Genomic DNA, 576,716 nt, shown 5'->3' with positions numbered 1-576,716 from the left:
TCTTCAGCTGGTCCATGTCTTTCAAAAAGCCTTTTCCTGCCTTTCCTGGAAGACTTGATGACACCTTCACTTGAAGCAGTCAGAAAAAAATATTTTCCTTTAAGTACTCTCCATGGATAAGTGAAAAGGCTGCTAAAAGGGTTCACATAGCTGTTCTCAGATTTAAAGTATAACCCTCTTTGAATAGCACTGGTCCAGTGCAAAAAGGAAATTATGCCGCTCTGAAGTGTATTCATTCACCTGCAAAATAAGCTGCCATTATGACCAGATAAAGACATTTCTGAGTGAGTCAACATGAATACACATCCACATGATATTAAATGAGTCCATTGCATCTGTGCCACTGAATAGTCAAATAGAAGAGGCAAAGTGAATCAGGGAGTTAATGCATTCACTGCTGGTAGAGCAGCTCTGAATAGTATTGCTTTGCCAGTCATTGTGCAAATGCACAGTACATGGCAAACATTGCTTTGAAGACCAAACAGCCTCAAGGGAGAGAGCAAGCAGTGGTAGGAGAGTTTCACAAACAAAGGAACTGAAACTTGGGAAAGGAACTGAGTTGCCCAGGACTGTTGTAGCAAAGAAATTTCCTGAGTTGCCCTCTTGCCACATCCATGGAGCATTTTCCCTTGCCATGAATGAATCCCTGCCATGTCCTTGGAGTTTGCATGGTGCTATCTTCACGACCTTGGAGGAACCCAAGGCAGGGTTTCTCCCACAGAATCTAATGAGCACACAGGAGCCAGATTTGCCATGAAAGAGAGCAAAAAAATATTGCACAATACACATGTGTACAATCTTCTTTTAATTGTCTCTGGCTTTAGAGATACTGAGTTGTCAAAGGGAAGGCTGTGACATTACATGCAAAGATGAGATCATCTTCTCTTCTGCACTCTTAGTCTACACCTGTGCCAGCAATTTGGCATGAGATCTAATTTCTCTTGTCTCAAATGGATCAGCAGGGTTCCTCCAGGCTGTCATAAAACTCTAGAAGAGAGGGAGTGCAAGTCAGAGGTTTTTGTATTTTGAATATTATGAATTTTCTGCTAGCAGGGATTTGAATGGCTCTTTCTAGGACTGTCAGCTGGCTTTATGAGGCGTTTCTTCATTCCAGTAGGTCCCTTTTTGTCCCTTTTCCCCTTTCTTCTTTTCCATCCAAGGGTCAACAGTTTAAACATTGCAGATACGAAGGATGTTCTACCTCCAGCGTCTCAGAGTTACTTGCAGCAATCTGTTTGGAGGCAGTCTTGCCCTCAGAAAGAGGAAGAGCTGAGCAGCCACAGATAATCAGGCCAGCTTCCTTGTATGTTCTCAAAGCTTGTAACATTTTGCACAGGCAGTCAAAGGTCTCCAGGAGACACCCAGCTGGTCTAGTACCATGCTCAGTCCCCAGTGGGAAAAGGAAGCCAGCTCACCACAGAGTGCCCCAGGGATTTGTAAAGTTTGCTCTCCTGCCATGAGATCTTCATGAGATCTTAATGCTTAAGCTTCCCTTTGGTTTTCTTTTCTGAAAACTGTGTTCTTTTAATAAGCATGTTTATATGAAATTAAAAGTATTTCACTGTTTGATTGCAGTTTAGCTAGCTCCTTCCAGATTTCCCCAGAAATCTGAAAGGCATTCTTTTGGGGTATAGTGGGAGCACTCAGAGTAAGGGCCCCTCTTCACAAAAAAGAATGCATGACTAAATTGTAGGCAGAGATTGAGATGGGTAAACAGCCATTTCATGGCTGCTAAATTGAAGCTGCAAAGCTCCAAATCACCCAGCATGAGCCCACTCTCTCCCTTGCTCCCCTGCGATCTCCACGTCCTCCAACCCTTGCTTGTCCCTAGATCCCAGAGTTTGCACAGCGAAAGTTGAACCCCTTGGTTTTAGCAGTTGCAGTTTGAGAGAGGGACACATATTTTTGCAAGCTTTTCCAGGCTTGTGGTTTGCACTGTATTCCCTCTGAGCATAATTAACATAGGGAGGAAATGAATCTTGCAAAGTAAGTCTTAGTGTGTTCCAATGCTGTTCAGTTCAGTTAGCATTACTCATGTTTTCAGAGGATTGGGTAGCAGGAAAGATGGCATTTAAATGTGCTGTATTTCCTGGTCACTTCATCCAAACTAAGCCCTGGTACAGAAGAAAAACCAACAAAACCTGAGAAGCCAGAAAATGCCCACTGTAGGGAGATTCCATACTACGCTCTTGTTCCTCTAATAAGGAACCTTTTCTTTTTTCTTTTTTCCTTCATTTCTTTTCCCTCTCTAATGCCATATGTACAGCTTGAGGTTATATTGGAATGTATAAATCTCATGTGAGCCACAAAGCATTAAGACACCATTATCCTTTTAATTTAATTATCTCAGTTCCTACCCTAAAACATTTAAAACTAATTGAACACCCGAGGTTTTCCTGTGAAGTTTATTTCCTAAACATTATTGAAGTGCTGCTGATAAAGCCAAAAGGTACAAAGTCAGCACTTCCTAAACAGCCTGATTTATTAAAGTAGAAATGGGAGGTTATTTATAAATAGGATCCAAATGCCAAATAATTCTTATCATTTTATGTTTCCATGCCATGTATCCTAGTTGATTTCCAAGAACAACCACTTAACTTCCATGAAGTTGGGCCAGTTTTCCTTTCCCTTATAATATCACTTTAAGATGCTTGCCAGCTTGTTCTTTTTAACTATTAATTTACATTGTCTCTTGGCATTTTCTTTGTCTTGATTTGAACTGTTTGGCTTTCCTAGTTCTTGATGTCACAGACTGTATCTAATACTTCATTCATGCTGCTGATGGTTCCCAAATGTTATCATGTTACAAAAGGCTGTATTTTTCAGTAGAAATGTATTTTATAGTCTTGGTGAAGCTCATAGCATAAAAGATTCGTGTAGCACAGAATGATCATTTTATTTCTTCTCAACATGTGAAACCAGTAAAATAGTTTCACATGCATACAGGCTGCTTTGTCATTAAAGTTAGTTCTGCCTCTATGTTTTTCTCTTTTACTTGAAGTTGGATCCAGCTGCAGAATTTGGACTAGAAGTAAAGTTTGGTGTTTTATTTTGGCAGGTTAAAAAGGCACAAGCTGTTGGGGCTTTTTTCCAGAATAAGAAATGGCACTCATGATTCCAGCATTAAACAGCTTTGCTTTTACATAAAGAAAAATACAGATGAGAAGAGATGGAAAGGTCAGGGATTTCCAGCTTTTGTGTGTTTTGTACAGATAGTTACAACCTTAAGGATAATGGCAACAATGAATGAAGTTGTTTTACTACTGAAAATCTGATAACTAATCTGGATAATAACCAACCCTCACTCCCAGTTTCAAATTTAAGTTGGTGAGCTTGTATTTAAAACTAAATGCAGACCTTTATCTGACAAAGAGCTAGCTGTGTTGTTTTCTCAATACAACTAATTGAAGTAGGGATACAAAAGGCAGAGGTTTAAAAATTTCATCCGCTGGGTTACCATTCCAAGTAGTACTGTTGAAGTTACTAAAGCTTAAGTTCAAGATCGGCAGTCAAGATCTGGCCTAATAGATCACTGGGTCTTTGAGCTGGTCATGACAATGGTGTTTGGTAGCTGGTGTACATATAATATCAGATTTCAAGTGAAGAAAAACAAACTAAATCAGGTAAGCAGTGAAAAAGGACTCTTTCCCTTTTTTAAAATAAATTGCCAGTGGTTACCATAGTAACTGCTAACAGTAGAGCATTTTGAGTGTCTTTATTATGAACTGCAATGTAAAATATTCCTTTTTCTTGGGAGACCTAAGGCATGTTCATCCAATACAATTGATTAGATAATTGTTCCTTCTATATCAATACATCTGCAAGACATGGAAGTTCAGCATGTGGCTCAGCTCCTCTCCAGTGGTCAGCTAAGATCTACAAGGCCAAATTATAATCTGTTGTCCCAGTTAGCTGGAGAAAATGACATAGAAGACCTGGAGATTGGCCTGGTTAGTCACCTCCTAAAGAGATTTCTGCTAGTGAGATATGAAATGTAGGGATTATGTGTAGGAAGGCTGAGCATGACCCATTTCTTAGATCTGTCCATCTGAAACCATTTCCCCACATTAATTTGGAACTGGAAAAAGATTCAGGAAACCAGACTGAAGGCAAGGATGCAGCAAGTCCAAACTGCAGCAAACCCTCAGGCCACAAGTTGTGTTGGTGAGCACTGACACTGCAGCCTGAGGTGTGGATATAAGACATTGAGGATGGGTTAAGAGGAGGTTTATATTATCCCCCCCCCCCAAAAAAAAACCCCAAACAACTCCCCAGCCAAACATAGTCCAGCTTGCTTGCCCCCTCCAGGAGCTCTTGTCATATTTTTTTCAATGGAAAATCCACCAATGCTTTTTTCAGTTCAGTTTGTCTGATACAAATGATGGGACTTCCACCACTGCTATGTAGAGGCTACTTGTAGTTTCTCAGGTCTCCCTTTCAGGAATTTCTCCTGAAAATCACCCAGACCATCTTATTCCAGTTTCTAGGGGACAGCTAGCCATTTTAATGAAAAATATGGTCACCAGTGCAATTGTTACCAGAAGTATAGATACTCAGCAAGGATGTCAAAAGAGCGGTTAGGTACAAAGACTGAATTACTCTGCCATTCCTTAACCTGACTGCTCTCAGTCAGCTTATCAGTGGAGATATGAAACTCAGGTGTGCCGGGATCCTCTGCTGTTAAAAAGAAGTTGAAAGAAATGGCAATATCTTGGTTTGCACATCTGAAAAACCTCAGTCTTTATTTTTCAGTCAGTTCCCACCAGAAGCTGTTGGACCATTTTGGACTATTTCTCTAGTTATTTGTAGATTGATTCTTTCTCTTTCAAGCTTTATGCCGTCTTAAAGTGAAAGGAAAGCCATACCAAAATATAGTTAATAGCCATTTCCATAGTCAACTTTCGACCAAACTTTTTAACCTGAGGTCTTCTAATCTCACATCATAAATCAGTCACTTTTTGATTCCCTAATCACATTTGTTCCTTCTCTTTTAATTCCCTCCCATTTCCCAATACTTGCCTGGATCTAAGGTGCCCTGGAGAAATGGCAGTGTCTACTGATCCTCACCTTGGTGCCAAAGGAGGAGGTTCCACTACCACCCTGAAATCCTGCACTTTCCTGCTATTGGGCATGGAAAATAGGAATACTTACCATCCAAAAGGACAGCAGGAGAGACCAACAATATCCAGTGGAGATGTGCTGCATTGAGCTCAACTGAAATCTGAACTTTATCATTTGTTCATCAGGAGAATATTTGGGATACATGGTTTGCTGTTACAGATGATAACAATATCCTTTCAGGAAACTTATCACAGGAAAGTTACTATAAAAATGATACAATCAAAGTAGGATTGATTATGGCCTGATCCAGTTATATACATTTACTGTCACGTATTTCTGCATGTGCAATGGAATAAAAACACAGAACAATCTTCATTGGAAGGGACCTTTGGAGATATCTGGTTCAATTCCCTCCCAAAGCAGGACCAGCTTTAAAATTATACTAGCTTGCTCAGGGTCTTCATTTTCACATTACAACATTTCTGATAGTCTCTGATGAGCACTTCTGAACAAGCAATCAAAGCTTTCTTTGGAAAGGCTGTTGCATGTTTTCAACACTGGGACAGAGCCTGGGAAGATTATCTAATGCCTTCTGAAGGATTAACCCATAAAACTCATCCAGTAAGTGTTCCGCTAATGAGACTCTGCAATTACTGTTAAGAAAATGTCCCAGAGCCGAGAAGAAAATACCAATATCGCACCAGAGAACCATCAAATTTTGTACTTTTTAGTCTTCCAAGATCTCTTTTACCGTAATAATACATAGGTGCGAGGTCACAGGTGTCTGTTGGAATGGATGTGTATCACCAGGGACCATGGAGGAGACCTGAGACCACTTTGTGTGATCTCAGTAACTGGATACATCTGGGACCAAGGTGGCAAAACCATTCCTAGGTCACTTCAGTGAAACTTATTAACCTCTCAGTTTCTTTAAGGCTTGCCTCTTTCTTGTAATTTTGTGATCCAAAAGTTCAGTTAAGGGGAAACCCTTTGAGGAGGTGATGAGACACCACACTGCCAGAGCTAATTGGGAAGCCAGACCTGGCTTTGGTTCTCTCTGGTCAGATTTTGTGAAAAAGACTTCAGAATCTTGCCAGAGCAGAAGATAAAAGCTGATGTCAAAAGAAACAGTGTGTTCTCTCCTACTTTTTCTTTTGATGATGTAATTCCTGGTTGTTTAACACTGCTGGTAGTTAAGCAGGAAAGTTTTCTGTAGTTAACTCTTTGCAGTGACAGATATTAATTAGTTTTACTTCGACAGCAATTCTTCCGTAATAGCTCTTCAATGGCAATTTCTATTTGACTGATTTATAAGGGCTCTTTACCCTCTATTAAAAGACAAGTTAAACTTGAACTTAAATCTTATTGCTCATAATAGGAGCTTGGGAAAAATAGTATAGACTTCAGACTTTTAAATTTTAATTATGAGTGCATTTAATAGTCATGAAAGTGAACAGCTAATTGCTGTGGTTTAAACTAGACACAATGCATGTTCTGTACAAGCTTCATCTTGTAGATCAGCCACTGCACCTCAACCCTGAGGCCTGTTAATCCAATCCTGGGGGGGTTTTGCAACAGGACAGCCAGTTTGTCAGTGTGTTTTATGAGTTACATAAAAAAAGAAGCAGAGCTAGGATCACCAAATTCTTTCTTTATCCGAAAGCAGGCTTTGAGCTTACAGCTGCAGGAGGCAACTGCTCAGGTAATAGCCCATTGTTCAGCAGCAATCTTTTGGTTCTGCAGCTGAAAACTAACAGGGGTAAAATCAAGTGCTTAACCATAAAACTAGTGAATTTTATGTAATTCTTTTGAAGAAAAACATTATTAATCCTAATAATATTTTAGTGTTGTATCCATTGTCAAATACTTTATGTCTCTTTCTGGATCAATATTCTATGAACATATGTCTGTTCTTCATATTTTTTATTTCTCCTTCTTTGGATATTGGGTACTCTTGGATGTGATAATACATTACAGCTTGCAGTACTCAAAATTAATAGCCAGAGTATCGAGAAGCTTGCCATAGATGTTAATAATCCTTTTGTGTGCTTTTCTGTTTTTGTTACTTCCATCTGTTACCACAGGAAGGATGACTTGATAATAAACCCTGTCTATACCTTCACCACAAAACGAGAGAGGAAATGAGATGTCAGCAAAAATGCATAGTGTGACACAATCAAGTTAACAAGAATGCACAATCAGTATTCTTAGCAGTGACTTAAAGCCTCTTACAAATGTGTTGTTGTAAATGCCCATATATCTGAAGAATTTGGGACAGTTGCAATAGGCTAAGTTCATCCAGGATGCTGTTCCTCAAGGGTGATGGTGTCCACTGAGACCCAAGTCATCTCTGGTGTGTTGATTTACACTCTAATGGAATTTGAACTTCACCTTCAGGCTGAGATAGTAGTATGCAGGATTCTACAATACTGAGAAGCTATTGTGTGCTTTTCTTTGAAAAATTCTATTCAAATGGTGTATTTGTCTTAACAAGATGTCCACATTTCCATCAGTTGTTCCAAATTTCCAAGTCAGCCTTTCTGGTGGCTCTGCTGGCACAAAATTGAGATCCTGTTCTCAGTCTGCATAGGTCTGGGCTTTATTCCAACATGTAGCAAGAGGATCGATACACTCCATAACTACCTTTTATGCACTCATACTCTGGGGATATCTGAACCCCAGCAGACATCCATATTGCCTTCTTCCATCTTACAAGCTCAGCTCAGCTGGATTGTTCTGAAACCACATGCAGGTGGCTCCTAATTTTAATATCCTCTACACAATGGCTATCATCATATGTATGAGAGAGAAAATCCCACTCCCCTCTGATTCCATGAGCATCTAATGGGTTTCTGAGCAACCATGAATGTGCAGTGCTACAGAGGAAGAAGCTGAGCAGCTGCAAGTCTTCAGGTGTTTTTGCAGGAGGGAATGAGAGTCTGGGAACATGGGACATTTGGGGCAAGACCTACTTGTCCTATAGTGGTGTTATAGGCTTTTTTGCCATGTTGTTAGCTGGGTGGACCCTGCCTTCAGGGCTAAAACATTCCACATTGGAGGCCTCTTCCGAAAGACTATAGTAGTCTTAGAGCCGGTGCAAAGTAGCTTGTGGAGAATAAAGGACATTTTCATAGGTTATTGATAGGAGTTTCAAGACCACACTTTCAGTGTTTTCTGTCATTCCTCTCAGCGCTATGTAGATTCTGTACTTGTCCCTGCATCTTTCCTCCCTCCAAGAAGGCCCAATGTGGAAAAAATGAAGCTTCCGTTTACTGGCCCACCTAGATGTGCCGTCAGGCCCATGAAATCTTTTCTGCTAAATGTGGCCTTGCTGTTGCTCAGGGCCCAGAAGAGTGAAGCCTGATCAATGGAAGTCTTACATCTCAGGGTAGCCGAATATAAGGCCAGGTACATTGGTTTATTAACCTCTGCTGTGTCATCTGGATGTGCTGCAACATCTGAAAAACCTTCAAATGTATTTTTGAAAACGGTGTGGAGAAAAAAATAAAAAATCTTCCCATGACATCTTCCAACAGCACTTAAAACTTTCATTAATATTATAAATTAATTCAGCACGTGCTGAATCAAATTCTGCTGCTGAATCAAAACTTCCAGCACTGTATTCCAACTGCATTAAAAGCTGTATTTCCATTAATATGAAGCATGAATCCAGCATATAATATATTGCTGAATCAGAATTTATGCAACAGGTTAGTTAAGAGGCTACAGTCAACTCCTATAACTCAAATACCTGAAGACTGACCTAATGCTACAGCCACTGCAATTAAAAAGCCAGCAGTAGATATGAGAAGCACGTTTATCTGTGGAGGAAAATCTATTTCTCTGAACAGTGATTTGAACAGGAAGTGAAGAGGTTGGAAAACTAGGTTCTGAAAGTCAAACAGTCACCTCTTTGATAAAACAGGTTACTATAGCAGCCTGTTTTCTTAGGAAGATGGCAGAGCATGTAAAAAATTTAGTATTTCTGTTTAAAATTTTAGTATCATCTTATTTTGCTTCTTCAAGGAAACATAGAAGAGAAAGCACAAAAGAAGTTTAAAAAAATATAAGTTTGAAAGATAATACAGTATAATGTGTTCACATTTTTCCAAAATTGCCTTCAGAACCCTGTTCTCTGAATGTCTGTGTCCCTTCCTCTTATATTTTGTTATTTTTGGGAAACCCTGAACTTGTGATGTTTATTTCCTAATTTGTGAAAATAAATACTCTCTTCCAGGAGGGCATTCTTCCTCTGATGGTAAGAGTAACAGATAAAGGAATCCTCAGAGATCTCAGCAGCTCTCTCCCAGTCCAAGAGACATAAGGAGGCAGCAGTTCAGTTTTTGAGAGGCAGAGATCTGGTGTAGCTAACAGGTTCTCTGGGAGAGGAGAGAGACCCTTTCTGGCTTACAGGACACAAGGGGTCCTGGCAGGCATTCCCCTTCCCTGAAACTGGGACCCACACTTGCAAATTCTGTCCCCATGCAATAGTTAGTATCTTGGAGGGGAAGAGAAGGACGTTGGGTGTTTTGGTTTAGACTCCTCTTTCCCCTCTCTTCCTCTCTCTCAGCAAAGTGCTGCCAGTGGTGACACATACCTGTATTATCCCTCCCATGAGATAGCAATCTGTAAGTCTACCTAAAGTTAGCCATTACAATTCTGCTTCGATGAGGCTGAATTTTTCTAACAGGTTTATTACCAAGTTTGATATCCTGGGAATTAGCGTTACTCCATCTCTGTCTTTATTATCAGCCCCATTATTCAGTCCTCATCTATAACATTCCTAGCTATTAATTTCATCTTTTTGTTATTATTCTGCACCATCACCTACATTTTTTGCATTTCCTTTCCTCTTTTTACTAATGCAAAATTGCTTTACCATTCATTTAATATTAACAATCTTCTTCCATCCAGAGCTTTAATTTCAGCTAGTCTTGCTCTTCTCAAAGTGCTTAGACATTCTCAGTCAAAGGCAGCTGAGGATGTGCAGTTCCTTGCAGGCTCAGACCCAGACATGAGAGGAACTTCTGTGCTCTCAAGATGTATTAAACTAATTGCTTTGACTTTCATAGACTTATTGTGGGTTCAAAGGGCAACAACTGGGCATCCTATTTGAGAATTTCAAGGGAGATGGAGCAGCACAGGAGAGCCTGGGAGCAGGTTTCAATTATTTTATTAGACAAAGGGTTAAGAGTCATGCCTGGGAGGAGAGATGAGTGTTTCTTGACATGGGATTTGGAGTGTAGCAAGGAGGACTTGAGGGCTTTTTGATCTGGCATCTTTCTCAAGTATTATCTCACTTTTCTAAAAAAGAAAAATGAAAAAAGGGGAAAGGATAGAAACGGTCTCCTAGGCGGGAGATCTTGTAATGAATTCTGACACCAAAAAAGACCTTAAGAAACACTTTTGTGGGTACTGTTAGCAAATCCTGGGGCAAGCAAAAATTTATGCTAAAATGATAAGGAGTAAAATGATAAGGAGTTTTGTTCACTGGGAACATGTCCCCTATCCTCATACTTCCAGCAATGAATTAGGAAACAAGATTCCATGTTTTGGACAGGCTTATTTATTAAGAGTTATTGCCTGGAAAGGCCATTAAGAAAATAACTGCAGTAAAACTGTGAATCAATTATGGAAGAATATTTGAAATACAATTTTAGTTTATAGATGCTTTCAAGCAATAAAGCATGATGAGTTAATTCTCTTATGCCTATTTCTAGAGCTGCAAAGATGAGATTAGAACTTGCAGATTTCTGGCACCTTGTCTGTGCTGAGTCCACAGCCAATTTAAATTCTACAGCATTTACTGTGCTAATGCATGGAACATGGTAAGTGTTTTAATATTACTGTTCCAGACTTATGTTTCCCCACTTTATGTATTTTAGTCTCCCATTATGAACCACAAAAAACCACTGTAGAGGAAGAATTTACTGTGCAAAAAATAGAAAAAATACAACAAATAAAGAAACAAACTCCTATAATGTATGTAAATTGCAAAATATTGAGTGTAACTGCCTGTCTGTTCATTGACGTCCCATAGTGTGAGCCTGGGACAAAAAGGTTTTCTGTTTACATCTTTTTAGGCAGCTTGGATTGTTGGGAGTCATTTGAACAACGTTGTCCGCTTAGCTTTAAAAACAGGGAGTGGAACTGTTTAACGCAAAACCTGGGACTGAACTGTAAAACACATGGAAAATAGTAGAGCAACTACTATAACTTCCAGTAGTTTTTATTCAAAGTTGCTTCAGAACAAAGGCTACAAAAGAGTCATTACAGAAATACATCTCAATAGAGAAGGGAAAAACCGCAGAAGGGTGAGCTATATTCAAACACCAGTCTCATACTTGTAAGGAAGAGTAAGTACAATGCAGTGTACTCTCCAAACGCTCACAATGTGAGTCAGGATGTCCATGAGTAGGTGTTAAGTGGAGTATGATAACAATTTAGCTCTGTTCCTACCGCCTACACTATAGCAGTATTTGAATACTACAGAATTGTTAGCGGATTTTGTCTCTCCGATGTTATTCCCCCTCCTCCTCCTAAGGCAGGGAAATAACCCTTCTCACAGGTAAGTAGGTGTTAAGCCTGACAGAGAAAATGGAGTTGTTTGGTGGAATGGGTGATGTGTGTGCCTGGGTGCAAGCCCACTTGTGTGGCCTGTCTGTCACTGCCAGTACCTACAGGCCTGATTACATGACCTGCATAAGGCCACACAAAAAGTTGATCCAGAAACAGAATTTTCTGAGCCAGTGCTGAATTCCTCTTGCAGAACTGGTTTTCTAAATAATGTATCTCTCTCTAACAGAACTAATTCTTTTGCCTAGTTCTATGAAGAACATACATAGGGTTTGGTCTCCATGCAATAAATAATATGGTCCTGAAAGGGTTTCCTTTATGGACATTAGGAAAATTAGAGCCCTGGAAAGTCCAGAAAGGTTTCTTTTGAGGCTTTCCCCTGGAAAGACTTGTATTCCTTACAGCATTAGACATGCTGTATTTTGTGAATTTTTCTAGTGAAACCTTTCATATGATGAAAACAGTGAGGACATGATAGCTACTCCTATATGATAGAATATGAAACATCGCCTTCTTTTTTACTACTGCTATGACTGTTAAAATTGGATTAATTAATTCTTTCACTGGGTAGTGAAATTCATGTTCCATAAGTGTTAAAGTGATTCAGAATCCATGGACCGCTACACATTAAATTTTGATTTTCTTTCTCTTATTTTATGCTATCAAAACAAGGAAAACTAAAAGGCTTCATTAAAAAAACATTGGAATAGGATGTTTGGACAATACCAAGAGTATCTGCCCTTCCCCCTTTGTTTGTTTGCCAAAACAAACTTAAGCCAATCTGATGCAGTTTGGTGAAGAGTATATGGCTTGCAGAAGTTGCATCTTCTGGCAGCAAATGGTTCCAACAACAGTTCAGGCAGCGTTTTCCAGCAGGTTTTCTGTGTGTAGAACCTCAGGACCCCTGCAAGGTTGTGGCTTTGAGAGACTTGTACATACTCTAATCCTTTTTCAAATCAGCTTTTGAAGTACCCTCTTTCTATGCAGCCTCTACATAGCTGATGAGTGATCATAGCAGTAAAAGTTATGGTTGTTACAGCTCTGCCTAAATCAGAAGAGTAGAAGGGGGTAACGTGGGGATATAGAAGTGCCCTCCTGAGCCAGACCAGGGATCTGTCATTCCATATTGTCTCTCCAGGAGTAACAGTAGAAGCAGTTATTTAAGGAGACAGTGGAAGCTTGGCCTTTGTCTGCAGTCCATAGCCCTTGTATTCCCTGAGCATGTGGTAGCAAATACCAGAAATCCTCTACGTGCTTTGTAAAGAAGCAATTTATTTTATCTGTTTTAAGTCAATCTTATATTGGTTTCATCAAGCACCCTTTTCTCAAGTTACAGGACTTGGTGAAAACTGTTCTACCTTTACCTGAGGAAGTGCTGTGTGCAGCCAGTGGAGGTGGAGGAGGAGAGAGGGGGAAAGAGCATACAGGGGTTTCTTTTAATTCCCTGATCAGAGAGTTGTGTAAAAATACATTTTTCAGTAGATTAAGTAAACTAAAGCTCTAGCAGAAGCCAAGTAACATCATCCCAGTAGCTATGTTCTGTCCCTGAAGGCTAGCCCAGCATTTTTAAATTCCAGAGTAAGGGAACCAAATTAGTAGCTCAAATGTGGTCATTCACTGCCTGCATGAGAGTATGTGGGCGCTCTGCCAAGCACAGAAACCTTGTCTGGTACTTAGCCTTAATTTTCCTTTCTTTAGAATTATTTTTGTATATGCAAGCATAAACCCATAGACCACAGTAAGTAAGTAAGTGCCTTTCTTTCTTAGTTTTCTCTGTATATTTATCTTGTCTCATCCATAGCTGTCACTGTGTCAGGTTATGTGCAGCACAAGGGCTTTTTTTAGCTTGTTCTCTATTCACTAGATTCTCCCTATCCTATGGCAATTTTAGTTGTGTTTTTACTTCACTCTGATTTCCCTGAATAGGATTTGTCTCTTGGCTGTCTCATGTATGTTTTATTTCAAGAGATGTTTGGTGTCTGGTATTTCTCAGCTCTCTGACTGTTTCTCTTAAGGTCCATGAAGATTTCTAATTCCAGAGACGCCCATATTTTTTTATAGTCTCACTGCTTGAAGCGGAGGCCAAGAGACAAAACAGAAATAAAATCAAATATATGCCTGTGAACTACCATCTCCTATTAGTGACTTTATGCAACTGTCTTCTATTAGAAGCTTCACGCTGCTGTTACCAGAGATGTTTCTGAATCAAAACCTTGGAATTAAAACTGTGGAGCCCCGGGGGTAAGGGAGTTGCTCTAGATCTGAAATCTTATGCTGGGTCCCTCTGGCTTCTCTACGCCGGTTTCCTTTGAGGCACGTTTCGTCGGGAAATAAAACTCCTCAAAGGATGCAGTGTTAGTGCCCTCTTGTGGGGGGAAAACGGAGACGAGGCGCGGAAAAAAACTGTCATACAGCATTGGGACAACCTTTAAAGCAGATTAGAACAGATTATTTTGGCAAGAGGTGGAAATGGGGAGTTCGCTCGGCTGTGCAAAAAGACTCATTTCAAGGATTTATTGATGGGCACCAGAGGAGTGTTGGTCACATGAGATTTGAACAGATTGCCTGTGTCAGGGCTGCCGGCCTCCCAGCTGAGGTGCGTGGCACGGCACAGTGGAGCACAGCCAAGGGATGCTGGCACCGGTGCCACCACAGGCAGCCTTGTCCCCTGCAGAGTGCCAGGCCCCACCACAGTGGGGGTGGCTGCCTGAGCAAGGACTCACCTGGGTCCTTGGGCCTGGCCATCAGCGTGGGCCCAGCTCAGCTCATCTGTGGCTGCAGCTTTGCAAAAGCGGCTCAGAGTCCTCTGGCACGAACTTCTTTGGATCCCATTGTGTGTCACTGAGAGGCCTTGCATTTCATCAGCTCACATGGGTTATCTCTGGAAGGGGGCTGTATATATCTTTGTTTTATCTATGTAATCTTTGCTCATGACATCTTATAACTACATCTTGGTGTTCTGGCTTTTCAAGATCCCTTCTGATTATGAGTAACAGAGTCCCTAAAATGTTACAAACAGAAAGTGTGGTTCTTTCACATTTCATCTTGGTGTATTTCCCATTCTTTTTTCCTGCAGTCAGTCATCTCTTAGTGAGTTATCTGAGATGTCTTTGGTTTCCTTCTGCATTTAATAGTTCTGGTTTTAGCTGTTTGAAGAAAATGCCCACGAATGCTGATCAGTTCTTGATACAAGAAATTGTGGTAATACGTGGAAAAGAAACAGCTGCATCTCTCTGAGGTAACAGGCTATTAGATTCGCTTTCTTTAAGCAAAGAAGCCTGTAAGCCAGCAGAATCCAGCATTAAAAGACATTAATGGAATAGAGAGAAGCTTATTAAATCAACATTAAGTAGAAAACAAGTCATAAGCTTACATCTTAAGCCTTTTCCCAGGCTTGACGATTATAAGATTTCTCTGGAAGCCTTTTTCTGGATTCAAGGTTTCTTGAAGATTTCAAACCCCTGGCTTAGTTCATTTACAAGTGAGAAGTGTACTTCTTTAGGCCGGTCCCAAGCTGCACATTTCAAGTTCAGTTAACTGAGTGGGCTGTATTTTCAAGCAGAGTCCTCAAACCTACTACAGGCTTGGCTACATCTCAAGGTTACTTGTGATTATTCATAAGCAATAGCTGTAGTGTATGACCAATCACCAGGGTTGTGGCAAGGAAATCAGCATTGTAGTACTAAATCAGCTTTGAGTTATGTCTGATACTACTTGAAGTAGAAGCTAGGGGAAAGTAATATCTGCCATTCAAGTAAATAGAGGATGCCATTCATTCAACAGAAAGACAGAAAGAATTATTCTTGTGGGTGGCATGGAAAGTGCTGTGACATTTCAATAACTGCTGGCTACTTTTTTCTTAACCCTGCATTAGAGACATAGTGTGTTTAAGATGGGAACCTTTACCAGGAACTCAACGACTCCCATTGTGGAATGGAAGGAGATGGGAAGAAGGAAACAGGCAAACTATTGTGCTGCTGTCAAATCTTCCAACCCCGTGTTCTGATATTGAAGGGATTGTTTTCTCCCCAGTCCTTCTTTTTTACTTTCAGTAGCATTTGTCCTGCAGTAAGGATAGAGGAGTAAATCAAGGCCTACCCTTTCTGTCTCTGCTCTTTTCTATGGGATGGGTTCTGCCACAAACTTTCTTCCAAGGCTGGTCACCTTTTGGCATCCAGTTTGTTCCAGCCATCTGCATCTCATTATCAATTATATAAAGTCCTTCTTCAAAGCATTTCACTACAAATGTCAATGTCTTGTAGCATCCTTATCTGCAGAGTGATATGTGTCAAATCTGCCTTATCACAATCTGCCACCAGGGTTTTTACACATGTAATTTTCATTATAGTTGACAAGAGTGATATATACAAATCTACCACATAGCAAGCAAAAAAACCTCTGTTTTAAATAATGAGATTTGTGGAAATACCCTCTGTATACCACAGCAAAACTAATACAAGATAAAAACAATACCTATTAAAAATTAAATATGCCATGCCAAAATGAAGACTATTAAGGCTGCTTTACAAGCCTATACTTAGGTCTGTCTGTGGTCCATCTTGGCCAAGTAGCAGAATATTCTGTAATTTCAGGTTTAAATAATTAGAAAGACAAGCCAAGAGCCATCGCAGACAGTAGTAGCAGCTGTACTGTGTTACTTGAGATGTTACAGGATGAAACATGAAAAAAAACAATTGAAGGAACTCAGGAAAGGTCTTAGTGAAAATTTGACCTAAAAAATAAAATTCTGTACAGCACCCCAAAGGAAGTGAGCTTGATTCAGCTTGTCACCAAACCCTCAGAGTCAACATGCCACACACTACTCTGGCCACAGAAATGCTTTTACTGGCAAAGAAAGAAAATACATGTAACAAGGCACAACTTAAATTATTCATTTCCATGAAAGACAATGAAACTATTGCATGAGCTGCTGACTAAAAGCTTCCCAATTTGTAATTGGCTAAGACTGAAACATCACAAGTGGTGTCAGTCTGGTGCCAGGTATGTAGGAGTGCTTCAAGGCACAGACTGAATTTACAGGATATGAGGCAGTAAGCAGTTGGGTATCAGAAAACAGAATTAAGACAGGAGCTCTAATCTGTTATAAATATAAATTTTTTGGCTCTTTTCCAGGGCTTTTTAGACATGAATTTGCTTTCTGGGTTCAGTTCTCACAAACTTCCTGTTTCTCTCAGGCAATTTTCAGACCCAAATGCTGATCTTCATTTATTCCCTTGTAAATTCCTATTTCTTCATCTGTAAAAAGGAAGAACTTTTCTCACACCTTGCATTTTGTCTGTTTGTCACAGAAACAGATGCATACTTTGCACCTGTCAGTGAAATCTTAGCTGGTGACTCCATTTGCTAATACAGTACAATACTGTGATCAGTACTCACAGCAGATTTGAGCAAGTTTAAGCTGCAGTCCCAAATTCCAAACACTGTGACAGCAAAAAAGCCATGTAGCACGGGCATGTGTGCAGTCATTCAGAAATGAGGTTGACCAGAAGGATTTACCCACACAAATAAAGGTCCAGGAGTTTAACTCTGAAAGTGATCAACCAGTAAAATAAATTTTCAAAAGTGGTGGGATTTCTCTATTTCTTGATATTTTGAAATAAGTCTGCAGTTATATTTCTGGATGTCTATGTTAATCAAACACAACTTTTTGTCTACCATGCAGAGACAGGCTAGAGGAAGTCTACATTCCATCCATTTAAAGAAACCAAATTAGTTCAGTTAATATGGTAAACCTTTCGAGTCACACAGGTCCAAACAGGAGAGACAAAACATAATGGAGACTCAGAATGAAGAACATATGAGGAACATTCATACATGAACCTGCAAAAGACCATGAAAATTTTGCTTCAGACTAATAGCAACTTAGTGTCAGTATTTCCAACAGACACAATTTTAATAATAAAGCAAAGAGAGACCAGATTTGTGCAACGTATGCAATCTTCTTCTCAGGATCTGTGTACTCCTAACTCTCCTTAAATATATAACAAAGTGCATTTTCAAGACACTTTTCATTTAGAGTTAAGCCTATAAAGAATTTTGAGATTAAAATGAATGTTTTTCTGAAAGCAAATAACCTGAATTCAACAACCCGCCTGAATAGATTATAAACCTATTCTTTTTTTTTTTTTCAATGTTGAATCTTTCACCGAAGAAATCACCCTAGAAGTACTATCTAAAACATCTTTACTGTTCAGCTATATTTATTAGGGGGATGAACATATATGAGTAAATTTTGGAATCATGTACCTGAAACAGATATTTTAATATTGAAAGTCCTGCTAACTGAGAGGAAAGGTGACTACATTTCAGTATCAAAACTGGGCCACTTTTGCATTGACGTATTTTAGGATTATGAAATGTTTCTGTGAAAGAGAGAGATTCTTCTTGTAAAAAATTAGTATATTATTACGGGCTGGAAAGTCTTAGATGTGGCAGTGATGTACACCTCTCTTTCCAAATAAGTATTTCCAATCTTTTAATATCTGATTTGCAGTTTTCTCCCAGCATTGGAAATCCCTATTAACATTTACTCTCTAAAAAGGAACAACTTAATGAGGACTAGGCATATCTGCTTTTTCTCTTGCTTCCAAATACTAATCATCTCACCAGAAACCCAGTGCACCCATTCAATTGTGATAAAGATAGAACACTGTGTCTTGGGGAAACATCATGTAGCCCCTACTTTGAAAAACTTGATGTGAGAAGATGAAGTGTAAAAGATTTTCCTGCACAGTGAGAGAACATCATACAGAATCTGGGTGTGCATGAACATAAAAATTCAGATCATATGGGTGTTTTACTAGAGAGCTCACATACGCTGAATTGTCCCATAGTTAGTTAGAACAAGTAAGAATGGTGCTATTAATTTGGCCAGCATGATCTCAGTTTGAAGGCTAGCAGAATCTGGTATGTAAAATAGCTTTTCTTTTTGTGAAAATCAGAAGGAGATATAGGGAGAAATGGGTTATTACGTATTAGTGCATTCCAGAGTTCTTTGTTTAAAGTAATTTTCCCTGTGTTGTTTTCGTGAAAGACTATAATCAGTTGGCTGGTTTTCTCAAGATCTTTACTTGTGAACAGAAAATAATAAAATGTTCTCTTCTGAAATAATTCAAGTCTGAAAATTCAAAGTGAATAATTTCTTCTCAAACAGTAATGCCTGTGCTCTATTTATGGACGGCTCTGTGCCCAGATGACTTGTGCTCATTTGTGGCATTTCTTATTGGTGTTAGCCAGGCACAGATTCTTCATGCAAGGACCTCATGAGTAGCAGACAATGATAAAGCTTTGAGGAAGCTTTTTTCAGTACTTTCCAGAAGGTGCTTGAGAGAAGCTGAGATGAAAAGATAGAAAATAATAGGACATTTCTCTCTTTCTGGAGTGAGACTTGAAGGATTGCTGAGAGCTGTAGGGATGAAAGCAGGTTCTAGGTAGCTGGAATTAGGGACTGGGATACACAGCTAATGGGCAAGTGCCAGGATGAGAGCTTGATTTCCCTTCTTTTCCATAGCACTTGCTTTTAGGAAATGGGCTCTTCAACAACCAACTGCTCTGTCTCACAGTCCCCCTTGGAGGTGGATTGGTTTTCAGGAGTGGACATAACTTTGTAGATCTTTGTTTGGAAGCAATAAGAATGAGGAAGGTCTGCTCCATGAGCCTGGCTTCAGTCTCTGAGGCTGAACACAGAGCTGAACATGAAATACTTAACAAGTAGTGCATGAAGGAGCCATCAACTACATCAGGCCAAGAGAGGTGGTTTGTGAATGTTCTAAGCTACGTATCAAGTCTTGTTCTGGAAGCTTTGATAGTGATATTTAAGGAGATACAACTGCAATTTCTAAATTGTGATGAGTCTAAAATTTGTAACTTGACAAAAAACAGAAGGATAATGATTTCTGAGTGAGAGACAGTACTGCCTCCTCGCTAAAACCAGCTCTACAGAATAAATTATCTTTACTAGGATGTCCTAGAGGCCACCGAATTTCAGCAGAAATTTCTCGGGGCTCAGTTATACTGAACTGAATTCTAGAATAGTGAAAAATATACAGAAAAAACACCGCAAAATCTCTTTTGTGAGTTACTTGTCACAGTACTTTGTGACTGTATATTGTATTTCTTGCAGACTGCTGTTATGTAGGAGCATTTCAGATTGCTGCAAAGTACCATTCTGCCATGAGGTCACAGAAACCAAAATTACCTATTTCTGCAGTGTTTCAGAAGTGTTTTGTCATGTTGTTTTTTCCTACCTGCATATAGAAGATGATGCTGTACGAAAACAGGAATCAAAAGAACAGTTGGTACTGACAGGCTAAAAAAGTTGGGGCTGTTCATCTTGGAGAAGAGAATGTTGCATGGAGACTTCATAGGAACCTTCCAGTAACAGAAGGGGGCCTGCAGGGAAGCCAGAGACTCTTCAGGAACTGTAGGGACAAGACAAGGAATAATGGGTACAAACTGTAAGAGGGGAGGTTAGGTTAGATATGCAGGAGAAATGCTTTATTGTGGGGGCAGTGAGGCACTGGTGCAGGTTGCCCAGAGAAACTGTGGGTGCCCATCCTTGGATGTGCTAGAGGCCAAGTTGGATGGGGCTCTGAGCATCCTGGTCTACTAGGAGGCGTCCCTGCCCATGGCAGTGTCATTGGAGCTAAATGATTTACAAGGTCCCTTCCAACTCAAACCTTCTTTGATTCTATGACCCAAGAAGGAAACAAAATGTAACAACAGAGTGTGAGGGGGTATGGGTATCATGGCAAGGAGGTTAGCACAGGGAATATGTTACAAAATGTGGGTATTGTGTTGTGCAAATAGATCTGTCAGGGAAGTACCTTTATACCAAATTAACATGGCAAGAAAGTAATGAGAAAAAACTCCCCAGACGGTCCTGCTAATAAGTCTTATCTTTGATCTTAAAGAGCTTAAAGCAGTTTACTTTCCATGCCTGTGTAAGCCATTTGTACTAGTAAATCAGAAGTGCATGCTCCACATCCTGTTACCTTCAGATCTGCCTCAATAGCCACAAGCTGTGTAATGCCCAAAGACATGCCTCTATCTTAAAGAAGAAAAAAAGCCCTGAAGGTCTTTTTGATCTAAATTGAATCTCATTCAAATCTATACAAACCCTTATGTCTGTGGCACATAATACATGCCTCATGGCCTCGTTCATTGCATTCAAAATGATGTCCTGTGGTTTCCTTGTCATTTTTTGCAATCAAGTCACATGAAATAATTGCTGCCTACCTTGTTTTGATAATCTCGATACCACATTTTCCTGTTTCAAAAACATCTTTTTCAGGGTGATTTCATCTTAGTCTGAACCAGAAAGGAAGCAGAATGTGAGGGGTTTTTGAACATTCTACTACACCACACTGAGAGTTTGTTCAAGTGACACATCCTAAACTTAAGTGTTTGGATCAAAGTGAGATAAAGGAATGATATAAGGAACTGGAATATGTCTTCTTACAGCTCTGACACCATCAGTCTCCTCCCAAAGATGTGGGTTACTTTGGTTTTAACTAGAGTAGTAAAATTATTATCCTTATGCTTCCACTAGAGAAAATTTCTAGCAATTCCAAGATGGGTGTCTTGGGCCCAGACTCCCAGCCTCCGTGTTAATTTTCAATCTGTTCTTCTCCTTGCATGGGAAGAGGGCTGGTGGCTGCCACGCTCCTGCTTTATGGCTGTGGGCAACACAAATGTGACTGGCTCAAATCCTTTGGTTCAAGAACTGGAAGTCATTCTGGGGCACAGCTGGCAGAGGCACTTGATTGCTGTCAGTTTGTCTGTTCCTAGTACAAAAGGGTCACCCAGCCCTTGGCAATGGTCACTGCAGTATTTTTTGCTTCTCACTGTTAAAAAATGTGACCATTGGCTGCAGCTAAAAGCCAACATTCACTAACTGACCATGATAGGGACAGGATTTGTTAAAACAGAAGCATCTTCATCATACAACTATTTTACTAAGTTACAGCAGTTTACTTCTGCAGGTAGCATTGATATCAGTGAAATAGTGACTCAGTTACTGTGATTCTTGAGTTACCTGAGCTGAAACTGACAATGTGTGTGCCAGTAAAACCTGTTTCAAATTTAGTTTGCAGTGATCTTAGCACATTCTCCCTCCCCCACTCTAAAACTGGATTGAAACTGTCACCTGATAAAATCAAATGATGAGCCTTTCTGAGAAGAGAGCTTAGACCAAGACTTCTCCAGGTCTCACTTTATATAAAGACTTAAATAAATAGATAAATAAATCCATATGAATCCAAGGCAGCACACCCACTACAGCAGCTTTTTCCCTGTTTCAGCTTCCTGGGTTGAAAGCAAGATCTAGATCCTGTCCCTAAACCTTCCACTCATTTTGAGGCAGGAGCTGTCTGCTGTCAATAACAAAACAGCTTTCTAGAACCTGAGGGAATGGGATGAGCTGTGTCTTACATCATCTTCCACCCTGGTGTGTCATATTGAGGGGAAGGCACAATGCTGCTCTCCCTAGGCAAGAGCACACCTGCAGCTGTGTGTGGTTTGCTGTGGGCCAGACTCCAGGGAGGTCAAGCTGTGGTGCTGCTGGGAGCTGGGTGCTGGGTGGTGTGGGAGCCTGGCCAGCAACTCACCTCACTCTTCCTTTGATCATATTGGAGCTGAAGTTTATGTGTCCTAAACAGCACAGAATTCCCTCAGTGACCTAAACTCCAAGTGCACATGTAGGAGAAGAAACTAATTGCCATTGAAAATAGCAATGGAGAGACACAGATAGAACTGAACTAAACCTGTGACAGCTGTGAGTAGGAGCACATTCTAGATCCAGACTGCTCTTAAGCACCCAGCTGAACTCCTTCAGATAGGAGCCCTGAAACCAGCCTGTAATCATTGCCAGTGACATTCATCAGCAGGACTAGACATCCTTTGTCACTGTTGTGGGCCCCATTTTCTGCCACTGCCTTAGAGCTACCAGGTCGTAAACATCCTTTAAAAAGTCCTTTCCAAAGGAAATGAAAATAAAAGGAAGGGGAAAAGGAAAGCAAATAAGAAGGGAAGGGCTTTCCTTCACCAAAGGAGGCTATATGAATGTGCTGGAAATAAAAAGAACCTTGAAAAAGATTATTAATAGTTGTGTAGGCCAGTGACCTTTTCAAAGCAGATGGAATTATTAGAATGCTTGAGAACAAGGTGCCAAGTAAAAGATTACCAGGGGAGACTGTTGTCTCTTTTTGCTTTTAAGAATTAAAAATAGCCAATTGGAGACATGGACAGGGTTTACATAGATGAAACTGCTACAGCTGTGAAAGGAGTAAAGAAAATAGAGAAGAGAGAACCTGAGCAGGGGTAGACCATTGTGAGACAGGTTAATATTGCCTTGTTGATGTTGTGCTGTTGCAATAGCGGATAGGGAGTGAAGCTTGCAAGCAATTAGCAAGAGAATTAGCTGAGGTGGGATGCTAACTTCAGCAGCTGGATGGAAGTCTCAGGCGTGTGTGATGTTTGGACAGAGATGCTTTCAGAAGACAATATAAGCAATGTGAGCTTTTACTGTACTCTGTGCAGCAAAGCCTGTGCTGGAGTTTGCCCATAAATTGTGAGCTCAGGTTTTACAATCCCATCAGTTACATTCTTGAAATTTTCAAATTCTTGGAAAGAGGATTTAGTGGAAATAAACTATCCCTACAGCTGAAACAACACCTCTGAAGGAACTGCTTTTTTGATCTCCCGAGGGAGGTAAAAAAATGGGCATAATTTATGCTACTCTGCTGTTATTCATCCCTCCAGGAATTATTGTTCCACATGAGCAAAGGTAGGACAAGTAGGCTAAGTTGCCTGAGGTACTGTTGAGCAGTGAACAGATGGTTGGAAAAAAGATGTATAACAGTGCTCAATTTTTTTTCCCAGGAATGGTAAACTAACCCTTTTTTAAAGTAATTTTGCTGAGGGGCTGCTCATGAATTCCACTTCACCACAGAGAGTCACAAAACATCTCTCTGGTGCATATACATGGACATTGTAGTGATGTGGCATGTGGGAGCTTTCTATACCTGGGTTGTGCTGCTTGCCTCTACGTGGAAAGTGCATGCATTAAGTTCCTGTGAGTTATGCTGACACCAATAAGGGCAAATAAGGCCATTTTAATATTCCTTCTTGATAAAGTAATGGTCAAACTAAACCCTAGGTTATCAGAAAGCCTTTGGATTTTGAACAATAATAGTTATTCATGTGGTAAAAGTTGTGAAAACCCTTCCATGTGCCAGAACTATTGCACAACATGTCTGTCAGTGGGTTCCTGATTCACTGTGATGAGGGTGATATGTGTGGGACACACATCTGACATCCTGTCTCACAAAATTGTAGCCTTTCTGAGAAAGAGCTAAGCCTTGTGCCCTTTCTGAGATTGCTAAGCTTTGTGTAATGGTAGGACACTTTGAATAAGATGGATTCCATCCTCTCAGGGAAGTGTTCATGTCTGATACATTAAAAAAAAAGAAAAGCTAAAAGAAAAATTTACTTCCCATTATACATACATGTCCTCCTAAACTGTTTAGAAGTGGGATCAAGACCTGGAAGACCTGGGACCCCCCATTTGTAAGGAAGAAGTAGGTAAGAAAAAAGATTTTAAACTTCACATTGGTAGTAGAGACTTATGTTAAATGTGGTTGTCATTCACTGTGGTTTTGAAGTCAAAGTCTGAGGTAGAATTGTGTAAAAGCACATGCACTGATTGTTTCCCCCAAAAAGAATATCCCTAGAGACCAGAGGCCATAGTAGTTGAGCTTTTTTTGAACAAGCCACAGGCTCCCTGTCAATTACCAACATTCAGAAATGATCCAGGCAGTGTGCTTCAGACATGCAGAGGAACACAGAAATCACAGAATCACAGAATAAACTAGGTTAGAAAAGACCTTTGAGATCATGGAGTCCAACCTGTGACCTATCATTACTTTATCAGCTAAACACTGAGTGCTTCATCAAGTCTTTTTTAAAATATCTCCAGGGACAGTGACTCAACCACCTCCCTGGGCAGCCCATTCCAGTGCCAAACCACTCTTTCTGTGAAGAATTTTTTCTGTATCTAACCTAAATTTCCCCTTGCACAGCTTGACACTGTGTCCTCTCATCCTGTCACTGGTCACTTGGGAGGAGAGACCAACCCCCTCTTGGCTACAACCTCAGAGAGTGATAAGGTCCCCCCCTCCTCTTCTCCAGGCTAAATACCCCCAGCTCCCTCTGCCACTCTTCATGGGGCTTGTGTTCCAGACCCTTCACCAGCCTTGTTGCCCTCCTCTGCATGCATTCAAGTATCTCAACATCCTTCCTAAACAGAGGGGCCCAGAACTGGACCCAGTACTCAATAAGTATATGCTTTGTTCTGCTAGGAAGAAAATCCCATGTTGGTGTCATTAGGAACTATCACTGTGGAGCAGGTGACAAAATGGAGGAGGGACAATCTGTTAAATTCGAAGGCCACAAATTCTCTGAAAGAAACTGCATCACCTTCCTAAACCAGATGTCCCTTTTTAACTCTGTCCCTCAGTGCATGGGAATTCTCAGTGTTCTCTTTGAGATGTATGACAGCCACTATATTGCTGGGGTTGAATTTGTTTGCCCATCTGATAAGCTTTAGTGCCATGTTTCAGGTCTTTCAAAATGTAAATCTACACCAAGCCATGCAGGGACATACCAAGGCTGTGAACTGGTAGGGCTCTGAATGCTGTTTATCCTGAAATCTTTCTTCTCCTTTGAAGTTTTCCTTCATCACTGATGGGTCCTCTTCCTGTTGAGGAATCAGGCTCTCCTTAAAATACAAACATCTCCTAGGCAGCAATTAAGAGCCCAGTTGTGCCAATCACAAGTTTTAACCCTGTTGTTCTGACACCATTCTAGAAACTGCTTCTTCCCAAATCATGCTGACAGTGCCATACTATTCCTCCCTCTGTAAAGGACCAAGGTAATGAGGTTTTTTCATAATCTCAAAAAAGCCCTGTGGCAATAAGCTTTAGAGCTTTCAAATCCCACATCCTGTGGAGGGGAGGGAGAGAAAGAGCTGCCTTTTTTCATAGCAAAGAAATTGATCAATGAGCCAAAGGTCCAGAGGTTTTATGTACACCAGATCACCCTCCCCAGTGTAGACTGCTCAAGGCTACATTGTCTTTACCCTCATAGAAACTGAAATCACCCCAGGAACTGTTGAAACAGGGAACTATGAGAATACAGCTCAGCAACTTTGTTCCTGTAATGTTCTTCCCATGCTGGAATTATTAGGAAAAAAAAAAAAAAAAGTATCTCCCTGTCATCTCACAGATCAGGATTTTAAATAACGAATTTTTCTGACTTTTTCAGGTCTTTCACTTGAAGCATAAACCAGAAATAATTGTTTATATGTCATTCAGAACAGACTGATGATAATAATTCATGTATGCCTATGTATGCATATATATATATATATATGCAAAATATTACATAATATACAGAGAGTATTTGTTTATATATAATATAAAATACAGATTATAATTTTTTCCTAGTGACTCTAGTACACACAAGTGGCATTTATACTGAAGTTTTCAGCCATCAGTCAACCCAGTTCTCAGAAGCCAAAACCACATATGTGTCTAAGCAGTTTGTAGAGCACGAATAATGTGTACAACTAGGATGTCTCAAAGGCCACTCTGGGCTGCTGCATCCTTCTCACTCAGGCAAAGACAAGGGTATAGCAGCAATCACGGCTATGGCTGCATATCTGGTGTTATCCACCAGCTTTTCTCTGAGGAAATCTTTCACATCTGAGTAACATCTGATCTAGAGATCCACTAATGAAAACACTCTGAGCACATGAGAGTGCCACACATTAAAAACCAAGCAAACAGGATCTTTATCTCTTTGGGAGAAAACCATCTCAATATTGATCTGCACAGGGTTTGGGAGTTATATGATTTAATTGTGCATGGACTTTTAACAGATTACTCTTATTCTTAATTTTTATAATTATGCACCATGAGGTCTCTAGTCGACATAAGAGACAGAGACATGGTTGCAAAACATAGATTATTGACTGTTACTCTAAGTTCACTAGGCACATCCTCTTTTTATGTGAGAATATTACACGGCATAGAGTCCATAATGCCTTGCCCCCACTTTGCACTGCTCAGGTTGTTACCACAAGGTACTGGATCCTGAATAGGGGTTTCTCCCCTGTCCTTCTTCCAGGAGGGCGCCTCTGCCTTGAGGGACTCCTTGCTTTCATTTTCTGTGTCCATGGAGAGAACCCACAGGTGAAAACCCAGGCTGCAGGATGTAAGGAAATAGCAAGAATAGGAAAACCCATCACATACAAGCCTGAATACAATTATGGGACACCCAAATATATCTTGGGTCCCAGAATATATTAGGATGCTCTGAACCCACCTGTTATTGCAGGGGGAAGGGTCTCATAATTTCTTATTATGGGGACCTTGCAATGACAGTTGTGCTACCTCTGCTACAATGATCAGTCATATCTCAGGAGTCAGGTAACAAAGTTATCTTGTTCAGTTTTCAGCTCAGTTTGGAACTGGGATTAGGGGTGTCCATGAGTTGGAAGAGGAAAGGAGTGTCACGCCCATGGAGCACAGCATTTCTAGGCAGACCCTGTTTCCCTCCCAGCTGTGTTGCAGTAGTCAGATTCAGAGCTTGATTCCTGCTTTGCCTTCTGTTTCCTCCAGTTTCCATAGGGGTGACTGAAGTTCTTAATCATGCAGCCTGAATTCTTGCTAAGGAATTCCTTCCCAGCAGCAACAGTACTCTGAGTTGCCAGTGTCTGAGGGGAAAGTACTGAGCTGTGAAACTGGAAAGTGGAATTTGCTGTGGCTTATTTGGGATCTTCTGAGTTCCCAAGGGAAGCTCACAGACTCTTAGCTGATGTGATATGGAAGTTACTTCTAAGTTCTGCACAGTTCCCTCACTCTCTGCATCTGAAGTAAGTGGACTCCAGTTGCCCAGATACAACCACCACAGTTTGTACTTTGTGGTTAACAGGTTTTGACACACAGCTGTTTGTAGTGAAGCCACACTTGCTGTGACAGAGGCAGCGGCTGAAGTGACATTTCCACAGCTGTTGCCTCCAAGCCAAGTGAGCATTTCCCATTTATAGCTGGGCTAGCTTGGAGCAGGTGGAGTTCAAGAGATGTGTGTAGATGGGGAAGACTTTTGTGATTTTATTCTATTTACATTATGTGTACTAGAAGGCCTGAAAGGAGGCATCAGGGTCTTGCTATACTTGCACAGCATAATACTCCTCAGCTGAGGAAACATCAAATTAAAGGCAGGAGACAAATCTGAAGCAACAAGATGAAACAGAACAGAAGAGAGATGAAAATTATTTGAGAGAAGTATAATTTAGCTCCCTTGATTTTTCTTTAGGTAAATAAAGAGATTATATACTTGTTTGGCAGTGTGATGGGCTTATAAAGAAGTGTGCATCAATTCTGTGCTCCTTAGAAACACTTATGCATATTTGATCGATTGAATTATTTGATCATCAACATTTTGATGTGCTTAGATAACATACAACTTTCAAAAAGAGATTTAGTTTGTAGGGGTTTTGGTTCCTGGAAGCTGTGTGATTTATCATTCACTTAAATGCTATTTTCGTCTTGGTAATATTAAAGTTAGTATTCTCAAAATCTACCCAATCTTGATAAAAGATTCTGACTGTTCCTTTACCAAAGATAAGTGTTGCTGAAGTTGCTGATTTTGGTCCCCGGCCATCATGAGAAGCTGTCTGGGTTTGTTGAGAAGGCAGACTGCCGGTAGCAGCATATGCTTGCTTTGAATACAATCAGGGAGAGGGTACCACCTCCTAACAGATCTGCTTACTCTGTGCCTTTAGAGTTGCACATATGTAGTTTCATTATGAAAATATTTCACTTATTTCGTGTTGCTGGTAGCCCCACAGAACAGAGGCACACTGAGAAATGCTTTTTTGGCTGGCCTCACCAGCTGAACTTCCAAACAAGGGCTTGATTGTCCACCTGTGAACTCACATTGCTATTATCTTCTGTGTTTTTTTGCAAACATCATTATCTGTGATGTTTTGCAGTGCTGCATGAATACCCTAAACATTGCCCTGTATATGTTCAGTGAACTATCCTGGAAATAAAGGGACTGAATTTGGCTTAAATCTTTAAGCAAATCTGATAAAAAACACAGAGCTTTATCAAATTTTTTACTACAATACAAGCACATCCTGAAAGTAATGGGAAATTTGCATTATTTTGATGTCAAATCAAAAGTAGCCAGATGTGGCAAAAATTATTCAGAGTTTATTTTTATTTTAAACAAATTTGACCTAAATCTTAACCATTGTTAAGAAGTCCAGATCATTTCACTTTTGCTTAGATTGGGGTTTTATTAAAGTTTATCTGTACAGTTTGCACTGAAATAAAGTGGCTTTGCAAAGCATTACTCGAATACGGGTTATCAACAAGAACAAGTTTGACTCCTCCTCATCCATTTAGCCTCCTAGAATTTTCCCTTCCACATTTCAGGGGACCCGGTTCAGTTTGCAGGCATTGAGCAAACCTTTCCTGAAGTTCAGGCAAAGGATAGTCCTCATCTGGCTTGTAGAGTTGTAGAGCAGGACTCATCTCTTCCACCCTGCTTCCTGTATGAGCTGAGTTACGTGCAAAGCCCTTTCTTGTCTTCCTTCCCTTCAGAACTGCAGCACCATGAGCAGAGGTGCCTGCAGGAGAGGAAATTAAGCATTGGTATCACAAGGTCCCAGATGGGAATGCTGTAACTCAGAGGAGTGAGGTAGCAGAAGGGAGAGAAGAGGAAGGGAACAAGACCCCCCCTTCTTCCTCATACACATGACTGAAGCCTTACTATACCCCACTAAGTCTGGTGTCTCTTTCCTGCTTCCCTCACTCACTGAAAGCTTACTGCCAGCCTGAATTTTGCCTTTATGAAGGGCAGTAACTGGGGTAGCTCTAAAGATGCTTGGTAGTTTCCTTACAGCAGTATTAGTCTCAGACACAGGAGAAACAGGAAACACTGGTGATGTGTAAGATGCCAGACAATGATGTATAAGATGGTTGCATAAAACCTTCCAAAATTTCAAACTTTCATACGTGTTTCTCTGCCCTTGGCAGATATGGGGCACCTCTCTCTGCAGGCACAGAGTGTAGCCAGCATCCAGAGGCAAAATGTCTAATTAGGGGATTTATAATTGTGTCAGTAGCATGTGGCTCACCCAATGCAGAGCATTTTGCTGAGCATACGTGTGGTTATCAAATAACTCCTCCCATAAGGGGGTGATTTAAATGACCTGAAACAGGCTGAAGGTTCAGTGGGGTGAGGGAGAGTATGGGAGAGAGAAACCTCTGCAGCTCACTAGTCACTGGCAGTCCTGGGAAAGGCAAAGCCATAGTTCTGATTAAAAATCTGGTTTTGGTACTTTAACCCTGAATTCTTCACACAAAGTTCATTAGCAGTCCTTGGGATGGGACTGTGAGGGTGCAACCATTAGACTGCAGAACATGCTCCATCCCTTCTCCAAGTCTGTGACCCACTGCAGGGGAGTCACTGTGAAGGGCAGTCCCCAGGCCCTTAGGATGAGAGACCGCAGTACTGCAGGCAGCTGTGGTATCCTCTGCCCAAGCCAAGCAGCTGTATATCAGGTTGGAGAAGCCTGAGTGTTTCAGATCCACAGGACACCAATATCTTACTGGAGAATGAGCCATGTTCTAGGTATGTGTCCTATCCATTTTTTAAAATCCCTTTCTGACACTAAAGCCCTTTATCCCATGATAGCACTTGTGAATTGAGCTGCTGGAGTATGGCTTCAAGGACCTGTCATATGTAGGCAAAGGAATAGCACTTTTTTGCTACTAGATTCTTAGGACAAAATCTCTGAACAACATGAGGTGCAACAGACACAGGCAGGTAGGACAAAATCTCTGAGCAACATGAGGTGCAACAGACATAGGCAGGTCCTTTGTGAATGTCTGAAAATGTCTGAAAATTACCGTTGTTCCCCTTGCTCTGGACTCAGATTCTTTATCTGCATTTGCCATCACCACAGAAAGCAGAGAAAGAGTACCTTAAAAATGACTAAGAAAGGATTCCATGGCCATGGTGGGATGGCCACCACTTCATGATGGGATGCTTTGATGAGCCATCAAAGTGTTCTGACTGAAAGTCTGCATTCAAAAAATCCACTGCATGTGTTTTACTCTACTACCTTAACTGTAGCGATGTTTCTCTGCTTGTTTTTCTTCACAGCTCTTGTTTTTATTGGTGTCTACTGATGGAACACTTTTTGTCACGGAAAGGGAAATGGGTCACCATTAGCAGAACACTGTTCAAGTCTCTGTAAGATGCTTTGGCTACTTTTAATTACAGAAGAAAAGCTAGGATCTGTGCGCTGAAGGCATTTGGGTCACTTGGAGACTTTTGTTTAATAATTGTGCCTAGAGGCAGGATTTTTCTTAAAACATACAGAGACCTCTTTTCTCACTAAATAAAACATATGTTTTCTTCATCTTGAGTGAAAAGGATATTTTTCTTACTCAAATTTTCAGTGGAAATTATGAATCATGAGCCACTATTCAACATGGGTGGCTGTTTTCTTTAGTATGTCTGTATTTTCCAGTAAAGAGCATATTTTTTTCTTTGATCTTGAAACAGAAAGATTACCAACAGAGTTAGCAGGAAGAAAAAACAGGGTCTGATTCATCTGGGTTCAATTCCTGATGCAGATGAAGCTACCTTTAATCTTTTGAAGCTGGTGATGGTGCAGTAGGAAATGCTTCATACCGCTTTGCCTTGACAGTCTGAAAAAGAAAGAAGGAAAAGCAGAAAAGATGCTCAGCAGCATCTCTTGCACTGCCTTGATGTGGCTCCTCAGCCAGGCCAGACTGCTGTGGACCACTGAGGGTGTCTGTCTGGCTGACAGCACAGCCCTGTCAGAGGCTGAGCAGCTCCTTTACAAATGGAAAACTGTGGGAACAGTATTTGGGAGGACAGTGACTACATCATACTCTCATACAGATGAAGCCCCAGACCAGGGACTGTTTTGCTGAAGAAATATATTGTGCTTGAAAGACATCCTTATTCACTCACTGCAAAACCACAGTTTTTTTAGTAAAAAGCATGGCTTTTTTTAGAAGCAAAATACTTTTTCCTCTGGAAGTATGCCTACAGAAGGTCTGTAGGTGATAGAAGTTGCGGTCTGGCTAAGGTTTTGTGAATCAACAGGGTGGATGTCAGGTATTTCTCTGGAAGCTACCTGTCCCCACAGGCAATATTTGCGAACTTCTATTGCAAACGGGTCTGTGTCATGGTCGTAAGATATTGCAGCTCCCTAGATAGTAAATCCTTTAATTTAGATTTTCTTTCCCATGCTCCTGAAACCCACAAAGCCCTCTAACACTGCCATGACAATGTCTTTAACTTCTCTTTCATGACCACAATATAACCAAGCAGGGCCTTCTGCCAGGCCCTTCCCCTGAGTTCCCCTTTTCTACTCACTGTAAAGTCCTGCTACTGCCAGTGATGTCCTGGATCGCTACCCTGCTGCAGGAGGGGAATTCCTGCTTGGGCTTCTGAAGCACAGGCATTAAGAAGAGCCAGAGCGTGGAATGAGGTAGATTTCCATGGATCTGTGGTAGTGACTGAACAGCAGACACAGCCAGAAGGGACAGAAATGCAAGTATTGGTCTGGCTCTCAAGGATAGAGGTAGCAAGAGCTACTGAGGTCTAGCTCCATTCCATGAGAGCAGCAGCACTGTCTGATTAGAGAGATCCTGTTGTTCCTTTGTCTCATGGTCATGGTCCTGCTCCTGCCCAGCTGTGTGGTCGTCCTCAACACAGGCAGCTCATCTGGCACTCGGCGGGGGTGGGGGGGTGTTTGGTTTGTTGTTTTGGGTTGGGTTTGGGGGGGGGGGTGTTGTTTTTCAGAGGGAGAATTATTTGACTGAATAGGTAAAAACAAGTACCTTACACTTTGTGGAGGAAAGTGGCCAGCTAAAGGACTGAGAATCCCAGTTCTGAGCTTCTTCCTCTAGTGTTTGGCCCCACGAGCCTGATAAGCCTATGCAGTGCTCTCATACTCCATAGATTATGTTCAGATTGCCGCCCTTGGAAGGCTATGTCCTCCCTCCTGCTCTTATCAGCTGCTGCTAACATAATTTCCACTTTTCTCAGTGTTTCAGAGATTTTTCCAGAAGAACCCTAGTGCAGCAAATGAGTCTTACTTCTCCTCAGGTGGAAAGGGAATTCCCCCTTGCAAGTCTTTGCACCATCCAGATGTTAAATCCTGGCTTCAGTTTTGAGAGTTGCAATACAATATATAAGCTGCAGTGAAACTTGCTGCTGCAGTGCATTGAGACACGGGTGAAATGTCTTTGGTGACGGATTTGCCAACAGTGTTCTAAAAACTGGGAGGAGTGTTGCAGGATTTAATATGTGGAGGACATTCAATATTTCAAAGTTGTTAATGCTTGCAGTTTTTAAAAATGATTATGCTTGATGTGTGCAGCAGCTAAATCTTTCTTGTTGATAATCAGAGCTGATTTATCTCTTTTTAAAAATTGATCTCAAGCTATACAAGATCTTATTACTCTCAAGAGGAATTAAATAGCTCAGGCATACTCACTTAGATGAAGTTCAGCCCCTGACCTCTTATTCATATCTCCAGTTCATACCTGTCCACTTCATTTTGCCAGAAAAGCTGTTTAATCCTTCCTATTCCTCCCTCTTCTCCAAGCCACACCACTCACTGAATTGAACTCCTAATCACAGAACATAAATACAAACTTTGATCTCTCAAGGAAATGGGAGATTTTTATCTCAGTGGGTACACTGCCATAACCATGATGGACTGGACAACTTAAGGGACTTGGGTATATGGAATATTTCATTGCAGTTAAAGTCAAATGAAGGCAGAGACTTAGATCCAGCTCCCCAGTAAATTTTGTATGGGCAGAAGTCCCTACTGACCACATGGATTTTTTTTTAACTAAATATTTTCAAATACCTGTTTGGTTTTGGGTTTCTACTGTATTTTTCTGCATGGCAACTTAGAGATTCAAATGTACAGGGAACTTCCCACATTATAAAACACTTTATGAATAATGTTGTGTGATATCTTCAGTAGCAATCCTCATTTTGATTCATTTGTTTGCTTTACTCAACTTTGGGAGCCTCTTTTCCCCAGCCTTAAATAAACTTCTTAAAGCCTATAAGAAATATGATAAAATTTCGAACTACTTGAACTTTGAAGTCAATGTAATACCTGTACTAAGGGAAAATGGTCCTCTTAGTGTCATTTCATTCCCTATCTTATGTATTAGATATGAAACTCAGTCTTAAAGCTAATCATTAAATTCCAAGAGCATTCATGCTTAGGTTAATAATTCAGCTTGGGAAGATAAACTTGAAAAATACATATCAAGGTTTGCATTTAAAACCATCTCAAGATATGCAGGTATTCAAATCATGATATATTTATCATTTATCCTTCCTCTAGAAATAGTCTTTTCCCAAAACTGGGAGTTTCCAAAGAGAGATTTTACTTTTTGAAATGATGACCTGTTAGAATATCAGGCTTTTTGTTTAGTCTTACTGTCTGTTATTTTTATTTTCTTTTATTTTAATCTTTTCTTGTCACACAGTCTATAGACTTGGTTCAAGTTATTTTTACGTAGTTTTTTCTTATTTTTCTCAGTTTGTCATCCTTTATCTTCTTCCATCTCCTTTTGATTTGGAGGTATTGGAAATGGCAGAAAGAAATTGAAAAATGTCCTAAAATAATCTGGGACATTATGAGCATACTGCATAAGGGATTAAAGGAAAGGAAGAAGATATGCGACAACATGAAAAAACTCTTTCTCATTAAAATAATCGGAAATAAACACATGTAAACAGTGTCATTACCTCACTGCCTAGAAACAGGTCCAAATTTTTGGTTTTCAGCTTTTTTAGTTTTTTTTTCCTAAGTCCTTTTCCGGTTATCCACTAAAATGCTGTAAAGGGATAAATTGCCCTGCACTCTCTCCCCATTGTGCAGTGGATTTTACTGAGATTAATTCTTTCACACGATATGCATGCATGCAGGGAGGTTCTTATGGACACATATGGCATAATAAAAAAAATGTTTTATTAAGAATAAAAATATCTTTTTCCAAAAAGAAAGCAGTAATGGAACCTGAGACTTTCAAAAGCTTTGTTACAATGAATATAAGTCATCTATCTCTCCAGTGTAGGATGTATGTATTTTGAGCTGCTTTGTTCAGACTTCCATCATTTATTGTTTATACAGCTGCATCCCAAGGCAAACCTCAAATTTTTCCTTCTTTCAGAAACTCTTTATTTCTTGAATTTCCTTTTCAGTCAGGTGAAAGGTTCCAGAGGATAAGACTCTCCACTCTTACAGAGGATCTTGCATCCAGTTCTTGTCAGAGGTAGTAGATGTTAGCTATTTTCACCAATAATTTTCAAACACAGTAATGTCATCAATATTTTTTTAAAATCATGAAATCAATGTATTTATGAATGTACAGAGGCAAGCTTAGTTTGCTGGAGAGGTCAAGTGATTTGTCAAAGAATGGTGGGAGAAAATGTAACATGACCACATATACCAGGGTTCCCCTCTCCATCTCTGCCTAGGAGCTGGTTAGCTGAGCAGGGCTGTGTAATTGGCAGTCCCTGCCTGATTTGATGCTTTACTCATTTTCAGTGTCACATGTTAGCAGTTTGCACCTTCTCTCTGCAATACTTCTGTCTATCTAGGTGTTTTTTGAGGAAAACCCAGTTCTTGATGTACCAGCTTATTTCCTCCTTGTTCCCATTTGCCCTATCAAATTTGTAACCAGCCTTCTGTTTGCCAGACAAGCAGGCTGTTTATCTCTCTCAATAGTATCCTCTGACCAGTACTTGGGGTTTTCTAATGTATTACAGAGAGGTTTAGATCAATGTACCACTCTGGTTCCAGCCGCCCAAAGGTGCCTGGCAAGATATGCAGGCTGGATTCACAGCTGGTCATTTATGATCAGAGTTTTGATGAATTTCACATGGAGCATGAAGGATTGATCATTACATTCATATCAAAGGCTCTGAGCAAGTTGAGGCAGGTCAAGTAACCCCTGAACCCTCTGGGGAAGTTGTAAAGGTTTCATGTCAAATGACAAGAGGAAGATAATTGCAATGCAGAGTCCATGAATGTACTGACCATAGGGACTGTGTTGTGTTTGTGCTGCAAGACAGGAAAAGGAGAGATTGTCGTAGTTTAGAGACAGATCCTGTAGGTTTGAACTGACCTAAGGAGCAATTGCAGCCTTACGATATATCCATTTTGTAATATAGTCCTCTGTTAGTAAAAGCATTAAGGATTTTGTTAAGTAAGAGGAGCCCCAAGGTGTGAATGGCAAAGATGTATTGACAGCACAAATACAAAATATGCAGATGCACATAACTGAGACAGAGTGTCACAGAGAAGTCTCTGCTGTACTGTCTCAGGTTTTGTTCCCCTGCTAAACTAACCCTAACAAAAGGGCATGTGCAATACATGGCAGTACGGCTGTACCACAAGGGTTGGCTTTGGAGGTAGTTTTTTTTTTGTCTCCAGTGGAAAGTTTATCATAAAGGAGACTAGAAAATAAAAGTTATTTCTGTAGCAGCACTACAGGAATCATACATTTTCTTCAACTAAAAGCTGACATCTTTAACTTGTTATCATTTCGTGTCCGTGAGTCAGTGAATAAGGCAGGGTTCCAGTTCACAAACAAGGCTAGAGCAAAACACAGCTCAGAATAGTTCTACAGTGGGTGTCACATGACTGAGCACAGGGCCATCATGAGAGCTCAGGGAGGCTGGGAAAGATGGGGAAATGCTGATTTCCCATTGTCCAAGTTCAAGTAGATGGAAAACTCCCTCCAAAATTTCCATGCTGCAAGAAACTTACACCTAGAATAGAAATGGAGAATTAGTTATGTGCAGCACTCATATGACTGAATAAGTCCAAATTCTGCTTCGGCTCTGTATATAGAACTGCTTGTGTAGTAGCTTCTGTAGGGGTTAAGTGGTTAAGGAAGCTCCTCATTCTTTGCAGAATATTTGCCCTTAGCCAGTAACACTCATAATCTAGTAAATCCTTCCCCAGAGAGTTTTTGGTAGCATGCATCATCTCAAGAATCTGAACAGAACAGTTTTGCATCTCTTCCTCATGCATAAGAGCTTTGCTTTGCACAGACATGAAGCATTGGCATTTCTAGGAACCAGCCCACCATTAAGATTTAAAAGGTTTCCAGAGATTTTGCGTTTAGTTTTGTCTTCCTGCAAGGTGGCAACATGATCTCCATTAACAAGCTATTTTAACAGTCCCACCCAGGCATCCAGCCACCCACCCAGAATCAATGGCAGACACAGCAGGCAGTTCTTCCCCTCCCAGAGAAAGCCTTGAAGCAGACACAAGCAGAGGTACAGCTGGGCTTAACACAACCTCAGATTCTGGGTTTTTTAGCTGCATTCACTGCTGCCATGGGCATGTATTCACTGTTGTACTCAAGGGAGTTGGATTCATGACTCTGATTCTGCCAAAAGAGAGAAAATGCCATGAATTTAATTTGTGGTCACTTACCTTTGTCACTCCTGCCTTTGTTCATTAAGTGAGGCAGTTACTCTGTTTTCAGTGGGAACATTAAGGTCAGAATAGACATGTCAAACTCACACAGAAAATTTGGAATAAAACAAACTGAAAATTAAAAACACACATTGCCCAAAAGAATAGCTAATGTCCTTGGTCTTTCTTCTTTCCTGAGTAAAATCTAAGAGTTTTGCAGCAGATCAGTGCTGGAATTGCTCCACTGATGATTGTTTCCTATTCCTAAAGAAAACTATCAGGTGAACTGCTTACAAAAATAATTTTGCTGACCTAGCCAGCATTTCTTCTCTTTCCTTTGGTTCAAAGCTTTTAAATCAAGAAAAAATTCAGTCTTAGAAAAATTAAATCTGAGCTACTGTCATCAACGACTTGAATTCCAGTGGTAAATTAACAGCTCAGTCTTTTTGTCAAAAAACAGAGCACTGATGAGTGAGTATGTGCATGTCCCACTCTCTAAATCTCATTAAATCAAGTTCCCCATCCATGATCTTTGGAAGAAGGGTTCCGCATTATCTCACATGTTTGCTTACCTTGTTCCTTAAGTGACAGACCACAACACAGCAGACACAGGAAACGGCAAAAATGATCACGCCGATAATAACCCATGGCATGAGTCCAAGTGAAAAGCAGTCCTCCTTATCTGAAGATGGGGAGGCAAAAAAAAAGTCATTACTGATAATTTTCATTTTTGCCTTCTACAGATAACTTCAATTCTTTTCCCTCTTCATATTAATAGATTAGCAAAAGTGAACTCTGAAGAAGGATTTTGCTGAGGTGAATTGTCACCTAGGAAAAGTGTATTCAGTAGGAAGCAGAAGATGGCATTTTTTCAGAAAGAAAGGGGAAACTGTTGGTACACAGCGCTGAAAGTGTAGACTGAAAAGAAACCAAGCCAGGTTTGAGAGCATACTGAGAAAGAAAATTTAAAAAAACAGAAAAATCCCAACCTCCAACATGGTGTTTCAGATCTGAACAAGGTTTAAGCTTATATGCAGTTAAGTACCACAGATGATTTTAAGGGCAGCCTGGTCAAAAGAAAGGTAGACTTTGGCAGTTGTGTTTGGATAGGGAGGCAAGCTGAGGTACTCAAGATTACCCTTGCCCAGATCTGGGAGAAAATATGACAGGGTGTGAAACATTTAGAAAAAGCTCTGAGCATCTGGCTATCCGTACAAGTGGAAATGGACACTGCAGACAAAACCAAATGTCACAGCTTGATTCTGAGAAGCTTTTTAAATACAGAGAGGATTGAGATACAAGTTGACTAAAGCACAGAATTGCTGTAGCATTTCAGCTTCTTTGTTTATTGCTGGTGTTGGGAGAGAAGAAAAGAAAGCAAGGGGAGGACAACAGGCAGTACTATGCTGCAACTGAACTGTGTGCAGAACCAAGAATTGGTGTGAGCAAAATCACCATTAACTCTTTCAGTTTAGTATACTAAGAGCCACTGAATGAAAGCCAGGTCAAAATTAAAACCTGGGCAGTTAGTCTTACGGAGTTAGTCCAAGCCATTCTCAGTAAACGGCCAAAAATTCTCAACAGCTGTGGATCACTTCTGCTCTAAGAGGGCCCTAAAGCTGAAGGTCTTCACAGTGGTGAACACCATCGTCTTCACACCTCAATGGCATCTGAGTTCCATACACCACTACTAGTATGGATATTTTACAATCAATTTTTTTTAATCCCAGGCTTTTGAAGATGGCTCTCAGAATGGATTTTTTTCCCACTGGCTAGACCTAATCTTAATATTTATAGTCAGCAACTTTAAAATTGACAAGAGAAATTGCTGTTACAGGCAAAGGAGAGACTGCAGTACTCTAGAAGCTCTAATCAAGCTAACTCGGGGCCACCACCACCACCCAAAGCTCAGCATGGCCTGCAAAACCTGCACAAGAATATGAATCAATATGGAGAGAATGTGCTGGGCAGTGCGCCAACACAGCTTCACTGTTACCAGCCCCCACTGCTAAGTGGTTTTAAGCTGCCTGGTCATTAGCTGTGTGAACTCTAGTCACATTCTTCACTGCAGCATAGCTATACCCAGCCTCTACGTATCAGTAAACTGAAGTAAGGGGAGAAGAGAACTAAACTTACCTTGGACGTACAAATAGGTTTCTTTCAGACAGCACTCTATGTAAGGAGGGGGTAAGAATATCTCCAGGCAGTATGTATAAACGTCAATATGTTTTCTCTCCAGATTTTTAAGAATGAAAGTGGTGCTGTTGCTTGAATTCTGTGTCTGACAGTAGGTGACATTACTCTGGAAGATAACTCTCTCTTTGCTCAAATGGAGTGCACAGACTTCCTCCTTTTCACGCCCTTTGAAGAGGGTCATGCTGAATTCACTCGCATTTTTGGGATTGGGGAATGTGAAATGGAAGTTTCCATTTTCAAATTCCACCATCACCTGGGCATCAGAGACATGGGCCTGATCTGAAGACAGGAAAACAATAAGTATAGTCACACACAGAGCAGTGAAAAGAATCCTTAAAGTACTAAGAAACTCAATTAAACAAAAAAAAAAAAAAATGAACCATGTGTTTATAATTTAAGGCATGTAGGTACTCAGAACGGCCTGGCTGTGAAAAGCAGCCCTCACAATGAGATACCACTGCATTATTCTGGCTGTGCCAGACATTACTGATGAAATATGTGAGACCTGGCCTGTCATCTGCTCTAAGGGTGGAAAGATTACTGTTACCATTAGATCACTGAGCTTGATAATATTACTTACTACTAAAGCTACTAAATGGTTAAGTTACTAATATTACTTACAATATCAGTTACTAGATATTGTTTAATGGCCCCGCTGGACCAAACACTGTATAGATATATAATCTCTGCCTCAGTGTCACATTGTCCTGTTCATAGATAAAACAAGTGGGACAAAGATTATATGATAATAATTATCTCTGGTTTATGGTTTGTAATCTGTACCCTACTGAACATACAATTATAAAATCATTTAGATTAGAAAAGACCCTTAAGATCATGAAGTCCAAGCATTAGCCCAGCATTGCCAAATCAACCACCAAACTATGTTCCTAAGTGCCACACCAACATGTCTTTTATATTCCACCAGGGGTGATCACTCTACTACTTCTCCGGGCATCCTGTTTCAATTCTTGACTGCTCTTTCAATGAAGAAATTTTTCCTAATATCCCATATAAATCTCTCCTCATGCAACTTGAGGCCATTTCCTCTTGTCTTGTCACTTGCTACTTAGGAGAAGAGACTGAACCCTATCTTGCTGCAGCCTCCTTTCAGGTCGGTGTAGAAAATGGCAAGTTCTCCCCTGAGCCTCCTTTTTTTCAGGCTAAACAACCTCACCTCCCTCAGACACTCCTTTCATCAGCTCTGTTGCCTCCTCTGGACCCACTCCAACACCTCAATGTCTTTCCTGTAGTAAGGGACCCAAAACTGGACACAGGATTCGAGGTGTGGCCTCACCAGTGCCAAGTACAGGGTGACAGTCATTGGCCTGATCTTCCTGGCCACAAAGTAATTGATAGAGGCCAGGATGCCACTGGCTTTCTTGGCCACCTGGGCACACACTGGGTCATGTTCAGCTGCTGCTGGCTAGCACCCTTAGGACCTTTACCAGGCAGCTTTCCAGACACTCTTCCCCCACCTTGTAGGGCTGCCTGGGTTGTTGTGACCCAAGCGCAGAACTCGGCACTTGACCTTGTTGAACCTCATACAATTGATCTTGACCCATTGATCCAGCCCGTCCAGAACCTTCCTGTACTCCCACCTAACACTTCCACCTAACTTGGTGTTGTCTGCAAAGTTACTGAAGGTGCACCCCTCATAGAGGTCATTGATAAAGATATTAAACAGAACTGGCCCCAAAACTGAGCCCTGGGGAACCCCAGGTGTAAGCAGCCACCAGCTGGATGTAACTCTATTCACCACCACTCTCTGGGCCCGGCCACCCAGCTAGGTTGATGATGTAGCTGGAAATTCAAAATGGGACGTGAATCCCAAGCTCCTACGTGACTGCCTTAACCACAGGACCTGACTTGTCTTTGTGGAATAGATAGTGATTTGAGACATGACATAAAGTTTCAACCTAATTACTTAGATGGCTATGGTACCATTATTGCTCAGCTAATAAAAGGCATAGAGGACAAATGTTACTGTGTGCATGCACCCACATGCAATCCAGAAATCACATTCGACCCTCCCAAAATCTCTACGAAAAGCTCTCAGATGATGTGTGACTCTCATTTTACAAGCTTCTTGGAAAAGGAGGGAAACCAAACTGACCAAAGATGTCCTTCTACCTCACAGCTTGACTTTGTTTAGTCAGGAACCAATAGCACAGAAAACTCCGTCAAACAGAAATATGTTAAAATGTGCAGTAAAAAAATGACTGTTTTTTTCTTTAAGGGCAGTATTTTCTGATGTAGAAAGGCATATAAAACTGTAAACCAAATTAGGCAAATGCATCTTACCTATATTTTTGCATGCACATGATGAGCAGCTATCAACTCCTGAAAAATACAAAGTTGTTTTCTGTTTAAAATTCAAGAAGAGTGATGCAGGAACAGAGGGTTAGCCGTGCAGTGTTAAGATGCTGAAGCTATTTTATAATTTGTATCATTATCCTATCTGATCCTTTCTGTGCTATATTCTAAAGTAATATGATATGATAAAAGAATGAAATATAAAAATCAAAGTAGAAAGAAAATGCTCAAGACAAGAATTTATATTGATCATACATATAACATTCACAAATTCTTAAAACACCTTTGCAAATATGTGTACTTCAGAACTAGAACTGTAATGAAAGTAAAAGTCTCACCAAGATACTGAGGAAATCTGCCTGAAATAAAAAAGCATATATTTGATTTCTCATGAGTTCTGATTTTGCAATAAGCCAACATTATACTTTTCCCAGACTAAAGTACTCATTTACATCAATGCTTTTTCTGCTTCCCCCACTGCTTGACACAGCACCAAAACATCTTATAATTATCTGGATCATGTTCCAAAACATACATCAAGAAAACAGCCAAGCAATGCATATGGTTTTGTTCCTTTTCCAATAGCAACTTTTTGTTCATAGGTGATTTTTCATTACAGAACAAAGACACATTTTTAATAATTGTTCTGGTTTTGTTTCTTAAACCGCTGCCTCCAACACCACACACTATGGCAACACTTTGAAACTATTTGTATATCAGTATTGGCAACATAGCAGAGTTTGGTAGTGTTTCATTTGGAATTTTCCTTTTTGCAGTGCCCTAAAATTAAATGTTCATACAGATAAACAGAAAAAAATCTATCTGCTATTCCTGTTTTCTAGTAGCCTGAGTAAGATCTTCAGATGCTGCATAGAATGAAATATATCTACATCAGGATTTTATGATGCTAAGGAAATACAGGGTAAATACTTAAGGACTTTGATGCACTGTCCTATTCTTGTTACAGCTGCATGGTAGTCTAGATAGATCCACACGGAGTAGACCCCCTGGTGTGCCAGGTATTGCACTGATTGCATTGTATAAATGATTCTTTTTTTCCAAGGCATCTGTTATCTTTTACATTAACCTGTAAATGCACAGGAACATAGGATCATTCTCTTTGGGGTACCTTTGTATGATCTCAGCTCTTTCAGTCTTTTAGTGTTCATGCTTTTTTCCTTTTTTGAACTCTTGCTCCTCAGTTACTGCCATTGGCAAGGGCACTGAAATGAATGATACTCATTTAAGATACCTTTAGTGTGACACAGAAGCTAATGGACTTCTGGAAGACACTTGGCAAGGCTCAGTTAGAGAGCAGTAAAAACTGTTATCCCTTCTTGACTGATTTACCATTTCCCTAGTCATCAAATTCTTCCTGGTTTACTGTGCACAGTCAGCACCCTTATCTAAATCCATGACAGTTCTAGTATCTGTATTTCTCTCAGGACTATTACTTAAGTATATGATAACAGACAAGGTATTTAGCATCTTGTACCACTGGTGTGAAGACACAGAGAAAACACATAGCTTGCCAAGCCACAGTGAAATAGAGCTCTAGAACCACTGAAGGCACAGACAGAAAGTACAAGCCCTTAAAATTTTATATAGTGTGAAAAGATGAAAGCAAAGGTCAAATAAAGAAATAATTCTTGATGACTTATGTGTTGCATGATGAAAGAAAACAGTTGCTATGAGAACAGCATTTGAGATAAAGGTCATTTTAAATGCTCTGTAGTTTGACATCCTGTAGTTCAGTAACACATACCTTTAAAATTTGGCCAAACACCCAACAAATTATTTAGGGACAAGAAGAAAAAACCAAATGTACAGCAGAACTTAGGGAGCATGATGAATGCATATCTGATACTTTTGAAAAGCACCTACCTGGAGTTGAAACCTCTACATTTATCACTGGTCATCTGAGAGGAAAGGCAGATGCTGACTCTGTCAGGGCAGCTACAGAGCCAAGCAGTGCCATAATCCTTTGATGTCCCAGAGGAGCCTGGGACAACTCTACTCTGAGCACTAAAGTAATAACTTCAGATCTGTTTTCTCTGTTTGTCTCTGAGAATAGTTCAATTTCACTGTTAGCTAATGAAATTGCCCTTTCATACCATGTGGGTTAAAATGTTTGCCAGAGATCATGGTTTTAATCCTTGTTTTTAATGAAAAGGGGCAGAGAGAGGTCATTAAGCATTTAGTTCATGTGACCTTGTATCAAGCTGAAAGATTGTTTTGTATTCTCTCCAACCCAGAAACCTAAAATGACTGTTTTCAAGGAACATTCAGTAAAGTATTTCTCTGAATGAGCATTTTGGTAAATGTGATGCAATTAGTATTCCTCTGAAATAAGTAGCTGTAGAGAATAGTGTGCTTAGCATAGGATAAAAGCAGCATATTTTAGAATTAGATTAACAGCGCCTGATATTAAAACACAAAACTGTCTACATGGATGACCACAATGGGCAAGAGCTGATATAAATTTCCAACTCACTAGCTATTCTGTATCAGCTCCTAATTTGAATGCCCTTGCTGAATACTAAGAAGTTGCTTATTTCCCCTCCCTGTGCCTGCCTGCTGATCTGTGCCCACTTGTACCCATTCATTCCTAGGTAACCATATGGACCTGTAGCACTCTGTTGTTAATGGCCAGATACATTTGGGATGTTTCTTGCCAAGCTCCAGTCAGAATGAATGTACATTTAGTAGGATGTGAGACAGGAATCTGGGGTTTAAACATCCAGTAATATTGAGAGATTCCCTGACTAAATCTCCCTAATTCTACCTCAAAAATATGTGAATAAAAGTCTACATTATGGTATTGTTGAAATTGAACTGAAGAATTTCACTGGTTCAGCAGTAAAAATGCTTAATTTTGGCTGAAAGACTTCTTTTTGTTATTTTTTATAAAAAGCAATTATTCTTTTGCATATAAAGGCTTGAGAAGAGGAAACAAATCTTTCATTTGTTTCCTAGCAGTGTCACAATGTGGAGTTGCAAGAAGTTGTTCCTGGCTCACCTGATGTGAAGCAGAGTGCCAAGACAAATATTGTGGTTTAGACATAAATCAAAGATATTAACATGCATGAAAGCTACATCTTGTTATGTTAAGCTCTGAAGGAGATCTTGCATGTGTGTACATATCTGTATAAGTATATTTACAGTAATGTACATTTCCACCTCAATTTCATCTTTAGTGCAGCACGAAAACCTTTTGGCAGAAGTTTGGGAATTTCTATGGTAGTGTGCTTGGATACTGACACCAATGGAAAGTGTGTTATTTTCATTTTTATAGGATTGCAATTTTGAGCTTTCTAGTTATTCTTTGGCAGACCCAGCACTATTTGAAAATGCCACCAATCCGTTACGCATTTTGGTCCTAACAGAAGTTTAAAAACCACTTTCAATCACTTTTCAAGCTTGGGGTTTAGGCCAGGAGAATAGAAAATTGCTACTTTGTTTTCTTCCTGTTTGTATGATCTGCCCCTGCTCTCAGAAAATTAGCTAGCTGATGAAAAGAACAAGCATAATTTCACTTGTGCGTGTTTGCCTCTGAGGATGAGCAAGGAAATCACAGACCCTGTCTTTAAAACAAACACATTTGTTTTTTTCATACTAAATGCATAATGAAACTGCACATAGCTTTTAAGCTGCTATAGTTTCAAACTTCCAAGGCCCTCTGAAAGATGACACTGTCAATTTAGTGTCATTAGTCATATGCTTAAAATTAACATGTTTCTATCTTTCAAAATCCAGGATTAAGTGAGGAAGGAGTGCTTGTGGGCAAAGCACTGGCCCAGTTTATTCTAGGAAGCCATATTTAATCGGAATTATTTCTATGGTATAACTTATGATAAGAAATGCTGAAATCCATATAAAGCATACCATGGAAAGAACAGCCAGTGCTGATAATATTTCAGAAGCCCTTCTAAAAATTGCCATGGTTTCCTGCTGTATTGACAGCAGGCGATCCGTGAGTGAAGAGTGATAATGCTTTGCAAATGTTGGTGTGCCAAAGCTCATGTGCAGTTTCATAGCAAGGACCTCAAGTGCTATGGAATCCTACCTTCAGCTCTGTACTCCAAAATCCCATTGCCTGTGTTTCTCTGCAGGCAACAGAGAGGCTCCCTGCTCTTATGAACAATTTCTTTATCACAATTGTCTTATCAAATCATAATGCACATATGCACACATATATATCACCTCCTGTGACCTATTTACATCCAGTGGTCACAAGTTATGCTGAGAACACTGTAAGACAATAAAACATGAGAAATACCATTTCTTCTGTCATGCAGCCTCTTTCTCTTGTCATCTCTTTTGCCCATTCTCCTGCCCAAATCCTATCCTCCATATTTGAAGGAAAGGAAAAATGCTGGTATCAGGTAGAACAACTATTTCTACCCTTAAAATGACAGTTTATTTCTTCCCACAAGGAAGAGCTTTCTAGATAGCTTCAGTCATGTGTAAAAGCATGCTGGTCAGGTATTCGTGCTAAATTGACTAGATTTAAAGTAACCAAACTGAAAGCATTTTTTGTTAGTAGATTTAGGAACAACTTTCCAAGGAGAACTCTCTTTAGAGATACTGATTACAATTACTCTTTCTTGTGCTTTCCCCCATCTTTTCATTCTATCTGAAAACTCAGCATAATATCCATATATTAGTTAGCCTTCAAAAAGGCTGAAAGGAGCTGAAAGCTAGTTTTTATTTATAGAAAAGCTGAAGTTCTTCCTGAAAACTCAGGAGTATCTAAATTCTATTTCTTTTTGCTAGAATTTCAGAAACAAATATTTAATAGCCCTTGGCATGACCATCAAAGGAGCGTATTTAGATGGTGTTTAGTAACTGTGCACACTAAATCTCAGATCTTACTTATATGATGCATCATACCAAATCCTTGGACAGAATATGTATGGTAAAAAAGACTCTTTTTAATCTGCTATTATCTGTATTTCCATGCTGACCCATTAATATGTGCATTTCAGAGAAGTTACAGGTAAAGCTGTGATATTTTACTTTGCACAGCTGGGATAAAACACTGAATCTTGTTAAATGCTACATCCATGTTTAAGGCTGGACTGAGATTGGTGCTGTCACTGTGCCCCTTCTCAAACACAGCATAGGAATTCCATGCTTCCTTTTAATTCTGTGTTTCAAGCCTGCACCAAAATGATCTCATCTACTTTTCCATGCCATATACATTTTTCATTGTATAAAAATTCCCTGCCCAAATGAGAGCTGGTTTATTATTGATAACTTGGTTTCTCTTTATTATTCACCATCATGCTGCTATGAGACCTTATATCCATCAAGGGAAGCTGGCTGGAGCATTACAATCTCAATAGCTAAAGGGTAACACTGAGCAGATGAGATAAAGAACATAAACAATGAAAACTTGCACTTTTTCGTTTCAGAGCAAACGTTCCTATGCTGGCAGGAATTCTCTTCCCACCAATTCTAGTGATACTGAGGTTGAGAGCAGTCTTTTTGCAGCCAATACCCTCCATTACCTTTAATCCTCTAACCCCTTGCTATCATGCCTCATCTACTATCTCCCATCATTGGCTAATTTATATTCTATAGAGACACCGACTGCAAGGAGAATAATCCAAAATGTTACTCACCATACAGGGCTTCAAACTGAAAGCAGAGGACACAGAAAGTTACAGCAACTGCCTTCATGCCTGCCTGACACAGAGGCATCAGCCCTCTGTCTACTGTGCAGATGGGGAAGAACACATGGGTTGAAAAGGAAGTGGTTTGTGGGCTCTGGCAAAAACTGTAAAATAATCAGAATGACTTTTTAATTTAACATCTGTCCCCTACGTTATAGCTATGTCAGCATTAGCTGTTGCACATACCTGGTTTAATGCTTTATTTTTTTCCTACCTAATGGTTTTCTGTCACAGACAGGAGGATGAAAGACTTTCTGACATTACTTTTGATGTTCACTTTGCAAAGACTGGTTTCTGGTAAAGTCTATCACAATAGAGGCTGCAGTCATCTGCAGTAGACTTCTGCAGATGGCCCATGGTCAGCAACTACTATTAACTTACAGTACATACATATTTGTAACTGGCAACCCGGTTTCTCCCCACCAGTTTCAACTGGTTTTATGTAACTAATGGTTTGCTCTATGTGGAAACCACTAGTTAGTGGGGTAGGAGTCTCTGGTCCTGGTGTGTCCTGGTCCTGAAATTCATATGAAGAACATGGCCAAAGTGTAGAAGGATCCCTTCAGTCCTGTGGCTTCTGAAGGGTTCACTGCAGCATGACTTCCATTCTGGACATCAGGCTTGTTTTGCCTGAAGTTTCATGAGAAGCTTCATGTGGCCCTGTGAGAGAAAATCTGACTCAGTGCCCCAGAGCCTTAGGTCAAAAAGTTCTCTCCTTCCCTCTTCCTTGCCTTTGTGCAGCAGACTCTATCCTGGCCTGTTATCCATCTTTATCCTGGGAATGTTTTAGGACCCTTTGTAACATGTTCTACAATCATTTAATTCTGGCTGTTTTTTATGTCTATAATACTAAATTTAGTGCAGAAACTATGCACAAAAACCACCTTCTAAATCATGTTTAATATATTAGATGAAGTTTGCATTTCTGAGTGCAGGAAGAAAAAACACAAAGGACTGCTAGTGGTGCCTGACAGACACTTTTGGGGTTGAGTCTTTGTAATGGTCAAATAACTGGAAAACAACAGGACTGTGTTACAGATTCACTGCTACTTTATACTGTGTAAGTAAATCCTCACATGTTGGTTTACTCTTCTTGGAAAAGTGATTTAATGTATTTCACTATTACTGCTAAGGATCTGATCACATGGACATTGGCAGAGTTTTACTTTCTCCAAATCTTTCCAAATCCCTGAAAATCTATGCCTTTTTAAAAATTACACTCAGAAGTAAAACTGAGTCAAATCAGGTGTTGATCTAAATTTTCAGCTCAAGTCTCTGGCACCAAAATTAAGTAACTCTAAGTAGAGAAAGTTTCTGCAGGATGCTTTTAATTCTAAAGCCCAAAAGCATATGGGAGTTCAAACAATGATACACCTACAAAACATACATCTGACTCCTGAGATCTGCCTATGAAGTAATAAACTATGTTAGAATGTACTGAGGTTCCAGGTAGGATCATCTTTTCCATCCCCTATAAAAGCTAATGGGAAGTGCTGAAAGAACAGACCAACCCTCTCCTGGGACATCTGACCTTTACTGCCCCCCAAATAAACTTAAGAGTGGTCCCAGGAAAGGCCTCTTGTAAGAAGAGCTGCTGCTGCTGCAGAGAATTAAGGGTGGAAGAGAATCATGTGTCAAGTACCCCTATGCACATCCTTGGGAGAGCATGGTGACAACACACACCAGAAGCTGAGTCCTACAAAGCCTACCACTGACTGGGAAGGCCAATAAAGGTGTAAGGGAATGTACTCCATGTGCAAAGTTTTGGCTACTTTTTTATGAAAACATGCTTTAAAACAAATCAGTATTGTTAGGGTTCCAAAGTTTGTTGTCTTTCTTTAAAAATTTAAATATTTTGTTAGGAAAGTAATTTTGTTAGAGAGGATTTTTTTTTAAAACCAATATATTTTATTTTGGAGCAACTTACTCCTTCCATCCCTCCCTATGACCATATCAGTTACACCAAAGCTGATTAATACATATCTATTTTACTTTTGGGGAAAGAATAGATAGCTTGGCTGGTATACATCTTACTACAACAATTCAAGAAAGTCTCACTGTCCAGTTTGTATATGTCAAGTCTTCTCCCTTTATTATAATTGTAGCTTCAAGTCTACAATTACACCTTCTCCTTTTCTGCTTCTAGGCAATTGGGATGGCTAGAACACACTGACCCCTTTATTTCAAAAGGGTCAAGCCCAGAGAATACTTTGCAGTACATTTGGCAGCACTCTGAAGTTTGATCTAAAGAGTGATTCCAAGTGTATTTGCTGATGAGCCGCCAGAGCCAGGGGCACTCACAGCATATATTCACAAGTGAAGAGACTCAAAGTTCTGCGCTCAGTGTGAGGGAGGCTCCCCTTCCAGTCCCACGCTAACAGAGACTCCTCTGCCTTTCAATCCTTCCATCTTTGCCTCACCCCCGTGTCAGCGTTTATCTGCTTCACAAAACATTGTTACTGCAATTTTGAAGTGTTTCTTCTAAATACCACAGTTGGTTACGGTTAAACACCTGGAACAAGTCATCTGTTTCCACAGGCTTCCTACAACTGTAACTATTTTTGCTCACAAACACGTGTTTCCTTTTTCCATCCTCACTCATTTCCCTTCATGATTTTCACTCTCCCATCCACCTATGCCTCTCATAGCTGACTTCTTTCCTCCTCCAACCTGACTGTCCCCCCCAGCCCCTGCTCCTCAAGCGGTAGTTCCCTTCACCATGTGCAGTAACTCCTGTCTGGAATGCAGCTTTTCCTTCACCCCATGCCTTATTCTTTCTTCATGTCCTACTCCTAATGCTATCCTATAGTGATAATCTCCTTTCCTTCCCATCATCTTGCTTCCGACTGTTTGAAAACCGGAAAATCCTTATGTGAATTTTTGTGCCTTTAAAAATGCATTCAGCAATACACTGAGTTCCAAAGAGCAATGGGCTTGCTCATCCTTTGGTCTATACACCAGTGTTCTCTACTACACATTCTTCAGTGCTTCTCCCTTCTAACTCCAAGTAACTTGGAAAACAACACTTCTGCAGTTTCTCCAAAGACACAGCAAAGAATTTCCCTGTGTGTATGATGTATATTTGTCTTTGCTCTGTTTAATCACATAATTACTGTTATCACTCAAAACATATGTCCATGTTAGCAAAATGATATTGCATGGTCCACTGTGAAACCAAGGTGCAGTGAAGAATTTTATTCCATCTCACCAGCAGTTTTCCACTTCTGCTCATACATGAGCAGTTGCCCACAGCAATATTCTCTCCATAGAATGTTTTGCAATTCTTTCTGTTGAGACTGCTGCAGTCTATCCACACAAATTATATTCTGTTGTCTCCTGCTGCTTCTCATTCTTTGCTTCAATATCTGGCCTATATTCTCATGACTCTGGGTCATTCCCTCAGGGCTGGAGCAGAAAGCCTCTACACTCATGGTTTTTCATTTCCTGTCCTCCTAATTGAGAAGGGGAACAATGACTTTCACTGTGCTATTTTTAAAGTTCTATGATGGCTTTAAATCCCACTTCCCATCTGCACCACTCCCCATTAGGTGTGTAAACAAGCTGCAGTCATTCAGGATGCAGAGATTTCAGCTGAAACGCAGCTCATGTGCTCCCTCATTTGTTCTGATGCCTCCTTTGCTGATATATTGGTCTGCTTGCTCCCCCAGGCCTGTGGGCATGCTGTAATATTTTCTCCATCAATGTGCCAGTGCACAGCTCAGCCAGCTCAGCAGCCAGGCAAACACCTCCTTGCAGAGCAGATCCAATGAGACAGTCCTCTTTGGAGTGGGATTGTGCGTGGCTTTGCTTTTTAATACAAGCTCAGTTACCCCATTAATCATCACATCATTTGGGGGTTTGTTTATTTTTTCCTTTGGATGATGCTTGAGAATATTTGTCATCGAGTTTTCTAAAAGAAGGGAAACAAAAGTATGTTAAGGAGTTCAGCCCAGTCTAAGGCTTGCAAGGGCATTGACCTATAAATTCAGTAGACAGGCGCTAAGTGGGAAATTCAGTCAAGTCTAAACAGGTTGTCTAGAAAGGCAGTAGATGCCCCCTCCCTGGAAGAAACCTGACCTAGTTGAAGATGTCACTGCTTATTGCTGGACTAGATGGTGTTTAAAGGTCCCTTCCAAGCCAAACTGTTCTATGATTCTAAATGCCTCTTCAGATCCTGGGACTAATGTTTTGGACCATCCCTGTCCCTCCTCCAACACAGTTACCTAAAAGAGGTGCTGAACGCTTCTTCAGGATGTGGGGTGTAGATAGAAAGGGCAGAGTGAGGCTCACGTGCATGTGCTGGTGGTGTGGACTGCTGACCCACAGGGTGGCTGGTATATGCCGGAGTGTGCAGGCCTTTAGGAAAATACAAGGGTTGTAGATGGCCTATGTTCAAGGGCAGTGTTGCAGAAGGAGGAGTGTATCTTCTGAAGCCATTGCAGTTCCGTATGGCCAACAGGCAGCTGAGAGGGACTTTTTTACAGGGCTCCTCATGTCTAGGTTTGGAAAGGAGGTCTTTCAGAACAGGTGGCAAATGGGTAAGTGAAGTGCAAACCTGAAGACTGTTAGTGCCTGGCACTAGGGGGAGCAGTGCATGACAGATATATGTGGATGTGCTGGGTAACCATGGAAGTTATTCTAGGTGTAATAGTGACAAATTACACACACATTTTGTAAAATTTTCACACTCGAAGTCTTTCAAAGCTTGCAGTAGGGTGGGCACCCCTATTATGTTGTTATCTGGTCAGCTGCCTTTAAGGAGTTAGGATGGAAAGAACCACATTCTGTGGTGATGCTTGGGGTTTGTGGTGTGGTTTTTATCTCAGCATTGTTGTGATTACTTCTGAAAGGTAAACTGTTGCTACCAGTGCCTTGACAGTGTAGCAAAGAGAAACTTTCTGCAACCGAAGCAGTCACCAAAGTTGTGATGCATTTTTGCAGATAACAGATAAATGAAAAGTTATGCTGAAAATTGCAAGGATGGGTGAAGCAGCACAACGCTGTCTTCAACTTCCAGAAACAGTAAAGTGGCTGGAGACGCAAACATGCTTTTCCCACCTGACTTAAACAGCTTTTGAAAACCTTATTTCTCAAGTGTATCCAAACCAGATTTCACTATTGTTGTTAGTGGTTAACTGGAGCTGGTCTTAGACAGCTCAGGCCTTGATGGATTTGGGGAGTAAAAAATGAAATCACAAATATGTAACTAAGTCTCCTCTATTTTGTGTCTGTCATTCAGAATCACAGAGGTTACAGCCTTGGGAACAAAGTTCTTTGTACGTGCAGGCCAAGGCTACAGAAGACAGTACTCCCACCTGCAAAGGTGAGATCCCTCCCTCCTTTGGCACCCATCACTCCTCTGATGGGTGCCAAAGCAAAGACAACCAAAGCTGGGTACGCTGCAGTGTCAGCCCCGGGCTCCTGCCTCAAGGGGCCGGGCCAAGGATTTTTTTTCCCCTTCCGCAGGAGAGGCTTCCAAGAGCTGCCTTTCAGGCCGAGCTCACCTGGGGGCTGTGACACGGGGGAAGCAGCACAGCCGAAAGCGCTGTAGGCCCGGCTGACCGCCCAGCCCGGCCGTGCAGCGGAGCCGCCGGATGGCGGCGATCCCCGTGTCCCCGAGCCGCGGGCGGCTCTGCGGCCCTGCGGCCGCGCGGGGGCGCTGCAGGACGGCGGGCTGAGGCGGCGACAGGAGCGGCATCGCCCGGCACCGCCGTGCGGGTGAGGCCAGGCCGTGCGGATGGGGCCGTGCCGTGGGGATAGAGCCGGGCCGTCCTGTGCCGCCGGTGCCCCACGGGAGCTCGCCCTCAGCCCGGTCTCGGCACACCCGATCTCCTGGCTTGCAGTGCGGCCTTTCAGGGTCACCCTGCAGGGCCTCGCGTCGGCCCTCACGGAGGTACGACTGCTCTCTGTGGTTTCCTAGAATCCCACACCAGCCTCTGCACGTGCAGGTGGCTTTATGTTTAAAGGGGTTTAGGGTTTATTTTAAATCAGAAAGAAGTTCTGAAACCGCACAGCAGAGAGCAGTGCAATGTCAGGGTCACCAATGCCTGTGATTGGAAGGACAGAACAGGTTTCTCAGGGCTCAGGAGGTTCTGAAAGCATCATAGCCAAGAAGGGGGTTGTTCTTTTTTGTAGGCATTTGAACACTGTTCATCGCTTCTTGCTAATTTGATGAGAAGGGGCAAGCTGTAAAAACAGTCCTTCCAGCAGGCCGCGAAAGACCAAGAGGTGTTTGAATAGAGGTCACTTCTCAGGGCATCACTACAAGTGTGTGGCAGATGCAGTCTCAGGGGTGCTATAGTGAAGGAGGAACTCCCCCAAGGCCCTACAGAACTCGGCAGAGTCTGCTGCCACTCTGAGTAACTGAGATAACCAACTTTAAACCCAGGAGTAAATTCTCTCATGCAAGAGAGAGGATCGGAGTTGACTATAAACCTTTCTGACATGTTTTCTATTTGTCCCGGGGTACTTCTAACCCAGTGAAGCAGAGTATTAAATAAAGCCTTTGGTGTGCTTCACGATCTCATTGTAAGGGAGGGATCTAGGCACACTTCTTTCAGCTAGCTTGGATGCTGTCACCACACAAAAAGGAATTTGCAGTAATAACTAGAGTCACAACGAGCAAAAAATAGAAATCAGATCTCTATATTCTCTAGAAAACATGTGATTGAAATGACTACTGTAAAACATTACTTTAACCACAGTGATCACACTGCAGATCACCATAAGATATTCTGGTGATTTGGCCTTTGTCATGTAAAGACTCCAAATTTCCTCACTGAAGGTGCCATGCACCTCTCTGCTCCTGGGAGGCACAGCACTGGAGCAAAAAGAATGAGCTCTGCTGCTGCCAGGCTCATGTCTTGATTAGGTGTGCTGTGTCTCTAGTGCACTCTCAATACAGTTCAGGGTGGAATATCCAAACCAGCTTTAACAGGATCACAGTATCAGCCTGAACACAGGAAGTATCTAGTTACATTCAGGCAAGCTCCCCAGTAGCTAATACACCTTTGTGTTCAGAATAATATCTCAGCAAGCTCTGCTCAGCCTCAGCTGTTCCCAACTACTATTAAGTTTTTCTGGGCAGATGTATACACATTGTATAGGAATGTGCAGTTCCCTTCTTGCCCAAGACTGACTGAAAAGGACACACTTTTCACACTAGGTCTCTTTGATCTCCACTCTTTGTTTGCTGGTCATTAAAAGTGAATGTTTGCTTTGGGGGCTTTCGTTGCCATCACCCCAGTAATGCTTCATTTGGGGCTGTAGCTCCAAGTGATCCTGAGTGAACCACAGCAAAGCACACCCCTGTGCAGAGTAGAAGTCAAGCAGCCTGCTGGAGCCTGCTGCAGCATAGCGAGGCTGGGGAAATAGAGGTGTCCATACTGTTTCTGTAGATATTACAGAATCCTGGATTTTCTGCCTCCTTGTCAGAATCAGACAATTGCTCAACTGGAAAATGTTTGTAGGTTATGAGAGTCTTTCAGGATACCATTACCATATGTCTTTCCTCATGTTACATTCCTCACTAGGCACCCACCAATGGATTCTTATCTGAAGTAAGATACTTGACCTCTGATTTTTTTTTAATTCTCAGTTGGTACAGCCTTTACATTTATACTCGCATGAATTTAGATGACTGTCAGAAAAGATAGAAGTTGGTGATTCTCTGTTCTCACTGTGTTGATACTGCTGCTAAACATTATTATTACATTAGAATCTGGAGCTAATGGTAGTACTGTTCACAAACCTAACTTCAGCATTCCTCCTTCTGGCTGGAAGCTGCCTTGCTTTGCTGCCAGGCCAGGAAGGGAACTTGTTATGACCCAGAAATCTGTAATCACTGTTGTTGGTGATCATAACATGATTGTGAAGGAACAAATGTATTACTTTTTATGCTGGGTGTCTTGCTGCACATGCAATCAACAAATATGGGATTCTGTTGCTACAAGACCATGGATTCATGTTATATTGATTTAGGCATGTACTTCCACAAGCCATTGGTGATTCCTTCCCTTCCCTGCTAGGTAAGAAAAAAGCTGTAACAAAAAAAAAAAAAAAAAGAAAAAGAAAAAGAAAAAGAAAAACCCGACCAAAAAACCCAAAAAAAAAAAAAGGTAAGCCAGTCATACCACTCTGTTTCTCATTGGGTTGCTGTGGTTCTGTGGTTACACTGTGTTTTCTAGTGACATCAGTGAGGGCTCTGTCGTTCTTGAACAACTGACTGTTTTGATACTTCTTTTGCTTGAAGAAGAAAAATAGTTGAAGGGGGAAATTTGGAATATTTGGCCATTTGCATCTTTCCTTCTAGTTACGTTTTCATAAGTAGGTGATTAGTGCTAGTGGTTACAGAGAAGAAAGTGGTGATTTTATTATTAGCTTTATGTCAGACAGGTACAAATTGTTCTAGTTGATATGGAAACATAACTGGCTTTCCACTATGAAAAGAAACATTTCATTGTTTCCAGACTTTGAAAACTACCCTAGAGATCCCCTTTGGTCTATCTAGGTTTTCCCGCTGATTTTCAAGGCTCTTTGTGTTGCTTTGAGTTCTTCTATTTCTTCTGTAATACACAACAGCTGATTGTCCTTGTTAATGTGAACTCAGAAGTCCATAGGGCTTCAAAAAGTGACAGAGTAAATTCAAGGAAGAGAAATCCCTCTAGGCTGTTGGGGACAAATTCACCACCCTTTGAAGTTCCTGAGCTGCTGGTGAAGGAGGGCTGGAACAGTATTTTAGGAAGGTTTCATAGCATGCTATCATTGATTGCATACTCTTCCCTGCCATCTGCTCTTGGACACTGCTGGGAAGTGGACAGCTGCTACTGTGTCTTTTAGCATCATTCCCACCTTTTTTTTCCTGTCTGCTCTGTCTGGTTGTGAGTGATGCCTACAGACACTGTAGAAAAGATCCTATTTTATTTCTATTCATTTATATTGTACTCTTCCTGATTACTGGAAATAATAATCTTACCACATATAAAATAAAGAGTTACTGCTGCTGTGCTCTTGTGTTAGGCATCAGTAGAACTGAGAGTCTTTTGGTATTCCCAGTGAGTAAACAGTGATTGCAGCAGGATTGGGAGCCAAGGGCACAGGCTGCTGCGTAGTTCACCAGTTTCAAGAAGATGAGCTATGATACTTCATGATTAACTACTTACAACCAGTACAAATAAGATGCATGACTGCAGTATGTGTGTGACTTGGGAAGGGGAAAGAAAAGCCAAATACAGTATTACCAGCAGAGATAAAACTCCAGACAGAAACACATTCAAAATACCAATCCTTGGTAGGTGGCAGCACCTAAGTCATTGATAAGGTTTTCAGATCAGAGATCTTTCTTGCATACAAAAGAATGGTGCTTGTTGGTTTTGATCCTTAAACAACCTATTCCCTTCTATCATAAAAATCTGCTGGGTAAAGGATGTTTAAGTGTCTGAAAATTGTTGAAAGCAGTGATTCCTAGTTCTGTTGCAAGATAGATTCACAGTACTCGTTACTAAGTCTACTGCTGATCCATGCTGTAACAGGACAGTGTTGGTAATGGCATATCCTCTTTAGAAATCTCAATGGACGTTATTGCAACAAACAAAAATATTAGTACATTTGCTATTAAACTTGCAAACTTTCAAGATAAGAATTTTCTAATCTGTATCAGTACAAAATTGCCATTTTTCACAAATTATCAGTAGACATCAAGAAGGTCTGCCAGCCTTCAAAATTTTCCACTGAAAGGGCAGAGAGTGAGGATAGTCAGTTCTCCAGGTATGCTCCTGCCTTTGGTGTCAGATCAGACACCAAAGTGTATGTCTAACTTCCCAGCAGTACCATAGCCTTTGGGCAAAAGGCTCTTCTCCCTCCTGTCTCTGGTGCTGAACACGAAGTGTTACTTTGACCCAAGGAAGGTTTTGGCAAGCGTGGTTTAATTGCTGCATTCACACGTGCACAGAGACTTTTTCAATAGGTGAGCATTCTCTGTATGAGCTTTCTGGACAATTCTATTTAAGTGAAGGTGACTAATTGCATCAACTCACCCCTCACTGGAAAGTGTCATCCGTGTACTCATACATTCCTAAGAAGAAATCAGGGCAGGAACTAAAGAGGGCTCTGCAAGGCTTGTAAAATTTCTTGATTTGAAATTTTGTTGGGGTATTCTTTTTAAACATTTTATTACAAAAGGGCCAAGGGATCTCTAGCTATCACATATCATCAGTGTATCAGCTTCATGCTGAAAAAGCTGAAAGTAGCACTTTAGCAAAGCATGGAAATATTTTCTAGACAGAAACTGGCAACACTGATTTTCTGATAATTTTTAGGTTTTACTTCAGAATAGTGTCAAGACAGTGTATTGCTGAATAAGTGACAGTTTTGTCAAGAGTTTTTTTGTAAAAAAATGTGGGTTTAGGTAGCAAAGGAAGCCTCCAGGCATACTCAATATAGAGTTATGCATATTTCATAAGCATATTTTTAGATTACCATATTTTATTGTATATGTTTAATAGATTTCAATCCTAAAATTACTTTCCCACACTACCTGTTTCACATGCAACAAACTATTTCCAGCTTTTGTTCTTCCAGTTCTGGTGCAGGGACAGCTTTCTGCTGCGCCTAAATATTTCACTAAACTTTATTATATTGTTACTATTACATGACAAGTAAGATTTTGTGACTTACTCATGAGCTTAAAGCCACATGAACAAGTTTTTAGGGTGAATCTGGTAGTTGGCTGCATGTGCCAATGCTTTTAATTCATATACTGGCTTCCATGGCAATTAAATCAAGTAAAGAAAGGATTAAGTTAAAAGAAAGTTAGAAAGACTAGGTCTAACTGGCAGCATCTAAAGTTCTATTTTTCGTAACAATGACTTGAACTTGGAATCATACAATGGTAGTTGCCCATAGCATAATCAGATGAAAAAAGGCTGACTAGTCATTGACAAGTAACTGGACCTTCATTAGCCACTCAGATGTCACAAATAACGCAGAACACTTCTGGTTTAATTGTAAGGTGGAAAGAGGAACGCAAGAGTTTTTGCTACATTTGGACTAATCTGGATTTTTTTTATATTAAAGCTTCAATATCTTTTTTCTTTACAGGTTTAACACTCATATCCTTAATTTCTGTTCTTCTGCAAAGACTAGACTTAAATTTAGTTTTAAATTCACTACCTAAACTGAAAATCTGAAATTCTGACAAACTAGGAAGTTGAGAAAAAATAATTTTATGTTTGGCAAAAAGGCCTCTTTTGTTATAAGTTTGATATAGTTAAATATAAAGTTGAACACTATTTTAAAGTCCAAGTGTTTGCTATAAAAATACCAACAAATTTCCTTTTTTCCCCACAATCTTTCTATACACAAAATCTTGCCAAAATAAATATTAACGTATTTACTGTGAGTGGAAGAGGTTATTAAATTCAAGTATTCCATGTCTGTAGGGCAGATTAGGTGCTGAGTGTTTTATGTTCTGCATGTTGAAAAGTAAACCAAGAGGATCCATGTTGCTGAATTTAAACCAACATTTTGAGGGAGTGCCATTTCAAAAGGTGCCATGTTTGGAGGTGCCATTCACTCTGTGTGCAGACAGGCTGACTCTCTATCACTTCCTGCAGCCTCTTCCTTTTGCTGGCTGACTTCCATGGGTGCTGTGCAGGTTGTTCCCTCTCCTGCAAGTCATCCACCCCCTGGGTAGGACACAGCCTGCATCCCCTTCTGGTTCAGGGATTTGTTGGATGAGACACAAGCGATCAGGTCCTCTGGAGCATCCAGCACTGGAAAATAAACCAAGAAAACACATCACACTCTTAGCATAGGGAGTACCCTCCTTCCAGGAAACACAGAGCGACTGCTTAAGGTGTATTTCTGACTGAGGCATCTGAAGCACCAGTGAAGCTTCTCTGTCAACTCCCATGAAAGAACCACACCTTCCTTGTGACCAGTGACAGTAAAGCAATTGCTGTATTTAATGAAAGTGTGTAGAAGCCTGGCCTTTTTTAGTCATAAAATATGAAGTAAAAATGGGATAAAAAATAATGCATGTTTTTCTGAAAATTACAGTATAAGTGATGACATTATTGTGAGGAATTTTTTACACCAGATAGGTCCCTGTGGCTTACATAAGAGAGAAGGAATAACATGAGTTTGTAACCTTTTGGTAAAATTATAATAATGATTCTATGTTATTGCAGAGAGATGAAGAGGGAAAAGAGCTTGTGAGAGGTTTTATGAGAGAGTACTATAAAAAGAAGACCAGACAAATAGTCATATAATACAATATGATATAATTAATTCATTTGGCATTATGAGAGAAAGGAAAATATTATTAATTTGTGAAGCAGACAGTCATCTTTGCTACAGAATTAAAAGTGAGAAAGCTTTTATAAATGCTACCCACACAATCTAACACCTCACCAAAGCTCAGCTATGAAACCAACTTATTCTGCTGATTAGTGCTGTTCTAGCCATCTTTCCTGAATGTAAAACATTCAGTCAGCCAGTTATGAAGCTGTCGAATGTTTCTGAAGTGTCACTTACCAGAAAGATTTGATAACTTACAGAGAAATGAACTGTTTTTCTTCCTGATCTTGATTAAGTACTGCAAACATACCACATTTGGTGACAGTTTCAATTGTGGATTATTTTTGGTACTTGTTTCCCCATCACCAAGTATTTTTGCAATTTTTATCCAGCTCATTGCATCTACATTTTTTATCTGTATGATGCAAATAAATTGGGCCATAGTACCAGCAAGACCCTTTGTAGCACAGGAGAAGAGAAGGCCTATTTTTAATCACCTATTTGTTTGGCTTCAAACGAAGTAGAAAGATGACAATAGCAAGAACCAGCAGCTCTGTCTAGCAGATACTAAGGCCAGCTCAGAAAGCATGCAAGATGAAAAGAAGTCTTATCAAAGCTTCTACGAAACTTCAAACACCTCAGCTTTCCCCACACAACAGCACATGGAAAGAGGTATCTGGAGTTCAGCTGAAGGCCAACAGAGACCCAACTTTTAATGTGAATTTTCACAGGGAGGAAGGATGTTGAAATATTTCTTAGGGCTGATGATGCTGCAAGTGCCCAGCACTAAGTACTGTGGAAGTTAGTACGTATCAGTCCCTTCACGCTTTCCAGTTTGCAGAGGGAAAATTTTCTAGTTTGCACAAAAGTAAGCAGTACTTCTGATGGCCCCTTTCATCACTAGTTCAAGAAAGTTACAAATTCCCAAGGAGAAGCTCTACTAACAAGACTAAGGTGTAGTAAGTTAACAATAACCCATTTAATATAGAGCAGGATTCATTTATTGTCTGTGTATACTGAACTGTAAAATTCTTTGAAGTCTGGCTACTGAATTTCTAGTTTGAAAAAAACATGGAGTATTTGCTCAGTGTGTACATTTTTATTTTTATAAAATCAGCAATTCTATGTTTTTCATGCAAGTGGCAATCTTGGCCCAAACTTTAATATTCATTCCCTATAGAAAACCTACATTCCAGGCACTGATCTGTCTGGGAAGAATAAAGCGCTCTTCTGCTTGTCCCAGCTTTCCACCCAAGCTGCTGCATCGCAGGCTAGAGCATGAATGTCAGTAAATCCCACCCACAGCACAGCATAGTCCAACCACATTACCCAGCTTCAAGTTTTCCCAGTTGTATCACCTCTGCTGTTAGAGGATGTGGTTGTCTAAAAGTACCACCTATTGGAATCATATAATTATGTGAGAAATTCCATTTTCTCTGAAAGCAAGGTCTTGCTTTTTGCTGAATGAAGCAGACCAAACTGAACATTTTCATATACTACTCTTTAAAAAGAGCAGTCAGAAAACAATGATGAGGAAAAGCCATCAATGAAAAAACTGAGAACTTTTCCTTCAACTGAAACTTCATAATCACTAAAAATGTTCAGTAAAATATAAAAACAAGACTGTGATTAAGGCAGCTTGCTATAAAAATAGAAATAGAAATAGAATTGTGTTTGAAAAGTCGAAAAAGGAAAGAACAGTGAAATTTTGAGTAGGTAACAATCTTTTAGTTCATGGAAACATCTGCCATGTTACCTCGTCTGCAATTACTAATGATTCCCAGTGAAGTTTTGTCCTTTACCTAAACTCTTCCTTGCTTCATCCCTCTAGTAAACAACAAAAATGTTTATTCTGCCTTCAGGCACAATTTTTAAATATCCCCTTCCCACAATTTTTAAGATCTTTTATCAATAACTGTTATGTGCAGGGGCCCCACTGCTTAGCTGTGATAGAAGCTACATCAAAATAACTCACATATTCAAGCAAGAATGCAGTTTGCAAATGTCAACACTAAATTGGTTTTAGTAATGCATTAATCCATCTGCTATGCACCAGCCTTCTTTGGTTTGGATTTCATGTTACAGCTCTTGGATACATCATCTGATTCCTGTTTACGTCTCTCCTAGAGGTAGAGCTCTTTAGTCATGGTTCAGACTGTTCCTGTCACAGGCAAAATCATTCATTTTCTGGTTGATTTTTCAGAACTCACTCCCCAGCAATAGCTTTTAACTAGTGAAAGGAAGAAGCCTGTTGTATCTTACCTTCCAAGGTATTTTGCCTCCAAACCTCACCTCAGCTCCTCACACACATGCTCACACTCTTTGGACCTGCAAAGCTCAAAGTCAGTACTGAAGCCAGGAATTGTATCAGATCTGTTCGGAGTTACCAGGCCATTGCCAGCACTGGTTATTGGAAAACAAGAAATTAGACCCAAGGGAGTCTTGAGCAAAAGTCAGGACGTTAGGAAGGATAGCAATAGGTCAAAAGTGTCTGCTCTTGCATAGCCTAGGAGTCTTTGATAATTTTTTTTTTAATTTATTAAGTATCTGTGGAAAATAGCATTAATGAACTTTCCCTACAGACATCAAGGTCTGACAGAGTAGTGAGTTCAGCTTCATATATTCCTTCAAAGAGTGGGGGATCTCTAAACCTAAAATGATAGACTACTCATTGCCTACTCACAGAGTAGCTGTGTGGGAAAGCTTTGTCGTAGGTTTTTCTCTATCAGATAGGACTCTGATAATTGAAAATGACAAGGAAAGAAAAAGTTCAAATAAAGAAGTGGATGAAAATGAAAGTAGAATATTGGGGGCTGGGAATGGTGTATGCATGTGCCATTCATTGTCTTTGATGCAGACCTGTATACCTGTGAATTACCAACCATCCAGCCAGAAACTCACACTCTCTGTTTCACAAACAGGCTGACAGGTCTCCTAAAGAGGTGAAGATCATATCAAAAGAAGCTCTTCCTGAACCTTACCAAGCAGTATGGTGTCATAATTTGGCTGTCCAGGTAAGATACTCAGTTGTGTTTTAAAACTCCCCATTCTAATGAGCAGAGTTCTGAGACCAAATCCTTTAATCTTTGCTTTGCACATTCTTCCCAGAAAGAGGCATGGTTTCCGCTTTATTGCATTTTCTGGGATGTACACTGATCTAGCATTTTCACCTTTCATTTTGGTTCTGCTGTGATCTCACAGAACACTGTATTTGACTCGTATATTTAAAATTTTTTGGAGTGCTGATAGAAAGATGCTTCTCCCTGCTATCAGGGAAAAGCACAGACCTCAAGGTTCTGGGGGGCATCACAGGACAATGGAAATTCCCTGAGGTCTGGGCTCTGCCCTCATCAAAGCTAGCTGCTACATGAACCATAGGAAGGTAGGTATAAATATCATCTCTGCAGGTACTTAGGCTCCACTCATCTCTGTAGTGCCAGATATGAATGATGAGAATATCATTGTCAATGAAATCTGAACTGAAATCTCACTTCAGTCTTCACTGCCACATCTGCTGCTTTGAGTTCACCTAATACCCTGCCAGAAAATTCAAAAGGGGAACCTGGCTTAGAACAAAAAGTGATAAAGCATTATATCACATTCAGCTCAGTGGTAAGGAAAGCCAAAGAAAATTAAGCACTGCAGAAACAAGAGAAGGTTGGAAAAAGAAACGACTAAGGATGAAGAGAAGATCAGAACAGAGAATCTGGGCAAAGTAATTTCTTATAAAATAATTAGTAAACATTATCATTTTAGAGATTAATAAGGTAATTTATAAGCATCAATAATTCTTTAAGTGCAAGAGGCAAACACAAAATGTTTCTGCTACCATATGTGAGACTGTTGTTTCTGTTCTGCTCTTCCATAACCTTCACTATTCAGCTATTTTAGTAACCTGTTAGTTACTTATGGCAGAATTCTTCCCTGGTTATTACAAACTGAATGTCTCAAGGAAACACAGGTGTACCAAAAGGAAATTGTCCAGGTGGATGCAGAAGGCCTAGTTATAGTAAGCTTAGTGGTCAGAAAAGAGGTGAATTGGAAAATTCACAGGTTCTGTGGTGACACAGATTCACAGCCAGCTGTGGCCAGATGTCATGAGGCTGTGGGTACAGATCCGAAGCATCTCTTCTCCCAGGAGGGATAAGCTTGGAAAATAATGTACTTGAACTGCTTTCAGATTGCTTAAGAAAAGTAAGTATAAAGGAATTGCCAAGGAAAGGAAAAAAAAGAAACAGTTGATTCCTGATTAGAGGTCAGACATATGATTCACTACTTGCTATGGTGGAAAAAATTGCCCTGGATAATTATTCATGCTTTCTACAGCTTCTACAAGTGGATGTGTGGGTCAAACCTATTTTTCATCATGGAGTCATGGAACACACTTGCCTGATCAGGCTGCATCTGAAAGGGCAGAAGTTAAATTATTTTGTAGTGACAATAAATATGTGATCTTTTACCATTTTTCATCCCCAAAACACTGGATCATGAAAAATTAGGGGAAAATACCAGACTAATGTCAGAATACTGAAATACCTTCAAAAAAAAAGCGATCTGTCATCAGATGCTACTTTTACTTAAAGTAGCACTTGTATATCAACACTGGGAGAGCAGTTAGCACCTGCAAACACTGGCAAATTGAGAATGTGAATGTGTCTTTGCACAGTTGGAGGTGGTTCCAGATGAATGGGCAAGAGAGGGAAAGCCGGCTAAAAGAGCTATGAGATTTGGTGTTCTGGGAGCTGCTGCCACTGCAAGAACTTAGAATAAAGGGCTTTGGGGTTTGTCTGCACAGCTGTGCAGCCAAGAAGATGGATTCACAGCTGTGAAACAGAGTCACGTGCTGCCAGTGCTTTGGGTTGCAAGGTGAAATTTTGATAGCAAAGAATAAAACTAATAGATAGTAGCTGAGAATTCTGAAATTGTTTTAAGCTCCAGCAGCTTTGTGTGTTGACTGGCATTTAGTGAGTGAGAATATCAGAGTGGTGCAAAGAAAACAGGAATTGAAACTAGGACAAGTTTTTTGTTTAAATATGTACAGGAGGTGCTGTCAAAGGCATTACAGCTACCTTCTGCAAGTGAGTAACTCTGATGGAAGCGAAAACTTGATTGGTAGAGTGTCTGAAGCACATCACAGCAGCTGTAACTAGACAAATAGAAGAACTGACTGATCGTAATGGTGGCTGTCTGAGGAGGAAAGCTGAGAACGGAAGTGTTGGCATGAGCACACAGTCTGTCTCTGAAGGGCAAAACACAGGGTCAGAGAGGAAAGGTTCATGTTGTCTTCACTGCTTTCTAACATGTAGCCACTTCCTGTTTCTCACTATTCTGAGAATGGTGAACAAGAAATTAACTCGAATTTGGGCAAAGCTTCAAGGTTTTTATTGAATAGTACATAACTAATAAACAAGATTATACACTGCCAGTATTTTCATGGAAAATAGACTTCATTAAACACAGCAACATACTTCTGCCTTTTGGATAGATGCTAATTTAGCATTTGTAAAACACAAGGCCCCAGCAGAGCTGGAGCATTCTCCCAACACAGCCTAAGAGGGCTCCTGCTGGTGCCTTTTCTCTAACCAAACTGTCAGCACTGGCTGAGACACCATCAGTCAGCTCCATCACAGCACTTTGGGACACAACGCCACTCAAGAGAGTTAAGATCAGGCTTCTAGAGCAGCAGTGTCATCATTGCCAGCCTATGGGGAGGCCTCTGTGGAAGTGCAGAGCACTAATGCCAGAAATGGAACTAATAAATATCAATGCAGGGGAAAAAAGTCAACATTCCTTTGTACATTAGTGTGCTCTCCTACCTCTCTCCCCAGACTTGTGGATTACCCTTGCAATGACACACAAGTCTCTGTCATAATAGTGTTTGGATTTCAGTTGATCAGTAGGCATGATGAAATTTGACAGTAAGATCTTCAACTGCAACAGCAATAGCTCTTAATGCTACACACTTATGTATATATATATATATATTACATATTGGTACAATACATCTCAAAAAAGTCAATGGCCTAATGTAGCCATTTTTATGTGATAGGGTTAATCTTCAAATATGAATACATATACTATTTATGCTCCTCCAAACCATAGAAGCTATGAAGAATATTCTCTCACCTTCCTGTATGCCTTTTGTAAATTTATTTCTTTAACTGAAATGAACTAGCAGACACTCCATCCCAGCTAGGAAATGGTTTCTCTCCTTCCTTATTACAGTTAACAGTAATGTGGAATGGAATCACTTTTTTGTCTAGCTTTTCAGAAGGCATTTTCACATAGACTCCGGTAGTGAGACATCGTCTTCTTTTTATCTGTAACATATGGGAAGAAAGTAAGATAAACAGGCAATCATAGCATAATCATTGACCAGCACATTTTAGAGAAACCAATGGATGTTCTTCCTTTACTGAGTAGAATGTAGTCTAGACACCTTTCTCTCCCTCTTTATAGAAGATCTGTTAAGAGCATTTGGTGGAGGATCAGGACGTACAGGGGCTATTTATACAAAGGAAAAAAAAAGGTCCTGCCATTCATTTAGTTCTTTGAAGGTGCTCCTGCTTCAGAGTTCAGTGTTGGTTCAAAGCTAGGAGTGTTCACACCTGACAGTTTCATTTACCTTCTAGGGACAAAAACTGATTGAAAATCATTGTTTGGTTTCAAGCTCAGGTTCATTTCTAACAGACTATGAGTGCTGCAGACCCCTGTGGAAAAAGGCAACCCAGGCTTATATTTTGCATATTTTTGTGCAGACATTTCTAGCTGTGAAATTCAAAATGCTTAAAGTTACACTTCCTCCATCCAAGGGGAAGGTTGTTTAAATTTACTTTACAAAGGTGAACGATGAGAAAAGGAAAAATTTAAATTCTGGGATTTTGTGTGAATTATTTGTGAAATGAGAGTACACATGAAGACTGTTTCCTTCAATCCTGGAAGCATCCAGGACTTTGCTTGGTATTTTTAAGCATCTAGCCCTAAGCCAAGGCTCAGTCCAGCTCAGGGAAGCTGATGCTTTCTCGTATGCTGGCAACACAAATGAGCCATAAATAAATATAAGTGGCAGGTCCAGGAAGTTCTCTTATTTTGCATTATTGTAATAACATTGCACTTGCAAAGTGGAGCATCCCACTGGGTTTGTTCACAGTGTTCTTCCCTGTTCTCATTTCTTTCTCCTTGTCCTTATCACACAAAGGGATATTATTAGCAGAAGGGGGCTGAGTTGATGGGACTTACCGCTTTGCCCACAAGAATGGCTGAGATGATGATACTGTAAAGAAAAAATCCTGAGGCAGTAGCTCCTAATACCCAGAGGTATATGGCAGTGTCTGGACAAGGTTCTGGATCTAAAACATATGATATCACACGTGTCATGTCACACATGAGCTTCATAAGGAAGGCCCTAGAGTCAGTGAGTCAGACTCTACACTGCTTTTCTCTAGCATGTGCTATCCCAGGATACCACCAGGACTGAGCTCTGAGTCGCTGCCTACTCAACCTCCAATGAAAAGAGTTTTTATCTGTAGAAGAGCTCACACCCTACTCTATTACTTTTGCACTCCTGTATCTAACTGCCTAGACATAGGTGTACCCTGCATGGTGTTGCTTATGCTATCATTCTGTGGCTATGACTATGCTTACTTTGGGCATCTACAGGGAGACCTGAAAGAAATAAGAGCTAATCAAGATTTTCAGTCAGAAACCAGTATTCACCCTGACTTCTTACAAACAGAACTCTGAAGACCTTTGAGATGTAATAGCTGCTCCCTTAACTTGGAAGTATCACAGTAGTGTAAACCTGCTTGCCTTACCAATGACATAGAGATGTGTGCCATTTCCCTTGTTCATAAAATAGGGTGGGGGGTACATCCGCTCCATCTTGCAAATGTAAAGCCCAGTGTCATTTGCTTGCAGGCCAGCCAGCGTGAGGGTCACATTGTTTTGACCGGGGGTAACATGGCACTCAATGACCTTTTCCACAAAGAATGTTTTAAACTCCATGGTGTATGATGAAGCACAGATTTCTGTGGTCCGGTCACCAGTCTGTTTAAGCAAAGTCACTCGCATTTCCTTTGCATTCCCGATGTTCTTGTATTTACACACCAAGCTGGCAACTCCTTGCCTGTTGGCCAGCACAATTGCTGGCTGAGTCACTTCCATTACTGTAAGGAAGTAAAGAGTGTGATGGTAAGTGAACAGTCAAGAAAGGATCTGGAGTCATTTACTTCAAACCTGTACAGCAGGAAGGGAGTTCTGCCGCTTCCTGTTATCCATGGGTGATTCTAGAAATGCTGTTTTCAAAGAAGGGACTCCAAGACCACAATTCACATTAGCAATGCATTATATTCTTTAAAAAGCTCAAGAAATGCTTTGATTACTAAAAATTATATTATAAATCTCAGCAATTACTTGTTGCTTAAATAGTAGATTATTTGGCCTACTTAGGCAATGAATGGCCTGCATGCTTCAGTTTTGCTCAACACAAATTTCTTAGTGTACATAAGAAACTAAAAAAAAAAAAATAGGCTATTGAAGATAAGGTTGAAATTTTAAATTTAAAATCAGACTTTAAAACCAAAATCTCTGCCCAGTAGAAATATATTTACATTTAGGAACAAAAAAGTTGACATCCTGTATGGAACATGGAAGAGAATGTTTTAGGTAACAGTAAAACTGAATAGAAAATCTGTTGCATACTTTTGTTTCTGATCTTTTTTCTCCTTACTTTTAACTAGCTACTCCCAAGCCACAGTATACACAGCAACAATGAATACCCCAAGCTAATATAATAGCACATAACAAAACCTGATGGACAGACTGCAAAAAACATCTTAAGGGGAAATTACTGTACCATGTACAACCTCACTGACAGCTTTTTGCAACTTCTGTATTCTGTAATGACACATGATGGGATGCACTGTCTTTTGCTTTAGTAAGCTGTGAAGACTCAGCCTTGTTTTTTCAATCTCATTTTATATCAGTCCATTTTGGGGCAGGGTTTATCTTGTCAGTTCTGCTATGCAAGAATTCCAGATGAAGAGTAAAATTTCTCCATACATCATACATTCAAACCCCTTTCTCCATACTTTCAAACCCCTACACCCATGTTATCAGCTGTCACAACTTCACTTGCAGGGCCTGGTTTTTCAAGATCTTTTCTTGCTTCTTGAGCTACTCTGAATGTCGCCCAGTATCCCTGCAGATGGTACTGTTCCAAAATCTGTGTCTGGTTTTCCAGACACCTTGCAGTACACCAAGACCTCGCTCCCATTAGTCCTATGTCACCCTCTTGTACCAAGTCCATCTCCTGCAAGGACATGAAACTGAAAACAAGTTAACAACCCCAGATACCTTGCCTCCTTCATCTACCCACCTTCAGCGATGGCAGTGGCTGTGCAGAGAAAGCCCACGGTGACCAATATTGAGAGCATTCCTGTGCTGGGACAGGCTGAAGGTGCTGATGCCTTTTGACTTTAAGACAAACTGGAACTCTCAGGACTGGAAAAGAGGTGACGCCTTTCAGGATACTGAATCTTCGAAATGTTTGAACCCACACAGAGCCAGTGTGTATATATAGCTTTGATCCCAGATGCTGTACCTGAAAGTAATGTGAAGCTTTGTTTTGGTTTTACGAGAAAGGAAGCAGTGGGTTTGATTAGTACGTGCACAGTTAACCTCAAACAGCATGAACAAAAACAACTATTCAGCACATGGAAAATATATATTCAATCTGAAACTGCCATCCATTCTGCTTCAAGAATTGTGGGAGGAAATCTAATCATCATTAGAGCAGTTCGGGCCCTTTGGGGGTGCCAGCTTGCAGAATCATAGCCCTTAATATTTTAGCAATCATCAGGTATTTCCTACCAGGGCACCATGCAGAGAACTGTACTTCTGCCTAATGTGGCACAGTGAATCCCTGCAAACTAGATTTTTTATGGAGGACTTGCATCCACCCCAGATTTCTTTGCTTGCTTTAATATTAGTGCTTTTGATGTTTAAAAATTGCTACCCCTTCAAAATACTGATTACACTTGCAATTACTTCATCTTTTTGTATCAGCAATGTGACTTGAACCATAACCCAGCCTCTTTAAGCTTTCCTGTTTCCGAGAAGAAATTATCTAGGTTTATAGCTAATGACTTACACATCCATACAGAACTTTGCTACCTACAGACTTTACTGCCTAACTACCTTGGCATCAAGAGATGAAAAACACTGCAGGAGCTTTGATTATTGCTATCTCTGCTTAGAGCACCTGCGTCATTTCAAACCTCAGTGAAACAGTTTTCGCTTATGAACCTTTTAAAAGTCATGTAAGCTCTGAAAATTTTTGCTTTTTTATATGATAAGCTGTCACATCTCTGAATCATTGCCTAAAGAATTCCATAAAAATGAGTGTTCACTTCCGCTATCCTGAAGGTTGGCATTCTTGTTTTTAACCCACACTTTGAGAAGTTCTTTTAGAAGGTGCTTCATCATTTATATATGTAGATCTAGTAGATTGCGAAGACCTGCTTTTGCTCTGTGACCTAAAATAACTAACAGCATTAGTTATTGAGCACTAGCCAGCCTAATCCAAAGATCCAGGATAAATACTTAGTCTTGAAATCACATAAATACTTAATGATATAAATAAGCTTACTGCTTCCATACCTAGGTTATGCAATATTTGTTTGTAATGACAGATTCACAGTCATTTTACTCTTAACCAGCATTCAAAACAGAACTGATGATAAACAAAAATACTGCTATGGGAAAAAGAAAAACTGCACCCTAATAATGAGACAGACACATACTGTATTACTGGTTAGACAAGCTTAAATCAATTTTAATATTAAATGTAAAATAAATGCTATTGCAGCATCATGTACTAGAATATCAGTTAGATTTATGGCATGAAATTACCAGTTTATGCCTGACATTTTCATATCCAGAGCAGTAACTAAATTATCTGCCCTTTGTATCTTTTGGGCTTGGCTTTTGCATGCAGTTAAACAAATTATGTATTTGAGTTTCATCAACTATGGTGTCATCTCCTGATAATTGATTGAGACTGCAAATTGATGGTGCAATTAGCCACTAAACACTGGCAAAGGATTGCCATGTAAAACTCAGTGCTCATGCCATGCATTCCCATGGGATCTTGCCCTGCTAGAGTAACAGGCAACACTCTGGCACTCCTCTCTCTCCTGTCTGAGACTGCTCTAGCAAGCTTTGTTTCCAGTGGTACTCATCTTGTTTCCTGGCTGTTTTGTTCTCAGGGTGCATTTTCAAATCCACAACCTTTTCCTTTTTACCCTTGTTTCTCCTTAAAAGCCTTGTGTTATGATAATTACTCTTCTAAGTAAAGCACATGCCTCCCTTTGGAGCCTCTTGAAGTTGTCTCTGTCTTCCCTGCCTAAGTGAGCCCAGGCTGCCTTTGGTTATCCATTCCAATGGATGATTACCTTGCCATGGTACCCTCTACCCTTCCTAATCAGACTTTGGCTCTTGAGTTAATGTATGCAGACAGCAGGTAGATCATGCAGTAGAAGAGATCTTGTTCCAAATAAGATCTTGCTTTCACTGCTCCCATGCTTTCCAGCTCAGTTACAGCATGGAACAAGGTATGAGTTCCCCACTAAAATACAATCCACAAGAATCACTGGGGACACCTTTTCTCTCCTCTGTGTCCCTTATCTAACTATTCTTCAGCTGGTCAAGAGCCTCTTGACTTCTGCTTGCCCTACCTTCCCTGAATATATCATATGAAAAATACAGGCTATGCTTTGGGCTACAGATAGGTCCATGGGCTACAGCCACTGGACCTATCTTACTTAGTTACTGCACCTTCTTGTCTGTGTAGTCTGGAATCTTCCTGTCCTGACTCTTCTATCTTGGGAACTCTTCATCTTTTACCCTTCCCCATAAATGGAACCTTACACGTGGTCTAGTGGCCAGACAAGGGAATGGCTGAAAGAAGAGCCCTAATTTTGACTTTGAGATTCAGGTCTTTAGAGTGAGGTTATTCCTCAAGCTGTTTCTAAAAGCCTGCGTTTTGTGCTCCAAAAGATCAATACGATATTCTTCTTTCTTTTAATGCACTTTTATACTGTAGTTCTCTTTGTTCTTAGGGATGTTATTAATTCCCATGTCACAGGAAACCTTTATACTTTACATATCCTACCATAGCAAAGTGTCAGAGCAGGGGAGAGGACTGAGGGCCTTGCAGAGCAAAGCTGCAGAGCCTTAAAAAAAAGGGTTCATCTTAGGAGTGGCTTGGGCTTCACGACCTCTTTGAACTTAGCTGAGGGAGGGACGTGCAGTTTTACACTGGACTACACTAATGTGATTACTCAGATTGCTAGGATGTTAAATAGCTAGGTTTCTCATATAAGTTTCTTTCTCATTTTGGGTTAGTCACTTGCATTCTAGTGATTTGCTTTTCTTCACTGAACACTTATTAGGGCAAACCTTCCTGCTGATATCCTGTCAGAATTCCCATTGCAAAATGTTTTTATTCACAAAATTATTTTCACACTTGTACGCCTGTCTCATGATGCCCATGTTTTTTTTTTTTTTCTGTGACAGGAACTTGCTTGGTAAATTGCTTGAGATGTAATGGGGAGAAGAAATTCTTATAATTTGCATAAGTATCTGGTTTCAGGATATTTTGCTAAACTCGAAATGTGAGATCATGTCTTACTACGTTGAATAGTTCACGTTTTTACCACGTTCATTTGCCACAAACCTATTGGGGTTTTGAAGTGCTTTGTCATTTGAAAAAAATCCAGACCTCTAAGTGGTATGGCTGAAGAAAAAAATTTTTGCACAAAACAAGAGGTAAAGAGAAAAGGAAATAACAGAGTGACTGGAAAAATACTGTTTCGTTACCATTAAAGGACTAAAACCTGGTTCGTTTAAGTAAAGGCCTAGATATAACCAAGTTTGGTGCATCAGACTTAGTTCCTGAAGGAATCACAATTCACATCACAAAACTACTGATTTTTAAGTCTCTCATAATTGTTGCCTTTTTCTCAACTTTTAACCTGGTTTTGTAAATGCTGCTCTCCAGTCCTAAGCCTGTGCCCTCAATCCAGCCTCAGAAGAGGTGAGGACAGCATTAGCTGAGGAATTCTCTTTCCACTACTTCTTAGGGCATACAGGGTTGGTGTTCTTGTGAGCTTCTGCTGATAAGTAGATTGTCCAAACAGATTTGAGTTGGGGGTGAATATTTGAGTGTCCTTTTTCTTTGTGATACAATCATTGGTATTTCTTTTCTGGAATCTAGGTTTTTTTTCCCCTACAGTAAAGTCAATTATATCCAAGCTTTCCTGATATGCACAGCATCTATAATTATCTAACACAGAGGTCAAATTTCTTCCCAACTTTTTAATGCTGCCACTTCTCAGTTAGCCTTGAGTGTCTGCATTCTAGCCCTTACCTTGCTGAGTTTGCTGCATGTTGTTTGTCTTAAGCCATCTATGTCCCAGTAGCAACCAGGCCTGTGTGAATGTATTGCCTCCACCCCATCCCTATGCAGCTTATGGTCAAAATGTAAGATCTGGGATGTATGGAAAGAGATACAAACAGAAGTAAGAGGAAATAGAGACACAGGACTGAGAAACAACACAGTCAAAAGGTCTTCACACACTGACTTCCTTATTCTTCTCCAGTTTCCTGCAGGGGGTTGTGGCAAGGGAAAGATTTTAGGACAAATTTTAACAGAGACCATAAGTGTCTTGGCAGATGATTGACAACTTTCCTTTACTGCAAGGAGTTTATCAAAGAAGAGCTCCACATATTTGTTGTTTCTAGACCAATCACTTGGGATTGAGCACAGAATAAAGCAGGTATCTTCACCCCAAAGCAAAGACTGAAAGCTAGCCTGTTTTCATGAATAAGCAGAGAAGAACCAAAGGAACCCCCCAAGTCTAAAATTAAGATTTAAGTGTATCCCATGACTGGAGAAATACTGGAGAAATGTTTTACTTCCACTTTCCTTTATTTCTTAAAGCATTGCAAAAAGGAAAAACAGCAAGAGGTAGACATAATTCTGAGTCTCTGGCTCTGACCTTGCAGCAGTTGGAATTTAATGAGGGACACAATAATAAATTATAAAGTTTGCTGAAAACGTGAGAAATTACATTCTAATCAAAAATGAGACAGGTAAGAAATATTTTTAAAGGGTACAGATGAGGAGCATAATTAAGGGCCTACTTCCAGTTTACACAGGGCTAATTAAGTCCCTGATATGTTAAAAAAAAATTATGGTATTTCAATCTAATAAGATCAAAGCAGGACTCCTGAAAAACATAGAATTAAACCTTTACAAAACAAAGGACTCAATGAAGTTTACATAAAGAAGAAAGTGCTCCAGTTCAGTAGACTTATGGAGAATCCAAATGTTTGAAAGACTGGAGACCTGGCAAAGAAGGGCAATTTCATAAGCTCACAGAGTGAAGTTCCTCCAAGGAAGGGCATGGAGCAGCTTCTAAAGTACTACTTTGAATTAATGACAAGTGAGTAATGAAGGTCAACTTTATTTGCCAAACTCTGGAGGCCATTTTGGAAGAGTGGATATGAGATGATAGAATGGGATAGGCTTGAAAATGAAAGTAAATTGAATTGAATTAAATTAAATTAAATTAAGGGAGAAGTCGGTAATGTAGCAGAAGGCAGAAGTCACTGGATAGGCACAAAGAGAATGACAAGGTGTTCAAACTGACAGATTCACACTAATATTTGGAATACACAGCGGCAAGCCAACATTTGTCAAGGCCAGCAGAGATTGTTTCAGCAGTTGAGGTGAACAAGAACCATGAGCTAAGGCTTCTAAAGGTATTTGGTCACATTCAACCTTGTCCACCTTTTGTCTGATTTGCCTTTGCAGGGACTAGATCTCAGAAGTAAAGCACAGTGTGCATCTCTTCCCCGGGGCACAGTGAGTTTGGGAAGACAAGCCATAAGCCTTAGACATTTTAGGGGAACAGTTTCCATGTGGAAATCTCAGAGGGCTTGTAGTGAGATGGAGACAGGGAAATGAGAATACCAAGGCAGGGAAGGATGTTCTGGTAGAAATATGAGTGGCTGGATCAGTGAAGGGTGCATGTAGCTTTTTTTTGCTTTCAGATGTCACTGTTGGGCTGAGCAAAGTACATTCCAAGATAAAACCTGCCCAGAAGTCTCTTATGAGTGAAAAAACATTTTAGTGAAGACCAGATAATGTACCACCTGCATCTCTGTCAATAATGCTCTTTAAATTTTGCATGACAGAGCTAGGCAATACTAGCACTAGAAACTCAGCACTGAGGGATGGGGACCATTTCAGAATCTCTCCTTGATAAAGACCTTGCCTTGCTTTCCTATTTCAGACACCTTCTCCTTGCCTCTTTCCTTGCAGTTTTATTTACAAAAATCATAGAATGAATAGTGGCTTTATCACAGATTGTTTATTCAGGGCTTGTATGAGAAAGTAATCCTGGAAATTATGTCTAAGATCTGTAGGGTTGATGCCCTGATTTAAGGAACCTGAATGTTCAATCTGTATGCCTCTGCTCCATGCCACCACATGTTACTGGAAGTTTACAGTGATGTATGTGAGGATTATGGATTACCATTGGAATGGTTATTTAATCATAGGCTGAGGGCTCTGGAAAACAAAGATATAGATTTTCTAGCAGAGGATTGTAAAATAGATTCCAAGAACCTTTCTGATTTTGAAGTGTAGCAGTTGCAAAAAAAATTGTCACTCCATAAGGCAGACATCTCTGCAAATGGGATACTATAGCCAAGCAGTGGCTTTATGGCTGGCATCAGCAAACTAAAAGCAGGTCCTATACCTTCCAAAATGTATCAGCTGCAGGATTTGTTGTTCAGTCCACTATTCCCCTCAGAACGTGATCTCATGTACAAAACCTTACTCTTGGATTAGTGATAACTCACACTTCCTTTGTCTTCCCTAGTTGATGAAATATTTGAAACCATATTTCTAGGACTTAGCAATTGCCCTTTCTCAGAGTGCCTACCAGGGCAAAGTACAAAAACAAACCCCTGAAATATCTGAAAGGCCAGATATGCAAGGGGAGGCTGAAGTCTTTCATTAGCCAAAGTGAAATTTGAAATAGCTGACAAGCTCAGAAACTCCTTCCAACTCTCCTTTTTTGCTGACAGGTATTAGTGCTCCCTACAAGCTTTGTCTTTCTCATATTCTTAGACAGTCACATCATAGCAACTCTTAAGGATATTAGCTGGAATGTGTGAGTGTGGCCAGCTTGCTCTCCTGGTTTTTTGAGTACTGGATAATGCCTGCTGTAAGGCCTCTGACTGCAGCGAGCATTCAACTTAAGTGCTTTATCACAACTCTAGCTGGTTCCTCCCACTGTCATACCTGAAAACCCAGCTAAGAAATCCTACATTTTAAAATTCAAATCCATCCTCTAAAAGAATTCTTTATGTTTTGACCACAGGGATGACACATTACAAGGTATGATAGTGATCAGTTTTGTTGGCCGGTGTACTAGGGATGAAGGGGAGAATCGAGGAAGTTTGCAAATGTATTCCTAGAGGGGAAAGAAATTATGAAAAGAGGCTGCAAAATTAGTAAGAGAGTATGGGCTTGTTGGTAACACACCACTTGGGGAGTTCTTCTTCTCGATATCAGTGAGATTATATCCAGTACATACAAAGAAAACAAATGTGTTGGATGGGGACCAATAAAAATCAAACTCTAAACAAGATAGGAAGACATGTTTTGAATTTTACAGTTTTGAAGAAATGTTGAAAGAAAAAGGAATTTTTTTTAGAAAATGCATGTACTTATTTTCATAAACTTTTCTTAAGTCCCCCACAATGTAGTTAATTTTAAAATCATTAGCGCTTCTGCAAAAAAAGACCCAGCAGTATCTTATATACTGGGAAAATATGTTTTTTCTTTTTTGTGTCTAGAACCAATAATGGGTGAAAGGAGGAAAAGGTGAAGGGAACCTTTTTCAGCAAAAGCAACTCTAGTTGAGCAAAGCTTTCTTGAGAAAGTTTCACTTCCTAAGGTTTTTTGCTATATTTGCTCATTTAAATGGCCATTGTATTAACCCACTTTTTGTGAGTTTCAAATGTCAGCAACTACCTGATGTAGTTTAGAAAAAGTAGAAGAAAGCAGACTGCCTGGTTCTCATTAATCTAAGCACATCAACAAATTTGCTGCCACAGCCTTGTAATTGCTGTTCCTGCAGTACTACATGCGTCATGTATCAGCCTGTGTTGGGTTATTGCCAGGGGTCAAGATTCAGTGAAAATACATGGCATCTCTGTACTAGAGATTTGGGCTAGAGGGGTTAAGCAGGACTCAGTCCCCCTTCATTCCCATTCCTTCAGCTAGTGAACTACAGCATTGCCCATTCCTGCTTGAAGGGGTTAAAGTATAAATGCTCTCTAAGAGCACTTTTCTTACTGCCCTTTTAATATTGTGTCCTGAAAGAGAGTAGTTTCATTTTCAAGCTATTTAATGGTAGATTGTGTACTAAGTCATAATGCAGGCTGGCAAATGCAGGCTGGCAAATGCAGGCTGGCAAATGCAGGCTCTGGAGAGGATTAATAATAAATTAATAATTTCTGTCTGTGATTTGGCAGTGACTGGTTAGTGTTTTGTTAAACTCCCTGGACCACTGAGGAGCTGGAGACACATTGAGCTGCAGGCTCTGGAGTCTTGAGACATTTGTGTTTGCCTGATATACTGTCAATCCTTGGAATGAGGCTTTTGTTTTTTAAATAAACTTCTGCAGCCAAAAGTTTAGGACAGAAGATAGTAATACACTTCAGGAGCTTGGCCAGTACAATCATATTCTTTAATAACAAGGAAAAAAAAATCAGAATTTCACATTAAATAATTCTCAAATTTTTTTCAAATTAAATTATTTTCTTTTTCTTTCAAAGCATCATTTTTCTTCCAAAAACCCTCTATTTTTAAATACTCAACAATATTTAGTCACCATCCAAATCAGGTCTTAATTGGTTTAGGATTAAATGTCTGTTTTGAAGCCTCCAAATTATGACTTGTTTTACTTTTCTATTCACAAAAAATCATTTTTTTCCTTTCGGTCTGACTGAAATGAGCCCTCTTGACTTTCCAAATTTGCCAATGAAACACAAAAAAATAATTATTCATTGAGTTCCAATGAACACCCTTCATAAAACTTCTGAATTATGCAAACTAATCACCTTCTGGGAAATTGTTACAGGTCATTTTATGGTAGAAGCTTGAAATATGACTCAATGACTCTCCACTTCCACACTATAATCCTCCTCACACATCTGATTGTTTAGACTTTTGCCCTGTCTATAGTTTTAGCTCATTGCCATCCTCCTTCATACCACCATCAATTTTCTCTAGTTTTCTTTAGCTTACAAAAATTGTTCTTTATCTCTTGAGATATCAAATGCTGCCATCCTATGAGGCAAATGTAAGTGAGACAGAAATGGTTACATGACTTGGTTCAAGAAGTTTCTTGTAAAACCTGTTACTACTTGGATGGTGTCAGCAGAAAGGACAAGGAGCAGCCACCTGTCCCTGGGTACCCCTGGCACCCCCAGGCAGCACCAATACAGGGATGGCAGGGAGAGCAGGGAGAGCAGGCCTGGCCTGCCAGCTGATGCTGCTCAGGATCTCTAGCAGGGCAGGAATTCTTTTTGGCAAAAGGTGAAGGGATTCTCTTCACAGAGGTCTGTCCTTGCAGGTGAACCCCTAGGGAAAACAAACACCAAGAAACACACCAGAACTGAGACACACAAGGTCAAACTGAGGGACCAGATGCAGAGGAGGGAAACGAAGAAGTTTTGATTTCCCCTTCCTTTTGCACCCACCCCGATCTCTTCATTTCCCTCTTCTCTGTAACCAGCAACTGCAAACACTGCCACCAGTGAGTGTGCTGGGAAGCAAGGGCTGCCAGCTTCCTCTTTACTGTCAATCAACACCCTCCTGAAGTGAATCCTGAAGTCAGTCCCTCCCCAGCTGCCTCTCTGAAGGACCCTGGCCTCATTCACCCTCATGCTGCCAGGCTTTTCAGCTGACCTTGAAGAGGAACATCCCTGCTTCTTGCTTTAGTATTGCTGCTTGCAATTTGCACAAGAAATGTTCTCATTCTTGCACTTCTCACTCATGCATAGGACCAGTGAGGCCTCGGAGTGGTATCCCAGGTACCCCAGCTGAGCAGAGGTCCTTCCCTTTGCAGTAAAATGGACAGCAGCCACCTGCACACTGTTTACATGGTAATCCATTTGCTCTGCACTTTCAGGGATTAACTGAATTTTTAGTTAACCTGCATTTGCTGTTACTTGGATTCACTCTAATAAGTGCCCACAGTTTCTTCAAGACTTTTCCTCGGTTACCCAGTTTAATAGCAAATGTCATAAAGGCCACATCTAGCCTGTACACTCCTAGCTGTTTAAATGTCTACCATAATTGTCCATGTCATTGTTGGACATTTTCTCCCCTTGATGAGTGGAAGTTTTCTACAGGAGTGTGTGCCTACAGCAACAATTATTCCCTTAGCAGGAAAGGCAGATGATAAGGAATTTGGTTGTCAAGGGCAGATTGATTCTTCAATTCCAATGCCACCAAGACCTCCAGTCCTTGAGGATCAGGCAGCAGCAGAGCTTAGCCAATGGCACCTTTATCCTCTGAGTGGCATTTCAGGGACATTGTGAAGCCCAGACAATCAGCATATCTTAGTGGCAAATCATGTTTCATGTGACTTGATTTCTGGTGAAGATATGACAAAAAGTTTGTCCTTGTACTCTTGAAACTGCAGGCAGCTCTAATTTCCATTGGCAATTCTCAACCTTCAAGAGGAAATTCTCCTCAGGGAGCAATGCTGTTTACCAACCAACAGGGCCACCTCTGCTGTTACATTGTGGGCACACATTCAGTGCAGGTATTGTGGTGCTGCTTTTGAGCTGCTAAAAGATTTCTCTTGTGACAGCAACCTTACACAAAGCAGCACTAAACTTTCCCTACAAAGGGAGGACTTGGCCTGCAGTTGAAGGTGTGCTAATGCCAGATCTCAGTTCTTATCTCTTAAGCTAAAGTAGCTATCACTCTCCCACCTCATAATTTCCCTCAGGCAAGCCCAAACCACCACCTTTTAATTGATTGAACTCATGGGATTTTACTGTATAAATTATTGTGATCCAAGTGAGAAGACACATAGTGCATGAATTGTCTCATCACACAGAGAAGGAAGGCTCCCTGTCATGTAGGTGTGGTTTCATTGACGGCCTGATCCCATGGAAGAGCAACTTGTACCAGAATGGGCAGGATCATTGCCTGCCCTCCCAAATCCCCAGCCGAGTAGCCCAGTGCCTCTCTCTCCCTTGTTGCACATTAGCCTTTGTGCAGCTGTGTAAGATAAATCCTTTCTTTGCTCCAGTTCATGCCACTGCCAAATTAGTCTCAGTGCCACCACAACAGAGCGGTGGTACAGCTGGAGACCAGAGAAACAGTCCAGATGGTGCTGCCTTTCCTTGATGATGCTGACTGAGATCAGGTAAAGCAGATCATGAGAACATGTTGTAAAATACTGCCTAGCACAAAACATTCCTGACAGTCAGGACAATTCCTCAAGGCTTTCTCCTAAACCACATATATTTTGTTTGGGTTTAAATCTGAGTCTTGACTCTCCAATACACTGTATATAGTACATCTAATATACAGTGAAGATAATTAAATCCTAAACATGTAGGCTATTATATGGCTTGACACACAAGTGTGATATGGCACACACTTGTGAGCAGTGTCACCTCAGGGAATACATGGATGGAATGAATCTTTGAAATTGAAATTTTATTTCTGCACAACTACCTGGTGTGGCACTTGAGGTCCACTCAGCTTTGACTTCAAAGGTCCTCTAGGCAATGACTGCCATTGTAAAGTTTTCTGGCGAAATGGTAATTTTGCTCTGATTGAAAGGACTGAAGGAGGGGCTTTGAAAAATATCAGAAGTATTTAATTTGAACATTTAATTTTAATGTAATTCCAGAAACACACAGTTCACTACAGAGGCAGACAGACATATCAAGTGAATGTAATGGGGTTAAAGCAGGGCTGAACTCTCTCCAAAGGAAAAGGCAAATCTGGGCATGCTGGGAACCTCAAGAGGGAGGTCAGGGAAAAGGAGTTATGGGTGCCCAGAATTTCCCTCTAGTTGTCTGTGCTTATAAGGTAAATCCTGTTGGATCAGCCATAGCTATAGCCATAGGAATGATGGAGATGTGAGGAACTCGGCTACTTGTCTCTGTGAACAACAGATGCTGCTTTGGCTGTTTGCTACAAGATACTTGTTTCTGGAATGAATGGATCTGGGCTCCAGGAATATCCTGTCTGTCCCCACACCATTCTCCAGCAGCCATGCCTGAGTGTTGTAAGGTATTTAAACTCACAGACTTACCAGCTGACAGTTCTGGCAGGGGAACAGCCAGCCCTTACCCCAGGGCAGCCAGCAAGTGCCTTCAGCAAAGGGCTCCACACTTGTGGAGTGAGGATGTTCCAGTACCAACCCCAGCCAGATAAGCAGTTTGGATACAGCTACCCAGCTTTGGAGGCTGAGAGGTTTTCACAGAAGTGTTCCTTGGGCCCATTCGATTTACTAACAGAGACAGAGCAAGATTTAGCCCTAAGGAAAGGGTGCAAAGGGAACTTTTCTTGCAAGCTTTCTGAGCCGATGTTCCTGTAACTCTGGTGGTTGGAACCCTGAGGCTTTATAAGGAACTCACAAGGCTCTCCCCTTCTAGGAAGAACATATCTTTTACCTTAAAGAGTGGGCCTCAAATCTTAAAAGCATTGTTAGCTTTTCCTCTAAAATACACCCACACCTTCAAGAAGCATTTGGACAACCCTCTCAGGCACATGGTATGATGTGTGGGGTTGTCCAGTACAGGGCCAGGAGCTGGACTTCGATGATCCTTGTGGGTCCCTTCCAGCTCAGGATATTCTATAATTTTATAATATTTGTCCTTCACATTTATGGTGTTGTCATCCTCACATTAGGACCGGAATTGTAATCTCTTATCTGGTCCTTGTAAGTGGGGGTGCAACAAGAAACAACAACTGCTGACCACTACAACTTGACAGCCACAAAGAAAAGAAAAGATAAAAAGAGATGGGAATGAATCTAAGCCTAATTTTTCTAAATTTAGCATCCCTCCAAAATATTCAAGCATAGCCACTCAGGTAAAAACTCTGGTGTAAATGTGTAATGAAAAAAATAACTTAGAAGTAAAAAAATTAGTTGAGTGTGCAATAATGTCCTTATCAGGCCTCCCTGGTAGATAAACAGGGCAATATAAATCTTTGGCCTTTCCCCTTTGGCAAGAGTGTTATGTGTTATCATGCAGTATATTCTTAGAAAAGCCTCTGCCATACCTTCCTGAAGAATTCATTTCCCGCAAGCCTCCCCCTTTTCAGTTTGAGAGCTGTGGGTTTGTACAAAGCGTCACTGTAAAATAGGTCTACCACAGCCAAATGTCACTTGACATGCTACATTCTCAGAACCAGCAATACCGTGCCCTTGGCAGGAATGATGGAAATATCGAGGGTAACTATGAAATGCATCTGAGCCACACGAGTCTTTCCTTTCGTATCCTCCTCAACACCAATGGTTTCTGCTTTAATGCGGAATGACTGTATGGATGGATGCCCCTCTCAGGTGTCCTCCAGAAGGGAATGTGCTCCCTGCTTTTTTTAATTAGTGTTGCTCACAGTTGTGCTGGGCAAAGAGCTGGGCACCAGAGGTAAAAGCTCAGTGCTCTTCTGCAGGTCACAGAATATTTGCACCAAGGTCCAGTCACAGAGATTTGCACGGCCCCAGACAAAGCCCACAAGGCATATCATGGCAGGTGCTGTGTGAGATAGGGGAACAGGCGCTATCAGTGTCATGGGGGTCCAGCCCAAAGCTTGAACAAATCCAATATGTCAAGTTCATTTCTCTGCGCAGTCACTATACCATTCCCCAGTCAGCAGGTGAGGCATGGAGAGTTTAGCATCCTGACAGGTGTTCTGGTGGGAGCACCACACAGGAAAACAATAGTGGCTTTGTGCCTTGGCCAGTTTCGCACAGAGCCCAATTCTCCTGCCAGGGAACATTTCGTCATTGCTCAGTGCTGGTGTCTTCATAATTTATGAAGCTGAAGGCTCACTGCGTAAGAATGTGAGGTGAAAACCCAGAGTTTATCAGTAGTTTGGGAGCTCGTGGGAAATGTTGGGAATATTTCCTGCTGTCCTAGGATGGAGTCATTCTTTGTCTTACAGAGTCTTAAACTGGGAAGCAGAAGTGTAAACCTAGAATAGTTGACTAAATCGAGTAAAGCTTATTCCTGGGATTTGTATTATCAGGCTTTTTCTATCAATTGAGACAAGTGAGCACTGTGGAATGAACAGAGTTGTGAGAACTGTGGTGAGCCTTCTGAAGCCTCCAGTTACCTCATTTGGCCTTCATATAAAGAACGAGCAAACAGACCCCTGACCTCTTTCTCTCCTCCCCACATCCTCTTATGTGGGAACTATCCAAGCCAGTCCTGGGAGACTTCTAGTACTCCGCACTGATGTCACTGCTTTCAAGAACATTTGTTACTTTTGGAAATGCATCAAATTCCTTTGTACCCTGGGGAAAGGCTGAATGGGATCTCAGCTGAAGAGGCACCTCCCAGCTCCTTTTCCCACATGTAGTTTTCCTCAGCTCAGCTCACAAAGTGCCCGTGTTGAACAGAGGACTGCAGCCTCTTGTGTGCAACAGCCCATCAGAGTAGGTGGTTTTCCGAAAGGGACACACAGCTTTTCTTCCAGCTACCTAACTTAGCCTTCCTCTGCTTGCAACAGAGCAGTTGAATGCATGGACCAAAGCTGAGGCGAGGCACATCCCAGAATCTGTGAGGTGCTGCAAGCTAGCTCCCTGTGGGCCTGTAAAGGCAGGAGAATTTTGATCTACATGGATCAGCAGGTAGAGAAATACTGCTTCTTGATATACCAGGGACCGCCCCCTTTCCTAGCTGCCCTCCTGTCCCCAAATGCTTGTGGCAGAAGGGCTGTGAATCAATATAAATGTGAAGAGAGCCAGAATGAGCCCTCGGCTGCGCAGGGGGGACGGTGCGTCCCGGCGACTTGCAGACTCCTGGTGCAAAACAGCAGCTCATGGCTTTTTCTAGGGGCCCCGGCGTGGCCAGAGCAGCAGGGACCCGCAGGGGATCGGGGCTGCCGGGCCGGGGCGATAGCAGCGGCCGCAGCGGCGGGCGGCGGCCGCGGGGGGGCGCTGGCGGCCGGTGCCGGCCTTGGGTGCCGGCAGGCAGAGCGCGGCCCCGCCCGGCCCCGCCCGCGGCTCCCGCCCCGAGCGGCACCGGCGCTGTGCCCGGGCGCACACCGGCACGGCGCGGTCTGTGTGCCCCGAGAGGGAGAGTGCTCGGCGTGTGCGAGCTCTGGGGCAGCGCATTCCTCAACCTCTTGTCACTCACTGCCGCCGCAGCTCGGGAGCAGGAGATGAGTGTGAATGCAGCTTTCTGTAAATTGTGGATGCTGCTGAAGTCCACTGCTGTTCCATCAGCGTACCCACAAGCAGACCTACAGCAAATGAGAGCGATCTTAATCCACATTTGTTTATTTAATGTCCATGACTCAAAAGCTCCTATGCAAGAATAAAGATGACTTTTTTCTTTTTTTTTCTTTCCCCCCCTTCCCCCGGAACTGCAGTAATGTGCTGTATGAACGCTACAAGTTTAAAGGCAGATGGTTTACTGAATTTTTAAATATCATTTCAGTCATTTAAAATCACTCTGCCTTGCACACTTGTATCACTTACACTTAGTAAAAGCAATTGAGTTTCCAAGTTTTGGGCACACAGTGATCTAATTTTTTTCTATAATTGTTGCCATTTTATTCTGCGGTAAAGGCATAGGTGTACATTACATTTCAGGATCATATTCTGTATTTTCTCATTTCGTCTTTTAGTATTAGATGCTCCTTTTAATTCCTGATTCGTTTATTTCCTTCTGGGATATTTTTATTTATCTCCTTCTAGCTCAAAGGCTGCCTATGTGTTCAAGGGGAAAAGCTGACAGTCTATGCAGACAAGTAAAAACTGAAACAGCAAAGAGCTGTTGCTTTTGCCTTTCCCACTGTGACACATAACTACTTCAGGCAACACCTCAGGCCCATTTGGGTGTTTGTAGATCTTAGGGAGTGGCTGGGCTTGGATGAGCAGCATACCCCCATCCCCAAATGACCATGTAAGAGTTGCTGTACCACTGACATGGTTAACTGAGCAGTCATAGTACGGACACATTTTGTGAGGCCACTTGAGCTAAGTAGCTCTTTGGCAGCTGTCTGCTTCTGTCAAGCTCTGCATACTGTAAAGCCTTTTAATTCCTTTTCTCTTAGCAAGCACTCAAGCCCACAGAGTTTTTCTTCTAAATTCCTTTAACTGTGTCAAAGAATAAAGAAGTCTGCAGATGAAGGATTTCTCTTCTAATCTGAATTCTCTACACCAGCTTGAGCAGTCTTGCTTGGAGAAGCAGCAAGCAGTTTTCTACCTACCTGTGAGGGAACACCTGCTCTTCGGCAGACAGATGTCAGCAGTGATAGCTTGCTACTCCCTGCCCAGATCACTTTCCCTTGCCAGCTGATGTTCTGGACTAGGGCAATGATATTATTCTCTTAGGATTTCTGGCAGACTACCCAGCTCAAACTGAAGATGAACTAAACAGAAGGTAGAATGGAGCAAGAGGTGGGAAGGTGTTTTTTTCTGGGAACTGCCTGAGGCTACTAGCCAGTGAAAACATCTGTGTTTCAGGTAGTTCTCCAGAGCCCCCTCAAATCATCAGAGAGCCAATCATCTGTTTACTGATGTCAGATGTTAGGTGAAATGAACCTGGTTTCCTTAGGTTCTCTCATAGACCATTAATGAACTCACTGTAGTGCCAAGTATAGATCTGCATAAATTACTAAAATTAGTGAAATGCAGGTTATTTTAACATGTGGTCTGGCAACTTGCAGTAATGCCATTTTTGTGATTGAACAAAACAACCAGGAGAATGGGAAAATGTGAAAATGTGTCTCTGTGTCATCCTGATAAGAAACAGGATCAACCTGATAGGAATCAAAGAACTGAGTTCAGAGAAGATCACAGAATCATAGAGTAGGTCGGGTTGAAAGGGCCCTTTAAAGATCTCTAGACCAACCCTTGTGCAATGAGCAGGGAGATCTTCAACTAGAACAGGATGCCCAGAGCCCTATCCAACCTGACCTTGGATGTTTCCAGAGCTGGGAAATCTCCTCTCTCTCTGGACAACCTGTTCCACTGTTTCACTACCTTCATTGTCAAAAATTTATTCCTTATATCTAGTCTAAATCTGCCTTCATTTAGTTTGAAACAATTGCCTCTTGTCCTGTTGCATCAGATCCTGCTAAAATATCTGTCCCCATCTTTCTTGTAGGACCCCTTTAAGGCGGCAATAAGTTGGCCCTGGAGCCTGCACTTCTCCAGGCTGAACAACTCCAGCTCTCTCAGCCTGTCCTCATAGGAGAGGTGTTCAGAATTCTGATCATTTTTGTGGCCCGCCTCTGGATGTTCTCTACCAGGTCTATGCCTTTCCTGTGTCAAGGACACAGTACTCCAGGTGGGACCCCATAAGAGCAAAGTAGCGGGGCAGAATCCCCTCCCTCATTCTTTGGATGCAGCCCAGGACACAACTGGCTTTCTGGGCTGGGAGCACATGGTGCTGGCTCATGTCCAACCTCTCATCCAGCAGCACCCCCAAGTCCTTCTCAGCAGGACTGCTCTCAGTCTGTTTACGTGCCATCCTGGATTATAACCAGGGTTTGCCCTGACCCAGGTACAGCACCTTGCACTTGGTCTTATTAAACCTTATGAGATTCCCATGGACCCACTTCTCAAGCTTGTCCATGGGATGCCATCCCATCCATCAGGTGTGCCAAGAGGACCTCTCAGCTTGGTGGTGTCTGCAAACTTGCCAAGGGTGCACTCAATTCCACTGTCCATTGTAACTGACGAAGGTATGCAACAGTACAGGCCCCAGCACAGACTTGAGGGACACCATTTGTCATGATGTCCATTTGAATATTGAGCCATTGATCTCTACCCTCTGGATACAGTTAACCAACCAATTCCTCATCCATTGGTCGCTTCACCCATCAAATCCATCTCTCTCCAATTTAGAGAGAAAGGTACTGGGGGACTATGTCAAAGGCCTTACAGAAGTTCAGATAGATGACATCTGTAGCTCTTCCCTTGCCTCCTGATGTAATCACTCCATCATAGAAGGACGCTAGGTTGTCTGTGGTGATCTGTTCCATGATCTTCCCATGCACTGAGGTGAGTTTGACAGCTCAGTAGTGTCGATGGTCCTCCTTTCTGCGCTTCTTAAAAATGGGTGCAGTATTTCCCTTTTTGCAGTCACCTGGGACTTCACTTGACTGCTATGTCTTTTCAAATATCCCAGAGAGTGGCTTGGCAACTACATCAGCCAATTCCCTGGGGCCTCTGGGATGCATCTCATCAGGTGCCCTAAATGGTCACAAATGTGATCTTCTCTTACAGTGGGAGGCACCTTCTCCCCCAGTCTACCTGCCATTCAGTCCACCCACTCAAGAGATGTGGGAAGAGAGCTTTCCAGTGGACACTGAGGTAAAAGAAGTTTTTGAGTACCTCAGCCTTCTCCTTGTCCATTGTTACCAGTTTGCCAGGGAACAGTGTGGACTTTCTTTGACGTTCATGTAGATTTGACATCAAATCAGGGCTGAACTATTTCTAAGGGAAACTATTAATGAATACCAAGTGCCCAGATGTAGAGGACAGCTATTACATTTATATTATGTGATAAAATTAGTATAATGAAATTGAGAAACAAAAGAAATACATTCTCTCTCATGAATTTCATGAAGTTCTCCTTCGCTGAGGACCCTTTCCCTATTTTCTTTTTTTCCCACATCAAATTTTCCAAATCTTCCACCAGGGTGTTACTTTATTGTGCACCAGAGGAGGGAGATACATATCCACAAACCTTCTGAGAAATACATTTAGAGGAAATACAAAATAAACAAGCAAGTCTTTCTGCACCGCTCTCTGTGTGAAGAGACTGTTCAGTCTCACACCTGTTAAATAGCTTAGTTAGGGATTAAACTAGTGCTAGCTACTGAAAATGTAGTGAGCTACATAGCGATCATAACATGGTCTTCAGGTGCTGCAATGCATGAGTGTTATCTGTGGGAATCAGAGCCCACTGAGTGCCATACACAAATGACAATTAATGCTGTTCTAAGAAGTCCATCTTTTTAATTGCTTTGCTGGCAGATGGATTCTGCACAGTCTCATTTTCTCACTGCTGGCTGCCTTTGTTTTTTCTCACTTTCTAATCAGATAATTCAGTATGGTTTGCAGACACATCACTCTGCAGAGACATATACACCACTAAAAAGGTCTCACAGGTTTTTTTTCTGCAGCGTTGGAGTTGCTCCATTCTGGTGACTTAACCCTTCAAAACCTTAAAACATCTCAATAGAAAAGAAACAGGTTTTACATATGTGAGGGTTGCCATTTTGTTTTTGAGATAATGGAGTCATTTCACTTTCTCTCCACTCTCCTTGTCTGAAAGTCATAAAAAGCTGACGGTCAGCCTCTTCATTTACATGAAAAGACTCAAGCTTCAAGATGTCTCCTGGGATACTTTTCCAGTAAGAGCATCTGAAAAGTTTTTGCAAAATTATTTGCTTTATTCATCTAGGAAAAGATAAGATGACCTGACATTTTGACTCCTTCCAAGTGTATGGAGAAGTCAAAGGCTTTTATAAGAACCCTTGTCCTTAAAACTTAATGGATTATTTAGGTGGCATGCATAGTTCAACGTACAATGGTCTCTGTACATCCGGTGGCTCAGGAGTACCTGATTTATTTAAGCTGCTTTCAGGTACTTGACTCTGGAGAATAGAGATCTCACATTGATTTGTAGGTTTGTTCCTTCAGAGTACCAGATCTCTTGAAGAGCTTGTTTGTCCTTCTTTTTTTCTTGTAACAACAGAAGGTTGTTCTGATGTGCCACCTTTCTTTGTCTCACTCTTCACAGTGAGACTTCATCTTCTCATGATACAGGCTGTTGCCCAGTGGATGGCTAAATTTCTTCTGAGGTTTTGAAGGAATGCTTCCTCCCATGGTTGTCCCCTCTGTGCACAGAACTTGCCAAGCCACATCAAGAGGGCTCTGTTTCAGTGGCAGAGACCTCCGATTTGAGGGCAAAAGAACCATTACACAGCTTCTATGTGTTTTTGTATTAATTCTTCAAAACAACTTACATGTTGCCATACTATTCCCCTTGGGGATGGGATTCCTGCTATAATGTAGAGATATCTCTTCCTCCATGTCAGCAGTGAGATTCTGTATTTGTTAAAGAAATACCAGCACATGCTGACATTGCAAAGAGGGCACAGTACTTATGGTTTCATTCAGCATCACTGTAGGCAATTTCCCTATTCTGTCAGTTGATGTTTGTGAGTGCAACTGGAACCTGGAGGCCAATGGTCTGGAGATGACAAAATTGTTTTGATCCAAGGAAGGGAGGGTTCTTTTGAAATCAAAGTCATTCGTGTTGAAATCTAAATTAAAATGACCCAACTGCCAAGGCTTCCTCAGTGCAGAAGGAGGTTAATTAGGCTACCATACTTCTCTTGAGCCGTCCTTGCTTTGAGAGAATGAGTAACAACATGAGCTGGAGTCCACACTACATAATGCCATTAGGTTTATTGCTCTGCTTTTACAGCTCGCAGTAAAGAGAACTGTTGCAATTAATGAATGAAGTGAATACAATGCTGCAGTCAAGATCTGGGTGAGGCATAAAATACAGAGCCTAGTTCTGCCAGTCACATACTGGCAGGAGAAAGCACCATAGTTTGTCAGGAAAGGAAAATGGGATCAGCTCATCAGTGAAAAGAAACCTCTCCCTTACATGTATCTGACAGCATCCTACTAAAACTCTCCAGGAATGATAGCTGGGAGCAGAGAGGAAGTTAATGAAGGCTCAGAGGAAGAAAAAGACTGTTCAACCAATTAGCAATAAACTGGAGACACTCCTCTGCTGATTGCTGGCTGCAGCAGGCAGGTTATATGTGGTGTTATGAAAAAAAATGTTTCCAGTTCCAAATTTCACGCTCTTGCACCAATGTAAACCCCAGACTGTCATTGCTGACTGTTCACTGTTGTGTAGCAGAGAGATGTAGATTGTGTTCCTCTTCTCAAGCATTAAACTGTTGTTTGACTGAAAACAAAGCCAGCTAACCCCAAAAGGCAGTAACAATATATATTCCTCTTTTCATTCCTTTTTCACTGGTTATACACCCAATTTAAAAGCAAGCAGCTGCATATGCCAATCATATTACAATTCCTTACATTTTCTTGTATTCTATTTCCCAGTCAATCAGCTGTCATCTGTTTTGTCTTTACCCTCTAAACTCTTCAGGACATGGAATTTCACTTTTCAGCTTGTACAGCGTGGAAAAAATAGATCTTTGATTATTACCATAATAGAAATGTGTATTTGTGATCACAATGATTACCATTGCATAAAATGAAAATCGTAAATATTATTTCTCAAAGTCCTGTTAAAGGCCCTGAGATGATTGCTAGCTAATGATAGAAACACATTGCTTTCAGGGCAAACTAGGCCATCATAAAGGCTTAATATCTTCCACTGGAGCAGCTAGGTTTGCTGGAAACCAGACACCATTGCCAGATGGAGCACAGGTCTGTGTGTTTCTGTTCTGTTGCAAAAAGTCTCATGAGTTCTGTGTCCCCCAGGATGAGGCAAGAGAGTTCCTATGATCTAGTTTGCAAGAGAAGTGACTGATGCATTCAAAAAGCAAATTTCTTTAGGCATGGTTTTTTCCATTAGAAAGGGACACACTTTGCCAACCAGAGAGCAGGGCAGGCAGCAGTCACTGAGCAGGTGGATGGCTTGGGCAAGGAGATTTTACACTGAGTGATGCTGGGGAAAGAGAAAACCATGTTGGCATAACTCTAAAAGAAACATTATATTCTCACAGAACTGATTATATGTGCAAATGTTTACCCCCTCTCAACCATGTATAGATGTTTCCCATAGGATAAAGTATTTTCAGTATGTTCTAATGGTGGGAGTGGGGGTGAGGGGCAGAAGGGGTGTGAGGTGGATCTAAAGCTTCCTTCTGCCTTTTGAAAAACACTTATTTGTCTTCTGGGTTGTGTGCCTGTGCTTGATCTAAACTCTGTTATTCCTCCTTGTTTTTCCCCCAGTACCATTTTGCAAATTTGTTGCGAGTCAGCATCAGCAAAGCTCTCTCTTGGTGGAACTATTTCAGAGCAGTGCTGTGCTTGAATTCAGTGTGAGGGGATCACCTGTGGTTTCTGGGTTGTGCAGTGAGAGATATCACCTACAGAGCTCTCTGTTGATATTGTTTTCTTGGCTTGCCTTTGATGTTGACACATGCAGCCATATAAATAAGTGATAAAGTGAAAAATGAGCTTTGGAAAAACCACAGCTCTGACGACCAGATGTGTTCCAAGTGGTAAATAAGAGATATGTCAGAAAGGAAGTGAAATGTGTGGAAGGAAGAAAATGAGAACATTTATGTGTTTCTGTCCCAGCCCCTGCAACTTTGCAGGTTTGGTTTTATACTTTCCCCTCTGTTGCTCTTAGAGCTGACATTTACTGAAGAAGGGAATGAGGAGCTGATAAAACATCTTCTGAAGTTATCACTGTCATTTGTACTACAGTATGAGGATCTTGACCAAGACTTGGAGTCCCAGGCACTGTACAATGAGCTTGCAGTCACAATAAGGAAAATACATAGAAAGTGCCAATGAAAGCTCAGAGGCAGTGCTGACAACAAAGCTTACCTATCTGCTTCCCTGTGTCATCTTTACATTATACTACTTCTGCCAAGACTTTCAGATGACCTCTCAGTACTGGTGATCTTGGCCAGCAAGTCGTTGAATTGTAGGGACAGCAGGTACCCAGAGGTACAGGGCATCTGCAGGAATAGATGAAGGAATAGACATCAGTCATTATTCTTGCTGTACATGGGTTTGCTTGCAATCTGTGCAAGAATAAATTGCAGACTAATTTATCCTTTGCAAAATAAGTTCCACAGTTTGAAGAGGGAATGTATGCCAAGGATGCTTCTCAATACCCTGGCAATCTTCTTGAGGAATAAAAAATGTGAGTCAGTCTGAAGCTCCTGCTCCCAAGTCAGACTCATCACCTTCAGTTGCCTTCTTGCTGTGTAATGTGGTGTATTCCCAATCTTTCCTGAAAAGCAGTGGGACAGATGACCTTCACAAGGGTCCAACCAGGTGGCACAGACAAATTCTGACACAGATCTTTGACTTTCTGCTGCCTTCAATTTGCCATACTCTGTTATCACAGTGTACAGCCATGCTGCTTTACTACTTTACTCCCACAGCAGCAGACATTCCTTTTTTCATGGAAACGTGTTTCCCAATCCTGTCATCTGACAGCCAAAGGTTGTCATCCTCTGTCCATAGTGCTAGGGGATGATTTGACTTATGGAAAGCCTGTGAGAGATGGTCAACTGCGTGACCATAGGAAAACTCATTACAAAAAAATCCCAATCCCAAAGCTTTACAAGTTATGAAATTATTATCCCCTCTAGTTCCTCTGGAGCAGGGAGTCCCCTACAAGATGCACTTGTACCCATGGTGGGTGCAGTGGGCAGAGTTTACAAGCAGCGTGAAGAATGTTGCAGTTATGCTTTCTGTCCTCACAACTGCTGACTTCGTATGTGTGCATAAGGACCATACCTCTGCTTCCCCCTTCACTTCCTTTTTCCATTTCTCATCTCCTCAAGGAAAGACTGGCACATCACTCCTGTGTGTGTTGCATGTATATTCCATATATGCCACAGCTGCAGCGTCTAGTACATACTAGTGCCAGCCCAAGTGCTTTCCAGATGATACCCAGCAGAGATGAAACACAGAGAGGCCAGGCAGGATGAGCCAGCTAGCTTCAGCTGGGAGAGGAGAGACATTAGAGTGCAAGCCATTGTCACAGGGGTGATGAGTCACCCAGGTATGCACAGTAACTATAGTGGTGGCCCTTCCAACAGCCACAACATCCTTTGCACTGTCTCTGGTTTCCTGTTGCCAGCACAAAACCATTTTGCCTTTAGCAAGTAAAACCCTTTGTTTCTCTGTATTTTCCCACTGTCTTGGATCCTTTAGAATTTTACTGTGTTTTTGCAATCTATATGCGTATGAGATGCTAAACTTGGAGAGATTACAGCGTGAACTCAATCCTAAGGAATCTGAGAGTGCTGTTCAGCTGCTACTGCTCATGTCATTCAACAGAGGCAGCACTGAATTGATCAGTCCCTCAAATTTTGCAGATTTTTGGTTCTGATATTTTTCATCTGCTCTTCTGTAGTCAAAAGTGCTAAACATTAGTTTGTTGACCAAGATTGCAACCCAGCATTTACATTAGGGAAGAAGACACTCCCACACCAAGTTGCACAGATGTGCAACTTCCTCACACAACTAATGATACATAACTGGATTCCTTCCCTCAGTAAATGAACACAAGAACTTGTGGTTCGCAAGAACAAGGAGTTAATCTTTATTGACAAAGCATTCATTATGGCAGCTATCGAGAACAAGTGAGTTTAATTTTTATAAAGAGCTATGTTTAGGGGGGAAGGTGAATGTCATATTTTGCACTTGGGGCAAGAAGGGTTATTCAAGACCTTGGTTTTCCTGGGCTGTAGCTGGGGCACAAGAAGAGTGCAACATGCACTTTTGATTAGAATAGCTGAAGCAGAGCCACAGGGAACCCACTTTCTGCTCTGCAGTCAAAAGGGATGGTTATCAGTGTTGTCACTGGGCTTAGTGATAAAAGTCTTATGACTATATCTCTCAAGTCCAGGGCTAGACCAAATTAGAGCAAATTTGGAGGTATAAGAAAGTGTTACTTCTAAATACAGATAGTCTGAGTTTATAATTTTTCTTATACTCCTTATATCTCAGTGGCTGGTTAGTTGACCCAGGCAAGTCAGGACGCAGCCAAGTCAAACATTATTAATCTAGAGATACCTTAGACACAGTGAGCATACTGTGCTCGATGTGCAATTCAAGACATATGCTCACTGGTTTGGGGTTTTTTATTTTATAGTTACATACATACATAATAATGGAGAGGAAAGACCAAAGCTTGCATCTATGTTTGTACAGTTGTTTACATGTCCATTTGTGAAGCATCTCTCAGTATCCAATGTAGGAGATGCCTTTCCTTTAAATCTCTTAACTAGTGATTTCTGTGTAATGTATGCAGCCAACAGTGTTTAACTGTGTGCAGAGGTTCATTCTGCCACAGGCATAAACATGCAAGGGCAGAAAAACCGCAACTTCTCCATGGACCCTAACTTGTGTCGTGAACCCAGGGCTTCCAGTTCCTGCTAGCATCCATCAATAGCAGACCAAACATAATGTTATTCTATAAACTGATTGCACAGCAGATAGCTTTTCTTGTTGCAAATCTCCATAGTTCAGCAGATTGGAGGAGGGGGGAGGGAAAATCAAACTCCATGCCCTGGGAGCCAGGCCATCTTAGTGATTTACAAATAACCCCAGTGATTGAAGTCATTCTGGGTGCTTAATATTGCTCAAGTCTCTCTGTCTCCCTCTCTCTTGCACTCTCTCTCAGCATAATAAAGCTAAGGAAATCCAGGAGACTAAATTCAGTGCTGCAGATTAGTGACAGGAAGGAAAGTAGATATGCATGAATTAAACAAGACCATTTGCCTTTTTGGATCTGCAGATATTTTTCTCTCAGAAATGCAACCCCTTTTTTTTTGCAGGTGACACCCACACATCTCCTCTACTTACTGGCGATGATAAAAAAGGAGATAAACAACTGGAGCTCATGCAGTTAGGCTTAATCTTTGTATGTCATCGTCACCAAGCAAAGCCACAGCAGTAGGAAAATAGAGCTGGTTTCTGTTGCTCGGTTCTAACTGACATTTCTTCACCAGGTTGCTCATGTAACCTGTGGACTCCTTGAACTCCACTTTGTACCTGCAGTCTTTTTACAGCATGTGGGTATTGTTAAGCTGTAACTGGACTGAGCTGCAATCCATATATACTCTGCCTATACCCCGGTCCTCATTTTGCCTCAGTGGTTTGAAATCAGATTGCAGAACTACAACATAAATGTCTTAATAAAATCTTTAAAAAAAAAAATTTAAAAGGGACAACGTAGGAATGTTGATTTTAAAAACGTCATACTTCAGGTTAAATGTAGGATTTGTAAGTAAGTAATCATTAAGTACAGAACAGAGAAAAGGTAAAAATAAAATCTTTTTTTGCACATATATGGTTATTTTGACTTAAATGTCCTGAAATAATCACTTCATCCTTCCAAGAGCTGCTCTTGCTGGAGGAAGTCCACTACAGCTGCAGTTCAAACTAATGCATTTCTCAAGTTGCTGGAGTGAAAGCTTTGGAGTTGCTCAGCTTCCCTTTTCCTGCAGACAGCCATTCATCCATCCTACCTTTCCAGACAGTTTGCTAGTCCATTGCCCTTTGGACATAACTTGTGCTTTCATCTCAAGAGTTTCTTGGGAGTCGACTGTGCATCCAAGTTCACACACAGGACCTAACCTGGCTTTCACCATCAATGTAGCTTATGTCTCAATGATGCAGAGCAGACAAACAGTAAAAAGTACTTCTTGAGGCAAGAAGGACTAGGGAGTTTTTTAGAGTTCTTTCTAGTGTATGGCTAGGGAGAGGCAAAAATCTGAGCTTCGAAGTACATCCTGCAGCTGGTTTGTTCATTTTCATTCCCTGAGGGACTTTTCCAAAATTTCACTCAAGAGGTTGCAGAGTGATTTCTCCTTTAACCCCTTTTGCTTCTTCCATCCTTACTGGTGAACTTTTCCCTTACAGGGCTGTATTTGAAAGTAGTGTCAACTGTGTGTGTCTGCAGGAGGGAGAGAGGTTATTTCCCTGCTGTCCAATTCTGTATCTTCATAGTCTTGCACTTCTTTGTTGTTGTTAAGATAAAACACTGGCATTACTTCAACAGTCAGCTAATGAGAGAAAAAGCTGCAAAGACAGGATAATGCTCCCAAAGGCATCATTCCACCCTGGACTTCAGCCTCTGTCCCCAAGTATCAGGAGCTGATGAGCTACACAAACTGATAAACAATTTCCTTTCTGCGGCCAGTTTTGATTTGTCTGGGGAAGATCGAGAAGTCCAGGAAGAAATGTGAGCAATCTACTTAATCATTTTCATGAGGAAAAAAAATAAATCAGCTCTCATCTTGACCACTGGTGTTTGAAAATTAAAGTAGCCCAAGGGCTGTCACAGGCAGCGAGCGTAGCAGGAAAATTAGTTCATTCTGACTCACGACAGAGCTATCTAATTTAATGGAGCCCTGAGGAGGCTGTCGGGCACTAATTTAGCTATTATCTAAGCTAGCCTGATTGCTAGTTGTGCCCTGCTGCAGCCCTCCGTGTGAAGGGCTCGAGCTGCTCTCGGAACCTGTCGCCCGCTGAGCGGCTGCGCTGGTCCTTCCCGGAGCCTTCCTGCAGCGCTGCGAGGGAGCGGGGCCGGCCCCGCTCGGCGTGGGCTCGGCTTAGCAGGGGGAAATGCAGCGTACTTAAACAGCCGCTCCGGGCTCACGAGGGGGCAGAAGGGAGGCTGGATAGGAAAGCTTCCTTCGGGCATTTCCTGCCTTTGATTTCTTAATTTCGCAACCTGATCTCTTGTCTTTTAAGGTACTTTAGTTTCTTTATTTTAGAAGAAAAGGATATTATAAAAATGTTGGCTATTTGAACCTCCTACCAGATTGAAACCACTATGTTAATTTCCACAGAACTGTTACTAATGCTTGCTTGCCTCTTTGATTTTGCTGGTTAGGTAGTAATCTTTCCTGTCTGAAAAACTAGATTTGTTCCAACCCATGGGAACATTTTAAGCAATCCAGAACAGTTCCCTTGAAGGAATAAGAATACAGTAAGGAAAAGGAATGATGTAGCCACATAACGATGCAATGGCTATGAAAACTGTGACATTTGAAAATTCCTCATAATTTCAATGTCAGATGAATGAAACTGAAGTGTTTCTGGTAAGTTTATGTGGCCTAAAGTTACATTTATTTTTTAATAAAACAACAACAACAGCAGCAGCAGCAGGAGCGGCAGGAAGAACGAGTGCCTTGATTCTGAAGCTCTGGTAAGAAAAAAAAAAAAGCAAACAAACAAACAAAAAACCCACCATGAATTTGAGATCATTCAACTTTTTATTTCCTTGCAAATGGGTTAATATAAAATTGGCAGCCTCCTAATACTCTGTCAGCCAAATTGGCCACATCATACTATCTGCATGCCCTTGAGGCTGGAATAGTAGCACGCTGTAATGTGATGCTCTAACAAAAGCACCTAATTGGGAAGAACAGCCCATTTGCATCAAGATAGGCAGCTTGTTTCCTTCTCACAGCCACTTAAAGATACTGACTTTGGCTACAAATTACTGCTTAATGCTGTTTTCAGCCTTTCCCAGTCTTTACTGAACCTTAACAAAGCTGATCTGTTCTCAACACCCTAACCTGTTTTCTGGTTAGTATGAGTGACTAACAAAATTATGTCTTGGCCTGTGATTCATCTTGCATAACACATTTTCCAGTCACACAGCAAAAGCCTTGCTGAAAGTGGAAAAATTTGATCTTTAGCACTGAAGCCTTTGCCTGTGTGCTCTTAAAACTCAAGCTTTTTGTACCATGTTTTTATTAGTCAAACATACCATCAGTAGCCAAAGTTGCTTCTGCTGTCAGAGCATGTCTGCAGGCATAATGAACTTGGCAATAGCCAAGAGCCTGCTATGCACAGGAAATGAAATGTACAGAAATTAAATGCACCGTGGGAAGCATGTGGTGTGCGGGATCCCCACGTGGCTGTTTGGCACAACTGAAAATCTGAAGATGATGGGAAAAAATCAAAGGGATGAAATACCCCCAAATCCTTCAAACAGAAAACATGTACCTATCCAATCACCACATGGCTTCAATCTCCTATGGCAACTCCCTACCCCAAGCTGAGGAGGAATGTGGCATACAAGACAGTCTTTGTGAAGCAAGTAACCAGTCAGGAAGGAGTACATGTGGAAGGCGGCACAATGGTGTTAGAGATTAACAAATAGGATGGATTCCTGAACTGCTGAGTCTGGAATAGCAACGAAAGGGAAAAGATGATGCACAAAGAAGGAGGATATGATATTGTTTGGCAGAGATGCAGGGTTCACATTTATAGCTACAGAAGAAATAAGAAGCATTTTGGAAAAAATGTTATACAGGAGGATAATATTGGAATTTGGAATATTCAGACTAGAAGGAACATCCAAGACTTTTGGCTTTAGTAAGCCTGACCACCCCAATGGGAAGGTTCGAGACTGCAGAGATAACACAAGCTACTACCTCCTTGGCATTCATCTTCTAGGGCTTTGGTTCCTGGAAGCAGAGAGGCAGGCTGTTGTGTTGTGCTGGAGACGTGCAGAACAGGAATCAGCTTGCAGGGGGCTGGAGCTACACAACCCTTGGTTGACCCCTTGCAACATATGTTGATTGCTGTTCAGATGTGATGACTGCAGATCAGATGTTCATTTGACACTGAGACCCAAAAGTGGGGGAAAGGAGGATGAAAAATTAAATCACTCTTTGGCAGGATTATATTTGCATTTGAATTTAAACCAATGTGTAAGGCAGAAAACCCTATTGATTTACCTCTGCCCTCCATGAGGCATACTTTCCAAGTTCAGAGCTTCAGCAGAGGGAGGTTTCTTTTTACATCATCCCATAAACAGCATATAGACCCCAAAGGCAGGGCCAGGGAGGGACAGGACTGTCCTGGCATGTTATGCATTGCCTAAAACCAGATGGAATAAATTAGGATTGCTGCTTGTCAAATATGCTGATCCACATATGCAGACTCCAGGCTTAACTGACTTGCTTCTCTGCAAACACTTTATTTTAGTCCTTTACAGTGGTGGATAAAAGGAATTTACTGGTATCCCATCTCCGACAGTCTGCAATTCATGTCCCTAAAGAGCTTTAATGTAACAGCAATGTCCATTTTAACACAGTGCTGGGACTTCTCATGTCCTAATTCTCCTGATTTTTTCCCTTTAGGATATTTCCCTGTATCCCCATTCCTTTTTGGTCAGTTGAATGAGTTAATACTTGTTACAGATGTTCCAGGTCTTACTTTCCAGTATCATGTCCTGGGAGCTACCAGTATGTTTTAAAATATTGAAAGTACAAAAGTGTAAGGGGAAGGTAAGCAAATTATACCAATATTTGCTTTAGAAAGCAATAGTTTCCTCTGAGTAGCCTCAGGCCTAATACATTCATTCAAGATTTAATTTACTGTATCTATTTAATAATTTTAAAAGGAGATTGCCAAAAGTATAATAAAACTCTAGAGAATATAGATGCAATGAAATAGATGCATCTATACCTAAACATGTATATATGCAGTTTATGCAAAGAACATCTATTCTGTTTCATGGGTTTGATGCACATTTGCCATCTCACCTTGTACTAGAAGTTGTGGTTTTCCATGTGATCATACATGTCATTGTGTCATTGTATCATACAGTGACTGCCTGGAAATTGGTGAGACAATTCCATACCCTGACAGAGAGCTGTGCTCAGCCTGCTGCTCTCTTCTGGAAGTGGCTGGGTGCCCCAGCACAGGATCATTCATATCTCCCCTCCAGGTAAGGAGGGAGGTGGCAAGGCATTAGCATCCCTCTGTCAGTGCCAGCAAGGAGGGCCAGGCTGGGAGCATGCAGCGATGCCCAAGTGTCCTGCCTGGCTCCCTCCCCTCTGCTCTGTGCATGTGCTCCTAGCTGCCTCAGTTACAGTACAAAGGTGCAGTGAGGGCTTTTCAGGAAAAGAGAGTAAAAATTGTATGTAGAAAAATGTCAGCCTTGGAGTGTTTGTGAATGTGGTGAGGGGAAAGGAGAACTAATAAATCAGACTTTGTTTTGAAGTTCCTCAGTTCAGTCATAACTGAGTTTGCTGAACTGAACCAGACCCAGGCTCTCAGGGCCTGCCAGGTTCATGACTGGATTCTCATGCTGAAGGCCCAGCACTGCCTCTTGAGCTTTGCTTACCATTGCCATTGGGACGCTGCTGTCCCTGGCTGGGGCAGAGGGCACCTCACTGCTGCCCAGAGGTGGCACAGCACCCTCCAGGAACATGGTTCATGGTGATGTAAGACTCAGAGTGGAAGGTTTGAGGCCCAGTCAGCAAACTCAAATGAAACTTCCAATTTGGAAGTGCCAAAGTTGTTTTCCTGGCTTAAAACATCAAAGTAGATTGTTGTCATGCTTCCACATCTCTACTTTTGTCCTGCCTCCTCAAAGAGAGAAAGAATATTCTTGTCCTAGTTTGAAGGAAATTAAATGTTGTACAATCCAAATTTTATTTTAAGATGGGAATGTGGTTTTTAAAATTGTTTATTCAGCAGTTTTTATAAAATAAACATTGTGTCCTCAGTATGAAAAGGGATTTTATGCCAAGGCAATCCCATTTACAATTTAGGATGTCCTGTTATTGTAAATATACTAGACTGAAAGAATGGATCATGTTTTGCTAACTTTGTCCTGCTCTGGCATGGAGCAGCCTTGAAGAACATCTTTAGAGAGAAAGGCAACTTCCAGATAATGCAAAGTTCCTCAAAGTGCCCAGAGCAGATCCTGCAGATGTCTGAGAACTTGCATGTCCAATTTACAATGCTGGGAATGAGAATTTACAATCACACCCAAAAGCAAGACACTTACGGGAAAAAAATTTAAGTGGTCTTTAGTTACTCATAACTTGACCCAGATTTTCAGAGGAGCTCTGGTACAACCTAGGTGCCAGAAGTTGTGCATGAACTTTCGGGAGGACTCAGGAGAATACCTTCTGAAATCTCAAATTCACAAATAAAAGTAATAATTTTCCCAAAATCTGAGCTCTCTGCTTCTAATGCTTCATATATGACTTTGCATTCCCTTGATGCAGAAGGCAAACAAGAAAGAAATGGGGTTGTTCATGATGAAGACATCTTTCTTTCTCTCCCACTTGTCTTGATTTTGTCTTCAGGTTGCTTGCTTTTTCAGTCTGTGGAGTTGCTTGGTCATGAGTGCAAATGGCCTTATGAACATTTACAATGTGTCCAGCCTAAGGACACAAATGTTGAAGGTTTACTAGTTTTCTATTAGCTTGATTTGTCCTGGCAGATCATTTGCTCCATAGTGTAATAGGTTGGATGCCTTCTGACTGACCTTTTCCTCTTTCTTTTAAGCATGTGTTTTGAACTTCAAACTGTATCTTCGTCTTACAGAGAAAAAAATATTATTTTTTACATTTTGCCAGGTTTAACAGTAACAATCGAAGGATTACACATACAGGGAAGGAAGTTAAGGGTTAAATCTAAGGTAGTAGTAGTAGTTATTGGAAAAGATAAGAAGTTCTGCTTCTTCCAACAGCTGAGCAAAACCACAAGTCTTAGGAAGAAACCAGCTCTGAAGTCTGATGCCATCTTTCCGTCTTATCCACTGACAGCCCTCAACACAAGCTGGGCCTCATTTTCAGCCATCATGGAGAAAAATTCTTTTTTTACTTCCCCCCTTCCGCCCCCCCCCCCCCCCCCCCCCCCTTTTAATATTAGTTTGTTGGTTTTCTTTTAGCAGATCAAAATTTCGTAAACACTTGCTATGGTGTAGGTGTCTGTAATTAATAGCAACAAACACGATGAGAAAATGAGAGGCTGTCCTTCCATGCCCTAGAGCAAGTGTCTGCTAGAAGCATGCAAGGCTCCTGGTGGGATCAGGGCTGCCAGGACCGATAGGCGGTGTAGTCTCGCGTTGGTGCATAGGATGGGTAACCCTTGTTCTTCTGGTACGGAGGGTGCCGGGGAGTCATGTTCATGTAGTCGCTCTGATGGTACATATGCTTTTTGGATTTCTGCTGTGAGAGAAGGGTGAAGACAACCGTGAAAACTCTCATGTTAACTGCTGACAGTTCTGGCCCTAGGTCCCTGTTCAGGGAAGCTGGCATCTTTGTAAGGTGGCTTCAGATTTAAATACATTTACAAAAGAATTAGAACACATGTTCTCATCAAATAATCTATGGAATTTGCCCAACCTAAAAGTAAGTATCCAGCTTATCTGGTGGGAGATTAACAGTGTTAGTTCTTCAGGTAAAGGAATGCTAAACACCAGTGATACAAACTGATGCCTCTTACCATCATCTTGCCTCTCTCATCTGTGGAATGATTCAGCAGAAACAGAGTTTCAGCTGTGAAGGCTGTCCTCATTTATTAGGAAGTAAAGAGAAATTAGCTTAACTCAAACAGAATACAAGCATGAAAAATCTGCCCAGACTATGGTTTTCCTACTATTTACAGCAGTAAGACACAATGCATATGTTGTTCTGAACCTTCCTTCAAGGAGTGAAAGAATCAGAGCTGATGTTAATCTTTTATGTCTCCTAATTTGCACCTCAAAAATCTCATTTCCACTGTTGGATTCCTGCTTATAATTCCCACGTGAGACAAGGGAGGAATCGGCTCTTTTAGAAATAAGAGTAGCAGAAGACAGGTGAAATAATTTGCCTAAAATCACAGAGGAAATATGTGGCTACAGCAGCATTTCAGCCTCTGACTGCTGCAGGCTGTGCAAAAGCTTGGTGTTTTTTACACAGCTTAAGGCTTTATTGATTAGGGGTAAGTAAAGTGCTTCCATGCTTTTTCCTTAATAGTGATCATACCCTCTTTCGTGATCTCCTTTAACTGAAATTTCCTTCCCATGTACAGAAATAGTTGCATATGCTGTAGTATTCATGCATATGATGCCACGGAATTGGAGGAGGTTTGCATTAGGAAATCTGATGGCTGAATTATGTTGTATATGCAGAGTGGGGCAGTTACTATGAAATATTTTAAGCTTTTTAACATTAATGTTATATATATGCAAAGGGTCGAATGTAAGTTACATACTGCTTAAACCATGTAATGCAGTCAATGCACGTAGAGCATTAGATACAAAGCTTTATCTCTGTGTTCATCTCCATAATACAGGATTTCTGATTCACCTAGGAGGTAGTTTTGCATGGGAGAAAGACATTTTGCTAGCATGAGTGATTGTTGGGCTGTTACAGGATGAAAGACTGCTACTTTTGCAATGGAAAGCAGTTTTTCCTTCAGGGAAGGCAGAACTGTATGAAAATAGACAAATCTTTAGCTGCTTTCAGGAACTGATCAGGCTTGCCATGTCTGTCTAGTACCACAATTAGGACCTTTTTTTACAATTCACAGTGTCTTCTAGGGAGCTGTATTTACATTCAACAACACTCTAAATACATCCACAATCAGAATACATATTATCTGAAGAATACTAATAGCAGTAATAACAGCAGGTAAAAAATGATGCAGCAAACAGCACACATGGCAATGCAGCCTTGTCACCCTTGCTGGGGGCGGACATGTTAGTGGCAAAGTATGAAGCCATTAGGTAGCAAATGAATATAGCACAGAGATAATGGTTCAGATTGTAAATGATGGATTTGAAGCTATAGCATCTCATCTGCAGCACAGCCACAGCAGTGCAGCACTGTAACACCAGCAGCTGCTCGAGTAATCCTCTCAGCTCTCCTCAGTCAGCCTCTACAATAGGACACAAAGAAGAACCACTTAACTGGCCTTTTCATTTTCCTGCGGCAGTGCCCCCTTTGATTGTTTTCCATTAGAAATAGCCACAGATTGAGAAAGTGTCCTTTTGTGAAACACTTAGCAGATCTTAAGCTTCAGCTAGCAGTGACAGTGGCTTTCTGTATACATGCAACATTTAACCTGGCAGGGACTCTGGACCCTTTATACAGGCTGCCTCATAATCGTTGTGTTGAAAATTGCTATTTAACAACAAAAATAGAGGGGAAAGTAAGAGTGCAAGGAATTGAGTTCTCCATGTTCAAGTCTTTCTCACATGGAGTTAGTAGTGTAAATTGGCTCTGGAGATCACAGTCCCAAGACTTGTCAAGGAAAATGTCCTTCTGCTGCCCCTGTATCATGCCAGGGGGAGAACTGGATGTGACTTGGGCCAGTCAACTCTCCAAAGAGGTTAGAAAGTAAAAATTATGAGCCATAAGGCTGTCTCAGCTTTCTTACTGTTGTATGTACAGACAAGGGACTACTGAGAGCCAGGTGCTGCTATTCCCTTGTAGTCAAGCTGCCAGAAACAGTGGTTGCTCAGAGAATTGCTGGATAGGCACCAGACACCAGTGCAGATGGTCCTGGGCTGAGGACTCCCTGTAGGTTGTTTTATTGTAGGTGAGCTCCTGTCAGTATAGTCTTATAGGGTTTTGCTAGAAATGTTTGTACCTGTTGAACCTGGCAGGTTCAGCTGGCAGAGGTGTCTTGGTATTGCTGGTCTGCTGGGCACTGCCAACACTGTGGCATTATTATCTGCTGTAGGACTCTACCGCAGAGTTCTGACGACCCACCTGGAAAGCATCTGGTGTTTCAGCTCTTTTGGGGTACACCATGGGTGTGCATGCATAGCTGGGATGAACACTGTCATCCTATACTGAAGGGGTATCAGTGAGTTGGTAGTAAACATGGCAAGTCTAGCCTGAGAAATGAACTACTAGAGCATACAGAGCAAAGGAAAATACAAGTTTCTTACCCAATAGTTAAAAAAACCTGCAGTTATTAGCATACTGTAGAGTGCAAGAATTCCAGTCACTGTTGCCAGAATCCACAAAGGAATTGCAGACTGAGGCTCTTGTATTTGGGTGGGTGTCTCTTTAAGGAAAGAGCAAAGAAAACTTTAAGTACATGAAATTAAGAACATCAATCTCTGCTTATTTATTCCTTGTTCCAGTGTGTCATTTTTATTAATCATCATTTTAAGATCTCTTCTTCAGGAAGTCCAAAGCAGAAATGCTGTTTTACCAGGCAATCCAACTTTTTTTTTTTTTAGGAAACAAACTGCCTCCAGCCATTATGTAGGGAGTGTGTTTAGGGAGGATATTGGCCTACAGTGGTTTCTCAGCTTACCTTTCACATGAATGACTGTCCCATTGCTCTTCTCATTGTAGACGTAGGGGGGTGGATACATGACCTCAATTTTGCAGAAGTAGATGTCAGTTTGGTTGGCATTCATGTTCCAAAGATTGAAGATGACTTTGTCTTTATCATGATCCCCCTGGCAGTTGAATTCTTTAGTTGAATTTCTCCTAATTTTTGTTGCGTTCCATGAAATAAAGCAAACTTCAACTGAACTGTCCGTTCCTTTGTGTAGCGAAGCTCGAAATTCCTTCCCTGTCCCATTGTATGTGTAGTTGCAAACTAGGGTTGCAGTTTGGTTAGCTACAATGAGCAAAGGATGCTGAGCCACTAAAATCTTGTTTTCTGGAAGGGAGGGGAGAAAGTGAGAAGAGCACTTGTTTATAAAATATAGTATGAGACTTCAGAACCCCACATCCTCCCATGCAACTCTTCTCCATATCTCCTCTCCCCTGCTGACACTCCCTACCAGGAGTACAAAACCACCCATCTGCAGAAGCAGTTTCTCACAGGAACTACTGTTGCAGCAATCCACCTGCATGTAAATAATATTACACGGTCTCTAGGGGAGACTGAGATCAAGAATGTTTTTATTCAGAGTCAGAACACTAGCAGAGACAGCAGCCTGTGATTAAGATTTAACATCGGAGCTCAGAAGCCTAGCCTGCACCTGTGTGCTTGTGTGTATACCTAAGGCTCTCTTAGTCTATCCTTTACTTAGCCAGCAGTTTCCTGGAGAACATTATGGAGTGAAAATACTATGAATTGACACTGCAGTCAGATAAGAGAATATTATTTATACATTTTCTTTTTAATTCAAGGACTCCTGAAGAGTTTGCAGGTGGATTTGCTGAACCATTTCAAGGGTTTGGACCTTGGGCAATGAACACTTAAAGCATGAACTGCTATCATTTTAATGTAAAATAAGTAATTTCTTTAGCCAGCGGCTGTAGTAGATTCTTAATCTCTCAAAGGACTCAAGAGCTGACTAATCTGACACTGCATTGGCACTTAGCACTTGAAAAAAACCTGAAAAAAGCATGTCACATGAATGTATAATTGAATTTTAATTGACCAGACTGTTACATAAACAGGAAATGTTTTCTGACATGTAGACCTCTGTGCTATCATCTGCCAAACAATGAAACATAGCAAGGACTATGCAGAACAACAGCTTCTTCCAAGAAAAGTCATCCTGCACAAATGAGGCCCTTCTTTTCAAATTATAACACCTAAGTAAGAAGAAGGGAGTTGTGGCTCTTAATCTAGAGACTTGCCCAAGCTTTTATATGACTGCTCAAGTCCTTATGCAAGCTCAGCTAATATGAGGTCTGGATAGTCTTTTACAGATCCCTGAGAATCACTATGGCTGTTAGAATGACAGTTGTGCCTCTTGTCCTCAAAATGTGGTGCAAACATAGATTCTTTCTACTTAATCCATGTGGTAGAAACTTCAAAAAGGCTAGTAAGAGAAATGAAGTGGGAAGGAGACCAGAACCAGAATGCCCAGAAAATTAGTATTTAAAATTGTTTTTAACAATATTTAGGACCAAATGATGCTTACTGTATTCATGCCTGCACAAAAAGATGAAGTATTCCAGCCTCTTGAGCAGGATATTCCTTTGGGATGAATGTGGTCCAGGGAGTAAACACAAGATGCATGAGACGGCAAGGACTAGTGCTGGGGTGTGGGCAGTAAAAACAACCTTTGGCTAGAAGGTTCTCCAGTTACCAGCAGAACTTGTGAAACTGCTGAAGTTGTTAATTCTCTTATTGAAAGTCTCATTTACCACCTCCTGCTTCAAATGAGAGAAGGAGATGTGAGACAGGGAATGCTCTACTGCCTATCTTTAGCAAAGAAAGATTGTAGCCTATCCTCCTTGCATCTCTTTGCTCAACATTGTTAGTGAGGGGGTGGAGGAAAGCTCATAACAGCTCTGAAATTCCATGTTCCAGGCAACCAAGACACTGTGAAACTTTGGATGAAGGATAACATTTCCAGGCTTCCCAGCATAAAGAAACAAGGATCTTTGAATCCTAGGACAGTGGCTAAGTAAGAACAGAGAAGGTGAATCTTTACTCAAGGTGGTGCCTGTGGTAACTTTTCATCAAAACGAAGACATTTCAGCAAAACAATTTGGTTTCCTTGAATCAGCATTTTCCGACAAAAGCTCTCACATAGGCTTATAAGGCATTCTAGTAAGGGGTGAGGTTTGGATTCCACTGCTTTAGACAAGGTATTTGATTATATTTTTGTTGGCCAGAAAATTGATCTTTGGCCTATGTGGCAATTTGCAAATCTGCAGGAGAATTTTCCCACCTTTAGCACAGCAGAATTCTACACATCTCACATGAGACAGAGTTATTCTACTGCTTTGCAGTATTTGTGCACTACTACAACACTGATTGTCACAGGGACTGAATACACCTTCAGGGGAGACCTTTTCTGTCTCAGAGTTGAAAACCAAAATAGGGTCCCAGAACAGACAGAAGCATTACACTTCAAAAAATGCTTGCCTGTTTTCATTGCAAGTACTTACAGAAAATGAATGGATTTATTGCTCAGCCTGATCATATTTTCTTTGTGGCCAGAGGAAAGTCATAGAACACTGAAAATCCCATCCTGAGGGACTGCCTTCAGATGTTACTTAGACTCTTCTGCAGACCCCAATGACTTACGCCCTCTCCTTTGCTGTCATCAGCTAACCTGTATTCCTGATGTTTAGACCTGCGAGTTCATGCCTTGAACTCCACTGTTTAACTACAGCTCTGGACTATTTATGTCCCTGCCATGACACAGTGCTAATTGGCAACTAGTCTCTTTTGATACACCCACCTAAAATGATAAATTCCTTCAATTTATTTTCACCCCTTGCCTTTATAATCCAATCTGCTTGCCTTGTCTTGGAGGCTAGGCTTGATAACCCAGCTCCATACTGCTGATGCTGGGATGGAGACTGGCTGAGTAGTGGGAAATGCTCATTTGTGGGTCATTAAATGAAGACAGCTCCTACATGATTGAAGCTAAGCACCCAAATCTACTTTCACAAAGTGGCTTTGCTAGTTCAAATCTAAATTAAAGGAGAGATTTTTGTTTTCGATTATAGGAAGACTCATTAGCCCCACATGAATTGGTTGGGCTGCAATGCCAACAGGGGCAAGGCAGGCTTACCCCACCAGCATGCTGGAGAAGCCCTGCTGTCATCCTCCTCCTCTGGACTTGGAGGTTGTTTTGAATTGAAGAAAGTCAGTCATACTAAAATATGTGCTAGTTTCCTGGGAATGACAAAGTAATGCCTAACATCCCTCACTTCCCAGGTGATCTGAATAGGATTTGACTACACTCTTAGTAGGATCTAGCCCATTCTGAGCAAACATAGGCTGAGGCTGCTTTTGCCTTCAGAGAGACAGTTTTTCTTTATAAGTGTAATTTTGGGTTTGTTAAATGGTGAAACTCTGAAACATTTAGTTGGTGTTTCCATTTCCCTAAGTAGGGTTATGTTTGCCACTTCAGAGCTGTGTTCAGCCATGCTGTGTAGTAATAAATATCTGTATATTGGCCTAACCCAGCCAGGAAAATACCAGTTAAGAAAAATCATTGTTTACAGTTTCAAAAAGCAGTGACTTTAAAAACGTAAAATCATTTCAGACAGTGTACACAGGCTGCAAGCCTTCTCACAATCTTAGGATTTATGTGCAATGGTGTGTAAGATCTCTGAATGCTTGTGAAGCTTTTTATAGATTATTTGTACTGTTGGATATTTCTTGTAATCACATGTGAGGGGGTTTTGGATCATGAAACAAAATGCCATCCATCTATAATATCTGTAAAAAACTGACTCTCTGATCATTGAACCTGATTCAAGCAAAACTTCATTGAAGTTTTTTTATTTTTTCTATTCGCCAAGAAAGTGAAATAGAGTTGACAAAGTATGGAAAATAACTATTTTGAGGTGTTTTTTTTTTCACCAGAACTCTTCATGAATCATCATCAGCTATTGGAAAAAAATATTCTGCTAAAATATTTAGTACTCTTCTTCCTTTTTTTATGCTGGTTGACTTCAAGAAGCTATTTTCCAGAGCAAAGTATCTAAAATAAGTTGACATTTCTGTAAGCACAAGAAAGAAATGGCCCACCTAACTCCCTGGGGGGATAGGGAAAAAACCTAACCGAAAAAACTGAAAGGAATTTGTTTAAGCCACAGGCAGAAAGGCACACAGGTATGTTCTAAACAAAGCTATTTTGGTTTTGCTGCTGCTGGTTTGTTGTTCAATTATTGAACTGAACTGTTGTTCATTTTACTCTTCTTTCCCAGATGCAAGGGTCCTTCTCATTTACTTTGGTTTGAGGCCACCCAGCTGTGTGATGGGCAGCTGGGGGGATCCTCTCCTTTTGGCTCTTTCCTGCTTTGCTGCAAGTACTACAGGAGTACTTCAGAAAGCCCACTCACCCAAAGGTGACACTCTTGCTTTAATCAAACCCAGTATGAGCATAGGGCTTTTTCTTGGCAGTTTGTGATTTGTTTTTTTAAAACAGGAATTAGTTGATGTCATCCTACTCTCGGCTAACCTTGCCTCATCCATCTTTTGCATTCTGGTAATCTGGGTATGTTAGAAGTTGATTTTAAACCCCAGAGACCATAAGCCAGAAGGTTATGCACATAATATAAGGATTAGGTCAGTTGTGGTACACTGCAGTGGGAACCTCCTTATATTACTTATTTCACAAAATACCAGACACTTAATCTAGCTGCCTCTCTAACAGTCCGCAGCAAGGTAATTATTTCGCCAGCAAAAAGGGGAGGAGGACAAACTTTGTAAATGTTAGTGTTTCTGCAAAAGGGAAATGGCTAAACTAGTATTTCAAGTCCCTTTCTATGATTTAAACTCAACCTGCAGCAGCCACTGGTATAGTCTAAAAATAGGATGAATTCTGTGGATTTTCCAAAACCAAAATACCTGAGGCTTATAGTGCACTTCATGGCTTGAGGAAGTCCTGCAGGGTTTTGACTTGCCTTAATGTTTTCCATGTACTAAAGACCAACCATCTTGAAAATGAAGAGTGAAGAAAATAGATGGGGAAAGGATGAAGGAGAAAATGACCTCATGTGCTTCTCTTTAAGAAGTTGAACAATCTTGGTGAATCTGTTGGAGAAACACAAGGTCTTCATGCAAAGCAAGTGTATGTGTGTCTATAAAGCCATGGCATAACGCCTGTGTCTGAGAACCACACACTGTGATTTATTTTGTTGCAATTCAAAAGCACTGCTTAAAAGCTGTTCACACCTCACGGAAATGTGTTCAGAACTGTTAACCTACTGCTGATACTTATCCCCTCCTGGAATTAGTGTCTTCTTTGACAATCCAGGGGCCTGCTGTGGAAATAATTATGATATTGCAAACACAGAATTATAAACATGGGAAAGGACAAGGAAAAAAACCCCTATGATTTCTTTAAAAATGTATATCACAGTGTCGTGCAAACTACAATGCCTTCACTAAGGAAAAGAACTATGGAAGAATAATGTAGAACTGAGAAAAAAATAGATTCAGTTGCATCTCTCATGCTAGGAAAAGTGACTTTTTAAGGTGTTCTCTATGTTAAAAATTTTGCACTGGAAACCAGATTTTTATTCCTATCTGTAACTTCCCTGGAAAATACAAAACACTGATATTTGGAGAAGACACCATAACAACAGTTCACAGTCAGCAGTCTGAAAAATTGTCTGTCTGAAGATTATCCTAGCAAAAGCCAGCATCCATTGCCTTGCTTTGCATAAACATACCCATTGGAAAGACGTTTTAGGTCTGAACATAGGAACACTGCATCAGCAAGCCAACACCAAGATAAATACCCTCAGCCACAATAACTGAAGAGTCAGGAAGATTCACTAAGACTCAGGATTTCAAAATCTCAAAAAGATTTTTTTTTACTAGAGATCTTCAGAAAGGAACTAGATGTCTAGTAGGTATCGGTAAACCACTAAACAATGCAAAAATTAGAAACTTGGCAAGTCCCATCCTTCCATCTTTGAGCTCAGTAAGCAACTCTGCTTTTGAGCAGTTATTTGCTGATCCTGTGAGGATGTTGTTGCACTCAACATCGGACCCCATGGCACCAAGCCAGGCCATGGGGAAACCTAAAGCTTTGGAAGTAGATTTGGGGATGTGCTGGTACACGGTCTGCTCAGACCCGCTGCCCCCAAGAAAAGGCACTTGTGAGCAGAACTTGTAAAGCCCAGGGGGTAGGTGAAATAAACACCCCTCTACCTATGCATGCAATTTCCAGATGGATCTAGAGAGAAGTCAAATTAAAAGAAAGCTCTTGGGTCTCATCTTGGAGGGATACTTCTGGCAGGAAAAAAATTGGCCTCTTGGTTATATCAAGTTGATCCAATTGCAGCGTGCTGCCTCTCCCCTTTCCCAGACCTTCAAAGTGAGAAAAAAATAGGGGAAATGATTGAAATATGGGGGTTTTTTGTTACCTGTTACATCAGCGGTGGGGATGAAGAAGAGCACCACGAGGATCCCCAGGAGCATGGTGTTAATGGTGGGCCCGCTGCCTTGTCTCCACCCCCTGCAGGCACTGCCGTGACTCCCAGGGCCCCACAGCACCAGCCTTCCTTCCCTGTGTGGCAGGGCTGCACCCTCAGAGTTGCTTACACAATCTCTCTCCTCCTCTCTCTGCAGCACGTGATACACTTCCAAGTAAAACTACTGTAACGACAATGTTTGAACAGGAAGTTTAATTGTGTTATGATTTTAGTGTTAGGAAGTTGCCTCTGCGAAGCTCAGTAATGCTTAAAAGGTGCTGGAAGCCTTCATTTCAAGATAGGGACTGTCAGCCCTGTATTGCAAAGAGTGGTTATGTTTGGGGCTCTGCAATGTTGCTTCCGTCAGGGAGGAATGACCTACCCCAGGGATGCAGTGCTCTTTATTTACAGAGAGTACATACACATGTATGCTGGTTCCATCACGATGGAAGATGCAAACACCAGTTTCTAAGTTCCTGGTGGCCAGACCTGGCCCCCCAGGAAGTTGTGTGCTCAGGAATCTTCACCTTTCCTTACTCCTAGGAGCAGAAATCTTCCTCTCTTGGCCTGCCACGTTGCTTCTGCCTGCTCTCCCAGCCCCTGGGAACACCGGCATATTTGGGCAGTTGTTTGTTCAGTCATTTCTCTGCATCTGCTTGTTGTCTTGAAGGCAGAGCCAATAGTGCAGGAAATAGTGATTTGGAATACCTTCACATTTTGAAAAATATCCTGATTTATGATGAGTGCAACTGTAATCCAATTAACACCTAGAGTAAAGGCAGCATGCAGCAAGCACATTGCTCAGTCAGTGCTTTCATGGAGGCCACCTTATGTGGCCACCTTATGTGGCCACCTTTTAGCTTTCAGCAAGTTTTTTCTTCAGCTCATCCAGTAAACGGTCTCTCTTCCTTTGCTTTGCAAGCTCAATGTCACCTTCTCCCTTGCAAGAGCAGGTTGTGAGAGCCAGATGATGGCATTTATAACTGTGAGGAGCTCTGGTTAATAACTGTTTATTTTGGTCCACCAAAGTAGAAATATTTAACTGTATCAATGCCTGTCCCTATCTTTGATTTATTTGAGAGAAAAGGGAAGCCATTTAGCAGGAAGACTTTCAAGAAAATTGGGCTGTTATAGAGAGAGGGGAAGGACCATGTGCTATCCTTTCATATCCCTTAGTATCTCAAGCCTTTAGACCATGCTTTATCAGAAATTGCAAATGCAATTTATGAACAGCCTTAGCTCGTATATTTATGTGCAGTCTAGAAATTTAAACAATATTCTTTTGTTTTGTAATCAGTGTTGGTTGCCTGCAACACTCAAAGTTTTGGAATTTCCTCAAACTATTTTAAAAGTAGAAAAGAGATAGAAATAAGGTTCTTTCTTAGCCCACTTTTGTGGTATCTAGATAAATGTACTGACACATTTTTTTTTAGTCATATGAGTGTATGTGCAGTACACTCATATGACTAAAAAAAATGTACCAATGTGTACCAATAAAATAGTCTCTGCTTAACTTGTAGTGAGAATCCCTCAAAAAAGTCAGAAAATTCAGTACTTTTCTGCTGAATTGTGTCACAGAGATGAAAACACACTGCTGGCTCTGGTAATGTCTTCTGGCTCTGGCAACTCAACTTACACAATCTGCATCTTGGCTGTCAGATCCTTTCTGTATTTGGGATATGGACTGGAAATGCACAAGGAGGGCCTTTCACCCCCATCACAGAATTAGCAGAATATACTGCAGAGAGAGAGATACTGCCCCTGTCATTGGCAAAGGGGCACCATTCAGGTGGAAACCAGATTATGGAAACAGCTGTGCAGGAAGAGATCCTGCTCTAAGAATACCACTAACAAAAGCCTGAGGGAACAGTGTGCACTCTCTAGGTAAGGTCCCATTTATTCCCTTCCATCCCTTATTGCTCCTCATGTGCCTCTCATTGTGAGGACAGACCATGGCCCTGAGTACAAACAAGGACTGGACTAGTGGAATGGAGGAGAGGAAAGAGGGGCCACTGGGCAATTATCCACTGTGGCTCTGGAGACCAAGCTGTGATGGATCATTTCTTTCTATGTTGATGAATAGGGGTACCAATATTGACCTTTTCAGAGATTCTTTTTTTAAGTTGTGATTTTAGTTTTGCCTAATCATTTCTTCTTTGATCTCTGGAGTAAGGAAAGGTGCTTTTCTTCCCACAAATAGCTTTTGGCTCATCTGCATTTCTTGATTTTCTAGGATTTTAAAACCCTTATGTTCCCGAGGGTATGGCTCCTTTCCTTCTCAAAATTGCATCTCTTCCTCTAATTTAAACAGTTAGTTTCCAATCACTTAGATACTTGGCTTTGCCACTTCACATGTGTGCTCTATTTCTTTTGCCAAAATTATCCTGAGGGCAGGGGAAGACGATATTTTAGCTTTCAGCAAACCATCTTGTACTTAGGACAAACCACATAAAAGTTTATCTAGAAAAAAAGAATGTGTGAAAATCTCTGTCGGTATGCCCTCACTTTTAAATTTTCATTATTCTCCCACCTCTCAAAGTATCTCTCTTTTTATATCCGGAGCATTACCCAAGGATGTTCTGCAGTAACATTAATTCAGGCAGTATTGACTTCTATTCTTACCACATTTTCCATTCATATTTCAGTCTGTTGAGTCTGTCTGTACACTGGCAGACAGGGTCTGCTTGCTGTCACAGCAATGGAAATCCAGATTAACACTGTAATTTCAGTAGAACTAGAGCTGTGAGAGCACTGAAAGAGCTAAAAATGCCATTTGACCATGTTTGGGGAAAAAAAAAATGTTTCCATCCCATCACAAAATGGCTGAAATTGCAGTCCAAGAGAAGTAAATTAAAGGTTTGTAAATAGTTTTCCAGTACACAAGAATCTAGAATATGGGTTTGGGCTTTCTGCTCATCACTGTATGTAAATAAAGAACAGTCTAGGTATTTGAGCATAGCTTTTCATGCCTACTGTTAAAAAACCAAGCACTGACATGAGCTATGACCTGAGTTTCAGAGAAATCTAACAGGATCCAGTGTGGTTTCTGAAGGAAAATATCCTTCTAAAGGGTTTTTGAAGGATATTTCTGGATATCTTAAAGTGTACCAAGAAATCCCAAGCAGGCTGCCAGTTTGCCTTTACATTAAAGAATGAAGAGGTAATAACCCACATATCCTCAGCCAAGTGTTCAGCTGTTAAAGAAGGACAATCCAGATTTGTTATGATTAAACAAATGGATAGTTTAGAAGGTAATTTTAAGATAAATGAAGCCTTCCTTCAGGCACTGGAAGTTGCATAGTACCATAATTGTTCCCAGCACATACTCTTGTTCTCAAGCAAATAAAAATGTATATGCATATTAGAAGAATAATTGCACTAATATACTATCATTCACTTATTTCTGAAAAGTCCAGTCTGATGGGAGACAGTAGATCTCTAAAATTCCCTTTTAACTACTATAGACAATTAACTTTAATATCCCTATACTGTCCTGCAACTGCATAGTAAGATTAAATTTAACAGCTGTCTGAGACAATCCTCCTCTTGCTTCCCTGCCATAAAGAATCATGACACAGACCTTGAGTGAGTAGTCTAGGTAGGCATTCTTTCGCTTGTTCTGCATGCTTGTACATTGTCAGCTGCTAAAGTAAATGCTTTCTTTCTTACAACTGCAATTCTTAAAGCATCTTGATTCTTCCATTGCTGGTCCAAGTAATGATTTGATTTGAACAGTGATATGCACCCTTAATAAAGATGGAAGGTTTGTTCTTTCACATCTTGCTTATAAGCAAGTGTGCTTTAACTAGCTGCTGTAGAGGTGCAGAGGTAGGGTGACAGAAAGAGTGCAACAAACAGACATGCTATTCTTAACTAGGAAGACAAAAAAATATGTATGTTATTCACCGTCTACTATGTCCAGTAAGTTACTATGTTATTCACTACTAGTTATTCACTGTCTACTATGTCCCAAGGAGCTACGTTGCATTTGTCACCTGAACCTCTTCGTAAAGTGACATATTGTTATCTTCACTTTACAAATGGTGAATGAAATGACAGCAAAGGGAAGAGATGCCCGAGGACATGCCTTAGGTTAGTGGCAAAGCTAGGGACCTCTGCAAGTAACCCTGGTAAGCTGCGTAACTTGCAAGGTCTGACCACTGTTCTGATGGCCTTCATTCCATGTTGTCACTTCCCACGCACACTGATGAATTTTCACTATGTTCCAAGTTTATATCCTTCCTTCTGTGAGTCCAGGTACCTTCATATCACTAGTGCAAGCATTACCCTCAGAAGGAAATATCAATATACTCCTTCAGAGGGAATTTTAATTTTCTGTAACTTAGAACGTTATAACTGATGTCTGGTACATAGGAAACTTCCAGGGCCAGAACTAAATATGACATGTCATGGTGGAAAGGGAACTTTCTCTTTTGGAAAGATGTGAAATTTTTGTTTCCAGCCCTCAATACAGCAGTCCTAGTGTGTCACTAACACAGGACTTAGAACTGCCATCAAACACATATAAACCTGAAAGAGAGCTTAAGAGAAGGCTTCCCTATTTAAGAAAAAAATATTTCCTTGACAGACTGAATATTTTTAATGTGAGTAGATGAAGCTGTTCATTAGTGCTTGTTGGGAAAGGGCCAGGAGTTCACACATGAACATTCCTGGCTCTTATAAGGTTAAAAATCTCATCCAAGTTTCAAAGTTGTAACCATTTCTTCTGGCTGTTGGCATTCTTGGTTTGAACTGTTAGAACAAGTCTTAAAGGAGGTAGATTAATGAGTAGGGGAAGAATGGCTCAAAGCTGCCTGATAAACTCCGTCACCTGCCTGTAATCTGACATATGGCTGCTGCTTCATTAGAGGCCAGTATTTAGGTAGGAACACCTGAATTAAGGCCCACAGGTGAGTACATATGTATGCTAAATCTTTTGTGATAAAAGCATTAGAGATTAGGGCTAGAAGAAGGATTTTTGTTGACTGCACTGCTTGATGCTTTTTCCTCTTGGGTAGAGAAGGTGGAGAATATTACATATTACCATGAAAGATATAGCAACAAAGCAGTTGTCAAGTATAGGAAGGACTTTGGCATGTCTTGTTCTTTCAAAGGGAGATAATTTACTTCCTTCTCCTTTGTCCTGCTGAAGACAAAAGAGATCATAAGCACTGCAGATATATTAAAAGCAATTTTATATAAGAGGAAGAATCTTTCAAAGAACTTAAGACCTAGAAATCTTGAGCAGGCAAATTCAAAACTCATCTTTGTGCGAAAAGACAGCTTCCAGACCTGACTGTGTATATCTTCTTCAGAGAAGTTACATAGATCTCTAAATAGCAGTAGAAAGATTTCTGTCTGCTAGGACTGTGTTTTCATGTCTGAGGGCAAGGTGGAGTGTCATGGTCCTGTCTGAAGATTTGTAGAGGGCTGCTGAGGGAGGAAGGCTATGCTGAATGGCAGTCCCATGAAACAGAAGCCCAAGCCTGGGAAGTACAATATGATCTGACTAGATTTGGCTTCTCTGCCATCTGTGCCAGCATTTCCTTTTGGAGGGAAATAATTGACCAAAATTTTTGCTGCCAAAAGCAGCCCATGAATGGTATGAATAATCAGGAATCCAGAGCCCTGGGGCAAAGTAAGAATGAAATCAAACTGGTGGTTAGACACTTGAGTCACTTGGCAAACATTACCCATAGTAAGGGAATGCTGTAGCAGAGGCTTCCAAGGAATTGCCTTTATTTGTAGAGAACAATTTTTATAGCCTGTATTTATGGGTAAAGCCTTAGCTAGAGAAAACGTTTTCACCTCCTCTGGGTTCATCAGAACCAGCAAAGCCTAGGCTCAGGTCAGTATATTAGGCTTTAAGACTGTCATGTTCAAGCTCATTTTAAAAGCTTTCACTCTTTCACATCCTCATTGTTGTATTACTTTTTGTCTTGCCCTGTATTTCATAATGATGGTAGTAGTGCTATCAGCAGAGTGCATGCATGGTGAAGCACTGCACTTTTACAGTTATTCCCATTTCCACAAACTTGGAAGGAAGCATTACTCATGTTTATGAACAATTGAAACTGGAATAGAGCACTCCACACAATGAGAGCCCTTTTGAGGAAGTGTCAAAGGGCTGCCCAGCAACCTCACTCATCCAATGGAATATATTCTTTGAGATTACTTCATTCTGAATATTCCTCACAGGAAATAATTATTTTGGTAGACACTAGCACACTAACTTGTTGGATAAGCATTTCCAAATTACTCTTTTCCCTGAAGACAGTGGCTTCTTTACGCCTAGGCAAACCTAGCTGATGTCCAAATTCAACAACTTTCTGCCTGAGAAGTGTCCTATTCTTAGACTGTGGTGTTGCCAACACCAACCCACAGAGCTGTTTTCTGCCAAAATACTATGAGAAACAGACTTTTCATTGTATTTCTGCTGCTTCAAAAAAGTACTGAGTCATAGCACACTGGAAATGTTTGTGCAGGGCTGCATAGGAAAACATCATAAACACATTAGAAAGAGTTTTAAATATTTCCACATAGGAACTAAGGACCAATATTCCTGATTCTTAACTGAAAAGTGCTGAAAACAGAGAAATAATTTTCAAATCACAGTAGGAAGCATCTGCTTACTCATTTGGAGATGCATTTGAATTCTGATAAGTGCTTATTAATTTTATAATGGATTTTTTTTCTTAGGAAATAAAGCCTGCATTTTTTTCAGCATGCCAGCATTCCCTTAAACTATTCCTTTAAACAGGAAATTGAAAACAATCACTTTGCTGTTTACAAAGACCTTGCTGGGTTCAGAGGGTAGGAATCCTTGCTGGTTTAAAGAGAAGGAGAAAAAAAATCATGGTGGTTTATTAGAAGTCACATCCACACAAGAAGCAGAGAAAATATCCATCCTTTATTTGAAAAGTGTCCAGTCTATCTATTGGTGCAAGCTATAGGGTCCTGTAGGGAGCCACCTGAATGTTTGAGGTTCTCCCCTAATGTCTCTTGAACCAAAGAAGTGGTGGTCTCCCGGACATGCCAGCGGCACATCCCTCAGCACAGGAGCAGCCTGGTCAATCTGAGCCCATAGGCAGCTATTAGGATTGGAAAGCTTCCGCTTCACATTGCTGCTGCCTTGTATGCATACATATTCCTCTCTAATAAAGGCAGAATAATCTCAACTCTTCCTATACACAACGTTTGACCCTGAAGAGGTCCTTCTATGTATTGCTTATTGCAGCTGTTGGATAATCTTTCAGATGATATTAAAATACAATGAAATTCTAATATCTCACTAAGCTTTGGAAGTTATTAAAAGCAATGTAAAAGCTCTGGTTTTGCTGATTTCAGGACAGTCAAAGAGTTTGTAAGAATTGAAGTACATTTTTGTAGCCAGCTCTATTAAGGTTTTATGATAAAATTAGACTTTATGATTAAATTTGTGAGGTTTTAGTTTTATGCCTCGGAAACCTGAAGTTTTCTGCTGTAATTTTTCTATGGCTTCAGCAGATTATTGTTGATGACTCTATTAACCCTAATTCTTCATTCTATTTGCACATGCTTTTTTAAAAAGAAATATTCTCACAAGTCTCCAAAGTGTCCATGTGGTTCATAAAAAGGCAATAATAAATTCAGTCCTCCTTTCATAATTAGAAGTAATTTTTTAGTGCTTTTTTCCAAAACAAATTATTCTATATAACATTTTGCCTGTTCAGCCAAATTTCTTTTAGTTAGTATTACTTAAATTTCCATGACTAGTTGCATGTGGGTTTTGTATTATATGTAATATCCTTGGAGGTTTTTGCAGAGCAGCTCTGTAGGATAGTAGACAAATTAGAAGTAGCAGAGCTTTTGGAAATAGAAGAAAGTAATTCATAACTCTTCTCATAATCCCATCTCACTCATGCTTTCCAGGGGTCGTGTTTATTTAAACTTAGTTTAACAATGTATTTGTTTGAGAGTCCTAAACATTTTGTAAACAATTTTTAATACAGATTAGTATTAATAATTATTATCTGTTCAGGAAGTGATATGCTTCCATCATTATTCTCCTATTTTAAAGGTTTCACATCCTCTGTCAGAAACGATGGCATGTGAATTATGCAAACAGCCACATACCCTTGGGGGCTTAAAAAGTAATTTGGGTATTTTCAGAGACATTGGTCTGCAAACAACTCATCAATTGAAATGTATTTGTATAATCTGTTTGGTGAATATTTATGATTAGTCCTACAAACACAGGAGTCAGGATAATGTGATGGTCAAGTCACAAGTAGGAAAAATGTACTAAATTAAACGAATCACTTATTACCATAAACAATTCATCCAGCTTTGGGTCTGGGAACTAATACAGCTAGTAGAAATAGATATCTCTTTTTCTGAATGCCTAGAGGGGATTAACTGTGTGAGGACACCTGTATAAAGAAAGTAAATATCTTTGTAGCAGGGAAACTATTTGAAAGAGCCCAATGTCTAGTACTACTGTAATAATGGGAAGGAGAGTGTTTAGCTCTTTATTTGACCTGTATTGGAGTAAATGAGCAGCCTTCCTTTTCAGTCTTTCCACTTGACTGTTTTGTAAAGAGGTTGAACTGACATCATCACTTTCTTGGCTCTTGACTTTTCCTTTCGTCCCTGGCAGTACATTATACTAGTTTTCCTTTGTTCATTAGCCTAAAGTAATACATTGAGTTTAAGCTAATATCAGAGCACTAGAGCCAACATCGGTTCTGGACAGGCAGAAGCCTACAAAGGTGTGGGGAGCTAGAGCCAGCATAGGAGCTCTTGAATTCTCTCTGCAGCCTGGCTGTAAACAGCGGCAGGAAGTGCGAAGAGCACAGGGCTTACACATGGCAGGCATGCTCAGGCAGCCTGCAGGCAGATGGAGTGCACTGTTCAGCTGTGGCCAGCTGAGGTGGGGAAGCATTGTTTTGAGACTGCAGTGTAGCTTTCAAAGCAGAAGGAACAAATGCACAGTCGTAACCCAGGTTGCCCCCTTGCCAGGAATGACCGTTTGTTATGGTCCTGTCTGTTGAGGAAGAGCAGAGATTTTGGGCTGACCAGCTGGGGAAGAGCTAACTATCTGGGGTCTGGGTGCCAGTGTGTTGAAGTTCCAGAACACCCCACTCAGCTCTTGCAAACAGCATTGGCCTCTTTTAATCTGATCAACAGAGAGACTTCTTCTGTTCCTGAGTAGCATTTGAGTTCATTGCATCTTGCTGAGAATAATATAACTCACATGGATCGAGGGAGTTATGGGCTTTCATAACAAAAACCATAGCTCTAAAGAACACCCTCCTTGGCCACCATCTGCCTGCACTGCAGTGTGTTTCTTTGTCCATGCTTTCATCTACAAGCGTGTACACTGGAAGAGCAGCCCATTTTAACCACACAGCAAAGTCACCTATGTATATTTCCTTGCCCAAAAAACATTCCAGTTTGTATGAATATGAATGTATAAATGTGTAAAACACTGTATGATATTTGCTGCTTTTTAAAAAAAGATCATCATTTGGACACAATGGGACCAGACTGAAATCCTGGTCCCAGAAAAATCAATAGTATTTTTGCCATGGATTTAATTGGGTCAAGATTTCATACCCGCTCATTATTTGGCTTATTGAATTCTGTTAAACTGGTAAGCCTAGACTGCAGACCTGTGAGAAGACTGTCTTCCCACATTTTTATAATCTGTTTTCTGGAATATTCCATCATAGCCAGAAATGTTTTAAAGCTTTTATGCTTTCCCACCCTCTCCCCCACTTTGTAATAACTAGCTAATCCTGATTCTCCTTCAGTTCTAGGACAGGACATGAAACAAGAAGAGGTGTAGATGTTCTTCAGTTAATGTAAAGATGCAACTTTTTACTTTAGGTCTGCCCTCCCTAGTGTTTGCAGATTCTCAGGTTTTATGTGAGACATATTAACTGTAGGCTGTGGTATTATTGTGTGGTTACATCACAGTTTAGGAAGTGTGCTGGAAGGATGTAGATTAGCTTGTTGATTTGTTACTCGGTTTTGGTTGTTCCGTCAGCATTTCATTGTTCTAGTAAGACATATATGGGCTGAATTTTGATGACTTCAGACCTATCATCTTACATGTCATAGATATAGGCACCAGCTGAAAGGCTTGAGATTAGTTTCTAATCCAAGCAGATCAGAATTTGAAAAATATAGAGTTCAGCTCTTGAAACCGTAAGGTCTAATGCCTTCTAAATGTGTCCTCTCCCCACAGAGCAAATGCACAAGTCTTGTCTAGCTTGTAATCTAAATTTCCAAAGCCATTGTTGCTATCAGGTAGCAGATGTGTTTAGAGTAAATACAATTTCAGGAAGATACAGTTGTGCTACCTTGTGGGCAGTTGACATTGATGATTTATATACTTGGGCAAATGCACTTTAATGGATATAGCTAAAAACCCACGGAGACAATTGTATGTCTCTCAGCAAGACCAAATGTGTCTAAGAGTGACATAGTCAGCTGTCTCTAGCACTCGTGAAAACTCTGATGATATGAGGCTGTTTTCTGTGATGGGGACTAGAAGCAGAAGATACTTTTGCAGCTGGAGATGCTGCCATTTTTTTAAAACTTTCACAAAGCACTCTGCACCTTGCATCAGATACCATGCATAGATAAGAGTGCATGAGAGGCATCCACACTTTAGTGCTGTCTGGCAGAAAACATCTCTACGTGCTGAAGAAACAGGAGGCCTAGAGCTCTTCTTGCTATTCAGTTAAAATGCTGGCCTTGTGATCAGAAAAATAAAAACACAATCAGCATCTTATTTTCAGAGGACGTAAGTGCTTCCAGCTTCCATGGCCTTCTTTTGGAAATCAAAAGAAAGGAAGAGAACAAAATAAAGAGTGTAGACCTCCAGAATGCATATTTTAAAATGTTCAGAGATTTGTTTGGGAAGCTCCTGCTCTGGGCAGACGTAAGGGAAAGTCTGCTAAGAAAGAAAAGACAGGTATTAAGAAACTAGAGGATTGCTGAGCATGAGTATACCAGCGTGGTACTAGCATATAGGATTGAAACATAATGAAGAACACAAAATGAAGTAACATGAGCAAATTATGTGAAGACTAAGAAGAAACACTTCTGCAGGTACACAAAAGAAATATACAGTAAAATAAATCCCGGGGGAATGGGTCATTACTGAACAGAAAGGGGAAATGTTACTCAGAAAACCATGTGCTGTTTTCGACTAGGGCTTCGGTACCCAGCTGCAGGCAGATAACCAGCACAACGCACCACAGCAAAGCAGTATGGTCTGCACCTAGAATAAGGAGAGAAGTGGTTGGAAAGGGCATAAAGAAGCCAAATATATTCAAATGAACTGGTCTTAATGAATTATAGCTCAGAATTCTTTGAGAATTACCTCATGTAATTTCAAAACTGTTTATGGTTCTCTCAAGAAAGCTGAGGTATCAAGAAGAGAAGACAAACATAATACTTTTTTTCTGTCTTTTTAAAAAAAAGTCAAAGCATTAGAGAGAGCTCAGCTTATTTCAGTTACTGAAAAAATACTGGAAAAATTAGTCAAGCCATTATTCATAAGTACTGAAAGGAAAAATTGTGGCTCTCTGAAGAACAAACTGCGTCAAAACATCTGATTTCATCATTGGATGAGGTAATCCTTACCATGCTGATGGGGAGAAGCAGTAAATGCCATATATCTTGATTTTCATAGGCTTCTAGCAGTGCTTTTTGTAAGCAAAAAAGAGAAACATGGTCAGATGAAAGTATCAAACTGATTGGAAACAAGGCTCAGTAGTTACAGGCAATTTGCTGTCAAAATAGAGGGATAAACTGAGCTCTTTGGCTCTTAGTTCCATGGGAGTCTGGTCTGGCCTGGCACTGTTCATTACTTTCATGAATAACTTAGATGATGAATAGAATTTGCTTTTCAAATCTGCACACGTAACACTGGGTGGGAGGGAACTGCAGGCATATTGGGGGATAGGATTCAAAGGATAAAACTGGACAAACTGTAGAACTGGTCTTACACCAAACCAGTAAAGTGCAAGGTTGACCAGTCATGCAGGAGCAGTCTGCAGCACAAGTACACAATGAGGAACAACAGGTGAGGTAACAGCTCTGCAGTGGGAAAAAATGGTCTGTGGGGATCTGAATCAGCCATGCCTTTAGCTAGAGCAGCAAGTGGTAGTTGGGGCAATGTGTAGACAGAAAGCTGTGCCCAGCTGGAAGGAGATGAGAGAAGTGCAGTAAGATCAGTCAGAAGTCTGGAAAGGATTGAGGAGTGCGTGTTCACTCACTGAAAAGGGGACTGAGGGGAGAATAGCAGTCATTGAATGCACAAAAGGCTGCTGGAAAGAGGAAGGAAATAATGTGTCCTCCATGTCTGTCATAGGCAAGGCAAGAACTGATGGGATTGCACTGCAGCAAGCCAGATTTCAGCATTAGGAAAACCTCTCTAAAGGGCAGGAGTGCCCCAGCAGAGCAGTGGAGTGACCACAAGTTGCCATCTCTAGTGCTGCAGTCCTTTAACTGGTTAGACATCCCTCCAGAGTGGTTTAAATGTTGGACAAATCCTGTTTTGGATCAGAATCCCCTTATGCCCCTTTTTCTACTGACATTGAAAAGTGCGTAACACATCACAGTGAGCCGGTATAACCCTTGTAAAGCTTCATGAATCTTTTGTAGGTTAAGTCTGTTTATTTTACTACAAGATCATAAATGTAGGGAGAATTTGCACACAGCATCCTGCCCCACATGGAACAAATGACCTGGTTTTCTTTAAAATACTTCATGTAAGAAGAGATTTCTTGATTGACTCTTAAAATTAAAACAGAACACCTCACATGTCATTTTGAGCATTATAGCAATTGTTCACTCGCTTGTTGAACTCATTACATTTTTAGTAAGGACTGCTCTCAGTTTTGGAATTTTTAATCCAAGAACAAATTTTCTAGGGAAGAAACCCTGCTAAAATATGCAGTCAGGTAGATGGTGGCAAGTTACTGCATATTGATTATAGGTCTAATGGCAAGCTGTAGACACCAAAAGGGAAAGGTCACTAGCCAAACATTGCTTGTTCACAAACACTCATGGCTCATACATCTGGAAGTTTCTTATATGGGAAAAAGATTTATTTGAAGATTTGCAGTACTCCTGGGCTTCCGTTCCATAAAATCCAGCAAAACAGCTGTTGTTGTGGTATTTTTCTGTTATTCCTGCTTGCAGCCTCAGCTGAGACTGGGATGTGTACATAATAGCACAAGAATGGAGCACACAGATGCAAGGCATCTGATACTGCCACATTCAGCCAAGTCACCCTGGAGAAGAGGCTGGCCAGTGGCCTCACTGTCCCTGTGTCATCACAGGGTGTTCCTTATGTTCTGAACTTTTTTCCTGGAAAGGGAGGCATTACTTGAAGCAATATAAGTCTTACTGTAAGTAGTGTTTATTCAGAACAGAAAATACCCATCCCAACCCAAGAGACAGTCTTAAACTCTCACATAACCTGTGATAGTAAGCTTTGAGAAAAGAAAAAAGAGCCAGACAACTCCAGCTATTTATGATTTAGTGACCTAGTGACCTAGCAGGTTTCACTCTGCTTCTTTCTGCCCCCAGTGGTTTCCTAAATGAATTCCTAAATTTTGCCCACTCTATAGAATTAGAATCTTCAGTTTACAGCTCTGTGGTCCCTGCTTCTCTTGCAGCTGGTACTATCTCTCAGGAGGACCTGCCCTTCTCCAAAATCATGGGCCTGGAAACCTTCTGAGAGGTTCTCTGGAAATATGCCCATGACTGTGATCACATGATACACAGGGCAGTTCTCATCTTCATCCTGTTCTTCATCATGCATAGGGAGTGCCTCTCTCTCCAGTCTCCTCCATTCACCTCTTTGTTTCCTTATTCCCTTCTGCTTTTCTTCACTGTACAGGATTGCACACCATGGGACACTTTTTTCCAGCCACTGCGCTGTCTTGCTTGTTTTGTGGATGTTTATCTTTTTTGCTCATACCCTTTCCTCTAGACTTTGTAGAGGCCCTTAGAAAATGGGTGCATCTCTACTGGTGTCTGTGGTTTCTTTTGCAAAGGACAGCATGTCCCGAAGTCCAGACAGATCTTTGCAGACGTTTATTCAAGCTGCCAAAATCCTTGAGGTTTGCCCATTTAGTTTCTAGCCAGTGTGCTGGAGTTGTTTGCAAAATGCCATGGTAACAGTAGAAAACACTGCTGTGTCATTTCATGGTAATGAACAGTCTGAGGAGCTGAATCTGACAGTCTCAGTGGTCTTCTCTTTCTTTTTGTCCCTTTTTCATAACCCTTTGGGTAAGGATGTTTCTGTGTCAAGAACTGGCCAGCCCAGACAAACACAATCTGTTCAGGTCAATTAGACATGATTGCAATACAAGTAATAGGACATGTCAAGATAATGGTAGGTAGCAGATGTATCACAGCAATTCTACAGCTTCTGGAAGCTACATGGAAACAATATTGCCCAATGGGAAAGTACAGGAAAATTTTTCTGGGTGACCAATGAGACAGAAATGATTGTTAAATCTGCAAGGTGTAAATAAAACACTATTCACTGTTTTTTATCTGCAAAGTTAATTAATCAAATGTGTTTTAAAAGAATGGGATTGTGTTACTAAGGTGAAAAACTAAAATCCCCCAGGAAATTATCTCTGTTCTTCTTGTCTTTTTGGTGCTGCACCAAACAACAGCAGTAATTTTACCTGAGGAATGAATGCTTGTCAGAGTGCAGTGGAGATCTTCAAGGTACTATTTTCTACCAGTTTTGAATCAGATACAGCTTGACCTTTTCTCACTACTTGATGTTACCTCTGAGTTGAATATACTGATGTGTTCTGCTACAATATAATCATTCTCTGAAGCAAAAGAGTCCCTTTGGTTTTTAACACCATAGTGGTTTGAGTCACAGCACCAAAACATGCAAGAACATACCCTCTAATGCTGTGAACACAGACCATTCTTAGTATGCCTTTAGTCTCTTCCTTATTGTCACTTCAGGTTTGTTTCATTGCAGTGCATTTTGAAGACACTGTATTTTGTCTATGAGACAGAGACAAATACAGCTGTTTAGAAAACCTGCCCTGTACTGTTCTTTTCATAATTAAAAACAAATAACATATGACAAAGCTTGTTTCAGGTTTGCAAGGAGTTTTGTATAAGGTTCAACTTCATGTTTGTTTTATCTGGGCAGATTACTTCTCTGGAAAAATTACTGCTATCAATTTCCTGGAGCATCTCATTAGTAAATCCAGTAATTCATGTTGTCATTAGACTGCAAGGGATCCTAGCTTAGAGGTTCACCTGCTTCACCTGCTGTAATGAGCATCAAGCTTGAATGTATGAATGATTTTTAACAGAAAAAAGGCACTATTTTCTAACCTGTGTCCCATGGGATAATCATAACTAGAGTACAGCCCTCAAATCACAGTGTAGTCTCAGGATGAGGCTGTTGAAAATGTCAAATTTTCAGAAGTCAGTGATAAACAATTTTTTTTTTTGGCCACTACCTGAATTTCTCTGAGTGTGCATTTTGTCTTCAATATAAATTATCCTCAGCAGTCTGTCAGCATAGCACAGTTTAGTTCTGATCTGAAAATGAATCTAAACCATCCCACAGCAAATCCCCAGAAACTCTGTTCCTGTACAACTGAAAACCCCAATGAAGCAATGTAAACTCAGTAATAATAACAAATAGTGACTGCCGCTTAATGAAGGGTGGCAATTTTGCTCTGGGGAAATACATAATGGATGTGGCTGCTCTGGTAGCTTGATCTTGTGCCAATTCTCTTCCCTTCATGTTTGTTCATCCCTATCTTGTTGTATAGACAAAGTCAGGAGCTGCTCCAGTGTGAGGAGGGAGGCCAGCATCCAGATGCTATGCTTGGCCTAGAACTCCCATGCCAGCCTGGCCTAAGGTCTCCTTTCCTTTGGAACAAGGCAAAAAGCATGTGTGTCTTTATCCCTGAATGAAGAAATTAGCTTTTTTCTGCATATCTCTGAGCTGGAACATTGCTTTCGAGGCATTGGTGTCCTGTTTAATTTGGTGTTTCAATTACTGGGTGCAATAGGCTTCTCACTAAGTGAGCTGAGCAATTGAAAGGAATCTGTTATGTGTTTTCAAAACAGTACTGAAAAATAGTGAGGCTAGAAATCAGGACACAGAACACATCTGCATTCAGGCTAATCGACTTTTAATGCCAGAGCTAGGAAACAAAACAAAACTGAAAAGAAAAGCAAGTGGTCTCTCCTTCTCCTCTTCATCTTTAGTTAGGGTTACATGGGCTCATTCTAGACTAACCACTTAGGGGGGGTAAATGTTTTCTGTCTCTTCTTACTTCTGAGACTGATGCCTGCAAACCAAGTTTACAGTAGTAGACATACAGCTGTCTTGGAATTCAAAGATATCTCAGTAAAGAGCACGTACCACCCTCTATGAAGGGCCTTGTTTCAGACCAAAAGTAAATAGCCAATGTCACACAAACCTACGTAGTGATCAAACACTGGAAAACATAACTAGATGTTTTCCTTAGTCATGAAAGGTTAGACTTGTTAAAATTGCCTTCTTTGTATGATGCTTTAAGTCAGTGAATTGAACCCAGAAGAGAGATTTTAAGCATTAACCAGTGAAAATACAAACAACTCTTAGTTCTAGAAATCTATTTTGAGAGTAGTCTTTCCTGTTTAACACTGTTAATAATATTGTTAATAATTCACCCTTAATCAGAAGTAGATGACCTTTGCTGCCATACCTCCAATTCAAACATTATAATAAGCAGCAATCTTCACAGGCTCATTTGTTATTTCTTTTTTAATAATTTAATATATATTTAAAACCCTGCAGAAGCTTTTACTAGAGATAAAAAAGTTCATCTTTAGTCCTTCCTCCTCCTTGTAGCATCGTCTTTATCAAAGCAAAACACTTGGTGTATTTATTTATATATTTATTTGTAAATATCTGATTGATTGTCCCTAGAAAGGTCCAGGTCAACAAACATGCACTAACTGTCCACTCCCAACTCCATTTCCTGAAATCCTTTCCCAGCTGGGAACAAGAATGAACTTACAGAGTCCTGCTCCATCAGCACACCAAGGAAAAAAACAAATTTGCCATTTATGCTACACTTACTGTATGATACCTGAGATAATTATCTCTTCCTGTCTATGCATATACTATTTTAGATACATACTAACAAAAACTAAGGGAAGCACTGCTCAGATCTTTGACTTGTTGTTGCTGTGTAGATTTCAACTTCTTGAATATTTAAGAAAAGAATGACTTGGTGGTTAAACACAAGTGTAGAAGTCAAGAGGTCTGGATTCTATTTCTGTGCTGTTCCAGGTTTTCCCGTACGCCTTTCTACCACTTACATGACCCCTTTGCATTTTTATACCCATTTTTATTCCCATCTACTAAATGGGGAATAGTCATTGCTTCATACATGCTGCTGCTGTGAGACTTAATACATGTTCCTCTGAAAGAGTTTCAGGTTCTTCAGAAGCAAATAGAAATAGAAATAGAACCTCATCTCAGATAATTATTCCTTGAGCTGTGTCTTGAATGTAACCTCGCCCAAAGGGAATGGTATTTGTAAATGTCATCCTTAAAATGAAAAATCTGTTCTCCTTTTTCTGCACCTCCATGCCTTTTCCACTTCCCTTCTTTCTCTTCCAACAAGCTGCAGCATTGTTAAGATATCTCCTCATCCTCTGGGGCACCCAGCTGGTCACCAGCTTGGGTGTGGGGTTTGTTTTACATGGAGTTGTCTGTTCACTTATATTGCAACTCTCTTTTCTCTGTCCCTGAGCAGGCAAACAGCTCTCTAGAAAGAATAGAGCCTATCTGTGTTTGATTTAAACAGACATTTGGAACAAGCTGGGCATTTCAGGGAAATGATTGGTCTTTAGTTTCATTTAAAACAAAGGAATTCCCAGACATTTCTGTGGACTTGGGGCTTTTTAATAATCTCTTGAGTTTCTGACCATACAGAGATGAGATACTACAATGCTCTCGGACATGAATGTTTCAGTTAATGACTGATTACTAAATGATTTGTTCCTGAAACAGCATAATACAAAATTTACAGTGTTTGCATGAGGAGAGGAGAGGGAGAGGGAGAGGGAGAAGGAGAGGGAGAGGGAGAGGGAGAGGGAGAGGGAGACGGAGACGGAGACGGAGACGGAGACGGAGAGGAGGAGTGTTTGGTGGGAGCTGGATATGTTGCCTAGGCCTGATAAAACTAATCCTTTTGTTATTGGTATGACTGTTTAATTAGTGTCATCTTTGTGCTGGCTCAGCCAAGTGTGGCCCTGCACAAAGGCTCCATCAGTTTTAAAGCCATGCAAGGACTGCAGGTACTCATGTGAACTGTGAGATCCAGGTCCTGATTCTGAGCATGCTGGATATCCCAGAGGCAGGGGTAGGGCAGCCTCACAGCACCTGCTCAGCCTGACCTTATGGAGTAAAGGATGGTGGTGATCAGGGTGATCCTGCTGGTCCCCAGGATGCAAGAACAGCACCAGGACTGTGTGGGAGAGGAAGGCCTTTGCACCCAGAACACAATTGCACCCTGATTGCTCTGGACTAATTGAGTAGCCCAGAGGACACACAGCAGTGATGCACTGCTGAAGTCATTATATAGCTGCTCACTTACTCTCCTGAAAGCCCCATTGTGCCTTCTCAGGAAGGGGATCCTTGCATTTAATCTGCACATACACAGAGGTCAGTTCACTGAGCTGTGTGAGATAACCACTGATTTTCAAATCTGTAGGATCCTTCTGCACGTAGCAGAATGACTACTGAGACACTCAGTGTATTTTGAGGGAGCATCATTGTTGTAAATGCTTTGTCAGAGAGATACTGTCAAGCAGAATAAGCATTAAAAAAAGTGTGGCATAAAATTTGGCATGTAAAAAAGAAAGGAAGAGCAAGTTGCTACCAGTAGGCAAAAGTGCTGGTGCTAAAAAATCTTTGATGTTAGAAAGACTTGAAGAAGTCCTCTTCAGAAATAAGAAAAAAAAAAAAAGCCAGAGGAGCAAGATTTCATTGAAAGCTATGAAAACAAGGAGAGGAAGTTGGAGCTTGCTGCAAAAGGGAGAGGAAGCAGGAGACAGAGCAAGCAGGAAGCCAGGATTAAGAGAGGACATGCACTGTGAGGGTGCCAGGTTGTGTCAAGTTCAAGGTCCCATATTCCCATGCGTTGGGTGCCAAATATCACCAGCTATCAATGGTTTATGTGTGGGTAGGCTGGTAATCAGATTAAGAACCTTTGCTTTCTGCCCATTTCTTCTTTTCTCTATCAATTAGGAAGGGAGATGTTGAGGGAGTTGCTTTATGCATGCTGTGGATATCAGCTGTCAGAGCTGCAGGACTCAAGCCATTCAGTGTTGTCAGGGAACACAGGGCTCCTTTATCAGTAACTTTAGGAAGTCACATTGATCAGTGGGAAAATTATTAAAAGGCTAAATGGATATATTTATGGTATTTGGCCTCCCATAAATTGTCTCACAACAAATGTTTTCATTTTCCACTCAGTTTTCTCCTGAGGATTAAAACATACAGCTCTCAAAGTGACAGTCTTGGGAGAGCCTGGGAAAGCAGTGATATTGCAAAAACCATGCGCCCCTCCTACACCTTCAGTACATTCTTCTCATTACCACAAACTGTCCTCAGGAACACTTGATCTGAATTAACTACTCGCTTTGCAATATTTTAAAGATCTCTCTAGGCTGTTTCCTGCCCTCCCCATGCTCCCTTACTTGGGCAGATATCCCAGTGAAGGGCCATGGGAGTTTTGCTTGAGACATCTGTTCAGATTTCTGTTTCTTCTTTCTTCTTTTCAGCCAATATTTTGCTCCTTTCCTTTCACTCCTTGTTGCTTAGTGCAAAGTGAGGAGAAGAAATGAATAGGTGATACCAAGTGAAGAGACAAAGAAACCTGTCAGAAAGGAACAGAAAGCACTCAGAGTAATGGGAAAGACTGGAACCTGGGAAAAACTAATTTCCTAATACCTATCAGCAATGCTGGACACAGATGGTTTGGTGTATACACTTGGAGTTTGGCTATCCAATTCTTGTCCCACTAAACACATCCTCTGGATTTGTAGATGTAATTACCAGATCAAAACTAGCTTAAATAAGTGTAATGAGAAAGGCAATCCATTGAACAGGCAGCTATGCCTTGCATTATTTCAGGTCTGGGAAGCTTTGGTCTTAAAGCAACACTAGGGAAGAATGGGATTTCTCTAAGTCTGAGATGCCTTTTTAGTGTTCTCTTAGAGAGTGCCTATGCTTTTGTACATCACCAACTCACTGCATCAACTCAGCAGGTTAAACAGCCACTCAAAAAGAAATGGCAGGCAAAATGAAAACACAGTTAATTCTTCTAGATGATTTGAACCACTAGAGAAACTTGTTTTACTGATCAGAAGAGACACATTGCAGCACTTCAACCAGGAAGCAGGTGAAAGTCAGAGATGTAGCTATGCTTATTTCTTTTTCTGTGATGAGTTACTTGTCCCTGTATAGACACGTAGGTGGCTGTATATATATTTTTTTTCTCATTTAAACATATCTATCAGCCACTTGGTTTTATTTTTCAATATAGGTTTAGGTTTATTTCATTTTTCAATTCCAACTTGAGAAATTCCAAACTAGCCTCTTGTCACAAATATTCTGCTTCGTGTTTGTACTGCAGGGTAAGTGTTGCTTAAATATTTTAGTGATTAAATTGTTTCACTTATGAATTTCTGTCTCCATGACAACCCTTTATGCTTTGTAATACATTTGGCAAACACAGTGGAACTGACTATTATTTATTTCAAACTATGTAATGTTTAGCAGTGAAGACAGGAAGGGAAATGGGAGAAAAACCAAAATACCCAAAGGGCTAATTCACACCATTCCCTTTGAAAGCAATTTTCAAAATGACCCCATCATTTACTGTATGGAAAGCTTGGTCATGTTAAAAATGCCTAATTCTTTCTCAAAACCCACTTCTGTGCCTGTTCTTTTCTCTCCATCATGTGCTGATATGGACAGGCTGCAGAATCTGGCCTTCAGTGTCATCTCTATGACCATTACTGTTCTGTGAAGGAAAGTTAACTTTCTGTTGAAAGTGCTTCCCAAGCATTATATAATATTTTTTTCATAGGCATCCAACTCAAATGCTCCCACACTGCAAAAAAACAGTTCCTGCCTGAGATGATGGATCTGCCACATCGTGGAAGGTGTGGCAGGGTCACACAGTTCATGTGTATCTCAAAAAAGATCCCATACTTCCATCATTTGGAAATTCAGATATGCAAATAATATCCTGTGTATGGAATTTCTGTGGCTCTGAAGGGATTCTAATAGCAAAATACCACTTAAAGTAATTTGGATAGGATTTTTTCCACTCCATTTTCATACACATTCCTACATTTGTACCTTCCTTTTTCTTCCTGATGCTGTTCTCTATCTTCCTCAATTTTCTAGTTTATGTCTGGTTCATATACGCAGGCTAACCTGCACACCTGCCAGATGTCAGACTTCTGACAGTTGCAGGTAGCATGAGCTCTTTGTGAATAAAGCTCTTAACAGGGATGTATTTGAATAGTGGCTTGACTTGTGGGTGCACCTGGAGATGCATCAGAGCAAGGCCTTATTTTCACATGACATTAAATGCCAGGGTCTTTATAAATTAGACCACACAAAAGTATTTCAAGTTGGCTATGCTGTATCCCCAGTCCCTGCTGAGGGACCTTCTGTGTAATGTCCTAGCACTCTCATGCCTCTGAAGAGCAGCAATAATGGGCAAAGACTGTTACTGACCTGCTTATGTATCATACTGGAACTTTCTCAGAAAAATGAGGAGCCAGAAATTTAATGTCACCCAGGTATTTTGATAAGATATCCATAAAAGCAGTGTTGTTTGTATTAAAAATACTATCTACCTGATAAACCTTTGCCTTCTTTTCCCCCTGTATAATGGCACATTTAGAGCTTGAAACTTCATGGGTTTATAGATTAGAAACACTGTTCATGTAGATGTTTTCTGTTGTCTAAACCACCCTCTAATTCTTAATACATAACGGTGTTTCATAAAACCCGCTACAATGGAGCCCCAGAAGTCTCTCATGTTCTCCTGATTTCTTCTCACTTGATTTGTAAAGCCACTCATCTCTGTCTCTCTGTCTCCTCCTATTTACCAAGCACTGTAGTGCTCTGTCATGAGAGAACTACTATAATTTTGAGTTTTAATGACTCCAGGTGGTGCCACCCTAAAAATAAAAGCAATCTAATTAGGCCACCTTCTGGCTGAATCTGCTTTAGTCTTTGACTCCAGAGAGACAAGGCAGACAAGTGAGCCTGTGTATGTAATACTGACTCTAAAAGAGCAGACCTTGCTGAACACATTTTTCTTTTGTTTTCATTGTTTCCTTGTGCTTGAAGCATCTACAGAAAATCTTGGTGTAATATGATATAGCTCTTAGGACAAGCAGGGTGATTATAAATGGCTCTTGCCTCACTTCTGGATCCAACAGATGTTACTACACGAGGTTTGGTTCTATAATTTGATTTTAATGGCTAGATACCATTGAAGCATGCAAGTCCTACAGACAATAGTGTCCTTTTACATTCAGAAACATCTGCTAGCTAAGTGCTCTCCTACAGCCTGAACTCTAAATGAGCAAATCTGTGTTTGAACACCAGCACTTATACCAACCTGGCAGACAGCATTCTCAAGAGAAACAAAGTCTAATATGTCTTTTCTCATTTGGTAGAGCTCTTTTCTTTTCCCTTTCCTTCATGTTTCTCTTTTTATCATCCACTACTTGTAGAGATATGAAGTTTGAGTGACTTTTCTAAGGACTTAGTGCAGCCTGAGGACTAAATGTGTAATTCTAATAATGGTATTTTCCTATTCCCTCGAAGGACAGGATAGAAGTGGTGCCACTCAGAGTAATATTTTGGGCTGTCACTATTTGATCAAAGAACTTGGATCTGCCAGTATGAATCTTTTTAGGATGGATGACTTATTTGCTTTAGAAGGCATTTCCAGTAACCGAGGGCAACACATCTTTGAAATTTCAGTATTTACAGGGTAGTGAACTCTCCATAGTAGTGCATTTCAAGCCCCCTCTGGGGAAGAAACAGGTTAGAGAGCTCACTGGCACATCTCTCCTTTTCTAATTTGTGCTTCTTCCAGTTTGGTCTTGTTTCTGTGGATGCCTGTATTTTCCCATAGCATGCAGTGTGGAGAACAAGCCTGAACCCAGCAAACAGTTTACTCATAGCCATAGGCTGTAAGTTTTAAAGGTGCCTGAGTTCTTTGGGGTTGAAACCACAGCACTGCTTTGTCAGTGGAGTTTATACCTTAAGCGCTGTACAATAAGTGTTCTTTATAAAACAGCATATCATGTGTACTGTTAATGCCTGCAGATTAAAACAGCTGCCAGGAAGTAAAATTATTGTGTGCAGAAAAATCAGGCAGACACGCAAATTTGAGGCTTAAATTAGTTCTCTCTTTGGGAGCTGTGAATCTTAGGGGAACTTCAAAGAAAGGCTCTTACAAGGATTTAGAAATTAAAATCACAGCAATTGTTCTCAACCTGTGTTTAGTGTTGAGGGCAGCACCTTTTTTTCTAGACTTCAAGAAAACTTGCCTGATATTCCAATTATATTGGTCTAATTAATGTCATTACTGCTCCTTAAAAACACTGTCTCACAGAAAGTATAGTTAGGTCATATTAAAGCCACTACCAGGTGTGCTTGGAACAAAGCCATTTAACACTTCTTCTTTGTATCAGAGTATCTCCCTATGAAACAGCAACAGTTACAGCTTTCCAGGGAAGTTAGCAATTACTGGGAAGGGACATTTGCTTCCCATACACCAGCCAGCTGCCCATGTACTTTTCAAGTAAATCACTGCAGTCAGTCACCAGATTTCAGGCCTGTTTAAAGCATTTATAAAGAAAATAATTGGATTAACTAACTTTACAATTTGTCTATTTAACCATTAATGTAAATTGTACTAATTGAAGTTTAGGTTCTTAACAAAAGTTCATGTTCAGAAGAGCTAATTCTGAAAACCATATGTAAAATTCATACAAAGATCCAAAAAAGTTAACTTCCCTGCCATCATGCTCAGGATCATTTATTATCACCTGCCCTCTGTATTGTCAAAAAAATATTGCTTCTTCATTGGGCAACAGATAGGTACATTTGGCAAACAAAATACATAGTGAGCTCTACAAAGTGTAAAACACATGGGAAACAAAAGAGATTAAGATTCTCCAAAAGAGCTTGTATTTGCAAAACTTCATTTCCATTTGTTGCACTTGAATTTTAAACACAACCTTTTATGTGTAGCCACTACAATTTGTTGTACCTCAGATTCTCACTGTCACTTAGTCCATAGACAGTTCCCAAAGTATCAATATTCAGTGTTTCTTCCTTGCTTCCCAACAGATTGAATTGATCTGCTCCCACCTGCCTTCCTGAGACAAAAGTTATTTCATCTATAGCTGACATACATTTTACAGATAACATTTTAATGTAGTCCCACTGGTCATGACTTGTAAGTAAACTTGATTTACTGTCTGGTTTATTGACCTCACTTTGCAAGGCTTTGCCTCCCTTCATAACAGCTGTGAACACATTGCCACAACAGGAGTTTGCCTTCTGTACACCAGCAATTTGCCCTTTCATGTTTCTTGAGAGTAATATGCTTGGTGTCCAAATGAGCTGGAATTTAAAATAGATGAGAATATTTTTGGGGATATACAGGACATGCACAATGTCACCTGTAACTAGTTCACTCAGGCCAATCTGTGCCTTCATATTGTCCCATGTCAGTGGGTTTCTATTCCACATGCCCATTGCAATACAGAGGTACTGAGATCTCTGCAGCTGAACAGCCACTCAAGAGCTGATTGAATCAATGTATATGTATTTGAGAACTCCCACTGTATGTGTAGAAATAGCAATAGGAGTCTACTGCATATGCAGGGAAATAGAGAGCTGGCAGCTAGGGAATGAAGGGAAGTGGGATTTCAAGGGGCAGGAGGAAATGACTAAGAACTGTAGCAGAGGTGAAATCACACTAGTACACGGACTGAGCAATAGAAGCTCAGAAAGATAAATCAGAGGTGCAGAGGTTGTGGGTAGAGAAGGAGAAGTCCATAGTCCATGGGGTATACAGAAGTAGGAGGCAGGGAATATTCTTTTGGCTTAAATAGCTTTTTTTATTGAAAAGTACTTCTGCTGGTTGAAAGTTAAGAAAGCCAAGGCAAAGATGCAAAAATACATGGAAAAAGGGGGAAATGGACTGAAAATAGTCGTTTGTAATGCCAGTAGACAGCAGGACTGAGTAGCTTCCTTATAAAAAAAAAGATATGTGGATATCAGGCACAAGTTCCCACATCCAGTGGTGTCCCTCTCAAAGTTCTTTTCTGAAGAAAGGCCATGATTTTGGCCTAGATGACCAAAATAATCAAAACAAGGAAAATTACAGGCATCAGTATTATTGATTTGGAATGCACAGGAAGAAGCTTGCAAACAAGAGTTTAGTGCCAGGCTTGGTGGGAGAGGGGTTGAGTGGTTAGGGGGAGAGCAAGGAGCAGACATGATGTAGGCAGCAGGCTCCCAAACTGCAGCTTCCTTCCTGCTGTTCCCTGTGCTAAGCACTGCACTGAACAACTCCTTAGCAGAGCTTCCCAAACTTCTTTGCTGTTGCTTCTTTATCAGCACTTTGATAATACAGCTTGTTGGTGCTCCTGAACTGAGGAGTGTTTCCATGAAGTGCCTCTTTCTGTGTTAAGAAAAGTTATAGTCTTTCTTTGCTGTGGAATTAGCATATGGATTTCAAAGCCCATTATAAGGAATATTTTGGAAGCACCTGAGAGTCACTTCTTATCCCAGCCTTGCTGGTCTGTCATGTGTGCATAGCAGGACCACTCATGCAGAGTGCAATGTCTCCTACTTTGGTTTGCAGGGTAAAACATTCTAAGATGATAAACTTTGACTAGGTTATGACAAGAGGTTTGTGGTTGAAAAAAAAAATCTTCAATTATTCATATCCTGTCAGGGGAAAAAAGCCATATGATATTGGATTATGCATATTTTATCATCAAGTTGTATAAGTGAGCTATTAAACTGCATACAATTCTTCCAAGTCTTTGTTTTATAGATTAGTTCTACAAAGCATTTTGTGTTCCTGCTGAACATAAACAGCCTCTCGTATCTCCACCTACTACACCAAGTATTCTCCTGATTAATTCATGAGGTCTATAATCAAAAGGAACTAGGGAGCAGAAATTAGATTTTAAGCCCTCTCCTAGCTTTGGCAGAGCAAACTATCTGTGTTCAACTCAAGAAAGCAGATTATTTGATAATATTTATTCAAGACAGCATGCATTGTTCTATCATTAGCACCATGTCTGGTCCTCTGTCTTTGCAAGGAACACACAGTAGTTCTGCAGCTACACAGAAGCCATGGTGATGGCTCTGGGAGGTTATCATCATTAGGCTAATGCTAGACATGGAGGAAGCATCAGGAAAAAATCAGCCTCACTTGAACCTTTGTGCACAACTAGGTGAAACCCCAGACTTCAGCTCTTCCCAGATGGGAGGGTGCTGGCACCCCCCCAGTACAGTGGCTCACAAGAACTGGTGAGGGCATCACACAGAGGCTCTTCTGGAGACAGCTATGGCCACCCACAGCCACATCAATGCAGAGGGAAAGGACAGACACTCACTGAGGAGGTTTAGAGGCTCCTCAAGCAGGTGGGTGGAGCACCATGGCAGACTGACTTTCCTCAATGCTCGTTGCTCTGATCTCCCTTGGGCTTTTGCCTCAGAGTCCCTCCACCTTGGAGCATGTTGGGTGACTGTAAGTTAATGCCCAGGTGTAGAAAATAGCTCTTGAGACTTCCAGGATGGGATGTCAGAAAGAGTAAACTTCCCCAGGAGCAAGGACAGCTGCTTCACAACCACTTTATGACCAAATATAATACAATCTCAAATAGGTATTCTCTTATCCATGGATGTCTTCTAGGGTAGTACCATCTGTAGTACCTTGCTTTTACAAAACTGATTATCACAGGCTGAGCCTGGCTGGCTGCAGGCATGCAAGAAAGCCAGAACAGTAATCCCAGTATTTCTGACCAACCCACTTCAGGGAAGTACCAGCAGAAATGAGGGGAAAGCCCACTCTCCTTAGGCTTTGCAGGCTCCAAATTGTTGTCTGTCTCACAAAAGGTTGAGTATTGAACTCTGCCAAAAACCCCTTGGAATTTCACTGCTTACTGGTCAGCTCTTGGAAAACCTTTTTCTGAAGAAGAAGATGGAAAACCAGTACCTCATTCTGTATGCCAGTTTTTCTGATGGGCTGTAGGTGTAATGCAGCAGCACGACATCAGTGTCAGAGATATTGCTTTGGAAAGTATCTAGAGAACAATGTTGTGATGTCTTTATATTGTCTGTAGTCTGGCAGGAATGAACAGAAGGCAGGGAAAGGTTGGTTCAAGGTGCTGGCTGTTGTATCCTCATCTGCACATTGATTTCTGTAAGAAACTGTGTCTGTGCTCTTGCAGTGATGATAAACTGGGCTTACTTGATGTTTTAAGAGCTCAGTTCAAAGCAGATGTTCTGCTAAATTAATGAGACATTTAAAAATAAATCACATTACTATTATTTATATTTATATCCTTAGCCCCCAGAGGCTCCAGGTGCTCTTAATTGTCACTGGAGTGCTAAATACTCAACTTCTTCAGGAAAAAAAAAAGGAAAAAAACATAACAAATAAAGAATAAGTATATTCAGCTCATAATTTTTGGCAATGTCCCTTTAACTCAGGTGTCAGTTGGAGGGGTTCTTTTCTTGACACATTTTCTTCTGTTATTTTCTTAAAATCTCTCTAGATACCATAGCAACAGCTGGATCACATGCTCCTCGGTGTGCTCCCTGTAAGCAGATGTGAACAATGCTGGCTAACAAAGGCTTAGCAAGTGTTGGACAGGGAAAGAACTGAATTCAGCCTCTACATTTTTTAATAACTCACAGCAAAGCCTTTCCATAATTTCTTATGACACAGGTAAATCCAGATCCAAATTCAACCAGATTCAAGGTACTTCATCTAATAGAAAGACCATCAAGATAGCTGGCATTTTACAGCCATTTTCTCCCCATCCTATGTAAGGAATTCATGGAAGTCTGAGGCTGAAATACATTTCCATATTCAATGCCTGGATGAATACTATGTCTGCTTTATTGATGGGTTATTCCTGGTATTAAATTGATTACATTCTTTGGTATTTTTTGAAACTTTATTCAAAGAAGGAATCAGAACTATTCATCTGTCAATGAATGATCTAAATTCATGTGTACTCTAACATGTCAAGTAATACAGGTCTGTTTGGCCTAATAACTATGTCATTGTTTTTTAAATCACAGAATAAAGCTTCTCACATGTCAAATGAGCATTTAATAATGCCATTGCTTAGAGGAAGAGTTCATAATCCTTTTCCTTGACTAATGTGGAAAATCTGTGTACAACCTTATTTATGTTCATATTTAGGAGAGTAAAAAATGATAATTCTCTCCTTTAATCTGATTTCTTCTTCCAAGTATCTCCCATAAATTCCTCCCATGTAACACCAAACCATATGCAGTCTCAGCTGTGTCACATTCGCTAGATTCAAAACCCACTTGCAGTGCACAGAGTCTGTAGCTATGTCAGACATTGTGTAATCAATGTGTACTTTAGTTATGGGTTCTCACAAGGACAAATAAATCATACCTCCTCGCAGCATGATGGAAGAGCTAAAATCCAAAACAGGGAAAGAGAATATTAAATTTATTCTGTTTTGCAACTAGATTGAGGGTTAGTAAGAAATCATTGCTAATACTGCTGATGAAAATCTAGACTCGATTCTGTGATTTGTAAAATATAAAGTGTCTCTGAAATTGAAGATGCCTATGGAGCTCTAAGACTAATACTTGTTTATAGTGTCTGCCTCAATTTAGATGCAAAACCTGAAGGGATCTAATTATTTTCCTTTTCTTTTACAAAGTCACTTTTCATTACATACCATTAAGTTAGAAATCCAGGGCGGAGATATTAAGCAGTAAAGAAGTCTACTGCTGATTTTAGCTCTCTTTTCTGTATGAAAACTAGTGTGTGCCTGTGTGTGTGTGTGTGTATGTGTTAGCCTTATGCTTCTGCCACCCTCTTGGAGTGATGCAGGAGATTTTTGCTGATTACTGAACATGCTCATGAGTAAGGTCAGAGTAAGGGAAACAGCCTTGTCTCAAGTAAAATGACAGCCCCTGCTCCAAAGCCTGAGATCATTGCACAGCACACTGCTTGACAGGCACTTTTATGCCTGGCTTCTGTAGGTCTGGAGTGGTCTCTGAGCTGTGTAAAAAGGCACTGGTGCTTTAACAGGGTGGGCATGAAGGATGGAAGGAACACAGGGTGTTAATAGCTTCATAATGTTTACTTGGCTGGGCAGATGAAGGTTTTGATGGGATGGTGTCTATCAATCACAGTGTCTGTGTCTGAGCCTTTCCTGCATGTCCTGGGACAACAGGACATAACTGGAAGGAGAAGAGGAGACACCAAAGGCACAGAGTATCCTAACGGCTCAGAACAGCTCAAGCGTACTGCCAGTCTCCTCCTGGACTGCCTGCCACTGCCACAGGCTGCTGTGGAGCTCTTCACAGAAAACAATCTGGAGGGTGACCCACACTGTCCTGGCTGCAGGACAAATCAACCAGGCCAGGTGGGCCAAGGGTGCTTGTCCTGCTCCTGCCCCTTGTGGGGAGACACACACAAGTCTATGCTCCCTAGACTGCTGGTTCAGCATTTCTCCAAAGAACAGCAGATGAGGTTGGAACAATGACTTTATGAAAAACCAGAGCAATTCAGGCCAGGGAGGTGAGGTCTTCCAACAGCCGTAGTGGCTGTTAGCCCCTGCCCTGCCACCAGGGACTGGTCAACCCTGCCAAACCATCCAGCTCCAGGGAGGACACAGGCACAGGCCTATAAATTGATACTGCAGTTAAGTGATTACAGACTCTTCACCTTCAGCCTGATTGCAGCTGACTTGAGGGAAAGCAAGTTCAGAAATCTAGTTCTGTCTGTCTAAGGGTTGCAGAATAACAGGGCTAGTTAAACCAGGCTAAATTAGAAATTAACAGGCATTGTGCTGGGGATGGTCTTACAACCCATAAGTAAAGGAAACAGGCAAACAATCAGCAGCAAATCCTAGGAGGATGAATCACATGCAGATAGGTTTAAACTCAGGAACAGCAATTGTGTTTATAAGTGGAAATTATTTGTTGTTTTATTTGTAGTAATTGTATGCAAACATTTTTGCTCAAAACTTCTAGACAGACCATGTATGTTATATTTGTGGGAGGACAAAATCATTCTTAAAGCATAACCATAATCACAAAGAGATTGTTTCATCTCAGATATGTTTACTGACCTTTCACCATCAGAAAATGCTTTTTTACTGCAGTCTGTGGCAAGAGAAATTCCAGAGATTTGTAACGTGTGCAGTTAACAGTGGGTCAACATTGTAGCTGGCGTAATTCTGGGTGGCTACAGCTTGCAGATATAGTTACTTACATCAACTGAGTGTCGGGCCCCAAGAACGTAAAATAAGATCTGCTGTGCAGAATGAGACCACTGTTAGAGAGGACCCCATGACTAGCCTTTGTATGTGAGAAAATGCACAGTTAATAGGATTTTGCTATTAGTGAATTTCATCTCATACTGTGCTTTATTTTATTCCAGATCAGCCTGGCAGATATTTAGCCCCAACAAAGCCAAGACTGTGAGAGCATTTTTTACCTATTGTGAACATTTTCCTGTGTGTCCTGTTATTCCTCAGGAAGCAGGAGCTCCAGGCACAGAAGCCTGCAAGTGGCTGGGCTGCAGTTGGTATCACAGGGTAGCCTTGGGCAGCCTCATCCCATCAAGACTGTCCTGGACTTGAGGCTGCCAGTTCAGCTCTGGCACAATCACAGTCCTCACAAATGTAATACAAACCAGAAAAACCAAGCTGCACCTTTTTATTTCATGGCAAGTACTTTAAATAGAAATAGTCTGACCTGTTTTTTTTTTTTTATGCTACTCCTGTCTTGATATTCCTATGTAGAAAAAATTGTGAGTCACTCTTTGCAGCAGCCCTGTTCTCAAAGCCTGAGGGCTGGATTCAGCCCAGCAGCCCTGTACTGGGGGGTAGCCACCCAGCTGCACCAAAAGCAAGGGTTATTTGCTCAGAGCAACCCTTTTCAAGCCTTGAAGAGCACAATTCAAATAATAGTCACTGCCTGCTTTGCTCTTTTCATGCTCTCTCCTTGCTTGGCACTGTAATAATAAAAAGCCTCCTTTATAAGATAATGCGCATTCTGTGTTGGTCACCCTCCCTGTAATTTATAGGAGCTAAGGACACCAGGAAAGCCCAAGAATAACAGGCATTTCTGCTGCATTTGAAGATACCTTAGCAAAGTCTTCTGATAGATTAGAAGAAAAAGTAAGCAGTTTTAATGCAGTACCCAGGAACCATCACCCACATCTGGCTTAGAATGTCAGTGAAGCCAACCTTGAAGAAGGCTTTGCTTGTACAGTGGCTGGTGCCTCTGGGCACAGAGCAGAGAAAGGAAACACCACAGGGGTAAATGTCTGAGGGTCAGTGCTCAGCTGGCCCAGGAGTACCCTCAATGCTGGCTGTGGGTGAACAAAGCTCTCTCCTCATGTAACAGACTGAGGACTGGGTGCAGCATCCAGCAGAGCAAAGCATCTCTCGTGTTTTATCGAGCCTCTCTTTTTGCTTCCCACCAGCTGCTGCATCCCCCCCCACACAGTGCCTTCCTTGTTCCTCTGAAGCAGGACAAGCGGTGGAAAATCCATAAGCCAACATTGTAACACTTGCCATTGCAAGAGGAGCTGTTCTCCTGGCTGACTTCTTTATATCTCTCTGAGGTGTTAGAGATGGGAAGAGAGCTGCCTTTTCCTGATACCTTGTCTGATGATGCAACAACCTGGACTGTCATCACAGGGCAGATGTTTTCTGCAGCAGTGGGGAAAAATAATTAGTACAGCAGAGGTATAAGCAATCCTGCATTGTGTGTTCCTCAGCAACAGAGGCCTTAGGCTTTGGTTGCCTGAGCAGCAACAGGAAAAGTGAGGTAGTTTAAGGGATCTGTTTACACCAGCCTGAATTTAGCTTGCAGCACAGTTTGATCATTCAGCTGATGGAAAACACCCACCTTTGACCTCACTTGCTTCTCAGTTAATGCCTTCTGCTCCTCCTTTGTACCAGCATGAGTAAAACAGAAGCCTTCTGGAGGGGAAAACAGAGGTCCCTAATCTGCTGTGCAGACTGTAGTAGTGGGACTTAGAGGGGCAACCCCTTGCCAGAGTGGAATTTGTTCTGTTTTTCATGGGTTACAGCTGCTCCTGAGCAAACTTTTCTCTCCTTCTCTTATTTGCATAGCAGACTGCAAACTTTGCAGGCTACTTCAAATAGCAGTCTGGTTGAACATGAAATCCTTGCCACCAAGATATCTGTCACTTGGTAGATGAATAGCATCATTGCTAAAGTTTTAAAAGAAATAATAAATCTTCCATCCTCTGTGTCTTACAGTTATACTGAGTCTGTGCAGCTCACAGCTGTTTTTCAGGAGGGAGACAGATTTATGTAGAGAACTAATGTACATATAAATCTCTTCCCCATATATGTTGCCTTCTCCTGTGTTGAGTCTTGGACTTGGTATGAACTGATACAACACTCAGAACTTTTTAGCATTGATGGAAGCCACTGTCCACTATGAAGCAGCTCCTCTTTTGGGTCTCCCTTTACTGGGGGAGGAATAAAAACTAATTCAAAGATAGCATTGCAATCAGTAATAGATTCATACTGATCAGATTAAGAAACTTTCATATTGAAAGGTTGCAGACTGTTCTCTCTCTGCCTAACTGCTTTTACATAAATTGATACAGGATAAGAACTTTTAATCTGTATGGGATCTTCCAAACAGAGGTCCTTATAATTCTGCCAGGTTCTCATCTCACTCATTTGAATATTGCCTCTTGTCTTGAGAAGAAGCATGAATTTCAATTTGCTGTAAAGGCTTATTCCTATCCCGTAAAGAATTTTCATTACACGTGATACAGATGCTGCTCCACATTTATACTTGGGGTTTTAAGATTTCAGAACAGACTGTAAGTGCTAAGAGAAAAAGCTTCATGATAGAACACAGGTCTAGCAAAAAAAGGAATCGTTGAGCCACATAAGGGTGTAAATGCAGAGACTACCAGGCAGACCACAGTCTGAATCTGGTGGTTACTTTCAGCCTGGGTGGTATTACCCTACCCATGAGGCTTGCCGTAGAGGCTGCCACTCCCTGCTTCTGTAAAAGCAGAGAGGGAGAGGACTGGATCTGTCTCCTACCACCTGTCAGGGCCCAGCTTATCAAATCTAGGGGTGCTGGCACTGCTGCAGAGCTCATGAGTGGATGCCCAGTATGCACTGACCATGATACAGGATGCATCTGGAAGCATATGCATCTTCCAGGAACACCATGGAATTCTAGGAATGCTCAGTGACTTCAGTCTTGGGTGTTGGGGAAGGATGACAAAAAGTGAGAGCTGTAGTAGTGCAGTGTAGCTGCAAAGTCTTTAACTCCAGGCATGCAGAGGCTGTTCATTTATAGAACAGCACCATTCCTCTCTCATGTGTGCTGATTCAGGAGATGAAATTTCCTCCAGTACAAAAGAACCTGTTGCCTACTTTTTTACTTTTTCCTTCTGTGCTGAATGAATCCATATGCAGTGCTAACTCAGACTAATACCTTGAATGTAAACTTTATTTCACTTTCAAGAAAGGGTCAAAGACTGGATCTGTTATTTTGTAAGCCATTATCATAGGCACCCTATTTTACAGCATCAGCACATCCCAAGAACGGAAAGTACTGGCGGTTGGTTTGCCAGCCTCTAGCGCTGACAGATCAGAAACTATGTCCAACTTTAAATCCACTACAGATTACTCTGGGCCTAAGACCAAACAGTATACCCTGTCTCACAAGAGAGGAGCTCCACCCTCCAAAACCAACTTAGCTTGTTATGACCTACATATTGAAAAGCATACTCTGGCACTTGCATGCTGATTTAAACAAAATCAAGATGTTGATTAACTAAAATTAAGATAGATAGGGCACAGATGAGTCCTCTTCAACTTCTTGCTTCATATTGGGCTAAAAAAAAGAATGGGGAGAGATGCCTTTTATTTTCTTTTTGTTGTTTTCTATTTTGTTATCGCAGTATTACATAGAAAAAAACTAATCCCTTTTATTTAGCAAATCCATTTTGTTTCTTGGAGGGTTAAATCCTGCGTGTCTCAAACAAATGAGTAATCCAATTGGCTTCAATGTGACAACTCCCAAAAGGCAAATAGGATTTGACTCCCTCCAGAAAGCAGTACACAGATTTTTGTGAATGAGCTGTTTGAAATGCTGGATACTTTGTGCGCTAGCTCTGGTGCTGCCCTATAAACCCATGACTGTCAGCCAGTTTTTCTTGTGCTAAAGGTTTAAACGGCTTCCTATGGCTCTAAATTTAAAATAGGGCCTCCAGCTACAAATCATAAATTTGACCGTGTTGGTTTTGTCAGAAGGAGACAAGAGGGAGGAGAAGGAAGCAGTCTCTGAAAGCAGCAGTTAGGGCTAATTTACTGGATGTTTTAATTTGTTGAGAACCACATAATCTCCTAGGACTCTTGCAAAACTTTAGGCTCTCTAACATGAGAAATCAAAAGTGACTGAGCCACATTATATAAACCTGCCCAGTTTGCTGACACCGAGGGCTTTCTCAACTCTTCACTGACTGAATTTCTATATTCTTATTAAGACCTTTCACAAGAAAGCAGACAATTGACCTTTTATCTGCCTCACATTTGCTACTGAGAACGCAGGCTGTTTCCAGAATAGCCTGAATTTGTCTTTTTTGACACCTCTGGTTACTTCACAAAAGACAACTGGACACCTCCCAGCACCCATCTGCAATGCCTGCACTACAACAGAACGGAGATCCCTTGACAAAAATATTCACACTGGCAGAAGACCAGATCAGGAAGGTAGTTAACAGTCTAACAGTCCATATTCATGAAACTCATCCAAGGAAAATAGCTTCAGTGATCTAACTTTGAGAGCTGAAAAAATGTGGAAAAATCACCCATTGGCTCTTTAGAAACAGTCAGATGCATAGAGGCAGCAAGTCTAAATAGCAAGGAAGAGGAGAGAAAATCACAACAAATACTGTGCCAAACACATTTCATGTTGATTTAACTAAGCCAAAAGACAGACTTAGTGCCATCAGACAGAATTGCATGCCCTAAACTCCTATTTACTTGCCCTGATTGCTAGAAGTGTGGTCTCCCACAGACCCAGATCCTTTAAAAGGTAGCAAGGATCAAGCAACTTGCATTTTTAGGAGAATATTTGTACCCTCTAATTTTCTTTTTTTTTTTCAGAGTAAAGCTTACAGAAGGAGAGGGGGAGCAGAGAAAGTTGTTGTATAATCAGGAAGGATAGGGAGTTCTGATTAGGCTTCTACTCTGGGCTGCAAAATAAATAATCAGATAAAATGGATGCAAGAGCTAACACCAGGATTGAATATAGCTCAGGGTTTTGTTTCCTGGGCACTTCTTCCCTGATAATACAGTACAGGAAGGGTATTGCAAACTGACATAGTAATTTTCAACATGTACTGTTCACTACTAAATTCAAATACTGTATTTTAAAGAAAAATCTTTGTATTCAGGATAGGCCTCAAACCAAAATGCTGGATGTGAATACCTCCTGTCTGCTGTACAAAGCTTGATTTAGGACCACTTTGGAGCAAAGGACTCTATTCCAGTGCTCTGTCCAGGTTGTGGGGTGGACAGCAACTGTAGCCCTACAACAGGAGGAGGTCCCTGTGGCCAATCTTGGCCTGACCTTGGCAGAATAAAATGGTGGAAATTTAGGGCAAGTTTGCAGGACATGACATTCTCTCCAGAGAAATTTCACAGACAAGACCATGCAATCCTTGACCATTTGAAGAAAACTATTGCTCACCTTCTTAAATTATTACAAGAACTTTGATTTCAGTAATACAATAGCTTTCACTTTGGTAAACTTGAAACAGAGTCCCAAGCCTTCAAAGAGCAAATATCATTGGAAAAGAAGACAGAAGTTATTCATGAACTAATTTGAGATGGCTCCCTGGAGTCTATTTTTTAAGATTTTTTTTTTCCCTCCAGTCTAGTCAAATGTGCTAATTAATAGATCTTGGTAGAAAAAAGCCCTACAAAATTAAAAATAATCCAAATCTCATGGTAGGATCTGAAGTGCTTTCCAGTTCCACCGTGTAAAATTTGCCTCCCAACACCATGTGGGAAGCCCTGTGAGCTTGACTCCTGCAAGGGCAGTGTAGAGGTGGATGGACTGAGGTAAGGTGAAGCTATAGGAAGCTTGACAAACCTCATCCATGTGAGTCTCCCAGGTTTTGGGGGGGATGGGGGGATTCTTTGTCACATGGAGGGCATTTTCAAGCCACCTTCTGGGAAATTACTGCCTCAAATCTTGTTCATTTGAACTAGGTATTTCAAATCCACTACTTAGCCCAACAAATCTTTAATCTTGTAAAAACTTCTAAAATCTTTGTCTTAAAGGCTGTAAAAGACAAACAGTGCTTAGCTGCTCTCTCCTGAAATCCTGTTGAAATTGGAGTGATATACCAGGCTGAAGGTGATTTAAAGGGAGAGGAAGAAGACAGGACATTTACAGTTACAATCATCACTGTTTAAAGCTTAAAAACTTCTGCTTTGAGAATTTGCAGTGTGGGAGTACAACAGGGTTGTAACCATGAACCCAGCTAGTCAGCCAACAGGCTGCACTTACAGAAGACTCAGTCCAGTAAAAAACTACTGAATTCTTTCCTGTGAAAAAGAGGCAATTATTTCAGTAAAAACTTCCCTTTTTTTAACAAATACAAATCTAGAAGTATGGGGTTTTTTCCAATGTCAACTGCCAGTAAGTACTGTAAACATATATGAGAACAAATAGAGGAACAAAAAACAATCTTTTTGCTGGAAGATACCAAGAGTTCAGCTGAGATGTCTGTGCACATTTGGTGGCCAGTGGTGCTGCTGGATTCTAATCCTTTCCAGATAACTCTTGGAAGAAAGCAAGCTTAACCCCATTTGACCTATGCTTACTCAGGGTGTCTTTTCCACTCCAGCAGCTTGAGCCACATACAAAGGACCTTGTTTTTGCAATGATTTTGATAGATTTTCAGGGAAACAAATGTGTCTGATTCTGAGGGAAGGCTGATGTGGTTTGTGCCTCTGGAAGATGACTTGCAGTTCGTTAACCGTAGTTGCAGCTGTTGAAGTCTGTTGTGCCAAAATAATGAAATGCAGCCCTGATTTCCTTTCTTCTGGGTCAGGTCTTGACAGCTAGTGACGTTCTTAGCTCTGAGAGCAGCTGGGGTCACCAGCTCTCAGAGAATTAGGCTCTCTGTCTCCAATGGAAACTCTTTGGTATGTTGTGGTTGTTGCTTTGATTTTCTAGTGATGTGTATTTTTATACATGTCTGTAAAAACAAACACAGTTTACCCTACTACCACACGGATCCTTTGCGATCCCTTGTCAATAATGTCAAGCCAATGTTACACTCAAGCCCAGGAATGACTCATTTTTTACAACTGTGGTCTTCTGAGACTATTACAAAGGCTGCAGCGGAATGGTTTAATTCGGAAGTATTTCCTGCATCACCATCAGTGGCTTATTTTTCCTGGGTCTCCATTTTCTTTGCTTTTCCAATAGTTTGGGTGTTCTATATTTAGCCAGTTACTGAAGCACACGTGGGTAACTGAACTAAGTGCTTACACAAAAGCTTTTCCCCTGAATTTTTGCCTTCGTAGTAGAACCCCCTATAATTTTACTGTCTTGAACTCCCACTCATCTCTGCTGAATACAGCTGTATAAGACTTTAGCAGTGCATATTGCATTTTTAATTTACTGTGTGCCTCTCCCTCAAATGAGAAGCAGATGACATCTGCTGCCAGGGTGACTCAGCACACAAGGAGCTGCAATCGCAACCTATCAGCCTATGCAAAATGACCTGACCCATTTATACTTTGAAAGTCAGTCAAACCTAAATGCCAGATACTAGATTAAGGTGCAGGTGGGTGGGGATTGGAATGAGCCTAGGAGAGGTGAGGGAAGGGACAGATGGTGTCCCTGAACTACACAGGCAAGCAGCGCAATATGGACTGATGCAGGGTGATGCCTGCGCCTGGTGATGCCGTCCTGGGCAGGGTTGTGCTGGTTTGTAGCCTACCCAAACAAACACAGCAGGCAAAGGTATTACTGCAGTTGGGGGGGAGAGAGAGATATGCAGGGACAGACCGGGGCAGCCTGTATGAACCTGCCTTCTACTGCAGGAAGTGTAAGAGAAGGTAAAATGACTGGTTTCACAGGTGGCTCAGAGAGGATGGCCTGCAGGCAGTAGAAGCTTGCAGGGAGCAGTTGCTTGCTTTATCTTTGGCAGTAATTTAGGTGGGACAAGAGAGGGCACAATGCAGCACAGGCTTTGGGATATGAATGAAAGACATTAGATAGTCAACAGCTCATCCAGTGAAAAGGTGCTTCCTTGCCTTGGTAACAATGGGTTTTCCTTTCTAAGCAGACAAGATCTTTGAAGGGATAAGAGATTAACAATAAAATGCTTCTCCGTCTACTGGATCAAGTGTAATTTTCCAGTACTGCTTATCAGTGTCCAGACTTGTTTTTCATAGGAATGTAATGTTTTTACAAGGTCATGTTTGACAGCTGAGTCTCAAAAGCAGCTGTATATGTGAACATGTCATTGATTTCAGCATATTCACTGGAAGGTGCTGATTGTTTACAAGATGTTACAGGGAAGCTGGGTTTAGTGCTGCTTTTTTTGTGTATGCCACAACATTGTCATATACTTGTCATATTTTCCTTCCGAGTAGAAAGAGCTTTCCGTGGATCTCTAAGCTAAATCTCTCTCTGCAAAAAGATTTCCTTATTCAGAGATGAGAAAACTAAACCTGGAAATGATTCAATGATTTTTGCAAGTTCACAGAATGATCTAGAACCTACTTCATGTCTCTGGTGGAAGATGGCAGGTTTTGTGGCTGAACCTAGTGGCAGGAGTCCTTTACCTTTCTGTGACCTAGGAGTTATATTACAGCTATGTACTGCCATGAGCCCATCTTTTTGTTTAAAGCAATCGGGATGAGCAATGTGCATTGATTTTGTTTGGAAGAATTAATGGCTGAGGTGAAATGCCCAGGAGGTCTTCAGGAGTGAAGGCATAAAGAATTTGCAGGTTCTGTTCTTCGTTCAAAAGTCTCTCTTCTCCTCTAGTAATGCGAGTCCAGTTTCAGGGGTCTCTTTTTTTAGGAGCAAAAGGTCCTAGATTACTTTCCCTGAGATTATTTGCAGGGCTCTCTGCAAGCCCTGATGATTTTGACTGTACAGTGTTTCAATGTGTGAGTGAGAAGAGGTGGAGGCAGCTGGCATTCATTCCAGAAATACGTGGGCACTGGACTTTGCCAGGGCCACGCCTGGGAATGTCTCAGCTCTTCCACTGCAGGGATGCAAAAACAGAGGCTGTTTCTTCCTTAGAGCTAGTTAGTTCAATCTGCCAAACTCACCTAATTTTCTTCTTGGAAAATGGTTTTTTTCTTTAAAGATCCTTACCCTTCAAAGGTGTCTGAGTCTTAGCACACACTCGGTTAGAGAATGCCCTGGAAAAGGAAAGCTCTTGGCCACGATGTACGTGACAAAAGACAGCCATAAAAATGGTTTTAATTTCAAAATGCCACATCACATGCATTACGAAATGATATAAAAAGCTACAGCTGCTCTGCTAATAATACTCTACATGCTTTAAAATTAAACACTTTATGAACTTGCTATCTTTCCTTTATCACAGTCTCAATGTAGCAGCCTCAAGCTAGCTGCATTATCATCTCAATAAACAAAGTGTCCATCTTGCTTTCTCTTCCACACAGATAGCCTTTATGAAACTAGCAGTCCGTCTGAAGTCGACTAAGCCACTTGTATGCATGAAAATGTTTGCAGTGAAATTTCAAGGGTCAGTCGCAGCTTTCATTTTGTTTGATTATGTTTCATAGGCATAATCAAACATTCAGCCATTTCCCAGCCCTTATCTATAAAGCATCCGCCCCTCTACTTACATGGGAAGGAATAAAGAAAAGAGCAAACTACAACATGAGGGTGCTTCAAAGGCAGGGAACAGTGCTATCTGCAGAGAAACACATACCCACAGCCTGCTGCCCATAAGGAGCAGTTTGAAAAGACTAATGCAGCACAGAGGGAAAAAGTAACACAGAGAAGGCCAGCTGTGTCTTGAGGCATGGTTTAGGTTGTCATGTCTACTGTAGTATAGAAGATACACCTAATTTTCATTAGGGTGGAGCTGAGCTGCCAGGCAGTGCCTTTAGATACTGAGTGTACTCTCCAAGCACAACATGTAATGAATGCCGGAAATAGTTCTGTTTGAATGGTGCAGCCATTCACAGTGTGATTACCCTGTGGTTTCATGGCCAGCTTTGATACAGCTCTCCTGTCTGAGCCTGTGTCATTGGGGACTGGAAGGGATGTTGGCCACTGCCCAGCCCTTCCAAGCAGCATATAAGGACAACTGAGGACAAGAAGTGTGTCAGAGCTCTAAGCTGCCCTTCGGATCATTGAAACTTGAAATCTTTAAATAAGAGTGAAAATACAAACTGTATTAGTTCAGTAGTATTCCACAAAAACGTTGTGTGAGCTGTATTGTAAGTAATCAATACTTAATGTCACAATGAGCCTTTCATGGTTTCAGAAATACCATCTTAAAGGTACAAAGCACTCAAAGGATTAAAAATAATCTTTGCGTGTCCTGCTAAGATAAACGGGGGATGTTTGCACTAGGCTGATCCTGTTGTGTTACACTCAGGCTGTAGCACACAAGAGTGTTCTATTGTCTTATCCTTCAAAAACCATCTCCTACACTAAAACAGGAATAATTCTAATCTGAAAATAAAAACCCCAGTATCATTTTAAGGTAAATAAAAAAGGAGTAACACCACAGATTCCTTTGTCTTCAAGTAACAACTTCCTGTATTTATCCCTGAAGTTCTCCCACGTAGTTGATCTACTGGGGAATAAGCTGTACATCAGCCCTGGAAAGTCAGGCATTAGGTACACATTAACAGATCACATGAATGCATAATTAGCACATAATTTTCTGGAGATCCCATATGGCTCCAATCATATCGTTACCAACAGCAGTACATCATAATATCCAAAACAAGCAGGTCAAGCCCTGACCTTTTTCTAGGAGAGGCTAGAGGCTTTTCATTTTAGGCTAGAAATAGATTTATGCTGTAATTTATGATCCAGTTTTGTTTGGGTTTTTTTTCCCTTAAGAGTGAATGTTCTCTTTGATGGTCTTGGTGGTGAAGTCTGCTATCTTGCTGCTGTGGCCGACAATAACATAACAAAGCTGACTAGATCACCAGCTCAGTCTTACAACTGAATAAGAGTCTGGCATTTGACCAGCTCAAATAGTGCTGCACTGGCTGCAGGGCACAGGAAAAAAAGCAAATATTTCAGCTGTGTAGACGGCTATACAAATAGAAAAGCAGACAAGGCAGCCCCATCTGGGAAGACAAAAGATGTATGTGATGACCTCCTTCCTTCAACTTAAACAAGTAAAATCTTATCCTGAGTTATTGTCACAAGTTCCTCTCCTCTGTGAATGTGCACAAAGGGCAGTGCCTTGTATCTGCAACTTGGCAGCATGACAAGAGCCCAGAGAGGATGTTTTGCAGTCTGGTCTCAGTATGCCCTATCTGTGTGCCTTCTACATGTGTGTGGTCAAGGTGCCAATGGTGACTGTGGACACAAGGCAGCAGATGCTGGTTAAAGTTGTCACATTTTCTTCCATTCTGCCTCTGCTCCTCAACCAGCATCTTTGATGATGCTATTCCATGTTGACATTCCATGTGTTTGCTCTACCTCTCTGTTGTGCCCTGCTTTTCTTGCACTCTCATTTTTACTTGAAGGAGCACTGAAGTTTGTCAGGACAAGTGGAAGCTGCCTACTTTCTGCTGCATGTCCAGTATTTTGGTCACTCTCCCTTTTTGGCAAGGTAGACATGGACGTTGGGGTGTGATTGAGGTTTCTTTGCCCATTTCTGTCTATCAGGTCTGGCACAATGAGCAGTCTGAGCTGAGGTATTTTTAGCTGACAATGTTCCAACGTGCAATGCATGGTGCAATTTACTTGGCTTTGCTTCTTCCCACAGAAATTAACAAAATCCATACGATGCTTCTTGCCTGTCAGGAAGCTATACTCTGCATTAATCTCTCATTCGGGAGACAGGCTATGTGACAGAGAAGATTAATCCTAACTACAGATAACACTTCCTGTCTTTAAATAGTTTTGGTAGATAAGTAACTTCTATAATGAAACACTATTCCACAGCAGGGTTTTGGTCTAAGCCAGGAACTTTTGAGTTTTAATTCTGGCTTTCAGACAAAATCTCTTTGTGGATAAAAGTAAGGAGAAGCCTGGTTTTGCTTTTTTGTGATTTTTTGACAGAGAAGGTGCATCCTCATCTTTTTCACACTCATCAAAAGTTCCAGCTCTTTGGCACAAATGCACCCCTGCTTCTCTTGCTACTTCTTTTCCTATAACCTAGTCACAGAGTTTTCCCTGCAGATGTATTGAAAGAATAAATTACCCAATGTCAGAAAGATTTCTGAAGATGCAGGTCATGGCTTGAGGCAGATTCAGTCATGCAGAGTGCTCTGAGGTTGCTCTAGGGAATCTGCATTGTTATCATGGTCCCCACTAGTACTCAGTATATACTCACTACCCAGCAGACCTCATTCTTAAATCTGGGTCACACTGACATTTGCTACAACTCATGGGTAAGATCTGGTCCAAAACCCATTAAAATCAGAAAGAGTCTTTCCTGTGTTAGGTGGGTTGGAGTCAGGGCTTTGCAGGATGCATGAGCACCAGCCTTCCCCACTTCTGAATAATACAGTGATGACCTAACACACAGCTACTTTCTGAGAGTTTTTTTTACAAAATTGGGGAAGTCTTGGCCTCTAGAACATAAAGGACCATACCATAGGCACTGTCCAAACAATATTTAAAAAATAGGGTTCAGACTCCTGCAACATCTTGGCAGTAGCAAGCTATTTAAATAATTTTTCAAACTCTGCAGAAATAGACCCTGCATTGTAGTGATTTTCCTCAGATTCCTTCCACCAGACAAATCAGGGAGAGCAGGCTGTGATCACCAGGTCTTGGTCTTGGGGCAGAAATAAACAGAAACAGAAAATGTTGTGTATAGGAATGCCATACGTACAGGAACATTTAAAAATAAAGATTGGTGATGAGGTAAATTCTTTGAAAGAACTTGTATTTGTTTAAGGGACCTTTCCTATTCTAGCGTGCAAAATAATGGGCTACATGCTGGAAGTTCATACTAAAGATAGTTGTGCAGATGCAGGAGTATCACTGAGACTCCAGAAACACTGTGACTGTGATTTTAACTTAAACTAGCACCAAATGGCAATCTCCACATCCCTGGGGCTGTGCTTCTGCTTCTTCTGGGCCGTGAGCCAGCTACACAGCACTGCAGAGACTTGCTTGGGTCCTACACTGCTGGTACCTACACGACATTATTAAACACAGGCCAAAGTATCAAGCAAAGATTGGTCTCTGCATCCATAAAATTGGTAGCCATGAGCAGAGCGGTGCGTGATGCTTTGATGAATGTTTGAAGAAATAAGCCAATATTCTTCCTAAATGGTGAGAGAATAGACTCTGTGGTGGTGACTGCAAAGTAGTGCTGCGGCTATTAGCACTGTCTTCTAATGCCCCATGTGACAAACAGAAAGATGAAGCCAAGTTCCACCCTGTGGTATAATGATTTTTCCTGGTGCAAATGTAGGCACAAAGATCTCAATGACTGAGGGAAAGTGGTCCTTGACCCTTTTCAGAACTGAGTGGGAAATATGAACCAGTGCCTCCATACGCTCAAGAGGAGCCAATTGCTATAGTAATGGTTAACCAAAAAAGCAGATCACCTGTTTAGACTCCCAGGCCAAGCAGTGAGAAGCAAATAAGGTTTCTATTTCATGGATTAGAAGCAGGGAAACTCCTTTATCTGTGTTTGCTTTTGGCTAGGCTGTTACTGGCAAAGGGCTTGGGCAATGTGATTGAATGACTATGCCAGTTCAGTCCTGCTGTGAGCAGCTGTTCTAGGTCATTTCCCCCATACCCTCAGCCTTCCCCCATTTGGAAGTCCAGACAGCAGGGCTTTAGAGCACTGAGGCTCCAGGCACCCAGCTCTTTGCAGAGAGCAATGGTACCTATGCCCAGGATGGAAACTGTGCAGCCACTTTTTCTGCTTTTTCTGATTCTTTCTTCTAAACCAAATGGACCAAACAGCACTTTGATAACAATTGCATTCAAATTGAATGGAAATGCTGACTGTTAGGGCTAATATCTACAACAAACATTGTTGTGGAAAGGGTTTCCAAGAAGAGTTCTCAAGCCAAGTTTCTTGGTTAGCGGTCTAGGCTACAGCTAAGATATCTCAGTATAAGGGTAATGTTTTTGGAGGCAGTGGGGGGTCAGCAAAGGAATCATTTATCTTAGTTAACTGTAACCTCTAGCACTAGATAAGACATCCTACTTAAAAATAGGCTTTAGATACTCTGACTTTTAACTCTAGTAGTTGAAATTTAAGCTCCAAATATTTAAATCCCTAAATATAAGCAGCCTGGTTTTCCAGGGTGTTAAGCATATGCAATGCCTATTGATTTCAATGGGAATGTCAACCATTTTAGAAAACCAGGCCGTTGCATTTAGTCATTGATACATAGACTCCTAACTTCAAGCAGCCAGTTTGAAATCTTTTCTAGCTTTATGTGGTTCTGCTTCAGCTTCAGCAGAAATTCAGTTTCATGGAGTGAAACCTTAAGCACCCTTGGCTTACCCCCTTCCAGTCCTGTCTTCCATGCTGTGGGAAGTATTCACCTAAGACTGATTTTGCAGAAGCAAACAACAACACCACATAAGTTTAAAATACTACTTGAGGCACGTTATTTTTATACAGCAATTAATACTGAGACAGAAGGGAATTTGTGCTGCAGAAGTGTTCTCTTTAGTACAGATGACACATTCCAGTGAGAAAGGCAAAGTTAAATACATAGTCAAGTTGAATACAAACACTGGGTTCCAGCTATATTTGGTCTGCATCACAAACTAATAATTCCAGAAAAATTAAGATGAACACTGCTTTTCTGCTGTAGTCTAGATTTACTGTGCTAATCCCACATGACACTTGACCAAAAAGGAGCGGGAATGGATGTAGCAGGAAACTATGTGCCAGGTCTGTGCTAGATTGAATCTACCAACTGTTCAAACACAGTCCTACTGCAGGGACAACTTACGCAAAGGAAAATAAATATGCTTAACCCATGTCGCTTACACTAGGTCAGCATTAGTCACAGTGACCAAAATACTTTCCTCCAAGGATGCTCAGTTATATGTTAGAGTTATAAAGGCTGTTAAAATGTCCTTTCTCTGACTGATATTCATATAATGGCACAGGCTTTCAGTGGAATTAGCCTTAGACTTTCCACTAGACTGGAGAATTAGCAGCACGTGTTGCTTGTATACATCTCGTTGCCACCTGTGGATTCTTTAGATTCAAAGGAAGCAGCAAATATATCAACACTTAGGGAGCCATTTGGATCTTGAAATCCTAAAGTGGGAAGCACCTTTAGAAGGTTGCAAATAGGCTGAACCTTCACAGTGGAATGAATGATGTATATTAACTGGTCCAAAAATGGGTCAACGGAAACAGCAAATTGATTAGACATAGCTTACAGAGGGCAAGAGTAAGATGGAGACAGAAAGGTGGCGTAAGGGATGTTGTACCAAAGGATGTGGTAGAAGGAGAATTATATTTTTTGAAAGGAGGTTCAATAAATTCACTGCTCTGCACACAACCTTCTGAGCAGCAGTAATTCAGGCTCTGGGTACATTCTCATCTGGAAGAGAAGTTATGCTTCTTCCTTCAGTATGCCCTGGGATTCTTGCGAGTCCACTGTCACATTCTGAAAGGTGGAATTGCACAGGAGCAGTCAGATGAGCAGTGAGTAGGTAACAGCAGTTCTGCTATCAGCTGCTTAACACAAGGCACTGCCAGGTTACTCAGTGAAAGGGAAGTCTAGAACAACAGTGATGTGGGCTTGGTATGCTGAGAATCTGGTTGCAATCTGACACTTGTATTTAGTGGCAGGATTTCTATTCTGCTAGCTAAAATTGTTTACAGTGGAGTAAGAATAGCTCAGAACACCCATTTTTCTGACTTTTCAGAGAGCCATAATGTTTTAAACACAGGTGTTGGGCTCAGTCTCATGTCTTTGACAATGTACACAACAAACCCATGGCAATGTACACAACAAACCCATGACATAGTCATAGCTAGATCCTAAGTAAAACTGTACAATAAACGTGCCCAAGCAAACAGAAAACAAGGAACATATGGGGTGCTGCTGGGGCTGGTTTCTGCTCACCCAAAGTGAGCACCACTCATACTATTTAAAGGAGACACAGATGCAGTTTGAATCTTCACTTCCCCAGCCTGGCCCAGCTGCACAGACCCTAATTACCACTATTTTTTTGGCTTTGATAGAGGAGAGTTTCTCAGGAAGCAGCCAGAGTATTAAGAACCTTGCCACATCCAGTGCATTAAGAGCCCTCCACATCCTCCTGCAATTGAGGGGCCTGGCACTGCCCCTCAATCACCTTCTCCACAGTCCTAGCAAAGGAGACAGGCAGACATGCTGCAGCAGACATACATCCCAGCTTAGAGAGCTGTGACCCCCACTGCCACCACAACATAACCTGCCTTGGGGATGGGCCTGCAGCTGCAGCCCAGATCCCAATTCTGGTGAGACTTGAGCACAGCCTGTCACCTTGAATATTCTCCAGTGCATCTGTAAATCAGCAGGGGTAAGCCCCTAAAAGGCTTCTTTTTTTATTATATGCCATTTATTATTGCACTGAAACAGAACTCAGGATCCTGTGCAAAAAATTTGTCCTGATGGAATAAGATGGATGGAGCTATTTGGAGCTGCTGAAGCAGCCCTGCAGGAGCTGTCACTCTGGCCAGGTGGCTCAGTAGCTGAGGGTCTCCAGGCTGGCCACTTTAGCCAGACCAGCTGCCCACTGTGTCCGAGGGCACCGAGTGTACTGCTCACACATTGGCTGTTAGGGCAGCCAGTCTCTGGTACAGCGGATGCAGCCTGGATCTGTGGGATTTGCTGCCTGCTGCCTGAGTCAGTATTGACAGCACAAGCAGTAGTAGGGGTGTGGTAATCCAGGTCCTGCCTCTGCTCTCAGTGCTTGTTTATGTCAGATACTCACACATATGTGACAGGGGACATATGTTTTACTAAAGACCTGAAATGAGTTTTGACACAATGAAAAAAGTGGAAAAATATCCTGTGGAGGAAATGGGAAAGGAAGGACAAGAATAGCAAAAATAAAAACAGGCAGTTGCACACACAGATTTTGTGCACTGTAAGCATTGGCAGATTGCTACTCTAAGACATTTGTATTCCTACTGGTTGCTTTGGTGATGCTATCTACTTTACAGATGTCCAAATGGAGTGCACATGTAAGGGACTGAGCAGTAGCCTCATAGATTGCTCCAGAGAGTTTAGTTGAGAACTTATTATTCCTTCTTTGAAGGAGAAGATAGCTTGTAGTTATAGGAGGGCAACTAATCAGTAGAAGGGGAAGAGATAGTTAGATTTTGATGAATTTTACAATAATTTGAAGCTCATGTGATGAGGGTGTATTGGGCTGGGCAAAATGGTTAACATTAATTGACTTCTGGGAGGATCTGGAGGCCTGGAGGGAGTAACAGGACAGCAGAATCACCTAGCATACAAACATACACACAGCTCAAGAAAGAGATGTGTCAGTAAGGTGCTTCCAAGGTGAGGAGAAGGACTTACTGAGGTTGGTAAGCATGAACTGGGCTGCTCTAGTTAAATACAAAACCATGTGGTTGCTGGGGGACCCTGGGGTCTGTCCTTTGATGTTATTTTCACACTGTGTTATCCAGTTTGTTACTAGTTGGCATATACAATAGATGTTGCAAGATTTTTCATATCTGTTTTAAGCTTAGTTTTCAGATAAATACTCTGGAAAATCATGGGGTTTGAATCTAATCTCACAAATAACTTTTTAAAATAAATGCATAGATTTTTCTGATTGAAAATCTGTCACTTCAGTGTAGGCTTATGAGCTTTCCAGTTGCATTTATAAAAATATGTTTAACGAGAAGCATCCAGTTATGATTGTAGTGTGACTTACAGAAAACCTACCTGAGATAACATGAGTCAAAATAATCCACTGGGTCTTTTCTTTCTCTATATGTACAAATTGATACAGTACAAATGAAAAATGAGTTTCAAGATTTGAATAAAAGACAAGGTACCTTTCACTTAGTATAATTTTGCAGGATTTGTCTCATAACCTTTGAAACTTTATGACTTTCAGTTCCTTCCTCAGAAAGCTTGTCCACACAGACTTAGAAGTAATCCCCTAATGAGCAATATAAGTGTAGTAGAGTAAGATGGAGGGGGATTTTATTTTCAGCTTTCTTAACACCATATGTTCACTTAATCCCACTCTTCATTTAGTTAAAGCTAATCCCTGAGTACTTGAGAACAAATTACATGCAAACATACATTATGTGTATGTATGGGTGATCTGTATACAACTCTGCACATATGTCTTGGACTAAGAGAAATCCCACTGATAGCTAGGGCAGTTGAATTTTCCTATACAGATGTTCCCAAGTCATCTATCTCAGAAGTACACAATAAGATTCAAGAAGAAAATTTTCTCTGAAGGAATTAATAATGAGGATTGCTTGGATTTTTGCTCATCAAATCTTGAATAAAAATCTTTGAAGTTATTCCTAAGTGCCATTTAATTTTTCCTACCTAATCACTAAAATTATTTAAAAAATCATGATAGCTCTCTCTTATAAGTCCAGAAACATGCAAACCACATTAAATGTGCCAAAATGTTTATTTTCCACTTTACAATTCAGAATGGTAATTTTAAAATAAATTGCAGATGTTTCAAAGTACAATGATAAAAATTATAAAAATGCTGAAATTTACTGTTTAAAAATCTACTGTCCAATTATCTACATCTGTTCAAAAAAAGAATCTGAAGCTTCCCAGAACTATTTTCAGTCACTCACTGAAAGAACAACTGCACCAATTTAAACTACTTCTTTTAAAAAATGTTAACAGTCCAGCCAATATCACTTAAGCGCTCAACACAGAAATTACAGTAAATCCTAATGTATCATTTAAAAGACATATGTCAAATATTTCATATATGCATAAAAATGACAGGAAAGAAATAGTTTTGCTCTGTAAACATTTGGTACTGTTAAATAACAGAACTTCTGGGAAAAGCTGTACTTTTTACCTGGTCTTGCAAATAAATTAGTGCCAGGTGTCTCCTGAAATGAAAAGTTTATTTGAGCAGGTCACTGTCCAGGATGAGATCTGAGGACAAAATGTGGCTGAAGATATTTGGGGAAGAACAGCTAATAGTGACTGGAAAAACAAACCACTGCCAGTACTGAGTATACCAGAGATGTGTCACTCTATCTCTGCAGCTCCAGAAACTGTGTCACATTGCTGCAGTGCATCCACACAAAGCTCCCCCTGCAATTATGGCCAGTGCACAAATGGGCTTGACTGAATTTCCCTCTGTAAAGAAAGGAAACTAAGTGTAGTCTTTTGGATTTTCACAGTGAGCTTTTTTGAAGATCCAAAATTCAGTTCTCTCTCAGGCAACAATGTAATTGATAACTTATTTTATTGCACATTGATAAAATCATTTACACTTAAGAATTATTAAATCAGATCTAGCAGGTAATTATTCTGTAATGAGCATTAACTGCATATAAAGTATTAGGTGTGGAAGGACATTTCAACATTTTCAACATTTACATTAAAATGACCTTCTTCTACGTCAGTAAGGAAGATGTCATTTCTGAAGTGAGCTGAAATTTCAGTGTAAAATGAGAATTGTTGTCATGGAGGAAGTAAAAATAGGTTAAAAGTCATCTGAAAGGTAAGTGACTACTTGTTGCTTTTTTACGCCTTACTATGTAACGGTAACATAGATAACATGAACTCCAAAGATCTGAGAAGTGCTTTCCAGCCTGACCCAGAGAAATGCCTGATGCAGGCCCCTGGGTCATCCTGGGGCTCTTCCAGTTTTGTATCAAGCACAGCCTTTATACCTGAAGAGCCAGTATAGTCATAGCAAGAAGAGAAGAACTTTTCAGGAAAAATTTGAATCGCAAAGTAGAAACAGCAAAGAGAAAAAAACTGAGTTTCTTCTCCCACATCACTCTGCCACTCAGCTCCCTCAGTATTTTAAATATATTGTGGTCTTGATTCTTTTAGGTAAAGCAGTTGTTCTCAAGACTGCAAAACAACTGGTAATCTGCTGTCATTTCACTGTGATGCTAATGACCAAACTTCTGCCATTACACTATAGGAATGGGATCTTTTAAAGTGGTAATGTTTGCCACTGTGCTTAAAATTCTAGTGTTGTTTGAATAAATGTATGGAAAATAATCACTATTTGTATTTTAAGTGAATAAGGTGCCAGAACCTCAGCATTTTTATGAATGAGTAAGCTCATAGTTTTCAGAGACAGCTAAAGACTGTATTTATTTGTAGAGTTTTTTGCAAAATGGTTGCCATAGCTTTGGTTCCTTTTTTTGGTCCACACTTACCCTGTAGTGACTTTTTCAAAAACTGACCATAACAGAGACAATGTCCTCTAGCATTTGTCTACATCATCCCTCTTCCTGTTGTGTACACCTCATTCCAGTTCATGCCCCTTTTTCTCCCCCATTTCAATGGCCATTTTCCAATTCATCTTCAGTGAAATTTCTTTCTCTTGGTTTTGAAGGGACAGTCAGATAGAAAAGTATTGGTTCTCCTGTCTCCAGAAAGATGACGAAAAACCTTGCTTAACAAATAGCCAGTGCATCTGCTGTCATTGGGACCCACGTTGACTTTATTTTCCCTTGTAATCACATTGAGTGAGCTGAAGGAAAAAGAAGGGCAGCAGGAGAGTATTAATAGATTCTTGTAGAGTGTGATAGATATTAAGGCCTGTAACTGTGCTGCAGAAAATCACTCATTTACTTGCCTTTCAGTAAGAATCTCTAGAAATAGAAGCATTTTACATTATTTTGTTCCTAAGGATATAAAAATATATACATTCTAATTGCACTTTGGAGAAGGAAAATTAATAAAGACAACTGCGCTATTCCCCATTAGTGGAAATGCCTGCAGTTAACCTGCCTCAAGCACTTTCAATATCACTGAATCCCTTGGGTGGGATTTTCCAAAGTGCCAGCATTAGCTCAGCCATGCTCCCATTAAAATCAATTACTGACTTCAGCCTGGGAGGAGAGTCCGGAGAGTCCCTGTGGGTGCCCTGTATGTTGGAAGATGCTAATCTGTGTGTGTGTTTTTCCTTCCCTATTTTTATGTGCATGACTGCACAGGTGCTCTGATACATTCACGAGGGCCTGGATTTGCCTCAGAGGACTTAAAAAGGAACCAGAAAATTAACTGTGCAGAATAAAGAGTAATGGAGGGTAGCAGAGATCATGGAGGCAAGAGGAGCTTCACATAAGATGAAATTTCATCAAGTGTGTACTGAAGTCAGCTAATTGCAGCCTCTATGCCCCAATTCATGGAGCAAAACCTTCCAGACACGTTTTCAATATGATTTCACACAGTATATTTTCTGTCTATGGAATCCAGTTGTCATGGGCAGTCATCAAGGCAAAGAGTTTAGTAGAATTAAAAAAGGGATTTAAGAAGCTTTGTGAGCAAAGACAACATTTGCAGCTGTATGCACCAGATTACAACAATGCAGGAGACAAACAAGCTTCCTGCTTCAGCAGCGTAAGCTGATTGCTTTGAGGGTCGAGAAGAAACGGTTTTTTGACTTGTGTTAGCCATGCTGATTTATTGAGATGTGTGATGGGGTGGTTTGAGCCTTCATTAAAAGGAGCGATAATGATAATGAATGCTAAAGATAGATTACTTGCTAGTCTGCAATGCTAATATTTCCATTAAAAGAGTATCAATAGTAAGTCTGAAGTCCCCTCCCAAGCAAGGGACGGACTTGGCATTGATGAGAGCAGGATTCAGACCCTGGCAATGAACAAGGTTTCCTTTCTGGCTCTAAGGAAGTAGCTTATTCTCTCATCACCTGAGAAAGACAATGAATGCTTCTCTAGTTCTTAGAGGTGGAATGAAGGGAAAGCGCATAAAGAAAAGAAAGGTTATATTTTCATCCACAGTCATTTGGATTCAGAGCTGTCATCCCACTGTAATTCAGGAGTACTTCAGCTGGAATTTACACTGATTAAATGAGTCCAGAAAATGGTGTTTTCATTCCAGTGTTTGTGCTGGAGCTCCTCTGAACCTGTTCCCCCCTGCAAATAGCAGCAGCTTCCACCAAACGGTAGCCCTGAGGAAGCTTAGTGGCCTTAACCTAGAACATGAGCAGTTTCTACAATGGATTAGGGAACATGCTGGCTGGCTTGAAACCCCAGAAGCTGCTGTCCAAGTCTGCATTTCTATTACAGGCTACTACTGTCATCATACCAGTTTATGCAATGTCAGAACCCCTTCAAGATATTCTTGTTTATGAACAGTAGATAAGATCTGAGAGAAGAGATTTTTAACGTAAGTCTGGATTAACTGAATTATTGATGTTAATGGCTATGGATGCTGTACCTGTTACTAAGAAATACTGTAATACTTTGTCAGAATTCCCATTTGGAAATGCCATTATAGCTAGGGGAGCAGCAATAGATACAGTATAGACTGAGCAAGCTATTGATGAACAGGAAAGGCTATTTAAGGATTTTGTGCCTTGAGCCCTGTAGCTGGCAAAAGAAATTCATAAAGCAGCAGGTGAAAAGAGTCAGACTGCTCTTCTCCTTGCTAGAGCTGGCAGACATCATAGGTGCTCAAGGTTCCATGATGGTATAGTTCCATGGATATTTAGATGTACCTATGCATGCATATAGTTTTGATTGACAGTCTAGGTCAGACCCAGCAGGTCTTCACCAAAATATGAAATTTCTATTGCACAAGTCGTTGAGTTTTCTTTGGTCCAACAGAGCAATCAAGATAAGAGCTTTTTGTTAATTTTGAACTCTCGTATTTCCAGCCCTTGCTTGGTGTGTCCTTCATGGAAATTCTCCCAACTGTCTAATGATCCAGAAGCCTATGTAACCTTCACTTATTTCTGTTTTCTTGTTCAGGATTATTTAAATACAGAAAATAAAACCTTTGAAAGATTCAAAATTAAGCTCAGCTGCCAACAGTGCTTAGCTATAAGTAAATATGAGATTGATAGGCAGCATTTGGGAGAAGAAAGGGTAAATAGCCATGAAATTATTGCCCTGATTAAAAAAATGATGCATTTTATCCTTTTTTCTTTTAATGCAGATATACATTTAAACTAACCTTTTAACCTTCTCAAAAGGTTTCACTTATTTTTTTAATTCATTACCTGTTAATTTAATTGGCAGAAGTATGACTAAATTTCCTGTACTACTTTGAAAACCTTACCCAACATCTGCTGCAGGTATGCATTCTTTCCTAGGCCTGGGGGATGATTTTACATTAGTAACTAATGTCTGTAGTTGGATAGCGGTTCTGTAGGATGCACACAGATCCAGTCTGGTCCTCAAGCTTCAAATGGTCTAGCTGTGATCTCTACCCTGCATTAAATCAACTCTGCTATCTATTATCTGCTCAGGCTCAGGGACAACTTAGCAAGTTTGATATAAGGGAATAATAATTCCACATGCCAAAAGCAGAGTTTGCAGTAGTCAGCTGCGGCTCCCTTTTCCTTTAGAGAGAATTTCATAGCTCAGGGTATAAAGCTTTGCACACTTCATGGCTGTGCAGTTCCTGAGCTGCAGTGGTGCAGAACGTGAGACTTGGCAGCACTTGTTCTGGGCCAGCTGCCATAAGAAACCTGGCCATGGCATGCCCGAGTTGCTCCTTGCATTGCCCGTGCACTCCCCGTGCTTCCTCTGGCCATCTCAAGCCTGCTTCTGGGGGAGGTGTTGTCATTCTAATCCCTTCAGGGTCACAGAGGATCAGTAGGAAAGTGTGGTGGGATTAATACAACCTCCAGACGAAGTTTAACCTGCTGATAACATCAGATTCATAGGCTCTGCCCACTCACTCTCACTGCTGATACACAGCAAGTACAGAACAGCACTGAAAACTTACCACTTTTATTAAATCATGTGATCCCAGACACCTCTTAATTGTGGAACTTCACAAACCATGAAGCAATGTATCAGTAGCAGTCTAGGATTTGGAACAGTTGGATTAAAAATATTTCATTTGCAACTCCAGAAGACTACAGTAGACTCTTGGTGATGAATGCATGCATTTTTATTCCATATTGACAATTTATATATTTCTGCATCCATAACTTTGATCTTGTCTGGGATGTTGTTAATTTGCAACATTTTATTATGTTATCCAGAATTTTTAAGTGATTACATGTTAAGGTGAATTTATATAGCAAAGATTTTAGATGTTAGAATTAAATGGGTGAACTTTGTTTTTCAAATTACTTAATTGTATGTACACCTGAAAATAATTTTCTCCCTGTACTAGCTTGTATTTTAAACAGATCTTCATGTTGCTGTTGACCTAGCTTGTAATCTTATTGTTAAATTAGTACTTACAGCAGCAGAACAAGAGTCATTTTGCATAATTGTTCACATTTATGGAAAATACTGTACTTTACTGGCTGAAGTTTTGTGCCTGTCAAATACTGACAGATCAACGCTGATGTAAATCATGCCTGTGCTCTGTCACAATAGACAGCGGCTGTAGCACAGGGGAGAAGCACGTTCCCGGCGGAGGGCAGCGTGCATGCCGACTCTCCTGCGCTGCAGCTTGGAGCCCCAAGGCAATAAACTGTACTTAAGCGAATCTCCCCTCCTACAGCACTACCTGCAGTAGCAAGCAACGCGTTTATCCCATTTTACAAATAACTTTAAAAATGGTGATCTCGGCCCTGAAGCTGTGATAGGATGAGAAACGGGGGCAAACTCTCCGCCGAGCCAGAGCGTAGCCGAGGCGGCGCGGTCCGCGGCTGGCCCAGGGTCAGCGGGACACGCGACCGAGGATTTCGGTAGGATTTGGTAATTTCCTAACAGAAACCTTCGGCGATCGGAACAGGGAGCCTCCCGCAGCTCCTTTACCTGCGGACGGAACCGCAGCCCCAAGCTGCCCGGAGCGCGGGCAGCGCCCGCCGAGAGCGCGCCGGCCACTGCCCGGCGCGGGCGGACCTGCTCAGCGGGCAATGGCACCGCAGGGATCGATCGGCACCGCAGGGATCGATGGGCTCCGTGGGGATCGGCACCGCAGGGATCGATGGGCTCCGTGGGGATCGGCACCGGCGGATCGGCTCCGCGGGGATCGATCGGCCCCGCGCGCGCCCAACGGCCCCCGCGTGCCCAACGGCCGCTCGCGTGCCCAACCGTCCCCCGCGCGCCCAACGGCCGCTCGCGCGCCCAACGGCCGCTCCGGCGCTGCGGGTCCGCCGCCGCCCCCCGTGGCTGGCGCCGGTCCCGGCAGGGCGGGGCGAGGCGCGGCCCGCGCGCCGGAAGTGAGCGGCGGGGGGAGTCCAGAGCGGTGGTGGTGCTGGGGCGGCAGCGGCGTGTGGGGAGCGGCGTCTCCGCTGCTGGGCAGGGACGCGCCTCGGCCGCCGGGCGGAGGCGGTTCCGCGCTCGGCGGAAACAAGGAACGGGAAAGGAAGGGAGCGGCGAAAGGAACCGGTATCGGCGGCCACCATTAGTGAAGGCAGGAGGAGCAGCAGCAGAGCAGCAGCAGCCACCCCCCCCCCGCCGCTGCCGCTGAGGGGGTCTGCGGGCGGGCGAAGCGGACCCGGGTGCCGCCGCCGGCAGCGAGCGGGAGCGAACCCGGCGCCTCGCCCCTCTGTTCTGTGGGGCGTCGCCGCTGCCCGCCGGGGCTCCCCCGGAGCCGGGGCGAGGTGAGTGGCGGAGCCGTCTTCGTGTTGCTTTTTTCTGGGGGGCGGCGGTGGCAGAGCCGACGGGCGGCGTTTCCTGCCGCGCGTCCCCTCGGCCCCCGAGCCACCGCCGGGGCTGGGCGGGAGCACTGGAGCGAAGGGGTGCGGGAGGGGCGCGCGTTTACCGGCCCGCGCGTGTTCCCTGCGCCCCTCCACGCCCTAAGCACCATCGGGCGTGTTTTTCTAGAGAGGCTGTGGTGGCTGGTGGAGGATTCTGGTATGTGTGTGCCCCCCGGGTTTTCCCCGAATGAGGCATGCCTCGGAAGAGGCTGGGAAGTCAGCCGGGGATGCGCGAGGGATGTAGTGTGTGGCATGCAGACAATGTCAGCTTGGGTGAGTCTCCACCCTGTGCAGCCGCAGGCAGTCGGGTCCCCGGCGCAGGCATCGCCGAGGCGCGCGCTGCCCCCCGCGGAACAAAACGCGCAAATCCTCGTTCCTGCTGCAAGAAGGAATGATGGGTTAAAAACCCAACACCAAACCTGAAATCTGTTAAGCTTTTTAGCCATACGACCTACTGAAGGAAGACTGATTTGCAAAGAGCCTCCCAAGCAAGCTTGATGCCTGCGTTGGTTTTAATGAAACTGGGAGAGTGGTATATTATTTTTTCTGCATTGGGAAAATCATTGATGGTGGGAGGGAAAGGAGGAGTGTCTGTATACACGAGTGTCACATGACCTTGTAAAATTCATATGGCTATACTTATTTTTCTACTGCACTAATGCTGGTTGTCTTAAGAGGCCACTGACTTACCTTACCACATTACCTTACCTTATGAATTTGGAAGATTTTGTTTCTTTTGGATTTGTTATCCTGTGGGGCAGAAAACAATCACTTGCGTGTTTGAACACTGTCTCTGCATTTTATAATTTTTACTAGTATTTTATCTTTTTAGTGGTCTGTAGGTGTTTAGGAGGAGATGAACAGCGATTTGTGTAGTACAATTTATTTTTTACTGGTGGATTACAGATACACTCCATTTGGCAAATGTAAACTATTTCATATGGCTAATATCTTTACATTACCATTCATGTGGTGGGTGGATGTTTTGTGAGACTGTAGAATCACACTCACTCCATTTTGAACAAATTGTCTCTTTTTGTCTGTTCCGTCTAGTGCCCTTCAGACATGGATACATTAGCTTGTTAAATACCTTAGAGAAGAAGAATTAATTGAATAATTCAAGATGTTTATTGAAACAATGTATCTAGAACAACAAACCTTCCAATTTTATTGTCTTTAATCAGCTTTTCTCTGCTGAGAAGTTTCCTGTTAAAATAGAGGAATGGTAAAATGACTTGATAAATCATCTTGAAGAACAAAAGTCTTGGTCATAATCTAGGGAATACTTTCCACAGAAGATCTATAAAGATCTAGAGATATCCATATTTAATAGACTGATATCATTCTTGGTGGGTGTGGTGGATAGTGGAACACAGAACTGGTTTTCTGCACCTAAGTTGGTATGTGATTTTTTTGTATCGCTAGATGATACTCTAATTACTGTACAGAAATCCATATTACAGAAGCTTTTTGCTTTCATACAACAGAAAGGTAAGTGGCACCAAGGAATGTATTTATTGCCCTCGTACAGTTTTCATTTTCAGATAGCTATTTCCTTAAAATGTCTTCATTTTTATGCTCAGATGATATGCAATGAAGCATCCTTCTACCCCTGATTCTCTGACTCAGCATGTGGTGGCAGTGAGAAAAGTATTAGTAAGAGATAAACCACAGTTAAGGAAAGCAATGCAGTGTACGGGCTATTAATTTCTTGAAAGAGTATAAAAAGAATGTGAAAGAGAACACTAACAAATTTTATGTAATCTTCAATCTGCCTTCCTTGCATAGTATCTTGAGACTACCGCCTTAAGGTTTGAATTTAAAATATTTTTTTACAGTAGAGTAGTGTATTGATATAAACTGTTTTCAACTCCCTGTGTGTTGGAGTCTGTTCCTTTCTTAGTGAAGCAAGCCTGGGTACAGAGAACACTTGTTGGTTTAAAGTATTGTGTGAAGCTGCTGCAATGCCTTTTGTAGGTAATGGTTCTCTGGGGTTGCTTTTAAGAGGCACTGTTTTTCAAAAGGATGTCTCAGAGCTCTGGCTATCAGAATATATGGGTATTGCCTTGTTTCACCCAAACCACCAATCTTTAGCGGTTGCTTTGTTATTTGAATTTGTTCCTTTGTCTATTCCTTGAATATTGAGTTTTTTGATAGAATGGACTGTCTTTTCTAGCTAGAAACAGTTAATTCTTTGTGCTTTAAATTGTAGATCTTTATCCTTTGTTAGTCTCATCTTTACTGGTCATACTTGCCTTCCTTCTTCAAATGTTTTTTTCAGCCGCTGGAGAGGGAAGTAAAAACCTATCAAACTGGGACAGAGTTAAATCTCAGTGACTAAGCCAGTTAGGTAAATACTAGGAAGAATGGTACTGAAGATTTCAGCCATTAAGTAATTCACATCACCTTCTTAATAAAAGAAGAATCCAAATCACTTGTGTTACAAATGAAGCCAAAGGCTGCAAAATAATCACACTCTGCCTTTTCTGTTATGTTAAACAATAGTTTTATTATGGAATTTTCAGGTAGAACTGAAATAATGTACTTCATAACTTCCCATTAACATCTGTTCATACTGAGGATCCTGCTGATTAAATCTAGAACTTGTTACAAACAGTTACCAAAGCCAGAAATGTACAATTTCTGTTCCTGGCCCCAACAATAAGCCATTTTGCCATGTTTCACACTCTTTCTCTGCAATTGCTGGAAGAAAATGTGTTGGTTTACAGCGGAATCAGGCAATGTCAGGTAAACAAGCCTTATAAAAAAGGTGCAATCCAGATCTGTTTTATTGCTAAGAGTTAATAAGACATTGACATGACACCAGACTGTTGAGTAGTCAGGTTTTACCTGTTTCTATGTGGAGTGTTAATTTTTTTTCAGAAAATGTAAATTATGAAACAAAAGTTGACATATTGAGTAAGTCCTCTTAGGAATTCAAAAAATACCTTTGATAATTGGCAGTCACAGATTTTGAGTGAGCACACACGTGGAATGTTTTCTACCTTTAGGAATGTCTACTAGGTTAGGTAATGCCAGTAAGGAAACTTGCACTATAATTGCCCTTTATAGTTGTTCTTCAGATTAGCAAGGGATTTAAATTTCTCTTGTTAATCTCCAAGTGTTATCATCAGTTTAAGAAAGTGTCTGTTGAAAATGGTATATTAGTTTTTATACGTTAATACTAGAAATTAGAAATAATTACCCAATTAAACAAATGAGTCCCTGTGAGAAAGAACTGAAATTCAATAATGATAGAGGTTGCTTCTAATCCTTCATATAGGAAAATTGTATAAAGACTAAGAAGAGTATCTGTAGAATATTTTTATGCAACTTGGTCCAGATATATTGACTGATATTTTCTGACATTTTAGTGAAATTAAAGTCACTTCTCTGTTTTGTTACAAGTAGGAATTTTAGTTATTTTCTATGTCCAGCTTTAGCAGAAGTGTTCTTTGTAAGATGTTACATAGATTGTTTGTTGAACTTGTTTTTTAAAATCCATCTGTTAGTGAAGAGCTCTTGAAATGTCTTGGTCTGCAAGCTACTGCTGTACCTGTATTGTATGGAGGAAGATTATATATGTAAGGATTTGAAATTTTCCTGACTATAAATATTAGGAAAATAATTTGTTGCCATCCTATATCATAATTCGTTGGATTTTAGGGGGTGTTGGGGGAGGAAGGCCTTTGGGTGGGGAAGGAATTCAAGGGATGGTACAAAAATAGTCACAGAACATAATTTTTACCCATTACTGAATTTCTAGTCTCAAAAATCCATCAGAATAATTTTAACAAATGTTATTAAAACATTGGCCTCTGGTCTTTTCAAAACACCAGTGTGTGGGGTGAAAGTTCTTATATAAAAATATTATAGGGAGTCTGGTGAGGGAATTACTATCCACAGTAGTAAAACTGTTATATTTACTTAAGTAAATATTACAGTGTTCAAGAACTCAGATTCTGGTAAAAATGCACTGATCTTGCATAGCATAAATGGTAAACTGCATGTAGATTGTTCTTATCTTCTGTGAAAATTATCTGATTTATCATCCCTTATTGCAATATTAACATTGTGTTGTTCTAATTATTGTATTTGACATCTGCTAAAATGGTCATGTATGGTATGAGGGTACTGTCAAGTGTTTTGAATGCCAAGTTGTGTTCATACACAAACACCTCACAGTTTTCTACTGTTTATTACAACAGAATAGCTGATTTGTAGCAGATCAGGTTTCGAAAGAAACAGGAGCAAGAAGTGATATCACTTTCCAGTTTTGTGACTGCTAAGTTTTATTACTTGTGTCAGTATTGGACTTCCATGTAAAAAACTCTTGGAGAAGTATAGAACCTGATCATTTTTCTCAAATGTAGATCTGATTTGAAAAATATGCTGTCTAAAACACTCATACAGAAAAGGGCTGGAGGGAAGCTCATTGGTATCCTTCACCCTTGCTGATAACTTCACCTTTCAGAAAGCTTCGGGAGCAGTTGTAGGGGGCCTGGCAGAAACCTTCATTCATATGATAGTGAGAGCTGAAGTCCACTGCCTACTGCTGGCTTGGGGTCCTTGGCTGCTGCCAGTGTTGTGATTGTCTCATTGTCCTTCCCTTTTCCCAGAGACTTAGCAGTTTGCTGAGTTGGTAGGACTTCTGGTAGTCCTCGTGTCTTTTTGTCTTGGTTAAAGTAAATTTTAAAAGAGTGGAACTGTGCTGTGCAGTAAGTCAACATGTGCAATAAGTTACTTCGTGCTGTTACTTTAATCATTGCCTTCTTGGCTCTTCCAGTAGGAAGGAACAATTTGCTCCCCAAAGAAAAGTTCCAAGTAGAGCTTGTTGCTCAATACATGGGTAGATTTCATCTTGATGCAAATTTGGTTGTCATGTTTCCAGTTTTCTGCTTTAAGAACAGCCATCTGTAGCGCAGAAAAGGTAGTTTATTCTTGGTCATCATGATCTTAGTGTGTGAACTTGCTTGTAGACACCTGGTAAAATGCTGCCCCAAACTAAAGCTGTTGTTGAGCTAGTAGTGTCTTCTTCTGCTATTGAGCAGTTGTGTATCAGTGCCTTGTGAAAAATTCTGCTGATTATTTGAGGAAGTACCATCAACTTGTCAAGGATTACTCTGTGAAAGCTTCTATTTCATTTTCTGAAATCCAGCTGGTCATGGTAAAAGGAACAATGTCTTTGGAAGTGTCCAAAAAGACTTAATTGTGAACCTTACTTAAGCTGCAATTGGCAAATGTGCATTATCTGCTTGTAAAATTGTATTTTAAAGGCCGTATCATTGAATAGTGTTAGAAGTGCAAATATTGAGTATGTATCAAGCATTGATGATAAAAATAGTCCCATCTCAAATGGTTGAATTCTTACTCTGATATCGCCTTTACAGTTAAATCATTTCAATATATGTAATTAAATTACCTGCTAAGTGCAACAGTAAATGTTGCGTAAGTCATTGTATAATATGAAAAATGCTAACTTTACAACACAGAATTTATAATACGGCTTTTTTTGTGTATGTAGAATTTTATTCTTCTTGCAATTTAGACATTATGCTAAGACGGTTTTGCTCAACTGTATTGTTTCAATCAGTGATGAAAAAAGCCTAATGCTTTTGTGATGTCTGTGGATATTTTTTAAATAGTTCCATTGATTGTTATGGTAAAATATTCTCTCTAAAATGCTGATTTGATTGGTTTAATCTCTGGGAAAGTATATTGAAACTATCTTTGACAGATTTTTCTCTCTGTCAAAGGTCCTGTAGATTTGGAGAGGTACTCTTATGTTTAACTATGAAGTTGCTGAAGTGATCCTTGTGGTACACCAGGAAAAGATGTGATGTCACTACAGGCTTGGAGTTGCTGTAGAAGACAGCATTAGCCAAACAAATATGTGGGTTCTTTGGAAGTAAAGTTCCCTGTGTGCTGTTTGTATACTTGTTTGGGTCATTAATCTCTGTACAGATGCATTTGCTAAGCCTGAAATAGTCCCTGTTTGCATCTCTGACTGAGCTGACCCAATCTCAAAAATTGTATGTTTCACTCAGTGAGCTTTTTTTTCCTTTCTTGTAGGTCCCTTAAAGAGATGGTATTAGTAAGAGCAGAAGAGAAGCAATGGAGCCCAGAGAACTTTTTCCCCCCATTACACTTTTCTTGACAGAATTATGCTTAGGTAGCTTTAGAGATCACTAAACTATTGTGCATTAAAAATACTCATTAAAAAAACCAGAGATGCGCAATATTAAATCCATGTAAATTCTGTGATCCAGTTGACAGCATAATCCACAGCATGCCAAAATGATAAAATTGAAGAGGTGATATGCTGGGAGCTGCTGAAAGAAGAGAAGCTACATCCTTCTATACATCTTCCTAGACCCTGATTATATATTGTTTTGCAGAATTCAAGGTTCTTCTGGGATGTAAAGTAATTTTAAAAAATAAGGAAAAACACGTTTCCAGGTTGCACTTTGCATCTTACAGATATGAAAAGGCATCTGTCCAGGCTTTCAGAATTTGTTCTAGGAAATACTTTGCCCCATGATTTTGTAAATAATTTCATTTTCATATCTAGATGACTAATGTTATCTACACTTACTTAGATGAGCTGCTTTACAAAACTGGGATGCTTTCTAGCTCAGTATTGAAAATAGTAAGTTTTCAGCATGCTTTCAAGTGTTTTAGGAACAGGACTGATTTTTGCAGCCTAAGGATGGTCTTCCAGAGGTGAAATTGGCATGAAGAGCTTACTAGCTTTGCAGAAATACTCTGCTTGCATGCTAATTGTCTTAATTTTAATCCCATGGGATTTTTTCCTATTTTTGTCTGAGCTCATTGCTTGCTACTCTTTTATAATTTAGAGCAAGAAGTATTGAATTAGGTAAGAAGAGAAGTACTCTAACAAATGTGAAACCATTTCATTATGACTATGACAGTGTTCCCTCAGGTTTTCTCATATTGTCACTTCCATTGCCAGAGAGTACATGAACATAAGATCTGAAGTTCTTAAACTGTGTTAACTTTGAGAATCTGTGTCTACAAGAACAAGACACCCTATGTAAAATAAATACAGTATCTACTCTAGATTCCTGCAGAAGCAAGGACAGTGTTTGCTGCCCAGGGAGATTTCTCCCAGTTGTTTTGTGGGAGTACAATACTGTGGATTGTGTCTGGACTTAAAGCCTCAGTCTTTGGTATTGCACTGTTGGCTATTCCTCAGCAGTTTCTCACTCATTTATGGTTCTTGATTTCATCCTGACTTGCCTAGTTCATGCCTGTATAGTGATGAGGCATCTTGTATAGAATTTTTGATTCTATGCCAGAAGCCAAGCATTCCAAGCTGTCTTTATTTATAGAATCGTTTAGGTTGGAAAAGACCTTTAAGATTGAGTCCAACCATTAACTTAGTACTGCCAAGTCCACCACTAAACTATGCTTGAGTTGATTTTTTATACGTAGAGATCACTGGAGACTAGATGTAAGAAAAACACCCACAAAATCTGCAAACATGCTAAACACCTACTTATCTTTACCTTACTAATTTTGCTTCTTGCTCTGCTCCTTGCTAGAAGGATCACTGTGAACTTGTTTCACCACTTGAGTTAATCATTGTTAGAATTTGTTTTGATATGCCAATGCAAGTTTGGACTTCCAAGGTGTCAGTAATCATTCTCCTTCGGAGGTGACTAAAGACTTAACACAAATGCGGTTTATAGTGCATTTTTAAAAATCTCCTCATCGTGAAAAATCTCATTAGGTTGTTCTAAGCCTTTAAATAAAAATGCCATACAAATCTCTGTTCTCAAAGGAAGTTGTCACTTAGATCTTTAATGCATGACTCAAGAGCGTGACCTTTTACTTGAACATGTAGCTCTGAGTGGCTTTGACAGAAACATAGGTGGTTGCACGCTGTGTTCTTGGTGAAGCATTCTGCAAGTTGTGTGCATCAGTGCACATTTCTGGTACTCTGAAGTTTAGTCACTAGTACTTGGATCTTCTAATAGATTGTTCTTCTATCTATTAAATAGAGGCATTTTATTTAGGGGTGGAGGTGGGAAGTCAGTACTTTTCAGTCACTAGTAACCTTGCAAAGCAATAATACTGACTGAAACTCTATCCATCTCTGAGCATGTCATAGGTCAAGAGAACAGTTCTACTGAAGCTAGGTCAGAGAAGATCACTTTTTCTTTCACCTCTACTCTGTTGTGTCTATTAATAAGTAACTTAGTGGTATAATCTGTTCTCTGGAACTGAAAAGCTGTTTGTCAGATTGATGTGACTGCCACAAATAAATTATTGCCTATTGTAGAAGGAAAGGATTATTTTCATGAAGAAATGTTCAGTTCTGGATTAGAGACCTCTGAGATACTTTCTAAGAAGAATAGCAAAATTGAGAAGTCTCATTTTCAGCAATTACATGGAAGGAGAAGGGTCCCATAGAAAAGTGGGAGTGTTTTTTCCTTTCTGGCTGCTTGTAGAGCAGAAAATGGAAACAGGGAAATGAGTGAAGTTTTTAAGAGGAACCACATAGTCACATCACACTTGTTAAAGTGAAACATATAGTGTCTTTATGAAAAATGCTCTGTTAACAGCTATTCAGTTGATAGTGCAACATTCAGCTTAACCTTTTGTGCTTCCTATCCCAGTTAGTGAAAATCAGAGATGTTCTAGTTAAAAATAAAAGACAAAGCAAACCTCCAAAAATGGTCCTTGTAATTAGCGTGAATGAAGCTTTCTGTTTTGGTGCTGTTTGTATCTGTTCAGCTTGAATGTGCGCAAAAACTTCAGAAAGTTCTCAAAACCAACAAGTTAAGAAAAAAAAAAGCCTTGGGATTAGTTATTAGTACTGTATAATGAATCTTAAATTAACTTTTATCAGCTGGAATGGAATATTTCTGGAATGACTGGCCTGTATTCTGAAGTTGAAAGTCCAGTACAGAGTAAACAAAGTATTTTCAGACTATGCACTTTCAACGTCAGTGGTGTTTCATTTTTGAACTTTAATGACTTGGGTGCCTCTCTTTTTGCAAAGAGGTGTCAGTCTTCATTCTCCTGAAGGATCAAGTAGTTAATAAATTTACAGGTATCATGTAGGAAGTTAGCTTGGATAGACTGTGAGGCCTGAAAGCTTAGGAAGTGATTTTAATGTGTTTATTATTTTTCTAGATAATTTAAAAGTATGTTAGCTTTGTGTGGCCTTTAGATTTAAAATACACATAGTGTACAGAAGAAAACATTCACTTGATGCAAATTACTTTGATTTAATGTACATGCTGTTTTGCTGTCCTTCTCATGGGAAGAGTTTAAATTGAACCTGTTGCTTCTTGCTTTATGGTCTAAAGACTGATCTGAGTGCACTACATAATTCAAGTTATGGTATTTCACTTTTTAAAATATTCCTCATTATTTAGTACTTCTGATGATTAATGCTTTCCAGTAATTGTTGTGAAGTGTATACTTTCTAATTTTGAAGATGACAACGTAAATTTTGTCCTGTATAATATAACCATGGGCTAGCCTTATGTCTTTTTACACTTTAATGTAAAAGATGCATTAACCAGTAGTAAAATAGCACTTTGTTTGCAAAACAGAACGTGCTTTAAAGCAATGTCTTCCTAACACTTTATCTAGTGTCTTTGTATAGGTTAATGTAACCCCTTCTGAAGTTGAATTCCACCTACATTATTTTTCTAATCCTGACAGTACATGGTCTTCCTTTTGTTTAGAATGTACATCACCTGAAACTAGGAGTCCAATTTTTTTTTTTTTTTTTTTTGGTGTGGTAATGCTCATTATTAACCTTCTGAGATAAGGTTAATCTGGAATGCTCCATAATACAACTCTTGACGGGCTGTGAGCATTGAGAACAACATTTCTATACACATGGTCTGATGAAACACGATAAAATGCTGCAAGATATTGATGTGTCTTATGTACATTGTTCCAGTTAAAGCTGCCTAAATACTTTTTTTTTCTATTTTACAGTGAGTCGAAAAGCAGGGTGAAAGACCAGTTGTTCTCTTATGAAAGTGTAAAAATTGCAGCATGCCTAATGTTGTCTGCATTCTTTTTGCCTTGCAGTGTGTATTTAAATATTTGAGTTTACAACTGCGCATGCCTTCACTATATTACAACGTGCCAGTAGGAGTTGAGAAGGCAGAGTCTACTGATAGATTCAGCAGCTGCTGCTTCATTCCTAAAATTACTTCTGCTGGATTGCAATGAACTCTTGGTATTTTAGCATAATTCAGGCAGTATTACTGACAGGAATATTGAACTAACATATACAAAAGTAGGGTTTTTCTTATTTTTGCAGTATGGGTAAATATTTAGTATCTGGATACTGTGCATCATAAGTCATTGCCTTTTATTACGTCTGTTTATTTCAAGATACAGTGAAGTATCAAACTTTTTGGAGTATAGTAATAGCCATTGTTTGAAATGGTGATAAGTAGAATATGAAGTTGTTTTGGTTTTTTAGTAGAATTTGGAATATGTGGATGGTTAACTATTTAAAATATTATATAATTAGTTCACTTTTTAAAAAGAAAACTTAAAATTTTGCCTGACATGATTCATTGTGGAGAGATTTAACAGTGTGATGGATGGAATCATCTATTAAACTGAAGAGCACTGCTCTGTGAGGTAATTGAAGGTCCAGTAAAAGACACTCTAAGTTTACTTAATATTTCTGCCATAATTTCTGAAGTTCTGCTTGCATCCATAATGTGATGGGTGACATTTCCCTGGGGAGGGTAGCAGCAGTCTGGTTCTGTGTGCATGTTGAATGGCATGCAGATAGTTCACTATGCAGTTTTAATTTTTTATTGCCACTGTACTGCCAATATATGTTATAGATTGTATTTAGAAAGTATGTTTGTAGCTAACTGATAGATTACTTTTTAAAGGTGATCAAAATAAACACTGAAATAATACCCATGACTTTAAATTCTGTAAAAAATTGATTTGTGCCCTCTCTGTATTGCTGAGCTTTTATAGTGTCTTGAGGAGCAGGACATCATTTTAAAAGAGGAAGTTAGGTCTGCCACAGAGGAAGCATTATATTATGGATTAAATGCTGTCGTTGTCATCTTTGAAACACACTTTTTCTGCTCTCTTGTTACATTCATCTTTTTTTTTCCTTCATATAGTCTTCCAGTTCTTTAGTGGAGTTGCAAACAATGAGTAGTTTTGAAAATTCTGTGTAGCTTTCTTGTCCACTTTTTGGGAGTTGATCTTGGAATGTTTGCTTCTGAAATACTTCTTGATTTGAAACTGGATAGGTAGAAAAATACTTTTTTCTGTCCCCAGTTGCTTCGTGCACTCGGGTTTATGTTTGTAGGCATGCTCTTAGATGTTGTTGGCTAGAACTGTCCCACAGGAGATATTCTGTCGACTGAGAACTGGGCAGGATATTTTTCTTGGTATTTCCCACCTCAAAATGCTCACGGTGGGAGGTTGGATAGTATTTATGAGCTGTGTTAGTCCTGTGTTTTGTGCATATTCTCCTCAGCTGGGATGAGTTCTTAGATTATGCAGAGTAACTGAAAAAGGGGCTGAGAACTTGGTTTCTGTGACTTGATTGAATTTGTTAAAATAGGGTTTTTTAACTGTTAGGAATAATAGAGCTGGAAAGAGGTGCTGCTAGAACTGACCTTGCTACTTATTGCAAAGGCTGTGAATGATTCCACAGATGTATTGCTTTTACTGCTTTTCTTCTGAGAGAAGATTGTGACTTCAGATGGCAAGTTGAGACCAGGAACAAACAAGGTCTTAGGATGCATGCCATTTGCTTTTTACAGGTATTGCTTGTTGAATGATTTTGTGGGGCACGCCCTGGCTTGTGGTTGAGCTGTTTTATTTCCACAACTCGTAAGCAGTTGCACTAATAGAAGGAGACAGTGCCATTGAAGCAGTGCTGGCAGTCAGGCATGGATTCCTGGTAGGCATTCTCACTGGTATTGCCATGGGACCACAGCCAGGCAGTTTCCTAAATAAGCATGAGAGTCCACTGGCAGCTCTGACAGAGCAAATGCTACTTATAGCATAGTAACACCTCATGGGTGAGTCATTCACTGCTGATTGTTCTAGCTACTGTCTGTTAAATAACGAGATTTGGCTTGACTAAAATTGCAAAGTGCATGACTTGCTTGACTAAAATTGCCAAGTGCATGTTTGTTCATGGCCAGGCTTTCAAAGAGTAGTTATTGCACTAACTTTTCACTGGTCACAGTTATGTCAGGCTTCTGCTATACTGCTGTGTCATTCAGACAGTATAAGATTCTAGAATTCTGTTAAACAATAAAAAGACAGCAAAAGCAAAACAGCATGATCCATATCTTTGGCTTTCTGTAAATTTAGTAAAATATAATTGTTTTTAAAATTTCCTTCAATATTATGGGGAAATTGCCGAGGTAATTGCTTCCTTATCTATTCTATTTCTATGTATCATCCTTCAAAGTATGTTGCAATATTTCTGTTAAATGCAAAAGAGCATTTTCAGTTGAGTGTCAAATCCAGCTGTATGAAAACAGAACTTGTTTCAGCTTCACCAGCACAATAAAATCTATCTTGTGTATAAATAGTTCAGTAAAGAAAAAAAGCCCAAACCAACCCTAAAATATAACTATGTCTTAAAGACTTTATTGGGACTTAAATTGAGAAGTCTAGTAATGGAATATGTTGTTAATACTATGTGCCACTTTACTAGTGCTGTTTATGAGCAACTGTGCAAAAGGATATTGGTGTAAATAAAAGGGTTTTTTCTTTTCTGACTTTCTGAACTTTTTAATACATTTGCAGATAGAAAATGATAGCAATGAGTACTGGGAATGCATTCTTGGTCCATGCTCCAGTGTTTAGCAGGGTTTAGCATTGCAACAACAGCACTATGTAGAAATCATTTGCAACTTTTTTCCACTGATTTTTGGGCATGTATTTCTTTTTCCTAAGAAAGTGGACTTAACTAATTTGCTTTCGTTTATTTGCAAAGGGGTGGAGAGTCTTGTGGTTGGGGGTTTTTTTGGTGTTTGTTTGTGGTCTCTTGGCTTTTTAAAGACAAAGCTGTTGAGGGATTCCTTCAGTCTTTGACTTGTAAAATTATTATTTAGATGGTATCTGCTGTCTTTGGTATGTGTAACATTGTCCAGTCCCAAGTACACTAACCTTTCTTTACTTCTGTACACTTTCTTCTTTTGCTATCACTTCCTCTTGCAAAAAAAAAGACCTTACTTGCTTAAAGTTAATCAGAAGATTTATGTAGAGAAACTTGGACTTTCTGACTTTGCATATACAAGTTGCTTGGATTGTCTGCTGTGCCCTACAGGTAGTTTAGTTTTAACCTTTTTCTTATGCATGGAAGGTGAGGTCTTCCTGCTTCACTCAGTACTAGATTATGAGAGTGGAGTGATGATGTATTCATACTTATTGAGGAGCTTTCCATCAAGAAATCTCCAGTACCATTATGAAGAGATTGGAATTAGTCACTTTTTAAACTGTTTTATTAGTATCTTCCATCTTATTTTTATACAGCATGACCTGTGAACTGAAGTTCTGGATGATTTCTGTGTTATTCATAACATTGTTAACTATTTTTTGTTTGGTTGTCTTATATGTACCCTGAGGTTATTTTGGATACAGCATCTGAAATATTTTGCATAGTAGTGTCAAAAAAGCATAGGGTTTTTTCCTAAGAAAAACCTACCTTTTCCTTTGTACTTTATTAAATGTTTGGGTTGTCCTTGATCTGATTTAAGTCTGATTTTTGTCCCACCGCAACCTGCAAAATCAATTTGGCAGTTAACTTCTTGCTCTTCCATTCTGCACAAATGTATATAGAGGCTACATGCACTCCGCTTTTTGAGCCTAGATACATAACTCAGATGGTGTGGATGCTTTTATGTTTTATAAAATGCCTTGTGAGCATGTCGCCTGTTTAAAAAACTGTTGTTTTATAAAATGCCTTGTGAGCATGTCGCCTGTTTAAAAAACTGTTGCTTTGACTTATGTCAAATCTTTTTAGCCACTGAGTCAGAAAAAACGTGATTTAGTCTCTTGTTTCCTAACACACCTATGTGCTACGAAAAGTCAAATGTCTTGTCTGTTTCTGAGTGTCTCTTATGGCTTTATTTTAAAGGCCCAAACATAACTTCCCTCCTTTATGCTAGACACAGCCAACTTGTCTTCTATCAGGCTGTGGTCTGAAAAAAATCTTTTCTCATTAAAGATTTACATCTGAAGTCTAATGTGGCACAATTCCTGTCACATTACTAGAAGTCTCCCTGAAAAGCATTGAAGAAAGTGTTCTTGGATGCCAGACGTAGAATCAGAAAGCACTGATCACGTTTTACTGAAGTTAGACTACTCATTTTAAAATTAGATTTCATTGTTTGTTGGCTTTACTGGTGTGTCATATCACTTGAAGTGCTGCTCTACCTTGCCCTAATTTTCCAGCTTTTTAAAAAGATCCTTGTTTGTTCTTACAGTTGGGAACCAAAAGATTTTGTTAGTTTTAATTCTGTTTCTGCTACTGAATAGGAGGAGAGGGGGCATTAATGTCATGACAAATATGGCAAAAGAGCTTCATTTCTGGCAGCTGGACCACCATGTTTTCTACCCATCCCTCTTCTGTGTTCTAGAGTTAGGAAGGGAACTGCTTGCTGTGGTGTAAATGAACAAGATGAGATACCCTGACCTGTATGAATGCACTTAACATGCTTCTCATGGAGGAAAAGGAGGAAGAAGAGGGTGTTGATTTAATAGGAAGAGCAGTAACACCTCATTTTTGTGATGGAGAACCATCTCCAGTTCTGAAGGGTGAAGATGGATGAAGGCCCTCACCAGTATTTTCCAATGTTCTCCTTCTGCTGGTGGAAGCAGATGTGTGGAACTGTCAAATGCAAAATTCCTTTGCAGTCTGGACCTGGACCCTAGCATAAGTTACTCATAAATAAATATACACAAGGAATTCAGCTATTTGTTTTAGTAGTTATAAGCTACTTTTACTGCATAGATGTGTTGGGTTGAAGGGAGAATACACAGAAAACTCCCTGTGGAATGAAATTTATAAAACTCTACAAAAATGATTTCTGATTTTTTTTTTTGGCTTTTAAACCTTTTCTGATTTTTAACAAGCTGGCCCTTCAGAGTATGCTAGGCTGTAGCTGCTATCAGCAAAACTCTATAAATCCTTTGGAAAGGTAATAGGAAGAAGATGCCAGCAAGACTTAGACCTGAATGGGCATTTAAATGTCTGAAAGAAGATAGAAAAATTATAAAAGCCATGAAATAAGCTTCATGGTAAATCCCTTCATGGTGCTGCTACTTTGATTTGATTCAGAGTGAGATAGAGATCTAAGATTCAAGCGTAAAATTTTTTTCTACAAGAAATGAAACTATAAAAATCTTCCAGCCACTTCACACTGTACTGTTAGCAATCAGGTAATGAGACTGTGGGCTAATGGGATGTGTGACAAACTTCTGTGTCTGCATAAACTTTTTCATGGTGCAGTAGACAAACACAAATAGGAAATGATTTTCATTTTAAATATTGAGGTGGTACTGAATTAAGAGATTGTTACATGGCTTTTTAACTAATCACTGTCACCTACATTTTAAATAGCTACTCTTGCTGCTTTGTGCCTCATTTGGACTACAGCAAATTAATGCCAGATCAGTTCTTTCTTGCCAACCCTTGTCCTTATGAAGACGTGAATGTGGTCCAAATAATTAGCATTTCTAGTGTCACAAATTACATTCCTTATACAGTGTGGTCAACTCAGCTGCTTTAGCAGTAAAAATAGTCATTGTGGTACACATTCCACTTTCAGTGTTGTATTCTGTAGTTTATTCATCTCGCTCAATCCTTAGAGAGGTCTTTATACCAAGGAAGATATGTTCCAGGAAACAAAAATAATTGTTCTTTTGGGATGTTCAGAAAAAACTTTACTCAGAGGCTTGCCAAATTCTTACACAGCTGCTAAGATGATATAATGTTTTTCTTGTTTGACTGAGATTGTAAATATGAACTTCCTTCCTCCTGCATTTATAATTATTCTAGCTCTGTGCAGAGTTTGTGATAAATCTCTTCCAAATTTCTGTTGAGTGAGAGTATCTATGAAATGCTTACAGACTTCAACATGCAGTTTATATTTGCTTATAAAATGGGTGACCTAATTTTCTGTGAGCTAGATATAACCTCCTCCCATAGTCCTGCCAAAAGAATGTATGTCTAGAATAAGAGTTTGTCCTGGTTTTCTATAGCAAAAAACTCTTCAGCTGTGAGAATTCATGACTAGAATACCCTTAATCCTGAGAGGTGTTCACTAAGGTTAAGTTGCATATTTGGTCAGACTTCCAAAACAGGCTCAGAGTGGACGGTAGGTTCTGTTTCGTGTATGTCCGGTATTCCTGCGTTTGTTGTGAGCCACGTTTCCTGCTGCTTTCCAAATTAACACTGAAGGAAATGACAGCACTGGCCATCGGCCTTGTGGACACAGGCTTAAGTATTTTGGAAAGGAACTAAGCCTGGCTGCACCAATGATATAAACTGAGATTGTATTTGCCTTAGGAAGGGGCATGGCTCTTGGAGCATGATGCAAACTCTGTATGTAATATGTTATTAAGCTCATTTTTAGCCCTGGTTTTCTAACTCAATTTTAACGCTTGAAATTGTATCTTAATTGTTTTCATATGAAGACATTAATTTTTATGTTCTATAGAAAAAAACGAAATTATTTTAGTAATAATATAACACATCTACAAAAAATTTGAGTTTTTTTAACAGTCTTGTAGTATCAGTGTCTGTAAAAGGTATTATGTTTTGTTAAATTTTGTTGTTTAAGCCATATCATGGTAATATAATTACATTTCTATCAGGGAAAGATGAATAAAATGTCTGGCTAGTTAAAAAGTCATCTATTTAGACTTCCTGCAAACTTCCCATTTTTTCATTGAGTTCAGGAAAGATTCAGCCTCAATGACATCTGATATTAAGATGTAATGGCAAAAAAAGCAGGAACGTTTCTTTCTTGACAAACTGTTGTTTACTTGAAATTTTCTGAAATTTGTGTTGGATTCTGACTTGTATAACAATAATAATAAATATAGTATATATATTTTACGATGCTCTTTAGACCCAGATGATTTCAACAGCAACAAACTGTGCAGGAGGAACTCTAGCCATAGCTAAGAGTACTGGTAGTTGGCTGGTAGCTTTGTTTGATTACTGAGCTCTATATACCTCTTGAAACCAAAAATTTCTAAGATACCTTATGCATTAGGAAAACTTCAAGAGTGTCCTAGAGAGATGTGTCTTTGCTGGAAAAGGACAATGGAAAGTAGTCATTCTCCCTTTTCCAGAAAGCAGAATGTAAGGCTGTTTCTTCATCTTTCTGTAAGAGAGAAATAATTACAAACATTGAAAAACAAAACTTTGGTGTAGTTGCAATTAGAGTTCTATTAAAAAACTTAGAATTAAGGTATGAGGAAGAGTACAGCAGAGTATATACAGCAGAGTAGCAGGGTTCTTGTGAGTATTTTTTACACCAAGTAAAGGTGTAGCAGAAGATACTTTAAAAGTGTCATTCTGAAGGTATTTTGCTGTCTTGCCTCTGGCAATGTGAAAAAATAAAAAAAATTTTCATGTGAGTTACTCCAGGCTTAGTTTGACGCTTTTACTTTCTGGTCATTTCACTGAATTTTGTGAGCCCTTACTATTCCTTGCCTGGAACTATGACTGTTCCTAGTATTCTTATGATAGAATTTGAATTTAGCTCTTTTTGAAAATACTGCAGTATGGCATTAACCTTTCACGCATTAACCTTTCATGCTCTCCCCCCTGCTTCCCCACTCCCCCAAACTAGATGGAGTTTTACTGGCATGTAGGGGGTTCAAAAGCAAATGTTGTAGTCTGGAGGGCTGTGAAGAAGTACAGGAGGAAGGGTACTTTACTGCTTCTGCCTGAAGCTGGTCACCCCATTTCTCATTGCTTACTGCACTCAGAGGTGCTCACCTGGGTGCTGGTGGTGCCACCTGATTGTGGATTCTCATCTGAAGGAAGCCACATACAGGCATTAATACAAATGTGAACTCACGTATTATGATGTAATCATTTTTGTATGAAGGCTGCAGAATATTTCTTATGCTGCCAGGAGAAGCAGCGTCTATCAGCTGATTAATGTGTATGGTTCAGACTACAAGGAATTGAAGTGGCTTTAACTTCATGCACTTAGTAATAAACTGCACAATTGTAGCTGCATCCAAAGGAGATAGTCATAGAATCCCAGTTTATCTCAAGTTGGAAGAGACCCAGTAAGGATCATCGAGTCAAACTCTCTGTTCCTCACAGGACTATCTAAACTAAAACCATATGACATGGCTTAAGAGCATCATCCAGATGCTCCTTGAACTCTGGCAGGCTTGTTGCTGTGACCATGCCCCTGGGAAGCCTGTTCCAGTGCCCAACCACTCTCTCAGTGAAGGACCTTTTCTTGATGTTCAGTCTGAACTTCCCCTGGTACAGCTTCATGCCATTTCATACCTTTTCATGTGGCAAAGTAATGTTTGCATCCAAGTGAAGGACCTCTTGTGTGTTCCTGCTACCTTGGGAAAACAGTGCTACAAAGACAGGCCTGGTAAACTGTAAGCCCCTTCCAACTGTACGATTTAGTGGAATTGGTGTTGCAACAGCTATTCAGTTGTACCTTTATGGTCATCAGTTCTGTGATACTTTTTAACAGAGCTGTGCCTTTGCTCATGCAACAGTCAAATGTTATAAATACCTAGAGACTACTCTAGTGATTAGCTTACATTGACAGGACTTTTATTATATAAATAACATATATATGTAAATTACATGTATCTATACAGACATATTTTCAAGCAGACATGTTGCCTTTGTGTTGGTTCTGAGACAATTCCACTGATAACAAGAAAGGTTCTCTGCTTGTGGGGTAAATTTTTAGTTTGCAGAAATGCCTGACCTGTGTTTGTAAGCATTAAATGAAAAAGTGCAAAAGTTGTGTTTTTTGTGTTTAGCCACTAGTTTGAAAACTAATGGTATGGGCATGGTGTGTTTTCATATTTGTGCCTCCGTGCTACAGAGTTTAAACTGGAAGTTTTCTGAGTTCAGAATTATAAATGTATTTATGGATGGTAGTGCTTTGTGGGTTTTTTTTTTCTTGTTCCTACTTCTGTTTAAATGTAGTCTTCTCTAGGGATTAACTTGATATCTGAAAAGTACTGAAAAATTAAATACTTGTAATAAAAAGTACAGGCTTTAAACATGTCTGTAGAGAAAGTAATTCATTAAGACTCGTCATTTTACTCATTTGGTAAAACTGATCCAAATTTAACATAAATGCAAATTCAGCAAAATTTGTTTTTTCAATGTCATACATATGTGATTGCATGTGCTCTACAGCAGGTAGCATTTGAAAATTTCTCTGTATTAATGGCAAAGGTAGGTTTTTCTGTTTATTATGAGCTTAAGAACATAAAACAAATGCTTGAATCTTACAGTACACTCTGAGCTAGAAGTGGAGTGGCAGGTTACAGGTGAGCCTGTTACAGGTGAACTTGCTGCTTCCCAAAAGGGGAACTTCCCACTTGTTTGTTTCCCTGTCCCTTCTCCCAGCTGTCTGGTAGGAACCCAAAAGAAAGTGTTGGCTCTAATATTTGTCCAGTCACAGGGCAATCTGTTGCTGCTTGTGACCTCAGCAGAATGACTGTTTTGGTGTTTGGAGTGTTGAGTGGGTTTTCTGATAGTTTAGAAGGTTGAGCAGGCTCGTGATGTTCTGGAGCAACATGCTAATGGATGGAAAGAGATTTCTTCCTTTTCACAACAGCAAGGAGGCGTTAGCCTGGCTCAAGCTTTAATGTGTAAGTTGTTTTAAACTGGAGGAGTGGGAGCTTAAAAAAAATAAGATATCGGAAAGTTTGTAGAGACATTTTTCCAAAAACTCCTTTGAAAACTAGTGGAGAAGGTTTACCCAGGGATAGAGAGAAAGATAACCTCACAATTTTATTGCTTCTGAACCAGTTGTGTCAGTGTTTTCTAAATGCAAAGAAAACCTCCATCCAAAATGTGTTGAAGGTTTTGTTTTTAATATTCTGCAGCACTTAAATGCTGATAACAATAAGAAATTGACCAGATTTCACAAATGCATTGCCAAAAAGTGTGTATAGATTTACTCAGCTGATAATAGCTGGGGGTATATTTGATGAAAGTGTTGATCCTGCAGAGCAGTGCATGTAGGAGGTAGGCTGCCCCTTTGCCATTGGCATGTTTCTGAGAATAGGGCAAATGCAAGGATTTGCTACTGGAAGTGCTGTAACGTTTTGGTGCTCAGCTTCTTCATCTGAACAGATGGTATATTTTTCCAAGGAGAGGACAGGAAGGAAAAAGGAGGAAGAATGTGCTGCAGCCCTTCCTTTCCTATGTGACTGAAACTCTTGGGTATGCACAGCCCAATGTGTGTTTCCAGGTGAATTTGTTTCTGGAGGGGCAAGCACAAATGATCTGCTACCTTTGGCATGTCACAGAGCCTGCTCCCAGCTTTGCTTTTCATGGGAAACTTGAATGTGGGCCATGGAAATGATTTTGAAAGTTACTGCCCTGCCTGTCTTGAGAAATAGGTAAGTTGTTTTCACCTGCGGCTTCTCAATGAGTAGCATGTTCCAAATCCAGTGTGGTGGAGGAGAGCCTCTCTGGCTGCCAGGATGGCAGTCAAATAGTAGCAGCTATCAAAAGAAATAATCCTGTCTTTTGCTGCTGAGCATTCTGTGGGAGGCTGTTCTGTGCTGAAGGCCATGAGCTGTCCTGCAGAGTACCATCCTTAACTGTTCGGAAGCTGCCAGACCCTTCAGGTTCATGGTTCAGCAGTGAGAGGAGGGTATCTGTCCCCACACTGATGACTGACATGAAGGATCTCATTCCTGTCCCCCTGAATTTGTGTCTCTCAGCATGGAAATGAGAATAGTATATAGTATTTTTCAGTCAGACCCTTCCTTAGAAGTCCCAGTGTTGAAAAAAGCTCATTCATTTTTGTTGTATTTAAAAAAAAGAAAGAAAGTTACACATAAAACAAGTTCATGTGTTACTTTAAGATGGCTTTGTATCAATCTGATCCAAGAAATGCTACTTTTAAAAACATTTTTTGTAAACCTTAAGATTATATTAGTCAGCCCATGCTGGTTTTTTTTTCTTTTCATCTAAATCTGCCCTACCTTTACCACAGCATCAGACTTGGGTAGGAGATATGAAAAACCGAATACTAAGTGACAGGATTTCCAAGTATGTTTGTAAGCAAAACATAAAGTGAAACATAATGCACAGTATATATGATATATGTATCTGTGTGTATAATAGCTACTCTGAGCCACCTGTTTAGGATTATCCTTCACTGAATTAAAAATTTCGTTAGTTTAAGTGTTTGAATGATTTTAAGTGGCAGTATGGAGTCTGCTGATTTACTTGATTCTTTCCTCCTTCTCCCCGCTACCCCCCCCCCCCCCCCCCCCACTTCCAGTAGCAAAACACTCTGTCTTTAGTTTTCATATGCAAGAAAAACTTCATTCACAAAGCTACCAAGTGTGGTGGCAGCAGAGTTTACAGTAGTTGTTTATGTGACTCATTTGCTGAGCTGCTTAGACAAGGTCTCTGCAGCTTAAGATCTGAACAGCATTTCTTAGGAATGCTGGCCTAATCCCATGAGTTTAAATACTTCTGTTTAAAGTCCTCCTTTAACAAAACCCAGCTGTCAGCCCCATCTTCCATGATTTGTTTACTGTGTAGAAATTTCATGTTTGCTTCCTCAGTGGCATAATTTACACTGTATTTTTTTCCTTTTTGCTATGGAAGGTAATTTCCTTACTTTTTCAGGAATGTGCACTTCAAAACATTGATTCTGTGTTAAATATTTACATTTGGTCTTAATCTTGAGGCAATTAAATTCTAGATAAAGTCTTTTGCAATGCATCAGTTGATGCTAACTGGCTTTTAGACTTCTCTAACCTTTGACATAACAAACTTTTTAATATTGGGGCTGCTTTCTTGCTTTAAATACTTTTTTTCCAGGGAGTGGTACCCAGCTGTAGTGTTTCTCCCTGATTCCCTCCCTCACTTTCTGGTGCCAAGATTTATTTAGAAACTGAAGTAATGCAGCTTTTCAGTATGAACATATATCTTTACTGAATATCTTGAGTAGACAAAATTAATTTTAAAAATTTTAATTAGTTTCAGAAGGCTTATAAGCTAGAGATTAAGGTCAGTGCTCAGTAGGCAATGTTGAGATTCCTCTTGGCAGTCTGTGACAAATTTCATAGCTCTGTACCTCCAATTGCTGATACTGGTTTGAGCTATTGTGTGGACTTCTTGCTCTAAGATCATTAAACCACTCTTGAGAGAAAGGATGTTGAGTTAACAGTAGAAGAAAAACCCCAAGAGAAGAAAGTATTAAAAAGAAAAAAGTGTCAGGAGAACTATTGTCAGTTTTCTCTGGGTTTTTTGTTTGGTTTAATTTTTTGGGGTGTTGTTTATTTTGTTTTCTTTTCCTGGGGTTGGTTTTTGAGGGAAGTGGTCAGAAGCTCTAGAGACAGTTCTTCAGTGACATTCTGCTAAAATGACAAATAAGTTGTATTTTCATCTTTTATCAGTGATGAGCATGTCTTTCTAAATCTGTTCAAGACTCTCCTCTTCAGGAATTTTTGCACCATTAGAGAAAAGTGGTGCTGGCATCCAGCTTTGGTATCTTGCTCAACCCGATGTCACTCCAAAACTGCTTTGTGGATTGACTTCACTTCTGGAATGGCTTCTCTTTCACTTTTTGAAGAGAAAAACAAGAAGAATGGAGCAAGTGTAGGACTTCCTTCAGGTGTTGTTTGGTTTTCTTCTCTCACCTGGTGGAATAATACAACTTGGATTCTTAAAATATCACCAAGGAAAATGGTGAATTGAAATTCATGCAAGCAGGATGTTGGCTTTCTATTTCTTCACTATTGCATGTGAGTCTTATGGGTATCTAAAATTTTGCTTAATGAGCTGCAAGACCCAAGGGAAGATGCTAAAAAAATACTCTCTTGAAGCAGTGATTCTCCTGCAGTTTTGTTATTCACAAACATATTTTTCCACCTATGTCCGTATCATGAAGAACTTGTCTGTACTTTCTCGTTTTCATGGAGCATAGTTGCTGTCAAATCTCATTGTGTGGCAGGGACCCTTTCAGCCAGTATGCCTCACATCACTACCTAGTGAGCAGTGCTGATTTACTGCCAAATGATCCCCTCTCCTGTCCTTTCACAGAAAAGCTGCCCTGTTCCTGCTGACTTCCAGCCTTTCCTTCCAGTTTTGACTGCTGGGACTCATCTCTGTCCAGAGCCCCACATCACTCTTTCATCTAGATATACAGGGCTCTCTAGAGCCCTTCTCTCTTAGCTCTGCTCCCTCAGTGCAGTCCTTCCAAGCCTCCCACAAGACGCAGCTCTTGCATGGGAAAAAACCTCTCCTTACATAGTAATTCCATTTCTTATGGTAACCTTGTGGTGCACCATGTACTTCCTCTATTTTCCCCCCTCATCTACGTCTCACACTTTAATAAACACATGTCCTTCTGTGCAGACGTTGGTGATGCAAAAGAGTGATGGGGATACAGGTGGGTTTTATGTCTCTCCTTACAGTTTACTTTGAAGTTGGAGGATGAAAGTTGACTGCCAATTGCAGTACTTAAAGCTAGTCTTATTAGTGGCTTAAAATATAAAACTAGTTGAGCCAGGGTAGCCTGTTTAGATGTGTTTATATTTGGTTTATGGCAGTGTTCTTCTGCTCAGTTTGTTAGAGGTGCGTTTAAAGTGAATCAGATGTCTTCTAAATTGACTATACTTTCCCATTAAAGAAATGTTTCTGCCAAAAGATTACCCTGTTCATCCTCTAGATATTTTTCTATGTGGTATCTCTTAATGTCATGCTGTTTTGTCATGGCTAGCTATAAACAACAAAATGTGGTGATTCATAAATGCTAAGAATTAAATAATTATGTTCTTTAGAGATATCAAACATTCATTTCATTTCTGAAAAATATGCAATTGTGGTTTTGATTTTTTTTCACTTTTTTTTTCTGGAGATAGTAGTTCTGGCTATAGTGAAATGCACCTCTTCACAATGTGGTCTTAATTCTTACCAGGAAACCTAAGTTGCCTTCCAGCCTGTTCCAGCTGAGTGTAAAAAATATGTACCCTGTCATAAAAGCAACCTGTGAAGAATGTTGTTATTTATCATAGCTAAAGCATTACTCATCCGTTTTTTGAGCCATGGTTCACAGACTGTCACTAGGTCCTTGTGGAAAGGGATTTGGCAACTACTTCTGAATCTCGATAGTACCCACATCATACAGATTTCCAGTGTCTGCTGTGGTATTTTAAGTGAGCATTGGCATAATGCTTATTTTTAACCTTTGTCCTTTGAACAAAAATTAGTTTTTAACTGTACTAAAGCATAGAGTAGCTCAGTCTTTTGAGGAAGTACTCTCACCTGCATTGTAATTTGACCTATGACCTAAGTGATTTTCTTACATTTCCCTTCTCCTGGTTGGTTTAATCATTCATTTATACCACTTATAACAGTAAGCACTGTTGAGATGTTCAATTTTATGGGTAGTGGACAGTTGCTTGCTTTGTTTTGCTTTCTTATAGTTGAAAGACAATGTAGTGTATGTGTAAAAATTAGTTTCTTTCAATATTTATTACTGGTGGAAAAAGACCTTTTACAGGCACAACAGACCAGTCTGTAAAAGGATTTGAATTTTTGAGTGATTGGTTGGCTAATGCTTCTTCTCAAGTGTGGGGTGATCCTGAAAGTGCTGCTGTTAGCCTGGTGATTGTTACTACTGGGCTACAGCTACAGGAATGTTTGGGTATTCCCTGAGATCTGTGCATAAGGCCAAATATTACAACAAAATTCATACCTATTCTTAGTCTGCTTGTTCATATTTATTACTCTTTTTAGGCATCATTCCAAAGGTAAAACTGAATGCAAAGAGATGCTGCAGCAGTATGTGCATTACAATAACCACATGATGAAGATTCCAGAAAATTGGCACTAATGTAGTTTCTAAGTATTTATCTGCCTACTGAAGACAGGCTAGACACTGAAAATTCTCTAGTCTCAGCTGGTAAATCTAAGATGTTGGCTTCTGCAACTAATGAGTGTTATTTTACAGGGTTATTTTCCTCTCGACTTGAAAAATACTTTAGCTAAGGTAAGTTATGTTTTTATGATCTAAATAGTTTTTTTATAGTTGTCTTCAAGTTGTCTTCATAAAGACTATTCAGTGAGACATGATGCAATCTAGGATGCTCTTTTTATGGAATTACTTTAATGTCCACTTGGGTACTCTGGCTGGAATCTTGGTTCAGGAAATAGGATGCAATGATTGATAAAGCCCCTTCTTTTCAAGGCAGCATCTGTTTGGCTAAATGTGAGTCAGGAACTGAAATGTATTGGAGGGAATAAAGGTTTTACCGTGTGCCTTCCCAACAGCGCAAATTTCAAATGCAGTTAGATTCTTGTAGTGACGTTTCTGTAATTTTGGTGCTTCCTTTATCATACAGGAAAGAAGACCTTATCAATGTATTCCAGTATACGAGGAGGCAGTGTACTTTGGGGACTAAATTAAAATTTCAGGTTGCAGTTATGGAAAGTTAGAGTCAATGTAAAGTAATAATAATGCAAAGGCAGCTTAAAACCAGAAACCAACCCTATGGCTATTCTACTTGATGCACTTTCCATTTTACTTCTCAAAGCTTTCAGGAAAAGAAGGGGTAGGTGGGTGGGTATTCTGTGGGTGGTTTTGCTGTGGCACATCAGAATGATTTCCCACTGCTAGAAATCAAGATGATGAAGTAAACATTCTGGTATCTTTGGTGTGTTTATTTCAGGAAATTGTGTGTGCTAGTGTCAACTAAACTTAGAGTGGGAGTGTGCAAATTCTTCTTAAATACTAAGGGAGCTGCAAAGGATGTGAACATGGAAAATTGTTTTTCTATTTCTTCATGCTGTTAGTCAAAAAGAGCTCAATTCTTTCATATTGTCTGTGAAGAATACTGAGTTGTCATATCCATGTCTGCTCTCTTCTAAAGATTAGGTATTAAATCTGTGGAAGACCAGGGAGCAACTGTGATATGTTTGACTTTCCTGGTTAGAATTTCTGGGGGCGGTTGTTGAACAGTCTGTTAGAATGTGAGAGGGATAAGAGTGCTGTCATGAACAGCACCAAGTTTCAGAAAACCTGTGTTTGCTGTATACAGCATTGATGTGTTTTGGGGCATTCCAGAAGCAGCTAGCAACTTGCTTTGATGTTACGATCTGGTATCTGATGAATATTTTTTCTTCTTCCAGTTGCTTTTTCAAACAATTGTTTCATTAGCAATTGTTAAAATGTAAGATTTGTGTTCACTTGTGTGCTATAAATATTTATATGACAAACTTATAAATAATGTAAAGAAAAATATTTTATGAGCTTAGTGAAAAAGGTTGTTGTTTGACTGGGCTCGAAATACAAACAGCTAGAGGCAAAAGCAAGTTCTTGCACAGGCATGTGCCTGATTTTAAGAGGAGCATTAGAAATCACGCTGTGAATGTTTGAATAACTGTTACTTTCAGCAGCCTTAGTTGATCTTTTATTAAAACTGTAGCCTGTGCAGTTCAAAACATGCATTTTCAAACAGCAGGTTTCTTTTCTGTGGTTTCAAAGGTACATTTCTGCATGTTGTATGGACCAGTGGGCAAAGGAGGGAATATTGTGGGCTGTACTGTTTTGCATCTCCCAGTTAAATCTGAAAATAAGACCGTAAAGTGAGGATGCCTCGTTTTCAGACTTGCTGGAGTTCTGCAGTCTAGACCAACTGCCTGAGAAAAAGTAAAAGACTTGAAATGAAATATGCTCAAACTGTACATAGCTTTTAAACTCTTTCAGTGTATTCTGGGATTGTCTTTGTTCTCGCAGTTGCTCTGAATAAATCTTGTACATTGCATATTCTGATCTTGACTTCCTCTGTTTGAAGAATAGTAGTTTTTGCTGAAGAACAATGACCTATTCTAATTTTGAAGAACAGCTTACAGAACCCATGTGTGTTAACGTTTGTTTCTGTTTTTGCCAATGCCTTTTCCAAATTGCTACCAATTACTTTGTTTTAAAAAATAAGTGTGGAATTAAATAAAAGCAGTTTTCCAGAGCAATGCTGAGTCCCTTCCTTCCTTAATAATTGGAATGTAGTTGAGTTGGACAGGCAGAAAAATTGAATTGTGGCACATAGATAATGTGTTGATGTGAAGAAAAACACCTTCGTCAGCTGGGGAGTAAGGGAAGAAAGGCAGGAAATAGATAGTAGACTTAAATCCAAGGTTGTCGTAGTAATAATGAATGCTTTATACACCTTAATTATATCTGCAGTATCTTGACATGACTGTTTTTTGTGAAACATATATTGATGTCCAGGATTTCAAGAGGTGTGCGCAGTATTTCAGAGTGTTGGTTGTGAAAGGCCTCCTTGCTTTTAATGAAGTGCTGAAGATTTACCTTTTATCAGACATTCAGTATGTTTTCACCTTGTTTTGTTAGTGCCAAGTCAGGAAAACTATTGCCTGAAGCATGGTTTAAAAAAAAGAAAAATGAAACTCGAAGTTGACAAAAAATAGCATATTGAAACAAACTTTCACTTGACATAAGATTTTTTCATTTGGAACGTTCTAAATTTGATTTTTTTGGCTGACAGATTTTTATCTTAGTTTTTGAATTTGAGAGGCATTGGAATGTCTTCAGAAGCCTTGGGAGGTATTCAGCTATTACTATGCTATTTGAAGCTTGAAGAAAACAAATGTTCTTTTGTTTGGGTTTTCATCTAGATTACTTTTAACATAAACTGGGTTATAGAACATTGGATAATGCACAAAGGGTTTCCTATAACTTTCTAATCCCCCTCCAAATATCTTTTTCAGGAGTAATTATTTTCAGAATACTTTATGCTTATTAAAAAGAAACACAGAAATACTAAAGCAAGTGATCTGCACTCTCCCTGGCTTAGTGTGCTGCAGTATTAAATTTAAAGGAGGGATGTTAGTGTCAGTTATAGCCTAAGAATCTCTGACTGAAAAGTGTGCCAGATCTGATTAGTCCCTGTCCCATAGACAGAGTATTAATGTGTTACAAATGAATGTATGTACTCAAAGTACCTATCACTGTTTCCATGACTTTAATTATGGAAATGTCTAGAAGCGTGGAACAGGGATGTGGGCTTTGCCTATCAATTTTGTGAAAGCATTTTAGGTTTTTTTTCTGTTCAAATAGCCTTGTTTCTTTAAACACTCAGGTGAATGAATATTAGAGATGAAAACCTGCTAGAATCTTACATTTGTGTGCACTCTGTGGTTATGGGCTCATATGGTGTATTAGTGTAGTGTTCTGTCATATACAACTTTTTAACAGAAATGGGTATAGGCATAATAGCACAGGAATGATCACAAATGAAGGAACTTGCATGTCCAGATGAGGTCTAGAGAGAGTATGTTTCCCAAACCAGGGTATGATATATAGTTCTTGAGGCTAGATTTTAAAATGCAAAAAAGCAGTTATTTCTTGAGATGGTGTTTCAAACATTTGTGTCTTGTCTGCTGCATTCCTAAAATAGCTTTCTAACAAATTCAGTAGTTGTTTTTAGAAGGCAAATTGGTTTTTTTCAGGACCAAGCAGAACCTTGTGCAAGCTTGTATTTAAATAATAAGAAAGCCTGGCGCTAGAAACATCAGTTGGCTGAAAGATGGTATGTTTTCATTTTGGGGTTTTATGCTGTCACTTGGTTTTGAACATGCTTAAGCATCTCTAGTTCAAAATTCTTACTATACTGCATCTGAAATTACAGTGAATAAACACATTCTTGTTGCTAACCCTTTATGCACATTAGTGTTTCCAGTTAACTCAGAATTCTGTTTTTCTTTCTCTTAGTCTTTGCATCATCAGTGAATTGTGGTATGTAGAAAACCTGCAACTTAATTTACAACTGCTTTTTTTTTGCAGTGCAGTGGTTTCTTTATAAGGAGAGACTCTTTCATTATTATATTAACTATATAATAAATTCATTTGTCTCAATCAACTTGGTTGATTTAAGGTAGGAACTACTGTCTCAACGTGCAAGTGTGCAGGATAGGGTCTCAGTGCAAGACACTTCCCTCATGCCTGGGTCTCAGTAAAAGATACTTAAGATACACTTTTGATAACTCTGTCCCAAAGCTGTTGATATAAAGAAAACTGTTTCTTAGTTTCAGAATTCTGTGGTGGTGTCTTTTCTTGGAAATGTTGAAATAGTATATCTGAAGCGTTTCTCTTGGGCTTTCCATCTTTCCTCATGTGTTTTAATACCTCATGCTTGTCCTGGCGTACTAAGAATATAAAAATCATCTTGAAAGAGTTAATCTTTCTGTTTTACTTCCCTAAAGTGTTGGTGAGTTTTGTTTCTTTAACTGTAATTTAAAATAGTAGGTTATGATTAAATGTTACAACTGGTAACTTCTAATGAAAGCATTAATAGTTTTTCATAATCTAATACTAGAATACTGTACTTCATACATTTAAAGGTAAAATCTAATGAACTGTTTTGGAAACTAGACCATTGACTTAGAGTGATTATGAGTCTGCCTGTTTAAACAGCATTTCAGAATGACTGAATAGACTGTCACAGTCCATAGTGGATAATGAAATTATACATAGACCACTCTTTAATGCAGGAAGCCTCACTTCCATATGAAAGACTACACTGTGTTGATACTGTATTTTATCCAGGTATCCCAGAATGATGCTCATTTTCTTTGTGTTCTACTTTGACATACACTTTAAGAGAAGAGAAGGTGAGGTGTTGAAAAATAACTAGAATCCTGAAGTTACTTTGGCATGTTATCTGGATTGAGCTAGGCAGAAATAAAAACTATTTAAAATCTGCTCCCCTGCAAATGTTTTAGGAATGTAAGTGGCTTACTTTATGGCATCGCATCAGAACCATTATCCTTTCCCCATTTTTTACATCTAGCTCAATTCTAAATGACTCCTTTAAGTAAAAAACTCCAGCCCAAATAAACACAACTCCTCATCCCTTATGCTGGTTTTATTTCTTGTTATAAGTAAAAATGTTGTGTCCTTAGAAAGGTGTGATAACTCCCACTTAGATCATAATGTGCTAAAGTGCAGTGCCTGTTTGCTGATCAACACCAGTAAGAAAGAAAATGTCTGTAAAAGGAAAAATTTGAAGTTTTTAATTGGAATGTACACTCTTTTTTGAAGTGGTTAATGTTTTGAGTTCATATGCCAAGAAGTTCATATACTGCTTTCTGAGCATTTTGTCTCTGCCCTCATTTATTGAATTAATTCTTTAATTAGTGTCCTTTGGGATGTCTTCCAGTTGTGGAACTTACACTAAAATTTCCTTTTACAGAACTTGTGACTCAATATTAGCTGTTTCTGAAGCGAGACAGTAACCTCTGTGTGCCTTTTGCAAGTAAATGTTGACAGGCTCATAGGAAATGCAGCTGACGTTAGGAAGCTTGGGTGGGGACTACAAGGAGCTGGCAAGTACTCCAGGGTTCAGTGCCAGACATGCTGACACAACAGTACTTCACTTGTAAAAGTTTTCTTTAGGCGGCTAATTCTGTCTTCAGAGTAACTGGAACCAAAGCAGTGTCTCTGATGCCAAGTTAAAATAGCTAAAGTAACACTTTATAGGAAATTAAGAATGCTTTCCCCATGGCTTAGATCCTCAGAAATATTAGTAAAAAGAGCAAGCTTCTCTCTTAATGAAAGGGTGAGTTATGAACAGTGCCATATAATGAATGCATTGCAAAACAAGTCCATCTAACTAGAATGAGTGTTAGAAACAGCTCAGAGGGAAAGTCTAGCATTGTAATGTCTTTGTAAATACTGTGCTCCGAGTGATTTATATCGCAGTTTCAATTTATTTGATTTGCTATTTCATAGTCATATTTCATAAGGCGCCCTTTTAATTGCTTCCTTTAGCTTTCAAATAAAAATAGTTTTTTTCAAATGTATTTAGACATTGAGAAATGCTATTTGAGCACTTCTACAGCAGTTTGACCATGTCACCTTAAGTATAATGTGTTTTGTCTTGAGTTTATAGTATTTCTGGTCCATGTTAGAGCCCAAAAAATAGCAAGGCAAAGCTTTGAAGGGGGTAAAAGTGGAATACAGCTTAGGTTTGCTTTGCAGAAGTTCAGGCAGAGTATGAGTTGCTGCTACCATGCTGTCTCCAGTTTTGTATGTGGGAGGACTTCATGATGCCTCAGGAGGCACCATGGAGAGGAATCTTGCTGGGGAAGGCATGCCTGGCTTACAAAATATAAAAACTGCTGCAGTCTTGGTGGAAGGACGCAGCAGTATTATATAAGCATATTGGTTTTGGTTTAATTTCATCGTCACCCTTAGATTTTAGGAAGTGCTTCCTTTCATTTCTTAGAGCACAGGACTCAAAGCAAGTGATGGAAGAAAGGATATTTCAGATCATGAATTTAATCTGTTCAGTGTTTTTGCAGTGCAGTGTGCCATGACATTAAAGTTAACTTTAATGTTATTGCTTCTTTTAAGGTAAGCACATGCATTCTGCTTTCCTACAAAAGTAGAAGTTCAGGTAGTAGACTGAAGCAGCTTTGCCGAGAGCAACTGGATGGCAGTATCTTGCATCCATGGGAAATATTGGCTTCTGCTGATCTCAGAATTACAGATCACCTCTGAAATCTCCTCTGACCTATTTTATCAAGTTAAAATGAAATAAAAGCAATATATAGTATTAAGAAAAGACTATTTTTAAATATTGGAGGGGTTTTTTTTGTATGAAAACTGTTACATAAAAGAAAAAGTGGATTGAGCAGTTTTTTCTCTGAGATCACCTTAATCATTTTTCGTAACATCCCTTATCAGTTTGACTGTGCAATGTTGGACATTGATGTCTTTCAGACCAAGATTTGTCTTTTCCTGAAGAGAAGCACTTAGTTAATTTTTGAATCTACAAAATGGAAACTGGTGCTTTCTGAAAGCTATGTAGCAAGTAACTATGTAGCCCATAACTTGCCTAAATCAAGCTGTTCAATTCACCATTGATTTTTTTGTGAAGCTCTTGCTGGAGATCTGTTCTCATGTGTTTCTGGACATTCTGTAGCACATCTCTGAAATTTTCCTTCTGTACTCCCTGATTGCTTCCAAATGATTATCTAGATTTTTGTCTCCCCAAGTATGTAAATTCTCTTCCTGAGCTAGATCCTGTCTTTGCCAGTGTGAGTGTACATAGAAAGGCATGTGTGTCTTAGTTCCATTTAAAAGAGCCTGGAGGACATGTTTTGGAAAAGAGATTTAAACAGAAGGTTATTTTCACTGAGATGATAACAGATAAACTTTGGAGAACATTGTCTTTATCTTGGTCACAAATTTGTTGAATGAAGGAGGATCTGAGAGATGCTTTGGTGACTCTGCTTCCAGAGAGAAATTCCTTTTTCAATAAAAATTGTGCAGTATCACTGAAGTGATCTGGTCAGTGTCCAAGATTTGAACTCTCTCAGGGGATGTATTGCTGACATTCTCTATGGCCTGTTAAAGCATTTCTGTTTACAGATCTGTAGTGATCTGTTTGCAGTGCAGTGAGGCTGCATTTCTTGTGGTTGAATGGTGTTGCTTAACTGTGTTCAGCTGAATTCCTTGGACAAGAGCTGAATTTTTCTAATACATTGTCAATAGATTTTGCCAACAATAGCTGGCAATGAAGGCATATGCAAGACTAGCATGAATTTCTGATGGTATATTACATATTGTGCACTCTGTTCTTATTAATTTTCTGCATCATCTGACAAAAGTGAGCTGCAGAAATGGCCTTGCAATTACCTATTACAACTTCTATGCTGAGTCTTTACTAGTAAGCAGGAGTTTTTTTTGAAGTGTATGGATGGACATTTGCTTTGATGTATGAACAGTTTCAGAAACATGGTAGCTGACACCAGTTTTCTTAGACACTGACAAGAAAGTTTGAGTATCAAAATTTTTTTCTTTTTTTTTTTCCCCAGATGGAGCAATTGTCAGATGAAGAGCTTGACCATGGTGCAGAAGAAGATAGTGATAAGGAAGATCAGGATCTCGACAAGATGTTTGGGGCCTGGCTGGGTGAACTGGACAAACTCACACAGGTGAGGGAGGTTTTAGTCATCTCACAGATTAATTTTTTTGTTGGTATTACGTTTCTTGTCAGTTGAATACCAACTGCTTGACTATGCCACTTGCAGCAAGGCAGACGGTAGCCTGTAACCAGTTCAGTAATCTTAAAAGTTTTTAAATTTTCTTGTTTACCCCATCCTGAGGTTGTTACATTCATTTTGTACAACCTGCTGGTTTGACCTATGACAAAGGGTTCCTTCCAAGAATTACAGAATTGCTATTTTGTCCTTATGTATGTAGCACAACACAGACTTCAGCTGACAGGCTGTCTTGAAACATGTGGATTGACGTTGTCCACCTGTGACTGCATTTATTTGTTGCACCTGAACAGCATTAAGAAAAAATTGTGAGTGCTGCCACTGATGACATAATGAGATACCCTGATACACCCTCAAAGACTCACCATTGTTCCAGAGTACTCTTCCTGCATCAGTGAAGCAGCTGATAGAACATCTTTCAGTCCTTCCTTCTTTCTAGTGCTTTTCCTTTGCTTCACAAGCAGGTACTGCATTTTGAATGGTATGCTGCACCCCTGGGGTGATCAGCCATTTCTGTGTGACTGCCTGCAGGGGGTGTTTCAGCTGTGTGAGCTGGCCTTCCTGAATAACATGTTTAATCTTCTCCCTGTTTGTCATGTAGAATTCAGCAGAGGTATAATAAGTGAAGGTTCATTAAGCTGGAGAAGAGGCAGTTTGTCTCATCTTCATCTTACCTGAAGACTGAAGGAAAATTGTGCTAATCGTGTAACAGGATTTCAAGTTAAGGCTCATCTGTTACTGTCTTTGCCATCAAGTTCTAAATGTATATAGCACTATAGGAGAAAACTATTTTTTTTGCTGAGCTCACACATGCAGGGCAATTAAAAATCCTGCCTTCTGAGATGAGTGGAAGAGTGTGACATGAATCTGTATATAGTAATTCTGCCTGAATTTTCACATACTTTGGACGGTTTTTAATAGTGTGAACTATTTTGAAGGCATTGGCTTTGTAAATCGCCTTGAGTGAGGATATTTGTAGAGGAGCACAATGGGTCTTAGACCCATTAAGCATTGCTTAATTTCAGATGTTCTGCAGACCTGTTGAGCTTCAGTGACAGCAAGATTCCCCATGTAACACATTCCACTCCAGGGGCAGAAGCTTCTGGCCCTGTCATGTACTTCTTGGGTCAGCAGCTGGATCACAATTGCCCTACTTATAAAAATCGATGGGTCTTAGATCCTTTGTTCTCTGCCCCATTTTTTTAAAGTTATGAGCAGCCTAGAAATATAAGTATACTTTACTTGGGGCTTATAGCTACACTATTGACATGCAGACTTCAGGATAATGTCTCAGTTTGATGTTGGTCCATGGAATTTCTTAAAATCTACTAAGAAGTACTTAATGGTAGGGCCCACGTTATTTGTTTCTTACCTTCATATTGCTGTTCAAGACAGTCTGCAGCATAGCCTGACAGTTGCCCTTCTATCTTTCACAACTACAGAGAAATGACATTTCCCCCAAAACTTTGAATGACCTCATATTGTTCTGCATAAACAAGTTAATGGAGCTGATTGTGTCTCAGATCATTTATTTGGACAGTCATCAAATCTTGATGGGGCTCTTCCAGTGAAGTCCCAATAAAGGGAGGTGCTTAGCATTAATGAGATCCAAAGTGCATTCTCCTGTAGTTTCAGTATTTGTTGCTATCTATCAGCTGGACTTCAAGAGAACTAGGAGGAAAGGTTTTTGTCCCTGATATCATTGGTCTTTAACTTCATTTTAGATTTCCTAAATGTTTATTTTTAGAGGATTTAAAGTAAGACCCAGATGTAACTGCTTTTTAAAAGACCTGAAATAGTTTGAATGCCCATGGGAATCATTTGAATTCACTTTCCCTCTTTAACTCTTGGTCTAAAAAAAGTCACAAAATCTGCAGCCTGTGTGAGCAATATTTGATGTTGATGAAGGGTGTCTGAACATTTATTCTGCTTAAGTTATTCTGCTATATGATGCAGGTTAAATGAAAAAAAATTTACCATGCTTCTCATGATTATTTAGAATTAAGCTTTTGGTGCTGATGTAGTTTTTAGCAGCTCTCCAAACTGCTGATTTAGCAGTTACAGAGAATGTGCTCAGATAATGGTGAGGACATATCACATGTGTGTCCAATGATCTGCAATAACTTTAATAAATCCAGCAAAGCATGGTTGGGGTGCTTTTAATCAGAATATATCTCCTTCACAGGAAATGTTTTGCAGCAGTCTGTGGATTAGGTCTGAAGGAACAGGGCCTAACTTGTCTCTTCTGTCTCCAGTTTCCCTGATGTCTCTAGGGTTACAGATTTTTATTTTTTTTTAAAGTTCAGGCCAAGCTGAGGAGAGAAGGGAGCTCAGGAAGAATAAACAATAGGGGAAAAAATAGGGCATTTGATCTTTTTAACAAAGGCTTGAGTAAAGATGTAGAAAATGAACATAAAAAGTTTAGGTGAGAAACTTGATTCTATTGAAGCATATCTTTAGGAACTCTTTATCAGTACAAGCCTTGCCTAATTTCAGATGTTCTGCAGGCCTGTTGAGCTCCAGTGACAGCAAGAGCTGGATTCCCTATGTAACACATTCCACTCCAGGGCCAGCAGCTCCTGACCCTGTACTTCTTGGGTCAGCAGCTGGATCACAGTGCCCTACTGCTTGCTACTTACAAATCCTGGTATTTATTATAGTACTATACCCATATTAGCCATCATAACATAACTCAGTGTTCTGGTTAGAAAGAGTTTCTTTTTTTAACCTATGCTAGTTTTCCTTAAAAAAAGTGCCCTACATAAACTGGCTAGGGTTGGTTTTCATAACTTAATGTTTTTCACAGGAAAGACTATTGAAAAAAAAATTCTGAATTTATTGAATTTAAATCCCTGTTAATAAAATAGGATTCTTCATTTAATGTTTTTAAGCATTTATGCCATGATTATGCTCATAAGCTAATGGTGAACATCTTAGACCATATTTTATACTCTTATCCCAATCTGAATGTTGTGCAGTTTCCTGCAGAAAGGTAGTTATAGCTAAGTCAGCTGTCTGTTTCCAAATGAATTAGTGTCTAACACCATTCAAAAAAGCATTTAGAAAATCCTTCTATCCTTTTGATTCTGAAAAAAAGTAGAATGTGTTTAACAACTTTTTTTCACTGCATATCTGAAGTTAAATCTCTATATAGTGTGACAATGTTTGTTTTCAGTCTAAAGCCTGAAAAACAGGGATACTTTTATATATACTAGTAACTTCTGAAAAATTTCTCTTAGAGAAAATTAATTCTCATTCATCCTAAGGAATTGGGCAAGCAAATCTTAGTCAAATTTTATTTGCCCTTTTTTTGATCTTTTTCAGAGTTTGGATGCAGACAAGCCTGTGGCACCAGTGAAGAGGTCACCTCTCCGCCAGGAAACCAATCTTGCCAACTTCTCATATCGCTTCTCCATGTACAATTTGAATGGTTTGTTGAATTATTTACCGCATAGTTTAAGAAAAATACTAGTTTAAGAAAAAACCTATTCCAACTATAAATTAAAATATTGTAAAATATAAGAACATTGGAATACACTTACAGCTGAGGTGAGAACATATTTGCTGAAGGCATTGCTTTTTGCTGTCCTTTTTTTTCAACTAGTTGAGTCTCCTAAAGCATTATCTTTTACAACACTTAGTATTTGAGAACTTTAGTGTAGTACTTGTATAAAAAACTTGTTCTGGGATCTGGTCTCATGAAAGAATGACTTAACATGTATCTGTTAACCAGGAAGAAAGAGCATCTTGCTTTACGGAACAGAATGCAGGACTATAGCTACAGAATGCTTTCAGGATAAACAGAAGGAAACCTTAATTTAAAGGTTTGAGTATGTATATAGTATTTTTGTTTTGGTTTTGTTTTTTTAAAGCTGTTGCATTACTTTAGCAGAAAATGCTTACCGAAATATTGGCACTTTTTTGAAAAGCATGATATTACGCAAATGTGTTTTTGCATTCCATTCACAGGAAAGCAGTTTAAATTTTTCAGATGTAATCTGAACATTCATAGACTTTGCTGACAAATGAGTTTAACCTAAATGATGTGAAAGTTGCTCTGGTCAAGGATAGTAGTGCAGATGAATTTCAGTTCAGCAGTGCACAGATATTTTGCACTACACATGGGAAAAGAAAATGCTTCCTTTGCTTCTTAACTATTAGATTTGATAACACAAAGTGAGGTGTTGCAAATGAAATAACTCTGCACATACTGACTACTCTTGTTTGTTACAGAAGCCCTGAATCAGGGGGAGACTGTGGATCTGGATGCCCTCATGGCTGATCTCTGTTCCATAGAGCAGGAGCTCAGCAGCATCGGCTCTCATTCAGCAAACAATGCTGCAGTGAAACACCTTGCCGCAGAACCCAAAACTCAGAAACCACCTGCTAGTCGACTGTCCACTAAACACAGCAGCGTGAAAGGATTGTCCTGCTCTGCTAAGGTGACTAAACCATCACATGCCAACGTGTCTCTGGATGACATCACTGCACAGTTAGAGAAGGCCTCTTTGAGCATGGATGAAGCAGCCCAGCAGTCTGTTGCAGAAGACATCAAGCCAGTGATTACTGCCCAGCACAGGAGGACAGCATCTGCTGGCACAGTGAGTGATGCTGAGGTGCGCTCCATCAGTAACTCCTCCCGTTCCAGCGTGACCTCGGCAGCCTCCAGCATGGACTCCCTGGATATCGATAAGGTGACAAGACCTCAGGAGCTGGACTTGACATCACAAGGGCAACCAATCACCGAGGTAGGATGTCACTAATTCAAGATTTTTGTTTGGTTTGGGTCTTTCTGTTCAAACTTACACTTCATTCCCCATGCTGACACTCATAGCTAAATATCTGCAGTGCAGTGGGGTTGATTGAACTGCCCGTGTTGTAGCTACTTCTTTCTCTGGTTTTGGTTCTGTCTGCAAGGAAACTTCTTATAAAGAATGTGTTTAGGTTTTGGTTTTTTTAGGAGCTTTCCCCTTCTCTTCCTCCTCTCATGCCAATCATGCATTTTAGTGTTTTTATAGTTAATATTTTTATTCCAAACAAATATCACATATTGCCTTTAATTTAAATCTGAGGAGTGCACAGTTGTGGAAAAAAGAAAGCACAATTGACAAAATTCTATTCCTCTTACAGCTCAGTTAATACCTGAAACATGTGGAGCAATCTACAGGTGTCTATCTGGAGCTATAGTATACCAGTAATTTGCTGCTACTTAATATTCTTGTTTAAGTTACGACAGGAGGAGCTCTTTGAAGCAATACACAATTCAGAAAAATAACTGGGCTGCAAAACAACATTAGGAGATACTAATTTTGGATTTTGATGCTTTGACATTGATGAATTAGAGAGGAAACTTCAGTAAGAGCAGCCAGTTCAGTGAACATTGCCAGTGCTGGTGACTTGAGAGAAAATGTGGAAAATGTTCTAGTGAATTTTGAGAACTTAAACTTAGAACTTCTCTTGTAGAAATGCTCTCTGAAACAGAAGTTTGACCTGTTAAAATGTCAGTTGTACTAATATGCGTGTTCTCTTTCATGAGAGAAAACTGGAACAAAATGAGTTTATTCTAATCAATAATTAAAACTAATCTGAATGGGCTGTACTGAAAGCATGATTCTACACATCTGCAACAGAAGTTCATCTGATGTAAAGTGAACGATGCAGGCTTGTCAGTCTTATAATCAACCCATTGAGGTCACACTGATTTAAATCTCCATTTGAAATGGTGAGAAATGAATGACAGTTTAGGTCAACTTTCTTTTTGTATAAAAAAGTTAGCATTCAGTATGCTTTTATTGGATATTTCCTATTGAGTGAAGCAAAACAGATAGAAATGTGCCCTTTGCTCTTTGGAAAGGTAAAATGCAAACCTTTGCATTATTGCTGTAGGCTGGAATGTTCAAGCCCAGCCTATGACAGTCATTGATTATATTGTTTATTTGAGAATCATTTTCTTTTTATGGCACAATAAGGCTTATATTTGGTTTGTAGGTTTTGGGTAGGTTGTTTTGGTTTGGTTTGGTTTTTTGTGGTTTTTTTTTTTTTTTGCATCTCCAGCTGTTATTTATGATTATATGTCTGTGTTTAATGTAGAAAGTTAGGCAGTCTTGCATTGTTGTCTCTTCTCAGGCTGAAAATATGACTTTTATCAATTAGTTGCTCTAGCTTGCATAGTATAAGAAAAGAATGAATGTTGCAATTTTTTGATTTTTAATGCAAAGCATTTTCTGCAGTTGATCTTGCGGGTCTCCCTCTAGATTTTGTCCTTTGCTTTGGGAGTTATATGCTTGAGGCATCAGTAAAATTGCCCGTCTTGTCTCCAAGTTTTTTTCAATCCTTTGTGTCATGAGTAATCAGCAAACCACGTGCTGCCCTTAGTTACCTTGATGTTGATGAATCAAGGGGCAGAGGTCAAGAAGTTGCTTTGCCTTCACAGGAAGCTAATCTGAATTGCTGCAAGTGTTGCAGTTGCTGTTTCAGTTGCTTTCTGACCCCTTGGCCACTGACTGCAAGGCTCAAAATCATCCCCAAAAGCTTTTCTCAAAGACATGTGAGGGCTGTCTTTGTACAAATGCAGTGATTGCTTCTCATATGAGAATGTGGCTATTGTTCCTCTGCCCAGATAAGTTGATAAGAATGATTGATTCCTTTGAAGGAGGTAACCAGAAAGTGTCAGTAATTTGAGATCCAGATTCTACTCTCCTCTTGAGAGCAGAAACCTCTGCACTCATTAACCATGTTTGCTTTGGCTCCATTCTTTTTAATTTCAGTAGCCTGAGGAAGGTGTTCAATTCTGAGAAATTGTCTCAATTTCTCAGAATTGGTATTCAACTATTCAGTATTAAGATTATGTGATGGGATGGGACTTCTTACAGAGAAGTTTCTTATCACTGGTGAACAGGGAAAGGGAAAGGGAAATCACTTTTTTTTTTTGAGTTTGTGACAGATTTTGTGGCAATGTTTTTTAAATGAATTTAGCTTTTAAATGGATTCTTTGGAAGAATCATTCGGTATCAACAAAGCTGTTTATTTCCTATGTCATTCATTTAGTGCCCAAAAGCTAATTTAAGGGTTTATTAATCCTATTGGCTAGGTTGTGAACCAAAACACCTTTTACTAGTAGGGCTGAATTGTACCCTCCCACCCGCACAGTTGACTCAATGGTGCTGTTTCTAATAGAAAACATCCCTTTGAGAAAATAGCCTTTGAAGAAGTCCTAATGTCCATATAGGGAAAAACTCAACAGTTTTTATGCAGAAAGTGGGAGAGGCTATTTATTCATGATCACAGCAGATCTGTTTTAAGATTTGTTATTCTGAACTAGTACTTAAAGTTAGCTCTTTTCTTTTGCCTGTCTTCCTTGAGATTGCTTTTAGGTGAGCTGACCTTTAAGATTTTTCTTTACTGCTGTGGTTCTTCTGAAAGAGGTCAGTGTCGTGGCAGCTCTGCCCTTTTGACCGATACTTTGTCTTCTCCAGGCAGTATAGGTACTTTAAAAAGTCATCCTTTCTGCTGCAACTTCGTGTTATGCTCTTCATGAGTAAAACAGAAGACAGTTTTGATGGGAGGAAATGCTTTTCTGAAAAAGGAGGCTTTGCAGTTATAAACTTCAGTATTCTATCTTAAAAAATACTTCTGCTGTGTATTTAAGAGTCAGTGCAGGAAAATCCTCTAGAAGAGCAGTCATGTACTGGCCCACTGGAGATGTGTGTAGTCTAGTATACTCTCTGGCTGGTAATAGGGACCAATATTATGGGAAAAGGCTACAATTCCACAGCCACCAGAAATGGGAGGATATGACTTCCCTTTCCTCTCATCCTTCTTTCCTTCCTCACAGTTCTTTCCTTACACTCTCATCTCCTTCCTTGTCCCAACTTTGGCACTTAACTGGTAATTAGTACCCCAAAACTGTGTGCTTCTATTCTGGGTCTCATTCTGTGTTATTTAGGTGAACTGCAGAGGGTCAGAGGAGTGATGCACATTAAGGGGGTTATAGCCAGGGGACTGGAGGCTGGAAGGGAGAATAGGAACTCACTTGTTGGTGGTAATTGATTATTCAGGTATTGATTATTCAAATACTTCTTGCCTGAGTATTTGGACAGACATCTTAGTGTCTTGTCTTCCCCTTCCTCCTAGCAGACTGTGCTCTAGGCAATTCCTGGGGTTGCAGATTTATCAGCATGATAAATCAGACAGGTAACTCTGTGGTCATATTGGCCAGGACCATCCTTTTACTCAATCTGAATTTGTCTTTAGATCACTTTCAGGGGAGTTGACTGGAGTTCCCTTGGTTGTCTAAAATTGTGGGATTATTAGTTGTCATCATGGTTTATTTTCTTCCTTTCCTCCTTTCCTTTCTTAGCACTCTCTCTTTAGACATTGTGAATGTTGATGTTTTCAAAGACTATCACTTTGTAGTCTTAAGACCTTGTCTTGGTGGTACGAAGTGTTTTCTGACTGCACTTCTGTTCTTGTCTTCAGTCTCGCCTTAAGTATTGTTGAATAAAAAGAAAAGTTGTCTCCACCCCACCCTAAGCCCATAATTTTTTGCTAAATTGAAATTTGTCTTTGACACAATGACTTTACAGATCCTTGCTTGAACAGTATTCTTTCTGAAATTGGTACGTTGCATTTTGTTTTCTATGCTTTTAGTTGTGTAATGAGTGGCATGCACCTTAAAATGTTGTTTTTGTGGAGGGTTACTTTACTTTTATGTAGACTAAATTAGTGAAGTAATAGCATGCATGAGTTGAAGGTAGGGGAAATGATGTCTCTGTGACTAACTTGTTGCCTCCGCCCATATTATCTTTTTCTTCTTCCTTTGGTCCCTCTCCCAGCAAGAAGTTGTCTCTGTTTTCAGTGAGCTGTGCTAGAGTAGAAGGAGAAGAAAGTGGAGGGGAGAGAATAGAGAACTGTGTTGATGATGCTTATGTAGCTGTGTGTGTCTGGCGAGTGAAAGGCTCCATTCATGGGCAGTCATTGTTACTGTCCTGCACACACTCTATGAAGAGGTTGCAGATAAGTTTGAAGTCTGCCATCTGGTCTGGCACAGTTCAGCATCACCCCCAACCCCTCTTTATGTCTGTAACCCAGTTTGCACAGCTGAGAGAGTCTGCTCATACAAAGATAATGCAAAATTTAGCTGGTAACACTACATGATTTAATTGCATTTTATTTTTTAGCTTTTACTTAAACTCATTGTAGATTTATACTTGATGCATGAGGGGTAAAAATCATAAGAAGAGAGTGGCCAGTGCAATAAAGCCACATGGTTTTTGCTTCACTTGACAGAAAAGGCAGTGTAGAGTAAACATTAATGTTTCTTTCAGGGTAAAAAAGGGAGTTTTGGAGGCATGACAGTTAGTAGCAATTGTCATGTAATCTCAGAACACATAAATAAATCTGTACTGGCTAAAAGATCCTGTGAGATAAAATGAAAAAGTTGAAATGGATATAAGGGAATAATAAAGTTTGTGTTTCATAGCAATTTTACTATAGTTCTTTTGTGAACATGCTAGCATTTCATTTGCCTGTGCAGTGGTGTAACACAGGAGCTTTGGTATCCATTTAAAATTATTGAGGGTCCTGTTTTATGTGGGATTGCTAAATGTTGCTTTGTATGAAAAGGCAGTTAACTGTTAATGTATGCAGACAAATAAACTGATGATATATATGGTCTTTGTTAGGCAACGGTGTCTTAAAATAGAGTTGGACTGCTGAATCTCATCTGTTATTTGTAGGTGGTTGAAAGAAGAGTTGTGGTCTGTTTTAGCTCTTGCAGGAATAGAGCATTATTGGCTTTTGTATTTTGGGAGCTTGAAGTTTGACTACTTTTCCTTATGGTCCATGTGTTGTGTGGTTAGCAGATGTGAAGGATGTTAGACTCCAATTTGTGAGAGTAGTCACAGAAAAGCAACAAACAAGGCATGGCAGAAGTTTGGTTTGTATTTCTTCTAAAGACTTAAAAAAATAAAAATTCATTTTCTGCCAGTTGTGTTATGTCCTTAGTTTAGAACACCAAGTCTATTCTGGAGCATTTCCAGTTCCGCTTTTCCGAGGCTGAAAATAGTCAATGGAAAGACTTAATTTGAAACACAATTAGACCATTTCTTCCTCTTTTTTTTCCAATTATTAGTCACAAAGTGTTCTTTTATAAGTCAAAAGTAAGGGAAAATTGTGCTTATTTATCATCTTGAAACATTACTTTGACTTCCAATTTTGTTGGCATAAGAAGTGTGAGCTCCATTTTTCAAATGTTTTTGAAATACATGTAAAATGACTCCTCATTTGCCAGATTTTTGGAAGCTTTCAAAGCATTCTCTGAGATAAACATATGATTTTATATAAACAATATTTATGTATTTCAAGTAAATAATCAAATGTGCTTGGCTATGCATAATCATCATATAATTCACTAGAACTCAAGGATTGCTAATACACTCTTCCCAATGCCTGCAAACCAGCACACAACCTTTTTTTCATATTATACTTATGGAATCTGCAAAGCAAATGATGGGAAGGGATAATTTTAATTTTTTTAAAGCTAATTGAAGTGCAGAAACCATAAAACATGTAAGAATAGTTTCTCTTCAGTCAACTTTGCCTCACACAGATGAAAAAGCTTTAAAGTCCTCTCCCGTGAAGAACAGGAAAAGAGACAGTGTAATGTATGTTTGAATCTTCTTTGGCACCACTGGCTGGCAAGGCTGGTGTCCACTCAGAAATTACAGTTAGAGTGTACTTCATTGGTGTAAATGTGAACACCAAAGGCATTGGCTCTAAATGCACCTAAATACGCTGTTTCTTTGGGATTTTCTGTGAGGTTGGATTCTTTTGTGGACAAGCAACTGAATGACTCATTCTGGTATCCCAAATGCTGGGTAAATAAGCACACTTAAAAATTAATCTCTTTGTTTTTAGGCCTGTTCCACAGCACTTCAGAAAAATACTTGTGTTTATGAAAGGTTTTTTGAGGAAAAAAATTGTAGCATTAATACAGACAAGCCAAGAAAATGGTTGTTCAGAAGTTCTTTCTCTTACTGGATTTGTCTGCAAGAGGAAAAATACCACAGATGTATGATGAAATAAATCTAGGCAGCACACCCTTGGAACTACCCACTAGACTTAGTTGAGAAATCACAAGTCTTGCTTTATGTTACCAAACTTTGCTGAAAGTGTTCTGCAGGGGAGTTGTATGTATTGGTTGCAGTTTCCAGTAATGATATCACTGTACTGGTGATGGTTAATTATGGAGTTTTTAAAACAGCCAATTTCCTTGTGGATACACCATTTTGCTTAAAACAAATTTCTTTACTTTTTCTGCAGCATTTGATTAGATTAGAGGTCTGAAATACTAAAGCTATAGGAAGTTAGAAGCAGATTACTTGTTTGTCCTAGTTTCAGATTGCCAAAAAAGAAATTTAGGACACATGACAAAAATTAAGAACACAGCCACCAGTTGTGGAACATTAAACTCTTAACAGGAGGAAAGAATTTGTTGTTTTCCTCAGTTATCTTGCTTCTGCTTCAGTTTCTCAGTGCCTATTTTCCTGTTCTGAGATTTAATAAGAATAAACTGTAACCCCTTTTGCAACAATTTTTTTCTAATATCTAATCTAAACTGCCTCTGGTGCAATCTGAGGCCTTTTATCTTATCTCTCATCACTTACAAGAAGAGACTGTCACCCACCTGTCTACACCTCCTTTTAGGTGGTTGTAGAGGGTGATAAGGCATCCCCTGAGCCTCTTTTTTGCTAGGTTAAACAACCCCCTTTGCAAAGGAAAGCAGAAAATTGATATTTTTAGTTAGATATTTATCATATTGTGTCCATATGAGCAAGTTCCATATAAATACATAATCCTAAGGAGATTGGAAAAAAATTTTCAGTGCTCCTTCTCCATCTTTGGATCAAAATTGCAAAAATAATTTTAAATCTTTAATTCTTGAATTCTCTTTTGGAAACAGTGGGTTCTAATTCTTGAAGCTGGAGTCTAAAGAATTCAGTGTAGGGATGTAGTTGAATGGAAGCTATAGTAATCTTTTCAACAACGTTTTGCGAGCATGTAGCTTTCTATTGAACACTGTATACTTCAGTTTCCCTGATTTTTAGTTTGTTTTTTAGGGACAGAGGATGCATTTAAAGGATTTTGTAGTGTTTCTCAACTGTGATATTAAATCCAAACTAGTGGCACAAGAGTGCCACCAGCTGGTTTAATTAAGCATGTGTATTTATTAAACTTAGAGTTTTGCAAGAAACATGGCAAGATAATTACATGCACAACTCCTCAGTGTGCTCATACTATACCTTATTGTGGCACTGAAGAAGAGGTGAGATTCTGTATTGCTAATTACTAAACAAGAGTATAGTAGGCATGTATAGTTGTCAAGCCTTGTTCTGTATAGTGTTGAAACAAATAAGGCTGAGACAATTGTAAACACATGGCACAAAACTTGCAGTATGGTGGTGGCACACAGGAGATTTACTTCATGCTCCTTCAAATTGTTTAAATGCACTTGTCAAGGTGCCAAAGTGCTAGTCTAATTTCCTTAGCAGACTGGACTGTGTGGTTCTGCAAATCGCTGCATGATGATGGTTTTGTTGCCTGTAGCAGGTGCTGGAGAAGATAATCACTGGGATCTCTCATTAACTGATTTCTGTCTTTCTCTACTGGCTGCTTCCCTTTCACTGATTTTGCTTCTCATTTTGGAAACAGATCAAAATATATTTTCTGCTAATTTATCTTCCCAAGAGAAGCACAGGTCTTTGTAATATTATAATTTGGACTATACAGGAGAAGAGAGACTTAAGTCATTTAAAAAAAAAGGACGTGAATTTTAAGTTGGGTTGGTTTATTGCTGTGGTAATATCTTTCTTCTTTAAGAATAAAACAGCAACCCATGTAGAAAGCATAAAACTAGGATATCTCCCAGATGACCAATTTATAGTGATACTATGTTTGTGTAGTGAAAGTAGAATGTTTAGTTTTAGAGACTGGACAGGATTTTGAAAAGCATTGTAAGAGTGTACTTTCTTTCTTTTATAGTTCTAAATGTCTTTACAAATAAGTTTTCTTTGCAGAAAGGAAATCAATGGCAGGTAAGCAAAAGTTTTCTTAATTCTATTGTGTGACATTTTGTACAGAAGATTAAAACAGTGTCTTTTATTAGCGTCTTGTATAAAAGCACAATAGCCTTTACATCAGTGTGTCAGGCTCATAGTACTTGGGAATGTTCATGTTTTTATGGGAGGGAAAAAAAGTGATGATGTAGGGTTTTTTTCTTTTAAACTCTGCTTTATCTTCTGTAATCAAGACACCATAAAATTACTATACTGACTTCCTTTGACTTATGTTCTTTCTCTTTCTTTCTGCACAAGCACTCCTATTTGGACAGGGAAACCTCCCTTCTTCTGAGAAACATTGCAGGAAAGCCTTCTCATTTGCTGACCAAGGTGATGATGCTTCTTTCTACTCTATGTGACTGTTTCTATGTAGAAAGAATGCTTTTGGTGTGTGCTATGCTTCTCCACCCCTGCCCTTTCCAGGAATTTCTGCATTACTTACATGATTTTCCTGATTATCCAGGATGCTTTTAAAGACAAAATTGTATTGTTTGTTTCTGCAGATTTATCAAAGTGTTCAAGTTCTTGACAAATACTTAATAGCCATATTAGCAGGTAAATGCCTTAGTTGAAAAGGAAATGTACTGAGCTAGAAGTTCTTTTGTTCCTATTGCCATTCAGTAGTTTAAAAAATGGAAAAGATCCTAGTGAAAAATATGGGATTTAAAAGCCATTGTAGCCTTAAAATAAGTTCTCTTGCTGTATTGAAGACAAACTAGTAAGTAATGGGGTATTTTTTATAATATTTTGAATGTTGACTGACTGTAATGTGTAGTATAAGACAGTGGTCTAAGGAGCCAGTTATATACAAATCTTGATTATAAATTAGTTTTCTTCACAGGAAGGAGTTCACTAATGTACTAAGAGATCACAAATTGTCATTCAATTTGCTAAAAATTATATCTTTTATATGTATTTCCTTTTGAAACTAGAGGACAAGGGATGGAGCAAGCTATAAATCTCTGGTAAAAATACAGGCTGGGATGAAGGACAAACAGCTTCATGTAGCTGTGATGTCAGATGATGCTGATACGTACTTCAAAACCACATCTGTGTGGGTTTTTTTTAATTCACAGACATTCTACTGGAGAGACCTCAGGCAAGCCTGAAGTAACTAAATGCAATTTGGTGATCTCTAAACAATAAGGTTAATGTTCACTGGGCATAAGTAGTCTGTATTTAGCAATAAAAGTTTAGAACTGGTTTACTGCTTTTTAAAAATATCTTAATATTCTTATCAAGATGCTCAGCATGTATCTTGGCAACAGATTTTCAGGCTGTCTTCCAGAGGAGTACAAACAGCCAAAAGCAAGTAATCTTCTGCTCTTGTGATTGTTTTGCTTAAATTTTAAGTCCATACCTCTGCCTTGACCCCAGCCCTTGGCCCCCCTGTACTGCTCAACAAAGCAAAGAGCCACCAAAACAGCAATTGGCTTGATTGCAAATAGATTAAAAACAGCTGTGGCACAAAGAAACCACAGTTTCCTTTCATCTCCATGTGTCTGCAGATCCTCCCTTCTTGTTGTTTATATGTGGGATGAGTGTTAGTTACCATACAGGAACTTTATTTTAAAAAGTGCATTAAGTGATCCCTTTATGTCATATGACCATGGAGTAGCTCCTATCAGGTATTCTAATACACTCCAAAGTTAAATGTTTGTATTTATAAATCTTTGTGTTGGCTTATTAGGCTTCAGAGCTCTTTGATTCAGGTGCTTTTGGTGAGCCTTCTGATTTCCTGAGGGCAATGTTGGTCAGCTTGTGACTGTTTCAGTACAGCTGTGCCTTCCACTTCTGACTGCTGAGCACGCAGGCCTGGCATGGAACTTAATGGTTCTCTTCTGACTTCCTGTGAGCAGAAATACCTTTAGCAAAATGATGAAATGGAAGTCCACTTTGCTGCTTAGATCTCTTCAGCTTGTTGTAACATTGAAAAAGCCTATCTATCAGTGAAGCAGTCCCAAGACATGGGGCACTTCCTTGTACCAAGCAATCAGATCATTTGACTGTAGATCATACTGCAGGTCTGTGATGGTGTCTCTGGTGTGTCACCTGTTTCTTACTGTCTTCACTGGTTTCTGTTTCTTCCCGTTCTCTGGTATGTCTGTATCTTATATTGAGACTAGAACTATTTTTGTCCTCTGCTAATATAACTAATTCTAAAAATTCTAGCCATGGACTAGATCTCTTCTGCATCACAACCATGCACACACACTGTATTGAAGTTTTGGGTAATTAGGTGCAAATGGAGATGTTAATATGGTGTTCTCTGGTAGCAGGAACCTCTGTTTCAGTACAAGCTCTGCAAGAAGGAGATTCCTTTCAAAACACGTGATTGCCTTTCTACCCAAGGCTAGACTGTAGCTGGGAAAATAAACAGTAGATACCTGATCTTAGACTTCTTCAGAAGTCAATGCTACTTGTTTAATTAGTTATTTTCTTATCTGCATTCAAATAAAAAATTCAGAGAAAAAGAGCAAATAGTAAACAGAGAAGAAATTTCTTAATTTCTCAATTTTATGCATTTTGTTGTGTATCTACCTTGCTAACTTAAATAAAATGTGGACATAGTTACTTACCTCTTACCATTTAATTACTGGCTTTTCTAAGTACCTTGTTAAGTGAAGCCCCCCTCCCTTTTTGTTTCCATTCCATTTGTTATCTCTGTAAAAGAGATTAGTTAATAACACTTTAAAAAAGGTAAAATGAAAGAAAAAAAAAAAACCAACCTAGAAATGCGAGGCACAAAATTTTTTGAGCAAGGTCAGCTCTGCCATTGCATGCATCTTGCGCATCTTTATCACTAAAACACAACTGGAATATCTTGTAACTGCATATTTAATTGGAAACTGAGGGAGGAAACAGTGTTTGTCATTATATTACAGAAATCGTAACTTTATATTTTTTTGTGTTATTCTTTCTGATATTTCACTGTAGGCTAAAATTATTCAAAACTTAGTTCTGGTATATAAACGCAAAGAAAAAGATCATTAATTTAAGACCATTGCACGGCAGACATATGCATTTTCCATTTTGGTTCCCAGTATGTTTGAATATTTTGGATTAGCAAGTTCTATACATAAGTATGTTGCCAAGTATTCTTTAAATCAGGTGCAATGTTTTCCATAACCAAAAGTAATCTTGGCTCAAAGCTTTAAAGTACAAGTGTAACAGTAGTCCCAGAATAGTTGTGTTAGGTGAGGAGTTTGTTACAATTTGACAGTGATTCATATTGCTACTATAAGAGAATATCCTTTTCCTGCCAGAGGTGGAAATGACTCTCCATTATGTTTTGTGTTTTTTCAAAGTGCGTGTGTGTATCTCCTTGGTGTGTCTCCAAGGCTTGCCTGTGCCTGTAAGGCAGTCTAAGCAGGGAATGGGTTCTGCTGAATCTCGCCTGCTGTGCCAGTTCTCCAGATCAGTCTGTGATGGAGCCCTGTGCCAGCAGTGCTGAGTGCCCTGTGAGCCGTGCAGGGGACGCAGGTGTGTGGCCATGGCAGGGACCGACGTTGGCTGCACCGCCTGCCAAGCTGTTACAGCGCAGTGGTCCTGCCATTTACTGCTCTTTGTAATCCTTCAGCAACTCCAGCACTGTTGCCAGAATTTGCTAGCAAAGGGGAAATAAATTCATTAGGTAGATGTGGTTGGACTGGATGTGCTGGTCTTGTTGATTGGTGGCATTGAACAGTTTAAATAGTTTGCAGTTGCAGTCAGGTGTTTTTGCCATCTGTCACCTGTCTCCCTGTGCAGTGAAAAGAGTTGTTAGCTTATTAGTACAAGCAGATGGAGGCATGTGCTTCCTCCTGGATAGAAGCAGTGTTGTTTTCATGTACAGGGGGAGGAGAGACCTATGTATGTGTCTAAGTGCTGTGCTCAGGTGACTTTGATGGGCAGGGGACTGTTTTCTTGGGCCATTAGGAGAGAAACAGAATACATGGTTGTCAGTTTTGGGGAGTTATTAAATTATTTTATTAAGTAATCAAAATACATAGTTCTTCATCCTTCTCCCATGAAACATTGTTTGCCACATCAGCAGTGATGCAGCAGTGGCCTGAGCTTAATTTATTACTGCTCAAAATAGCTTAAAATCTTTGAGTACTATATGCTTTCAGACATTTTGAATTCTTGCTTTCTTTTCCTTGCCGTGTTTTAAATTCAGACCTCTTTTTATAATTTTTTGCTCATTGAAACTAGTTCTTATTTTGATAATTGTAATTCTGTTTTGTTTTGGGGTTTTTTAATTTAAACTGATTACGTTAAACTCTAATAAAGTATAAGGAGTCCTAATGTCTGGACCCACATTAAATTCAGTAGGAAATTAAAAGTAATTGGTACATATTAAAATAGTAAGTCCTTAAAATCTTCTTTGGTCTACATATTTATCTGTTTTCCAAAGCATTTTAGGTAATGATGGATTATAAACTTTGAGGTCACCAAAGATATTTTAGCTGTATTGGCACAGGTATATGAGAGGTCACAGCTGCTTTTTGCTTGCCCTGATGTTGCTGCCTGTGCACTGTGGTGGGCAGGTGCTCCTGGTGCTTTGCACTGGTGTACAGTGAAATGGGCTGGAAAATTGTGTTGATTGGGTTAATGAGCAGCTTTTCAAGACCATGAATTACAGTTTCTCCAAACACATGATAAAATGAGCCTTTTGCTTTTGCTGATTTCATGATGAACAGGTGCATAGCATTACTTTTAGAAACTGGAAAGTCTTTCACAGAATCACTGAGTAAGCTCAGTTGGAAGGGACCCACAAGGGTCATTGAGTCCAACTGCTGGCCCTGCATAGGACATCCCCAAGAGTTACCCCATGTGTCCCCAACAGTGTTGTCCAAGCGCTTCCTGAGCTCTGTCAGGCTTGGTGCTGTGAAGCCTCATTTTTGGTAACAATTTATTTCTACACATTGAAATTGTTAATAGTAAGAGATAGGACGAATAAAAAATTCTTGTTATCATGGCATGGTTTGTTTTTCATAGAATGCTAATCTGATTTAGCCTTTCTAAGCTATAGGACAGCATTGCTGTTGTGAATAAAAAGCCGTAGTTACCTGTAGACTCGTAAACGCAATGTTCCTGGGTAATTCAGTGCCCAGATAAGGTTTCAGGCTCGCATTATTTCTGCTCATGTCAACTTACTGCTTCATTTTATTGAAAAGAATTATGTTTCAAGGCAGCATACTGGTCTGTCCAACTGATGTTTTTTTATGGTGCACAGGATGGTCGCAGATGTGAAGGACCAAAAGCTACTAAGAGTGCAATAAATAACAAGGAAATGTTCTTTAGCAGTTGGTATGAATATTAGTAATTTATTGATAAGCCAAAACTTAAACTCTCTGGATTTCAGAATAGCTGTATCTTGACTTTTACAAGAAAAGCAACCATCTAAACACATGGTAAAGAAACGATGAATTACATTCACAGAAGAAAGCAATAGAGAGCTAAATGTTTATAGTATGCTGGATGTTGTGATGAGATGTGCTACTTTGGCTCTAGAGAAAATATTAATTCTTCTTTTTTAAGGGTACTGAATATTTTGGAAGGGGTTTGTGTGGTTTTTAATAAACTTGTTTGTGCTAGAGATTTTAAAGTAATTATGGTTTTAGAAATAAATTACAATGAAGATCCACAGTTCAAGATTTTGAAAGTCTGAAAATTGCATAAGTCATTTTTGAAACAATGGTTGCTTTTTAGCTTCATGTTTCAAATGCAATTTCAGCAGAAATATCTATAATCTCCAGAATGTAAAAATCTTTATTGCTAGTCTTAAAAAGACACAGTTTTCTTTAGGATCAGCAAATAGATTTAAGCTACCTGAATTTTTAATGCATTTCCAATTGTAATAAAAACCTATTATGTAGAAGAGCAAAAGAATGCTTATTCACCTTGTGTCTTTCAATACTTAAAAGAAGGAGAACTACAACTTGGATTTAGTAAAGACAAAGTGTTCAGACCTCTTACTGCAAATGGATTTAACAGTTTAAAATCTTTCAAACTAATGCATGTGGTATGGAATCCTAGTTATAGGATTTGTTTCTCTTCTTTCTGTGTGCTGTTAAATTTGGGTACTTCTTGGCATGCTGTTTGTGTTTTGTGTTGATCAACCAAAAATCTATTGGCTGTACTCCATTGTATAATCTTACTGAATATGTATTGTGCCAAGCTATGACTGTAAATATATAATATGCTAAAGTATGTGGTAGCATAAGGGTATTTACAGTACAGGAGAACAGAGAAATGTCTATACAAAATATATACCTCCAGTATGTTCCTTTGGAATTAATGGCAGTTGTACCTCTAAACATAGCAACACTTTTCGTCTTGAAAAGTAATAGTTTTCATCATCACTAGGGAATAGTTGGACATTTATAGGTGAGCAAATCAGCATTTCAGTTCATTTTTTAAAGCATGGTAGCCTCAAAGCTACTGAAACCTGACTGAAGTTTGTGTTAACTGGAATTGTGTGTTGTTCCCCCCTAGGAGGAACAGGCTGCTAAACTGAAAGCTGAGAAGATTAGGGTTGCATTAGAGAAGATTAAAGAAGCACAAGTGAAAAAGGTGAGTTATTTATACCTATTTATGAGACTCTTATTTTATTTTTTTTCACCTGGAAAATGCAGGCAAACTTCATTTGTATCTATTAGCCTTAAGTTGCCATTCATAAAATTAGAACACTGTAGTATTGTAATCTTTCGTGGTAATGTGCTCTCCCATCTTGACTGGACCTAATCAGGAGAAGCCTAGGATATGGAATAACATGATGTTTTTCTTAAGGAATAGCTTGTTTTGCAGCTAGTGCTCATTGGGAAGATTTTACCAACTTCCACCCAGAACTGAAATGAAGGTCCAGCCTCCTGAGATTGTTCTTGTATGTTCTGCAGTCACATATTTCCAATTTGTACCTGTTTTCTTCATAGCCTTTTCTTCACAAGCCTTTTCTCATTATGCATAGCAGGATTTGCCAGTGCTAAACAGAGGAGAAGTATTCCAGACTGAAGAGAGAGATTACCAAATGGAGAAAGTCTACTGCCATTATTTGATGTACTCTCAAAGAATACAGAATGCCCTTAAAGTTTAGCATTTTTATTTTATGACAGGAGTTTTTCAGTAGCTTAAAATGCCTTTTTCCTTGTTTGTAGATCAAAACGTGAAAAACTGTCTTGGCTGGAAGATGGCAATTAACAAGTCAATTGTACCACTGTATTACAGCTAGTAGGTTTTATCTTTTCCAGCTGATCAAGATGTAAAAATAGAAAAAATAATGATTGGCAAAAAGAATCTGTTGTCTTAAGTCTTTTGATTGGTTTTAAAAAATGGCTGCATTTTTGTTTCTTTACAATGACCTCTTTAAAATGCCTATGAAAAACCATTGTGTTTTAAAAGCAGATTTTTTTTCACCCTACTGCATCATATTCCCCAGAAAAATAAGGTTTAGTATTGCTATATTGTTTACATAATAACCATTTTTAGAAAATACTGTAGGAAGCAGGAAGAAAGCTTAAACTGCACATCTGAAGAATTCTGATTCTTTGTAAGCTTGTGCAGAGCTCTATATCTATCCACGTAGATATTGTCTGAAAGCCACTTCATTATCAGGACACTTCAGCAGAAAGAAAGGATTTTTTTCCTTCTTAACACACAACTGAAGGACTTTCTCATTGTGTTGGAAAGACCTTTATATTTACTTTCTTGAGCTGTAGGAGAACAGTATCCTGTTAATTGTCTGTGGTAAAAATATCTAGCCATCATTTATGACATCTTACATTTTCAGGGAATGTTTTGATTGAATTTTATGCTACTGTAAGAAAACTTTAGATCTTATAAACCTTATTTTTATTTGAAATGTGGCAGATTAATCCTTCTTTTTGTTTTCTTAATTTTCTGCTGAACAGTTGGTGATCAGAGTCCATATGTCTGATGACAGCTCAAAAACAATGATGGTGGATGAGAGACAAACAGTGAGACAAGTATTAGACAATCTGATGGACAAATCACATTGTGGCTATAGCTTAGACTGGTCATTAGTAGAAACCATTTCTGAATTGCAAATGGGTAAGTAATAATTATAAGCATTTCTAATTCTTATTCATTGATGCAGCAGCAGCCTCCATTCTCAGAATGATTTAAATACTTGTCTTCATAATATTCATCATCCTGTTCATTAATGTAGTAAATGCTAATTCATGTAATAAAGCTCATGATTGAACTTGTTTCAGAATGATCTGAAAATTCTACTTCAGGGTGTTTAAAAGGATGAGAAAGTTGGTCTAATGGTTTCCCAAAGATTTCTTCTTCTTGAGGATTTTCAGCTATTTTCTACCATTTCAGTAATTTTTCCTCTTTTTCTTTATGTTGTTCTCTTTTGTCTATTTCAGTATTCTGAAGTTCTAGCACTAGTGGTAACTTTTTCAATGGAGAGTCAAAGCTCAGAGCTTTGACTGAGAACCAAAGTTCTCAGAGGCAGTTGTTGATGCATCATTTATTGAGCGACAGAGATCATAGGAAGTAGATAGTGTCAGTTTTCAGACTTCTTTGCAATACCTGTACCTAGCTATGGGTATTCTGCATTTCAGAAGCATTTTGTTTTCCTTCTTATCATTGCCCACTACTTTTTGATACTTTATGAGTGAGAAAGTAATTGGGGATGTGGAAATAAGTTTTGTGCCAAAAAAGCTGCCTGATCCATCCCTCTGGGAATTGTGTAGACCAGAGAACACATAAATGTGATAACCTTCTTATTTGTGCTCATAAACTTTGAAATGTTATCATTTGAGTCTGCAGTGTTCCTGCAGGATAGTAGGCCCTCTCAGGTAAACAAAATTAAAACATTTCATATGTTGATGGAATTATAAACTTGAAGATAGGAGAAGGTCCATGCTGAGTGACTGGATGTAAAAAAATAAACCAGGCATGTCTGGAAGTGGACTAAGTTCTTTCTTTTCTTAGCATAAACTTCTTCCCCGCTGTAGTAGATCTTAAATTATTTTCTCTGCATATATGCCTTGTTTCTTAGAAATGACTACAGATTAGTTTCCATCACAAAATGCAACAGATTCCAATGTATTTGCTCACTTGTTATTGTTGCAGAACGGATCTTTGAAGATCATGAAAATTTAGTTGAAAATCTCTTGAACTGGACAAGAGACAGTCAAAACAAACTAATGTTTGTGGAACGTATAGAGAAATACGCACTTTTCAAGAATCCACAGGTAAGCCTGAGATTTGTGCTGAATGTCTGTGTGGCTGATAGCATTCATTTCCATGCTTTCATTTTGGTACTTGTGTATGTGCTAAAATGCCAGGCAACTTTACACTTCAGCACTATGTACATCCACAGTGTTGTTAGCATAAAGTCAATCCTTAAGAAGCAACCATGAGCTGAAGCAATCTGTTTGCTGATGTGTTTGTGAATAGCTTTAATGCACATGAAGGCAGGCAGTTTCCAGGGATTTACACCCATACTTAGTGCTGCTCAATTATGTCAACACATGAGAAAGCTGTTGGGAGATATTGCTAATAGTAATGTCTCTCCACTGTGCGTTCTTGCATTGCTGGCAAGAAGGGGAAGACAAAATCTAAGAGAACAGCCTCTCCATGGTCAAATGACAAGAGTAGAGAAGAGAGCATGTGCCCCTTCCTGTGCAAATTGGAACTGCCTATATTCACCTGTCTTTCCTGCTCCCTGGCTGAGAAAACAAAGGCTCCTCTTCCTCTCAGATGGCCTCAAAGACCTCTCTTCTCTCAAATGGCAGCTACAGACCTGGTATCTGGCAGCACTGCGGTATTGTAGGGGAGTGGAGGAAAAGAAACAGAAAAGCAGAAGGTGGCTCTTGGAAGAATTTGCATTGAAAATTCACTTGATCTCTTGTCTGTAATATCACTTGATCTCTGTTTTAACTCTTACCAAATGTATTCCCTTTTGAGTTTATAAATTATTTTTATATCTGTATGGCATCTATATGCTAATTTATTGGATTTAAACTGGGTATTGGTTTTGTATGTTTGTCCTACGGGACATCAGCTTACTTGATTTTATTTCTTTTTAGGCAAGCTCTGAAACCCAGGTCTTATGCAAGTGCTTTGCACTGAAGCAGCAAAGCTCTACATTCTTTTTAAACGTTTGTAGATATAGGTTTACTCTCGGTACATATAGTAGGTACTGTCACAGGAGTGAGGTACCAATATAAACCAAATATTTCTCCTTGTTTTAAAATATTGAACTGGCAAAACTTTGTAAATATTTGGGTTTTTTCATGTATTAGAGCTAGGGGTTAGGAAGATGTTTTTCATTGTCCTGGTCTTTTCCAAACTGATTAAGAGTAAAAAAACTTATTAAATAAGGTATGGTGCCTCTGCATAATTAAGTTCCTTTTAAGAAGTTGACAAGTATTTTATTTAGAATTTATTATTATTTATTTAGTATTTATTTATAATTCTTTGTGAAAATAAATATTTCTATTCAGTAAAACTCAGACCAAGGTGGAAAGAAGTACATTGCTTCTATGAGTGCTTCTTTGAATGCAGAAATAACAACAGTATGTAACAGATCTCCAGGGGTTTTTATATTTTTATTGTGGTATTTACAAGTTCATAGTATTTTTATTTCTGGATGCATTGTAACAGAGAGCTGTTTGATCCTTAGAAAAGCAGGATGATGTTGTTACGAGGCTGTTAGGTAGGAGTACGGACTGATTGATATTTCTGGTAAAGGTGATTTTAAGTTACTTCAATGTATTATTTAGCAGTCTGACAGTTTCAATTAGTCTACGAAGTTTTGTTCTTACTGCTACAGAAAAGTAAACAAGAAACACCATTTGGCTTGATTTCAGAATGCCTAAAGAAGTATTAAACTTTGTTTTGTTACAGAACTATCTTCTGGGGAAGAAAGAAACCTCCGAAATGGCAGACAGAAATAAAGAGGTGCTACTAGAGGTATGAATGTCAAACCAGAAAGGACATAGTAGTCATTGTGGGGCATGACAACAAACTGCTAAAGGTTGTGGTGATTGAAACTGATGGACAGAGCAGAATGGAATTCTGGAAGACTGTGAATGGAATGTGTTCTGTTTGGGAAAAATGGCTGTTTCAGATGTGATCAGTTAAAAAAAGTTTTTGCACTTAGTTTAGTATCTGAAATACCATACACAGTGATAATCAAATTGAGATTGCCTCTAGCTATGGCTAAAACCATTAATTTCAAGTTGAGATTTGCAGAACTGTGACCTGGTTTTTGTGACCTGCTTTTTTGACCTGTGGTGCTTGAGAATTTTTACTAGCACTTTCCAAATTTTCATTTCTACAAAATTCTAGAGCATGGGTCTGGAGACTGGTTTTAATATTTCAAATTTTGATAATAAGAAAAGCAGTAAAAATTTTTTTCAATTACATTTTAAAATTTAAAAAAACCAAATTACTGAATTTTAAGAAATGTATGACAGAAAACTAATTATTATCAAACACATCAACCAGTTTACAGAAATTAGGGCATAAAAGTGTGGAGCAAATAAAGCACACAGTAAATATAGCCTTCATGAGCTGAAAATGAAATACTTTTGTGACATGGCTGAAGTGCCATAGGTTCCACTTGAGTTCCAGAATAATGATTAGGTTTACATAGTTACCCAAAGGTAAATATTTGGGGTATTTAATTATGGATTAAACTTAAAACACTTTAACTTAAAACTAGCATATGCATGTTATTAACATACTGTTTAAAGGTGTTTTAATAAGTGTATGTATGTATACTTATGTTTGTATACATACATATAAGTGTATGTATATGTGGTTTAAAAAATTGTTTGAAGCCACAACATGCAGAGAACTGTAATTCTGCTTAACTCTTTCTGTCTTCTAAGATTATTCATAAGTCTCTGATGCATATTAATCTGGAGTGTATTTAAAGCATTTGTTTTTCTCCTTCAATTCTTTATAAATAGAATGTTAGCAGAAGTTGCAGTGTTGTGGGCAGTTAGTAGCAGCAAAGTACTCCTGGATTGAATTGCAGCTGTGTCTGATGGATGCACAGTTAGGTTTGTGTTTGCTTATATATATGAGGCTATATGAGGTGACCTTGTGACCTTACAGCCAGTAAAGCCATGGGGGATCTATTACTGAGAAGCAGTGGTCAGAAAATCTTTACAGTAGCTGCTAATGATTTTTCTGTCATTGTTGCACTGAGCAAATGTTGAGACACCCTATCGTGCTTGTCTGAATTACCTTATTGCTTCTGTGATTTATCTGTAGTTCATATCTCATGTGAAAAAAGAGCTGTCCCTGCTACAAGTGCATTCCTTGGGTAAAGAATTTCAGTCATTCAAAACAAACCACTACATGCTCTCTGTTCTGTCTGTTTCCCAAACTGCTCTGTTTATTGGCAGGAATGCTTCTGTGGAAGTTCTGTAACTGTGCCAGAGATTGAGGGAGTTTTGTGGCTGAAAGAGGATGGTAAGAAATCTTGGAAGAAACGTTACTTCCTTCTTCGGGCTTCTGGAATCTACTATGTCCCTAAAGGGAAGGCAAAGGTATGCTACTTAAAGCAATTGCTCTGAATTGTTTATTGCTGGTAAACAGTGCACACAAGAGTGGCTTTAAGTTTTGGCTTAGCTGTGCCTTTCCAAGTGCCACATCCCTTAATTAAAATGCTGGCTTTATCCTGGAAATACTGTGTGAATCTTTGTGGTAGCACTTGATGTGAAGGGTGTAACCCCAGTTTAAAAAGACAAGAATACAGGGAACTGCTTCTTGGGTTAGGTGTTCAGAAATACTTGAGAAAAAGTTTTTGGTGTAGCTAAGAAGCTGGTCTTCACTGAAGCAGAATTTGGATGGAGGACCAAATTGCTCTGTAAACGTCAATCATGAAGTATCAGACCAACTCCACAATGTCTGCATAATTTCATTATGTTTAGTTAGTTCATATAAATGGGATTTTTTTGGACTAATTTGTGCTACGTTTTTTGAAACTGGTATAGGTAATTCCATTTCTTCAGGATCACTTACTGCTGTTCTCTGTATCAGTAATACAAAATAAATAGAAAGACACTACAAATGCATTACATCTTCAAGGCTGAGTTCAAGTCATCCATGAATCCATCAGTCTTGACAGCGTCAGATGATTCCCAGTACAGGAAGTCCACCTCCCACACATCTGGGAATGAAGAGGAAATCTCTATCAGCATGACAGCTCCCTTTAGAGCTGAATGCATATCAGATGTTCTTTCCACAATCTTTTGCTTCATTAAAACAATCTGTATGCAAGTAGCCTGTTGAAATTCTTTGCCCTACACTCAATGCCAAACATCTTTAGAATTCTGCTTACAGTCAACACTGGAATTTGGACACCTTGATTATTACCAAGGTGAAATATAAACCAGCAGCTGATAACTTTCTGATCAATCATACTTACTTTCCTCTGATACCTGCTCTGAGTAAACAGTAGTAGTCCAGTGTAAAATGTCAAAAGGCAAAATGCAGACAAAACACAAAAACCAGACTGAATTAGGTTAAAAATGAAGGTGTGATGAAAGAGTTTATGCATAGCTGTATCCCCTTCTTGTGTTGGTAGTTTTTGAATCAGATTGAAACTAATATTTGACCTTAACTAGACCTTATATTAGTATTGGATCTTAGCATTAAACTGATTGTGTCAATGTGTGTGGATTTTTATAAAGATACTTTGTAAATGACTGGTTTTGTATTTACCAGGTCTCACGGGATCTTGTGTGCTTTCTACAGCTAGACCATGTCAGTGTTTACTATGGACAGGACTATCGGAACAAATACAAGGCACCCACAGACTATTGTTTAGTGCTAAAGGTAACACTGCAGCAGTTGGCTGTACCTTGAATACACTCTTACTTGTTCTGAACCATCAGCTGCTTTTAATCGAATTTTCCTCTAGTTCTTATATACAGTGTGAACAGTTGTTGCCTGTTCTCTGAGCTGGTCATGACTTCGTAAACATTTTCATATTGCCCTGAATTTTTTTATTTCCAGACTTATGAGTGCCAGTCTATTTAATTGTTCATTACACTCTAAAACATACACTAAAGTTGTCTTTTCCATTTGGTAACTCTATACCTTACAACTGTTTAGGTTCAAAGAGATAATACCCCTTGAAATGCTACTTGCAGGGGGTTTTCTTCTCAGTGTAAGTCCAGAGTAGTGGAGAAATTAATATTAAAGATTCAAGTCTACCCTTTATGGACCAGCCTGAGGGAAAAGGGATGCTGTAAAGTAAGCATCTTCTGAGTAGAAAGCATCTTCTGACAGGTAGAAAGAATGAGTAGCAAAAACTATTACAAAACCAGTGACCTGATCTTAAATGCATCTAATGACTTGAGTTCATAAAGTTATTTTAATTGAATCAACACATCTCCTAGTTTCTGTTGACTCCCACATAGTGTTCAGAATGGTTTCAGTTCCTGCAAGATAGCTGGGCACCAAGCAATTTTAAAACAAGCTTTCACACTGCGTTCAGGCAAGTAACATGTCTCCATGGATTTGAAATAGTGCCAGTAACAAGAGATGTTTTTAGTTTCACTTTTCCCCTCTCTGGAGCTCGTGTGGTGTTGTACATTAGACTGTTTACTGTGCCTGGAGTGTGTGGCTGGCTGTCCACTGCCTGAAAAAGGATTTCATTTTCCAGTGGACAGGGCAACATGTCTTTGAGCCCACTGAGAAGACAAGGAATATTAAATACGGGACATGATATTAGTTAAGAAAGTACACAGCTAAAACTGGAAGTATTTTCCATGTTCTTATAGATCATTGAATGCAAACAAAAATGTCAGTATTTGTAGGTATATATAAATTCCTTGAAGTAAATTGATTTTTCTACTTACATGTCACTTTTGTTTATATCATTTGGACAGGTTAATAGTAAATTTTATTTTCAGACTTTTTGACTGCACAAAGTAGATTTTTTTTAAAATTATTGCCATTCTGAGCATCAAATTTAATGGTAGCATTACTGAAGACACAAAATGTGTAGAAATTGTCCCTAAGTAAAATAATGGGGTAGATTTAGTTGGGTAGCTTACACCAAGTGAAGCTGTATTTTCTATGTGGAACTGATGAATCACCAAATTATTATATTAAGCAGGATTCAGTTCTGCCTTCATCAGTTCTTATAATGTTACATCAATATTTTCAACTGTATAGAAACCACACAGTTTTAAAAATAGAAATAGAGTTTTGTGCCACAAAGGCTCACTAAACTAGGAAGTATCTCCTTTGGGACAGGTAAATGGCGAATACAGACTGAAGGCCCAATTCTCTACTGATGTCCAGACTGCATTTGTCTTTATCTTCACTCTTTGTTTATATCAAAACAGTGTGCTCATGTCAGGTGCTGTGCTATTGTTAAGTGTAACATTTGTGTGCTAATATATAAAGTTAACTCCTTGGTCCTAAATGTCCGATTTCTGAGAAATTCTTTTATTTCTATATAACCAAAGTTTTGAACAAGTCCAGAAAGAAGCTGATGTGTTAGCAAAGTAATTGTATTTCCTTCTTTGTTATATAACATGTATGTGTAGGAGGCTGGTAGTGAAAAATGAAAAAAACTATCTACTATCATAAGAAAATTTGTTGTATATATTCTCTTTATGGACATAAACATCTTATGTTAAACATCTTATAAACATCTGATGTTTATGTCCAGTGTATTTGTTTTCCTCTAGTTTGGGGGATTTTTATGTGAGAGAAAGGTGAAATATTGGTTGTCTCTGTCAAGTGGTGAGTCAGTCCGTAGATACACAAGACTCTTGGTGGGTAGTACAGCCCTAGAATAGTGAGAAAGATTAGCCCTTTCTTAGTGTTTGAAATCAGTATGTGTCAAGCAATTCCCATCGAAATTCACCTCCTGAAATATTCTGGAACATTTTTAACTGGGGTTAAATACACACTACTGTTGAAGAGCTTCCAGCATTACGTTTATCTGTATAGACATCAACAAATAAATGCTTTCCTTGCATTCCTAGCTATGAAAACATTGATGAGAATGCACAATTTTTTTGCAGCATCCTCAGATCCAGAAGAAGTCCCAGTATATCAAATATCTTTGCTGTGATGATGTAAGAACTCTACACCAGTGGATCAATGGCATCCGCATTGCTAAGGTAACCCCCAGGCAGTCTTACACTGTTGACATGAGTAGTCATCAGCTGCTTAAAACCATTTACAATTACTTAGCAAAATACATGGTAAATCTAACTTCCCTCTGTTCAACAATTCTGAACATGAACTGTAAAATCTTTTTACATTTTTCATTCCTTAGCAAAATTACTATAGGCTTCGTTATAATAATTCAGTAATTGGGCCTTTTCTTTTTGTTTCTGCTGCACCCCTGTCACCTGACACAGTTCTAACATACATCATAGATACATTTTAGCCAACTCCTTTCAGATTTTAAAAAGAAGGCTTATGGGAAAAGAGAATTTAGAACATAGAGTTGATTTTCAAGATCCTCACAGCTTATCTTAGTTTATTCATTGGACTGTTTCTTGCTTGACACTGTCTCTTCTAGCACAAATAAATTGTTTTTCTTTCTTTCAGCAATTCACTAAGACTATTAATATTACCTGAACTCCTTAACATAGAGCCTGTGTTGCTCTGGGGGGACTGGCAGGAGGAAAGATGTAGTAGAGAAGCCAGAGGTAGAGCTCAACAGTCTGAAAAGAGTGTACAGCCTCTATAGAGTTGTTAAACTTGTTTGTGATTTTGCTTAGTACGGGAAGCAGCTATACATGAACTATCAGGAAGCATTGAAGAGAACAGAATCAGCATATGACTGGACCTCCTTGTCTAGCTCCAGTATCAAGTCAGGCTCCAGCTCATCTAGTTTGCCAGGTAACATTGTGATCTAGCTCATAATACAAAGATTCAATTGCCTTTATCATCTGCTGTCTGGTTGCCTCAAGAGAGACTGTTGCAGGAAATGGACTGTTTCTCCAAAGTCTTTTATGCTATGTTTAGTCTAAAACACAGACTTTATCTATAACATTCTGTATGTGTATATCTATATATGTATGCATACAGGTAAAAACCTATTTTGCTGTATTACCCGCAGTGATGTCTGTTTGAAATATGCAGCAATTTCTTGTTCACCTCCAAAAACCAATGCTTTTCTTAAACTGAGAGGAGGAAACATCATTTCAAATTCCTGATGTCTCTGTGTTCACCTGTTTGAAAAGTCAAATTTATAGTGTAATGATACATAGAACGTATATACGTAGTTCTTAAACGGCTTTGTTAACTGAAATATTTGAAATTGGAAAATGAGAACTAGCCCCTGCCCAAAGGCAGAGATCCAAACAATCTCTTTAGAGAAAACTTTGAAAATACCGTTCCTGTCCCCATGTCAAATTGTGCATGCCTGCATTAATGTGCTCCTGTTTATCCCCCAGCAGAATTGGGGCTGGTTTCTTGTTGCGTGTAATTGATAAATACAGTGTAATTTCATTGTTCAGAACTGACTGATACTTTTGGTGGATTATTCAGAACCTTCAGGGGCTATATTCTTTATTGAAACGTGCTGTGCAAAGGTGTATTTTCTGCCACAGATTCAGGTTGGGAAGTAATGCTGCTGAATTGGACAGGTTCAGAAAGTAGCCTGTAAGAATGAGCTAAGCAAATGCAGCCTAACTGGGAAGGTACCTTGTTGTTTCAACTGTGTGGCATAGCAGTAAATTCTTGGTCACTGACAATTTCTCCACCCAAGCTGGGTGTTTTTCTGATGAAGTGTAAATTCTTGTAGGGAGCTGAGCCACAGCTCACTAGCCAAGCATGTTCTACGAAAGTTTGATTCCAGCCTGTGCCAGGACACTTTGGGATTACACAGAAAGCAGGTGCCAGGCTGAATAAATTGGTCTGGCTGTGCCTGCTGCTGTCTTGTCAAGACACCCTGTGGAGCATCATTTATGTTGGCTACTTGCAGGATGCACACCAGCCCTTCTCTTGTGTTGAGGAATGGGTCATTGGAAGCAGTGTTCTGCCTTGGCTGGTGCAGTTTGCCTGTCCATGGCCTGTGCCCAGGGTACATTTTTAAGGTTGTGCTGGGAGGGAGTGCTGGAGAAAGCAGGCTGCATGCACTGCATGAAATGAGGTTTTTCCCAAAGTGCAGGGATGTGGCATGGCTCAGAACCCATACAGCTGCAGTGTGATTTTACTTGACACGTGAAATGTATCTGATATGCTCTCATCCTTGGGCAGCTTCAGGTTTGGTTGATACCAGGCATCTGTTGTAATGGCCTGGATGTGAGCTAGAGCTTACACAGTTGTTACTAGGAGCAGTGGCCTCTGGGGACATGTTTAACAAGTCACAGAGTTGCATCATATTGACATTACTCTTACATTCAAAAACATATACTAACTGTTCCTTAACTTTTTTTCTGAACAGAATCTCAATCAAATCATTCGAATCAATCTGACAGCGGAGTTTCTGACACCCAGACAGCTGGCCATGTCCGTTCCCAAAGCATTGTCAGCTCCATGTTCTCTGAGGCCTGGAAACGAGGCACTCAACTGGAGGAATCCAGCAAGGTAACAAGAAGACTTTAATTTGAGAACCAACGCCCAGCAAAATGTATGAGACAGTGTTGTACCTCTTCCACCTCTGTCTTGAGTGGCATTTCTTCTCTGTTTTATGTGGTTAATTTGCACTGCTATATAATTGTTTTTTAGGATTCACTTTTTCAGGTAATTAAGCCCTGCAACTTTCTGTTCTTTCTTTTATTTATGTGCATAGAAGCTTTTTGTTTTTCGAAGGCATTATACAGCCCCTCTCACAGAGTCCTATTTACTAATGTTGAATGAAGACAAAATAAAAAGATAAGCTGTTAACAAGTTGAATGAAATTCTTTCACTAAGATCTTTGTCCAGTTAAGTAGACACATCTTTCCTTTCTAAAGATGTGAATAACTGGGGCCTGAAAGCAGGTATATATATTTTGAAGTACTTGGTAGTTTTTACTCAAAAGTGTTCTGTTAGGTGGATGGAACAAGTAACCTCAGTTATGGTCAAAATGAAAGTACTGACATTTTCAGCAGTTGTGGATTAAGGCAGATGTGGTATCTCCTGTTGCTGGTAGAGAGTTACAGAAGACTTGAACCCATTGAGGCTGGGGCTCAGGTCTGATGTGGTTTGGTTAGTTTTCTGTTCTTTCTATGGTTAACTGTTGTAATTCCTGGGGAGAATTTCCATGCACAGGAGAAATTCTGCTGAAGCTGTTTGTTGTCAGGTTTGAAGGAACCTCACTGTCTCTTCTAGCACAAATAAACTGTGCTAGAAGAGCACAGGTTCCTGAAGAGCCTTGATGTCATTAACCGTAGCAGCTACGTGTGGAAATGCACTGTGAGAAACTGTCTTTACTTCTGTCAGTTGTGAATCTTCCCCAGACTCCAGGTTCAAGCTAGAGAAGGAAGCTTTTTAAAACCAAAACCACAGGCAAATACACCTGGCACTGGTGCTTCAGATCAATAACTAAAAATAAGATAACACATCTCCTTTTCAAATGAGAAAGCATATGACTGTGTGAAAGCTGACATGGCTGCATCCTTCGGGATTCATAACTTTTCTTTAATGCTTGCTGGCTTGGAAGTTCTCTGATTCTCAGTCCAGGAATGTAGCTTGCTAAGTTGTGGTACCAAGTTTTCCTGCTGCATGAGTGCAACACATGGTGCATGTCCACCAGCAGATGGCTTCTGTGTGGGTATAGGATGCATCATTTCTGCAGGAGTGAACTGCAGGAGATGGGGCAATTGCTAGCAGGTATTCAACAGAGCTGAAAGAATACTGCTGTGAGAATGATAATGTTATATTTCCTCAAGTTTTGGGTTCAGTGTAAATCCTGCTGCTACATATACTCACTGAGATTTTAAGCAAAAGTTTGAAGTTCACTACTTTGGGATTACTGTTGTTCTTTATCAAGTCTGTAGTGCTGCTGGCAATTGCTTATTTAAACCCCAAGAATTTTTATGCTACGTGATTAAAGCCATGGTAAAAATAAAATATTCAGAATGCTTCCTGCATTGAGGAAGCTATCCATGTATCAATATTTCATAAATTTGAATTCCTTTCTGCAAATCCAAGAAAAGGATTTCTTCACCTTATGCATAACACAGGTAAATGGGTTGCCCTAAAACTTCCAAATGAATCCAAATGAAATGAACTGTGTAAAATTACAGAAGCTATGTTTAAACAATTGAGTGAATTGGTGACAAGTTTACTTTCAGTGAAACTACAGTGTAAATCTGGCCTGGGGAACTTGAATACAGGAAACAGGAAATCAGACTGGCAGTGGAAAATGTTAAACTGTGTGGCAAGAAAGGCAAACAGCAGTGTTCAAGAATTGTAATTTACATGGGAAGGTGTTACCAGAGATACTGAGATGTGCTTTAGTCAGATTAGTCTCCAGTTACCTCAGAGGCAGCTTTGCTAGAGTGCTTTGGTGTCAAAGCTGGCTTCAGAGGTTCATGTGGGCAGGTTGCTGCCAAGTTGCAGAAGTTTCCTGCATGTCCCTTCCCCTTGTGCAACAGCTCTCTCCCACCTTGTCAGCCTTGGCTCCTTCCCCTGGGCAGGCAGGGCAGAACAGAGCATGCTGTGTCTCAGCAGGGAGACGGCATTGGTGCTCCTTCCAGCCAGGGTGTTGTACTAGTGCCTCAGCAAATTAATAATGGGTGAGTTCTGCCCACTTTTCCCTCATCTACCAGTAATTTCCCAATAATTTCTTGAAGTCGAAAACATACTGAGATTGCTAGAGATCTGTCATATTTGGCCTAAATTTGGTAACCAATCCAAAAGCATGGGGAAAGAGATGGCAAACAGTTCAATTGCAAAAGCTTGTTTCCTCAGGAAAAAAATAGCTAAAAAAAAAAAAAGCCACAGTTTATATAAAAAGATATACTCTTGTTTTTATAGCATTTTTTTAGAGTTCCAGATAGTCATGAAGATACATGGTACAAATAGGAATTGCCAGTGTGCAATAAGTAATTTGTCAAGATACACAGAAGGACATCACATAATTATAAGGACAGAAAAAGGAGAAATGAATCTCTCTCAAGGTTCTTCTGTAAAGAAAGTGTTACAGACTATGTTTCCGGATGTTGATTTAATTTGATTCTGTGGAGATGGGAGGGGCTCCCCCTCCTGAAATGCCCAATAGTCTTTTCTCTGTCCTGAGTGTTTAATTTATTCACTGTGAAGATGACTGCCTTCAATAGGATAAAGAAAACACCACCCTCTTTCTAAGATTAAGAAAAACTTATCCCAAAATGTAGATAATCTATCTGCTTCACATTTTGAAAGTCCTCTTTGCCCAAAGAATACTTTATTCATTTGTTCCCAGTTGGGCAGTGAAGAGCTCATTGAGTCTCATTTGCTTGTTATATTTTGAACACCTTATTTCAAACGTTGTGCTACAACAAATACCCAAATGCATGCTCGCTGTATCTGCTTTAAGGGACAAATTCAAGATTCCCCAAGGTCTTGCCATTCAGGGATAGCTAATCTGTTATGCCTTCATCTCCCTCTCTGTTTTATGCTGCCTTTATTTTTCCTGTTGCCTTTTGCTGTCTCAGGTGTCAAAAGTGAAGCTCAGCACAACTAAGGGCAGCACACCCATGGTGCCTTATACAGGGCACAATTAAGGTCAGGTGGTGCTAATTGAAAATTCATTAACCTGGGTGATTGGGAGAATGGTAATTTACAGACTAACACTTGCAAGAGATCAAGATTTCTGTTTTGTAACGTGAACACCTTGATTTGGTTCCAGACCTGTTAATATTTTTGCCTTCCATACCTAATGTGACAGGCAGAGGCACACCCCATGTTTGTTGTAAAATCACTGTTTATTACTTCTGACTCTAATCCTTTTGATGGAGTTCTGCACATACAGACACTGTGCACCTGTGTTTAGAACAAAGCAGTATGCAAATGGGCTCTTCCCATGCAGATGAGCATAATTGGGCAAAGCAGCTACTAATAAGGTATAGGTGTGGTCAGTCACTACGGTGGTGGTATATTTCTAATGCATGTTTCTGTGCTCTGCGCTGTGAAATTCACAACTTGGCTTGTAGCCAGAACACTTTGTATTAAGAGGATATTTATAAATTTGAGTAATGCAGTTGTCGTTTTATTTTTTAAGAGGAATGCAGGCTTACAGTTTTATGAGAAACAACTTAACTTGAGCACTACACGAGTAGACTAAAATACTGCCTGCTGCTTTCCCATGGATCCTTCCATTAGTCATCTTTTCCCTGTTTTTCCTTATTTTTTCTGTTTAACATATGAGTTGCATGTGTAACTTTCCTTTCCCAAGTTTACTTTGTTTTGCAGATGTCTAAACATTTCCTTCTGGGGAAATTTTCTAGGAAAACTTGATGGTTCTTCTTCTTCCCTATTTTTTTTCTTGCCAGTCGTGGATAGTAGTGCATGTGAAGGAAAAATGACTCAGTACTATTCCTGTGCAGGGCTTGCTCTCAGTGTGTTTTAGAGCAGTTCAGGATTTCTGCATTTTGTAACACTGAACAGTGTAAGGCCTGAACTAACAGATGTAAGTATTTGACATGCTCTGGGAGACCATGTGTGGTTTGATTCCAGCCCTACTGAGCTGAGATGTCTTACAGAGTCTCTGGCTCTGCCTCTCTCACGGCCTGGGGTGCTCGTTACGCTTGCCCAAAGCAGGCCAGTAATTCTCACTGGGTCCCATAGCCTGCCCCAGGGAAGTAAGGAGGCTGGTGTATTTTCCCTCTGACAGGAGCTTCACTTGGAGCAGAACTGGCTCTACTGATTTTTGCCGGCACCCCTCCCAGCCTGCCCCATCCCCTTGCATGGTCCAGGCTTGTCAGTGTATGGAATTGTCTCTTGCTCCAGTGTTTTGCTCAGAGTTCTTGCATGCTGTAATCTGCCACTTAATTTTTAATGTTGGGCACATTTAGACCTTCACTTTATAATCTCTTTGTCTCTTTCTCTCTCTCCCTCCTTCCCTCTCTCTTCTTTTTCTCCCTTTCCACTTTCACTAAAAATCCCTTCCCCGTAGGCCCGAGTGGAGCCTGCAGGTCGGCCCTTCGTGTCCGTCGCAGCTCCCGTGTCCCCGCAGACGAAAGCGGTGACGCCCTACACAGCATCGCAGCCGTCCCCGCCGCTGCCACCACCCCCGCCCCCGCCCCCTCCGCCCCCGCCGCCGCCGCCCCCTCCGCCCCCGCCCCTGCCCAGCCAGGCCGCCCCGTCCGCGGGCTCGCCCGCCACCATGTTCGTCAAGTACAGCACCATCACTCGGCTGCAGAACGCGGCCCAGCACGGCGGCCCTTTTTCCAAAGCCCCTGCTACCCAGCAGGCCCCGCCGCCGCCTCCGCCCTCGGCGAAGCCTCAGATCCTGGTGCCCCCCAACGGGGTCATGCCGCCCCCCCCGCCCCCACCGCCGCCCCCCACACCGGGCTCGGCCATGGCACAGCTGAAGCCGGCACCTTGTGCCCCCTCTGTGCCACAGTTCACGCCGCCACCGCCGCCCCCCAAGATACATCAAGTTCAACCAAATATAAGCCAGGCCGCCGTTGCCTCCTCGTTGCCACCACCGCCTCCTCCTGTGCCTGCCCCGCCACCACCCCAGGCACCCCCAAAGCCTGTCATGGCAGCTCTGCCCCCTCAGCCTAGTGGGAAGGCAGCATCACCAGGGGTCACGCATGTCACTCCCCCTGTGACTGCAGCTTTGCCCCTTGCAATAAAGAAACAACCAAATGTCACTTCTTCCCAGGTGCCTCCTCTGCCCCCCGCCCCTCCTGGCCCCACTCCCCCTGCAACATTCCCAAAGCAGCAGAGTTTTTCAGTAAAGCCTCCTCCATCCCCTCAGTCCCCAGTGCCATCGGTGGTGAAGCAGATAGTCAGCCAGTTCCCTCCTCCTCCCACGCCACCAGCCACTGAGCCCCAGCCTCTGAAACCCCTTCCACTGAGTGTGGCTCCACAGTCACCTCCAGCAGTGAAGGCAAAGCCCAAATGGCAGCCTGCTGCTGCTCCTTCACCAGATTTCCCCCCTCCTCCACCAGAGAGCAGTTTAGTGTTTCCTCCTCCCCCTCCTTCCCCAGCTTCCTCTGCAGGTTCTCCCCCGCCTGACAGATCAGGGTCTCCAGTAAAAAAGGCCGGCAAGACATCAAGCCCCGGAGGGAAGAAACCACCTCCAACACCTCAACGCAACTCCAGCATCAAGTCCACAAGCTCCGCTGAGTACCATGAGTCCAAGAGGCCTTCAGTGGACCGCCTTGTCAGCAAATTTGCACACTCCCCAGAGCCGTCAGGATCTCCTTCCAAGGAGTCATCGCCTCCTCCAGCGCCTCCAAAGCCAGGGAAGCTCAACCTTTCTGGTGTGAGCCTGCCCATTGTCCTTCCACAAGGTGGGCTCCCAGCCAAGGCTTCTGCTCCGAGTGTGTCTGGAAAGGAACCTGTGGTTGAATTCCCTTCACCACCATCCGATTCAGACTTCCCACCACCACCACCTGAAATAGATCTTCCTCCCCCTCCAGTAGAAATTCCATCTGTGTTTTCAGGCGGCACCTCCCCAAAAGTCGCTGTTGTAAATCCCCAGCCGCAAGCATGGTCAAAACCATCTGTGAAAAAAGCCCCACCACCCACACGGCCCAAGCGGAACGACAGTACCCGACTGACACAGGCAGAGGTTGCAGAGCCCCCAGGGTCAGCTGGCCCACAAGTGCCCACCTCACCCAAGTCCAGCCTTAGCGTTCAGCCGGGATTCCTGGCAGACCTCAACCGGACACTGCAGCGGAAATCCATCACCCGGCACGGCTCGCTCTCCTCCGCGCGGATGTCCAGAACGGAGCCCACGGCCACCATGGACGACATGGCCCTGCCTCCACCCCCGCCAGAGCTGCTGGCTGACCAGCAGAAGACCAGCAGCTTTGGGGGTAGTCATATATCTGGCTATGCAACGTTACGGAGGGGGCCGCCCCCCGCACCCCCCAAAAGGGATCAGAACACCAAGCTGTCACGGGACTGGTAGTCAGTCCCCAGGGCCAGTGCTCTCCATGACTTGTGGGCTGCTCTGTGATCCGCCAGTGCGTGATCCTGTGCACGTGGAGAGGATGTGGGGTTGTGGATGATAGCCCCATTAAAAGAGGTGATCTCAAACTGCAGCTATGATTAAATGTAAAGACATTCCCCTTTCATGGCAAGGCTAAGAAAGATGGGGGCTTAGGGGTGTTGATACTTTATTGGGGAGAGTGGGTAGAGAGGTGTTGGCTTCATTCTTTTGGTTTCTTTTACCTTTCTTATGGATTGGACCAAACCCCCATTTTCTTACTTTTTCTGCATTTAGGGGAGGGGGAGGGAGATAATTTTTTTGTAGTGTCTGTCCACGTGAGACATGTTTGTGCATGTATAATAAGTGTAGGTATATAATATATTGTGATATATTTCGTCGCAATTATAGAAGATAACCAGAATGTTTTTGTAGAACCGTATTTATTGTTTCAGTCAGTATATTATCTGGAATCGGACTCTAACTGGTCAAATTTTACCATAAAGATGGAGATGTAGGGGGCACTTTAAAGAAAGGAAATAAAAAACCTAAACCCACAAACTTCTCAGCAGTTTGTGGTGGGTAAATTCTGCAAAGCTGAGGTGTTCAGTTGGTAACTGTACATTGTCCATTGATTGAAAAGTACAGGTGCAACATACCAAAACATTCTGGTCATAATACTACTGAAAATGAGTATGTTCAGAGGAAAGAAATAGATTTTATATATAGTGGGCTGGAGTGAAATATATTTATACTATAAAGAGCCTCCCCCTCCTTTCAAATAGTTTAAAAATATACACTGATAGAAATTATTTCAAACTTATTTGTCCACGCAGTTAAGTAGGATAAATATATATTATTCCAAACCATTATGCATTCTAACTGATAATAGGCTCAATCATTTGTTTCTTTGGCTCAAGATGAATATATTTGTGTTAACCCCTTCTGAAAGCTGCCAGGACTCCTGCAATTGAAAATCCTGCCAACCCCCAAGGCTGACCCACGCCGATCTGTGAGCTGTCCGTGTAACTCTTACCCTGAATGAACAGGTAGGTTTCTGTAGAAAGTGCTGTGTGCTCCCACAGGCATGCATAGCATCCAGTCTCACCTGGTCTGGGCCTGGAAGGATGTAGTGTCTTCACAAAAACAAGCATCTGGAAATGTGTGAAGAAAGTACTGCTTGTAATTGATTGGAAACTGTCAGGAAACTTTCCCTTCTGGAAAGAGAGAAGGGAGCAGCAATTTCAGGACAAGCAGAGTAGGAATTCTCTCTCTTTTCTTTGACCTGCCAGAGACTGTGACCAGTGCATTAACCTGTTTATTACAAAGTTGCACTTCTAGCAGTCAAAGAAGAAGACTGGAAATAAAACAACCTTCAAGAGGCAATAACATTTTCTAAAAATTTCATCTAAGGGCCCGGCCCATACGAGTAGAAAATAGACTTTTGGTTTGCTTGGTTTTTTTTTAGTCACCGATTTACAGTCGGTCACCACATCAAGCATGACAGTCCTTTTTCTTCAGTAGCTACTTTAGTAGCTTGATTGTACAGTCTTACCCACATATTCAGACCTTGTGACAAGGGAGTGTAAGTGTTCTTATGTATCAGTGCACATTCCTTGCAGGGTGGTGGGACACAGCCTTTGTAAAACAGCTAAAATACTTGGACTGTAACTACCCCATCTTCAGCTGTTACAGCTTCCCTTGTCAGCATGGGGATTTTGTCAATACATAGTGTCAATAGGCTCATATGGCAAATAATTTCACTGTTTGCCTACTTTTTCCTCCAAAAGCAAACTTTAAATGCTTTCTTTTCCCCAAAGAATGAAACAAAGACAGCAGTTTGACCTGGCAGTATTTGCAGATGTGTCAAACCAATATAAACTAATCTCTCATTAAAGTAATTCAGGATGATACATTTAAGAAATATTGTGATAGTGTCCCCCATTACTTTTTTTTATAAAGTTGTTGGTTTTTTTAAGTCCAAAAAATGAAATAAATATCTTTGTGAATATTTTATTAATAGGAAAAAAAGTTTTGCTAATTTGAGGTGGAAAATTACACATCTATAACTATATACTTTTAAATAGGTGCATCATGAAAAGAGAAAAATTAGTGGTGCTGTCTCTGCTGAACTGTTTCATATGATTTTTTTTTAAATCTATTTCAGCACCTCTGGAAATTGTTTTAATATTTCAGACTAGATTTTTTGAGCAATAAGAGTATATACCATTATGTGCATTTTTAAAGCACTGCTATGGAAAGGCACTTTTTTGTATCTTTCAAATTGTGCACCAAGTTTTGTTTCTACTATTTTTGTGCTTACAAAGTGTCCTTAAAAGCATTTGCATTGTTGATTTTAAGCATGCTCACTGTAGCTGGTGACTAACTTCACAGGAGGGTTGTTAAGCTATACTGCAGTTCATGGGTGCTGTAATTTTCACGTTGCTCGTCCTGCTGCTGTGTCCTGTGCGCAGTTCCTGGGGCTCAGACACACCAGAGGGCAAAAGGTGCTCGCTGCAGCTGTAGCTGCTTGGCCCTTAGCCGTGACGGGGAGGTGGGCACGTTCTCCTACTCCCGGCAACATGTGCTCCCAGGTGAGAGCAGTCAGGGAATTCTGCTTGCCCCAGCTGCTTTTTTTCTCCCCAAGACAGCCTCACTGGTGTGTGTGAGTTCCAGCCCTTTTACTGTAGTTCATTCAGTGCGGGTACCTCTGGACTTTGGACTCGGCACATCAATGTTATGAGTGCAATTTCTTCAGAGGCATTTCAGCTTCGTTCTTGTTTTCCTGTGTCCACATTTATTTCCCCAATATCTCTCCCTAGACAATTAATCCATGCTTACTACTGCAGGCTGCCCACAGCTTGCTGGGAGACAGTTGTGTAACTCTTAAGTCTGCAGCAAAAAGAATGAATGTCAGCAGAGGTGGCATCCTGTATTCATTCTAGTTACAGTTTCCTTCCTAAGGCAGTAGTGATCCAGTGAGTGGCTGCTGCTTGCTTTCTCTCAGCTGAGCATGGAAATTTGGCTGCAGTGTGGTTCAGACAACCTGGTTGCCTTTTCAGGTTATGAGATACCCCCCTACTGTAACTTGCTTTTCCAGTATATTTACTGGTTTTGTGACAGTGAATATTTACACCTTATTTTGCTTGTAAGTTGTTTTCCCCCATGTGCAGTCATCTCATAATTGCAACATAATATTTATTAAATCAGAAAATTAAGGGGCTGGACTTCAGACACCCAGGAAGAGGCTTCCTGCTACAAATGTGGGCAGTAATACTTTTGGATGTCTTAAAATGGGCGTGTGAAGGCTGAGTGTTCATACTCCAGACAAAAAAGTGCTTTGATCCCAAAATACACAGAGTGTATGGCTGGGGTTGCATTACATGAGGCAGAGCACAGGCTGGCTACTTGTTAAGGTGGGTGTCAGGGGACCCTGTAGCTGCAAGGGAACCTGAGAGGGCTCAGCTCTGTCCATTAATCTTTTCCACATTTGGTCTTCATTTCTCCTCTGCTATGCAGCGTAGCATCCACCTCTGAGTACCAGAGCCCTGCCCAGCCAAGTGTCTGTGCCTGCAGCCCAGATGTAGAAAGCAGGGAGCTATTCTCAGATGCTTTCATCACCATTCAGGGGCTGGGGAATTGCTTTGAAAGGGAAAACTAGGCTCTTCTAGCAGCACTAAGCTAGATGAGAAATTACTTTTAAAACTAAAAGAAACCACAGGTTCTAAACAAACAATAGGTAATATGTTTCAGGTGGCTATGCTAGGGGCCCTGTTTAATCTTTTAACACCTGTAGCTGGGAGAGGAAGTTAGGCACAAGTGTCTGAATCATTCTCTTATTTTCTATGGAAGAGAAGTTTCCTGCTTCACCCTGCACAGTGGTTTCCTCCTGCGACAAACCACCCCTGACTGCTCTGACTTGGTGATGACCTCAAAGCCAAAGAGCTCCTCTCCTGAGCTTACTCTGCACTTGTCTACAGGGCAACGCTGAGTGACACATCAGGGAAACAAGGTGCTGGTACCTGGATTATTTGGTTTCAAGTCTGAGGGGAGAGGAAGCATTTTTTTTTAAGAAGTGCATTTAAACATTTACCGTTCTGGGCTTGCACATTTAAAGGTTTTTTAATTCCTTCTTTCTGTGCCCTTAGGCAACCAGATAAATCATATCAGCTCAGAGATAAAGTGTGGCCAGTCTTCCTCTCACTTAAAATTTTTTTTTCCACAGTTTAAGGAACCAAAAGTGCCATTTCAACAGCAGAAGGGCAAAAAGAAATTTTCTGCTTTTTACAGAAAACAGCATAGAACCAAATTGTTTTGCTACAGTGGTTTATCACAGGTAAATTTGTTTCTTATTCCAAATAAGATTATAAGTGGGTCCTAATATGAGTATTATTTCAACTAGTGTCATGTTAAAATCAGTTGTACTCCAGAAAGCAGTATGAATTCCTGGCAGAAGGTAGCGAGGATGAAGCCAGAACATGGGAGTTTGGGTGGTTGCTGGGTTTTTTTTTTCCTTACAGCATTACTAAGGTGTAGATTATGTACTCAGTCACACAGCGCTCCTCAGCTGCAGGTGAGTCTTACTACTTTGGGGCCCATTTGTGGTGTTGAGCTCTGCATTCATTCCCTTGCACCACTGGGACAGACTCCAAACCAGAGAGGATCTAACACTACAAGGGATAGTTTCTCTTGGATTTTTTTGCCACATGCTGGTGGGGTTTTAAGCTTTATTTTGGAATTCTGAGTTTGTCTAAGCTGAGTAATTTTGCTTTCTGAATTTTCTTTCCTTCAATTAAAAAATTGCCCATGAAGGGGCAAAGAAAACCCCAAAACAACAGGGTTTTGTTGCAGGGGCAGCACTCACTAATACTGTGACACTAGCTTGGTCTGGTTGTGAGAAGTTTAAGACACTAAACTGCAAAGATGAAAAACACAAGCTAATCCAGCACCATGTAAATTATTCTAATTGCTACTAACTAACCACGGGGAATAGTGACGGGAAATGATCATTTGGTGCTCTGAGGCACTTGGTGGGGCAAGGACTCCGTGAGCTCTCTGCTCAGCACATGGATCTTGGGTAAAGGGGAATTAGAGAAGGTAGAAGACTTGGAGGAACAGGAACTCGTGCTGTAGAAATTAATGAGGAGGACCTTCAGTAGCAGATTGTGGACACTACCCACCCCACCCCCCCATTATTGAAATGCTTGAAGGCAGCTTGTCTTTTAGGAAATTTTGGAACTCAACCGTTTGCTACAGTGGAAAATAATTTCCTTCCAGCTTTCCCAAGATGCCAAAGATGCATTCTGAGCTAAATTCCAGGTAGGCAGATGTATGTACACCAGTCTTTTGTTGCCAGGGGTCTCATACTGCTGATCTCTAGCACATGTCTGGTGAGAGAACAGGGTGCCACTCTTAGATGTTGTGTATCCCTTGCCTTTAACCAACACTGGGAACTGGGTACACACTTGCAAAGGACAGTTTAGCAAACAAAGCTGTGCCCATGGCAAACTGCTGGCTGATTTGGTGCAGCACAATAACGCTCGTACTTCTAAAAGAAAAACTAAATGTTTTGTCCTAAGTTGTAATTGGAAATCTTAGGCCTCCTAAGTGGACTGCAGTGGACCAGAAATGAACTGGAGCAGCAGTTTGGGTTCTAGCTTACACTGATTGTTACCAGTCACTGGGAGTATTCTGTATAATACTGGAGATGCAAGTATAAGAAGTGTCATTGCAATGATGATTTGTCTGTGCAGCAAATTTGTGCTGAGTGCTGTAAATACATTCATGTTTACTGCTTTAAAAAGAAAATTGCACATTTTATCTTTCAATGGGATTGCCTCCCCTCTTCTTCCCTTTCCAAACAGGAAAAAAAAAATCAAAGCTCTTTAGACTGATAGTGTCAGGTTGGGGGGAGCTTTGCCATATTATAAATATATATAAATATATGTATAAATATACTTTTTTTAAGCATGAGAGAGGACAAAAGAAATACTACATTATAGAGTACCCAATATAGATCATTATACAATGGAATATGCACAGTTCAATAAAGATGTAGTTAAATTTAATACTCTGTTTTAATCCTCTGTCTTGCAATTTTTCTTTTTCATGAACTCAGACCCACACTGTGTTTTCAGGTCACCAGTGGTTCCTCTTGGTAGGGGTCAGGTAGCTGATGGCCTACAGCTGTGTGCCATTCCTGTGCTCACTCCCAAGGAAAATGCTGCTATTCCTTTGCTGGGTCAGAGCTGACTGTACCAGCCAGGCACTGCACACCACTTACAGGTCTAAAGAGGAGCCCATGAGAAGGCTTGCCTTTCCCATCTGCTCCTTGCTCATCCTGGCCAGCTCGGCTCACACAGAACAGCTGCTGGCTGGTAAGTGCTGCTGTGGCCCCGCTCTGGGGGCTGTAGGGAACCTGGCTGGGAAATGCTCTCAGCCTCACCCTGCCCTCAGCAGCAGAGATCTGAGAATGACATTAGTGAGTGCAGGCAAGGGGGAGTCCCACAGAGGGCAAGGAGCTGCTAAAGGCAGCAGGCCAGATGCCAAGGTTTGTACCTTTGCTGAGGGAAGTGCTGTCTCAGAGAGCCTCGGGGACAGGCTCCTGCACGCACAAGACACGATGCCTGGCCCTGGTGCGTTGAAGTGTGTAGCCAAAGACAAGAAATATGACACAGCTGTGGCACGCTCACAGAACACATGAGGTGTGCTTTGTTCTTTTTATTTAGGGCTCATAACAAGAGGGTTTAGTACACAGCAACAATTAATTCCAAGTACAATTAAAAAAATTTAAAAATTGGGTTTTGCACTCACTGGAAGGTGGTTCAAATGGCACACACACTAAAACGTTACTGGCGGCATACAGCTCCCCAGAGTCCTGTGGGCTTGGTCATTTACAGTGGGCTCTGCATCCATCCACTGCATCAGCAGTGCCAAAAGCAAAAGCAGAGCGTGCTGCTCCAACTGCAAACCAAAGGGGTGGGGGGGGGGGGGGTATCTGCTTTCAGAAAAAAGTGCATGGACAAAATCCATGTTAGACACTGACATCTCCAGAGAATTCATAGAAACTACTTGTCCATGCAAGTTGCAAAAGACACTTTTTCAAATGTGAAAATAAGCACTTGTTCTTTACAAAAAAAATCATGGACATGTCAGCACTTACTGAGGCGCTGTAATGGAAATTTGTACATAGCTCTTCCTGTTAGTCAGTAGTGGTAGGTTCTTCAGAGGTGTAGAGAGAAACTGGAATAAACATACTGCACCCATTTCAGCAGGGTCCCCATGTCAGTGTTCAGCAGGGTCCTGGGTGTAGGCTTACCTCTGGACAGCAGGCCCCTGCTGCCATCACAGTCTTGTAATAGGTCTTGTAATAAGCACAGGTGCTAATAGAGTTAGTACATTTAGTGTACAAAAAAAACCCCCAAACCTCTTCCTCCGTTGTCTGGAGATTACACAAAACACATGGGTGGGGTTTTTTTCAAATGAAAGCAGCAGAACACCATGATCTGTGAATTATTCTTTTTAACAGCAGTTGTCAAACCATGGCTGCATCAAGCTTTCAGCATGTCCCTATGGATGTGAGATGGGGGTCCCACTATGCTTGAAGTTTTCACATCAGAAGTAGGTAAATAGGGCTGTTACTACACATTGACTTCAGCGACTGTGCGGGAAAATCCCCAACACAAACCACACATTGTTCCCTTCTTGCACTGTTCTGACTTCTGTGCAATAACCATTTTATCCACAAAATGCAGCTGTGCCAAATATTGGGAGATGCCAGAAACCGGGGAAGGTGAATACACCTGTAAGCACAGTAAATTCTTGTAACTGGCACCGCAGAAGCTGTAGCCCAGGATCCTGCTGGTACTCAGTTTCCACCACCACCTTCCCTAGAGGTTAGTGTTGTAAATACTTGCCTTAGTGAATGCAATAGTGTTGTACCTTTTTTACTGCCACGGTTGCCAACATTGGTACTAAGTCTCTGCATGGGGTTTGTAATACTGCCTGAAATGCTGCACTGCCTTCACCAGTGACTCTTGATACTCTGAATGCAAGTACTGCTCATAGTAAAGCCACAGCACCAAAGTCTGTCCAACAGCATCCTCTAAGCAGCTTCCAAAAAGGACCTGCAGAGAATACAGATGTCACCTGTTTTACAAAATGTCCTATTGCACCTCTGGGAGGAGAAGCTCTGTAAATGCTCCCAGTTTACTAAACCACATAAAGTTCCATCCTTTCGAGAAAAGAGCACATGGAAATTTTGCTGTATGCCTGGAGCCCACAGACATAACTAATAAAAAAGCAGGCTTGTTTCCAGCAGAGAGGTGCATCCACAGCATCTGTTAGGAAGTGGTGGAAGGTGCTAGTAAGAGGACAGTATTAAGTCACCATCAAGCACAGGTGAGAGGCACCAAGAAGTGCAACAGTATCAGTGCAGAGTACTCTTCCACCTCTAGTCAACAATGTGCACATCCACAGCAGGTAGGCAGCCCACACACCCTCTGCTGGAAAAGACTCCTTAGTTGCTTCTTTGCTTTCTTTTCATGATCAACTGAAACCCCCCAGGTAAAAGCAGCACTTTTCAGAAGCTGCATTACTGCCACTGTCAACTTTGGCTCTCACCAAGAACCCTCAGCAGCAAGAAAATGCCCAGCAGCTGTGAAAGGAGAACAAACTGCTCTAGCAAGAAATAGCTGGGTCTAAGCCTTTCTGGCGCCCACAGGTAAGCCACCCAGCCACACACCACAGGACCTGTGGTTCACACCAGCAGACATCTCCAGACACTCTTATGACATCCAACTCAACTATCTGCAAGGATAAGCTGAATTCCAGGAACATGGTCAGCCCCCTGGGAACACACCAAGCTGTGATCTACCTCAGGGCCAAGCCACACCTCTTGTCCTTCAGTGAGCGCTGTGGCTCTTCAGTGCCTCAGTGTGTGTCAGCGTCTAACCAGTCAGACCATCTAGTGATCCAGCACTGCTTCAGCTCTCCGGTGCCTACTCCAGCCACTGCACATGGACACGCCCTCAGGACACTCAAGCATAGAATTTGCTGGTCACCTCTCCTGCCCCTCTCAGCCCTCTGCTGCAACAGCTGAGGGGAAGGGGAAAACGAGGGGAAAGAATGGGTGAGACACAGACAACCTCAGCTATTCCTCTTTGGCTGGAATGAAGGCACCAAAATGAAGCTGCTTCAGCACTAGATGTGGACCGACTCAGTCAGACCTCCTCTCATCAGGCACGCGACAGAGAGGCAGCTGTATTTAAAAGCTTTGTCCCTGACGCCAAGGGGAAGGAAGAGACCTTTGATACACAGCAAACCAAGGCAAAATACACCGCTAGAGGATGCTGAACAATTTCTGTGCACAACGAAAACAGCTGGCTGGGCTAAGGCAGTTCTCACAAAGGGAGAAACATACAGATTTTGGCCATTCAGCACTCTTTGGGCTATGCTGGAGTGTCTCCTTCCCCCACCTCTCAAGTGTACACACTCCCGCTTCAACAGCCTGTGATGCAAAACACCATGAGCTGTGGCAGCAAAACTCAGCAGTGAAGAGATGTTGTGCACCTTATTTAAAATACTGAGGTGCTTCTCCCCCAGCCCCCCATTTGCCACCCCCTTTTAAAGTAAACCTGTAAATTAAAAAGGGGTGGGGAAGAGAAGGTTTTGGACAAGGAGAAGTACAAGGGACAAAACTGGAAACACAACCCTCACTGACTTTACTAGCATGCAATCTATGTAACATTAATATACAAAGCCTGTTTACCTTGGCCTGGTCTATGACCATTACATCACATCATCCCCAAACAAGCAACAGAATTAAAATCTGTACAAAATAAAAATATGCATAAAACTCAACAAGTTTCTTTACATTAGTACTGTATAATAAAGCATAAAACCAGCAGGAGGTGACCCAGAAATTCCATCCCCAGCAGTTCTTGCAGGAAAAACAATTCCATGTTCTATCAGCAGGGACCAAACTAACCCCTGGCCCATCAGATCAAAGCCAGTTCTTCAGGAGCTGTCACACAGCTATCCTGAAAGTGGAATCACTAAGGGTTTTGTAGCCTCATCTTCTGTGCTGGGCTCTGCAAGCATTCATCTCACACTGCTCTGCTCTCACAACACAGAAAACTGACAAGACGAAAATTCAGCTGACTGAAGATAAAGTAACACACACAGTGGGAGTACACACTACCCCACCCACCTGCCAGAAGTGTTCAGGCACAAGCTCTAGCTCAGACTGGGTTAAGATGTTTCAGTAAAGTGCGACCTGCCAGCTGCAGCTTGGGGGCACAGGCAGAGGTTCAGCTCTCATTGAAGAAATCATTAGGCTGCCCTAACGATGCATTTGAGCACTGTGGGCTCAGTTTTTGCCACAAACATATCCAAGGCAAGAGAAGCCAGGAAAGCTCTGATATTCCTGGAAAACACAGCCACCCTGTAAGCACCAAAGGCTTGTGAATGCTGCTGTTCAGTCACCTTTGCTAGAAGCACCACCTCCCTGTGCCAAAAGCTTAGACCCACCCAGTTACACTAGAAACAGTTATTCCAGTGACTGCACAACCAAGTTCTGGACTTGCTTCCACAGAAATGATGGGCTGAGGGAAATAAACACGGCTGCTTCTCTTAGTCTTGCTGCAAGAAAACTTTTCAGAGAGTAAAAGGCTCAAAGGGTATCTGTTCTGGCACTCATCCCAAACACCGGTGTCAGCTTCCAGAAAGAAGACAACATGTGGATTAGCAAGGGAGAAAGCGACTTCTATCTACACACGAGTTTCTTCAAAGTTGTCCTTCCTGCAGACTTTAACCAAGCCAGTTTCTTGTGCACTGTCACAGGAGTTCCACAAGCTCACAGCAGGTGATCACATTCCTCCATGGCCTACAAACACACCATTTTTTGTTTCTTCCTCCTGCCCTCTGAGCAGCTATGGCACCTCCCTGCCCAGGCTGGCACTAATTCTGCACTAACTAATAAGCAAGGGGCTGGGTCAGTTACCTGTACTGGTGCCAATGCCATCACACATCCAGCCCCACACTCCTGTGCACTTCTCTGTTTTAACACCAGCCTCTCCAGCTGCAGCACTGTCTCACCTTGGACAAGCTACTCTTGGTACCAGCTAGAACTTGGCCAGGTGTCAGTCTAAAGATGCCCTTGCTCAGGAGGCTCTCAATTTGCAGGCTAACAAGACTTAACAGGAAATTTAGTTAATGCATGATATTTACCCACAGGTAACACTGAGATGTCCTTAAGGGCAGATGAGCATAACCATCACTTACAGTGATCTGTACAATCACTGAGCAGAACTGTTAGCTGAGACTAGAAAGCCAAGTATCATCACAAGGGGCTACAGAGCCTTCACTTGGTATTACTCCACCCCAAGCTACCAGTACAGCTCAAAATACCTATTATAATAAACAATGGAGAGGGCTAGGGGAAGAGCTAGGACTACTACTAGTTACTGCTTGGATTTCCATGGGAAACCAGTACACACAACAGCCCTTTTTGCTTCCACTGAAGAGATTTTGGCAACAGACATGAAGACGACAATTGCCGTTTGTCCTGCCTCTGCACAGGGCTCTCACAGTACATATGCAAATCTAGTCAAGTACAAAATAGCCAATTTACAATACCTGATTGGATTTTTAAGATTATATTGTGCATAAAACTAAAGTTGGGGGCAAGTTTCTCTAGTGCAAGCAGGCATGAGTAGATTTGAACCTTAGGTCACACCCCCTAGAGTTAATCCTCAGACCCCAGGAGGACCTGTAAACTTTGTTCCGCCTTCACCATCAACGGCATCTGTGAGTTCTGTTTGAACCAGCAGCAACCGTGGCAAGGAGCTCGCTGTGGAGAGGAGCACAGTTACATCAGTGCAGAACACAAAACAAATATGTGGCATTCAAAAGATGAGAAATGGGGGTGGGGATCCTCTGGGCTGCAGCCATCTGAATTGTCTAAACTGAAAGGTGAGTTAATGAAAGCCGGCTCTGTGTGCCCTGTGTCAGCCTACGTGTGCAGAGCAGCTGCAGAAGTGTTTATGCTAAAGAAGCATCCAGCTATCTGGAAGTCAGTTACAGGAACGTGTCTGTGTAGAAATCCCAGTGTTTGCTAGCACATGACTGTTCTTCCAGCTGCACAGGAGTGTAGTGTAGAAACAGGAGGGACGTCCACTGGCCAGTAACCTTCACCACAAGCATCCAGGACATCCCCAGTGCCAGGCACTGCTTCCAATGGTAGTACCATGAGGGCACACAGGACTCCTGAGACAGATCCCAAGGTCTGTCAGAAGTCAGAATTCGAGTGAAGTATGAGCTAATCAACAAGTCGGTTACATCTGAATGGGTCAGCTTAATTCAAAGTCAGATAGCTCAGGATAGCCTCTGCTGGCAGCTGAAGAGCCATTTGTTCAAACAACTCAAATCACTATTGTCTTATCATGAGGGGAAAAAGGAAAAAAACCAAACCAAACCCAAAAGAGTGGTTGTTACAATTATCCTTCATTCAGTTATACTGGATGGGGCCCCAGAGGCCGGTGGAGATCTGGGAGGCCCTGACAGCTCCTGCAACAGGAGGTGCAGTGTTCTGTCCTCCGGTCGGTCTTCACTCTGAGTAATGCATGATTGACTCCACATAGTTCCCCGGGAACAGCCCCGTCACTCCATTCATGACCCCCTCATACCAGCCATCATCATTTTTCTTGATGACGTAAATGATGGCACCTTCCTGAAATGAGAGCTCATCTTCCTTGTCCTTGGTGTAGTCATAGATTGCCACCACTAGGAAAAGAACAGAATGGGAGTGTTAGGAGAGGTAGGGGAGAAGGAGGAGGAAAATCCAATCACCCTCACGCAGGCACTGCCTCACCTGTGTGTGTGCCAAATGACCTGCTGAGAGAAACAGTTTCTTCCACCCCCTTTTGTACAAGCTCACACTTTGAAGAACATGAGCCAGGACTCCTTTAACTCTTCTCTTCTTACTATTTCCAGACCCACCAGAGGAAGTGTCCAACTGTATGATAAACTTTTGGTGGAACGAACGAGGTGGTTGTGAATCCCCATGGCTGACCACTCACAACTATTCCTACATGTGCTAAACCAGATCTCAGCACAGGAAAGAGTAAGAAAACATGGAAGAGGGAGTGTAGCAAGAGTTCTCTTCAGGCCATAGTACGAGTGACCCAAGGCTGATATCCCAGACTTCCATCTACCTTAGCTACTTCCACATTTAAATCTCTAAAGGTGCTACTTCCACATTTAAATCTCTAAAGGTCATGTGCATCTCAATATCCAGCAGCCACTCCCAGGGACACAGCACCAAGGTGGGTGAATCCCTGTTAGAAGCCACAAAGAAAGAAGCTGGAAATGTACAAATACTGTATCAGGACATTTTTCTTACAGCTGTAGAGTATTTTAGTGATGGCACAAAAGTTATTAAGAAAGGCAAAGAAATTGGACAAAGCACTTGGAAATATTAAATAGAACAGTCCTGAAATGCCAGAAAATAGACATAGAATTGATACATTTTTCCAATCTCAGTGCTATCATTATGTGTTTCATAGAGAAAGTTAGCTATGCCAGACTAAGTACTTTACCAAATAACATCAATCACTGCTTTGAGAACTTGGCAATGAAACATGCAGTGCTGCCACGAAGGGAAAAAAAAGTATGTTGGACAGGGATCCTCAAGTCTTGTGCTGAGGGTAGATGGAAAGATACTCTAAACTAAAGCAAGGATTAAAAATTAACAGCATGTGTTCATAAACCACTGTCCAAGAGCCCTACTGAATTCATCATTCTTTTCAAAAGAAAAAAGGTCATTTCCTTTTTGAGGGAGCAAAGGAATCAACACAAACCAACACTAGGGAAACCTGGATCCAGAAGAGATTATAAAACATACAGATCAATCCCAGTGGAAAATCAGAGTATGCAAAGAATTTTTTTTATCATGTGACTAGAGCATACTTTAAAAACACATATTGTTAGCTCTACAATTGTGCCAGCAGTTGTAAAGTAACTTATTCTGTACAGAAATAGACATAGAATTCTAAGCAAACAAAACACCAATGGAGAAACAAATACAATTTTAGCTTGAAAAACAAGTGTATGAACATGTGATGCATTCAATTTAAGTCCTTCAAAATTCCTAAGGGTTTTGAAATTTCTTCCTGGAGTCACTGTGCTATTTTTCTTCATTCTCTTGACGACAATAATAATAATCATGATCATCCAAGGACCATGGTAACTTCCAATTCCTTTCTAACTTTTGACTGTACTCTAGTCCCTTTGGATACTGAATGGATTCATTATTTCATGATCACAAGAAGGAAACTCTTCCTTAAATTTGTGAAGAATTTGCTTCTTGTTAAGCCTCATAAAATTCACCTGAAGCCTGGTTTTCTTTTTACATCACCACTGCTTCCTCCAGCATGTTATTTATGTATTGGCAACAGTCCTTTCTCTAAAAGGCTGTTTAATCCTTCAGTCTGTAGTCCCACCAGTTCAAGCTGTGAGCTTGTCACATGCCCCGAGTTATGAGGAGGCCAGGCCAGCATTGCAAGAAAGGCTCCAGATGAGACAGGAAGCAGCAATACTGACTCAGGAGGTGGCATCCTGCCCTGTCAGCCTAAGCCAGCGCTTCTTTTAGTTTCTGTCTGAATGTGTTTCAATGCAGTTATAAAAAACAGAATTACTCATTTAGGTTGATATTCTTCCAGTCAGTGATCTTTGGTTCTTCAACAATTATAGAGTTTGGCTGAATTCTGTTATATCCAATTGACCACAAATGTAGGCTACGCTGATTATCCAGCTGGAATCTGTGAACACACACTTTCTTTAAGTAGTGAAAGTGCAATTTTTCCTTCTGGATACCCATTTCCATTCATCTGATTTGCAGAGCCAGGTCATTTTCTAATCTTTTCCTGCCACATGTCCAGACACAGAGCTCAGTGGAAAACTGCAGTGCACATCCCTGGACACTGCAGGTTGGCTGTTGCTATTACAGTCACGTGGCAGTGTCCTCCAGTTCAGCATCCCCAGTAACTATATCCTACTGAACAATTTCTCCATCTGTTCCAAATGGATCTGCTATTCACTTCCATCCTCAGCTCTCCGTGTTAAAGGTTAAATGTTAAACCTCCTACACTGCTTGACCCTCTATAGAATGGGGTCTGAATATTGAATCCCATTCCAATACACAGCAACTCTCTTGTATTTGACATCTCTTTGGTGTCCCAGCTTCTATTGCAAAGGTCATCTACCCTAACCCTATAAAAATGCTCTCATGTGAACTTAAATAGGAGAATGGTCATATCAAAAGTACAAGTACAAATCCTAAGAACTGGGAATTCTACTTATTGGGGGTAAATGTGTTGGAAGAGCTACTTACTTTCATCTATTTTGTCCACTTTGAATCATGTGGAGCAGAATACTATTTTTAGGAACTTAAGGAGTTGCCATGGGACAAATTATTTTGCTGAATAAAGCATTTTAATTCACAGCAGTATAAGTATACAAATTCTTTGAGTATCAAAGTCCTCTTTTAGTATAAGGTTTCTCATTACTTTTAATGCTTCAAAGCTTGCTACAAAAAAACTCACAGCCAAGCACTTCTCTCCCAATTCCAGCAAAGTAGTCAAATCTCAAAACATGGGCTAAGTAGAGGTATTCATGTAACTACAAGAGAATCCACATCTATGTCAATATCTCATTTTTTCTGGTATCCTAAAACTACTATAGTTCTTCATATGTTGAAAGCAATTTTATTTTCTACTATTAAAAGTGTTTCTAAACACAGACCAACCTTTTCAATGTTTTAGCCATCTAGTTTTAAAAATACATATCAAAACTATGTTTTTGCATGTGTCTCTACATCAATAGAGAAAATGTTTGGCTTCTTATACTTTTGTTCTCCACAGGAAACATTTTCTGACTAAAAGCCTGACTTTCTCCAGCTTATCTTTAAAGACTCTCCTTTACAGTTTTGTTGTCCCATGTGAGATAGAACAGATCTGTGTCTATATGCACCTACATAAACTATTTTAGTTCCCAAGCTCATGAAGTCCCACAGGAAAGCAGAACAGAACTATCATTCAAACTTCATTATTTCCTCAAATAGAAAGTTGTTTCTCAAGGCATGTGCACACACTGCTCCCCCCACCCTTGCATTACTATGAGAGACACTATAAACACACATCAGGGCCTCTTCTTTTGCTACCGACTAAAAAGACTGGTATGAAGGAGTGTAGGCAGACTCCATGTGCAAAAGCAGGATGGCAGGAACACATACAGAAATTTGTTACAAATACAACCCTACTGTCTCTTCTAGCTCCAAACCTACCCTTTTCTAAGTATGTCCTCGGTGCCCAAGGAGGGTCCTCCTCAGCATAGGGATCGCTGTACTCCACCACAGCTGCTTCCTCCTCCTCATAATCCTCAGGAGGTGGGGGTGGAGGTGGAGACTCATCAAACACCGTCTCATCCACAGGCGGTGGGGGGGGAGGAGTATCTGAAACTGAACAGAAGTAGCAGTACAACCATGAAAATGTCTCTCCAACCATGGTAGCTGCTTCAAGTAATACCCTCTATCCCAATTAATGGAAGTGGGACCAACACTTGTAACTGGTGAAAATATACTAGAGACAGGAAAATTCGGAGAAGGAATGACCAGGTACCTCCAATAAGATTATTTCTTTTTCCCACCCTTCACAATTTCAGACAAACTTGCAGAGGTAGTAGAGAATGCAGAATTCTGGCTATACACAGACAAATCTTTCATCAACTCAATCCAAAAGCCAGATTCAGTAATAAACATTGCACAAGGAAGCAGCAAACTTACTGTTTTCTTGAACTCTGGCCACAAATCCCATTAGTGGTAACTGTGGAGTTACCTGTAGGATGGAGGGGGGAGGAGGAGCAAGGGATGCTGCCACAGAAATTAAAAAGAGAGAGGCATCCAGTTAGAAACACAACAAAGCAGCAAACAGGAAAGTAGACATCATCACCACTCAGACAGTGCAGCAGGCTGCCAAGAAGCTGAGATAAAAAGACTGACGTTTAAAGAAAAATGGATCAGGTGGTTTAAGCATTTTCCTAATCCTTTCTTCAAGGATATTTCTCTGTTTTTAAAATTTCCAACCCAGCTCTTTTTCATAACATTAAGAATCCATGCTGAAGCATTTTTCTGATTTGACTATGAGATTCCCTTAAGATGAAGTTTTTTACTACAGAATATAGCACTTTATGGACAGACCTAACTAAAAAATGTATCAAGAGGACACTCTACCTATAATCCTCCCCCTTTCAAATCTAATTGATATTTATAGAGGATGGATGCTGACTAACAGCATCCATGAATCCCTAGTAAAGAAGATGGATATACCTCTTTTTTTCCAAGATGTAGGCCAAAAGCCGCATTGAATGAGGCAGCTATTTCAGACAAAACAGAAAAAGATGCCTTTTGAGAACTGCAGATCTGAAAGATGCAACACTTCTGATCTTATTGACAGAACAGAGCACACTGTGCTGCTGCCAAACCACAGAGCCTATTCCAGATGTGCTGCCTGATTTCCTCCCCACCTGACTTCTCTGCACTGAACTCTGAACAGCCCTTTCACTGGTACCAGAAGAGCTCTCTTTGTACAATAAGAGCTGCCTTTGTACAGTATATGTGAATTCCCAGTTAAAGAAGATGCTTTCAGCCAGTTGCAAATGCTGTAATGCTGAACTGTGGTTTAAGCCTGGAATGTGAGTTTCAGTTATCTAGTTAAAACATCAGCTAACTAGTTTTATGAGAGTTTAGTATCACTTTGAATGATGCAGCAAAATTCTTTAGGCAAGCTGCAAGATGATTTTTCAGACAGCACACCTTAGGAGAAGCACAAATAATAAATTTCTTGTTAGTATGTGGCATACAAAAAACATTTAATCACGTCCAAAGGGATTAAGGGGAAAAGAAGTCTATACTTCATGTACCAGTACATTTATTTAGCTACCAGACAGAACAAAATAAATTTCAGGCTAATTCCAGAGGCAGTAAGAAAACTGAAAGGCATGATGTAGCATTTTTCAGAAACATTTACAACTTATGTCTTAAAATTTCTTCTGTTTGCTCATTTCAGTAACATCTTAAGTGCTTTGAATTTCTTCTGTCACTCACATTCACATTTCTTTCAGAACCACACAGCATGAATGAAATGACTAACAGCAACCATCCTTTTTTTTTTTTGCAAAAGTACCTCCGTATAAAGTAAGTTCCATTATCTCACCATTTAATTGATGTCTCTTGAGAAAAAACAGAAATATATTTCTGATTACAGTTTCTTTGACTCACATGAGGTGACCTCAGTGTATTTATTCCTTCAAGTGTAACCATGATTGCTGTGAAAAGATTTGGTCTTGCACTTTTTCAAAGCATAAAAAGGGAAGTCAAATTTAAAGTCCTACTGAAAAGCAGTAATATTCATCAATTCAGCATCCTTGTCCCTGCTTTTTCAATTATATACACTAGGAAAGTGTTTAATTTCAAAATGATTCCTCTATTCAACATCATATGGATTCATACAATCCATACCTATCATAGGAGAGTAGCTCCAGTTTCCTTGGTCTCTTCAGGGTACTTTGTTCATGAGCTATATTTATTTCTTTGAAAGAAGTAACAAGGCTTTCCATGGAGAAAAAAATCACTCTAAACAAATCACTCTAGACAAGCATGCCAAGCAAATACAAAAAAATTCCCAGGTTCAGTTTGGGTTGTGTAGTTTAATCTCAATGGTGATGCTAACAGTAGCTGACATCATTCCTTGAGTATCTTAACCCCTCAGTTTGTGCTTCAGTCTTTGCACTGTGCAGGGACTATCATAATATTGTCTCTATATGCTATATAATGACTTCAGTTTTGACCTCTAAGAGGCATTACAATAAATATTTTATTACTATTTTTTTAATTAAATGCATCAGAAGAACTCTACCTCTGCTAAATAATCACCTTAAATGTTCTTTTCCATCTTCCTTCCATACTGAGCACTGATAGATTTAATACACAGTTCCTGTGAATTAATTCAGAAATGCTCAAGAGCACCTTCCGCTAGGCTGCTTCAGACTGGTAAGAACTCAGCTGTACAGATGGGGTGGGGTGCAACCACCATCTCAATACTTGCCCAGATTCTCCCACCCTGTTTTTAGCCTGTGCTGAGCTCTACAGTGCTTAGATAATGATATCCAAAGTTGCAATGTTACAGCACCTGTTAGCTGGCTTGTCTGCCAAGAGTGATTTTGGGACAGACATATATGCTGAGATCATTCAGAGTCTGCATTTCTTAATATTTTCTTTTCACTTGTTAAAAATGTCTCATCACAAAGCACAAAAATTTTATTATCTTGAAATAGCTTTTAACAGAGCAAGGCAATGCAAGTACCTTTCATGCTCCTGGTCAAGTGAATAAACAAACATGACCAGGCCACCATTTTAAAAAATGGCAATGGAAATAACAGTACTGGGTTATTGCCAAACAGCCTACAAACAACAGAAATGCCATAGCACCCTTCTCTGCCTATTGTAAGGTCTCTCTTTCCCTTCTTGTTTTCTACTTCTCTTCAGGAACGCTGAGAAAAAATTGTGACCTCTGTCCCATCATTACTGAATCTGCTCCTTCCAGACACAACAGTGCCTCTGTTCTTAGGGCTTTCATCAATTATGCATGAGCATCCTCTCCTTTCAAGGTGAACTCCAAAAAAACCTTGGTTTAGTGTAACTGCAAAGCTAATAAATTCTGTATTCTGCTGGTATATAAAAAAAATCCCCTCCTACAACTGCTTATTTATATTGTCTCAGATATGCCAGTATAACTGAAGTATTTTGTTTGTGATTTATAGTTCAAATGACTAATCACCATAATCATTACCTTCTTTCTGGATACACAGACAACTGTGGTTATGCAATTTATTTTAAGTCTATTTGGCATCTTCTATGATTACCTATTAACAATGCAATGGCAACTTGCAGAGAATTATCCCTTTGCCAAAGCAAAAAAATGCACAGCAGTCGCCAAAAACTCTCTGGATATACTGAAAATCATCTTTATTGCAAAAATTGCTTTATTGTAATCCTGAAAGGTTTCTTTGGTTGCTATTACCCTTTCTTTCTTTCTTGCCTATTTCCCCCTTCAGCCTTCAATATGCACATAATGTGCTTTAAAAATATGACCAGGCAACTGGGCTATAATTTAGCCTTACAACTTCTTCCACTTCCCTGTGCCCAGCAGGACCATTCATTTCCATCTCAAGCTCAGCTCACCCTGCAGGGTAGCTCACAAACAGGAACAGCCAAACCTTAAGCCCTTAAATGCAGATTGCAGCATGTGACCTAATTCCAAGTTCAATGCTCAATTTAAAAAAAACCAAACAACCAAACCAACCAAAAACCAACCAAAAAAAAAAAAGCCAAACAACAAACCTAAAGCAACCAAGCAACACACACCCCCTCCTTCAAATTCCACCACCACAACGAAACACCAACATACTGTAGTACTTGGAAGTCAACATTCAGTTTTGCTGGTAATAGGGCATTTCCTGACAAGAAACCTTCAGTGTGTCCCCTGCATCTTTCTGTAGTTTTGTCAAAAGAGAAACTCTCCCCTAGTCTGGTTCAAAACCCTCCTGGTCCCATCAGAAGCACAGGAAGGACTCCTTAGGTAAAAGGCTACTGTGTTATGCTGACACAGAGGACATTCACTCCTTGGTAAGGTCTCCCTCTTGCTTTGTAAGGCACATCACCCATAAAATAATATCACTTGTGGGCTTAGCAGATGACACAGTACCCAAACACCACTGGTGTCTAATGCCTACCCCGGTGTAACAAGTACAACTGTTTGAACTGTACATTACCCAGAAGGAAAAGGCACACAAGGTAAAGACTGATTAATGAAGAATCAGCATTCTGGTGCAAAATCAAGTACCCATCCCACACCAAAGCAGGTCCATGGCACATGGTGTAGTCAAGGACTAAAGCTTGTCTGATAGGGACTGTGACATCAAACGTAAGTTATTTGGCAATGAAGCCAGCAATTTTTAGGATGCTTGCCATAATAAAAGCTGAGCACTGTGCACTTGCACTGCAGCTTTGGCACAGCAACCAGCAACATACTGGAAGTGCAAGAACTGCAATGGAGACAGAACATAAAATTCCAGAGAGCTGAAGGTCACCGTGTTCACCACTGCTGAGCTGAGTGGAGCAGCCAAACGTCCTCACCTGGGTTCTGGTTGTAGAAGGGGCCCCCATTGATCTGGTTCTGAAGGCTGGTCTGTGATGTGATGGAAGGCGGGCGCCGATACGGCAAAGAGCCCCCGATGGTCGGGGGCGTGTGCCGAGCTGCAGGCCTGTTCATGCTGTAGAACTGAACGGGGTGACCTAGGGTAGAGAGAAATGCATTAGCAAAGAGAAGAATGATGCCTGCCTTCTCTCTACCTGCATTCAATTTCAAAGATTTGGAAAGGTTTTTGGTGCTTTATTTTCAGAGTCTGCATCCTAGGAGTCAGCCACTTCAGCTGCCAGACTGGCAGGACATCAAATGTCACAAGAGCAATGCAAAACATAACTCTCCCAACTGCCTGCACTCAGCACTGCCTACAAAAGCCAGTGGGAAAATACAAGGGTGTTTAAACTACAAACCCTCAAAATGAAAAAAAAATATCTGGTTATTTATGTTAAATAATGTATTACAATAACTTCTTGCGAATTTAGTTATTTCTGAACTTGCAAAAAACTCCCCAAAATGTTAGAGTTCTGCAATTAAGGAACATACATGTGAAAAATAACTGCAGGCCATTTCCAGGATCCAAAGCTGTTAACCCCCTCTGTAACTGAAAAACACAGTACTACCTATCTTAGTGCCACTTAGAAGATATTCAGAGAATCATCTGGGGAGATATGAATGTTAGAAACTGCTTGAAGGATGGAATAAATGAAGTCAAACTAGAAGACCCTCTTCAAGGGAGCTGTCAATTAAAATACCTCCTCAAAAAGCTGCTCTACATGTTCTGTATTCAAGACATTGATCATGAATCCCAGCAAGCAATAAATGAAGCAAGGTATCTTCTGCACTCACATAAAATTCTCCGGATTTTATACTGCATATAAGAGTAAGCTGGATTTGTTATTCCCATATGCGTTATTACACCCCACAAACTATTCTGCCTCCACCATTTGTCCTAGAAGCAAATTTGAGAGTTTGCAAGAAAACAAGGGAAGGAGGGATGGTCACTGTGGTTGAGAAGAGAAGTAAACAGAGAAACAGAACAAAAGAACATACAAATTTTTAAAAACTTGTATTGTTCTTCATTATGTTTTGCTTGCTTTGCACAACTTCTTACTAGGTCAGTAAATAAAAATACAAGTTGCTTGCTCTGTTACTTGCTTGTAAGAGCAAATGCATGAACTACAGCATCACATTCCCTCTGCTTTCTACCAATAATGTGGTGTACCATATTAAAAAAATCCACTTTTTACAGATAAGAAACAGCTAAGAAAGAACCCATTCTAGTTATAATTGTACTTTTTTTTTTTTACTTATCACTGCTGCCTGCTGAAGTAACTTTGCAAAGCCTTGGATCACGATCACATCTGGGTTCATCTGCCCAGCAGCTGGAGCAGACACTCACCTGCAGAGGGTGTGGAAGAAACAGCAGGGGGAGTTGGAGAGGTGAAGCCATCAGCAAGGGGCTGAGCTCCTGCAGCAGCAGCAGCATCTGGGGCAGCAGAGGAAGGGGCAGGAGGAGCAGGAGGAGTAGGGGCAGGAGCAGAGGTAGCAGGAAGGGGAGAAGTGCCAGCTGAGCCAGCAGGGGCTGAGTGAAGAGAGGAGGAAGAGGTGGAGTTAATAAGGAGATATGTTAGCAAGGATTAGAGAAAGCTATTCAGTGTTAGCTATTTATTAGCTGCACAGTATTTCAGAATGCAAGAGATGAGAAAAAAATGGAGCTGTTAAAGAAAGGCTCATTCCTGTGTAAATGGTAAATGAAGGTCAAGCAAATCAACTTCTTTCCAGGTCTGAAGGGAACACAACCCAAAACTTTTCAGTGAAAAGTACTACTTTTGAAAGATGTCTTTGCATTGTGTTATTTATGCTCCAATCTCTAGCATGGCTGTCTTTAGCTTTCGTATAAATCAGAAATAAAAAGAGGAAACCAAAAAATTTGCAGCTCTGTTTCAGAAGCATCATGTACTTCACTGCAAGCCAATTACAGGCTCTTCTTCACTGAAAAGGCTGAGCAAAGGAAAAAGTACTTCCTACTTCTGGAAAGTCTGGGGCCATTACACTGAGCAAGTATCTCTTTGTGACAATTCAGGCTTGCATTGATGTACTCAAGATTTACTTACTCTATGCCTGCCTCTCATTCAATCTAATTTTCTAAAAACATGCTTCTATGTATCTGCAAAAAGAGCCAATGAAAAAACATTTATTTGCTTAAAAGGACAAGGGAGAAGTGTCCCTCAGCCCGCTAAAAAAGGTGCTGTGTCCTACCTTGTCACATGCAGGCAGCCAGGCAAAAAATTCGGATAAACAAATTAATACATAAAAGGAACATTACAGCGCATCAGACACTCTCGGAGAAGATACTACTTGATTCAAACTCATATTATCAAAAGCAACGAACTCTGGGCTTCCCTCTGAGTTTAGGAAACTAGCAAATGCTGAAGGTTAACAATGAGGCAGAAAGAGGAACAAGAAGTTTCCATTTACCTGGATAGACACTAGGAGGAGATGGTGTGGGAACAGCAATGGGAACACCTACACTTCCACTTCCACTGTTCTCTCGACTGCTGCTCCGACTACTTGGGTGGCTTCCTCCACTACTGCCACTGCTGCTGTAAGAAACCAAAGTAACCAGGGTATGAATATGATGCTGTTCATGCTGAAACATAATACCCCGCACAGAGCATCTTACAAAATCAGAGAAGTAACAGGGAACAAGAGAAAAGAAACAAGGATGATATAAACCTATACAAAGCTGGGCATTCCTGAAACTCTCCACTTTGACCACAACAGAAGAGGGTGTTTTTCAGTAAGTTAGCTTTAGTGAACTTGCTCAAAAATGAAACACTTCCAGAACCTTGTTCAAAGCACATAATTCCAAGATTGTTAAGCCCCTACAGAGGAAATAAAGACCTTTTTCCTATAACTTTAAAACACATGGAATGCTTAGACTGTGATTCGTATGCTTTCATGTGAGACTACTAAAGCCTAAAAGTTGTAACTAAGTCCATTTGTTTAGCCATTGTCAAGAACTTATTATGTTTAAAAAGTAAAGATTTCAAGGAAAGTATTTAGCTCTAATCACATCATGAAACTAATTCTCCTAGGAAAAAACCTAGTCTTCTGCAGAGCCCCTGGTAATGCATTTAGCTTTATTCTATGTTTGAAGTTATCAATATCCCCAAAACACTATGCTACAATTTTAGCTATTCAATCTATAAACATCAAAGACTGTTCAAAAATGTCAAGTATAAGCATCTAAGCAGCCCTTCGACACGTAGAAGGCAAGCTGTGTACAAAGTGTTCCCCCAGTGTGGTAATCGTTTAGTAAAGTAGCATTATGATTTACCTCCTTGAAAGAGTACACCATCTTAGTAATTCATTAAGTACTCTAAGTGAGATCACTAAAACTGAGGTGAACAGGGGATTAAGTGAATAATCTTAACGTGATTCCCTATTCTGGTTTGATTAGTGCTCATTCTCATCACACCAATGAGATTGCCAGTCCACAGGATGAATGAGGAGGCTGCCGGGGCAGAGGGAGGCGCGGATGGATTCGCCGTTCAGCACAGCAGTCTGTGCCCCCAGCAGGCCAGGCCGGTACCTGTAGGTGCGGTTGCGCTGGTTGACCGAGGCCGTTCTGACGGGGCTCTGCTGGGCCGGGGCCATGGTGCGCGTCGGGCTCGGCACGTAATCGTTGGGCACCACCGGGGGCCGCACCGGCTCCAGCGTGCGGTACGGGGAGTGCCGCCTGCACGGCACAAGCACACGCCACAAGCCAGTCAGGGGAACGCACACAGAACCAGACACGTCTCACTCTCTGAAACACAGCTACATACTGATCAGGAACATGAGCTTAAAAAATAGGCTTTATCTATAACTTTGCAGTACGTATTTTGTAGGATGAGGGGAAAAAAAGAATTAAGGATGTTCTTCAGGTACTTCAGTCTTCCTATCAGTAAACTGTGTTCCACACCACATTCTTGTTTTAAAGGTAAGCCATTATCCTGCATTAAAATAAAGCACCATGTTCTGTATGTGTATACATTAAAACACACCAGCAAACATCACTCATCCCACTTATAACACATTTTCGTACGGTCAAAATCAGGTTCATAAACTTCACACGAAATGGCTTTCATCAAGCACAACACAAATAATGAACAGTGCCATCTACTCATTTATCAGTTGTTTAGCACCACCTGCAAAAACCACAGCTAATGACATTTTACTCTAGAGTATGTAATTTTAAGTGTTCTGCACTGAGAAAAAGGTTCCTGTTGGGAAAGGCTGATGATACCCACTGTCTTCTGGCAGCAGCACACTAACATACAAGGACATGATCAATAAAAGAGGATGCAGATATTACACCTCTTGACCTTTGTGAATGGTTAAAGTAAAACCATGAAATCTCTCCCACTATAGAAAAAGAATCTTCCCTCTTTTCCCTTCTGTTCACACACTCAGTAACTGCACTTACCCAATAGTTCCTTTTCCTGACATCGGTGGACTTGGTGGCTTCTGGGTGGGTGGTGTTGTGCGAGGCAGCCCACCCATCTTCATATTCTGGGTGCTGACCTGCATGAAAGAACGGGGACAAAAACGGCCTTCACTGAGCTCAGGGTCGAGGGGAGAGACACGGAGATGCCTTTAGCAATAATTAACTCCAAGGAGGGGAAGGTTTAAACAAACAAAAATAATTGAGAGGCCATGCGTTTTATATGCAGTTTCCACTCTGCTAGAAGTCAAGAGTTGTGCTCAAAGGACTCTTTATTACATAGCTTTTAGAAATTGTACAAAAAAGTGAATTTGCCTTCAGGCTATCACATAAATGTTAACTCTCTGAGAATACAGACACTGTACCTAACTTGGCTCAACCTCCCAGTCATCTTTTGAGAAAAAGGCAGTTATTTCACATGGCACTACTGAATGGTAAACTTGCACAAATATTTTTGAATACTGTTTAAAAATACTAAGGCTTATCTAATAGGCCACAATCTAATGTGATTTATACAGATATGGAGAAGTCAAAGAAATCTATACATATCATCCATTAATGTTTCAATGTTTTCACAGATTATAAAAACTTTTCAAGATATTTACTTTAAATATTAGTTACATACATAAAAACATAGAGAAAGCTATTTTGAGAAAAATACAAAGGCGTATTTTCTCCCCCCATTAAATCTGTGGCAATTTCATCTCTGGGAGTTTATAAATAAATGGATAGGGAGAAAAATATTTAGCAGTGATGTGATATAACTGCGGTTGTCCACTTCCCCTCTGTCAGGTTAAAATACTAATGAAGCAAATTTTACATAAAATAATTTACTCTAACTTCTTTCAAAAACTCATTTGCATTCCTGACTGATTGATTAATCTAGGAATTGCAAACAATTGTTACCAATGTGTGCATTTTGCTTCCCTGCAGTCTGCCAGCCAAGCAAAATTCCCTCAATGCACACATCCTTACAGGAATCAGTACACGGTCTGCTTACAAAACAGCTCGGATTTACGGCTGCCTGAGCCATTGCTTAGGCACAGAGATACTCAGCAAACCTAAACAAGTGTGCTTACATCCCTCTCTCTGTTCTTCCTTTCATGCTCTATCTCACAGAATTTCTTCTTTCTAAAATGTAAGTCCTGGCTACTGCCCCCATCTCCCACAGAAAAATGAAACCGTGATGAAGGCACTCAAGAATATTTGCAAACATCACTGAAGGCAGATTACTCCTTCAAATTTGACTCTTAACAACTCACTTAAAACCTTGGCAATGTTTAGATTTGTAAATTGATAATATTGACAACAGAGTGAAGAGTAATACATTCAGTATTCTAATCCACTGAAACTTGATTCTCTGTCTCTAAATAATCCCAGTGCTATCACATTTTCAATCTGCAGGGAGGAAAAGAAGACCCAAGCATTGGAAGAGGTATTTTGTCAGATTCTAAACCAGATGTTTGGATTTAGTTGTGCAAGAGTACTCTTTAATGTCAAATTAAGACAAAATTATGTTGCACCGCATTATAAAGTCCTTTAAGCCAACTCTAAGCAACAAGAAATCTAAAGTTAATTCAAGTGAGGGATGAGGTAAGCACTGAACTACAACTACTTAAAGGGAAAAGGGAAAGTGTAAAATGAAATCTATTTTATTCTATACACGGAACATTTAAGAAACAGCAAAATCTGAATTTTTTTTTAAAGTTGCAGCACCCCGTGTATTTCCTCTTTCATTAAACGTGCCTGTTTCACCCACCTACCTATTTGAGTTTAAAAAAAAAAAAACAAAACCACAAACAAACAGAATCCACCTTAATTAAATGCTCACTGAATTGTCACTTGCTGTATTTCAAACCCACTCAGCCTCTGCTTTTGGATGTCTTTAGATGACAGACCAATCTGTATGCCCCTGAATAGTCCATTTAGGGGTTTTAACTGACTACACTATTATTTCTGACAACATGATGTAACCACTGGCTATTGCTTTACAGTTAATATAAAATTACATATATTTAATACAAATAATGTTATTATTTTATATACAACAACTGCAAGAACAAAAATGAACTTCTAGGCATCCCCAGGGCTATGGCTACATGAAAAGAAAGGATGGCTGAGGAGGAAGATCCTGGAACATCACACTGGGTACAGCCAGAAGTGGAGCTAACACTCGCCTGACAACACAGAGCTCCAGTGACTGCTTGATATTTTCATTAACACTGCAAATACACAGATCCTTGAAACGGATGGGATGAAAGCTTTAGAAAATGTGGCCAAACAAAAAATGACCCCTTTTTAGCCCAGGAACTTGCCAAAAAGAAACCATCCTTAAAAAAAACCAGCCTAAAACATGAGGAGATTTACTGACAGTAGGTTTAGTTTCAAGGTCTTGGAAATGACTTTTCAACATAGAAATTGAACTGTTCAGAGAGCAACTAATTAGAATTTACAAGGCTGTCTTCAAATCTGACAGGACTGATGGCTTTAAGATCAGCTACTCTAAGTTAAACAACCCTGTGTAAGTAACTTCCCCTTTGACTTATTGCCAAATAATCACAGAAGAGAAATTAAAAAGATACAATTATTTCAACAGTTCTGATCAAAACGGACAGATCCTTGGAAATAAAAGCATGCAAAATGCTAAAAAAATCTAAAACTGCACCAACTACAACTGAAATTAAAGCACTGTAATATATACAGCTGTCTCCTTCTATAATAATTTCTACTGGGAGGGGAAAGGAAGGCCATTAATGCCCCCTCTCTTCCAAACTTTATTGTATTGCCTTTTCTGTTTTGCACATATGGTTGTAAATACAGTTTCCATACACAAATCCTCACCCACACACATCCCTCTTACAAACATATAAAATCTGAAGCAACAACCAGAACTCAAGGTCACATTCGCCTTTGCTGTCAAGTTTAAAAAAACGTTTTTCTGGAGTAAGCTGGTATTTGCCAGAACTTGCACTGTTTCAGACATCATTTCCCCTGGTTCTGCACAGCTGGAACTACCCAAATGCAGCTGATTTAATGAGAGGGTGAAAGCAGAGGAATGCATCTGTCTGATGGTGGTTTGCTTCAGCCCCACAGACTGGGGCTGATTTCTAGTTTAAATCTGGAAATCATTTCAAGAAAATGCACAGCAAAAGAGAGCCTGCAACCAGAAAGATAAAGGAGTATCTGTTATGCCTTTGCTCACAACTGCACAGTTAACCAGCCAACCACTGTGTTTAGAATAGGAAAAAGCTCAGGAAAAAACCACAGCTGACTGATGTAAAAGCAGGAAGACAACTCTGTAAACAAACAATAGGGTACAGGGTCTGTGCCTAATGCATGCAGGGATTTTTCAAAATTTTTTTTTTCCTCTTTCACAAAAAAAAAAAAAAAAAAAAAAAAAAAATTTCCCACCAAAATTACCAACACAAGTTGTGGAACACCAAGAGATCTTGGTTAAGTTTTTTTTTTAAACTGGATACTTGCAGAAGCTTTTTATAGGTGAATTAACAAGCTTTTTATAGGTGAATTAACTGGAGCTGGAATTGGAAGCTTCACTGAGGAAGAAACTACACAAACTACCTAAAAAGCAGATCCTTGGTAAGTAAAACATTCTAGAAAATGCTCTGGGATCCAGCCCCACAGTAACAGCTATAAAATGAACTGTAAAGAAATGGATCCCTATGGACCATTCTGTTTCAAAAGGGTTCAATAGTACTTCATCCAATATATTCTATTATTGAGGTCCAGTTTTAGAAAGGTACCATCTGATGATTTCAAGACACAATATGGCACCAACTAGAGCACTCACTAAAACTACCCTCTTCCGTTTAATTTTTTTAATAATTAAGAGTTAACTGGCCAATTTCTATTTTCGGTAACTGGTTTTTCATAGATGGCAATGATCAAAACCATCTTATGGTCCTACATATGACTGGGTTTCCTTCATGCTTACATTTTTATCAGCATTTAACATACTGCATTTCTTTAGGACTCCACTGTATAAAGAATTTGTACTGAAATAAATCAGCTAAAACTGATAAATTATGCCATTCATTCAGTTTAATTCTTGGGAATATTTTCACAAGCAAAAAAAAAAAATCAGGATAGTTGGTGAGATACTGGTCAAGAGACTGCAAAACTATTTGTATCAATGTCCTGTATCTATACAGATGTGAGGCACTTACCTGCAAGAAAGCAAGCAAGCTGGGCTTTTTGGGGGGTTGGCTTATTTTTGCTTGGTTGGTTGGTTGTTTTTTCCCCCCAAAATCTTGAATACCAGATATTCAACACAATCAAACCTCAGAAGGAGCTTACTTCTAAAGCTGGACACAGTCACAAATTTTTAAGTGGTACTTTAAATTCACACTGTATTTTCTAGAACTTTTAGGATGTCAAAAGAATAATTTTTTTCCTAAAACCTAGTAAGAAAAAGTGAGCCATCAGTGATGTTTATGGCTTATATTCAGAACCTTCAGGCAGTTCCTCGACCTTCTTGAGCAATTTTGTATCCAGTTATGGGAAAAAACCCCCCAAGGCTGAATGAAACCTCCCTTCCATGCCCTGTTTCATCTTGTCAACACTACAGAGATGATGAATAGATTTTTGGCCCATCTGCGACCTCGAAGTAAATTTATTTTCAGGCTGTGCTCAGCCACTCAAATACTTACTGTGCATGTCTAATCAAACAATTTGCTTGTCAGCTCATTAACCAGTTTATATGGAAGTGAAATGTATAAATTGCATCCCTGTTTTGGCAAATGACCACAAGTAGAAGCTTCAAGCAAGTGAGCTTACTTGTTTTTACCACATCCACCCATGTAAATTAATTGAAGAACCAAGTCTGGTGAATACAAAAAGACTTAATGTCATTTTCAACTGATTTTCCTCTGAACTTGTAACTGAAATTTTCTTCAAAATCTGTTTAAAACTTAAGTTACTCAGACACAAATCCAATGCTACAGTCAGTCAGTTTAATACTATAGCAGTTAGGTAAGGCTAAGGGTTTTTTGCAGTCACAAAAAAGAAATGCAGGCTAAACACTTCATATCCAGTCACTTTAAAGTGAAGTAAAATAACCATTCACACAGACCTGGGGTTACTAACGGCTTTTCACTCTTCTTTCAGCTTAATCACAGAGACTACAGTGAGACAAAGAATATCTCAGGTCTACTGAGAGATGATGCACAGCTTTTTGCCTTTTTTGTTTTCTCTTTTAAACTCTCATGTTTTGCCAATGAGAGGCTGACTGACATGTTTGATTCCTCAAATCAAATTTCTGACTGGGTTCACTCTAGTAAATAAAGAAATGGTGTTAAAACAAAAAATGTCTTCATTCCAAACCTATAACAGAAAAAAATATTTACTCTGAAAAGCTGTAGAGAACTCTTATTGCCACTGCAGATAATGCACAGGTATGGGAGTTCACATACAATGTATAATTACACAATTTTAAAACTTTTCTTAGGATAGTCATTACTTGTTTATAAACTGCAACTGCAGAGAGCAACAAAGAAAATTGACTTTGAAAATTGTTTTTTTAAGAACACTGAGAAAACCATAATCCAATATTAAGTGTGTCCAGAATAAGACATGCCCAGCATCAAAAGTACCCATGATATGTAAACAGACAGTAGAAAACAGGGAGGAGACATATTTTGCCATTCTCAAATTAAAAGCATGTGAACACTAAGTGAGTTGAAATACTGTACACCTCACATACCTTTGTAAGAATAAATTTCAAATTACATGTGGGAATTCTTTCATAAATTACAAGTTTTCCATTGTTATGAGAGATGCTACATATACTTAAATACCTGACTAAAAGTACCGTATGTCCTATTTCACAGGGACATCATGGAGATATCTACTGAAATACTTGGTTTTTAAGGCAATCTCAGGAATTTGTAGGATTTTCTTTTAGCTTTTTCCAAGCATAGAAAATACTTTAAAATATTTCATGCCAACTTGGAACTTCTTTAATTAATATACTCATTCTATATATTGGCGTTCTATGTTCTAAAATACAGTTCCCTCATTACAATGGTGGCACCTTCTACTAAAAAACTTCCAGTCTCTCTTCCCCCAAACCAGCTGCACTTTGGGAGGAGGAGGATATCATCATATTCAATAAAGGCTATAACATATCTATTAATTAATGTACTATGAACTCCACCGTAATATCATGTAACCTAACTGCTTGTCTAATTGATTTGATGTTTTTTATTGCTGCTTCTGCAGCCACTAAGACTACTAACATTTAAAGAATTTGACATACTTCAGCCTGAGTTCTTTGATGCACTATTTATTTAATATTCAACTAAATAAATCACTTATCTTGCTGTTTAACAGTTAAGTATTTTACACACAATTATGAAATTTCTGGAAGTTTCCATAGATGAGCACCTCAAGTATTTAAGCACTGCTATCAGTTTATGAAAAAACTAAGAATACTGCAACTTTAAAAAATAATATACAGATTTGAATTTGTTACACACCTTTGGAGCCCATTATCTGAGCAATCTCACACTGAAACATTAATCCCAATCAAACCATAACTTACACCGTATATAGGATAAAAAGAATATTACACAGGGGGAGGCTCATGTTCAGCTGCTATCTGTCCGGGGATATTTTTGTCTACACAAGGCCAGCACAACATCCCTCCCTCATAAATGATCTGCTAGATATGCTGAGGGCAGCTAATATTTTACCACAAAGCTTTTAACATTAACTGTGTTAACTCCCCTTCACAAACACATCAATTTATATCATAAAATGCTTATCCACAATAAGTTATTCAACAGAAGTTCTGTGACACAGAAGGCAGAGCGGGTGTTGTTTTAAACAATCTGTAGCATTGATGTCAATCATCTCCCCGTGTGTAATAATCTCAGAAGAGGAATGGAAATCCAGCCCTGGGGTTTCTTACCTTAAATCTAAGCAACCACTTAATGCATAAATGGAGCAAATAAAAGAGGTAAGGAAAAAAAGCATTGAAAGGTTAGTTGGAACTTCAGGATATGAAGAGAAAGGAAAAAGAAAGAAAAAAGTTAAGCATTCAGCATTAACAAAATAATGTATCAGTAGATCATAGAAAGAGTGGTTAAAGCAGAATGTCATGAACAAAAGATCTTCAAGCTGAAACTTTTAATATTCATTGACCACAAAGCCTTTAAATTATTACTTTAAAATTAGCATTCAAATGCTTGTACACTGTTTACTCAAGTTCTTACAGTGCTAATAAAAAGGCAGCTTCTTTCAGAATGTCAGAATGTATCATGAGATCTAGATGGATTAACTTCAGAGATTAATTTATTTGAGCTGTCAAGCCCTTATTTGAGCCTTATCAATGAGTCTGAGCTCATTTAAATTGTTTACATGCATTAGCACATTTACAAGTAGCTGAAATGGAAGCTTCTAACATATTAAGCTAATGCATGTTCTTTTATAGAGAATGCTGTTAGTTAACTTGATGCCATGAGATCTCTCTTGAACAAAAATCAAGAGCAAATCATTCCATCTAGTAAGACATACAGCAGACTTTATGGATACTGTATCACATATCCACATTTCCTAAAGTATAAATTAAGACACTAATCAGCAGCAAAATCTTACTTTAAAGCCTAAGTGCTAGCTTTTTGACATTAAGTTCTGCATCTTACTGGCACAATATCATACATCTTTCTCCACAGTAATTTCTTCTAAAATTACATGTCTTTCCCTTTGAATGATCTGCTTTTAGTTCAATTTATCTAACTATATAAATAAATTTGTTACACTTGCTGCAGCGCTGAACGGTAAATATTCAGCTAAATATTTAAATATTCAAATAAATAATTATTTAAATAGTTGGAGAAATAGTAGAGCACCCAGAGTGACTGATTTGTTCCATCAATTTAGGAGAGACCCTGCTCTACAAAAAAGAAACATAATCTGATTTACTAGAAAATCTCCTGTCTTAAGAGTTTAAAGTTCTGTGGATCAATTAACCAATATGGTCTCTGCCTCGTACAGCGATACTGGAAAACCAGCTCCCCCTGTACTGGCCACAGAGGTCAGTGACACTGGAAGGTCCCTCTGCAGAAACCTCAGCAGCACTGCCTGTATTACTGCAATACCTAAATACACATATCTGAAGAGAGCACTTTTTTTTCCCCCATTCTCTTGACTAAAGAACTCTTTGGTGGGAAGACTTTGTAACTTGGGAAACATTTGAAAAAAATTGAAAGCAAGTCTCTTTCACACAAAAGATTCTTCAGATTTTTGCAGCATTGTAGCTTCAGGGAGGGAAGATGAGGGGGGACTGCTGGGATCATACAGAGGCACTTGACTTCTCTCACATCTATTTAGAAACCATACTATAGAGCAACCCTTCCTGAACATTGTCTCCACTATGCTTCAAATTTCTGAATGGAAGGAAGAAGATGCTTAAGGGCCTGTACCACTTCTCTCAGCACGGCATACTGAATTTCTCAGCCAAGAACCCTCCCTTTTATGCCTATATTAGTCTGTCCAGCTTGCCATCTTTCTCAGGGCTTGCAATGAATGTCTGCTGCATCAGCATTTTGCCCAGCCTGAAAAGACATAATTCCAGGTCCAACTACTAGAGTAGAAGCCCTTCAGCAGAAAAAGGACAAAGAATGCAGACTGAGGAACCCTGATGCTAACTGAACTTCAACACTGTTTATGCAACAACTCCTTCTGAATGTTTACATGAAGGGAAAAGTATCACAGCTCAAACAATAAAGAGCTATATATACACAAATTTAAAGCTTCTACATACTTCATTTTTTTCTCTCTGTTCTAGAGCCAGAGATCTAATAAACTAATTGGGAGTTACTCAAGCAGAACAAAAACAGGTTCATAAGCACAACTGGCCACCTTTTCCCCCATCAGCAAGACAGCTGTTCCTTCTTCTGTCCTAAACACAGGATTAACCTAATTGGAACACATTTACAATCTTAAGGATAGCATGACTTCAAGTTCTCTGATAATTGTCTCACAAGTACACAATATTTCTTCATTTCCTAGATAAACATAGTACATGGTAAATATAATTTAAGTCTATCACAAATGTAACAAATGGATGTAAAACACACTCATGTCATCGTTCATTTGATGAACTATGTTCTTTTAGAAGAACATAATTCACTGCATCTTAGTATGACTGCTATATTGAGGTAAGTGGGATACCAATTATAATGATTTAGAGCCAGTGCTAAATAAGATTGTGCTGCAGAGCAATTAAAAACTATTCTTTAATAAGTTCTAAAATGATCTCCCTAAACCAAAAAGTGATGATTAAAATATTAGCAACAGCAATCCTACAGGTTAATATGCTCCATCCATATCCACAAGGAGATCTGCTGACCTGCATAAATTCAAAATTGGTAGCAGATTTTAACACACAACTGGTAATGATTTCCTGGTACTAAACTAATAACTACTAAATAATACTGTAGTTATTATACTACTAAATAACTCTAGTTATTAAGGTTTGGTATATGGTTTTTTATTTGTCTTTTTTAAAATCTGTTCAGACATTGATTCTTTGGGAGGAAATGGGAGGAAGGAGACTTTCCAATTAACAAACAGGATGTTGAAATGACCTTAAGTAAAACTGCTTGGGAAAGATACTTAAATCAAACTGCTCAGAATTTGAATTTTAAAAGTTAGGTTAAACAGCCTATTGCTATTCAAATGGCCATCCAAGCAGACAAATCAAATAGGACAACAGAGACACCCAGTTACAAGTCAAGCCAAAGAAATTCTGGTGTACTTTGACTGGAAGAAGCATCTTACCTTACTGCTACTTAGCAGGTTTACAGATTTGTTAGTTTGCCTTGTAAAAATGATGTCACTTGGTGCTATTTACCTTCCATTCCTGGAACTTTAATACTGTCAGTGTTCTCATTTCTGTGCTTCTTTTCCTGGCAGCACAAGTTTACAATGAGCTCACACCTGCTAAGACTGTGCTTATATTCAGGATGTGCTTTTAAAAACATACATCTAACCTCACACATGATATTACTGCTGCTGTGTACCTTGATCTAACAGCCACCAGTTGCCTCAGTCTGATCTCTGCCCTGAAATTCCTTCTTTTTTCCTTATCTTGAAAGGGAAGACCAGCTGGCTTTAAACTTGGCAGTAACATTCCCATCCCAAAACCCCATATGGCACAAAAGTTGTAGAGAGCGCCCTTTACCAAAGCACATCAGTGGGTTTGTGCATAACTGACCTGGCAGAAAGAAAAAAAGGGAGCCCAGAACACTTCTCATGCAAACCCTTCCTTTCTGTGAGCGTCAAAGTAAACCAATGGCAATTACAGCTGGATCACACTCTCTGGTGCTAATTCAGCAGAAAAGTGATGGTCATTAGCCCTTCAGTTCCCGTGTATATCCCTGGCAACTGACCCAAACAATAACAGCAGCATCACATAAGTTGAAAATCAGAAGCATTTTCAAAGGTGAGACTCACAGTCCCAATCAGAAATCAGATTCAGTGAGCTTGCAACATTAAGAAACAGTGAGACAAGAGAAGGGGAAGGGACAACTGGAAATTGGACAGGACTCCTCTCATGTTTATAGACACATTGTCCAGGCAAGGAGAAACTGGTATATTACCATGAAAAGCATCAGGTTATTTTGAAAATATACAAAGACAATGAATTTTCAGTTTGGCTGTTTTAACAATATCACCTACCTTCACTCCATGTCCAATATCATCTAGAATTGTATAATCAATAGGTTTCCTGATGTAGCGAACTGGTCGCTCCAAGTTAGCTGGTGCAATGATTTTGTGAGTTCTTGAGGTGTTTTTGTTTGTAGTCAAGATACCAATTTCTCTTCTAGCAACTTTCTCTTTGTGAATGTCCACCGTCTACAAAAGACGCAGTGTATTTACTAACAGTGGTATGCATTGGAATACAGAGTCAGTAGCAAAAAAAAATTAAATCACTTCTAATGTTTTGAAAATCTCTATACTGTACTAAACATATCACTACATATACTTGATTACAACATCTTTCTTCACCTTACTGCTGAATTTACCACCTCTAAAGCCACGGTAACAGCTGGGGGTTCTTTGGGGTTTTTGTTACCCTCTTTCTTTCAGTTTCAAAAAATTCCTTCTCCTTTCCATTCTTAGTACTTTTCATCAATTTACTGACACTGTTTTATAAGATTCTTTCACTTATCCTTTTTAATTTACAACTGCTCTCTCTAAGTTTGTCTTTGGCATAGGCTTCAACTAGATGAAGTGTAAGGATGCCTTCGCAAACCTTAATTTTAAGACCTGATAAACAAACCCTGAGCAGGTTTTGTTGCATTGCAAAAGTTTGCTAAATTAGGACTGGTAATCCTATGATAGAAAAAAATTTAACTTGCACAAATCAAAAAAGTATTTTGGTCATTAGAACTCCCTCATCACAAAGCAATGATTACATTTTAGAATACATTCCATACTAATGTATCCACAAAAAAGCCAGAGGTTAAGCCCACTGCCTTCCCTTTGGATGCCCAGGGCCAACTTTATATACTAAAATCAGTACCACAGGAGAACCTTAGGTGTAAGACAAAGTCCTGCTGAAAATTCATTGCCTAAAAACATGTATGTGAATTTTGTTAGGTAACAAGAGTAAAAAAATGCTACCAAAAAGTCCACTTATGTTTTCCAGGAAAATATAATCTCTTAAATCATGGGCCATGGAGTTCTTTGCCTTATTTAAACCAAAAATAATTGCTTGTTCACAAAACAGCTTTCACTATAGGAAACTTGCTAAACTGTGAACAAAAGTTTTAGCAGCAGGATAAAAAACAAAAGTAAAAACAGCCAGAACCACCACCATAAGGATTTCTAAATACATAGAGATTTCTTGTTACCACTTCAGTGATCATGAATGGCACCAGAAACACTTTTCACAGTTTTGAACCAGGCTTTGTAGTAACTGGGGAACAAGTACAAAAGAGAACTCATTTTCATAACACACATTTTTGTCCATTTCATTTTTCTGTGGGTAGGCACTGGGGCAGTGGGGTTAGCTACACTCTTTTGCTCTGCTGTTTGTGCTACTGATACCAAAACAAGCCAATGGAATCTGTGCTACCTTGAACAATCATCATGACCTTTAGAATGACAAAAAAAAAATTTAGAAACCCCAACCAACCCCCAAACTACTTCCAAGGAGTTGTTTCTTTGTATTATTTCCATGGAAGGATTTCCACAAATACCTGGGGCATTATATGTGAGCTTACAATACTGTCAGCAAGATTGCCTAGTATTTCCCAGCAACATACTTTCAAGATTTTGTAACTTTGCTAAAATTAGGCACTGACTACAGCTTTGCCATGTCCATTCTACCACTCTAGTTCCACCTGCCTAGAACTGTAAGGTTTCCACTAAAGGTGCACTATTTCTTAAAATAACTAGGTAACTATGCCTTAAAATAAAGCTACAGAAAAACAGATTTTAAGGTCAAAATGTATTGGCAAATCTCTCTTTGGAAAGCTCAAGTTTGTTGAACAATGAACTTAACAAGGGTAGTTAAACTGCCTGGGACGCCCACACAAAAACCCACCCAGATTTGGCCAATATATAAATTCTGCAGTGTTACATAAACACATATATTTCTGCAGCTACTTAACAACTAAACCACTCTCCAATGAATTTGCCAAGGTCCTTTATGAAGCTCCCAAAATGACCAGGACCATACACCAACCCCCAGTACAGCATTGCAGGTGAGATCTTCACAGCTCTTACAGTGCTATATTTATGGTACAAGCACAAGTGCAAACACAGCACAACATTTTCCAGGCCAGAGTACCTAAAGTACACCATTCTGCATCAGGGTAAGATGTAAGATTTCATCTTCCATCTCAGGCTTTTATCCCTTCTCTATGCTAGACCTTAGCTTTTGCAGCATAGGGAATAGGAGCACACATCCTGGAAAAGATGGTCTACAGACTTCTCACCAGTCAGAGGGCACATACTGTCTTAAGAGGCTGAAGATATGTGATGGCAACAGCCTGGGAAGGCAGTCTCATGACTGATGCACCACTGATGAATTCAATCTCTACTGCAGACTTGATCTGTGGTCTAGCCACGTCACTGGAGAAGTGTAGAGACATGACTTTTGTGTCTTCTTTGTCTCACAGGCCCCTGATACCATTTCCTAAAATGTTAGAAAACTTCAGCTGCAAGAGCAGCTGCACTTCAGGACGTACTGGAACATCAAAATCTTATGAGTCTGAATCTGGTTCTTCAAAACCACGACTATGCCTTGGATATTGCATTCAAAGCCTCAATTTCAATCCAGAAATCAAAAAGAAAGTTATTAGTGCAGGATTGGCAAGATGATTTCTCACTTTCTATTTCAAGTGCTAGAACTCTGCAACTTTGAATATGTTCTTTCAGTACTTTCTCATGTAATTATCTACTAAGATAATGCAAGTACAGATATTTAATGCTCATGTTACTGTAGCAATGGTATTCTGGCACTGCACAAAGCTGTTTCTGTGAATGAAGAGTGGGTACCTGGAGCCACAGGTACAACCAGCATCCTTAAAGGACTATGGTGATCATGAGACATGACTACAGTAACAAACAATGAAGTGCATAAAACCTAATTAAAACCTGAAGCCCATGTGGTGGGATTTCCCTTGCATTATTATTCAGGACATCTCTTTTAACTTGAATAGCTACAGAATGACTAAATGTATATAAACTGCACCTAATTCTGGTCCACGCACCTAAAATGGTATTGAAAAGCATTTTGCTGGCAGTTTTCCAAACACTTCATTTTCTTGTTTAGTAGACTATGGAAGTCATGAGATCATAATACACTCATAAAATAGCACAAAGGAACACTGCAGTATTCCATTAGTAGAGGAGGTAACGAAGATTAGCCTGCTACTAAAGAAAATGAAAACATTTATCCTCAACACACAGGTAATTATTACCTCCAGTACTAACATAAATCCGTTATCAAAACAGGAGAATGCACCAAAATGTTTATTCATCAGTTTAGAAAGTTCTAATGAGAAGTTTTTGGGGTTAGATTTGGACTAATGAAACCCCTAGCTTGAAAACTCTGTTAGGAAAAGCAGATGGGATACACTGTGCCCTTCTACAACTTAAACCCCTGTTTTCTAACAAGGAATTTTGGACGCCTGACAGCATTATTATGCTTTTAAAAATTTGTTTCACATATCTCCATTAGCTTTGCCAAAAGCTTTTATGTGACAGTTTTTTAGAGGTTAGGCTCATTACTATCATCTTTTCATATGCTTTCCAAGATCCCTGCAATAGCCAAGGAGGAGCTTAAGGGGAAAAATAAGCATGAACCACCACATTTTTTTCTGTTAGGAATTTTCTGGCCATTTTGAAACATCAGGTTTTCATACTGAATTTAAAAAAGCCAGTCTCAAGCTCTGCAAATAGTAAAACAAAAAACCCTGTGAAATAATTTCTGGGAAAGTTAACACTACTTACAACTTCACTTACAAGTCACTGAACTCATGAGTTTTGAAAAATAGTCTCTTCTACCAGTAATCAAAATTTCTCAAAGTATGAAGTTAGCATTTAACTAACTTAAGTTAGTTTTGGCAGGGACAGAATTCATTTTCTTCGCAGTATGGGGCGGTATTTTGGATTTGTGCTGTGAACAGAGCTGATAACTCCAGGATGTTTTAGTTTCTGCTGAGCAGTGACTGCAGAGTCAAGGCCTTTTCTGCTCCCTATCCCACCCCACCACTGGGAAGTCTGGGATGCACAAGAAGGTAGGAAGGGACACAGCTGGGACAGCTGGCCCTGCTGACCCAGGGGACAATGCTCCACACAGCCTCATGGTCTGCAACCTCCAGCTGGGGGAGCCTGGCTGGGCACTGCTGCCTGGGGACTGCCTGGGGAGCACTCAGCTGCTGCTGAGCAATTGCTTTCACTTGCAGCCTTTCTTCTTGGGTTTGATTTCTCTCTTAAATATTAATTTTCCATATTATTGTTAACACCATCATAATTAAAGAGATATGTACATATCTCAAACCACAAGTTTTCTCTTTTACCCTTCCGATTTTCTACCCATAGCCTGGTAGGGGCAAGTGAGTGAGCAGCCATGTGGTGTTTAGTTGCCAGCTGAGGTTAAACCACAACCACAAGCATGTTGAAAGTCTGAATTACAGTGAAATTTCAGAGATAAGAGTCTCCAGAAGCCTTAATTTCTTCCTCTTCTCAAACAATTCTAATTTAAATTTATAAATTAACTGTCAGTCGGGTAGTCTATGCTTTTAAAATTCCATTTCAAAAATCTTGGATTAAAATATTGCTTAAATATAGTATTGCCGGACTTTTTATTTTTGATTAAACTTATTAATTTGATGCAATTCAAACTAATTGCAAATTACCTTGAAAACTGGATTATTACTTTAGAATTAGCAACTGCCTAATGTGACATCAATTGTCTTAAGTTGCGTGTAATTTATACACAAAAAAAAAGAGATCATAATTCTATAAAAATGCTGAAAACAGGTAACATGCCCTGTGCAAAACTGGCCTTGCATCACCATTTTTAAAGTGTTTGCTATTCTTGTGCCTTGCAAGAATAAAACAACTGAGAAAGGTCACAAACTTTCCTGACTTTTCAGTGGAAAGTCCAAGTGAACTTCCCTGCAGAGACTGAGCAGCTTGCAGATGTTGCTGGAGCCCAGCTAAGCAGCAGCTGCTGCCTGCAGAGAATCCAAGGCTGCAGTCTATTCACTGCCTGCTCTCACAGCCAAGAGCGGGGCAGCCAGTTCTGTAAGTGGCACAACACAGTGCCACTGGAGAAAATCATCACTACTACTCATCTTTGTGATAATGTGCTTGTTTATATAATTAGCAGTAGAGTTTTAAAAATGACCTTGCTAAACCTGAAAAAACATTTCTCATCATACAAATATTAAAACCTGAAAATCTGCCAGATTAATTTAAAGAATTTGGACGTTAGCAACATTTCACAGTGACTGCTAACTTGAAAGCTGCAAGATAATTTTTTTAACAAGTATAAATATTTGTACATATGATTTGTATTTAAGATTCAAATCCGTAGTCAAATATGAAACACTGTGTATCATTTAGTTCTGGACAAGGTTCAAGAAGGCAAGTAAGAATAGACTCATCAGCTTTCAGACCAAACCAAAGTAATTCTAATTTTTAAACCAATAGAATTTAATCACTTCCATAAAAATAGTTTCAATAGTAACAATTTCCTTATTCACAACCTATACACAACTTGAAAAAGCACAAATTATTATCAGCTTCCTTTTCAGCTCTTTGGTTAGGTTGGCATTTAGAAGGAAACACAGAAAGGGATTTAAATTGGCACTCTACCAATGAACAGAGAATCAGTATTTGATCTCACAAAGTTAATCACACCTCTCCCAGTCTGAGCTACTTGTACAAAACAAGCACTTTAGGAAAAATTTCCATACCAAGCACAAAATGATTCTGCTCCCTTCTTTGGAGCCTATGCGGAATCCCAAATAAGAATTAAAAGCAGGATTCCATCAAGATATCACAATTTGCATATACTGTTTTCTAAACTTAAATACCAAGACCTACTGACCAAAGCATTAATGCAAAAATTAATTTACCATCTGTAATTACCAACCTGTTTTCTGTTCTATGTTACTGACTTCATTTCAAGTCAGTCTGACTGAACTCCTGATTTGGCAGTGAGGTATTACACCACAATGCATTTTCACTACTGTTAGAAAAAGCTCACCAAACTTTAAACCCAGCAAAATTACCAAGGAAACCTTCTACAGATTAGGCTAATTCCAGGAGAAATAGAACCAAATTTCTTGAAAATAAATTATTTCTTTCTAGAGAAACTGTGTAAAATATTTTTTTTAAGAAAAATAACCCTGGAAATTAAGGCAGATAACACCCAACCTACAACATTGGTATTATGGAAGAAAGCCATTTCCAGGCATTTTAACTCAACTTAGTAAAGTTCCTTGGATCAATACACTTCATGTATGAAATATCCAAAATTTAAATACTGTCTGCCCCTCTGATATTATTTCTTTCATAAAGATTTGGGGAGCATCCTACATACAGATGGAGGCTCAAAAAACCTGAAACAACCCACACAAAAAATCCCCCCAAACAAACTAGATTTTCAATTTTACAGCAGTATTAAAAAAAAAATCACAGATTTTTTTTTTTGTTGTTGTTGTTCAAGTTCAACCTAAGAAATTTTGCAGATACATCTTCATAAGGTGGTGGGGTACTGCTAATTTAGTACTCTATTTTAAATAACTAGCTGTATTGTATAAAGGTCAAAGACAATCTAACCTAGCTCTCAATCTGCAATTTTTCTCAGGAGGAAAAAACTTTAAATGCTATGACTCTTTCCACAAAAGCTACTTTACAGAAGCTGTCTGACAAAATGAATTTTCCACAGTCATGAAATGCAAAATATACTGTCTTTTGCATCAGGCTCTCAAACAGTTGGAACACATGTGAGCTGGCACTAGCCTGTGAGGAAGCACATACACACATAGAGCACATAGATACAGCACAGAGGCATACACAGGATAATTCATAACATTTTCTGGAGGAAAAAAATTAATTTACTTGCCCACATAACATGGACATGGAGCATCTAGCAGAAGAAATCAAACTTCCAGTTTATTTTTGATGCAGACCCATGAGACAACTGAAGCAATCTAATAGCACAGCCCTATCAAAAGAGAAAATCCTCCCCACCTCTTTCTTTGTACTTGCCCTGGGACTCCTCTGACCCAATCAGAGGCAATCCAGCCCACTAAGCCAGCATAAAATTATTCCCTTATTTTGCTGGTTCAAATAGATCCAATCCATCCAATTATTTCCTACCTTACACAGCCCCTACTTTCAAATGTTTTTCTAAATAACACAGTATTCTTTATTTTAATTTATGTTATTGCATGGAGATCAAGAAACCCTAGTAGCCAAAATGTATTGGTCAACTAAGACACAAAATATTCAGTAAACAGACACAAAAACCAGAACCTACTGTATCACTGTTTTTAATTTCTCTTTTAATCCTTCAGTGGCTGGTAAATCTCCATTTTTATATATCATTCATTCTCAGCCCATTTTGGCAGTCAAATTCTCTCATCAATGTGATGACTGAAGCTGGGTTCCTGATTATAGTAGCTTAGCTTACTGCTGCTCAGAAAAACTGCAAACAATGGCAGGAGTTCTGCAGCCATACACAAACTGAAACATTAATTTTGGCTTTTGTTCACGTCACTGCAAAGTACATTTTATTAAAAAAAGCCAGAAGGAAACTATTTTTGTCATCTATGCCATTGTCATTAGATGCCAGTATTACAGCAACAGAAAAAGTAAAAAGATGATGAGTACTGTTTTCCACCATCCATTTCATAATTCTTAACATAACATTCTTATTTTACCATTAGGAATTTTTCTGTGCTTTTTGCTTATGCAGAATGACCCTCTCCAAACAATAATCTGGCTGAGAATGCATTTAACCTGCTCTGGTATGTAAAATGCTCACACTAACACTGGTAATAGAATCACATGATGAGACCCAATCCCAGACCGAGTATGAGAAGAAATGCATCCTTCTGTTTTAAATTCTTCTCGCTCACAAGATGTCAGTTCAGAATTTTACTTGCTATGAAATATCAAAGGCAAAAGAAGAAAGTCTCACTTGTGAAATGTGGTTGATTGAAGATTCCATGCGCCGGAGCTGGGATGCCTGGATATCCAGCATTTGGAGAACATTGTTGGCCAAAGTGTTGATCAGATAGGCTACGCTTGCTAAGGACTGTGTTGTGTAGGCTTTGGTTTCTTCCAGGGCTCGCTGCTTATCTGCTGACTGAAAATCACAAAGAAAAGGGTTATTTAGTATGAAGTCTTTCACACAAAGATTCTTGGAATGAACTCTTTTTGCCACTCTTTACAGACAACGAATTATACAAGTCAAACTAATTCTAAATGAAAGTTATTATTTTTCCACAAAAGCTACTACCTTTGTACTTTAAGAGTCTCTACACCTTCTAAGAAGAATTAAGCTCCTTTTCTTCTTGAAATATAGTTGGATTTTTCTTGAAAAAAGTTCAACTACTCATTCAGTATTTTAGCAATTTACTTGAAAAGCACTCAGATACCTATCCTAGATTTTCTACAGTTTAGAACTGTTCCATTTTTCTAAACTTGGTACTTCATTTATAACTCCTAACAGCCTACAAGGAGCTGCCAAATACCATATTCCTCATCTCTCCTAATAATTTAATCCTCAATCTCCTAATCGCTGTTATTACGAATAGTCATTCACAGTGAATAGACTATAATTATTCCCATAAAATGGTAGCTGAACACAATGCGAGAGGAATCCTTCTTAAAAAGAGTAAGTCCATGTTCTCTTCTTGAACATGTTTTGTACTTTCTCACATTGTGAACACTTTCTTCTATGAAAAATTAACATGATCCATTTTTCTAGTAGTAAAGCACCTAAAAGTATTTAGGCTATCAACAGACAAGATATCCACTGGAAATTAAAAAACATACATACATTTCAAACAGCATTAAAAACAATAAGCTAAGAATCTCATAGCTAGGGTTCTGTGTTTCTCCTTGGAAAATAGTTAATATCACTAAAATGTAATCCAGTAGAAAGAATACAGATTAAAGCACTGGTAAAATATACAACTAAGACGCTAAGAAACTCTCCAGTTTTCAAGGCTTCAGTATACAGTGAACTTCACTTTTAGGTGATCTTTAGCCATCTTACAGGCTGATGGTGCTGTTTCTAAAGCAGCAGTTAGTTGATAAATGTTCTCTACTCGCACCTGTCATTATTATACTGTATTTCATTATTTCCTTGGCTTTTTATATTATACACATAGGTTAGGTATCAAGATCCAAGAAATGTGCTGTTATTAAAGAGGGAATATAAAGTCATTTCACATCTTTCAGCACAAGCTGAATCTAGCATCCATTGTATTATATGGACTTTGAGAAGCACAGAAAGTAAGCATACCTGTATTTCAGGAAAACAATTCCTAGAGCTCACTATGTTTCCCAAGATCTTGTACTAAGATTCTTAAAAGAAGATTACTAGCTTTCATGGGGAAAAAAAATCCCACACATGTAAACACAGGCACAAGACTTCAATTAAATGCTCAGATTAAAGACACCGCATACTTTTTCTTTCCTGCCAACTTCCTGTGTCCATAAACAACACTGGTATCTTAGCTGGCCAGTTAGCTTAGCAGGCTGCATTGCTACCAGTTCCTCATCTGCTAGGAAGGAGCAGAGCAGCAGCTGCTCCTTCCAGTTCATACAGGAGCTGCCTTGATGGGGCAGGAAGGAGGAGTGCTGCAAGAATGAGCATTCTCACCATGTTTCTCTCCCATGAAGAAGACAAAACAAGACCAACAGAAGAAGGAACTGAAAACTTTAGGAGCTTCTCAGGGCACAGTATGAGGATATCCTCCAACAGAGCACAATTATAAATGCTGCCTTATATTCAACAATAAAGAAGTTAGAAAAATTATATCCTCAGATCTCATGTAAGAACTCATGACTGAACCAGCTGAGTAGTATGTCTTGTACATACAAGAGTTTGAAACTCAGCTTAAGGACACCCAAATGAAGATACATCAAGCTCTTCACCTCTATCCTCACATTGCTGGCTTGTAAATACACTCTTTCTTCCCCTCTCCCTGCTCATAGCCCCAGCTCAGCCTGCACACTCCCCTGCAGCAGCCACGCTCCACAGCCATTCAAACAATTTCTCAATGGCAATAATAAAAATCACCAGAAGCTCGCCTGTTTGGCTCTGCAGCTGCTGCCAATCTATTTATAGAAGCAGAAAATGCTGATTTCCATTAGGACACTGTATATCCAGAGGAGCTGAGTATAATCCAACACAGTATTTTTTCATTAATAGGCTAGGTGTTTGAGAACAAAAGGAAAACTACCTGTAATTTTAAATATTATGAGCCTCTGCTATGGTTTTATAAACAGAAAAAGAAGTACAAATATGAATCCATGTTCAGAGCTAGTCCTTCCAGGAATGTAACCTACTAGCTAAATTCAAGTCACCCCCAGTTCCAACCAACAAGGAACTGACTTCTCAAATGCAAAATGCATTAAAGATCCCATAAAACAATACTATAAACTACTTTGGAACTGTTATTAGCACAAAACCCCATTTGATTGATGTGTCTAATTCATGTATTTAGCTGATCACAACAGTTTTTTGCAGAACCCAAAAATCTCTGAGGCAAACTCCACTCACACTTGGCACAGCAAAACCGAAGTTTGAACTTTCTTCCTGTGAAGAATCGGTTCAAATTAAAATTACTATTTGAACCTACTACTGTCAATCCATTTCAAAGGAACAAAAAATAATTAGTGACAGCATTTTAAAATTATCATGTTTACCCTGAATACTTTCAAGAGATGAAAACTCCAATGACTCACAGCAATAGTAAAAAAAAATAGAATACTTAGAGAAAATTCCTAAGTTCCCCTGTGGAAATATAACAATAAATGTCAGTTAAATTTTAACTTGAAATGATAAGTTGTGTTTAGCATGAAATCCATCTTTTAATTTGATAAGTAGATTTCCAGAGACAGTATCTTATATGGTCCTATGTAACAAGATCCCTATTTAAACTCCAAAAGGACATCAAATTACGTTGCTTGCAAATGCTGCCGTGCTCACTGAGTATGTAGCTATGTAAATAAAGGGATTTCTGCTAGTAAGATAATGGTTTCAAGTTTTCAATAAACAAAATTCAAACATAATCCTCAGCAGTCTAAGTTCTGATTCTCCTGATCTTCCTAACACCAAAATACCAGTCAGTATGCTTCACATCAGACTGTAAGGCAGACAAAAACATCCATACCTACCAAAATTCTCTAGTGAAAGAAAAAAAATATCAAACTGCTAAGACTCTACAGTAATTTCAGTAAACTATGGAATACTGTTTCTCTGAAGAATATCAAAAACAAGAGAAATATGTTCTGTGTTCATTATAACAAAAAACCTTGCTCCTGTGGACACATAAGCATATTAACCAGTCCTCAAAGCCCTTCAGTTCTCAGAAGCATTGTGTTCAGCATGATCAAGCACTGATAGCAAGTGTTTTCAGTGCCCTGACCTAAGTTAAATGCCATGAAGCAGACATTTGAGTATCTCTCCATTTCAGTTTTTAAGTATCTTCAGCATTCACACAATAAAATTATTCATGCCTATGAAAAAATACAGGCTCATAACATCTATCCACACACAACTCTTAGGAAAGCAATGCTTTCAACCATTAGATCAGTTTGATCTGTATTTTTTTAATGGATAATAGCTACTGTTTGACAGACAAGTATTTTGAAACACTGCCTGCATAGGGATCCTCTCATTCCTAGACCTAACATACCCATTCCATTGTCTATGCAGGGCCACATGGCAGACTAAGTACCTGACCTAGTTATAACTAACTTTAGAAACAAATGGTTGTTTCAAACTCCAGTCACTTCCATTATCTTCCCTGACATGCAAAATTGCAAACACTACCCCTTGTAAAACTACATAGACGCCACAAAGAAAAGGTAAAATAATGTGGTGAATTATGGTCTGAGCAACTGTCATGGTACTACGGAGACTCAGGATCTACTTCCATCAGCAGTACCTGTCACAGGAGATGTCCCCAACAGCAAGTGCACACTCCATCTGCTATAGTGAATTAGACCAGGAGGCACATCCCAAATGAAAACCATCTGATCCATAAACCAAATTATAAGTTTTGCCTCATCCAAACCACTGCATAGCCAGAGAAACACAAGGAAATATACAATCAAGAATAAAGAGGGAAGAACTATCCAGAGTTGCTGAGCTTGCTAGAAAAGGAACAAGTGCTGGAACATCATCGCAGTTTTTCCAGCCCTCCACTACCTATACTTTTTCTTCACCAGAACTGTTCAGTGTCCTATGTTTCCCTTAATATTTTTCCATTAACTGTGTTAAGAATGCTGCTGTGTCTCCACCTCAAACTCGTAACTTTGACTTCTAACACAATGTTAAAATACTTGAGTTATCACAGCTAGGACATCTTCACAGCCTTAAATAGAAATATTTAGATCATGTCTTCTGTGCCCATGTTATGGAATTTCCAGGCGACAGCTTAGCATTTATTCTGTTTATCATTTTTCTCCACACAATGCACACATCAGGTGTTCATGTGAATCACAAGGCAGCATCCTTTTCTCCTGCTCTCAGCAGTAAGAGCACCATTTTGACTCACCACAGAGAGCTCATGTGATGCTCCTGCCAGCCACACATAGACTGGGGACAGTGTCAGCTACTACTGGGAGCTGCTCCCAGCCCCCGCTGCAGCAGGAAGTGGTTCCCCTTGCACCTGGACACAGCAGCAGCCATGGCTCTGCCCAGCTCTCTCCCGGAGAGTGTTTTCCATTCCTGGGAGCTTCCAGTACTGAAACAGTTATTTTGTCTCCATCAGAAAACAAAACAAGCATCAGCTACACGGAAATGCTTCACAGGATGAATCCAGTCTGAGAGCTACAGCACAGACTACAGTGACTGTACAAACTGGGGCTTTTAGATAGCAGGAGATCAAAGTCACTCAAGTCAGCTACAAATGCACAGACTTCACAGGCAGGCAGAAAAGCCATGTCTTACATACACAAGGCAGTAGTGTGTGCTTGCTTTCAGACACTGGAGAATTATTAACAGTTTCCACTTCCACATGCCAGTCAGTCCAACATGGGCACTAAATCTAACAGCTCAGGAACGATCATAAATGTTCACCTGAAAATACTGCTCAGTTTTTATTAGATTGTATAAACCAAATTGCTAGCATTAGAAATATAAATATGACTACTTTTCATGTCAGGATGCAGAGCCCAGGCATCACTTTTTCTTCCCACTCTGGAAGTTCCATTTACACTGCACAATTACACTACCAGATTTGAATAAGAAATAGCCTGGACTGCTAACTCTATAAAATATCCTTTTACTTTATGAATTAAATGTCTCAATGTTTATTCTCCTGCCTAAGAAAACACCAACTTTTATACAATAGAACACAGATGACAAAGAAGAAACAAATATTGAATGGGGCAGATGAGAAAATAAAACATGCAGTAAAGTAACCAAAATGAGAAAACTATTTGGCTGTATGATTGGCAAAAGGAATTCTTACATGCATATAGAGCATAAAATGCAGGGCTAGAAAGAAACCAAGAATTTAAGGCATTCTCCCACCAGAAGAGCGGTCAGCCAAATCCTAGTGATAAGGTCTGTTATGTCCCTGTTAAGAAGAAATTGAATAATTTTGTACAGAAAAGCAGCTACTAATGGATAGAAAAATTCTACAAAGAAAAAATATTATGGTAGGCAATGTGAACCCCACAGTAAGATTTACAAAACATCAATCCAACTAGGTAAAACTAGATAAAAGAAAAAATGCTACCAAATGGTCAAAATGCTACCAAATTAAAAGGAAAGATTTCAAAGATGGCAATACATTAAAAGAGAAAAATACATTTCCTATGAACTGGAAAGAGCTCATAAAGACAGGTCTGAAAGTGGTGCATGAAAGGAAACATTAAAAGCTACTGGCTATTGTAGCTAGGTTTCTTTCCTGCTACAATGAAAAAAAAAATTTGTTATTTATCCAGTACTCATCATCAACTTGGAAATTCACAGTTTGCAGTTGAGCAAACAAGACTTTATACAAATTCTACTGGATGAGCCAAAAAGTCTCAACCTATCAGTTGAGAAAGAAACTGTGTTTCTTATTACAGAACAATGACACAAGTGGTTGCCTTTAATATCAATATGACTACAACAAAAAATTCTTCCAAGATTAATACTTAATGTTGAATTGAAAGGGGGCGAAAAGATAGAGCTTTTCATTCCTGAGGCTACTGTCATTCACATCTTTTAACAAACAGAGTTCTGAATGGAAAAAAAATCTCAATTCATACTCAAATCAACTCTTCAAGGGATTTGTGCAAGGGATTTATGCAGTAATATTTAGGCATAAAAGTGGAAGCTGAGGTTGAAGAGTGTGACACCAGACTAACTACACAAAAAAGTATATCCAGAGTACACTAATCAGGTCCCCAATACATAGAGCATCTCTTGCTATTGTTCAAAACAGTAGTGTTTAGTGAAACAAACTCATATATGTGATGAAAAAGTAGTGGTAAAATATTAAAAATAAGACAGAAGATTAGTTTCATTGAATGGATGTAACAGTTGTTTCTTTTGATTACTGTTAACACAAACCCAAGCTGGCATTTGTCTTACAACCAGCCAGCAGAACCCCTCAGGTTTCTGCTGAGGTTGCATCAGCTTCAAGAAGCCTCAAGAACAAAAGCTGCATGCTAGAGTTCAACAAGCTTCCATTATTCAGTACAAAATGTGTCCAACTGTGATACTGACAAAGCACACTTCAGTTTTCCTGTGAAAAATAGATTGAGCTCTTATATCATCCTTTTAATTGTTGCTGAATTCCTTGAAGTTACTGAAAGCCTCATACATAATTAAGTATTTTACACACTTTTATTCAACTGCACAGATGGCATTTGCTCAGCCCATCCAAGTGCTTTCTGAGGTCCTTCCGTGAACTACAAAAAATGATTGAGAAGAAAACTGAGCATCATTAATCCAATAATTAAGTCAAAATCATGCCAAAAACTTACATAACTGTCAGTTAAAAATACAGTCGTTTTCTGTTTTAACAAACTGGCTCATTAAATACTTGCTAAAGAGTGTCCCTCCCTCCTCTTTCACTGCCGGAACTGCTCATTCCCAGGACAGAAAACATCTACTCACCAATTCCTATGGAGCTGGTCTCTAACACACAGGAGAAACAGGCACAAAGAAGCAGAAGCAATGACTGCCATGTTAGAACAGAAGGAAATGAGCTCTCCCAGAGTTTCAGAAAAAACAAAGGGCCATAGAGCTCTAAGGCACTTATATCTGTGGCACCAAAAAAAAAAAACCACCACATTTCCCTTTTGGATGCAGAATAATTCATGTGTTCTATTAGTACACATGAAAACTCAGTCTACCTATTCTTTAATATAACCAAAACTGCCCAGTACCTGGAGGTGGAAGTAGAATTTTTTTTTGTTCCTCTCAATTTTTATAGCATTATCTCTCTACTATTCATCTCCATGTGCAAAGGTCTGTCCCTGTGTAATTTCTTATTCATGATTATATAATGAATATATATATAATTATTTCTATATATATAATTATTTTAGAAAGACAAAAGGCTGGCTTCGTCACTTGATTACCCCACTCAAATGCATACACCTTCCTTTTAAAATTAAGAAGAGCTCATAGTCATTGCCCATTTACACATACTCTGCACCCTAAATATTATTAATTAATCAAATGTTAGGCAACATAAGCAAACAACATTTTGGACACAAATGGGAAACACTTCTCCACACATACCCTGCCACAAACCCACTCCTAAGTTCTCTGACAGCTTTCTATTATTCTGCATTCAAAAGAAAACATGAGCAGCAAAGTACACTGAGGCCATGAACACAGGAAGCAACAAGATCATTGAGACTGGTAATTTGGCCTACAAATTAGTAGCAATGGCAGCTCTAGAGTTTGGAGATGGAATATTTTTATTTCACAATAATTTTAGCATAACGTTACCTGAATATTAACTATAATTAAAGTAATCTGCTTGAAAACTCTTTGTCAAATCTGTGAAGAAAGGAGCAGAGCATCTCAAGTCTCCTAGTGACACAACTCTTTTTTTATTAATGAACTGCTCTCAGAAGTGACAAGACACAGTCTAAAAATCAGCACTAAATGGAACTTCACTTGTGGGTGGACCATCCAGGCTAAGACAAAGGATAGTCAAGCACCCAAACCATCCCATTTTATCAGTGTCTGTAAAGCTGAAAGGTACATACCTTTTTCCACAACTGTATCCAAAGCTCTACTCAACATCTACATGAAAGCAATTAACTTGCTGCTCACACAAAGTGGATTTAAAACTTAAACACCTTAAAATGTGAACATACTGAAGTAAACTCTTCTCTTTACAACTAATAATGGGATTAGGATTATTCTCACAGCACTGTGAATTCTGTATATCCTACATTTAGGAAAACACATGACCTTTTGATCAGAGATCACACAGTAATCAACAAAGCTGTGTAAGGAACACAGGCATTTAGGCCAAACACAATCATTACAGAATATACTGGGTTTAGAATTAAGAATGTATCAAAACCACCACTAGATTTTATAATTCAAACAACATTCAAAGAGCAAGTAATAAATAGTAGTATTTTAAAAAGTAATTTCCAAACACAAGGTTAATTGCATTCATCTTATTATACTAATATTAATATCATATAAAGTTATTCACATTTTAACAAATTATTTATAATTACAATTAATCTTTATTTATCTGCATACTAATAACACGCATGCTAGCTAAAGAATATACTCTTACTATTCATACTCCAGTAAAGCCTTTGACATCAAGCTATTCTGTTTTCCAAACTATTAAAAAACTGTAATGATTCACTAAATGTCACTAGAATTTCTTGATTACAAGTGCAACTGCCTAACTTTTAAGCTATCTTAAACTCGATGTCAATAATCTGCTGCAGTCTTTACAAGGTCATTTGCATTAAATTGCAGTCTTTTGTTTTCACTGCCGTAAATTTATTTGATGTTTTCAGTTTTGTGCTGAGCCTCAAAATGTAGGTTTGATTAACAGCTAGGAAAGCTACCTTTCAAAGAAATACACACAGAACCTAACCTCCTAAAATGAAAAGCTGTTTTTTAAAATACATACTGCATTCAAGGCCACCAGTGAGGGTAAAACTAGCTCACTGGTTTGAGATCTATGACAGCAATATCAGTCTACTCTACCCAAGAGAAAAACACAGCAAACGGGAGCTGTGGACAAGCACAGCTTCCCTGACAGCTAATCACCTGCACCACTGTTTCCATACTGCCTGCATCACTGCAACAAATCGGTCATCTGTTTCCCTTAACCATCACCAGAATCAAACTCTGTATTTATTTCCATACATTCACAAGCACAGCAGACCAGTTTTCACACACAAATGCCCTGCTCTCATCAGATCGTGCAAGTTCCTGTTCCTTGAGAACAGAGCCAAAGTCCTGTTTATGCAAAAATAATAGGGCATGATGTATTCAAACAAACATATTAGACAAGGTTATAAAAAACTTTTTCAAGGTACTTTTTCAAGTACCACAGTTTAAAATGATGCATCACAAATTGTATGACAAGAACAGTATGCTAGCATCCAAAGGCATTTACATCTAAAATACAGTTAATATGTAGTTATGTTACTAGTTACTCATCACTGCTGCACAGCATTAGACTTTGCTCTTGGCCGAGAGGAAGCAGCAGTGATGGAACCTACTCCCCTGCTCATTCTGGGAAACCAGGGGAGGTTTCACCCCTCTCTGGTAGCTCTTCTGCAATAACACAGCTGAGAGAAGTGGGTCGTTTTCCAGTTCCTGCAACAACATAATTATCGTTGGAGTTCCAGAGACAAGGCCAATTTTGGCTTTAATAGCAACACAGTATCAACACATTTGTGGCCATAAGAGGCTAGGCCAATACAAATGCACTGAATTAAGAACCTCAGATACAGCGAAGATCCACAGGCTTAACTGTATTATCTCATATACCTGCTGTTCTACAATTCTTCATTCATCAAGGATGCTTTAGTACGCAGAGGTTTCACCGAGTTTATGAGTCAAAATCATTGATAAACTCAAATTTAGTTTTACATTTACTTAATAAAAATTAAGCAAGAGGTAGCATTTGCAAAAAAATTACTTCCTATGCAAATTGGCTTTCACAAGTAAAAACTACAATCATATAGTGATTCCATTCTGCTGTACAAAAAATGCTTTTGCACAAATTATTTTCTCCACTATCAATATGAGATGAACAGACCTCTGTCTCTTGAAATCTGACAAAATCTACCATTTCTAAGAAAGGATATCTACTTCAGCTTTACAAAATATTATCTAAGCACACGGGTTTATGTAACAACTGAGTTATTTCCCAATTTTGCCAGTTTCTTCCTTCCACTATAAATTCTCAATTCAATTCATTACATAGCAGTGATTGAGGTCAACTAATGGCTTTGATTTAGAATCACAAACAGAGTGATCTGTGGCAGCAGAAGCAGATTCTGCTTCCAAGTATCCACTGCCAGACATCACAAGCTCATAGCAAGGAAAGCTAAGTAGGACACACAGGCATATCCTCCACCATCACAGCTTACAACCTAATGTTCTCCTCTTCTCCTCCAAACAGTCAGATAGATGCAGGACACCTATAATTGCCAGGGTGTAATTGCAGCATAGCCGGGGAAGATACACACCCTATTCAGCCGAGAGAGGCTGGCAGGTGTGGAGATAACACCCACATCAGTTACCACAGCAACACAGAGCTCCCCGGCACCGTCCCACTTCCTCAGGCACTCAAAAAGACTGAGTAGCTCAAGGAATGCAAGCTGCTGGAAAGCCTTTCCTCCTATCCACGGCAAATGCAGTCCTGTTATCCTCAGAATTCTTCCCACATCACCACCCTAACTAATACAAGTCTTTCAATTGCTATTCACTTTCTCTACTTCCTCACATGAGCAAGCCCCAAAATTTTATCACACTAGAAGTTACACTTTAATTTAACAACCTTTGGTAACTACGGCTAAAAAAAGCTTGAAGAGAAGTAAAGAGGCATAGCTGTCAGGTAACATGAGTATGCCTTCCAAAGACAGCAGATAGAGGGTTTAAACTAAAGGGGGGCAGGAATTTGCAGAGTCACTCTTCGTTTTCTAGGAAATAAAGATACTTGAGGATTACACAGATTCCTTCACAATGATCAGTTAACCTTAAATTTGAAATTATTCTTGCTTGGCACTTTTAAATGCTGCTACCAATTCAGACATAATGAAAGAAAGGAACTGTCTTCAGATCCATGCCCACAATCTGACAGAAAAGAAAAAAAATATTTTCTTTTATACATATCAAAATAAGAAACTTTCACACAACAGCTGCAATATACAATATTCCTGTAGGAGGCAAAAGAACCACTGGCAGCATACCCCAAAACCTAGAGATTTATGCTAAATTAGCAGAACCTGGGTGAGCTGCAGTGGCAGTTGATCACTCCACAGCACAGAACGAAAGAATCCGAAGAGGTTTCCCTCATTCTTCCATGAAGGTTGCCAAGTCTGTCCCTCTTTCCCGCATTAAAACAAGCAGGACAGCTGTCCTTGCCTACTGCAGAACCACTTAAAGGCCTAAGTCTCTGACCCCTGCAATGCCACACACGTGCCAGAGTGCCATCACCTCAAATGCACATTTGCACCCCGTTACATGACCAGACACCAACATATTCTTGTCTGACTGACAAATCACAACAGCCCACACAACTCACACTTCTTCCTTGCTGCCACCGTAAACGCTTGCCAGAAAGAGAGCAGAAGCAAGCAACAGGCTGATTTGTTCTTGATATCCATGTTCATCTTGCTGAAAGCTGACCTCTTGGACAACCCACCTGCTGAAGGTGGTGGCAACACTCAATGATACCCAGTCATAACTGACCCATGATAGAGATTAACTAAAACCACCATGATGAAGCGAAAGTTAGTGAAAGTTCACCCTGAAATCTGAAAATCAAAACCAATGCCTTCTTATTAAGTAGATTTGGTCCCTACATGTCCCGAGAGAAGCATCTGCTCATTTTTCTGACAAAAAATGTTTTTAAAATCTTGTGCTCCTGTTACCATAGCACTGGACAAAATACAATATTGGCTGAGAATGGGATTCTGGCTTCCTATGCAGAGACAGTTAGCCAAGCCCAGATCTCCATTCTGCACTTACTAGAGAACATTTTAGAAATATAAAAGTCACCTCCTCAACTGAGGAGTCCCAATCTAATTCCCAACAGTAAACTGCTAGAAATGAAGATTTTCCAGAGCACTTCTTCATGCTTGTAAGAGAGTTGTCAACAAATAAAAAAATCTTAAGGTTACAGGAGGTTCTTAATTTAAACTAGGCTCAAACTTTGCTATGCTGTTAAAATTTAAGAATCTCAGAAAATAAACAGAAAAACACCCTTTTCTGCAAGCACTGTAAGTAGCAATTATTCTTTTTCCCAGTTTAACAAGCAGTTTTGGTCCATTTACTTCAAAATTATAAGTAAACCTTCTGTCAATTGCTATGTAGCTCGAGAACAGCAAGCTAAGTTGCTGTATTCAACCTGCAGTATGTAACTTAAAAGCATAGCATCAAATGTTCTGTAATTATTTCCAGCAAGATCTCTATTTTACACACACATTTTCTAAGCATGACCTACATTTACCCAAAGAGAGTCTGTTTCATGCAAGTGGTAACTTAGTTTCTAAAAACAATATATGGCCATTTTACATGTATAAAAGGATGTGCATTTGATTTTTCATATCAACTATATTGCAACTGTAATACAGTAACCTCCATCCAATTTAAATACTACTTTTTTCTGCAAATTACCAAGTTACTTTTTTAAGAATTAACAAGTATCACTCTGAGTTATCAAAAGCAATATGCTTGATAACCAAATCCAACCTTGGCAAAGTTTTTCTCCACATACAATAGTTCTAAGATTCCCCAAAGCAATGCAGGTCACTGAGCCATTTCAGAATTTCTCTTTAACAATATGGAGAGTTTTTTGTTTGGTAAAAAAAAGCCAGGACTTGGAACACAAACTACCCAGAATAAGGGTCTTACTGCTTAACTATAAAGGCCCATCATTCAGAACATCCATCAGGATGAACTTGAAGAGACCATATTTTTTTGAAAATTCCTTCAGAACAATATCAGAATTTCATACAGTAAATGTTTAAATCTGCTGTCTTAAAACAAAGCACTAGCATTACCTAATAGCCCATGGACCCCCGGGCAGAAGCTCTGTAAATTCTATAAGGTTGCTTTTATGCCTCCACACAAAGAAAGCAGATGATGCACCAAATACATTCTTTGAATCAAAAGCATTTAATAAACTTAAATGAATACAACAAACCTCATGAGAATGACTGCAGTACCAAACAAGAGCTTCTATTTCTAAAATGTTTGAGTTCCTTTGTTCTAACATTTCAACGTCAGCTGAAGACAACAAACTATAACTCATGTGAAAAACACACAAAATTACATGAGGACATTTTGAAAAACAAAACTTCAGCAATATCCCAGTGAACAACCAGGAGAAAATCTCCATGCAGGACATTGTGGAGGCAGCAGCTAAGGACATAGTTCTTTCAGAACACCTTCAAAAAATCAATCAAGTTATTTGGGATCCAAAAGAAGACAGCTCTGTAAACCTGGAAGCAATTCTGAAATGAAAAATAAGCACCACATACCATGGTACAAGAAGGTCTACAAAGTCTGTCCTGGAAAAGGTGATTACCATAAAAGCTTCAGAAAAGGACAGAGGAATGAATCAGACAAACACTCTCAAAGTAGTAGAGAACATCTGCGATACTTCAAAATTCACAGCTGCCCACCTCTGCACACATATTAATGATGTTCCATACCTCAGCTTCCACTAAAGCACTTCTGTAACAAAACAAAACAAAAAAAGACCATCTGCAGGTACTATCTTATTTTACCAAAACAGGTGAAGTAATAATTTTTCTTGTCTCTGTTTATCTAATGTGAGCCAGATTTTCACCAGGCACTTTAAGGTTTTTTCATGTACTGATTTCAGCACTTACTGGGGCTGTTCTGCCCAAGACCTTTATAAACATTCCTTAGACAATCCTATATCAGACAGGATGCATTTCTTTAAGAGCAAATAAACACATTTTTCCCCTATATTTATATAATTTTTACTATTTTCAATATGTATAGATTGATAAACATTCATGTTGGACAGAGAAGACACCATGAGTCACAGACATTTCAGCAGACGATAAAAATGTACTGCAATTTTTCCCCTACAACAGCCACATCCAGAGTAGCCCAGTAAAACTTAAGACCAGGATTTTCATTAAGTAAATAAATACATTATTCTCCTCAGCATTTTTCAAATGCAAGAGTTTAAAAAGTCAATTTTTACAAACAATTTTCAAAGAAAAGTCATCTACAGACTACAGTTGTCTCAAATAGAGGAAACACTTCCTTCCTGCTATACAATCTGAATTCAGGGACACATATTTCAGAAACGAGTCATTTTAATCCCGCAGTTAAGAATTACCATGCTGTTCCCCACACAGGCCAAATTCCATCATCTCTAACTAGAGCAGCAGCAGACAGCTTTCCACGTGCTGGGAACTCTCCCAATGGCCAGAGCTCTCGGCCCCAGAACACATCCCGAAGGCTGCACGTGCTGCATGCAGCGCTGCGGACAGCCCAGCCCACCTGCACGGCCAGCATGCACCCACTGCACTGCACTGCACCGGAGCAGTTGTCACAGCACGCAGGGAACACAGCACTACCTGGGCAGTGCTGCACCAAACTGCAGGAATGAAAACTTCCACCATGGAAGCTGAAAGTGACACTGCAGACTGGTGAAAGAACATCAGACTCCTCTCACAGTAGTTTTATGCTCCAATAGAGGATATGAAGAATCCCCATGACTGTGTTTACTTTCACCATAATTATGACACAGGCTGAGTCTCAATCTTCACTTATTCACCAAATTTTAATGTTCTTCTTCTGACAACTCTGAGGAATTTGTTGTAACAAAAACAGAAATGTCAAAGAAGTGAAATGACAAAAAAAAGAACATTTCAACTGCTGAATGCTTTTTCTATGCCATAAAAGATTCTCCTGCCTTGCATTTTTCTTTCTAATGTGAACTCATTTTCAAGTTGTCTCAACAAATTGTTACAACTATACATTCAGCAAGTTCTACTACCATCTGAAAGAAGTTATCTCTACACCTTCATGAATTAAAAGTGCTGCATGAATGACCCGTTCATTTGACAAGACATGCCTAAATAATATCCCCTCTCTATCCATCCAGCCATGGCAATATAAATAAATAAAACTATATATAAAAATATATATAGTTTAATATTTATATACAAATTTTATATATATATAAAATATATACATTTTATATATATATTTTTATATATATATATATATATAAAAAATATATAAATAAAACTATCCTGAAGAGTTTCACAACATGAATCCTAGGTTTTAAGACAAAGAGGAACAGAGAAAGCACAAATTTCCAAGCTGCTTTTCAGACAAGCAATTCTCTCCTCCTTCAAGAAGGATCTACCAACTGCATAACCTCTAATCCTCCACCTTCCTAGACACAAGCAGTTGGATTTTTTTGTATCACTCATCTTCCAGTCATTTTACTGAATAGTTTGTCCCTAAAACTCACGAAAAACCACTCATATTCCTCCTACAATTAGCCAAAGAAAACCATGCAAACAATTCTTGAAGGACTGTGTTCAAAGCCTTAAGGGCGCATGGAATCCAGACCAAAATGAACTCCTTCCGCTGCCTGCACACAAAAGCTGTACTTACTCTGATTTGTGAAGCACAAGATCTAGATATGACATCACGTAAGAGCTGTGCTACTTAAAACCAACAGAATTAGATGTAAGAAGCTGCCTGCTCAAGTTGGAATCTGGTCTGTGCAGAGGCACAAGCACTTACCTGTTTAGCACACAGGAAAAAAAAACAAGCTAAAAAAGAAGCTAAATGTAACAGAATTCAATACTCTGAGACTTTACCAGCGGCAAATAAATCTCATTCTTCTCTGTGTCCTTAACAAAATCTACAACTAAAAAAAAAAGATAAAAAAACTTTAGGGAAAGTAAAACACATGGAAAATATTAACCTCTGCTCATCATACGAAAACAAGGGAAAATCGCCTTCTCTTTGGTGAACTTTTAAGGACAGCCTTTACAGACACAACTGGATTATTGGCACTGTATTCTCCACTTGTTCTTTAATGAAAAAAACCTTTTATATGTGTATAAATGGTTAAATAAGTTATAACTCTACATTAATTATCCAACTGGTGATGGAATGAGACAATTCATAAAAGCCTGTCTTGCATAAGGAGTACAACTTACAAACCATACTTTAATGAAGGGTCTTAAAATGGTACAAACATCTCTAAGAAGCTCATCACACTAACAAGCTCTGTTTCCAAGGACCTGCATTTGGTGGACAGATGAGTATACAAATGAGAACAACAAAAATTAGAGGTTTACCCCTCCCTCTTGCTCCAGTTATCAAAAGTGCATGTATTTGCAGCACATACTGAATTACTGACTCCAATAAATGCAAAGACTGCATATATATATTTAGAAAATACAAGATGTACATTTTAAGCAGATAATAAAATGGAAACAATTTACAATAGTTCTATTAAGTCGTTCCATCAAGTGGTTATAGGAGTGTCCTCAGTTTGGAGAGTATTTAAATTATTATCACCACCAGACAAATGTAATAGCGATTCAGAGTCTACTGATAACTTTCTACCTTCTATTATCCAAATTGATTAATTTATACAGATGCACATATAGTCAAAGAATTACCTCTTTCTTTCAGGAATGGACTGTTCTTATGACAGGGCACTCATTATAATGTGATAGAAATGTTTCAAAACCAACACCCTCACCAATTTAGGCTGATTACACACTACTCTTTGATTCAGAGATTCTGCATGCTCAATCATTCTGCCCCTTCTGAGACAGAGTCACTTCATGGGCATCACACCTCTAAGGACACAAACAGCAAGAGGCCTAAATCTTTGAGGCTAATTTCTGAAATCACTAACAGGAATAAAGTGAGAAAACTGAGTATATCAGAAAACACTGCAGACTGATTTTTCATAAATAACAAATAAATGTACTGTCACAGTTTCATTCTTCTCTACAACTGCTTTCACTCCCAGTACACTAGTTATTAGTCATGGTGGAAAAAGCCCATTAATTTTACTACCACCATTTCAGCACACACATATATACTTCATCATATAAAAATAGCTCTCTTTCCTACAAATGAAATTTATCTAGATCTTATTAAATTGACATGAGTAACTCAACACATTAATTCCTTCTCCTTGGAAGGCAAATCCAACACCAATTTGTGCAAAAAGCATTTCAAAGGATCCAGGATATATCATATTCAGGATACAGAAACTACAGTATTAAATAGAAGCAATATCCCCAATAATCCAGTGAAATGAATTACAGTGGACAGTGCAAAATACTTTGTATAAGAGACATAAAACTCCATCATGGAATAAATGCAAGGCAAAGGAATATGAAAGGAAAAGACAGAACTGCTTATATTCTCATTATTTATTTAAAATGTCTAGCCTTTCTAGAATACCATTAAATCCTAAGCCTTAGCTCATAGCAATAATTCCATAGATTAAGTAGCATTACCTCTCAAACTTAATTTAATATCCCTGTACTTTACCCAAGAAAAATGGGAAACCAGTGTACATAGTTGAGACTTTTCAAAATATTGTTTGAATAATCCTATAATTCATTACTTTTCTGTCAAAAATAACCACTCCTTTTTTGAGCATCTTCTCATATTGGCATTTTTCAGCATCTCTGAAGCCTGTCATCCACCTCAGCCTCTTCTTTTGCTGTTAGCAGTGTGAGGGAGGTTGACTTTTGCTTTTACTATTTCTCATCTCCTTTTGGCTAAATATTTTTGGGTTGTCCCTCCACAGACCCTCCTTACAGATAAATGTATGTCACTAATAAATGGCTTTGTACATTTTGTTTGTTAGACACACTAAAAGTTTGTGTTTGAACAGAGATCAGACTCAGAAATACTATTTCAGCTAAGTTGGTATATTCCTGTCTGGCAGAAGCAGCAGTGTCAAGAAGAGACTTTGTTCCATGAGACAGACTCTACAGAACATCAAGCAGCTTTCGAAAGCCCCACATTACCCGCAGATTATGTGTACCAACTCTCTCCTGTTTAACAGGTGGCAGCCCCACTGCTCACAGTTTTCACGGGGGGCCACAGAAACAACACCTCACATTTGCACTACAGACCTTCAGGCCCAAAAAGCAGCACTGCTGCTGCTGCACAAAAGTTCAAAATAACTGCATTTGATAGCTGTATCTTGATGAACTTCTCACTTACCTTAAACTGTCCATCTAACAGCTTACTGCCTCAGTCATTCCCTCCTCCTCCCTCACTCCACACTCCCCCCATCCCTGAGCAAAGCAATGGCACTGCTCCTGTCAGCAGGAAATTCACAACAAAGTTACAGAATATCCTAATAAAAACATTTGCATCTACTTAGAAGAGCTTTTAAGAAAAAAAAAATAGTAAATTTATGAGTTGGCACAAAGCTAGCTTTGGCTGTGTGTTATAACCAACACAGACAGGCTACTAAAACCCCAGACCAAGTAATATCTGTTCCTCATCCTGCATTTCACTGAGCATAAAGCAACTTCATCATGGTAACACTACACCAATAATAATAAGGCAAGCACTTATTATTATTCAAACTGAAATATCATTAAGAATGCATATTAGAATGACATCTACTGGGAAATAAGCTACAGGAAAAATGGAATAGCACATATAGAGCCTATACTTCATAGTATATAAATTGAAATTTGACAGAGCAACTTAGTGACACCTGAGAAAAAGAGAGATCTTAATTTCTCACTGAAATAGACACAACTCACCTGCAAAAACATATTAGCTCATTCACTTCAAGAAAGAATTGCCAACCTAACTAGTGAGAGCCCTGAGAAGAAGAAATGCTCCTAAATTCAGTGCGCTGTGATGAGGTTTCATCTATTGACTCGGAGTTTTGCTTCATAAAGCAGCCCAATGACTGAAGTTCCTGGTAGGGATATCCAACAAAATTGAGAAAACTTAGATTACTAAGCAAGAGGTCAATTTCAGGTGTGCAATTAAGTGTGAAAACAGCATTTGAAACAAAATTTTTAAAAAGAAAAAGGGCCATCAGCCTCTAGACATAGGTTCTAGTGAATAAATCTGCCACAAACATGGTATTTTAATCAATGTTTTTCATCAAGCAAATATTCTGCTGAACACTACAGAGTATGATTTTACTTGCTTAAAGCACTGACTGGAGATGCTCTTGCCTTACATAGGCACCACTTTCTGCTTCAGCACTAAGCCACAAAGATTAATAACTGTAAACTCAAGTAAAACACAAGCAATGGACAATAAATTTCAGAAAGCTGATTAACTGCAGGATGCAGAAGCTTTCTACTCTGAATTAAAATTCTTGATCAATATAATTCAATAACCACAGTCTGAAAATAAACTATAGAAGGGAACAACCAGAATGCCACTTGTAACCAACATTTAGTGTCACAACATTTATATTAGCAACTTGCATATTTACAAATTTTATTTTCCTACCTACACATACAGTATTACCACCAGCAACTCCAATTACCACTAATAAAATGGCTCGTGCTGTTTTCATACCCACTCAACAGAGGATCAATCCAGCCCTTCCTGAACTCCAGGTTGAACTTGTGGCACTAATAATTGCATTAAATTAGCTTTCCTGGCAAAACACAGCACAGGTGATGAAAAAGGAAAGTAGACTGGTTGAGTAATAAATTCTTCAACAACTTTGCCAGCTTCACTGACTCACTTAAAGGAAATATGTCCTAGATTATCCTCACTGAAGTTCCCAAACCTAACAAGCCACTTTATTGGTAGCCAGGTGGCTGCAGGAGCAGCCTCTGTGGGAGGAGATCAGGAGCTACCCCCACACCAGACAGAGCCAGTTCTAAGCCAGCTCCAAAAGAGCCCCACCAGTGGCAAAAGCCAGTCAGCCATGCTGGTGGCACCTCTGTGCCAATGCATCTACCAAAGGGTAAAGATCACTGTGAAGCAGCTGTGAGAGGAGTGAGAAAAATGTGAAAGACACAACCCTGCAGACAGCAAGGTCAGAGAAGGAGGAAGGGGAGGAGGTGTTTCCAGGCACTGAAGTGGAGATTGCCCTGCAGCCCATGGAGAATCCCGTGTCAGGGCAGGTGGATATGCTCTGAAAGAAGCTGCAGCCTGTGCAGAGCCCACAGAAGAAGCTCCTGGCAAAAGCTGCAGCCTATGGAGATATGTCCATGCAGGAGCATGCTTTGGGCAGAAGTGTGGCCTGTAGGTCACCCTGCTCCTGCAGGACTCGATGCTTTTGGGAAGAACCCATGCTGGAGCAATTCATGAAGAACTGTAGTACATGGGAAGACCTGGTATTTGTGCTCCAAAGTGTTCTGGAGCACTTTGTGAAGGACTGTACCCCATTGGAGGGAGGCCATGTTGGAGAAAGCCTGAGAGGAGGAAAGAGCAGCAGAGACAAAGTGATATGAATGAACTAGAGCATCCTCCATTCCCTGCTCCCCTGCACCACTGGAGAAAGAGTTAGTACGAGAGTTAGAAATGAAGGAGTGAAATTGAACCTGGGAAGGGAGGGCTGGGGGAAGGTGGGTTTAGTTTTGACTCTGTTTCTTGCTGTCCTACTCTATTTTTAATTGGCAGTAAATTAAATTAATACTCCCGAAGCTGAGAGTGGTTTGCCCATGACAGTAATTTGTCAGTGACCTCCTTGTCCTTAACTCAACCCATGAGCTGGGTTTGGTTTTTTTTCTCCTTACTTTCTCCTGTTGCTCAGCTGAGGACTGAGAGTAAGAGAACAGCTTGGTGGGCACCTGACTGACTTTCAAGCTTAATCCACCACTGCATATTCAAATTTAAAATCACACAGTTTACATGAAGTCCTACCACAGGCTGATGGACAAGACATATCCATGTAATATTCACTGAACTTAGGAGTGAGACAGTATAGCACATTGCCCATGTATTCATTACTACTCTTTCACAGGTTTTTTAGAGTTTGAACTTGTTATCATCTTCCTGAACTTCTGGATTAATATTCACTGGAGCTAATCAATATCCACTTTCATGCCTGCAGAACAAGTGTTCCATCAGTGCTAAGATTAATCACCCCTTCACTGATGCTGGATTATAGAATAAACAAGCTTAGGGAACAGAAAGAGCAAAACCAACTTTCCTCTGATATTCACACTTCTGAAAACTAAATAGATTTTACAAATCTAACTCAGTCACTGCTGTTAAGGTGGTATACATCTTCAGTAAGTTGAAGAGAGATAATTCTTGAACTTGTTTATAAACCATATTTCCTGCAATTCCCTGTATAATTACACAAATTATATACTGGTACCAGTCATTACAAGTGAGTCCATGGAAATTTCCTGTTACTAAGCTGCGACCATTAAGTTGCTGTTTCTAAAGACTACCATTCCTGTAATTTAAAACCAATATGCTAAGAGATGCCTTATTCTTTTGTTCAGCCTACTGAAGATGCTTCCAAATCTACAGCCACTTAGGTTTGCTTATGAGATCTAAGTAAAAATAATAGCTATGTGGAAAGCAACTAGGAAACTCACTGATCTATGGACTGCAGTATAATTACCAAGAAACAAGTAGCTTTCACCTTTATGTCTAGCTAAATAAAGCTATCTGCAGGAATGAAAGCAGGTTATTTCTAGTAATCAGCAGGATGGACTGATTACTAAGAACGAGAACAAAAATATTCTTTCTATCCTATCCCTCATAAACACCAGAAGACTGTTTCTGTATATAAAATGCAAACAGTGATGGCAACATGAAGACTATGAAGGGAGGAAAATCAGAAGCTTCCTCTTCTTTTTCAGTCTCTAGAGCTGACAAGTAAAGCATAATAATATTGAATAACTAAAAAACCCAGAGCCTTTTAGAAGAATCCAGCCAAGACAGCTGGATCAGAGAAATTAGAGGTTCCTTCTGAAGGCTGGGCAGAGGACAGAGGCTTGGCTTTTCACTCAGTTCTGCATGCTGTGGTGGAGGGACCTCCCACCACCTCAAATCTCTGCACACCAGACACTTACAGGTTGAAATGTCTCCACCTGGTAATTTTTTCTGACTCTTTCAACAAAGAGTTACAGACAGAAGCCTTCAGTTACTCTGGAAAGCTCCATGCACTGCACAAAACAAAAAGCTGATTTTTTAAAAGAGCAATGATAATGAGAGACAAACAAAGGATTATTTCAGAATAGACTTATACAGGACAAGCTCAAAGAAACCTAAGAGGGCAAACCAGTGTTGGAATTTATGTCAGTAACAAGATATGCAAGTCTCATAACTGTATGGTCTTTTTACTTATACTACCATAAGTAGAAATTTTCTTTATGATATTCCTGAACAAAATTAAGCAGGAATTTGAAAACTTTGTAAACACAACACACTGCCCAATATAACTATTACCTGGTTTTTATGAAAGACTAGATAAATCAATGTAGACTGTAAATACCAAGTACATAAAAAAATAAAATTTTATAGAATTACCCTGTTGCATGTTTAGACTGAAACTGAACTTGTAACAGAGGACACAGCACTAGTATATAAAGCATTGAACATATAAAATTTAACCTGTGATTAACATTGTGTCGGATACCACACAAACACCCTCCTAAACAAAAAAGCTTTTCTTCCCCTTCTCTTTAAGAAGCAGCAGATATAAAAAACCTGTATGATTTCTCCAAGTTATTAGAAGAAAAAGATGTTTTTGACATGAAGAAACTTTTTTTCCCCAAACAGCAGTCTTCTCTTTCACTGCTGCAGGTCCACTAACTATATTTGCTGTATTTCCTATAATTTTCCACAAAATTTAAAGCTAATGTTCTCTGATACACTACCATATAACAGACTCAAGGGAAGGATAACATTTTACATAACATTCCCTGTTGCTAAAGTCATCGAGCTACATATCAATCATAATTTGGATAAACACTGACAAAATTTTTAAGAACAGATTTTTCATTTCATAAGCAGAAGTCAAATGAGTTGCAATTGCCACAGCTCTGCTACTATGAACTAGCAATTTCCTCATGTATGAGATTACATTTTAATTATTTTGAAGCTGCAATTATGTTGCGGGGGGGGGGGGGGGGAGAGGACAAAAAAAAACATTTTCTTTAGCGCTGAATTTCAAATCCTGTTACACTGGTCTGTGCCTCGCTGGCTTTTGTAATAGTTTTTGTACTGGACAATAAAACTTCAAAGCAGCAACTGGCACAGAAAGGGAGTGGCTTGGCTACTGTAATAGATAATACAGGCCAATTAAGGGCCTTCAATGTTCCCATCACCACAGCACCTACCATCCTGCAGATAAACTTCAGGTCTCAGCCACACTCTGAGCCTCTCCTAGATCTCAAGATTATCCACAACAAATCATCTGTCAGCAGTGAAATACTACAAGATTACAGTAGAATTAGTTCATCTTCATTACATGACTTTCTGGATGATTATTCTTCCATGCATTTCAGAGCACTTACAAACCCATCTTCCCCAAAAAATTCAAGGCTACCATTCTGAAAATAATTTGGACGCAAAACCATAAATATCCAATTAACCAACAGTTATTCCTATTAATCTAATCCCCTCCTGTCGAGAAGAAAAAATCAGCTTTTTATAGAGATCTAGTGCAGCAGTTTATGTAGCTCTGGCACCATGAAGGTGGGGCGAGCTTGCTGACAGATTTGTTACTAGGACACTCACACCACTAAATCCAGAATCTCCTCACACTGAACCTCTTCTCCACAACAAACCCACCCTGTCATGTTTCAGAGCATTCCAAAAGCCAGAGCCTTTTGCCTGGCTGACGTCTCCACTCCCCATTTCCTGAAAAATTTAAGCATGTTGATGCTGTGACCCATACTGCACCTCACAGTCAATGGTCACAACACAGTATCATTCTTTAATTCTCACCGCCCCCTTAAAGCTCTGTGTTGTCATGATGCCTAGATAAATAGCTAACAGTCAGGATATTGCTGTGTGGTGGTCAGAATCCATCAGGCTGACCAAGAGTGCCTCATTCTTTTCCTTCATTCACCATCTGTCTGTATCCATCTCCTGTGATCCTAGACGGTCCTTATGGACTGTGTGCTGTCAGGGGCAATAACCATCTTTTTTTCCTTCTCTATTTGCCCAAAACAGCATGGAGTCCTCTTCTGCAGTTTTCATTAAGACATTAAAAGTGGATCTGTTCTGCAGAGATTTGCAAACTTTGATTTATACAAAGAATAAAAAAAAAAATTCAAAGGAAAAAAACCCAACTACATGCAGTTCTTTCTATCTGGTTCTGCCTTCCAATACTCCTCTCCCATATTCCAGAAAAATCACTTCTCAACAAAGCATAAATTTAAATACACATATGTCAGGTCATAAGTGTAAGATTTCAACACGTCTCATAAAAACCCCAAGTCACGCTAATTCAACATCAGAAGTGTTATTACATAATAAAATACATCTATATCATTTTACTGTAATTGGCCTGTTTTGTAAATGACCTAAAATATACAAAGTCTTCTCTCTAAAGGACAGCCAGTCATTCAGCAATTAAAAAAAACAGTGACAGCTTTTTTACAGGGAGATTCTAAGTATTCTCTGCCTCAGGTTGAATAGTCTCTCCCATTTTCACTGACAGAACAGTCTCAGCACAGATCTCATCGCTAGCTGCCCTCTGGAAGCACGCAAGCACTCTGCCCTTCGGGGACTGAATTCAAAAACAATTCTGGGACACTTTGGAATTCTCTCAATACTGACACCACAAATGCACATCATCCCCCCTACCTTTCTCTCCTGCACACTCAGACATGTCTTAGGGTGTCTACTTGTGTTTGGGGGCAAAGTTTTCATTTGGCCCTATTATCACTATCCAACTAAACCGAGAATATTTTTTCTTTCTTTCTACTAGAAAGAGAAATGAAAAAAGCAGAGTCCTACTACCAGCCTGGCTTTAGAGCTATCACCGCAAAAACCACACTATGCGGTAGCACTTGCACTTCATCTCTTTCTCCCTAATTCTGTACCAGCTCTACTACATCACGCTTCCATCCTGCACCTACCGCTTGGTAGCTGCCCTTCCTACGGAATTCCACAGTCCTGCTCGAGAAGGGAAATACAAACGGACAGACATAACTCTACTAAAGCCTATGTCATTCTGCTCTAAATTAACAGGCACCAATACTGTATTTGCAGGAGTCAGCCGTGCCCTCGGTTTATCACATCACCTCGGCTGCAAAGCAGATCAGAATCTGCGGAGAGAACGAAAAGGAGGGACAGAGACACGATCTGGAACAAACATTCACTCACGAAGTGGAAGGAATTCAATTTAGGAATCAATTACATATTTCAGCGCCTCGTCACGCCGGGGTAGTTCCCGCTGGAGGTGAAGCAGCTTTCCCCCCCCAGCCCAGGCTGCAGCAGCCGGCGCTGCCCGCCCGCCGCCGCGGGCCCGGCGAGCGGGGCAGCCCCGCGGGCACGGCCGTGAGGGCGCGCCCTGCCCGGCCCCGGCCCGCGCGCACCTGGATGTAGTTGGTCTCGCAGTACTCGGCCACCCGCTCCAGGTTCGTGTAGCTGTCGAACAGGGCCCGGCGCCCCCCCGGGATCTCCTCCTCCAGCAGCATCTGCAGCTCCGCCATCTTCACATCCTTTCACCGACCGACTCACCGACCGACCGTACGTCCCTCACCCCCCGCCCGCTCCGCGCGCTCCCCCCGCCCCCCCGGGCTCCGCGCCCGCCGCCCGGGCCCGGCCTCGCGCCGCGCGCACGGAGCGCGCGCCAGACCCCCACCGCGGCGGGGGCGGGGCGCGGCCGCGCGCCGCCTCCTGCGCATGCGCCGCCCCGCGCGGCCCCCCGCGCGCGCCCACTTCCGTGCCGGCAGCTCGGGGGGCGTTTCCGGCGGGAGCGGGGGAGGGGCGTACGGCCGGCGGGCGGCCCCGGTACCGCTGTCCCGGGAAACAATAAATAACTACGCGTGTGCGCCTTTCGGCGAGTCTTGGCTTCCTTTTAGATCGCTTTGCCTTAACTCACTCGCTGGCGGGTCGCTGGCAGCGCGCCCTGCAGAGCGCAGGGCTGCGGCCACCTCTGCCTATAGCCCTGGGGGCTCCGAGTGCCGTGTGAGCGCCCGACCCTCCTGCTCCTGGGCGGCCGCTGAGCGGCTCTTCTGATCGCCGCACGAAGAACAAAAGGTGCCCTCTGTGGGGATCCTCTCTGAAAAGCTGCTGTTCTACAGGGGCGCGAGGAAGGGTGAACTCCCAGCTTTCCAGCCTTGCCAAAAAAACACATAATGAAGGGTCAGCAGAAACAGAGGAAGGACAGCCTCGTGGCTGAAGCACTGCACTGAGGCCATTAGTCAGGTCTCATCGGTCAGTTCCCGGCTTCAACACTGACGTCCTTTTATATCCCAGAGAAGTCACTCTAGGATTGCAATGAAAATGCCCACCTTTCCAGGAGCGTGCAAGGCTTTCCCACTCAGTTCCTCCACCTGAACCTAGAAGTAACCTTTCTCCCACAAAAAACCCCAAGCAACCAGCCCTCTCGGCAGAAGCGTCCCAGCTTTCTGCACGGGAGCTCATTCGTCCCTTTGGAATGAGTTGCAGCTGAGATTACTCACTCATGTTCCCGTGAGGCTCCACAGAGCTCCTGCTGCCCGTGTAGCGCAGCCCAGGGCGCTGGGAGAGCACCTGGCTCCTGTAGCAGGTACCAGGCCTGGCGCTCTCCCAGCACTCACGTTACAGACACCAGGAGCTGGCTAGAGAACAAGCAGCGCTGCAGGGCCTGGGCATCAGTCTGCTCCTACAGGAACGGTTGTTCTCTGGCTTTGATTGCTGTTGCAAAGGCATCCAGCTGGATATGCCTGACTTCTAGAATTGCAGATTCCAAACACCTGGCAGGGTCGGGCAACAAACTAGTAGTCTTTGGGGCCAGTCCTTGGAAATTTCTTCCCTTAAAAGAAAAATAAGATAGAAATCCTTGCCCTGAGGGTCATTTCTTCTTAGCTTGCTTAGCTCTCCCATATGAAGGATGAGTTAGGCACAGTGTTCATCATACTGGTGAAAAAGCCCTCATATGTAAAGCATTTTTCTCCCGTTTTAAAATGTAGTCTGAAATTCACAACTTCAACTACTTTTCTACAAGCAGTTAGAGAGCCAAGGGCAATTTGTAGCTGTAATAGACTTACTCTCACAAAAAGGCTTATGAACCACAGAATACCCTGCCAGAGACACCTCACCACGATGCTTGTGGGAGGAGAGAGGTGACTGACTGCTCATGAGCACCTGTGCTGTCACTGAACACCCATGGGGTCCCTGAACACCCGTGGAGTCAGGCTGCCTGCAGCTCTTCACAACAGTCTGGCATTCTGCCCTAAACCCACAAGGAGCAAAGAGGTGTCATGCAGCCTCATTCTTGGTGCCCTCTACCCACAGAGTTTACAAACCGTGAGTTACACAGCCAAAAATACTGGGTTTGGGGTAGTTAAAGAATGAATCATGGCTGTCAGCTGCCCTGCTGATTGTTAATGCATGTCTTGAGAGAGAGGTCTTTTCTGCAATGGCTCAAGGAAGGAAAGCCAGCCAAATCAACTCAAGAAGGCTGCTGTACAGTGTGGAGCTCCAAGCCTAATCCCACACCTCCAAGAATCATCCATGGCCAGGTCTCCACTTCCCCCTAGGGTGTGCAGCTGATGGATAATGCTTTTGCAGTTTGGTAACAGGCCCCAGCCTCCCTCCTGCACTGCAGCTTCAGCTTGGATTCTGCTCGTGTCACATCTGCTGCTGCTGTTGCAGCTCCAGGGGTTGCTCATGCCCATGCTTCTAAGACTCTTTGTGTTTGTGCCAGGCTGGAGGTAGGCTGAGGCTTTCCTTCTCTCCTCATTCATTTGCTTCTCAGGTGTGAAGTCAAGCTGTCATTTGGCAGCTCCCCAGTAAACCTACATGATCTTTCTCTTGGCAAAAGGAGAGAGCTGTCAAATGTAAAGGAGAAGGTTCTCCAAAGATGCTGTTAGGAGTTTAAACTTGGATTAGCAGCACCAGAGTGCAGGGAGGGGGAATTGTTTAATTGTGTCATCTTCTCTCAGTGCCCTTGGGTGCCACCAGGTCCTGCTTTCAGTGGAGATCTGTGAGAGCCCATCTGCTCTCAGATCTGCACTCAACATCAGCAAGCCTCCTTACAGGCAGCTCCCACCTGTGGGTCAGGCACCTCTTGACCTCTCAAGGGCTCTGCCTGTGGTTCTTAGGGTGTAAGAAAAAGCATTATCTGAAATACATGCACACAGCTGTTCACCAGAGTAGCTGGACTAACCTGCCTGCATAATCAGATGCTTGTAATCACAGCATGTTTACATTTTAATAGGGTACTCATTTATGGATTTAAATTTAAACATGAAGAGCCCTTCTGTCAGAATAATGACCATTCTATAATCCTCTGTATGCATACAAAAAATAATTAGAAATAGTGTTTAAATTAGATCAACTGAATCCAACTACCACTTCCCTAAATTTACATAAATTACTTCCCATCTGTCAAGTGATGTGCTAAACTAATTTTAAGTTTTTACATTCCCTCAGCCCTAATTTATTACACACTGTAACTTGTCCAATTTTTTTAATCCTATTGTGTAAGATTTTCCCTTATATCAATATCTTCAAGACTGAGGAGCAAACACATTTTTCACCTAAAGGTGCTGTTCAGACAGTCACCGAAAAATAGAAAGGCAAGCAGTCTAGAGACTTTAAATTGGAGATCAAGATCCAAAAGCACGGGGAAACCACTATTCTTCCAACTTCTCTCACACATCAGGGTTTTACCCCTGCCAGTCACCCAAGGGAGTCCCCTCCACACAAAAATTTACACAGATGAGCCAACCCATTGGTCACATGCAATACTGCAGCGGAGCACTCTGCATGGGCATCCCACACATACAGTTTGAATCATCAATGTCTTATCAGAGAAAAGTAATAATGGGGTACCTCAAAGGCCACCTATGTTTTGCACACAGTAAGAAATCACAATCAAAGTCTCTTCCATTTTTGTTGCTTTACAGAGAACTGAACAGCACATCACATAAGGGGTGCAAGTAAAGATCTTCTTTGGACAGATGACCAGGTCAGATCTTGGACAGATCCAGCTGCAGGTTTTCAGTTCACTTCTTTATATAACTGTGCTCTAGTTTTATGAACATTTTTCCTTTTATCTTTTCATTCTTTGTAAACAGCAGAACAAAAGCTGAAAATCCCTGTGCTGCTGCATCACATGGAGCTGAGCAGATTTGCAGCTGGATAAAGGACAAAGGACTCTGGTACCAAAGTTTTGGTCATGTGTACTGATGATATATATAGGCCCATGCCCTTTAGGAGGAAGGGTGCATTTACTGGAGGGGTGAAGGAGGGAAGGAAAATTGGGCAATTGAAGAAAATAGTCTATAACTGAAGTATTTACCTTCACTCCCCCAACAGAGACACAGTCTTCATGCTTGCTTCACATAGTGTTTGGGTCTGCCTCTGCCTGGATAGCCACTCTTTGCCAGTCTCATAATCCAAAGCTTCTGAAGCAAACAGCAGTTTATTGAACTCCCATGGCAATTCCAGAATGCTGGGGTGGCTTCCCAGCACAGAATGCAGCTCTCTAATTCTGCAATAAATGGTGTCAGGATCTCGAGGCATCTTAAACACTCAACCTCCAGTGCTTACTGTAAACCAGACTGAAAAACCCACACACCCTGAAGCTGCACATTCTCCTCCTGCTTCCTCAGGCATTCAGCAATTTGCTGGGCAATCAAGATTATAACCACAGATAACCTCTCTGCTTATGAGAAACTGCTGCTGGTAAAAGGCTGGCTGCACAAAGGTAGGAGAGTAGTTTCCATCTCATGGAAGTGTTTGCCCTAACATTGCTATTTCAGAACCATCTAGTGCACAACTGACATCTGATACTTCACAGCACCTCCTAAGAGGAGCAGGACATGCTGCAGAGATTCAGACCATCTGTTTGAGGGCACATCTTATTCCAAATCCCAAGCTTTTTTTCTAGTTTTGTGCTAAACTTTCTTTCAACAGAGCACTGTGTGAGGACAGAGCCAGTACAAGGGGAGGTATGCTCCCCGGAAGGAAGAGGTCAGGCCAAATAGGAAAAATTATCTCTTTCTAACATTTCAGACATTAAAAGAAAACAAGCAACAAATGGTCACAAAGAGAGGCCGGCACAAAGTATAGTTGCTCATCAGTTTCCTTCCAAGGGATCAAATGACAAGCATTCAGGGAACACGGGAGGAAAGAACAGCTCTAATTTGTTTTTCCTGCTGGTATTCCTCCTCTAAGATGCTAAACCAGACCAACTGCCAGTCCTTTTCCACTCTGTCCTGACCCTTTGGCATCCCCCTGGAAAGGTCTGATATGGTCACTGAGCCACTGAAGGGTAGTTAATGCTCCAGTACAGCAAATACAAGAATTCATCCTCTCTGAACTACTGATTCTGGCTCACTATTACTGACTTACTGGTGCTTTTTTCATATTTTCAAGTTTGGTCTGCAGCAGCTGCAACAGTCAGAACCATTCTTTGAGGTCTTTGTTTCTTCCTGAAATGGAAGTTCAGATTTTTAGGTACTTGCATAACTCCAGGAACTCACCCTGTGGAGCTCTTCTAATCCTGTTTTGTTTGTAATCCTGCTTTTATCACATAAACCATTTAAAAAATATTTTATGACCTTGCATATTCTTTGGAGTCACCAAACCCAATGTGTGATGTTTCTGTAACTAGCATACCTCCCTTGCATAGGAAGGGAATAATTAATCACACCTTTGAAGTCATCTTTCCTCCTTCTACTACACATCTGGACATGTAATCCCCTTTCTCAAGGCTGTGAAGGCAGCTTCTCCTTGCACAGCTTCTCTTCACTATTACAGTCTGCATCTCACTCCTTCTCCCAGCTGCTCTGTCCTCCTGCTTAGTGAACATACAGGAGCATTTCAGCCCTTCCTTTCAACCACAGCTAATTTTGACAGTATGGCAGCAACACAAATCTCAGTGATGCAGTACTGCCTAACAGGAGGTGGAGACTGATGGCTCCCCATGGGCACAGTTGTTTCACCCACCTGAGTCTGAATCCAGTTTGACAGAAATATTTACACACAGAAGGCAGCCAGGCCTCCCCACATGTCTCCTCGGAGAGGGAGCTTAAAGGCCTTATTTATTGCAAAGGCAAAAGCATCTCTGAATCGTACAAGTGAGCTTTTAGCAGGAAGGAACCTAAGCTGTACCAGCCTGCTGTAAACTAGTCAAAGTTACAGTCTCTGCACCCTGGAGTATATGACAGGACCCAAATGATCGACTGCCACACGTCAGCATGCAAGGTTTGATCTGTCTCATACAGATTTAAGGATTTTTTTTTCCATCTTCATCTATTTAGGATGGAGCTTTCCAGAAAACACAATGGAGGATTCACACCCCTGAATTCAAATGGAGCAGGGTAGTCTAACCTATTTTGCAGATGCCAGCCTTATCTAACAAGATTCTAGTGGGTTAGGACTGAGCTGGGTGTGCAACTGTACAGCAGCTTAGGACACTGGTTTCAAGAGCCCTCTCAGACTACTGCTTCCCCAGCTAGGAATGGGATTGCTGCAGGAGACATCCCTAGGGTGAGAGCAGAGGGGAATGGCTGGAAGGCCACAGGTTGGTCAGTCTTCATCTAATGGGAGTCTAGGGTATTATTGATGGATAAATAAAACTGAGCTCTGGTAATCAAAGTAATCATACAAGTCTGTGCAGATGCCTGGGCTCACACAGAGATTTATTTGAATCAGGAACACCAAGGCAATTCATCTTCTCTTAACAGCCTCATTCCCTGCTCTGTGTGCTCACTACCCATGGGGCTCAGCTATGCAATCATTCCCCTCCTTCCCTCTCTGTGCTTTCCTGCAGCATGTAGTCGCTAAATATAATCTGACAGCTTACTTTCTCTGGTCCAGAGCCTCAACATCCATGCACTGCTTCTCTGTGCCAGAAGCTCTATTTTACAAGTCAAACCATAGTCTCCCTCCCAGCTCATCTTGTATCAAAAACGAGCATATATTCACATCCTCTCTCTTTCTATATCCAGCACTGTTGTTGGAATGGGCTCACACAGCAACTGCAGTAGCACATCCCCCAAAAATCTAGCAGCCTCAGAGCCACACAACCAAGAGTTAATTTCTGCAAATGCCAGCTAGCCCTTAGCTCTAATCAGTTCATCCACTTACACTAGTTCCAGTTTTGGCTTAATTCTAAGTCTCTTTGAAGCCACCACACATGTATAACTTCATTAGTGAAGTTCTTGCATCCAAGTGGTACCTCACTACTTTTCCACAATTTTCTTCATTCTGAACTTCAAAAGGTGTCATATTCCTCTACTGTGCACTCACTGAAATGTCATTGAAACCTGTTTTCTAGATTTGTTTCCTGACCTATGGCAAACCAAATCTCAAGGCCAAATCTCTTAATTTTATTAATTCCAGAAAAATCTGATCCTTGTCAGTATATGTGACACTTCCAGCGAAAGAGGTTGTTTAGCCACTTGTTAGTTGTGCTCCTTGATTCAGAAAACCGGAGCTCATAAGAATGCTGTTGTTTAGGTATGTACATTGTTAGGATAAAGGGATTATTTCAGGGCACACACTGGCTATCATCTCTAATATGTAGGAAGAGGAGCAGAAGACAAACAGATACAGCTGGTGTGCTTTTGCTTCTCTGTCGCCAATCTGATATTTCAGGCTGTTTTTATACAAAGGAAAAAGCAGAATGGAGAAATCCTTATCTTAAAAAAGTGGCTAAGAGCTCAGTGAATTCAGCAGCTCTTAGGATAAAATACCCACAGTACATTCCCCCTGGCTGCCTCCTCAGGAACCAGCAGTTTTTCTCACAGCTTTCCATTAACCGCTTTTATTATCTGAACGTCTGCCCACATGAGTAATTGAGTGAGTCACATCAGCAAAAGATTTGTGGAGGTTTATGAGGAGACTGTACTGTAAAATTTTTTGAAATCACAGTTTCATTTACAGAATGAGGATTTTTAGCTCTGGTGACAATTTCAAGACCAGTGCAGCAGTAATGGGAGAAAGAAACACAAGAGGCGATAAGGATTTCCAGTTCTTGAAGGTAATTGAGAAAATGTGATTGCTCAGCTAAGTTTGCCGCACTGGAACAGTACAGCTATAAAATGTACAAAGGCTAATGCATGATGTATGTTTGCAGTATTTTCATCTTTACTATGTAAAAATCACCATCAAGCTTCCTCAAGCAAAAAAGACATTCACTGTGAACTACTGGGTATATACACCAACAGGCTCTACCTACTTACCACAGCTGGAATATGAAACCAGAGGCCAGGCATAATTCCATGTAATTTCCTTTTCCTTTGCATTATGGCAATACTAGACTTACAAAGACATCTAGGTGTTTAATAGTCAAGTAGGTGCTTGACTGTTTGGGAGTATTCAAAAGCCAAACATCTAAGCAGATCCAAAAATTTGGGTTCCAGCAACTGAAAGCCACAACTAGAATTTCAGTGCAGCTGTGCCAGACCAATATACTGGATGCTCAATGGTATTCAATGCAACTGTACAGCATAAATAATAGTCATGCAAAGGACAGCAGAACCAGGCCCATGAGGTTAATTTAGAGCATTCTGCTAACAAGCAATCAATCTGCTCCTTCCTTTTAGAATCAAATCCAGGTGCAGGGTCTGTCAAATTCAGTATGAATTCTGCACAGCAGAAGAATGAAGTGCTCTCTCTGCTCCCAGATATCTTGCTTATCAATGAATGTGGGATGGCTGCAACCATTGGTTTCCCATGATATGCAATGGTGCATTCGTGCAGGTGCATCCCTGTCAGCTCCTGCTGACTCAGTCCCCTCCATGGCTCACTCCCCTCCTCCCAAAGCACCTACTGCTGGTAGGTTTTATCAATGAAGATGTAGGGAAGTTGACAAGTTCTCTTAGTCTCTTAGATCTGAGCCCTGCTTATACTGTATCAGGTCTTGGCCAATATGAAACAATGGCTGCCAAGTGCCAATTTCCACACTTTTGACATGTATGAATTATGAATTCATATTATGTTTGAAGTATGAATTTTGCTTTCTTAGACACCCTATCCCTCCCCAGAAAAGATAAATGGCCAAATATGACTTACCTTTTCTCTTATTATTGCAAGAAATTTCTGTTCCTTTACTGGATTCATGATCAAGGGAAGTTTGGTCAGGAAAAAAGTTTTAATGGGTGAATCGTCCCTTCTGTTTTCTGCATGACTATTCATTCCCTCCCAGCCTCCCCTCCCCAGGGCTTCTGCATACAAAGTACTTTAGGAATCATTTAGTCTATTGCTGAAACACGGGCCCTGAGCTAGCAGGTACACAGCACTGCTGGAGTATCTTTTTCCATCAGTTAAATTAAAGAACTGAATCCAGTTGATGGCTGGGCTCACCAAGCTCTCTTTTAGAGAGGATACTCAGGGCCTTCTGCTGTAAAGCTCTGAAGGGGAAGATGATCACTTTATCCTTGCTGCAGTGTCTGAGTCACCACTGAATTGGAAGCAACTGTTAAAAAAAAAAAAAAAAAAAGCCTTTTTTGGTGAGACTTCAAAGTTGGCAGCCAAGCAGGCACAGCACTGGATGTGCCAGGCTCGTGACAGAGCTGACCTGCCTGGATGCCAGCAGGGAGGTGGGAGCAGAGCATGCCAGTGCCCGTGAGTGGCTCTGCACTGCAGAGACTGGAGCAGAGAAGCTTCAGAGAGGTTCAGAGATGGTCCCAGCATTCATACTCCATATCAAGAGCAAACACTTCCTGAGCAAGTGTCACTGGAGCATCATTTGTCCACCTACAGGGATGTTTCACTGTCATCAAAGTAACCAAGACACTCACCAGGGACATCTTTTACCTGGTTTCTCTGCATTTCCAGTTCTGCATCCTCTCCTCTTTGGCCAAGGCAAAAAGCCCCAGCTACCTCATCACTACTACTATCACTTAACTGTACATCAATTAAAATTAAGATTTTGTGCCAAGTTACACTAGTTTTAATGTAAAATCCTGCAAGATTTGTCCTTGTGCCTTCTAACAGGTCTAGCACTGATGTATTTGAACTACTTTTTCCATTAAAGAGATGATCAAGTGCTTGCGCCAAAGATGTTGGAGCAGATATAGAACTATGACTGATGCTTCCTGCCTCTTGGAAGCAAGGCTTTCTTTACAGGAGCATTAGGATCACAGAACTCACACATACTTCATTTATCTTAGGAGCAGGCTCCTCTGTAAAAGAAACTGGAATGACCTGAAAAGTAGGGGGAAAAGTTCTTTCCACTCCAGCCCTCCCCCAAATCTTTTTGTGGGAAACACAACTGTGTTTTTGATGCTAAAATTCACAGATTTAAAAATACTTCTCCTCAAGGAATGTTGCCATGGAAACCTTTACCGTGTCTCCTTCCCCACCCTCCATATGTGAAGAACATTTTCTTCATCTTTTTTTTCCTGCATGTGGTAGTTCCTCTTCCCTGTCTGCTACCACCAAAACCCTGGCATTGAATTCTAAGAGATGTCAAACAGGCCTTTTGTTTAATTGAAAAGTCATTGTTAAAAAACACTCCTGAGCTGAACTACAAAGAGATGTCAAGATGGGTTCACACTCTCAGGCTCCAAAAAAATGCCTGGAATATATTCTAGCAGTTCTTGCTTTGGACAAGTGTAAAGAAGCAACAGGAGCTGCCATGATCATTAAAACAGTTTGACTTCCTGGTAGCATAACCAAAAATTGATGAAGATTTTCCTTTATGCTTTCCTGAAGTTACTGGTCTACCCCATTCCTTTTGCCCCAAAGCCAGAAGAAGATCTGGGCACAAAAACGAAGTCAATAATTGACTATGCAGGTGAGAGAGTGCTCCTAAACTGGACTGCCAACAAGCTCAAATTCATATAACTGCACAGCTATTGGGGGAGCTGGCACAACAGCTGCCCAAGGGACTTCTAATCAGCAAACATCCACCCTGCACAATAACCAACATTTAATTTTGCTGCAAGTAGGACAGAAATTGCCAAGACCATCCTTTCTATGTTACAACTGAAAATAAAACATGCAGCTCTAAACTCTGTGGTGTGTGCCACAGCCACTGCCAGCAAGTCCTTAACTGCTGGGAACAGAAGGATATTACTATTATTAATAGGATATTAATTTGCAATGGTGCTTCTATATGTAGCTCATGCTAATTAAAATGTAGAGATTACAGCATTCATGGACATTTTGGAGGTAATGGGAGGCTAGATCAGTGTCTCCTCTGTTCTAAGTTGTTGAAAACTGCCTCACCATTAGGACAAGAGGCAAAAGTAAAAGGCTTTTACAGCCAGAAAGAGCATTAGCAATGGCCTGGCTGCTCCCACCACCTGTGCTGGCTGCCTGCTCCTGAGGGCAGCAGGTTGCATAGGCACAGAGATACACTTGGCCTCTTACCTTTCCTGAGTTTGTAGCTCTCAGTAGAAACTTGTCCTACAGTAAGAGCCTAAGGAATAAAATGACAGCTTTTCTGTGTGCTTTTCAAAACCATCCTGTCAAATTTGTAAAGCAGCTTGCTGGTGTAGAGCAGTAATATGAAGTATAAAAAGCAACAATTCCCTATCTTATAGTAACCTCCCCCTCTTGGCTTTCTTCCTAGACTAAGACATTTTTTTCCACAGGTTGCAATGCTCGCCCATATCCCCGTGTAACAGGCAGAAGGCATCTCTCTCTGGACTTTATACATGTCCTCAGTGTGTGGGTTGAGCAGCACTGATAAACCCCTGTGCTCTGCTGCCTGGACTCCTGAGATTGGTGACCTGCAGCAGGGCAGGTGCTGGCTCAGCTTTTCCCTGGGCTGGCATGGACGGGGCTGTGGCTGTGACTGCGACCTTGTGGCATGGCTAGCACAGACTCCCTGTATCAGTCATCTTCTCTTCTCCTCACAAAACCTGCAGGAACACAAAAGTGCAGAGAATTCAAATCCCTGCAGCTGATTTGGCCCAAGGGCTCAGAAGTTAGCTCTTGCAAGAGAAAGGGAAAAATGGCCACAAGTAAGTGGGAAGGGTGCACACCCTATGAACACAAGTCTTCCTTAGGAAGCCAACCAAACAAGAACCAGTGACGGTGCATGCTAGACAAGGGGTGAGGGCAGAAATGGGAGAAAACTGATTTTTCATCTTCAAATCAAAATAGATTAAAACTTTCTAAGAAAGCTCTATTCCATGAACATTCCTATACTAAAAATGGAGTTTGCTGCACAAGGATCCACAGCTGGGCTCATGAGTGTTGCACTAAATCGCCGTAGCTGGGCTGTCTGAAGTGACAGACACACACACAGAGCAAGGAATGGAAACCTACAGACTTCAGCAAACAATGCGGCTGTGACCTCAGTGTCACTCCAGCAGTGCATTACAAATGCCTCAGAGTGCCTTACCGTCCTTTTCCTCCATGCTCAACACATTTCCTTAACTGATGAGTCAGGTGGTTTTTTTGACAGCAGTTTTGAACAAACACAAACTGATCATTGGCTCTCTCCAGCACACTGAGCCACATTCCTCTCCTGTATCAGTCATGGACTCCTGAAGCAGGCTTGATCACTGGCTTGGACTGAGAACAGCCTATGGGTACAGGCTATGGAAAATTCATAACAAATTATATGGAATCACTCCCATTTCTGATTCCTGTAACTGGGCAAGGAGCTGTTGCAAGGCAGTTTGATCAGCTCCAGCAAGGCAGAAAAATTACACTTGGGAAGCTTTTCTAGCGTTTGAAAGCTTCACTCCTAAAGCAGATCTTCACCACTCAATAATATTCCTTGTTCAGTTTCTAGCAGGGACAGTGCTATCCTACCCTATTTTCCCAAGAAGGCAATAACTTAACCTTCATTTTGCCTCCTCTCCACATCCAGGGATGTTTTAAAATGAAAATTCTTAACCATGCTGATTTCTCCAGAAGGTTTAGGAAACATCTGCAACCTTCAAGAAAAATAGGCCTTTTTGCATAAGCAGTGAAGCAAAGCCTAACATGAATTGCCATCTGGGGACATGACCAACCTTTAGTGAAGTGGAGGTCAGATTAGCAAGAGCTTTCTTGCAGTTCATTATAAAAATCAATTCAAGAGAGACAGGAAGCTGAACTGCACAACTCTCCCTTTTCTGCCCAACATCTCTGTATCATTCTACCCCAGCAGGAGCTGTGCTTGGGGCCATCTGAATCTCTACAGCTCCACCAAAAGCAGAGATGACATGTTAAACCCAAGAGCAGAATTTTCTTTGTCTGGTGCCCACAGAGGATGGCATCAGCTGTTAAACCACATAAGAACTGACAGGATTGCATCCAGGCTGGCACACCTCAGACAAGAGCAAAAACATTTTTAAAAGAGCAGCAGATTTCCTGACCTGGAAGGTACATCTGTAGAAAAAAGAACTGCAGTTACCAGTGACGTGTACTCTGTCTGCACAAGCAGTAAAAAGTAGCTCAAATGGGAGACCAATTCTTGGCCCGCTCTGTGGTGCACAGGCAGCTGTGTACAGCTTAAGCAGACACAGCTGCAGGCTGAGAAACCCCTCACCTACCACCACACAGCTGCTGGGTGGGAAGGGGGCTAGGAACTGGAGCTAACAGAGGAGTCAGGCATATGGAGAAAAGACTTATGGAGATCAGATAAAGAGAAAAATCTAAGAGAAGAACGGGAAGAAGCACAACGTGAGCAGTAAGGCAGATGGCAACTACTCCAATGCCATGATGGGGTAGGAGGTTCCTGCCTTGCAATCCATTCAGTGGGGCTCTGAATGGAGCTGTCCTATGATTGGCAAAAAAAGAAAGGAAGAAGCAGGAAAAAGCATGTGAATATGCAACATTCGATGCTTCTTTGGCGAGCACACATTTTGGAGGAGGAAAAGGATTCTTTGAAAGGCTTTTAAGTTATTAAATACAACATTAATCTAGAGCCCTGTGAAATCAGCACTCTGCACTACTTGCATGATCAGTCTCATGCTGACCCAGTGCTGAATGAATTGCAAGCATCTGTCAATTTCTGTTGATTGGATTAGACACTGCCCTCAGAATTTTCAGGTTAAAGACTCCCTTTCTTGGGGCTTTGTTCTGTGGTTTTATTTCATTTCATCATATTATTACTGATGCTTCTGTTTTCTCAGGAGCCAAATCAATTTTATTCCTCTTGGTTTACTAGCATTTCTAAATCATCCTTTTTCTTGCAACCCCACAGCATGGCAAGATTACACAGCATGAGAACTAGTGGTGCTATTCCCACCCCAGTTTATTTCGCTCTTTCTCACACTCACACATACTTCTCACAGGATATATCTGTTCTTCCTGACAGATATAGCTCAAGGGAGGGAAAGACACTTTGAATAAAAATACCTATATATAGAGAAAAGCTTTGTCCTTGTGTCTCCAAGGTCTTATCTAGCTAGGATTCAGGAAGAAACATTCCACTGGATAAGAGGGGCACTCTTACCCAGCTCTGGCTGCTATTGGAAAGAGGCTGGGTTAACCAGCCCAGCTAGTCTTTGACTAGCTGACACCCAGTAGCTCATCCATACACCACTGCAAGGTTTTGTTGCTTCCTTTGCAACGGTTTGGCCAGCGATCCAAAAGCAAATATGAAAAAGACATATAGATTAAATCTACTTTAATATGACTACTGGTTGAACTAGAGAGAGTACCCAAGATAGGCATGAGGTTAAGAATATGGAAGGTAAAAAAAATTTTTCCGGATACAAAATTCCTTGGCTGAGTAAACATGGTGCCAGTATGATTCTTGTTAAGACCCTTGCTCAGAACTTCACTGCTGGCACTTTTAACCCCTTGTTTTTCTTTCTCTTAGCTTCTCTTAGACACCGTTATCCAGGCTTCCTCCTTTGGTGAGGTTACCAGTTCATATTTTGCCTCCATGACTTGTCCTTTCACTGGGTGGAGATACAGTTTCCTTACCAGGACACTCAGCAGAACTGTGGCCACCATATAGGCAAACCTGAGGGAAGAATCAGGAGAAAAAAATAAAAACCTTGCTATGATATAAATTTGCCAAAGGACAACAGCCAGCTTGGACAGGTTGTCCCAGCAGTAACACCAAGATGCTGGAAGCACCTTCTCTCCTGTCTGCCACAGAGACTCACTAAGACCTCCTTCCCTATGCTCACCTCAACTCTGGGCACTCCTGGCTTCCAGAGAAACCCAATAAGGAGAGGTTTTTCATGGCTAATTCCTCATTGAATCTGTCTGGGTCAAACCTATAAAAGATGAAACACATTAGGGTTTTCTGAGCAGGGACAGCATCCTTTCCCCAGAAATGTGCACACACACACACAAGTGAAAAACCGGAAATTAAATAGAGAATCTCACTAATTTGTTCTCTGTGGGTCATTCCACACAAATGGATGAAGGCAATTGTGCATCCATTCCATCAATGTTCCCAGCTGCTCAGCTGTGTCCCATCTTGGTCAAAATGCTGACAAACTGAGGTAGTGTGAAACAGGGCTGGAACTAATGTGCAGTACACAGCTGAGCTGATGCTGTTACCTGCCCTCTATTCCTCTCCAGGGCACATGCAATCTCATTTGTCTCTCTCTCTGCCTCTCTGAGTGCCTTCCTTTTTCACTTCCAAAAATATTTCCCTTTTCTCCTTGCCCCTCACTGTTCTCTTCAGGCAGTTGGTGTGTGTATGTGTATGTGCTGGGGGAGGGAAGCCAGTGACTCATTGAAGTGTGAAAAGTGGTTTCCAGCTTTAGGATGGTAGAGGCTGTGAGAAAGCTATTATCCAGGGCTGGCATGAGTTAAAACAACGGAAACTAATAAAATAGCATTCAATTTAAATATTAACCCCCCTCCAAACACAAAATTTGGTGGACAGAAGACGGTTCTTTTAAACCTTTCTGCTAAATACTTCAAGGTATCACTTCCCTGCTTAAACATCCAAGGTCTGCTTCTAATAAGGTAAAAGGGCATGTGGGTGCTGATCCTTAAGAAAAGCAGCATCAAACTTACATTTCCCCTGAACTAAAGTGAAAATTATAGATTTTGTAATAGGAGAGAAAATGCACCTGCCTAGCAAAAAAGCAGGGAGGACAAACAATGTTTTTGTACCGTAGGTGGGCAAAAGGATCATGCAGAGCTGGTCTCCTAGTTCTGTCATGGAAATCTTCACCTACCTCAAGCTAAACCTCAACCAAAGCCTCCCTGAAACAAGCATACAGTGTTCATAGCAGTCCTCAGTATAGGTCCCATGGGGTCTCAGCAAAGCTGAACACAGTTATGACCTACCTTGGGAGGCAATCCCTGCCAAGAAGCTCATAGACTGGTGCATCAATGCCTGACCCCTTTCTGAAAAGTGTAATTGCAGGAGAGGACAAGTGCTGTTCTAAAGGCTTTATTCTTTCTCCTAAATCTCAGCTGTCTGTTCTCTCTGTCTAGAATAACTGACCCACATTTTTTGCAGCCCAAGTGAAGTAAATCAGATACAGGTTAATATTTGCCACCTGGAGGTCACAAGAAGCTACAGTGATTTTTTTTCTTTAACCTCCACTGGCCTAGATCCACTTCGGTTTTCACAGACAGACCGAAGTATTGAGGCAGCATTTCCCTTCCTCCTGAAAAACCAAAGCTTCAGAATGACATTTCCTCCCTCGCATCCTTGTTTCATGATGACAAACAGTGATTCCAAAGCCATTCAAGTCACTGTTTCACAGAAAACCTTTAACAGAAGCTACCAGCATTAGCCAGGGAAGCTCTGTGTACCTGCACAAAAAAGTTTTTACTAAACCCCAACACATACATGCACACACACAGACTGGAGCATTGGAGGAACATGATTTTAACTGCCCCATAACCATGCCCATGGAGACAAACAAACCCAGACCTTTGTAAACTGATTCCTTATAGACTCCCTTTCATCTCCAGAATCTGCTTAAGGCAGGCCCTGCAGCACAAAAGGCTGTGCTGCAAGATCTAATTTTACAAAGAAAAGGAATTAGTTGCAATGACAGTTGATTCTACATACTTGTATGGTGATGGCCAAGATGAACTATCCTGCAGCATCACACCAAGAGCATAAAGCACAAGTGTCTGCAAAGAGAATTACAAACGTGTCAATGAGGAAGGAAATGCACAATTAAAGACAACTCTTGACAGCTCTGCTGGATGATGATTATTCTGTAGACTACTCATATTTAGATGGACTAAAAAGACAATTATGCAGTATTCATCTACAGATTTTCATAATCCATGCCCAGATGTTAGGATTTTAACTTCTAAGAATCATGCTGCAATTGTTGGTGGTTACAGAAGGTGTGACCCCATTTCTCTACGCTTGCTGAGATGTATGTATGGACTACTTTACTCTCTGGAAGGGAAGGTGATATGATGAGTGATATGACAAAGCCTGAAACAATGTTCTTTTATGCATAACTAAGTCCATAGGACCCTTCAAAAGCTTACTCATCCAAGAAGCAAATCTGCTCAGCAAGAGAACATGAATTTGCAGAGTTTCTCCCCCAGAGGAACTGCAGGCAAACTTTGAGCTAAACTGTACTTTCAGATGACAGAGCACCTGCTCAGGTTCAGCACTGTCAGAAGAAATGGTCTTCCTGCCTCACCCCTGGTCTGGAAAAAGAGGAAACAGCAAATTCCCCTACAGGAAAGGAGAGTGGCCTAGTGCTCCCAGCACTGCCCTACCTCTTTGGGGATAGTGTGTTGGTCGACTCTGCCCTCCAGCTCCTGCAGCTGTGCAGCAATGGGAGTGAGCTTTGCTGTCCGCACTGTCTCACACAGGACCTTCCGACAGTACCTGCAACCAGTAACCCTTGGTCAGTGTGAGTCTCAGAGAGAAGCCTGTCCACATCCTTGTGGCAGCAAGCAGAGCAGAGTCAACTGCTTTATTTAGAGGCACTTCTTTTTTTTCTGGCAAGGAGTCCCAACATCTTTGTAAAAAGCATTAAATCTCATTAACAGCTTTTACAGAAGGTTATTGGAATCCCTCTTCTTTCAGATTTTAAACCAAACTAAATCTGCTAAAATGCATAAACACATCAGCCCTTTTCCTGTGCCTCTCACTCATACAAGAAGAAGCAAGAAAACCACAGACTCAATATTCCCTGAAACCCTAACACTAGTCCAAATACAAAATGCACCTGGTTGCACCAACATAACAAATGCAGAAAACATGAAGGCATACTGTTTACCAGTCATCATTACTTGCAGCCCTTTGAAAAGAAGATTGGTCCATGCTTTCTCTCTAAATATCTCCAACCATGAAAATGACTGATTACTTCTACTACTTCTGGAAAACTAGGACAGAAACCAAACAAGACAGTGAACAAAAATTCTGGCCTGGCATCCAGGGCACTGATTCTGTGCTTCTCCTCTGCTGATGAACCTAAAGGGTTTCCTACAGACACCGTAAAGTGAGCACCTTGGTCCCTGTGTCTGGAATGCCAGCAGATTCTCTCTATCTTGCAAGTCATTCTGTGGCTTCATTACTTCCAGAAAGAAAAAAGGGAGTAATCAGCTTTTGGATGCCTTCTCATGGCCTAGTGCAGGCTAGACATCAGACTCCACACGAAACACCTGTCCCTACCACATGGCACAGCCTTCCTCTGCATTCCTTCTATAGGACCCACCTGAGCTGCTCCATTTTCTCATGGGTAATTGGTCCCTTCCCCAGAACACGGTCCATCTCCTTGTAGAGATTCTGCTGAACATCTTCTGAGGTTGTCAGGAAATAGACTGCCCAGGTGCACACTGGGGAAGGAATCAAGACAAGACAGGACCCAGAAAATTCAATCCTTTACAAATGGCACTCAGTTTTCTTACTTCCTATATTTTCAACATTACTTTTTGGCCTAAAAAAAAGGTGGCCTCTGTTCACAGCAGGCTGTGCTGATTCTGTATTCAGTGGTAGGAACAGAGGCTGAACTCCTGTGTAACAAGAGGCCCTGCAAGCTAAAATTCTCTTTCCGATGCTATGAAGAGCTTTGCAGGACACTGAAGCACTCAGCCCCACAGCTCTGGGAAAGGGACCCCACAGCCCAACAAACCCAGAGGAATCTCAGCTATTACACCAACCATGCAAATGAAAAGCTGGTTTGTTCAAAGCTTTAGAAAATTGCCTTATTTGGGGGTCATCCCTAGCACATCTCAGGCAAGTGCTCCAGACAGCCAATGCCTGGGGCTCCTGAAGGGAGCTCTCTGCAGATGTTGGCCAGCACCTGTCCCCCTACATCTATTTTTGAGGTACTTGAGATTATCTTCAAATGCAGAGTGAGAAAAAAACCCTGCATAAGAAATAAGTGTGTAGGAGGCAGTTTCCCTAAAGCTACAAGGAAATGTTTCTAGCTCTTAAAAATGTCTATTCATGAGAACTATCTGGAATCTTGGACTTGATGATCCCTCCAACTCAGAATATTGTGTGATTCTGTGAATCCATGTGGATTCAAGCCCCTTAAAATCACAGACTTCCTGGAGGACCCAGAGAGGATATTCTCTGGAGAGAGTATTATCATAGTTGTCTGATTTACTTCCTATTCTTTAACACCTAGATGCATCTTGGAGGTTTTCCTTGGAGTCCCAGCCCCACTGGCTGAGGTACAAGGCCAGATAATCATCCTTTTACATTAAGGTATTTTACCCAGCTTCAGTTTGTATTTTTATTTGTTTGGGTTTTTTTCATAATCTTTGCATAAATCCCAGAGTAGCTTCTTTGAAAGTTCTCCATACATGGAACACACCTATCCTGCAGAAATTCCAAGCACCCAGACAGATGCTAGCACTCTTTTCTCCTACCTGCCTGAACCTATTTTACAACATGATCTTTGTGAAAACCAAGTTGGTGGTTTTCTTCATCAAACTTAGCATCAGTTGTCTGGGGTTAAGAATGCAAGCAAAAAGCAATGGGGAGAAATTCTAAGGTTCACCGTAAGTCTGGCAAGGTTGTCAAACACAGCTTAGGTTCAGCCCACCAACTGTGAGGTTGTGTCAACGCAGCCTTACTTTTTGATGTAAAAATTAGCTTCTTCTATATGTCCGTAGCTCAGGAGAAAGAATGATTAATACAATTTTTTATTAGTCTAGGATAAGTCTCATGTCACCACACGCAGTTTTTGGCAGCTGAGTGCAAGGATAGGAAGCTACCTACAGTTACTGTACTTACAGTTAGCAGTGATTACACATCCTGCCAAAGAGAAAATCATTGTATCTTCCAGAATCTAGGAAAGAAAATCTACTTCAGGGAATGAAGTTCATAAGACTGTAAAGAGAATAAAGAAGTGGCACACTCTCCACTCAAGCACATTAAATCCCTTTAGTGCAGAAAGCAGGAAATACATCTAGAAGACATAAAATGAACTCTCTGTTGAACTTCCATTGAATTGCATGAGACTAACATACTTCTGGTTTATAAAAATAGCTATGAAGCAGTGGCAAGGAAATCTACCAAAGTCTATTGCAATCAAACATTGCAGGAGTGGAAAAATGAAGCAGAAGCCCTGCTTTGGTAAAGAATCTAAGCTAAGATGCAAGAACTTATATTAATCAAAGGCGACAATGTAATGAATTGCCCATCTGGCAAAATTCCATTACTGTGTAAGGAGGTAACGGCTGCACAGACCTGCTGGTCACTCAGGCTCCCCTGCAGCAAGGTGTCTATAAAGACATGCCTGTTGAATGATCTGCCTCGGCGCTCCTTTGTAACCTTCCTTAAGATGGATTCCATCTCCACCAGAGCTTTGGAAGAAAAAAGAAATGTTTATTTTAAAACCTGGTCATCCTGGTGCTGCCGAGAAGCAAATTCATCTTCCCAAGCAGATTTTCAGACCAGCTGTCCCTGCTGGGCTCACTTACAGAAGCAGCCTCTGTTACATGTTACTGTCAATTTGGAAAGCAGTATCCCCAGATTAGCTGAAAATGCAGGAACCAAATAACAGAGGTTGCCTATAAAAAGCCATCCTTACAGGTATAACCAAGGTGTGTACTCTGTGAGCTGAAATCACATAAGGGGAAGACAAGTAATGCTGTCAAACCATCAGAGAATGAATTTTCATCAGCCCCCATGAAAAAAGGTATGAGCCACGTAACTTGGGTTACAAGAGTTAGAATTACTGCAGCACCAGGACTGATGGAGCCCCTTTGGCCAGGGGTTCTACAGGCAGGGTGCAAGAGGTTGGCTCTGTGCTAAAGAGTGCAGACACAGAGAGAGGAATGGGGGGAAACATGGGAGGGTTTTTGGCACAGAGTCCATACATCTGAAGATATGTGAGTGGCGACTGCTGTGGGAACCAGGGGGAGTTAGGGACCTAAACACCATTGCCTGTGTGGCTTAAATGACCTCTTGAGGACTATCCAAGAAACATAAGAATAGAATTTGGGTCTGAAACTCCATTTATCAAGGCCCAGTTCAGGTCCTTTGTCTCAGAATTACCTTCCTTCCTCCTTTTTGCACAGGAAGGCCGGCAACACTCAAACACCAAGGCTCACTATCTGGAGTTTGTGAAAATTTGTCCTCACGCATCATCATACTACAACTCAGGAAGAGTGACCATGGGAGGAACCCATTTCAATGGGGCAGAAGTTGTCCTCAGGTTCTGAAACCCATAGAACCAGAAGAATAAAGAAGGAAACATTGGGTTTGGAAGATTTATAAGTAAAACTTTAGTTCCAGATACAATCTACTTAAGTTTAGCATCTTATCAATCAGTACTGAAATGGTTTAAGTATTAACAAAAAAGACAACCTAAAATTAAAATAATTTGCTATAAAATACATTAGAAACAAAAGTACTGCTGTAACAGACCTAAATCATGTTATCTTGCAAGAGCACATCACAGGCTATCTGATGGTGTATCCAGGAAGGTGTATCCAACAAAGCAGCACCTCAGTACTTGTGTCCTCCAGCCTGTGAGTGACTGTCTGGCAGTACAGGCCCCAGATGGTGCATCATTTGAATGCCCATATGGGCCAAATCCAGGGGCTCCATCTGTCTCCATCTAGCACAGCTGCTTGCCTCCAAGAGAGGTCAAAAGTGGAAACTAGGGAACAGAACAGTAAGGGAGGAAGCACACCCTGATACTTCCCCTCTATTACTCTCCAGACTGGACAGACCCTGGAACTAGACCTGGAACTAGAGTTCTAGTCCTACAACTTCTCACATAAAGAATGGCAGCTTGCCACTCAACTCTAATGATCTAATCTAACTACAATGTATCTGGTAGCTTATGGCATGATGAGCAGCTCTGAAGAAAAGCCAAAACAACTGTGCTAACGAAGTGCTTTCACATGCTAGCTAACTCCTAAGTATTAATCAGAGTGAGAGAAAAACCTTAATTTTGGGAGAAACCTACCATCTTCAAAGTGCTTCTTCCTAGTCATGTTTTTGTCAAGAGATCCATCCAAGAAACCTTTTCCAATCTCTGACCAGATCTGAAAGAAGGAGAGAGAGAACAGCACCGTCACTTACCACAGGCTTAGACTGCTGGGACAATTCTATTCTTCCCTAGTCAGGAAAATGAAAACACCAAATAAAATTAGGACTTCCTGTCAATATGGAACTGGTTTCTTTAGGACACCACATTCAGACACTATGTCTATGATAACTGGAATGAAGCTAAACAACTGTAATTACAACTGTAGGAAAAAAGCTATGGGAATATTAAATAGGAGATGGAACTGCTTCTTTCCCACCCTATCACCAGCATGTTTAACATCCCCACATGTGGATAAAGGTGAGATCTCCTCAGATTTTCCTTTTTCCACAATGTCACAGAGCCTTCAGAAGACCTCTGAAAGAGAGAAATTCCACTGCCAGTCCCAAGAGAGTTTAACTGACTTAGGTAGCAAAGACCTTCCAACTGCCATTGGATCTGGGCTCCTGATCCCCATGGATCCTTTAGAAACACCTCAGACTAATGACAGCAGGATCAGCAGCAAGTTTCAGCTTGGGCCAATTGAGACAGACCCCTCAGGCTCATACTTTAAACTCTCAGCAGTAGCTTGTACTAAACTGTACACAGATACAAGCTCTGTGTTTTCAGTTTGGAAAAACTGAATAGGAGACTTCCTGGCTCTTCAGGACACTTACTGCATCATGGTGCCTGCGGAATCGGATGACTTCCCGGTCATCTTCGAAGCTGCTGCCCATAGCTGTCTGCGTGACAGACTTCATGGCAAAGCCCAGCATGTGCTGGCAGAGTGGCACATGTTGTGCCTCGGGGAGAGACAGCCATTTGGCCAGCAGCTCTTCAGACAGCTTGAGAGGGAATGAACCATTAGTTAGCAGTAACACCAGCAGTCTATTTACCAAACACACCCTGGATACATTCCCACCCACTTCCTAAGGCAGACCACACTGTCATGGCTATGGAATAATGCTAAACTCTTTCCAGGTTTCTTTCCATTGTTAAACAGTAATATTTTAGCCTCCAATCTTCTGCTTCTTTCAAGGCTCTCCCCTAACAAGGCAACCTTCTATTGTTCCCTCTGTCACAGAAGAAACCTTAAACCCTTTAATACAGACTGTTCCAGAAAAGGAAAACAGATCATATTCTGGCTGCTGGACTAAATCAAAATCACCTCTTTGTGGCCCCAAAAGCTGGTTCTTTGCTCCATCCTCCTGTCCAGGGAAATATATCTAGAATCCAGGTGCTCCAGTATCTTTAACTGCATCTGGTATCTTGGCATAAAAATTAAGCAAGCTCAGCCCTTCCCCCAACCCACTGGAGCTAAGAGAACGCTAATATTCACACCACAAAAGGCAGAGGCTGTTTGCTATCCCAGATGCTTATGGCCCCAGCACTAATTTGCATGCAGGTCCTTTATCCTAGTGATCATTCTCACTAAACCTTCCCCTGTGAGCAACACAAGGCTTCTCTGCTGTACAAAGGCAGTTACCTTCTGTATGAGAGCAACGTTACTTTGCAAGGACTTGGTCACACCATTCTCATAGAGTTTTCTCCTCATGTGGCTCTCTCCTGTATCCCCATTCAGGCTGGACTGGTACCTCAAGAGGGATTTCAGCATTGTCTCAAAGGGATCCACTGAAAGCAAACAGAGGAAACACCATTCAAAAGTCACACTACACAGGACTGATGAAAGCAGCCTCTTTAATTGGACACTGCTACTTCTGGGCAGTGAGCAAGGTGCGGCTCCTTCCCTTTTAACAGTCTCTTTAGGGCGTCAAGTTTCTTTTGCTCAGTATGGGCTAGTACCTCACAAAGTCTTTTCTCTGGGGCTGACTGCCATCCTCTGATCAGCTCCCCATGCAGAGTTTGCCTGCTGGCCCTACCAAGTAACTTTGGTAAAAATGCCTTCAGAGCTTGTTCGCTGTTTGCCAGTTCCCAGCTGGTTGTGCCATCGACTTGGTGACAAGAGTGAGTGTGGCATGGTCTCTCCCCTTCTCCTCCAGCCTGACCTGCATGCTCTTTAGCACATTCCCCTTCACATGTGGTGCCCTTCTGCCCAGAATGTGGCTATGCACTCAGGACATACCAGCTCATGACAGACTTAAACAGAGGTTGCTCTTGGCACTCCTTTCCTTGCGTCATAGACCCAGCAAACCTTGTTTGATGCCTGGCTGCTCCTGCATGATTTCTCTTTTGGGCACTGAGTTCCCTCTTGAGGAGCTCTTCCCAAACTAGCACCTACCTGTCTGCCAGGGCTGCCTCCAACACAGAAGCTCTGAAGCTCCTACAGAAAACCATACCCTACTGAGCTACAGAATACTTTCTACTGCTAACCATCTTCTTTCCATCTTTGATCCTTCCACACAGACACTTTCATCAGTGTACAAACTAGACAAAACCATATCACTCCCCAATCCATTACTCATTTCAGTTAGATTTTTAACTCTGAATTCCATCACTAAGGACCTCTATTTAATAAATTTGTTGAAGGATATTAGGTGTCAATGCAAAACTGTGCAATACAGCATGGCATATGTTTTTCCCTTTCTGTAAACCTTTTAGTGTGTCTTGTGGAACTGACAGAGTCTTTAAGGAGCTATTTGGAAGCAGCAATCAGGGTTTTCAAGAAGGATATTGTCACTGTTTATCACAGTCTGTTATTTCTCCCAGATGGAGAGTGAAACCTCTGAAGCATCAGAAAACATCAAGGCTGGACTAGACACATATGACTTTACCAGCTGTGGATGGATCTAGGATTCCCCACAGAGACTGGGCCTCATTATGCTACCAGGCAAACTCACAAGAAGAGAAAATTCCTACCTGCAGAGGACTTACTACCTAAAGACATAAAAGCAGCTAACGAGGCCAGAGGCATGAATATGGTAATCTTTTCCAAATGTTTTTCTCTCACATCTTTTCCCTTCCAATGTTTTTAAGCTCTGCATCTCACCCTCTTTCCCACTTTGAATGACAAGGAGGACGAGCATGTGTCTTTTGGCTGAGCAGATGGTACCTGCGGCTCTCCACGTGGCGCAGGCTGTTATGTGCCTCTAGCTGCTGCTGACAATTCCTCCTCCGAGGTACTTTGTCATGGAGCTGCTATTGATGCCACAGATCCCTGCTGACTGGCACTGGCACAGCCAGGCACAATACCGGGCAGCCAGGAAGACACATGGCAGGTGGCAAAGCCCACACAGAAAATCCGGCAAGCAGAGGCACCTAGAGAGGCTGGAGGATGCTTAGAAGCAATGCCTGCTGAAACTGCAAAGTCTTCCTGCTCCATATGAAAGGAAACTGCTGGATTAGCCATCGGCTCTGGGTTTTTTTCTCCCAATGTCCCTAGACTAAACTGGCAATCCCACACCACTGATATACACTGCTGTGCAGAGCCCAGGCTGCCCTTTTGCTGAGGGCACTGCCTCCTGCTGTTTGGGAAAGGGCTATTTCTACACAGCTGTGGGAGGCTAGTGACTCCACAAGGCACAAACTGCCTCAAGAGAGAGCTCTGTTCTGCCAGCACTTGCAAAGACTTCATCCTTTGTCCTTGTCTTGAAAACATCTCCAGGGTTACATTTTCATCCCTCCTAGGGACATATATCAAAATTTTGACTGTTCTTTTCACTTACATGGAAATCTCCCCATCCCAAAAACCTCGGAGCGCTGTCCTGGACACCAGTGCAAATTAAATATAGAGGAAAGATCTAATTGCGATCGAGCACAACTGAACATCAGACATAGAAAGGACCTCTGAACCTGCACAGTAAAATGCTCACAGAACAGCAAAGAAGTCCTCCTCAGACAGGCCAGGACCCATAGCTCCATCTCCAGCATTCAGTGTGCTTCAGGTTCATTGCCCCAACCCAAAAAGCAACATCAACCCAGGAGAATTTTCCAAGTTGGTCTCTGAACCCCCTGCTCCTGGCAATTCTGAATTAGTCCACCCTCTTCACATCCACATTGTTTGTAGGCCTGAACTGCTTCCCCAGAGCCACTCAGGGGAATCACCAGTACCAGCTGCCAAGTTTTACTTCCTTTGAATTCCCCTTGCAAATTAATCTCAAGCAAGCTTTAAGAGGCCATGAAAACATACCAATTTCAAACTGCTTGAAGCCAAAGGAAAAAGAATCTCCTGTCATTGGAAATGTTTATAAGTATGAATCCAATTAGTCCAGCTTCAAGGCTTTGATGAGAAATGCATTACCTGCACCTCTGTCTCTCCAAGAACAGATATATGAGATGAGAGGAACCTTTGTCTGGAGCCAAATCCTGTATTTCAGCCTTGGAAACCAAGTGTCAGTTATCCATGAAGATGGATGGTGACCTCAGGCACTCCAGCTGACTGAGGAACAGTCACATGGCATGGGTTTTCAAGTGGGGCTGAAGAGTCAGGAGTTGGATATAATGCAGTCCACTGTGGGCTGTCTCCTGTCCCACAGCACTGTGTGCACAGCAGAGATATGGGCAAGACCAGGTCTCCAATAAAGCTTCAACCTACCGAGAGCCACCTTGTGGCTGAAACCTACTACAACCCCTTTTCCCCCTCACCAAGAAAGGGTACAGAAAGGGCTTTGCTACAGCTACGCAGCTCAGTTTATACCTCAATCGTTCAGGAAATATCACCTGTAAGATTCCTCACCTCTAACAAAGTTTGAGCACTTTAGGCAAGCATCAGTGCTAAAAGGAAAGCAGTGATACAACTAATATTGCTGCTCTTCCAGCTCTGAGGTTGTAAGAATGCTCCTTCTCAAACTTGTTACCTTTATGAGGATCCCTTTAGAAGCTCTTTCTTTGTTTGGGCTGAACACAATTTCTCTGGCTTCTGCTGCACAACAGGCTTCCCACTCCTCTGAGAGCACTGGCAGCTTTTATTTGCACTTGCTTTATTCAAAATCTTGCCTGACTGTAGAGGTCAGAGCCACACACGGGACTCCAGGTTTGACTCACGCTCATTTTGTGCAAAAGTCCTCTCTTTACTGAAAATCTATGACTCAATATATCCTTTTTTTTTTCCCACGGCCATGGCATCCCACAGGCAATTCCTGCAGCTCACTTTTTCTCTTCCTGCTCCTGTTCCTGCTATCCCAGCCCTCAGAGATATCCATCTCACTCTGCTGCCCTGTGCCAACAAAGGGTTCCAGAATAATGCCATCAGGGTAGGAAACTAACGTAAGATGGAGTATTTAATGTACCCAATGCTGCATTTCACTTTTCCAAGACAATCTAGCCTTGATCCTCCTTTCAAGTACCAGTCCAGTATTTATCAGTATCCAAGCAAATTCTGAACTGAATCCCTGACATAAACACAGTTTTATCACTTTACTTGTCAAAAAATCTAATTATCAAAGTACAACATGCATTTTCCATTTATCCCCCATCCTTAAAAAAATATGTTTAGCCATTGGCATAGCAGGATACTAGGCTAGTCTGTAGCTGTCTGAGTCATCTAATTTCCTGCACTTAAGTCCAAGCACTGTATTTCTCTTTCTCTGATACTCACATCCTCCCAAATTCAGAACATTTATGAGAACTTGCCTGTGCAGGGGCCTGTCACCACTTCTCTGAGCTTTGAGAAAGTGACTGTCTGCTTAATTTCCCCCAAACACACTTGAGAGCATTCAGATCTTTCAGGGTGGTTTTCCACCTTCTGGAGTGTCATCCTTATCCACTGTGTCTTGCTAATCCTTGTTAACTCCCACTCCTTTCCCAGGTTGTCACCATTTCTTTTTTTGATTCTGTCAGGCACCTTTACATGAAGTTTACCCCTCACAACCCCAGCATAAAATGAGCTGAGCTATCTGCCTGTGCCTAAAGACAGCTTACAGGATCAGGTCAGAGGTGTGCACCCAGCACCTCAGTCAACCTCCTAAGGTAAAAACTGGGAAAGCAAGAGATTGAACCCAAGCACCAACTGAGTTAACTTATCAAGTGTGATAACCTTAGGAAGCAAAATGCCCACCTAAGAGGCTTAGGCCATAAATTAAAATACTCTCCCATGACTAAGATGGTCAAGTCAGCTACCAGCATCACCATCCACTTCCAAGACTGGAAGATCATTAAAGGTTTTCACTACAAAATTCTACACACCAAAAGAAACATGAAAGGTAAAGAACTTCTCTAAATAATAGTTTGAAAAACCTCCATGCTGAACCATACAAGGCAGTTATCACAAACTAGCAGAGCCATTTTGGTTTTTTTTTATTTAACAAAGTTTACTCTCCTAAACTACATTTCAAACTGCTTCAAAAATGTATGCCAAGCAGCTACAGGATGTTCACCTTGCTCTATTGAGTGACTAATGAGCATGATACTTTTCCTGAATGTTTGCCTGTAGAGAGATGGTAAAAGACACAAGCATACTGATTTCCTGATGGCCACTGGACAGCAGTAACCCTTGGTCACTGACACTCAAGTCCAGTAAGCAGGACCAAAGCCATACCTGAACCACCATGTCAGCTACAAAGTCTCATTTTCTTTCAATGTAGAATGAAACTCCAACTTCCTTTGACACCCTTCCTTTGATGCCCAGTGAGGCCAGAACAAACGGACTCAAAAGACAACGTAAAAGACACTTACACAGCCGGTTGGGGTTAATATGCTGTTTCAGGAGATCGATGGAGCCGAGGCTGACAACAAGACGCCTTCCAAACCAGAAGGAGACCAGTGGCCCATATTTCTCATGAAGGTTCACAAGAAACTCATGTAAACTGCTGCTGGCAATGATGTCTGGCAGGTTGCCATCCCTGAGAAACACAGAGGATATCTGGTCATGAATAGCATCCTCTGCCAATGCTGAACTTCAATGTGGAGACAGAAACCACTTACTTTTCATCAGTTGGAGCCAGCCCAGGGATACCTGATGCTTGCCTAGATGCCTAGAGTAAAAGGAAACACATCAATCTACACGAACTTCAGATTTTATACAGGTCCCACACCTTTCCACACCAATAATACTACACTACATACAAACATGAAACAGGAGCTGGGTATGCTACATCTGCAGGCTTTAAACCTGCTAAGCCGATAAACCTCAACTGTGTGCCTGGTGCCACTGGCTAAACCAGGATTATTCATCTGGTTAGATCAAAGATGTCTGCGTAAAGATTTAAAGGGTCAAGTTTGTAATGTAGGGTATTACACTCTGATTTGCCCCGGAGGCCTGCAAAAATGCAAGGCGAGCAGATGATCGCGCCTCAGGAAAGCAGGATTCACCCCCGCAGCACGTAAAGCAGAAGGGGGGCCGGGGCTGCGCTGTCCCGACAACGCCCTGCCCTGCTTTCTCCCTCAGGCCTCTGCCACGTCCCGTCCGGGCCCCGAGGTGCGGGCCGGGGGCACCGCCCGGGCCCAGGGGCCGTGCGACGGGCCCGGGGCTGTCTCGGCCCCGCGGCCGCTCGCTCTCCGCCCGCCTGCACCGGGGGCCGGGCCGGGCCGGGCCGGGCCGAGCGCCCCCCGTCCCACGGCCGGCAACATTACCGGGTACAGGTAGAGCACGGCGCCCACGAGGATGAGCAGGAAAGTGACGGCGAAGATGGCGAAGTCCAGCATGGCCAGGCCGGGGCGGTGGAGCGGCGGCGGCTCGGCCCCACCCCGGGGCCGCCGACGGGGCAGGAAGGGGCGGACCGGGCTGGGCCAGAGCACGGCTCGGCTCGGCTCGGCATGGGGAGCTCGCGGCGCCTGCTGCTGATCTCCAACTCCACCCTGCACGGAGGGGGATACCTGGGCCACTGCCAGCAGCACATCCAGAGCTTCCTCGGGCAGTAAGCGCCGTGCAGGGCTGCGGGAGCGCACCCGGCCCCCGCCTCCGCCGCGCCGACCGCTCTCTGCCCTCTCTCTTCTCCCAGGAAGGTGAAGCGGGTGCTGTTCATCCCCTACGCCCTGCACGACCGGGACGCCTACGCCCGCACGGCCAGGGAGAAGTTTGAAAGCCTGGGTAAGGCCGGCCCGGCTGCTACGGCCACGCCGGCTGTGCCCGGGGCTGCCGGGCCGGCACCGGGCACGGGGAGCAGGCTGCGGGCACACGGGCTGGGCTGGGCCGGGCTGCTGCGGAACGGGCAGCAAGGGCAGTGAGCAGCAGCAGTCAGCTGCGGACTTCTGCCTGGAAGGAGATGTTTTAGAGGCCTCCAGAAGAAATGCTGCTGCAAACACTTCTGTCCACTCCAGAGAGGAAGATTTTATCCCTAACTATTAAGTGGCATCTTTTTATCCCTCTTAGTCACATGAGGGAACATTTCTTCCCATATATCTTAAACCTCTGCTCAAGCCACTGGTTTTAAGTGAAGACCATTACTTAAAGCACGTCAAGGAGCCAGATCCATGATGGACAGCAGCTGAACTTTGCCTGGAGCAAAGCTCTCTGTAGAGCAATCTACAGCAAGACCTCCACCTAGTATCTATCACTGTTAAGGGTAACTTTGGAGCCATTAGTTTAGTAGTAATCAGTACTCACTTGCCTGGGCAGCACACTTTGCTCCTTGAGTTGCAGGATGATTGCTGCTATCAAATCCCTATGTTCTTCTGTCTCTCTTGATACTTCCTGTACTCAGTGAACCCCAGCAAGGCAAATCTGTCAAATCAAAGTCCGACATTTTAACAGAAACAATACTCAGATCAGGTATTTGCACAAGCAGTGCTAGAACCAGCACATCTGTCAGACTTCAGCATAGCCAAGCTGAGGACTAACAGCTTTTTCCTAATTTTCTAGTTACATGGTAATGCTCAGCAGGATATTGTGCCTCGGCCTGCACCTGCTGAGTGCCTATCTCCACAAAACAAACATTTCCTTTTGTACAGCTGGATGCTGAAGCCCTGCACTAATATAGGATGTATACTCTGTTTTATGTTGTAGAGTTCTCTGAAATTTCCCTGGTTGAGATATTTGGCTCAGGGTTGGAGGAGGTGGGCAGGGAGGGATTGAAGATATCCCATTCTTCCACCAAACTGACATGGCAAAGGTAAACACATTTTCATTTAAGGCTATGGGCTGGACAGCATTCATGAATCTTCTGATCCACTGGAAGCCGTAAGGAAATCTGAAGCAATATTTATTGGTAAGTTTTGCTTCTTACTCCCCAGGGAAGATTTATATAGGGGACTGGATTAGTCCTGCTCAGAGATGGCACTGAAGACCAACAATTAAGCTGTTAGGCCTAGTAATTAGAAACTACAGAAGACAATAACTGGGAGCCCTAAGACCCTAAATTTAGGGGTGGGCTGGGAAGTAGATTTGTTAATGGAATTTCATCTCCAGTAAATTTCAAATTACTATTTTGAACAGTACTTGAGTGTAAAAACATGATCATAACAACTGTATTATCACTTTAGCAAGCCCAAGAAGTTCTGGTCCTAATACTATGGTCCTGGGTATTGGAAGAGAGGTCCCTATCAGACAGTAGCAGCCTTACAAGGATGACTGAGGGCATACCCATGGCCTGCCCAGTGACCATTCTTCTGAAACTTCTGGTTTTACTGCTTCTCAAAGCAGGATACTGCCCTGAATAGAGCATAGAACTCAGTGTCTGCCAAGTTAGTGAAGGCTTCAATTAAAACTGATGGTGAAAGCGTGCTAAATAAGCTGAACTTTCTTTCTGCAGGAGGTGGCAACACATTCCGTCTCCTGAAAGCTCTTTATGACAACTGTCTGATACATGAGATCAGGAAGAGAGTTCTTGAGGTAAAACTATAGATGCTGGCCAAGTCTGAATGGTTGGATCTCATGCGTGAGCTTTTGTTCAGACAAGTCCAAGCTGACTGTGCATTTTTGTCTCTAATATACTTCAGATGTCAAGCCATCTCAAACAACCTGGTGAACTGAAAACCATGGCCAAATAAGGCTGCCATTGAGTCCTTGAAAAGACTTAAGGTCAGCAGTCTGTCCTCCTAGAGCAGTTTTCTAGATGCTGGATTGCAAGACCTTGGGATGTACAATGCTACATAGAACCCTAGAAGTAAACCCCTCAAAATACCAGTCAAAAGACCAGTGCAGGATTCAATCTGTGTCCAGAAACCCTGTTTTTCAGCTTGAGATGTCCACTTCATATCTTGTTGATATAGATGTGTTCATGTTGCAGGTTGTCTGCTAATAAACTGGTGATAAAGTTGGATCCATATGTGCCTTTTAGACAGTGTCCTGTTGATGTTGAAAATTACATAATTCTTGTATCTCCTTGGAACTGAGAGGTGTGAGTGCCATTGAGCCCCTCTGGTCAGCAGCACCAGTCTAGCTGAATTTCATAAGGCACAGCAAAGATACACCATCTCTGGAGGAGAACAGAAGCGAGGTGTTCCATAGCAATGTGGAACTGCAAATGGCTTTATGCAGATTTATACAAGCCACAGTACGGCCAGCTGCCAAGAATAAAGGTTAGCTAGGCTTATCTTAATATATAGAAATTCATTGTCTGTTGTGGGAATGAAAGGATTACCTGTACACTTGCATATTTGTGTGACATTCTTCTATGTACAGCATAGTACTCAGTACTAACAGCTAAACAGTGCTAAACTGGTCATGGTTCTGGTAAGTTGATGCTGTGACAACATTGCACTGAGCTTCTGATGGCCTGCTCTCTCCAGAAACTAGTTAAAAACCAGTTCAGATACCTCCTGTAACTGCAAGTCTCTCCTCTTAATAGGAAAGTTCAACATGCACTGACAGCCTGGTAAATTCTCTCTTCTGGGGGGTCACAGAGTTGTGAGTACAAGGCAGGCGGCAGTTAGCTCTCTGACACAGAGAAGCTGTGGCCCACCTCAGAACCTGAATTCTCATTCTGCTTTTCACCTGTAAAATTAGCAGTGAGAGGAGCTGGAAGCACAAAGTCTGATCTGACTGTGGGGTTTCTGAGAGTGATAGAAGATGGTACAAAATTGAGTTCCTAGTGGTGCTACAGACTGATTATTGCTTTTGTCTTTCAGGATGGGATTCCGTACATGGGATCCAGCGCAGGAACTAACGTTGCTACTGTCAGCATCAATACCACCAATGACATGCCAATTGTTTATCCACCTTCCCTGCAGGCTCTAGGATTAGTTCCTTTTAATATTAACCCCCACTACCTGGACCCAGACATTAAAAGAACTCACATGGGTGTAAGTAAAGCACACCAGAACTCACACAGTAACTAGGGTGTGGAGGAGTAAAAATAGTGTGCATTTTTGAGGCCTTACAAAGCTATAGAATGTCAAACAGCTGCTCCCTAGAGAAACTGGAAATGCCAATGAGGCAGCAACACTTCAATTCCTCCTAAAACTTAACTTTGGTTGGGAAGAGGAGTTGGCAACAGTATTACTGAACAAAGTGTTTTTCACAAACAGAAGCTCTGCAATGTTTGAAATACTGTTGAAATGCTGGATATCTGGCATGGAATGGGGGAATTAAAAAAAAAAAAAACAAACCTGAAGTGTTAAGATGCAAAGCACTGTGGTTCTGGAAAGTTCTGTCTTACCTGCAGCTTGGGAAGCCCTAACTTAAACATAGATTAAGCGGCTTAAATATCTAAAGGTCTGAAGAAACAATCAAACAGGGAGATCTTGAGATTCAAAGAGTTGTGTAAGAAAATACCTGGGCACTGGTTTCCTTGCAGGGAGCACAGCCTGTAATGTCCAGTACAGAGCAAGCACATGCACTAGTACAGCTGAAAGAAAAACATTTCAGCCATCAAGCACAAAGACAGATTTCCATACAGTGGGGAGGCGCTCCTCCTTAAAATAGCATGTCAGCTAATTCCTCAGGGAACAATCTGTGTGGTGCATCTTTTAACAACTTAAGTACTTTCCTCCTTGTAATCAAATTCATGGTTAGAGGAAGTATTAAGAGTTAGGGAACAATGGTGAATGCTTCTGGATGGGTGAAGAGATGGGTGTGCTTCTGGAATTTAGATGAAGTTGTAGGTATTCATTAAATCAGCTTGTCACTAGATTAGCAGGCAGTCTTTTCCCTATAAATAACTTCTGTTCTTTCTCTCAGAGGAGGCTGGAAGCCCTGTGCTGTACCAAGTCCCTGCTGTGTTCCTATGTTTTTATTTCTTTACTGTTGCTCAGTTCAGCAGCAGACCTCAGGAAACATGACAGAGCTGTTCACAGAAGGAAATTCTTCAGTGTAATACCTACTTGAAGACAAACAAGCAAATACTTAATCACTGAAAATCCATTATTCACTACTCTCTTTCACAAAGGTTGCACCTCAGGCATTTGCTTCTACCACTTTCCTGGTAGTATTAGTACTATCTCTGCACACAGAGATAGTACTAATTAAAAAAAACAAACCATGGATCAATTGAGTGGAAGTTTTGAGGCTTTTCAGGGTTGGGATTGTGTGAGTTCTGTTTGATCAACCTGCAGTAAATTGCTGCTAGTGATGAAGAGTGTAACACATATCTATTAAATAGAGCCAGTCCTGCCATCCCATTCTGCTTGAGGGGGAGTGCCTGCTTTGTTTATTATTATGAAATAGTTTGAGGCCATGTTGCCTGGACAGCTCCAAATCCTTACCTTACAGCATGGGAAGCTAAATCTGTGCTCATTATTGCAGGAGACAAGAGAGGAAAGAATCCACCAGTACCATGAAGAACCAAACACCCCTCCAGTTCTGGTGGGTAATAGTTTTCCATCAGGAAGCTGTAGCATGATAAACATTTTAAATGCATTCATGCTAGCTCTCAGTGTGGGTTCCTTGCCTGTCAAGCCTTACAAAACCATGGATTGGAATGCTAATTGTATACTTGCTAAGAGCTTGAGCCTTGGATATTGCTCATTGTAGAAAATGGATTAGGGCCAATGAAATGCATACTCCTGTTAGTGTTGCTCAACACTATTTTAGGCAGCTCTGATCTTCCCAGTCACTGGCCACCAAATATTGGGTATTGGGGGTGGTGTGCATGCAGATGGTACAAAACTCCCCCTTAATCTTTTTGCAGATACTCTTAACTTTAATCTCTGTAATAGTTTCTGAATTTGCACATTCAGTAGTATATACGTAATTTCACTATGTCTGTCTGGGGAAGTGGGACCTCTATGATTCCCATCCCTGTGTTTGATCTTGTACTATAAAGTTCGTGCACTAACAAACCCAGCTGGCTGTTGCTCAACCCAAACTGGATCTAAGAATAACTATGGGATAAAACAGTTTCCTCTCTTCCATAATGGTTTCTCCTTTAAGAGTGAAAACAAGAAAATCAGCTTCTAAAACAAGATAACTCACCTATTTTTGTCTTTACCTCTTTGTTAGGTAAACGAAGTTTAGTCTGTAGTCATGGTGCCACTGAGACTGGCCTGCTTGTGACAAGCATTCTACCCTTTCACATAGCTTGAAAATAATTTGAAATGTTTCCACCTCCACCAGGGCTTGCGGGAAGGTACCATGCTGTTAGTGGAAGGAGATAAAGCCACGCTGCAAGGAGTGACAGGAGCACGTCTGTTTTTGAGGTAAATGCATCACTTGAATTGATATCCTCCTTCAGACAGAAAGGAAGAGAGGCTTCTATTAGACTCCTGGCACATGGTGCCTGTCCCCCCCACCAGAAGTTACTTAATCCCTTGGTTCCATTTCTCTTTGGGGAAAATGTGAGTATTGTTTAATGCTCCAAAGGAGCCAGCAGTATGATAGCACTCCAAAGGATGTCTGACTAACCCAGTGCGTGCTTTGGCACTGCATCCATTGCTGCTTATGTTTCCAAATTCTAGTTACCTTTCACAGAAAGAGCCCCAATAGTCAGCTCCTCTGCTGAAAGCCAGGGAAATGCCAATTTGGCCCTAATGCACTGAATTCCAGAACAAGGGAATCCATACCTAGAATTACACAGACTTTATTAAGAAATCTAAAATGCATGTCACATGATGGAGTCAAAGGTCTGCTTGTTCAGAATAAGAGTGCCTTGATCTAACCCTCGTAACAGATAGGAGCAGAGTAGTCCCACCTCCCATGAAAGCTCACAGCATTGTTTCTCTTGTTTGCAGGGGTAAGAAAGCAACTGAACATGAGCCTGGAACGGATTTCAGTTTCCTCCTGACCGACGGCAATCCCCTGAATCCATAGCCTTCCATATTCTGCAGCAAAAGTTACTCTATAGGGAAGACAACGAGGGAAAAGGAGAGATGCTTGTTGTCCCAGAGTGGCTGGGGTAAAGCTTCATAAATAAAGATCAATATGCATTAGTGGACTCTTTTCCTCATTCCAGTGCATGTCTCAAACACCTCCTTCCCAGCAAAAAGACACTTTTTGTTGCAATACTTGGAGAATCATAGCTAGTCAAAGCTTGAAGGGGCCTACGCATTCACATGTCCACTTTGATTCCTTCCCCACCAAAAAAAAAAAGTTGCCTTAACACAATTAAGACAGGACACTGAGTCAGCTGTTCCCACTGCTTACTTTTTACCTGCTACATAAAAGAATTGTTCGTTCAGTGTACTCCCACACTTAGGTTAATTTTTGTGCTATTAATTAAGGGAGAAGTTATGCATTCAATTACTTTTATTTGCTTCAGACTCATGTTAAATATATACAATGCTAATTATGTACAAAAGTGTGCATGTTAAAAATTTTCAGGTTACAAACTTGCAAATCCTAGAAAAGTGCAAAATTTTAAAACATCTTCCACCATGCTGTACAGGAAAAAATCCATCATTAGCCAATATACACACTCTTAAAACATACTGATCAAAACAAAGTAAGACATACAGTATACTCTTAAAGCACCCAGAGGGAAAAAGATATTGCACAGAAGACAGACAGCAAGTTCATTACAGTGCCTGAAGGCTCATTTCTGAAAGTAGCTATTTCCAACACTCCTCAGACCTAACATTTAACTCTTTACAGAAGACAGACAGCAAGTTCTTTACAGTGCCTGAAGGCTCATTTCTGAAAGTAGCTATTTCCAACACTCCTCAGACCTAACATTTAACTCTTTAAAAAGGCATTTTTTGGCATTTAAAGATCCATTTGTAATCACATAATTGCACAATCTCTAAGAATTATCAGAAGATATGGTTAACTTTGCTGTAAGGCCTTTGCTTCCACCCCCTGATTAGCTTCAGTAAAAAATTATCAGGCAAACTGAGTAGCATCACAGCTTCCATCAAACACTGACCAAAGGGAGGTAAGTCTCACATGCAACATTTCTCTAATCTCACCTAAGTTGCTCCTGCAGAATCAGAATACGTATTGCAAGTTTTTCTTGAATTCTTTTTTCCACTCATGGCTTTCTTTAAGAAACAGCTCACTGCTGCATATGACTAAAGTAGTACTGTCAGGTGCAAGATTTAAATTTATTTTAAAGCTATTTCAAGGCAAAAAATATGGCTCCCTTGAGAGGAAAATACTGACTAGATAGGAAGCTAAATAAACAAATGGCCTCCCAAGTTCAGTTAGATCTATGATATATACGGCTGGATGTTTTATATTCCAATCTCAAAACACCTTAGCAGCTTTAAACCATAGTCTATACTGACAATCATGCTTCTGGGACAGAAGATGTGTGATGAAAGTATGTCTGTGCTGAGTATAAGCATAGACCTGAACTCTGGAAATACCTGCCAAATTTCTCAATTCCTCTGGACAAAACTAGGAAGAACACAGACTGAAGGAACTCTATTGAAAACACGTGAATCACCTATTTCATTTGGGCCACAAAGGTAAAGACACACCAGTCTTCTTCCACAGGTGCACAGCAAAAAGGTGAGTTAAAACTGAACAAAGGCTACCCTTGACTAAACACTGCAAGCAGTTCCTCACCTACGGGGTGTTCAAGACTGCAGTAAGGTGAATGGCACTCAACTGAAACGCAGAGCATGCTATGGTGCCACACAGGCATTTTTACATTCAGGCATCTGATATCCGTAACATTGAAGAAGGGAACAATAGCATTTTATCAAATTTTAAATATATTTTTTTAATGCAGTAGCTTTTTAGAAAACTTGCTTCCTTCAAAAGTATGTGCTTACAAGGGCAATTTAGTAATAAGATTGGCTCCTTGGAATGAAAGGAAAGACATCTTCCAAACACTTCAGTTGATTCTAACATTGGCATACAATGAACCCACATGTATGATACCATGGAAACTTACTCTCCCCAAAAGAAGACTTCCAACAAGTGTCATGTTTGCAGTCAAAACCAACACAGCTTTTAAGCCAGAAAGCATAAAACGACCTAGAAAGCGCTGAAGCACAGGCTTGAATTTCCAATCAAACAAATACAACCCTATGTAGTGCTTTCACATAACAGTATTTATTAGATCAGGCCCTAGGCTCACTTTAGGGTATGCATTTAATGTGCGGGCTTTTTAAAATTCTTTGAAAGTGAAAAAAAATACTCACAGCACCTCGGCTCAGCATTTAACATAGTCAGCAAGGTGCCTTTGGCAGTGGAAGACAGCAATGTTTCAGGTGACAATACAGAGCATGGGTCTACAGAGACTCTCAATATAGGGGAAGAAGGAGGTCGACATCTCCACACCGCTTCTAGCTCTAAAGCTCCCTACCACTCTATAATCTGTATACAGATACACATTTTCAACTAATTACACATACACAGTAAAAGCTTTGTGCAGCATTTGGTTCCTTTACTTATCTTTTCTAATGATTTTGTTCATTAAGATTGGGAAAGGTTTGCAAAGGAAACAGGGAGGAGGAAGACATGGTTTAGGGAAGTGAGGTATACAGCTCCCATTGACTAAAGCAGGAGTTACCAAATCTGTGCATTACAAAAATAAATTTATCATTCCTGCAGTGTGAATTTTTCCAGTGCAGAAACTTAGCTCTTTGCACTCATTTAAAGGACAAAAGATACAACTTTCAATACAAAGCAATACAACTTTGGGGATCCTTGTAAGACAGCCAATTGATTTGGCCATTTAAAGCCTGGGAAGACTGATAAACCTGTTTTGTGATAATATGCATGATCTAAGGCATGCCAGAGGGGAAAAAGCTTGTTTATATCAATGTTGCAGATTAGCAAAACAATTATAATATGGATGTGGGTGAGTTTGGGGTTTTTTGGAGGGGAAGTTGTGGGGGTTGGGGGTAGTTTTATTGGGGTTTTTTTGGGGGTTTTTTTGTTTGTTTGTTTTGGTTTTGTTGGGGGTTTTTTTGTTTGTTTGTTTGCTTTTTGGTTTTTTGTTGGGGGTTTTTTTATTCTTTTAATATCAAACAATTATCTTCCTAAGAAAATCTAATTTCCACAATGTGTCTAAACCATCAGGACAAATGCAGTTACTTCAGGACTGGGATTATGATGTTGTGCTGGTAAGGTACATGGACGATAGAAGACGTGGTTTCTAGATATCCTAGGAGTCAGTAATAGATAAGTACATTGGTTACAGAAAAATCTGCCTCAGTCAGATGCTAACTTGAAGAGCATTTTACTTTCTGTATGCTTGTATAGGTCAAACCCAGCAAAGACTAGATGGGATTCTTCACTATAGCTAAAAAGACAACTAAAAATACTATCAAGAATTATAAGTTGATTTAGAGAAAATTGATTTAGAGAAATTTAAACATTTTACTTGAAATAAAGGAGACATGTCTTCTAAATATCCTTTGGTATGCAAGTTCAAAACTGTGCTACAAAGAAGTTAATACTGCTAACTACTTAATCTCGTTTATATACAGGTATGAAAAGTAGGTCAGTTTTCAGTTTCTTTTAGATATATATATTTACACTCCTACTTCCTCATCTTCAAAGGTAAGCATATGTTAAATTTTGATAAATATTATTAGAGTTGTTCTAAAAATTAAACATATGAAGATATCACAAAGAAGATCATGACAAATGTAGTGCTATGAAATAAATGTCACTTAACCCTTGTTTGTTCTAAATTCCTCATTGGAATACTATACTCTCAAAACTTTACTTTTTACAGTTAAACAAACCTTTGAACTAAACCAAAGGGGAATCTTATTTCACCAATACTACCTGAAAAAAAAATTGGGATCCTAAGCTTTATTGGCTTGAGGAAATCAAAGAATTATGAAAGTCAGTTCACCAACTCACAGTGCACTGCATAACAGGCTGCAACTGACTAAACAGGTGATCAGAAGAATTATTTTCTATTTTTAAACATTATTTTCTACTTTTTATGCAAATAAGTTAAACCTAAAAGAAACAACATACCAGCTAATGCTCACACTTCGACTCATCTTTTATTTAAAGCTGGTTTTAGGCAAAGTGCAGACTTTCACAGCTATGGAGGTCTTTCCAGATGACCTCTGGCAAGGATGCCAAGCTGTAATGGTGTACACCTCCCACCCCCAAGGACCAGATCTCAGATCCAAAGGCCATGGATGTTGCCATTCTACCTGTGGCATAAAGCAGCAGCTCAGAGCTCACCTGCCCCCTCCTCATTCTGCTGCTGCTGTTTTGTACTGAGCACAGACCAGCCTTGAGTTTGAAAGCCCAAGAACTGTCCACATTTAAATCTGTTCCAGGTATTTGTGATGATCACCCAGTGCTTGTGATGCACTGGAATTATAGTATTCAAATCAAGTCAAAGGTCTTAATTATAAATTATTTCAATTATTGCAACATTATATTTTACTTAAACTGACACACTGTATTCATTATTCTTTAATATTGAAAAATGTTAAGTCAGCTGTTGTATAAACGTACCTAACCCACAACAGGATGTTTTAAAATGCTTATACAAACCCCTCTGTGCAAGTGACAAGAAGAAAACTGTGCTCCCACTAAACACTACCTAAGACCCATCTCCCTTTTTCCACTTCATTCTCATAGCCTGAAACATGATAACTTCCTGCCCCCTTTCCCTCCAAATAAACACTTAGCCTTGTCTATGCATTTAAACACAACATTAATGCATACCTATAAAACCCATCAATTCAGTGCCCCAACTGAGTGCTTTCAACCTCCCATAACACAGAAAGATCTCCCATTCTGAGCTGAAATACTTTTAAACTAATCTACAAAAGCTCCCCTGAAATCCCTTCTTCATGAAATCATAATGGACAAACATACTTCACATTCTCATGAACAAACTTAATACTTCCACAGTATCCTTAGTATTCTTACTGGATAGGTAATAGATTAAAAATAGTATTTTTCACTTCTCTATAGCTTATTTGAAAATACAGGATGTGGGTTAATTTACATTTTTTAACATACGTGGAGTATGAAAAAACCCACACCACTCTACTTTTGGAAGCTTAATCTTCTCTTGGCAAGAGACTCAGGAAAATAATTCTTATTTTCTTCTAACTTTCCAGACAATCCAGTCTGTCACAGTGATTAGGCAGAATATTGCAACTATGCATAGACCCACTTGTTCACTAATCTGATTTATTATTTCATTTACAAAAGTTAAGAAAATGCAACACAGCTTTCTTTACAAAGTACACCAATCAGCCATCAAGAAGGATTTTTTTTCCAGTAAAGAAAGTGAGGAGGAGAAATCAGTTTCAATGAGACTAACACAACTTGTAAAGATTATCCTTTAGCAGGGTAAGGAAATATTATTTCTATAAAGTCAATAAATATTGTGCTTAAAGTTAATGAAATGAGATTATACATTATGTTCCTCAGGTAGTTCAACAACTCCCCAGACAGAGGGAATATCTGATAACATTTATGAGAGATACAACACACATTCATGTCAATAAATAAATAAAAAATAACAAGAAAAGAGATGGTAGAGGGAAGAAAGGGGGACCCAAAAGGGATCGTACTACCTAACAATCTCTTACACCTGCCTTGTATCTGTGCTCCCCTCACCCTATGGGATTTTCTTCTTTTAATACATACATGAATATACAAATATACATACACACACATATATACACATACACACACACCTTCGCACGCTGATCTGGAAATTCGTATTTTTCCCTCAGCACCCAGCTTTTCTAACAGTATAGAGTTTATAATTTCAGTCAGTAACATAAGAAAGATATCAGATTGATAGGAAAATGCACACCCTTCTATCATCATGTATCGCTAAACAAAAAAAAAAACCAAAAAAAACCAAAACAAAACAAAATCAGTAATGGCTTCTCCAAAACATAGTAAGCAATTTGATAGAGCACACATAAGGATCTGATATTTTCTTTTACCAGGTCTTAAATGCATTTTGAAAATGGATATATCATCTGTTTTTCCCTGTTTATTTTTACAGAAAAAAAAAATATGGCTAAAAACTGGTTTGGTGAAAACCAAGCCAAAAAACAAACAGGTGCTATTTTTAATTGAATTGTGCTGCAATGTTGCATAATGATTCTGCAGTGGAAATTTATCTTTTGTTTGCAGAAGTTGCCTTCCTAATGAAGCAGATTGATATTTGACCAGTATAGATAACAGGTCCTCCTGGGTATTTCTGCAAGATGTTAAATATATAATGGGATTTCTTGGTATATGTCTGAAGTTTACTTAACAATATAAATAATTTTCAGCAGCAATATTTCCTACCTCCTTCAGCTCCTTCACCACCTCCAACTCCTGTGAAGTTATTCATGTCTGTACTTAAAACAATTTCTGAAAAAGTAGTGCAACACAGATGTTCCTTGCAGAACAGCCTAAAATTGGAACTACACAAAAGAAGAGAGCAATAGCCATTTACACAAACAAACTGCAATAAAGTTCATTACGCTAACAAACGTATTGAGAAGGTCGTAACCATCGTCTATTCAATTCTGAATCCAACCATTGCAACTACCAGAGTTTTAATTTACTGGGAAAAAACAGTGCTGTCAAAGCAAAGCCAAATATCTTGTTTGTTATCAAGGAGCATCTGGCCCTACTCAGCTTTAAATCAAATGCTACTTATCTTAAATTCAATTAGTAATCTGGGGGTTTGAAGACTTCTGGTGGGGATGGTTCAGGGTTTTTTAGCCCTCCCAAAACACAGTTTTAGCAGCTGTTGAGAGAGGGATTTTGCTGTGAACAAGTCAACACAGTTAAGGACAAATATGCAAGCAGGCTATCTTGCATGAGTACATATGCTTACTACTATACCTCTACCGTAAGTTCTTCATCAACAGGAATCAAAGGGCTTCAGATTCAAAGCCCTAATTACATATTTATACATCTAAAGTGACCAAAAGATTAAACATTTTTCTGGAATCCATGAAAGAATGTAGAAGCAGCAATCACTTGGAATCTTGAGTGTTATATTCAGTCTCTCCTGATGAAATCTGGCTGAGCCGTTTGCTTGATCCCCACAGCTTTCGGGAAAGCTGACCTGAGCGCATCTGTTTAAAAGTAATTCAGAGAAACAAAAGGAGGGGGAAGGGATAAGGTGGATAAATTAAAAAAGAATTCAGACACTGAATCTGGTGAAATGCAGACACTACAATGTACTGCATAAACAAAATATACCAACAAAAATTATTTGAAAATAAACTAAAAGTTACACTTAGGGATTATTCTTGGGACTGACAAAAACAAGACACAAAACACAACCACAGTCTTCTCTGAATTTGAACAGTTAAAGGGATATTACCCATAATGTGTACTTATATGCTTAACCTACTTCAAATGGCTTAGAAAGAGTGTTTAGATTGCTATTTCGATAGGAGGAGAAAAGAAGAGGTGAATGCCAAGCAAAAATGAAGTAAATGAGAAGAAAGGACATTTTATTTTAGAGATTTCAAACAGAAATTGCTAGAAGTGGGAAAAAAATAGCCAAGATGCAGGACAGGGATAGCAGAATAAAGGAAAAAGAGAAAGGTTATCTCCTGGTATCAAATTTATACAGTCTTCCAAAGATCCTGGGTGAAGTGCTCAGAGGAATGTTTAAAGCAGAAGTAATTCATAGTGAGTATTCCATAGGATAAGATTGATAACAAGCAACCAGAGGCCATATTAAATCCAGCATCTGGTAGGTCTACAATCTGACAACAGTTTGCAAGAAACTCTTCATTACCGTTACTTCATTATTGTTACTCAATCACAAGGTTGATGATTGGCCAATAGTGATCTGCCTGGCAGCTGATTAGGTTCTGAAAATCCCTGCAGTTCAATAAATAAGATCCATGCCTTTACAAGTTAGAGAACAGTTGCTCACAATTGCTACTACAAATGTTACCTGCTTCTGAGATGTATCAGTACAGCACTGACCAGGATTAACACTAACAAGTGATAATTGCCCAGACTTCTGCAACATCCAAAACAGCTAAGTAATTGTTAAAAATACAAAAGCATTTATTATACTCCATATTAGAAACTGTCAGTGCAGAAACACTAAGGGCCAATCTTAATAGCAAGCAGCATTTCACTTTTTGCACATTAAAGCAAGTCTGTGCTAAGGATCCAATCCTCTGCCCTAAGGATCAATATCACCACTGAAAGCCAGAACTACAACACTGCCTTCTGCATACAGATAAAGTTCCAGGAGTCAACATATTCCTTCCAAAATAAGTCATTCAACAAATGAACACCACACATACACACACTTTTCAAATATATTGATTGATGCCATTATAGAAAACTAGAAAATCTGGGACATAATGTTGTTCCTTATAGGTTTGTGTTAGAAAAAAAAAATCTATTTACACTGATATTAAGCTTGCATATAATCTGAACTGTAAACAGAAAATCCTGGGAAAAAAGTCACTGGAAAGCCTCTATAACCATAAAAGGAATCCAGTCTTTGAAATAACACTTTCTGCATAGTTAGAAAAATAGATGTGATTAAAAAATGAAAATGAAAATAAGAAAACAAAAGCCTTCAGTCTAATGATACACACAAATTTCAGCCTACAAAAGATCTTTTCTATGGAATAGGAAGCTTAGAAATGACAGTGGCTTTAAAACTGCTGTTACAACCATATGTTTAACCACATAATAATCAGGTCTTTTTCAATTCTACAATAGAAAACTGAAAGCCAGTGGAAATCTTCCCTCCACATCCAGTGCAAGCAAAATCAGACTCTCATTGTGTGAATATTTTTCCAATATTAAACTATGCATATCCTAGCAAGAAAATTTAAAAATACTGACAAATAAAGTTGCTCTGTTTTCACATTTAAAATATAAAATAGAATTGATACACACTTTTCCAGCATGTGCTAAAGATCATGCAAAAGTGATAATCACATTTTCAAATAAATACATAGCAGCACAACAGAGATTGAGTTATAAAGATAATAAGCAGTTTTAAGTTAACTCAAGTACTTTGAAAGTCATTACAAGAAGTAATTAAAGTAAAAACTATGGTTTTGCGCAAGAAAAATTGGGCATATGTATTTGAGAGATGGATGCTCTGTGATTGATATTGCATATGCAGGACCAACAAGTTTCTATTCACCATATGGAGCACAAGCATACTGGGAACCTACAGAAGTGATTCCCTGTGCATTGCCATTAGAGACTCTCAACAGAAAGAAGTAATACCTTTTTCCCCAATGTCAGTCAATGCATTTTAAAAGATATCTGATAGAAACCATAAAAAAAAAAAAAGAAAGTAGCTTGCTCTCTTTCATTTCCAATTTTCTTCTGGAAAATTATTTCATCAAGAAGAGGCTGACAACACTATCCCATTCAGAAAAGGTTAGCTATTATGACTTTGCTTATTCAGATGTGAGTGATAAAGTCTGGAAGTTAGTCCAGCTGAGCTTCCCATCTGCGATCCCTATAACACATCTGATCCTTAACCAGAACTTTCAGTAGAGCAGTCTCAAAAGTTATTTGTTTCCCACTGAAAACTGAAACTTGCTCTTAAATTTACCCTGCCATAGAGGAGACCTCTTGCTCAACTGGAAAGCAGAAATAAGTGAACTTCCCACTGTTCGGTAGAAAAAGTTCTTGATGGTGGGTTTTACCTCTGCCGGCTTGCCAACACCAACGATAATCAACTTGCCGTCCTCCAAGCCAACGAGGATGTGGCTGTACTCTTTGGTGACAGAAATGCAATGGATTGGCAGTCTCATGGCTAAGGGAGAGATGCTCAGACTCAGGCTGAAAGGAACAAAAACCACAGAGAGAAAGTACATCATGTATTTGCTTGCACATACTGCAAAAAATCACATGCAAGTGAAATTGCTGTCCATGGGATGCACTATAAAACACAGTTTCTCAAGGATAAAATTTGCACTTTCAATTATCTAACTGTATCCTAAGAATCAAATTTTATCCCAAAATTGAGCTTCAAAACAAGAACAGATGTGGATAGGTTAAGTCAGTAAGCTAAGACATTTTCACTGAAAAACAGCGACATTAGTCCCACAGCTGCCTAAGTGACAAACATCCCTCCCATTCTGAGGAGCAATGGAGCTCTACAGAGCCAAGCAGTAAGTGGAACTGAAAACTTGGTGCAGAACTATATGAGGCTTGATCCTGCAATTCCTGAACTCCCTGTGACTAATCACAGCAGTTTGCAAACTGACAGCTCCTCCTGTCAGTTCTCGGTGTTTAATTGGGATAAATGTCTGGCAAGAAAGAGATCTGTTACAATCTCTCATTTTATTTTTCTCCACATCTTAGTTCCACCAAAACAATTTTTTTTGGGGGAACACATGAAAAGCAACACTATCACCTATAGCACCAAGCAAAGTTTATTACACAGCCACTCCTCTATAAGCCTCCATATTTTGTATCTCAGTAAAAATGCTGGTACATTACCTGTAGAGATCTCGTATGGAAAGAAATCCCTGCAAGCTGCCCATGACAATATATTCGCCAGTTACACACAGATCAGACACTTCCTCTTTCAGCGTCTCAGAACCCAGATATTTCCCATTGACAGAATAGAGATGTAATGCATTCTTATCCTGAAGAGATCAAAAATAAATATGTCACAGAGGACTCATAGGATGAAGAGTGTTGTACTTGTATGTTTTTCTCATCAAAAGGCACCAATTTGGCAAAAACCCACAGACGATAATGCTGACAACAGTCTCCCTGTTGAACAATGCAAGAGTAGTGAGTCTATCCTCAGTGTGTGTGGAGGTAAGGTCCTGTATGGAGGTTTTTGAAGCTACCTCTTGATGTAACGTTGTAGTCCATTCAATCAATTCTAAATGTCCTGGAAACATCCATGGATTTAATAGATAGGTCCCTATTTTATAATAACTTTTATTAAGAAAGGAGAAAGCAAGATTGCAGTCATCTTCAGGCTTGCTTCAGCCCCCTTACTCTCTTGCCCTCACAAATCCAAAAGCAGAAGGAAACAAGCATATTTCCACAGAGCTAGATCCAGAAGCATTTTCTAGACAAGCCAATGACTTCTTGCTGGATTATAGATGCAAATAACAAAACCATTTTAAGTTCTTCCAGCCTGGCATTACCTTGAATCTCTTCTCTCCCCCTCTTCTTAATGTAGTTAGTATGCTTACATCAGAGATTTGTTTTCCAAGAAATCTCCCATGTTTAAAGAAATCACAACACCTCTACCATTATTAAAGCAATTACACAGCTCAACAGACACAGCTTTACAGCTGTATCTCCAATCCCAAATTAAGAAACTCTGTGGACACTGAGCATTTTGCACCCAGAAGTTGCTGCTCTCCTTATAAGCCTCTGTTCCTGTGCACAGTGAACTTGTTTCCCCTAGTTTTCCAGTCCAAAGTGGCTCTCCCAGGAAGACACATTAATGTATGCTTGAGCATCTCGCAGGTGTTTGGAGATCTTCATGAAACTCACAGTAGCACAACATGCCTGTCACTTACCTTTAACCAAATTTCACTTGAATTGGCCAGCAGAATTTAAAAAAATACGGAAACTGACACTGCACACTCAAAAAGCCTCATTACTATGGAAAATGAGATAATGTTAGATACACTTATGATTAAAATCTTCAGTGACAGAAACAGAGGTTTTCCACAAACTTAAGTACCTTGAGAGTAGTCTTTCCTTCCACGCTGGTGTGGACAACTATGTGGCCTTCCCAGGACACAGCCAGATTGGGAACAGTCAGCAGGAGAGAACTCTCACAAGGGGGTCGCAGAGTCCTCACGTACTGACCTTTCCGAATAGTGCGGACAATGACAGTGCCATCCTGCAGCAACCACATCGAGGGCAGTGGATATTCAGCAGGAGAGTTACCACAACATTCAGTATTTACATACACAGGACACAGGGAATACTCTGAATGCACTTCAATACTTAGTGGGAGATAAGGACTCCTGAGCATTAGGAGCTCTGCACAAAGAAGCCTTCCCCTCAAGATCATGTACTACAGGCATATGAAAAAAACAAATGCAAGTAGGGCAAGAGGGAGAATAGGCAGCAAATCAGCCATTTCACAGGTCACATTAATAAGTAGGCATTACATGGAGTACAAAGCCAGAGTTCAGCAGCCTGCCTGTGCAATACAGTAAGGCATAACATGAGCAAGTGGCACAGAACCTTCAGGGTTAACACAGTAGGGAAGAAACAATCAGAACACTGTTGCTATGAGAAGCTTAAAATCTCCAAGAAAGTCCACACATATTAAAGCTCATCTGTGCAGAATAACACCACATAGTAGGCGAGGCCTATGCTCTGCACAGTGGTTTGAGACAGTCTGATTAAAGCAGACAGCAAAGGGGATGGCAATTAACCTATTGATAAGGAAGGCTTGAGAAAAAGATTGTGAAATAGTAACTTTTTTCTATTATTCTTAATCAACTTCAAACACTTTATATGGTTTGAGTTTGGTTGAGAAGAGGCAAAAAAAAGACAAGTTGGAATGTGCTTACCCTGGATCCTGACACCGCCATGTCCAGTTCAGTGCTGATGCCAACACTCGAAACTTCATCTGTGTGCCCATAAAGGATCTGTAATGGCTTAGGTGCCAGGCCTACAGGCACTCCTCCCTGAGAGTAACAAAAAGTGCAATGACACATTCTCTTGCAGCTGAAGGACAAACAAAAAATGAACTTCTGGTATCTTCAGTACCAGTTGTGTGAGGTGTATATTTGACAGAGGTCAAAAGCCAAAGGCATAACTCATCACTCCAATATCAATTTATTACCCTCTATCTCAGCACCTCACTTACTGAAATCCCAAGAATGAATGAAAATGTAGTTATTGCGTGGGTGTGAGAGACAAGGTTACTTCACTGACTCCTTCCTACCCCTGCAGGTGTCCAGGAGTGCAAGGACAACAGTGAGCAGGCCTAACAGGAGTTGTTCACATATCCCATCAACACACTCATTCTTCATTTTTGTCATAAAGATGTGCTTGCCAATCAGGCCCTAAAAGCCTGAAGCATGCAGGAATAAAGAATAAGTATCAAAATACAAAAGGTGTCACTGCAGAGAAGGCAAGTAGAATGGAAATGCCAGTACACAGTCCATTGCTGCCACTTTGTAAAGACCAAGATAAAAGTCTCACAAGAAACATTTGCTATGCATAAAATAGCATTTACATATCTATTAATAAAAAATACATTAAAAGTCTTCAGAAAAAGCACTTCTAAATAAAGATAATTTCCAGAGTGTGAGTTAACTCACCATGAAAAGAAATGTAAAAAATCTCCAACATTTATCCCCACTTGAGACAAAAAGCTACTCCTACGAGCACTAAGGTCTTACTTTTTTTGACCATGCACTGTTACTACAAACTACTTCTTTACAGAATTATAAATACTCCCACCATAAAGACAGTTTCCACAAAAGCACATGCAATTATTCATCACTCTACTGCTTTAATGTGTTGACTTTAGTTCCACGATAAGCACAAGGTGACTTGATGAAATCTACTGTCTGAAATATGACAGCTTACCTCAGGAATTAATCCTACTTGTATATCTTAAATGCAACAATCAAATCAGCATTAAATGGAAATCATGATTGAATATAAGTACACACATGGATCACACAATTACTTTCACTGTGTGAACGCATGAGACACAATATAAAAAAATTCTCATATGCCAGTTCAAATGCAGGTAATAGACAGCGCTGTCTTTGCTGTAGTTATCAATACCCACCACAGAGAAAAGGCAGTGCTAAAATGCAACTACTAGGAGCGAACTGCCTAGAAATATAAAATTCTTATTTGCCTGCCCTGCAAACAATCTATGAAATCTTTAAGAGAGCCTCTAAAATAGTGCACTTCATCTATACAGTAACTAATATGTATAGTACTTCAGAGAAGACAACAGGAGTAAAATAACTAAGCTAATTGATTTTAGTGCACTATCTTCCCTACAAACCTGAAAAGAAATCAATTAAACATAATAGCAAAACAGAGGAAAAAAATATATCCAGAAACTGCTTCTGAGTATGCCTAAATAACCCACCTGGTGAACAATCTGCCATATCATACAGGTAGTATCTCTGGAGCCTGAAATTAAATGAATTCCACAGTGGTCTATTGCCAAGCAGGTCACAATATCTAGATAAAGAAAAGAAGACAAAGTTTTCACTTGGGTAATTAAGACTAATTTCCCTCAGACTGACAGTGTGGATACAATTTGTCACACTGTATCCTGATTTGCAGTCAGCATGAAATACTCTACTGTGATAAGGGCTGGTGACACTAGTAAACAATGAAATCATCATACAGCCAAATGTACCCACTTGACACATTCAGCTTTGCTACCTAAAAATAGCAGGCAAGCCTTATTTTGAAACTACATCAAAGCACCAGTCCAATGACTGAAAAGCCATGCTCAAGTACTTATCTATAATCAGAATTCAAGCATTCTTCTGTTCTTATGCTGCCATTCCTTTACAGCTGCTACACTCAGGTGCCCAGGGCACGTGGCTATATTCTGGGAGCACCAAATAACACACATAACCCTTTCCATTTCCCAACATAGAGTGACTGACCCATGTGCCTGATGTGCTGCCCCATCAGTTTGCCTTTGGTAAGGGATGTCACTCGGATGCTGTTGTCCCAGTGTCCGGCACTGAAGAGCAGCTTTGCGTCATGGGACACTGCAAACAGCTTGGAGGTGATCTCCAGCCCTGGGGCAAAAGGACCACTCATGCTGCGCTGTGTTCTGCAGGCAAACGACGAGCAGTTAACAGTAACCTTGGTTCACATCCACGTATTTTGCACCCTCTGTCTGTAAACATCAGTAATGAATTCCATCTATAGAAGAGGCTACACCCATGGCAAAACTCTCACTGCCACCAGTGACCGGAAGCGAGATTTCATCTTAGATTTTTTTTTTAATCTTAGATTTTTTTTTTCATCTTAGATTTTTTTTTTGGATAACTCATGTCCCTGCTAAGCATTGTAACATTAAAGACAAAAAAGGAATTTTCTAAAAGCAAAAAATCCAAATATACCTCATATGCCTATGTATTACTCCAGCATAAGAATGCATGAAGACTATCCCAGATTCCACAATGAGTTTTTATGATTGATAATTAGAAAAAATTAGAAGTAGCTCTAAGAATGAAGCCTGAAATATCACTTACATAACTGTACTAGAATGCTATTACAGATTAGAGGTAATATTACTGAACACCAGAAGATGCATTCTTAGGTGAAAACTCTGACAGTGAAAACAGTATTTTCAATGATTTTTCAACAATTATTGTATTTCATTATTTTAGATACATTCATCTGTACCCCTCCTCAAAATTTGCTTACTTGGGATTTGTCACTGTTGTATCTTTGATGAATGTAAAATAGTTGGAAATATTTTTGTCATAAGGCAGCCAACCATGAGTTCCAATAACGCAGTTCAGACTTGCTGTTACCTAAAAAAGTTTAATGAAAAAGTTGATGAAACCCAGAGGTTTACTTTCTGCTTTCCTTGATGCTAATGGAGCTTGCATAAGGTCCAGCAGAGGCTTCTTGAAAACCTACCACAAAGGAAAGAGCACATGCACCTCCCCCCAAACAAACAAATCAATAAAAAATCCCACTCAGATAAATTAATCCACACGTGGTACACAGAACCATATTAGAATAGTCCATGTTCAACATAGGTCAGAGAAGCTGGGGTAGGAAGGATGGGAGGAGACAAACACTAAAAATCCCAACCCCTCTCAAATATTCCATTACAAATCAGTCATTTAGTTTAAGCTGCTGCTTCTTCTCTTCTCTGAATATTAACTGTTAATAGTAAACATATTAACACAAGAAGTTTAACAAACATTGTACTACAGTTTCATTTCTGAGGAAGTAACAAAGGAATCTAAATATTCAAGGTAACTTTGGTTAGATATTTATGAAAAACACATGGAGAATTTTAGATGTGCTCAAATAACTTATGAATGTACCACAATTAAGCCAAAACAATAACTTTGACATACAAAATAGGAATATTGGAATATTCTTTCCTGCATAACAAAGGTATATTGCACTGGGCTGAGTGTCTAGGCCATATATACAGATGCAGATACAAAACCACTGTTGTCCTTTCATTATTTGGTATCTGCCATAGTACAAGAATGTGCATTAGTGCAAGAGTTAGTTTTAGAAATGTGCATGCACCAGATATGGTATAGTTTAACGTATGGGTTGGAAAGCAATGACAAACAATGACACCATTAATAACTCAATGCTGTAATTTTAAATCTGGACTGCATTGCATTAGCAAATTGGTTGTTGCAGGGAAGTTGATCAAGTGGCAACTTACAATATGCCTCACTATAATTTACAGTCATATCTCATCAGCTCTTAAATGCCATTCAACAAATCAGCCTGGCTTTTCCTTGGAAGATAAATATTTAACTTAACTGACAGTTGCTTCAGGTTAAAGGAACACATTTGAAGAGGAACTTCAGGAAGTTAAGAAATATTTCTCTACAAGCTGCATAAAAAAAATACACTCATTTGACTATCTGCAGTTTAAGAACACTATTGACACATGCAACTCACCAAGATCTCTGGGCTTCCCTGAGAAATAAAGGAGCGTGACTGATTCCTGGGGACAACAGCTTTGACAATGGGCACACCATCACTAATTCCCTAAGAGAAAGGACATGGGTTTGATCTGATTATATCCAAAAGCTAAAGGATAAATCTAGAATCTGTAAAGAGTAAGATGCAAAGCTCTGGAATCAGTGTCAGACCTGCAGAGCACCCTAAGGCATTGGCACACACCCATTCAGTTTGTGCAGGTTAAGCTTCACCACAAACACTGCAGGTGAAACCCTGACCCAAATCAGGGAGTTTAACTACCAAGTTCAGTGATTCCTCACACACCACCAGTGAGGCTTGCAGCTTTCTTGGTGTGGTGACTAATTTAATACTCAAACAACACCCACACAAGCAGCCAGCAGATTATGGGATTCAACCTCTGTGAAGCCAACTAAAAAGACAGAACTCATTTAATACACACTGCATTGTAAAATATTCTCTCTAAATAGGAAGCAAGTTTATTTTCATCCAGGTTGTGACCTTTTGTTTCAAGTACATCAAATTTCATGTTATACTTCAAACAATTTCAAGTAACACATCTACCTCTATGAAGAATGACTTCAGCTCAGTGAGGTGTTGGAAGAGATTCAGAGTAGAGGTATCACTTTTAGTTAGTCTTTGTACTACCTCTTCTGCTGACAGCCTTTGTGGATGGGGCTCCTAGGAGGCAATATTTGAAGGAGTAACAAATTAGACTAGTTTATCAATTTGTTCAGTGCACATGAGATACTCAGAATCTTAATGGGAAAACAGTCTTAAATACCTAATATCCCTTCTTGAAGTAAATTAATTTATTTTGAAAATGGATTCTTTGGTGATGTGGCAAAGATTTCATGTTGCTAAAATGACAAACCATTACCTTAAAAACCATTTTTTTGTTCGGAAGTCCCTGTAATTCAGTTGTATTTAACCACAAAGTCTGGTTGAGAGGGAGCAAAAGAGCAGTACCTTTAACAGCTGACAAGGAGTTTGCCCAAAATTGTTTATCATCCCTTCTAAAGCCTTCCTTTCTTTCTCATCTGTTAAAGCATCCAAATCCACAGCCCCTGGATCACAATCAGAACGAGGAAGAGTAGGAAAAAAAAAAAAGAACACAATCCAAACAACTTATTAAGAACCAATATGGTCAACTTAATTTACTTGCAGCATTATGACCTTTACCCCCAGACAATGCCTCCATTTAAAATACAATCTGAAAACTCCACTCTGCACGTGGAATTTTAAGTCTATCTGTCAAGGCAAGAAGTGTAGGCCTTTGTCTTATCAAATGAATTTAATTTACCTCATTGCAAGCAACAAGTAGCACGCAAAAACCAGCCAAAAGTTAGCTTTGAAATTAACAGACTAAATTTGTCTCTAATATTAATTGCTTTTGCAATGTGCCTGAACTCTAAACCACAAGAAACCTCTTCCCACATATGCTTTTAAGCAAGTAAATAAGTGGCAAGAAAACCCAGTAACTTCTAGGAAAAAAGATAAGAAAATGTACTTTTTTTTGATGACACCTTACGAGGTTTGCTGCCATATTTCATCTATAAATCTGCTGCCTTACCATATGCTACTGAATGGTACACTCACAAATCAAGTGTCTACTGTCTAATAATGAAAACTCACAAGCCTGATGACAATGACAAGAGAACATGCTTTGTACCTTCATAAGTACAATAATAGAACACATTAAGCGCCTCCACTGCAGCTGGTCCCCTCTGCTTGTAGCCAAAAATCAAATCTATCCATTCATGAAGATGAGCAGAAACATACTCAGATTCCTAGAAGGAAAAAAATGCTCTTGTAAGAATTAGAAATACTGTTCTCTCTTGAAGTTTTTACTATTCTCTATGGAAAAGATTCAATTCCTAAATAAAGAGAATCCACAAATTAGGTATTTAGCAATATGTAGGGCAGAAGCATAAGAATCTTGCGTGCTATGGGCAGTAACTGCCAGGTAAGACCAGACAAAGTCATTTTTAAACAGCAAAGGAAGCCTACTCACCTACCTCTGCATTTCATCTTCTAGGACAGCAATGCCCAAATCATTAGTGCTCAAAATGCCCAAGAGATTAAATGGTCTTTTCAGCATTTTATCAACATCCACAGAGCTTTTAACTGGAAGTTCTAGTGGTACTTGTAATGTCAAATGCAACCACAACTCTAGTTTGAATGCCATCCCACTTGTTTTACATTTAAGCCACAGTAACAATCTGCAGGTGCACTTCCTTTATGATTATGTTACACATACAAACAACATCTTACCAGAGCCTTCCTGTGTTTATAAATAAAGTCTTCAGGGGAGTGGGCCCACTTAGGCAGAACAACATCGTTTACCACCTCTTTGGACATTTGAAGCTGGCCTAAGTTAAAACCTGGTGAATAATTCAGAAAAGTTTTAGAGTTGCTACAAAATATTTCAAGTACCTTAATTTCTCAATAAAAATGAAAAATAATTATTTTCTCAATGCAAGAGAAGGATATTGAAAAGCTATTAATGTAAATCCCTAATAACTCTACCACTAACATAGGAGGCTAAGTTCTATTCTGCATGTTTACAATTTTAAATTATAATGGATAACAATTATCTAAATTATTTTGAAGCTGAAGTCCCAACCATAGAAGTAGTATTAGTCTTTTACACATCTATCTGTAAACATATCAGCATTTGCCTGTTTGTAAACATAATTGTATACTGCATTTTTCCAGGATTAAGTGTCCAAAACACTTCAATAAGGTTATTCATAAGAAAGGAGATACTTAGAAGTTTAAATGGTTATAAAACCAAGGCTTTTAAGAAGTCTGAAATCTCACCAGCAATCATTGAAACAACTCTAAACACTTAAATTACTTGAAAGTTGGACTTGGGAGTTCTCAATTTTTCTAATTTAGAACTCTAGTACATTGTAGCAGCAAAACATACAAATCCATTTTCAAATTGTGCAAAGATAGAGAAACAAATCACCAAACAATAAATGTGAATTTATAAAGAAGTATCACGTCAGAATGCAGGATACTGTCTTTTTAATCAGCATTATAATAATTATAATTAATCTCTTAACTTTTGCTATGTATTTAATCAGCATTAACTAACTTTTTCAAACATCCCAGTGAGCATCTCTGACACTCTCCATTGGGTAAACAACACTATTTTTAGCTATCCTTAAGCCCAAAGCCTGAATTTTAAACTATGTTTAGGCTGCTTAACACAACTGGTATCTTCATGAAACAGTTTAAAGCCAGCATCATGATTAATGTCTACAACCACACAATAAGGTTTAACTAGTGAGTGTTCCTCAGCATTCACAAATGGTTGTAACAATTCTTTTCTGAAGAATACAGAAACAGCTTCCTGTGAGAATATTCTTAGCAGTCAGTTTACCATTCTGATTCTCCAGGAACTCTGGAAAGTAGAAGAACTCTGGGATAAGTTCCTTGACATCATTGGGGTTGTCCATGAGCGCCTGCCAGGTAGCAGGAATAGAGTGGAACTGTCTGTCAGCACAGTCGAATCTGTGGATCAGAAAATCCAGGTTAGACTTTGACAACTCCCTCAGTAAAATGACAAGGAAGAAGCAGAAGGGGGCTGCTTATTTGCCCTGCATACCTGCCACTCTGAAGCTGGATATGAAGTGTTGTGAAAGGCTCTACCCGAATGAGGTAATGCATGACACCAGCAGCATTTGAGTAATGTGTCCCATAGTGAAATTTGTCAATCATCCCAAGAGGATCCTCAAAATTCTCGTATCTGAAAGAAGAAATCTTTATCAATACAACTGAGCATTATGGCTGATTTACACGTGGATTACGCTTATTCCAGGGAAAAATTTAAAAAATACCATAGCAATCTATGAGAGAAAAATACACTGAGTGACATCAAACATGAAGATTCCAAATCTTACTTATAAAGTCCCTAAGAAAAAGACTGCAGAAAGATAAAAATGTACACCAGATGAAGCCTTTGCATGCCTGTTATACTCTTCCCTAGGCATTTGCTATCAGCTGTCAGAAACCAGACAAAGGGCAGACAAGACTGATGACTTCATACAACAGACCAACACACCCCCCCAGCACTAAAATGAGTATTTACTAGTGAAGAGCCATGTTATGGTTTCCTGCAAGATTTAGGAAATGTGTTTGACTGTGCAGGATGCAGAAGAGAGATCTTTTTCACACTCATGTTTATTTCCTTTTCTACTGGCAAACTCACTCTACCATGCCACCATCTGGCTGATATATTCCTCAGCCTCACAATACTGGTAAGAGAAATTCTAGTTTAACATTCTTCTAGAGAACCCACTCACTACAGTCAGAATACAGCCTAATCATCCAAAGGAATTTCTCCATGTTCCAAGTTTTCAGAAGATTTTGGAAGACACCTGACTGCAGTCTGGTATAATAACAAACTCACTCCCCAGACTAGCAAACAAGGGAGAAATCACTACACTGCTCTGTGGGCATACCTGTCATTGGTACCTACAGAGGACTTGCTGAAAGTCACTTGAGACCTATTTTAATTTGAAGATAATAATCTGTGCTTGAAAAAAAGAGGAAGCACAGATTTAGGATCAATGCTACCTCTTAGCACAGGCAGCTCAACTCAGCAATATGATTTCTCATTCCTTATCTTCAAGCAGATATGGGACACATTATGTCTTTTCAAGCCATTAAATTGTTTCTACAATCTTTCAGTTTTTCATCTCCACAGCTGAGAAACAACTGAAAATTTACAACAGTAAATTTTGTCCTTTCACTGCTGTATAACTGAGTGCTATATAATATAGTTTGAATGCAGCAGGAACAACAAACCAACCACATTTGCAAGGGCATCTGTTATGTCATAAAATCAGCTTCAAAAATTTCACTGTCAGAACTTGATTTTTTGAATTTGTTATTAGCCTGGAGGCTCAGAAAAGACAAAGAAATATAACCAAGTGTTCAAATACATACTTTTCTTTCACAGTCTTAGCATTCTTCTCATTTACCACACCTATAGGTTTGGACAGGTCCCTAAATACTGCAGGATTATTGAGGTCCAGTTCTTCTGAGGTATAATCTCGTAAAATCCAGGGAAACTAAAAAAAAAAAAAAAAAAGTAAGTCAAACATCAGACAGAGATTAAATATACATCTTTCAAACCAGAAGAAACACATTCCTTTGGCAAAAATTTAAAAATTAACTTTTTAATTACCACAGGATATTGAGCAAGGTCATTGTAAGTTCGTCCTGCCATAGTGTTTAGCTGAATAAGGTAGTCAAAGTTGGATATTTCTCTATTCACCCATTTCTGAAAGACAAAGAAAATAAAATGGAATTCACTATATCAAAGATATAATTATTGCAAATTACACATCTTGTCAGTATCTATATGCCAGAGGATAGCACTGGCAAGTGAAAAGCACAAGACCACAAAAATTGTATGCAAGTCCAGATTCAATTTCTCATAATGAAGTTTATTTTCCCTTTGATTCAGTGATTGTGCTATCTATATTTCATTGAAATCAGGCCCTGATTGGTGACAGTACTGTTTCAAATACAGAGCAGCAGACAATTAGCAACCTTGCTAAAACAGAAAAGAAAAACAGGAAGTAAGAGAAACAAAAAGGCAAGTATGCAGGTACTGATAAAAAGGAGAACAGAACTTTAAAATCCATCTGAGTGCTAAGATCAAGATTTATTTCTAAATTATTCTCACATTGGTTAACAGTACAGGTTAACAATTTGTAAACCAAGTTGTCTGTGCACCTCTGTTTGCTCCATTGTTATATTCTAAACCAAAGAACAGACTGTTCAGAAAGGCTCAGTATTTGTCTGTAGAGTGATGGAGATGTGTCATGACAGATGATATTTTCTCTGTGTAAGTATACAACTCAGTTTTTATTGTCAGGAAAACAAAGAACAATCAAAATATTTCCAATATTTTAAACTTATTTGTAAAGCTTCCTCCCTCAGAGAAAACAATTTCAGCATAAAGAGATGGAAGATAAAAATACATTTACTATATTTAAAAATTTATCTGTGTTTATGGTAATATAGACATTTTGACATTTTCATTTTTTACCAATACTACTAATTCCCGCTTAATCTTCACATGAGTTTTTTTGAAAGCTCCATCATGGAAAGATAGCAGGGAAAATTATTTGCACATCCAGTGAAAGAAGTTTCAAAACAGCACTCAAGATCATAGACTAAAACCAGAAGCCAATCTGCCATGTTTCATGTTCATGTTAAAATGCCTGTCAATCACATCACCAGAGCTGACTATACCCATTTACCTGACTGTAAGCACAAACCAAACCATCCTAAAAATATGCACGTGAAAGTCCAGGGGCCAGGCTGAGGGTAGAAATTGGCAGCTGCCATCTAAACATTGGGGGAGTCCTTCAAAAAGCAGAGGAATTCTTTAGACCATTGAGCTGAGGTCTCGTACCTGCATCAAACCTGACGCTTTGAAAAGTTCCTGTGGAGATCTGGTCCCAGAAATGTTTGGAGAACGCAGCGACAGTATCCGACTATACACTTTGTTTCGTACCTGTTAGTAAACAGCACTAATTAAACAATTTTCTGGAGATTGAAGCTGACATTTAAGCAACTTGTCTGCTAATTAAAATATGAAATAATTAGGACACAGTTACACTTTCAAGTACTTTGATCTCTTGCTGTTTAAAATGTTTGGACATGGATGGATGTGACATCCTTCACATCAAAACCAAACCATGCAACATTTTCTAAGAGCTGACCTACTAGTACGCTGACCTGCCAGTACGTAACTCACCCTAAGTTTTGAAATTTATCATAGTCCCTCATAAAAAGGATCACTGATATTACCCAGAGGGGGAAAAAGTTCACTACTCCTTAACCATTGAATATCAATGATATCTAATGTTGTTGTTAAAGTCCCCTTTGATTTGCAATTAATTTGCTCAATCTTTAAAAAGATGGGCTTCAAAACATTTAGATTTTACTGATGTGATTTTAGTTAAATAATCATTCTGTATAACAGAGAGAGAGACAGGAAAAAGGAGAATCTTGTTTTAGCTATCTTCTCACAATTGATCAGTTTCTAGGTGCCAGACTGCAGTGTGGTTTTCCATGATAACTATGTAAAAAAAGCAAACCTTTTGCTATTAGTGTTATGGTATTAAGAAAGGCACCAGACTCAAATTTAATCACTGATCTTAAACTTAACCTTGTGCTTATTACATAAATCCATGACATTTAGGAAACCCATACCTCCTTATTGAAGTTGAGGAAATAGTTGGTTTGATCCGTAAGGAAGATCTCCAAAGCTGACCTCCTCAGGTTGTACCGACGTAAATGGATCTCTCGAATTTGAGAAAGGTGCCATTTGAAATCAAAACCTACCCCTAGGAGGAACACTCTGTTTACTGAGTTGGAATATACATTAAAAAAACCCTTTTCATACAGACACAGTGCAGTACCAGCTTCCATCACCTCAGAGTTATTCCTAGAAAAGGAAAGTCTTATAGCTGACGTGTTTAACCATTTTGCTAGGAAAATATTAACTTCAGATCTTGTTGTGCTGAAAGAAATGAAGCAAGAAATATATGATGGAATGCAGAATTCGCTTTTGCTTTCTGACTAAAGACATATTATAAATGCATTCTGTTGACAAAAAGTATGAACCAGCTCCTTTTGGTTTCTTAAACAGGCTCAAATAAACTTTTATGTTTAGATTTCCCAATGGCTGAACATTTTGGCATACTGATTTGGGAAATTTTACTATTATTTGTCTAACATTTCACTTCAGTGTTTTCAGAGCCAGATGTGTATGTTCTATTAAAGTTCCCTAAATTAATATAGATTATTAATGCTTACATACTACTTTTAATCAATGCACAAGTACAATATTATTTAGTGTAGAACGAGAACAGAGAGGAGCCATTTGCAAAGCAAATTAGAGGTAAACTTTTTTTTAGTCACCAGGTTTTTTAGTAAGTTATTTTTAAGAAATATTAAGAATAGTTAATCAATTTACCAGCTCAGAAACTACAGTTCCAGATTCTTAATTCTGAAGGGATCAGTCAGCTACTAACCATCAAGTGCAATATTAATTTTAAGTACAGACCAACAACTTGTCTCTTTACAATTACTTTGACACTTGTTTTCAAAACATAAACTCAGCCTACTAAAAGCAGAATGCTGAACTACACTGAAAATAAAGAGATATCGATCAGGCTTACCTTCCTCTTTCTCAATGCTGCCATCAAAGAAATAGATGTGCTGGGTAGTGACCTCCAGCCTGCCTGGTATCACATCAATTATTGTAATGAGTTCACAGTCTTCAGACAATATTAGCTTTTCTTTTTGACTTTCGTCATCCTTCTCATCCCTGCAAAAACACCACTAAGTGTTACAGGGATGGGTAGATAATACTGTTGCTTAGGTCCTTGGTAAGAGTACAGCTCAGAAAAGAATCAAATTTTAATAGCATTAAAACTGCAACATAAACAATTCTATAAAGCCACTTTCATCAGCAGTCTTGGGTGTTTCAGACTAGACCACAAACATCATTTCACAGTATCACTCTTTACTCTTGATATTTTGGTCCCAGGCACAGTGGACTTGACTCATCATGTGAAGAACAAAGACATCAGGCTGCATTTCCCTTCCTTATTTAATTTTTAGGTGCTTAAGTTCTCTGGCTCAGAGCAGAGCTGAGTTCCAGTTCATGTGACTGAAGCTGTCTACAGGGCTATTTTGCTATAATCTACAGCAAGCATTTCATAACCTTTAAAGTACAAAATGTATCAGTACCACTCACAGTGCCAACTCTCTACTGGACTTAACAGCACAAACATAGATGCATGCACAACATGACATGTTCAATTACTGAAGCAAAGCATTTGTATCCTCCCTCAACTCCCTTTTCCCTGCTCTCTCTCTCCTGCCCTTTTTTTTGGTTGCAGTCACACAAGTGACATGAAGGAAGCAAAGCAGGCTTCTCCTCTGGAATGCTCTTAAACACAAGGCACTTCAGCACTTAAATGCCAACCACACAGATTTTCATGCTATGCAGCTGACAGTGGAGTGAATGACCATGGCAGCTGTGGACAGGAGGCAGTTCCAGTCTGGTCCATGTCCTTACACAGCAGATTGCCTCCTGAGAATTACAGTCAGTATTTGCAGTAGAAAAGCCTTAATTCTGTAGCTTCAGCCCACCTGTGAGCAGTGAATCACTAATGGATTCTCAAACATCTGCTCTGCCTGCTTTTCCCTGGGGCCTTTCTTGTCTCAGTGGTGACAATGATAAATCCAATAGTAACTTTGCTGATCAAAACTACCCTGGATTGAATTGTTAAGGCCAGACAAAGAAAGAGGGAAACTTTGGATGCTATTCAACTCCCAAGGTTGTTTCTTGCTCCTTATCCCTAGCACAGAAACAAATGACAATTGTTTATCCTCTTCTACTTACAAATTGGAACTTGCTGCTGTGTCTTCTTCTGGTAGTTCCAGAACATCATCTTCCAAGTCACTCACCTTCACCTGCTTCACCACCTCCAGAAGCAGAGACTCACTGGAGGGCTGTGTCTGATGCACACCTAGCATAAAGAGACACATCAGCTCATAACTTTTTCTGCTACAATACTTATGGAAATCTAACATACTAAGCCTGTCTTCTACAGCTGAATTTTGGTTTTAACCAAGTAAGAAGCAACCAGGTTTCTTATATATTTTTGTGGTTAAGCAGAACACTACAAATAGTCCTTGAGCTACACTGAAAATTATGACAACACATATGCCTAATAAAAATTTAACTTGAATTCTGATGTGGACACTTACAATAAAATATTTTGCAATGTCTTCCCAGACATTGCTAAAGCATGCAGATTTAGTAGAAATGCACTGCATTTGCTTTTTGGTTATGTGGGTTTACAAGAGTGTTTTGTGGGTTTTTTTTTTTTTGCTTCAGACTTCATATCCAATACACTGAACTTACCAGTTAAACCTAACTCAGCTGTTTGGCACACTTCTGAAACAAAGCACTTCCTATCTACATATTTTAGCCACAAATTCTAAAAGGCTTTGAAGAAACACTGCTTAAGGATCTCTTTGCTTCTTTCTTGAAGAAATAATCTCATACAAGAAAGTTGTATGACTTCTTATTTTAAAACAAAGGAGTTGACTTTTATTTATTGCTCAACAAAACCCCACATTTCAATGAATGAGGGCAAATGAATTCTACTCAGTATGAAAATGCTGTTTCAGGTCAAAGAACCACTCTTGTAATGTAGTGTTTACTACTGATTAAAGAAAGAAAAATCAAGGTTTAAGTATATAAGCAGATACTGCTTATTAAACACAAAGAGGAAAGTGGGTATCTTTCTTTGGTAAGAACTCAAATGAGATAGCAAATACAACTTTACCTAAATTATCTCTCAGGTCACTAGCATCCTGATGAGAGTTGAAGTTGTAATTCTGCACTAGTTTTAGTCTCATACGTGAAAAATTTTCCACATTTGAAAGTTTCCAGTGAACAGGACGGTGTTTCCTAGGAAATCAGGAATATTCATAAAAACAATCTGAATAAAGACCTACAGGAATGAATTGATTACAAAAGAGTACATATTGAGAAAAATACTTGTACATTGTAAAAAATAAAAGATTAAAATACAGTTTATTGCTTTTGTTTCACATTGCAGCTCTGACCATCATTCTTCATTTTGTAAACAGTATTTATTTTCACAGAATTAGCAAGGTTGGAAGAGATGCTCAAGAGCATCAAGTCCAACTGACAAACTACCATCACCACAATCACCGCAAAATTACTTTCTAGTAAGAACATTCCCTGGCACGACTTGAGGCCATTTCCCCTTGTCCTGTCACTCAAGACTTTACATCTCAATCATGATTACTGCAGTCAATCTGACCTGGTTTTAACCCCCTGAAGCAGTGAGCAAATTCCTTCTAAGAATCACACCCAGTTTAGGAACTCCAGTCTCACCTTTCAGCCCAAGGCCCACGCTCAGAGAACAAGTACAGCTGGGCTGCTCTCCACTGCCTCAGCGTGGCTGTGTGCTGGCTGCTGAGCTGTTTGAGCATGCTGTTGTACCGCAGGTTCTCCTGCCGAGCCTTCCTGCTGAACGGCTCCACAAAGTGCTCCTGAAAGACCATTGCAAAAAGATCCAGCACTGAATTTACTCTGACCTTGGAAATCAGCTTTCCAAGAATTCTCAGAAAACAAGAAGAAACGGAAAAGGTTTAGCGATAAAACATTCTAAAATTTTAAGGTAATACTTAGGAGAGAGATTTTTTAAAGCATAGACCTAGAAGAAATAGTGCCAGCTCTTAATTTAAAGATGTGAAGAAAGCATTATCAATGCTGAATCCACACTAAAGAAACTTTTCATCATCAGAAAAGCAGTCAGTATTAGAAACCCTACTATATTATTTTCTTAAATTCTGGCATTCTAGAATGTGACTCTCATGGTATTTTTCCTTTAGCTCTTTGAATAAAATAGATCTACAAGTTTTGCTATTAAAAAGGCAAAGAGACATGTAACTTCACTATGGTATTGCCTGTAATTACCTGTTAACTCTTATGCTAAAACTCAGTCTGGACCTTATAAAAGGACAGCTTAGAAGCAATTTTTCCACACATTAAGTAAGAACTGTTCACTGTTGTAAATGCTTTAATTGTATTAAAATAGGGTTTAAGGAAATCAGGTTTTAATAATTCAAAACACAAATCAAAGAGGATGCAGCTTATGCCTGAGCATATTTCTACCTTGCTGATGAAAAGGAAGGCCTACTGTACTCAAATAACTTTGATTGCATGCAAGACCCTCAATAGAAAGCATATCCTAGAAGTGCATATAGGTCCATTGCCCATAAAATCTTAATTAAATTAACCTGTTTGCAATTACTTGAACTGGATCATCCTGAAATTCATTTTCTCCATCTTTCAGAAGGCAACTCGAGAGAGAGTTCTTTTAAGAGAACCTTGCACTCACTGAAAACCTTACCTGAAATTTAAGCTTACTTTCTCCTCTTTCCCGGTCTCGCTTGTGCATGTTCACCATAAATGCTTCATAACAATCTTTCCAATAAAGTGCCATTTGCTCATTATCATGTCTGAATGAATTCTCTTCATACTGCTTCATATTTGGAATAATCTGGTTCCATCAAAACAAAATAGAAAGTACCGTATGATTTCTGAATGGGTTTCTCTGCTTTCATGGCTGAAAAGAGGGAGGAAACGATACAAAAAGAATTTACTACTTACATATTTGTCAATATAAACTTGCCACTCATCAGATCTGCAGTATTCTTGAAAGTCCTCAAAGAAAGATGGGCTGCCATTGGTAGGAGGCAATGAAGGAAGGTGCAGATTCATAAAGAGAAGTTCATAAACCTTGGATACCAATGTCCGAACAAGGGGAATCAAAAATGAATAAGTTTCTGTCTTCTCTTCAATTGACCTACTCAAAATGCCTTCCAACTTCCCCAGGAGGTAGCATGCTTCAGGCTGGCTCTCAATTACTTTGGTCTGAAGGAGGGTGTTTAGTTTGGCTGCTGCCATGGCACAGACCTACAAAAACAAACAGCAAAAAATGAATGTGATCCTCCTTGTGCACCCATCTTTTTCCTGCCACTCCTGCCTGCATATTCCCATCCTCAAACAGAAGCCTCTACCTCTCTCTTGTGCTCCACAGGTGCACACTGACAGGACTGTAGAGTAAAACTGCAAAAGCTAAAGACCAATAAAACATCTTCCCAACAGAAGGATGAGGGACTGCCACAGGTCTGCTCACTGGAATGAGCAGCTCTCCCAAAAAACCCAACAGTCACATCAAACGCGCCCTTAAAACTCAAGTACCACTTGCAACAATCTGCAACAAACCTGTAAGTTGTCTTGTGCAATAAATCCAAGGAGGAGCTGGACTTGCACCTGTGAAAGCCTAATTGCTTCTAGGCCAGCAGAGTACCAGACTGACAGACTATCCATGAGAGTCACTAGTTCTTCCAAGAGCTATTACAGAAATAGAAAATCAGCATAACATTAAAATAAACTGAAATAAAAGTAACAATAACTACTCTAGCTGGAGACACAGTAATTTCAAAGAGCTGAAGAAGAGGCTGTGTTCACATTTATAACTTAACCAAACCCAGAAAATCACCTGAGAACACTGCAGTTAAACCAATAATTTAAAGAAATTCTGGACAACAAAAATCTACACAGCCCAGTACATTAAGTCAAGTATTTCCCCTTAATAAAGTACATATTTTTTATATATATATATGTGTGTGTGTGTGTGTGTGTACAGGGAGAGAGTATATATATGCTTATTGCTTTTCCTATAAATTAACTCCAGTAAATGCCATATCCTTAGAAAATTTAAAAGACTCCACTTTAGGAGGCACTTCTTTTTATCAGCATTTAGATAGCAAAAATGACACAAGCCATGTGAAAGGTGGGTATTCCCAAGGCAAATGGCACATTTTGCTATCCAGATGTGTTTGTTTAGAGCTAATACACCTTGATATACTCTCTAGCACAGCATAGGAATTACTGTGTTAATGATTCTTGACATTATACATTTTTCTTAAAGAAAGTAGTCTTACAAAATATTTTTAAGGATTTCTAGAGAAATAATGATGGTTTCCATATAATCTCTCTCTTTTTTTGCTTAAAAAACCTGAAAAGCAATGACAACTCAGACTGTGAAGGAAGCATGACCAACACCAGAAATTCCATAAATGTTGAGATAAATTATATCTGTTGAAACTCCAATACAGTCAAAACCCAGAAATGACATTTCCCAACTTGCAACTGAGAGCAGAGTTTTGGCTGGTCTTTCATTCAGGATGCTCAGAGAGTCATAAATGCTGATAAAACAGTGCAAAATCTGCTTAGGCTACAACTGCTGCTGTTTCATTAGTTTTTACATTTTCTAAATATTTCTCCAGTCTGAAGAAACCTGGATTCTCAGTGAAGAGTACTACTTACACACCTACTTAATTTGCAAAATTTACTGTATTCCCTGTGGTAAATACTCACTTTTTTAATTCATGAAGCGCCACTCTAATCCATTCTACTATAAATCCTTACTCTGCAATATCTGTGGTTTAATATGACCAGAAGGGTGACAGTTTCCAAACCAACAACTTTCTTGTTACCATTTCAGCCCATATACAGTACTTTCATTATGCAGTTACTGTACCTTTTCTGTCCATAAATTTGAATTAATTAGTCCTTCTGCCTGCAGAAAACCTTGTACAATTAGCAAGAGCTTGAAGGCATTTTCAGCATGTGTAGGGAGAGCTTTTGAATCTCTGTTATCAGTGACTGACCATTCTAACATCTTCTCCAGCAAGCTGCATGGAAAACAAAATCCCAAAGTAAGTATTACATGTTCTGAGTGTAAGTGGCTTTTAAAAAATCCAATTAAGTATTTAATTGAATCTCTTAGTCTGCAGTTACATAACTGCCATCTTCTTGATAAGCCAATGAGATAAAAGCGATTGAGAGACTCATGAAAACAGTGATAGTTTTAAAACCTTCTGGCCTCAAGACACACCTCCTGAACAGGCACAGGAATATATTTCTGCCAGTACGTGAAGAGACAGCAGAGAAAAGTACATCTTGTTGGGAAACACCCACCCCTTCCCAGCTTCACTCATGTCCCTCACTTCTGTTTATCCTCAAAAGGGATGAACTGTACACTCACTTGAGTTTTATTTCATCAGAAGGCCGCAGCAACTCATTAGACATCCCCAGTTTGGTGAGAGCAGAGAACACCTGTCCTCTTTCAATCCAAGCATCATCATCAGATTTTTCAATACCTTTCCACATTATACACAGTAGGATGTCTGTGAGTAACTGTATGAGTTCATTATCACTCCCCTACAAAAGAAGTGAAACATTTAAAGCCCTTCTAGTATAGAAAACCTTCAAAACATTTCTTATCACAGCCCTTATGCTTTCATGTTTCAACATTTGAAACTCTGCAATCCTTAACTGGACTCTAAAGTCCAGTTGAAAAGCTCAGGAAAACACAAATATAAGAGACTGTAGCTTGCTTGTATGATGTAAAACAAGCTGCCTTTTAGCCACCCTTGATTTTTTCACAGCAAGTCTGCTCCATACCTCCTCTCTGGAAGATAAAGGATGTTTAAATATAGAGGGAGAAGAGTTTGCAGGTATTTTTTTGTGGTTTCTTGTGGCTGGGAGGTTGGCCTTATTTATTTGTTTTTTTGTTTTGTTGTTTTTTTTTTTTTTTTTTTTTTTTTTTTTAAACACCAAAGCTACCCCAAGTAGACAATCAAAAAAGAAGACACATTGCAGGAGGAAGTACCCTTATTCACTATGAAAGAGCCATTTTGTTCACTTTCCTGCTAGATGATAGGAGGGACAAATAAAAGTAATAATCATTCATTAGGGAGATTGAAAGAGAAAAATGAAATTTCCAACAGTTGGAGAAACCAGTTACATAGTTACTTACTCCTTGGTTTTCAAAGAGGGAAAGCTCAGCAGCAAAGCCCACATCATTCGTAACTCCCAGCTCTTTGTCAGGCTGCCCAGAGAAGGGCTTTGTGCTCTCTGTGGGTGAGGGAGTGCTGGGCTGGCTGTCTGTCATCTGATTCCCAACATCAGCCAGTTCGTAAGAGTCAACACTGGACAAATCCAAACTCAAATGTGAAGGATTACTGTGCCACAGCTCTTCTCGGCCCTCCGAACTGAAAGTCATCTCTGCTGTGGATGCATCTTCCAGCGGCATAACAGAGAAATGGGCAGGGACATCCAGGGATTTGTTGTCTTCTAAACTCCACTGATCAAAGAGACCATTAACTGATGCAAAGCTGCCAGCTTTCTCTCTCTCAGTCTTATCAGCTTGAAGTTTCTGAAGCTCTTCAGTAGGAGGCTTTTTATCCTCTTCCCTGGAGGAATTAGTCCTGTTCTCCTTAAAGCCAATCCGGACCTCTGAGTTTTCTTTCAGGAACAGTCTAACCAAAGTGTCCTGCCAGCCCAGCTGCTGAGAAATCTGTTGTGCTGCATCCAATTGGGAATGCAAAAGGTGCAAAATCTAAGGATAGAAGATATCCCATATCTACACATTAATTTTAGCTCATAACTGCATCCATCTAGCTTTTCAATTAAACATTTTACAATCTTACAACTTACTTACTTTTCTTACAACCTTATATAAAGAGCCATAATCAGCTAATAATAAGCAAACCAGCCACAAAATTTTTCCTCATAAAAAATATATATTTGAGAAAAACAGGAAAAAAAAGTAAAAAATTCTCAGGAGTAGGGGAGAAAAGAAGCTATCAAACCATATTGGTAAGCTGCCATATTTCAGCAACTCTTCCGCAATTCTTCCAAAATCCAGTTATCTCAATAAATAATCCCATTTACCCATAGTCTAAAGAAAATTGTCAAATACAAAATATGCTTGATTAGGAACTATTAAATAGATAAAATTTTAAAAAGTAGAGTATTAACAGCTTACTGAAGTGTGCACTATAGTTTCACTTCTTCATTTTGGGAAACCTTAATCAACTATATGGTGTCTCACAGCTACCATTCAGTACTAATTCCAGTGATAAAAGCTTTGAAAAGACTCAGTAATTCAAGGAGTCTAATATCTCAAACCTGTAGAAAATACAAGCTATTTGAGAATCATGATAGAGGCTTCACTTTTTGTTTTGGCTTTTAAAAGTACTTGAGTACACAAAATTCAACAGTAAGTGACAGATGGGTCTAATTTTTAAAATAAATCATTGCTAAAAAAAACAGTAACAACAAATACTGCCACTGTGTTTCAAAGAAATAATTTAACTATCACACTGTACAGTTCATAGGCTTGAAGGACAGCATTCCAGTTCTAAAGAAGACAACTAACCTTTCTACAGATAATCACTCTCATGTTTATATCTGATCTATGAGCCAGATACACTACAGCTAGGAGATCTTTATAATTCACAGCAGGATCTGTAGGGAAGAAAGAAAAAAGCCACCATAAGCAATATCACACAAGAGAATGTAACAGATAAATATTTATAAATTGCCTTGGAAGTTATGACTGCATCCAGGGATAGTAAAAGGAACAAACTTCAGCTAACTAAGAAAATGTTAGCTACTGGGAGACTAATGGGAACTTGGAACAGAACAATGCTACAAGTAACACCTCTAGCTCTCCTCAACATAAAGCAGGGATGTTGGCCTCTGAGCAGCAGAAGAGTACTAGTGTCAGACACAGCACTTGCTAATTACCTGCATACAGAACTTGGTTAAGAAGGTTTTTAATAAGAGAAACAGTAACTGGGGATTCATTCAGAAGGAGTCCCAGCCCGGAGTACCCCACTTCTCTGAGCCTCATCCGGTGCTTGCTCCGCTCATAAACTTTGGTACATTTCAGCATCTCTTCCACGATCTGTAAGGAAAAGTAGACACAAATGCAAATTGAGCACAAAAAAGCATCCATATCTCTCAAACTTATGTATGATATAACATGCTGGTCCACAGTTTTTAAAGTTTATCAAATGAACTAACTCAAACAACAGGGATAGTTTTTTTAAAGATCCCATACTTAAGTTAAAGAGAAGACTAATTCCTTTGTGACAATGCCATCTAGCTAACATAAGAGAAAAGAAAAAAGGAAACTTGGATGATCAGTATCTTTGTAATTACATATGCTTCTGCCAGACCAATGGAAAACATGAATTTATGTTCAATTAATTAATTTAGGAACATATAATTCAATTCATTACCTTGAACACAAGTTCTCTAAGCCTGTCAGAGTATCTTTGATGCAATAACAGAGCATAAAGAATATCAGCATTCCCTGGTTCAAAGAGCAATAAAAAAAGCTGGTCTGGGGTTGGACTGGAATGAAGCAGGCTGAAGAGAATGTCCAGAATTCCGCAGAGCTACAAAATTAAGACAACCAAATTAATACCCAGTTCATTTAGATTTCATGTTTTGCTTTAGGAAAATTTGCTTGGTTTTTAAGTTTTACCTTTGCTGATTAATAGACATTTTGTTGGTCAGTATCAGTGCATTTAAAAAACTTTTAATACATTTTTTTCTCTCTATAGAACACATTATCATATTAAGCATGGACACAGACAAGTTCAAGTGCTGCTGATGCTACAAAATAGAAACTACATCATCACAACTCCTGGTCAGTTGAAAGTCAATTCATTTGGTTTTGTAAACTAAGATAACTTTTCTAATGGCACATCCTTATCTTACCTACATCTAAACAAAACCACACATCAGTTAACATTTTGCTTGTGGTCATTTTCTTCTTTGTTCACCTTTCTTTTAAGTATACAAGGCAAGATTTTTAAATGCCAAGATGCAAAACCAAAACATGTCCAGTTGAAACTGCTAATTTATGCCGTGTTGCATACCTGCTCCTCATCACTGGTGGCAGCTATGTATCCAACAATGCTCTGAATTTCTTCATGTGTTCCACCTTTACTCAGGAAATATTTGATGAGTCCATACAGGGATGTCCGTATTGTCCTCAGGTCATCAGGAGCCAAGTCACCATCTTTACAAGCAGTCCTGCTTGCCAACAGACCAGAGAGGCAACCTAAGGAAGCTCTTTATGGCTCATTAATAGCAATTTGACGGTGCCGGTCTGGTAATTTTTCATTTACCCAGGCATATGCAAAAGTTTTCAATTTTTACTGAACTCAAGAAACTGAACAGTTATAATCAGAGCAGACTTTGCAAGCCTATCAAAGCCCTGAAATGCAGACTTGTACTGATCTGGATGTAGGTCAGGATTGCAGATTCCCACCTCCCACAGGAAACAGCAAAGTCTCTAGCCAATCTTCCTCAAACACATAACTATACTCACAAGCAGATACAAATTTTCAGCACTGAAAGGTTAAAATTTTAAATTGCTGAAGAAGTCATACTTCAAATTCTACAAGCATTTAAAAGAACTTAAAATGGTAAACTTTTTATCATGGTAATGATCTATGACTTAATTTGCATTGTTTAACACAAGTCCTACAATTTTGTAGTTTTAATTATTTCTACTAGCACTCCTAGTGTTACTGACAAACTTTACGTAATCTTAGCATAAAAATTCAAGGCAAGGCAACGTAGTAAAGAATCAGAAAAAAAATTAATGCAATTTTGTAAACTAAATCAACCACCAAAATCCAACCTGCGGTTTTATTTATTTTCTCATTAGAATGATGGCAAAAAACCCCAAGAGCCACATAAAATAAATGAGGAGTCAGAAGTAGTAAAACTCATACCCATAATAAATCCTGAGTGTGTCTAGAAGAAACTGCACACCATACTTCTTTCTGAAGAGCCTTCTACTGTCCTTGATGATTGTAGAAAGATACTGTATATGTCCTACAACATAAAGGTTTCTTTTAGAACCAAGATAAAGATTTGTGTCATGTGAAGAGTCCTGTGCCTTCACACAGTTGCCTGAGGCCAAGAGCTCACCGATTCTGAAGGGAAAGTCACCACTGTTCCAGATGCTGAAGTCAAAAAGTAAGTGGTGATACATCTGTTGCAAAAGCTGCATGTTCTTTTCTACTGAAACTTGTTCTATCAGCAACTGTACAGCCATCAGGACATTCACATCCATTAAGATGCTTGGCACCTTGAAAAATAACAACAGGTGTCAGCACTCAAAATATTGAATGTCCTAATAAAATTTTATTTTAAAAAGTGGAAGTTTATCTTCTACAGCAATGTCTGCTCCATTAAAGCAACAGAATTAACACAAAAGTAGTCTAATTTGAATAACCAAACAACACAATATCTATATCAAAAAAACCCAGAACATTAAAGAAAATGAAACACTGCATTGTACTTTGCAGATAAATACCAACTTCTTACACATTTTTGCTTTCAGAAATGCATGAAAGAAAATTCTTACTAAGGAGGCCTTTAAAGACAGTGGCATTCTGGCTATACTTCAAAATAATCAGGACCTCATCCACAAAATTCATTACTAAATCACGTTTCTAAAGTTTGCTCACCTTCTGTAACAAGGCTCCTAGGGTGGCAACTCCATGGGAGTGAATGAGATTTTCTTGATTAACATGATGTCCCTGAATAAAGTGTTTTATCATCAAGATGAAAGTTGCAACTATGTTCTTCTCCAGACGCGCTTCTGCAGAACAGAACAACAGTAGCAAAAGTCTTATGGCTTATCATTGGATCACTGCATAAAAATAGAGGGCAAAAAGTGAAATCAAGTGTTTATATTCCTCACTACTTCCTGAAATTCTCAACTCCTGTTCCTCAGCTGTAGCCTGTCTTTAGATTTTTTTCCTGTGCAGAATCATAGCCATTCCATGCCTCTCCAGAACAAAGTGATCCCAGTGCTGACTTCAGTTGCTTCATCCATGGCTGTAGGTTACAAACATCTTTTGCAAATGCTCCAGTTATTTTCCCTCTGTAGTTGCAAACTGACACTTCCTAGCCATGGTATGCAAAAAAATTAAAGATAGAGAGAAGAAGCACTATTTTTTTACTCTGCTCTACCATTTCATCTTTGACAAAAAAAGTAGTGTTCTGCCTTGCAAACTCTGATTTCTCAGTGGTTTTTGTTAAGGTCAAAGTTAATTCTCAATATTAGCAAAGCTTTTAAAAAAACCTATTCTTTAAGCATCCTTTCAGTTTCTTTTTATTTTCATCCAAAATGTGACTATGTGTGGAAGAGGTAGGAGCCTGAATATTTTATTAAGAAAATATAAGTTTGGCTAAAGGCTAAATAATACAGTTCTGATGCTGCTGTCCCCACGTGGTTATGTGACCCAGCACTCAAGCTGCAGGAAAGCTTCTCCTGTTGATATTAATAAGTTTTACATCAAAAATAATTTACATCAAAATAATCAGAATAGAAATTAAAACAATGTCATACCTTGGCACCCACAACAGTAAATCATGAAAAGAAAAATAATGCTATTAAATATATCTATACTTGAAATATGTTATATTGTTTTTTATATAGTGCTGAACTCCTGGTGTTCAGTATCCATGTCAGTTATCTAGGAACAGAAGGAGCCTTTCAGCTTTACATAGATGCTCTGGAAAATTCAGCACGTAATAAACAGACTTCCATCATTCCAAAAAGGACTTATAAAATCAAGCTTAAAAATTAGTTCACTTCAGCTTCACTTTCCTACCTGATGCCTTTGGGGATGAAAACACCACCCAGTCACCCTCTACAGGAGTTACAAGTTCAGGAGGCACAGCTTCTCCTTCAGACTTCTCAGGCATCTGTGCACCAAGAAAGCTGATCTGCTCCAGCAATGGAAACAGCACATTCATTCCACCAATACAGTTGATCATATCCTGAATTAAGAGAAAAGGCAGGATAAACATTACCACTACAGCAAAAATTTACTCTGCATACAGGAGTACTCACAAACCAATCAGAATGTCTCACAGGACACTTACACATGGGCCATCCTGTCAGCTTTTGTTTTGCAAGTACATTTTGTACATTTCCTTCCTCCTCCCCCCATATAAACACTGAAAACTGAAGGACACAAAAACTTAGGAAGAATCTTCTGCTAAATATATTTAAAAACCAGGAAAAACATTTCGCTGATTTCTAAGTCACTTGCAGCAAGCAGTAAGAGAAGACTGTAAGATTATACACATCTCTGCTTCAATCATCTTCCTGCAACCTTTCAACTTCAGGCAATTAAATAATACAATTTTTTTTTTTAATAACTACACATACATCAGTTCTAAGCCTCTCCTTAAAATTCAAGTCTCCCAAGTCCCCTTTTTTTCCCCTCCTTCTCACCAGTGGAGATAGCACAAGACAGCCCCTGGAAGTGTTTAAGGACAGACTGGATTTGGCACTTAGTGCCACAGTCTGGTTAACAAGATGGTGTTTGGTCACAGGTTGGACTTGATGACCTCAGAGAACGTTTCCAATTTAACTGATTCTGGATTCTGCTATTCAAACAATGCTTCTTGTGGTAAGGTGCAATATATTCCAACCACAAGATTTCTAGAAGTGATTCACTTCAAATCAATTCAAAAGCAGGGTCTTAGTAAGCTACTCAGAGACACCCACTCATTTTCCCAGCTTGGTCCAGAGACAAACACTGTGGAGCCCATTACTGGACAAAGAGGACAAACTGAAGTATTTTAGAACTATTCATATCACAGCAAAATTAACTAACAAGTGTCTGAATTTTCTTAACATTAGTCTCAGTAAGTGGTTGTAGAGATATGCACAGTGGATATACACAGTGAGATATGTGCACAGTGGATATGTAGGGTGTAGCTCCAACAATATTTCCTTATTAAACAGTTTGCAAGTACAGTCAATTGTTCACAGTTCTTGGAAAAAAAGGCAGATGTTATTTATAGTGCATACATTTTCCTCAAGATGAATAAATGTGGTATTCTACTGACAAGTCCTAAGTGTTAACTAAACCCTACTAATCTTCATCTAACTCAAAGTTTATGACAGCAAGAAAACCATGACAGAATTGCCTAGAGATGAAAAAATGCTCTTGATACACAACATGCATTCAACATTATTATGAAGAATTGTCAGCTACCACAAAATATCTTCAATGTACCGTGACAGTAAAAGCAGTGGCGCTCATTAGTTCTCAATAAGTGTAATGTAAATGCAACACTACTCCAGCTATAGTGTTATGCCATGAATTCTCAGTATAAAAACATGGTGCATCTGTTAAATATTATTTGCATTATGATAATAACTTCCAGTATTCCAAAAGTTAGATGAACATACACAATCACTGTCATTTTTGTCACAGGTTCTGCCTCTTCACAACACATTTACCTTGATGTCCCAATTCACTACTTTGTTTCCAGTTAGTCTTCCATGTAAAAGATTTGCAGACAGGTCAAGGCAAATTGGGTTTTTGCAGGCCTGTTAAACAAATAAAGAAGCCATGATATCATCAAGCATCTACAGATGCTTGAACAGAAGATTTTGTGCCAATGTGCTGATATTAAAGTATTTAAACAACATGAAACCCCTAGAATATAACATATGCTATTTCAGATGTGACATTCTCTATTGTGCAAGGTAATTCCATCCTTTTGCCAAACCTACTATGTCTGCACAAGACTACAGTTTAAGAAAGCTCTCACTGCTCCTTATCTTCCCATAAAAGCCACAGTGCAAACCCTGAAAGCAATGCACACTGTGTAGTCAAACAGAAAAGATGTCCTGTTTCATACCTTTGGTGTATAATGAAGCAGCACCTTACTGGGGAGGTCTGCTACTTCAGCTTCTTGAGACTTCCATGGAGTTAAACAGTTTGGACCTATTAAAAAAAAGGTATATAAAATCATATAACATATTTTTAAGATGGTTATTAATGTTTCCCTTTACAAATGTTATACTAAACAATTTGTTGGAAGAAAAAATAGGACAGTCTGCACCATATCTATTTGAGACATGCTTTGAAGTAGAGCTTCTATGACTTAAATGCTTCATTTCAGAGGGTATGCTTAAAAAGGAGCACATTCTACATGAAAAGCTAAACTGCACAAAGAAGAGGTGTTTTTATACCTTCAAACAGCTATCTCATATCTGTCACTAATCTCTGTCATCAAGCCTAAATGCCCAGAAAATGAGTAACCTTCAAGATAGTTTTGTTTAGCAATACAAAATATTTCCTTTAAATGATGTAAGTGTTTTAATGCCAATCTGTAACAATCTCGAGTCATTATGCAACTTCCTACCTTTCACACTTGAAACTGTACAACATATTTTCTTCAAAATGACCACTTAATTATTGATTCTTATGGAAAAATTCTCAAGCATAAATCACCTTTAAGTAGCCTAACAAATAAGGGCAACACTTTTAAAGAGTCTCAACTGTAAACACATGTGGGCAAAGGGCAGTAAAAAATCAGAAATTTACAAGTGAAATTATTACCTAACATTTTAATTTCATAGGTCTGCTCATATGATAAACAGATGAGCTTATGCAAATATAACATTTTAAAATCAAACTTCATAACATACTTAGTAAATGTTAAGCTTATTTGCCTTAAAGCCCTCTCACTTAGATAAGCTCTGCAGTTCTTCTGGATTTTAAGTTCTTCATTATGTGTCTGTGTAAAGCAAAGCTTAGTGGGGTCCTGCTCCTAACTCATTCCTTTTACTTTGCTAAACCGGTACAATCATCACTTACCTGCTAAATATAATGCTTTCACCTGAGAAGGTTGCAATGCTTCATGAAAGATAATAACTGATCCAAGTTGGCCCTCCAAAGATGTTGGACACCCCCATTCACTGTCCTGAGTCCCTGCTGAGATCATTTTGGTGATGAACTCTGGTTTTCCAAGCATCCCACCCCAACCTCCTGGGCTGAGAATGCCCCCAAGCGATGTCCGGTGGGGCATGACGGGGGAGGAAAAAGGTGGATCTGGTATCTGAGAGGGAGGAGGAGTTGTTGTTCTTTGACCAGCTGAACCAATGCAGCAAGAAGTAAAAGACTGGAGAGTCATGCATGGAAGAAAGAAAATAAAACACATACTGTAAATCTATGCTTTAAATCTGAAGACTGCATCTAGCAAATCTGAACTAAATAAAGGAGGTCACAAGCAACAAGTTCTGCCAAGCCTTGAAGAACAAGCAATCCATCACAGTAGGCCAAAAACCAGAGCATATACTTCTCATAATAGGTGAGAACACCCTTTTTCCAACTAAGAGCAATTTGGTTACCTCAAGTGCTGCATGACCGCTGGCAGGAGCACAGCAGGAAGGACAGTACTCCTGATACCCCTCTGTAAATACTCCTCTTCTGGATTATATTCCAAAATACTAGCCTAGCATATCTGGTACTGCACATTTCTCATATCAGTTAGTCCACTCAAACAGATGCTCTCGTGGTAAGATTACTTGCCCTACTTCTAGTCACATTGAGACTTATAATGTTTATTCTACAGATAGGCCAAAATCCAGAGTTTTATCTTGAAATGAAAACTACACTTACTCTCATTTTTAAGTTTTATATTGGTTTTACCATTACAGCATCCAACTTAACTTGATACTTATTATATACTTAACAAATATCAAATTAGAACTTAGAAAAGAAGGAAGAATGTTGGGTGTTATAGCCTAGTTTATATAAATTTGTTTCCCAAAAAGAAATGAAGAAAGCCTACAGAGATGATTAAACATGACATAGAATCATCTTGATGGCTAGTGTATTGCAAAATGTGTATACATCCAAAATTGTTAGATTTTTGTGTCAGATTAACCGCACGTAAAATGCTTATGCAGTTACTAAAGGAATGAGGAACAGCATATTAAGGAAATATTAAAAAAAAACCCAGTAAAAATACATTAAAATAACAAGGAATATTCCTCATTGAGTACTGTTACATCAATCCACTTATTATGATGTCATCATAAATGATGTTAATATGCTCAAGCAATTATTTTGAGGAAACCCCCACGATTTAATCAATATCACCTGGTAGACTTTTTTCTTTAAACAGAGATGACTAAACAAGCATTACTTAATGGTTAGTTACAGTCCAAAATGATATTCTGGACAGTATCCACAGCTGAACATTACTAGCAGCAGTCTGAACACTCACTGATGTATGAGAGCTCCTCCTACCAGGCTATGGCTCAGAAGGGAACTTACTTCATTCATAGCAGGGAATCGAAGCGGGGCAGAGACCTTCTGCTGTCCATTGACATAGATATACACGAGGCTCTGACCAAAGGGCCTCTTTCCAGGCACGTGAACAATAGTTATGTTGTGCTGGTTAAGTAATAAAAAATAATTAAGTCATTATTAAGAGCAGTGAAACTACTATATGAAACTATTTAACTTTATCTCTACTAAGCTGGTGAGGAAAGCAGTAAAGAAAACAAACCCAAAGCATCAACAAGAATGTAACAAGAACACCGGCTGATTCTATTTCAAAGTAGTAAATGTAATGTTTACATATAACCAGGTTTTTGAAGAGAAAGATACAGCTCTTTCATAGTAATGCACATCAGTTCTTAAGTATAGGAATAGAAAAACGTAAGGCAGAAACAGCACCACAGCCATCTATGCCTGTTTTATTTTATTATAAAAACCTCTAATGCTGTAATTAATCAACAAAAATGCCTAACACACATGCATAAATTAGCTCAATCAATAACTAATCTATGTGAAAATTGCTTGCATTATTTGAGATTAAAACTGCTCTTATGCAATGAATTACTGCAATATTATAAAGTAGACTGTTAAATGATAAAAAAACCATAATTTTTACTTCTGAGCTAATAATACAATCCTAAACAAAGTGTTTGTCAGTATCAAATCTTACCCAGAGAGAGTCAAAAAAACAATGGTCAGGCAGCATCACTGTTGCATATTCCCTCTTCGTGCACACTGCAACCACCAATACCCCCGAGCACGTAATAAAGGCTTCAAACCCCATACCACTTCCTGTAAAAAAACTACAAAAGACACACAATCAAGGACTTGCTTCATTAAAACTACCACCTAACAATATACTCATTAAGAAGAAAATCCACTCAAGTTGTTTGGTGGTGGTGCAATATTTACTGTGTGATCATTACTTCTCTTATTAAAAAAAAAAAGCAACAAACCAAAAAGACATTTTGTTTATTTCTGTTAGTACCCATATGTTAAATTGTATCAAGAAGCATTCATGTCAACATGCACTATTTAAGCACCATGAAGGTGCCTTCTCACTTATACAAATCCGGAGTTCATTACCCTTACAACAAACCGTGTGAAAGCTTGTTCTGGTTTTGGGTGGGAGGTTGGAGGGATTTGGTTTCAGTTTTTTATGTTGTTTTGTTTAAGCAACGAACCTTCCCACAATTTGGAGTTATGGATGTTGAAACTGTAGATGACAAGACATGACAACAGAGAAACTGCACTTAAGTTCTGTAACAGAACTTGGCTGTGGCGAGAGATGATGGCTCTCCCTCTCCCAGAGCAAGCATTAAGTATTGCCTTCGATGAAGATAAGCAGAAGCACCACATAGCACAGATGGCCCACACCCGTAGACTGTGGCAGTTACAGTAACTGTACCTGTAGAGCTGCTTCCTCTTGCCGCTTTTGCCCGTGGAGCCCGGGTCCACCCGGTCCTGGTCCAGGCAGAGCCAGGCGTTGAAGGAGAAGGCGGAGCCCGGCCACCTGTGGATGGCGGGCAGGGCAATGCCGGCCATGCTGTGGTGCAGGTTGAAGTACTGCAGGGCGCTGGCCAGGCCCTGCTTCCGCGCCATGGCCAGCAGCGCGCGCATCACCGGCACCACGTACGGGTGGGCGCCCCGCGGCTCCTCCGGCCGCAGCAGCCGCACCAGCTGGAGCAGCTCTTCTGAGCCCATGGAGTGGCTCCCCAAGGAGCCCAGCAGGGCAATCAGGTTCTCTGCACAAGTGCAGTGGAGCGCCGAGTGGGAATTGAGGGTCTCGATGATACGGATGACCATGTTTGCATTGACGCACGTGGCACGGCTCTGCCTGTCAATACAGCAGATACGCCTCAACCAATTGGAGATGAAAATCTGCAGCTCATGCGATTCTAGCTCTGGAAGCCACTGGATCAGCAGCAATAAGGGCTGGACATTACTAATGCCTAGTATCCCAACAGCCATGTGGTCACCTTCAACAGCCTGAAAAACAGCAGGAAACTCAGACATGAAATACAGTAAGACGGGGCAGAAGTACTGCTGAAAGATGAAAACGATTCTGCTTCAAAGCAAACACAGCTCACCATATTCATGAGTTCCTGCAGCAATTCCCGTGATGGCTGACCCAGTGATTTTAGTACCTCATATATGTGTGCATACCCGATCCTCTCCTTGAAGACCTCCTGAGAATAAAAATTCCCATCTCATTAACAAGTAAAATGGACAAAAACTGCTTGTCTACTGCAGCAGGTAGACAAGCAACTTTTAATTTTAATTTAGACAGTTTAATGCAATATTAGACACGTAATAATTATAATGTAATAATTACAGGTTAGAAATCTATTTTTGATAACCTGTTCATTCTACTGTCTCTAGAATGCTGCAGATGAGAAGCATTTCACTGTAACAAACAGATAAATAAAAGTTCAAAGTTGTATTTTATTAATTACCTATAAAAGAATATAACTACTTTGGTATAATCCAAATGTTAATAATATCACAATGAATAAATAGCTTCATTTTTCATCTTTTTAGTGCAAACTATAGCTTGAAATGTTTACATTGAAACACAGAAGTATTCAAATATTAATCTTTCCGTAAAAAGAATTTCCTAGAACAGATTTAAAACCACCTGTCCTAAAAAACTTTAAAAAATTAGACAAGTGTTCCACAGTAGTTTCCTGAAAACTAACTGATTTTTATAAGGAAAAAAAAATCAACCAGAAAAGTTCAAATGGTAGTACCCATTTATGGTTCAATTATTAAATAGCCAACACATCATATAGAATGGATACTCTCTCCTGGCTATAGTCTGTGCTGAAATGACTTTTTTTAAAAGAATAAATCTTTCAGCAGAAGTGAGGTGATTACTTAGGTAAACATGAAAAGAAAAAAAAACACACGTTGCAGTAGAAGTACAATTGAAAACTCTGACTCTCCGTGAATCCCAGCTAGGCCCCATCTCCAACACACAACTCTTTCCAGGCTTTCCACAGTCAGTGGAGAAATAAACACTTGCAGTAATGCTCTGGAGGAGCATAACAGACCCTGTTGTCTCTCTCTTAGGCTGTACTGCAAGTAGCAAAAAAATAAATGATTCCCACTCTTTCTTTATCCTCCACTGTACAGTCACATCCCTTTACCTGTGCCAAGACCAGGGAATCATTCAGCCAAGGGTTGAATTTAATTAACTCAGCAATCCAGGAATAAATATACTATTTTTCCATGGGCTTAGCTTCCAGTCAGAATCACAAACTAACCACAACCTATCCATTTACCAAATTACAAGAATTACAAAGAAGGGTAGAGGACAATAGCATGACCACCATCTGGAGAGCAATAACTGTCTTGGCTTGGTTTAAAGCCATATAAAACTATAACACAAACAGCTGCCTGAAAATTCCTGTAAACACCCACTAAGTCTACCCATGACTATCCATGAGACAAGTAACAATGTACTTTCTTTACAGAGGTTCCAACTGCCAGCACACTCAGATCTTCCAGTTTTGGCAGAAGATGACTCAGTGTTCAGCCATTAGACACATATAAAGGGAAAAGAAATGCTAATCAGCTATTCCTATCTGGCATGAATGTGTGAGCACAATCTGCTCATCTCCATTAGCAATATCCATCAAGGTATAACTGGAAACAAGATCAAGAAGCTGGAAACAGCCCTGTGCATAGACACTGTTACCTTTGCAGCTGGAGACTTGTGCATTACTGCTGTGAGGGCTTGAATGGTTGATACTGCCAAGGAGTCCAGGTGTCCCTGAAACACCTGAAAGGAGCAGGTACAGAAGTCATATACAAACATGCAAAGACAGTTCAGCTCCAAAATCTGTGCTGTGCCCTCCTGCCAGGAGGGAAACCAGGAGTTTGGTAACATGCTTCAAAAATCATCTCCCCACCAGTCAAAATTTCAAACCCCACAGCCTACAAGGAATTACATCACAGTAGACAACTAACCACAGACTTCAAGAGGAGAGAAGCATTCACAACACAAACTGCACCTCAAATATTCTGATGGACAAACAAGTTTTCCTCATGCGTCTAATGGACAACCTCAAGAGGGAGGGAGGAAAACAATTAGGAAATCTCTTGCAGTGTGTGTGAAAATCAGCATCTGCTGTTCATATAAAGTGACTTATTCTCCATCCAAGGCCCTGCAAACCAGTGCAGCACAGACACAACCCCAAAATCTAAGAGATAAGTCACACCAGCACAGTTAGGTGCCTGCCTCACCCATAGCCATTTTGCATTGATTCAACACCTCTCTCTCCAATTTAAGTAACGTTTTGAGGTTTTTTCCTATAATTCTTATTTATATTGATATTTCTATGATGGTTTTAAGAACAAAACTCTTGGAGCACTCTTTTGCATCCATCAGCAAACCTAAGTAGCAACACTGTGCAAACAAACGTACTGTTTCATCATCTCTGAAATATGATGTGCACCTCAGACATATTTTGAAAGTGAAATGTCAAGAATCAGAAGATTATTAGACATGAAGAAACATTTACACATGGTTAGAGCATTGTGCTGTGTCCAAAAACGCCAAAGCTATTCGTTAAAAATCACCATTTGTAAATAACCATCCCTTGTATTTCTCTTTTTTTTAGATTTTTAATCAGAACAAATAATTTTACTATAAAATTTATACTAAAATTGGCATTTGTAGACTTTCCACAATATTTGGGAAAAGCGAAGCAACAGGCTATTCCTACCTCCCTGATTCAGCCTGTCCATTGTTTTGTGAATATCTGTTCTTGATGACCAGCAAAGAACCAGGACACCAAACACAACCATTGAGATTCACAAACAAGGCCCCAGAATCCAAAACACCACAGTGCTGAGACAAAGAGCAAAAAAGAGGAAAAGGAGGGGAAAAAGAATCACCACCAGGTTGAGAAAATTAATTTGGATCTCATTCATGTGCTTCACCTTTTCCTTAAAAGAAGTGTAACTGATGCTCATTCTAGTGCCAATATCTGCAGTTTGAAGCAAATGAATAAAACATAGGCTGAATTCAATCTGTTATTCAGAAAAATCATTTTCCAGAGACAGGAAATGCTGATCTGTGCGGCATCAAAAGTTCATCTTGCTGCAGAAGGCTTAAGGAGGCTGGTTAAGGTGAAGCACAGGAATCAATTTTTCTGTGATTGTGTCTTGACTTCAACTGAAGCAAAATACAGTTTAGGTAGGTACCTGGTCCTCATTCATTTCTGTCAGTAATTTGTTGGTAAGGTCTTTCTCACTCTTGTCTGCCACTTTATTGTTAGCATTTAAAAACAGCTGTTAGAAACAGAGACAAGAATAATGGAAATAATTGCATTAAACAGTTACCTGCAGCCAAATCTGTGGAGGCTGCCTTAGATATGTATTTCGCATAGAAAAACAAAAAAGGGGGAAAAATACTGATGATTACATTGTATTTTTGCTAAGGAGTAATTACTTTAAAAAAAAGAAAAAGAAAATATGTAATCACTGAGACAGAGAGATTTTTCTGGAATTTGTACTCATCTCTGGCTTAGCAACTGTGATTTCATTCACAATATGCAACATGACAGAGCTCTAAGAAATTTACTTGTAAGAAATAAAGACAAGAGTGGGGCATTAACAAGGAAATGGATACAAATGTTTCACCCTCTCCCCCTTATGTTTCGGCCTAGGTGAAAGCTGAAGATACCTAGGCAATATTTTCATCTTCAAACAGCCCAGTAGCAGAATTTCTGGGACACACAGTCTTTGGGACAGAAAGAAGGGCAAAATATCTCTGCCATCATCCTAAGAAGCAGACAGGTTGCAAATAGCTTTAAATCAAACATACACCTATACTGCATCTTCAGCTAAGGAACAGCTCTGTGTCCAGTAGCTAAATTCCTAGTCAGTACCTGAATTTGACAGTTTCAAACCCACCCAAATTCATGATCAATTGCAGTCAATTTGCGTGCCAAATTTAGCTGTAACGTAATCAGAACTAAGATTTACCTCCTTCTGTTTTAAGATTCTATTGATGCATTAAAAAAAAAAAAAAACCTGATCAAAATGTTTTAAAAGTTCCTTTAAAAAAATATAAACACTTTCCTTCAGTGGGTAAAACCTAAGTATTTCTTCCCCCTCCCCGCCACCCCTGGCCCCATTTTCCTCTATCTGCTAGCTTAGTCTCCCTGAAGAGGAACAACCTGAGAAATCAACTTCCACAAATTAGGCCAAAACAAAGGACAACATTCAAGATATTACTTTGACTTACATAGGTGTGAAAGCACATTGTTAGAAACACTTTGAAAGGTACATCACAGTAAAGAGCACTTAACAATGCAGAGTAACTATAATCTGTCTCAGAGGACTACAACATCAGCAAGAATAAGAACACTAAACAAAAGCAAATGGAGACAATGAAAAAATAAAGATGCCATCAAACTTTTGGTATGAGTTGCTTCATTTCTCATAAGACATGTGAAAAAGAAAAATAGATTTCTTTTTACAATATCTACATGGTTTTAATTTTTCCAATTAAAAGCTGTTCAAAAACCACTTTTTTTTAAAATCAGACATACTGTTAAGAGGTCATTGTACTTTGCTCAAAGTCGGACCTCTGAGATAGTTAAACAGATGAGAAAAGATTCAGCATTGACAAACCAGATTGTTAATTGACTCTCAGTTCAGAATAAGCACCTCCTGATACCCCTAAATTACAGTCCCTCTTTTTGGATATCACTGGCAAAAAGTGACATTCACAACATCAAAACTCAACCAAGCAGTTTTGAAAAGCTTTTGTGTAGATCTCTAACCCTAAAGCATAGTTAAGGAAAGACAGTTTGACTATGAGCCTTAAAACCAGCAAACATTAAAGGAAAAAAAAAAAGGATTTACATCTTAGAAGATTGTAGTACTGAAAATGACTAGGAAGTATGAGTAGAACTACAGCCTTGAACACCCCAAATTCTTTGGGATATCTATAGCAGAAATAGTGGTATAGATTTGCTCTACCCTTCCTTTCCATAGAAATTACTTGCATTTCAAGTTTGCAGAAGATCCAATAGCTTCCTGAGTTTCAGGTATGTGTATGGACTCTCATGCTCTCTGCAGAGATGCAGAACATGCTTTCCACACACAGCTTGCTTAGGAACCCAGTAGCAATTTTCACAAAATAAGGAATGAAATCTAGAACGAGGATCTCCACCCCCAGCTAACAAGGAGAAATCCTAATTCCAAAACTAACTCAATCTTTGCTATTTGGCTTTGAAAAAGAATGGAGACACAGTATATTTGGAAGTACAAATACACTGCAACACCTGCCCTGCCTCTCTCTCCCACTTCTCATCTGTGGGGGCATTTTGTCTGCAAAAGGCTAAAAAAGCATACTGTGTACCAAACTGGCAGCACTGATCTCTAAACAACACAGTGATATGTGAGTCAATACCCCTGGAAAAAACCTTAAAAAAACATCTCTTGTAACATACAGACAGGCAGAATGAAAATAAAAACAGCAAGCTGCAAGAAAAAATAGATCAGTTGTTCCTGCTTTCTTAAATTCCACCACTTGTTTATGAGCACAGGAACATAGCTAAGATCTCCATGAAGAGGTAAACATCACACTGCTGATGATTTTAGAAGAAACTAAAAAAAAGAGTTTCTTATCAAGTACAAGTTTAGTACGAAAACAGGCAGATTCCCAAACACAGGAGAAGAATGCAAAGGTCAAACAATGTATTTTCAGCAGGAGATAATAAAGCTACAGACTATTCAAAACACTTCAAGTCAGTTGGCATTCTGCCACTAATTATAATTACAACCAGGACATAATCCAAACACGTTTCTTTTTAATATGTCATTGCACTGAAATACATTCTAATCCAAATCTAAATGGATTAGAAACAAATTGCACAGTGTAGTTAGCATTAAATTATCTAACATCAGAAGAGCTCAAAACAGCTATGTCACTAACATATCACACATCACAATAACGTATCACAAAAAGAGATAGTACAGAGAGTTACATCATATCTGTGTTCTTTCACACAGGGAAAAATAAAATCAGTGCAATCAGTGGAAGTTTGCACAAACTATGACCTAGATCCTATGTACAAAAGGAAAAATTGAGGAACATTTTTAACAGCTTGAGCTCATGTTTTATGTCAGCCACACACAGGACTCAAATATTTTGAAAGACTTAAAATGGGACACCAGAAAGATTTTTTTAAATGGAAAAACATTCCTCTGAAATTAGAATTCAAACCTCCATCTGGCAGCAGTTGTTAAGTGACTTCCTAATAACCCAGTGATAAAATACAAGAGAAACAAAACAAAATAACCAAACCCCACAACAAAAAGCCAAATAAAAAGGCAGGTGGGATTGATTTTTTTAATCAGACATACTGTTAGAGATCATTGTGCTTAGCTCAAAGTCAGACTTCTGAGAGATTTTAATAGGTAGGAAAAGGTCCAGCAGTGATTCAAAGATACAGCATCGTAATGGATTTTAGAGACTGAGCAGAGTCTGTAAAGGCATTTTGCTCAGGACTCAAAGTATTCATTGCTTTAACCACAAGACAGATGAGACACCTCTACTTCATTAATAATAATACAAGGCAGGCTTTGTTAAAAATATGCTGATAAGGGAAAACTTACCTTGCAGTTCTGCAACAGTCGAATGAGATGCTCAAAGCAGTTACTGTTAAGGAAAATTGCCTGCAGAACAGGCCTGTCTGTGCAGTCTAACATGGCTGTGATGGTATCTATAAAATTAAAACAGAACTGTCAAAGACAAAACACACCCCAAATCCACCAAGCATTTTTTCCTGCTCATTCCGTAATACACATAAGGAAAAAATTACACAAATTATATTCCCTGCACTTTTGATCAGGAATGATATGCATTTTAAGAACAAATCACTAGGCCTAAAGCTAAACATTCTGACACTCTAGAGATTACCACAGACTAATATTATGGAGAAATTTCACCTAATGAATATCATTGATTGCTTTGGGGCTCTGTTTCAAGTCATTTCCAATAGTGAGTACATAAGCAACATCACCTCTTTTTTACAGCACATGAACACTTCTTTCCTCAACAAGCAATTACTCTGCATTCTACAGCAGCCTTATACTCTAAGCATTCCCCATGGCCACAGTACTATTCCTCAGTTTTCTTGGAAGTATGGGAAAAGAAACACCTTTATTGCCCGTGCTGAACATCAAAATGGAAAAAACTCAAAGCCCAGAATTCTAACCCAAAAACTTATACCCAACTCTTTCAGGCTATTACTTCTGGCCAATGTTAACAATAATTCCATCTGAAAATCAAACTATCACAAAACAATACCACATAGCTATTTTATTACAGAACAGTTTTATTCTGCAATTACTAAGGTTCTGATAAGCTTCACTTCTTGCCTAGCAAAATTTTTCTCTTTTAACGGACACTTTCAGCCTATGAACCTTGAACATTCTGGTTAAATGGTAGCAATCTGATATGGTTTCTTCTGGGTTTTTTATTACTAAATTGTGGAAGAGGTTTTACAGCGACTTCTGTGAGCCAGAGAGATGTTTGATAAGAGGATCCATGTTTATTCCTGAACGAATTTTCTACCAAGGTCATTGAGATAGAACCCAAGAAAGAAAGAAGGATAAATAAGAGAAACCTGCAACTGCCTATTCCAATAAGCACTCTGTTTATTTTTCCTGACCAATGAGTAAAGTGCAAACTTATGAGCTTTGTAAGAATGTAAAAATAGCATGCATGCTATAATAAACCCTGGTCTGAAGCCTCCTGAAAATGGAGCGTTGCTTTGTATTGCGACCCTCTAAAAATGACAGTAAATGATAAAAACAACAAATACCTAAGAAGAAATGAAAAAAATTTTTCAATTGCTTAGCCAAGTCGATATTTTTTGCTTCAGAATTATTGTCAGAAATATTGAAAGGAACTGCGCACTCACTCAGCATTTGGATCTGCAGTGCTATGAATCTGCTCTCCCACTGTCTGCATCGCCTTGGATTAGGTAAGGCTGAATGGTCTGAATTAAGCAACTTGAAATAGTTCTCCAATATTGTACTTGTCTCAACCTGGCGCTGGTCAGAACTGCTGGTTAGGAGGATATGGACAACTTCTGTCAGGCACTTCAGAGTCAGCTCTGCCTTCCTGCTTACTTCCTCAGGGTTTCTGTCATCCCAGTTGTCACAGTCTGCTAAAACACGCATCAAGACTTCCATGGTGGCAGGAGATACTGCTTGAAGAGCATTCCTCTGAAACCCATTAAGGCAAAAAAATGATTAAGAAAAATAAATTTAGAAGAATTTAAACCTCTTCAAACCAGTTGTGCCTACTTGAGTTATCTGAACCATGCATTATATATTATTCTATCTACAAATGCTGCATAGTTGTTAAATAACTAAGAAACATTCTATTTTGATTATGCTGATGGATACAGATGAAATGCATCCCATCTTGTTCACTTAAATAGGCTCTCTTTTTCAAAGGGAATGCTAATATAGAAAAGGAAATACAATTTAAATACACGTTATAAAATTCTTATAAAGCAGACTTGATAAACTGCTAATTTGAGACAAACCTTCACCTGAGTTTTCATTTTAGAGTATTAAATTCATGATACTTCAGAACATGTGGTAAGAACATAGTAATTAGCAAATGTTTGCCTGGACTCTGAATGCATTTTCCTCACCTTTCTTCCTGGGTGCCTGACTGCCTAGGCTCAGGGACAGGAGCCTGAGCCTGTGGTGAGCTTTGAGAAGCCCTGTCAGGGATTCCTCGACCTCTGTAGGGAGCTATATTCAGGTTTTGGCTTTCAACCCTTTATCTGTTTGATCCCCACTGCAGCCATGGCCATGCCTAGCCATGTCATGTCTTGAACTTAACCCACTGACTTGACTGCAGCTTGGCCTTAGCCCTGCCTCATGGCTATGGATGGGGCTGGCAACCACTGGCCTCTTGACTGACTCTAGTTACCACCAGTAGAGCAAACCCTTACTCTGATGTGCTGACCAGACTTCTGGCTTGACTTTAAGCTTTATCACTACAGCCTTGTCTAGTGGGCTGGGCTGGTCCATCCTGGTTCCAGCCACCACAACTGCTCCCAGCACTGTCTGGGTGTAGTGAGAGCGCACCCTTTGCCAGTCAGGGAAACTGCTGCTGGCCATCCTGCTCAGACTCCGCTTGCCTTCCATGATGGAGCAGAGCCTGGCTTTGCAGCTTCCTGGCAACCTTTAAAACACTCTCTTCAAGATCATCAGGAGTAGCAGCTGCTTGTGACCAGACTAAGTAGGACTTGACAAAAGTCAGGTGAGAAAGTGGATGTTGGCTTTGCTGCTGATGAATACCCTCATTTCCTCATGTTCTTTCAAAGACTTTAAACAGCTTCCAAGCTGTAATGCCCCATGCCTCCTACTGAAAACAGCTTACTTTCAGCACTGGGAAGTAAGATAGATCAATTTCATGCATGTCAACACAAAACTTCCATCTTTGCAGGTGGAAATTCCTAATCTAGTTATGCACATTTTTTCTTTAAAATATTACAGTAAGTTCATATGACCATGAAGTTGTTCTAAACAGCAAACTTCTATGGCTACATGAAATTAGGACCCAGCTTTTAGCATTTAGGTATTATTGCCCAGAATGATCCCAAAGTTGCTAAGACAAAAATAATTAATCATTAATAAATTCTTCTCATTTACAAGTTATGGAGTACCTAATCTTAAACAAGGAATAAGCATTTGGAGGCTTCAGCAGCTGAAAAGTTCAAAGTATCCTTACCTGACCACCAGCCACAATAGCTCCAAAGAGATGCAGCAGGCAACATTTTAGGCTTTCCTTGAGATGTTCACTTTCTTGAAAGCATTCTGATTAAATAAAAAGGAGATTTTTCTCAAAAAAAAACCCTCCTCTATTCCCTGTTATCATACAAATTAAAAAAAAAAATCAACTGTATAATCTCCACTTTGTTTTATATAACTCAGACACAAACACACCAATTCCAGCATTATCAAAGCAACACAACATTACCACATTTATCAGGAATTCAGAGGGCCACACCTTCAGCTTGCATAAACTTCCCATGCCAGCTGACAGAACTACAGACACACAACTTTTCCTCTCGGTTCCTAATGAAAAATGAGCCCACTTTGTCCACACTAATGAGAAAGAGAAGGACATTCTAACACACAACCAGTTATCAAGCATGACACAGTTCAGAGAAATTTTGGCATGAAAAGTCTGATGCCATATGTAGTGCAGGTAGCTCAAAAAACAATCCCTGAGCTTGCTGACTTTAAGGAAGAAAGATTGCCAGAGAATCCTGCGCAGATCTGTAACCTTTCTAGCAGTAATTTCTTTAATGACAACTATTTTGCATCTCTTTTCTTGCCATATCTGATAGAAATTAGTCCCAGACAGCCTCAGCATCTCTTCTTAGCAACAGGAATAACCTGGATATCGTTGTTACAGCAATAACATTAGACCTAGCACAGCAGCAAGAAACTACAAAGGATTATTTTTGGAAATGCCACTTATTGGCAAGTAAGATTTCTGACTATATACTGAATGTCTAAGCCTGTTTTAAAAGAAGATTGCAAAGTTTTTTTTCCAATCTGTTCTCCAAACAGAACAAAGCTTACTTTAGATGATCCCACTGTTAGTAAGCTAGTACCACCACTCCTTGACTTACAGCCTCTGGATCTTTGTAGAACTTCAGACAAATTGAAAACAGCAGTACCTAACAGATTGTGAATAAATCATTAGGCTGGGTAGACTAAAACCAACGCCCCTCAAATTAGTCATGGCATGGCAGGATGCTTAAGGCACATGCTCAGCAATTTCTTACTCTGTCCATTCTGCCGGTTGGCCAACAAGCAGATGAGTATCTGCTGGCTAACCAGCACACTTTTAGCTCGGTCACATTATAACCTATTTAAGAGACAGGAGGAACCACAGGGCAATGCACTGAAAGGAGAGGAGAGAACCTACAGATGATATTCCTCAGCAGCAGCTTTTGAGTGGGTTTCCAGTGTTCCGGCATGTGGATAAGGGCATTTTATTGGCAGCAACTACTCCATGAATATAATCCCTTTTTTTATTTTCAATTAAAACTAAGTTAATGGATGGCTACAGAAAGGGCTGATTTCACTCCTTCACTGCCCTTCCCTCCAGCTTGCTCCTTCTGCTTCAATTCTGTAGGCACTAGCACTTTGGTATGCTAATCTGGCAAACTACTGGGGCATCCCACATTCTTGAGATTTAAGTACAGAATGTGGACATGTAAGTTCTTCTCTTCCACACAAACAATCTGTAAGCATAAGAACACATGAATTCCACAGTAGCCACCATGATATTTAATGACTTAACCAGAGAGAAAATTGTTTCCTAAACTCGAGGCCAAGGAGCATTTGCTAGTTGAATGGCACAGTTTCATTTTTTCTAGCAGTTAAATCATATTAAAGAGACAGAAGTGCATGAACACTCTCCTAAGACTATTTTTTCATAAGAGTTATCAGCGCAGTTACTACAGGGATCACATGCGCAATCACTGTGTACCACAATAAAAAGAAAATTCACAGAACCAACCGTACTAAACCACTTTAAGCACTGAAATAATGTCTAGAAATAAAGAAAAAAGCTTTCAAAGATGAGCAGGAATGTAGTGATGCTCAGAGCAAAGAAGTAGTACAAAAAACAAACAAAGTAACCCACTACATTCAGTCTCAGAAAGCAAGTAAAGGACTTGAACATTATCAGGCATGCTTAGGAGAAAGTTACTTGGGCTCACTAAGTTCATTCCTCTGCAGAAAACTATTTTTAACAGGCTGTTAAGTAATACTTACGGTAAAAAAAAGGGACAAACTCAACAGTGAGGGAAGCTGGTTTATACTTCTGTCTGCTCCTTTCAACTGTACTAAGGAAACGTCTGTAATTATATAAAAAAATATACACCAACAAAATTAAACATTATACTTTTGTTTATTACTTACTTATTAATTTATTACTTATAATGAGAATTATAAGTAATGTATGAATGTGACATAGTAGAAAATGCTGCCATAAATCAGGAGTTATCTTTTGCCTACAGGATGAAAAAGAATAGTGAAGTAGTATTTCATCCTGAAGACATGAATCACAGCTAATCGCATATTCAGTCTGCACTTAAAAATACTTAACATTTTACAAAATGGTTTAGTTAAAAAAATAAAATTAAAAAAAACAGCACTCTTATTTAGTCCATGCTTATTGCAACTAAGCCACCAGCTAGAATGCCACATTTCTTGACCAAGCCATTTTCAATGGACAGAAAATATTATCATGAGTTCATTAGGCTGGTGAGAACACACAATCAAATTAAAGGATTGTAATTCTACTGCTACACTTATAAACTTATTTTCAAAGATGTAAGTTATCTATACTGTGAACTTTAATAACTTTTGCCGTAATTCACACAAGTCTGCCCACCACATTCCTTTTGGCTTCTTTGTTCCACTAGCTTGGAAAAATGGTCATTTTTTGGAAGGAGAACATAATGTAAGCATTTTCGTGGTGATCAGTTACAGCCAATCACCTCTTGATATATACTCAAATTTAATTTTGTTTTAACTTTAGTATTACCAGTAAAAATATAATTTTTGAAAATTATTTAAATCATATGTGATTCTACTGATTGATGGTTAAAGCTCTCATAAACCACAGTATTTACAATTCTGTGCTAGTCCACACATACCCTGCAATTCGCTGCCTCCAGTTTCGATATGGATCATACAGGCTTTCACAGAAAGCCAATGCATGTCTCACAAATTCTTCCATGGGGGTCTGATCCTCCACTTCTTTTTCTTTTGTTTTGCTTTTTAACTGAGAAGAAAAAAAAAGCTAGGGTCAGAAAATTTCCAGTAATCTTGATCTCCCCCAGAACAGTTCTGAATCTATGAATTGTTCCCCACTGAAAGAGCAGATCACATAAAAAGCAGCAGGAGGTATCAGATGGCAGAAATACAGATAAGAATTATTAACCACGTACCTGTTGAATGTACAACGTAGTCATGGTGATGACATGGTTAATGTATGAACACATCCCAATTTCTTCCACATTAGCCAAATTCCTGCAAAGACAACATAAAACCCACAGATTTGGTACACTGTGTACCATTTGAAGCTAGTTCAAACAAAGTTTGTTTTAGCATTCTGTCTATATTCATACAAAAGGATAACAGCATTTCAAAAATAATCTCCAAAAGACTGCACATGCTTAAATATTTATTTCTGTCACCATTACAGAGCTCACAAGTTTTCATTTAACAGGAAGAAAGATTCAAGTCACTCTGCTACAGGCCAATTCCATCTGGAATTTGGGGGTTCAGAGGTTAAGCAAATTCCCAGGACACCCTAAATAGAAAGCTCAGAAATGGCATCCAACAACAAAGACAATAACTTCCACTTTACTAGTGCACACACTTTCTAAAACTTTAGGAAACATATAACCTAGAAGCTTTAAATTTCTCATTTTAAATTCTCTGGAGCAAAACAAACACCTCATAAATTATTTTAGAAAATAATGAAACAACAACAAAGAATTTCTCAGTTTTGAAGTTACAAAGATCATATACCAAAGTGATTACACAGGAGAACTTTTCAGCAAGTAAAGGTGACACCAGTTTGTAATTCAGAAACACATTACCACCATGCACTCAGCTCATAATCAATATTCCAGGGTATTTAAACACTGCCAGCTCCTCAAATTGTTTCAGAGGTAAGGGGAGACAAAGTATTCAAAAATGCTGCTTCAAATACTCCTCAGTAAAGGAGATTCTCTATTATATTTTATCACCTTCCTCTCTCTAACAGCACTTTGCAACAGCAAACTGAAGAAATAGTGAGGAATAGATCCCTAAAAACAGTTTATTCATTTGTGTCAATAGAATTACACTATCAGGCAGAAGTTTCAGAAGGAAATAAACTGCTTGAGTAGTGTAATACTAAGTTTCACAAGCTGTTTATGGAATCATAAGCATGTTAAGAATGTGATACAGTTCTTCCTGTACAATTCTCTCTAGTTATTTCATAGCTAACAGTGGTTAGAGCGCACCTTTTCTTTAAGAAGTGTTTCTTATACGAGGTACATCATATCTTGAATTCACCTAGATTTATCTTCTACTGCTACAAAGAATTTAAACCCCTTCTATTTTGATTACAAACATTATTGCTAAGATGATTGCATTGCTCCCCTCTCTCTCTTTCATTCCCTCTGCCCTTATTGAAGACTGTGAGAAGTGTTATTTCTCTGTATCTACTGGAAGGCATCAAATCACATAGTATGTGTCATTAAAATCTGTATTTACAGGCTGCATCAAGATTTCTTAACCAAAATAACAGACTTGCTGAGGTACCAATTAGAACAAATACCTGCAAAGGATGATAAAGAATTTCACAAGTAAAAGTGACAGAGTCTGCTGCTGCTCTTCCAGGCCATCTGACATTTTCTGGACACACTGTAGCAACTGGAGCCTGAGGACCTGAAGAATGTTATCAGGAAGCAGTGATATTCCTGGCGGAATGTCATCCACCCTAATGAAAAAAGCCAGACACAAAATTGTTAATCATACAAATGCCAAGCTGCCAATCGATTCCCATGCACTCATGTAGTGTTCCAGTGAAGTTCTGTGGGAAAGGTCACTCAACTGACACATCACAAACACTTTCTAATGAGCCACAAGGAAATGTCTGGTGGCAATACACCAGCTTGAGCTTTCTTTTCCCCAGCAATGAACTACATTAACAAACAAACAAAAAAGTGTTAAAATTCATTAAGTGACTTCCTAAATCCTCCTCCATGCAATAAGCTGCCTTAATTGCCACAAAGAAATTGCATGATCTTTGTCAGGTAAAAAGGTGGCCTGGGAAATCCTCAGGCACAGTCACAGTGGAATCAAACACGAGAACAAAACATATTTGGAAGAACATTTTCTACTTTCTACTGAAGATTAAAAGTATCCAAATAAATGAGATGCCAATCTTTGCATAGTTATTGAAGCCCAGTTGGTATTCATCCATAGTGAACCTCACATTGTTCTTACATAAATTTCAAAAAGCCATACAAAATTATCTTTTGCCTATTGTTTTCTGCAAACTAAAACATTTTTAGAAACACCAGTGAGAACCAAGACATGAAGAAAAGAATTAGTTTATTTGTGGTTTAATTCTTTTTTCCAGTGATCCAAAACCAAATAAGAAAATGACCCAGGAACTACCATAAGGAAACCCATTTCAGTAGCAGTATAGAAATCTACAGAACTGTAAGAACATTTTTTGGGATGAAAACTGTTTCTCCACTATTGCACATGCTAAAAACAGTTAGCCTTTGGCAGCAGCTATATAGCCTGACACATCCTTTATGAACTCTATGCAGGAAAAGGAAGACAAAAGCAAGAGCCTTACAGCTTACAAAAGCCTCCAACACAGCCACAGCCAGAGGAAAGTTACAATAAAAAAATTCAGCAAGCTTAAACGCTCACTAATATGACTGCTGTGTACATTACATCTATGTGAGAAAAACCACAAAAAAGATGTGCAGAAATGCAGTCACTGACCCAATTCAACGTGACCTCTGTTATTTGAGGAAAATGGGGAACAATCCATTGTTTAGCTTCTAATGTTGAAAAGGAAGCCTTTATAGGAGGGAAAATCAGAGGCCCAGTTTAGTAAAACACCTAGACAGATGTAAGTGACAGAAAGCTCCCATATCCTAGAAAAGAAACGTTACCTACACTTATACAGACAGCTACCTACTTCATTCCCTTGCTCCTTCACACAGTTGTGCAATTTGCTTTTCAGACTGTGGAATTCAAAATCTCAAGGGATTCAGAGCATTGTAACAAATTTTATAGCCGAGGCTCTAAACTGATAGCAACACTAACCACCAAACTGAGAGCAACTGCTTTTTTTTTCCAACACAAATGCCAAGAAAGAAATTTTAATTTCTGTGGTAGCAACTTCACCCCTCAAGATGCTGGAAGATCCACACTCTCTAGAACTACAAGCATGGTTTCTCATAATCTGATAATTCAGATTTTGTATTTCAGATTCTGATAATTCCCTCTCAGTATTAGGAAAACTCTAATTTTTGACAGCTGAAATCATATCTCCAGAAGTTAATTCCCTAAAATGGCCAACGAGTCTTTTTCAGTACAATCATGAAATGCTTTACAAGCAAGCAAACAGCATACCCTTCATGCCTCATATCCAAAAGAATGTTTTCTTTGCAGTAGCTGCCTGTGTTGCACAACCCATGAGAATTTAGGAGAGATGTGTGAGACCAGCATGAGAAATCCTAAGAAGCATTATACAAAATTAATACACAATAGAGTATATAAATAAATGTAAATATTTATAACCAATCAAGCTTATTTTCACCCCAGAGCAAATTACTACTATACCACCAAAAAACCTTAGATTTAAACAAGGATTTAAATTTGTTGACAGGTAGTACCAATTTTTCCCAACCAGAGTCATTGTTTAAAGTAAGTACTCCAAAAGGAAGGAAAAAAATTAATATAAAATACATACTCTGACATTGTTACTTGACTGCTGGTACCCTACCTCAAAAATATAAGAAAGAACTTGACACATCCTTTTATTTATAATTTCCTTCATGATGTTAACATGGTTATGCAGCCATACAAACTCTATCAGGTGTCTGGAAGGGAACTGAACCACCTCCACACCGGAGGCACCTATTCCAGCTCAAACACATTGGGAACTCTCCTCCCCCAGTGGTAAAAATTGCTGTAGCAAACCAGGCTTCACTTTTCAACAATCACCATGCAATCTCCCAAACCACGTAATCAGTATTCCTATCATGGTCTCCGCATCATTTTTATGTGGGTTTGAAGTCAGCAAGCTAATAAAATATGGTTTCTATGGTACTTTGTATGAGCTTCCTTTAAGCTCCTTTGCTCAAGATCATGCAAACCAAAAGCAGAAAAGAAGTATGACAAACACTCCAAGGCCTTTGTTATTTTTAAAAGTATTGAATTAAATGACAACTCCTCTCCAATGAGGAGAAAAAATCCTCACACCACCTGGTAAAGGTTTAATCCTTTTTATGGTAAATACATTTGACATGGATAGTTTTGGGGGAAAGAACAGACAGGTGTGCTGGTCTTTTGTGCTCAATGATTAAACCATTAGCATAGCTATATTCATCTTTTCAACAAAATCTTTAATAACATCATCAATGAGCCATTTCATACAGAGTAGAGGCACAAAGATAGGGGTAGAACTGAAGCTGTATAAGCCTATAAGCTGCATAACTCTATAAGCTCTACTTATACAGTCAAATCATAGTGGGTACACTCACACACTATATTTAGAGACTTCCTAATTCTGTACTGCTTAGCATCTTTCACATTTCCAAAGCAGACTTCAGGAAATTAGATATTCTAATTTATAGGGAAAAAAAAAAAAACCTTATGAGTTAAATCAGCAAGTGACAGCGCCAATTTAGAGTCCTCCTTTCAGAAAGGAAAAAGCCCATACCCAAACCTGTCATAGAATCTTTACATTTTTTTAACTGGTATTTTCTTGGATGCTAAAAACCTCCACATATGGTTTATATTGACACAAAATGTCATGCCTGTCTTCCAAAAAGTTAGTTGTGTCCAGCAATCTGTACAAGCCTTCTCCCTAAACAGTTTCTCATTATTTCCTGGCATTAGCCCTTCACTACACAAGGTCTTTCAGGCATACAGCTGTAAAACACACCAAGATTTATAGAAGGAAAAAAATAAAAAAATATTGGTACAGTCAGTTTCTCATTTTAGTTAGCATCACACTTTAAGATGAACAGACAGAATTAGTTGTCTAATAAGGAATCCAGTTAAAGAAAAAAAAAAAAAAAATAAAGTGAGTCCGCGGGGTCCTGTGGCCCCTGGAGTCACTGGAAATCAGCATTTGGCAGTTCCACACTGACCTATTTTCTTTTTCATGGCCTCAGTAACACTGTTTCCACAATGTAAAGGCCCGCAATACAAACTGACAAAGCCCAAAAAGATGCCACTTTTCACATGCCTGAATATATCATAAATGCATGTATGGGCAGAAACTGCAATTCTTTGTTAATTCTAGTATCTGAACACCGTGGGTTTTATTGTAGACATAAAAGCACAGGAAAGATCTGCCTTCATCCCTATGTTGTTATGATGCTTTTTCTTTGCATCTGTTACACAAATGAGTCTAAATCCACATGGTTCTATTCCTCCAGACTAAATCACTAATCCTGTCATTAAGCTCAGAAAAACACACATTATTTTTACACTCACTAAAGTCACCATTTATCACAATGAAGATGCTGCTACTGCTCTGCAAAGCTTTATGTTGCTGAAAAAACCCAACATGAAAACCATTAACACATACACTAAAAACCACTTAAACTCAGAGTACAAATATATTAAAAAAACTTATAAATCAAAGTACCAAGAGATTCTTATCTTCCAGTGTTCATATTTCAATACTAAATAGTATGTCAAAGATAACCTGTGTCAAAGGACAAACTTTTCTCCTTAACTAAACATAGTAAGATGCATTTTTGACACTAGAAAAAAAAATTTAGAAAGAGCACAGAATTAACTTGAAGGTCATGCTCACTGGTAATTGCACTATATATTTTGCACTCATATAGGCATTATGAGGAAAATTTTAATACAAAGGTTTTATCTGCTGAGATGCAGTTGCAGCATTCTTCACTTCCTTGCAACAGTTGAGGCTATCACTTGCACTGCAAACAGGATCTGATCCAAAGCCCATGTGGATTTGAATTTCCATTGATTTCAACAGGGCTTGGAATGCAGCCACATGCAAGGAGCACCATTCTGTGCTTTCAAACACCATTGGTGGTATCGGCTATAATACTGACACCACTTCTCATGAAGTCTGAATCCTTTAACATTTGGTTTTTCTTAAAATCCCATGTTCATCAAAGCACCTCAAAAGCAAGAGAAAACATCCAATGCCTAAGTTTTTACCCCTAATTCTCAAAGTTAGACCTGAAAACACAATCATGGTAACACAGCATACAAATTAAAAATAGTAAATATTAAACTCTGAAATTAGGCTCCAATAGACTCTCATGATTATAAGTGGGAGCTTTTAGTCAGCAACATGAGGGAAGTCAGCAAAACTCTTACCCTGAAGTCTTCATGGATGCAAAGAAATCACTCTCAAGTCTATAACTGGTGCATATTTTAATTTTTAAATGTTTTCAGCTAAGACACCCAAATCTTTCATTGAGAATTTTATTCATCCTTAATCTTAAAGCAAACCCTGAAATAAATTACAAATTCTTTGTCTATATCTTGCTTCTCTTCTGTCACTGCTGATGCAGATAGAAAACATTCCTTCATATGCAACATTTAATGAATACTTATTCAAAAGAATTATAAGGAATACAAGGAATAACAACTATATTTCTATGAGCAAGAACAAGAAGTACTCATGCCAATTTCCTAATACAATGCAAACACCAGTATTTGCCTAGTTTCATCATTCCCAATGCAACTTGGCCTTCAAATGAATGGGAGTGCCACTTAACAACTAAAAAACTTACTTTTGTTTAAAGGCAGCACTGCCATTGAAGAGGACTGGGCTCTCAGCCAGGTCTGTTTCAGGTATCAGGGAAAGATAAACAGGTCTGTAATTCTACATACCTCGTTGGCAGCTTCTCAAAGTCCACATCCAGAAACTGTTCATAGCTAGATACAAAACTATCCAACCAGAGCTTCAGGTAATCTGGATCTTTCTGTAAAAAGAAAGAGAACATTAGGCAATATTGCACTCGAGGTCATCTATCAACAACTCTGTAATACTGCCTCAAATAAAATGTTTCTATTTAATGCATTTCCACTGGGAGAAAGAAAGGAATACACTTTTTTTTTTAGAACCAAAAGAAAAAACAACCACCACCACCTGTGTACTTTGAAATTTCAGCCACATTGTGCTGATGGGACATTTTTGCTCTATTCATTAGTTTATGCACCACCTCTTCTTGGCACCAGTGTCAACCGAAGCATTTTAGCTTTTTCCCTCATAAACAATCTTAACTTATTCTCCAAGTCATCCATACCAGCTTTACAAACTTACTAGAATGTGTTGTAGTTTTGATACCATAGATACTAGTACACAACTCTCCTTATGGCTCATAAAATTAAATAAGAACCCTAACAGCAATCCTAATCACAGAATAATTTTCTTTTTGCTTCACTCATAGGTCAATATGGCAGATAACAGCAGATTAGAGACAGATGGTGTTCAGAAACACAATGCGGAAACTATGACTTGCATATTAGGTAGCTATTAACAGACAGAAAATTATATTTAAGCTTCCTAGTTGTTCCTAGTAGAGAACAAAGACTGTGCTTGTGACCAGCAGTCCCTCAGGGCTAGACACTGTCCCAGGAACTAGGACAGATAGTAGACTACTGCAAACCACACAGGGAAATGCTTTCAAAATATGCATTTGAGGAAGTCTTACTTTAGAAGTCATGCTGCTTAATTTTCAAAAACAAGTTGCCAGCCCATAACTAACATATTCCTTTGCCAGGACTGTTCTTATTCATTAACACACATGCATGTAGTCCCATGTTTTACACCACAAATCATTTTCAAAAAAGTTTTAAAATTTTTGCCTGAATTATTTGAGATTACAAATGATTTCTGAATTCACTCCATAATTTATAACCTTTTGCAGAAGTTGAAAACATTTTTCTTTATCCTTTTCCCTCCTCTGTATCTCCTTCCTTTTGTTTGTTGCCTTTATATTACCACAGATGTTCCCAAATACAATAATGTTTCCCTGTGGAGTTAAGATTGAAGAGCAAACAGTGAATATCTCTAACACACACGCTTCTGCAGCCATATCAGTGTAAAAGAAAAAGTCAGGAAGAAAGGCTGACAGTGTCCTGTCAGTGTAAAATAACTACCTATGAAAGAGCCCTCCACAAGGGAAAGAAATCAAATAAAACAAAGTTTTAAAAAACCCCGCAAACAACCTCAGAATAAAATAAACACATAAATCCAGAACCTCAAGTGGTGCACAGCTCTTCCCAGAGCATCTTTCCATAGCACGTACAGGAGTTACAAAGCATGGGAACCCCTTCTCCTTTTAGACCTTTACCCTTCTCTGTGTCCCCAAAAACCACCCTCAACTCAAGCAAGAAGCGTCACAAACATCCAGACATAATTTACTTCACTATCACTATTAATTATATATAAAATGTGTTCAGGTACTGTGACAACATGTGCCAAATAAAACCCGCAGCTAGATACATATCTGATTATTCGCTTCCGCTGACTTTACGGCATTTTCTTATTCACTTTTCCTAGTTGTCTTATTTCCCCTTCTTCTGCTTAATTCCTAATCTCTCCCTCCTTCATAATCTTTCTTCTCCTCATCTCTGCCTTTATTCACTTTTCAATTATTTAAGTAATCACTCCCTTTCTTTTTCTGTTAAAAATTTGTCAAAACAGCACTATGTTCTGAAAGTGGAATGTAGCCTTGTTCTCATGTTTAATATGCAGGGAACTACCAAATGGTTAACTTATCTTAAACACACCTACCAATTGTCCTCAACATGGAATTGCAAAACAGAATGAAGGCAGCGGTTGAGATAAAGAATAATTTCAAGGTACTGCTGGTTTAAGCTACAGAGTTTGTTGGATTATCACAAGTAGGTGATACACATTTCTCAGGTTCAGACATGAAACCTATTGAAAATCAACCCAAAAGTTAAACAAGAAATAAGACTTGCCCAAAACAATGATTTAGAAGTAGTAGAAGGCACTGTCTTCAGACAGTCCAGCTTTTCAAAAATATTTACGTGTTTAAAGCTTTAACTTTCTTGCATTTCACAGCAAGTAATTTTAGCTGCAAGCAAACTATTTCACAGGATCATAAAGACAAGAGAAATCAGGATACTATTTTAGTAATTACAACAGAGCTCAGGCTACAAAGGACAAAGCAACTACAGGGATATAATGAACAGAAATGTTGCCATATCCATGTGTCCATGCCTCTGATGAAAATGGCCATATACATGTGCAAAAACTGAACTTAAGAGACTTTCCCTGAAAGTCTCTTGAACAAACTGCTTTTTTCATTGGCATGAGAAACTTCTCCTTGAAATCCAACAAGAAATACTAGATTGATTCTATCCATGTTCTCAAATTCAAATTGTTTACTTACACAGCTCAGGCTCATTCCTACTTGCTAACAGTAAACTTGTGTAAAAAAAACTGTTCTTCTTGGTTACCATGAAAGAAGACGTGCAAATAACAACATTATCTGACTTAAAACTGCTTTAACAAAAGTCAAGAATGAGAAAAGTGGAAGGGTAGGGCAAAAGACAAAATTATATTTAATGTCTGCTTGCTCCTTTTTAATGATACAGCCTAAATGAGTTTCAAGCTTCTTTATCTTTGAACTCCAATGCCTTTGCAAAGCTATCAGTACAGACTGGGAATAAAAGAACACTGGAAGTGAAAATTTGCAAGAAATAGCACTTTTACAGATGGCAAGAGTAAACCATAAGTTACAGCCAGAATTTTTTTTTTTGCCTACCTGTAGAGCACAGCCTGCTCAATTTGCTTTGCCACTAGAACTGTTCCTGCTCCTGGTAAAAACCAAGAACTGCCATACTGTTTGATTATTCCCTGCAGCACACAATTCAACCCAACTCCCTTCATCTCAATCCCCTGCCAGTCAATTAATAATGTAATATTTCAAGTTACTAAAATAATCAGATTTTATATCAAAATACCAGGTAGCACTACTGGTATGGGTATGTGCCAGTAGAAGACAGTTTATGCAACACCTGACTCAGAGTCAAATCTAGAGATTTCCATCCAAGCAACATCACTAACTCAAAACCACTTGGCCAATTTTTTCTTTTTTAAAAATCATGAAGGCAAAATAATTAACAAGATCACTTAGCAACATGAGAAACACTAAGAAATAGATCTCCATTATACACCAGCTAACAGAGGCATGCCTCCTTTCCAGGAATGAACAAAAATGAAGACTTGTGAAGCAGAAGTTCATTCCAGGAAAAAGTGACAAAATATTTAGCAAATGGGCTACAATTAAGATATTTCATGTAAATGATGTCAATAATGTTAGAAACAGAGGCTATAAACAGCTTTCTAACTTCAAATCAGGCCCAGGTTTTCTTTTTTCTTTATTAGCAGCAATCATTCCAGATCCTAGGCACCAGTCTCCTGTTGAAAGTTCCAAGAAAATCTAGATTTTACTGAAGAAGTTTTAGGAAAGGAAACTGAAAATCGTAAATGTTACCCTTGGCAAAGTATAAATAAATGTCCTAAAACACAGCTAAATAAATACAACCTTTCTAAAGACCTGCTTCTGTGAGTCAGATGCATCTTATATTCTTCCAAACCAGAGGTATCATAGTTTAGGAGAAATGGAGCCTTTTTACAGTGGCTTAATATTCCAAGTTCATAATAAAACCAGGCAGTAATAACAGGCATCAGCTGTTTTGTTTACACTGTGATGTCATGGATAATGCAATTGTCCTACCCAACATCTTTACCTTGAACTGAACTTTTTGTTGAGGTCAGCTGGTCCCACTTAATCTGGAGTTTAAATTTGGTGGAATGAAAAATGAAAAAGAATGTATTTCTGTTAAGTCCTCCCCCCACTCACCTTTTCAACAGTCCTCTATTGTCCCAAAACAATAAACCATAATAGCAGAACACAAATTAACCTTAATTTCACATTAATACATTTGTGTTCTCCAATGCCAGATCAACTTTTCAAGCCAGTACATGTTGCAATATGACAAATATCTGTGTTACTAAGTGTCAGAAGAGAGCATCCCATGGGATCCATGATGCTACCAAGGGTAACAAACCACTGAACTGCAACCTCAGCTCCACCTGATTCACTGTAAATTGTGAGCTACTACATTACATCTGTGGTCTTCCTAAGGAAGCAGCAGAACACCAGAATAAAGCATCATAAATACTCAGAAGGACATCTTGTGACCAGCAGAAGCAGCAAAAACTATGGAATGTTATTTCCTCTCTTTGAAAATTACCCTTTTGTTATCATTCTGCAGACAGGTAGCTGGAGGCTGTATGCCAGAAAACAGCCCCAGATTGTTTTCTGTGGTGCTGGTTGAAGATGCACTTTGAGAGCACAGTTTACAAAGCAATGTATGCTTTGGCAATAAACCACAAGGCTAAACTGTGATAAATCAGTATGAGGATTGGTATTCTTTTCCAGCCCCACCACACACACTCTGCAGACATGTCCTTTTAGATCAGCAAGAAATCAAGGACATTTTTGACTGGTGCAGAAGCAGTAAAAGGAGGAAGAAGCTTCAAAGAGGTAATAAAATGCCTTTCACCAGCTACAACTTTTCAATTACTACAAGATAAGAAACACTGTTTTCTGAAACCTTAAAGCCTCCTAAGTTACAAGCCTAAGCTTTTCATTTATTTACCTGAAACCTGCCTAGCTTTTGTGCAGGCCAGATTTATGTAATTTATTTGAATAATAATTCACATATAGAAACTGCATGCCTTAAAACCTCTGGAAGATAATTTCCCCATGGCTTGAACTCCAAGAAGGTAAAATAGAACTTAAGTCAGCCATTTCTCTTCATAGTGATAAATAGAAACAACTAGAGTTTTAACAAGGCTATCTTAAAGGTGTCATTGTAACAAAAGTCTACGGAAAAAAAACCACAAAATAAAGAGCCCAGGAGTATAAAAGTTCAGGAGTATAAAAAGCCACAAGTTTGCAGAGGCTAAGCTTAGGCTTCTGAGCTCAGCCCATTGTAATGAAGGCCTTCAAAAGTGCTATAGCAGTCAGTCACCTGCACGAATGAAAAAGAAGTCCTTTGTGCCTATTAAATCAAATGTAGCTCAGAGCAGCTGAAAGTGAAAGTACTTCCTTGTTCCTTCCCTTCCCTAAATACCTCTGCTTTTCATTAAAAAAAACCAAACAAATAACCCAACCCAGCACAATGACAACCACCCTTCAGGCCTCCATTTCACCCAGATCCTCTCAGCCCAATAAGAGTTGCTACGGCTCTTTACATTAAAAAAAAAAAAAACAAACCACTGCCAGGCCTGAGCAGTGCAGTGTTTCTAACAGGTACTGAAAATAACCTCAAAAACCACTCCCAACCATAACACACTAAACCCATCTCCCATGAAACAGCCACAGGAGGGTGAGGTTGGTTTTTTTTTTTTTTTCTTTTCCAAAATAGTTAGTACGATGCTAGAAAGAAAAAACCATTTGCTAAATAAGCCCATTGTACTGGTCCCCAGTATGCACTGCAATACTGTGACTGTGACTAAATTCTGCCAACCAATTATCAAGATTCCTATGAAGTGTTCACACTTGCAATTTGGATGTATAAACTCTAGAAAGGCTGTCCTTACACGTGGTATTCACCTTCACTGAACCATGCTGAGGCAAAGCCCATCGCCCAGTGGGTGTGCAATGCCACTGGGCCGATTCTAGCCGGACAGTGAGATCAGTGCAGGATCAAGGCGCCTTGGGCGAGCAGTCTCGGACCGGGCAGCTCAGCCTTCCGCAGGCTGGGTGTCCGAGCCCTAGGCGCCCTATAGCCCGGCAACCTTAGCAAGCTTAGTGATTATCAGCTCTTAGTCATTTTCAGCTCTTTTATAATTTCAGCTCTTAGGTTGCTAAGGTGCTGGCCAGCAGTGGCTTCCACGCAGACAGAGAGAGAGGAGAAGGCAGCCTCGGAGATTCCATGATGATTTATTTGCAGGGACTTAGTGAAGGGTTCTAACGGCAGCTCTTCTGCCAGAATGGGCCAGGGTGGCTTCTTATATAGGGTTAGGAGGGATTGGGAACTGACCAATTGTAAGGGTTAGAGAGAATAGCCTATAGGGTCACAGAGAGAGAAACTAGGCCTGGAGGACCTAAGTAAAGACTTCAGGCTTAGCTATTCTGACTCAGCATTTCCTTATCTCTAAGCCTCCATCCTTCACCGGGCCCTAGCCATCTCAGTGTCTGCTACAAGTGGGGATCTGCTCTGATGCCCTTCAGACAGGCAGGACCTTCTCTAAGGCAATGAAATGAAAAGAAACTACAGCCAAAATCTACACTAGCTTGGGACAGGCTCTTGTCTTTGATACACTGAATTGTCTGGAAATTACAAGAGGCTTTTCTAGTCTCTATGAAAACTGATTAAATTAATAACAAAAATGTTCTAGTACACTCTTATTTTTCAATCTATGCAAGAAGGTCACAAGAAATGTTTGAACCAATATAACATTTTTTATATCCATTAAGAAGCCAGGTAGTACTAGTCTTACAGCTAGCTCTCAGTTAAAAGAAAACATTTTACACAAAACTGGCACTGAAGTCCTCCCAGCTGAAAGTCTTCATCCCCATGCCTGTAGAATACAGATACATTTACCCAAGGTTTCACACCAACACTATTTATGTACTTATATAAAGGGTTTATTTTAGTTTTAGTAGTAACTTCCATTTCTACTAAGGCTTCAGGCAAAGAACTGGAAGGGCAAAACTCAGTAGGATTTTACAGATATGTTCAGGAAGTATTAGTTGCTAAAACAAAAGCTGGATCCACCCAAGGCTCTTTGCAGGGTCACATTCCATGCTCTAAGGGCAAAAATTCCCTGCAGGGCAGTTCAGAGTCCAGCTATCAAACAAGCCCGACTTGTTGGACAAGGCAGTTGTTTGAAGTCGTTAAATTTAACATGCAGCCATCAAACAGCCAGCCGGGTCTGACTCCTGTGCTAGCTCTCAGTCAACCTTCAAAGTGGATTTCAGCTTAGAAGCACAACCATAAAATCTCACTGGCACTGGCATTATCATAAGTAATCCCTCATCCCCAAGCATTTTATTCAAAATAAGAACAATCTTTTGGTGTCAAGGTTGAATTAGACTTACAAAACGTAACATTAGGAAACTAAACATGAAACATTGCCTTTAGATCACTGCTGAGTTTACTCATCTTTAAATTAACTGAAGTAGTCTGCATAATGCAGAATGGCAGATAACTGTTTGAAATAAACTATTCATTTGGGAATTAGATTATTTGTGTTAAGGGACCTCTTTCCTCTTCATGTTTTCAGACATAAAAGGCAACATCTCCAGCATGAGAGCTTCTAGCAGCCTTTACTCTGCAATATGACACACTGCCTATGCTTTTTGTGAACCTTTCATAAAAAATGCCAAAACAAAATACAAAAAGCATTGTTAAAGCAGCAACATCACAGTTAGAATTAGTAAAAAACTTCATGATAAACCATTGTAAACTGGCATAACTGCCTTGATAAATTCAATCAATCAATTCTAATTGATTGGGGAATCACCTTGGGCTCAACTTTCCATTATAATCAAAATACTGATTTTTGAATCAGTGGATCCAAAAAAAGAAAAGCTCCTGGCAAGTAACTATAAACTTCCGTTTTCAACATCTACACAAGCATTCTGTTCCATTTCCAGAATTAAAAGCAGAAAGGGATGGAGTGGTGATGCTTTGTTTTATAAATGGAAGCTGCAGTGAATCATGATAGAAACAACTATTTTGGGACAAGTTAAAAATTCTCTTTAGCATAGGGATTTCTACCAAAATAAGCCTATAGCTGCCAATCATGATAAAATTTAGCTCACAAACTTTAAAGTAAAGTTTAATATTTTCTTCTCTTCTCAAAACAAAAAATATTTTTAATCTTCTAGTATTGCCTTAAAGACAGTCCAAGCAATTTATTTATTTTCCTTTTTACTTCAGATCTCCAACAAAACTGGATAAACAAAATTAAAGAATTTTCTTACTAAAGTAGAAGTAAAGCCTCTACTTTTCTTCCTCTTGCCTTTATTATTGTTGCTGTTGTATTTGAATGATGATACAATTACAACCTTGTAGCTTGAAACTGGCATGTGGCTGATGCCATCCATGGGATGAATCTAATTAATGTGAATTCAGATTTTAATGTCTTCGCATTTGACAGAAAGTACCACTAGGCAAGTCCCATGTACAAGTTGGTATACCCTATTTCAGCCTTCTGGAGTCCACCACACAGAGCACTTATCAGGAATTTACCATACTGCAACAAATTACATTCTATTAACATTCAATTTTCCCATCAAATCTGGCATAGCGAACCAACTGGAAGCTGTATTTTAAGGGGAACAAGAAGCATCCTAAATAATTCAAAGGTAACTGAAATAACATGATGTCAAAAGTCTACAGTGTCAAGATTAGCCTAAATTTAATGAAAATTCAAACTATAACTTATGTAACACTTGAACTCTTAATTGCTTATAAACTTCAAATTATGCCATTATTTTACATGAGAAAAAGGCTGAATTTTAGCACCAACACACACAAGGTCAGCTTTTGCCCTACTGCGTTTTTAACTTTCAATGTAGTGCAAGAGAATACAAGTTTATCACAGACAGAAAAGAAGCAGGATGGTGCTACAACAGTAAAGCACCAACCTATTTCACTGTAACAACAGCTAAACATTGTCTAGCTATGTCTTCCAGCAGATAAGGTTGAGAATTGGAGTACAGCTTAGCAAAAAAAAGTCTGTATTTTTTTCGAAGTGTCATGTGATTACCCCAAATAAAACTAAAATCAATTTCTGTATCTTTAGCTATGGATTAACTACTTGGGTTTGCTTCCTCAGTCTCACCTGGCCTTACTTAACATACTGAGGCTGAACTACACACTGAAGGTATAATTAATGCATAGACTGAAGGGGTATCATTTAAATACCCCAAATCTGCTTTTCAAAAGCACACTTAAAAAAAAAAAAATCTCAAAAACTACAGCATAGCAGAATATGGGTTACTTGTCCAAATGCTGCTTGGCATGCACTGCATTTCTGCTGGTTCAGTTTTTAAATGATCAGCACAATTAACTAGAGCCAGATACCTGCAAATAACACACTTGTTTTCTATACCTTGCTTTACTCCCAAGAGCTTTACCCACTCACTATGTATTTATTACCATTTATTCCCATTGCTTACTAAAGGCAATTATAATCCTCAATCATAAATTGGATTATGCTTTAAATATCAGAGAATACATCAATACACACAAACATCATACCAACACAGAGAACTCACAGCTAATGTTTAGATTTGCAGATACTTGGAGAAGCTTGAGATACCAAACTTAAGACAGGGTTTATGAGGAGAATAACCAAATACAGTTTTCATTTCTTGGTGCTCCCTGTCATATCTCTCATTGTCCTCCACTGCAGCCTCCCATTTAGTAGAAGATAAATTGGAAAAGTTAGACTTGAGCAAAGTGGTGTTTTTTTAAAAGAAAAAAGGTTCTTATCTGTACTGTTGAGATGTGCATGTTTTGATGTTTGCTCCCATATTCACATATAATTCTTTCAGCAAGAAAAACTCAGTAATTAGAGAAGCTCTTCTCTCTCCTACAGCAGCTGTTTAACCTTTCTGAAGCCTGTAAATATTTTAACAGTGTCTACTGACAACATTTGGATTCAGGCCTCAAGCTCCAACGCTGTTCAATGGGCAGCTAGCAAGCCTTTCTCTCATTTCAGTAATCAGCACAAACACACTGCATATTTGAGTTGATTCGGCAATATTCTCTTACCAGGACACACGTCATCCCCAGATCTGCCCAGCTGACCAAGTTAAAAGAGCTGTAACTCAGACACACACAACGATGCAGGGTTTGTTAATTTCTCTCTACATTACAGCATCAACACATAGAACCAGAAGCCTCTGTTTGTAGCTTTGTGATATATCATTCTATTTAAGAGACACTCAATTCTTTCATGTCAATACAAGCTCGATCTGAATTATTATTTGTTGGCATGTTCAGAACTGGATGTTTCTTACTGGTTCTGTAAAGTACTGATCCACAAACCCACAGACATGTGGAAATTCTAACCTCACGCTGGACTCCACTAAAAGCCTGAATCTTACATCAAAAACACCAACAAACCTCAGACTCTACTTTATCAAGCAGTAGCAGCTATATATATATGTACTGCCACCTACTTTACAGAATGAGCAACAATAATTTCTTCATAGCTTGCAAAAACTTATGGTTTTCTTACATCTTTGCCTGTTTAGGTTTATCTGATGCCTCACTGCAACCTGAAGTCTGCATTCCCTGCGTCAGTCTCTGTTCTGTGTCTGAACAACCACCCGCACAAGGTCACCCTGGCCCATAATTAAGGAAGGAAACAGACACTCAAGAGACTAATGGCTCATATACTGATGTCAGCTATTTATATGAGAAGTTCTATATTTATAAATATCAGAATTATGTTAGTTCTTGGACTAGGAGACATCTCTTTAAATAGCAGTTAATTCAGAATTAGACCAACTGTTAATTCAGCAGAAGACCAACTGTTATCTCTATCCATTCTTAGATCAGCCTCTTGAATAGAGACAGAACAAAGATATTTTTGTCACCACATGGCAACAAGTGACTTGTGACATTTTCTTCTACAAGTTACACTCCCTAGGAACGAAGAAATTTACTTAAAAGAATCTACAGAAAAGATATCTTACACAGCAATTCCTTATAAGACTTCACTCACTAGTTTCAGCAGAGGCATGAATTTACATGACAGTGAATTATGAAAAACTACTTTTACTGAGCATTTGGTTTGCTCAGATTCATCTAACTGTAAGCTGAATACTTCTTTATCAAATCTAACAAAGGCAATATATAGCAATGTGATCTGCATCACTGAAAAGTCAGCAACTGCACAAGAAGGAAGGCAAGGGCAAGCCAAGTCAGGATGAGATCACATTTGGGATGCAATGGCCAGTGTTTCACATGGGGCTTACAATTCAATGTCAATGATTATTATATTCTTGCCGAAATACATGCTTCTCACCACAACAAAGCATAATTTGGCTAAAGGCACATTTCTTTGAGAAACAATGTTACAATATTAAATGAGAAGATATTTATAATATATAAGATACCCCTCACTGTGCCAGAGAGAAAACTACAATATTTATCTCAATACAATCAGATTTTGTAAAAACAAATGAGAGGTGCAGTTCAAGGTAAGAGAGCACATTTGAGATAACAGCTTATGCACAGGTCTGCTGCTCTTAACACAGCAAGGGATGTGACTGTCTCAGTTCTCTGCATTAGTAAACACCAGACCATTATGATCAGCTAACACAACCAGTCCTGACTGGATCAATGACACCAAGGTTGAACATTCCCTCTTTAAATGAGAGGCACAGGGTCCAAACTGAGTGAAGAATATTCACAGCTTTCCCTTGAAATCATTGTGTCATCTCACAGGAAAAGGCAGTATTTAAATGAAATCAGGGTTACATTGAAGACAAGAGTGTAAGAAAAAGCTCAGAACCATTGTGGTATCATGAAACTGATGAGAATATGGCAGCTAAGTACTTGCATTAATGCCTTTGAAATCCCTTTTGAAGGCAACTAGGATCTCTTATTTTCACAGATTAGAAAAAATCTCCATATAAAAGGCTATCTGAACACTTTCTGAATAAAATCCAAAATATCAGAAATCCTGACATGCTTTATGTCTAAGAGTCTGAAATACCTAACAGAACAACTGGAGATGAACTACATATACTTAAAGTCTTACAGATAGGACAGAGGTTGAACCACTTTAACTTGAATCTGCAGCAAAAGCTACTTCAGAGGATTATGAAACAGAAATAAATTTTCTATACTGATATATAATATTTAATAAAAGGTTAATCAATCAATATTACAATAATAATAGTAATATTACCATAGTAATATTGCAGCCACAACAGTCTAATGGTACTAGACAAAACTGATAGATTAGCTCTGTCACAAACCCGAAGTCACAGACACACATGAAAGCACGTCCTTTTCTTCTACCTCATGGAGCTCTACTCCTGCTGTACGCTTACATTAGTAAAGGATTTTCAGGTATCTGCTCTGTATGCACTTATATAAGGAGTGTTCCATGCTCCTCTGTAGGTTATTGAAGGCTTTTAACTGGCAATCAACTGGAAAAAATGTTGCTATGTATTCTACACAATTCAATTATCTTAAAATGCTCATTCCAACATTTGGATGAGAAGAAAGCAGTTTACAGTCGTATCAATATTTGAGTAAAGGCATTGTACATTAACAGTTCACTGAACAGAAAAATATCCCCCAACCACTAAATCCATTTGAAACTGAAAATCATCAGGAAGTTACATCCCTAACAAGGCACCATATGCAGAAACTTTAACATTAACAAATTGAAAAAAAGAAGGAAAAAACCAAAACCTACAAAAGACTCAAGACAAAAAAAACAGACTTATGCTGTGAATAATACAACATGGTGGCAACAACCCCAGTGACTCAAATCTAAATTTAACTAAATCTAATGAAGTTTTAAACTGCTTCCATGCAACATCAGAAATCAAATGTGGCTACTACTTTCATTTGTAACAGCAGACTGCAATCTGTAGCTTTTAAGGAAACACAAGGAGAAAAAAAATCCAAAACCAAATCCCACCCTTAGATTAGAAACTGCCACACGAAAACAATTGAATACCAACTAAAACCAAACTCTTGCAGACACTCAAACATTATCTTTAAAAAAAAAATTTAAAAATTAAAAAAAAAAATTAAAACCACAAACAAAAAACCCAACAACAACAACAAAAAACCAACAAAAAACAAAACAAACAAACAAACAAAAAAAACCTAGAAAAATTAAACCACCTCACACACGGTGTCCTCCAAAGACTGCTCCTGCAAAGGTCCTGATTAATGCTGCTATCTGCCCATATCTCCAATTCCTCAACTGCACAAGAAGTAATGAAAATGGAGAAATGCCTTCCTAATGTTACTTTTCACAAAACTAAGCCTTGCAACTCATACCTGATGCTGCCAGAGATGTCAAGGGATCACAAAGAACAAAAGTCACGACCCAGGATAGATGGTAAGATGGTAACACAGCATTATGTAGCACTTGAAAGCTGTGAAAAGCCCTGCTGCTTTAGCACAGGATGCTGTATTTAAAAGATTATCACGAAGGACCCGATTATCAAAAGACAAGACCATTAGCAACAGTCCGAAGCATCACAAAGAAGTAGCTTGGATTTCACTGTTTCTGTAGCTAACAAGGCTGCAAAAGCTAAATCCACATATTTGGGATTTGTGGCACAATAAATTCCTATTACTCAACTGTCACTCTCCCTCCATTTTCTAGTTTGAAGAATTTGCCTAGCTTTATTTCCCAGGATGTCATTCAGGGACAGTCACTGCACTGCAACATACTACACTTCACTGGGCAGGTATAAACACTTCACTCCCAGGTATAAACAACTTTTCTCTAAACCACTATATCCTATCACTGGTAATTATTGCTACACCTTCCCATTCTGCTAGATGCTCTGAGAAGAACAAAGCACAATATACAAGCAGACTGAATAAACTAATTTACTTTAAGGCCTCCCACATTTTACATCCCATGATGAAGACATAACAACTTCATCTGCTTTTAACTTCACCAAGCTTAATACTCTAATTCTGGATGCATGCCTCACGCAGAATAAGATATCATTTTATCCTGAACCAGTTGAGAGATAAGGAAAAAAACTGTTTTGTGACTAACACTTCTTGAAAAAGTGAAAACTCCTTTTTTTTTAATCACTCCACTTGCTCTCATATGTTGAAGACACTCTATTCTATTTTTAAAATACATGTTTTGCTACTTAGGAACAAGCCCTTAACAAATATTCATTTAATCATGCCTTTAATATATGGGTGTGAAAGAAGAAAAGGCCAAATAAAGTCACTGATAGCTGATGAGGAGACTGAACATATGAAAATATTATTTATTTCAAACAGCCCATCCTCTGCCACCTGAGATCTGAGTAGACTGTGGGCATATCATTCCCATAAGGAAACTGAACATCCCCTAAGTGATCTGAACTACACATTTTAAATAGCACTCCCTCATGCAAACTTCCTGCTGTGAACAACATGGAGACAGATAACATACAATCTGAATGAAAGGTTCCAGCAGAGAGGGAGTAGGTCCAAGACAGACAAAAGAATATTTTAAACAACAAGGGAGGAAAGAGCCAAAGAACAGCCAATCAAAGAAATTCAGAACTTGGCTTATCTCTGCGGCCTGAGTGTCTCCCAAAGCTGAGTCAAGTCTGGATTCTCTGAATGTATTCCAAGAGCATTTGTTCCTCTCACATCGATGAACTCACTGGCAAAACATCCATCTTCTCCACTGCTACTCCACTTCCTACTGCCATTATCATTACTACACTGGTTTAAAAGGCAAAGGTTCAACCCACACGGGGAGCAGTAAGAACATGCTGTTATACTTGCACTAGTTTTAACAACATGTAGAGGATTAAGACTGTATAAAAATTAGGAAACAATACAGTTAAGACAAGTACCTTGTGCACTTGTGTACATGGTCTGTACTTAACATCTCACATTCTCTACAAATGAGGTGGGAAGAACAAGGGAAGGACTGTTCTACCCTTAATGTCCTACTGGACTGGAGACTTAAAGAAACTGAAACACAAACGAAGCATGAGACTGCAAAAACGCAAAACAAAACCAGAGAATAAGGCCATCAAAAGCTACCCTTGCCACTGAGCTCCTGTATGACAGTAGATCAGTCCTTTCCTCCACCTTTACAGCTGTTTTTTGTATGCTATTTATTTTACAGCCACCTATTCCAATAATCGGCAATCCAATCGTTCTCTATACCCTCAGCACACCCGGCAGCAATTAGAACATGTGCTTTAAACACATTAATTGCTTTACACTATAAAACGCAAATGGAGGCAGGACAGCATTTTTGTATTATTTCTGCCAGGTGAAGGAAATTCATTATCAATGGAGTATGTAGATATTATAGCAATAACCATCAAAGGCAGACTCTGGAGCTACTTAATAAATCTGCTCTTTGGGAAGGGTTTTGCTAAAAAAGTTTAAATAAAACTGAAGCTGTTCAGAAATTAGTAAGTAAAAAGCTAAATACCAGGCAGCACTGAATTAAATTAATAGAGTACAGCTTAATTGCTACAAAATGAAGAATTATGTAAACGTATGCATTCACATAGTTAAAATATAGAGCCACAATAACTGCTTAAACTGACCCACGAACACTGCAATTCTCAAACATAAAAAAGACCAACTTGAACAGCAAACCATGGGATGAGGCTGTAAATAGTCTAAGAAGTGCAATTATATCCTTTCAGAGGCTAATCATGTCTATGCAATTTCCAAGAAAAAAGATGTTACAATTTAAATACCTGACTACCAAACAAGAGAGGATAAAAGCAAACAAACACAAATATTTACCTTATTGCAGTAAAGCATCCAAAGCTCATACAGTCTCTCTCGGGATGCCATTCCTCCCCTTCCTCTTCCCGTCGATCCCAGCTACTTTTCTCTTCAAGATCCTATCATGCTCAGTTCTCAGGCGCTCTTTCCAGTTTTGCTTTATTATTAGTTATATCATAACCCAAGAAGAAGCCAAGTAACGAGGTCTCAGTCTCTCCTTTCCGAGTAAACAACGAGGTGCAACACAAGCAACTGCAGACAAGTGTCAAGCATGTCCGTTCTTCGCCAGCGCCGCTTCGGTTTTAATCTCTAAAAGTGAAAACATACCCTTCAGGCCTTTGGTGGAGGGAGGAAAACAAATCCACACTTAAAGCCCACAGACAACCTGGGGACTCGGGCGGCGGCAGGTCGCACCGCTTTGCTCTCTGACACTATTGCCGGTGGCGGAGAGGTCTGGCGTTTAGTGTTCGTGGCGCTTGCTCGCTTTCGCAGGGGGGAAGCCGCAGGGCTGCCGAGCGGCGCCGCCGGAGCCCCGGGTACCGCCGCTCCCGGCCCGGCAGTGACAGCCACTGACACCGCCCTTCTGCCCCAGCTCCCGGGCTCCGCGGCCGCTCCGGACCCCGGCGGGCCCCGAAGGCCAGCGGCTGCCGGGCAGAGCCGCGGAGCGCGGGAGGAGCCCCGCGCTGCGCCGCCGCCCGCTCCCGGCCGGGATCGGCCGCCCCGCGCCGCCACCTACCGCGCCCCGACCTCCCCCAGCTCCCACCGCGCTCCCACGGCCTCTCCCGCAGCCTACCCGGGCCGCGGCGAGTGGCGGCCGGGCAGGAGGGGCCGACCCTCGCCACATCGCCCGCCCCGCCCGCGCTCCCGCTGAGGGGCGGGGAAGCCGCGGGCGCCATCTTGGCAGCGGGCAGGGGCAGTGCCCGCCCGGGCAGCCGCGGCAGGGGCAGAGCCCCGGCCGAGAAGGCGATCTGCGGCCTGCGGCGCCTCAGCCGCAGAGCCGGCGGTTCCTGCCCGGCCTGCGTCCCTCGGCTGCACCGGGAGCGTGCCCATAAAGAATCAGCATCCCCATCCTGAGCACCTCAGGAAACCTCCGCGTTGCTTTGCTTGATAAGTTAATAAAGGTTACCAAGCGCATACACGTGTTTTACATATGCTCCACAGAGGCCTACCAGCATAGCCTGTGGAGCATGGATATATCCATACATCCAACCTGCTGCCCCTGTAAGGTAGCCTCCTACCTTGCATGCAGAGCTTGCATAGGACTAAGGAACCAAAGTCAGATTTTGTCAAGAAAGTTAGATTTCCAAAGGAGAAATGCAAAAAGACATCCCCTAGCTTGTGAGTGGCCCTGCCCGAGCACACTGGCCTGTGCTGACGCAGCTGAGGCACCACACTCCAGTGAAGGGCTTTCCTCCTGCTCCTTCAATAACAGGATCTTCTTGGCATGACTCCCCAGGGAATGGGCTTCCCTCTGTGTCCTCCTGCTCCCTTGGAAAGTGAGGCTGGAAGTTAATGTTTTGTCAGACTCCAAAGCAGGGAGGAGGAGGTTTAAGGAGACATGGGGCATCTCTCTAGCTTGCTGGGAGAATCACAGTCCTGTAGCTTTTGGCCACAGCCCTGGTCCTTCTGCCACTGGATTGTCTCGTCACTTGGGTTCATACAGCTTCATGCAATAAAGCATTGCCATTCATTACCTAGTTGATTACTTTCAGGGGATTTTCACATCTTTGCAATGATTTCATACAAGGTTTGGAAATCCTTTGCAAAGGAATTGACTCTGCAATATCATTGTAGTGTCTGCTACATTAATTTTTTCTAGGGATGGATAAGTATCACCAAGAGCCCAAAGACAGACTGAGATACGTTCCTGCAACAGGCCTTTGCACATTTGTCTTGTTTTAGAATATCAGTGAAGTTTCCCTGGAGAAATTCAAGAGCTAATCTGTGCTCAATGTTGTTTCATGTGCATCACCACTGTGGGAGTGGTAGAAGTATCTTTTGCTGCAATATCTAAACATAGTATCTAGCACGGATGGAGGGACACTGACAAAAATGAGCCTGTAAAATTATTTTTAGTTGTGTGGTACATGTGCTCTGATACTTGATGCTAGCCACAATATTCTGCTGCCTTTAGGATGTAACATAATTTTTTCCATCAAGAAAAAAATAGGAGCTTAGAGTCTAACTGTCCCCAGGGCAGGATCTGCTGAGCTTAAACCACCCTGGACACCCTTCGATGAAATGTGTCTAGGAAAAAAAGAGAGCCTGCCTCCTCCCTGAGAGACTTACCTCAGGGCTTGAGTTACTGCTGGGAGCTCCTCCTAACAGCCAAGCTGCATCACCTTTCTAGCAATGCAAACCACTGTTATTAGGCCCTTCTGCAGTAACTCAATAAAAGGAAGCTCTTTCTAGCAAGTCTTTTGAGTTACAAACTCTTATCACATTTTTTGCAGCCTTTTCTAGATTAAACAACAGGTTATTTCAAATTTCTCTTACAACTTGCTCCTTTTGAAGAAGCCAGGCCCCAGCAAAGCCATGTAAAAATCCCAATCCTCCCTTCAGATATTGCTCTGAGTTTTTGCATTTTGCACACCAGTCCTGCAGCAGCCTGCAATGAAACAGTAAAAAGCCATCCTCTGCCAGAAATGGGAGACTCCTCCCTGGCTAAGTGCTGCCCCCCCCATAATTCGGATGCTCCCAGAGTATAAAGCAGCCATTTTCCACTCTGCTGGAGTTGTGGCAATGCAATTATTTTAGTGGGTCTAGGCAATCAGTGCTGCTTGTGTAGGCAGTTCTTGCCTTATATAGGTGCTCTAGATGGAAACTAAAGCATTTGTGATTTGCAACAGAACAGTGTGTTCCTGTGTCATTCAGGGTGAGTGGTCGCCTGGTCTGACCTTCTAGAGGTTTTGCTAAGCCAGGAAGCTCCTGTAAGGTTGTTGAGGTGGCTTTGAGGTGTCTGCATCACTGGGAGTATGTCAAGTTTAGTCTTTTCCTGTACAGACAGACATTTAGTATTTGCTATGAGCTTTTTCTTACATAGATATATGGGCAATAATGGGAGAGGGTCAGTGGAAAAAGGTGGGTTACAGATTTGTCTCTGCAGGTGGAGTATAATTCTAGGTGAATTTATATTTCAGTGTACTTACCTGCACAAATACTCAGCAAACAATATGGAAATCAAAGGATGGAGGAAGGTATAAAGAGAAGCCTTGCCAGCTACGGATGAGTACTTTAAAATGTGAGTGTTTATGGATTGCTTCAGCTGTGAGATAATTGTTAGACTTTTCATTGCCTGCTGTTCCATAATTATATACCAATTGTTTCATGGACCTTAAACTGTCAGGTAGGCAGTGTTCAGTAGTATTTCATTGTCCCTTAGCTGCTGTCTTGTGGTAACTGTTTACAACAGTGGTTATTTCTCATACTTTGTTTATTACTTTGGGTTTAAATGTCTCTCATCAGGAGCCGTAAATTAGTAACTCAGTCATTTTACTGTGAAGTGAACGTGTTTGTCATCAAGTTCAGGTAACAGAATGGGTAGAAAGAAGGGTGTGGATAAGGAGAAGGCATTAATTTTGTGCTGAGGAAAGATTTGACAAAGAAATGGACTACCCCAGACTGTAACTTTGAGTCCAGAAACCTCTGAAGTGGCAGGAAAAGCCACATACCTTATAATGCTGCTTTTGTAAAATTATGCTTATTTTCTGTGGATGCAAATGAAACAGGCAAAAATCTGTATTTGACTTTTAGATATTCTCAGGCCTGTTGTTTGGCCCTAAGGCTTCTACTGAAACCAAGCCCCAGACCAACAGAAATCATAGTGAGATGAATGTATGGCAAAGCTTTTAGCAGAACTTTTTTTTGATGTCTTAAAGCTAATGCTTTGTTTACCAACAATAAAGACCTGAAATAGAAATGGACGTAGAAGTGAACCTGCCCCTCAATTATTACACCTTTTTTTTTTTTTTTTTTTTTTTTTACAAACAGGCTCTTTCACAGAAGCAAGGAGTGATCTTTACAGTGTAAAGATTGCATGCAAAATTTGTGGTTGCATGTAAAATTTCCATTATCAAAATACCTCTTGCTGAATGTAAAGAAATAAGACTTTTTGGATGCTAGTTTCTGGACATTCAAGCCAAAATAACTTGTGATTGGATTTGGTGTGGCTACTGGAAAGAGGCAAGCTGGTCCTTGTAAGATTCCAAGGTCTCTGTGATGACCTTTTGCTGAGGGTGATTTGAATTTCTCTGGCTATGATTGCCAGATGAGTTTGCAATTATTCTGTTAGTCAAGTCAGCAAACCTAATGTTTAATTTTCCTTCTGTTACTATATTCACTTTGTACTCAGAGGTAATTCAGAGGTAATTCAGAGCTTATTAGTTGTTTGTAAAATTTGAAGAGGGGAAGGAATTTGTTTGCCCTTTGACATATAAACTGGTATCTAGGGATTTTAGTTACTTTTTTCTGCCAGTTGGAGACTGGCCACAGCTAAAGCTGGGAGGTGATGGTCTGACTAATAGCATTAAGTCCCCCTGCCTGCTCTGCTTTCAGATATGCGGGGTTAAGCCATTCACCAGACTTAAATTCAGAAAGGAATTTATCCCAGGGTAGCCTGGGACCCTGGTGAGCATTTTTGTCCTTGCCTGTCCTTTCTGCTTGTTTCCGCAGGGGGCCTTCAGTATAATGACTCCACCGTTGTCAAAGGCTCAGGCAGTGACTTATCTCTTCTGCTCCCTTTTTTGTACTATGGGCTCCCTTAAGTTTGCAGCTGTGCTAGGAATGTTCTTGTGGGGGTACCTCTTAGAGACCCTTTCAGATTAAATAGATAGTATGTGTTTATATGCTTTGATCTGCCTAGGCTCTTAAGCAAACAGCAAAAATTCAAGATGAGAGTTGAGTCTCAGGACTGCCCCTCTCCTCTGCTGTCATTTAGATTAGCTATGCAAGAGCTAACATGTAGATTTGTGCTATAGCTGTCTTTCTTTTGCAGATGCTTGAAGGCACCAGTTGTTAGTGCACAAGATTGCATCATAAAATTGTTCTCCTTCCTTCACCAAACTGACTTCTCACTCAAAGTAAGCCATCCTTTTCTGTACAATCTCAGTGCCAGGAATCAGTGAAGTTACCATACTTGCACTTCAAATCATTCTGCTTTAGATAAAAGGGTATTTAATTAATTATTTCACTGTGCTGCAGTGCTCAGCAGTATGGATCTGCAGCAAGATTCCTGAAAGCAATCAGCATATCAGGAAAAAATCAACATTGCAGCAACCAAGACTGAAGGAGGTGTAGGGGTTAGTAGTCTCTCTTGATCTGTTTGAATTTAATTCCCTCTTAGCTGAGCAGGGTAAGGTTGTCTCAAGGATGTCTGCTGTAGCAACTTGGAGCCTAACTTCTCTTGGTTTGGGGAAGAAGGCAAATGAAGGGAAGTAACTAAGGGAAAATGGGCTTAGGAAAGCTCTAACTTCAACTAGAGGTGGGGTTATTGCAAAATATTAGTACCGCAGCCTCCCAAAAGTTAGATATTGGCTGCAAACACACTGCCTGCTTTTGAGTAGGATGCAAAACCAAAGAGGTGCCCTTATGAATATCCCAGGGACTTGGCTAGCCTAACTCCTGAGCACAGAAAGGATACAGAGACCTGAATGAGGGCTACTGTTGTAAAACTTGAAATGAAGTTTTAAAGATTCTGCAGTGGAGTGTAAACAGTGTGCTGTTAGAGTATGTGAGATACTTGTGGGGGCCCACTTGCACACTGAACTGGTTGTAGAAGCCTTAATAGAACGAGTCTCTTTTGGCTCCTAACCCCAGGCCCTGGGGAAAGCAGCTACTTCTGTGCTGTGGAGGGTCAACATGAGTTCATGCCTCCAAATGGTGTGAGGTCCTGGCTAAACAAAAGAGCACAGTGTAGGCCTTGAGCTGGAAGTAGGAGCAATTCAGTCCTGTGCAGAAGTCTGGATTTAATGCCGAATGGTAGCAGGAACTATTGGGTACCAGGACTGTCTGTTTGTTGGGTGTTTATTAATCATGAAGTGAATAAGCAACTGAAATATTTATTTTGCTATCTGTAGCATTTTAAATAGTCCTTGCTAGAAATATTTTTTATTAACAAACTTGGTAAATACTGTAAATGCTTTGCTCTGTCTCAAGCCATCCAGTGTCACAGCTGGAGGCTTGGTATGCAGTATTTCCATGATGACACTGTTTGCTGTCAGCTTGCCAGTGTATTCACAGAAGAAATACTTCTGTGAAGGCCATTGCTTTTATGGGGCAACTGAAGATGAAAGGTACATCCTTTCATCCATTCAAGCATGAAGTTAGCCCATAGGTTCAATTACAGGTGGAGTCTGAGATTTTCATAATCATAAATGAAGAATTTTTTTCTCTAAGGTCTGAAAGTTTTTGTTGTTGTTGGTTTTGGGTTTTTTTTACATTGAAGCCCACACAGTGCTGGCAGTCAGGAGAGATTTCACCTTCAGGGAGTATTGATGGCCTGTGTAGTTGGGACATTGATAGATTATGCAGCAGCTGGTTTCCACTTTATGAGAAGTTGAGGAAGGCATGCAGGTCTGATGGGTCTGTGGTGGTGTCACAGGAGCAGCCCTCAAAGAAAGACATCTGCAATAAAACAAAAGTACTCCCAATCACACTGCAAAGTATTTGAAAGCTGGCTGGGTTTTGCCTAGGTTGTACAAAGTAATCCAAAGACTGCAAGGGTCCATAGGGACACTTCTGCTGAGCCCTAAGACTAGCAAAGCCCTTATATCCATTTTCTATAGGATGTTCCGATCATTACTTCTGTCTTCCTTTCTCTAGTACTAGAGAATGGTGGATCCCCCTTTGGGACTCTGAAAGCGGGGTGCAACTGTTAGCATTATTTCATGCTGAAAGTATCCTGTTAGCAGCCTTTTGACAAGTTTTTGGGAGCATTTGGAGAAAGTAAAACCCCTTTTTGCTCTTTGATAGCTCTGTGGATGACTTCTGTTTATTACAAATTCATTCAACTTGGTGCCCATCTCCTGCTCCCAGTCCTGGGTTCCTAGAAATCATCTGTAATGTAGAAGACAGACAAAGAAGGAATAATTCCACTGTATCTGAATCGTGCTGAAGCTTTCACATCTCTTAATGATACTGAAAAAAACAAGACCCTTTTGTCCAACCCAAGTAAGCCCACTGAGCACTTTAGGTCTGCTGGACTGCCAAACTTAGGAGCAGTAAAATCAAGTTAGAAATAATAAATTAAGCAGTATTGTTTGGTGATATTCCTTACATTTGTTTGATATTTGTACTTATTTGCCTGATATCTTAAAAATCTAAGATGATATAAACTTTAGATCTCTTTCAAAAGTTGAAAACCTAAAAGGAAAATGAGCCAGACAGAAAACACAACCAAAGTATATTTTATGTGTAACTGTTTTAGTATTTGAAATCTGTCAAGTACACTATAGGTTTTCTTTAGTAAATCTATTAGAAATAGATAATAAAACAAGCACTTGAGGTTTCCCCTCTGCATCTTTTGTTGGTAGGCCAGCTAAAGATGTTTGCAAATGTAGTTGCCTACAAGAAGCTATACCCATGCTAGGCTGTTTGCTCCATTCACTCAGCCGTTCTTAGCTTTGCTAATTTTGCTAGGGTCTAACTGTGACACATTTTCTCTCATACTTGCCTTCCATTTCTCTCCTTCCACACCCACATTTGAACTAAACTTCACAAATTTTATTCATGTGCAGTGCATTTTCATGTTTCTTGCTCGTACTGCATGAAGGTATTTTGGGTCTTTTTGTTCACTGACTTCTTTTTCAACCAAAATTCTACTTGTTTTGGGCTTTCTTGCGTGTCTTTTACTATGAGTCTCGTATGGTGATTTCATAAAACTGCAAAACTTCAGGGACAAATCTTTAGCTATCCTGTTTTTACACAGCTCTAGTTGTGATTCTAATGGCTGCTGTAAATGGTATCACTGTTGTTCCCCTTCTCTTTTGGAGGTGCTTCCTCAGCCAGGAAGTTTTACCCTTTTACACTGAATGCAGACTGAGGGAAGAGTGTGCTTTGAATCTAGCATTTGTTTCTGAGCACCTGTATGCTTTCTTTATATCAAAAATAACTTCTTCATGGTTAATGCTAAGCAAATTGAATTCACTTACAGGAACAACTTCTACGTGCAGGCCTGTGCTTGTATTTGTCAAAGATCTTTGTCAGACTGAGAAATGTTACACTTTTTTTTTTTTGTTCCGTGATCATGCTTGCTTTGTGGAGCAGGTTTGTCTTTTGGATGTCACTTGGTCTTTCACAGATTAATACAGTGGGCACTGAACTTGGTAATGAAGTTTGGAACTTGAGAGACCTTTAACTTGAGTAGGGCAGTTATATGTAAATTCCTTATTGGAACAAATGTGGAGCAGCCATCATGGCTGTTAGATGGGCTATCCAACCAAGTAACTTCCAGGAGTAGGCACTGAGGGAAGGGCAGATATGAAGCAAATATATGTGACATTTAATTCAAATTTCAGGACCTCAAGCTGTTTTAGCTCAAGAGGTTTTCTGAGCAGGAGGTTTCTTCTCTCTTTTTAAAAACTCACAGTGGATTTGTCTTCCAAGTATTCATCCAACTTCTTGAATCCTGTTCGTAGGACCCTATGCCACAGGTGACCTGAGCATTTCAGGAAGGGCTGCGGGTTGACCTTAAGCTCTGGAGCCAGAATATCTTGTTAGACAAACATTATCTGTGGTCTGAGGAGTGTGGTTATTTCCATCTGTTGCAGGTGCCCTCAGCCAGTACGCTGTTAGACAGCTGCTATTACATGGAGATTGACTGCTTTTGCACCTCAGGAAAACTTGGGCATAGTAGTAATATGAAAATAGCAGTGTTTTGGGAGAAAAATACAGCCTGCATGCCAGCAGCTGTAGTGCCTGCTACCTACCTTAAAGCAAGCTGCAAGAGCCTAGATGACTTGCTAGTGAAAACTTGTTCTTAACGTCTCATTGAGATTCTCTGAACATTTGCAAACAAAATCAAGTGCAGCCTCTCAGGGTCCTTAAAAATAGGCATTGCCACCATCCCTGTCTCAGGTGGAAAACTTTGGAGAAGTTTAGCTACCCCTAAGCTCTAGACCGTGGCAGAATCTAGAATCCAGACACCCTACCTATCACTCTGATCTCTGAATAGTTATTTCTGTTGGTTCTTGCCTTTTGCCAGAGGAATGCCAGCGTGTAATATACGCATGACTAAGAGCCCAGGTTCTCAATTGCACTAATTGAACCAGATACTTTGTTGCAGTAAGTAGGCATATGCTAATTGCCGTCTGGGGAACTGGTCTCTTCTTTCGTTATTTTATTCCTGCTGAAGAAAAATGAAATATTTTGATTTCCTGTTCTAAGCAGACAAGCAGATACTGTACCTTAACTGCTGTGTTATTTTGCAAATCTGGGTTTGCTAAGCATGCTAATACATATATTCTTTACACTGTGCAGTTCCCATAAATGCACAATATTAGGTGTTTGTGAACAAGAGGAAACATGCTTTTTCACACCTCTGCCCTGAGAGCCAAGTTGTTCATGCTCCATTTCCCTCTGGCTGAAGCATGGTGTTTTTATTTACACTAAATATTTGCATTAGCTGAACAGCCTACTTCATGCAGTGAAGGACAGGCAGGAAGGCAGAGGTAGTGTCCCATGTACAAAAGAAAGGACAAGAAGGGCAAAGAATAGTTCTATTTTCCTCTCCAGTGTTGTCAGGGAAAGGCTGGTGAGGATCACTAACAGGCTGGTACTGGTGGGTCATGTGAGTGTGAAATAATGGCTAAATGAGGTCTCTGACATTAGCAAGGAGAGATGTGAGTTTTAAGCAGTCTCCCCAGCTGCCGTAAAAGTTGCTTGGTTTTATTCAAGGACTCCATTATCAGAATGTGTTCTAGGCAAAACAAAACCAAAGCCTACCATTTCAAGCCAAGATGAAGTGATTTAAAATTAAACACATGCTAGATAAGGTTGCAGTGTCCTAGTTGTTCTGTGCTCTCTGCACTGTGTTCTCTTTCCAAAATTCTCCAGAACTTTGCTGAAAAACAGTAGTATCCCTGATAAGTATAGAGCTGGGATCTATTCCTAAATTGAAAACTTGTGAAAATAGAGAACTTAGATGAAAGAATCAGACTTTCCCTTCATTTACCAGGGTATGGTATGTGCACACTTACCAGCAATGTGCAGTTGGACCTTTAACACTTACGTAACTTATCCCCCCTTAACTTATCATGAACCACTGGCTGATTGTGAATATATTTTAAACCTATTCCTCCTCTTCCCTGAAAATGTGAAAGAAATCAGATTTCCCTCTGGACTGCACAACTTTAATTTGTTTGCATTACTGAAGAAAGATTTGTTTGAACCAGGATTTTGGAATGCATTCACTGTTTATTTAGTATGAGAGCAGTAGCTCAGTGTATGTCAGCCAGCCTCTGCAGCAAGACAATTTTTGTCATTTACTGCACCACAGCCAAGAATTCTTCTCTATTCCCAACGTTTCAATAAATACAGTCTGCCCTGAATTCTGGCATTTCATACAAGAGCCAAGAGCTACATCAGACACTGAGGGAGCAGATCTCAGGGAGATGGACAAGCCTGGGACAAGTATCAGTAAGACCCAACATTTGACCTTTGGGCTTTTATGTTTTATAGAGCTGAATATTGTGGGAAATAGAATTCTGCAGCGGCAAATAGCAAAAATACAGAAAAGACAGAAGTTTAACTGATTTTGACATTACTAAACAAGACAGACATACAGGAAATACTAAATAGGACAGACATACAGGAAAGGGAGTATTGCCAGCTTCCATGTGTATTTCTGAGAAATTGTGTTCTGTGCTGGAGATGGGATTGCAAAAAGATTCACTCTTTTGAAACAAATGGAAAAGGTTGAATTCTTACCCATAGGGAAGAGCTCAGGTGTGCCAACAAATGGATATGATCACACATGTGATAGCAAGTAAATGGAAGATGCTTTGATTTCAAGAAATGTGATTTATAAGGACTCTGTATCAAGACAATAGGAGCAAATGTATTAATGCAATTTGTGGATGATGTGTGGCACTTACTCATGACCAGGCCTGAAAAATGGGGCCTTTTCAGAATTATGATACTAAAAGGCATTCCTGCTGCTATGGCTCATACTGAAAGGATATCTAAATAATGAGAGAAGTACCTTGGCAAGTATTAATCCTTTGCCTCACTTTAACAAACACAGCTTTTATGTTAGGAGAACTGTACCTGTTGCAAATCTGATTTAACGTGTTCAAGTACCATTGTATAATAACACGGTATGGTCATAAGTAAGTTGCATACATCAGCCCACAGCAGAAGTTTATATCAGCTAGCCCTGCCAGCCTTTCCCTGGGTGATATAAAGATATTCTTTACCTAGGAACAGTCACTCCACTTTCTTTTAGTATCTTCCAGCTATGAAAAGGCTCTGGAAATAGCTTTGATACTAAACACATTATTTCCTTCATCTTTAGTGAAACTTTGCATCACCTTACTGAACTTTGCCTGTCTCTAAAGTTGCTTGGAGAGACTGTGTAACTATAATCTTAAGGTATAAAATATACCCACTTTCTTAAACTGTTATGTGCTGCTGAGCAGAACTCACTTGCAGTATTACATGGCAAGACCTGATGGAATTGCAGAGACTGAACCACTTCTGGAAGTTAGGATCATTCTTCCTTTTTAAAAGGTAATGGTGTTCTGAGTAACTGGGCACTCATAAGTACTCTAGCAGCTTTTTTTTTGCCTTAAAGGAATTGCATTGTTTCACAGAGGGCTGCAGGTCAAGGTGGTCATTACAATATTCCCAGCAGTGGCCCAGAAGCTCTTATCTTCATAAAAAAATTATCTACAATATAAACATTTGCAAAGACTCATAGTCCACCCTGGTGTCTGTGTCAGAGCAGGGCACTGGCATACTGAGGTTTCCACTTCTCTTTCTCACTTCTGAAAATTTGCTGAGATGAAAGTTGAGAGCTGTGAGTAGACATTGTGCTTGTTTTTATATACCAGAGTCCTAATGCCCCATCTGCAAAAAGTAACACAAAAGAGACCATTTTAAGCTGTGGGGATTTCTCATGTTTTGTCCTTACTGTAGTTATGATGTTTATTGCGTTTCCCACGGGGGACTCCTATTTTTCCTGTGTTTTACACTGCATTTGCTGATGCTGTGTGCAAGTTGAGTTACCACGTAACTGTGGGGTAGACTACACTTTGAGCTGCTCTTAACTGTTTCATTTGCCTGAAAGCTCTCAAACTCAGCAGACCTGATCAGCTTCTGGTGTAGGTCTGTTCCTCTCCTTTCCCACCCTGTGCTGATTGCCACTTGCCCAAGCTTGTCCCATGGCAAACTTTCCTTTTGTGACAGCAGATAAACTTTGCTTCAATTTCAGTACTTTGTCACACACTTTACCCTGTAGACAGGAAAAGTCTCCATCTCACGTGGTGTCGTTAGCCTTTGCCTACTAATCCTTTCTATTGTGTACAGATTTTAACACAGGCATGTGAGGAGGAAGTAGTGATTAAAAGTCTCAGTCTCTTCCTGGTGTGTGATTAATTGCAACGTCCCAGAAGACTATAAAGATTGAAATCAAGTGGTTCCTATTAGATATTTATCAGTGCATCTGAATTACTAACATTGTAAATCACTTTGGGTCACTCAGTTCAGTGTTTTCCCTTTGCAAGTCTGTTTTAAAAATTCAGAGGGAGAAAACAGCATTAAATTCCAGTTGCTGTCTGTCTGGAACTCGGAAGGATTGTTGTTTAATGCTAAAGCAGAGTGCTTTAACACTAAAGCATAGATACTAGGCTAGAGAGAACTGTATTCCTCAATTTTGAAACTTTTCCTCAGTTTTTTTTTCCCTGTTTGATTCAGGTTTGTAATAAACCTTGACTTGTTCTATTCCAATTATCATTTTATTGCACCTAAATCTTAGACTCTGAAAAACAAAATGCTTCATGGAATATGCAAAGCTGGTTATAAAAGTGATCTATATCACCAGTAGATGAGGCATCAGATCGAAACTACTGCACTCCAAAACTAGATTTATAATCTTATGTGTTTGGGGAGCTTATTCAAGCATGTGAAGACCTTGTCAACATGATCCATTAGTAACTTGGCACACAGATGAACACCTTCATAGATCTAATTTACTTAAAAGAGCTCTAACTACATAGCCTCCACCTCCAATGGAACAAAGGAGTGTTTGTGGCTGTAAGGAGGGAGGGGCAGGGCACAGTTTGGGAGACTTAGTGGAGCTCAGCTTTGCTTAGGTTTCAGGCAAAAGAAAAGTGCTTTCAGTGCTCTAGTAAGAAAGAAAAGAGAATGACAAGTGTCTTCTGGGGAAATGGATGGGGGAAATATGAAACCTTAACCTTCACAGCCTTCCACCACAAACCACTTCACTGATGTTTTTTTAATCCACATTAAATGACAGGGGCTAATGTGCATTTCCAAGCAGATTAGATACCCTCCTATCCTCTTTAGTCCAGCCCTTTTGTCCCAGACTGTGTTACCTCAGACCACCTGCCTTCAGCCTGTTGGATTTCCTTGTCATGATGTTTGCTTGCCTGTTATATTTGACTGGCTGTATGGCTGCTGTTACTGTAAGTACACTGTTCAGGACTTGATACTTGTCTGCTGGTAAGTCCTCAAGAAAGACCATGAAATTTAGCCCTGGATGCCTTTGGCAACCACACCACACACTTGCTTCACTTAAATAGATGATGAGTTTAGCACTGCCAGTGGAAATACCTGTGTGGAAGTACCTGGCAGATCACCTCCATAACAGCCTGTCTGGGCTAGTTTCTGTTTTGAGGACCTCTAAGCACCCTTTCAACCATGACTCCCTTTGTGAAGCCAGCATCTTTAACAGTGTTTTAGAGAGATGGAGTAAAACTGATTTTCTCATGGCTTTGGTAATTGCTGTTTGCTGCCAGCTGCCTCTTGAAGATACATAGTTCTGTGGACTTACATTACTTTCCGACCTGACAAAACGGATGCTTTCCAGAACAGATTGGTTATATTTTTGTCCAACAGATAAACCAGTCTGGGGGAGAAAAGAGATTTTACTTTTCCACAATGGATGCTAGATAGATGTTTCCACATGACATTTGGCTAGGAAAAAGCTCTTCATCATAATAAGTGAGAATTTTCAGACTAGCTAGAGAATTAGTAGTGACTTGTCTTAAGATTGCTATAGCAAAAATAAGGGAGAAATTTGTGCTTGCTTGCATGGGCAGTGCTCTAGTAACTCTGGCTGTGGTATAAAGACTCTTACTCACAAACTTGTGTGGAGCAATTTAAGAAGCTAGAATCTCTGGTCCAGCGGACGATACATTTGTGCCTCAGCCGCTGTGTTGTCCAGTCAGGTGTGTTAGCTGAAACCATCTGATTTCAGTATCATAAACTGGGCTCTGAATTGGGACAGAAGGTTGCCACCATGAGTTCTACTGCTGGAGTCAGCCTCTGGGGTACAATTTTCCTCTTAAATTAGCCAAAGTGGATAATGCCCTGTTCAATTCCCCACTTGCCTGTTTTCCATGACTTCAGGTGCTTAGGAAGAACAGAGCCAGAATGGTCTCTTACCTTTCCCACTATGGGTAGTTTTGCAGTGCAATGGTAGGCACTAAATGTATGCATAGGGTGCACATATGATCAGAGATCTCTTCTGGGTCCTGTAGAAAAAATTCATGACTCTGCATTGCATCTGAACTCTGTCCATTGCTTTCTGCATAGCTGAAGAAAGACTTTGAAGTTGTTCTGACTAATTGATTTGGTCACTGAAAGGCCTTTCTTTTTTTCATTCTGGAGACAATATAGCTCAGGAAAGGAGAAATTTCCTGTCAAGGTAGCAGAAGCCTATGATTCAGCAATCCTGTGGTGCACATACAAGCACCTTTCAGCTCTCTAGGTCTGCTTGCCTGAACATGTGAGCAGCAAACCATATGATGTGCTGGGCTTGATTTTTGTGAGCAGACAATCAGATGCCAACCGGCCAACAGGGGAGAGAGTAGCAAAAGGGCAGGTACTTGCATTCTGAAAATAAAGCACTGGGTTTATGCTTATTAGCATAAGTAAGTAATAATATAGTAGTATAACATACTATAATAAGATTTCTGTTGCTCATTCCTCTTAATTTCACTAGTGTTATCTATGAAATCAGAAAGTATTAGCCAAAGAAAAGTGAAGACCATGGCAGTAGTCTAACAGCAAAACCAGCACTGGAAAAACAAGGCTAATCACCTATTTGTTAGTCTTACTGTTTATTTTATTACAGGTCAGTGAACAAAAAACAGTCATAAGATGTTAATCTCTCTAGCTGTTTAATCTTAACCACCCGCTCACCATTGCTCTCTCATGGGCTCAGCAGCAATATCCCCTCCTCCCCTCTTGAAATGACCTCATTTCAAAGTATAATTTCTCTCTGTTTTGGCTTTTAAGGGGTCAGACTGATGCTGTTTGAGTTGGGATGAAATTTGCTTAGGTCCTGTCATTGGCTGCTGCCTATGGTTCTCCTGAATTTGTTTCAGAGGAGACTCACCAGTTAATTTGTAATTTGTGAATATATTGAGCTGTGATTAGTGACAGCCCATCTAGGGAGTGGGGAGTGTTCTTAGGCAGCACAGCAAGGACATACGAGGTTGCCATTAGAGATGTAAAAATGGGGATTGGAAGATAGACTTCAGTGCTACTTGGCACTGCAGGGAGATGCTTTTTCTTTAGCTGAGCTCTTTACCAAAATAAGAAAGCAGGATGGTTAAAGGGGAGAGCTGAGAGGCACAGGCCACATCATCCTGCCCAATGCTGGATCATGTATGGGAGTTGCAAAGCACTGTGGAAAAGGGAAAGTGTGTATTCCCTGCCTCTGAAGTGCTGCATCCGCTCATTGTCTCTGGAAAAGCAACATAGTGCCTTGAGGAGCAGTAGGAATGCGCTGGGAGAATGTAAGATCCCAACATACTGGCAGGAGGAAGCAGGAGAGAAATGGCTAAAGGAAGAGGAATGGATGTCTTAGATGCAAGATATGAGGGTGGACAGGAAGGAATGGCTGTGAAGATTTAAAAACAAACAAAACCCCAACTAAAACACAAGTTGCAAATGTATTACCAAAGCTAAGGTAGAAGACATCAGTTAACTCACCTACAACTAAGTAAAGTACCTGAAGTCTAGGTCTTTGTTATGTCTTTGCTTCATTTGCTTTCCTCACTTTTGAGTTTGTTCCAGGCTTCCTTGGAGAGATTCCTTGTTTTGCTTCTGTAGCTCCCTGCAGGATGCAAATGTTAATAAGTGCAAGCACAGCAGGCAGGGCTGAATCCATCAGGAGAGATGGGGACTGCAGGGCAGATCAGCCTCCCTCCTGCTGGGTGACACGTGATGCATGTTGAACTCAGGGCTGTGGGGGAGCCCCCTTACTCCAGTTCAGCAAATCCAGCACTGCTGCTGGAATGTTTTCTTAGCTCTGTTGCTTAGGGGAGCAGTGGTAAACAAAAGGCTTTAGCAAATCATGGACAAGTAGAAAGGCAGAACCTATTTCATGAACATGCTAGGCTAATTTGACATTACTGGGTTCTTTATGGAGTCAGGGGTTTAATTTCTTTTAAAGTAGGCTTTCTTTTCTTTTAACCTAGAAGTGATGGTAGTAAATGTTTTGGGGTTTTTTCAGGGATATTAGGCAGAAGAATGCTTTCCACGTGTATATTACTGGAGCTGACTTTCCAGCTCATGAGTGACACCTCCTGCCAATGTCATGCAGTCCAATTTAGAATTCACACTCCTTAGTGTTATTATGAAACATCTCATGCTAAAGAGAGCTGAGAAGGGCAGACAAGACTGGGACATTCGGTGTTGCACTGCAAAAACTGTTTTACTGGCTCATGTGAATTCTCCAGACCTACTTTGTCACCCTGTGGCTTCCCTCTGGTCAGTGTGTCCAGTTGCTTGTAGTCCTTCTTAGCTCTCCTTGCTGAATAAGGGCCATGCTTTTGATGTGCTGTTGGTGTCTAGTACTTGATGCCTTGGGGGAGAGAGAGCCTCATATCATCTTGGGCTTAGAGTGCCACCAGTCTGGTCTCCAGACCTACTGCACAGGCCCACTTGCAATACATGGTTGGAGGTAAGAGGTTCTGGCTTCAAATCCTGTAATGCTCCTGAAGTTACTTTAACTTTTGCTGCAATTGGAAAAGAAACAGGCAAGCTGTAGGTGGCTCTCAGTGGACAGTGGCATAACTGACCTTTGCAAAATTTCTAGTATTAGTCCAAGCTTAAAAGCAAGCAATAATTGATAGACATAAAGGCTGTCAAAGGCTACTGGAAACATGTAATCTTGTTTACTTGAGGAAAATGCACCTTTTGCAATTGTCATGAATTTCAGGAGCCTAAGCTAGATGCCATTTTTAGGCTATAATGACAAAACTCCTCTACATCCCCCCATCCTCCCAAGAGAACAGGCACAGCCCAAGGTTTACACCATCCTTTCCCTGTGCAGCTGTTGGAGCTCAGCAGGCTGTAACTTGGTGGCTCTCCTGGGCCAGGTCCTGCTGACTGGTGTTCCCCTGCCCTGGCTTTGTAGGAGTTGTGGTGAAATGTGCTCACTTTGCTTCTGGGCATGCTCTGCAGCTTCAGGGGCAGTCAGCATGGCAGGTGGATGCAGGGAGATCTTGAAAGGTTCAATCCAGTGGTCCTGAATGGACAACAACTCATAGACTCATATACCTGCAGAAACTATGTGCTAAGACAATGGGCACACTCTTCTGGTCAGCAGAAGCTAAGATAAGTGCTTCAGCAGTCCTGGGGGATAAAGGAACACCATTTGTAGTGTCCATCTGAACTGCCTCAAGGGTGTGACTTGAGCTCCCTAAGTATCTATATATTTTAATAAGGCTAGCACATGATTTTCAAGGAGATTTAAGCCAAGGCTTCAAAACTAATTACAGATAACAGGAAATCTCCACCAGTTTACTTCAGTGGGAGAAAAAAATCCTCAGAGACTGAATTTTCAGATGGGCTGGATTCCAGCTCTTTGAGTCTAGGACTCTTAAGGAAGCATAAGCTGAGTTCCAAGAGTTACTGTTAATTTTAAACAGTAGATTTAACCTCTTAAATGAATTAGGACTTTGCAAAATAAAGCATCTTTAGTTTCCCAGCTCATCAAAGCATTTCCTTTCCTTTCTCATAGAGTGGGAATGATCTTTATTTAGCTCATGATTAAAATGAAGCAGTGTTGTTGGCTGAAACAGAAACTGAAGAGCCTGATAACACTGGCTTATCTTCTTCAGAAAGTTTTGTAACTTTGCTACCTTGTGATCATGAAGGAAGTATCTCTTGAGTCCAAAGGGGCAAGATCTAAGCAAGTGGACAGTACCATGAGCTGAGCAGAAATACTACTTCTGTTCTTTCTTTTTCTCTGCTTGCATAACATCAGAATACAAATCAAAGCTAAAAAAAGGCCCACCTCTCCTCCTCCCAAAGGAAAAAAAACCCCACCAAAACCCAAATGCAAACTCAAACACCCCACCACAGGAAACAGCATGAATAGCTAGCTAGAAACCTTTCAAGAAAACATTGCTCCTCTGCAGTGTATGGTAAGCACTCAAAACAGAGATTTCTAAAAATATCCTGGGTTGGACATTCAAGTATTCCTGTTCATAAGAAGCAAGGCTGTAAAAATGTACAGTGTAACATTCACAGCAAAAGGAGGGACAGTTGATCCACCCACTTATCCCAGGAGCAGAGAGGAAGATCCCTCCTTCTAACTAACATATTGTGAAATGCCCCTACATCACAACTAGTGACATTTCTAGTTCTTGATATGGAAGAATTCAACTAAGAGAGGTTACAGCCAAGGCTATTTTGGTGCATGTAACTGTGAGCTGGAATGAGTTCTAGCACTTTCTGGACACTGGGTGTCAGTCTGTCATTAATATTACAGCTAAGCATGTCTGAGATTAAAAAAAAAAAATAAGTGCATCAGAAACACTGTGAATTATATGTTAATCATCTGTTATAGTCTAACTACAATTCCACTTGAATTAGTTGGTTAGGAAACATCTATAAATTATACGTTACTGAAAAAACAATCTATATATTCCAGTACAAATGCTTTTTTATTATGGAGCTGAGTCATAGACAATACTTCTTTGTGATTTGAGTAATGATTGTAACACCTCTCCTACTTTTTAAAGAGCAATTATATGACTAAAGAGATACTGCTAGAGAAACTTGCTTTGAACAGAGGCAAGGCCCTTGTGAAGCTGGCAGTATCTCCTCAGACCTGCACAGCCTTTTTCCCCTCTCCACACTAGTGGTAATTAGAGCATAGTGATGGGAATGCTCCTCTCTAAACCATTATGGCAAAGGTGCAGGAGCTGGATTACATCTTAGTGTGGATGTCAGTAACTGGACTGCCCTTTTCCTGCCTCTCCCTGGCACACTAAGTTAGAAGAGGTGGTGGTGAACAGTTTGGCTTTTTGTTCTGAGAATGCTGGAACTCATTTGCTATTACTAATGGGGTAAAATGGCTAATTACTTCAGTTTAAAATGTAGCATATTTTTTAAAAGGCACAGATATTATAGGATAACCTTACTTTTACAGATGTGCTGAAAAAACAAGTCACTCACTTTGCAGAGCTCTGCCAGTGTGTTACTGAAGGCTATGAGTGTGGGAAAAAAATGTAAGTAGCCTCTAAGGTATACACTATGATCCATGTGTGACAAATTCCAAAGTTTGGGGGCCTAAATTTTCTCTACTAAGTTTATTAAGAATGCTGGTCAGTAAATTAAATTAACAGTTGGCTTCTTAAAACCAGAGACCCTTTCCCACACAGCTCTATTGAAACAGTGTAAACCTTTGCCAGGAGATATTGCTGATGTCATTACTCAAAATTTCAATTTTATTTATTCTGAAAGTGATTGGACAAATTTGTAGAAGTTAAAAACAAGCAAGAGCTATTAATGGCCAAGGCAACACTTTTTGCTCAAGAAGGTCCTGAATTGGAGAACAGAGAAATACACTGACACAGCTTGATGCCTGCTGGCACAGTTCCCCCATCTCTTCTGTGGACATCCACTAGTGAATGTTAATTATTTTTACCAGGGAGGAGAACAAACACAGCAGCCTCCCCCACCTTGAAATGATACAGAAGCATTTCTTGCTTTGGGGGAAATGGCAGGGATGAGCTCACCCAAGGACTAGGGACCAGACTCATTTCAGGAAAGTCCCTTTCTTTATCAGGGTATCACTTTTGCCACATAACAGGAGAGGGGTTGGGTTGGGTTGGCAGCACTTTGGGTCAGTCCGGGCATGGCTATGTTCACTTTGTGAAGGTCACTTTTCCCTCTTGCCTGGCCATAGCAGCAGATAGGCCCTGGGCAGGTGTAACTGGTGGAGTTATGCCTGGCAGGCAGTAGATCTGTGTTTCTCAGAGCAAACAAGCAACAGTTCTATTTTTGACATGTTTACCACGATGCCTGCATGGAGGATGCTCTCAGAAATCAAATCCAACTTAATTACAAGCGCCTCAGCTGGAAAGAAAGGTGGTGAAGTGCTAAGCTTGGTGCTCCTTTTGCCATAGAATAAGTGAGAAAGGCCAATGAAAGAACAAAGAGAAAGCACAGCACAAGTTCTATAAATGCTAAGTAGATTTCTTCCTGGAGAATATCTATGTCTTATGATAATACATTTCCTTGTATGTTTTCTTAGGCCATCACAAAGAGAGACAACATTATGATCATGTCTTGTAAACCCATTCCTATTTTACTAGGAAATCATTTAATAACAGAAGTACATTTCCAAGGAGAGGAATAGCTTTTTTATCCAGAACTACAGCCTGCAAACCTCTTTAATCCACAAAACCCTACAACCTCTCAGTGACTTGGTAGCCATCATGACAGATTGGCTACCATCAGCAATCCCTGCAGCAATCCCATAAAAGATGAGCCCTGAATCCATTGGAAGGACAACAGTGGTGTTTAGAACAGCCTGTTGGGATTTCTTGACTGTTAAAATTTCTCCCAATACTGTAAGCAAAAACATAACATTAATAAAAGAACAAGTAGCCAGATCCTTGCTATACGCCACTGCAAATGGAATCCTAGATAGGCTCTGGGGAGGTATCAGTTCTAGTTTTTCATTGTTCCATTTGGTAGAATTCTGGAACAGTAGGAGAAGTTGGTAGCTTCATTTACAAGTAATTAGATCCATCAGAAAACCCAGTGAATAGTCTCTGCCTCCCTTGTTAGCAAGTCTGCTAGTTTTCCAACCAACCACTCAGCAGTGAAACTCAATGCCTGGAAGTGTATTAGTATCATCTAGCTTGAAACTGATAACACAAACTGAAGGTTTGACCTCTTCTCTGTGGTAGTTTTGATTTGCTGCTTTTTCCCCTTTTAATTTCTCTCAGCTCAGCAGCATTGTTTCTAAGCAACATGAGAAAGCAGCCGTCCTGCAAGAAGCCATAGCCTAATTTCCCTGGCATACAAACTGAGGCAGAGACAAGAAAGAGTGAATCCCTCTTCATAAATACCCCAAGTCAGAGAGGCTCCAAACCCAGATCCTGAGGCCTATTGCAAGAACTGACACAGGTAGAGCATGATTTCTTCAGTACATTTATGAGAGAGAGAATACAGGGGCAATATTCATTAACAGCTGTGTGTATCATGGAACAGAGGAGTAGAGCATGCACTTTGATGTTACAATAAAATGGTGGGCCAAGTGCTGGCTTTTTTCTTTGCTGTAATTTCATCTTTTACACCCTCTCTTCTTCCCAGTCCATCCCTTCTTTCTACCACATAGATCTGATTAATAGACACACAGTGGGGAGAGGAAACCAGGGCTAAGAAACTGGGAATTGTCAGCAGGTCAATAGATTGCAATATATGAGAGAATATACATCACTGATGGGGATGCAAGCAACCTGCAAACTGATGCTCACAGTTGATGCTCATCTTGAATGGGCTCATTCTGTCTGTTTCCCATTACTAAACTCTACGAGTGTAAAGTACTTTCAGTACTGTGTATGTTGTGTTCTTTCTTGATTAATTTTTTCTCAGCTCCTATTTTAATCCTATCTTGGAAAGGGTTTGGGCTATATTTTTGTAGGTGCTGAGGGCTATGGGCTACCTTTGTCTGTGGCAGAGGTATGATGTTCAGGTGTTAGAAACATAAATTACTTATCAGTAGAACTGCCTTGCAGAGGTTTAGAGCTTGAAATATTTCAATAATCTCAGCTCCAGAAGGACGTTAACGAAGTTTGGGAGGATGTACTAGTGATAGTGAAACAAAGAATGCAGAATTTACAAGCCACAAGGACATTTGGCAAAACTCCTAAGAAGATAAGGAAGAAACTAACAAAACCAACTCAGTAACGGTGCTGAAGTCAGCCCCAAGTAGTTAGAAGGTAATTCTGGCAAGGGGAGATTGTGACCACGAAACTCACCAACTCAAGAGAGAATGAGCATGTACACTATAATAGTAGATAGAATACTAAGTAATCAGAGAACATGTAACTTGTAGCCAATGAATATTAATGCCTTTGTTTACTAAAATGTATGAATAGCAATAGTTTTTGGTAGTCATCGTGGTGGCTTAGTGGATTTGACACCCAGCACTCTTTTCTGTGCAGAATTGTACAAAAATCAAATACCTCACCTCTCTGTTGGGACTGGCCTCCTGCACACCAGGTAAAAGAACCCATTTTGGAAAAACTGACATGTTTTCAGCAGCTTTACTCCCATGGTACCTCCACTGTAAATCGATTTTCAAAATATTTGGCTGTTTTTCCTGTATGTGTGATTTCCTTAAAATATTTAACATCATCACACTAGCACACATAATGTCAACTTCTTGAAGGCAAATTCAAGGGTGTCTGGAAAACAATGCAATAACTTGGACACAAGTGTGAACTACGTACGAATAAAAGTGATTCCTTTTAACGGTCACATTAAAATGTCTTTGTCACAGCTGAGAACTACAAACCCTAATTTTTGGGTGGCGTATGTCCTTGAGAAGAACTCTCGGCCTTCCTTGAGGCATTCCAGGAGCGGGTTAGCCCTGTGGGGCCGGGGCCGGTGGCGGCAGCAGCGCCTCAGCGCTGGCCGCTTCCATGGCGAAGGGCAGCGGGTCCGCGGCGCTCGGGGGAGCTGCTCCGGCCCCGGCGGGGCGCAGAGGAGGCGCCGCTCCCCGCCGCCGGCCCGCGGGGCGGAGCGACGGGCGGGCCGTCCCCCAGCCGCGGCATTCGAAAGTCGCTTGGCGGGCAGGGCTTCCTCTTCGCCTTCGTCCTCCTCCTCGTCCTCCGCCGCCGGGGGTCCGCGCGGGGCCGGGCCGGGCCGCGGCGCCGTTTCTCGGGGGAAGTGCGAGCCTTGACCGGTGAGGGCTTGCGGAAGGGAAATACGGGTGCTGACCCTGCTCGGTGTCGCTCTCTTCAGAGATGGCAGCGTGGGAGGCCGCCGAAATGTCCTTCTTCAGTCTGAGCGACGTGAGGGAGCGGATGCGGGAGAAGAAAAAGGGTGCCTTGAGGACTGCGAAGCTGAATGCCTCGCTTGCATCGAAAATCAAAACGAAGATCATCAGTGAGTGTATTTTGCGGTGGGGTGTGGACATATGCTGGCTGCTGTGTCAGCTTATAACTGGGCCTTTGGCCGTGGCACCGGGAGCGGGCAGCAGTCCCTTTCTAGAGCTCATGTGCTGCTTCTCAGCTGCTTCTCTGCCCGGGGGTTTTGAGTGGATTCCGTGCCCTGCAGATGAGTGTCAAGTGCCACGCAAGATGCCCAAAGGTGTATGAAGTATTTTAGTGTATATGCGATCCTCTGCGGATCTAGGCCAACTGGCTTGTTTTTATAGGGGAAGTAATGCAAAGATAGAACAGGGGGTAATTTGGACTACCTTTAAAAACTCAGATATTTCCATTACTTTTTAAAATCGTTTTGAAATTGGGAAACGAGTCCAAATTTACTCAAGGGCAACTATAGAGGAAAACAGTTTTTTCTCCCATTTTTTGGATGGCGATGAGGACTTACCTGTTGGTGACTTATTCAAAGCAAGGAGCATATATTTTTAAACTCAGCACTTCAACCATGCCATCATTCATTAAGAATTGAAGCAGTAGCTTTCTGTCTCAGTTTGACCCACTGATGATGGAGAGAGTATCTGAAGTGTTGCGTGTTATTATGGAAGGATACTGCTAATTTTGTGAGGGGGCTATTGAGTTATAGAGATCTGAATCTGAGGAAGGCTGGTCTAGGAAGAGAGAGAATTATGATGATGGGAGAAGTATGGGTGAGACCTTGGACGCTGATGATGTGTGATACTGCTCTGTCTCTCACAGACAACTCCTCCACTATGAAAGTCTCCCTGAAGCAAAACAATAAAGCATTGGCTTTGGCCCTCAATGCAGAGAAAGCCAATGCACAGCGGCTCACCCAGGAGAAGACCATCCTACAGAAGGAGGTGAAGCACTGCCACTTCCAGAACGCTGTGCTGCGGCACAGGCTCTCCTTCCTGGTATGGCACTCACTGTGGCTGGCATGGGGAGGGGTGGTAGGCAAGGTGAGCTGCACTAGCATCTCAGCTGTGGTAGGACTGAGCTGTTGCTGTTGAATGTCTGGATTCTCAATATATTGAAAAGGTTGCCATTCATTTGCTTATTTTTGTTTCCAAGCTGTGTTCTCCCCAGAACGTTCCTCTGGCTAGTAGTATCCTTGTTGGAATAGATGTTTTGATGTAAAGTCTTTATGGCTTCTCTCTCTTTTTTACCTCAACACAGAATAATATGTTGAAAAAAATGGACAATCTTATGGCTGCAGTTAAGATGGCCGAGCCGTCTGAGGTAAACCATGGGAAACCTGAGCACACTGCTTCTGGGAAGAGGGCTGTCTTTTTCTGTCTTTTGCTTTGTGTTGCCTGCTCACTTCAGTGTTGGATGCTTCACCTGTTTTTCTCTGCTTGCTTGAGTTGTGCTGGCTACATGCTGGCCAGTTTGGTGTTAAGGATTTCCAGGATAACTCTTTGGGTAGGAAAGCTACAGTTTTAAACTGTTTTCCCCTGGATTATTTGCTATATTGGGCAGTAGGCTTTTCTGTTCTGACAGGTTATGACTTCTTTTCAATTTCTTTTTTAAAGTATTGCCATGGCAACTTGGGATAGGGAATAGGACACTTTCCCTGTGTCCTGTCTCATGGGTGGATGGGAAAATACTTCTGCTTCCTAGTCTCAGATTATCTGAACTAGTTTAACTTCATCCTTAGGCCGTGGATACACAATCTGATTCTGCTGCAATTTATTCCACAGTTTATTCTGTAACGTGAGAGGGTTGCTGGCAATACTTTACATACTTTCTAGAGAAACTGAGCTTCTGCTGTTTCTGTGCAGGAGGCTGCACGAGGGATTTCAAGAGCAGGGATTTCAAGAACTTTAAGTGACTCTCCCATTTCTCTTCTTTCCAGTTCCATATAGATTCTTCATCCTTGTCCAGTGGCCAGAAGAGCATCATGACTGAAGATAGCTGGGCTGATGATATTGTAGATGGTCAGCTTCTGAGGTGGGCTTTAAAATGATACTACCAAGCTTATCCTGAATTTCTATATGCTAAACTTGTGTTTTATGTGTGTGCCTTGTTGCCATTTTCATATGAGATAGCTTCTCTGAACCATCACTGCTTGATGCTTTCCTTTATTCTGTCTTTTTATTGCCACTCTTTGTCTTGTTTGTCCTAATGCTGAGTCTGTGCAAAACTAGTCTTTTTACCCCCTTTTTTGAGATTGTGTTACTTTTAGGCAGTTTTCTCTTTGTAACTGATGAGTACAGCAAGATTTGCTTGAACGGGTGAGTGCCATAGCTGGCTACTTTGATGATTGTTACATAAAAACGCTTAATCCTACAGCAGTCACCTGCTTGTATGATGTAAGCTTTCTGGAAAGATGATCAGAGCCTGATCTCTTAAAGTATATTTGAAGTCCTGTTTCTTCTCTGTGTAGTCTCTGAAGATAGGGCAGTCCTTGGAGCTGCCCACACATGGCCTGTAGTTAGTCTGCTGGATTCTGGGGCCTGTCGTATATGAGCAACACAATCCATTCTGCTCTTCCTTCTCACCAGGGTTACACAGATACCGATGAGAGTGCCCATTTCCAAGCTGCATGATGCAGAGCAGCAAGCTGGCAGCTCCACAGCACTACAAACATCCTCAGGAGAACTTCAGAGACCTGCTTCTAATGCAAAAGAACGTCAGAGATCTGCTTCTAATGAGGCCCTGACAATTGTGCCTTTTGCCTCCAAGGATACTTTGCCACCACAGCACGATGAGAAGTCTCAGTTCCATCAGGAAGAGAATGGCAAAAAGGTGACTGAAGTAATGGCAACAGAGGGGGCTTTTCATGACTCTCACATATTTGGAGGTAAATTTGCATTTCTTGCTGTTCTTCTGGTATGACTTTGTGTCTGTCTGAGAAATGCATAAATGCCATAGCTCCAGTTAGCTCTCAGCCACAACTCCAGTAGCTCCTAATGAGTGGTATTAACTACATGCTCCACAGGGGCTGTTATTGCTGGAGTTATGTATATTCCAGAATCAGAGTCTTCAGAGGGATATGTGGTGAGTTTGCAGCAGATCAAACTCACAAATCAGGCTTTTGGAGTAATAGGCACTGAGCTTGCATAAGACTTTTGGAGATGTCTGAAAGTGCAGAATCTGACTAGGTTCACCACTGTTTCTTGTAGATTTGCCATATAAATGATAACTCTTATACAGATCATAAGTGTTCCTAATATTAAGCGATTTTGATTTGGGCTGCCCTTTTGTTCAGAGAGAAGCCAGCTAAGCAAATCTGGTACACAGTAAGTTGGGGGAATCCCTGTCTCAAAATCATGCTTTTTCTATGCTCTGGATTTGTGGCAGTGTATGGAGCAAGGTTTTACTGGTATGGAGAAAGATGGCATATGCCTGCTGCATTTCTCAGCCTCAAACATGAATTTTTCTTTCCAACAGAGGTCTTATGCAGCACTGAACAAAATCCCAACAATTTGCCAACGCTTGCCTTGGAAAATCATACTCTTTCATATGAGGCTGATGAGATGGCAAAACATTTATTTTATCGACTCTCACAAGGGCACATTACTCAGAGGAGAAAGCGTTCTAGCCTGTTTGCAACAAGCACTCCATCTTCTGCTCAGGATATCTTCCCTCGTGTCAGTTCCACTCAGGCAGCTTGGGGTAGTACTGCACAGGACAACAGCAGCTCCAGCAAGAACACCACACAGCAACAGCTGCCATCTCCCAGCCCCCTGGCCTCACCTGCTCAAACTGCTGTTATTTCTCATAGAAACTCTGTGGGTAAAAAGACCTTTTGTGAGCAGCCACAGACAAAGGAAGAGGGCTGTGGTGTTGAAATGGACCCTAGCTGTAGCCAAGTCTCTGAGTTTGTTTCTGTAAAGGTTAAAAGCAAAGGTAAGTGTAAAACTGGAGAGAAAAAGACTGTTAAAAAAGCAAGAACAGGAAAAAAGAAAACAACTGCAATTAAAAACAATGCAGAAAGTAGTCCCGACAGATCTCAAGGTGAAGAGTGTGCTCAAAATGCAGAGCTTCTTCAGCCAAAAGTTGCAACATGTTCTAGTGAGACTGAAGTCTGTGAGATGGGGCAGAAGGTGTGTGAGGGGGCTTTTGACAGGAGGGATAGAGACTGTGGCGTGGAGCACCATTCTCACTCTCCTGATGGAGTCCAAGACTTTGGAAGTACATATGAGGTGAATCCAGCACAGCTGCAGAGTCTTGAAAGTGTTGACTTAATGCAGCAGGTTAAGAAGGGACCTATCTTTGAGATGCAAAGTGTGGAGAGCTTGCTAAAACCCCCAGTTCATACCTTCTCAAGTCATGAAGTTCCCTCAGGTGATTCCAGTCTACAGAATTCTACAAAATTCTCAAGTGTGAGCAGAAAGAGCATCAGACAGAAAGCCAACAGAAAAACTAGGGTAATTGGGCAAAGAGATGATTTGTGTGAGGAATATCTACCAAACATTGTGATAATACCAGAGTCCAAAGCTGAAGAATGGCCTAAAAGAAGCCAAACAAGCAGGAAGAATACTGCCAGGAATAGCAATTGTGATCAGAGAAATGAAGTTAATGTTTTTAGGCCTTGCATAGATGTTCAAGGAGTAGCTAATGAGGGCACAAAGGATTTGCCAGGTAATCTAAAACAGCGCAGGGAAACATATGTTGTCCATCCTTTGGATCTTGCAGGAAACTTGGGTTGTTTCCAGACAGAATCTGAAGGAAGTGAAAATTTACCTCCCAGGTCTGTTTCTGGGAGCAAGGTGAGCAAAATCCCCAGAGCTGTTAAGAGCAATAAAAAACAGACAGGGGGCCATCGAGAAAATGGGCAAGGTGAAGTTGACCACAATATAAATGGTTTGACAAAAGAAGCCTCTTGCAACCCCAGGCCACAGAGGAAGAGGAGCAACTCTCAACCTCCAGAGACTGATTCCCTGGCCAGAAAAAGTGATGGTGCCAAGGTTCTCATTGAAAGTTCCACAGAACTTGCATCCAAGCAGACTATACTGATGGGGAAGTTTTCCTGCATTAGCCATCTGCTGTCTGAGCCAGGTGATTTCCTGGAGGAGCAGCTACCTGAGGTATCACTTGCAGATAGTCTTACAGACCTTTCACACAGTCTTGAATCCTCCCATGTGAGCAGTTCTGCAGTTTTGTCTGTCAGCTCCAGACTTACAGAAGTACCAGTTACCAAGAGCTTAAGTACTGAGGGCAACAGAATGCCAGCAAAACCCCCTGTTTGGTCGAAAAACTCCCTGATATTTAAAGAAAAGACTGCAGAGGAAATACCTGGGGAAAGGAACCAAGTCCAGTCGAGTTCTGGGAGCTCACCTTCACAGGAACCTGGTAGGTAGTAAGCTGGGCAAGGTACCTGTGTTTAGAGATGAGGGCAAAAACTCCATGCAGCGAGTACTTATATTTTCCTTCCTCTCCTCTCTTTTTTCAGAATTAAAGATCAGTCTCCAGTACACCATTTATGCTTCCACTTGTGCTGCCCTGTCGTTTCTGCGGCTGCATTTGCTTCTAGCTTATCAGCATTTCTATAAGAATTTCTGTCCACTTGTCCATGTGTAGATATTGGGACAAGACTAGCAGCATGTGCTGAGTCTTGCTTTACTACTCTTGTTATCTACAGGGCATGCCTATTTAGAAAATCAAGTATTCAAGCACTTCAAAATCTAACTTGATGCTGACCCTGCCTACTAGAGTCAGTCAGTATTATTTGGGCACAAAATAACAAGAAGGTGGAAAATTTTTGGTCCAGAATGGTTAGTGCTGCAAGACTTCGTACTTCTAAGGTGATATCTTCACTGGAAATTAACCAGGCTCCAACCTAAATTATTTTGATTGTGGGTTTATTTTTTGTATGTTTGTTTTTAAAAGGATTTGGAGGGTGCATCCCTGGGCTGGTACTACAATAGTTAAGCTGATCTTTTGGGGGAGTTTGCTGTTAATGGATACTCTGTAAAAAGAGTAGTTTTGTGGGGTATTTCTTTTTGTAGCTGTTGACAAACAGGCCTGTTACAAGTGGAGTAGGCTGTACTTTGTAGAGAAGGAGGAAGTTTGTTCTCCTGCCCTCCTCCTTTTGGCTGACTCCACTTGGAAAGGTGCAGTGACCACTGGTCCTGTGTTTTTCTGGAAGTCAGTAGGTTGCTGGTAGGTTGTTTGTGTGCTACAAGCTTGCTATCTTCTCCAGGCTGTAAGCTCCTGAGCATTACAGCTATCAAATAGAGTTTTTATACAATTTTTCTACTACACCAGGGCCCACGATACTATCAGTATTAGTGGTTTTTCATTGAGGGACCTAATTTGATTTATGAGCTAATTTTTGAGGAGCAGGTCTGGTATTTTTTTGATTAAAATAGTTCCCTGAGTTTAGGGGCAATATGCTTAGATTCTGGATTGTGCGTGTTCAGAGAAACCTGGTAATGCAACTATTTTCTATTTGTCAGCTGTCATTTCTTAGGATATCTGCAAATGATTTGGAATCACTTTGATCAAACCATGTGAATGTCTCCCTTTGCAGATATCAGGCCACTGCAGGACTTGAACAATGCCAGGGTTCTGTCTCACTCCAGCTCAGAGGAAGCATCAGGGCGCTCATCTAGGCGGAATCGGAAGCCAACCTGCTACAAAGAGCCATCAATCAGCAGGTTGGGCATAAACTATTAATTCCATTTCATGCTGTTCTCATGCTGCAATCCCTGCTCTGCTCTCATATACTAACTCTCCTGGGCTGGACCCTCTGTTGCTTTGTTCAAAGTTCTTTCCCTTTGTGTTCTGTGACCCTCCTCTTTTACCATTGTGTGGTTATGCCAAAATTCTGCATCAGTACAAATGGATGTTTAAGCTTCTGGTAACAAGCTACCAAAGATGTTATTTTACTTGTTGAAATGAGCACATCTCTTGGCAGACGGCATCTGTGGTACTCCAGTGCTAATGAGGCAGTAGCACGAGGATAAAATACAGGCTAAAGATAGCCTAGCAAAAGCCCTGATTTTATTCACATTCTGTGATGACAAAAATTTTAGACACCTGAGTAACACTTTCCTCCTGAGAGCATCCTGTATCTATATTCACTAGCAGATTTACCTAAACAAATAGCTGCATCTTTTCCCTAGGAAACTGTAGATTCAGTGTATCCAATGGCTATTGCACAGAGTCACGTACTCCTAAAATGAGAGCTTCGTAGTTATAAAACATTACTGGGTGTGTTTTTCCCTGCAAAGTGTCCCAGTTTGAACTTTCCGTGAATAACTGGTTAGATTGCACCAGAAAGTACTCTGTATTGGACAAGAAACAACTTAATCATCTTAAGGGGAAGAACTGCACTAAAATTAGAAACTTTAGGGACTAAAATCATACATGAATTCAAGGAATACTTGGTTCAATGTAACCCTTTTGTTTCTGCAGCAAACTGAGGCAGGGTGACCCATTTACAGACACTGAGTTCCTCCACTCTTCTCTCTACAAAACAAAAAAGCCTGTCAAAGCCAAGAAAATGACCAAGAAGATGAAAAAGAACAAAGAATGGCTTCCTGAAGGATGTCTCAGTACCAAGGCAGGCAAGTTGGTAACAAGAGAAGGGATTAGCATAGCGGTTGAAAGCAGCCCCCAGACTCCTAGAAGCTCGCGCGTTTAGCCGCAAGACTACAGCTTTGAACGCAGAGGCCCAAGCAAAGATGGAGGTGACTGACCAGGCAGCTGAACCATTCCAACTAAGGCAACCCAAGGACCAATATGACAAATTGAACCCTGTGCCGTGGATTTCTTCTGTTTTCAAATCTTTAGGACTTAGGGGTGGGGAAAGTGGTTGACACAAATTGATGGATGTCTGTTTTAATGATGGGCATGACCCTTATGTGCTGCATGATTAGCTCTTAGCTCTCTTCTGCTTTCTTCATGTTCTCTGCCCCTGTCTGCCATGTAAAGCTCCCTGCAGCAGAAGATGAACTCTACCAACCAACATTAAAGAGTATTTGAAACACAAGGTGCTTAGGACCAGACCTAAACATGTCTTGCCTTGAACATTCTGAGTATTGCTACAGGAAGGGTGATCAGAGGAGAGGGTCCTGGGGACAGAGCTGTTAAAAAACATCTCCCCCTTTCCTATCACTTCTTGCCCTTGTTAAAAAGTACCTCCTTCAGCATTCTTGTAGCCCCTTGAAGTACTGGAAGGTGTGATAAGGTCTCCCTAGCACTTTCTGTTTTCCAGGCTGAACAACTAAACAACTCTCTCAGTCTGTCTTCATAGGGGAGGTATTTCAGCCTTCTGATCATCTTTGTGTTCCCCCCTCTGGCTTTGATCCAACAGGTGCATATCCCTCTTAAGCTGGGAATCACAGAGCTGGACAGCAGTACTCCAGATGGGGTCAGTTGTGTTTCAGGAAATCCTTTATTCATTCATTGCAGTACCCACTGGCTTCAAGCACTTGCTTTTTTTAGGATCTGCTGGTATAACTTTGAAGGTTATTGATTTTAAATGTTTTTGAGAGCGGTGGGGAAAAGAAGGGATCATACCTGTTGTTAAAGGGAAGGAAACGTGCCTGTTTGGAAGCAGGAAAAGTGTTTCCTCTTTGTGGCAGAGTAGGGAGAGGGCTGCTCTTTTCTTCTGACCATACTTACTCCTTCTCCTTAGCACCTCAGCAACATCTATCAGTTCATGAGGATGGGCTGGGTCTTGCTGTACTTTCTGTATTCAGAGGACTCCAGAAGATAGAAACTTCATTAGTAGAGGGAAAATAGTGTCATCACCAGTCAGTAAACGCTACTACATAGGTTACATTTAAGCTGTACCCTTAAGTTATTAAAACTAGGAAACAGAAAGCCTGAGATTTGGAAATGCCCTCTTATTTATTTGTTCAGTTTTCTGGAAGTTACCAAGCTTTCTCTGGTATTCTGTAACTCTGGAAGCCAGGTAGGAGCTAGTAAGTAGCACTTATGACACTTGTTATAAGTGCTGTTGTATTAGTATCTGCCTGTATTGACCCACTGATGTCAGAAGCCAGGCCAGAAACACAGATCTGCAGGTGTTCCCAGTAATTGTTTTCATTGCCTCTATGGGTCAGAAATGGGACTTTTTCCAGCTGCACTTATGTGCTTGTGCTAATAACAGAATAGTAGATTGTATTCATTGACACTGAAGGTATGGAGACAGCTGCTAGCAGTTACAGAGCTGTGCTTCAAACACAAGGTAAGAGTAGCTCCTTTAGTCTAACATTGGTATCTCTATTCTAATCACCACCTCCAGCAGTCAGCTGGAGGGGGAGAGTTTGTTCATGTGTAACCAGTTTCTGTTTTGCTGAGCAATGATGTATCAGTTTGTATTACTCCCCAAATAAAATTTCAATGCAAGTGATATTTTCAAATTCTTGTATACTACCTGATGCTTACCATGACACTACACAACAGCTTTGCCTAGGCTAGAACAAATTGAAACTCTATTCTAAGAAGGGAGATACTCTTTGTTTATACCACATTCCAACAGTCTGCCCCAGCCTTTACTGGACTGTGCTGAAAGCTACTGGAGGCTCTCTCTGAGGCAGTTTCCCCGTATTTGCTTATCACACAAAGGAATGAGACACAAAGAATGTTAGTTGGCTTTTATTTTAGTTTGAATTAAAAATATTCCTTAAAAAAAAAAAAAAACAACACACAACCATGGATGTAATAAATTTTCACAGTCATGATAGAACCTGCCGTAAGACAACAAGGGTAAGTAATAGCCGAGACAATTGGAGAAAAGTTTGCACCTTTATGAATTGTAGGGTGAGGGAAGAGGTTAACAGTTCCTATGCTTCACATCCAGTCAGAAGGAGCATAACTAAATGCATGACCTGCATTTAGACACTGCAGCATGGCTTTGGTAGGCTCTTAGCCTATAAGGCTTGTTTCCAGCATTTACTAAGTGCTACTCAAATGCTACAGTCCTGACTGTAGCAATGGAACCAAATCCCTTGGTATCAGGACACTGTGCTCTGGTTGGCACTACAAGATAAATTCAGGAGGGCTGCAGTAGAGCTGGCATAGCCCTCTGAGCTCAATTATACTCACTGGGAAGCACTCGAGAGAGGACGGCATTCATTTCTAAGGTCTGCTGGACAGTAGGTCACAGCTGTGACACAGACTGGCCTTCAGACTGAGAGGAAGAGATAAACATAGATCAAAGTCACAGAGAAAAAACCTCAGGTCTGCTGTGAACAAAACTAGGAATCCAGACCCATAGCAAGCTTTTAGGCAAATTCATCTGCTTAGAAAAAGTAGGGCTTAGCCTAGCAGCTCAAAGGGTTTCAGAAAACATGATTTCCTAAAAGTTTAAGAGTGTCTGTGTTCATTTTTATCTAGTGTTTGTAAAGTTACACAATAAAACAATACAAGTTATGCGAGCAATAACAGAAAAGCCAGGTACATGTTTTCTCCAATATCCTAAAGTTCCCATTAACTGTTGTAATTTTCTTTGATGGGGGCACTTGTATTTGTTTATTCCTTTAAAGTGTCTGGAGGAACAACTGCATTGGCTACATCTACCAAGTACCCAAAATTTATTTCTTGGTCCTTGACATTTTTCAGGCTGAATTTAAATTTCTACTTCATGAAATGCTTCCTATTATTGTTGCTGCTTTCCCACCTTTTCATGGGAATCTCCTTCAATTAGAGTATCATCTATATATTAGTATTAGTTTCACATCTGGAGGGAGTGAGACTAAAAATTCAGCAAGATTGAGAAATCATGGGTGAATGTTTGTACCCTGGAGAGAGCCTATTAAAAAAACTAAAACTGATGAGAGAACAACTGCTAAGAAAGCAGGAACAGGAAAAAAGAAAACAACTGCAATTAAAAACAATGCAGAAAGTAGTCCTGACAGATCTCAAGGTGAAGAGTGTGCTCAAAATGCAGAGCTTCTTCAGCCAAAAGTTGCAACATGTTCTAGTGAGACTGAAGTCTGTGAGATGGGGCAGAAGGTGTGTGAGGGGGCTTTTGATAGGAGGGATAGAGACTGTGGCATGGAGCACCATTCTCACTCTCCTGATGGAGTCCAAGACTTTGGAAGTACATATGAGGTGAATCCAGCACAGCTGCAGAGTCTTGAAAGTGTTGACTTAAATGCAGCAGGTTAAGAAGGGACCTATCTTTGAGATGCAAAGTGTGGAGAGCTTGCTAAAACCCCCAGTTCATACCTTCTCAAGTCAGGAAGTTCCCTCAGATGATTCCAGTCTACAGAATTCACTTTTCTTGAGGAAAGAAACCTCCAGTGCCTGTGCTTTGCAAGAGGACTCAAGTGTGATCAGATAGAAAATCAAGAGAAAAACGAGTAATTGGGCAAAGAGATGATTGTGATAGGAAGTGTGATAATATCAGATGGCCAAAGCTGAAGAACAGCCTAAAAGAAGCACAACAAATGAGACAATGCCACTTACACTCTGATGTAAGTGGGAGACACTTTGTTAGGGGAGCATGAGTGTAACTCATGCCTTAAGCTTTGGGCATAGAGGCCAGCTTCCGCTTCAAGTTTTCAGCAAGCTTGTCCATGAACTCAAAGGTGTTCAGGTAATCAGAGCGTGTGACACTGGCGGGGGAAACAAAACAAGACAGGTATTAATTGTACAGACTCTCAAATAAAGCAGAGGAAGACTGTTCAAAGAACTCTGTTTTGCCTCTAAAACCAAAAGAGTTCTCTTCTACTCATCAGGCTGGGTTTTTTTGCCATAAGACTCTGGGAAGAGGTAGCCAGGCGATATTTTACAGTTATGTAGGTCGTCTTCATTTATTAGGATCTGGCCACCATAGCTAGACTGTCATACAAAACATGTAAATTTTTGCAGCTCCTTCTTTACTTTTTTCTCCCATTCATTTGCCGCAACAGCAGGGAGAGAGCAATCCGGACTAAGTTGCTTGGGTCAGGGAGTGTCTTGTTTGTTTTACAGCACTGGGTACAGAAGTCCTGTGAGACAGACTCCTGTTCTTTACCATACTAAAAATAACATTCCAGCCAATGCTGTTCAGAACCACCACGTAAAACAGCCTTTTCTAGGCATAGCTGGTTATTTCATACACTTACTTAGGCAGGCCTTTGATGCAGGCAGCAAGGTCCTTTGTCATGAAGCCAGATTCAATGGTCTCAATGCAGACTTCTTCCAGGGCAACCGCAAAGTTCCTGAGGCTAGTGTTGTTGTCCAGCTTAGCTCTGTGAGCGAGGCCTCTTGTCCATGCGAAGATGGAGGCTGAGAGAGAACACTGGGTTACTCTATCTATCCAGAACTTCCTGAAAGTTGCTCTAACTCATCATGTGGAACAATAATTGGATTTTTTAATACCAATAAAATGGAAAGCAGACTGAAAAAAGAGATACAAAATCTGGTATGGGAAAGAACACTTATCTTTATTTAGGTATCCTTTGCCTTTCATGGAACTCGACCAAAAAAAAAAACCAAAGCAGACCTCAGAAACTATTCACTGCCTCCAGTAATCCCTCTATGCATGTCATTTTATTTTCTCCCCGCCCAAGTCAGAAAGAATGACAGGTGGTAGGACTCTGTAGTTACAGAAGGGTGCAGTCCTTTCCCTAACACTATGTTATGCTCTGGTCTCTATGCAAATTTAGAGGATGCTTTCCCTCATATCCCATTCCAAGTACCCTTACACTTCAAGTGTGTACATGGCTTGGGGTGTGGTTGGTTCTTCTGGACCATCAGAAAGAGGAGTAAAATAAAAAACAATCAACCTAAACCTTAAGGTCTTGTGGCTATAAACCAATAGTTTCCTGAAGAGTGAGTGCATAAAGGCTAAGTTAGGTCTAGCTTATTGCTTGCACTCACTCCATTCCAGGGTGTTTTTTGCTTCAGGCTGTAGCTGTGTCTGTAGAGACCTAGAGAAACTGACTTAAGTCATGAGAGGACTGTGGGGTGTATTCCTTTGCCTCCCCCTCAGGCCACACTGTGATCTGAGAAATGCTCATTAGGCCTTGGCAAGCCACACCTAAGCCCTTCTCAAGCTTATCAGAAACACAGGAACTAGTGGTGTCTAATGAGCACTTTTTTAATGAACAGCCTTGGAAAAGTATTTTTCTTGCCTGAATAACAACCCAAGTTGAATAATATTTTTGTTACTGCACTTTCAAAGAAAGTTACTGACTTGAATTGCAGTTAGGATGGAAAATTCCTATAATTAAAGCCCACTCTCTTGCAACCCCATAAACAGTGACCCAAAGTGAGACCCCTCAAGCTCTCTATTATAAGGAGCTAATGCATACTATACCCTACTCTCTAACAACCCTTTAAACAGCAGCCTAAAATACATCTTTTGGAGGTCACGATTTCCAGAACATACACATGGAATCAGAGGATAGTCTGAGTTGCAAGGGACACAGAAGGATCATTGATTCCAACTCTTACATGAATGGTCCATACAGGGATTGAACCCACACCCTTGGTGTTACTAGCACCACACTGACCAACTGAACCCACCTCAAGAGTAGGAGCTAATGTGTGTCTCTCAAACACTGACAACTGGATGACTGTAGAGCCAACCACAGACTTTTGGTACTGACATGCCATGAAAAAGGACAATATTTGACTGGAAAAGAGGGGCTAAGTGGAAACAGGAGAGCACTTTTCTGTGAGAAAGAACCACAACATAGTACAGTGGAAGCACAAGAATGAGTGGCAGGAAGTGGGCATGGAGTATACGGTGGGATTGAGACCAAAGACTCCCAAAGTCCTCTGACTCCCTTCCAGACAGGCCTGAAAGAATGGACTGCCTTTGATGACTAATGTACATAAAAAGATGACCCTCTCTCCCCCCCACCCCAGCCCTCCCAAGCCCAGGCGGTGCACACAGGGCCCTGGACGTCTCAGCAGCCAGACCAATGCAGCTGGATTGACACTTATCAGCTGGATCAGCATTGAAACCAGAACTGGTATCTCCTCAGCTGGATGGGGATGTAATGCTGTAACCAGGACTAGTGATCTATTTTTCTTTTCTCCACTTTTTCTTCCTTTAATTCCCTCTTTTTCTTCTCTATTTCTCTTTTCCTTTCTTAATTTCTTTAATTCATCTTTCCCTCTTTAACTCCTCTCTTCACCTTCACCCTGACCCTTTATCCAAAATCCACTGCTGTGCGCTTATGTAGTAGGTATTTCCATGCCATGTGTTTAATTTACTGATCTACTTTCTGATTGTTTGCAGACCCTCTGACTTTTGTCATTTCTTTTGATCAATGAGCATTTAAGAATCTCGGGTACTTCCTTCCCTTTAAGGGTCATCACAATCTCTGGAAGAAAAATGCATTATGACCTGCAAGTTTCACCACTAAGTGGTAGAGTTGTTTACAGAAAGGGTGCAGATGTTCTTACTCTAAACTTGTTCTTTCATGTGTAGAGATGATGAAGGGCAGTGAAAAGCAGCTCACCAATGGGGTTAGTGGAGGTTTCCTGGCCTTTCTGGTGCATGCGGTAGTGACGAGTAACTGTCCCGTGAGCAGCTTCTGCTTCTACAGTCTTGCCATCAGGGCAGATGAGCACGCTGGTCATCATCCCCAGAGAGCCATAGCCTACAAAATACAAGTTTCAAAAGTTCAGTGTCTCTTTTGGACAGCTCCCTCAAATTCCCTTTCATCTCCCCATCCTACAATCCCCCAACATCTTCCCGCTGATACAAAAATCCCTGAACAGCAGAGCTGCAGTAGTGCTTCTGCAATTAACTGGCAAGTACACATCAGAAGAACAGTTCATTTGAACACGAAGTCCAGCTGAACCATGAGATATAGATATACAGACATTCTGCACCATTTCAAGGAAATTAGTTTTCTTACCTAATTTGCTGGACAGATTTCTACTGAAAATGTACAGTAAGAGAACAGTAAGTGTTGGGCTGCTTGTCTTTCACACAGGGTGACAGGAAACAAAACAACTTCCTATTAAGAACATCTGCTCTTGTGAGAGGAACCAGCAACTTTTGATATTGGACATTCACACCAGTTCTAACCCGGTAGGTTTCAGAGATGTCCATGTTTGAAAGCTGCTTTGTTTAGCAGTCCTACAGATGTCCTTGTTCTGTGGGAGGCAGTTTAGTGGCACTACTTCAGAAAGAGTGTATTACATAAAGCCACACATCTCATCCTCTGGATTCTGCATCCATATTTGTTTTGGCACCAGGCAACTTGGTTATATAAGATTTTGATCAAGCATTGCAATTATGTAAAGTTAAACATATCAATCTCTCTCTTTACACCTGACAGGTAGCTTTAGGTCCTGAAAGTTTTATGACTTATCTGCAGAGTACCTGCCATCACACTCAGCAGCAGTCAGCTTAACTCAAGCTGTCAGTGACAGAGAACCAGCTGTCTAAATATTGTCCATGAAACTAGAAAGCCTACCAGTTATCATGCGGTAGAAACTTCCCTCCTGTAAATAAATACAACTACAGAGTCTACATTCAATAGATTTTCTTGTAAAAGCAAAATCAGAATTTTTTGACTGTCTGATACCTCTATGACTGGACAAGTTTGAAATACAAGTTTTGAGACCCAACACAACATCCTGGGCCATACCATAAGATGTGACAGAAGGACACAAGAGACTACCACTAAGCCTGCTTCACTGTGGCACAGGAAGCACCTCATACCTTGTGCAACTGAGTCAGACTGCACATCCCCATCGTAGTTCTTGCAGGCCCAGACAAAGCCTCCTTCAGATTTCATGGCCTGAGCAACCATGTCATCAATGAGCCTGTGCTCATACCAGATCTTTTTGGCTTCAAACTGGGACTTGTATTCTCTAGAAAACAAAAACCAAAACACCTTGTCATACAAACAGGGAATTGCACAGTTTGTACATTGAGAAGTGCACAGAGATAAGACTAAACCCAAAAAAATCCACTGCATTCTCTTTACTTTTTTTCCCTTGTCTGCTTTGCTAGGCTATAGCAAGGCTGATTCAGAGTCACAGAGGCACCCACAGAGAATCTCTGGCTTTATCAGAAGATATGGACACAACTACATTTAGCAGAGCTTTCTGCATTCAGTATTGTGCCTTGCAGGCCAAGGGAGACTGTGATAGAGGTGGCATCCCCTGTGCCATTAAAGTGTTGCTGAGTGTCTGAAAAAGCAACTCACAAGGCTGGAGAGGATGTTCCTGCTGCAGACTTATGCACTGCAGTAGGAAGTACACAACTGATTACCTGTCATAGATGTCTTGGAAGATGTCTTTGAAGCGGCCATCGTATTTCTTCAGAATGGTGTTTTTGGTGCTCATGTAGAGGGGCCAGCCTTTAGACAGTGCCATCTGGAAGGAACTGTGGGCAAAATCCTTGATAGACTGGTCAAGATTGTACATTCCCATGGCTACACCACCACAGCCTGTTAGTGGAGGAAGAACAGATAGGAATCAACTAGATTTAGTTTTGGTTTAAGAATTTTGTTCTCCCCATAGCATACTCTAGCTGGCAGGCAGACTGGTGGTCTCCCCAGGTGTCTTGATCTAGTTCTCAATTTAAGGTTGGTTCTGCCAGGAGAAGATTTGCTTTGCGTTATCAGCTCAAAGCTCCAGCAGTTCTGACACATAGATAGGAAGGTGGTTTTGTTTTACAGGCAAGTACGTTTTAATAATGTGATCTAATCCCTCTAAGAAGTTTTCTCCTAATGCAGCCTAAGTACTCAAGCACACTGTGACAGAAGTGAATGCACCTGAACTCCTGCTAGCCATTTAAGTAATAGTCTTTTTCTTACAGTCTTTACAGTCTTTTTCTATCAAAGTAGCAGGCAGCAGTTTGGAGTAGGAGGTCTCAGTCAAAGTCAGAAAGGGATGTGCTCACACCTTAAATGCTTTGCACCTTCAGAACTAACTCCAGCAGTCAAGGACTGCTTTGCCTAGCTCAGGTAAACAAGACTCCACATGAATTCCTGCATTTTTTTCAGCATATGTATGGCCTACCCTGTCGCTTTGATCCACCCGCTCAGGCTCACTTCTGGCAAGTTGTGGGAAGAATGTGCCAGTCATGCAGGTGCTCAGGCAAGTCCTGAGGAGGCTCTGATGAACTATCAACATTCACATGACTTAGATTGTCTAAGGCAGATGTGTTAGAAGCACAAATGGAAGTGTGCTGAACTTGCAGCCCAGCTCACCTAGAAGAAAGAACCACTCAAATCATGGAAGAGGATGATTGTGGGTGGAAGCAGGGTCTAGAGCTTCACAAGAAAGCTTTGTCATTTTCAGAGCACAACTCTGTTTCTAGTTAAAAGTAAACACCAGGTACTTAATTTTAAGCACCTCACTACCACCATCTATCTAGTTTTTGAACAGTACCAATATTAGGGATCTTTGTTCTAGAAACACCCAGAGTTTTTAAATACCTTTCCTAATATCCATTTATCCTTACCACCTTCAGATGGTTGTTACTATATGAACATACATGCAAAATGAAGAGAAAAGCCAGAGGAAGTTTATCTGCTTGCCAAGATAGCAATGTCATTTAAAGTTGATATTGGCAGAGAATGAAATTCCTGTTGTTACATGCTATCCCTGTACCTTCCCTATGGAGTCAAGGACAGTTCAGGGTGTGATCAGCTACAGAGACTGTGTCCTTTGGAACCATGATTTCATGGTTGCTGGATGACAGCTATTAAGTTGGAATAAAACAGTTATTCTCATACATGTAAAAGAAAATCCTTATTGCAGTCATACAATCCTACTGCCTCCTAAAAACCTCTTGATTCAGTGTCAATGTTGAACGTATTAATACAGCAAAAAGACAAGCTTCCCTTAATCATTTGGGAGATATGTTGGCACAACAGTTATCTGTGGGGAGGGCAGCTCTCTAGAGAAACAGCAGTAATCTGCCGCCTTTGCATTTCCCTGCTTTCTGCTTGCTGATGCAATGCAGAGCAGCAAATAAGACTGGCAGCTGGATGGCCACACATCTCCAACACAGGCTCACCAGTCACCTATCAAACGAAAACAGATGGGGACTGGCCGTGAAGCAGGTGAACTCCAGATGAAAGGCTATGCAACAAGAGATGGTCAAGATGTAGGCTCCTACGAGCAAGCATGCCAGAGAAATCAAGTATTACAAAGGAGGGTCATATGTCAATCTTGGTAGCTGTTTGCCAAACCAACCACATGCAAACAAGGATGCTGTGGGTTACACGGTTTCATTTTTTGTAGCTAAATAGATCACTGCAAGACTTTAAATCCTGAACCCTTTGATTAATGACAGACAAGAGACATGACCTGTATGATGTTTCCCTGAATCCCACCCCTAGAGAAAACAGCCTGAGCTCTGGCAACATGTCTGTAACTGCTTCCATTAACAAAGCCCAGCAATGTCAGGACTCTTCCTGAGCCTCACAATGTCTGCAACAAGCAGAGCAATAGGGAGAAGAGTGACACCAAAACCTTTGGGACTGCATCTATTAAAACAATTACAGCCTATATAGTCAGGAGCATCTTGTGAAATCCTCTTTCCACCTCACAGAGTAGGTGTTAATTCTCATTTCTACTGAGCAAATAAAAAGACTGCTTCATAAAGAAGGGCAAAAACTGCAAAGGCATATAGAGATAAGCAAAACAAACTAAACCCAGAAAGAATTGCACATGGATTGCTCTCAAATATATCTCCCCTTAGGTCAAGCCTAGTTTACCTAGTAGATTTGCCTCTGATCAGAGAGAAAAACATATATGCTGCTACCAGAGTCATCACATAAAGAGCATGACAAGTGGCCAATCTAGTACGATTGTGTTCTTGACGAGCCTCTTTGATCCCAGGAAGATTTCAAGGTACTTTCAGTACTTGACAAATAAATGAAGAAGGCCCAAACTTTCTTCCCCACTCCACCTCGAAGTCATATTTTACTATCAAACAGATCTGACGTATAATTCAAGGTTGAATTAAATCCAAAAATATCAGTATAGCAGTTTTAATCGCTAATTAGAGAAAATACCTACTTTCAAAGTTATGGACCAGATATGTGACTGGTTTGCCTCCATCCGCAGGAGTGTAGGTCATCTCTACTTTTCCAGGTCCAGGTACCACAAAATCGGTTGCTCTGTACTGTTAAAAAAAAAAAATTGCCATGATAATTTATCTATCAGGAAGAGAGAACCATAAAAGACAGTCCTCATTTGGGAGGGCAGGTTACAGAAAAACAGTTGTACTAAAAACTCCATTAAGTGGACTTTTTATTCAGCCATATTGCCATTGGATTATTTTACTAGAGATTAGATAGACGAGAGTCATGGAATCACTTAGGTTGGAAAAGACTCTTAAGATCATCAAGTCCAGTTAACACAGCACTGTCAAAAGCACCACTAAACTGTGTCCTTAAATAGTCAAAAGTCTGCCTGTTTCAGAAGCCATCTTCCCCTTTAGGGGAAAAATCTCACAGATTCTTGGGCCCCATCAATCGGCAGAGTATCTACTTTTGCAGATGTCCTGCAGTTTTAAAGTGCAGAGTATTTAGAATGTTGTGTGGTTGGTAGCTAGAAAGGCTCCTCTCCCTGCCTCAAAAAAGCCATTCATATTATAGCTGCTGATCTTGTAACAGGGTTCATACATCATACAAAATGACATTTGAAAGGCCGGCCTGTGGTAAGAGTCTTTGAAGTTAAAACCTTAAAGTATTTAAATGCTGTCTCATCTTCCCAATTGTCCTGAACAGTACTATTTATGGCTACATTTCCTTGAAATTTGTTTTTCTTTTCCATGTAGTTTTCCTTCTATCGAGGGAATCTGTTCCCTGAGCGATTCTGAAGTTAGTGTCTCACTCCTATGTCCTTTGTATGTTCTTATACTGTTCCTTTCACTTTAATCTCATACTTTTGCAGGGTTTCAATCCTTTCCCTTTAATCCACTGTTTCCTGTTATTATTTTAACCTTCTCAATTGTTCACAACCTTTAAGGATGTTGAATCCCATTTTTTTCTAGTGTCAGGGTTCTGCAATTATTTTCCTCTTGAAAATTTATTATTTTAACTTCCTATAGCAGGTAATTTAATGACTTGCCCTCAGTTTGCAGGTTTAGCCACCTATTTAAGCACTTGGCTCTTCTAGAAGACTTTTCTTTTGCCATGTTTGGTAGCTTTATAGCACATACAATTGCCCATGGAGAACAGTATGACTTCTTATCTTCCAGGCTACCCAGAGGGCACAAAACTGAGAACGGTTCCAGGGCTTTCCACAGCCTTGTACTACCATTGTCAAGGAAGTTTTGATAAAAGAGGTTTCCCTACTTCTGTACCACAGCCTGATGTGCCCAGGTCAGATACCAACTCTGCAGGTGTGCTGTGCAAGTTAAAGCAGCAGATCACAGTTAAAAAAAAAAAAAAAAAAAATTAAACAGAACAAAACCACACCCCTATACCCTATATGGAAGGCAATTTTGCCCACTTCTAGAAATCACGCACTTTTATCCATTTTTGCTGTGAGCAACATTTGACACCAGAAAGTCCTGCAAAGTAAGAAGGTGGGCAGTGCAAAATAATATTTTCTAAAGATGTTCTTATGTAGGAAGGAGTGTTCTAGAGAGGTGAAGAACAATAGCCTAGCAAAGTTAAGTGTGTAAGTACAGGCCTGTGTAATCCAATCACAGGCTTCTGAATGCTGTTTATACAGTGACACTGCTCAAGGGAGAGAGGCATGAACCAGGCTCTCCCACACTCGCTGGGTGCAGTACAAATGAAGTGCTAGCAGGCGTGTGCTCCCAGGTGGAATGCAAGGGACAGAGCAGGAGCACAGGGATGTCTAAGTCTTTGGAGCTCTATACCAGTCAGGAATAAGCCTGTTAAGACAAAAAGAGGGATAAACACTGAAGTGACTCACTTGATCCCCGTAAGCGTGACGGCCAATGACAATGGGTTTCACCCATCCAGACACCAGCCGGGGAATGTTCTTGCAGATAATAGCCTCTCTGAAGACAGTACCACCTAGGATGTTTCTAATTGTGCCATTGGGAGACTTCCACATCTGCTTCAATTTGAACTCCTCCACCCTGTTCTCATCAGGAGTGATGGTTGCACACTTTATGCCAACGTTGTATTTCTTTATGGCTTCAGCAGCTTCCACAGTTACTTTATCATTTGTAGCATCACGATGCTCAATGCCCAAGTCATAGCTGTAACAAACCCACAAACACGGTCAGAGCTTCCCAGGACGTTTGTTTGTGTTCAATACGAAAGAAACAAGACCCCATATGTGCATGTGAGTGTAGTTGCAGCATTCTGCCACAACTGAAGTTATCCCTCTTCCAGTGCAAATGCTGCAGGACTGGAAGAAAAGACTTGTACAGTGACATTTCTCCTGTTAGTGGAGGTTGGTAGGAGATGGGAAAAAGGAGAGCTTCAGTTTATGGCTAAAGTTTGCTGCCAGCACAGGACAGTAGCTCCTCTGCCTTGCCTTTTGAGTTTCCTGCAATGGCACCTGTCCGTTGAGGGTTTTCATGGTATGGAGCAGCAAAATCCCCAGACAAATATGAGCCTTTAATTCAAACCTCTTGTGCTGAAGGCTCTAGCTTCCTTCACATACTGAGCACATGAAGCTACACTAGATTTAAAAACTGCTTTGACAAGGGATCCACAATCCTGCTCCGGCAGCAAAACTGCCAATATTCCTCTCAAACATCAGAGGAAGGTCATTTCCATACTCACTGTTTTAATAGCTTTTGGAGAACAATGGGTGCCCAGCATGGGACAGCCCTGAAGCACAGCCAGCTGTACATGAATCTAGCCATTGTGCTGCCTCAGCCAGGGGTTTGCTTGCCCTCCTCCTACCCTCTTTGAAAAGGGATGCTCTCCAGACTGTGTGCATGTATTATGCTGCTGGGTTCCTGTCTGCCTGGTTCCCAACACCAAAAAGCCTGATGTAGGTGGCATACAAATGGCTCCAGTGGCAAGGGAAGAGGTAAGACTTGTGGGTTTAACTATGGCAGATACCACTGAAGGCCTCTGTTTATATGGCTAGGAGCAATGTAGCTGGACACTTCTCTAATAATTATAGCTCAGTGGCCAGAAAAGGAAAAGATTATTTGTTCTGCTTGGCCAGATGCTATAGATAGCATGTCCCTTTTGCTGTACCCAGCTGCTAGTATTTGTTGTTTTCCAGAAGGGAGCATAGGAGCACAGCCTAGCTTCAGGGAGCAATTGCAACAGTTAGCTCACATTGTCAACAGCAGAGCTCAAGCTTACAGCCATCAGGGCAGAGTCGGAGCCCCACACACACCCTTCTGTCCTCTGGGCAGATCTTCAAACAGGCACGGCAAGAAGCCATAAGCCCACGCAGGGGTGCAGGATGCTATGCTTCAAGTCAGGGATTGGCTGAAATAGCCCATATTTCTTCTCACTGTCTAGGCTGCAGGGTCACACAGACTCTCCAGGTGCTGGAAACCCCAAGACACAGGAAAACAAAATACAGGCCATGTCTCTGAGAGACTTTCTTAGAGGAACATTACAGGCAAAACTCTAATTCACAACTCAGCATGCACTGCTTACTACTGTGAGGAACCCTGGAGGGAATGCTTCCAGTGTTAAATGAAAATCCATCAACACCTACTGACACATGCAAACTTCAGTACATTCAGCTGAATGTCACAGAGTCCTTACCTGTGCAAATCCAGATCTACATATGGAAAAATCAGCTTTTCTTTAATCAGCTCCCAGATGACCCGTGTCATTTCATCTCCTTGCATCTCCACAACGGAGCCTCCACGGATTTTTTTAGACATCTTGAACTGCAGTAGACATAAAAAAAAGTTCAACCTAAGTTAAAAGCTACCAACACATGTATCCTGCATTTTTACAACATAACTAGGTGAGGCAGTAACATAGCATACAGGATATCTCCAAAAAGTCTTGAAAATAACCTCAGTTTATCCTTAGTTTCATGCTACATGGTATTTTCCTTTAAGCCCCAGCTCCTAGAGAGATCTATGTGAGGATAAAAAGAAAGGTTAATATCTTGATGATTAAGGGCATGGGCTTTAATTATGGTTGTACGAAAAAATTTAAAAATATGAACAAATTCTTGCCCCACATTCCACAGAAATAGATGAGCACTGTTTACTTTTAGATTTCATGAGTTCTAGTCCAGTTACCTGTTTCTTTTTCTGAAAATCAGGGGTTAATGGACATGATTACAATGACAGCTCATACTGCTGAAACTACTAAGATTAATAAGTTGTAAGCTTCTTTATTAACTTTGTCCCCTAGGAAGGAAGGAAACAGGTAGAAAAATCCAAGGCCTACACATCAAGAGTATTTTCTTGTGGCCAGCTTTATTTCTACAGATAAAATAAATACTGGACAGATTTGTTTGCTGTAGGGAACAGAGGTTTCCCAAGATATTTGTGAACAAGATATTTGTGAACAAAGGCTAAAAAAAAAAAAAAAAAAGAACTTGAACTCTGCCCTTCTATATTTGCACTTTGTTCTTTGTCAAGTCAACCTCAGAAGGCACTGAACTGCTCTAAAGTGCCCTTCTTTCCAACAGCCACGGTTTCTTGGGTCTCAGCTCTGATTATGCAAGAGCTATGACTTGGCAAGCTCCTCCTTCAGACAGTCCTGTGCTTGTGTGCAGCTGCTGGGATCCTACAGCGAGATAGCAAGCCCTTGTGCCTGAGGCTGCAGTCCCAGAGACCAAGGGCCAGGAATGACTTGATCCAGAATGAAGGCTCCTACTGTACACGGGATCTGTTCATCTAGACCAAGCCATTCCAAGGTGTGAGGCTTGCTGAGCAAGGGCCTCAACTACAAGCATGTTGGGAGACTATCCCAGGGTTAATTTTTTTTTTTTTTAAATTAAAGGAACTTATGCTGCATTTCCAGAATCCAATCTATTAAAAAATTTTAGTCTGGGAAGAGAATAAAATTTTTAAGCTATGTTCAAAGGATCAAGCTTTCCCAAACCTTTTAAAGTGCAAAAATGAAAAAAAAAACCCACCAAAAAACCAACAACAAAAAACCAAAGCATGAAAAAAGACACCCCCAAACAAAAAACCAAAAAGAACCCCAAACAAAAACCCCACCCAAAAATAACACAAAACCCTAAAAAAAAAACTGAAAAGGTAAAATAAGATTGTTTTACTGAGACACAATTTAAAAGATAAACTACTTCAGGCATTTCTAGCCCTAATACAGACAGTACCTTGCCTTATATTGGGCCTCTCTAGTCCTCAAGGAGAACTTCAACTTCACATAACCTCACTCTATCTGAAATCAGTTTAATGATGCAAGTATTTTGAACCCAATTTTCAATTATGACTATCTAAATAATAAGGTCTGTATCATAGTTCATGGCCTAGGCACAGAATTACTACTGTGGGAAAGTTCAGTTTTGCTTTTGGCACAATCTGAGAAACAGTCTGATTCATTCAGGTAAAAACGTAGACAGGCACAAACCCAGAAAACACTGTTTGTTTTGTGGTTTGGTTCCACTTAATTAAGACAAATCAGACTATGTCAGTCATAGCAATCAGTTGGGCTTCAGAATCATTCGATGCTGCTGCCACGCAGAGAACACAAAGGTAGAGAACACACCTCCACCAATGCGAGGCAACAGCAGCCTCTTCAACAACTCTGACAGCATCCAATATGTTTGTGCGATCACGGCCTAGGTACTGGCACTTTTCCCATCCTCAGTCACCAGTGCTCCCAGTTTCTCTATGAACTGGGACAGTACTGCAGAAGCATCCCTTGTCTGCACACCAGTCAACATGCCGAGAGGCTCCTCTAGAGAGCACACATTCCCCAGGGTTCAACTTTGTCACTCGTCCCCTCTGATTTTATACTTAACTGCCAAAATCCTGCAAGGTTTTTCCCCTGCAGCAGCTCTTCCTTAAATACACTTAACCCAGGCACACAGCCAAGGCAACTTAGAAGAAATCGTCTATTTCCAAATTCCTCCTGGTCCCACGGAAGGGCTCAGGGCCCACGGGCAATAATTAACTATTGCAACAAGTCCGTAACTCCGGCGTACGGCCGATCTCCCTGGAGGAGGCGGCTCGCAGGGGCACGGAGCGGGTCGCTGGCATCGACCGAGTTCTCGGCTGCACTCGTTTTTTCGGCCGCGCTCGCCTCTGACAAGGCGATCTGGTGGCACAGGGGGGATTTTCCCACCGGGCCGAGGGCAGCAGCCGCCGCCACAGCCAAGGCTGAAACCCCGGCACCAGCACGGCCGCTACTACGGCCACTCCCCAAGCGGGAGGGGACAGCCGAGGGGCCCCGAGCCCAGCCCGCGCCAGGGCCGTCACCGACTGGCGGGAGACCCGAGGACTACGAGAGGAGACAGCCTGGCCCAGGACAGGGCGGGCGACCCCGGGGTGCAGCACCCTCAGCGCCTCAGCACCAGTCGCGGAGGGCGGGGCGCGGTCGCGGGGTCCCGCCCGCCCCGAGTGAAAAAAAGCCCTTAAACACAATCACACCCTTGGGGGAGCCGCTGCGAGGCGTCGCCCCCGGGAGAGAAAGGACAAAGGGTGCTGTGCGGGCGCCAAAGCCGCGGCGCGCTGGGGCGGAGGCGCTGTCCTTTACCTGCAGGCCCGGTGCCGGTCTGTTCCCTGTTCCCCGTTCCGTGCGGCGGTGCGGCGGCGCTGCGGGGCCGGGCTGTGCGCGGGGCCCTTTATGTGGCCGCGCCCCCGCCCCGCCCGGCCCGCACCCGCGGCGCCCCCTGCTGGCCGCGCGCGGCTCCTCCCCCCGGCGGCGGCGCGAGGCCGCTAGGGGGCGCGAGGCTGGCGCGGGGCCAGCAGCCGGGCCCGTCCCGGTCTCGCGCGCCGGTGCCCCCGTGCGAGGGGCCCGCGGCAGTCGGACCGTGCGGCTGCCGTTCCGGGCCGGGCGCGTTCCGCGCTCTGCCACCCCCGCGCAGTGAGTGCCCGCCGGCACAGGGGACCCGCTGGCGCCGGGGGGCTCGGGCGTGGCCCAGGGAGAGCGCCGCAGCCCAGCTCGGGGATGCGGTACACACAGCGGGCACGGGCTCCTCCGCTAGCGCTGGGGCGGCGGTGTCCACACCACGGCCCCGGGGAAGCAGCGGGCACTTCTCTGGGGCTGGGGCGAGGCGGGGAGAGCGGCCGGGAATAGAAGAGAAGGGAATATTAATGAAATAGGGTGTATTCCGAGTTCCCGGGGGACACACCGGCTCGCCGCACGGCCAGCGGCTCCCGAGGCAGCAGCCCGGATGTGCCGCGCCCGGGCGGAACAGCCGGCAAGGGCCGCGGGGCGGGGCCGGGCGCTGCCGGCGGGTGGAGTGCGCGGAGCTTCGATTGGCGATGCCTGGGCGGGAGCGGCGCGGTCGGCGGGCGGTTGGTCGGGGCTGGCGGCGCCGCCGGGCCGGGCGGTGAAGGAAGAGCGGCGGTGCCGCCCCAGCACCGGCACCGCAGCCGCGGACAGCAGGTGAGCATCGCCCGCCGGGGCCGCGCCGCCGGTACCGCGCCGCCGGTACCGCTCTGCGGCCCCCTTGCTCCGTCCGCCTTCTTTGGGCCATCCCCCGGTAGCGGCCGGTGGCGGCTCTCCGGGGTCGCTGCCCACCGCGTCCGCGCCGTCCCGTCGCAGGTGATCTCCGGGTCTGCCGTCCTAGGGAGGGCGGCGGTGTCCCCTTCATAGAGGGGAGAGCGAAGCAGCTGTCTCCTGCGCAGAGGTTGGAGGGGAAGTCTGTGTAGCACGCAGCTATGTCCGAATTGCGGGCGGTTTTGCACCGGGGTGTGTTATTCGGGTGCCCGGGAGTCGCGTGTGTGTAGGAAGGAGGGGCCGTGTCCCTCTGGCACTGAGCGGCTGTGCGCAGTTCTGTGGGGCGCGGGATGTCCCCGCGCTGCTCTGCGGAGAGCAGCGGTGCGTGTGGGGAGGGAGCCTCACGGCCACCCTCGAACTCCGTATTTTATCGGTGGTGAGTTGGTGATTGATGAAGCTGCAGCTTCGGGTGGGCTTAGATACATTTCCCGTGACTGTTGGTGTGGATCCTGTGAGGAATGTACTCTGGCTTTCTGCTTGTTCACCGATACGTGCACCCTGTTTTCCCCTTTCCCATATTATACAAAGACGTGACTATTTCTTGGTTTCTTGTGGTGGGATGGGGGGAAGTATTTTCCCTTTAGTGGGACAGCTAAAGCATTAAAAGGCTGATAGTGTGTACAACTAGTGTGTACAGCTAGTGTGTTGTACAGCACAGAAAATCTAGGCGTTTCTGGAGCTAATGCTAGGTATAATGCTATTCTTTTTAATAATTTTAATTAGACTAATACTGCTGTGACAGAAGCAGTTATTATGTTTTTTTTCTCTTGAAATGCAAGTTCTTCTATAATCACACAAAGATATATATGCATATTTAATGCACATTCAGACACTTGCTTGTAACTCTTATCTTACCAAACTATAGTCAGTTGCTGAAATAGGAGCATAGTTTCATAGTGGGATTTTTAATCTGGTGGTGTTTGTGAAGGTACACCCTTGTCATATGTTCAGCATTTAAAAAGCAAACTATTAGTTGTGTTAAGATTGAAGAAACAATTCCAAATTTACCTGAAGAGTGTGTTTCAAGGGAAATGTTCCATGAACTCTGGTGTTTAAGTACATTGGAATCACCTGTTTGAATAATACTGGTGAAATGAACAACAAAACAACATACCCTGATGTACAGGGTAGAGGGATGTGGAAGACAAAGACTCAGCCTTACGTAAAGAACCTGAAAAAAGTTCCTCTTGAAACTTAGTAAATGATGCTGTCTCTGCTTTCTTTCCTGAGGACATGCCAATAGCAAAAGAAACTCTGAGCTGAAGGTGCTTACTGTAAAGAGCAACAAGCAGAAGTCCACTGAGCAGTCATGTGAATGACTTGCAGATGCATCTTTTTGGCATTCTTTGTAGGAAAAAAACTTTGCCACATGAGCTGCTCTTTAGCACTTTCAGTGTCGCTTGCTGATCATGCTGATTTTCTCTGGACTGCACACATTTCTTACAGTGTGGCTTCTTGGAACTTTGAAGAAAATATTCCAGTGAGCAATATATGCCTGTGAGTTCTAGGGAGCAGTTGTGGGAACTGGAAATCGTTATTTCATGAAGAAGTGGGTATTAGCTGCTAAGCAGGTCGTAGGTTCATAAGGGCTTTTGATCCTTGGCACAGGTAAAAATCAACCATCACTCATAGGCTCCATCAGCTTCCTGTGTTCCTACTCTCTCAAACATTTCACTAAATTTTTCTTAAACAAAGATGAAGGCAGTAAGCACCTTAGCCTAGCAGGCTAGAAATGCAGGCTGAGTGAGGTGTTGTGAAAGAAACTGGGTGTCTGATCAGCTTAAAGAGTGTGGGTTGGGGAAAAGTATGACTCTTGGCTGTATGGCAGCTATGGTACACAGCTAATAGGGTTTACAAGTATGGCTTCTTCTGATACAGAAAGTGGTTTGGGGTTTTTGCTTGTTTTTCCTAAATAGAGCTGCTCCTGAAAATGAGGATGTTTGAAGGTGTTAGATTTGGCAAAAAATAAACCATAGTTTGGGTTGCTTCCCTGGTAACCTGGGCCTGTATTGTAATGCAGAGGGGAGAAAAACAGTTTCCCACCAAAATTAATCTTTCAGTCCTGTTTTTGTTTGTAGTTCATTCTACTTCTCATTCTGAAGTTAACCTGGCCAAACAACAAGTCTGCCTTGTGCTTGCTCAGGCATGCCTGTTTTCAGTTTTGTTACAAGGGCTGCAGAAGTCACAGCATTAGGAGTAAAGCTGTTAAAGCTTCTTTGTGGTATGCCTGCAGAGTCTCCATTTGAAAACTTCAAGTTCTCATAAACCTCTACTGCAGTGTGTCATCAGTGTAGTGGTTGTTTATTTTGTTGCTCTGGATGTTTAACTAGGTACTCTGAATTACCCTCTGAAGAGGTGCTGCTCTCTGTCAGTGGCTGGGCAGGGGGCATGGGCTCCTCTGGCATTCCTGGTCTGTGCTAATTGCAGGTACCTGTGGTCAGTTGGGTGAATATCTGTCCTCTGGGGTCTAATGAGACATCTCCTGTTCAGAAGGCTGAGGAGGTTCTGTTTCACCATCCCTTTTGTAATGTGTGTTGCTGACCTCTTTCCAGGGTACCTGAAATGGCCGCAGATGACAAGCGCTCTCCAACACTGGACTCTAGCAGTGACCTACCTCGTTCTCCCAGCAGTCCATCTCATCTCACTCACTTCAAACCCCTGACTCCTGACCAGGACGAGCCTCCTTTTAAATCAGCTTACAGTTCTTTTGTAAACCTCTTCCGTTTCAGCAAAGGTGGGTGCTGGGGGGATGTATGGGCATGGCTTGTGCGTGCTGTTTGCTGCTCATAAACACACCTCTGGACACAGAAGCATCATGTCAAAGGGCTGATGTCAGCTCTTTTATAAGGGATGTTGCATCTGGCTTTTGGGTGATGTAGGAGAGCTTTATTATGAAAGATAGCCAGTGTCTTGCAGCTGGAAATTTGTAGCTGCCCATGCAAGTCAAAGACAAGCTAGTTAGCAGGTGTATTGTACAGATTCTTAGCTTGACATCAGAATTTCCCTTGCCTGTGGGATTATTTTTTTTTTGGGGGGGGCTGAAAGTAGGAGTAACCCTCTGCCAGCCTACAGGACCAAAATGTGTGCTTGTCCTTCCAGTGCAAGTTCTTACTTCAGACTTCATCTACCTCTCACCTTCCTGTGCATCTCGTACCTGGGTGACAGCTGACCTGCAATAAAGCAGGAAGTCCACATTAATCTGCATGGCTTAGGTGTTCCCTATCAAGAAGTCTGAAGTGTTGTGAAACTTTTGATATTAAAAAATATTACATGATCTTGGCCTTTGTGCTGCAGGTGTCATCAAATATGTTCTCAGTGGGCAAACTGTGAAAGAACTGTGTGAGTTCCTTTTTGTTTCAAAGAAAGATCCTACAAAGAATGGTGAATGAAAGCACCTGGATTTTGTGCAAAGTTTGTGTATCCCTTTACTGGAGATGGCACACTGGTCAGCTGCTTTTGTTTAGTCTGTTCATTATCCAGCTTTGTTAAGCATACTTCAGCAATGTTTGAGCTGGGGGAAAAGAGCCAAACAGCTTTTTGTGTAACCGATCTGTTCAGACTCTTCTTATGCAGAATGAAAAATAATTACTTGGTATGACTGCTATTAGTTTGCCTACTAGAGTAGCACCTCTCATTGCTAATTTATTGAAAGTAGCATAAAATGTGGTCAATATTGGCTTCACTTGTTTTTTTTTCTGACAAATGTAGCTGGAGTCAGCAATGTCTTTTGTTGAGTGGATGGGAAAACAACCTTGAAATACCACATGAAATGTGCATCTTACTGGAATCAATGAGAACTGTCTATACTTGATGTGCTGATGGAAATTAAAGGCTGTGGTAACTTTACTGTGACCTCAGTACTGGCTTGTAAAATAACTGAAAATCTCTTTTCAAGGCAGAAGGGGATAGTCAAGTGTAGCTATTCTATTTAGCAAGAATTATTCATGTTCATATTCACGAATAATCTGTCAGGGGTTTTTTTGACACTTTTCACATTAGGGAATTTCTGAAATAGCCTGAGCCTTGAAGACAGCCTACTGTCCGGTTCCTGTGATGTATATAGTACTTCTAAAACAAAAAATTTATTTGTTTTGTTTAATCATGATCCAAAAGAGCTATTTGTGTGAGTTTTTTTTTTAACCTTAGCTTTGCATGTACTACTGGTTTTCTTTATCATGTCTGAAAGGTGACTTCTTGCTTTTTGTCAACTCTAGATGATGGCAGGCTTTCATCCCCAGCAGAGAGAGCAGAGGCAGGACAGAGTGATCCACAAGCATTGGGTGGTGGCTGGTCCAGTCCTCAGCATCATCCCACAAGGGCTCAGTCTCTGAGATCACCAATCCCATACAAAAAACAACTGAGTGGTGAGCTGCAAAGAAGATCTTCTGCAACTCTGGGTAATTTCAGCTCTTTGTTCTATAAGGCAATGTTGCACTAGCCAGGATGCTTCAGGGTGAGGGGGATAGGATGTGAACAAAGGCTCACTGAGTCTCTAGATTCATAGCAGAATTTAGCATCAGGCTACACTGCTTCTGTTAGTGAGGTTGCACTTTAACCTCATAACTCTTCACCCTTCTTGGTGTTCCAGCAAGACACCTTGTTGGGGCTCTGCTCTTTTAATTGGAAAACAGTCTGGAACAGAAGAGGCTGCCAAAACACATCTAATGTTTTAAAGTCACATGAACTTTGATCCTGAACATTTCTGCTTTGTCTTGAGAGACTACAGTTTTTTAACATCTATATGCTAGCTCTAACTTTAGTGCTTAGTCTGCGTGGATTTGGTGTTTGGGTCTTCAAGGGAGTTGTAAATAAAGGTTTTTGCTTGTAGTTGTTTCAAGGATAATTGAATAGGAAGTTGTGCTTAAGATTTTTTTTTTCAATCCTGCCTAAACTATTGACAGATTCTGTACTGAATCTTTTAGCTGGTATGTGAATTGATTGCAACTGTGTAATGGCTTTATGAAGATGTGAAAGAGCTACTAAGTAGATTACAGGGGTTCCTCTTGAGATCTGACTGGTTACTGTTGGCTGTTGATGATACCCTTGAGGAAACTGCTGAACTGGGTAACAATCTTGTGCAAGGCAGTATTTCCAAGAGTGTGGTACCTAGTGCAAACAAATGAGATCCTAAATGTTGTTAATGTGTATGGGATTTTCAGAAAGATGTGTAGTTTTGGTAGCCTGGCAAAAGTCTGCTGCAGAGAACTAGCATTTTTACCTAAGTCATTTGCATGCTTAGTTAAACATATTCTTCATCTTCCTCCTTGCCCTCTAGTACTGTTTGGTTTTTTTAGTTGTACTTCCAATGAACCAATTAAGGGGATTAATTAATTTAGGGGTTTTGTTTTGTTTGCTTGGGCTCTTTCTTAAAGAATTTTCTCAAATGTCTCAAGAACAGCCATATGCTCTTGGATGATAAGCCAATTTACTTTTACTTGGTACCTCTTGTAAATCACTTGGAAATTGCCTGAGGATTAGATGTTAGAAACCTTCTGGCAAAGTATATTGTTTGATACTCAGAAGGCAGAAGTAATCTTGCTGTTTGACTTCCTCTGGGATTAGGTAGCCAGGGAATAAGATTTAGGTTAAGGTGTGTGGGAGGAGCCGTTTCTGTATTATTCCATCTCTTTTTTTAGGACCTCCATTCATATCTCTGGGTTTGGATGCAAATATGCTTAGAAAAATGTGATAATGAATTAGCCTGTAAAGTTAGGACAAGCAGGAATTGCTGCTTGCTTTTTGAAGAGATTTCTGTGGTACCATGTGCTGAGCAGCCTGACTTGCTGTTGAGTATTTTCTCCCAAACAGCCTTGATGCTGTAACAAACATGAGCTCTGTGTAACACATGTAAAAGTGTACTGGATTAGTGAGAAGGTTTGGGGGAGTGTTTTAGGCCGTCTCACTTTATTTGAAGAGGGGGAAAAATACTTGCATTTTCATTCTCTACAAGTCAAGCATTTTTGAAGCAAACTTTAGAAATTTATTTTTCTTTCCTTTTTTTACCTTAAATGGAGATGATGAATTAGGTCTTTGAGGATTTTCTTTGAGTAGCAGAGAATTTTATTTCTGCTATTGCAGCTGATGCTGGCCTGCACAAATAATCTTAGAAATTACTGCCATATCTAAATGGTGAAAAGCAAGAAAGTAAGTGATGGAATTTACTTAAACGTCCACATTAGTAAATTGGGTCACCCACTGACTTCAGTGACAGAGAGGTGTCAGTTAATTGAGTTAAGTTTTCTTGTAGCCCTGTGTCCACAGGCCTGTAAATGTTTCTAGGCTTTACCACTACTTAGATAGTTAATAACATGGGCAAGTGTAGGCAGGAAAATATATAAGCACTTCACAAAGGTCTCTCTAGCCTACTTGATCTTAAATAATGTATCAAGTTAAGCAAACTGAAAGGAATAAATAAATTAAAGGTTGCTTCTGGTGCCTCTAAATAGTGATGAAATGAAATTCCTCCTGAAGATGCTGACCCTCGCCTCTCATCTGTCCATTAGCTTGTAGTGACTGTGCAGCGCATCTCATTGCTTGGGGACCGTGCTGTCTGACAGCTGCTAGTGCAGAACAGCATGGAGGGATGCTGGCTTTTGGAGGACACTGTCTGGCAGCAGTTGTGTAGGGTTTCAGTTCTGTGCTTCCCTTCAGGACTGCTTACACAAAAATGTTATAATAGCTCCTTACTGGCTTTTGTGAAAAAAGGAGGAACTATTGGATGCCTGGCTTATGTCGCAGATGCTCTGAGGGTTGTGTGGCTGAAGAACCAGTGCTGAGATTCTGCAATGGCTTCTGTGGCCTCTCTCTTGGGTAGTCTGTTGCATCATCATGTGCTAGCTGTGTTGGACTGCGTGTGCTGTGCTGTCAGATGAGGGCTTTCAAGGTGCTGGATTGAACTAAAATAGTCCAACAATGAGACGATTGTCACTGAGATAGTGTCACAGCTTGCAAATCCTGTTTAAGGAGAACTGGAAATGCTGACTACTGCAGAGGGAGCATGGGTAGTAAAAGCACTTCTAGCTTGTTACCCTGTCATGCAGGATAATGCCGTTAATGCTAGACAATTGTAGCAGACTGGCAGTAATAGGGAGTGGCAAAGGAGCTTAGCAAAAGCAAAGGAATGGCCAGTGATCATATAGGGGAAGAAGGCCTGAGGAAAGCACGTGGTACTTACTGGAAACCATTGCGGAGCGTGAGGTGCTGCCACAACATCTTTTCTAATCAAAAAGATTTTAGAACATGAAAATGCAATGCTATAAAATGAAGTTAAGGGCAGTTTTCCTACTTTTCATTGCAGTACTTTTTATGGCAGTGATTTGAGGAAGATGTGATGTTTGAGCTGTAGTAGTGAAATTGAATATGCAATTTTATGCTGTGGCAGCAAGTAATTAGAAAGCATTTTGTGTTTTTTCATATTAGCAAAAACAGTATCTCTGGCAGGGGTATTTTTTTATTGTTGAAACTGTGTGAATCTCTACCTTTTGTGTAGTTCAGTATGGTCAGTTCTCCTCTAAACTGAAATTATAGGTGGCAACAAAGTGGTCCTTGTGGTGTTTTTGCCTTGTCATTCACTGTAAAATGAATACTAAAATACTGTAGAGTCATGAAACTCTGTGAAAACATATTTCTATACTTCAGAGTTTTTTTCTTAGGTTTTACCAAGGATCAGCAATCATAAAGACATATAGGAAGGATGATGTTTACTGTTGAAATAAGTTAACTGTTTTTTTGTTAGCTGTGGAAGTTAATTTTTAACTTATAATAAGGCAGTTTGGATCAGGGGTAAGAGTTAACCTAAGATTGATACCTGGGAATTCTTTTTGAAGGATGGCGTTTTAGACAGTGTTTCCTTTACTGCAGGAATCACTTCTTACTTTCTTGGTATACAATGTTTTTCCTCAGAAAGGGAGAAATCTCATTATTGAGAAGGAAAAGAACCAGCTGAATTTTAATCTGTGTATCATTCAGCTTCTCTAATATTAACAGGTTGGCCATGTGCTGCTACTGCAGCACAGTATGCTGATGACATACTTTTTCTTATGTGAGTGACATCATTCTGACATTGTTTTATGGAACAGAGAAAAGGACATTTAACTAACAACAACCAGTGTGGAGTTATCTGTGGCATTTCCTCAGTGCTGTGTATGTTTGTTTTTGGAAGTCACTTGCCTGACAAGATTTATTGGTAGTTAGGCAGTAGATCTGATAATTCTTTGAATTGGAAGCAACATTCCTGGAAAGGAGATACTCTTGAATTGGGAGGAAGTACCAGGAAGTAAACGCAGCACAGATCTTGTGATAGAAGTAAGGAGGAGCCAGAGGTTTCTCTGGTATTATCAATGTCTTCCTGAAATATGAAGGTCCCCTTAATCACCCTAAAATACTGAACTTTGTGCTGCCCAAAAGTCTGTTTGATTTTTATAAAGAAATCAATTCGAAGTGGCGAGTTACAGAAATGGGTTTCTTTTCTTAAAAAGGAAGATGTTGTGCATTTTTTTTTTTTTGTACACAGCAGCAAAGTGTGGGCTGATTGACTAAAAATACCCCCTAAGAAGCTGAAGAGGGGGCATGCAATCCAACAGTTTTAGTCCCATTAAGGGAGGGCTTTGGTCTGCCGCACATGAAGCAGTAGCGTAGCTGTTACTGCACAGCAACAGTTAACGGGCTTCAGGCAGAGCTGTCAGCGTTCCTGCTGACATCAGGGAGAGCTCAGGCAGTAAACAGAGAGCAGCCATGTCTGCTCTTCCTGTACTAGGGGCAAGCTGAATAAAACACTAGTCAGATGGAGAGCAACGAAGCTGGTAAGAAACTTTAAACTATTCAGAAAGTTATTGATCTAGGAAAGAGACTCTGAAAATGTTGAAGTGTTTAGGTAAATAGAGAGCTGTGATTTCAAATCTTCCTGGAGAAAAGGAGCCTATTTGTAATTTATTCAGCAATGCTTCAAAGTAAAAGAAATTAGCTGCATTGCATTTTTATTCAGGAAGTCTCTTTGCTATAGTTAAAGAATGACTGTACAAATTCTCAACAACCTGTTGTTTTTGTTAGAAAAAAAACAAACAAAAAAAATCCCAAACCCCTCAAAAATATGAACTTCTGAATTACTGTTTTTAATAGGAACTGAGCAATGGAATCCTGATTTTTTGCTGTAGTAATTTATAAATAAGTTCAGGTCAAAGCATTGACTTATAGTACTTCTAGAATGAATGTGTATATTGTAGCAATTATTTTGCAAGTATTAGTATCCTAGAGGGCATTTTAAAAATGAGACCTCAGTGTTTTGTAACAGACTACTACAAGCTTCATCTGGTAGGTTGAAAATCACTTCTTTGAAAGATGTTTTCATTCTCAGAGAACTTAAATGGCTTCTTGTAAACACAGAGGGTGGTATTTAAAATGTCAGTCACAGCAAGCTATCTGGCATCAAGGGCAAGGAGCCATACACATTGTAACTTTGTAAAATGTATATATACGTGAATGTTTTTCCCCTCTAATGGGGCTTTGTGTTGTGATGCGAGTGTTGATGTATCATGGAAGAAATGAATATTGCTCTCTCTTCCCTTCCAGACAATCGAAGGAAAGTAGAACCACCTCTTGGAGGTCATGATCCTCGAACTGCAGTTCAGTTAAGAAGCCTCAGCACTGTTTTAAAACGCCTCAAAGAAATCATGGAGGGGAAGAGCCAGGTACTTCTTTAGAAGGATTTGTAGGCCAAACCATCTAGAAAAACAACTCTACTGGGCTTTTCTGACCTTTTCTTTGGACACATTATGGGGATTTTTTTTTGGGGGGATGTTTGAAGAATGAGTGAATAAACTCAAAAAGCATTGTGTGAATGCAAGGGAAGCAATTCCATTTGATGCTGACTTTTGACTTGCCAAACATCTGTCATACTGGGGGAGTGAATCATTGTGTTTACTTGGCTTCTTGTGCTTGGACCAGATGCTCCCTTTTTAGACTCCTTCCCACTTCTGTGTTACCCAGTCTAGTGAAAAAAAACCCTAATAATTTTCTCCCTAGAAGGCAAACCATGGGCAGGTGAAACACATTGACTGTCACAAATAGTAATGAGAATTGTTGGAGTGGTTTAAATCTGCTACTTACTGTGGTACTGATTGGTCAGCAATATTTACTGGAAAGGCGTGCCCTGTTAATCAGTTTTGATTATAGACAAGAGTCTGGTGGCTGCTACTGACTTGCTGATTTCATCTCCATCTGCTGAGTTGGACCATACCTTTAAGAAGAGGCTCTAGTTGAGGAAAGAATCAACACCTATTTATAAGTGAGGGTATAAATAGCTTGTCTGTGGGCAAGACATGAACAGGCAAAAGTGCATTTAATTAAACTGGTAGAGGAAGGAAACGGCTTTTGGCTTGATAGCTTTTATAAGCAGACTTTGAGTAAATTTACTTAGCTTCCAGTGCTATTTTGCTTTGCTATAATCTTGCTTTGATAGAAAGGGCAAGATTTTTGAGAGTGAAGCAGAAGCCTTTCATTGCAGTAAGCAGCATTGAGTATGCCCCTTACTATTTGGGGCAACTTCTGAAGGCCTGAGAGATTTTCAGATGTATTTGAAGCTACTGGAGGAGTGCTGAAAGACAGTATACAGCAGTAAATTAATATGACCATGTCTTCTGGAGACAGTGTTGTAGTTGTCAGCATGCTGACTTCTGTAAAAAAGGTAATGCATCACTGTTCTTGACTGCAGCCATGTTTTGCTCGAGTCACTTCAGGCAGCACTTTGTTCCTCCTGTGGGCTTGGCTTGTCTCTACGGAAGACCTCTTTACTTTTGCAGAAAGCTTGTGTCAAACTCTGAAAGGTGCTCTTTTAATGAGCCTCTACTGCTAAGGCAGGCCAAACTTCTGTTTTGTCTCATGACACAAACAGCCTGCAAGGAGGGCAGAAAGTTGAGAGGTGTGAACAGCAGTGACTGGGTTTCTGGACACAGTCACATGCAACTGGGGCACAGCACTGGTGTTTGGAACAGCCCATCTCTATGTGGTAGATCCAGAGACCTGGCTTATTATGCAGCGTTGAAAAACAACCTGTTATATGGCATCCCCTGCAGCTTTGCAGCAGTTCTTTGGCAAAGCTCTTCACTCCAACTTTCCCTGCTTGAAGCTGAGTGTTTATCTTAAAAAGTTCTAGATTCTCTAAAACACTAGACTGTCTTGAGCAGTCTTTAACGTCTTTCTCTGTGGGTTTTCTTGGCTGAGAAAAGCATGAAAGTGTTGTGTTGTTGATCATAACTGCTTTGGTCTCAAAATTGGTCTAGCAGCTATGTCAAACTTTAGTTTGTGAATATCCAAAAATAAATCCCAATTTAAAATAAAGCCCAGTGTTTTTTTTTTTAATTATGTGAAAATGAGAGCATGGATCACTTTTCTTTTGTGTGATTACTCTCTTCTCTGATTGTTTTGAGATAATGTTTGGAGCGGTTTCTCTTCCTAAGAAAAACCTGGTGTATTCAGTCCCTCTGAAAAGGCTTTTTGCCAGAACTGAACTCTAGCAAAGAGTGCTGCACAGGCAGGGCTGTCATGTGACCATTAGCAGTTGTCTCCATCCATGCGAGTTGCAGCTGGTGTGCTCAGAATCACAATTGAGAGTTTGTCTTGCTCTGTAGCTTCTACACCAATGGAAATTTTAACTCTGTTTTTAAGATGATGTTTTTCCTGTGGCTGTAGCAATGCTGTTAATTAATATATGTTGTTATCTGCTGAATGTGAATTTAAGTTTTCTTCACATAGTAGTTAACCTGGAGTTTTGAAGCAAAATCAATCTGGGACGGGCTTTTCCAACTATCTACTGAAATGTTGAAGAATTTGATCAAATAAAACTTTTTACATGTATCAATAATCCTTACAAAACATATCCCAATATTAGCAGTTGAAATCATCTTCCTGCAGTGATAATTTCTGATAACTTGATTTACTCTTAGATAACAGGTTCAACTGATATGTAGGGGATTTTTTTTCTTCTCGTTTTAAAACTGTGCTAGTTGAGGACCTCTCATGTGCTGGGGCAGATGAGAGGCGAGAGTAATCACTACTTCATATATTTGTTTATTTTTGACTTCTCTCTATGTCCTATGATAGTTTTATTCTGCTTTGCTTCCATCTTGGATCAAGGAGGCAAAGTCCTACTGGATTTATTCTCTTAATTCAGAGCTCTCAGCCTTCTGACTCCCTGTAAAACCACATGAAAAATCCTTTGTGTGCAAGAGTGTGTGTACATGTGCAGAGATAAGTGGATATGAAATTTTCTTTTCCATAAGCATAGTCTACAAAGAGTCATGAAACTAAACATGCTTTCTTATTTACAAAAGAAACAGCTTTTGTCTGCTGTCTTCTTATAGGACAGTGACTTGAAGCAGTACTGGATGCCTGACAGCCAGTGCAAAGAATGTTATGACTGTAGCGAGAAATTCACCACTTTCCGAAGGAGGCACCACTGTCGACTTTGTGGGCAGATCTTTTGTAGTCGATGCTGCAATCAGGAAATCCCTGGAAAATTCATGGGCTACACAGGTAGGGTTTATTTACTGAGAAACTGAGCAGTCTCTGTGTGCTCAGCTCTGTTTGGTTTACTGTATCTGAAATCCTGGCATCTTCTAGAAAATGCTGTTCAGGTCTGTAGTGGGCTTAAAAACAAGAAAAAAGAATCACAGGACCTCATTCTACCAGTTTATCTATGAAAGATGGTGGATTATGCCATGCCTGCTAATTTTTACCGCACTACAAAACAAATATGGCTACTATTGAACAAGAGTGTGCAATACAATAAAGTATGCCCAAGGAAAAGGCGCTCTGAGTAACAGTAGTTTTAAAGTATGAGCCGCATGTTTTAATTGAAGGTCAGGGGAAAATCTTTCAAATACCAGTTATCAAATTCTAGACATCAGCCAGTGTGTCATATCTGACTGGCTGTTCTGCCATCATTTCAGTGGGCACGTGTGTCCTCCCTCCCTCCCTCTTCCTCTCCTTGTCTGTCTTCACTCTCCTCTTTCACTGATCTTCTGTTAGGTATCATTTGCCTTGGAAAAATTCCCTGAGTGTGTAATTATCCCGGGTTTTGCCCTTTAAGAGAGTATGAGAATTAGACTTGCAAAGAGGTTTTGAAACAGAAAATCCTTCTGTTGCGCCACTATACACCTCTGATCCTGTAGGAACAGAGTTCTGTTTGTTCCTGTTCACTTACACTCTCTGGTTCCCTTTTCCATAGGGGATCTCCGAGCCTGCACTTACTGCCGGAAAATAGCCTTAAGCTACGCACACTCCACAGACAGTAGCTCCATTGGAGAAGACTTAAATGCCCTGTCTGATTCTGCGTGTTCTGTGTCCGTGCTGGATCCTGGCGAGCCACGCACGCCCGTCGGGAGCCGCAAAGCCAGCCGCAACATCTTCCTGGAGGAGGATCTGACATGGCAAAGGTAAAGGCAATGGCTTCATGCTGAGCTCTGGAATCTCAGCTGTTCTCTGGCTGACAGCTGGCTAGACAAAAGCTGGTGGTTTCCTCCTAGTAAACTTAGATTCCAACTCCTGTAAAAAGAATCTAATTCTGTGCTTGCTTGTAATATTCTTCTCTTCAAGTTGAAATGTAGAAACATTTCTAGTGAAATTTTAATTTATTTGCAGTTCTTCCTTTAGTGTACTGAGTCAGTGATTGTGTACCAGTGACAGAGCAGGCTTTTGTATTCAGAATTTAAAAAGACACAATGTAAATCTAACCACTAATGTGGTTAGAGGCGCATTGAGAGGCAAGTCAATGTAACACTGATGCTTTACCTGTCACATTTCAGATGGGGCAAGAGAATGTAAGAAATGCTCTCTGTGTAGGTAAAAGGGAAGTGATGGAAGTAACCACCTGTTTCAGATGAAGTGGGATTGAAAGGACAATAGAGAGGACCTATAAAGATCCTCCACTCTCCTTTCAGAGTATATTTATTCCTATTGGTCTTAAATGAGAGGATCTTTATTTTTGGACCATGAGTAAAAGAACACTGTACTTCTCAAGTGCTATGCAAGTTATTTTTGGAATACCTTGATTAAATTTAGTGTTGCGGGGAAGAAGAAATAGTCAGGTATGATATTTGTGCTCATTTCCCTAAAACAGAAGAACAGGCAGATGTGAAACTACTGAGGAGGTCTTGAGTCAGAACCTTTGTTTATCTGAGTGGTAGTGCTAGTGACATATGCCCCTTAACAGCTCTTCTGATAGTATTTAAAAAGAACCTGTAAAACCATTTACTATCTTCAGAAAATGCCCCAATTCTTGCTTTGCATGTTGTTTTTCAGAATATGATGCTTCTATCTGGAAGGATTTAAATGATCAGGTTTAGGCCTGAATAAAGGAAATTACTTCTGCTTTAATGTTGTGGTCATTTAAAGTGGTAACGTAACAATGCATGGGATAAATGCTACCAAATTTTGAATTGGGCAATAAGTAGGTCTTCTCAGAGTCTTCTCTTCAAATGTAAAAAATACTGAAGGGTATTGTTAGTTTTGTCTTCAGATGTGTTGTTAGTGCCTTTATAACGACAGTTCAGCAGCCTGTAGACATGAGCATGTAAAGAAAGAATCTATTTCTTTACTTGTAGCACTCAAAATGGTTCCTATTGTTGAAAGACTCATAACTCTATAATGGAGCACAGTCTTTTTGGGAGACACTGAGTAAATGTGGACCTCTTTTATGTATGAGAGGAAGAGAGATTTGGGATTAGGTGGTTTATTGTTGCTTTAGTAGGATTAGCATTTTCGTCAGTGCTTGTTGCACTTTGCAGTGGGTTACAGTGCTTTTCTTAAATACTGTTTGGTAAGTTCCTGATTGACCTTAAGATATTTAAATGCAAGATACCGAATTTAAATGGTGCCACAATGGGAACTGATAACTCACAACTTCATAATGGAGCAGAGGTTGTGTTCTAATAGTGGCTTCTGCCTGAGAAGTAGTTTGTTTCAAAAGAAAACTTGGCAGTTGTCTCTTTCTAAAGTAATGTATCTGAGATAAGATGCTGCAAAGCAGTGAAAAAAGCATTTAGGGAGACTGATGTTGCATGTACTTGTCAGGTGTCGCTCTGCTCTTCGAACAGGTGGAACACAGAGTTCCTGCTATGATTAATTTGAAGGGCCATGTCCTTTAAAAGTGAAGGAGTGGTGTACTCTGGCTAAGTACAGCTACTCAGGCAAAGCTGCATTGCTTACAGTTTCTCATGAAGAGAATTTATCACGCTAGGAGCATTTATTGTGCTAGAGCACAGCAGGGTGGCTGTATCAGTTGGTCTGTAGTGGCTTAGCTCTGATACAGTTTTGCCAACAGTAATTTCTTTAGGTGGTGCTCCAACATCTGCTGTCCTTACTCATGGGGTGGAAACAGAAGGAGGGTTAAGGTGATTGGGATCAAGTTAAACGATTACAGAAGGTTGTCAGGCTGTCTTGGCAAAAGCTGTCTAGCTGTAGCTATGGATAACGTTGCTTGGATTGCAAAGATGGTATGCTGGAGAGATCTAGTGCTGAAGCATCTACTAGCAGCCTGTAGGAAAAGATGTGTAAGAAAGGGAAATACGGGAAGCAGGTGGGAAGGCGGGATAATGCAGGAAGTAGGAATAGTCTGTATTGTTCAAGAGTTGACTTTGGAAGAGGACAGGAGCACTGTCTTCCAGATACCTTTGGCCTACAGATGGGGAAAGCTCTCCCTGTTCCCTTGTTGATTTAACAATCGTGGGTGTGAGTGCGAGGTAACATGACAATTAACTGTACTTTAATTACAGTTTTTCTGATGTGCTGGTTGTCACAGATATCTCAAACATCTCTACCATGCTCCTTTCTCTGCAGTTTGATTCATCCAGACTCTTCAGCTTCCACGTTGTCTGCACGCCTTGGGTCTGTCCAGGAGGATGCAGGGAAGTCACCAGCTAGAAACAGGTAAACTAATAATTTCTGATTATTTTCTGTTCTGGATGCACTCCTAGCATAATCATTGCTGTAATGCTTGGGTTTCCAGGCTTGTTTTTACTGAAAGTGGTGTTTCATGTCTAAGATGGGACATCTCACTGTCTGTATGGAGTGGTGAGGAAGAACCATTTGTGTATGTATTCATGTTAACAAATGTACTACTTCTGAGGACCTGTAGTTTGCTGCTGACTTGGTCAAGCAGAAGTGGTGGTGAAGAGGACAGAAGGAGAAGGAAGTGGCTAATAAAAGTACAGTTCAGAGGAAGCTGAAGAAAAGGGAGTAACACATACTCCTTTGGTGATGGGAGACAAAAAGACTTAGGTCAAGGAGCAGCAGAGGTGTAGTTTTTGTTTGTTTGTGTGCACTCCCATCTGCTTCCTTTGCTCTTCCATGAAGGATAATCTTGTTTAAATCACCAAGCTTCCTCAGGCTAAAATCCCTTTGTAGATCTTCATGGAAGAGTGTTAGTATGAACTTGAAAGTATTCATGAGAGCTTTATTGTAATTTGTGAGTACTTGAGCTTAATCCCACTAAGTAGGCTGGTATTAGAAGTACAAGTAGCTCCCACTTCACAGTGCTTCTGCTATGGTGCTGGTTGCATGCCTCCCTTATGGTTAAATAAGGAAATGAAGGTAAGGCAGAGAGGTGAGGAGCAGAGCAAAGATAATCCAGATTTCAAAACTGGAATTGGGACATTCTGTGATTTCTTTGCATTGGTGTTAGAGGAATATAAAATATTTAGCAGTTTGGAGGGATCTGGCAGGACCAGTGAAGACAAGGCAACTCAGTTGAGAAGGGTGCTGGGTGTGCCTTTTGGAGAATGGTCTGCTTGCAGCCTTTATCCTTCTGGGTGATGGGTTAGGAGAAGATGCACACTGACTGTACATCTGAGACCCAAAGATCTCACCTGGGGGAGTAAAATACTGCTGAATAAACGAGTACCAAAAATCAATATTGGGCAAACATGGCAAGGAGTCCAGAATTAAAAGTCCAATGCTAAATAACTGCTGTGACGTCAAGAAATGTCTGAAACCTTGAGGATGGTCTCCTGCTTCCTTTTTGAATATAACTCTATTTAAAATGGCTTTTGCTGTTTGCTCGAACATGTGGTGGTAGGATGGTTCTAATCTTGATCTGGCAGGCCCAGATTGCTTATTCAAGTTAAATTTTAAGTCTGGCTGTTCATGGCGTCACCAAAAGTACTTGTTTGTTTGCACATGTGTAATATAGCTCTGTTAAAAATTCTGAACCTTGGAAAAGAAGCTGCTGGCTTTGGGTTAAGTGATGTTAGCCTTTAGATCATCTCAAAGCAGCTGTAGCCATTTCTGTGAGAGAACCTTGACTATTCCTCTTTCTAGAGGAAATGAAGCAGAAAATATGCAGGTGGAGTGCATTTAGAGGCAGGTAACAGAAGTTACATGTTGCTATTTGTTTTCCCTGTGAGTGGGAAATGTGTTATTTGTTCTCAGTCTTGGTTTTTATGAGGGGGGGAAACTCCAGCAAAACAGTCAAATGTTGCAAGCAGGGTTCAGAGTGCTCCCTTGCAGGTCCTTCTAAAGGATAAGCATTTCCGTGGCAAAATCTCCCTCTCTGTTTTTAAAAAACATATATATAATAAAGGCCCAGATGTAATTGTTGATGATAAAGACAGATGTAAAATCTCACTGTTCTAACTTGCTTACACCCAAATAAAAAATCCCTGGTGCTTACAAGTATGTGGCACAGTTAAGGCAGCTGTTGCAAAACAACTGGGAGGAGTGCTTAGTTACGGACTTCCATGTCAGCTCATCTTGTGCATTAGGATGCTTTCTGTTAAAGTGCATTACTCTGCAGTATAAAAACTGAAATAGGGGTGGCATTGCTTTTTTCATGCTTGGGCTGAGCCACACCATCCATGGAGAATTTTTGGGAATAATTATAGCATGTCTGTTAGCCAGTTAGCAAGCTCTCCAAAGTTATCAAAGTTTCATTCCAAAGGCTAGAGGCTGGCAACTGTTTTCATGAGATTGGTGCAAGCCTCTTCAGTCAGTTCAGCACTGGCATTTTGAGTTTCTTCACTGATATATGCAGAAATGTTTTCTGTCCTCACTCCTCAGAGTGCTGTTAGCACTGACAGGTTACACTGCAATTGCTGCTATATGATGAGAAGTTGCACTCTGGTTATTCAGAGCCTCAGGTCTAGTTGTGGGTTAATGGACAGAACATATCTGGAACTTGTTTGCATTTGTAACTTCGCAATGATAATTGCAAAATGGTGTGTTTGTGCTGGGGTGCACAGCCAAGATTTCCTAACAGCTTTGCTGAGATAAGAGGGGTGCTCCATGTCCCAGCTTGTACTGGATTGCCTGCTGCAGTGACCTCCAGCTTCAGAAAATTGTTTAGCCACTCTGGGGAACAAGTGCTTAAACTTCAGATTCTGCAAGTTTTCAGCCATGTATTTGAGAGCTGAGGCCAAGGAATTTAAAATGGGACAAGGAGAAGAGGAAATCTCAGTGCTCTGTTACAGGGGTCTGGGTGTTGGCCACCCTTGCTGACATTTGTCTTGTCTCCAAACTGCTGGACCCAAATTACCCAGCATGCCATCTCTTCTCCAGTCAATTTAAATACAGACATGTATGAATTGGTGTACCTAAACTTAGTTTCAACTGCTTCATACAAGATCTTTACAGAAGTTTATGCTTACTTTAGCAATTCCAAAGCAATACACTTGCTTCCTAGGGAGCCTTTCTTCTGCTTTGACAAGGGAGGAAGCATTAAGCAGTGTGTACTGACAAGAGTAAACAGTGTCCCAGTCTTGAGCTGGTTTTAGTATGCTACAAGATAAAGGCCTACTGTGGTGAAGCACCACAGATGACTACTTACCCTGGAATTGTTCTCTGTTCCCCTGCAGGTCAGCCAGCATCACGAACCTGTCTCTGGATCGCTCAGGGTCCCCCATGGTGCCTGCCTACGAGACCTCAGTCAGCCCCCAGGCCACTCGCACTCATATGAAGGCAGAGACCAGCGAGGATGAGCGCAAAATCCTTCTGGTACCTTTCATGCTTCTCTTTGCCTTGCTCTGTGGAGACATTGAAGTTTGCCTTCCTTGTGCCATGCAGCAGGAGTATTTTGCTGCCTTTTAAGGCTCTTCTCTAACCATTCTTACCTGGACCTCTCCTCCAGGGGGAACAGAGATGGAGAATATTGATGCCGCTTTGGACATTACTGTTTTCCTGAAAAAAATCATAGTTTCATGGGGGTTTTGCACTCAAATGTTTACAACTTTGGTCTTGCTAAGTGTGGAGTTGGTGTATGGTGGCTCTTTGAGTTAAACCTGTCGTGGTTGCAGCTGTAATGCAGTGACCTGTTTTTGTATTTCAAGATGAGATTTTCTCTTTCAGAGGCCACGTAATCAGGAGCTTTAAATGGCTGCTTTGAAATAGTTACACCATGATTAAAAAATTGAAGCCCTTATAGCTTACTGGGCAAAAACATAACTTGGCCCCTCTTTCTTTGCAGAATAAGGAAAAGATTTTGTAGAAGGTTGTAATGATGTACTTTTTAAAAGAAAAGTCAATGCGCAACAGTGTTCTGCATAATCCTATTATCCCTTCCCCCCAGAGGCAATGTTGTAGGTTGCAGTTACTGTATAATTGTCTAAACAGTAAAAAACTGTTTTGTTCCTTTAAGGGAAAGAAAGGGAAGTGTTTCCAAGAAATAAGGCAAAGAAGTTGCAGAGAAGGCAAGGCAGTGTTTTTCACACATTGAAAGATTCAAGATTGTGTCCCATTGCCACTTTAAAATCAGGCTCATTCTGCCTGCTGTCAGCAGTATGCATTTAAGTGTGCCTGAGGGTGTAGAAACACTAATTCCTGTTTAGTTGCAAAACTCCTTTCTGAGGGAGAAACATATTTAAGGCACATCTTTATACCACCCTGCTTCACAGTTGTATGTTAATGCAGGAAAAATGAAATTCAGACCTCTGTGAATGCAACTTGAAACAAGATGTTTAAGTCTCAGTGCTCTTTGGCTTCCCATTGTTTGATTTTTTTTTTTTTTTTTTTTTTTTTTTTTTTGTCTGTTTTCTTTTTTGAGGAATAAGAGGACTGGTACTGTTTTGTCATGTAAGAGCAGAAGACAGTGTCAATTAATGAAGGATTTTCTATACAAAAATACTGTTTGTTTAATACCCTTGCTGTGTGGAGTTGACTCTATGTCAGGAGTTAATTTAAAGCCTAACCTAGTCCATTCAGAAGATTAATGAACTTTGTTCATGAAATAAAGGTAGAGGAGGTTGTATGTACACCGGGATAAGCAGACGCTTCAGTGAACTAGAGGTCAAAATCCTTGAGTTGGAAGGACTTGCTTTGTTCTGCCAATATCTTCAGTTTACTGTAATCACCAGTTCAAGACAGCTGAACTGTGGAGACTCCAGTTGCATCAAATTGTGCGATCCGGTCGTGTTCTGGTACTGATCCATTTGACTCCATACCTGGTGTGGAAGGGGAGCTGCTGGCATTGGTTTTAGGGGAATACTGAGAACAACCACTGCTAGAGCTGAAAGCAGAAAGCCAGTTCAGCAATGAAGTGGAGCATAACTCCTGGGCCTCAGGGCACCCTTTGGAAAATGCAATAATGTGACAGTTAATTGGAGAGCTGAAACCAGTTAAAATTTAATTAAAGTTCTGTTACACAAAAATAGAATAAATTAGGCATTTGGGAAAGTGAGCTGCAGCATCTCTTCTCCACACCTTGGCGTGGTGTGCTGCTTGGTCAAAATAGTTCCAGATCCCAGTTTCCACCCGCAATAATGGCTTGTGCTGTATTAATTGAGGGTACATATGGAAAGACAAAAGTGGCTAGGGGCAGAGAAACAGCTCAGTTTGGATGGAGCGCAGCCTACAGAAGAGCTGGCGCACATGTTTAGCAGGCTCCAAACTAAGTTCTAGGTATAGACTGAAATGTTCCATGTGGTAAGGGGAAGAGACTCACAGATTCAAAAATGGTTAATTGAGTTGGGAGGAATACGCATTTTTTTCTTAGTGGCCAAAGCTAACAATGCCTAAAAGAGCTTCATAAGCTAACAGTGCCAAAAAAAGCTTCATAAAAGCTGGACAATACAAAACTGGATCCTCAATAAGAGATAGTATCCTAGCACTGAACATTACTGTGTTAAGTACTTGCTTTATATCTGGTCTTGATATTGGACTAATATGTTCACAATGCCTGAGTTGAGCATAGATAATATAGAAAAGCCTTCTTGCCGATGATGATGTCCTCTGCATTTGCTTACACCTCCTGAGTTTAAGAGTGGGTGCAAGGGGGCAGTAGTGAGTACATAAGAATTTTGCAGGCAGTACAAAAGGTTGCCTCATCAAAACCCCTGTATCTCTCACTTTGGTTTTTTTATTGTTCTCAACTGGATATGAATGGAAGGAAACAAGGAGCTGATTTTATATCTGTTTGCACCTTTGCATAGGTTATGCTGAATGGCTTAGATTCTGTCCCTATTTATGGAGGGCTTCTGATCCAGAAGCTGATCTGAAGGCCTGAATTGATGCCCTTGGAACCACTGCTGAGATTAGACTGGTAATTAATTTGCCTATCTCCCTGTTCAGGACTCAGTCCAGCTGAAAGATCTGTGGAAGAAAATCTGCCATCATAACAGTGGGATGGAATTTCAAGACCATCGCTACTGGCTGCGGACACATCCCAACTGCATTGTGGGAAAAGAGCTGGTCAACTGGCTCATGAGAAATGGGCACATAACCACGAGGTAACCCTCATGTGTTAGGACAACAGGTGTCCTCTGTCTGTATGAGAGGAGGTTGTGAGTTTGAGCTGAGGTACCTTGGACTGCAGAGAGAGGCCCCTTTGCAGGGAGATGAGAGAGAAAATTCAAATCTCCCCTTTACTGCCTGCCCCAGAGCAGGTTCCATTCTGACTCCATGGGCCCCCAAACAACAGGGCATGGGAGGCTGTCTGGTTTGGAAACCAGTATGGGAAGTAGCTGTGGACAAGTATCACTCACGTGGAGAACAGCGTGTGTAATAGAGAAACTGTCCAAAAGTGTTCACTGCTACTCCAAAGAGCAAGTCTCCCTCTGGGATCAGAGATCACTAATAGTGTTTGATAGCTAAATTTTCAGTGGAGCTGGCAGACTCTTAACCATGTAGGTGAATATAAACAATCTTGTATATTTAATTATATGATAATGGGATAAAATTGAGATGGTTCTCAAGTGCAGAGCTACAGTCCTCCCACAGAGATGATCAGTATACATAACTCAACAATATTGGAGGAGCACAAGCAACATGTCTTAATCATATGTTGGACACCTCAGCTGAGTTCAGAGTACTGGCAACCTCTTTTTTAGCTCCATGCATGAATTAGTGCCCTGTGCTGCCTCACCACAGTATTGTAAATAGTGTCTATGTAAGCATGGGAATGGAATACCAACAGGTCAAATAGTGCATAGCAAATGACTCTTCCCTTTTGTAGTGTGCTTGTATCATAAACCATATGTGTTTAGAGCAAAATATAGAAAACCATCTCTATTATACTTTCAGGGTCCAGGCCATTGCAATAGGACAGGCACTGGTTGATGGACGTTGGCTGGAGTGTGTCAGTCATCATGATCAGCTCTTCAGAGATGAATATGCTCTCTACAGACCGTTGCAGGTAAAAGGAGTGGAAAAGCTGAAAGATACCATTTTTCTTGGATTTGGCTGTTGACTAGAATATTTTCTAATCCTGTTCTCATCAGCTGTAGTATGTTTTCCAAATCAGGTCTCCTGTACAGAGAGTAGGGGGCCAGGCCTTTTTCCTTATTGGGTTGAAGCCTGAGGAAATTTCATTTACCCAGAAAGCTTTGAGGCTGTCCCCTGTGGAGAATGTTACATGTGGTGCTGCCTAAAATGAGGGAAAGGGTCTTCAGAGCCAGGCCTCTCGTGGTGGACATCTTCCACAGAGACCTCAAGTCGTCACAGTCTGTGCCTGTGGCAGCTATGTTGTCATGTGCAGAATCTAGAATCTCTGTACACTTACTGATGATGGAGACACAATGATGATCTTCTGTTTCAAAATTCCTTTTAAAAAAATCCAAATGGATATTTTAGATCTATTGTATTGGCAACATTCTTCTGATCTCCAGTAATGGAGTAATAAGGAATTCAGTACCTTAGCCACATGATCCAAGTTTGGGATGAGGTCTTTTTCATGCCTCCCAAACAGGATTAGTTACCTGAGGGGAGTCAGGAACTAGTGACCAGAAATTCTGTCCTACTGTACTTCACTGGAATCAAACTTACTGAGGGGTAAGAGCAGTCACTGGCCTGAGAGATTGTATTGGGTTTTTTAGCTTGAACAAGATAGCTCTGTAGCCTTTCTTAATTGAAAACATTCTGTTTCAATTAAGAGCCTTTCATTTCTTCAGCTTCTTACAATGATGAATGGCTTAGCTGTCCCATGGGCTTCAGACAGAAAGCTTGCAGCCAATAGCATTTGTCTTCCTCATGCATTTCAGTCATATGGACACAGTCACATGGCTTCCCTTGAGATTGCTCTGGGGTTCGTCTGATACCTCAGCTAGTCAGCTGTCTCAGTGTCCTGGTAAAAACTTGCTCTTAACTAGCAAGTCCTTATGCATCCCTATTTGTAAGGTGCTTATGTTATATGTTTAAAGTAAATTCTTGTTCTCATCAGCTGGAAGCACTGTCTGATCTCAATTCTTCTGGACAAGAGTCTGGAGAAATGGTTTTGTTGACTCAGTTGCTTGCTGCACTTACTGCAGCCAAAGGCACACTAATGATAACTTTGTTTTGAGGCACCTGGAGGCATGAGGAAGGCTGATGAAAATTACCTAGGTAGTCTCCAGGTTCTCTGGCAATCTGGCCAGTCTTTGCTTTGACACAGTAGGCCCAGGTAGAGTCCATCTTGGATTGAAACTCTAGGGGCTACATTAAAGAATTTCTCCAGTAACTTAGAATTAAGCTCCACCAAAAGCTGTGCATGTTGGTTTCTGGGTGAAGGATAAGGCCGTCACCCACTTTGGCTGGAGACAGCAAACTTTCAAAGCTGCTTAACTGGATGTGATGATGCAAAATGTGCAGTATGATAAACTTGTCCTTTAGTGCCACTTAGTCACAATTTGTTTAGAAGCAGAGCGTAGGCAGAGACTGTTTCTTGTCCCAAAGAGTTCCTACTTCATACCAGAGAGGGTATCTCTATGACTGACTTGGCTCAGCCCACTGAGAGTATCCTCTGATTTTAAAATGCCTGACCTGCATTTGTGGTAGGCTGCTTAATATTTCAGCAGAGCTGCACTTCAATAACTTTTTTCCCCTTTCTTGTCTTCTAGAGCACAGAGTTCTCAGAAACCCCATCTCCAGACAGTGACTCTGTGAACTCTGTAGAGGGCCACTCCGAGCCATCCTGGTTCAAAGACATCAAGTTTGATGACAGTGACACAGAGCAGATTGCTGATGAAGGGGAAGACAACTCAGCTAGTAAGTTTCACCTGAGCCCTGTTCTCACTATGCCTTGTCCCCTGTTGTCCCCAGTCCTTCAGGACTTAGTAGTTTAACCATGTCTTGCTTTATCTGTGTGTGTTGCTGTGTGTGTGCTTGGGGCCGTAAGGATCTAGGAGAGCTATAGTCTGTCTAGTCTTCCACTTTCTCACAATGGTTACAATATTTTGAATTTAGTGAAACTGGTAAAACTTCATACTTCTAATAAAGGAGAAGCATGTAAATGGCTGCCTTCTGTTTCTCAGGCAGACTTCTGCTTGATTTGGGCCCTGTAGTAGTGCACTAAAGAATGTCCAGTATGTCAGCATGCCCACATGAAGACAAGATTAGAGCTATGAAAATACTGTACTCCTGTATTATTGCACACTGGTCTTTATGTATTAAAGACAATTTTTCTCCTCTCTGGTACCCTCATAATACCCATTTGAACCCTTCTCCTCCCTGTATCTTCCCCCTCACCCAACACTAAAAGATTCCGCCAGCCCTAGCAAGCGCACTTCAGTCAGCAGCTTCCAGTCCACAATGGACAGTGATTCGGCCGCCTCCATCAGCCTGAACGTGGAGCTGGACAACGTGAACTTCCATATCAAGAAGCACTCCAAGTACCCACATGTGCCCCCTCACCCTGCCGACCAAAAAGGTACGAGGTAGTCACCAGCTGGAGTTGCACATGATGGAGAGCTGGCCCTAATATTACTGACTTATTTGGACACTGCTTACGTGGCGGTCTTACAGAGGGGAAAATATGATATTTAACTGGCACTTGCTTGCAGTTTTGATGTGCTCACCTCTGAGGAGGCTCAATAGACCTGTTGAAATGCCTTCTCTGCAGAGTGTGTAACTTCCCCTGTGACTTTCTCTTTGCCGTTGGAGCAAAATCTCTTGCCCATGCATAATAGACAGATCCACCTATGTGTTCTGGCTAACTGGGGTGGAAAAATAATCCATACATAAACCAGTTTGATACGTGACTCTACACTTGGAGATGGAACTTAAAAAACAGCAAGCAAGAAATAAAACCCCAGAGAACAAAAGAACAAGATTAACTTGGAAGAGTTCTGTGCTGATGTAAAATTGTACCTTAATAAGCTTACATTTTCCAGAAGAATCTTGCTGATAAACAAGAAGGCCTAACTTAATCCATATACATAGTATTTCTTCAAAAGAGATCATCCACTTAAGTAGGAAGAAATCAAATACTTGGTGTTGAAGGCTGCTTTTGAAAGGATTTTCCCCTAAAGAAGCACTAAATTGAAAGACTCTATAAGCAGCATCTTTACAGAAGAAATAATGTGCCTGCATGTTGACAACTGCATTCTCTAAATGATTCAAGGCCTGTCTGAAACTGGGGCTTGCCACTGGCTTGGGTCTAGTATATTTTAGTTGCTTTACATGTTGGGTAGTAGTGGCTGTCTTTGCTCTGCTTCCTTATATATGGTTACATCAGCTTTGTAGACTTGTTTCTTTGGCAGCTTCTAAGTAGTTTCTTAATTATTGTTTCACCCCCTCTTTCAGTGTTTCTGACTTTAAAAGATGATCCAATGTTAAATAATTTGCACTCCTAATTATTTCATTCTTCTATAAAATCTAGCAGATCTCGTGTTGCTATGAATCAGAACGGAACAGCAGCCTTAAGCTTGCATCAATTGCTTATTCTGAAACTGAAATGGTCTCTGAAGACAGTGAGGGAGGAGAAGCAGTCATAGCTGACTTTCCAGGTGTGCTAGACATGTGGGGCAGAATGAGACAAATTAGAGGGAACATTTATTGATGCCTACTATAGTCACCTTTCGTTATTTGCTAGAAATATGTCTAGAAGGAAGGAATTCAAATTGCTTGTTTTCTGTCAAAGAGAGAAGCAGAATAGTTTCAAAAGTTTGAGTTGATGTCAGATGATCCAAAATTGGGAGTGGCTTGTCAGTACTACTGACACCAGCTCATTATTGTTTTTTTTCAATTTGTTTCCAGCTGATGCCCTAATCAAATGAAAAGCTAATGCATTTACGGGGAAGGAAAGCTGAGGAGAGGGAGATATACCAAAGAATTCCTTTTAGGAAGGAGGGATGCTAGATTAAGTGAACTTGAAACAGGCCCAGATGTGCTGCAGTATCCAGTGAATTTGCAGCTGTAGCAGGTTGCTTTACCAGTGTGTGATGACAGTAAAGCAGGCAATAGTCAGTTTGGCTCTGCCAAATGTTAAGGGACTCGTAGGGTGTTTGTCTGGTTTCAGACATATTTCACTCTTTATACAAGGAGCAGTACATTAGGAAGGGAAAATGTAAGAGAGCCTCTTGCTCTTGGAAATTGTTGACCAAATCAAGGCTGCTCAGAGCCAGAATTCTTGTGAGTTCTTGTGAGAAAGCTCTTGTGAGAAAGTTTTTAATAGTGGAGAATTCAGAGAAGATCAGCGGAAAAGGCAAGTCGTGAGGGGACTGAAAAGAGACAGACTTCTGCCTTTGAATTGTGTATGCTGGCAGCGCTCAGATGTCTTTGGTGAATCTCTGCTGGTGTTTGGTATATGTTCCTGAAACTTGTGGTCTCTTAACCAGGTCATTCTGTAGGAGTGTAATTGGCAGTAGAAAACTGGTAGCAATTTCTTCCAAGAGAATGGATTTCCCTTGAGGGGATAGAATCAGTAATAGGCCCAGAACTGGGATAGGGTGGAATTGTCATGGAAGTGCACTGTGGATAGGTAGGTGTCCTGCAGCTGTTTGAAAAATCTGCATCTGCAAATACAGAGAAGTTAGTGAACCTTTTTTTTTGTTTATTTGTGAATTTTATAATTCCTGGCATGAGAATCTCTAGAGAAAAGACCTAACCAGGGAGCAACAAATTAAAATGAGTGACAATATTTTGAATAGCAAGAAACACTTAATGGTGTTACTTTGTGGGTAGCGAGGAGGGACAAAACCCACAGTGAATGTTGAAGTGCTTAGGGTAGTGAAATACATGACTTCTGAAACTTTGTTCTGTAAATATTAAAGTCAGAGACTTACTATAGAAAGTTAATATGAAGATTTTCACCTTGTTTTTCTGATTATCCTGGCTATATTCAAGAAAAGATGCTGTCTAAGATGCTAGAATATCACAGTGATTAGACAGCCAAAACTGGATAGTTAAGCCTTTGTGTAAAATGGGTGGTTATTTTAAGGACAGAGTTCTATAGTTAATCAGTGACATGACGTGTTTGCCACTGTCAGCATCAGTAAATTCCCTATGACTGTTATGGACACACTTACTTAGCTTGATTGTGTTGGCGTTCTCTCTTGTCCTTAGACTGGGTGACAGTGGCTTGACTTCCTTTGAAATGATGAAGTGAAAATGAAGATCCCACCTTCCTTTTGAAGCTGTAATTTAGTTTCCTTAGGACTGTGTAAATTCTAGTAATTGCATTGTGGGGAGGACTGACAATAGAAAACATCAAGTGCTGGAAGTTCAGGTCAGCTTTGATCTAAGCAATTTGTGGGTTTCTCAAATGATTAAGGAATGTGCAATGTCCCAGAGTCACAGAGGTCAGCTGCTTTGAAGCAAGGGCCATGAGGTATCCATCAGCTGTGATTTAGCACAGAGTGGTTTATATATACTCTAATGGCAGAACTTCTTGTGGTGTTACAGGCTGACTAAGGTCTGGTGTGTTTCCATGAAATTTGGGTGACTCCAAGTTAGCTGAGAATAGTGACTCACTTGCAGTATCATCTGCCAAAAGACATAGTATTTATCAGAAGGGGAAACAAAGTAAGACTATTTTCTGCATTTAAATTAGGAGAAGAGATTACGTGATAAATTTTATATATGGGGTTTAGTTGCTGTTTTTGAAGAGATACAGTTAGCAATATGCGAAATTCTATTTTATAAACATCTTTCCAGACAGATATCTGTGATCATGGTACCAGGTATTTTTGGTATTTTTGATGCTTGAAAGTAGTTAGGAGGGGGAAAGAGAAGATGATTTGAGTAACCATATGCAATTCCTTTTTAGTATTGCATGCCAAGCCTCAGTGTGCTGTTGTCAGGAGCCGTTTTACTTCTTCTTTTGAGAAGGTGCTTGGGTTTTCAGGTTATAAAATAAGCTACAGGAGCATTTCCCCGTCCCCCTTCCTCATTTTGTGGAGCATGATGCATGTAGGAATGACGTGAGGTAAGAAATGTGCATTTTAGCCACTCTAAACCATCTCAGACTCACACTTATGAGTGAGTTTTCTGTCCGGGCTAATAAGGGGTATGGTATCTTACCTTGTCAGGAACTTTCCCTGGGAACCAATCAGATGTGAAGTTATGGGAGCTGAAGTTGTATTGAAAAGATTAGAGTGGTTTGGGTTATAAGGGACCTTAAAGATCACCTAGATCATTACAAATCTAGAAGTGGCTTGGAGGTGCTACATGTTTATTTGTCCAGAGCATAACTAAGGTTAGGTTTCAGCTGGGGATAACTTGTGCTTTGGCTTGCCAGTCACCTAATTTAAGTGTGTTTACAGTAAGAACTGATGCCCTGAGGCTGTTGCAAGAGGGAGAGGGATGGAGGTACTAGTATACATGCTTTTGTGTAGGTAGAGCAGGACATGACTTTCTCTAGATAGTCAGTGAGTGAATGAATGCTGAGGGTGGGCTAGCTTTTATAAAGCAGTAGCTTATTGTAATGCTGAACTCTAAAACTAAGCAAGAGAAGAAAAGAATCTCAAATAACCAGGAATTTACAAAGGAGGTTTGTAATTTCTCTTTGGTACACTTATCCTCTATTGAGTATCTGTTTGTAAACAAGCTCAGATTTTTAAAATGGTGTCATGAAAGGGGTTTCCTGAGTGTTGCTGCTCAGAGCCTTGTGATTGTTTATGTCCTGTCAGCTTTCTGTTGCGTTCTGTGGGTGTCTGAAAGCAGCCTGGCTTTGTGTTCTGTTTGTGAAGGGTCTGGAGCATTGTGAGGAAAGATGATAAAGGATTGGCTTTGGGCTTCAGGTAGTGGTGCTGTATAAGAAGTTGGGCTACTGCTCTTGTTTTCTCATTGTAGAATCCCTTTTTGTGTAAGTGAGGAGCCAACTAAAGGCACAAGAAGTAATGGGTTCTGGAAAAAACAAGCTTTTTGTACCCAGTCAGCATGAAAGATTAAGATCTTGCAAGCTAAATGAGTGTAGTAGGTGGACCTTCATCCTATTTCACAGATATCACATGTTCTGAGTTGGAAGGGACCTATCAAATCCCTATTTTTAGGTGAATGGTGCATACAGGGATTGAATCCACAACCTTGCCATTATTAGCAGCCGGCTCTGACTATATTTCCAATGTGTAAAGTGATCTGTCTGCATTGTTTCTGGGAGTCCATCTCTGTCAGCATGGATTCCTCAAAACACTTTAAACTGCTCTGGACTTGAGACTTTCAGCTCTTGAAAGGCAGGCTGTCTTCTTGTTTTTGCACTGTATATGATAAACCTTATGGCTGATCTCTCCCTCAGTCTGAGATGGTTCAATGGAGTGGGTGACCAAAATGGTTTCTGAAGCTCCATCTTTAGACCTGAGTGAGGAGGCTGTTCCCATTGTGTCTGATCACATCTTAACACATTTGTATTCAGGTCTAGAAAAGGGTGGTCCATGTCAGTTGGAAAATACACTCTTATTTCATTCTTGGCTCATGTCTACTTTGTTTGTTTTGTTTCTTCACATTAATAAGCACTGTTTTCTTGTCATTGTAGAATTTTTGATAGAACAAGAATGAGAGGATATTCTTGTCTTAACCACTCACCAAGCTGTTGCTAAATTGGTGACTAAACACTTGGATGAGTAACGCTGCTTCTTCTGGTGTGGGCGTGTACATTGTAATTATATGGCCACACCAGTGTAACCTGTCTTTTTTTTTTTTTTTTTGTCTCCACTTATATCCCTCTTCTCTCTTCTTTCAGAGTACTTGAATCCTGAGAACGGAGGGCAGCAGATGTTCTCTATAAGCGACGCTTTTATTAAAGGTAAGGAAAGGCTTCAATTGCTGCTGTTGTGTGTTTTTTAATATAATGATGGAAATTCCTTAATGCCCCTTTAATAGAGCACTGACTCTTTCAAAATATTTACTCGACAGTAAATCTGAACTTATTTATGGCAAAGCTGATGTATAAACTATACTTTTTGAATGCACTTTCAAGCTTAAATTTCTTTCACTTCTCAGATTCCTGCATTCAGAAAGACTCAAAGAAAAGTTTTTACTTTTTTTAAAATATGAGTCTAAGTGAGAAGTCTGTTCACAGTTTCTACACCAACAAATGACTGTTACTGATTTTTAACTTCCTGTGCAAGCAAATGAAGATGTGATACAATTAATTGCACTGCTTCTACAGAGTAGCTTAAAGCTTCTTCTCTTAAATCTTTCTGGGTTTCTTGTCATCACCACCATCATCACTGCTTCTGAAATGAAAGGCCATGCACTCATGAGTTTTCAAACCCACATGCTTTCCGGTATCACGGTCAGATGCACTTGTGGGCTTTTTTTTTCTTCCCAGTTAATGCTATTGATTTTGGTGCACTAATAAGAGAGGAAATAAGGAAGAAACCCCAGTGTCTGTTTAGCCTGAAAAATAAAGTCTTGGATTAAACTGATGTTTAGTTTTTAACTGAGCTTTTGCAGAAGGATGGGGGAAATAAATGTAGCTTCTGTTAATCTTCTATACAGCTACTTTCGTATGTGGAGCATCTGGGAGAAGTTAATTTTTGTTTTTTAGGAATCTTTTTCTTCAGTAGTCCTCCTTGGATTACTTTGTCTAAGGATTTCGCTTAACACTGAGGAGTTTTAAGCTTGATCTCTGAAGGCTTACATACTTGCTTGATGAACATTTATACACTACTAGTATCAATGACTTATAATATAGTCAGCCATTATGTCAATGTGGAAGTTTATAATTTGCCTCTATAATATCATAATAATCGTGCAGGAAATAACTAGTAACTCTTTCAAAGCACAGACTGTGCTGAGGTAACCTCTAATTTTGGTAGTGCAAAACAGAGAACAGTTCTAAAGTGTTACGACACAATATAGTAATTGAAAGTGTCAGTCCCCCTCATACTGAGGACCATGACATCTACCTTAAACTCAGTACTTACTCAGTACTTACTAGGACTTACGTCTTAGTAAATTCTTTCCTTTCGAAGCAGCCTTTCAGAAAGACACAAGCATTCAACTGTGACTTTACATTAACAACGTTCGTTTGTCTCTTGCAGAGTCGTTATTCAACAGGAGGGTGGAGGAGAAGTCCAAAGAGCTCTTATTCACACCCCTAGGCTGGCACCACAGCAATCTGGATCTGCTGAGAGAAGAGAATGGGGAGAAACAAGCCATGGAAAGGCTGCTGTAAGAAACATGTAGAAAAAGGAATTTGCATATCTTGAGTAACAATTTCTGAAGCCCCTCTATTCCACCAACTTTCAGTGGGACTTGAACTGCAGTAGGCATTACAAGGAAATCATTTGCATTAAGAATGCAGCATTTTTGCATATATTTTGGGGTTTTTTTTAATCTTCTGATGTTTATATGTAGAGTACAGGACCAAAGCTGACTGTAGAACGTTCTAGGCAACTGTTCCTTCAGAGGACTTCTGCATTGTAAATGTTAAGAAATTTCCCTCAGCTAATCACTGCACTGTATTTTTATACTTTTTTAATGAGAAATCTATGTATTTTGCCTTTTTTATAGGTCTGCTAATCACAACCACATGATGGCACTGCTTCAGCAGCTTCTATACAATGAATCCCTGTCACTGTCCTGGAGGGATATTATTGTACCCGTGGTCTGCCAGGTAGTTCAAACGGTACGGCCAGATGTCAAGAAGAGAGATGATGACATGGATATCCGCCAGTTTGTCCACATCAAAAAAGTAAGTTTCAAGCAGTGGATGTAGGAAAACAAAAGAGTGCAACTGTTGGCAGTACACCTTGTTTGAAGAGAATAGTCCCCTTTCCACTGCCCCCAGCACATTCAGGACTGTAATTGGATCGCTTGGCCTTTGAAGGAGGTGGGGTTCTGGAAAAAGTTGCACAGAGGGAACTTGGCATACTGTGAAAAGTGCTTTAATGTGCTGGGGCTGACCTCTTCTTTCAGGCTGTGGCCTGCAGAAGGTAGCAAAGAGTAACACCTCTGCAGTTACTTGGTTCATTTTTTGGTTTCTGCTTGTTTTGCTCTTGAATTGGAGATATACCAAATGCTAGATAAGTAGCTTGCAGGACATGGTGCAGCAATCTGTTGCCCTGCACCTATCCATTATGGAGTATTCAACTCCTCCCATGCTGAGTACGATGACTTTCTTCAAGAGCAAAACTTAATTGTTATGGAATGGTGTATCCAGTTCTGCCAGATGGCCCAGTGTTGACACTGTTGAACTGTAAGTCTGGAGTTCTGGCATGCAAACTTCCTTCTGAGAGTCTGATGTGAAAATAGCATCCAAGGAGTTAGTGTGACTGAGGACTGAAGATTTGGGCTTAGTTTTCTATGGCCAAATTCATCTCAGCAATACTCTTGTTTGAAAGCCATATGAGATTTGAGGAGAGCCTTATGATTTGGTGGCAGTTCTGTGGCATCTCTTCAGGTAGCACCACTTGTTCCTGCTTCTCCTGAAACTCCAGATCAAAGAGAAGTTGTTGAGAGGTGAAAGCACTTCATAGCTGTCTGCTATTTTCACATGCTGGTAATATGAATGTCCTCTGAAGCATGTTATTCAGAAACCTGTTTCATGCTGCTTATTATGCCTGAGATTGCCTGTTACTGCAGGCACACCAGTCACCTGTTTGATGTGTTCAATTGGTAGGTAGAGGGTTTTTTGATTTTCTTTCTTTATTTTATATTTTTCCTCCCTTTGCTTGCCATTTTTTTGTTGTTAATATAAATGGCATGTGCAAAGCTATATGCTTTTCATGGCCCGTGCAAATTAGGTTCCCTTGTCATGTGCTGAAGTATACTTATTAACAAATAAGCATCTCTTGGGGGAGGGGTGTAGAAATCCTAGAACTCAGTACTAGTTGTCATATTATCCTAAGTTTGTCAGGTTTTAAAGGGAAAGACTTATGTGTCCAGCATGACTGTATCTGATCTTTCATCTGATAATTGAGGGTGTAGCTGAAGTTTGTGCATCACCTACAATAGGTATTCTCTATATTAGCTTTACTGCACTAGAAGATGTGGGAGTGTATGACAGTTCTAAAAATGTTCTTTGCTTTGTTAGATCCCTGGTGGAAAGAAATTTGACTCCATGGTGGTGAATGGATTTGTTTGCACTAAGAATGTTGCACACAAAAAGGTAATGCAGCTTGATTAATCTTACCATAATGCATGGTGTGGAAACAAGGGTACTCTGACTTGCTTTTTGTGTCAGGAAGCTTCTCTCACCACCTTGGAGATTTGTGAGCTTTCTCTGCTTTGAGCCCCCCAAAAGAATGGCTTTTAAAGTATTTCTTTTCCAAGCTGTTTTGTTTTCTGGCCCAGAGATTCTGGGGGAGAAACTCTCCTCATACATGTATAAAAAAATCTTTCCATTCCTACCACAGCATGAGGCATCTAATAATTATCCCAGCTTTTAGGCAGAAAAAGGCATTTGTAGTTCTGACTTAAAATAGTATAGTAAAATGGGTCTTTAAGGCAGGAGGGCAAGATAGAGGTGAACTGCATGAATCAAGTGTATCAAGACTTTGGGGCTCTTAGCACAGACTGGAAATCCTCTCTAGCATTGCCTGCTTATGGACAGTACCTGTGAAATTCCAATTGGGTGTAACAACTTCAGAAGAGGGAAGAATGTGTAGTTGGGTCTGCAGGGGGGAATAGCTGAGGCACTTTAAAGGGAGGTGGGGGTAGCAGGGGTCAGTCATGGGAAGTCTCTGTCTTATTCTTGTGTACTTCTTTCCTTCTGGGTATTTGCATTATTGTTTTACCTATTTCTGTGTCTTTTTTAGATGAACTCTTGCTTAAAAAATCCCAGAATTCTTCTGCTAAAATGCTCAATTGAGTACCTCTATCGAGAAGAAACAAAGTTTACCTGCATAGAGCCTATAGTACTTCAGGTGAGTGTATGCTTTTGTTCTTGGTCAAAATAACCCCAACAAAACCATGACCAGTGCAGATTTTTTCAGTGTGTAAGATGAAGTTGAATGAGTGAGATTGCATAGAAAAGAAAGAACTTTCTCCTTCTAGTAAGCTAGCTAAGGGGGCTGCTGCAGTAAATACAGTACAAACTTGTAGCCTTGCCCTGAGGGTTTTTGTCCTCAAGTTACATGTCCTGAGAACACGTGAGCTTTTGATTCTCACAATGCAGCATTTTAGAAAACTTTTCTTTTTATTGAGACCTTCTGAACTGTACGTTGCTTACACAGTATTAGAGCTAGATAAGGTTTAGGTGTGTGAAGAAATATTTGACAAGTTAATGTAGGTTAGGATTAGGTCACACCCATCTTATTTTTTTGTCAGGCATGATTGAAAAAATGGAACAACCACCAACCTAACAGAGCGATGAACTAGAAAATGTCACTTTGGAACAGGTGCCCTGCTCCTGTGAGTAGGGATGTGCCTTAAATACAAAAACACTGAAGTACACAGACCTTTTCTTTATGAAATGCTTATAAAATACTACTGATAAACTAGTGTTCTGTGAGAGTAGGAAAATGTTCACAATGGACTACTGATGGTGTTTTCTGGATAGCTGTTCTCCTGGTTTTATAGGAAAGGACAGTATGTAAATGAAGTGAAAAGAGATATTAAACATTTAAGTGGGTTTATTTTCCAAATGAGTTTGCAGAAGTTCAGTGCTATACTTTGTTCCTCCTTGCAGGAAAGGGAGTTCTTGAAGAACTACGTACAGCGGATAGTTGATGTCCAGCCCAATTTGGTCCTTGTTGAGAAGACTGTGTCCAGAATTGCCCAGGACATGCTCTTAGAGCATGGTATCACTCTGGTCATCAATGTCAAGCCGGTAAGCATTTCTGATCAGAGTTAGACTTGGCCTTGTGGTAGATTTCTAATGACTCCTTGTAGTAAACTCCCTGGAGAAAGCCAAAAGTTTTATTTTCTTCTCTTTCTTCCAAGAAGGTAAGACAGGTGAATCTGGAGAGTTACTTTTTCCTCAGTTCTTCACAGCTATTGTGCTGTGTCCTTGTTTGATGGGTCCTTTTACCCTGGTTTAGTTCTAGTTGACTTTGATACCCATTTACAGCAAGTCATGTGTGGGTCTTTAGCTATTGCCATAGAGCCTCTGTCCCTGTGAGGCAGGGTACAGTCAGCCAAACAGAGTAGCTGTGGGAGTTGGCTGAGCTCCTGGCAGAGCCAGCATTATGCTGACTGGACTGCACCTCCTGGAGGTTATCTGGATCTAGTCAAGTGAGAAGTTCTAGGGAGGGTACAATCTCACTGGAATTATTTGCCCAACTGTGTTTCTAAGATTCTTGTATATTGTGGATGTGGGTTTGTGGGACTGGGTTTAATTGAGAGTTTGCATCTCAGTGAGAGGTTTTATAGATTGCACTGGTGTTTTTGATTTGTTAAGAGCAAGATAAGGATGCCAGTGTCCTCTTTGCATTGTAGATTCTTACAGCTCTTTCCAATTTTACAGCAAGTGTTAGACCGGGTAAGTCGAATGACCCAGGGGGACTTAGTGATGTCAATGGATCAACTGTTGACCAAACCACAGCTGGGGACCTGTCATAAATTTTATATGCAAGTTTTTCAGTTGCCCAATGGTGAGTAAAACTTGATGTACCTTAGCCTATGTGTGTGAAAAGATTAATGCTTTTCCCCTTTTAAAATAGTTGTGAACTGTTGGCTTCCTTGTGTGATCATGTATCATCCTACTCATTTTATTTCTGTTATTTCCTGGAACTACAGTGAACTGCCTGTGTAGAGAAAAGTATGATCTTACTAAGAGAAGACACTCTATAGATTTTAATTAGACTGATTTCTTTCTTCCAAACTGTTTTTTCTCTTCCTACATGCTGTAGTTTGTCTAGTCCAACTTCCTGTTCAAAACAGGAACGATTAATTTCAATACAGCATCAGATTTCTTAGGGTTTTGTCAGCCAACTCTTGAAAATATTGCGGAGTGGAGATTTCATAGTCTGTCTGGGCACCATCCTCGCTGTAAAGAATTTTTCTGCATTGAAGAGAATCATAGAACAGCCTGTGTTGGAAGGGACTTCAAAAGATTATCTGGTCCTACCTTAAGAAATCCAATCAAAACTTGCCTTCTTGCAAGTTGTGCACACTTCCCCATGCCCAATCCTTGTGCACCTTTAGGAAAGGTTCCTTTTTCTCTGTTACTCCCCTAGGCAGTGGGAGTCTACAAAGGAAGGAAGAAATGCTGCTTGACAGGTTACCAGTGGGGCTGGCACACATAAATGCTGTGGCTGCAGTTCTTTGTGGAGATGTACTCTTTGCATCTCTTCATAGAGTCCTAGAAAGGTTTCTGTTGGAAGGGGCCTTAAAAACCATTTAGTTTTAACTTCTCTGCCATGGCAGGAACTAGACCTTCCCCTAGACCAAGTTGCTCCAAGTTCAATCAAATCTGTCTTTGAACAATTTCTTTTCCACTTCCTCATTGCCTGTTCCAGCCTTTAAATTGCCCTCAGAATGTCATAGGCTTTTGACTTGTAAGGGTGAGCAAATGTGCCTGGAAGGGAAGTAATTTTTTGCCCACTGGTGCAGAGTCTACAGTGGTCTTAGAATACTCTGTTTAGGTCAGGGTGTTCCATGGGGGCTTTGTTTGATTTTATGATGCCTTGTTTTATAAAACAGGAGAAAATTTATAGCTAATGCTTTTTTTTTCTTACTAAAATAAGTTATTTCAGTACAGTAATATGAATTTCTGCAGCTACCAGTGTTACTTGCTCTTAGTCTCTTTTACAATCTCTTGGGTGTGTGAGGTATCTAAAAGCAGATTAACTGTAGTTGTCATCCTAACTCCCATGTTTTGTTTCTAGATCAGACAAAACCCCTGATGTTCTTTGAAGGGTGTCCCCAGCACCTGGGTTGCACCATCAAGTTGTGTGGTGCTGCAGAGTACGAGCTCGCTCGTGTGAAGGAGATCCTGATCTTCATGGTCTGTGTGGCTTATCATTCCCAGCTGGAAATCTCATTTCTTATGGATGAGTTTGCCATGCCCCCTACTCTCACCAAAAACACTTCCTTTCACTCCCTCATTGAGGAGCCAGGAGATGAAAATGAACAACAGAACCTCTTCAATGGCGAGGACTTCAGCACAGCAGTCAAAGACATTGAACTATCCTCTGAAAAGCTGTCTGTAATCTCTGAATCAGTGTCCTCTGATGAGGTCAGTTTGCCTGAACCAAAAGGTGTATTTGACAGAGGTGACCAAGAGAACTGTCAGCTGGAAACGGTGTCCTCCAAGCAGCAAGAGCAGCACAAAGTGGAGTCACCATTTGCAGTGCTCGGCTCTCTACCTCATGCAATACCTGAAACATCCCCACTGCCCCTCCATGGCATGGACCAGCACTTGGCCACTCTGGATGACCAGGCACTAGAGCCTCTTCAACAGGCAGATGATTTACAGGAATCCAAGAGTCAGATGAGAGTCTTCAGAGACCCACTCCAGGATGATACTGGTTTATATGTCACGGAAGAGGTGACTTCATCTGAGGATCGTCTCAAAACTTACTCTGCAGCATTTAAGCAGGAGCTGAAAGATGTCATTCTCTGCATTTCCCCAGTGCTGATGTTCCGTGAACCATTTCTTTTGACTGAAAAAGGCATGAGATGCCCTGCCCGGGAGTACTTTCCTGAACAAGTTTATTGGTCTCCTCTCCTCAATAAGGAATACAAAGAGTTGGAGAGCAGAAGGAAGAAGCAATTGTTGCGGGATTTCTCTGGGCTGCAAGGGAGGAATGGGAGTGTCCAAGCCAAGGCTATCCAAATCTTACCTTCTCATGAGTTGGTTAATACTAGAATAGCAGAGCATCTACGTGATAGCCAGAGCTTAGCCAGAATGCTGGCTGACTATCGGGCCAGAGGAGGTAGGATACTACAGAAAAGCACAGATCCTTTTGCCCAAAATAAGGATGTGTCTAGTGTCCCTACAGGAAAAACTGGGGGCAGAACTGAAGAGGAGGAGAAGGGACTGGCTCAGAGTGAATCCTCATGGTCTCATAAGGTAAGATTGAGTTGTGCTGCTCAAAACTCAAGTTACATCAGTTTCTCATGGTATACAGAAGATGTAGGGTCTCATATTAAACCAGAGGGGTTTTTTTTGTCTGTTTGTTTGTTTGATTCTGGTTTTTTTTTTGGTTTTGTTTTGGTTTTTTTTTTTTTTGACTGGGTCATAACTCCATTTTAGATTGCAGTGCTCTGCAATCATTCAGAACAAGAGACTGCAAATTTTTTCTGAGAAATGCACAAAGTCAGCCCAGAATCAGTTTTGCCTGTTTGACTGGGCTGTACCTGATTTCTGAAAATGAGTCCATGAAGAGGGAACAAACCTTAAGAAGTTTCTTAAACTGAGCTTCCTTGCTCCTTGTATTTGGTTATTTGTTGAAATGTGCTTTCATTTTCAGAGGGCTTTATGTCGTGGGAACAGCAGTAGGCTGTAATTACATTAAAGTACTTGATTGATTGTAAAAGTTTGGGTGGTCTGAAGAAAAGTGAGAATCACATAATGGAGGGAAAGGAATCTTCTTTGAAATTTCAAAGCAAGGGAGTATGTGTTTGTAATAAAAACATTTTAAGTTTTGGTAAACTGCCATGAAACTTGTATCTGAGGAAAAGGAGATCTTGGGACTTCCTTGAATTGTGAGCTGTTTAGGAAGAATGTCTGTGAACAAGAGTAACAGAATTGATCTGTTGGAACAGTCAACATTTTGGTCCCTGAGCCAATCAGCCCTTGTGTTCATGAGCAGAAGTCACTTTTTAATTGGCACTTAAATGTAGATCTCTGTAGCTTCACAGGCCATAATCTTACAAACTGTAAGAGTAGCCCTTGCTTTGGATCAGACAGGTTGATGCTGTTTTAAATTTACTCAATGATCAAAGACAAGTATTTGGTAACATCATAGTTTTGTAGGGTGTGGAAGGGGAAACAGCTCCGTTCCAAGGGCAGCGTGGTACATCTCTTCCCAGAGAATAGGAAGATGGAAATCTTTCTATAGCCTGAATGAGTAACTGAAGTATAATATATTGGCAGAGTTTTGAATCCAAGATGTCCTACATCATACAGTAATTTAGAGACTGGATGTTTGTCATGGGGCTTTTGTTGTTTTCTGTTTCTCTTGGCTTCATTTCCACAGAAACACGCATGTTCATTGGTTTTGTTACAAGTTATGTTGTTCTAAAAATGACACTTAGCAAGTATATGTAGTACAGGTTTGCCTGAGGCTGGGAGATAATGCCAAGTTCATCTGTACAAAAGGAGAAATCAGATACTTGTCTTTGAATAAAGTTACTAGAATAGAATTTTGTCAACAGAACTTGTGTGTGAATGGAGGTGTCTGTAACCACTGAATGAGTTCTTTTCTCTCTGCTAGGTGGATTGCCTGAGTCCAGTAAACCATCAGAGGCTCTGTGTTCTCTTCAGCAGCTCTTCTGCTCAGTCCAGCAATGCTCCAAGTGCCTGTGTTAGCCCCTGGTATAAAACCTACTCTTCTACAGCTTGGATAGTTGCTATTCTTTCCTTCCCAAAGTCAGAGTCAGTGCCTGCCTCATGGCAGTATTTCTTTGAGGAGTACTTGGTAGGTTGTGCTCATCCTGTAACAGGAACTTTTGCCAAAAGACTTTTGTCTCGTGTGGTCAGGTGAATCTACAGCAGTATTGCACAACCTCTGTAATACCCAAGGCATGAATGAGAAAGCCCAGCCTGAAACCAAATGCTTTACTCTGCAGTGAAACACCAGCTAATGTCTCTGTGTGGGGAGCACTGCATGCAGTCTTGTGGAGAAGAGTTAGTGTAAATGAACACAAGACAATGTCCAAGCTCAAAAGTCAGCCTTGTGAGAATCTTGGAATACTTGTCGATTGTATTATCCAACAGTGGCATTGGAATACATTGCTATCTTTTTCATACTATAGTCATCAGTATTAAGGGCTTTATTTCCAGCTTAGGGGGCTGTAATTTGCTAATTGTGTTTAACTTATGAAACACTTTTATCTCTATTAAACAGGACAGGTCTTGGTGTTTAATCATTAGCCTAGGTGATTTTAATTGTTTAACTTAGGTGAAAATAAAGATATGGTCCTCTTACAGGGAAAGGTCTAAAGTTCCTATAAAAGCTTAGAAATGAACCAAAGAAGATGGTCATATGCTCACTAAGCAGCAACAATGAGAGGATGTAAATTAGTGAAGTTAGGGATATCTGAATTATGACACTTAAACTGATACACAATTTAAATGGCTTGGTCGCCTCAGGTTCTGGGGAAACTAAAGTTGCTATTAATTATGCTAGAAGGATAAGGATTTTTGAGGCTTTTTTCATGTTCTGGATGTACCCTTTTTTGTAGCTGTTTAAACATTAATGCTTGGAGCTTAAAGATGTTTAGACTTCTGTGCCTAGATATTTTTGAAAATAATCTTCAGAAGTGCAGTTGAATTGTATTGGACTTTTAAATGTCAAGTTTAAAGTTGTTCTAGTAGGACTTTGTCATTATTAGCAAACCTGACAGCAGGGATCTAGGAAGCATAGTCAAGTGGAAAAAATAATCTTTGAAGTTATACAGGGCTGTAAACAGGCCAGCAGTGGGTGTAGATCTGTGCTCCTAAAGGCCATTGCACAGCTAATGGTGATGGCATCCAGTCTCTAAAGCTTTTCTTTCTCTGCTTTAGGATTGTGACCATGGAGTTCTATGGGAAAAATGACCTAACTCTAGGGATTTTTCTGGAGCGCTACTGTTTCAGGTAAGGAGGAATTGATTCTAATTCACTCATGCTCACAAGTTACAAGCAAATACATCCATTGCTTTCCTATTTTGGCCCTGCCCTTCTTCACTTCATGAGGAAGTGAAACAGATTATGAAACAAAGTTTATTAGTTCATAAAGGCAAATGTGTTCACATAGCCCTTTCTGTAGCAATTAGGGGTTTAAGGGCCAAATTAAGAGCCTGAACATGTATTCCAACTGTCTGTTTTTCAAGACAAGCAACTGTTCTGGTCACAGTTTTCCGAGGTTCCTCTTTGAAAGTTCATACAGGTGTTGGCTAACTCTACTCATTTAGTGTCTCAGAGTAAGGCTTTGTCATATGTGCAAGGTTGCCAATGTAAATGGTCCAGAACACTTTGAGCTCTGGAAAAGTACTGTGTCATTTATTTCATCTCATAGAGGTGTAAGTTGTTATGTTTCTGTAATAACTGGTGCTGTCACACCCCCATGCAGAGTCTCAGCAGGGTGTGAAGGAGGATAGGTAACCTGCTGAAAAGACAAGCTTACTCTGTTCTCTCCATTGGACACTTGCAGTAGCAGAAGGTTCTCAATGTTCAGCCTTCTGGAGGAATAAGTATTTCTCCTTGTGCTGATCAGTGAGAAGGAGCTTAGCTGCCCACTTTTAAATTCCTGCTTCTCTCTGCTCATTAGGTAGTGTCTGCTCAATCTCCTTAGTTTCAGTAATTAAAATTCTTTATTTTTTCACTTGAGCAAGGAGAATCTGAGCTTTTTCAGGCTCTTTCTGGTTTTAAAGAATATCTATCTGACTTTGGTACCTCAAAAATTCAGCTTTTATTTTTTTGGTATTAGTCTTTCTTCTGTGACTTAAAAAAAACCATCCAAATAAAGATCATGGGTTTTACTGTTCAAAGATGTTCTATGGCAGTGTGTTGCATACCTTTTCCTTCAGGAGCTGGAACATTGCCATTTTAAGGCTTTTTGTCACATCTTTGTCCTTGTTAGTATTTGCTTGGGTACACTGCCAAAGCAGTCTTTTAATTTGGTGCCGAGGACTTCCACAGGTGCCTTGGTCCTTATACAGAATATATAGGTAGAAAGTAAAAGGGTGATAGCAACCAGTACCCAGTCACTGCTTTTGGGACCTATACAGCCATTGCTGTTGATGGAACTTCACTATGTGCTCCTTCTAAATTGCTCTGCAGATGCAGCTTTCACTACAGGCATAGAAAACTCTCTTACAGTGAAGATAAATATTACCAGGATATTAAAAGGCATATTAGATCTGTTGAATCAGTTCTTCAGCAGTGCTGGTGTGTGATCATTTACAGATGTTTCTATTTCTCTCTGTAAGGCCTTCCTACCAATGCCCCAGCATGTTCTGTGAAACACCAATGGTGCACCACATCCGTCGCTTTGTTCATGGGCAGGGCTGTGTGCAGATCGTGTTAAAGGAGCTGGACTCCCCCGTCCCTGGGTACCAGCACACCATCCTTACTTACTCCTGGTGCAGACTGTGCAAGCAGGTAAGCATGTGGACTTCAGAATCATTGCTATTCCAATTTAGTATTCTTGTTGTGACTGGCTTTGTGTGGAAAGGCAGCATTTTTGAGAAAGTGCTCATGCCTGGAGCTATGGCTAAACTGGCAGAAAACCTGTTACTGGTACATATGCTCTCATGTTACCTACAAATTCCTCTTTTTGCCCTGGGGCTGTTGAGGGTGAAAAATCTTGTGTGAGGTAGTCTTGTTAGAAGTGTGAAAACTGACTCTGAAAGGATAGATCTAAGCAGAAAAAATGGAGTTGCTCACTTAGAGGTGATGATTATGGTCCCTTTCTTGCAGTGGATCTTTGAGCATATGGGAAAGGGCAGAGACCAAGACCTACCGGCATAGTAATTGGCTAAAGCCACTTGCTGTTGTTTGATCTGCTGTGGACTGAACAGCCTTCATTATGTCAATGTGATGTCTGGAGTTCCTTTAGTAGTCATTAGAAAGTAACATCTTTATTAGAGAAATATTAAATTGCTTTTAAAAGCCCACAAGATAATAAGATTGTGTATTATCTGGAACTTGTAATTTAGCTAAGAAAACATTGCTAACTGGATGCTCGTGTCTAGCTAAACATGAAGAGCCTTCAAAGAGATGAGAATAAAACATAATGAAAAAAGATTCATGCAGTACCTGAAATGCAAAACATCTGAATTACCCATATGGATGACTCAGGTCACCTACTTACGCTGCCTTAGACATGGGTGTTGGATGCCTGCAGGAGGTTGACGCAGTTGCTGACAGCAAGTCCTGTATTGCTGTGTATACAGCTGCTCTGTAACCTTTTATTTTTGTGTGCTCATGTAAACACTTATGTGGTTGAGGTTGTTAAGTGTGTGTAAAGTGTCTGCTCTAAGCTTGCAAGCACTTCTGAAGTTGAAATACACTGCAAAGCAGTACCAGTGCATTTGTAGCTGCAGAATCACCAGGGCAAAATATATGATATGGCCACGGCTGCTGGCTGGGTTGCTGGAAATTGACTCTATTCAGAGAAATAGCATCCCAGGAATAAGCTTCCATCAGTGGAAGCTTATGTTTGGACTCTCCTAGCTTAGCACGTTTCATCATCAGCTGGCAGTTATTTAACATATTCATTTTAACTATGTGTTGGCCTAAGGTATGCATAAATGCTGTCTTTGTTGTTAAGTATGTTTCAGGGTCGTGGTTGCTTCTGGTACTAGAAATACTAGATTGCTGCCTGGATTATCTTGTTTGAAGGATGAAATTTAGATGCTTGCCTTTCAATATTTCAGGTGACACCAGTTGTTCCCCTTTCCAATGACTCTTGGTCTATGTCTTTTGCAAAATACCTTGAGCTGAGGTTCTATGGGTACCAGTACACTCGAAGGGCCAATGCAGAGCCTTGTGGGCATTCCATTCACCATGACTATCACCAGTATTTTTCCTATAATCAGATGGTGGCATCTTTCAGGTGAGTTCCACTGCTAAAAACTTCCTTCTCTCTCTGGTACTGTATGAAGCATGTGGCTCTAGTAAGGATTCATCAGTTCTGTCCTTCACTGTGAGTATAGCATGGGATGGCAGAACTGTACCATAGCCATAAGTGTGGGATTGTGTGCTGGCTTGCAGAGGGCTTTGTGGGTAGCATCACTGTCCTAGCTGTGGTGGGCAGTGTTCCAAGAGTGGAAGGTTCCTGTTCATTAAACAGTAGGGAAATGCTTTTCCCTATCTAACTCCACATGCATTCAAAATTTTGGTTTTGCAATATGATTTGTGGTTTTACTTCTTGCCTGGGAGAATGAACAGTGTTATTCCTACTAAAAGTAACTAAAGCCCCGGACACATTGACAGTGGCCTTTTTCGTATAAGGGCCTCAAACTTCAGTATGGTGTAGAACTGGTACTGTGTGGTGTGGGTCTTGTTACAAGCTGTTGTATTGCCTTCTCAGCTACTCTCCGATCCGGCTGCTGGAAGTGTGTGTCCCACTCCCCAAGATCTACATCAAACGACAGGCTCCCTTAAAAGTTACTATTTTGCAGGATCTCAAGGATTTCTCACAAAAGTAAGCTTTGTTTTCAATGTCTTCTTGATCTTATTTGTATTTTGCATTTTTATTAGAAGAGCATATAACAATTTTGCTAGTATGATGAGATTTAGCTAAATATTATTTGATAGAAAAGTAATCGTTTAAAACATGTATGCGTATGTACTTCCAAGGGACAGTGGTATTGAAATCTTTGTTACCTTTGCTTGCTCTGTCTGTACTAATGTCTCAACTCTTTGTCTGGTGGCAAGTCAGGTTAAACATTGCCAGTAGAAACTAAGATTCTTTTCATCTCTGTCCCTGATGTTTCACTCATGTCTGAGTCATATAGCATGTTTCTGAATAATGCTGCCAAGCTACTGAAAGGTTGACCATCAGCAAGGCAAGTGTCTGTCATTACCTTATGAAATGCCCAGTTAAAGTATTTTTAATTCTTCATCTAATGCTAAAATGAAAAGATAGTCCTAGAAGGCCGACCTGGAAAACAGCACGTTACACTTTATACTCTTATCCTAATGTTCCTTAATAGAACATCTGACTGAGTTTCAATTCTTCAGCCCCAGAAAACTGCAAAGACTTTGCTCAAATCTCTTGTCCGAACAGAACTGTTGTCATTCTGTTAGTCATGTGGCAACAGAACTCTGGTGTATAAGTCTTTGCCTTTGTTAGCTATTGAATATGGTAACAGCAGGCAGACTCTACCTCATGGTGAACTACCATGAGCCTGGACACTTTCTAAATGTAGGAACAAAAAGGTGGAAGACAGGCAAGATGAAAACTCTGTAAAATCCAGCCAGACTGCTGTTCTGTCTGGTCGCAGCATTCCTGTATTGCTGTATGTCTCTGTGACCATCTGACTTCAAAACCTGTGGAGCTTTGTTTAGAGCTGAAATAGAAGTACTCATTTTTTTCAAAGCCCTGCTGGAGGACGTATAGCTTGCAGACCCAGATTCTTCCTAATCACAGATGACACAATAGTTCCTCTGTGTTAGTAATTGTTTGAGACATTTCTTAGTAAAGTGTTTGAGACATTTGTATTGCTTTCTGACAACTTCCACTGCTAAGAATAAATGGTGGAGACAAATGTCAGCATATGTAACTTCTAGATTTCTCCTATTACTAATAAAGTTTCCCCAACTTTTTCTGTGAATACAGTTGGATAGCTTACTATGCAGGAAGGCTGTCATATATTGTCTTTTGTATTCTTAAATGTTAACCTTCAACACATTCAGACTGTTTTAAAGAATGTTGAAGTAGCTCCAAGTAGTCACAGCTCAACTCTTTGCATTGCTGTTGGCAGGGTGTCACAAGTGTATCTTGCTGTGGATGATCGCCTTGCTTCTCTGAAAACAGATACCTTCAGCAAAACAAGGGAAGAGAAGATGGAAGACCTCTTTGCCCAAAAGGAGGTAATAGACTATTTTTACATCAGTGGTCCATAGGCTAAGTGTGTGGAGAAGCTACTCAGATCTTGTGTTGTCTTGGTGAGATAACACTGACAGTTTTCCTTTTGGCAGATGGAAGAAGGAGAGTTTCGAAACTGGACTGAGAAAATCCAAGCAAGGCTGCTTTCATCATCACTGGACACACCTCAACAGCTGCAATCTGTTTTTGAGTCTCTGATAGCTAAAAAGCAAGGACTTTGTGAGATGCTACAAGCCTGGAATAATAGGTAAGAGGAAGCATGCTGGAATCATGAGCAACACTGATACAGTGTTGGTTCTGGGAAGGAAGAGGTTCAGCTGTAGTTTCTTTCACTATAGAGCAATTATTGTATAGAGCTTCTGCTGAATGTGCTCTACTGGTTGAGGACGCACAGCTGATCAGTTGGAACAGAAAATCATTTGAGGCCATATGATAAATGCGTTGTGTTGTAGAGCACAACTTGCATCTGGAGGAGAAATTTTCATTTGAGTAATGATGGAAGAGATGGGAAGAGGGGAGGATGGGACCTGTGGGTTGGGTGAAATAGTCTCAGAGCTAAAGAAAACGTGCTGTCTTTGGCCATTTTGATGCATCTTTGGCATGTGTTAGCAGCAACCTGAGTTTGTTATGGAGAAACTTCAATAACTTTTGTCATTCAGAGATAAATTTATCAAAAGGTAGGTTACTGGTGTTTTCTTTCATGGTGGTGATTTTGTGTGGGTACTTTTTTTGTTTGTTTGTTTGTTTTATTATTATTTTTTGTTTAAGACTGCAGGATCTCTTCCAACAAGAGAAAGGGAGAAAACGTCCATCAGTACCACCCAGCCCTGGGAGACTGAGGCAAGGTGAAGAAAGCAAGGTATGGCTAACAGACTGTAAATCTCTGAAACATTTTTTTTTCTGGGGCAGCACAAGTCTTAAGACCAGCTTGAGTTCTCTTTAATAGTTATTAAGCTAGTTTTATTGAGTCTTGTAATTTTCAATTGTAAAAGCTTAAACTGTGTGCTAGTATATGTATCTTTTCCTAAAAGATGTGAACTAAGAGCCATATTATGGAGAGGAAGACTAAGTATGAATAGGAGTTGATGATTTTCTGTGATGTTTGTGTAGTGTTGATGTGAACACTGCCATCAGAGAGCTGCAGTCATTGTCAAGTATGTGCCTGGATAGGAATTGGGTTGTCTCCTTCAACCCTAGGTTGTTGCCATCGGGTGCATCCCTTGTGAACATAAAAGACAAATACTATTGACAAATAACAGAGCAAATGACACAGGAAGGATTGATAATGGCTTTTCAGGATATGATGTATCCTGTGGGAACTGACTGAAGGGATGGATTTTGGACTGCTGCCTCAAGAGCTCTGTCCAAGGATACACATGCCAGCATGCTGAACTTCCACCCTTTGGGGAGCTGGAGCTCTGAGGAAATGTCTGGGCTGCGAGGCAGTGCAAGGCAGGACAATATAAGCATGATACCGAGAGGTTGAACTCCCAATAGTTCTACGGTTGCAAGGTGCACTAAAAACTCGTGGAAACCCTGGCTTTGCTCTGCTGCATGCACAAATGGCCCTTCCACTTAACACATATTTATTAGGTGCTAAAGCAAACCTTACCTTGATCTAGCCAGAAGTAGGTTCTTAGAGAGGGAGTGTAGCAGCCATCATAAGCGTCCTGTGAACTTGAGTTGCTGTTGCCTTGTCTGTTTTGTATGGTGACAGATGCAGAGGCTGAGAAGTGGGTGGGAGTTCTCAGTTGTAATACATCTGCTTTTGTAAGTGCTCCACACAGGAGGAAATAGAACTGTAAAAGAGCTTGGCACCAATGTTGGTGTTTTGTTATTCTGCCTAGATCAGTAGCATGGATGCTTCCCCACGCAATGCTTCTCCAGCGCTGCAAAATGGAGAGAAAGGTCTGTTACTTATTTTTCATAATATGCTAATAGAAGCATGTTGTAGCCATTTTCCTGACATAATATGGGAGCTTTTGTCAAATTTGATAAATCAGAGAAATACTAAATCCCCATGTCACATTTGTTTTTTCTAGCGGTAAGATAGAAGTTGGCCATTTGCTTCTAATATGAAGCTGTATTACTAGTGATTAGTACATTGGCCCACAAGAATTTTCCATTGAACTTGAGTTTAAAAACTTTCAGAAGCTTTCTAATTAACTGAATAACTACATGGAATTTGGGAGATTCCCAAAGAGGCCTTCTGCCTTTTCTGTGATCTGGTTATGGGTGCTGAGATCTCTTACCTGTGAGGCGCACTGGGAGTTTGTGGGAGCTGAAAGTAGCAGTTGTAAGAGTACACATTTTCTGGAGGTTACATGCTACGCTGATGAGCTTGCCCAGTCCTTTGGTCTGTTTGGCCTTACTTGCTTTCTAAATAAAAACTTTCTGAAAGTAGGTGTGGCTTATAGCTTGGGCTTGGAGCAAACAGTATCACTTCTGACAGCCATGTAAAATCATTTCTTCTGTCCTTAACTGTCCTTGTACTCTCAGAGGATCGTTTCCTGACGACTTTATCAAGTCAGAGCTCCACAGGCTCCACCCATCTGCAGCTGCCCACCTCTCCAGAGGTTGCATCGGAGCATATGACTGGTGCCAACACACTCTCTGAGCAGGACACAACAAGCAGCTCAGAAGGTATAATTCAGTTGTGATCTTATATTCTTTCTCTTGCTTTTCTGTGCCAAGTCCACAAAATCCTTTTAGGAAATGACAAATAACTTAACTCTGTGGTCTGTAGTCATCCTTCTGAATTTACAGCTTAAGCTTTGATATTGTGATGCAGACCTGACATGTGTCTGTTCCAGATGTGTTTGATGGACACTCACTGGGATCTACAGACAGCCAAGTGAAGGAGAAGTCTACTATGAAAGCTATTTTGGCTAACTTTTTGCCTGGAAACAACTATAACCCCATTCCCTTTCCCTTGTAAGTACTGCATAATATATAAAAAATGTACAAAATCAGCAACCTTGTCAGATTGCAGGCAGAGCCATGCATGCTTCCTTTGCTCAGTGTGTAATTTAAGGCATTACTTGAGTTTGTCTGAGTAAGATAGAGAACTTTGTCGAAGTAGGAAGTTTTCTGTGTCCATTCTAGGTGATTGTAGGTTAACTACCTTTCTTATGAATGATCTGCCCTTGTGTAAAGCCAGTATTAGTTTCTTCTCCTAGCAGGCATGCTTCCTCATAGCTCTTGTGGGAGAGGGAGGGGTGGGGAAGAGGGGAGAAAGGTGCCTTCTAACTTCATTGCCGCAGGGAGGGAGTGGAAATGCCCTTCTTTAGCAAAGACTTAACTAAAGCTATATGCCTGCATCTTTTTTTTTGCTTCCAGAGCTCTTCCAAGGGTTGGACTCAAATTTGCATTGTCTGGGTGTAGGTCAGGTTCAATGGCTACTGCATGTGCCCTCAAGTGTCCCTCTCATGTGAAGATGGGCAGGCTGGAAAGTCTTTCAGCTACTTGGTCCGCGTGCTTTGTAGTGTTTCTCATTTGACATGAGCCTAACGTTTGGCAGCCTGAGTTTAACTTGGGAATCCCACCCACAGTGTAGGAGCAGAGGCCTTGAGCTGATGAGGTAAAAGCTAAATGACTGACGCTACAGATCAGTGAAAAAATCATACAAGAATCCAGGAGGCTTTGGGGAATTTTCTGTGATAAACTGCCTGTTTAGAAAAGAGTCCAGGTTTGTCCCATAAGTTCAGTCTACAGGCTATGCTACTAGATAGTCAAACCAAACTCAAACAGGTTTTGGTGCCATTAGAAACAGGGGCTGCTAAACAGAAATAGACTCTTATTCTAAACTAAAGCTGGTCTTCTGATCCAAGCAGCTTGCTTGAAATGCTGATTTCCCTAACACTTTACCATTTAGAATTAACCACATAGTTATGAATGTGTCTATTGGGAGAAGCTGATCTGGGGAGCTTTGGATCTATGCTGAGACTTGCAGCTTGTGCCTGGGAGTGCAGTGATGATATCTGGGTTTTGAGCAAAACTTCTATTCTTTACACAAATTTTTATGATCTACTGACAGTCTGTTGTTTTCATTTAGTGATCCAGATAAGCACTACTTAATGTATGAGCATGAACGTGTACCTATTGCAGTCTGTGAGAAAGAACCAAGCTCCATCATAGCCTTTGCTCTCAGGTACTGGTGTGATTTGGCTTTTCATCTGACATACTTTGTACTTTTGCAGCTTTTGTGTTTGAGGAATATTTAAATTTTGATGATAGGGAACAAGCATGACAGAATTTCTCTAGTAAGCCATGTTAGAGTTTCTACCAGAGGTGGGGATCTTTCCTCTTACTGCTGAGATAATGAAAGTGCAACTGGAATTTGGACTTTTTTAGTGGAATTCTAGTATGCAAAAAATGTCTCAGTTGTGTGGTGCTTCTTTTAATGAGATATCTATCACTAGAGAAAGAAGTGCAACTAAGGTTTGTTCAGCCTCTCCAGCTGGAGGAAGTGCAACTGAGCTGGGGAACAGCTATTAGTATCGATATTGCAGTCTGTTTCTTGCCTACCTTTGGTCATAGCAGCTCTTGTTACTGCTCAGCTCTTCTCACCAGCTGCTTCAATAAACCTTTGGATTTGCATGTCACAAGGCAGCAGATTTTTGAAGAAGTGCATTCTTAAACTGTGGGAGGGGAAAAATAAAAGGATATTTTTCCTGCAGTATTGACTAGAGCAGCTTCTGTTCTAAGAGAAAAAAGTTCTAATAATAAGAAAAAATAAAGCAGAGGGTTTTTTGTACTGTGGTGTTTTGTTTCCTGTGGTTGTCTCTGAACTGAATCTTTGGGCTGGTATTGCAGAGTTTCTAAGAGAGCACTTAATTATTCTGGGTATTTCCCTTTCCCTTTCTTTTCTTCTTACCCCATCAGTTGCAAGGAGTACAGAAATGCCCTGGAGGAGTTGTCCAAAGCATCTCTGAAGAGCAGTTCTGAAGAAGGACTACAACCAAACAGGTTACATGCAGTAACTACAGTACATAGAGTGAAGAAATAGTGATGGTAGTGAATAAGCCAGAACTAGGATTAGGAAAAAAGCCTCAAAATATGCCCCTGTTAGGGTGTCTGCTTTCTGATGGAATCTGACTCATTCCATGTAACCAACACATACTTCAGTATGTGAGTTTCCATTTCACATTATGGACCATGCTGGCTCCATCACCTAATCTCTTGGCTGTGTGCATAGTAGGAATACTGGGCCTGCTTACCTTTGCTGTGGTCATGGATGGAACTGTTGCTATGGACCCTGAGAGATATATTTTAGGAGGGTGGAGGAGGACAACTTTGGAGAGTTCCACACTGTTACACCTTTAAATGGTGTCTTTTTCCTTTAGTGTCTGGGCAGGGGAGAGAGAGAAATGTCCAGGCATAAAGCAGTAGTGTCTTTGGTGGCAGCATTTGTTGGTTCATCACTTCTTTGTTGTTTCTCCTTTCAGCGTGTCAGACAGCAAACCCAAGAGCAGCAGCCCTGTCCGCGTGCCCGAGGCTAACGTGTGTCCCCTTCGCAATGCAGAGCCAGAGCAGCGTAAGACCATTTTGCCAGAATCATCCGTGGTGCTAATCTCAGCTCAGACTTGAGTCCATTTAACCTAGATTCTAGTTCATTGGAGAAGAAAAAGCAGCATTCTGAGTTGAAATTGTGACTAGTCTTAGTGTTGACTTAATGTAACACATGAGAGGAATGGGATTGTGTGGGCTTCTTAGTTTTATGACATCATTAGTTTTTATGAGAACTATTATGGGCTCAAACTGTCATTCCCTGATTTAATGTTATTGTGTAGTGAACCTAGGATTGTATCCCTGTTCAGTGGGATACAATGCCCTTCTTTTGGCATTGCCTTCTTTAAAGAGATGCCATTAAAATATCTTGAAATGGAGACATTAAGATTTTACTGTATTAAAGACACTTATTCTTGGTCTGTGTTTTCAAATGTCTCTGCACCCTTGGATGCTACTCAGAACACTAGATCATCCACCCTCATGGACCTTAGTTGCCTGAAGTTGTAAAATGAGTTATAGTTTAATGGCATCATTGCTTCACATAGAACAATGAATATGGAATGTTCATAGGAGTCATGCTGTTATTAAACTGCCTGTGGAAATGCCAACACCATCTTTTCTATTCCTTTTCACTGTAGCAAAGAAACCATCTGGTGTTTTGTCTTTCTTCCGTGGCACGGGAGGGAAGAGCCCAGACCTGTCTTCGCAGAAGAAAGAGACCTTGCGTGGTGCTGACAGTGCTTATTACCAGGTTGGACAGATGGGCAAGGAGGGAGCAGAAAACCAAGGAGTAGAGGCACAAGGTACAAGACTGCAGAGTTCACCTCTCTTGGGTTGGTACTTCTCCCAGACCTCATTCATCCATGTACGGCCCCAGATGCACTCCTTCTTGTACTTTTTCAGCAGTCCAAGGTTACTCAGCATGCACTGAAAATGAATCATTTGAACATCAAATGTTTTTTTCCCAAGTACGTTGCTCTTTGTGATAAGGGAATCAGGGTCTTTCAAATCCAAGCTATAGGGACGTGGAGTAATCTGGTCTTGAATGCCTTTGGATTGAGTTGACTCTAGTTAAGCAGCCCTGTCTTTCTCACATGCTGTTTAGTTCTCATTGTTTTAGCTCATGGAAAATGAATTAAGAGAGAGGCTGGATTTGTGTCCATAAACAGCAGTGCCCTTCTAGCATATGTATTATATTATACAATTATAGCTGTATTTATAATTCCCTGTGTATAGTTCCCTCTTTATTCTTGGAAAAAAAAAGAAAATATTTTTCTTGTAAAGTGAGTTTACAAGTAGTACCTAATGTGGCTTTCTTGGTAATAATAGTGAACAGCCCTGACCAAATGCCCTTTATGCCTTCAGATGACGGAGATGGAGGAGATGGACAGAAGAAACAGGTGGTGAATCCCCATGTGGAACTCCGTGAGTAGTTGTAAATAACAACTTGGTTTTAGCTGGCAAACTCATTTCTTCATGCACGTGCAGTGGCAGTCGTGAAGTTGTTTTTTCTTGGTATTCTTGGTATCATGAAGGAAAAGCAAATCAAGAAAAGAACTGTGCAATTTTTATTTACTGCAATCAATCTCTTGCAAAACTACTCCATAACCTTTTTTTAATTGTTCTTTTGTTCGAACACTTCCCCATGACATATACTATGAGCTTATCTAGAGGAAATTGACTTTCCTGTCAATTTTCCATTTAAATCCTGTTGGTTGAAACTTCTGAATTACAATAAGCATGAGAGAGATGTTTAGCACAATCATACTCCTCTAGACACGAGTAGAATCTCAGTGTTGTCTCGGGTAGTCAGTGTGTGTTGCATGCTGTTATTGAGGAAAACCATTTTTTGCAGAGTTCTCGGATGCGAATGCCAAGTTCTACTGCCGGATTTATTATGCTGGGGAGTTTCACAGGATGCGCGAAGTGATCCTGGGGAGCAGTGAAGAGGATTTCATCCGGTCCCTCTCTCACTCCATGCCCTGGCAGGCACGAGGTGGCAAATCTGGAGCTGCGTTCTATGTGACTGAGGGTAAATGCAGCTTCTTCCCTCCTTGTAATTAGGGATATTATTTCTGTTTGGTGGTGGTTAGTGTGTCATTTAATCTCTGATAACCTCTGTCCAGAGGGTTGCTGATTGTTAAGTGGTCACTGAGAAGGGAAAATTAAGTGGGTTGTTCTGGGGTCTTCAATATCAAATTATTTGTCTCTTTGTATGTGCAGGAAAACAAAATATAGTTCTGTTTTTCAGCAGTTGTAGCTAGGAAGGCCAGTTGAACAGAAGGGTTGTACTCTCAGGCAGGCTTCAGAAAACAAAAACTTGACTATAATTCAAGGAAAACTTGTTGTTAAAGACACAGTGTTTCTTATAATCTTATGTGTTAATCTATTTTTTTTTTAAGAACTTTGGCCGTTTCTAGGCTTCTATATAAAACAAATATTGAACAGAATGGTCTGTAGGCAGTTTCTGTTGGCTGTATAGGAAGGCCGTATAGCTGAGGTAGATCTAGTGTAGTCAGTCTCTTGTACTTGTTTCACTGGAAGGTAGAAATCCAGGGAGGCTGAAATTCAGAATATGTGAAGTAAAAAGAATCTAGAAATAAGCTTCTGAGGGTAAGGATTTAAGAGAATTGTACTGCTTTAATGTTTTACGCCATTTCAGCTATGTGACAGTCCTAAAAAATTGCAAATATACATCATTTATTGTATGTAACCCTGTTGCCTCTGTCTGATGTTAAAACAGATGATAGATTCATCTTGAAGCAAATGCCTCGTTTGGAAGTCCAGTCATTCCTTGACTTTGCTCCACACTACTTCACTTACATCACTAATGCAGTTCAACAGAAGGTATTAAAAAAAAATGCTTTTTATTTTAGTCATTGTTCTGCATTTTAAAGACTAGTAGAAGTTTCTATCAACCTTTTTCATTTAAATAAAAGAAAATTTTGGAGGGTGTGAGTTACATTAATAATGGGTTTTTAAGATGTAAAGTAGAAATTATGCTTGGACTTCTGAGCAGTAACACTCAGTCAGACAGAACAGTGGTGCTTCTAGTATGGAATTGCTGATTGTCTCTACACAGATCTTAACCCGTGTCTTTTCTTCATTAGAAGCCCACAGCACTGGCTAAAATCCTTGGGGTGTATCGAATTGGTTACAAGAACTCTCAGAACAACACTGAAAAGAAGTTGGATCTACTTGTCATGGAAAATCTTTTCTATGGCAGGAAAATGGCTCAGGTAAGAGCAAAGTGTTCTGTTCTCCTGCAGTGCAGTTGTGACTGGGAGAAAGAGCAGGGTCATTCGTAGCCATCTAGGTGACTTTTAACTTTGCATGTGCTGTTGACCTCTCTCATTGCTCAGAGATGACAGTTTGTGCCTCTTCCTCGTTATGTGATCCTCAGGAGCTTGATGCCTGTGTTGGCTAGTTCCGATAGCGATTGTGCAGGGTTCAGTCTTCAGAAGTCTTGTTTGTCCCCTATCTTTGGTGTCTGAGAGAAAGCATTACTAACCTGGTTATGAAAATGTAAAATCTTTCTACAAAACTCTCAGAGGAACTGACTGGAATTACAGACTAATTTGTTTAGAATGAGAGCCTCACTCAGAGAGAGTTACTCTGTAGTGGAGGGAATTAATTATTTTTTCAACCCACTGTTTTTTCTTGGAACCACTTCAAGTGTGGGACAAGATTTTGAGTTCAGTCTTGCTCTTAGTCGAGGAAAAGGCATCTTTATCCGGCATTGAAATGAAAATATTAAAATTACTAGGGTGAAATTCTCTTTAAATAGAGATTTGAAGCTGAAAAGGAAGTTCACACAAACATCACTTCTAAACTTTGATAAGTATTAGTTCTTTCCACTTTACCTCTCAGTGCCTGACCTCAAACAGGGAATGTTTGTGGGAGGAGGTGGATGGAGGGAATTCTAGATGAATATAAAGGATGTTTTGGGTTTTCTTTCTGCTTGTCTAGCGTTTAAATCATGAGGAGGGCTCAGGCACTACAAAAGAGAAACCCAAACAGACTGTGGACTCTATTCCACGCAAGTTGGTGAAATCTTGACTGGACAGAACTTGAACAACCTTCTCTAACAGGGAGAAGTAGGACTTAGGACTGGAGAGCTCCAGAGATAATTTGCAGCCTCATGATGGGTCTGTCTTTTGCCTTGCCAGTGTTAACTGGTGCTTCATGCACCACCCACCTCCCTCTTCAGTGGCTTTGCTTTTGTCAGCAATTAACTGTAGAAACTGGCTGGAAAACTGAGGTTACCTAAACAATTTAAAAAGTAGAGGCACCCTTTTTCTCTTAATTTAGACTAAATATTAGTAAAAGTTGTGAATTGAGGTGGCAGAGCTTCACCCAGACTTACATGCTATTCTCTACAAAATATTTTTTGTTAATTGTCTTTCTCCTAAAGAGAAGGAAGGAGTTGCCCAGCTTTGCTGCCTTCTCAAGTGCTAGGTACTGAAGTCTTGAACCCAGAAGAATGAACCAAAGTAGTGCTGTTCTCCATTTGCAGGTGTTTGACCTGAAGGGCTCCCTCCGCAATAGAAATGTTAAAACAGAGACAGGCAAGGAAACCTGTGATGTGGTCCTGCTGGATGAAAACCTTCTGAAGATGGTTCGGGACAATCCTTTGTACATCCGTTCCCATTGCAAAGCTGTGCTGAAAGCCTCCATACACAGTGATTCCCAGTTCCTCTCCAGCCATCTCATCATCGACTATTCCCTGCTGGTGGGGCGTGATGATACCAACAACGAGCTGGTCGTTGGGATCATTGGTACGTTGTCTTTTGTATTTTGTTGCTCTCAGATGATGAAATGGTTGTCTTCTGGTTTAGATGTTCATAGTGCTCCCTCCAGAGAGATGTGTGTCAGGAAATCTTGTCTTCTCGCTTGTGGAATACCACCCTCACCTCTTACAGGTATTCAAAGTGGAGGCAGGAAGTCTTCTCTCCAGGTCTCTCATAGGCTCAGATTAGCATTTGCATTGCTATGAGTATATGCAGGAGGCCTCAAAGGTAGTTTAACCTACACTTTGACTCCAGTTGAGTTATTTGTATGCTTTTATGTGTTTAATCTGTAAACTTTAGTTTAGTCATGTTTACATAGGCTTTTCAATCTTGTGTGGAGGGGCTCTAAGGAGAAACAGTATTGGTAGGGTTGGAAGAAAGAAGTTAAACATCATGGGATCTCATATAATCATATAGTCTGACCTGAATAATGTGGGTGGCAATGCAGTAATTACCTTGCTGCATCCTCTGACTTGTGACTTGAAAGTAGAGACAGAAAAAGAGATGGTTTAGACAGGCAAACTTCTGTAGTATAAAAGAGATGAGGCAATTTTGCAGGATGTGGAATTCACTTAGGGAAATGGTCTTGAAACCCAGCTCAGAAATGCTTTCAGATGAGATCTCAGGACAGGAGGTCTGGATTACACTTATTCTGATAAAGCTCAAAAGCCATTTCAATAACATTTCTAGTTGAGAATTAAAGTCCAAGCTACAAAGAAAGCTCTTGTTTGTTGCAAGTTGTTATTACTTTCTAGATTTGTAGACTCTTGAATGTTGGAATAAACAGGATGGGACTACACTGACCATGTGCTTCTCCTGTATGTGTGGCTTTTTATTGCCCTATGTCAAGTCTTATCTGATGTATTTTATATGATATTTAAAGCTACCTGTTCCTTCAGCGTTTAACACAAATATCTGAAGGAACTTGGTGAACACATATATTATCAAGAGAAGACATGTCTGCTGTATCAGGCTATCAGAATGTTCTTTAGATGATACCCTGAGGACTTACACAGTACTCAGGCTAAATTTGTGTCAGACTGGAACTAAAAAATCTTAGCTTGGACAGTGTTTTGATCTGAGGTCAGTATCTCTACCTATTTTAGATCCTTATGTGATACAGGAAACAAGTTAGGTCTCTGAAAACTGATCTTACTGCAGCTTTAGCTTTGCTGGCCCAAATGTTCATGTGCTTGTATTGACTGAGCATGCCTTCTCTGGAAAGGGCTTGGAAACAATTCAGAAGTTGTCTTCTTGCTGCCCCCTCTGCCAGCCAGGGTCCTTGGTCATGTTTCCAGTCCTCCCTATCATAAAGTGGCAATCCCTTGCATTCTGTTATCAAACCTGCAGGTGGCTGCAGTGATGACAAATACTGGTTTAAATGGAGAGGTGTCCAAGCCTCAGTGCTTCTAGTGGGGCTTCTGGGATGAGAGTGAGTGAAGTGACCCTTGTAAATGAGCCCTTGACCCTCTAACATGCATAAAGACATATGTGCTTGGGCAGCCTGTTCTTGTGACACAGGAAGAGTTGATTGTGATCTTGCTGGACTTTTGAGAGACTGTATTCGCTCTACCCAAACATAATCAATTCTACAGAAAGTGAGGCAACTGGTAGGGAAAACACTGAAGCTCTGACTAAAAGCAGTGCTTTCCTGCCCTCTATGGGGGGAAAATAGGTACATTTTAAAATAATGTTATTTGGATTAAAACAAATAAAACATATTTGTGTGTGGATTTTTTTTTTTATTGTAACAGACTATATTCGTACTTTTACCTGGGACAAAAAGCTTGAAATGGTGGTAAAGTCAACTGGCATCTTGGGAGGACAAGGTAAGTCTGGGCTAAAAGCAAAGGTTTTGATCATGTTTCCTTGTTACATGGAAGCTTTCTATAACACTGCTGATAAAGTCACAACTTCCCCACCATGCAAAATTTGACAGATTAGGTTGTCAAGAGCAGAGGAAGGAATAATAGAATACCAGGTTGGAAGGGACCTCAAGGGTTGTCTGATCCAACCTTTCTTGGCAAAAGCACAGTCTAGACAAGATGGCTCAGCACCCTGTTCAGCTGACTCTTAAATCCCCTCTGTTGGGGAATCCATCCTTTCACTGGCAAGACTATTCTATATATGGCTGGTTGTTCTCATTGAGAAAAATGTTCCTGTTGTGTCTAACTGGAACCTGCCCAGGAATAACATATACCCATTACCCCTCATCTTTTCCATTTTACACTCCTTGTAAAATGAGTCTCCATCTTCTTTTTAGCCTCCCTATAAATATTGGAATGTGGTGATATCGTGGTGATATGGTCTCCTCTAGGCAGCCTTTTTTCCAAGGCTGAGCAAACCCAGTTCTCTCAGCATTTCCTCATGGGGCAGGCTTGCCAGTACTTGGATCATCTCTGTGACCCTTCTCTGGACCCTCCTCAGCCTGTCCACATATTTCCACACCCCCCCCCCCGCCTTTTTTTTTTTTAATATAGCAGGGACCAAAACTGAGTCCAGTATTCCAGGTGTTGCCTGGAAGTGGCACCTTCCAGGTGAAAGATAATGCTGGGATTACTGGTGGGATAATGACTTCTGTCCTTCTGTGTCTCTGCTGGTGATGTCCTTGTTGATGCAACCCGGTGTCCTTCCTGCTGGCTTTCTTTGCCACCGCAGCAGCAGCACTGTTCACTGCCACTGAGCTGCTTGTCCATCCTCAGGTCCCTTTCCCAGAGCTGCTCCCCAGGGAGATCCCAGCCTGTGCTGTGCCCCTGCATTAAGTTTTCCGAGGTGCAAAACCTTATGCTTGTTTGTTGTTGGACTTTATAAGGTTCTATCTTGTGGCCTTCAAGTTAATGCTGCCTGCTGGTGTAATCTCATGTGACATCTGTCTGTTCTGCAGTGCCTTTAGCCCAGTTCTAACTGCTCTTGACTCTTACCCGTTAGGTAAGATGCCCACTGTGGTCTCTCCAGAACTGTACCGGACCAGGTTTTGTGAAGCTATGGACAAGTATTTCCTCATGGTGCCAGACCATTGGACAGGACTGGGCCTGAATTGCTGAGCTAAAGCCCATATTGGGAAAGCACAAGAGGACAATGACATTATAGGCCACTCTCTTTCAGCGGTCTGTCCAGCAGCAAGAGGATTGCAGCTCCATGTCTACACTGACCACGTGCATCATGTTGCAGAGTGTGAAATCTGCTTGCACTTTAATCCCTCCTTGGAGGATAATAAGCAAACCTGCCTCAGTAAGGATCTAACCTGTAAGGTACCACTGAACAGCACTGATAAGTGACATCCCTGCTGTCAGTAGGGAAGGTGATGCTATCTCCTTTTAAGTACTGGACTGAGACTCTATCCAGATCCTGATGGTGAAGAAGTACATGATCTCTGGAAGTCTTGCACTGCCAAAATGGTGTTGAATATGTGCAGCTCATGTTTCTGTAGTGGATACTTGGTACTGAAAATGTGAAATAAACTCCCCAAATGTGGATGGGGGAGAGAAGAATGAAGTTAATTCATGAGTTCTGCTATTGTTGCAGAGGTCTGTAATTGACCTATTTGGGATCCATTAATAACTTGTGCTGTTTATGCTCCATAGTTTTAATTCTTACTGGGTTCTGTAAGCAGTATTTTTTTAAGGCAGCTCCACATCTATAATGCCCTATGACTCCATCTTTTAAGTTTTGTTGCTGCAGTACAGCTCTGGTTTATCTGTCATAATCACATTTTAGCTGAATCCCATAAAAATGGGTTGTCAGTCATCAGTATACTGCAAAACTCAGAACATATCCCTTCACTCGTAAACAGTACTTTGATCTGAGTGTTGCTCAAATTCCTGGAAGCAGGTAATTGACATACCCTTTAATTTAACAAGACTTGATTGATTATAGTAATGAAGCAGATTAACCCTTTCCTTAGTAAAGGTATTAAGTTGCTAGACAAAGTGCATATTGCAACTTTCTTCTTAATGCAACTATCATTCCTGGCAGATCACTTCAAATCCATTTCAGTTTCCCTTTACTTTCAAGCAATGCAATTACCTCATGGTGAAATTTTGCCAGGAGAATGTTTTTCTTGTATTCATGACATGATTTTTTTTGGTCACGGAGATGAATGTAGTTGTTGTTTTCTGTAAAAAAGAAAACCTGAACTAACAGGTTTCTTGTATGATGCATAAGATGTGCAGAGATCTGTGAGTCTCTATATTATTACAATAAGCATTTCTTTCCATTTTAAAAAAAACCTTACCCATTTTTGTAGGTGATGAGTTTACTTTTTCATTTCATTGTAATACAGGCCAGTAAATAAGAGGAGTTTTAATGAGTTTGAAAGGCAAGAATACTGTCCTTTGACTTCCAGTCTCTGATGGAGGAACATCAAATGTACATGGAATCTGGGACAGGATAGCTCTTAGTGATTGCTTGCTCATTCTAACCAGTTGCCTCATAATGCCCTCATCACTGTAACTATGGATTGAAACGTGCATTTTGGTCAGTTCTCCTGTGTTCAGTATTTTTTTCTGCAGCAGATGGTGGTGGCTGTTTAGGAGTGACCAGCAGTAGGCAGCACCCAGAAAGGAAAAGGTCAGAGTGAGAATTGAGCTCTTTGCTCCAAAATCAACCAGTGCAGCTCTTGTCTGAGCTGCCAGGAGGCAACAGTCATTTGTGTTGGAAGGAGCCTTCCTCACCCTTATTGCAACACTGTACTAGAGGATGAGCAAAGATGCTGGCCTTGAAGCAGTAGAAAAGACAGTGTCCTGATTTCCTCAGTACAATGTGAGAATTGTTTCTGGGGGTGCACTGTTGAAGGTTGCAGTGATATGTGCTGTGGAAAAAGGACACAGAACTCCTTGCTTCAGTCCAACACAGCACATCAGGTACAGCTGATCACCTCTGGGATGCATCTTGCCTCTTTTGTTGAAATGTTCTCCCAATTTACCTGGCTGTGTGTGTGGCCTTGTCTAATGAGGTCAACCAGTCCGTCAGCTCAGTGCTACTCCCACTTCTGTGGCCTCTACCTACTGTCTTGGTTCATCAGTGTGAAAGAACCTGCCATGCAGCCTATGTTCCAGTCTCAGCTGAAGTTTACATGTGTTCTCTTCCTTCCCTTCTTAAAGTTTACAGGGAAAACTTGACTGTCCTGGCCAGCTAAGGTGACCCAACAGCAGCTAGTTACGTTGTCTTCCACCTTTGTCAGTATGTGGATGGGTGGATGGAGCACGAGTGTGGGCATGGCACCTGGCTGATGTGATGTGCTAGCCCAGTCTGTCACCAGTACCCCTCATCCTTATCCTGGGATGTGTGGCTGCCAGAGTCCTGAGCAGATGGCTGTAAGCAGCTTCATCATCTGACAGTAGCTGGTACTCCTGAATGTGACAGCACGAGGCCCTCAGCACTGCAGAAGGGACAGAGAGAATCTTCCACTGTTCTGCAGCCTGTGAACAGAGCCAGAGACGTGAATGGTCATGGCCCAACTTCTTGTGCTGAAGTTTCAGCAGTTGGAGGGATTTGTAGGAATGATCTTGAGCTGGTATCAACAGTTAATTTTTGGCCAGGATATGGCTGATAGACTAGTCCTGATTAGACTGGAGTATAGAGTAAACTACTGGTCATGAGTATCACAGTAGCTGCAGTATCAGCTGGAGTTGGGGCATCTTGGATGTCCTGTGATATAAAGCTGTAAGCATTTCTAGTCCAAATCCCAGCAGCTGAATGGGTCTCCTCAAATGTTCCATTTTCAGTATGATAGTTGTCCTGACATTTCAATTACTACCAAGCTTAATTTTCTCAGAAGGAGAGCAATACTTAATGCAGAACAAATCTTTGAGAGCTGCTTGGGAGGCTGTGTTCAGTCTGTGTCCCTGTAGAATTCCTAAGGATGAACCCTTTGGTCAGAGCTTTTTTCTTTGTTTATAACACAGGTTTAGCATATGTGTAAGTAAATCCCAGTTGCAAATATGAAGACTGAATTTCTTCAGAGCTACACTGACTCTTCTGTTGTTTTGATCTGAGGCCTTGAGACAAATGTCTAAATCTTGTCCAAGTCAGAAGCAATGACTGAGTCAGCATGGGGACAGCAGAATGCCTTCTAGCAGCCCAGGGATGCATTCTGTCCCCAAAAAGCACATGAGGGACTCTTGCTGGTAGAGCAGTTCTAGTGGGCTTGGGGGAGTTACCTGTGAGTCTCCTCTGTGAGAATGACCAAAACCAAATGGATTGCTCACTAGCTGGTGGCCAGACTAGTCATTCTTCAAAGCACTTAATGTACTATAATGTATGCATTTCTATTCTAACTTGGTTCAGCTGTATTTTATAAAATTGATGTACTAAACTATTTGAGAATAATTGCCTTGACTACTTGGAGAATCAAAATGTAATGTATATAGATACAAATAAAGTGACTAAAGTATACTTGAGTCTGTTCCATGTGTGGAGCAGTTAGGTGCCATTGCACCCCATTTTCTCAATCAGAGGCAAGGCCACCGCCCACTGTGCAGGGACTGCTGTGCTGGAGCGTGCCAGCTCTGTGTGCGGTGTAAGATGCCTTTCCTGTCTCTGTACCTCACAGCTTGTCTCCTCTGATGGAGCAGCACCTCTGGGCAGCTCCCCAGGGCAGTGGCAGTAGAATGTGCAAATAACCTTTTACACAGTTCTGTCTCTGCAGCTGCTGTTCACCACAGTGCTATGTGAGAGGGTTGCAGTTTTGTCCAGCAGGTGGTGGTGTGTCTTTGCCCAGTTCTGCCAGCATGTAGAACACATTCCAGGTATTTCCATAATATTTTTTAAGGGGACTAGATAAAGAAAAATATCCAAGAAGTTCTGAAAATAAATGTACTCTCTCGATTGTTTCACATTAACCTGGTATATATTAACCTCTTTGCTAAGGCTTAAAATAATTTGTGATTAGTTCTGGGAAGGGGACTTGTTCATTCCTAGAATATAAAACCCTATCTAAAACTTGAGGATTTTACCTGTATTATGTGCAATTACCATTTTTTGCCAGGTGAGCGAGTTCTTTCATATGCTGCAGTATAAAACTGCATCAGAACCTGTCCCCCCATGAGGGTATGAGCAAGGAAAAGATGGGATACTCAATTCAGAGGCGGTGCTGCCTTCTGTGGGTGTAAAGATGAGTGATGGGACTTGAGGAGCTTCTGGCATGAAGTTGAGAAGCACAAAAGGAGCCTTAGTTCAAGAAATAACAATCTGGTGATCAAAGGTAGGATAATAAAGTAAGTGAACGCAATTACCAAAGAGAGCATTGAATTACAGTTGAAAAGACAGGATGGGAATATAGTAACTTGGCTCCATTGCTTACATAGGCCATTTTTCTATATAGCTTTAGCAAACATGAATCACCTTGGGTATGAAAAAATGAAGTATCCTGGGTATGGGCTTGTTACTGGACTAGCTGAGATCTTGTGTCATAAATAAACTACCTGCCAGGTGAAAGAGTTACATATCTACAACAGCACAACTGGGATTGCTTAATGTACACATGCACGTAACAAGAGAAAGAAAATGTTTTCTTTTTCTAATAGGATTATAAATATTATTTAAAATACATATTATAGGGAGAAAACATTTTCTGGAAACAAATCAGATCAGCTATATGAATTTCTAATTGATCTGTAATTAATTCTGACTGAATTGTATTCTAGTTACTGTGTCTGTTAAGGTAGAAAAAGAATAAGGGAACTTCATGTGACTCCGTAGCAGCCTAGAACAGGCAGAAATAATATCTTCTTTATGTTAATTTGAACTGCTTTATGGAAAAACAATATTCTGCTTTTTGTCTATTAAGCCTTAAAAGCAGAACATCTTCAGGCTGTATTTTCCATGACAGCTCAGTTGTACAGTAAGAATTAACCAGAACTAATTTGTTTTTACAACAACCCAAGCCCTACTTAATTCAGCTCTTGAATGTTTTCTTGAAACTTTGACATTTAGGTAGTCATTTTCTTACAGGAAGTGTTGGTTTCTGCAGAATTATACTCCAAATTTTAACCAATATGGCTTCTGTGGTCTTAGTCAAGAAATATTCTGCAGAATATACATTAATTTGGGAAACTTTCTTCTTTTCTCAACTAACTGTAATTGCTATCTGTTGGCAGCTAGAGAAGTCTGTTAAATCCTAGAAAGTTGGCAGTAAAAGGAGGAGTCTGTTCAGTGTTAGGGATAAGTACTTAGTATCATGTTGATGATTTATCTTTAGGTGTTTATTATCAAAATTGTGGTGGCTTTACAGATTTGGGGATATAAAATTAGTATTGAATTCTAGCAGAGAGAGAAGGCGAAGGTTCAAAGTATTGGGGATTGGAACGTCACTGTTTTCAGATGCCAAGTTTCAGTAAATGGAGTAAGTTCTTGTGCATTCCTGTTAAAAACTTTAAATAATAGAACATTTAAAATATTTTTATTAAAAAAAAATCCATGAAAACATGGAAAATCTTAGAAACCTCCATCATCTAAGTTGGAAGATTATTTTCCCCCACCCATACACATCCATTTGGTCTCTCAGAAATTTAAAAATCTGGATACAAAGAGAATACCTTGATACAGAATTATATCTTCAAAATGAACTTTATTGATATTCAAACTAAATCCTCTTCCCCACAGTCTAAATATGTTTCAAAACTTTTCCTAGACCTCATTCTCCAAGAAGAGCATAGAAGGCGGCAACTGCAGTTACAGTGATGTGCAAAAACTGACCAAAGCAGTTTGTTTTAAAATTTTAGTTTTTAACTGTGATTGAATTTGAAGTTAAACTTGGATGTAGGAAGATCTACTTTATTAAAAAATAGATGCAATAGTCTCTTCATTGCTTAATATGCTGCAAAAATGAAAAATCAATAGAGGCAACCCTGAGAATAGGGGAAAAAACAGTTGAATGTCTCAGTTATTTGTATCTCTTCATTTCTTGCTGCCTTCATCATGAAATAAGTTACTTGTCAAAACCAATGTATTTACAAATTTGTAATACTCATAATACACTGACCAGTCATGCTAGGTCTAAATACGTAGAGAGCAGGGAGGAAATTCCATCTGTCAAGAAACAGTTGTTTGCAGACATTTTGTCATCTGCTGTAATTTTTCTTGTCTGTGGAGAAGCTCTGAAAAATATTACTCTTTAGAGCAGGAATTCTAGTAAGAAGTATGAGGAAACATTGCAATGTACAGTGTTCATTATTAAATTAAAGAAGGCACTTGCTCTCCTGCTTGCCTGAAGATTACATAAAAACAAACAAACAAAAAAATATGTCTGCAGGGAAAGGGAAAGTGGTAATGCCAAAAGAGGTTAAATATGTCCACAGAATACATTCATATTTAAAAAGACAATGATAAAAGTGATGATCTAATGTCTTAACCAGATGCTTCTATTGCATAATTTAAACTTTCAAAGTTAATACCACATTTGAATTACTTTAGTTTTTCTTTCTTACTTAAAAAAAAGAATAAACACAATCCCAAAACCAAACCAAGCAACTAAAGCTCTTCAAAGTTCTGTTCATCCAGGCAGCATCACCACTGCCACATTAGAGTAATCCACTCGAGAGCAAGAGCAATTTAATTCAATGAACATATCCTCCTACCAGTTCTTGATTTTATTTCTTAACCATTGACTAGACAATAATGCGACCCCAAAGCAGAATAATCATCAGGTCCAACTGTTTGTCTTTCAAATAGACAATCCGTCATTATGTTCTGCATTGCAGAGTGCTTCGAGTGCATATTCAGCCACAGGCTGAGTGCCACATTCACAAAGCATTTGAGAAGAGACAGAAAAAAATATAAGGAACTAGTAAATGGGTAGGCAAAAGTGATAGAGTCCACATTTCTGGTCAACTCCAGTGTTTGGCCAGGAAGAAGGTAGCTGGTGTATCAGAAGAGGGACATGCAGAAACATTGCCTCCACCAAAACCAAAATGTTTTCATCTCCCCACAGTTTAATAGAATACAGTTGTGTATGCCTGTGAACTCAAACTTGTTTTCACGTGTCTTGTCCTGTCACCAATGTAACTATCCTTATATTTTCCTTGTGGTGTCTTCTATCTTCACAGCTTCAGAATATCTTGAATTGTATCTACCTTCAGTACCAGTTAGAGTTCATCCTAGTGACAAGAAAATAAACAATGGAGTTTTTCTGAAACTACAAACAAAAATATTTTTTCTTATGATTTTAAAGTTTTCAGTAGCAATAATTTTTCAATTGGCAAAACATTTCTTAAGCAGCTGTGTGTTAATATCTTCTTAAATTTACCCAATCCTGCCTCTGTAATTTGCATTTAATACTATGGCTAAAGAACAAATACTAACATCATTTTAAATAGTTATTATTTACAGCAAGTCTTTTGCAAAGGCTCCACAGTAAGTGGTCTTACCTTATTTCTAGATTTTTTTCTTTTTTCTTTCTTTTCCATTGCTTCTAATTTTTCAGTCAAAATGTCAGCTATACCTTTTGCATCTCTGCTGTCTATGTATTCCCCAAGAGCACTTTTCTTAAAAGAAAATAAAAATAGAGCATGGGTCATATGTTACACAATTTTCAGACAAAATTCAAGAGAAAAGCAGGGCAGAATACAATGGCCTTGGTAGCTTGATTTATGACTGCTCTTGGTACAATGACCTTGGTAACTTGGTTATGGTCTTTCAATATAATAACATTTAATTATATTTCTCATTAGCCAAAATGAAATTGTCCCTATTTATTTAGAGAGAGACCATCTACTTTTGGGTAGTTGGTGATGGAATTGGTAAAGGTTGAAAAACATCACCCAAGACCTTGGAAATTAAACCCTAGTTCTGGTTAAGCCTGCATTTTAATTGCTATTAAAATTCTACTTCTATTTAGTTCTATTAATTTGCAATTTGCTATTATTGTATCACTATCCTACTATTTTAACTATTACTGAAACTGATTATTTGGAGACACAGTAATATATAAACAATTCACTTTAACATGTTATAGAAGTATTCTCTTTAGTTTTAAGGTGAAATGAAATACATTTACTAACAGTATCTGCTCACCACTAACACTTTACCTTTGTTCCTTGGTAGGGGTAAAACTTAACAGTAGGATAGGCTCTGATATCAGCAGTCTGACAAGTGTGACCATATGCCTGACAGTCCACTTTTCCAGCTTTTACTTTTCCTTTAACAGCCTGAAAAGAAATGTTTATTAGAAACAAATTACAAGTTTCCATGGGTGAGTAAAAGCAAGTAAGTGGAATAATCCAGCAGTGTGCCTAAAAAAAAAAAAAAAGTGGTTTTTCAAATCTTTGAAATATTTCAGAGTAGTTGCTAGCTTGCTTCTCAGACTGTCAACCTTGTGTCAGGTGTCTCTCTATGTATTCAGAGAGCACTTGTACTTGAATTCAGGGCAAAGCACAAAAGCACACCACAGCTCCAAAGGCCATTCCATTTTTTCAAAGGTCAAAAAATGTTGAAGTTGAAAAGTTGAAATCTGTTTCAAAAGAGGGACTCTGTGTGTCTGTCTGTGGAAGACAACGCCCACTGTCTTGTGCAACCTAGAAGTGTGCATCATTCCATGAGTAGGAAGCTCATGGAAGTATTGTGGTTTTTGGATGACTGCTAAGAAATAAAGTGCTGATGAGTAAGATTTTAACCATTACAATTATAACAAGCTGCCAGTACATTTAAAAACATACCCTTGCAAGCATCTCAAATTCAGGAGCAAAATTTTGGCAAGGTCCACACCAAGGAGCATAGAAATCAATGACCCAATGATCTTTCCCATTCAGAACTTTTTCTGTGAAACTCTGAGGGGTGAGATCTACAGACACCTGTGGTAAATATCTGTGTAAAGGAAGAGTAACAATCATAACACATTCAAAACTTTAAACAATATGCAAATTGCATTTAAGAAAAGCTTCTGAAATTAAGAACACGAGTAGTCTGGAAATCCCTATTTCACACTCTGTACTACAGGAGAATAACTTCTTAAATGTGGTAAACAAAATAATATGGTCTGCAGGAGATGGGTAGACAACAAGGAATATGCTATTTTTCCAAATTTTAAAAGCAGTAAGTGAAAAGATTTAGAAACTTGAACATCTTAAATTAAGCAATACATATACCCAAGTGTTTCTAGTTCTTGATTTACATAGTATTTAAATATTTATTTATCCTATTAAGCAGCTCATGAACAAAGTTGAGTGCAGTAACTTACCCCAATGCCCAGCCTCTGAGTGAATAGGCATCTCTGTGCCATCCATTGTAGCTACTACAAAAATGTTAAAGAAAAAACAAAAAGCCAGTTGCACAGTAGTTTGAATTATTCTGGGGAAAAACCTTACAAACAACCCACTCTGAAGAGTGGTGATAATCAAATAAAGAATGTAAATGCATATGTTTTACAATATATTTCTACCCTGCTTTCAAATCTGAATAAATGAAAAGTCTCACAGACAGAATTAAAACCTATAAAATTAAGGACTATAAGACCAAGACAAGAAAAAGAAGAAATAAAAATTAAGATTCCTGTGTAGTTTCAAATTCCTGAAATGAAATGGCAAAATAAAATCACTAGTTTGAAGTAACAAAGGCAATGGTATCCAGTACAGTAATATCCTAACAGCCTCTTTTAACGGCTGTGATAAACCTCTTGTACACAACAGAAGAGGTGTATTTGTCTTGTTTCACATCATGGAATGTTTCCCAAACTGAAGCCATGTACTTACTAATAGTGATGAGCCATGTTTGATTTTTGAGGAAAGAGTCTGATTTCAGGATAGCCCCGAACACTTTCTTGGTGACAGAAGGAGTAATATTTTTGACAATCCACACTGCCTACACTGATTAATCCATTCAACATCTGAAAAAGAAAGAAGAAAACCTACCATCAAATATGTTAACTAATACTGCTACAATTTCAGTAATACCTCTTAGTTGGGGGAAAAAAATCTCAACAAAACAGACCAAGATTATCACAAGGCTTTCCTCTTCCCTGTAAACAGATCACTGATATCAGAGCCAGCGCCCAGGTGCATTCCCATCATACACACATTTAGTATAAGCTGCATGCACATGGCTCACAAGGCACCTACCTCACCTCAAAGGTACTCAGGAATGGGATTAATTAGTGCAAAGAATGCCCTGTTCCTGTGTGCCCCATCCCAGCTCAGTAACTGTGCCAATCCTGGTGCAGTGCAGATGTGCCAGCTGTGTCACAGTGGGCCTGTCCTGAACACACTCTATTTGCTGCAAAGGCCCGAACTACCTGGCATGGGCAGGGAAGCTGATGATTACTGAACGTGTCCTACAGAGCTACTAACACTCCACAGACATTCTAAGAGAATAGTAAATGCTGGCTCTAATTCCTAGAACAAATGTCTCAAAGTCACAGGCTTGTTTCCAAAGCCCTTTTATTCCCCCCCAAATTTTCTAGTTCAAATTCCTGTAAGCACCTCCAGGAATGGTTGTCAGTAGAATAATATTACTTTTGCAAATGAGAGAACACTGTAATGACCTTACACACTTGTAGCCAACATGAAAAACTGGAATACTGTATCAGTGTCTTGAAGCTTTTTAAAAGCTGAATAAAAACTTCGTAGTTGCAACAATACAAACCTGTCAGGTAGGAATTGCCTGTTTTGGTGGCAGTATTAGACTCTAAATTTTCTGACAATTCTCTTAAGAAAGCAGTTGTGCCATCTCAGCAGTTTCCCAGAAGAGGAACAAAAACAGAAGAGTGTTTGAATGTGATTTACCCTGGCCATTTTCTTCCATTCTGGCATTAAGGCCTGACAAGGTCCGCACCATGGAGCGTAGAAGTCCACCATCCAGATCTCCTCTCGCTTTCTTCTCTGAACCAATTCAGCAAATGTCTCTGGTGTTAGGGACACCACCGATGGATTCCTAAGATCCTAAATAAAGACAGCTCATAGATATAACTCATTGTTGCACAATGTATCCCCTATAGGGCCATAATGTACAAACAGACTGTGCCAAATTTCAAGAACATTCTGTGAAATTTGCTTACTGCTCTGGTAGGGAAGACTCCACACCACTGAAAGACATAGAAGCATGAAAAGACATTCCTTCAACCCAAAAATCTAATTTTTAAAAGCCTAAGTTTTTGAGAAAAACTATCAAAAAAGTATACCCAGGCTTCAAAAGGGAGGTTTTCTGCCTTTTATCAATAAAAGAAGGCAAAACAAAGAATCCAGCTTATCTGGCAGAAACAGGTGTTACAAAACTCAGCCCTGCTATTTAAGCTGGAATGCAAAAGAATACATATAGTGCACTGTGAGCTTCTGAATGCCAACTGAAAGACTAATCTCCACCTGTTTCTGCATGTGTATTCTTGAAGCTGCTTTTTCTGAGCTACCTGGAGAGAAATGTGCCTTCAAAAAGTGAAAAATAGTCTGTGGATATAGCAGTGAACTCCTGAATGCTGGAGCCAAGTTGGGTGCCAGAACTCTAGCATCAACAGTGATCAATACCAGTAATTTGCAGTTAAGAAAGTCCAAGGACAGCTGAAAAATGTGGACAGCAGCAATCTAATTGACAAAAATGTGAATCTCCTCCTATATCAAAGTGTGTATGTGAAACATTTCCACCTTAAAAGTTGGAAGTGATGTAATATTAATTCCTTTATTCTCTCCATAAGACAGAAATAATTACCAGTACTCTGCAGATTGGAAGGGATCTTTCTTTATTTGCTAATGATCTCGAATAAATTCTGTGACAGTGTAGGGAAATTAATCTATTGGTTGTCAAGTCTCTGACTGACAGTTGCTAGATCACTTTTTTCACCTGAAGTTTTTTCACCTTTTATTTTCCTTGTCCAATTAAAAAAAAATAAATTAAATGTCTCAGAATCTTCCAACTGAAGAATGTATTTGTGTACAAACTGCATAGAATAAGACTGAAACCAACATTAGCATTTACATACCTCTATAAACTCCAAGATCTGCTCAGCTGAGTGATGCCCTTCATACTCATGAACATCAGACTGATTGAACACAACTGTTGTTGGGTAAGCTCGAATGTTATGCTGATAAAACAGACAATAACAAATTGCACAGAATGATTAAGGCTCTTGGACTTGCCTCTAACTGTCCCTGGTATTGGTGGCTCAAGCTGCTCATCTATTCAGTTTGTACAGTACAAGTGCTCAGGTTTACATGCAGGTGAGAACCTGACACCATAACAAATCAGTACAGAGAAGATGCCAGTGGTATTCAGAAATGGCATAGTGTGTTCTCAACTTAAAAACTAGCCAGTAGTTCTTTTGCCATGCTCCACAAATACAGGAATTAATCCATGGGCCTCCTAAGCCTTAGCTTTAAAACTATTCCCAGTCCTCAGATGGAATTTTTGTACTGGATGAATAACTACTGTTTACCATTGAACACAGTCAGTTCCCATAATTTGAATTCCTCAGTGGGTAAACACATCTAAATAAAACTTGAAAAAGTTTGTCCTTTTTTCCTCATTTTTTATGCATTTTCAGACATTAACCCCAGCCCCCAGAATTATTAAATTCTGAGACTTCTGAAGTCTTCCAGTAACACTATGAAATTAGAATAAAATCTGACCTGTATTCCACATTAATAAATTATCTATAGTGGTTATATAGTTTACTTCTTAAAAAAAAAATTATGATACAAGTGCCTCTTCACTTTATTGCCCTTTAGGAAAGTAATGTTAAAGGACAAACATTGTCTGCCCATATCCTCCTACCCCAATTCAAAGAAAATTATATTCTTTGAAAGGATTATATTTGTATTTCTTTATTTTTAGTTCCTGCATCTTACCATGTTGCAAAGGCCTTCATGGACAGTACAATCTAGTGTTCCAAATTTAAGCTGACCATAAAGATGTTTAGATGCTTTTCTCAGCTCTGGTAACAAAGCTCGACAAGGAGGACACCACTAGAAAACAAAATGCAAGTAAGTGCAATTCTTTTCCCACAGGTAGCTCTCAGGAGAATATTCAAGATTAATAATCTGCTTTGACAACAGACTGCACTAAACACAAAACCCAGTTAGGAACTAAAGCTGTCAGGGAATGAGGAATTAGAACATCCTCTCATGATGCTGAAGGACACTTTCTAGCTACTCCTTAGTACCTTGTTACATAGTTTCAGAACAGATTTTAGAAGAAAGAATATATAGATATCAAATATTTACCGGTGCAAAGAAATCCACAAGCCATGGCTCCTTATCTTTGTCAGGAAAATTCTGAGGTCCCAGTGTGATGACATGGGAGTTCACACTTTCTTTGGCAAATGCAACAATGTCATATAAGATCTTCTTTCCTTCAGAAAACAATGTAGAAAGGAAATTCAATTTTTGCCTATGAGAAGTGTCATTTAAAAACTCTTTGAAAGCAATAGGAGTCTTTCAGATCCCTTGTCTAATCTTTAAACCCAGTCTGCTTAAGTAAATTTAGCATAAAATGATGTTGCTTTTTCTTAGGAGGACAATGTTAAACTGTTCCAAACCTACACAGGCAGGACATACTGTAGTTGATAATTGATATGTGGCTAAATATTAAACTGGACAGTTACCCAATATTAGCCAAATAAATACTTTATCCAAGACAAAACATGTTTTTGTCAAACAAAATGATGAAATTTTTTGTGACAGGATTATTGGTCATTTTACCATCTTACTTGTGTTGGAATTAAAAAGTACAATTCTAGATACACTTGACTTGGTAAAGGGATTGACAAGGTAAAAAATTTCAAGCAAAATAAATTATACTGATAAATCACAGCTATTTAGGTGTAACTGAAATTACTGCTCACACAGCTCCAGTGGGCAAAGATCCAGTCTCTTCATAACCTTTGTATACGTATTTGTCAGCAGAAATGAGTTTGTCTGAGAATAAGAACTTCAGGTTAATCAAATCTGAAGTCACTGCACAATGACTAACCAAGATTTATTACTGTTCTTAGATTTTACACTGCTGAAGCCCTTCAACACAGCATATAAAAAAGCCTGATTCTTTTGAGGATTATTTTCTCATAAAGACTGGAGTCTTTATTGGTGGCTATTGGTGAATGTTCTACATACCATCTATTTTCTAAATAATAAACCAAATCATTCAGAAAAAACCCTTGTATGCACTATAGTCCAATGTACTTCTCTTCCACTGTTATTCACACCATTATAAAAATGCTGCATGGATGTGACCTCTTCCTGCCCTCTTGGCAGCAATGTATATACAGGAGGTATATAAGGCTTTTCCTTATATACCAATCATTAGATGTATGGGATCATCTTTCCCCTTGATAAGCCTAATCTTTTCTAAACAGTGAAAAACTTTTCACTTTTCCTGTTTATAATAGTATTGAGGTTCTGACTTAATCCTAGCAGGCTGTTTCTAATACCTCAGAGGCTGAAAAATGAGAACTTCATCTTGCATAATTGCCTTGTGCCATATTCTGGATGAAGCTACACCTGTTCCTGCAAGCTACAGTTTGGCTTTAGGCTCTCTGCTTCTTCAACCAGCATTACTGAATCCTTTCAGCAGTAAACAGTATCATAGTTCCAGCCTTTCCTGAAAGGAAACTGTGATGTTGGAAATGAAAGTAAGCGGTAAAAGTCTCAATATCTTGGACAGAAGTTAACAAAGCATGGAATTAGTGCAGTGATACATGAAACCAAATCCAAGTTTGTCAAACTGGCTGCACTGTGTAACCAGGCCTCTCTGAAGGGTGTGCCTTAAAACATTCTTTGGTTATCCTACCCAGAGCAGAAGCTGTCCTGATCAGCTTCAGAGATTTCATTTGTATGTCATTATGCAAATGATGTTGAAACAGACTGCAAAGACAAACTACATCCCTCAGCATCTGAAGACTGCTTACCCAGGAAAAATAGAAAAAAGAAAACCAAAGGAAATTATAAATAGGTTGTGTAAAGCTACATTATAGTCAGAGGAAAGATAGCAAATATTAAAGCTACAAAACTGTTCTTTGGGAACAAAAACGTGGTTTGCCAAAGATTTTGTCATCTCAAAGGGATTAGGTCATGATTTAAACTTGCCAAAGTTTCCCTTACCGTGATGAATTTCATAATCTCCAGTTCCTTTTCCTTTGAAGACTGCTAAACAAGGCTGATAAACATACAGTTTGTTGCAGATGGTTGGTGAGGAAAGACAGTCGAACTTCCCAACCTATATTTAACAGACAATGCCATTTTAATTAAAGGAGCCTAATTTATATCAATTAACATATTTTGAAAGGAAGTAAGATTTAGAAAACAAAGGTAAAAACATGGAAAACTGATAGCCTTTTTTATAAACAACAGACATCTTAAGAAAAATTGATGTGTAAGGAAAACTACCAGCATAACTATATTAGGTTGCTTGCTAATTTTTAATTTAAAGGCCAAAACGGAGAGTAAAAACTTGAATTCTTTCTTCCCTCCCTCCAAATACAACAGCAAGGAAGCAAGAAGACACCTAAAATAAATGTAACATTAAAATTCTTCTAGTCAAATCAACAATTAAAAAGAATACACACTTTATAGAATAACACAGTCTGTAGGCCTTTAGTGCAAAGTTTGAACTTGGTTTCTTTTTATGAAGAAAATAATTAACATTATCACAAGATTTTCTGAATAATTAATATGTAGTTCCACATATATAAATTTGATGTTGGAATGCTAATTTATAATTATTAATTGAATGGGATCTGCAGCAACATTTCCAACGACAGAGCAGATTTAAAAGATAATCTCTCTCTACTTTTAAATTATTAAAAACATACAGGAAATGCTTTAAATAAAAAACTTTACTGCAGATCTACTGTATGATAGTATATCTCTTCCAGTACCAGAGCTGGAATGTACTGGTAAAAGCTAGTAACAATGAAAACTATGACTTGTTCTTGGAATGTAAACAGCATTTAGCATTAGATGAGTGAGCACTCTTACCTGAATATGCTCATCTTTCAGTAAAAATTTAAGTTTCTTAAACTCCTGCACATTTGATTTATCCCCCTCCCCAAACTGGAAGAAAAGCAGCCACCGGTGATGAGCCAGACGGTCCTTTAAACCACAGGGGAAAACAAACCAACAACACCACAAAAAATTAATCCCAACCACACCAAAAGGCAAAATTCTTTTGTGCTTTATAAAGGCAAATGTCCAGTTATTCATCTCCAAAAGACCTCCACTAAACAAATTCTTTCATACAGTCCTTCCACTAAGCTTCCTTTTATTGCATCATAATCAAGGAAGTAGAAAAAATCTGAGAGCAAGCTGCCTACAAGCTGCACTCTAATGTTGTTGTTTCTGTGTGGATTTCCTGTTGTAAATTATGCTGCTACATGCAACTACAAGTGTGGAAAGAGGTTTACTTTTGTTTGTCCTCCAAGACATGAGCTACTTTTAAGACTCAATTTCAGTTCATACATCAATTATCATGGATTAACAAGTATTTTCTTCTTTTCTAAATTCTCAAACAAAACACACGTAAACCAAAATTTTCTACAATGTAGTTGATTCAAAAAATTACTAGAAAACTGCAGTTGCAGAGGGAATTGCAATGTCAATTTCTGTGATTTCCTACATTCCTATGAAATCTCCTCCCCTTACTTTTGTTATTATGCTAAACAACAGAAGTAAATGTAGACAAACAGTGTTAAAAATTTTGGGGTAGAGATGATAAAAAGTAATATTCAGTTAAATGCTAAGTTGTTGTGTCATCAGGATTTGAAAAATGTAGAAAATAATAATAAAAATATACAAATCTATTATTTGAAGAAATCTTAGCATATTTTTAAAAAATTACCTCTAATGATGCTGCAGAGATGCTTTCAAAGTCTGGTAGATGCTGCATTACTTCCTGATATATTTCTCTGGCATCCAAGGAGTTAAGAAACTAGGATAGAAAATTAACTGTCTTTATTACAAGGAATTACAAACATCAACCTGATTAGTACTCAAATTGTCAGGGAATTTATTCTGATTTGTTCCCTTCAATCAAATGGAGAATGCAGTAATAATATTTTATTTGATGAACTTCTTTTTCATACATGTAATTTCACAAACATCACTCTCAGAACACTGCTTTTTAGCTCACTAGCCTACAATATTGAACTCAAGAAATTGTATTTTGTCAAGACAGGGACCAAGAGTGTGAAATTCAAATTTCACACCAGACCCATCAAGTTTACAAGATTTCCAATTTAGTTTTACAGCCTTTCTTAACTGCACTGTAGAGATATTTAGGTTTCCTTAACTTGTAAAATTTTGGAAGTAATATGAATCAGTAACTGAGTTGTTAAGTTAAAAGGTTCAAAGTAGGTAGGTTGCAATTTATTTTCCTCCTTTTAAAAATATAGGTAACAGTAGTGACAATAAAGGAACAAGTCGTGCTTCAAACAGAAATGTCTCCCATCAATTAGGGAAGTTAAAACTACCACACAAATGTAGGTTGCAATTTTAGAATAGAACTGAGCAGTAAAATTTGTACTGACAGACATTGTAGGAGTACTTTTATCACACATGTCAGGGTAGCATTTCTCAAACTTGTGATACCTGGTACATATTATTTCTGGAATAAAAAAAAATCAGGGTCACATCAAAGATCATAGAATTATTTAGGGTGGAAAAGACCTTTGAGATCCTTGAGTCCAAGCTGCCAAGTTGACTACTCTAAACCACGTCCCCGAGTGCAAGGTCTACACATGTCTTTTAAATACATTGGGGGTACTGACTCAGCCACGTCCCTCTGGGCAGTTCCAGTGCCTCACAACACTCAGGCTGAAGAAAGATTTGCTGATATTCAATCTAAACCTCCCTTGCTTGAGACCATTTCCCCTTGTCCTGTCAGTTTTTCCTCAGGAGAAGAGACTCCCAGGCTTGCCCAGGACAGGTGGGCAGCAGTGTTAGAACCAGGTCAGGGGCCAGTCACAGAGCACTTCCCAGCCCTCAACTCCCAGAGCTGCTCAGGGAGGCTCCTGGGGAGGTGGCCAGGCAGTCACAGGCTGCTGTTTACTCTCTCAGCAAACTGGAATCACCTCCAGGAGCACTGCCTGAGCAGATGCAGGGATATAAACTCATGCAGAGCATACCAGCTTAGAAGAGAAAAAAGCATCTTTTCAGTTGCGTATCATCAGTCTGGAAATTATTTATACATTCCTTTAGCATGGTTATCACTTTGTTTATCTAAATAGATAATAAAAGACAAGTCATACCAAAACACCTCCTTTCTCTTTGTTATTTATGGTGGCTCCAGGTGGAAAGTATGCAGTAGTACTAGATGAGACATCTAAATTATCACAAAGCTCACCCTGGGTGCCACAGTCCATCCAGCCCACATTAACAAGACCTTCCTGTAATTAGGAAAAAAACAACACAAAACAAATCCAAAGAAAAGTATCTTTTAATTTCAGGTACAGAAATGCTTTGAAAATCCCAACACAGGCAATTATTTATAGTACTTAGAAAATGAAAAGAAACGACACTGTAATTTATTGTGTAATATTAATCCTTATTTTATAAAATTCTTAAAAGAAAATTGTTATTTCAAAAGCTCCTCAGGCAAAGTATTGAATTCTTCTATAGGTTAACAGGTGATATCTTGCTGCTACTAAACTCAGTGAGAGTTTTAGTTACAACTTGATGCTTTCACTTCTGTTATTTTGTTTTAAATATAACAGGTAATGCCTTCAAAGTGAAACACTGCTTACCAACATGCCAGCTAGCTTAAGGCGGGTTTGGTAACTCAAGCAATCTGCAAAACAAAAATTTTTTATTTATAAACATAAAACTTCACCTTATTAATGCACTAAATCTACTCTTGCTTAGAATTACCCCTTTCCTCAGAAAACACATGACCATTTCTAATGGCATGCTTCCTGGCTGTTCATCCAGTATTCCTGGAGTTGTCATATCTAATAATGAGCACTTAATGATTGTCTACTCTAAGTTAAAAAACCCCCACAAATAACATTCTCTTGCTTCATCAACACAGAATTCTCATTTAAACAATTTTACTATTTTCTTCACTGTAAAGACTGACCTTTAAGAATTTGTACATCGCTCTTTAAAAAAAATTAATCCAAGTATCTACATAAGAGTCTTGGAATGATATTTCAACAGAAATATCCATTTTCTGTGATACAAATAATAATTCACTATTACAAATATATCATATGCTTTAATTATCTATCCAGACTTTGAATAGCTGCCTTTGGATGCAGATTTTAAAAAAAAAAGTAAGATGCATCAACATCTCCTTAACTGAAACAAAATTTAAAACTTAATAACGAAAGGGCTGCAACTTGAAATCAAGCTATTTACAAATGTAAATCCAAGACTGAGGCTCTGGCTAATCAGTTCTCAGAACAAAGGTCTCTTCATAAGGCTGAGAAGTCTTTATTTGTCCAAGGTGTAGTGCATTTACTTAGCTCCATCAGCTAACCAAGGTAACTTTCTTATATATTGTAGCCAGTACTGATCCCAAGAAAGCCAGGGAGAAACAGCTACAAAAAACTACTCTGATGTGAAACTAGTGGTAAGAGGCAATTACAGTGTGCAAACCTAACTTAGAACTTATTTAGCTAAATTTTAATATTGGTGGTTTAAGGGGGAGACACAACCTTTCTGCTACTCAGCCATCATGAGAAGCTGGCATGTACTTCAGCAGTAGCTGTCACCTGATCTGGAAACTAAAGGGAGAAACCTTTTCTGCCACTTCCTCTCCTGATGGGTTACACTCCAGTGCTGTTTTAATGATTCACAGGACATTACAGAAGCACCATAACATAATATTTCCATTAATGTCCTTTTGTCAAACTGCTTTTAACAGAGAGCTTAAGTGACCCACAGGCCAAGTGCTGTGGTGACCCAAGATGTTTTTTAGCAGCAAAAGGGATTACACTGCTATCAACAGAAGTACTTTTTTTGTCACATTATTTAAAAAGTATTTAATATACCTACCCCCACGTTCAGCACAGAAGGTGATCAGCCAACCAACACCAGATGCAAATGAAGTTTCAATAGCATTTACAAAATTTCCTAAGAATGAAACAATTTGCATCAGTTTGCGACTAGTTAAACATGACCATGAAACAAGGTTTTATATTTGTATTAGCAAATGACATGAACTATTTTTATTCTCAAAAAGAAGACTTAGCAATAGTTGACGGATTCAGACATATACATAGTTTCTGCCCTATTTTATATAGTAAAAACAATTTCAACAACAGCCCCCCAAGCCAAACACATGAACATTACCTGCCCATAACTCAGTGACTGTGCTTGTAACATACTGCATGGCAAAGTTCTTTAAGCTCTCTTTTGACCTGTCTCCATAATATTTCACTGGTTGCTATAGAAGACAGAGAGTAAAGTTTATAAAAGAAATTTTTTATTAAGAAAAAAAACAAAAGGCAAATAACCCCATCCCAAAATGTACTGTGTTCTTGTATGAGTACTTAAGCAACTGCAGGACCAACCCCCACTACCACCCTGACTGCTCCCTCCCTCCCCTATCAGAATGTTTGAAATGTAATGTTAATTTAAATTTTGTAATGTGATTTCTTTCCAAATGCTGCAACATGAGGATAATTTAGTCTGAGAAACACCAACTCCCAATGACTGTATTTCTATTTAAATAAAAATTGCTTACATCACTCCATTTAGCATTCAACTTCTTAAAACTTATCACTGTGAAAATGTACCCATCTATTCGAGTGCACTTTGTACACCCCCCTCAGCACCACGACTTAGCAAGCAGCTATAAAGAGTGACACACATCATGCAGGTAGCATGGAGGGAATCTTGCAGAAGGAATTTCCAAGTTTCTTTAGGCATAGGATCATATTCTTTAAGACTCAAAACCACAGACTATGCTTTGTACTTGCAAAGTCCTTTACAACACTATAAGAGAAACTCTTCAAGGAGACTTGTTGCTTTGCTACAACACCTTTGCTGACAGAAGCTTCCCAATCAGAAGTGATATGTTGCACAGAAAAATTATTCAGAAAAACCATAAAAATATATTAGCATGTATTTCAAATTATATATATACATAAAATATAAATTATATATATATTAACAAATACATTTTTTTGACGTTAACTTTGTAAAATAATCTGACCAGGGTAAAGAAAAAGTAATATTTATTATTAAAGGACGTAACATACTATAAAGGAAGATTTTTATTAAAAAATCTCTATGACTGAACAAGTACTAAAGAAATACTTCTCCAGATTTCATTCTAAAAACACTTGAAGTCTCATCACTCACCATTCCAGTTTTGAAAACGTACAGACTGGGGTAACTGTTAATCCCTTTAATTCGACAAAGCATTCTGTTATCTCCACAGTTCACAGCTCCAATGCGTATTACTCCATCCAGCTCCTTAGCAAATTCTCTCCACTAAAAAAAGAAGTCAAAAAGAGGCTATTTTCCTATAAAGATATCATGAAAAATGAGCACATGCTTTATTTCTGGAATTTTGAATTGTTGTCTCTGGTTTCAGCTTCAGTGTAAAAAACCTACTTCATTAAGTTTTATGCTATTAAAGCCAATGGATTTTCAGAGTTCATTTACTTGATTTACGTACCGTAGGTGCTAAATCATGGCAGTGGGAGCATCGAGGAGAATAAAAATTCACAAACCACAGTTCTCCTGAGTTAACAGCAGCATCTAGATGGAGAGAAGAAAACTGTAGGTAAATCATGCACATGTGCAATGTAGTTACATCTAGGATGTACATTTTTGCTATACTGTATTCCCCAAAAGCTGTATGAAGTATTTAATGTCAGGCACAGTAACAGTAACTCAGATGAACACGCTGTTGTAGGCAGGTGCACAAAAATCCTATTTCAGAAGGTATCAGCACCCTGACTTTCAGCACTTGTTCTATTAATTAAGAAAAAAAGTACTGTCTGCAGATTATTCTAGCTGAAATGTGAGATAGTGTAAGTCTAGTTACAAAATACAAGTTCTAAAAGATTTTTACCCACTAGAATTTTCCATTTCCTTATATTACTTTATGTATTTAGTGAGTCTCACCTGGCAGTATTTTTATGAAGAAATCATATCTAATGTAATTTAAAAATCCAAGTTAATATAATTACTAGAAAAGTCAAGGGAAACATAAATCATCTTGCTTATGAAAGCAAACAACAGCAACAAAATACACACAAGGAGCAGTTATCAGCTTTAATTACTTGGCTTTCAGCCTGTCCAATTTTCTTCTACTGGATTTTGTAACCTTTATTTGCCTGTATTAAAATATCCTCACAAAAAAGCCAACTATGGAATATGTTGACCCTGCAAACAGATTAACCAAAGAAAGCCTTAGTCTTAGGGAAAGCATCATGAGGGTCTGCTCTTAGAACAGTTTACAAGACTTATTCAGCATGTAGGTCCAATCTGGCACACAGGAACCATATATGCAGATGAAAAATCACACAAAATCCAGTATTTTTACTCTAGCCTCTCTTAGTTACAAACACCTTAGTTGTAATTTTAAAAGAAAAAAAACCTGGACAATAGTCACATAGAAACTGTTATCTTTCCACACCTTGTTCTCCTTAGCTGTGTTTTTAGTATCTGGTATCACCTTCTGGTTTTGAACTACACACAACTGACTGGATTTCACAGAAAAAAATTATATTAGAAAAGTTTTATCAAGTGCATTTTTATGCAAGAGAAACATCAATGATAAATTAGGAGTAACAAAATTTTAATTGAAATAATTTCCTTTTACAGACCTCACAAAATAGCTCTAAAGCTTAATGTAAGCTGTTTATTGACATTGATCAATTTGCTAACTAGTGTTCAAGAGAAAGCATTAAGGGGTTTTTTTAATTGTTTGTTTTCTCATGTGAAGATGATTTTGCAACATGTGTTAGTAAAGGTAAGTAAGAAAAGCCTCCTAAGAGCCAGCTCAATATGTAAAAATTGTACTTTGGGTTGTCATGTTGTCAAACAGCCCTTTCTTTAAAAAACTTACCAAATTCTCCTCTATCCAATGTTATAATTTCGGGATCGTCGTCATAAATACCTATTAAAAAAACCCAACAATTGCTTTTTATTTTCCATCTTTAAAACAAACAATCATCTTATGCACAACAGCAAACAGTAGATTTAAGTTGAAATACTAAACTGGCAAAGAGGTTTTACAAAAATGATATCCTTGTTTAGTACGATAGACTCTGAGTTTAACCTCTTGCTAGCTCCCTCACTCTCATGCTACCACAGCCACTGTCAGAACATTCTTTTCATAATTTAGTAACCAACCATGAAGCCAGCAGAGAATTCAAACTACTGCTGTTATGGCAAGAGAAATGATGTTAGAAATAACATCATCCAGCTGTCAGATTAATATTCAAGAAGTCTCAGCTCTCACTGAGAGCTTTATGTAACGTCCAGAAGTTTCCACACTTTCTCAGCCTCTGGTTACCTAAACATTTAGATCACAAAAGTGTTTCCAGCCACCAGCTTTTCCACTAACAAAGTGTGTGTGTGAATGCAGTGGAAGGAAGTGGGTAAGGAAGTTAAGGAAGACAAAGCTAACCAGTCCTACCTCGGGCATCACTACAAAACACTCCACTACTTCAACTAAACAGGAAAGGCAGTGCAGAGTACCAAAAATTCTATTAAAGAGCATTATATTTTGCTACTATGGTTAAAGATTTTTACAGTACCTAACATGGTGAGATGTCATTTCACCTGAAGTACACAAGGATCAAATGCAAATAAATAATGAGAGAAATTAATATCTACAGGTCACAAGGTGCTTTTTATATTACTTTGCAATCACATCTCACGTAATATAGTACATATGCTCACCCATACATATAAATATATATAAAGCTATACTTTTATATTCATACACACACATATAAAATATAAAAATAGATGCTCCCTAAATCACTGATGAATAGACATTTCAGGATACTGTTTTTCAATCAAGCAATGAAACTTCAGGGAGATAAAATTTAAATCTGAAGAAGTTTTGGGTTAATTTCCATATTTTCCTGTGATACTTTCCCACTGGTTTCTTCAATTTCAATCTGCACAGACATTAATTTCTTAGAGATTGGGACATATTAAATCAAACAACACTAGAAAAAAATCGTGGCCAAGGTAGAGGTTCCTTTCAGCTGGTTTTTTCATCCCAATCCAACTATGTTCCTCAGTTCCCTGTTGTATTTTACTCCTATTACAACTGCATATCAAATAGGCTTGACAGTGCAAAAGTTTCCTCTCAAAATCCCCCTGAAGAACACTAAACAAAGAAGACCTTCCTGCATTAAAAAATTAAAAAGAATCCTGATAAAATATTAACACTGACATTTAAGTGAAAAAAGTTAGATGACCTATAAAAAGGCAAGCAGCATGAACAAAAGGCTAGGTAAATAGATTGCATGTCTGGGTAGCCATTAACAGGGTAAATAAAACACTGGGCCAGCAGAGAGAAAGTGACAGCTACAGAGCACACAGAAATCTGGAGAGGGTACATAAGAAACACGTGAAAAGCTCTGATATAGATCTGAATATGGCATTTCCTTGTGACTGTTTTAAGCAAATCACAAACACACATCAAAACTCACCAAAATCATAGCGATAAAAGCTCCAGCTCTCGTAACGACCTCCCTGCTGCTGATCTTCGAGACCCTTCTCCCCATATTTATCGTACTTCTTCCGTAGATCTTCATCTTTAAGTACTTCATATGCTCTATTTATTTTCAAAAAATTTTCATGTGCATTTGGATCATTCTATGTAAGGAAAACTATAATTAGTAATTAATTAATAAACCATATAGCGCATATAATGCTGAGAAAATTATCTTTGGAAATATTTTTATATCCCTGCTAAGGATGTCAGTTGTGATGGACATTGCACTGTGATCTCAAACCAAAATACAGTAAAGTTCTCCTTTCCTGAAGCCAGATCTGTCCTCTTGTTTCTTCCATCCTCACTAAAGTACAGCCAAAACATAAAGTGAACTGGTAAGAGGCTGTAACGTTCTCCAGTGAACCCTCTTTTTTCAACTCTCTCTTCAGTGGAATTTAAAAAAATACTCAAGAATGAAGACATACCATTTCCTCCATAATCTCTTCCACTCCCCTAGAATCCCTACTTGACCAGTTCAAAATCTCTGCTACAGAGAGATTAATCCCATCTGGTCTTGACAGTGTAGAAAAATGCCTCCTCCTTTTATTTAAAAAGCATTTTTGTTCTAGGTAGCTTGGGAGTTAGAATGGTGAAAAATCTGCAGACCTATTTGGAATCCAAGTTTGGGATCTCCACAGGTGCTGTGTAACAGTGGTGTGCAAAATGTGCCACACAGTCCTGTTCTTTTAACTTCTGCTTACACATTTTATGCAAAAGACACTTTTTCTTAAGATTTTTGTTTTAGCTAGATACACAGGAAATTAATTACCATTATGGAATTCAACTAATGGGCTCATCTTCTCTATATCATTGCTAAGGTTGAAAATAACCTGTTGAAATATCTTTATAAGTATCTGCATGCTCAGAAACAACAGAATCTGACCTCAAAGGCCATTATTTTGAAAGTATCAACAGAGAAAACAAAACTTTCATTTCATAGCTACAAGTTGGCATTCCTAACTTTGCTGGCATTTGGCTTTCTCGCTGAGCTCTGTCAGAGGCTGCAATGTAGTCAGTGAAGGCAGGCCCTGAGCTGATATGAAATACTGATGTCTTTTGGGACTCCATGCAGTTGTACACACAAAGTTCTAAACCCTTTTATTTCCTGTGAATTTCTGCTTATTTCAAGGAAAAACTGATGATGTTTAAAAGTGATTTCTTTGCATTGCAGAAATATGGTAACACAGACTGAGCCATTCCAATCTTCTCTCTCCAGTTAGTCCAGAGGAACCTCCACCGTTATCCCTCGGCAGTCTCAGGATGCCTGTTCTGTCCTATTTGATACTTGGACACTGATGTCTCAGAACAGGCTGCTCTTATTTAATGCTTAGAGGAGACTTCAGGGCAAGGAAACAGCAAGTCCCCCAAAACTAAATGGAAAGAGGAAAGCTCAACAGCTTACCAACGAGGTAATGGAGTATACAAATAAGTTTTCCTCTAGTTACAAAAACAGAAGTGAGAATTAAAGAATCTTGACTCTTTTTACTACTGCAATTTAACACAGCCCAAATTCAACAAAACTGTGCATGACTCTATCACTTTTTGCAAATTTTCTCTGCAGAAAATCTCAGTTGAACTATATTATCAGGTGGTTGACGATAACAGAGACACATATTTGATAAATTAAAACTGCTTTTTGTTTAAACACTAAGATCCATTAAGTCAACACCTTTGACTTGTTAAAAAAGTAACTTACCTGATTTTTATCAGGGTGCAACTTTAACGCCAGCTTTTTGAATGCTTGTCGTATTTCTCTACTACTTGCTTCTTTGGATACTCCAAGTAAACTATAGTAGTCCTGATCAGCACATACAATAACTATTACACATACTAAAACTAGCAATAAAGACCTTTTGAAATATCTAATATAATCTCCTTTGGATGCTAAAAACTCCATTATGAAGCTTTTGGAAATTTCACAGGCTCTGATTCAAACAGACTTGGGAAGAGTCTCCAGTAAATGCACCAACATTCAGAGATACAGCTGTATTTACGGCAGAGCTCTTCAAAACGCCTCTTCTACTTCATGTCACCAGCCTTGCTAAAGAGACACCCTGTAAGATGACAGAAGAAAAAATAATTAAATCCTACTTCTTCAAAACACAGGTTAGTAACACACCCCAACATCAGCTTGTGCGGATTGCACGTGAGCATTTAAGTTTCTGGGTGGCTAATTATCTTCTTTCTGGAAACCCCACAAGCGGTAGACCATCTCCTAACTGGTACCTTAACCGGGGTAATCATGCACAGCTGCACGGAACGGCACTAAAAGCCACACACCTGTATCGCATTAGAAAAGGCGGGTGCGGGAGGGCTCATACCTACCTTCAGCAGCGCCGGGGCTCATTCCGCGGGAAGGGCCGGTGGCTTTGAGGCGGCCGCCGCCCCGGGCCGGAGGCTGCCCGCCAAGGAGGCTGCGGACGCCCCTCACAGACAAAGCCGGGCAGGCGAGCGAGCCGGGTGCCGCTGCCGTCGGGAACGCACAGGTCGGAACCCCGCGGGGCTGTGGCCGGGGCCGGGGCTGGGGCGGGAGGGCTGGGGAGGCACTGGGGCGGGGCGGCCGCCGCGCTCTGCCCTCCCCACAGCGCGGAGCGGGGCCGGCCCCGGGTTCGGGGCCGCGGGAGCCGGCGGTGCGAGCGGGCCGGGCGCGGGGCAGGCTGGGACGGCAGCGCCTTTCCCCGGCGCCGGCGGAAGGGCGGCGGGATCCGGGATCCGGCTCTGGGCCGGAGGCGGGCGGGGCGGCTCCGGGGCTGACGTGGCTGCCGCGCCCGCCTCGGGCGGGGGGCTCGGCTCCTCCCGACCGCTCCCTCCGGGCACGCCGGCCCGGCCCCGGCCCGCCCCCGGCCCGCCCCTTCCTCGGCCGGGCCCGCCCCCGGCTGCCCGTTGAGGGCACCGCGGGCCCGGGGAGCCCCGGCGGGTCCGGAGCGGAGCGGAGCGGTGCGGGCGGCGGGGCTGGTCAGGGGAGCTTGCCGCAGGCTCTTGCCCAGTCCGTGCCCTGAGCGCACACCCCGGCCAAAGAGCCTATAGGGACTTAGAGCCAGAGGTGGCGTGCTCTGGGGGTTGCGGAGAACTCCTTTTAAAAGTTCACATAGGGCTAAGCACCATGAAGCACTTAACAGTTTAAGCTCCCCGTTTGTGGAGGAAAAAAAGTACGTTGTTTAATGAGCAGGGCCTAAAAAGTAGGTTATGAAATACATATATATTGCAAGAAGTCTTTGCAAGTATTTCCTGTTTCAAAGATCATTCAGGATTATATTGCAATGCCTATAATTGAGTGTTTCTTACCGTTTGCCCCTCTATGCACTTGATTTGTTTGAAATTATGTCAAATATCTTGGTTCACTCTCTTGCTCTCGTTTACGTAGGTGGAACTGATCATAAGTTCTGACTACTTTTGCTTCTGACAATTATCAAAGTAGCATAGAAGTACCTAAGGCTCATTGTTGAAAGGGAATTAATTTTGTGCTTGCTCCTTAGTTTCATCTACCTGAATAAATTTTTGTTGTGAAATATTTTTTGGGAAAAAACCTATTGAATCAACAAATACCAAGATATGCTCCAGTATAGTGTACCTGAAAAATTAGTTTATAATGTTCACATTTTTACAGAAACCACAACATCTGTCAAGCTATTGATGAAAAACATATCTGCTGAAACATTTATATTTCCTTCCCAATGATTATGTGCCAAAGTAGTTCAGTGGGTGGTGCCTTTGCTTTTAATTTTCAGTTTTTGGAATTTAAATAAGACTTCATGCCGAAGCACAGACTCTCTGTTGCAGTGCTTGTTCCTTTATGCTTGTATTCAGTGACTTGGGGTCTTTCAGATGGGGTGGGGTTAATGTGTTGCAGTCTTTAAAAGCTCATTTAGCATATGATGATATGTAAAATCAGGCATATTACAACACTTGTGTATATAATATAAATATAAATCAACATAAGACATATGAAACGTGTCAATCTGAAGTAAGTTTGGTGTAACTGTCAAGCCTTTCCAGGTAAGGAAAATCAGTTCTCTCTCAGAACTCACATGCAATGAACTATATATTGTGAAATAGGTAAAAGCTCTCCTGTTTAGCTGGAGCAATACAAGAATAGGCATTTCTGGATCTTTAGTTGTGATTAAAACTTTAATAAGAACAACCTTTAATTTAAATTAATATTATATATTTGCAAGCAGTGCATGTCTGCAATTATTCACTCAAATACTTGCTTGAATTCCTAATGGTAGTGAGTTTTATGAGTTACTCTGCTGTTCATATTGTCAGTGTCTTTGAATGGCTGATTTGAGCATTAAAAGAGATGGTGAGCAAATGCTTTTATTTAGTCTTGAGAATTCTGACCATTTTACCACCTAACTATGCTAGGTTTATTATATTGCTGATTTTTTTTTCAAGTCGATGGTCTGATTTAATAAAATGCTTCATTTTTTTGTCGTTGTTTCTTTGTTGTGTTGTTGTTTTTTTTTTGTTTGTGTTTTTCTTTTTTTTAGCTGCTGATTTTGATGAAATTGTGTGTCTGCATGTCTAGATGAGTTGCTTCTCTTTGTACACTGTGCTGGCTGTGCTTAAAGAGCTGTGCTGTGACATAGCTGCGTTTCAGTGATTAAGGAATATCTATGAATGTTTTGGTTTTCTCCCCTGCTCAGTGGTGTGGACTTGGCTCAAGAGGAGCAGGAGAGACTTGAAGTTCTCCACTTGGAGTTCTGCACTTCAGTGTGGTGAACAAGTAGCCAGGAAGAACCAGGAAAAGCTGCTGTAGCTTTTCCTTAATATGTGCAGTGTGCCCTAGTGCCGGAGCCTTTGGTTTTCATGGAGGGTGTAATGACTTGTGTCCCAAATGGCTTCACATGACACATAAGTCAGTTTGGGATAGGCATTTGTCACCTGCTTATGTAAGGGCCCTGTCGCAGTGTAAGTAAGCAGGGCCATCTGTGCACGCACTGTTACCTTTTCTCACCTCTTTGATCTATAAACCCAGAGAACAGACTGAAGTTCATTCTAGTCTAAGGTTGTCTCTGGTAGTCAGTTAAAAACTCTCTGGCTCAGTGACTATATTGTTGTTTTGTCTATTTCTGCCTTCTACTGTTTGTTTTGAATCAGCTCTATAAAGTCATGCCAGGAACTATACAAAATAATGGTGAAACTCTTCCTTTTGCTGGAATTACCACATCAAATTTGTACTGAATAGGGATTTTGAGAACTTTTCTCACTATGCCTATTTTTTTCTTTTCATCCCTCCTTTTTCTGCCAACTGTCTGATTGTGTCTTTGTGGAGCTGTGTAATTGATTTTATGTTCTCCTGGGGAACTTGGGGACAGTGTACCTTTTTGTCTTTTACGAAATGCTTTCTAAGTGAGTTCATTAAGCCTTCTTCATTATCTCAAACCTCTCACACTCATCAGTAATCATATCTAGCTTTCACAGCAGCATCCAAACCTGTGTCTTGTTTGGTGTTTGTTTTAATATTTCATTTCATAAAATATTTCATCTTATTTATCCTGTTTTTGTAAAGGGGATAAAAAGGAAATAATCTAACATATTGGGTTTTAAATTAGGATTATTTAAAATAAAGGAAACTAGTAGAATTATGGAAAAAGTTAGTATTACCATCAAGAAGAAATAGGAATGAAGTAGACAACTAGATTTTTCACATGTATTAGAAGACAGAAGCTAGGTCAGCAAGTTGGTATTAGATATGAATATTTTAATTAATTATCTGATTAATATGGTACATATGTAACATTACTTTGTAATTTAGAAAGCCAGTTGGAAAGGACGCCATCAAATACCATTTTACAGAATGTATGAAATGTTTAATTAAGCAGTAAAGCAATATAAACCATCTGCTTCTGTTGAAATAGCCAAGATGTTAGAAAGCCATTTCTTTAATTTAAAACATCTATGCATTTTTGATTGCTTTAAAATTAGCATTCAGCTTTCATAAGGACTAGCTTATTTTTTCCCTGCAGTGAAATATGCAATAGCTGTTAATGAAGAGGGACTTTGAACAGAAATTCTGTTCATTTAGCACGTTTCGAACTTTATTTTAACATATCAATTTTTGTCAGTGAAGTTTCTTGTTCTTGCTAGCGGTTTAAAGATCAAAAGCTGCAGTTTGATGCTTTCTGTATGTTATGTGGTGGGTAATTTATGAGGAACTGGGTTTTATTGTATTCCATTCATCAGCTGGGCCTTTTCCTCCAAACTATTTCCCTGATGCTCAGTAGCTGAAAGTGTCATGAGATGCAGCTCTTTTAGGCCAGAGTGCTGCAGATTAGCTTGTCTTGCAGGCTGCTAAAGAGTCGACATGAACTCATAGAATCACGTAACTTGTGTCTCCTGGCAGGAGAAGGGGTGTGAGCAGAAGGGATATGTCTCTTCAGTCATTCCCAGTGGCAAAATTCCTGGGGAATCCTTGCACAAATGAAAGCCACCTGCCAAATCCAAACTAAAACCTAAACATTCAAAGGAGCTCACAAGGAATTGCATATCCTTGTTAGCAGGTTTTCAAAATCTGTAAATGGAGCATGGTGAATTGAACAGGCAAAGCTGTGTTTGTCTGGAACTTTCAGGTTTATTTGGAGGTTCTCTGATGCAGTTGGAAAGCTGTTTGCAGGGTGGTTTGTGCCAGTTTTGAGAAGATGAGATAAAATGAGGTATAGCTGTGGGGGCAGAAGTTTCCTGTAACATATTCTTCACAGTCTAGGGGTTTCTTTACAGACCTTGAACACAAAAATATGCTTTCTGTCTGACATGGTCTACCAGTTGTTGATTTTTTAATTCCTGGCTATGGTGTTATAAAGTGGTTTTTCCCTTGTACATGCACGGGGCTTGTGTCTCACTTTGTTTCCTAATAGCTTCACAGCAATCTCTATAACTGTTTTGATGCACAGTTTTATATATACAGACACTGTTATAAGAACATAGAGTGTTAACACCTGTGCTTTTGTAAATCAAAATAGGACAAATAAGCTGTGAGATCCAGTATTTTGCAGGATTTTCAGGCATCTCAGGTGAAGAGACATTCAGAGATGTCTTCACTATAGTTAGCTAAAAGGGTAAAAATGTTGACATATTTTATTCCAACACCCCTGTCTTCCCTTCCTTTGTAATGGCATAAGAGTTTTTCCTAATTCAGTAATAATTTAAGGATGTGGTGGCTAATTTGTATGCAAGGCATCCATAAGCTTGACTGGGTCTTAAAAAGCTCCACATCTGCAGTGAGACCTCACATAGAGGGGCACGCAAACCACAGCAGTGTAGCAGCTGGTGGAGCTATCTGAGTATCCTTGAAGAAGTTTTTATTAAACAGAAATAAACCCCAAGATTACAGCTCTACAAAAAGTCTAAATCAAAGAAGAAACCTTGAAAAACTGATGATAGATGTGTCGCATTGGAAAAGAGTGGCAGTCATCTGTCAATGTACAAAAAAGGCAAAAAAATGGAAGATGTTCTTAATATTCACAGTATTTTGTCAATATTTTACAAGATGGGCTTTCTGCTTCTTCTTTATCATTTAAACTTCCCTTTGGGGGTTTCAGAGTTTTAGCAGCCTGCTCTAATTCTGCGGATTTACAGCTACTTTTTGTGCTGCACTGGCTCTTTTCCGGCAATTCTGAGCTGTCCGGCACTGTTTGGAAACAAAACAAAGCATTCCTATGCTCACTACCGAGATTTCCCATCTCCACAAACTGCATACTACAGCTATGGCCCATGAAGAGAAAGTCAAATTATTGACTTTATGCTGATGTTATGAGTTAGGACAAAATGAGACAAGTCTGTTTCTCCTGCTTCCTGCCTTCACTGCAAAGCTTTCTTGTTCCTTAATGTTAGATCTGCTGGTGTGCGCGCATGTGTGGCGGGATGACTTGCTCCAGGCTGAAACCCAGATTTTCTGCTCCCAGCTGATGGGTTTATGCCTGGGTGCTGTGCTCTTTATGGAGTGCAGTTATTCCTGTAGACCCTTCAGTCCAAATCTAGCTACTTGGACTAGGAAAAGACCTGTTCACAGGAAGCAGAGGCAAAAGTTAGAAAGGTGAAAGAAATCAGTGATTGGGCAAATTCGGTTGGAGTAGGGATGTTTTGAGGCTAGGAGATAAGTTATACTTTCAAAGGCAGTGAAAGGGACTGCTTGGGTATACTGGTTGAGTTATTTAAAGATTAGTACCTTTCTGTATTAATGCCTCAGGCTGTGATCTTTTAGTCTCACTGATGAACACTTATTCACAAAAACAGCCTTGGGCATCATGAGCATCATTCTTGTAAAGTGGATGACTTTTCAGAGCAAGCTCTATGGTGTTATTTGCACAGGGTTGGTGTACAAGTCTGTCAGAATTGCATTCTGTTTGTCTTTGTGCTTCAGTATTTCCTCATGGCTGTTGCATTTCTTCTAACCTGAACCATAACACGCAGCGTGTAGTGTAAACCATACATCCTCAGTTTAGCTCTACGTGTTCTCCTACTCACCATGGCAGCTTTCTGCAGACTAGAAACACAACTGTTCCATACATAGGTCATTCTTTTGGTTTTATTTAATATTTTACTATTGAAGAATGAATCAGGTGTTTGACTGTAGTTGTCTGGGAGCTGATGCTGTCCCTTTCACACTGCAAACAGGGAGAGGTTTATCCATTATGGATATATTCTAGAATAAAACACCAAATTGCATACACTTGGATTCTGTGTTAACATGACCTCTTCAACCTATGTTGTAGTTGTCTTAACATATAATGGGGGTTTTGCTTTAGGTATCATGCTTAATTTGGTTCTGAAGGTGGCATTGTGAGGAAAAGCATTCATTTCCACTGGTATGTCATATACATTGCTTATACATCTGACTGTACAGGGTGCTGCAGTTTAAGCCTTTGAGATAGTACAGAGAATTTAAAACTGACTTATTTGCATTGCTACTTTGTTTGCATTGTATTTATTACTTCTGATGAAAAGAAAATGTTTAAACTCCCAGTGGATAAACCAAATACATGATTTTAAATTTCTTGTGATTTGCATTCAGATATCTTTAATGAGCCTGAGGAATGACTGCCAACTAAACTTGCCTCATTAATTTAAAACTAATGTTAATAGCATTATTTTTATTTGTATTGCTTTAAAATTGTTCCCTCTGCTCCTGTTACATTCATGATCCATAAATAGATTTTTAATTCATGCTTTGAATCATCATATAGTTATAACTTACATGCTGAAATTGTAATAAAGCAAAGATTTCTAAGGAACAGTAGCTTTTAAAGCATCTATCAATTCAGTCAGCACTTGAGACGTTTGCCATAAACATATGTGCTAAAGTCAAAACCCCGCTGTTTTAAATGCCCAGTCTGGTTGCTGGGCTGGATCCTAAACTGCTTTCTTTGTGGTGTGAACTGGTGTAATTTTATTAACTCCCTGGCCTGGAAACTATCACAATGTCTTCACAACCCTGGCAGCTTGTGTTATTTCAACTTCTTTACTAAGTGGTGTCTGAATTTTAAAAAATGCTTATGGTTGATTTTGACTCTGTTCTTGATTTATGTTTAATTTGAAAAGTTGTAAAATAGGTTGTTTCTTATAAGCAAATTAAAAGGCTATTAGTAGCACTATTATGAATTAAATTCTATTCAAAGTAAGAGGAACCTGTTCAGCACACATGGTCTCAGTTCTATGAGCACTTTGCATTCATGTGCATATGAAAAAAAAACCAACCCAAACCATGATTCCACTGAAGGACTTATACTTCAAAAAGCAAACAAACAAATGTGTGTGTGAATGTTGGCAGAACTTTAATCTGTGCAATCAAGGTCATAGATTTAAATGCTACAGAAATGCCATAATGTGTTCACTTGATGGAAGAATTTATGAAAATATGGTTGAAGCCAGTTACTGTGATTAATTTTTTTAATGTAAACTATCATTCATACATTGAAAATCAACATGCTTTAATCCTGATTGTCTTTGATATTTATTGTAGATGTGTAAGCAGTTTTAAACTGCTTGGCATTTGTTCAAACGTACCAGATTTACTAAGAGCTTTGTAGTTGTCTTTAGAGTAAACAACTTTATTCTCAGCACTCAAGCACTGCTGTTGTTTAAGCTGGCTGTGCTGAGGGATGGCAGGTGTGGGCCTGCCCTCGAGCAGCTCTGTCCTGCCCTAGGACCATGGCAGGGCTGAGACATGGGCAGGAGAGCAGTGCTAGTTTGTGTGGTCTTGCAGTGGGACCTGGGTCAGCTCCCACCTGGACTTGCTTCTGTGTTGCAGGTGGGGTGAAGTCAGGGATGTGAGAGTGCAGCCACTTGTCTGAACTGGGCTGTAGCACAGAGGAGCTGGGCTCACCAATTACACTGACCTCAGCAGCACAGTAGGCTTATGAAGAGCACTGGATCAGAAAGTACCAGGCTCAGTTGAAAGGGATGTTTTTCCACTATTATCTCCTATGAAGGGAAAAACCATGGAACTCATCTCAGCTAGGATGCAGCAATTTAATGCTCAGGTCCCCCTGTTTTCACTCTATGCCATGCCCCTTACAAAGCAAAGCTCCCAGAAGAGATGCCTTGGTCTGGTTTGAGAATATTGGCTTTGGCTCAGCCCCAGGCAAAACAGTCTGCTGGACTAACTGCAGTAAGAGCTTGGAGCTGCAAAGTTACCCTGCTGGAGGTAGGATAGTGGGTGGGCTCTTGTGGCTGCTGATTTCCTAAGGAGCTCAAGAGAGAAGTGGTTTAGGACCATAGAACTGTTTAAGTTGAAAAAAAACATCCAAGGACATAGAGTCTAACAGCAAATTTTTCCCAATATCCAGTCTAAATCTTCCATGGCATAACTTGGGGCTATTTTCTTTGGTCCTCTCATTTGTTACTTGGGAGAAGAGACTGACCCCTACCTCTCTACATCCTCTTTTCAGGTAGTTGGAAGTGATAAGGCTACTGAGCCTTCTTTTTGCCAGGCTGAACAGCTCCAGTTTCCTCAGTCACTCCTCAGGAGGCTTCTGTTCCAGACCTTTCACCATCCTCATTGCCCTTCTCTGGACATGCAGGTCAGAATAACTACTCACTTTATTTGTTTGATCTTATTTTGTATAGGATGTTTCCATAAAGTTATTTCAATCACAGACTAAATATAAATGTGATTTTTGATGGTGTATTGAGGGATGCAGTATTTTAAGGATTGGAGAGAATGTTGACTGAAACCCTTTGACATAAAATAGCTACCAAAAATGGTTCTTTCTGAACAAACTTAAATTGGTAGCTATTTATTCCTTTGATTTATTTTTCAAAAATTTATCTTCCAAGCATGCTAAAAAACCCTGAATACCATTATTTATCCAGCCTGTGGAGACCTGTGGTACCTATGAAGGATATAAGAAAGTTAATATGAATTGTAGGCTAATTGAGCTTTGCAGAAGGTTGTACATTAGTTTTGTGTTTGAAAACCTAGGTGATGTTGTATGCAATATTTGGCAATACTTTCCAACCCATAGTAATGGGGGCTAGCTTGTTTTACTGATAGCTAAAACTAAAAGAAGTCTTAACTGCATTAGTAATGAAAATCCGTGATATAATTATCCATGTAATTTTGCACTGAAGAATAAAGAAAGGAAAATATGACATAATGTATTTATTTCTATTTGTCTTGGTTCTTACTAATGCAAGGTAATTCAAAAAAATGAGAAACTCTATTAGAATCTAGTTCCTCTAAGTCTGTAGTTCTATTAGCTGATTGAACTCTGGCATATACATACTAAAAGCCCAAGAGCCTGCCTGATGCCATTCAACATGTTCTTTTAAACAGTGCCACTGTTTGAGAGGTTGTACAGCCAGGCTTCTGTGCTCAGCCAAAGAATTTAAGGAAGACTGAGACAGTGAAGGTGTCAGACTCTACTCATTGTACCTATGGGCCATTCACTTCAGAGCTGGACTCAATCATCCTTGTGGGTCCCAGCTCAGAGTACTCTGGGTTTCTGTGAGATTCAGTGACTTTGCAGAGGATGACTGTGAAACCAGCCTTAGCAATTCCCCATGGACATTGCAAGGAAAAAATGTTAGATGAAAAATATTAACTGTTCTGAAGAGGACTTAATAGGCCTCTTAATCTAGTGATATGCTAAATATTTTGAATATATTTAAATTGAGGACTGTGGAGCAAAACAAGAGTGTGAATCCTAGCATAAGGAAGTGAGGGAAGCATGAGTGATATTTTTTTTTTTAATTTCTGGCAATGACAGATTCTAATCTACCAGTTTATTTTGGTTGTATCATATATATGCAGCTCTGCTAATTGCATATCTGTAATTTTCAGGTTTATAGGTAATGCTTTATTTGTCCTAGAAGAGGCTGTCATATCTAAAATATATTTTTCTCATGGCAAAGCTCTGTGTTCTCCAATGAGTGGGAAACAAAAGAACATAAAAACAAACGGTTGGGAAAGTGCTAGATTTGTGTAGGGATTTTATGCATTTAAAATTTGTGGGGGTTTTTTTTCAGTTTGTTTCTTTTCTTTTAGCAGATTATGAAAAATGAAATTAAAGAATTTATTGTGAAATTCTTATATGCCTTGCTAAAACTGCTGCTTGTATTATATGGAAGAAAAGGTACTAAACATTTTCATGGAGTTGCTCATGGCATTGTGTCAGGGACAGTATCCTGAGATTCACAGTATGGATTCCCTTTGCTTAGGGAGGAAAAACTATGCTAGTCTTTCCTGGTTCAGCCTAGTGGCCCATCCCTGCTGCTTCAGCTTGGCTTCTCTGGTGTACTTGGTGGGGAAAAGAATGGCTTGGGCTTCTGAGTGGAAGACAAGAGTGCATCTTCCATTAGTGTGGCTTTTAATACAATTTTCACTAATTGATGGCACAAGTTGTCCATCCACCCACACAATTTTTATGCCCTGCTTTAGTTATTGTGGAGCATTTAATAATTTACTTGCACATTCTCAGGCTTGTATCAGTGGGGAAAATATCTACTGACCTGGATCAAGCACGATCCAACTCCAGGTCGCTGTGAGTTCTACTTGAATTCTGAAACAACTTTAAGGTGTTCATGGGGAGAGAGATATTTTTACATATATGTAAGGTATTAATTTAGGTATTAAAAAAATTCTCTTTTTTTAATATACAGATAGAGGATCCACTTCTCAGCTTAGTTTTGGATTTTTAAAATATCTCAAATGGATTTCATGTAATGTTTTCCTTCCTTTACACTTCAGTGTGAAGTTACATGTGTAATTACATAATATTTGGATCTTATGATTGTTATATGGAAAATTTACTACACTGATTTAAGAATTTGATATGTACAAATACATAAACCTATTTAACTGGTCATGTGATTTTTGTTTTTCACGAACAGTGAACTTTTTTTTGGAAGGTAACTTAAGTAGGAATACTGACAAATGACCTGTGCGATCTTTTATAATTCTAAGTTTGTGTCAGAGCTAAGACACTAGAGGGAGCCCGTATCACAGTTGTCTGCACTGAGAGAAATTGCTTCACAAATACAAAACTATTTCTACTAATGAGTAATTTAAAGAGAAATTTGTTATGGCTTTGTGATACAAAAACTATCACAGTACTATAGCACACTTAGTTGAAAGCATTTTTGGCAGTCTTTCAAGTCATAAAGGCAGTTCTCCCTTACCACTATCTGCATTTTTTGAGTACTATGAAAAGAGTACAATAGAGGAATCTGTTCTGGTGCTTACGTAATAGAAAACAATTTATGGCCGTTCTCTTTTAAAGAGCTCTCAAGACCCTGTGAGTGCAGTAACACAGAGGAAAGGCTTGAGTAGATGTGTGTTGAGGCATTCTGCTTGTTCAGGCTGCATGGAGACATGAGATTTTTGTGATCTGTGAGAAGACAAGATTTTACATTTGTTTGTGAATGCCTGTACGCTGCATGTAACTTCCTGCCACGTGTCAGTGAGCACATAAAAGATGGCTCCTGCAGCAATAAGCAGCAATGTGTGTCAGCCCCTGGGCAAGGGCCCTTGTGTCAGCAGCCCGGGGTCATTGCTATAGTAATTATTTAACTGCAGTCTTTAACCTTTTGATTGCAGTTTTCCCCTCACTAAATAAAGAGGCTTTAGAATTTAGTGAGGTTTTTGTCTAAGACAGTTTGCTTAGGGCTGTGCCTGTGCTGCATGGTGTCGTTTCCACCCTGTGCTTCCTGCTCGTGATACTTTCAGGTGGTAGTGCCCACCCAGTCTCCTCCTCAAGTCCACAAGATGGGAAGTATTACCAGTTTCAGTCTGGATGCAACTGGGCTCACTCAAACTGAGAGTGCAAGCCTGGATGAGACTTAAAAACAGTCTTTAATTTTAGCTTCCCAGCCTTATATTCACTGTGCTGAATGCTTCAGTTCAAGGAACTGGAAGATGTAATGTTTTCAAAATTTCTGTTCATAAAGGATACTTGAGAACGTGTTGTTTTGATAAAATGCAGTATTTATTAATTCTGAGGGACAACTTCCACATTTCATGTACCAATTCACAAGGGATTCAATACTGAAGACCTTCAATATCCCAATTGCACTTTGTTTAGCCTCTTATTTTAAAAATGTTGGAGCTAAATCCATCAAAATCTGTTTACAAAGATAGTATTCAATATTAACTGCTTTTTGCTTCCATTCAGATCCCTTTGCTCATGCTTCTAACACCTAGCATTTTTTTCAACACTGCATTAGCAAATGATTATGTAAGTGTGTGCTGCAACTTATTCACAGGGTAGGTAGTATCAACATTGTATTTACAATTCAAATAGGAGCAGAGATGTATGTAATTTATCAGGACACCCTCTCTCCATCCATCTGTTAAGTGTGCTCTTAGAATTCTCTAACAGAAAACACTAACCCAAACATCTTTCCTCAGCATGGAGACTGTTTGTCACTATGCACTACACTTGTGATTTGCTGCGGACTGGTTTTCCCAGACTATTGTGGTTTTGACCTTCTAATCACAAGGAATGTTTTTTTAGAGCTTTGCTAAGATTAGTAGAAAATTACTCCTAATAATTAGAAATCTCAGTTGCTTGTACAATTTTTTAAAATTAGCAGCTCTTATGGATGTTTGTGTATATGTTTTAATATATCAAAATATATTAATGGAAAGATTGTATACGTGCAGTGCAAAGCTACTCTTATTGTTTTCATGGTTTGAAGAGTAGTCAGTGCTTTTTCTAAGCTCTCTGTCCATAGCACAGAATGAACACAGAGCTGGTAATTTTACCAGACCACAGAACTGGTCTTTGTGGTGCATAGTATGGATCTACAGAAAGGTTTTAAATATCTGCCAGCTGATTTTTCCCAACACACTTTTCAAGCAAAAGGATATTTCTATTCCCATTTTGAAACTGGCAGGTATGATATTCTGATCAATACTGCAGTAACAAGCAACTTTATGTACACCTTTTAGGAAAAGAAAAGCAAAAACTTCTTAGCCTTCTGAAACTGAATGTGAAGTCTAGATCCATATCTTTCCAGCACTCCTGTTTTCCTGAAGGTCTGTGACATCAGAGCTTTCTTACCCATTGGAATAAAAAGAAGCTGAGTTAGTTTAAACAGTAGGAATGTAGTTTTTCTGATGCAACTTTTCTTTCTTATTTAAACAGGCTGGGGTATATTATCATACAGAAAATAGGCAGGAGATCTGGGAGGTAGTTCCCATTAGAAGTACAGTGATAAGCAGCTAGAGACAGAAGGACTTCTTAAAGTCTTTAGCTAACACAGTGGCACCAAGAAGAGAAAATAGTCCCAGGTTTGTAGGCTACTTGCAGCTTAACAAGCTGTCATGTTAGGAAATCTTTTATGACTGCCCACTGCTTTTCCATTACCAAAATAATGTGTGTTGGCCCACAAAGGCATGTGAATCCTAGTTTGATTTTTGTCAGTTCCCCCCCTTCTCAGTGTTCACTTAGCCACTGTCTTGGAGAGTTTGTCTCTAAAAGGCACCTCCTGTTCAAGTAGCTGTTTCTATTGGATGTGGAACATGTCAAGCTCAAATTGGGGAAAGTCTCTCACTGAAGGACTGGCTGTGGACGTAATGTTCTAAGTGTTTTTCAGACAACAGTTGACCTGGCTGGGATTGATGTATTAAACAGTGTTCAGGTGTTGGTGAAAGGCTGTACTTGCCAGATCTCAGAAATTCAACTTGAGAATCTGTGAAAATACTGACTTGTAGATCTCAGAATTTTCCCAGTATCTGGAGATGAAGATTTCTGCACAGGACAGAATTAACAACCCAATAATAGGGAGGTACTGAGGAAATAGCTGTGAAAATCTTTTGAAAGCTTAATTTGGAGGAACAAAGCTATTTACTTGTTTGAATGATTGACAATTCAATCACTAGTAATTCACAAGTTTCCATTAGACTGAACGAAGAATATGCTAGTAGCTAGTCCTGCATCACAGTGATGCATTTAGAAAATAATTCTAGCTTTCTATAATTGTTTACAAGAATAACAAGATTGAAAGAAAATAACTGAAAATTAATTGGTGTCTCTGCTTCTAGCCATGTATGCAATTCTATTTTAAGATAAAAATGTTGAAGTGCCCTTAAACCAGGAAATTCTTGCATTTTTGTGTTATAGGTGATTGCTAACCTGCAGAAGTAAACCATGGCAGGGTTTTTCCACTTACCACAAAGGGGTGATGGTGGTGTGTTGGTGGTGTGTTTCAAGTCCCAAACACTTGCCTACTTGCTCCATGTACTTTCCAGTCCACCATATAAAGAAGAAAACTCATAATTATGGCATTTCTTTTGAATTTGTGATTACTCTGAGAAATATTTTGGTTGCATTCTCTCTTTTCTATGTGAAATATGTGAAAGGGTGGAGCTGCAACAGTAGTAAGAGATCTCTTGGTAGAACCTTATGTTATTATAACTAGTTGTCTTGACCTGAAGATGTGGATAGAGAAATATGACACCAGGAAATCTGTACTTAAGGATCACTACAGAAACATGTTTGGTGGAAATAGAAGTCCTGTGCCCTTACTCCCTTGTGTAGTAATTGGAAAGCTTATGGGCTTGAGTTTGTTTGGCTGGACTTTGATGAAGGATTTTGTGTGGATTGTTTTTTTCTTTCTTTCTTTTTTTTTAAATACTGCTATGAATAAACACAACTTCTCAAGAATGGGCTGTGTTTAGAGAAGAGCAGTGTGCTGGCCAGAATGCCTGAGATATTGGATAAACAGATGATGAGCTTTTGTCCAGTCTGTCTTATTCTGGATGATTCACAAACTAGAGTCAAGATTTAGGAAAGGATTTTGTTTAATCCCAGTGATGAGGACACATGTTTCCACAATAAAATGTCCAGGACTGCATTTCAGAGGCCGTGTGACTATAGCTCGATGTTTTCACTGTATGTCTATAATAAAAGATTAAATTCATAATAATATACCTATTTTAAATGTTTATCTACTCTGTTTATTATCCATTTTGGGGAAATATTGCTTTGTTGTTGATGCCAATATAATTGTCAAGATACCTGATCAACTAAGTTACGTTACATTTCTTTTTTATTTTATTTTCTTTTTTATTTTAAGTTATTTAATTATATTTTATTATA

General features: G+C 40.2%; 11 protein-coding genes across 29 annotated transcripts; 3 read left to right on the top strand and 8 right to left on the bottom strand.

The window, feature by feature from the left end:
- Nucleotides 1-37,115: 37,115 nt before the first annotated feature.
- On the bottom strand, nucleotides 37,116-47,452 carry ICOS (inducible T cell costimulator; the record flags this gene model as incomplete). Its single annotated transcript, XM_084209419.1, has 5 exons — nucleotides 37,116-37,205; nucleotides 37,807-37,916; nucleotides 39,371-39,709; nucleotides 41,735-41,773; nucleotides 47,374-47,452. The coding sequence occupies 5 exons, from the start codon at nucleotides 47,450-47,452 to the stop codon at nucleotides 37,116-37,118; spliced, it is 657 nt and encodes a 218-aa protein (XP_084065545.1).
- An 18,418-nt stretch (nucleotides 47,453-65,870) lies between these two features.
- Nucleotides 65,871-69,155, bottom strand: CTLA4 (cytotoxic T-lymphocyte associated protein 4; the record flags this gene model as incomplete). Its single annotated transcript, XM_084209032.1, has 4 exons — nucleotides 65,871-66,041; nucleotides 66,961-67,070; nucleotides 67,536-67,886; nucleotides 69,098-69,155. 4 exons carry the CDS (start codon nucleotides 69,153-69,155, stop codon nucleotides 65,871-65,873), a joined length of 690 nt encoding a protein of 229 aa, XP_084065158.1.
- A 32,456-nt stretch (nucleotides 69,156-101,611) lies between these two features.
- CD28 (CD28 molecule) lies at nucleotides 101,612-111,398 on the bottom strand (the record flags this gene model as incomplete). The annotated part of the gene is made up of 4 exons (XM_084209563.1): nucleotides 111,335-111,398; nucleotides 104,841-105,194; nucleotides 104,467-104,585; nucleotides 101,612-101,752 (listed from the first exon to the last, which is right to left on the bottom strand). Exons 1-4 carry the CDS (start codon nucleotides 111,387-111,389, stop codon nucleotides 101,612-101,614), a joined length of 669 nt encoding a protein of 222 aa, XP_084065689.1. The 5' UTR covers nucleotides 111,390-111,398.
- A 55,910-nt stretch (nucleotides 111,399-167,308) lies between these two features.
- On the top strand, nucleotides 167,309-245,181 carry RAPH1 (Ras association (RalGDS/AF-6) and pleckstrin homology domains 1). Of its 6 annotated transcripts, none has more exons than XR_014616296.1 (16): nucleotides 167,309-167,657; nucleotides 200,851-200,970; nucleotides 204,361-204,466; nucleotides 205,270-205,784; nucleotides 214,410-214,484; nucleotides 220,635-220,712; nucleotides 222,047-222,206; nucleotides 223,242-223,363; nucleotides 225,021-225,086; nucleotides 226,532-226,675; nucleotides 227,856-227,966; nucleotides 230,174-230,272; nucleotides 230,882-231,002; nucleotides 232,552-232,694; nucleotides 237,190-240,227; nucleotides 243,404-245,181. XR_014616296.1 is itself a non-coding variant. In XM_084209192.1 (16 exons), exons 2-15 carry the CDS (start codon nucleotides 200,851-200,853, stop codon nucleotides 235,796-235,798), a joined length of 1,929 nt encoding a protein of 642 aa, XP_084065318.1. In that variant the 5' UTR covers nucleotides 167,309-167,657; the 3' UTR covers nucleotide 235,799; nucleotides 237,190-237,327. The 6 variants fall into 6 exon arrangements, 5 of the variants coding, with proteins under 5 accessions (XP_084065318.1, XP_084065315.1, XP_084065314.1 ...); XM_084209192.1 differs by lacking the exon at nucleotides 243,404-245,181 and adding an exon at nucleotides 235,730-235,799 and having other exon boundaries at nucleotides 237,190-237,327; XM_084209189.1 differs by having other exon boundaries at nucleotides 205,273-205,784; nucleotides 237,190-245,181.
- Nucleotides 245,182-245,890: 709 nt separating this feature from the next.
- ABI2 (abl interactor 2) lies at nucleotides 245,891-309,523 on the bottom strand. 6 transcript variants are annotated; one of them, XM_084208822.1, is made up of 11 exons: nucleotides 309,367-309,523; nucleotides 283,622-283,789; nucleotides 275,629-275,805; nucleotides 271,856-271,873; nucleotides 264,910-265,007; nucleotides 264,034-264,180; nucleotides 262,917-263,041; nucleotides 260,429-260,587; nucleotides 256,019-256,105; nucleotides 255,521-255,694; nucleotides 245,891-251,961 (listed from the first exon to the last, which is right to left on the bottom strand). In XM_084208822.1, the coding sequence occupies exons 1-11, from the start codon at nucleotides 309,481-309,483 to the stop codon at nucleotides 251,786-251,788; spliced, it is 1,446 nt and encodes a 481-aa protein (XP_084064948.1). In that variant the 5' UTR covers nucleotides 309,484-309,523; the 3' UTR covers nucleotides 245,891-251,785. The 6 variants fall into 6 exon arrangements, with proteins under 6 accessions (XP_084064948.1, XP_084064950.1, XP_084064949.1 ...); XM_084208824.1 differs by lacking the exon at nucleotides 256,019-256,105; XM_084208823.1 differs by lacking the exon at nucleotides 271,856-271,873.
- A 13,877-nt stretch (nucleotides 309,524-323,400) lies between these two features.
- CYP20A1 (cytochrome P450 family 20 subfamily A member 1) lies at nucleotides 323,401-338,819 on the bottom strand. The gene is made up of 13 exons (XM_084209814.1): nucleotides 338,737-338,819; nucleotides 338,089-338,138; nucleotides 337,840-338,006; nucleotides 332,756-332,901; nucleotides 331,947-332,114; nucleotides 331,210-331,288; nucleotides 329,481-329,596; nucleotides 329,025-329,079; nucleotides 327,496-327,616; nucleotides 326,552-326,663; nucleotides 325,878-325,942; nucleotides 324,022-324,111; nucleotides 323,401-323,852 (listed from the first exon to the last, which is right to left on the bottom strand). The coding sequence occupies exons 1-13, from the start codon at nucleotides 338,806-338,808 to the stop codon at nucleotides 323,702-323,704; spliced, it is 1,392 nt and encodes a 463-aa protein (XP_084065940.1). The 5' UTR covers nucleotides 338,809-338,819; the 3' UTR covers nucleotides 323,401-323,701.
- Nucleotides 338,805-345,399, top strand: LOC311156113 (alpha-aspartyl dipeptidase-like). Its single transcript, XM_084209815.1, has 8 exons — nucleotides 338,805-339,020; nucleotides 339,105-339,193; nucleotides 340,236-340,310; nucleotides 340,854-340,933; nucleotides 342,172-342,345; nucleotides 343,787-343,846; nucleotides 344,597-344,679; nucleotides 345,211-345,399. The coding sequence occupies exons 1-8, from the start codon at nucleotides 338,920-338,922 to the stop codon at nucleotides 345,287-345,289; spliced, it is 741 nt and encodes a 246-aa protein (XP_084065941.1). The 5' UTR covers nucleotides 338,805-338,919; the 3' UTR covers nucleotides 345,290-345,399.
- On the bottom strand, nucleotides 344,503-425,830 carry NBEAL1 (neurobeachin like 1). 5 transcript variants are annotated; one of them, XR_014616328.1, is made up of 56 exons: nucleotides 425,754-425,830; nucleotides 424,979-425,269; nucleotides 409,316-409,407; nucleotides 404,019-404,180; nucleotides 402,637-402,718; nucleotides 402,343-402,470; nucleotides 401,456-401,538; nucleotides 399,393-399,478; nucleotides 397,561-397,867; nucleotides 396,251-396,357; nucleotides 391,314-391,397; nucleotides 389,704-389,802; nucleotides 389,022-389,602; nucleotides 388,284-388,416; nucleotides 387,608-387,727; nucleotides 386,144-386,447; nucleotides 385,182-385,267; nucleotides 384,778-384,867; nucleotides 383,132-383,300; nucleotides 381,980-382,113; nucleotides 381,438-381,597; nucleotides 381,239-381,341; nucleotides 380,375-380,531; nucleotides 379,730-379,888; nucleotides 379,233-379,392; nucleotides 378,862-378,950; nucleotides 377,458-378,039; nucleotides 376,684-376,859; nucleotides 376,177-376,330; nucleotides 374,856-374,984; nucleotides 374,238-374,543; nucleotides 373,978-374,127; nucleotides 372,957-373,114; nucleotides 372,379-372,503; nucleotides 371,427-371,553; nucleotides 370,195-370,343; nucleotides 369,224-369,357; nucleotides 368,421-368,522; nucleotides 367,182-367,277; nucleotides 366,941-367,065; nucleotides 365,598-365,738; nucleotides 365,373-365,503; nucleotides 364,256-364,365; nucleotides 363,654-363,771; nucleotides 362,951-363,048; nucleotides 362,546-362,662; nucleotides 361,961-362,050; nucleotides 360,725-360,834; nucleotides 359,953-360,125; nucleotides 359,421-359,515; nucleotides 357,874-357,990; nucleotides 357,030-357,191; nucleotides 355,817-355,965; nucleotides 355,018-355,153; nucleotides 345,188-345,315; nucleotides 344,503-344,708 (listed from the first exon to the last, which is right to left on the bottom strand). XR_014616328.1 is itself a non-coding variant. In XM_084209813.1 (55 exons), exons 2-55 carry the CDS (start codon nucleotides 425,027-425,029, stop codon nucleotides 345,313-345,315), a joined length of 7,989 nt encoding a protein of 2,662 aa, XP_084065939.1. In that variant the 5' UTR covers nucleotides 425,030-425,269; nucleotides 425,754-425,830; the 3' UTR covers nucleotides 345,182-345,312. The 5 variants fall into 5 exon arrangements, 3 of the variants coding, with proteins under 3 accessions (XP_084065939.1, XP_084065938.1, XP_084065937.1); XR_014616329.1 differs by lacking the exons at nucleotides 344,503-344,708; nucleotides 345,188-345,315 and adding exons at nucleotides 345,743-346,048; nucleotides 346,144-352,446; XM_084209813.1 differs by lacking the exon at nucleotides 344,503-344,708 and having other exon boundaries at nucleotides 345,182-345,315.
- A 32,293-nt stretch (nucleotides 425,831-458,123) lies between these two features.
- Nucleotides 458,124-474,152, bottom strand: IDH1 (isocitrate dehydrogenase (NADP(+)) 1). The gene is made up of 9 exons (XM_084209439.1): nucleotides 474,039-474,152; nucleotides 471,117-471,244; nucleotides 469,342-469,633; nucleotides 467,470-467,575; nucleotides 464,708-464,885; nucleotides 464,153-464,304; nucleotides 462,939-463,079; nucleotides 460,590-460,752; nucleotides 458,124-460,097 (listed from the first exon to the last, which is right to left on the bottom strand). Exons 2-9 carry the CDS (start codon nucleotides 471,236-471,238, stop codon nucleotides 460,004-460,006), a joined length of 1,248 nt encoding a protein of 415 aa, XP_084065565.1. The 5' UTR covers nucleotides 471,239-471,244; nucleotides 474,039-474,152; the 3' UTR covers nucleotides 458,124-460,003.
- Nucleotides 474,153-474,837: 685 nt separating this feature from the next.
- PIKFYVE (phosphoinositide kinase, FYVE-type zinc finger containing) lies at nucleotides 474,838-537,939 on the top strand. 4 transcript variants are annotated; one of them, XM_084209434.1, is made up of 43 exons: nucleotides 474,838-474,893; nucleotides 477,560-477,741; nucleotides 479,222-479,404; nucleotides 484,575-484,693; nucleotides 487,364-487,535; nucleotides 488,230-488,437; nucleotides 490,839-490,928; nucleotides 493,850-493,988; nucleotides 496,557-496,714; nucleotides 497,508-497,619; nucleotides 499,298-499,445; nucleotides 499,939-500,106; nucleotides 505,357-505,419; nucleotides 506,663-506,792; nucleotides 507,135-507,315; nucleotides 508,657-508,731; nucleotides 509,381-509,488; nucleotides 510,253-510,393; nucleotides 511,030-511,156; nucleotides 512,393-513,579; nucleotides 514,946-515,046; nucleotides 516,238-516,309; nucleotides 517,644-517,815; nucleotides 519,093-519,271; nucleotides 519,749-519,862; nucleotides 521,145-521,253; nucleotides 521,362-521,516; nucleotides 522,038-522,128; nucleotides 523,117-523,177; nucleotides 523,769-523,912; nucleotides 524,083-524,203; nucleotides 524,609-524,737; nucleotides 525,324-525,419; nucleotides 526,154-526,237; nucleotides 526,717-526,805; nucleotides 527,419-527,583; nucleotides 528,146-528,205; nucleotides 528,636-528,812; nucleotides 529,524-529,627; nucleotides 529,891-530,019; nucleotides 531,297-531,558; nucleotides 533,325-533,399; nucleotides 534,499-537,939. In XM_084209434.1, the coding sequence occupies exons 2-43, from the start codon at nucleotides 477,570-477,572 to the stop codon at nucleotides 534,612-534,614; spliced, it is 6,486 nt and encodes a 2,161-aa protein (XP_084065560.1). In that variant the 5' UTR covers nucleotides 474,838-474,893; nucleotides 477,560-477,569; the 3' UTR covers nucleotides 534,615-537,939. The 4 variants fall into 4 exon arrangements, with proteins under 4 accessions (XP_084065560.1, XP_084065562.1, XP_084065561.1 ...); XM_084209436.1 differs by lacking the exon at nucleotides 499,939-500,106; XM_084209435.1 differs by lacking the exon at nucleotides 524,609-524,737.
- A 2,100-nt stretch (nucleotides 537,940-540,039) lies between these two features.
- On the bottom strand, nucleotides 540,040-561,868 carry DNAJC10 (DnaJ heat shock protein family (Hsp40) member C10). Of its 2 annotated transcripts, XM_084209242.1 has the most exons (23): nucleotides 561,499-561,868; nucleotides 560,870-561,227; nucleotides 559,109-559,274; nucleotides 557,506-557,556; nucleotides 556,108-556,190; nucleotides 555,789-555,920; nucleotides 554,775-554,868; nucleotides 554,478-554,555; nucleotides 553,226-553,269; nucleotides 552,731-552,868; nucleotides 551,323-551,412; nucleotides 550,464-550,577; nucleotides 549,588-549,702; nucleotides 547,713-547,840; nucleotides 547,338-547,454; nucleotides 546,473-546,574; nucleotides 545,286-545,441; nucleotides 544,257-544,390; nucleotides 543,746-543,799; nucleotides 543,225-543,372; nucleotides 542,598-542,717; nucleotides 541,938-542,054; nucleotides 540,040-541,667 (listed from the first exon to the last, which is right to left on the bottom strand). In XM_084209242.1, exons 2-23 carry the CDS (start codon nucleotides 561,068-561,070, stop codon nucleotides 541,656-541,658), a joined length of 2,394 nt encoding a protein of 797 aa, XP_084065368.1. In that variant the 5' UTR covers nucleotides 561,071-561,227; nucleotides 561,499-561,868; the 3' UTR covers nucleotides 540,040-541,655. The 2 variants fall into 2 exon arrangements, with proteins under 2 accessions (XP_084065368.1, XP_084065369.1); XM_084209243.1 differs by lacking the exons at nucleotides 540,040-541,667; nucleotides 541,938-542,054; nucleotides 542,598-542,717; nucleotides 543,746-543,799 and having other exon boundaries at nucleotides 543,258-543,372.
- Between the last annotated feature and the right edge of the window lie 14,848 nt (nucleotides 561,869-576,716).

The sequence above is a fragment of the Fringilla coelebs genome, assembly GCF_963513975.1.
Source record: "Fringilla coelebs genome assembly, chromosome: 7".
NCBI lineage: Eukaryota > Metazoa > Chordata > Aves > Passeriformes > Fringillidae > Fringilla > Fringilla coelebs.
The sequence above is the reverse complement of the archived record's forward strand: the minus strand, read 5'-3'. Positions and strand labels throughout refer to the sequence as shown.

What these genes read in the sequence shown, in the direction of transcription:
- PIKFYVE (XM_084209434.1), top strand. Translation starts at nt 477,570, where the DNA reads ATGGCCGCAGATGACAAGCGCTCTCCAACACTGGACTCTAGCAGTGAC. An exon ending in ATCATAGCCTTTGCTCTCAG is followed by an intron (nt 525,420 to 526,153) that starts GTACTGGTGTGA and finishes TTACCCCATCAG; the next exon opens with TTGCAAGGAGTACAGAAATG. An exon ending in GCTGGTCGTTGGGATCATTG is followed by an intron (nt 531,559 to 533,324) that starts GTACGTTGTCTT and finishes TTATTGTAACAG; the next exon opens with ACTATATTCGTACTTTTACC.
- NBEAL1 (XM_084209811.1), bottom strand. Translation starts at nt 425,029, where the DNA reads ATGGCATCCCGAGAGAGACTGTATGAGCTTTGGATGCTTTACTGCAAT. An exon ending in GAAAGCATTATATTTAGCAG is followed by an intron (nt 385,268 to 386,143) that starts GTAAGTGATGAT and finishes TTTTTTTAATAG; the next exon opens with GTCCAAACTGTTTAACTCCA. An exon ending in CGTGGGCCTTGGGCTGAAAG is followed by an intron (nt 372,504 to 372,956) that starts GTGAGACTGGAG and finishes CTGATTTCCTAG; the next exon opens with GAAACACCGTCCTGTTCACT.
- ABI2 (XM_084208822.1), bottom strand. Translation starts at nt 309,483, where the DNA reads ATGGCGGAGCTGCAGATGCTGCTGGAGGAGGAGATCCCGGGGGGGCGC. An exon ending in TCAGGAAAAGGAACTATTGG is followed by an intron (nt 264,181 to 264,909) that starts GTAAGTGCAGTT and finishes TGTGCCGTGCAG; the next exon opens with GCGGCACTCCCCGTACCGCA. An exon ending in GGCCAGAGTTCAAGAAAACA is followed by an intron (nt 255,695 to 256,018) that starts GTAAGTTTGCTG and finishes ACTTCTGTTCAG; the next exon opens with TTTCAGATACTCCTCCCCCC.
- RAPH1 (XM_084209188.1), top strand. Translation starts at nt 200,851, where the DNA reads ATGGAGCAATTGTCAGATGAAGAGCTTGACCATGGTGCAGAAGAAGAT. An exon ending in CACTTTTCAAGAATCCACAG is followed by an intron (nt 223,364 to 225,020) that starts GTAAGCCTGAGA and finishes GTTTTGTTACAG; the next exon opens with AACTATCTTCTGGGGAAGAA. An exon ending in ACTATTGTTTAGTGCTAAAG is followed by an intron (nt 227,967 to 230,173) that starts GTAACACTGCAG and finishes ATTTTTTTGCAG; the next exon opens with CATCCTCAGATCCAGAAGAA.
- CYP20A1 (XM_084209814.1), bottom strand. Translation starts at nt 338,808, where the DNA reads ATGCTGGACTTCGCCATCTTCGCCGTCACTTTCCTGCTCATCCTCGTG. An exon ending in CCGTGCTCTACCTGTACCCG is followed by an intron (nt 338,139 to 338,736) that starts GTAATGTTGCCG and finishes CTTTTACTCTAG; the next exon opens with GCATCTAGGCAAGCATCAGG. An exon ending in CTGGCTCCAACTGATGAAAA is followed by an intron (nt 338,007 to 338,088) that starts GTAAGTGGTTTC and finishes TGTGTTTCTCAG; the next exon opens with GGATGGCAACCTGCCAGACA.
- LOC311156113 (XM_084209815.1), top strand. Translation starts at nt 338,920, where the DNA reads ATGGGGAGCTCGCGGCGCCTGCTGCTGATCTCCAACTCCACCCTGCAC. An exon ending in TCAGGAAGAGAGTTCTTGAG is followed by an intron (nt 340,934 to 342,171) that starts GTAAAACTATAG and finishes TTTGTCTTTCAG; the next exon opens with GATGGGATTCCGTACATGGG. An exon ending in GGAGCACGTCTGTTTTTGAG is followed by an intron (nt 344,680 to 345,210) that starts GTAAATGCATCA and finishes TCTTGTTTGCAG; the next exon opens with GGGTAAGAAAGCAACTGAAC.
- DNAJC10 (XM_084209242.1), bottom strand. Translation starts at nt 561,070, where the DNA reads ATGGAGTTTTTAGCATCCAAAGGAGATTATATTAGATATTTCAAAAGG. An exon ending in TTAAGCTAGCTGGCATGTTG is followed by an intron (nt 552,869 to 553,225) that starts GTAAGCAGTGTT and finishes TCCTAATTACAG; the next exon opens with GAAGGTCTTGTTAATGTGGG. An exon ending in AGATTATGAAATTCATCACG is followed by an intron (nt 547,841 to 549,587) that starts GTAAGGGAAACT and finishes TGTTTTCTGAAG; the next exon opens with GAAAGAAGATCTTATATGAC.
- IDH1 (XM_084209439.1), bottom strand. Translation starts at nt 471,238, where the DNA reads ATGTCTAAAAAAATCCGTGGAGGCTCCGTTGTGGAGATGCAAGGAGAT. An exon ending in GTCTGACTCAGTTGCACAAG is followed by an intron (nt 463,080 to 464,152) that starts GTATGAGGTGCT and finishes TGTATTTTGTAG; the next exon opens with GCTATGGCTCTCTGGGGATG. An exon ending in TGCATCAAAGGCCTGCCTAA is followed by an intron (nt 460,098 to 460,589) that starts GTAAGTGTATGA and finishes TTCCCCCGCCAG; the next exon opens with TGTCACACGCTCTGATTACC.